This window comes from Mustela lutreola, chromosome 8, assembly GCF_030435805.1.
Source record: "Mustela lutreola isolate mMusLut2 chromosome 8, mMusLut2.pri, whole genome shotgun sequence".
NCBI classification, from domain to species: Eukaryota; Metazoa; Chordata; class Mammalia; order Carnivora; family Mustelidae; genus Mustela; species Mustela lutreola.
The window spans coordinates 13,578,396-13,984,784 of record NC_081297.1 but is presented as its reverse complement, the minus strand read 5'-3'; the positions used below and the strand labels follow the sequence as shown (position 1 = coordinate 13,984,784).

Sequence of the window (406,389 nt, the reverse complement as noted above, 5' to 3'; positions counted from 1 at the left end):
CACAGTAAGCTCCATGAAAGGGACCTTCCTGTCCTGCCTCAAGTCTCCATCTCTAAGATCTAGAAGAGTGACACATGGAAAGAGTAAAATTGGTGAATCCCCTAGACAAAGATCCCTTGCTACCTGGAATTCTTTGTTGAGCCAGGCACGGAAGGGTGAAGCTCGCATTTCCTCAGACATAGTTGATAGAACCCACGGGATGATTCTGAGTGGCTGTGTTCAGGAAAGAGCCTTCAACACCGAGAACCCAGCTAGGGGTTTGCTGTAGCCGAGGACCTCCTGGCACTGCCTTCCTAAAGTTTGGACATGGGACCCAGTTCTGCCCGCTGGAGCTTTACTCCTTTGGTCAGAAAGTCTGTCAAGGATTCTGGGAAAGACTGGAGAGTAGTTGGCCCTTCCTGGAAGCTTTTCGTCAGCTACATATGCTCCCTGAGAAACCACCCACCCTGGCTCAGACCAGCTCAGCTCCTCTGTAGAGTTCAGGCACAGATTCCGTGTTATAATCTGCAATGGCTGTCATAACAAGGCACCACACACTGGGTGGCTGAAGCCACAGAAATTTGTTGTCTCACAGTTTTGGAGGCTGGAAGTCCAAAATCAAGGTGTGAGCAGGGTTAGCTCCTTCTGAGGGCTGTAAGTGAGGGACCTATTCCAGGCTTCTCTCCTTGGCTTGTAGATGGCCATCTTCATGTCCACATGACTTCTCCCTGTACACCTGTCTCGGTATGCAAACTTTTTGTAAATTTGCAAATTTTGTAAATCTATATTGGATTAGAGTACACTCTCATTATCTCATTCTAACATAATTCACTCTGTAAAAAGCCTAGTTTCTGGAAGGAGATACTGGGAATTCAACCTATGCATTGTAGGACTTCAGCCTAATTCAACACATAATATTACATAAACAAAAAAGTCAGCAGCTCTCCGGGGCCCATTCTTCTGTGTTGAAGTAGGGCCAACCGGTGTGAAGCAGCCAAGAGAAGCATGTACAGGCCTGCTTGAGTGTCCAGTACCTTAGTCACAAAGAGCCAACACAGGAGCAACTTCATAAGGCTTGTTGGAAAGTACCATCACTTACACTGTACAGTATTAGGGATAAGTCTCATTGAGGGGAAGGATTTTCTCTCCATGGAATTTTTCAAATTTCGACAGAAATTCTGATGACAGAAAATAGTTTGAAGTCTGAGGAAGTCCTAAGGACCAAATTTGCCAGATCCCGCCTTCCATTGTAAAGACCAGCCATCAGACAGCTTCAGTTGTCTTCCTGTGCACAAAGATAGCTCTCAGTGGATCACTTCTGACCAAGGTCCATGGTCTGGAAATGAAATGGCTCTTTCTCCTTAGATTCTCACTTTCTAGACCATCAATTTATTCCATGAATACTTGCTTTTGGCTACCAACATGTGCCAGGCAATCTTTTAGCAGATCTAGGGTGTCTAAATTTGGGTGTTGACCAAAAAATAAACAAACAAATAAATAAATAAAAATACTCCATTAAAGTCTATCGAGAATCTGGAATTGAAGGAAGGTCAGTGGCATGGAGCACAGTAAACAGTGGAAGCAGAGTGTAGGGCAGAAGAGGATGAACAGGTGGGCAAGATTACATAAAGTAGGTTTGAAGCCATGACAAAAGAGTTGGCTTTTATTCCAGGAGCAAATGAAAGTTGTTAGGAAGATTTTTTAAAAATTTTTTATTAACATAGAATGTATTATTTGCCCCAGGGGTACAGGTCTGTGAATCATCAGTCTTACACATTTCACAGCTCTCACCATAGCACATACCCTCCCCAATGTCCAGAACCCAGCCACCCTATCCATCCCCCAACCCCAAGAAACCCTCAGTTTGTTTCATAAGTTTAAGAGTCTCTTATGATTTGTCTCTGTCCCGATCCCTTCTTGTTTCATTTTCTCCTTCCCTGCCCCTCCACAACCCCCAGCCCTGCCTCTCAAATTCCTCATATCAGAGAGATCATATGATAGTGGTCTTTTTCTGATTGACTCTTTTGTTCAGCATAATACCCTCTAGTTCCATCCATGTGGTTGCAAATGGCAAGGTTTCATTTCCCTTGATGGCTGCATAGTATTCCATTGTATATAATACCACATCTTTATCCAGTCATCTGTTGATGGACATCTAGGTTCTTTCCATTGTTTGGCTATTGTGGACATCGCTTCTATAAACAATGGGGTGCATATGCCCCTTCAGAACCCTACATTTGTATCTTTAGGGTAATACCCAGTAGTGGGATTGCTGGGTCATAGGGTAGCTTTATTTTCAACTTCGTGAGGAACCACCATACTGTTTTCCAGAGTGGCTGTACCAGCTTGCATTCCCACCAGCTGTGTAGGAGGGTTCCCCTTTCTCTGCATCCTCTCCAACACCTGTTGTTTCCTGACTTGTTAATTTTAGCCATTCTGACTGGTGTGAGGTGGTAGTTTTGATTCGTATTTCCCTGATGCCAGGTGATGTGGAACACTTTGTCATGGGTCTCTTGCAAGAAATTTGGTTGTCTTCTTTGCAGGAATGTCTGTTCATGTCCTCTACCCATTTCTTGATTGGATTATTTGTTCTTGGGTTGTTGAGTTTGATAAATTCTTTATAGATTTTGGATACTAGCCCTTTATCTGATAAGTCATTTGCACATATCTTCTCCCATTCTGTCAGTTGTCTTTTCTGGTTTTTTTTTTTTTTTTTTTTTATGTTTTGGTTTTTTTTACTGTTTCCTTTGCTGTGCAAAAGATTTTGATCTTGATGAAGTCCCGATAGTTTATTTTTGCACTTGCTTCCCTTGCCTTTGGCAATGTTTCTAGAAAGAAGTTGTTGCTGCTGAGGTCAAAGAGGTTGCTGCCTGTGTTCTCCTCAAGGATTTTGGTGGATTCCTTTCCCACACTGAGGTCATTCATCCATTTTGAGTCTTATTATTGTGTGTGGTGTAAGGAAATGGTCCATTTTCATTCTTCTGCATGTGGCTGTCCAATTTCACCAACCCCCATTTATTGAAGAGACTGTTTTTTTTCCACTGGACATTCTTTCCTGCGTTGTTGAAGATTAGTTGATCATATAGTTAAGGGTCCATTTCTGGGATATCTATTCTGTTACATTGATCTATGTGTCTATTTTTGTGCCAGTACCATACTGTCCTGATGATTACAGCTTTGTCATAGAGCTTGAAGTCTGAAATTTTGATGTCACCAACTTTGGTTTTCTTTATCAGCATTCCTCTGGCTATTTGGGGTCTTTTTTGGTTCCATGTAAATTTTAGGATTATTTGTTCCATTTCTTTGAAAAAAATGGATGGTATTTTGATAGGGATTGCATTAAATGTGTAGATTGCTTTAGGTAGCATCGACATTTTCACAATATTTATGGAATGTTTTTCCATTGCTTTGGGTCTTCCTCAATTTCTTTCATGAGTACTTTATAGTTTTTTGAGGACAGATTCTTTGCCTCTTTGGTTAGGTTTATTGCTAGGTATCTTATGCTTTGAGGTACAATTCAAATGAGATTGACTCCTTAATTTCTCTTTCTTCTGTCTTGCTGTTGGTATACGGAAATGCACCTGATTTCTGTGCACTGATTTTATATCCTGACACTTTACTGAATTCCTTTATGAGTTCTAGCAATTTTGGAGTGGAGTCTTTTGGGTTTTCCACATAAAGTGTCATATCATCTGCAAAGAGTAAGAATTTGACTACTTCTTTCCTAATTCAGATGCCTTTTATTTCTTTTTGTTATCTGATCGCCAAGGCTAGGACTTGTAGTACTATGTTGAATTGCAGTGGTGATAGTGGACATCCCTGCTGTATTCCTGACCTTAGGGGAAAACCTCTCAGTTTTTCCCCATTATGAATGATATTCGCTGTGAGTTTTTCGTAGATGGCTTTGATGACATTTGGGTGTGTGCCCTCTATCCCTACTCTCTGAAGAGTTTTGATCAAGAATGGATGCTGTATTTTGTCAAATACTTTTTCAGCATCTATTGAGAGTAGCATATGGTTCTTGTTCTATCCTTTATTAATGTATTGTATCACATTGATTGATTTGTGGATGTTGAACCAACTTTGAGGCCCAGGAATAACTCCCACTTGGTCTTGGTGAATAATCCTTTTTAATGTACTGTTGCATCCAATTGGCTAGTATTTTGGTGAGAATTTTTTGCATCAGTGTTCATCAAGGATATTGGTCTCCTTTTTGATGGGGTCTTTCGTTTTGGGATCAAAGTAATGCTGGCCTCATAAAATGAGTTTAGCAGTTTTCCTTCCATTTCTATTTTTTGGAACAGTTGCAGGAGAATAGGTATTAATTCTTTAAATGTTTGTTAGAATTCCCCTGGGAAGCTGTCTGGCCCTGGGCTTTTGTTTTTTGGGAGATTTTTGATGACTACTTCAATCTCCTTACTGGTTATGGGTCTGTTCAGGTTTTCTGTTTCTTCTTGGTTCAGTTTTGGTAGTTTATATATCTCTGGGGATGCATATATTTCTTCCAAATTGTTAAATTTGCTGGTGTATAGTTGCTCATAATATGTTCTTATAATTGTTTGTATTTCTTTAGTGTTGGTTATGATCTCTCCTCTTTCATTCATGTTTTTTTTTTTTTTTTTTTTTAATTTGAGTCCTTTCTCTTTTCTTTTTAATAACTCTGCCAGGGCTTTATCAATCTTATTAAGCATTTCAAAGAAGAAGCTCCTGGTGTCTTTGATCTGTTCTACTGTTCTTTTGGTTTCTATTTCATTGATTTCTGCTCTGATCTTTATTATTTCTCTTCTCCTCTGGGTTTAGGCTTTCTTAGCTGTCCTTTCTCCAGTTCCTTTAGGTATAGGGTTATGTTGTGTACTTGAGACCTTGTTTCATGAGAAAGGCTTGTGTTGGTATATATTTTCCTCTCAGGACTGCCTTTGCTGTGTCCCAAAGATTTTGAACAGTTGTGCTTTTGTTTTCATTTCTTTCCATGAATTGTTTAAATTCTTTAATTTCCTGATTGATCCATTCATTCTTTAGTGGGATGCTCTTTAACCTCCATGTGTTTGAGTTATTTCCAACTTTCCTCTTGTGATTGAGTTCTAGTTTCCAAGCTTTGTGGTCTGAAAATATGCAGGGAATGATCCCAGTCTTTTGGTACTGGTTGAGATCGATATTTGACTCAGATTGTGATTTGTTCTGGAGAATGTTCCATATGCACTAGAGAAGAATGTTTATTCTGTTGCTTTGGGATGGAATGTTCTGAATATATCTGTGATGTCCATCTGTTCCAGTGTGCCATTTAAAGCCTTATTTCCTTGTTGGTCTTTTGCTTAGATGAACTGTCCAATTCAGTGAGGGGAGTGTTAAAGTCTCCTACTATTATTATGTTATTAATTACTATAATTAATTATTGATGTGTTTCTTTGATTTTGTCATTACTTGGTTTATATAGTTGGCAGCTCCCATGTTAGGGGCATAGATATTTACAATTGTTAGGTCTTCTTGTTGGACAAACCCTTTAAGTATGATACAGTGTCCTTCCTCATCTCTTATTATAGTCTTTGGCTTAAAATCTAATTTACCTGATATAAAGATTGCTGCCTCAGCTTTCTGTTAATGTCCATTAGAATGGTAAATGGTTTTTGACTCCCTCACTTTAAATCTGGAGGTGTCTTTGGGTCTAAAGCGAGTTCCTTGTAGACAGCATACCAATGGGTCTTCTTTATTTAGCCATTCTGATACCCTGTGTCTTTTGATTGAGGCATGTAGCCCATTAATATTCAAGGTAACTATTGAACAATATGAATTTAGCGCCCTTGTATTGCCTGTAAAGTGACTGTTACTGTAGATTGTCTCTGTTCTTTTCTGGTGTATTACTTTTAGGCTCTCTCTTTGCTTAGAGGACCCCTTTCAGTATTTCCTGTAGGGCTGGTTTGGTGTTTGCAAATTCTTTTAGTTTATGTTTGTCCTGAAAACTTTTTATCTCTCCTATTTTCAGTGACAACCTAACTGGATATAGTATTCTTGGCTGTATATTTTTCCCCATTTAGTGCTCTGAATATATCATGCCAGTCCTTTCTGGCCTGACAGATCTCTGTGGATATGTCTGCTGCCAATCTAATATTTCTACCACTGTGATTTACAGACCTCTTGTCCCAAGCTGCTTTCAGGATTTTCACTAAGACTTGTAAGTTTTACTATTAGATGACAGGATGTGGACCTCTCTTTATTGATTTTGATAGGGGTTCTCTGTGCTTCCTGGACTTTGATGCTTGTTCCCTTTGCTGAATCAGGGAAATTCTCTGCTATAATTTGTTCCAATATGCCTTCTGCCCCCCCTCTCTCTTTCATCTTTTTTGAGATCCCAATTGTAATATTGTTTCTTCTTATGGTATCACTTATCTCTCAAATTATCCCTATGTGGTCCAGCACTTGTTTGTCTCTTTTTTGCTGTGCTTCTTTATTCTCTATCATTGCGTCTTCTATATCACTAATTCTCTCTTCTGCCTCATTTATCCTAGCAGTGAGAGCCTCTATTTTTTTATTGCACCTTATTAATAGCTTTTTTAAAATCTTAACTTGATTAGATTTTAGTTCTTTTGTTTCTCCAGAAAGGAATTTTATTTCTCCAGAAAGGGATTCTCTGATACCTTCCATGCTTTTTTTGAGCCCAGCTAGCACCTTGATAATCATCATTCTGAACTCTAGTTCTGACATAGTAGTAATGTCCATATTGATTAGGTCCCTAGCCATTGGTCCTGCCTCTTGTTCTTTTTTTTTTTTGTGTGGTGAATTTTTCCACATTGTCATTTTATCCAAATAAGAATAGATGAATGAGAGAACAGAATACTAAAAGAATGGCAAAGACCCAGAAAATTATATGCTAACCAAATCAGAAGAGACCTGAAACCAGGGGTAGAAGTGGAGGGGGGGGATAAAAAATAAATATAAATATATATTAAACTGTTGAATACAACAGAGATACCCACTTGCTTTTGGGTGTATTCTGGCTTCTTAGAAGAAACTACCTCCCAAAATTTTAAAGAAAGAAAAACTTATATATATACAAAAATAAGGGTAAACACGATGAAGGGATGGAATATGACTGTAAAGATGAAAATTAAAGGGGCACCTGGGTGGCTCAGAGGGTTAAGCCTCTGCCTTTGGATCAGGTCATGATCTCAAGGTCCTGGGTTCGAGCTCTGCATCAGGCTCTCTGCTCAGCAGGGAGCCTGCTTCCCCCTTTCTCTCTGCCTGCCTCTCTCTCTGCCTACCTGTGATCTCTCTCTCTCTCTCTGTCTTTCAAATAAATAAATAAATAAAATCTTAAAGATGAAAATTAAAAATGATTTCAAAAAAAGGAATTGATAAGTTGGTTGGAAAAGGGGAAAAAAAAAAAGAGGAGAGAATGTGATCAGGCTGGAGACCAGAACAAAGCCATGCACTAGTTTTAGGGTACATTTTGATCTATGAGAATAAATTGTATTCCAAAATTTTAAAGAAAAAAACCTATATGTATACAAAAAATAAGGTTAAATACAATGAATGGATAAAACATGACTATAACAATGAAAATTTAAAGAGATTTTAAAAAAAATTTATTGATAAGATAAAATAGCTCAAAATGTTAAAAGAGGAAAGAGGAAAAATAAAAAAAATAGAATAAGAAAGAATTTGCAAACACCAAACCAGCTCTACAGGAAATCTTGAAAGGGGTCCTCTAAGCAAAGAGAGAGCCTACAAGTGGTAGATCAGAAAGGAACAGAGACCATATACAGTAACAGTCACCTTACAGGCAAAACAATGGCACTAAATTCATATCTCTCAATAGTTACCCTGAATGTTAATGGGCTAAATGCCCCTGTCAAAAGACACAGGGTATCAGAATGGATAAAAAAACAAAACCCATCTATATGTTGCCTCCAAGAAACTCATTTTAAGCCCGAAGACACCTCCAGATTTAAAGTGAGGGGGTGGAAAAGAATTTACCATGCTAATGGACATCAGAAGAAAGCAGGAGTGGCAATCCTTATATCAGATCAATTAGATTTTAAGCCAAAGACTATAATAAGAGATGAGGAAGGACACTATATCATACTCAAAGGGTCTGTCCAACGAGAAGATTTAACAATTTTAAATATTTATGCCCCCAACGTGGGAGCAGCCAACTATATAAACCAATTAATAACAAAATCAAAGAAACACATCAACAATAATACAATAATAGTAGGGGACTTTAACACTCCCCTCACTGAAATGGACAGATCATCCAAGCAAAAGATCAGCAAGGAAATAAAGGCCTTAAACGACACACTGGACCAGATGGACATCACAGATATATTCAGAACATTTCATCCCAAAGCAACAGAATACACATTCTTCTCTAGTGCACATGGAACATTCTCCAGAATAGATCACATCCTCGGTCCTAAATCAGGACTCAACCGGTATCAAAAAATAGAATAAGAAAAAAATAAAATTAAAAAATTTTAACTTTGAAAAACTAAAGCATCATGGGAAAAAAGTCATGAAATCTATGCATTGCTTTCCCCTTAATCTGGAGTTCCCAGTTCTCATTGATTGGTGAACTTGATCTTGGCTGGATGTTCTTGCTGATCTTCTGGGTTCTGTTGCTGTGATTCTCAAATGTCTTTGCCTGAGGTGGAATTGCACTGCCCTTGCCAGGGGTCAGGCTAAGTAATCTGCTCAGGTTTGCTCTCATAGCTTTTTTTACCTGAATGCTTTCTATACCACTTTGGAGGACAGGAATGAAGATGGCGGCCTCCCAGTCTCTGGCCTAGAGGAGCGCAGACCTTGGCCCCCATTCCTCAGTGCACCCTCGGAGAAAAGCAGTCAATTTCTCCTGTCTCCTTGGTCTCTGGCTGCACTCTGTGCTCACCCAGCCTGTGACCAAGCGTTTCTATCTCTGGCGCACGACCCTGTTTGGAGTCTCCAAACCCAGCACATCCCTGCTGTGCCACTCCTTCCATGGGAGTAAGGTGAGTCTTCCTGGCTTTGCCACTTGTGGAGTCCCTGCTCAAAGAGTAATGGCTAGACTGTGCCCTCGGTCATGGTTTAAGGCAACCCTGAGCTGAGAGCCCCTCCTCAGTTCCATCTCTGCTGCCGGCTTCCCCCTTCCAATACCTGGGGGCCCTGCCACACTCAGGCACCCCTGGTCTTTCTGTGACCCCACGGGTCCTGAGACCACCTGTCCCCCCAAGGGCTCCACCCCCACTTAGCCTCTGGAGTGATGTCCCTCCCTGGGGCAGACTTCTCAAAGTTCTGATTTTGTGCTCTGCTTTCCATTGCTTGCTGGGACCGACCCCTACCCCTGCAGTCTCTCTTTCCACCTATTGCCTTAGATTCACATCTCCACACACCCTACCTTCCAGAAAGTGGTTGATTTTCTATTCCTAGAATTGCTGCTCTTCTTCACTTCTATCTCCTGTTGCGTTTGTAGGTGTTCAGAATGGTTTGATAACTATCTAGCTGAACTTCTGGAACCTAATGATATTTTAGTCTCCTACTCCTCTGCCATCTTGCTTCCTCTCCCTGTAGTTCCTATTTTTAATGTTAAGTTAGAACAGATGCAATCCCCTGCCTAGACTAGGAGGATCTAGAGTGACTTCAAAATTTTCTTTTGTCTCCTCCGTTTGCCCACATTTCCAGTTCCTAGAGGATTTAAAAAATATTTTTTACTAACATAGAATGTATTATTTGTTTCAGGGGAACAGGTCTGTGATTCATCAGCTTTACACAATTCACAGCACTCAGCATTGCATATACCCTCCCCAATGTCCATCACCCAGCCTCCCCATCCCTCACACCCGCCTCCCCTCCAGTAACCCTCAGTTTGTTTCCTGAGATTAAGAGTCTCCTATGGTTTGTCTCCCTCTCTGGTTTCATCTTGTTTCATTTTTCCCTCTGTTCCCTATGATCCTCTAGCTTGTTTCTCAAATTCCTCATATCATTGGGATCATGTGATAATTGTTATTGGGGGATTTTAAGCAGGGTGTGACATGATCTGATTTGTGTTGTTAGCCATTCTGGCTATGTTGTGGAAGTAGGCTCTTAAAGTACCAGAGTTGAAGCCAAGAGACTATCAATCAGCCGTGTTGGGTCAAGTTCCCCAGGAGACAGACTCCAAGATGGAGAAATGCATGTGAACCATTTAGTGAGGAAAATGTGCAGGGAAATGAAGGCCGTGGGATTGGATGAGAGCAGCTGAATTGCAGCAGGGAGCTCTGGAGCTGGGGTGGTCCTGCAGAGTTTTTTCCATTCCAGGGGGCTGGACCTCTGTATTCCCACAGCAGCCCTTTGTTACTGGCCAGTCACTGGATTCAGGTTTTCAGCCCTTAAGTTAAGAGCTGTCTGCTGCAAACAATCCCCATCAGGTGAGGACAAGCATGCCCCGGCCCTGGAGGAGTGGGATGGGGGTTAGGATCTGGAGAGTCCACAGCACGCACTACGGTCCACGTCTTGCACAGGTGAGATTCACTGGCGTTATGCAGTACATCTGGGAGCAGCTTCTCCGGGATTATGGTGGGCCGCTTTCCCTGGGGAAACTTAACAAAAGGGAGAAATGAGAAAATTGCAGCCCCTGTCTGTGCAGCTGGTCTCGCAGCTACAACAGATACTCATCACCTCCCCTTCTCTTCTGCCTGTGCCAGACACCCCTCACCCTTCAGCAGGGCCTTGCTGATCTGGATGGCTTACCTGGTGGGGTGATCGCTGGCTCTCCCTGCTAAGAGATCTGAGCCATTGGCATCAGCCCTTGTCCCGTGGTGGCTATTTTATTTGTGCCATTAGCATCAAAATTGGGCAAGGAAGTACCAAGCCATCCACAGGTGGACCACCCCAGTTCCAAACACATCCTTCCCTTACCCCACAGCAGCCCTGCATCTTCCTATCCATCATGGTCAGTTGCTCTGACTGGGGTCATGCCTCCTTTACTTGCCTATTGGTCTCTTGCACAAAGAGCTCAAAGTCACAAAGTTACCATGAGTTAAAGTTTAAGATTTACTTATTTATTTTAGAGAGAGCCCAAGCAGGGGGAGGGGCAGAGAGAGAGAGAGAGAATCTCAAAAGACTCCCTAGTGAACAGGGAGCCCAAGATGGGGCTTTATCCCATGATCCTGAGATCATCACCTGTGCTGAAATCTAGACTCAGATGCTTAACCAACTGAGCCACCCAGGTGCCCCCCAAAAGCTAAAGTTTAATGTCCATTGCTAGAACATCCCCCCCCCCCCCGCCAGGAACCAGGACTTCTGAATGTACTGAGTCCAGCTCTGGAGTGACAGGAAGCACAAATTCCCCCAAGTGCTGGGTAAACATGGCCACTCCTCCTTCCCTCTCTGAATTCTAGAATCCATGCATTTCACCTCTGTGGGTCACAGTCCCATATCACGGCTGTTGATTTAGGGTATGCACTTCAGTATGGAGGACAGCACCCCATCCTTTTGAAGTATTCTCCAAAAGGCCACGTAGTTGTTCTGTTGGAATAGTTGTCCAAAGCCACTTTGGAGATTTTATGTGCTCTTCTACTGAACATATGGAGGCTGGAAGACCATCTCTAAGAAGAGATTTAGCAGAAGGCAGCAGGGATGGAGGCTCTGTGGGCCGGACAAAGATTTCCCTCTTGCTGTTGCTGTGTCTCCACTCTGTTAACAGCACGCACTGACTCTAAACCTTTAACACCACACCTTCCTGGGAAGACTACCCAGGCCCTGGTGAGAGGTCAGGTACATTGGATTCCTTCCATTTTGAAGGGGGCAGAAAGAGTCCTCCTTACAAGGATCAGTACATACTCCAAATAGGGATTTGCCTTCCCTGCCTTGGCCAGAACCACAGTGCCTCAACCAGAACCACAATCAAAATGCCTCCATCATCAACATGGTGGTCCACACAACATTGCCTTGGAACAGGGGACTCGTTTGAGAGCAACAGAGAGGCAACAATAGGTTTATCACTGTGAAAGCCATTGCTCTCACCATGAACTGCATGATCTGGAGGCAGCCATCCTGATAGGATAGCGATGTGACCTGCTGACATTCCAACGAAGGTGCCAGTATGGCACAGCACCTCGAGGGGTCAGGTTTCCATCCTCCAGAATGTGGTTTATGCACTAAGTTAACAATCGACATGTAGCGCTGTTTTCTCTAGTAGCTGGAATTCTAGTTGTGCAAACCAAGGAGTGGACTTTCTCACCATAACCATCAAGGACCTACTTGTGGAGCTTGGGCTTCCCATTCCCACAGCCTTGGCATCTGCCAGTTAGAAGCCCTAGTTCTCATGGTGGGGAATTGCTTGCCTCAGGGAATACAGGGTGCCATTGAACTTGAAGCTGTGACTACCACCTGGCCACTTTGGGTCCTCATGCCAGTGAACCAATTAGAACAAAAATAAAAAGCAGGGACTTAATTATACTAGTTGGGTCATTGCTTGACCATAATTACTTCGGGGGCTAGGATGCTACCTCCACGAAGGAGAATGTTTATACCCCAGAGGACAAGGGTCTTGGCTCTTGGTACTTGGGCAGCTTTTAGTACCCCCATGGGTTGCAGTAGCTATGAATTGGAAATCATGCAACCACGGTCACATAAGACAACTAAGGGCTCAGAAGTAGAGGTCTGGGTCATCCCACCAGGCAAGCATCTCAGATCAGCCAAGGTGATAGCCGTGGGACACTTGGAGTGCATGGTCAGCTTCTTGTTTCTACCCTATATTTTCTATTTCTTACCTGTAGTCCCACTCTAGCCCTTGAGGTGAGAAAGAAGAGGGAAGAGGCCAAGGAACCTTCAAAATTATCTCCCTGTCAGAAGCTAGCTTTGCATCCTCTGCATGAAGTCTAAACTGGCTCTTTCACTAGTGAGAGTTTTTCTCGGCTCTTCAAGAACCATAGACTGTTGGTGTCTTTCCCCTAGGGTGTTGCTCCCTCTCAGAACAAGTGTCTCCATTCTGGTTGTAGCTTCGGGAATCTAGCATTTCATACGTCTGTCTGCTGAGGTCTCATAGCTGTGGTTCCGCCTCTAGCCGAGTATTTCCGTCACCACACTCACATTATTTGCCAAAAAACTCGGGAAGTGCAGCTCAGTCCATCACAAGAGAAGTTTCCTCCACTCTGCTGCACTACCCAGCCTGTCTCTCACCTGCAGTCTTGTCCACTGTGTCCCCACATCCAGCTGCATGGGGCAAAGGATACAAGTTAGATCTCTAAGTGGTTTCCTTAAAGTCCTTTTCTCCCTCTCTGACTTGGGGTTGGGGGCAGGTGAATAGAGAAGAGATGGCCAGGACGACTCTCTCCGAAAAGCCCCTTCCTGGAAATCCACTCATTTCCCTTCTATAACTTCAGTGTGGGTGAGTCAGGTAATTGACTTTCCAGTTAGAGCCTTTACCATTTTACTTCTTGGCCTAGTTCCTCACTCTGGATCAATTGTCTATTATATCTTGAATCCCAATGTCTTGAATTAGTGAAACAGTTTTAACATATTATTCCTTAGGTATATGTACAGATTGTGGATGGTTACACAGCAGATTAATAATATACTTTACCTTAAAAGGCGAGGAGGAATTAATCATTCTTTATTTATATACCTCTTTATCTTTTGATATAGTATGATGAACCTGTGTTCCTGTAGTAAAAAATCAGAATCATAAGAAACAACATAGGGCATAGAAGTAAATTCAAAATACATATACATACAAATCAATATTAGCCATTATTTTTCATATGTCAAATAACAACGTGTAATAATTATTTCATATATATCAAACAAAAGGACTTAGATTCTAAAGTAAAATTGTAGGATTGCCTTAAACATTCTGAAGCAACTTCATGGAGGAAAGGTGTTTTCGTTAATTTTTATCTTGTATTTACATGTGATGTAGTTGATTGACCTTTTGACTAGAAAATTTGAGGGCGAACATAAAATGACAGGGGAATCTCAAATCAAATTTGGGGGGATAAGGGAGAAGCAGATTATAGCTTCAGTACTGTCAAAAAGAAAAAGAATAAACCTAGAGAGGCACATTCTCTTCTCAGTTTGGTCGACACCTCTAGAAATGATGAAAGCGGTCTATAGAATTAATTACCCCTATGTGCCATGTCACTAGCTTCCCAGGCAAACGTGTGCTTTATGTACCTCCCGAAAGCACACTAAGATCCATTGGGGACAGAGGAAGGGAGAGTAGGTAAAAAAAAAAAAAAAAAAAAAAGTGAAACATGGAAACAAAATGTGGATAATGGAAAGCAGAGGAGTTGGAATGGCTTAGGAAAGAGGAGAAAGTGAAACCTAGTAGTCTGAAGGGGTCAAAGCCAATAAAAAATAAAACATTTGCAAATAACAGACCCCGAAAAGACTCCGAACTAGGTAGCATCTAGTCCATCTAGTTGCAGAGTGGACTGAAAAGAGGAAGGCGGCTTGAAAGGCTTGGTGGAGTAGCCGGACCCCCGTATCCTTTTCCCCAATAGAAAGAGTCATAAGTCAGGGCTCCAGGAGCAGCCAAGAACTAAGAACAGATGGGCACGCTGAGTGCTGAGGCCATCTCTTCTCTTAGCCCCTTCTCCTGGCCGCCTTCCTCACAAGGGCGACCAGATCAGGCACAAGAACCGAGACTGACCAGCCTGATGACAAAAATCTACAGGCGTTGGCATTTAGGTGTCCTCACAGGCAAATGCGCAGGTGCTGAAGTAGGGAAAGTATGTAGGTGGCGGGGGGCAGGAGAGATGGGGAGAGAGTTCTACCCTCCTTCAGAGTAAAGAGTCACTAAAAATTTCTATAAGAAGAAAAACCAAGAAATAGCAGTTTAAACATGTTCTTTAGAAATCTGGGAACACTGGGCAGTACCAAAGACAAGTAAACGTTGTTGCCTATCACTGTGATTTTAAAGCAAATCACAATCAGGAGCTAATCAGCTTGTCAAGAAGAACCAGGGCCATCCGCTTGGTAGAAAGCTGATTCTCCATCTTCCAGGCTAGGCCACTGATCACCCAGACTTAGAGACCTCCAGTGCTGATGAACACAGATCGTCAGAGGAGGTAAAGCTTCTGTGACAGTTGACAGTTGCCACCATAATGCCACATAACAGGTCACCCCAGAACTCAGTGGTCTACAGGTATTCTACTCACGCTCACAGCTGCAGGTTCAGTGGTATTTGGCTGGTCCAGGCTGAGCCTAACTGGCTCTGCCTCAGGCCACCTGCTTCTGGTCTCGATGTCAGGCTGTGAACCTGTAGGTCTAATTCTGTAATCCAGGCCGAGGAACAGTTTCGGCTGCCTATTGCATGTTCTTGTCCCGGTGAATCACTTCCATGGACATTCCAAGTCTCTGACTACTTCATATCAAACGGATAGCCTGTTGACCCAATCAAGTCACAAGGCCAAGCACAAAGTCAACGGGCCGGCAGCTGTTACCTTCCCAGTATGAAACTGTAGCAAGGGTTGTATAAATGACGTACTCCAGCAGAGTGAAGACATCACTGGAACTATCCAATCTGCCAGAACACCAACTTTACTTCTCACTCATTGTCCATCAAATGTATTCTAACTTCCGTCTTCATTCCCTTTATGTTATCAAGGTGGTGCAGTCACCTGTGATATCTCGGCTGCAAAACCAGAATTAATGGTTAATTGTTCTGATGTGCTTCTTTATTTTGGGGCAGTTATTCTAAACCTTTTTAATGTTTATGTAATTTTATTTCAAATCTTTCCTTTTTAACCTAAGCTCTCTCTCTTATCTGAGTAAGAATACAGAATCCTGTAGAAGTTGTTTAATCACATTTTATGTCATGGAGCCCTTGGTCCCTTTTCTGGATTTAAAAAAAAAAAAAAAAAAAAAAAACAAAAACACCAGAAACTGAGAGCAAAGTAGACTGGAATGTAGGGAAGGTTATTTGATATAGAAAATATGTAGTCTAGCCAAGAAGTGATTACTCCAGAAATCCTCATGGAGAATAAAGGATTTAATGTGTGACTTGATATTTTGGAAAAACAAACTGAGGATTAATAATATCCGGGTGATGTCTCCCAAAAACACCAAAGGAAACAGCGAAGACGTCTTAAAAGAATGGCTTCCAGATGCCTAGTAAATCATGTGTCCCTAACAAATGAGAACATGGCTGAGGAAGGATATTACTTATTTTGAAAAGATATGCATTCTTTGGGTAACTAGTAGCATTTTGCACTTCGAATTTGTAATATTATGAAAGAGATAGAAGCCAAGAGCATCATCCTTTTCAAATAATGAAATGGTGGATAAATTATTTACAGCAAAAATCAGTTTTGCCATTCAGTGTGATTTGTTTGTTAGGAAAATAAATAAATCAGGGTTTTATGGTGAGGCGATCTATTTCATTGACTGGTCTATATCTCAAAGTCTTGTGAAATGGGAGAGGATGATTGAAAAGACAAAGTTAGAATAAGAAAACCAGGCTGGTGCCTTGCACATAGGTACATTTTCAGATCCATAAGTTAGACTCTGGAATCTGGAAATTGATTTTTACAAACTGTCTACACCCCCATACTCTCTGGAAAAAGCTCATGTGTTCCCAGTTCGGAAACCACTTAGTTCATAGATAGAGCTCCCCAAATTTCTAATGCCCTTTGAGGTCTTAAATCGTTTCCTCTGATACACTCCAGTATGGATTCGCAGCAATCAAAATGTGCCAGAACCTATTAGCTTTCAGAGTTGGTATGATGAAGAGCATTTAGTAAGGTCACAGGCTTTGGTTTTTCATACTGAAATCTTCTTTCAATTTTCTCTGTGTTTATCTTATCCCGGTAATATTACCAGGCAAGTGTTTGTGTTTGACCTGTTTTTCTCTGCATCTTGTCACTGAATTGAAGACAACAGAAACAGCAACAGCAGCAGGAAAAAGAAACCAATGTCTAGGGACCACAAACATTGTAATCAGATATTACAAAAAGGAAGTAAGAATGTGTGCATTCTCTCTGAGGGATATTGCAGTTAATCAATTACATTTCCTATAGAGGATATTAAGCACAAATGGACCATCTCCCAATTTCTATGGACATTAAGTGCTTGAAGTACAAAAAAAAAAAATTCTAAATGAACCAAATTAATCTTCTATTTCCTTCCTAACTGGCAAATTTGTTGAAAGTAGGAGGCAGAAGCATAGATTAATAAACCACATGCAATATATTGTCAGTTGTCATTTGAAGGAGCTGCTTTTTCCTCTGTCATACTAATTACCCAAGTGTTGCAATAACATCACAGGAACACTTGGGGATTAGGAAAGCCACGATGCTTTCCCTTTGCAGAAGTGTCTGTTGCCTTCGCTTCTGTAAACTTACTCTGACTTAGTTAAGTTTAGGTTCCAGTGTGAGAAACAAAGACTCTCAAAAACACTGGCTTACAGAAGGCAAATTTATGACAGCACGTCTGGAGTGAGCGGTGAGGGCCCGAGCAGTAGCTCTCCTCTGCGGAGTCCTGAGCGGCAGGCTCCCCCCTCATCATGCAGGGCCCACAAGTCCAAGATCGGCTCCATCGGCAGCCATCTTGACGGCATTCCAGCCGCAGGAAGGAGGAAAGGGGGAGGAAAAGGGGCAAGGGGCACATGCTGGCTTGCTCTTAAGGAAACTGCCACACTGCAGTTCTACTTAAGCTCATCCGCCCAAGTTAATCATATGGAAAATTTTGCCTTTGACCTTTTGAAGCTTTCTCAATAGGTACATAGAAATTTAAATTTGTTACATATTTTTTTCTTTCTTTCTTTTTTTAAAGATTTTATTTATTTATTTGACAGGCAGAGATCACAGGTAGGCAGAGAGAGAGGGGGAAGCAGGCTCCCTGCTGAGCAGAGAGCCCGAAGTGGGGCTCGATCCCAGGACCCTGGGACCATGACCCGAGCTGAAGGCAGAGGCTTTAACCCACTGAGCTACCCCTGTTACATATTTTTTCTTAAGGTTTTACTCTTATCATTATGAAATGACCCTGTTTTTCTCTAGTAATGATTTTTATGTGAAAGTGTATTTTGTTGGATTTCAACAGCGGTATACCAGTTTTCTATTTGATGTTTGTTTTTCTGGTGTATCTTTTCCAACCTTTTACTTTTGACTTTTCTGGAAGCGTATATTTTAGATATGTTTATTGTAACAGAATATAGCTATTTTAAAAAAGAAACACAGTCTGTAATTTTTGCTTGATGAAGACACTTATTTACACTGTATGTTATCTTATTTTGTGCATTTATTTGTCCCATCTTTTCTGATTCTTTTTCTCTCCTCCATTGCCTTCTATTTGGATTATTTTTTTTTAACTCAATTTTACTCCCTGCTGTGTGAAGTCACACACTCTGATGCTACTCTTTTAGTGTCTACTCCCCCAAAACGAACCTTTATAATTATCACAGTCTCGAATTAATACCTTTACCTACCTCTTAAGCATTACCCCTATTCCTGTCAGAGTTGTATTCCCCTCTGGAATAATAAGCTATCATGGTCATGTGTTTAAAATTCGTTATTTAATTCTTTGAAGCATTAATTTTGCTATTTTTTAAAGTCATCATTTTCTATTTTTGTATTTATCCATACGTTTATCATTTTTTAATTCTCTACTTCTTTTTAAAATAGAATTATGGACGTATGATCGAGATACAATAAACTCACATATTGAGAGTGTACAGTTTGATAAGTTTCAGCATATGGGGAACAATCACTACAATCAAGAGAATGAACATATCATCTCCAAAAGTTGTCTTGTGCCCCTTTTAATCCTTCTCTCCTGCCACTTCAGGCAGGAGCAGAAATCCAAATCCAATCACTAATCCTATTAGTGAACCTCTCTCTGCAATTCTGGTTGCATCCAGACTTTGAATATGAAATCCCTTTCCTTTCATCTCCAGTACACGCTTTTTAGATCTTCCCTTAGGGAAGGTCTGCTAACGCGTAGCTCCCCTCAGTTTTTGATGGCCTGAGAATATCCCCATTTGGCTTCATGCAGCAAAGATTTTTTTCTAAAAATAGAGCTCTAGGTTCAAAATAGTTTTCCCTTTGCACATTGAATATACTGTTCCTCTGTCTCCTGGCTTCTTTTGTTGTCATCAGGGAATCAAAGTCAATTTGTTACCTCTTGGCAGTTAATATGTCTCGTTTAAATATCTTCTTTTTGGGCACCTGGATGGTTCAGTTGATTAAGCATCTGACTCTTGATTTCAGCTCAAGTCATGATCTCAGGGTTCTGATCTCAGCCCTCTGCGTCAGGCTCCATGCTGGGCGTGGAACTTGCTTGGGATGCAAGTCTCTCTCTCTCCCTCTGCCCTTCCTGGCCCTGCCTCTTTCCCTCTTAAAAAATAAAATAAAATAAAGATCTTAAATATATTGCAAAATATTCACCGTGGTAAGCGCAGTTAGCATTTGTCACCACACAAAGTTATAACAATATTAGTGACTGTGTTCCTTATACCATACTTTTTGTCCTTGTGACTTATTTCTTTTATAACTGGCGATTTGTACTTCTTATTCCCACCTATTTTGCATATTACTCTACCTCCCTTACCTTCTGGCAACCACCAGTTTTCTGTATTTATGAGTCTCTTTTTCCTTTTGTTTTGATCTTCTCTGTTTCTTTTGTTGATTCAACATATAAGTGAAATTGTATAGGATTATGTTTGACTTATTTCACTTAACGTAATACCCTCTTGGTCCAACCATGTCACAAGTGGCAAGATTTCATTCCTTTTTAAAGGCTTAGTAATATTCCATTGTTTGTATATAACATATCTTTGTTATACATTTATCAACAGATAAGTTGCTTCCATATTTTGACTATTGTAAATAATGCTGCGAAGAACATAGGGGATGCTTATAGCTTTTCAGTAATTAGTGTTTCCATTTTCTTTGGGTAAATACCCAGAAGTGGAATTACTGGATTATATGGTAGTTCTGTTTTTAATTTTTTAAGGAATCTCCATACAGTTTTTCATAGAGGTTGCATCAATTTACATTCCCCCCCAACAGTGGACAAGGGTTCCCTTTTCTACATCCTTGCCAATAATTGTTATTTCTTGTCTTTTTTATTCTAGTCATTCTAACAGGTGCAGTGTGGTATCTTGTTTGTGGTTTTGATTTACATTTCCCTAATGATTAATGATGCTGAGCATCTTTTCATGTGTCTGTTGGCCATGTGTACATCTTTGTTGGAAAATGTCTTTTCTGGTTCTCCACCCACTGTTTTAATCAGATTGATTTTTAATCAGATTGTTTTAATCAGGGGTTCTTTAAACATTTTGGACATTAAACCCTTATTGCATATATCATTTGCAAATATCTTTTTAAAATATTTATTTATTTATTTATTTATTTGAGAGAGAGAGAGAAAGAGAGTGATAGAGCACAAACAGGGGAGTGGCAGGCAAAGGGAAAGAGAGAAGCAGGCTCCTCACTGAGCAAGGAGCCCAACGCAGAGCTTGATTCCAGGACCCTGGGATCGTAACCTGAGCTGAAGGCACATGCTTAACCTACTGAGCCACCCATGCACCCCTCATTTGCAAATATCTTCTCCTATTCAGTATATTGCCTTTTTGTTTCGTAGATGGTTTCCTTCACTGTGCAAAACCTTTTTATTTTGATGCAGTCCCAATAGTTTTTTTTTTTTTTAAGATTTTATTTATTTGTCAGAGAGAATGAGCACAGGCAGAGGCAGAGGGAGAAGCAGGCCCCCTGCTGAGCAAAGAGTCCGATGTGGGACTCGATCCCAGGATACTGGGATCATGACCTGAGTGGAAGGCAGCTGCTTAACCAACTGAGCCACCCAAGCATCTCGCAGTCCCAATAGTTTATTTTTACTTTTGTTTCTCTTGCTTAGCTATAAAAACAGTGCTAAGACCAATACCTGAGAGTTTACTGTCTGTGTTTCCTTTTAGAAATTTTATGGCTTTAGGTCTTTCATTTAGGTCTTTAGTCCATTTTAAGTTTCTTTTTATGCATGGTATAAGAAAGTGGGTTAGTTTCATTTTTCTGAATGTAACTCTCAGTTTTCCCAGCATCAGTTATTGAAGAGACTGTCTTTCTCCATTATATATTTCCCCCTCCTTCATTGTAAATTAATTGACCATGTAATTGTGGATTTATTTCTGGGCTTTTTTATTCCATGAACTATGTATCTGATTTTGTGCCAGGACCATAATGTCTTGAATACGATAGCTTTGTAATATAGTTTCAATTCTGGGATTTTGATATGACCTTCTTTGTTCCTCTTAATATTGCTTTGGTTATTTGAAGTTTGTGGTTGCATACAAATTTTAGGAATATTTGTTCTAGTTCTGTGAAAAATGCTACTGTTATTATGATAGGGATTGTATTGGTCTGTAGATTGTTTTGGATAATATGGACATTTTTTTAAAAACTAGATTCCACACCCAGTGTGTAGCCCAGTGTGGGGCTTGAACTCATGACCCTGAGATCCACACCTGAGCTGAGATCAAGAGCCAGACTCTTAAACCGACTGAGCCACCCAAGCACCCAGGTAGTATGGACATTTTAACAATATTGATTCATTCTGTCCATGAGCATGATGTATCTTTTAATTTATTTTTGTCATCTTTAATTTCTTTCATCAATGTCTTACAGTTTTCAGAATGTATGTCTTTCATCTACTGTTTAAATTTATTCCTAGGTATTTTATTCTTTTCGGATACAATTGTAAAGGGGATTATTTTCCTAATTTCTCTTTCTGATAGTTTATTATTAGTATAAGAAAAGCAGAAGATTCCTGAATATTAATTTATCCTAAACTTTACTGAATTCATGTATTCTTTTTTTTAATAGTTTTAAAAATATTTTATTTATTTATTTGCCTCTGTAGGCACAGAGGCAGGCAGAGAGAGAGGAGGAAGCAGGCTCCCTGATTAGCAGAGAGCCCCATGCAGGGCTCAATCCCAGGACCCTGGGATCATGACCTGAGCTGAAGGCAGAGGCTTAACCCACTGAGCCACCCAGGCACCCCATGAATTCATCTATTCTAATAGTTTTTTAAAGAGTCCTTGGGGTTTTCTATGTATAGTATCAGGTCATCTGCAAATATTGACAGTTTTAATTCTTCCTTACCTGTTTGGATGCCTTTTCTTTCTTTTTCTTGTCTGACTGTTGTGGCTAGGACTTCCAGAACTACATTGAATAAAAGTGATGAAAGTGGTCATCCTTGTCTTGTTCCCTATCTTAGGGGAAAAGTCTCTTTTTCACCATTAAGTATAATGTTATCTGTGGTGTCATGTATGGCCTTTACTATGTTGATGTATGTTTCTTCTTTATGTACTTTGTTGAGAGTTTTTATGATGGGTGGATGTTGAATTTTGCCAGATGCTTTTTCTGTATCTATTGAGATAATAATATGATTTTTTTATTCTTCATTTTGTTAATGTGGTGTATCACAATGATTGATTTGTGGATATTGCACCATCTCGGCATCCCTGGAATAAATCTTACTTGGATGTGGTAAATGATCCTTTTAATGTATTTTTGAATTCAGTTTATTAATATTTGGTTGAGGATTTTTCTATCTGTGTTCATCAAGGGTATTGGTATTCAGTTTTTCATGTGCAGTAATGTCTTCATCTGGTTTTGGTAATGCTGCCCTTGTAGAATGGATTTGGAAGAATTCTGTCCTCTTCAATTTTTTTGCGATAGTTTGAGACAGAGAGGTATTAACTCTTACTTCACTCATGTATGATAGAATTTACCTGTGAAGCCATTTGGTCCTGGAGTTGTTTGCTGAGAGTTTTTTGATTTCCAGTTCAGTTTTGTTACTAGTAATCGGTCTGTCAGATTTTCCATTATTTCCTAATTCAGACTTGGAAGATTGCATATTTTTGGGAATTTATGATTTTATTCTAGATTGCCCAATATTTGGCATATAATTTTTTGTAGTTGTCTCTGTATTTCTGTGGTGTCAGTTTAACTTCTCCCCTTTCAGTTCTGATTTTATTTATTTCAGTTCTATTTCTTATTGAGTCTGGCTTAAGATTTATAAATTTTGTTTCTCTTTTCTAAGAACTAGCTCTTAGCTTCATTGACCTTTTCTTTTGTATTTTTTAAGTCTCTTTTTCATTTATTCCTACTCTGATCTTTATTATTTCCTACCTTTTACTAACTTTGGGCTTTTCTGTTTTCCTTCTTCTAGTTCCTTTAAGTGTAAAGTTTGTTTGTTTATTTGAGACTTTTCCTTATGTAGGCCTGTATTATAATAAACTTCTCTCTTAGAACTGCTTTTGCTGTATCCCAAAGATATAGAACCATTGTTTTCATATTAATTCCTCTCCATGTATTTTTTTTTTACTTTTTCTTTGATTTTTTTCATTGATCTATTTGTTGTTTAATGGCTAATGTTTATTGTTCCATGTGTTTGTGTTTTTTCTAGTTTTTTTTCTTGTAATTGTTTTCTAGTTTCATACCATTGTGGTTGGAAAATATACTTGATATGATTTCAGCCTTCTTTTCTTAATTACATTTTATTATTATTAATTTTTTATTTGAGAGATAAAATGAGAAAGAGAGCATAAGAAGGGGGAGGGTCAGAGGGAGAAACTGACTCCCTGCTGAGCATGGAGCCTGATCTGGACTCAATCCTGGGACTCCCAGATCACCATCTGAGCCAGAGACAGTTGCTTAACCAACTGAGCTACCCAGACACCCTGACTTCAGTATTCTGAAATTTCAGACTTGTTTTGTGGTTTAACATGTGATCTATTCTGGAGAATGTTCCATGTGCACTTGAGAAGAATGTATAATCTACTTGCTGTTCTTGTCTGGAATGTTCTGTATATATCTGTTAAGTTCATCTGCCCTAATGTGTCATTCAAAACCACTTTTTCTTTATGGATTTTCTGTCTGTATGATCTATCCATTGATGTAAGAGAAGTGTTAAAGCCCCCTATCCTTACTGTCAATTCTGCTATGTCTGTTAATATTGGCTTTATTTATTTAGGTAATCCAATTTTGGGTGCATCTGTTATATCCCCTTGTAGGATTGATTGCTCATTCATCGTTATGTAATGCCCTTCTTTGTCTCCCGTAATAGTTTTTGCTTTAAAGTCCATTTCATCTGATCTAAGCACTGCTATGTCAGCTTTCCTTTTTCACCTCCATTTTCATGGAATATCTTTTTCTGTCCCTTCACTTTCAGTCTATATTTGTCTTTAGGTCTGAAATGAATCTCTTGTAGGCAGAATTAGAAGGGTCAGTCTCTCTCTCTCTCTCTCTCTCTCTCTCTCTCTTTAAATCCATTTAGTCACCCTGTGTCCTTTAATTGGAGCCTTTAATCCATGAATATACTGATAAATATGTACTTGCTACATATTATTTGTTCATTATTTTTTTTGTAATTCTTTTGTAATTTCTTTCTCTCTTGCTCTCTTCTGTTGTGATATAATAACTTTATTGTTGTGTATGTATTTCTTTTTCTTTATTTTTTTGTGTATTATATGTTTTTGGATTGAAGTTCCTATTAACGTCTTATATTTATAGCAGTCTATGTTAAGTTGAAGGTTCCTTAAGTTTGAACACAGTCTAAAAGCACCAAATTTTACTCCATATCCCATGATTTGTGTATATATCATAACTTACACGTTTTTATTTCGTATAACCTTTGATGAGTTTCTTTATAATTGATTGTACTACTTGTATCTTTTGACCTTCATACTAGCTTTAAACATGACCTTACTGTATGTTTGCTTTACCAGTGTAATTTTTTCCTTTCATAGTTTTCTTCTAGTTCTGGCCTTTTTTTCCCCCCCACTTAGAGAAGTCCCTATAACCTTTCTGGTAAAACTAGTTTGGTAGTCATGTTTAACTTGTTTGCCTGGGAAATTTTATCTTTCCTTTGATTCCAAATAATAATCCTAATAGGTAGAGTATACTTGACAATAGGTTTTTTCCCTTTAACTCTTTCTGACCTGCAGACTTTCTGCAGAATTAGCTAATGGCCTTATAGGATTTCCCTTGTACATAACTGTTAGCTTTTCTCTTACTGCTTTTATGATTCCTTCTTTAATTATTGCCATTTTAATTATTATGTGTCTTGGTGTAGACCTCCTTGGGTTCATCTTGTTTAGGATTCTCTGTGCACCCTGGACCTGGATGTCTGTATCCTTCTCCAGATTAGACAAATTTTCAGCTATTATTTCTTCAAATAAATTTTTTGCCTTCTTTGTCTACTCCTCTGGGACCCTTAGAGTGCAAATATAATTGTGCTTGATATTGTCCTAGAGATCCCATTTTAAAAAATTCTTTTTAACTGTTCAGCTTGGATAATTTCCACTACCTATCTTCCAGATTGCTGATCCACTGTTCTGCATCCTTTAATCTGCTATTGATTCCCTGTAGTGTATTTTTATTTCAGTTATTATAGCCTTTAGCTGTGCTGGGTTTTTTGTTTTGAGGAGGGGGTTGTATGTTATATCTCTTTGTTGAGGTTTTACTGAGTTCATCCACTCTGTCAATCTGGTATCTTTATGAACATTACTTTGAACTCTTTATCAGGGAGATTATTTATCTCCATTTTATTTCACTCTTCTTCTGAGGTTTTTTTTTGTGTGTGTGTGTGTGTGTGTGTGTGTGTGTGTGTGTGCTTTTATTTGGAACATATTCCTTTGTCTCCTTATTTGTCTGAGTCTCTGTATTTATTTCTGTGTATTAGGTAGGGCAGCTATGTCTCCTCCAATAATGGCCTTATGTAGAAGGCATCCTATGGTGTCCAGTAGAGCAATCACTCTGGTCACCAGAACCAGGTGCTCTACAGATGTTCTCCCTGTGGGCTGTGTGTGCCTTCCTGCTATGGCTGTGCAACCACTGCTGTAGGTATGCTAGTGGGCAGGGCTGGCCCTCAGCCTCATTGTCAGCTATGCCCAGCCGTGACTACTGTAGGCACACTGGTCGGGAGGGCTTATGGGTTCTACACGGGAATGCCAGAGCAGGGCAAGCAGTGCTAGCAAGGGAGATAGAGAGTATCAGAGCTGGCTCTCACAAGCTTCCCACCAGCTAGGCTGAAGGAGCTCAAGAAAAATGGCATCTGCTCCCAGAGAAAACTGCAGGTCCCCACCCCTCTGGCACATGTCCTAAAATTATTCAATAAATCTCTTTTATGTATAACCCAGCTGCTTTTCAAACTGGTGTCTCCATGCTGGGCCTGGGAGTAAGTGGTAGAACACACTGGCCCTTTAAGAGTGTAAGACTGAATTTCCTATAGCCCTGCCATCTCTCACAGTGAATCCCTGCTGATTTTCTGTCAAATATTGTGGAGCTACCCAAGGGGACTTGATCTCCTTGCTCCTCCATACTGTGATTTCCCTCCTGGTTGTGGGAGCCCTCACTGGGGTTCGGCTCCAACCACGTCTCAGTCACTCTTACTCTTCTTGATGTGGCCTTCTCTTTATATCACTAGCTGTGGAAGATCTGTTCTGTTAGTGCTCAGATTGTTTTCAAAGTGAGTTGTATTACATGTAGTTGTTGCTTTGTTTTGTCTGCTTGTGGGAGGAGGTGAATATCTATATTGCTTGTGGGAGGGAATACGTATATATGTATATGTATATATATACATACACACACACACACACACACCAGAAACTGGGACTGCTATGGCAAAGACAATGTACACTTAAAAATATTTTTAGACATACTACATATGACTTTCTGAGGATTCTATCAATTTATAGCCTACCAATATATATAACCATGTCCTTGACAACACTGGATATCATCAATCTTTATTTTGTTGATCTGTTGAGAATCTTATTTAATCTGCTGATATCTTATGATTTAATGAGGCTGAACATTTTTGCTTACTTCTGGTTTTCTCTTCTTTGTGATTGCTGTTTGTCTAATTAACCCATTTTCATAATCTTTTCTGGATCATTTTCCTATCAATTTGTAGAATTTTTTTAATGTTATGAATTTTAATAATTGTCCTTTAAACATTTTATCCAGGAATAATTTTTAAAAATATAAATATGAACTAGTATAAATTAGAATCAAAATGTTTTCATAATAAATATTGTTCTTGTAGCAAATATATGCATTGTGTAATTGTTCTAAACAGTGAACATTGTGATCTTTCCCTCTATCAATTCTTTGCTATTCTCAAGTTTTATACTTTGAGTATGATAGTGCTCTTTATGACTACTTTTAGAATTGATACTTTTTCATTTCCTGTGTCTAGTAATTACTCGAATTGAGTGCTTTACTTGCAATTTGTGGCTATTCAAATTGAAGCAAAAGAGCCTACCAGTGAGTAGTAATTGCATATTTTATTGTTGAGAAATTTAAATATAATTGCTTCCTCAATCTTTTTTTTAAAAAGTGTTGGAGATTCATTTACTCATAGTTATAATTAAGGAACTATTTCTAGTCAGATTTCTAATGCCTTACTAGAGCATTACTTATTTCCAGAGACTCTAATTTTTTTTTAATTTCAAGTGTTTAACATGTAATCAGTTTTCAACAGATAATTTCATCTTCATCATTTATTTAGAGCAGTTATATTTACATTTAACAATTATTGTTGGAGGGAGATTTTAGCATTGTTGGCATCTGAAAGTTTTACTAGTCTATATTTTACTATTTCGGGAAATGTGTTATTTCAATGACTACTGTAATCTGTTTCTTATAAAATTCATGTTTGACTTCCTCAATCAATTCTTTTGGGCTGTGAGTTTTTTGTAACTTATAGAGAAAGCCATTTTGTGATAACTATAAAACATTGTAGCTATTGGTGATTTTTTTAAATAGATCTTTATAATGTGAGAGGAATTGGTTGACTGTATAAATTGAAATAAGCTGAAAAATTATAAACATTTCCATTATCCCATAGGAATGCTTTCCTTAGTGGTAGAATACATATCATACAAAATTATTTAACATCGAATAGTTTTTTAAACTGCTTTGATTGCACAGCATTGATAATTGCCTTTTACTGCATGTTGCTTTAAATGAGGAACATTCAGGACTTCACATACTCAAGTTATATAAGCATTTAGAGGAGGAATGTGCAAATTGTCTTAAAAATCAAGCCTATACTTTGAGAAGTAAAATTGGTTAAGCCTCAGAGTTAAGAATCAGCATGACTTAGAAATTATATTTCTCAGGATTCTCCCAAAGACCTTGCTAATAAACATGCCAAACAAACTTAAGTTCATATGATTCAGGATTGATCCAAAAGTTAAAGTTAAAAGTCCACAATTTTGTATTTTGCTGAATATTAAATCAGTTAAAACATTCTTTAGTGTTTAATATTGAGTATTCTTTCTAATTGTTTCTACAACATATAATGTGACAAAAGTTTCTATTTTTTATATATCATATTCATTCAGCCATTCAAAATGAATGAAATAAGACAGGGTGGGAGGAAGTGATACTGAATTTTCATTCACAAATCTTTATGTAACTGGCCTGCAAGAACAAATGATTATACATAATTGGCTTTCTCAAAGTACTGATTAATAAGAACTATAAACCTGGAACTTCCTCAGTAAATTAAAGCTATTTGGCTGGTATGTTAAAAGTGATGTACTAGAGTCTATTAAACTGCTATAATCAGGTTATTTGGAACCTGAGCCCAGTCAAAGTTATCTACCTAAATTATCAGTCAAACCCTGGAATTCTCTAAATTTGGGATGCAAAGTATCATCAGCCATGGCCAGAAGAGAGCAAGTTCCAAATGGAAGACAACACAGCAAATGGAAAAAGAATTCAGGAGTATCTGTGTAGGAATCAGGTTAAGTCAAGAGTAGGAATTATACCAGCATACCAAGGGTAGAGGGAACTCCATGGGTATACATTTCTCCCAGCATCCTAGAAGACCAGAGATGTACTAGCATTGAAAAAAGAGAGAAAGAAGGCCTTACCTTGTAGTCTACCACTAGGTGAAATCTCTAGTTTCCCAGCAGAGTCTTGTTTTAAAATGTGTCCTATTCTTAGTAAAACTGGAAAGTTAACTTCTGTAACTGACCCTGAATTTTATAACAGATGTGTAAGTCACATTAAGTTTTGTGTGTGGAACACATAGCTATTTATGTATCATGAAGGTGATCATAGGTTTTTTTTTTTTTAAATCTTTTCATAATCTATGCTAAATATTTATTAGAGACAACTTCTAGTACTACTTATGATTCAGATATTTAACATGATTCATTTATTATTTGGCAGTCTAGTCATTTCTATATTTTCCTTTGCAATCTAGTCAAATTCTGTATTTTCCTTTGCAAAAGTAATTAACTTAGCTCTTAAGTCAGTACATAGAAAGTTCAATAAGGCACAAAATTCAATAAATAAAGCTACATTTTGGGAAAAAAACACCTTGGGGAGAAAGTATTATAGTCTTTCTTTTTCAGTATGACACTGGTTTAAACAAATATAGTATATCCATGTTAAGGACTATGATACATCTTTTAAAAAGATGTGAGAAAGAGCATACAGACTGATATATGAAAGCTCTAAAAGTATATTGTCTTTTAAAAAATCAGGATATGAAACAATCTTTCAGTAGTTTTCAGAGGGTGAAGGGCAAGCTGTCTACTAAACCAAAGACCCTAAAAAGAAAAGATGTTAGTGGAGAAGTAGTGTTGGTCCAAAGGCACAACTCAGCAACAAAGTCTCTGGGTGTTTATCAGCTTACAGAACACAGGGGAGGAAACAGTGCTTTTAAGAGATCTTCCTAACCTTCCCAGCCCAAGTGAGGTGGCCAAGTGATCTCCTTTTAGGAGATGCTGTCAGTCAAGTGGCTGACGTGATTGCCACAGCAGGTTGTCATAAAAGTAAGCAGATCTACCTCCACAGCCCGCCCTCCTCTTCCCCTGTTGTGACCCACATGGGGCAGTACCATGGCCAGGATGGGGGCAGACTGGGACCTGCCACAGAGGGAGGGTCTGGTGTATTCTGCCACGCTGTGCACTTTTCATTGCTTTGGCTTCATACATTCCTGTGTCTTGTGGAGAAGCCAGATGGACCCGATTTCTCTGGTGAGTTACCGTCAAACATGTGACCTGTGTTCTTTAGTTTCTTTCATTATATCCCTTTGAGATGCTGAAACATCAGCCCTGTACTTTAACAAATAGCACCTGGACTTTCTCATCTTGTTTCTTTCTGAAGCAATCGCAAAACACTTTAGTAAAAAAGATTTATGACAGCTCTTCTATTTTTTTCCGTTTTATATGTCTGCTAAATTCCATTTTTAAAACAGTTATGGAGAAAGCCACTGGTGGAATTGCAATGTCTAGAAATGTTAACTTCTCTGTAAAAATAAGGCCACTCAAATCTTGTTAAACTGATGTTGTATTCATTGTGCCTCTTAATGCTCACGTTCATTCCAAAGGACTTATAAAATGAAATCATCAAAAAGTTCCCAGCTGCACAAGTCTTTTGAAACTTTTCTATCGTAACAGAGTCTGCGTTACACATTACAAAAACACGCAAGGGGGCTTAAAGATAGTTTAACAAAAAGACTAGAAAGGGAGAATATCCAGGTGGCTTTTTAAGTGTGGAACATAATAAAATGGTGTTTGGAAAGTATTATGCCAAGATGTAATAACTAGAAAACAAGAAAGTCCATTTATAAGTTGAAGTGTAACTTTAAGTCATAAATAGAAGAAATGTTGAGAATGGGAAGGGGAGAAATAACATGAGCACTTATTAAATGTGAAACAAATAGACCAAAATCCTTTAGCTACGGAAGAGCAACAGGACAGTATATTTTGGACCCATCCTGAAGCTTTGTCCTGGGGCTTTGAGTTCTATATTATTTCAGTCTTCTCAGGGAAGGTAATCACTTGCATATTTAAAACAGAGAGCCCGATGCAGGAGATTGGTCACCCAGGGGGAAGGCAGAGCTGAAATGCCCAACTGCAGACTGGGACACAACCTGTAGATTAACACTGCCAGGAGGCCACGATTACCCCTGGACCAACCTGAGGAGTCAAAGGATGATGGTGATCACGGGGAAGCACGGGGGAGCTGGAAATGTCTCAGCTATGGCCTCAGATGTTGCCAGGGACAGATAGGGAGCAGCAGAAATACTTGGCTTCTCCCTCTTCCCTCCCCCTATTTCCTGCGAGGGTCCTCACTGGCCATACCCAGCCTGGGGACCAGCCTGCAGGGCTCACCCTTCTTGCAGTGCAGAGCAAAGGAGGACTGAGGAATGGATCCCAGAGAAAATGGGCTTGGGCCCAGCACAAACGTTGTGTGCATTAGCAGAAGGACACTCTTCCTTCCTTATGTGCAGGTGAGAACGTCCCACTGGGAGGGACCTGCTTCACGCCCTTGTGATCACAGAACTCTCCTGCTGCACAGTTCCTTTGCTCAAAGCAAGTATGTTCAGCCCTGACTGTTCCTTGTGTCTTGACAGTATTGCTCTGCTGCATTACTTAAAGCAGTATTTCAGTTTGGCCATGCACATTTTTTAAAGGACCCATTTGACTTGTAGTCTGGGTGTCCTGCTGTAATGCATCCACTGGCCTTTGGGTAGAGCACGCTTTATAACAACATCAGAGGCAGGTTAAGTGGAAGTCCAGCTGGGCAGTTGTCCATGGCACCAACCTTTGAGGAGCACTAAGAGATCAATGGAGCATGAAAACATCTCTGGAAATGTCAGTATGTGGGGCAAAAAATACAACTAAGAAACAAAACAAAATAAAACAAAAAAACCAACTTGCATTCTTCAAAAATCCTCTAAAGAAGAAATGTATTTTATCTGGTTGAACTTTTTAATCCACTTGTAGACACTGACTCTCCCCATTTCCCCAGTCAAAAGGCTGTTCTTTGTATTTGTTTGGAAACAGAAAACTAAATCCAAACGGTAAAGGACCTCAGTTGGCTTATATAATTTAAAAAGAAGGCTCAGGATAAACTTCAGGCAAGTCTTGATCTACAGCCCAGTGATGTCCCCCAGTACCCTGCCTTCCCCTTGTTGGTATCATGGCTGTATTATGACCACCAGTGGCATGCCCACAAAGAGAGAGTGTTCTCTTCCCCGAACACCAGACCTTAAGGTCATCATTTATTGGCCAGGCCAGGGCTTCTTTGGAAATACAATTTTCTTAAAAATGTTGGGTTTTATCCCATTCATCTGATATATAATGTAAGGTGTTTGAAATGTATATAGGAGGTGAGGGTGTTCAGGCCCAAGCTTATTTGCTTTTTTTTTTTTTTTTGACAGAGAGAGATCACAAGTAGGCACAGAGGCAGGCAGAGAGAGAGAGAGGCAGGCAGAAAGAGAGAAAGGGGAGGAAGCAGGCTCCCTGCTGAGCAGAGAGCCCGATGCGGGACTCGATCCCAGGACCCTGAGATCATGACCTGAGCCGAAGACAGCGGCTTAACCCACTGAGCCACCCAGGTGCCCCAGCTTATTTGCTTTTATAGGAAATTCCCACCTTCCTATTTTCTCTGGCACCAATTTCAGCTTGTGAAGGACAATTAAGCTTTTCTAACCTTGAAAGGCTTCAGATTATCAGGCCGCCAGACCCTATGGATAGTCAGGTCCATAGAACAGTATCTCCTGGCCAAGTCAGCAGAAGAAATCTCTTAACCATCATGGTAGAACTGCTTCTTGGTCAATTTAAATTCAAAAGGAAATATAAAAGGATAATAAATATTATAAACACTTTATTTTCACTCATCCATTCACTAATTCTTTGGTGTGAGGCCAAGGTCTTTTCTTCAAGTGTGGGTTTTTCTCATATAAACTTAATCCATAATGCATTGAGGCATCTAAGATTTACACTTTCTTTTTTAAGTAGAATGAGAATTCCACAAGAACCTTGTAAAGTATATGAGAGAAAAATCCTTTTAAATTTTACAATTTCCCCCAATTCTTACAGCTTGAGTGTAATTTTTAAGCAATTGACTTTTATCAAGTCATTCCAAAGTATTTAATTTAGTTTTCATAGGGAGAAAAAAAAGCCCATCTATTGTCATATTTATAGTTCATTGGTTTCTGTAATTCTATAATACTTAATTAAAGTATGTAATTGCAATAAGTGTAACTGGCATAAATAAGTTTAGGAAAAGAGACAAACTAGGTAGCCGTAAAACCCAATTTGTGGGAACAGCTCTGGTTGGTGGGTTAAGGTCAACACCCATAGCCACGAACATTCTGAGGACTACAGGCTTCTGTCAAGACATTTTATAGAAGAATGAATGTATTAATTGACCAAACAATCAGTTCATCAGAGATTGGGTAACACAGCAACTATTATTTTATATTTCTTCTCTATTTTCAGAAAGGCTTACTTGCAGCCTAAGCTTGTATCATTCACATAAGACCTAACTCAAAGTTGGAATATATTGTCAAAAACTCCAAAATCCCGATTCATCCATCCATCCATTCATTCATTCATTCATTCATTCATTTAATATTTTTAATTTTTACTTTTTATTTATTTATTTTTTTTACCAGATATGTTACTGCTATAAGCCTTGTAGAAATGTGCCTAGAGTCCCAAAGTACAATAGGAAATATTTTAGCCTGGAATATATCTTCAAAATCTCCAAAATCTCAATTCATTCATTCATTCATTCATTCATTATTTTTAATTTTTAATTATTTATTTATTTTTAGATTGATTTCTTTTCAGCGTAACAGAATTCACTGGTTTTTTACAAGATATGTTACTGCTGTAGCCTTGTAGAAATGTCTCAGAGTCCCAAAGTACAATAGGAAATATTTTAGCCAGTTGCAGCATAAAAATGTTGCCAACTTCCCTGTTTGGGATAGATTGAATCATCCTCATTAACTTCCAGCCTACCTTCTCAGCTTCATTTTAGAAGCTGAGTGTAACATCCCATTTTATGATAAATTCTGTGTGAGTTATACTTTTAATTGCAAGTAATAGAAGAGACTTACTCAAATGGGTTAATCAGCAAAGAAGATATATTGGTTCATGTAAAAAAAAAAAAAAAAAAAAAAAAAAAACTCCAGAGGATGAAACTAATGTAACATTCTATGTTAACTGTGTTTTAGAAAAAAAAAAAAGAAAGAAAGAAAACTCAGAGAATGAGCACATTTCAGGCAAATCTCAGAGATCCAGTATATAGTTGTGTAGATTGCCCACTGCTCAAAGCAGCATGGACAAGGAGGTAAGTGGGATCCGAGTTCAGCTTACCCACTCAGGCATGGAGCTGGATCTATTTGGAGAAGGGGGTGCCATTTTGTTTACATGAAGGAGCCTCTAATAGCAAAGCCATGCTCTTGCAGACCAAATTTTTTTTGTTTATCTACCCAGAGGTAATTTCTGTTCTAATACTGGGAGCCTTGGAGGCTCAACAATGTCAGCCAAAAATTGGTTTATTTTTCCCTGTTATCCATTTTCTTACATCAGCAAGCGACATCCTTAGATTGGCTCTACTTGAGCTCACCAGATGAAGGCCAGCATCAGCCAAGTCATCCATTGTCTATATCAGTGAGAGAGTGAACTCCTCAGTCATTGAATATGTTAACCTCCATATTTGTTCAACCGGGGTCTTGTATCCATCACTAAGCCAATCACTGGGGCAGACATATTTAACATGTTGGCTAAAGGAGGATCTTTATCTGCCATTTTGATATTTTTCTTTTAAATGTCTTATGTCTCTTCTATTTCTCTATTTCTCCAGTAGTCCCTCTTTAATTTTAAATAAATTTTTTCTAGTATACCATTTTAATTTCCATGTAATTCTTTTAATAGACTTTTCCACTTAATTTCTTTTTGGTTTTCCTAGGGCTTACAATTCATATCTCAAGTTAAAGCAATCTAGCTCTGATTAATACCAGCTAATATACTTCTGTCTCTTCCCTCCGTCATGATATCGTTGTCATAGAAGTTAAGGTTTTATGTATTATAAACCCATCAACGGTTTTATTGCTTTATGTAGTCTTTAAATTTTTGACATAACTATAGATTTACAAGTGCTTATAAGAAATAGGGAAATTTTAGGTACCCTTTACACAATTTTCCTTTAAAACTATAGTCTGCATTTTTTAGGGATAAATGTCCAAGAATGCAATTGCTTGTTTGTATGGTAATTGCACATTTATTCTGTAAACTGCCGAACTGTCTTCCAAAACAATTGTACCATTTTACATTCCTATCAGCAATATATGGATAATCCTTTTTCTCTGTATCCTCACCAGTGTTTGATATTGTCACTCTCTTTTATTTTAGTCATTCTGATGGGTATGTAATGATATCTCATGTGGTTTTCATTTGTATTTGCATTGGCTAATGAGGTAAATTTTTTTCATTTATTTGTCCTTTATATGTCCTCTTGGGTGAAATATCACTTCATATCAATTGCCCACTTCATATTTGAATTGTTTGGGATTAAATTTCTTAATTTAAAAATTTAAATTTTTTAATAGACTTTATTTTTTAGAGGAGTTTTAGGTTCAAAATGAAATCAAGCTGAAAATACAGAGAGTTCTTCTATATTCCTTGCCACTACACATGCCCAGGATCCCCCAGTATCAACATCTTCCAAAAGCAGGGTACATTTGTTACAATGAGTGAACCTACATTGATGCATCATAATTACCCAAAAGCCATAGACTACAAAGTCCAAGGTTCAGACCTGGTATTGTATATTCTATGGCTTTCAACAAATGTATGCGTAATGACATGTATGCACACTACGGTATCATACAAAGTAGTTTCAGTGTCCTAAAAGTCCTCGGTGCTCCCCCTACTCAACCCTTCCTCCCTGCTTACCATGGATTTTTTTTCTATTTTAACTCTCTCCATAGTTTTGCTTTTTCCAGAAAGTCATATAGTTGGGATCATACAGTATGTAGCCTTTTCATGTTTGTATCTTTCATTTAGTAATAAGCTGTTCAGTTTCCTCATGTCTTTTTATGGACTGATAACTTATTTCTTTATAGCACTGAATAGCATTCCATTGTCTGGGTGTACCACAGTTTGTTCATTTGCCTGCAGTTATGAATTGAACTGCTATAAATACCTGTGTGAGGGTTTCTGTGTGACATTAGTTTTCAATTCATTTGGGTAAATACTGAAGAGTATGTTTGTTGGAGCATATGGTAGGAGTTTAGTTTTGTAAGAAACGCCCAACTGTCTTTCAAAGTGCCTCTGTCATTTTGCATTCCCATCAGCAGTGAATGAATGTTCTTGTTGCTCCATACCTTGCCAACATCTGGTTTTCCTAGGGATTGGTGGTGTCAATGTTTTGAATGCCAATTATTCTAAGAGGTAGTTAGTAGTATCTCATTGTTGTTCTAATTTGCAATTCCCTTATGACTTATTATAAGGAGTATTTTTTCATAGCTTATTTATCATCTCTGTATCTTCTTTGGTGAGGTGTCTGTTCAGGAATTTGCCCATTTTTTAAATCAGGTTTTTCAGTTTCAAGTTTCTTACACATTTTGAATAATAACCCATTACCAGATAAATCTTTTAAAATATTTTCTTCCAGCCAGTGGTTTATCTTCTCATTTTTTTTGTCAGTGTCTTTTGCAGAGCAGAAGTTTTTGATAAAGTTCAGCTTATGAATTATTTTCTAGATGATGCCTTTGGTTGTTTTTAATTTTTTTACTGTTGAATTTTGAGAATTTTTTACACATTCAAGACACTAGTCATTTGTTAGTTATGTGGCTTGCAAAAATCATCTCCCACTCTTGTAACTTTTTTTTATACTCTTAGTGGGGTCTTATATAGAGCAAACTTTTAAAATTTAAAATTAGAAATCTAATTTAAAATTAGAAATTTAAAATTAGTGAAATCCACTTTGCCCAATTTCATTTTAGGGGTCATGGTTTTGGTGTCAAGTCTAAGAACTCACCAGATAACTGATTATTATCCTATTTTTTTCCTCTAAATGTGTATGTAGTTTCATATTTTACATTAAAGACTGATCCATTTTGATCAGTGTGAAGTATAAGATTTAGGTCAAGGTTTTTTCTTTTTTTTTCTCTTTTTCTTTTCTTTGCCCATAATGTCCAGCTGTTCCAGCACCTTGTGTTAAAAAGCTTATCTTTCCTTAATTGAATTGCTTTTTTAATTTTCTCTAAAACTAGTTGTGCATATTTTTATAAGTCTATTTCTGAGTTCTTTATTTTATACCATAAGTTTATGTGTCTGTCCTTCCGAAACTACCATATAGTCTTGATTACCATAACTCTAAAATAAGTTTTAAACCAGGTAGAGTAATTATTAATGCTTTATTCTTCTTTTTCCAAAAAGAAATCAGTTGTTTAATTCCTTGACTTTCCTTATAAATTTTGTAATAATTTTGTCTACAGTTACAAAAAGTCTTGCCGGAATTTTGGAATGACTTGCATTAAACCTGTATCTCAATTTAAGAAAAAACTGACCTCTTTATTATGTTAAGTCTTGCAATCTTGAACCTGGTATGTTTCTCTACTTTTAGATTATTTTTTATTTCTTTCATCAGTGTTATATAGTTTTTGGCATACCAATACTGAACCAGTTTTGAAAGATTTATACCTAAGTATCTAATATATTGACTCTAAATGACATTAGAACCTTAATTATTGTGTTTACATGTTCATTGTTGGTATATAGAAATGTTCATAATATTTCCTCTTTCTCTTATAACCTGTGTCATTTATGAATTCCTTTGGTTGTTCTGGTTCTTTCATAGAATCCTTGGGATATTCTATGCAGATAGTCATGTCATCTGTAAATAGATACTGCTTTATTTTTTCCTTTTACATGTGTACATCTTTTGTTTCCTTTTTTTGTCTTACTGCACTGAATAAAACTGCCAGCACTATGTTGAATGAATCACCAGAGCAGATATCCTTGCATGGTTCCAGATCTTAGAAGAAAAGATTCACTCTTTTATCATTAACTGTGATGTTAAATGAAGTTTTTATAACATTCTTTATTGTTAGGATGTTCCCCCTCTCTTATTTTTCTGAGAGATTTTATTATAAATGGCTGTGGAATTTAATCAAATACTTTTTCTACATTAGTTGATATGATCATGTGAGTTTTCTATTTTAGTCTATTACTGTGGTGGTACATTGATTTGTGAAGATTGAACCAACCTTGCATCCTTGAAATAAATGCCACTTGGTCATGTGTACATGTATTTTTATATGTTGCTAAAATAATTAAAGATTTTTGTCTATAATCATGAGAGATACTCTTGTATTTAATTGACTAGAGATACTCTAGTATTTAATTGACTTTCTCTGGTTTTGATATCAAGGTATAATAAGAGATTAATACAGTAAATTGACAAGTGTTCCTTTTTTTTTTTTTTTGGAAGAGATTTGTACCATTGGTATTAGTGTTTTACAACATTTTTTAATGAAATGATCTGGTCCAGAGATTTCTTTCTTGACAGTTTTAAATTTTGAATTCCATTCTCTTAATAGTTACAAGGGATACTCAATTGTCTGCTTTTTTTTTTTAGAGAGGCAGTGGTAGGGGCAAAGGGTGAGATAGAGAGATTCTTAAGCAGACTCCATGCCCAGCATGGAGCCTGAAGCTCAGTCTTAGAACCCTGAGATCATGACCTGAGCTGAAATCAAGAGTTGGATACTTGATTGACTGAGACACCAAGCTGTACCTCAATTGTCTATTTAATAATTGATGAATTGCATTTTTGGTTTTTGAAGAATTGATTTACCTAACTTGTCAAATTTACATTTGTAAAATTATTCATAGTGTTCCTTTATTATCCTTTTGATGTCTGGAGGGCCTATGGTGATAGCTCCCTATTTCATTCCTCACATTATTAACTCATGTCTTTACTCTTTTTTACCTTTCGTCAGTTTTATTGACCTTTTCAAAGATTACTATTGATCTTACTAAACTTTATTTGCTTTTCTTTATATATTTTTTGTTTCCAATTTTAGTGATTCCTCTTTAAACTTTATTATTTTAAAAAAAAAAACTATTATTTACCTCCTTGTATTTGCTTTGTGTTTTCTTTCCTCTTCTTTGTTTAGTTCTTAAAGCAAAATCTTAGATCATTAATTTGAGATTTTCCCTTTTTTCTAACATATGCATTAAGTGATACATATTTCCCTCTTGCACTGCTTCCATTGCATCCCACATGTTTTGTTATAGTGTATTTTATTTTCATTCAGTTCAATGTATTTTCTTTAGTTTGTTTAGAAATGTGTTCTTTAGTCTTAAGTTTTTGGAGATTTTCTAGTTATCTTTTTGTTACTGATTTCTGTTTTGATTCTATTGTGATAAGAATATATTTTTATGATTTTAATTTTTTGAAATTTGTTTAAGTTTGGTAGCTCAGGATGTGATCTGTCTTGGTATATGTTTCATGGGTGCTTAAAAAGAGTGTGTATTCTGATATTGTTGGGTGTGAATACTCTAAAAATATGGGTTATATCCTGGTCTTTGGTAGTATTTTCAGTTCTATTACTTCTGTGTCTAGTTATTCTTTCAGTTGTTGGGAGAGGGACTTTGAAGTCTCCAACTGTAGTTGTGGAGTTGTCTACTTCTTCTTTCAGCTGTTTTAGTTTGACATCACCAGAGTCCTGTTTTTTAGGTCAGACATATTTTGGATTGTTAGGTCTTCTTGGTGGATTGATCTTTTTATCATTATGTAATATCCTTCTCTGTCTCTGCTAAAATTTTCTTTGCCCTCAAGTCTACTTTATCTGATATTAGTTAAGCCACTCTTTCGTCATTTAATTAATATTTGTATGATACACGTTTTTCCATTCTTTCATTTTCATTCTCCCTATATCATTACATGTACTGAAGTGAATTTTTGTTGACAGAATATAGTTAGGTCATGTTTTTTTTTCAGTCCTCTCTGCTTTTTCTGGCCTTTCTGCAAGTTATTTGAACATGTTTTATAATTTCATTTTAATTTATCTATAGGATTTTTGAGTGTATCTGTATGGGTTTTTAGTTGTCCTAGGTAATATGTTATATATACATAAGTTATCACAGTCTGCTGATGCCAACAATATACCAGTTCAAGTGAAATATAAAAACTCTTCACCTCTCTTACATCTATTTACTTTTAAAATAATTTCATTTTCTTATGTATTTTCTATATACATTTTCTTTTTATTTTTTTTCTATATACATTTAGAAACACATGAGAGAATGGTATAATTTTTGTTTTAAACACTAAATATGATTTAGAGAACTCAATAAGAAAAGCCTATTTATATATCTACACCTTTGCTTACTGTGTTTTTTCTTTCTTCCCAATGATTCAAAGTTCTTTCTTTAAGTGTTTCATTCTAATTAGAGAAATTTCTTTAGCTACATTTTTTTAGATTAACTCTCCTGTGACAAATTCTCTTAGTTTTCTTTAATTTGAAAACACCTTGGTTTCCCCCTTAATTCCTGAACTATATTTTTGCTGCGTATAAGATCTGAGTTGACAGTACTTTTCTTTCAACACTTGGACAATATTTATCATTTCCTTCTGGCCTCATAGTTTCTGATGAGAAATGTACTGTTGCTGTAATCAGATGCCCCCCGGTAAGTAATGTTTTGTTTTCCTCTGATTGCCTTCAAGATAGATAGATAGATAGATACATAGATGTATATATATTTGTCTTTAGTTATATATATATATATATATAGAGAGAGAGAGAGAGAGGAGGAATCAGACTCCCTGCTGAGCAGAGAGCCCAATGTGGGGCTAGATCCTAGGAACCTGGGATCATGACCTGAGCCAAAGGCAGAGACTTTAACCCACTGAGCCACCAAGCACCCCAAGTCTGAGTACTTTTAAAATTCCACCTTCTTTTTCTTCTCTGGAATTCCAATAACTTATATTTAGATCTGTTGTTCCAAAATCTCTGAAGAGTTTTTCATTTTTTCCATACTACTTTCTCTGTTGTTCAGATTGGTTAATTTTTATTGTTTTATCATCCCATTTGCTGATTCTTTTCTCTGTCCCTCCATTTGATTGTTGAATTTATCAACACTGACCTTTATATTTTTGGTTATATTTTATTTCTCATATTTCAGTTCAATTTTTCTCTGTATATCCTGTCACATTTCTGTGACTTTTTATTTCCTTTTTTGGATTTTGTATTTTTTGTTTCCAGAATGTTTGTATTTGCTGTCAAAGCATTTTTATCATGACAACATTTCTAGCATCTCTTTCAGTGTTGTCACCTGTTGATTGTGTTTTTCCATTATGTTTGAGACCTTATTGGTTCTTGGTATTGTGATTTTTAAAATTAAAACTTGGATATTTAATATAAAAGACATTCTGGATCTTCTTTAAACCTTCTATTTTAATTGGTTTTCTCTGACACCACCTGGCAGAGAATGGGGTAGCACTACCTCATTATGGTTAAGTGTAGGTGGAAATCCCAGATTCCCCATGCAGTCTCCATTGTCCCTAATGAGTTATTCCTGGATAATGCTGTGTGATGGGAATTCTAGTTCCCACATGGTGTCCACAGACACAACTGGGGGGTGGCCTTGTTTACACTAAAAAATGGTGAAAATCCTAGCTCTCCACTAGCCTCCTCTGACCATATCCCAGCAGGGAGGGAAAAGAATGTTATGTTACTTCCCACTAGGGGGTGGAAGTTCAGGCTTCACACATTATCCACACTGATAACACCTGGGCTTCATTACTGGCTGATGGAAAAGAAAGTCCTGGACCACTACTCAGCCTTTTCTTTTCCTTTCTTCTTCTTAATTTAATTTTATTTTTCAGTGTTCCAAGATTCATTGTTTATGCACCACATCCCATGCTCCATGCAATACATGCCCTCCTTAATACCCACCACCAGGCTCACCCATTCCTCCACCCCACTCCCAATTCCCCCAATTCACTTTTCCTTTCTTTCTCCTAATGTCCTCCATGTTATTCCTTATGCTCCACAAGTAAGTGAAACTATATGATAATTGATTCTCTTTGCTTGACTTATTATCACTCAGCATAATCTCCTCCACTCCCATCCATGTTGATAAAAAAGTTGAGTGGTTGGGTATTCATTGTTTCTGATGGAGGCATAATACTCCATTGTATATATGGACTATATCTTTATCCATTCATCTGTTGAAGGGCATCTTGGCTCTTTCCACAGGTTGGTGATTGTGGCCATTGCTGCTATGAATATTGGGGCACAGAAGGCCCTTCTTTTCACTACATCTGTATCTTTGTGTTAAATACCCAGTAGTGTAATTGCAGGGTCATAGGGTAACACTATTTTTAGTTTCTTAAGGAATTTCCACATTGTTTTCCAAAGTGGCTGTACCAACTTGCATTCCCACTAACAGTGTAAGAGGATTCCCCTTTCTCCACATCCTCTCCAACACTTGTTGTTTACTATCTTGTTAATTTTGGCCATTCTAACTGATGTAAGGTGGTATCTCAATGTGGTTTTGATTTGAATCTCCCTGATGGCTAATGATGATGAACATTTTTTCATGTGTCTGTTAGCCATTTGGATGTCTTCTTTGGAGAAGTGTCTGTTCATGTCTTCTGCCCATTTTTGACATAATTATCTATTTTTTGAGTGTTGAGTTTGAAGAGTTCTTTATAGATCTTGGATATCAGCCCTTTGTCTGTAGTGTCATTTGCAAATATCTTCTCCCATTCTGTGGGTTGCGTCTTTGTTTTGTTGACTGTTTCCTTTGCTATGCAGAAGCTTTTGATCTTGATGAAGTCCCAAAAGTTCATTTTCACGTTTGTTTCCTTTGTCTTTAGCAACATGTCTTGAAAGAAGTTGCTGTGGCCATGTTGAAGAGGTTACTGCCTGTGTTCTCCTCTAGGATTTTGATAGATTCCTGCCTCATGTTGAGATCTTTTATCTATTTCGAGTTTATCTTTGTGTATGGTATAAGAGAATGGTCGAGTTTCATTCTTCTACACATAACTGTCCAATTTTCCCAGCACTATTTATTGAAGACTATTTTTTTCCACTGGATATTTTTTTCCTGCTTTGTTGAAGATTATTTGACCATAGAGTTGTAGGTCCATATCTGGGCTCACTACTCTGTTCCACTGGTCTGTGCGTCTGTTTTTGTGCCAGTACCACGTTGTCTCGATGATTAGAGCTTTGTAATAAAGCTTGAAATCAGGCAACGTGATGCCCCTAGTTTTTATCTTCTTCAACAATTCTTCCTTAGCAATTCGGGGTCTCTTCTGGTTCCATACAAATTTTAGGATTGTTTGTTCTATCTCTTTGAAAAATGCCAGTGGAATTTTGATTGGGATGGCATTGAAAGTACAGATTGTTCTAGACCGTATAGACATTTTAACAATGTTTATTTTTCCAATCCATGCACCATGTTTTGGAATGTTTTTCCATCTTTTTGTGTTTTCTTCAATTTCTTTCATGACTGTTCTATAGTTCCTTGAGTATAGATCCTTTACCTCTTTGGTTAGGTTTATTCCAATTTGTCTTATGGTTCTTGGTGCTATAGTAAATAGAATCAATTCTCTAATTTCCCTTTCTATATTTTCACTGTTAGTGTATAAGAAAGCAACTGATTTCTGTGCATTCATTTTGTATCCTGCCACATAACTGAATTGCTATATGAATTCTAGTAGTTTGGGGGTGGCGTCTTTTGGGTTTTCCACATAAAGTATCATGTCATCTGTGAAGAGAGAGGTTTGACTTCTTCTTTGACAATTTGAACACATTTTATTTCTTTTTGTTGTCTGATTGCTGTTGCTAGGACTTCTAGTACTCTTGAACAACAGTGGCATGAGTGGGCACCCTTATTGTGTTCCTGATCTCAAAGGAAAGGCTGTCAGCTTTTCCCCACTGAGAATGATATTCGCTATAGGTTTTTCATAGATAGATTTTGTGAAGTTGAGGAATGTTCCCTCTATCCCTACTTTGAAGAGTTTTAATCAGGAATGGATGCTGTATTTTGTCAAATGCTTTTTCTGCATCAACTGAGAGGACCATGTGGTTCTTCTCTCTTTTCTTATTGATTTGTTCTATCACATTGATTGATATGTGAATGTTGAACCACCCTTGCATCCCAGGGATAAACCCCACCTGGTCATATGGATAATCTTTTTAATGTACTGTTGGATCCTATTAGCTAGGATCTTGTTGAAAGTCTTGGAATCCATATTCATCAGGAATATTGGTCTGAAATTCTCCTTTTTGATGAGGTCTTTGCCTTGTTTGGGGATCAGGGTAATGCTGGCTTCATAGAGAGAGTCTGGAAGTTTTCCTTCTGTTTCTATTTTTTGAAACAACTTCAGGAGAATAGGTATTATTTCTTCTTTGAAGATTTGGTAGAATTCCCCAGGGAATCCATCAAATCCTGCCTGGACTCTTTTGGGACGTTTTTGATCACTGCTTCAGTCTCATTACTAGATATTGGTCTATTCAGGTTGTCAGTTTCTTCCTGTTTCAGTCTTGGAAGTTTTTAGGTTTCCAGGAATGCATCCATTTCTTCTAGGTTGATTAATTTGTTGGCATATAACTGTTGATAATAATTTCTGATGATTGTTTCTATTTCCTTGGTGTTAGTAGTGATCTCTCCTCTTTTATTCATAATTTTATTAATTTGAGTCCTCTTTTCTTTTGGGTTAGTTTTGGCCAGTGGTTTATCAATCTTATTGATTCTTTTAAAGAACCAGCTTCAGTTTTGTCGATGTGTTCTACTATATCTCTGGTTGCTAACTCTTTGATCTCTGCTCTAATCTTGATTATTTCCCTTCTTGTGTATGGGGTTGGCTTAATTTGTTGTTGATTTTCCAGTTCATTAAGGTGTTAAGAGAGTTGGTGTATTTGGGATTTTTTCAGTTTTTTTGAAGGAGGCTTGAATAGTATGTATTCCCCCCTTAGGACTGCCTTTGTCATATCCCATAGGTTTTGGACCGCTGTGTCTTCTTTCTCATTGGTTTCCATGAATTATTTAAGTTATTCTTTGATTTCCTGGGTAGGCCAAACATTCTTGAGCAGAATGGTCTTTAGCTTCCAAGTGTTTGAATTCCTCCCCAAACTTTTCTTGTGGTTGAGTTCCAGTTTTGAAGCATTGTGGTCTGAGAATATGCAGGGAATAATCTCAGTCTTTTGGTATCAGTTGAGCCCTGATTTGTTACCCAGTTTGTGTTCTACTCTGGAGAAAGTTTCATGTGCACTCGAGAAGAATGGTTATTCTGTTGTTTTAGGGTGGAATGTTCTGTATACATCTATGAGGTCTCTCTGATCCAATGTGTCATTCAAAGCTCTTGTTTCTTTATTGATTTTCTGCTTGGATGATCTGTCTATTACTGAGAGTGGCATGTTCAGATCCCCTACAATTAATGTGGTCATATCAATATGGCTTTATTTTGATTAACAACAGTTGGCTTATGTAGTTGGTTTCTCCCATATTGGGGGCATAAATATTTAAATTGTTAGATCTTCTTGGTGGATAGACCGACCTTTTTAAGAATGATGTAGTGTGCTTCTGTATCTCTGACTACAGTCTTAAGCTTAAAATCCAATTTGTCTGATATGAGAATCACTACCCCAGCTTTCTTTGGAGTCCTGTTGGCATGAAAGATGGTTCTCCATCCCTTCACTTTCAGTCTGGATGTATCTTTAGGTTCCAAATTTGTCTCTTGTAGACAGCATGTGGACGGGTCCTGTCATTTTATCCAGTCTGCAACCCTGTGCCATTTTATGGGAGCATTTAGACCATTCATGTTGAGAGTGATTATTGAAAGATACGTTTTTATTGACATCATGTTGCCTGTGAAGTCCTTGTTTCTATAGATTACCTCTGTAAATTTCTGGTCTCTGTTACTCTTGGGTTCTTTCTTCTTTTGTAGACCATCCCCGCCCCCCTTAATATTTCTTGTAGTGCCAGCTTGGTGGTCACATACCCTTTTAAACTTTGCCAGTCTTGGAAGCTCTTTATCTCTCCATTCATTTTGAATATCAGTCTTGCTGGATAAAGTATTCTTGGCTGCATATTCTTCTCATTTAGTGCCCTGAATATGTCTTTCCAGCCCTTTCTGGCTTGTTAGGTTTCTGTGGACAGGTCTGATGTTATTCTGATGGTCCTTCCCCTTTACTTAAAGAATCTCTTTCCCCTAGCCCTTAAGACATCCTGTCTGAAATTATGATTTGTGAATTTCACAATTAAGTGTTTGGTTGTCTTTCTAGACATTGATCTTGGGGGTGCCCTTTCTGCCTCTAAGACATGAAAACTTGTTCCATTCCCCAGATTAGGGAAATTTTCATCCAGAATTTTCTAGTCTTCTCTCTTTCTCCACCCTCCCAGAGATCCCAATAATTCTGATGTTGGAATATTTCATGGCGTCATTTATTTTCCTAATTCTGTTTTCATGGTTTCTAAGCTGTTTGTTCCAGTCCTTCTCCTGATCCTTCTTTTCTATCAGTTTGTCTTCTAGATCACTAATTCTATTTCTGCCTCAGTTACCCTAGCTGTTCGAGTATAGTTAGATTAGATTGGATCTCATTGATAGCACTTTTAACTTTTTCTCAGACAGCTTTTATTTCTGCCCTAATCGATTCCATGTTGTCATTAATGGTTTTCTCCAACTCAGCCATTGCCTCGATAATTGTAACCCTGAATTCCCTTTCCAACATGCTGTTTATGTCCATATCCAATAGTTATGTGGCAGAGGGCACAGTTTCTGAATTTTTCCTCTGTTGGGTATTCCTCCTTCTAGTCATTTTGGTGAGAGGTGTTTGAGGGGATGTATAGCTGAATATATCAACAATGATCCAGGCAAGGTGCACCCTGAAAGTTTCAGAGCAATCAGAAATCACCACCAAAAAGAAAAAAAGAGAAAAAAGAGAGAAAAAGAAAAAAAAAGAAAAAAAAAAAGAGAAAACCCAGCCAAAATGAGCCCCAAAAGTAAGATTTCTAAGGTACATAAACAAAAATGAACAAACAAAAAGACTGACAAAAATAAGAGACAAGAAAAAAAAAAGAAAAACCCAGCCAAAATGAACCCCAAGAATAAGATTTATATAATACCAAAATAAAAACAAACACACAGAAATACTAACAGAAGAATAAGATGGTAGTATGTGGTTATAAATCCTCAGTGTGGGTGAGGAAGGTTATTTCAGTTCTTCCTGGGTGTATCTTGTTATCTTTGTTAAAGGACTCAACTTTCCAGAGATACAGGGAAATTAAAACTGGTTTATATATAGGGGTAGTATTGACTAGGGAAAAAGGATTACCTTGAAGCTTATCTCTCTCTCTCTCTCTCTCTCTCTCTCTCTATATATATATATATATATATATATAAAAGGAAAAGAAAAAGAAACCAGGTGTATGTATTTAAAAAGTTCAAGTTAAAAAGTTATTATGGAATATGTTGTATTAAAGCTCTAGTTGTAATGGTAAGTAGGTTAAAAAATTAAAAGAACAAGAATCGTGAGAATGAATTAAAAAAAGAAAAAGAAAGAAAAGTTGTATCTATGAAATATACTGGTTTGGGGGCAATACCAGGATCTTAATATATTGTTTTTCCCTGATGTTGGGGTTTTACAGTTTTATGGGACCTCATGGTGGCTGTCCTCTTGTTCTTTTGACTTGTCTTCTGGGGGAGGGGCCTGCCGCATTGTTTTTTAGTCAGTCCTGCTTGGGCTGAGTTGTCCTGCCCGCTATCAAGGGGCTTGGCTCTGTGGAAACCAGTTTTTCAGGGTTTTGTTCTCTAGACTTTTTTGATCTTTGGCAGCATTTTATGGTTTTTTAGCGGTTTAATGGAAAGTAAACTGTCCATATGCAGACCTAAGCCTCAGAGAGAAGCCTTGGTCTGCTCCCCACCCCTGGGTGGTCCAGAACGTAGAGACTCCCCCTCTGCAAAACTCCGCTAACACCATAGCCTCCCACAGGCAGTGCACACCCCCAGCCACTGTCCCAGTGGTTGCCAGAGGCCCCCCTTGTCTCTGTACCCCCATGCCACTAAAACTGCAAGTGATATTGGTCCAGGAGAACCTGAACCCAGGTGGCTGCCATTGCTGAGACTGCTGTCTGGGGTCCATGCCCACACTGGGTGCGCTCATCCCAGGTAGAGGTGCAGGTCGCAGAAGGCTGTGGGCCAAAGGACCCCAACCGGAGTTCACGCCAGACTCTCTCAGACACAGGCGGGAGTGCCCCAGCCCAAGTGGTGGTGCAAGGAGGGGAAAGCCAGAGCTCAGGGACCATGGACTGGAGGCCCTGCTGGACTCTCTCTGGCATGGGTGGTTGTCAGTGGCGACCATCCTGGGACCGTGGGCTTAGGTCCATGCCCATGACTACCCAATTCCACCAGTTGCCCCTTGAGATCTTTTGCTCTTTTTGAGTGCTTTTAACCAGACTCCCAAGTTTATGCTGGTCCCTAACCACAGGGCATTTTCATATTGGGGTATTACTTTCCACTGTGTTGCTTCTGGTGGCTCCTCCCCTTTCTGTTTATCCTCCGATATCAGTCTGAGTGTTCCAACATCACTTTACCTCTCCACTGGTGTCGTCTTAGAGATCCAGAAGTGTATAATCTTATATCTCAGGCCAATTTCATGGGTGTTCAGAGTGTTCTGGTAGATATTTATCTCACTTTAGGGGACCAGTTGAAATAGGGTCTCCTACTTCTCCGCCATCTTGCTCTTCCTCACTATTTAACCTTTTTTGACAACACCTTGGCAGGAGTGTTGGGGCACTCAGCCTTCTGAGTATAGAAGTCAGGACTCCTCACTTGAACTATGTTGGTATGGGTGGGAGTGGAGCCATAGTTTTTTCGAGGGTGTTTAGCTGGAGTAGAGTGGTTTTCATCTAAAAAGTTTCTATCTTGCTAGGCTTCTCCAATCCTGTTATGTTGGCAGTTGAGAGCAGGCTTAGGTTGAGGCTTTCTCTTTTTTTTTTTTTTTTGCCTTTGCTTATTGATGTTTCTGGATTGCTAGGTTCTTCAGCTTCAAGTGTTGGATATATGAGGCAAAAAAGGAAAACCAAGGCTCTTACCACTTTGTCATATCAATTTGGATCATTTTTTATTTCTTCTTCTCATCTGATTGCTGTGGCTAGGATTTCTAGTACGATGTGGAATGAAAGTGGTGAGAGTGGGCACCCTTGTCTTGTTCCTCATCTTAGAGGAACAGCTTTCCCCTTTTCATAATTGAGTTTGATGTTAGCTGTTTGTTTATCATTTATGGCTGTGATTTTATTGAGGTTTGTTTCCCTTTATATCCATTTTGTTGAGTTTGTATAATGAGCGGATGTTCAATTTTATCAAATGCTCTTTCTGATCTATTGAGACTATCATGATTTTTATCCTCTGTTTGTTTACATTTATCACATTGTTTGTTTTATAGATACTGAACCATGAACTGCATCACTGAGAGGCAGCCATCCTGATAGGACAGTGGAATGACCTGTTGACATTCCAGGTAAGGTGCCAGTATGGAGCAGCACCTCGTGGGGTCAGATCTCCATCTTCCAAGACATGAAGTGCTGTTTTCTCTAACTAGCTGGAGCCAAAAGCAGAGTGAGCAACACTCTTCTGAGCTGGGCTGCACATCATTTAGAACCATGCTATTAAAGTGAACTCTGTTATTCTCACTATCTTTTAAAAAGATAACATTATCTGCAACATTGAATAAGAGCCAAGTTAGAAAGCAAGTTCTGACATTAATTGACTGTGAATATTCAAGGCTTTTTTCCTGATAGTCTATTACTTGTTTGCTTTCTCATTAAAGGGATCATTAAAGTCTTCCTTCCAGAATATTAGAATGGTTATAAAGTTAAATATAGAATAAAGTTAGCTTTACCCCCATCATTATGACTAAAGCTCCGAAGTACCAAGACTCTACAGCAATGACTTGGAGATTTTTGCCTTTTGTACTGTATTCAGTCTTAATATCCAGTAACAAGACATCTAAACCAGTGGTTCTCAATGAGGCAGTACTCATAATACAGAAGTATTATAAAAGTATTTCATTTTCAAAATGATACAAAGGGACATCATTGACATTAATGATGAGGACCAAGAATGTCAGATGTCCTTGTTTCTTGATGTAGGCCTGTGTTGCTGTGAACATTCCTCTCAAAACTGCTTTTGCTGAATCTGTTAGATGTTGGAACATTGTCTTTGCATTTTCAATGTCTCAAGGTATTTTTTAATTTCCTCTTTGATTTCTTTGTTGACCCAGTGGTTGTTTAGTAACATATTTTTAGCCTTTATGTGTTTGTATTTTTTTCCTCTTCATTGATATTTAGGTTCATATCATTGTGCTCAGAAAAGATGATGAACTTTCTTGAATTTATTGAGACACTGAGACATTTTGTTTTGTAAGTGGAGTGTTAAAGTTCCTACTATGATTGTATTACTGTCAATTTCCCCTTTTATATCTCTTCATAGTTATTTTATATATTCAGGTGCCCCCATGATGGTGCATAGATATTTACAGTCCTTATGTTTCTTGTTCGATATCTTTATCATTAGGTAACATTCTTCTTTGTCTTGTCACAGTCTTTGTTTTAAAGTCTGTTTTGTCTGAATTGGTATCACTACCCCAGCTTTCTTTTTGTTTCCATTGCATATAGTACCTTTTTCCATCCCTTGACTTTCAGTGTGTGTTTATCTTTAGGTCTGAAGTTAGTCTCTTATAGGCAGCCTATAGATGGGTTTTGTTTGTTTGTCTGTTGTTTTTTCTTCTTTACCTGTTCAGTTACCCTAGATCTTTGATCAGAACATTTAGTTCATGTATATGTAAAGGAATTACTGATAGGTATGTACTTATTGCCATTTTGTTCATTGTTTTCTGGTTGTTTTTTTTATTACCTCTTCTCTTGCTATTCTCCATTGTTAATTTGATGACTTTCTTATTGTTATGTTTCAATTCTTTTCTGTTTATTTTTCATATATCTAGTATAGGGTTTTTTTTGTAGTTAACATGAGGTTCATATATAACAACTTATGTGTGTAACAGTTTATGTTGACAGTCACTTAAGTTTGAACACATTCTAAAAGCAGTATGTTTTTATTCCCCATCCCATTTTGTTTTGACGTCATATTCTACATATTTTTGATTTTGTATATTCCTTAACTCATTATTATATATGTAGTTCATTTTACTACTGTTGTCTCTTAATGTCCATAGTAACTTTATAAGTAGTTGATTCATTTACCTTTACTGTTAGTTTTTTTAAGTGGGATTTTTTAAAAAAAATTTTTTTATTTCCAATTATGGCCTCCCTCCCCCCCACCTCTTAAAGAAGTCCCTTAACAGTTCTAGAAAGTTCAGTGTAGTGGTACCTTTTATTTTGTTGGGAAAACTATCTCTCCTTGAGTTGTGAATGATAATCTTGCCAAGAAGAATATTCGTGATTGTAGGTTTTTTCCTTTCAGCACTTTGAATATATAATTCCAGTCCCTTCAAGCCTACAACCTTTCTGCTGAAAATATAGATTTTGCCTTATAATGCTGCTTTTGAGTTTCTGTTTTTAATTTTTGACATTTTAGTTATTTGTGCCTTGGTGTGGACCTCTTTATTTTCATCTTGTTTGGGACTCTCTTCTTCCTGGACTTGGATGTCTGTTTCCTTTCTTAGGTAATGGAGGTTTTCTGCCTCTTTCTGTCTTTTTCTTCTGGGACTCCTGTAATGGAGTCCCAGATATCCTGCTTGATATTGTTCTAGAGGTCCCTTAAACTATTCTCATTTTTTAAAAAGATTTATTTATTTTTGAGAGAGAGAGAGTGTGTGTGTGTGTGTGTGTGAGCAGGGGAAGGGGCAGAAGAAGAAGGAGACAAGCTGACTCCCTGCTGAGTGCAGAGCCTGATGTGGGGCTCAACCACATAAACATGAGATCATGACCTGAGCTGAAATGAAGAGCCGGGTGCTCAACCAGATGAGCTACCCAGGAGCCCCAACAATCCTCATTTTTAAAATTCTTTTTTCTTTCATCTTTCAGCGTGGCTGATTTCCATTACCCTGTCTTCCAGATTGCAGATCCATTCTTCCACATTTTCTAACCTGTTTTTGATTCCCTATAGTGTCTTTTTCATTTCAGTTACTGTATTCTTTAGCTCTGATTGGGCCTTTTTATGTTTTTTTAATCTGTTGTTGAAGTTCTCACTGGGTTTATCTATTCTCCTGAGTTTGGTGAGCATCTTATTATTTTGTACTCATTGTCAGACTTATTGCTTATCTATTTCATTTAAGTCTTTTTCTGAGGTTTTTGTGTGTTCTTTCATTTGCAACACATTCCTGACTCCTCATTTGGCTGATTCTATGTGTTAATAAGTAAGCCAGCTATATCTCTTGGTCTTGAGTGAGTGGCCATATGTGGGGCCCAGAAGCACAATATCCTCTAGCCACTAGAACAAGACCCTCCAAGTATACCCTCTGCCTCTGTGTGTAGGCTCTGTGTGCTCTCCTGTTGTGGATGGGCCTCTACTGCTGCAAGCATGCTGGTGTGTGGGGCTGGCCCCCAGCCTGCCTGGTTTGTGTTGCTCACCCATCACTGTCACAAGCACAGTGGTGTGCAGGACTGGTTCCCCTACCCTACTCCAGGGCAAGAGCCATTTTGGAGTGGCACATGTCCAGTTGAGGCTATCTGTTGTGTGTGGCAGGATGAAAGCTGTTTTCAGAGCTGTTGGTCCCAGCTGAGGCCGCCTACTTGAATGTGGCAGGTTAGGAGTCACTATGGGAGGGTACCTACAGGAGCGGGCAGGTTGGGCTTGGCAGATCTGCAGGGGAATTCCAGGGCAGGGTGAGTGGTACTAGTAAGGCAGATGGAGAGTATCAGAACTAGTACCTGCCAGGAGCACCTGGGTGGCTTAGTAGGTTGAGCATCTGCCTTTGGCTCATGTCATGATCCCAGGGTCCTGGAATTGAGCCCTGAGTTGGGATCCCTGCTGGGTAGGGAGCCTCCTTCTCCCTCGGTCCTTTCCCTTCCTTGTGTGCATGTTCTCTCTTTTTTTTTCTCTCTCTCAGAAAATAAAATAAAATAAAATAAAATAAGCTAGTACCTGCCAGCAATGGGTCAACTAGGCAGAATGAAGTCAAGAAAAATGGCAGCTGCCAGTGTTCCTAAACCTGGAGAGCGTCTCTACAGATTTCTGTCCCTTTGGCACATGGTGTAAAATCAGTCAATAGGTCTCCGTCTTGTATAGCTCAAGTATTTTTCAAACGGCTGTCTTCATGCTGAGTCTCAGAGCAAGTGAGTTTGTGCATGGGCCCTTTAGGAGTGGAGTCTCGATTTTCTTTAGTTTTCTAGCTCTCCCAGAATTAAGCCCCACTGATTTTCAAAGACAGACATTTTGGCAGCTTGTCTTCCTGGTGAAAGTCCCCAGGACAGGTGGTGTTCATTGTGGGGCCTGAAACATCACAATAGTGGATTGTGGTGTTGGGGGTGTTGGTCCTAATCAAACCATGTCTCTGCCTTTCCGACCCTTCTCAGTGTGTCTTTTTCTTTGTATATTTAACTGTGGAAAAAGCATTCTGCTGTCTTCACGTTGTTCTTAGAGATAGTTGCTCTGTATGTGGTTGCAGCCTTGGGGTGGATGTGGGAGGAGGTGAGCTCAGGATCTTTCCAGGATCTTTTTCCACTTCTCTATCTGATCAGGATCTTCTCTTGGTCATTTTACAGTCTGGCTATGATAATGTCCAGATATGGATCCCTGAGTTAATCTTACTTAGAGCTTGTTGAGCTTCTTGGATTTTTTTTTTTTTTCATCAGATTTGGAACTTTAGAATATTCTTTCTGTCTCTTTCTCCAGTTCTTCTCAGTCCCCCTTTGTACTCATGCATCCTTGGTTATATTTTATAGGACTCTGAAGCTCTGTTTATTTTTTCTTTTTTCTATCTGTTCTTTAGACTGGATAATCTCAACTGACCTTCTAGTTTGCTGATTCCTTCTTCTGTCAGCTCAAGTCTGCTGTTGACATCTTCTTGTGAATTTTTAACTTCAGCTATTGTTCTTTTTGGTACTTCACGAATTTCTATTATGTTCTTTTTTTAATAATTTCATAATTTCTGTCTCTTTAGTGGTCTTCTCTATTTGGTGAGATCTTCTTTAGTTCTTTAGATGTAGTCTTCTATAGTTCTCTGAACATATTTATGACAGTTTATTTAAAATTGTTGTCAGTTGGGTCCAATTTCTGGGCTTTGTCAGAGACGGTTTCTACTAATTGCCTTTTGCATGTGTGTGGGAGGGAGAGGCATACTTTTATATTGTAATTTTTTGTTGTTGAAAATTGGACATTTAAAATAACAAAACATAGAGTCTCTGGAGATCAGATTCCCCATCCCCTCTCCAGGGTTTATTGTTGCTGCTTATTATTATTGTTGCTAGTTTTTATTTAGTGACTTTCCTTGACTAATTCTATAAAAATCTGTATTTTTTTTGTTGCATGTAACAAATGAAGTCTCTGTTCAGTTATCTTAATGTGCAGCAAATGACTGAACAGAGATTTCCTTCAATACCTTGAACTGCTAGGTCTGTCCTTTCCTGAGGGGGGTCTGTGTGTGGGGTAAGTTATCCATGCTATAGCATGCACGGTTTAACTATGCCTTACTCTTCCCTTCCTGCTTGTGCAGTGCCTCCAGGTCAGCCAGAGGTGAAAGGTTAGGTCACCTCAGGCTTTTCCTGAGTATGTGCACAGCCCTGCACACGAATATGTCCTTCTAGAATTCCAGCAATCTCAGAGCTTTTCAAAGTCCCCTGTGAACATCTCATTTCCCAGTTTTTCCTTTTGAATTTTTGGTAACCTCTAATTAGCCCCAAATGGTATTGCTGCCTTAGGCAGGTGTTATGTTAAATAACCACCACTGATTGTATTCTACAGATGCCCTGGTGATAGGGCTGTTCACATTGAGTAAGCCCTCAATCAAGTTAAATAAAGACAAGATCCAGGAGCTATCAGGCACGTCAAAGAGTGACAATCATCGGTGAATTGGGCTTTAGGAGAGCTCCACTCCCATCCTGTGCCCTCTCCTGGGGCTGCTAGGCTGCTGGTTTTCACTGTGATGGTGCAGCTGTTGACTTTGAGTTAAGGAGGAGCTGGGGCAAGGGTGATGGGGATGGGGTTGTTGGGTCCCCCAATAATGGGTCCATGGTCAAAAGAGCGAAACTGATACCAAGCAAAGGCTTTATTTCGTGCTAAGCATCAAGAATCAAACCGACTGTCAAATAGACGGGTTGGGGCCACCACTTACAAAGAGGGGCGACCTCTCTCTTCTTTACATACTAGCTTTTAAGGGCAAAGGCCATGTGGTTGGGCCTGGCCACGCACAGGTGACCAATGAGATTGTAACACAATCCTGCACCATCCTGCTGGGTCACACATAAGTGACCAATTGAATTACAGTTTACCCTATAGTAGATATTTGAACTAGCCTATCATGTTGGCCAGAATTGACACCCAAAGGGCACCCAAAGGGCAGGGCCCATACTCCTTGGCAGCTAGGAGACCGTGTGCGTTCCCACTGATTGAATACCTCCACCTGGCCTGACCCACCCTTGTATTTGGGCTTTGTTACCTGGGACTGGTTTTTGGGACTTGTTTTTAAGTAAGTTCCCTGAAGGGAGGGGGGCAGGGTCAGGATGGAGCTGCTCTGGCTAAAGAGGCTCTTACAGGGTAAGCCCCAAAGCTTTTTATTTTTATCTACATTCAGCTATTTTCCTTTAATAAACCCTCAAACTATTACAATTCTTTGGTTAATATGAAATGTGTTAATGAAGTTAATGCTGAGCATTTCTGCCATTATCTCACTGTGAATTTTCAGAGGTCCTTACCTCTACCACTCGAGAAATGCTTCACTTCAGTGTTATTTCAACGTGATTTACTCTGTTCCATCTCTCACACTTCACAAGTCTCTTTCAGTAGTTGGCCTCCCTTCCCAGCTCAGAAGAAACTGCGTGGGAATTAACTGCAACCTCCTTGCTCTAACTCAGGAACTCACCATCCTCTTCCCGTCGTTATAGAAGAGATGTCCTTACTCCCAAATCAAACCCAGCACTGCTCTGCTAAACTTTCCAGTGGCTTTCCATCTCACTCAGAGCAAATCCAAAGCCCTTTCCGTGGTCTAAGAGGAGTTCTAAAATACACTTACGATACTTATAAATACACTTATAAAATATACTTACTGGCTCTGTGATCTCATCTCCAGCCAACCTCCCCTTGCTCACACTCCTCCAGCTCATAGGTCTCCTTGCTATGCCTTTAGCAGTGAAATGTGCTCCCACCTCAGGGACTTTGTACTTGCCGTTTTCTTTGTTTTGCTCACTTTGACCTTAGTGTCCACATGGTTCATGTCCTCAATTTCTTCAAGATTTGCTCAAATTATCAGAGAAATCTTCTCCAAGAACAAATGATTCTATCATCTTGTATCTTATCGAGGTCTCTCTTTATTGGATATCTTCCCTTTCCTTCCTGTACCTTCAACTACAGATTTTAAGTGCTACATTCTATTCTTAAGATGAATCTTTTCTTTGTCCCCATTTTCCCTGCTAATTACCCTTCTTTGTCCTCTACTTCAAAGCTTAAATTTTGGAGATTTTTATAGTTTTTAAGATATTTTATACTTCCATCTTCCACTCTCTCACCTTATACTCACTTCTTAACCCTCTACAACCTTACCTTTATGCCCGGCACCTCATTCAAATTGCTCAAGGTCACCAACAAGCCTCTTGCTGCCAGAAGCAATGGATGGTTTCACAGCCTAACATGACTTGACCTTTTACCCTTATTTGGTATTAGTGGCCCCTCCCTCCTTTAAGTATTCACTTCAGGGACTCCAGTGACATTGTACTCTCCTGATTCTCCTTTCATTGCTGCTATCACCCTGGGTCTCTTTTGCAGTTCCTTCTCTTCTGTCTGTCCCTTAAATGTAACTCTCAAAATTCCATCCCAGGCTTACCTTTATTGTCATTCTACATGCTCTCTGGGTGACTCTCCATCCTGGGATTCCCACTTGCATGCTGGTGGCTCCCAGATCTAAAACTCCAACCTGGTTCTTTGTCCAGAGTTCCAGGTCCATATATATAGCTGTCACCTGGTCCCTGCACAGATGCCTTGGACTTAATATTTTAAAACTTGAATTCATGTCCCGCAGGCCCCTTCGCTAGTAGCTGCTCTCTCCTTTACCACCTATCCCAATAACACCATCATCTCTTGGTTTTAACTCCAAAATTGTCACCACCCTAATTTAGGCCACCATTGTCTCTCATTAGCATTATTTTTCCCCATTTCCTCTGCTAAATCATTATCAGAGTTTATGAAGCCCAGCATGATACGACTCTTGCTTATTATCTCTTCACTTTTTTTCCCCGCCTTTTAAAAAATAATTTTATTATTAATTATTTTTATTAACATATAATGTATTATTTGCCCCAGGGATACAGGTCTGTGAATCATCAGGCTTACACACGTAACAGCACTCACCATATCATATACCCTCCCCATTGTCCGTAACCCAACATCCCTCCATACCCCATCCCCCCAGTAACACTCAGTTTGTTTTGTGAGATTAAGAGTCTCTTATGGATTGTCTCCCTGCCAATCCCATCTTATTCATTTTTTCCTTCCCTATCCCCTAAGCCCCCCACTCTGCCTCTCAAATTCCTCCTATCAGGGAAATCATATGATAATTATATTTCTCTGATTGATTTATTTTGCTCAGCATAATACTCTCTATCTATCTATCCATCCATGTCATTGCAGATGGCAAGATTTCATTTCTTTTGATGACTACATAGTATTCCATTGTATATATATACCACTTCTTCTTCATCCATTCATCTGTTGATGGACATCTAGGTTCTTCCTATAGTTTGGCTATTGTGGACGTTGTTGCTATAAACACTTGGGTGCACATGCCCCTTTGGATCCTTACATTTGTATCTTTAGGGTAGATACCCAATAGTGTGATTGCTGTGTCAGAGGGTAGCTCTATTTTCAACTTTTTGAGGAACCTCCATGCTGTTTTCCTGAGTGGCTGCACCAGCTTGCATTCCCACCAACAGCGTAAGAGGGCTCCCCTTTCTCCGCATCCTCACCAACATCTGTCATTTTCTGACTTGTTAATTTTAGCAATTCTGACTGGTGTGAGGTGGTATCTCACTGTGGTTTTGATTTGTATTTCCCTGATGCCAAGTGAGAGCACTTTTTCATGTGTCTGTTGGCCAACTAGATGTCTTCTTTGCCAAAATATCTGTTTATATCCTCTGCCCATTTCTTGACTGGATTATTTGGTCTTTGGGTGTTGAGTTTGATAAGCTTTTTATAGATTTTGGATACTAGCCCTCTTTATCTGATATGTCATTTGCAAATATTTTCTCCCATTCTGTTGGTTGTCTTTTGGTTTTGTTGACTGTTTCCTTTGCTATGCAAAAGCTTTTGATCTTGATGAAGTCCCAATAGTTCATTTTTGCCCTTGCTTCCCTTGCCTCTGGCAATGTTCCTAGGAAGAAGTTGCTGCGGCTGAGGTCGAAGAGGTTGCTGCCTGTGTTTTCCTCAAGGATTTCGATGGATTCCTTTCTCACATTGAGGTCTTTCATCCATTTTGAGTCGTATTTTTGTGTGGTGTAAGGAAATGGTCCAGTTTCATTTTTCTGCATGTGGCTGTCCAGTTACATCAATACCCATTTGTTGAAGAGACTGTTGTTTTCCTGCTTTGTCGAAGATTAGTTGACCATAGAGTTGAGGGTCCATTTCTGGGCTCTCTGTTCTGTTCCATTGATCTGTGTGTCTGTTTTTGTGCCAGGACCATACTGTTTTTTTTTTTTTTTTTTTTTTTTTTTTTAAAGATTTTATTTATTTATTTGACAGAGAGAAATCACAAGTAGATGGAGAGGCAGGCAGAGAGAGAGAGAGGGAAGCAGGCTCTCCGCTGAGCAGAGAGCCCGATGCGGGACTCGATCCCAGGACTCTGAGATCATGACCTGAGCCGAAGGCAGCGGCCCAACCCACTGAGCCACTCAGGCGCCCCAGGACCATACTGTTTTGATGATTACAGCTTTGTCATAGAGCTTAAAGTCTGAAATTTTGATGTCAACAACTTTGGTTTTCTTTTTCAGCATTCCTCTGGTTATTTGAGATCTTTTTTGGTTCTATATACATTTTAGGATTATTTGTTCCATTTATTTGGAAAAAATGGATGGGATTTTGATAGGGATTGCATTAAATGTGTAGATTGCTTTAGATGGCATAGACATTTTTACAATATTTGTTCTTCCAATCCATGAGCATGGAACATTTTTCCATTGTTTGGGTCTTCCTCAATTTCTTTTGTGAGTACTTTCTAGTTTTCTGAGTACAGATTCTTTGCCTCTTTGGTTAGGTTTATTCCTAGGTATCTTATGGTTTGGGGTGTAATTTAAATGAGATTGACTCCTTAATTTCTCTTTCTTCTGTCTTGCTGTTGGTATATGGAAGTGCAACTGATTTCTGTGCATTGATTTTATATCCTGACACTTTATTGAATTCCTTTATGAGTTCTAGCAATTTTGGAGTGGAGTCTTTTGGGTTTTCCACATAAAGTATCATATCATCTGCAAAGAGTGAGAATTTGACTTCTTTCCCAATTCAGATGCATTTTATTTCTTTTGGATGTCTGATTGCCAAGGCTAGGACTTCTAGTACTATGTTGAATAGCAGTGGTGATAGTGGACATTCCTGCTGTATTCCTGACCTTAGGGGAAAATCTCTCAGTTTTTCCCAATTGAGAATGATATTCACTGTGGGTTTTTCATAGATGGCTTTGATGACATTGAGGTATGTAACCTCTATCCCTACACTCTGATGAGTTTTGATCAAGAAAGGATGCTATCTTTTGTCAAATTCTTCTTCAGCATCTATTGAAAGTATCATTTGGTTCTTGTTCTTTCTTTTATTAATGTATTGTGTCACATTGATTGATTTGTGAATGTTGAACCAACTTTGAGGCCCAGGAATAAATCCCACTTAGTCATGGTGAATAATCCTTTTAGTGTACTATTGGATCCTATTGGCTGGTATTTTTGTGAGAATTTTTGCATCAGTGTTCATCAAGGATATTGGTCTGTAATTCTCCTTTTTGATGGGTTCTTTGGTTTTGGGATCAAGGTAATGCTGGCCTCATAAAATGCATTTGGAAGTATTCCTTCCATTTCTGTTTTTTGAAAAAGTTTTAGGAGAATAGGTATTAATTCTTCTTTAAATGTTTGTAGAATTTCCCTGGGAAGCCATGTGGCCCTGGGCTCTGGTTTATTAGGAGATTTTCGATGACTGCTTCAATCTACTTACTGGTTATGGGTTGAGACCTGATTTGTAACCTAGGATGTGATCTGTTCTAGAGAATGTTTTATGTGCATTACAGAATAATGTGTATTCTGTTGTTTTGGGATGGAATGTTCTGAATATACCTGTGATATCCATTTGGTCCACTGTGTCATTTAAGGCCTTTATTTCCTTGTTAATCTTTTGCTTGGTGATTCTCCCCTGGATCAGCTGCTTATGGGGTCCCTATTCAAAGAGCAGTGGCCCGACTGTGCCTTGGATCATGGTTTAAGGTAACCCCAATCTGAAAGCTTACTCTTCAGCTCTGTGTCTGCCGCTGGCTTCCCTGCTCCAATACCTGGCAGCTCTGCCAAACTCAGACACCCCTGATTTTTTTGTGACCCCACAGGACCTGAGACCACACTGTCCCTGTGAGGACTACACCCCCGCTTAGCTTCTGGAGTGATATCCCTCAGTGGAGCAGACTTCGAAGAAGTTCTGATTTTGTGCTCTGCTGCTCCACCACTTGCCAGGAGCTGGCCCCTCCCCCCATGCTCTATCTTCCCATAGCTTCAGATTTGCTTCTCCACAAGTCCTACCTTTCAGAAAGTGGTCAATTTTCTGTTCCTAGAATTGCTGCTGTTCTTCTCCTCCATCTCCTGTTGAGTTTGTACGTGTTCAGAATGGTTTGATACCTATTAGGCTGAACTCCTGGGATCTGATGTCATTTCAGTCTGCTACTCCTCTGCCATCTTGCCTCCATTACCTATTTCTTCACTTTCATCTTGAGCCACAAGACAAGTCATGCTGTGTTTCTTCACTCTTCTCATTCCTGAACTTTAGAGCAGTTCTCCCTCTCCTCTGGCTGAATCTTATGATTGTTTTCAGGTCTTGGTTTAGCTTTCCTTCCTCCAAGAAACCTTTTCCAACTCCCCACATCTAGATTACATGCCTGTATTTGTGCCATATTATTATACAGGACTCTCTATTAAGCAGACTCTAATTGGGCAAGGGACAAAAGAGAGAAGTGATGAATCTATGGAACTGAAAACCCACTGGAGGTACATTATAAAAAGCCCAGTTAGAAGAATCCAGACCCTGTTCTTTAAAATAAAATGTTCAGATGTACTGGGGTGGCAATGACTAAGATCCACCAGCAGAACATGGAAAAGAGACCTCAGATATTTGGCCAGAGTGAGAATAACAGATTAGCAAGACTAGTGAAGGGGCCAGGATCCCAGGTCATGGGCAGAAGGAGCCAATCAGAGAACTACAAGTTCCAGGCACTTGATTTTGATTTAAAAATCTGGGGCAAGGGGTGCCTGGGTGGCTCAGTGGATTAAAAATCTGGGGCAAGGGACGCCTGGGTGGCTCAGTGTGTTAAAACCTCTGCCTTTGGCTCAGGTCATGATACCAGGGTCCAGAGATCGTGTCCCACATTGGGCTCTCTGTGGGGAGCCTGCTTCCCCCTCTCTGCCTGCTTCTCTGCCTACTTGTAATCTCTATTCTGTCAAATAAATAAATAAAATCTTAAAAAAAAATCTGGGGCAAGAATGTCTTCCAGGTATCCACAAGGTGCTAAATCTCCATAATCACAATAATAAAAATCAAACCACAGATCCTATGCTCAGATTTGTCCTTATTTCTAGATCTAATAGATTAAGTCCAATAGGTCTTATGCATGGAATGGTTATCACTGAGTGACCAGCTCTCTTCCTCTTGCTGCTTGTGATGCATGCCTGACTAGAGAACCACACCTTAGTCAGAAAATGACTTTGTCCCTATCTGCCCACCATAGTACTAGATGGCTGCCTTATAGTTCATTCATCAACCACTAAAGATGACCCCACTTAAAGATGACCTTATCTTCCCTTAATGTGGAGATTAGAGATTAGGCATTATTATTAGGATGGCAGAAAATCTATTCAAATATGAAATTAAGAAATTTGGAATTAAATTTGTACTAATTTACCTATGGGGTGTGTGTGTGTGTGTGTGTGTGTGTGTGTGTGTGTGTGTGTGTGTTTGAGAAGGCTTGCAAGTACACATTGATAAGAAATCAGCTTTTGGAAGTCATCCTCCCAACCAGTGTATTTTATTTTAAACTGTTAAATTAACTCAATGAAAACAGAAGACTGGATGAAATATCAGATGACAAGAATAGAAGATATCATTTGTAGGAATGCCAAAATTCACTGTCTACACTTCTTCAGTTGACTTAAAGAGCAGAAACCCACACATCAGGAGTATAACCAAAAAAAAAAAAAAAAAAAAAAACACCTTTCATTGTGCCGCAGGCAAGCAGCCTGGAAGAATTCTTCAAAAACTCCAACTGTGAAGCAAGGTACTGTCATGTCATTTGAGTCCTTGCCACTCTGCTTTGTGCTTTGGCATTTCTCACCATCTTATTTCTAACTGCCTAAGTAGGTCTTTCATTCTATGTGGAAGAAGCGATGTTTCCCCAGCTTCACTTTACAGGACAAGCCAAATATATAATTAGAGACAGGCTCTGGAGAGCAGAGAATGGGTGTAGCAAGAATTTCCTCTTCTTGGGTAGCTGTACCCCAGTTGCCTGTGATCAAAGTGCAGTCCCAGGATTGGCAGCATCAGCCTCACTTGGGCTCATGTTAGAAATGAAAATGCCCAGACCCTCCCCCAGACTTACTGAATCGTACATTCTGACACAGAATCCAGAAATCTATTCTGACAGGCTCTCCAGGTAATTCTGATGCCACTACCATGGGGAACCACTCCCTTTGCTAATCTCACACATCCCAGGTCGGGGACAGAAAACAAGACCTCTGCTTGTCCAATTAGAGTAAATGTCAGGAATTTACCAGAAGCTCCCAGAAGACTCCTGTTCTTCCAGCTGTCTTGAAGACAGTTTCCTGTACAGCTGGCTTATAATCCCAAATGGAGAACCTGTCTGAGAATGAAGCCAACACATGGAAGAAAGCCCAGTGATCTGGGCCAAGCCCTTTGCCTCAAGGCAGAAAGAACCAGGTCCTGATAATGTTACTGGAGTCCAGACATCAAATAAGACTTCAAGCCAGCTCTACCATGGGCTATCCAGATACAAAATGGATTACCTTTTTACTGAAGCCAGTTTGGTCCAGGTATCTTGACACTTAAGACTGAAGGAATTCTAAGGGATACAATATGCAAATGATATTCTGTGCCAGTCAGCAAAGATAAGCATTTTTTAAAAGCCACTAAACCGATGAGAACTCACTCTAAGCAGAGAACCTTGCCTCCTGAATTATGAAGAAAATTAAGGTCATTTGGACATTCTTATCAACATGGCCTTTCTCTTCACTCCGAGATGAGGAGGTAACTTCTCTGGAAGGTGACCTCATGCACCTTATCCTTGGTCCTTTATCGTCCCACATCTCCTAGGACTTTGCTCCTTAGGTCACTCCTTTTTCCTTCTATAGCCTCTCTTATATCCTTACTGTCATCAGTCTATGAATATGCCCAACTCTCTCAGCCTAAAAAATTCCTCTTTTGACACTAAGCTTTCTTGTGGTGTGGTCCAGCCACTTGACTGTCTTTCTCATTCAGACCTTGCAAGTGAATAAGATAGATTTACTGTTTTCATTGTGTCACCTCCCAGTGCATTTCAGTTTGACTTCTCCCTTTACCACTTGCCTGAAAATGCTTTAAGATTACCAATGGCCATACCATGCTGAATCCAATGGACATTGTACTAACCTGTCTTGAGTTCTCTTCTGTATTTTATATCATTGGTCATTCTTTCCTTCTTGATCTTTTCTACTTTTTGGCTTCTATGATACCACTCTCTTCTAATTCTCTTCACACATCTGGCTTCTCCATGTTCCTAGTAAACGGTGTAACCTGGCATTCTGTCCTTAGTACATTGTTCCTCTCCTTTTATATTCTCTTCATGGATGATGTCATCCATTCTCATGTTTCAACTAGCATCTATGTTCCATGGATTCAAGGATCTGGATACCTATCCCAGATCTCTCTCTAGACTTCAGACTCATACATCCAATTACCTACTGAATATTACATTGATGTTCTATAGTCTTCTGACATTCACCGTGTCCACTTAATGTCATTTGCTGTAAGGGATGTGCAAATCAAAACCACAGGGTGATACCACGTCACACATTAGGATGGCTAGTATCGAAAAAACAAAAACAAACCCCAAGAGAGACAACAAGTGTGGTAGATGTGGAGAAAGTGGAAAAATTGGAATCCTTCACATTGTTGATGAGGATAAAAAATGGTGCAGTTGTTATGGAAAGGAATGTGGAGGTTCCTTATAAAATTAAAAATAGAACTGCCATAGGACTTAATAATTCTACTTCTGGATATTTATCCAAAGGAATTGAAATCAGAATCTTAAAGAGATAGCTGCACACCCATGCTCATTGAGGCATTATTCACAGTAGCCAAAATGTGGGAACAACCTTAATGTCCATCAATGGAATAATGGATTTTTGGAAATGTGGTGCAGACATACAAGGGAGTATTTTTCAGCCTCAAAAAGGATAGAAATACTAGAACAAGTGGCAACATGTAGACATGCTAAGTGAAATAAGCCAATCACAAGACAAATACTGCACAATTCCACTTCCATGAGGCATCTAAAATAGTCAAATTCATTGAGGCAAAGAATAGAATGGTGGTTATCGGGGGCTGAGAGAAGTAAAAATGGAGAGTTGCTAATTAGTTGATATGAAATTTAAGTTTTTATTCCAAAAAGTAAAGAAGGAAGGAAGACTTCCAAATTCACTCCATAAGGCTAGTATCACCCTGATACCAAAACTAGATAACAACACTACAACAAAAGAGAACTACAGACCAATATCTCTGATGAACACAGATGCAAGAGTCCTCAACAAAATACTAGCAAACGGAATCCAACAATATAGTAAAAAAAAAAAATCATTCACCACAATCAAGTAGGTTTTATTCCTGGGATGCAAGCATGGCTCAATATTTGCAAATCAATCAATGCGATACATCATATCAACAAGAGAAAGGATAAAAACCATTTGATCATTTCAAGAGATGCAGAAAAAGCCCTTGACAAAGTACAATATCCATTTATGATAAAAAACCCTCAACAAAGTAGACTTCGAGGCAACATATCTCAACATAATAAAGGCCATCCATGAAAATTTGTGAAAATTTCACAGCTAATGTCATACTCAGTGGTGAAAAGTTGAGGGCTTTCCCCTTATTATCAGGAACAAGACAAGAATGCCCACTCTCACCACATTAGCCACAGCAATCAAATAAGAAATATAAGTCCTAACCAGAAAAATCAGACAAGGAAAAAGAAAAGGCATCCAAATGGGTAAGGAAGAAGGGAAACTCTCAGTATTTGCAGATAACATCATGCTCTGTATAGAAAACCCTGAACAGTCTACCAGTAAACTGATAAATGAACTCGGTAAGGTCATCAGATACAAAATCAATACATAGAAATCCATTGCATTTCTTTACACTAATAATGAAGTAGCAGAAAGAGAAATTAAAACACTCCCAATTATAGTTGCACCAAAAGCAGTACAAATACCTAGGAATGGATTTAAAGAAGGAGGTGAAAACTGGACTGCACTCTGAAATCTCTGAGAGATTGACAAAAGAAATTGAAGGTGACACAAACAAATGGAAAGGTACTCCATGTTCTTGGTTAGAAAAGATATTGCTAAAACGTCCATACTGCCCAAAGCAATTACAGATTTAATGCAATCCCTATCAAAGTCCCAAGAACATTTTCCACAGAACTAGAACAAATAATTCTAAAAAATTGGGGGGACCACAAAAGCCCCCGAAAGCAGTGTTGGAAAGCCAAAGCAGTCTTGGAAAAAGAATGAAAGTGAAGGTATCACAATCCCAGATTTCAAAATATATGACACAGCTGTGGTAATCAAAACAGGTTGGTACTAGCACAGAGATCGCTAGGAAGCTGGTGGAGTAGGAGGGCCCTGGACTCACCTGTCTCCTGGGTATCCCTCTGTAATACTCACATAGGCGTAAATAACCCAAAGGGGACCTGAAGACTGGTAGAACAGACCCGCTAGCTAAATATAGGGAAGAGGCAAATCAGAGCAGGCAGGAAGGGTAGGGACACAGCACAGTTTAGTGCTGGATGGACTCACAGGACCTTCCTCACGAAAGGGGGCCAGCCAGGGGCTGGAAGGGGGAGAGAGAGACCCTCACACCAGGGGACCCCAGGCAGGGAAGACAAATCCTCATAACATTTGGCTTTGAAACCAAAGGGGCTGAATTTTGAATTTCATGAGTTCTTAGAACCAGCAGGGGTTAAAACCTGGAGTTTTAAAAATCAGCAGCTAGGCTCTCAGAGAGCCGGGAGGGTGACAGGAAGCAGAGTCCTTGCCCTTAAAGAGACAGCAGAACAAACAGCCAGTGGAGGTACTGGGTAGAACCAGAACCAGCCATTTGAACAATGCCTGGGGCATAGGGGAGAGAGAGTTGTTGACTCATCTCAGAGTGTGTCTAGGAGGGACAGACTCTAGCAACAAAGCAGGCAGGTGTCACTTCCCTCTCTTGCTGCTTGTGGCAACCAGTGCCAAGACTTGCCCCCTAACTTGCTTGCGTGGCTGTCCCCAGGCCCTGGAGCTCCACTTCCATGGATCCACCCCTCTAGACTGGCCTGCTTCTGTTCTGGTGCTGCAGGGGACTTCCGGCAGGGGACCGAGGGCCACAGACCTTGCTAACCCTACCCCTTCAGCCCCGGTGCACATTGTGGGCCTTCCCCTGTCAGATCCCATCAGAGCAGCACCACCCACCAGGCGGAGTGCAAGCAGCCAGGCAGGGGTCAGACGACCCTAAAGTGAGTCCTGCCCCAGGGAGAGGGGGAAAAACCACACGCATCAGTCTGACTGTGGCCCTCGCAGCGAGCTGGGAGCAGGCATCTGGTCTGACTGGTAGGCCCTGCCCACCAGTAAAAGCTTCTCAGGGCGCGGCACAGTGAGAGTGCCCTGCAGCTTGGTGCTGCTTCATCTCTGGAAAATGCCTGGTCTGACTCAACTCAAGCCCAAGGCTTGCACAGTCCCTGGGAACGCAGACTGGGGCAGCCACTGTGCAAAACAGCGTGCAGGTGCCTCAAAACAATGCAAGTGGAAATAAATAAAATTGCCAGTAATTCTACTACTAGGTATTTATGCAAAGAAGAGGAAAACTAATTTGAAAAGATACATGTACCCCTATGTTTATTGCAGCATTATTTACCATAGCAAATTATGGAAGCAGCCCAAGCATCCATTGATAGACGAATGGATAAGGAAGAGGTGTGTACAATGGAGTAGTACTCAGTTATGAAAAGGAATGAAATCTTGCCATTTGCAAAAACATAGATGGTGCTAGAAAGTATAATGCTAAGTGGAATAAATCAACCAGAGAAAGACAAAAACCGCTGATTTCACTCACATGTGGACTTTAAGAAACAAAACAAAGAACAAAAGGATACAGACAGACTTTTAACCACCTAGAACGAACTGATGGTTGCCAGAGAGGAGGTGGGGTGGGGGGGAGGGGAGAACTAAATGATGGGGGTTAAAGAGGACACTTGCTGTGACGAGCACTGAGTCATGTGTGGAAGTGTTCAATCGCTACATTGTACACTTGACTCTAATGTAACAATTATACTGGAATTACAATTTTTAAAATTCCAGTTTTATAGGATAAATAAGTTTAGAGAAATCTTGTACCACCTTGTGCCTAGAGAGAATGATACTCTCTTGTACACTTAAAGATATATTAAGAAGGTAGACCTTATATTAAGTCTTGTCACCACATAAAACAAAAAGGGAGAGAGATGTTTGGATGCAGCTAAGAGATTTGGTAGAATTCAGCGGCAGAATGCATGTAGGAGGTGAACATCCTATCTCCTACTCCTGTATAACCCCCTAGCTCAGGGATGGGGCACAGCTGACGTCAGGGTTTAACACAGTGGTGCTTTGTGGCTCCCAATTCTGTAGGTCAGAAGCCCAGGCATGGTGTGCTGAGTTCTCTGCTCAGGGTCTCAGAAGGCCAAAGTCAGGGTGTCAGCAGGGCTTACTGGCTCATCTCTTCTGGAGCTAGGGTCCATTTCCAAGTTCATGTGGTTGTGAGCAGGTTTCAGTCCTTGCAAGTGTAGGACGGCAGTCGCAATTCTAGTTTTCTTGCTGTCAGCCAGGGGCTACTTTCAGCCCCTAGAAGCCACTTGCATTCGTTGACATGCGGTCCCCTCCATCCTCAGACCACTGACAGAGACCGTCCTTAGTGTCAGATCCTTCTCACACTTCAAATCTTTTTTTTTTTTTTTTTCCATTCTTTTTTTCTTTTTTCTCTTTCGGGAAGAGATTAGTCCCTTTTAAGGGCATGCCTGATTAGACCAGGCTCATCTCCTTTTCTTCAAGTCAGCTGATTGACTTAGTTACATGTGCCAAATCCTCTTAGAGCAGCACCAAAATTGGTGTTCAGACAACTGGGAGAACGTGTATGTTCCCGTGTATGGGGATTCCAAGGGTCATCTCAGAATTCTGCCCACTTCGGTGAAGAATCCGGAGGGTCTAGCTGGGCACATCTGAGGAACTGTGGAGCCATTAACTATGGCTGAGAATACAGAAGGTGGAAGAGTTTTGGTGGGATGGTGAGTTCAAGTTTGGATATATGAGGTGAAGAGTTTAAGAGAAAAAAAAAAAACTAAGTAATAGTTTGTATATAAGTATGTTTCCTGCCAGGTTTATAGGGGCTGAGCCCCCATAGTATTTTCTCATTTAGGAATTTTCGTCTATTGATGAAAAAGAAAAATGTTATAAAAAGGAAGTGTTCTTTAGGGACTATAGGGAGGAAAGAAGTGCACTTTAAAAAAATATTTTGTTCATCTCAGCTATCTGAAAGTTCTAAAGAGGATTCTCTAACTCATGATGGGTTATAAAATGTGCCCGAAAATGAAGGGCCAGGTTTTTATTCTCTAATAATTCTCGAGAGAACCTGGCCCTAAGTTTTCATTCCTGTTGGCATTTCTACCTCATAGCAGGAAATGGCAGTCTGCTGGGTAAGGGCTTTGCGTATTTCTGCCACCTGAAGATCTCCGTGTGGGGAGTTACAAGGCTAAATTTCCTTTTTCCTCAAGAAGCTCTCCATAAGTCGAAAATACCAGCTACACGGGGTCGCACGTCCAGAGCCTACCAAATGGTCTCCCATTGTCCAGCCAAATAAATCGCCATTGTGCCATTGTTTCTTCCACCTTCCTTCAAATTGCTGAGATGCCAAGCAGTGCGGGCGGGAGAGAGAGGCCCAGCGTAACCAAGCCTTCTCTGCCTTCATCCTACTGAGACCGGGATGCAGAGAAGACAGAGTTAAGGGCAGGTAAATACGATGAATCTAACCAATATTTCAGAGATATGTGTGACGGGCCAGAGAGATCCATGGATGGAAATGAAGGTCAAAATCTGGCCAATGGAGAGATCATAAAAGACATTTTATTCCAGGACTGGATTGCTTCATGTTGTGTTCTAGATGCCTGGCAGCGAGGTCTCTATGAATGGGATGGTTTTAGTTTTTCAAAATTTGGCTCATTTTTTATACAACTTTATCGAGGTAAATGTTAATATTTAAAGTATAATTTGATCGGCTTGACAAATGTATATACCTATGAAATTATTACCACAATTAAAAATAATGAACATATCCATTCACCCCAAGAGTTTCCTCACACCTTTTATAACACCTCTCTTCCTTTCCATCTCCATACTCTGGAATCACTGAATGCTATCCGTATAAATTACTTGGAAATTTTCTATAAATGGAACTATATGTGACATTCTCTTTTCCTGTCTAGCTTCGTTCATTCAGCATAATGATTTTAAGATTCTTCCATATCCTTCCATGTATCATCCATTTACTCTTTTCTGTTCTGGAGTTCTCTTCCCTTTTATGGATATGTTAGAATTTAGTTCTCCTCTTGCCTCTTGATGGACATTGAGGTTTCCAGTTTGGGGCCATAATAAATAATACTGAGGTGGACATTAGTGAATCAATCTGTATGTGAACGTGTGCTTTTGTCTCCCTTCAGCGAACACCTAGAAGTAGAATGACTACATTATATGATAAATTATGTTGAACTTCAGAAGCTGCAAAGTCATTTTCCAAAGCACCTTAGCATTTTTCCTTCCCTTCAGCAATGTATGAGCATTCCAGTAGTATAAATTAAATTAATGGCCGTACAGAAATTGTGGATTCGGTTTGCATTTCTCTGTTGGTGAGTGACGTCGAGCATCTTTTATGTGCTTACTGGCCATTTACATATTTTGTGAAGTGTTCACATTTTTTTGCTTTTTAAAAAAATTATTGAGTTCCAAGATGTCACAAGGGTTTAACCCAGAGAGTATCCTAACCAAATTTATGTTTTAGAAAAAGTACTCAAGCGGGGGGTATTGAGGATGACTCCCAGCAGAGCCGGATTGAAGAAGGGCCATTGGGGGAGACACTTGGCAGCCAAAGGATGCTGCCGTCCTTTGCAGTGCGTTAAGGGGAGATATCTCTGAGATAGAGCTGGCAGGTGCTGGGTACTGCTTTTACCTATGAGGGTTCATCAAGGAAATCCGACTCACTAGGAGTGAGGGTTTAGAATTCCAGGGGAAAACACCCACCACCAAATTCACGACCACATTTCTGTGTCGCCCTCACCGTGTGCCGAGCACAGTTCTGAGCGTTGTCAGAAATATTAACCAGGATTGACCCACATAACATTCCCAACGAGGTGGGCAATATTATTACCCACACTTTACAGAGGAGGAAACCGAGGCAGAGAGTGAAAAGGTGTCATGCCTGTAACACACACACACACACACACACACACACACACACCTCAGTCAGTGTGATTAAATGTATGGAAGACCAGGTGGTTTAAAGGGTAGAGAAACGTGGTTTTGGAACGAGACACTATTGGGCCTAGACGCTGTATGTACCACACACTGGCTGCATGACCGGCGACAAGTTTCTCAGACTCTGCATCTCTCTCTTCTGATTTGTAAAACAAGGATACTGCTTTTCCAGGAGACCGGTGCGAGCAGTCAATGAGGAAGCTTGTGCAAAGTTTCTAGAACAGACTGTGTGTCCAGTGAATGTTTGTGTTCGTCCTGTTTTCCAGTAGATGTAGCTATAGGAGCGAGGGAGATGGTTCGAGAAAGCCTGGAGAAAAGGATAGAGCGAAGAGGTAATAAGCCTAAGCAGTGCTCCCTTGGTGACAGTATCCGAGGCATAAAGGAAAGGAACTGGGAGAACACGTGCAGTGATGTTCACTGGAGATTGGGATTCCAAAACTGGGTGTGGCTGAAGGTCACGTCTTCCCAGCAAGGGCACGCAGGGAAAGTCTATTTTACCTCCTATGCTACTTTTTACACTCCAAAGCACTCTTAGGATCTACTGTGACCAAAGTCGAGATGTGATATTTGTGAGGCGTTTATTTACTTTGTAACACTTGAACTATAAATGTAGAATGTGCTCAACAAGAAAACAATTTGAATAATACAGACCGGGATGTACTAGGAATCGAGAATCTTTGGTACCTGCATGCCCACAGGTGCACCACCAGTACTGGTCAGTCTGGACCTTCCCAGATCTTTGTGTATGCCTTTGTACACAAGAATGTGGCACCCTTCATGTCAATATATACACACTCTTTAATATGTACATTATAATAATACAAAAAACCACATATTTTTAAATAGTGGTATAATAAAACTCTGTTATACCATTGTTTATCATTCTCTTACTGATGACAGGTTGATTATAATTTTTTCTATAATAAATTTGACTGTAGTTAACATTCCAGTGTAGGTAGGAGAATGCAAATGAAACTGTCTGATCTAAGGGCATGTGTATTTTAAATTGTGGTGTAGCTGCAAAATTGCCCTCCAAAAATAGATGAGCAGTTTGAAGCCCATAATAACTAATATGTATCGAATATTTACCAGATGCGAACCTGATACTAAGGGCTTTACGGACAGCATCTCAACCAACTCTATTGGGTCCATCCTATCATTACTTTGACTGGGTAGATAAAGAAATGAAGGCCTGGGAAGGGTGAGTAAATTGAATGAGGTAACGTAGGTAGGAAGTCGTGTAGGGGTGATTCGAACCCAGGTCTTTGGTAGTGTCTATAAATCGTTTTGATTCTTTTACTTGTCACTACGGGGTTGATTCATACCTTCCTCTTTCATCAACTCCTTTTCATCGCTAGAGTGCACTTTTGAATCCTTCTTCCTGGCAGAATATAGCATATAGGGGTGGTAAATAAGTCTAAGTTCTTGTATGTCGAAATGAGTTCATTTTATTGTCACTCTTGAATGATAGCCTGGAGGGAGCAGTGGCTGTTATAGAATTCTAGGCTCAGACCCATTTTTCCCACAGTACTTAATGGGTCCTTTTTCATCTGGTTCCGTGATGTACGTGAGATGCGTGATGCCCAGCAGATCGCCTTTCCTCCCACCTTCTCACCCTCTGCCCCCTCTTTCTTCTCTTCGTCTCTGTCTTTCTCTAGTCATGGGATTCTTTCTCTATTGCTGAGTGTACAGATTTTCAACAGAAATATCTAGATCTGTGAATCTGAAGAGACCTTCTTTAATTTAGGTAGATAGATACTGGCTCTCTTGGATCTGTTTCCCACATCTCAATATTTTTTTCTGAATTTGCATCCCTATCTTTTTAAAGTTATGTTCTAGGGGTATCTATTAGCTCGATATCTGTCATTTTATTTATAACTTGATTAGATATTTTTTGAAAGTATTTCTGACCTTCAAGATGTCTTCTTCTTCGGTAGTCTGTTTCTAGCCGTAGTCTCTGTGGGGATGCTAGTTTATGCTGTTATGCACTGATCATATCACAATATAATATTAAATCAGGATGAGCACTGAAATTAAAAAGAGTCTAAAATAGGTGGGATTTGAATGGCCAGTGCATCCAGTAATCAGCCCCATCATACTCGGTGGTCCCTTTCTGTAAGAGACATTTTGTATCGTCTCTTCTGCTGTCCTGACGTGTAATCCACAGATCGTGTAAACCTGCCGAATTAAGAGGAAACCCCACTGTAACATAAAGGAGAAATCCAGGGTAAGCAGTTGAGCACAGAGTATACATTTTGACATGTACACGCTCAGCGGCTCTTCTCTCAAGCGAGCGGTAGTCGGGGGCGCCTAGGTGGCGTGGCGGGTTGAGCGCCCAAGTCTTGGTTTTAGCTCAGGTCCTGATCTTAGGTCACGATCTCTGGATCAGGAGATGGAGCCCTGCGTCCGTTGGGCTCCACGCAGAGCTGGCTTAAAGACTTTCTCTCCCTCTCCCCCTACCCCTGCCACCCCATCCCCCAGGACTCTATCTGCCGTTCAAATAAGTAATTGTTTTTTAAAGGTAGCTGTCATTGAACACATGTACACACTCGCTGCACATGCCACAGCAAGGCGTTGGCACTGACGTGAGCCACAGGGGCCATGGGCGCTATTGGCGTTAATGACCCAAGGCTCCAGGACGGTGAAAAACTAATACTACAATCCGGGAAGAAAAAAAAAAAAAACAAAACGAAAAATACAACCTTCTTTTGATTTACATGGTAGTGCATTCCTGGAAAATGCCGTGTATATGCTAGCCTAGCCAAAACAGCACTCATGTCCTCATTTCCAAGTTGCTTGAACCAATGTTTATTTTTATTTTTTTCCTCAGCAAAGCTTTTAAGGCAACAAATGTTCCCGAGCTCAGTTTTCGTCCCGTTTCATAGATCGAGAGCTTCCCCGTTTTCCGAACAAGCTGCAGTTTCATTTTCATTTCCTCGGTGATCAGAATACTTACAAATTTTTCACAAAATTTTTCCAGGTGGCTCCCCTCCGCTTTGATTTCTATTTGTCGATCATTTTCAGTTCTGTGGGTCTGTGGCGATAAAATGTAATTTGAAGAATTTCAATATGTTGGGATTTAATGAGGTTTTCCTTGTGGCCTATCAAGGATTGTGTTTCATAAACGCTGGTGGGGTCCTTCAGTAGAAGTGCAACGTCAGTTTGCAGGATAAAGCATTCTTTTCATGGCTGTGAGATCCGCCAGAGAAATTAAGACATGTGGACTTTCTACAACCATTTTTCTCCACAGTCTAAGAGAAGTGTTTCAAAAATAACCAAATAGGGCGCCTGGGTGGCTCAGTGGGTTAAGCCTCTGCCTTCAGCTCAGGTCATGATCTCAGGGTCCTGGGATCGAGTCCCGCATCGGGCTCTCTGCTCGGCAGGGAGCCTGCTTCCCCCTCTCTCTGCCTTCCTCTCTGACTACTTCTGATCTGTCTCTGTCAAAGAAAAAAATAAAATCTTTAAAAAAAATAACCAAATAATGTGGTTTTGTTGATTACGTTTCTCAAGGTTTTGCTTTATGTCTTCTGTCTGTGCTCTTCCTTTAGTGGCTTGTACCACTGTTTATTACAGGAGGACATTTGACCCAACTAATAAATTGAACTCAATTTTGATATTAATATTAATAATATTGCTATTATTATTAATATTATTATGTCCCTTGCTTTCTGTTTGCATCTGCCTGGCTTGTTGCCAGTCCTTTTACTTATACTATATAGATAGTTCATCTTTAACATTTACAGTAATTATATTCTATAGCCGCAGGGTTTTTTTGAAAAATGTTATTTATTCATTTGAGAGAGACAGAGACAGCACAAGCAGGGGGAGGGGGAGAGAGAGAGGGAGAAGCAGATTCCCCACTGAGCAGGGAGCCCAAAGCGGAACTTGATCTCAGGACCTTGGGATCATGACCTGAGCCAAAGGCAGATGCTTAATTGACTGAGCCACCCAGGTGTCCCCATAGCCATGGTTATTTAAATATATTCCTGTTTAGATCTTTTATATGTTCACACACTACTGATTGGAGTGCCTGGAGCAGGGGTGCTTGGGTGGCTCAGTTGGCTAAGTTCTGACACTTGGTTTTGGCTCAGCTCATGATCTTAGAATCCCAGGATTGAGCCCTGCATCAGGCTCTGTGCTCAGCATGGATTCTGCTGGAGAGTCTCTCTCTCTCCCTCTCCTTCTCCCATTCATGGCACACATTCACTCTCTCTTGCTGAAATAGATAAAACCTTAAAAAAAAAAAAAAAAGGAAAGAATGTGCCTGGGGCAGAGTAAAGACCCGACAGATGAAATCTTTGGTATTTCTTTTGCCCAAGTCAAGTAAAATAGGTATTACTTTGTTCAAAATGGTAGACCCACAAGCATGATAAATTTGTAAATCCAAAAAACATAAAAACAACTTGGTCCAAACTTTAAGGTTAAAATCTCATCCATGTTGTGGAGGAAAAAAGTGAAATCCAGGAAGAATAGAATTTAAATGTAGTCTCTTGGCTTTGGCCCACTCTATAGGTTCCAGAATTTTTTTTTTTTTTCAGATTAAAAAAAGTCCAGTGTAGTGACACACACGGTTACAGGTTATGGTTAGTTTCAGGTATTCAACAGTGATTTGACCCACTTGGTTCGTAAGGCTGTGCTCACCGCAAGTATAGCTACCATCTGTTACCACAGAACACTGTTATAATTCCACTGATTACATTTCCCATGCTGTGCCTTTCATCCCCGTGGCCTGTTCATTCCGTAACTAGAAGCCTGTATCTCGCTTCCTTCATTTTGCTCACACCTTCCACCCTGCTCTCTGGCAACTGTTGGTTCTATGTATTTATGGATCTATTACCTCATTATTATTTGTGATTTATTTTTAGATTCCATAAAACTGAAATCATATGGTATTTGTCTTTGCCTGACACACATCTCACTTAGCATAATACCCTGTAGGTCCATCTGTGTTGTCACAGGTAACAAGATCTCATTCTTTTTTATGGTTGAGTAATATTCCAGTGTGTGTGTGTGTGTGTGTGTGTGTACACATATATTGTTATCCACTCATGTATTGATGGACACTTGAGTTGCCTCCCTATTTTGGCTGTTGTAAATAATGCTGCAATAAACATAGGTGCATATATTTTTCTAAACTAGTGTTTTCATTTTCATTGAGTAAATACCCAGTAGTGGAATTACTGGGACCATAATATTTGGACTATATGGCATTTCTATTTTTACATTTTGAGGTATCGCCTTTCTGTTTTCCCACCACAGCTGCACTGATTTTTTAACATTCCCACCAACATTGCATAGGATTCCTTTTCCCCACATCCCCACCAACACTTGTTCTTTCTTGTCTTTTTGATTCTGGCCGTTCTTAGAGATGTAAGGTGGTATCACAATGGTATTGTGGTATTGATTGGTATTTCTCTTAATGATTAGTGATGTTGAGCATCTTTTCAAGTGTCTGTTGGCCATCTGGATGTCTTTGGAAAAATGTATATGTAAGTCTTCTTTCCATTTTTAATTGGATTACCTGTATTTTTGGTGTATAGTTGTATAAGTTATTCATATGTTTTGGATTTTTAAAGAAGATTTTCTTTATTTATTTGTCAGAGAGAGAGCACACACAGGAAGAACAGCAGGCAAAGGGAGAAGCAGACCCCTACCTAAGCAGGGAGCCCGATGTGGGACTCGATCCCAGGACGCTGGGATCATGGCCTGAGCCAAAGGCAGACACCCAACCATCTGAGCCACCTAGGCATCCCTGTATTTTGAATATTAACCCCTTATCAGATATATCATTTGCAAACATTTTTTTTTCCCATTTAGTAGGTTGCCTTTTTGTTTTGTTGATGGTTTCTTTTGATATGCAGAACTTTGTGTGTGTGGTACCAATAATTTATTTTTGCTTTTGTTTCCTTTGCCTGAGGAGACCAATCTAGAAAAATGCTGTTAAAACTGAGGTCAAAGAAATTGCTGCGTTTTCTTTTAGTTGTATGGTTTCCTATCTCACATTTAGGTCTTTAATTCATTTTGAATTTATTTTTGTGCATGTTGTTAAGCGGTTCTTTTGCATGGAGCTGTCCAGTTTTCCCAGCACCATTGGCTGAAGAGACTGGTTTTTTTTTTTTTTTTTTTTTAAAGATTTTATTTATTCCTTTCACAGAGATGACAAGTAGGTAGAGAGGCGGGCAGAGAGAGGCAAGGTGGAGGGAAGTAGTCTCCCCACTGAGCAGAGAGCCCAATGTGGGACTTGATCCCAAGACCCTGGGATCACGACCTAAGCTGAAGGCAGAGGCTTTAAAACCACTAAGCCACCCACGTGCCCCTGAAGAGACTGTTTTATCACCTTTGTATATTCATGCCTCTTTTGTTGTAGGTTAATGTGCCGTGTAAGTGTGAGTATATTTCTGGGCTCTCTAGTTCTATAAAATCATTTTTTTCTACTTCTGTAAAAAAAAATGCTGTTGTTTTTTGATAGGGATTGCATTGAATCTGTAGTTTGCTTTGGACAGTGTGAACATTTTAACAATGTTAGTTCTTTCCAATTGTGCTATCTTCCATTTCTTTTGTCACTGTTTTATAGTTTTCCAACTACAGGTCTTTCACTCCTTGGTTAGGTTTATGCCTAGATATTTTAATTCTTTTTTGGTGCAACTGTCAGTGGAAATGTCTTAATCTCTCTGTTAGTTTGTTACTAGTGTTTAGAAACACAAACGATTTCTGAGTATTTTGTGTCCTGCATCTTTATTGAATTCATTTATTATTTCTCATAGGTTTTTTTTGTAGAGTGTTTAGGTTTTTCTATGTATAGTATCACATCATCTGCAAATAGTTTTACTTTCTTCCTTACCAATTTGGATGCCTTTTTTTTTTTTTGCTGTGGCTAAGACTTCCTGTACTAAGTTGAATAAAAGTGGTGAGAATAGACATCCTTGTCTTGCTCCTGACCTTAGGGAAAAGTGCTTAGTTTTTCACCGTTGACTCTGATGTTAGCTGCGGGTTCTCATATAGACTTTATCCTTTTCAGGTATGTTCCCTCTAAACCCACTAGGAAGCGGGCGCCTGGGTGGCTCAGTGGGTTAAGCCGCTGCCTTCGGCTCAGGTCATGATCTCAGGGTCCTGAGATCGAGGCCCGCATCAGGCTCTCTGCTCAGCGGGGAGCCTGCTTCCTCCTCTCTCTCTGCCTGCCTCTCTGCCTGCTTGTGATCTCTCTGTCAAATAAATAAATAAAATCTTTAAACCCACTAGGAAGAAATTCAAGAGAGAGTTTTTAATAGGAATGGACTTTGAGTAGTAGTATCAAATGCTTTTCTGCATCTGTTGAGATGATCATGTTTTTTGTCATTCTAGGGTGTTTTCAAGTTCAATCACTGCGTCACTCAAGGGCACGTGCCGCTGAGAAGACCACCTTTGGTAAGTGAAAGCAGAGTGGGCGTGGCCTGAGTTCCTCATGGATGCTGCTTTCCCAGTGAACAGCCTACCAGTGACGGAAACCAGCAGAACCTCTGTATTTTTTTCAGGGTGTGAGTTTAGGGTGTACAATGTGATTTAATACATGTATATATTGTGAGAGGGTTACCACAATAAGGTTAATATTTCCAACACCTCATAGAATTACCTTCTTTTTGGTGTATGTGGTGATAAAGTCTACTCTTAACTATACTCTATAATGTACCTGAGAGTTGTTAACGTATAACTGTTGCAGTATAACTTACATGGATTTAAGAGAAATGGCCCTTAATTGCATTAATGCCCTTTTTTTCTGCTACCACACTTCCTTCACAAATGCTTGCTCCCCTTACCCTCACTTACTACCAGGCCTGAGAGGCAAGGGATGGTGACTAGGGGATGGACACATCTTGGAGGAGGAGCTGCAGAGAAGGATGCCCCCCCAGGAGCTCGGGGGAGCAGGGAATGTTTTTGAAACCGCTGTGTACACACGTGCTCTGACCAGGGCCAACCCCCGCCTCTTGATCCCCAGAATTTATCTCATTTATAACTGGAAGTTTGGACCCTTGACCAGCATCTCCCCATTTCCCTTACCCTCCAGGCCCAGGTAACTACAATTTTTCGTTCTGAGTTTGCCTTTTTCAGACGAGATCGGGCGCGTTCAGGGTGGTATGGCCATAGACCTGAGTGTGCCTTTTTCAGAATCCATATGTAAATGAGACCAAACAGTTATTGCCTTTCTCTTATTCCATTTAGGAGAAGACCCTCAGAGCCCATCAGTGTTGTTGCAACACGGAGAATCTCCTTCTTTTTCCTAGTTGAACAACACTGGTGTGTGTGCATTTCCATTCTTTATCCATTCATCTGCTGATGGACACTTGTTTCCTCGTCTGGCCTATCATGAGTAATGCTGCAATGAACCAGGAAGTCCAGACTTCATTTTCCTTCAGGTATATACTTAGAAGAAGTGGGCTTGCTGGATCATAATACAGTTGTTTTTAATTTCTTGTGGCCTCCATACAGTTTTCTGTAGTGTGTACACCAATTTATATTCCCGCCAACAGGCCATGAGAACCTTGAGTGTGTATTCAGCAGGTAGTGGACGGAGGTCCCAGGATTGATTCAACAATTTGATGCTATTATGGATTTAGGATCTTTTCTTTTGTCTACTCAGTCATTCTACAGACTGGCCTTTGTTATTCTGGTTTAAGGTTGGCATTATGGCAGTCACGTTGGCAAACATCACCAAATAATTGGGGTCGTGCCAACACAAAGGATAGGGACGGGCATAAAAGATCTTTTACCACATGAAGTTTAATCTTTGACAAAGTAGATCAGGGGAACAACCCTTAGTCACAGCTTCTCCAACAGACATCACGTGCCACTGGGCAGCATGACCAACTCAGGTTAATCCCCGCAAAGCGCAGACTGTCCTGATTCACCACTAAGGTCCAGGACTCGGGCGGCCTAAACCGAATTGCATATCACACTGCGCAGATTTGCTGCTGATAAACAGCCACTTTCTGTGGATTAACCAGTTCTTACAGGCTTAGGTACAGCAAGGTCTATCCGACTTCAAGCAGTAGAGTTTTGAGAAAATTATAAACTGTGCATGCATAAGAAGGGTAAACCTTCTCCAAGAGACCAAATCTCAGGTTTCCAGCTCTGGCTCAAGTGACAGCACCATTAGGAAGCGCGCCGCAGTGAAAATGGTGCGGGCGCGGGGAGGCGGACCCCGGTTCGCCTCCGGATTCCAGTGCTCGTGAGCCTTGGTCTCCTCGGCCGCGTGCTGAAGCCCCGCCCCTCCCTTCGAAGGTGTCTTTCAGGTAAGGGAGCTGTGGGGATTCAATGAGATAGCGAATGGAAACCAGACCGACGTCTGATGGTCAGGAAGTACAGTGGGGCGGCGGGGGTTGGCCCTGGTCGGAGCACGAGCACACACAGCAGTTTCAAAACCATTCCCTGCCCTCCCGGAGCTTGACGGTAAGGGGAGCATTTGTGAAGGAGGTGTGGTAACAGAAGAAAGGGCATTAATGCAATTAAGGGACATTTCTCTTAAATCCATTTAAGTTACACTGCATACCAGTGGCTAAAATCTGTTCACTTCCCTATTGAGGATTACTTAATTAGGTCCTGATGTATCACTTGGAAGTAACGGATGCTTTTTACGTAATAGAACCTTCCTAGGAATTATTAGGAGACTTCCAGTGAGTTTGCTAATGGAGAACTGTTTATACGGGTGATCATTTATAGAGCGATTTTGAAATTGTGTGCTATGAGAATGATCACTGTAACACAGGAGTTACCAAATATTTCTGTCCCAGGGTTTTGTTCCAAGTACTTTCCATGGATCAGCTCTTCTGGGCCCACAACCATCCCATGAGGTAAGCAGAATTATTATGTCCATTTTCCTGCTCAGAGAGATTAAAGGACTGTCTCAAGGCTGCAAAGCTGGTAATAGGCAAAACCAGAATTTGAACTCAGGAAGTGTGGCTCCAGATCCCAGGCTCCTGAGAGCTACCCTGTACAGTGTTTCAGCGGAAGCAGAGCTGGGGCTCATTGGCTCAACTGTTGAAGAAGGAAGGGCCAGCGCTACTGAGCGCATGTACCTAAGCAGGAAGCCGTCTGTCCTCAGGTACAGCTAGATAAAAAAGCTGAGTTGTGCCTGACTGGAGTTCAGGAACAGGATGTGGAGAATGCTCTAGTTCCTGAGGGGGAACGATGGGCCCTGACTGTCCACCCCAGTCTTATTGCTCCTGGGGTCCCATGGGGAAAGCCCAGCTAGGGACCACCCTCAGGGTCTGGGCCAGGCTGGAGGTGGCTGTCACTTACTAACAGGCCTGAGGGGCAAGGGATGGTGACTAGGGGATGGACACGTCCTGGAGGAGGAGCTGCAGAGAAGGATGTCCCCCCAGGAGCTTGGGGACCAGCAGGTACCCCGAGGCCTGGCTGTGTCCACTGGACCAGAGGGATCCAGGGAGTGGGACCCTCGGGCAGAGAGAGGCCATCTCTTTAAATGGCTGCACTGTGTGGGTAGGAGCAGGACTGATGAAGTCCGTCTGTCCAACAACCTTGTTAAGACCAGTAACTTATTGATGGAAACAAATATGAAGTTTAATTTTAAACATGGCAAATTCAAATAAACCATTTGGTATCAGAGTAGAAAACAGAGTTTGTTCGACCATAAGAAACAATATCCTAAAGACCCAAGTGCAAGAACATTGTGCAAGTGCACATGTCTTCTGAAGGTACTTTATTAAGATCAAAGGTTTTCCATTACATTTATTTAGAAATCCTTAGCAGTCAAAAAGAAAATAAATAATAGAAATCTAGATCTTCAAGAAGTTTTTACTAACAGTTTTTGTAAATCTGTAAAGATTACAGGTTTGTCCATTTTAAATTATTACGATTCAGATACATTCAATCATTATATAATACCAGGAATGTCAGCCTTACAGCTATTGAGAACGTCTGTATGAGTAAGTAAAACAACAGGAAAAAATTTCAATTTCACCTTATTCTTTTTAATGGACTCCAGTGTAGTGATCATGGGAATACAGAATTTTCTAATCTTGGATTTTAAATATATGGACTTAAAAACAAACATTCCTCTTCTCTCAAATAGTGGCTGACACAGTCTTGGGAGCCGGCCGAGCTAGTACAGTGAGGGGCACCGTGTGCGTCTCCTTGCTGAAGGAGGAGGGGGTCTGTCTGCAGACGCAAGTCTCGGGCCTTCTGCAGTAATTATCAGCGAGCCCCTGGCGCTGCCTTACTTGGTTTCTAGACATCAAAATGGCCGTGTAAGCATCACTTGCAAAGCCATGTATGTACCTAGTATTTCCCAAATTGCTAAGGGGCATCTTTTCATTAAAAACAAACCAAAAAACCCTTGTTCAGTTCTAGTGTGAAAAGGGAGAGCGGTCTGGACACTTACATTTCATAGTAACACCCCATCGCTACCAACAGCCACAAGGACTCTGTTTCTACCCCATTCTGCTACCCTCTACCCTACCAGTAAAGAATTTGGACGCCAAAATTATTCAGACAATTGCCTAGATAACTAATTACACGTTTCCCATTACTCTTTTTAGAGATTTTGATTTACAGGAGATTTTTAGCCAGCGTTCAAAGAGGAGTCTACTCTACCCAAACTCCGTGTAAGACTTGTATTTTCTTAGAGCAGCCCTATAACTAAGTACGGCAGCCCTCTTCCCCACTCTTTTTAAAAACTAAATGGCTTGCTATTGGGTTTATAAACTTAGAACTCACTGTTTGGATCATGTTAGGTAACACTTAATCTGACTGTTTAGTGTGCGTGTGTATCAAGGCCATTGCAGTAGTTTTTGTCTCTGTTTCTAACGTGAACTTTGACATGTCTGAAGGAAACCAAGCAGACAGCGCTACCAAATGCGTGGTGCGCATATAACACTTGTGGGTCGATCTGTGTATGAACAAAGGTCAAATATTTACATGGAATGTTGACCCTGACTTATAAAACTATTTTAAATTATGATATCTTTACATACAATTTATGAATAGCTCCATTTGAGAATTAAAAAAATATGCCTTTGAGAGATTTCATAAATATATAAAATTTCACTACATTCTATTTTTTCTTTAAACATGACCTCTAAACTCTCTTTACAAATCAACAAAAAATATTTTCGGTTTGAAAGTCACAGATGCAGTGATTTTTGAGGCAGGGTCTTAGTGCATACAAGAATGGCAGACATGTTCTCTTATACAACTTACGGCCCTCTCTAGTATTGCTGAAGTTCAGGAGCAACAGGCAAAAATGAGAACCCATCTTAATATTTATAATACAGAGTCTTTCTTATAATTCTTTAAAAATGGTAAGATTAAGATGACCAGTGTTAAGAATTATTTTGATGATGAAGAGGTAAGTTAACATTACACAAAAAGTTTTCTAAAATACATCTTCGTGCAATTTAAAATATATCATCAGTTGCACATGTGAAAATTGATCACATTTTAACTGTATTGGTAACATGTAAAAACACCTGCTTTTGGAATAGGAATCACATTCTTATGATTTGTTGGATGGTGACTGCAGAAATCCTGTCGGATGATTTACAAATAAAAATGTCCTTTGTAATCATGACTTGCCCCAAGAGAATACCAACCTTACTTACAAAAACTAATTCCATTAAGGAAGGGTTTTAGTGACAAATATAATCATTTTAAAAAGTCTTACCTTCCCTCATTAAATATTTGAGACACTGATCTGTAGTCCTAAGAGGCCTTCTCAAGCTAGGACATGCAGGCCACTAAGGCAAATGTGTCATAATTCCTTAAATACACTGACTATATTGTAGATATGTAAGAAAAAGGTTGCGCTTTTAGAATAGTAAGAGGATGCCTTACTGTCAGCCCAGGTGAGCCCAGTGACCCATCCGAAGAACGGCAAAGCTGTCCTGTTTGCCTGGAGCTGCTCACGGCTGTGAAGGTCATACCTTCAGCTGTGAGCGTCCAGACTTGATGGAGGGACCACATCTGAGACCCAATGAAGCACAACTCCAGTATCAATTCCCTGGCTGTTTCTCCCAGAAAAGTCCAACCTCCTCTTGGAGATACAGCTGTATGTTAAAGACAACCAAACGGTTCAAAAGCTCTAAGATGGTACTATGCAAATTTTGATTCTGGATCTTCTACTCAAATACTGTGCTTGAAGTAAGGCTGGAGAAAGATACAAACAAAACCAACATTCAGTTTTAAAGCAAGACTGCACGTCTACAGCAGTGACATAGACTAACAAACCCTGCCACCGGGACAGTAACTGATTTCATCATGCACTCTACGAAACGCTGACCGTGGGAGTTTCCCTTAGTTACGAATGTAACCAGCTCACTGGAACCCAGTGGGCCTCTGTCTCTAATTTGTCAAAAGTTGTTTTCAGCTCATTGAATGCCACGGTGAGGTCATCATTTACTATGATTTTGTCAAAAAGATGACCATACTGATTTTCCATTATCTGTGCAGATTTAATCATTTCCTGAAAGTCTTCTTCCTGCAAAAGGAAATATTAAAAAAAAATTTTGGTTAACCAGGCAATTCTATCACTTTACATGGATGCAGACCTTTCCATAACTGGTTTATCAAATGCTATCCTGTGTTTTTTCTTTCAGCCGCAAATGAAAATGACCCTCTTGACCTGCAGGTTCTTCGGACATCATAACTTCATAACTCAACTGCTCACGCAAAGTTCCCACCTATCGTGAATTTCAGGATTATCACTCACTCATCATTACAGGAATATTTCAGTCAACAGAATAGGAAGATCTAGTCATAGAAGCACAGAAAGCCATTACCATGCAATCACTCAAAAGGTACGTACCTACATACAGTTCTGCTTTTATCGAGTTGTGGATCACACCATCTACTACACCATGTCTTCTGAAGGTAGTGGGGCTCCCGCATGCGTAATTTCAAGCACCACTTACATTTTCTTAATGAGCCTCACTGTACTTACTGTGAAAGGCTTTGCCTCCCCTTGGTCATCTCTGCTTGAAATAATCTTTGCATTTTTTCTTGTCTCCCTCAAGCGCTCTATTGATGGAGGCTTTATAAATATCACGTAGGGCTTAAATTCTAGGGTCCTTAAATGCTTCACTGTCTGCAAGGAAGAAAATAAGTTTTATTTCTTCATAAGGTCATGAGTGAATTTTATAGTAAAACCAAAGTTTCTTTCAAAGGAGAAAACTCCTTAAAATTAATTCCAGTAGCTCTTTCAATAGGTTATTCAATCAGTAGTTGCCAATTAAATGTCATAATTATATACCCCTGAAAACATGTTAACTTGCCTTTTAAGATGTTTTGAAATATTTTGAAATCTATCATAATTCATACTGAACAGAAGCAGCTAAAAATACCGTAAAACTGATTTTTAAATCAAATACTCAAAAGATGCTATGAGTTAAGTGTGTGTCTGCACAGGAAAATCTTCCAACCATCCCATCTAAGCCTCTTCCATATCTAACACAGGAGTCTGTCATTCTGTCTTGTATGCCATGCTATCCTTTGCAGTGTCCTAAAAGGACAAGCCTTCTGCTTTCCAGGAAGCTTGTCAGCATTCCCCCATCAAAATATCTTACATTATTTACACTATGCTGCTGAGGACTCACCTCCAGTTGAGGGGGAATGGTAAAAGGGTGGGAGTTGAGGGACCCTCTTGACCTATGTGTTAGGGCTCCCCCCAGAATGTGCGTACAAATCATAAACTCCCCTGAAAGGTTAGTGTGGGGGATGGGGCCAGAGGATCTGTATGTCCGGAGGGCTAGTGAGGCTCTGGGGACAGACAGCTGGACACACACCAAGGGAGCTGGACCCGACTAGACCCAGGGTTCTAGCAGAGAGACTGGGCACAAGTAGGAGTATCCTACACATGGCTGGTGCCTAAGGGAGGGGTCAGCTGCCCTTCTGATCCTTGGGACGCTTTCACTCCAGACTCATCTTCCTGAAGAGGAGTGAAGGGGCATCTCCAGGCCATCCTGGGTCTTGGAAGTTGTACACCCATCAGTGAGCCAGACACTGTGGCCCCTGGGTGACAAGGACAAAGCTGTGGGTTGGGTCTCTGCTGGAGCAGATGTAGTTCAGCAAGAATTGAATGGCTTCGCCCATTCAATTCCTCGGTCCCAAGCGTTCATAAGCATTCCTGGCCTCCCAGTGAGGATTCAGCCGACAGCTGCAGGAACGATCTCACTCAGCTCAGTTCCTGCGAAACGCCCCCCAATGCTATGCAGGGGGTGTGCACTTGTAGAATATGTAGAGAATCAAAATACAAGAGGGCCAAGAACCCAAATGCCCACTGTAAAAATTACAAGCACTTATAATCGTACTTAACACTTAAGAATACATGATACACGTAACAATGTATTTTTTTTAATAAAAACTACACAGAAGAAATACCTAAGAGTCCTTGTACTTGGCAAATGCAGAACATAAACAAGAGTTACCAACAGGTCTTGAGGCTTCCCCTACTTCTCTTCTCTAATATTATGGGTCTTTTCCCCCCCTCTCACCAGAGACCTCTCATATTACATTTAAAGGCTTTCATCACTAGGAAAGCCACTGTTAGGCCAAGAGTGAGCAGCCTTCAGATTTACCCCCCGACTGAAAGGTTCCCGTGAAGTGTGGCAGCTCACACGGGCCAGAGGGCACTGAATAGCTCATTGTTCACTTACGTGAGGCTGAACATCCAACAAACAAACTTTGTTTTTAGCGAGGACAGACCGCACGGAGTCTATACTTGTGCCATAGTAGTTGTTTTTATATTCACCGTATTCAATAAACCTGTAGGAAATCAGATCTGCATCAGAGCCGTTCGTAAATTAATTACAGATATAACTGGAAAGACATAATTCAAATATATAAAAAGATTTTTGCTGAACATGTAATTTTTTTTTTTTACTGTGTTCAATAAAATAAGTAGGGCCAAGTCCTCCAGAATGTCAATTTTAAAAAATCTTGTATTTTACATTTTCAAATCAGTAACACTTGCTTGTATTACACTTAAGCAGAAAGAAAGTACTTCAGTCCAGCAGTACTCTGTTTTCCATCACCTCTTTTTCAGAACTAATGCAATGCAATAAAACAGTGAATAAGCCAAACAATAGAAACTACTGAAATTTCACTGCACGCTACAGAATAACCACATTCGGCTTTCCAGCGACAGGAGGAACTGCTTGGTGGCTAATGGAAGCAGGGCAGCCGATTACGTGCTATAAAAACACAATCGCTGTGCCAAACACGGAAAAAAGCATTTTGATGTTTCAATAAAATCCCCAAATCCAGCATTAAAACACACACTGCTCCCTGATACCCGAAAATATTCAGGCTGGAGCAAATGGGGGACCTGCCGAGGTGGGGCGGTTAGAGCCGGCCGGAGGACATGGTAGAAGCAAGGCGACTAACAGCGTTTTAATTTGCTGAAGAGCCAGTGAGGGGGAGAGATGCGTGTAGAAGAGATGGTGGCACTAGGGATCTAGTACATCGTTGTTAGTTTTTTTTAAAGAAAATTCTATTCAAATTCTGTGTTAAGATTCAAGGAGTGTGGTGGAAAGACACCACAATAACGTATAAGCAACATTCCCTCATCCTTCAAAGTAACCCCTGCCCATTTAACTCATCAGAAACATAGCAGCTCTAGGTTATTAAAACATTACAGGTGAAGACTGGTAACACCTACTAACCAAATCCTCACCTTTTCATCTGTCTCAAATATTATAAAACTTAAAATTTATTTCAAACAGAAGGGAACCCTCAGTTGCCTACAACCAGGTAAGAGAGGCCCAGGCTTAAAAACAACAGTCATACAAAAACCTTCCACGTACTTGTTATTTTGTACATCTGTCTCAAACAAATGCTTGGAAATGAAAATATATTCCACACCATCGCTCTCCTGGCTTCTTCTTGCTCTGGTTGTGTCTGCGATTTAATTAAAAAGAGTTAACGAAAGTTGACATCTGCCATCCTAAGGAAGATATTAAAAAAGAAATCATCGTGTATTGAAGTATTTTTCAGAGCATCTGGGTGACTCAGTAGGTTAAGCATCTGCCTTCAGCTCAGGTCACGATCCCAGAGTCCCGGGATCTAGTCCCACACATCGGGCTCCCTGCTCAGTGGAGAGCCTGCTTCTCCCTCTGTCCCTCACCCTGCTTGTGCTTGCTTATGCTCTCTCAAATATATAAAATATTAGAAAAAAAAAAGTATTTCTCATAAACCAGATTTAAAAACTTAGAAAAGAGCAAATTAGCTAATAAAGCGTCATTCCGATTTTCTACCAATAGGAAAGTACAGCACTGATGTGAATATGGATTCAAAATTAAATAGCTGTGTGTCTGTGCTATTCATTATTTTGAAGGCAGGCACTCTACTATGTTAAATAAAAATGGTATTTTAACCCTTGAGCGAAAACTCCGGTCTTTTGCAAATAATATGCTTATTATCATATTTACTGATTGTTATTCACTAAGCAAGTCCAACGCCTACGAGGTTGTAAGGTAAATGCTGAAATTATTTTACTGTCTTCACACACAGCACATAGTATGTCATCAATGTTTTGTTTTACTGACTGAATTCGAAAACCTCTATGTGCTATTCATTCCTCCATTGCAAAATTATAAACACCTCAGAATATTCCTCAACTTCCAGACATGCAGTAATGTTGCTGTCTGCTACTAAGTTATAATGGAGCAGAAAATACAGGGTTAACTATAAAAACATAACCAAACCTCCGGAATTGCATGCTGATTGAGGAAGTGCAAGTAGCCCATCTTTCCTGCGGATTATAGCTAAAAACTCTGGGCCCAGCCAACTTTGCAAAGAAATTAAGCATGGAGACTGTGGAGAGGAATCAATCTGCAGGGCGCGGAGTTTTAACTTCTATTGCTTCTTAGCTTTGCCCGAGTGTGGGAACATTTACAGAGCATCATGGCGTTCTGTGCGACTACATTTCCAGGAGGAGCCCTTTTTTGGTGAAAAGAACCAAGAAAAAACAAAAAAGCCCTTACAAATTGAAGAGTATGGAGGTAATCCAGGAAGACTGGTGAAGGAGATATTCTAAAGCGGAAGGGATCAACACCAGCTGAAGAAGAATCCCTGAGTCATGCACTTGGCCAGTCAGACTCCAACTGACCCAGCAATGTTTTCAAACGCAAACTAAGATTAGAACAAGTCTCAGCCTAACCCGTGAATAAGAGCAGCACAGAACACCCCCAAACCAATGCAGAAAAGGCTTAGAGAACTGAGCTGAGATTTGAACCATGCACACGAGTATCAGACTTACCCCTGAGACACATGTGACAGGGAAGACCCAAACTAGTATAGCAAAGACTTAACAGAATTGAACTCCAATTGAAACACAACTCACAGGAAATGGGACAGAACTTCTGTTGTAAATATAAAAAGGTGATTACTTGCTAAAACAAAAACATTCTCCAAAATGTTGACTCCCCTCCAACACCTCCTGCTTTACTCATTTTCAGAGTGCTCAGAGAGCTGTCTCTGGCCCAGAGTTGTAAGTCTAATCAGCAGTAGGATGGGCTATATCCAGGTTTTCACTTGCCAGGTTCGCACTGAAACCTCTCAGGGTTTTTGTTTGTTTTTAAAGTTAATCCTTTATTTTCTGCTCCACTGTAAGCAGGACCTAGAGTTGATAAAACGTTGCATTCATAACACCCCCAGTGCAACTTAAAAGAGTCAACAAATTTTGACTAATTCTCAAGGGGAAAATGGCAGATGGCAACTCTGAATGATCCAGAAGTTAGAACTACTGGACAAAGACTTTAAGGCAACTATTTGTAACCGTGTTTTATAGGGTAAAGGAAAACACATCTGAAATAAATGAAAATATCAATTCTCAGAGAAATAGAAACTATAAACAAGAACCAAATGGAAAGTTTAGAAAAGAAATATACAGTATCTAACAGAAACAAGTTACTAGATGGGTAAGTTGCTAGAATGGGGAGGACAAAGAAAAAAGCTAAGGAACTTGAAGGTAGATCAATGGAAATTATAAAATCCGAGCAACAAAGGAAAAAAAAGATTGAAAAGATATAAATGGAACCCGAGGGATCTGTGTAGTGAGTAATCTGGATGCCAGAGAAGACAAAAAAGATATTGAGGCAAAAAAAAAAAAAGTCTTTCAAGAAATAATGGCCCCAAACTGCTAAAATTTGGTGAAAGACGTACATTTCACATATTTCAGAAGCTCAACAAATCTCAAATAGATAAATTCAGAGAAAAACCATGCTAGACAGCAACAAAACCAGAGTACTAACAGCCAAAGATAAAGAAAAAAATCTTGAAAGCATCTAGTAAAAATCAGTACAGTGCATATAAGGAATAATGATTTCTGTGACTACAGATTTATTATAAATCATAAAAACAAGGACTCAGTGAAAAAATATCTACACTTAAAGTACTGAAAGATAAGAACTTCACCTAAAATATTCTTCAGGAGAAAAAGGCAAAATATCTTTTCAGAAGGAGAGAGACTAAGAGAATTCATCAGCATATCTGTTCTAAGAGAATATTCAAGGAAGGTTTTAGGCTAAAAGGAAATGTTAAGAAGGAAGTTTATATCTTCAAGGAATGAAGAAAGAACAACAAAAAGAATAGTTGAGTAGAAACAGAACTCTATTTTTTCCCTCTTACATTCCATATATATGTATGTGTATATATATATATATATATATATAATATAAACATACTGTATATATAGATGCATATATGTATATGTATATGTGTATGTATATATCTAATAGACATATTGTGTATACAAAATTATACAGACATATTATATATTAGACATTGATATGTCTATATATGATATGTTATATATAACATATAATAAACATATATATATATAAACTGATTTAGAAATTGTAATATCTAGTAGAGTTTTCAGTGTATGCAAACATAACCTTGTCAACTAGCACAAAAAGGATTAGGGAAAAAGACTCATATGATTGAAAGGTTTCTATATATTATGTGAAATGGCATGAAGTTAACTCTAGACTGTGACTGGTTAGACATTAAGCATATTGTAGTCCCTAGAGCACCCAGTAACAAATAATGCAAAGACGTATAAGCAGAGCACCAATAGGTAAATTGAAATGGAACATTAATAAACATTCAAATAATGAAAAAAAAGGAGAAAAAAATAAAAAGCAAACCTGCCCCCAAAACCCAGGATAAATGAAAACATAATAGTAGCTTAAATTTAATCATTTCCACAATTCAATAAATGTTAACTGGTTTATATACTCAAATTAAAAGGCAGAGAGAACAGGTGAAAAAGCAAGACCCTACTACATGCTGTCTATAAGCTTGTAAGAAAGACACACTAAATATAAAAACACAAATAAGCTGAAAGTGAACAGATGGAAGACAGTGTATCTACCACGTAAACAATAAGGATAAGGCAGGGGCACCTGGGTGGCTCAGTGGGTTAAGCCTCTGCCTTCGGCCCAGGTCATGATCCCGGGGTCCTGGAATCCAGCCCCGCATCGGGCTCTCTCCTTGGCGGGGAGCCTGCTTCTCCCTCTCTCTCTCTCTCTGCCTGCCTCTCTGCCTACTTGTGACCTCTCTGTCTCTCTCTGTCAAATAAACAAATAAAATCTTTAAAAAAAAAAAAGAATGTGCCTTCAGCTCAGGTCATGGTCTCAGGGTCCTGGGATCGAGCTCCTCATTGGGCTCTCTGCTCGGCAGGAAGCCTGCTTCCCCCTCTCTCTCTACGTGCCTCTCTGCCTACTTGTGATCGCTCTGTCAAATAAATAAAATCTTAAAAAAAAAAAAAACAGTAAGGATAAGGCAGCTAAAGTGGCTACTTCAGTATCAGACAAAAGAGACTTCAAGAAAAAGTATGATCAGAGATAAAGAAGAATGTTTCATAATAATAGACACTTAAAACAATGATAAATTTGTACACACAGTAACAAAACTTTAAAGTACATGAGGCAAAAATGGGCTTAAGTTAAATGGAGAAATGGACATGTTCACCATCAGAATACATTTTACTACCTCTTGATAACTGACGGAACTAGACAAAATATCGGTAAGACACAGGATCTAAACACCACCAACCTTCAGGGGTCTATTTAATACCTGTCTAACATTGCATCCAGTAGCTGCAGAAAACACGTGATTTTCAAGCATAGATGATGCATTTGTCAAAAGGTCGACCATATGCTGGCCTGTAAAAAGTCCCAGTCAATGTAAAAGAATCCAAATCATAAGGAGTAAATTCTCTAACCAAAAAATAACGAAAAATCCATAATAAGATATCTAGGAAAACCTCAAATATTAAATAACACACTTCCAAATAATTATGAATCAAAAATGGAACAATAAAAGTAAGCAAATACTGGGAAGTACACGACAAGGAAAATACAATCTATTAAAGTTACGGGATAGAGAAAGATAGTGCATAGCAGGAAACTTTGCCTTTACGTACTTCTATTAGAAAAGAAGACCTAAAATAAGTGACTGAAAGTTAATCTTAAAAATTGTGGGGCGCCTGGGTGGCTCAGTGGGTTAAAGCCTCTGCCTTCAGCTCAGGTCATGATCCCAGGGTCCTGGGATTGAGCCCCGCATCAGGCTCTCTGCTCAGCAAGGAGCCTTCTTCCCCCACCCCCATCTCTACCTGCCTCTGCCTCTTTGTGATCTCTCTCTCTGTCAAATAAATAAATAAAAATAAAATAAAATAAAATTGCAAGAGGGGTGCCTGAGTGGCTCAGTGGGTTAAACCTCTGCCTCCGGCTCAGGTCATGATCCCAGGGTCCTGGGATGGAGCCCGCATCAGGATCCCTGCTCAGCGGGAAGCCTGCTTCCCCCTCTCTCTCTGCCTGCCTCTCTGCCTACTCATGATCTCTGTCAAATAAATGAATAATATCTTTTTTAAAAATTTCTAGAAAGAAAAGATCAAAGTAAACTCAAGCCAAGGAGAAGTGAATAAGAACAGAAATTAACAAAATAGAAAAAAATTAAGAAAAATGACAAAAATTTAAAATCTAATTACAGTGATTAAGAAAAAGAGAACAAAAATCACCAATATAAATAATGAAATAGAAGTTATTACCAGAGATCCTAGCAAAAACAAAAAGGATTAGAGGATATTATGCATACTTTATGCAACATATTTGCCAATTTAGATGACATGGATAAATTTCTTGAAAAGTATGAAGAATCAAAATTGAAACAAGAGGAGACAATATCTGAACAGCCCTGTATCTACTAAATAAATCCATTATATAAAGATTTTATTTATTTGAGAGAGCACACACAAGCAGGGGGAGGGCCAGAGAAAGAAGTGAACTTCCTGCTCATTGGATAGCCTGATGTGGGGTTTGATCCCCAGATCATGACCTGAGCCAAAGGCAGATGCCTGGCTGAGCCATCCAGGCGCCCCTGAATAAATCTGTTTTTCCAAACCTTCCCCAAAAGACTCCTGGCCTGGATGGCTGATGAAGTCTGTCCACCATAAAGAATGAAATAACACAAATCCTACAGCAACGTATTTTTGCATAAAGAGGAACTGCTGCCTAATTCATTTTATATTAGTATAACCCTAACAGCAAAATCTAACAAAGACATTAGAAAACATTACAGACCAATCTCCATCATAAATTTAGGTGCAAAAGGCCTTAACAAAAATATCAGCAAGTCAATTTTGACAGTGTATTTTTTAGGGGCACCTGGGTGGCTCAGTGGGTTAAAGCCTCTGCCTTCGGCTCAGGTCATGATTCCAGGGTCCTGGGATGGAGCCCCGCATCGGGCTCTCTGCTCAGCAGGGAGCCTGCTTCCCCTCTCTCTCTCTGCCTGCCTCTCTGCATACTTGTGACCTCTCTCTCTCTGTCAAATAAATAAAAAATATCTTTTAAAAAATTTATTTTATAAAAAGATACAAGATCACAACCAAGTAGAGTTTCCTGAATAAGAGGTAGGCCAAACATTTGAAAATCAACGGAATTCACCATATTAACAGAAGGAAGGGCAATACATCATCATTTCAGTGTATCCAGAAAAAGCATTAGAAAAAGTTTCAACACCAATGCATGACAAAAAGTTTCCGCAAACAAGGAATTGCAGAGAATGCTTTCAAACAAATAACAGGGCATCACTGATTCAACACCATAGCTAATGGTAAAAGATGGGAGTTGTTTTCCCTTGAGATCAGGAACAAGGCAAGTCTGCTAAACAACACAAAAAAATAACCTGAAATGGATCAAGACCTAAATGTAAAATGTAAACTATAAAACTTCTAGAAAAAGCAGAATGTCTTTGTGACCCTGAGATAAAGGATTGTTAGAGCACCAAAAGCACAAAACATGAAATTACAGACTTTGTCGAAATTAAAAGCTTTTGGTTTTGAAAAACACTATTAAAAAAACGACAGGGTGGGATGCCTGGGTAGCTCAGTTGGTAAAACAGATGACTCTTGACTTTGGCTCAGGTCATATCTCAGGATCCATGCCAGGCGCAGAGCCTGCTTAAGATCTTCTCTCTCCCTCTGCTCCTGCCCCACCTGGTATGCACACTCTTTGAAAAAGGAAAAAAGAAAAAGGCAGTCCACAGACTGAGAAGACTATATGAATAACACATTCATCATAAAAGGGACACATATCCAGAATAAAGAATTCTCAAAACTCAGACAATACAATTTTGAAAAATGGGCAAAATATTTGAATAAGCACTTCACCAAAGGAGGTGCATAAATGAGTAGGTCCAGGAAACGATGCTCGACATCATTAGTCATTAGTTAAATGCAAACTGAGACGCCTCTACAACATACAGGCACACCTTGTTTTGTTGTGCTTTGCCTTATGGTGCCTCACAGGTACTGTCTTCCGTTGTTTTGTTTTTAAAACAAATCGAAGATTTGTGGCAAGTCTAGCAGTGCCATTTTTCCAACAGCATTTGCTCATTTGTGTCTCTGTGTCACATTTTGGTAATTCTCACCATATTTCCAACTTTTGCATTATTATATCTGTTACGGCGACCTGCGATCAGTGGTCTTTGATGTTACTCTCATAGTTGTTTTGGGGTGCCATGACCTGCACCCACATGAGATCGTGAACTTAATCAACAAATGTGTGTGTTCGGACTGCTCCACTGACCAGCCATTTCCTCCATCTCTCCCCCTTCCCTCAGGCCTCCCCATGCCCTGAGACACAACAGTATTGAAATTAGGCCAATTCAGAATCCCACCATGGCTTCTAAGTGTTCAAGTGAAAGGAAGAGTGTCACATTCTCACCTTGAATCAGAAGCTGGACATGGTTAAGCTTAGCAAGGAAGGCGCGTGGCAAGCTGAAATTGGCTGCAAGCTCTCGCACAGTCAAGTTGTGAGTGCAAAGAAAAATTCTTGGAATACATTAAAAGTGCTACTCCAGTGAATGTACAAACAGCAAGAAAGTGAAACGGCCTTGTTGCTGATACGGAGAAAGCTCGAGTGGTCTGGAGAGACGATGAAAGCAGCCATGACATTCTCCGAAGTGAAGGCCTGATCCAGAGCAAGACCCTCACTTCAGGCCCAGTTCTGTGAAGGCCGAGAGAGGTGAGGAAGCCCAGACGAAAAGCTGGAAGCGAGCAGAGGTTGGTTCAGGAGGTTTAAGGAAAGAAGCTGTCTCCGTAACAGAAGAGTGCACGGTGACTCAGCAAATGCTGACGTAGAAGCGGGAGCAAGTTATCCAGAAAGATCTAGCGAAGATCATTAATGAAGGTGGCTACACTAAGCAGATATTCACTTAAATTAAATAGACATATTGGAAGACTTTCATAGCCAGAGAGAAGCCAATGCCTCGCTTCAAGCTTCAAGGGACAGTCTGGCTTGTCAGGGGTGAATGTAGCTGATGACTTAAAGTTTGAAGCCAGTGCTCATGGACTCTTCTGAAAATCCCAGTGCCTTTAAGAATCATTCTGCCTGTGCTCTATAATTGGAATAACAAAGCCAGGATGACAGCACATCTGCTTACAACATGGCCTGCTGGGTATTTTAAGCCCGCTGTTCAAACCTAGTGCTCAGAAAGATTCCTTTTAAAAATGAGTACTCATTGACAGTGCACCTTGTCACCCAAGAATGCTGATGGAGACGTACAAGATTAATGTTACTTTCATGCCTGCTAACACAACATCCATTCTGCAGCCCACGGATCAAAGAATAACTGTGACTTTTAATCCTTATTATTAAGAAATACATTTTTTTGCAAGGCTGTGGTTGCCATAGACCATGATTCCTCTGATGGCTTCGGGTGAAGTAAATTGAAAACTGACTTATGGAAAGAAAACTTTCCTTTGGAAAGGATTCACCATTCTAGATGCCACTGAGAACATTTGGGATTCATGGGACAAGGTCAAAATATCAACATTAACAGTTTGGAAGAAGTTGACTTCGGTCCTCATGGATGACTTGGAGGCGTTCAAGACTTAAGTGGAGGAAGTCACTGCAGATGTGGTGGAAACAAGCACAAAAATTAGAATTTTAGAAGTGGAGCCTGAAGATGTGACTGAATCACTGCCATGTCGTGATAAAATTTTAATGGATGAGGAGATGCTTCTTATGGATGAGCAAAGAAAGTGGTTTCTTGAGATGGTAACTGCGAAGGTTGCTGACAAAAAAAGATTTAAAATATCCCATAAATGGAGCTGATAAAGAAGCACAATGTTTGAGAGGCTTGAGTCCAATTTTGGAAGAAGTTCTGTGGGTAAAATACTATCAAACAGCACTGCTACAGAAAAACAGTTCATGAATGGAAGAGTTTACTGATGTGCCAAACCTCACTGTTGTCCTATTTTAGGAAGTTCCCATAGCCAATCGCCCCCCACCCCCGCCTTCAGCAGCCACTACCCTGATCAGTCAATAGCCAACCCCCTCAAGACCCTCCCCCAGCAAAAATATGACAACTCTCTGAAAGCTCAGAGGATGGTTAGCATTGTTTAACAATCAAGTATTTTAAAATTAAGGTATGTACATTGTTCTCTCAGACATAATGCTATCGCACACTTGAGAGACTACAACATAAGCACAAATTTCATTTTTTCTAAAAATAATTTTTATATGTACTGGGAAGCCACAAAATTCATTTGAGCTGCTTCACTGTGCAGGATTCATTTTATTGTGGTGGTTGGGAACTGAACCCATAATATGCCTGAGATAGGTCTGTATCACACGGAGAAGATTTTGAAAGGCTGACTATACCAATTATCGACAAAGCTGTAAAAAATGAGATCTTGCACACAGAGCTAGTGGGTTGGAAAATGGTATAACCATTTCAAAAATGGCTTGGTAGGTTCTTAAAAAATTAAATATGATCCAGCCATTCTATTACTCCTTATTTACCCAAAAGAAACAAAAACATATGTTCATCAGAATATCTAGCTTATGGGTTTATCTGTATTAACCAGAAATGGGGAGAAACCCCCAAGTATCCATCAGCAGGTAAATGAATGCATAAAGGAATTAGAGTATTTCCATACAGTGGAATACTACCAAGCAATGAAAAAGGATGAATTATTGATCTGTGAAACCATGTTAGTGAATATCAAACTCAACCTGGGTGAAATAAGCCAGGCAAAAAGAATGTGGGAACATACTGTATAATTTTATTTGTATAAAATGCTAGAGGAGTCAAATCTATAGTTTCAGAGTGTAGATTCATGGTTGCCTGAAGCCAGGGGTAGAAGGATGGATTACAAAAGGCATGGGGAAATTTTTTTTAAGAAATGGAAATGTTCATTATGTTGATTGTGGTGATGATTTCATATGTATCTATGTATATATATATTTTTAAAGATTTTATTTATTTATTTGTCAGAGAGAGAGTGAATGAGAGCGAGCACAGGCAGACAGAGTGGAAGGAAGAGTCAGAGGGAGAAGCAGGCTCCCTGCGGAGCAAGGAGCCCGATGTGGGACTCGATCCCAGGACGCTGGGATCATGACCTGAGCCGAAGGCAGCTGCTTAACCAACTGAGCCACCCAGGCGTCCCTGTATCTATGTATATTAAAATCAACCTAATTATACCTTTTAAATATGTGTAGCTTATTTATTTCAATTAAATGTTAATAACATAGAAAAGGAAAACTGAGGTAAGTGGGAAAAAACTCAATACAAGAAGTATTTATTTTATAAAACCTGATTAAATTATATCCAAAATTTAACTGACTTCTATTTAGTTACCAAGCATATTTTAATACAACATTCAGATCTCCTGAAACAGTTTTTCATATTTCTGCTGGTAAAACACCAAGAAATTATATTATTTTTTTATGAAGTGTCATACCTTTTGCAGGAATAGCATGAAATACTAATAAATTTAATTCTATCATAAAAGCCAAGTATGAATTCCACAACAGAAATAGACTCTATTAAGTGTATAAAACATAATACACACCCAAGAGTTTGAATGATATTAAAATTATTATGATGCCCTGCTTTGGAATTTAGGGTTAATATTCACTTATTACTTCTCTAATAGCTTCATTTTTGTGTATTGGTGTTCCTTTAGCAAATAGTAAGCTTCATAAAAATGTACTGTTGAAAATCAAAACTGAGAATTTTATGTGCATTAATTGGTCTCTGATGAACTGAGAAAAGGTTCAACTGAGGAAAAAACCTTTATTCGAATGTAATGGCACAACACTCTGAAAATGCAGTCCACAGTTTTAAGGATCACTGCCCTGACATACAGAGTCCCCTAGGGAGGGTTAAAAGTAGAACTACATCAAGTGGACAAGACATTTATGGCACTGCTAAACACATTTAAAAGAAAACATATCTACAGAGTGTTTGCTTTATCACGAACACCCCAAATTATCCAGGCCTGGTGTACTCTACCATTGAAAAATTTTAGTGTTAACTGCAGTGAGGGTCCACAGGAATCTCACAAACTCATTCTCAGTGAGGAATCCTGAATAAGGGACCTGAGAATTCTCAAGAGAAGGGAACTCAAAAGGAAAGATGGACATATTAATCACAATGCAGGCCACGATCTCCCTGTGGTTCACCGAGTACCCACTATGTCTACAGTGTAAGACAAACATCCAGCAAATATGAGACACACTCCAAACTCCGCCCTCTTCCCCTGCTTCTAACAAAATTCCCAAATAACTTCCATGGTGAGATAAGAAAAAAAATGTTTTTAAATTGGTACCTTCGTTTATATATATATATTTTAGAAATCTCAACTGAGGTTTTTCTATGGACAAAGAAGTGTTACAGAACATGAGTTCCTTGAACCTATGAAAACATATAACTGTGATATATGCCTTCATGAGAAACCACAAAGTGATTAACAGGTGTGGTCGGCTATGAGTGCCCAAATTCCAGACCAGAAAGACTTTGGAATCTATCAAGTCTTTGACATCTACTGCAGTACTTTCTGCTAAGTACTTTATTTTAATTTACTGAGACAGCCTTTTGAAGGCCGGTTATATTAATAGTCACTTAAATTTTTTGATGATAAACTAAAGCTTTAAAACAGTGTTGATGCTGCTCATCGAGGATGAAAGTTGCCAGAGAAGCGAAGCAGCAGCAAAGAGACCTCGGCCAGCACCTTTTTTTAAAGTGACTTGGAATGTGTAACGTGGCAACATAGATATTTCGTAAAGATCATAAAATTGTTCTGCCATTTTAGCCCCAAAGAGGCAGTATTTACCTCACTTAGCTTCCCTTTAAATAATTTTTTAAAATTGCAGTGATTATAGAGTCACAGTAAGTTGCAAAAACAGCCAGAGAAGATCCCATGTAACCATCAGTCAGCTTTCTCAGAAAAAGAAAGGTGTTCATCTTCCCTAACGGCGGTGTAGTCGAGACCAGCCCATTGACATGAGCAAACCACAGCGAACTAAAGTACCAAGTAGTTCTTTTTAACACTCAAAATCCTGAAGTGAGATACACGGAAAAGTTCACACCTAAGTGTGGTGAGTTTTCACAGATGGAACACACCTGTGTAAGCCGCCCCTCGGCACATGGTCCCGCTCCTGAACCAGTCTCTGTTTTCTGGGAGCACACGTTAGCCCTGCTCGTGTGGAGCTGGCAACCACAGGGCCATGGGCATATCTCTGTGTCTTCTCCACTCCCTGAAAAATTTGCCATCACGCCCCTACCCATCCACTGCTGCTAGGCACTGGGTCCTTTCCAGCGTGGGGCTGTTGCGAACAGGGTTTCTATGACTGTCGGCTGCGGACAGGAGTAGAATCACGGGGTCGTGGGGTAGATGTTGGCTCAGCCTTAGTGAATACGTGGTAGATGCTTAGTTTTCCAGAGTGTGTGACATTAATTCACACCCCCTCCCGCAGTGTGTGAGAGTTCCACTGCGCTCCACTGTTTCCAACTTCCCCATTCTGGTGGAGATTTAGTGCATTTGGGGGAAAGACTGATAGCTAAACATGGAACAGAATACTGGTGGAGGAATCAAAGCAGTAATTTTTCTCTAGATAATCAAGAATCACCTGGAGTATTTTAAAAAGCAAAACAATCTAAAATTCCAACACCGTTCTTAAAATATATTCTTCTATAATTAATGGAATCATCCTGAGTTGATGCTATGGCTGTTATTTTCCAAAAATGTCTCGGGTTATGAGTCACTGGGGATACATAAAATAGATTTTCAGGCATTCTGTCAGGTTTTTTGAAGGAGGATGTCTTTGGAAAGGCCTTGGAATCTTTTCCTAAGAAGCCCCAGAGATTTTTATCATCAGGCGAGTCTGGAAAACACAGCTCTGTGGGGATCCTCTGACATTAACACCTGTTTAAAAGTGAATCTGAGTGGAAAATGACTCCTTCGGGGATTTCGTTGGAGAGTCCCAGGCCCAGAACTTTTCTGGATATTATCAATTTCTTTAACAACCTCAGAGGCAAGTGTTGGATAGGTCGAGGCCCAAGTACGCTGCCCTAGGTCCTTGAATAACACCAAAACTATCATAAAGGCTTATGTCTGAGAGACAGTCTTACTGGTATTTATCAACTTCCAAATAAATCGATGTTCATGACGGACTGTGCGACAATAAAGAACATGCGTAGTTGGAAAAGACTGTGTAGTGTTGTCTTGGAGGAGGGACGTGAGAAGTGCAGTCATGGTGGGTGCGAGTATGACAAGGACAGCTCTGAGTAAGTCCCATACCCTTTCTCCCTGCTTCCCTCCTCTATGGCAGGTGGACGTCGCCCCCGTGGTTGGGACAATGAAATAAATCAAGGCATATAAAGGAGATGAATACACGGCAGGAAATTCATACATGCATTTTTTCCCCTTTGTAGTGTTTCTTCACCTGCCAGGTGCTTTGTAACTGCTTCCCAGTAAGACAGACAATTGTTTTGTAAAATTCGCGAATTACCTGTATATTGCAAGTCAGCTTTTGCAAGAGAGGAGAATAATTAAAGTTAAAGAAAAAAAAAATGGGGAAAAAAACCACTGTTTAATTCCACATCTCCACATTTTTCCTTTCCTTTCATCTCTGTTGGTGGAAACCAACGGCCCTGTAACGTATGGCTGAAAATGACTATAAACAATAATTTGGAAAAATGCAGTAACAAGGAGTAACTTGAGGTAATAGAAAACTATAATTTTAAAATAAAGTTGAACTCTTTCAAAACTAGAGAACACTGCTCAGGGCCATACACAAACAGTTGTGTTTTTTTGTTTTGTTTTTAACAGTACCAAAACCACTTGAAAAAGCCAACATTTCAATTTTAGCCTTTTAGACGGCTTTCTAACATCAACATATTAAGTAGTCAAATGGCATTTATTCTGGAGATCAAAATGCTTCCAGCATCACATTTCACTTGTAAGAAAGCCTATGAAAACTTCTTTTATAAAAATAGATCTAATTCTGTATACTGAAAAGAAACCCACCATATTTGGATTATATGGCCATGAAAGGCCCATTTAACACCATCTGCCAATTACTACATATAAAAAGTAATTAAGAAAGGCTTCTATTAGAAGAGGCCTCCTTTGGCTCTCTGTGGTTTGGGCCTTCTGATCTTAAACCTGGTGAAAACCTCTGGAAAACATTAGCACTTATTTTAGGAAGTCAAAGAGTCAGGCTTTTATTTAGGAGAAAATTTGTAAATACTAATTTAGTGTCATATGCGTATTAAAATTCACCATAAAAACTGAGAGTTAGAGAAGCTGTGATTAACAAATGTCCTGCCAATGGTCTCTGCATTCTGGGGCAACCCCTTCACTCCGTGCCTCAGTTTCCTCCACTCTCAAAGGCGGAGAGTGTCACCGCCCACTTGCTGTGGCTGCCGGTCGTCCGGAGGCTCAAGGCCGGGAGCCGCCGGAGGGGGGGGGGGGGCGGGGGGTGATACCCACGCTCCATCGGGGCGAGCGATCGCTACCGCGGGCGCAGGGGACTTACGGGGCACGGTCACTCCGTAGTGCTGGGTGTCGCTGATGAGCAGCTTTCGTTTCAGTTCATTCAGACCTACTCCCACGGGACCTGAAAAGCAGGAGAACACGACGCGTTACGAAACAAAACACCGTGAGAACACGTCCATAATCCACCCGGGTCCGGGAGACAGAGAACACGGATCCCACTGGGCATCCCACGTGGAGAGCATCTCGGGTTCAGTCGGGCCTACAGAAAAGCTAGGTCTTCTGTTGCTTTTTTACTATGAACATTTAAATCCCTGCCTTTCCATTACAAAGGTGAGAAATACTGATGTTTTTGGTGAAACATAAGCACATCAGAATCTATCAACCAGAAGATCCTAAAAAGGTGTGTGCGCCCGAAGACGTCCAGGTGCGGGGTCCGGGCACCAGCTCTTTCCATCCCGGATGTTTTTAGAGCTTAATAAAAGAACATCTTGGAATGTTAACTTCATTTGATGATGTGCTTTAAATTTGCAAAACCGTCCGCCACCTGTACGTCGGTCAAGGTAACTCCCGGACCCTGGGGCCTGCAGGGGGTCCCTCCGCGCGGGCCGCAGGTGTCCGTCAGCGTCCGCACCCGACGAGGTACTGCGGCTGCTGCGGCGGACCACGGTGAACCCTGCCTCCAAAGACGGTCACTGGGTGGAAAGCATCACACAAAACGACGATGAGAGGCAGGGCGAAACAAAAGCGGTTTCTGGGAGGGTCCCAAACAAGCCAGAAAGTCACAAGCCCCGAACGGTAAGTGACTCACAACTCTGCCATCAGGGCCCATTTACGGTGCGGGCGCTGGGCAGAAGGCAGGCTGCGGCCCCGACGGCCTGGGTCAGAGCCCCCCCCCCCCCCCCAGCTGCCCGGGTCTGAATGTGTGTCCCCCACCCCCAATTCACAAGCCCAGTGCCCCAGCCCCAGCCGTGGAAGACGGGTCGCGAGGGTGGAGCCCCCGGGAAGGGCTCGGTGCACTTGTGGAAGAGCTTCCGGCACGTGGGGACCCCCAGCTGTGTGTGACCTGGCCAAGGGCCCCCGTGCGGCCGTGCTGGCTCCTTGACTGTCAAGTGCCCATCCTCCAGGACAGTGACAAGTCAATTCCCGGCGCGGACAGGCCACCCCAGCTGGGGTATGTCGTTCCGGCAGCCCTGGGAGCTACACCACCGACGAAGTTAACATCTTTGAACCTTGATTCGACTTCATGCTAATCTTGGAAGTAATCACTCCCCCTCTCTCGGGGAATCCATGAACCCAGGCCTTCCTGTTCATTCCCTCGCCTACTTCCTCTTCTGGGCTTTGAGAAGAACAAGGCTTTTGTTCTGGACAATGAGGAGCAGACGGGTGGCCGGAGAAGAGACTGGGGGCGTCCTGGGTGGAGGAAACGTGTGAGTGAAGATGAACGGAGAGTGGGGCTGTGCTTTCCTTGCTTTACTGACACTTTTAGGACCATCCCTGTCCCCCTTTCTGGTCTCTCACTAACACCTTCCATCTTTCCAGGAACTGCTGCTGAGTACCAACCCTGGCACTCCGCTGTCCCTTTTTACAGCGAATACTCTGGAATATCCCATTGATGCCCTGAGATGGAATTCAGAGCTAATGTCACACACGAGCCCTCCACATTAATAAAATACCCTCACTGTAATACGTGAAAGATAAAAAAAAGTACTTATAACAAAGCAGTATGTACTTCAACATGTAAATCCTTGGACATGACTAGAAAACCTAATGACATCAGATGTTCGCACCCCTCCATACTAAGGCTGGATTTGAGAGTATTAAGCTCAGGAACCATCCTGATGAGGAAGTACCTGAAAACGGAAGCCCAAAGGTGCAGGAAAGTAGGAGAATAAACATCAGCAAATGGACAGAAAGGACAAGGGAAACCTTCTGGAATACGGTAAAGGCAGGGGGAAACAGCCTCCACTGAAAGAGGTAACAGGTCAAGACTATCGAAGTGAAGAAAATGATACTTTTGCAAATGGCCCTCACTTTAGATGGAAGTATAGTATAAAAATATAGGGGATGAGACAATGCTTCGCTGTCCCAGCTGGCAGACCTCTTGTCTTCAGCCTACGCTGAACTGTTTGGTCTCAGAATGTCTATTACAAACATTTAAGAGAGAGTATGTGGGATGCAGAAATGGCGTGTCTACATTCCTGGCCCCCTCAGCCATTTGGACTTTAAAACAGAGTCAATGCCCATATGCTTCCCAGTAGGCAGCGCTGCCCCTGTCAAAAGTCACTGTTCTGAGACATGAGCCCCGGCTCTTGTCATTCTCTGTACTTCAATTCCTGCCATGGCCTTGGGTGACTCAGCATCCACGTGACGACCCTTGCAGGCTGCCGCCATGTTCACCGGCCTCCTCAGCTTCCCCACACCTGCTCACCAGCCACTTCCACCCCCCATCACCAGCAGCCAGAGGGCCTTCTAAGGAGCTCTCCTGATCTTGTTGCTCCCTTGCTTAACATTCTTGGAAACGTAGTTTCCAGAGGCTCTTCTGAAAAAAATTAAAATTGTCCCGTGGTTACCCAGGCTCCACATGACCTGGTCCTTGCGTTGTCCTCCTGCCTTAAAGCATTTGCCCAAGTTCCCTCCTTCATCTGGAGCCTCAGTGAGTTCTGCTATGTCAGAGCTTGGCTCAAACACATCTTCCTCAATCAAGTCTAAAAAACTGCCCTGACCCTGTCAACCGTGTTTCTCATTTTTAGGTTTTCAGAGCCACCCATACATCTTCCTATCTTAAAAGTCGCAATTCAACAACTGGGTAATACACTGCTTCATGGCCTGTCTTTCCCACTAGACAGAGGCGCCATGAGGGCAGGAATCCTATGATGTCACTTACATCCCCAGAAGGCAAGCCTCAATAAAAATCCGTGGAATGAGTGCAACTTGTAGTGTCACACCATCACCACCTCATCCACTCCAGAGAACACAGAGGCCAGCAAGTAGAAAGGTCTTTGAAGTCCTTTGTAGAAACTTCTATATCTAAACCCATCTAGACCATCATCTAGAGGCTTCTCTGCAGTCATAGTCTCTTACACCTTCTCTCGGAGATCAGTCTTCCTGAATCTTTACCTTTTATAGCTGGCTCATTTCTATCAGCTTTTAAAACGAATAAATTCTCTCCTACCTTAAAACAACAACAAACTTCCCTTCCCCTTAAGATGTCCCTCAGCCACTGCCCCCTCCTGTCCCTGCCACCCTGGGTCTGGCTTCTGCCACTTGTCACGGGCATCTCACATTCTGCCTCTAGTGCCTACAGAGTCAAATAGCAGTTATCTGACACACCACGGTTTCCATGCAGCAGACACGCATTACAAGGTTAACACAAACCACTGCTAATTCTCTGGGATTGATCTCATCACCCTGAGATCACGATCTGAGGTGAAACCAAGAACCGGATGCTTAACCGACTGAGCCCCCCCCCACCCGCCCCCGGTGCCTCTACATGTGCTAATTCATGTTTGTTGTTTCAGCTTAGGTACATTTTAGGGAATCTGCTCTAATGCTTTAAAGATGGGTTTAGTACCAAGTTCATGCGTTCCCTTTGCTCCCAATTCAAAGTACCAATCACACTATGCTCTGTTTACCTGTCTCTGTCCTCCGACAGACTGGAGCTCTGTGGAAGCAGGGCCGTCACCTGCTTGTTCACCAGCTGGTAAAGGGCAGGCACTCGTTAGTTTTATTCATTTCAATTACACTCAGTAATTGTACTGTTCTGGAGGTAAAACTATCTGCTGAATGACCGAAGGCATGGGAGCTGCACGTACTTAACGGCATCTGCATCTAGAAAGTCTGGGCATGATGCTGAGGGACTGTGCTCTTGGTCCCTAAGAGGATTTGGTGGAGCTTTCATTTGAACTTGGCTCTCTGGATCTTAAAGGACAGAGAAGCAGCGGGGAAGGTGATGATTCGGCTGTGGACCAGCACGTTTCAGGGAAGGGAATCTACCGCCCACGTCTGAGAAGGCCTGCAGCGTAACAGAGGGGCCAAGGCGAGCATGCCTTGTGAGTGCAGACACGGCAAGGCACGACTCAGGACCGCGAGGAGAAACGAGATCTCGGGGAGAGGGGAGGGAAGCGATGTAGCCTTGACCGACGGCGAAATGCCAGGCACCCTATGGGGTGCATGTATCTGATCTACTCTGAAGGTACCACAAATATTTAAAGTGCTCCAACTTACTCTTCAATAGAAAACGAAAAAGAAAAACAAGAATTACAAATGGAGCTGTGTGCTCTGTACAGATGCAGACTCCGTTATACACACGCGAAGAAAAAGACAGAAGCGAATAAAACACTCAAACTTAAAGAGCATGTCCGGGTCTGCCGTGCCCACTTCCAGTCCCAGCACCCAGGTCTAAAAGCGTGACATGAATTTCCTTATTTTTTTTTTTTTTTAGCAGGTCTCGGCTCTGGAGTGCTTCCCAGAGTGCAAGATACTTGCTGAGTGAGAGTCTAGCTTTTTTTTGTTTGTTTTTTTTTTTTTCATTCTTCTACTACCCAATGCCAAAAAACACAATGATTTATTTTAACTCTGGAGGAAAAAACTAGGTGTGTTTGAATTGGGGGAGGGGGCCGTATGCTGTCTCTAACAGGATACCCTGACATTCTGACTGTATTCAGTTTTACCCCTTTATATGATCTCTCTGTGGAGTGAGTTTGCTTCACTGCACACTCATGGGGTACGCCAAGAATGTTCAGTGGCAAAAGATTTTGTCTGAAAAATTTTTACTAGCTTTGAGGTCATCATCTTCAAAGGTGGGAGTTTTCTTACAAAAAAGGTTAAAATAGGGATACGGTTTCCATTATTATTATTATTTTTTTTTTAGATTTTATTTATTTGTCAGAGACAGAGTGTGAGACAAAGCACAAGCAGGGGAAGCAGCAGGCAGAGGAGGCAGCAGACTCCCCTCATTGGGCTGAGCAGGGAGCCCGATGCGGGACTCAGTCCCAGAAAACTGGGATCCTGACCTGGGCTGAAGGCAGCCGCCTCACCTCCTGAGCCACCCAGGCCGCAATGCAGTTTCCATTTCTTACTACAAAGTTATCCTGAGCGCCTCCAAACAGCATTTTCCCTGACAAGCTCTTGGACCAATTCTGTCATCCACACTGGTGAAGTTCTAGAATTGTTCTTTTTGGATCTTAATCTTAAGATCACCACCTCGCTCATACCCTTGCTCTCCTGTGAATAGGTGCAAGTTCACGGCCCTTTCGGGTGGCTGCTCTGGGTTTAGGATACAGGGTCCGTTCACACCGCGGGCCACTTTCGGGATGCAGACTGAGTGAGGCTCCTTCTGCAAGGGGAGAGACTCGCTTCCATACAGCAGCTGTTGCCACAACTGGTGAAGTACACACACGTATGTATTTAAGTTGTTTTCAGTTGTGCTTGTTAATACTTAAAGAGAAAGATGATAATCTAAATAGCACATATTTAAATCACAGACAATAGGCTTTGGAAAAAGAGAAATGACGACACACCAAGGTTTCCATGCGGCAGACGTGCACTACAAGGTTAACATAAACTATCACTAATTCTCTAAAGATCCCTGCGAGGAAGACAGCTCCGTCCTCATCTTACAGATGAGAAAACGGACCATGAGAGGTGAAGGAATTTCCCTAAGGTTACACACATCTGAAGTGTGCCTCAGGGCGTGTTCAAAAGCCTTGTTGGACTCAAAAAGGTCTGAGTTCTTCCCATCCTGCCTTTTATCCAAAGAATGTCCAGGAACTGTCTGATGTTGCCTATGACCTGTGGCTTCAGTCCTTCACCCCGTTTCCAAGCCACCCCACACCTTGGACAGTAGGGACAACCTGTGCTCGTGGATTACAGAGAGATCGCAGCTACAAAAGTGGAAGTCAGATCTGGGGATCTCCAAGCTCGTTCTGTGCAGAACCTCAGAAAAGCCGATATGGAACTGACTGAAGACAACATATGCTAGGCCTGGCAGACATACACACAGCGTGCGTGCCAGCATTCTAGATTCGGGGCAAAGGAAATCAAATACAATGATGATAGGTAAGTCAAAGCCCAAAAAAAAAAAAAAAAAAAAAAAAAAAAAAAAGGCACCTTAAAAAAACATTTTTGAGTTCATTAATTTGAAATTCAGGCAGTGAACTAAAATTAATGTTTTGCTAGCTTGAAAGTAACACAGAAGCATGTTTCTATTCAAACCAAAACACGTAAATAAGTAGATTTCTTTTTTTTTAATTCCATAAGAATTTATAAAATCAACTTTGTGTGCAAATTCCAGAAAGAAAAAAGCCATTAATTCCCATTAGTTGATGTTCTTGTAAAAATTGTACCAATTAGATAATTAAGATAACTAGGAAAGCATATTTTTTAAAAGCTTTTGTACATTTCATTAGTAACTCCTTCCTGAAAGTAAGCAAATGTGTTGTGTGTGATTTTATATAAAGGTTCGTTCATTTCAGCCAAAGAAATACAGCCCATTTAGGGAGTCAATAGTGATGCTGTTAAAGTTTCTGTTTAAAACTTTACACGTAAGGATTCACAGACCTGTACCCCTGGGGATAAAAATATATGTTTATAAAAAATAAAAAATTAAAAAAAAAAAACTTTACACGTAAGGAAATATTCACATTAAACTAAATGCAAAAATGCCTTCATTTTTATCTTAAAAAAAGATTTTTTATCTTAAAAAGATTTTGATCTTAAAAAGAAGATTTTTTAAAAATCTATATGCAAATTTGTTTATGTACAGAGGAGAATTAACACATAAACGCCTTTGCCCCAAACGACCTCTACCTCCGTTGACATTACTGACACATTATCCATGTAATTCTAAGACACTGAATGTTTTCACGGTTGTATTTTCAGATTTTCTTCTTTTTATTCCATTTCATAACAATCTTGAGGGATGGAAAACAAGAAATAGGTTTTTACTGCTATGCTAGCACAATATATTTTAAAACTTAATTCATACAGTTGACGCACAGAAGTTTCTCGTTCTATAGACACGCTCCCTCCAAAAAAATCTGCTTTCTGAATCTGAAACAGACATATACAATTAAAAATAAAAATAACTGAAATGAGTGGAAAAAGCACTGAAGAAAGAAAACCAGTGCCCACAGCAGCAGTCTGAAACTGTACGTACAGGGAAAGAATGCTCGAAAATATGGGCATAGTATTCTCATACAAAAAAAAAAAAAAGAAAAGAAAAAAGAAGAAAAAAGAAATTTATGGACATACTCTGTGGTATTGTACTTGAAGTTTCAACCGTCTACTTATTTATGTTAGTACAGACCCTGAGTGAATACCTACCAGAGCAACAATGTCCTGCTACTGTGAAAATTATCTGATTGAAGTCAATGAAATGTGATATATTTTATTTATTTTTATTTCTGAAAGAGAGAAAAACAGAGAAAACCCCTGAGTGGGGCAGAGAGAGAAGGGAGAACTGGAGGCAGGCTGCACGCCCAGCACGGAGCCTGACGTGGGGCTCAACCTCGGAACCCTGATACCATGACCTGAGCTGAAATCAAGAGTTAGACGTTTAACTGACTGAGCCACCCAGGCGCCCCGGAAATGTGATTTGTTTTTTTTTTTGAAGACACTCATGTAGTCTTCAAAAAAAAAAAAAAACCCAAAAAAACTATAGTAAAGTGAGTTTTATTTGTAAATGTCCTGCACAGTGTTTAGTTGTATTTTTTGGTTAAGCCTGATAAGGATCAAAATGATTTTAATAATGTAAATATAGATGAGTGGTACCTTCCACAGGAAAGGACAATCGTGCCAAAGATTACTGTGCTACTCATCAGTTACCAAAGAAGCTTCTCCGAAAGAGGTAGATACAGGTAGAGGAGATTGGCCAAATTAGTCTTAACACACGACGCATTCATGTAACAGAACACATTTAATAAAACCCATTCTTGTTTGGCTTTCTGGGCAGCATTCAGTTACATACGGGAGAGAAATCTATGGCTCTGACCGAGTACTATTCGCTTTTGCTCATGATCTTTGTACATCCTGACACAGACATAAAAATGGTGTACTTTGTGAAAGTTCCTCGCATGGATGCGGTTTTTACTATGTGTTTACCTCCAGTGGGCCTGTCCTGCTTAACATGAAAATTCTTCCACATTTTCCCCCAGACACTTTTATAGTATTGGCCAGACTTGTTCCTCTTACTATCCAGAGAAAAATATCAAAATTGCTGGAGTCTGCACTCAATATCCAAACAGCTTCTGTTACCTGAAAAAACACACTTACTCACTTGATTTATTACAAGACAAATCAAATGAAATCTCTAGGTATCCTTCAGCTCTGACACGTTATAAAAAGTCTACTTATCCTATTGTAGCACTACTATTTTAGTTGCTCTAGGCATAAAATAAAAACCACCATGCTATTATATTTGACTCACAATCTTACTATGATCACAATAGTGGGTGGCTGGATTTTGTGCTGGAGAGTGACAAATTTGTTTATAAAACTAAATTTAAAGTTCCCTTGAAATCAAACTGTATAGAAAAGATAGCAACTTAGCAGTTTGCAACAAGACCTACCAGAGTTCAGGGCTGTTGCTTTCCTAATGGAAGAAAAATCCTATTAATGAAGCATCAGCTTGTATGCAAATGTCAAAAAAAAAAAAAAAGAAAAAGAAAAAGGAAAAAAGGGTGGGAAGCTTGCTCACAGAGCATCATTTTTTCCAAAGTAGCTACGGACACCAGACTTCCACAGACTGACTCAAATTCTCATCTCCCCTCTATTTCAGGGGCATGACAAGTCAAAAAAATGAAAAGGTCAAAATAAACCCATTCCTAAGTTTTCTGAAGCTAAGGAGGAGAGAATACGGGTAACTTTCTTCAGAGTCTGTTCAAAAATGTGACCTTTTCACCAACGCTACCACAATCTGATTCGAAATCCTGATTCCTTTGAATCTGCCCTGCTGTTCCTGTCTTTCACAGCATTTACCACCCTCGAGAACTGTACGACTGACTTTATATTACTAATTTATATTAAATCTGTTTTTCTATGTCCTCCCATTAGAAGGTAAACACCACAAGGGCAGAAACACTCGTGTTGTGTGCGAAGGGACCCATGTGCCTAGGACAGTGCCTGGCCACGGTTTGCGTGCCATAAAAATCAGCTGAATGAACTTAATTGTGGTTTATGCCCAGAAATTAAGCCCAAGTATAAACATTTAAGATACGCCAGCGGCATAAAAAAGCCAACTGTGATTCTAATAAAGATCATTTTTAACCTCCTGTATACAAGGATTATAATTTTAAATCCAGCACATGTTCATAAATCCAATTATGACTTTTGGGTTTACAGTTGTCTATATAAAATCCTCTAGCACAGACTCTAATTCCTACAAGCCTTCAATCAAAGTTCACCCAAAGTTATGAGAATTTTAATAAACATATTAACATTTATATTCCATTCTGAGGGCTTGTCTCTCTGCTTTATGTGCAAGACTTTTTGTTCTGCCATCGTTTTATGGAAAAATGATGACAGTCTCACAAAGGTCTGTTTACCCAGACTGACTCTACAAAGCAGTCTTCAGACAGCATATGAGATTCGGCACCACCGAGGGCAGAATCGTACTTAATGCTCGAGCTGGAAATGTGAAATATATAGAAAGATTTATTATTAGTTTCCTCTTATGCCTCATAACCAGACAGAACAAGTCACAAATTGTCTGAATATGCACATGATGAATTTTGCTCTTCTATTGGCTTAAGCTGTGAAGTGTTTTAGTAGGTCTTTAAACACCAAAGCTTTCTCTCCACTCCCTCCCTTACAAACACACAGACACATTATTTGGCTTCATTACTTTCCTTTTTAAAAAGTCGGGTCTCACTAAAGATAAAATTTATGCAGAAAAACGTACTAAGTGCCTGACATTTGGTTTTAACATACTTTTGGGAAAATACTTTTAAATGCAGAAAGGAGTAGAACAGAAAATGTCACTACACTATTTTTTGGTGGCAGAAATGTGGCTTTGGAAGAGTACCTTTAAAAATTGAAGAGAAAAAATTAAATACTTGTGAGTAAGGCTCGAAGTTCACAATCGTCAAAGTTTTGCTAAGTTAACAACTTGGCCTGTTTTAATTTCTTGAACGTTAAGTCCAGGGATAAAAAGTGTGCAATGTTACGGTAAGAATGCAGAGCAATACTGTGCAGCGCTTTAGCAATATTTACCTTACAGTTTCAAGGCAAATACCATTATTCCCAATGGCTTTGAAAACAGTGAGAAAAACAAACGAGGCTTGAGAAGGACCAGGCTGCTTACACTCTACCCCTTCCATCTTCGCACACATGTGGGAGCCAAGGCACTGCTTCCTTAGCATAGGATTTCTAACATCATGACCAGTTAACAGTTAAGTCAGGAACAATCCAAAATTTCTAAAATTTGAATCCACTGCTTGGTTACCTCTTGTAGATGATAAACTGCTGAACCATCTAGTTTAGCTTCTACGTGTTTCAGAGATTGAAAAAATAAGCAGAAGCCCACCCATATGTGAATATTTCATGTTTCTCTTGTTAGTATTTTTAGTTAACAATGTTGAAAAGAGACAAAGACCCCAAATGGAGTCACTTTTGCTAAGCCCACATCGTCAGATCCAGACTTAATACCTGACCTAATCAGCTGCAACCTCTCCCAGGAGTGGACTCTTAAACCAGTCAATGTAGGATGACCTGCTCAGCACCAGAAGGTAATCTGTCTGAGAGACCCCTGCCATCTCCCAAAGGAAGGTGACCATGCTTGAAACAATCCACACTTTTCTAGCAACTTGTTTTGCTCCTGCTGCCTATAGAAGTCTTCCATTTTGTGCAGCTCTTTGGAGTTCTGTCACCTAGATGGGATGCTGTCCAATGCACGGAATCACTGAATGAAGTCAGTAAGATCTTAAAGATTTACTCATTGTATTTTGTTATTTAACAGATTTTGTGGCAATGGTAGGCTCCGAAGGAAACTTCTGACACCTCTGGAGATGATGAGAAACACAGGTATCTGGGGAGATCTGTGAACCCTTCAAGTTCTCTGTTTCTCTCGTGGTTTTTGAGGGCCATGGGTAAGCTCCCCCCGGTTCTGGGCTCCGTTCTCTTTGCATCAAACTCCTGATCTAATTGGCTTTCCAATCCAAGACTTAGTGGGTTAGCTAGGTCTGGCAGATGGTTCTCCCCCAAACTCTAGTCCTAGCCTGTATTTAATCTAGTCTCCCGCTGCTGGGGTCTGCTGGTTCTTCCACAGTTCCACCTTGGGAATGGCTGGTGGGTACAACTAAGCCTCTTCTTTTTCTGGCCCATCTGTCATCACATCTCTTTGCCTACTGCTGGTGCAGTAACATGCGCATCCTTGTCTGGCTGGTTTCTCAGAAGCCAAAAAACCACAAACTTGGTGGTGGACACGGATCAATACTTAATAGCTGTTAGCGTGTTCAACACCTAACTCTGAGACTCTCAGGTTAGGATAGGATGGTCATGGAATGGGTTAGACTGACCCCAGGTCACCTGTAAACCTCAAGAAAATTTCTTGCACAGGGAGGGATGCTGTAAAAACACCATGCGATCCTCAAGCCAGTGGCACATCCCTCTGAGGTATGAGTTTGGCTCAAGGAGACCCAATGGCTTAGCTAAAGAAGTGAGATTCCGAGATTCCAAAGAGCTGAGTGTGCCACATCCCAGCACACCTGCTTATTCTATGTCTAAAGAACTATGGTCGCAGAAGCAACAACAGCCACAAAATGGCAGCTCTTACTAAAGACAACCCAGAATTACAATGGCCATTATGGTGGCGCATTCCAGTTGGATGAGACTGTTCACTTAGGAAGTGCGCTTGAAAGCAAAGGTCCCCATCAAACAAACAGAATGGGAATACCTATCTTAACTGGTACGGAGAAGCTTCCAAAAGGCTTCAAGATGCCAAAATAGATTCATTGAAAAATTCATAGCAAAAGGCTAATGAAGAATTAAAGACACAGAGGTCCCTATCACAAAAGACAGACTGACATAAGGCCTACTGCTCCCCTCTACCCTCCTTTACCGCAGCACTCATGTCCTACTAACTCTCTATCCGAACTGCCCTTCCACTCTGAAGAGACTTACACAATTATATTTTAAAATAAAATCCCCCAAGGCTGCAGGAGATCCTCTTCAGGCATCTTTCACCCCTTGGTCAAAAACCAAACCAAAGTAAGGTCCGTAGCTAAAGAATTTTCTACACTTAAGGAGAAACCCCAGACGTTTTCTGAAGAATTGTGTCGTCATCACGGACTATGACTCCAGGCTGCCGGATCTTTGGGCACGTTCTAGTGGGACCAGATGAAGCCCGAAAATGTACACGAGAAGCAGAATGGCACAACCCCAAGGATGATATTTGAGATCTTCATCACGCTCCCATAATGGACCAGAAAAAAATTGCAAAATAGCAACGAATGTTTTAAAAGCCATTCCTAGAGTCTTTGCTGCCCACATTGATGGGTCTATGATCCAAACATGCCAATAAGATGAATCTGACAGGTTCTAAAGCCCGTGTGCAAGCTCTCTTCCTACGGCTTCTAGGTTATACCCTATTTGTAAATCTTCTATGATTAGTGGATTGATAAATAAGACATAAACAGGATGGGAGGCCATTGATTTGACTAAACTTGTGACTCTAGCTCATGATGACTTTGAAACAAGACCAAAATCAAAAGTCCACCAAGTTATTAGCCTCACAACTACAAAAGCTATGAGCTAGGCACCCGAATACCTGACAGCCCCCCACCCCACCCCCACCTGCCATTACACCCTCTTAGGAGTCTCATCAAAACACTAGATCAGGGCCCCTGGGTGGCTCAGTTGTTTAAGTGTCTGCCTTCAGTTCAGGTCATGATCCTGGGGTCCTGGGATCAAGTCCCACAAATGTTGGGTTCCCTGCTCAGTGGGGAGCACTGATACCTCTTCTCTCCACTTGTGCACTCGTGCTTTCTCTTTCTCTCAAATAACAAATATTCTAAAAGAAAAACTAAAAACACTGGGCCAGCAGTCGATATCTCATTTTTATTCAACTAGGGCAATTCTCTACTTTAAACCCAACTCTCATAGGACAAGAAATCCCTTAGAGTGAAAAAGAAGTTTCTGTAGTGGGGTATCTAAAAAAAATTGAGAGTTTCTAGCTCAACCTGCAGTACAGAGGACTCTGGGACCTTTTACTGAAAAAGTTTGTGTGGGATTTTTTGTTTGTTTTGCTACATAATATAGTACCAGTTACCTTGTTAGGTAAAGATCTCCTTTCTAAAACTGAAAGGGCTAATGTTTTTCCCTCCAGTGGAAACCTCACCTTAGAACCTCCTGACCAACCTGAACCTTATCTTTTATGTCCCTTATAACTTGTCCCTGATACAGAAAAGAAACCATTCCAGCAAAAGATCCCTGATTTATCTGAGGTGCCTGAGAACCTGTGGGCTACTTCTAATACTGACATTGAGAGAATAGAGTACAGGGCCTATAAAAATTCAGACAGACACAAGTAAACCTCTTCCAAAACTGCCTCCATATCCACGAAGCCTGAGGCCATGCAAGACCTCACACCAACAAGACCTTAATCCCTACTCAGGGCTAATCATTCCCCCAGGCACCCCCTGTGACTGCTAGACTGGAAACCTGACAGGCAGGTTGGCGAATTATTAATAAGATAGTTATTCCCCATTTCCCAGTTGCTCTAAACCCAACAACTTTTTGTCACAAGCTTCACCGGAGTCAAGATGGTTCGCTGCTGTGTTCAGCCTTCTTCAGTATCCCTGGAGACCCCCAAGAGCTAACATCTATTTGCCTTGCTTTGGAACAATCAACACTATACCTGGACAGTCATCTCTCACAGGCTCAGTGGGGCCCCATCTTACTTTCCCCAAGTGCTCCAGCAAGGTTTAGATCGCCTAGAGTTCCCTGGGAAACTGAGCCTTCTAGAGTATGTAGATGACCTCTCGCTCTGCCCAATGACCAAACAGGTGTCCATCAAAGATTCCATTTATTTGCCTCAACAGCTGAAAAAGGACAACTCTAAGGAACTACAATCATCTCTAGATCTTGTTCATTACCGAGGCCATAATCTAGGAGTTAACGGAGTCTGCTATCTCCAAAAAAGAAGTAAACTGATCCAACAATGTCCTAAGCCCACAGCTAAGCAACAATTTCACTGATTCCTAGGCCTAGCTGGCTACTGCAGACTCTGGGCTCCTAATTTTCCTCGACTGATTTCCCCAGTCTATGAACTTACTGAACTTTCAGTCCCTGAGCCCTTCCTTGGGCAGATAAACACAAGTAGGCCTTTATAAGACTAAAACAAGCCCAGAAAGAATTGCCAGTCCCAGGACTACCTAACGATTCAAAACTTTTCGCCTTATTTGTGCATGAAAGAGGTAGGCAAGCCCTGGGATCAACCACTCAAGGACACAGTGAACACAGACCTACCACCTCTAAGAGGACCCGACTCGATTCCGTTATCTGCGGCCATGCTAACTGTCTTAAGGCTACAGCTGCACAGTTAATAGAAGCTTCCACAGATTCAACCCTAGGAAATGACATTCATTTACAAACTCCCTAAGTTGTCTAAAGTTTTCATTCTGAATGGACTGTTTTTCTCTGCAAGCAGACTCACTTCCTGTAAGATCCTTCTGCTTTTGCCACCCCATCTGCATCTTCAATGTTGCAATGTTCTTAATCCTGACACGTTACTACCCCTGCCTGACAAGGGTGAGCCCCATGACTAGGAGGCACCCCGTTTTGTGACACATCCTGATTTAGGAGCTACCTCCTTTGACTAACCCTGATCGAATTTGTCCATTGATGGGTCATCCTGTAAAAATGAGAAAGGGAATTCCAGGCTGACAAAAACACTGTTTCTACCCAAAATGAAGTCCTTGGGAGAGGAAACCTCCCACAAGCTAAACTGGCCCAACAAACAGAGCTCCATGCCCTCACCCAAGTACACCCATTATCAAAAGGACTGTTCATAGTCATACAGATAGCCGGTATGCCTTTGGGATCATCCATGATTTGAGGATGTTATGGGAAAAGAATAGTTTTCTTATGTCCACGGGGACCCCAATCAAAAATGGACAAGTACAAGGCCTTCTTACTGCTATGCTCTTACCTTGCAAAATTGCTGTCATCAAAATTGAGGCCCACACTAAAAATGGAACCTGGTATCAGAGAAATGCCCTAGCTGACTTTCATGGAATGGCAGCACAACTGAACCTGTGAAGTTTGAGGCATGTGTGGACAAAGTCCACTTTGCTTCTGCAAAAAAATCACCTCTTGTTGCGAGACGTTTGCCTTCACGATGTCTATAACACAGAACAGTGTGCTCCTGAATCAGAGAAATGAAGACGAGCAAACAATGGTTATAAACTCGACGAATGGTTGGGGCGATGGGAAAACTAAGATGGCTACCAGGTCCTTCCCTGTTCCCTGGCACAGCCCATTTTTCAGTTTTGGCATTCCTTTACCAACTATGGTGCAATGAAGATGACTCAGATTATGAACTGACCTTGGTGGGGAGCCTGGTGACTGGGTGTTCTGGAAATGTCATCAGAGGAAGACAACTCCCTAACCCCATTGGAAGGGACCTTACCCAAGGTTTCTGACTACTGTCACTGCTGTGAAACTAGAAAGCACTGAATGCTGGTTCCGTATCTCACAGCTAGAGAACCTTCCACCTGACATCTGGTCTCGTACTGATGCTGGAGACGTCTAATCAAAATGATGAAGAAAGGGAGCAGACATCATTGTCTGCTTCTACCCGAGATGCCAGATCAAGACTTCATACTTCGACTAAACATGAAACCCTCTCTTCTTCTCTTTCTTTCTTTTACTCCGTCACTGGCCTGGAAAAGTAGCACCATCAGCTGTATCTCCCGGGTCACTGCTAAGGGGGGCAGCCCTTTGTTTTGATGGATTTTGTCATCAAAAACTCTGATCTGCCCATGATGCTAGAGATCCCCCGGTCCTCTCTGTGACCAGTTTCTCAGGACAGTGTGCCAATGAGGCCACGATCAGGAATCCCACCTTAACTCCTAAAAGCACTGCAGAATCTGCGGAAGTGACAGGTATGCAGTGGGAATCCTCAGACTCCACAGCCAAGCCTGCTTCTGATGAGAGCACGGCTCCGAGCATCTTTCAGCTGAATAAGGAGGTGTCTGTGCTGGGGCCAACACCACCTGCTACACTCGAATGACACTTCTGGGGAAGCTGAACTCAGCTATGCAGGATTAGCGAAGAAGCCACTTGGCTCAAGGAAATGATGCCTTCAACAGGGTCATTTTGGCTTCTTTGACTTTGATGGATTTGTGTCTTAGGGAGCACGGCTCCAAAGTGCGCTCCAGACACCAGGAGTTATCCTGCTTATATGGTCACAGGACTCTCCCTGGTGCGCCGTGTTCTCTCCAAGGCATTAAATGCATGTTCGCAGTCACTAAGCAACAAGCAAATGATCTCCCTCAGATCAGAGTGCCAGAAAAGAAACAAAGACAATGGCCAACTTTAAGAAAAAATGTGACCCTTTAGTCATGACCTGTCAATACCACAGAGACTCAAGCAAAAAATGTCACAACCTGTCATTACCACACAGAGGATCGAACAAAATCTGAGAATGTGAGAGCATCAGCTCGGAGTGGGGCTAGTGCCTTAAAGTTTGATCACATCCCCCAGTTAAGCTGAGAGTCTGATCAGAAGAAGTAAATTTTAAAAAAGAGACCACAGGCCCCAGATGGAGTCACTTGTGCTAACGCCACGTCACCAAGCCAATCATAATACCTCACTTAGTTTCTACTACTTCCAGGAGTGGACTCTTTTTTTCTTTTTAAACATTTCCTTCCTTCCCTTCTCCTTCCCCTTTCTCCTTTCCTTCTCTTCCCCATTCCTTCCCTTCCCATATTTGTGAAAGAGGAAGAGGGCACATGTGTCTGAATGGGGGGAGGGCAGAGGGGAAGAGAGAAGGAGAGAGAAAAGAATCTCAAGCAGACTCCATGCTGAGCATGGGGCCCAACACAGAGCCTGATCCCATGACCTCTGAGATCATGATGTGAGCTGAAACCAAGAGTCAGATGCTAAACCAACTGAGCCTCCCACGTATCCCCCTCTAGAATTGGACTCTTAACCTAGTCCATCTGGAATTACCTGGTCAGCACCACCTGGATGACAGATCCCTGAGGTCCCCTAAACGGAAGTGACCTTGCCACAAGGACAATCCAGTCTTTCGAGCAACTTCCTTTTCCCATCGCCACTGCCTGTAAAAGTCTTTCATTTTGTACCACTTTTTGGAGTTCCTTTCTATCTGCTAGATGGGATGCTGCCCAACCCATGAATCAGTGAATAAAGCCAGTAAAATATTTAAAACTTAGTTCACTTTTGTTTTTTAACAAGACGGCAGAGCGACTTTTTATTAAAACCTTGCTAGGTGCCAGGAATTGGTCTACGTATTCGCAAATATCATTCATTTAGCCCTCAAACAAACCCGGAAAGCAGGGGGTCTTCTTATCCTCGTTTTTCAGAAGAAGAAACTGAAGGCCAGAGAAAATATAAAACGTGTAGCTATCACATGCTTACGAAGAACAGAGCAGGAGTAGATTGTACCTTTTCCTTCCCCAAAGGCCATTTATGACCATTTGCACAATCCCACTTTACAGGATATAATAAGATGGAGATTTTTCTAGGCAATGAACACTAAACTCCTGATACTTCAGCCATGCCATATATAAGCAGAAAGATTTTCTGAGCAAAGGCCACATGGAAAAAGAAAAGAGCTTTGAAGAAGGACAGTTATATACAATGACCTTGGCTGTCACTGGACAGTGCTATGGAATGCCACACTCCACAAAAGGCCACAGCAAGGGTAAGAGTAGGAGTAAATAATTAAAATTACATTATACCAGCAACTGCTCCCGGGCAAGAAAATGTAAGGGGCTCAAGAATTTCAAATAGGATTATTTTTTCCTATAAAAATAACAAATTAGTTGATCACAACAGATAAACCAAGCCTAAAATATCACTGTGCAAATTCTGAACAGCAGATTAAGACAAAAAACAAAAATTTCAAAACTATCATTACAGCACATGCATGACACAGCACAAAACTGGTATAAGTGGAAAAATCAAAATAAACTGCACCCAGTTCACAACCACTAACAAAGTGAGGTGATGGCAGCAGAACCCATTCAGACTCAGCAACAACACCCCCCACCCCCCCCCCAGGGCACAAACAGGCGCGCCCCACCACACCTGCACAGAACCAGCAGCAACAGGTGAAAAGCAAAACGCACTCTCTGATCAACCTGGGCTACAGCAGCATCTGGCCCTGCCTCAAGCTACACTGATCAGAAACCATGCATGGACAAAATCCCCAGGTGACTGGAATGGTGTTAAGGTTTGAAAAGTCCCTAGAGAAAGGGCTGGAGGCTGAGTGGAGAGGAAGGGCTCTTCTGTCTGAATATTCTAAGACTGCCTCCGTCTAGACCATCAAGAAGCTCCTGAGAGGCTGGGGCGCCTGGCTGGTTAAGTGTCTGACTCTTTTGATTTTGACTCAGGTCATGATCTCGGGGTCATGAGGTTGAGCCCCGAGTCGAGCTTCGTGCTCAAGGGGGAATCTGCTTGAGATTCTCTCTCTCCCTCTCCACCCCTCCTCATGCTACCCTGATACTTTCTCTCTTGAAAATAAATAAATACATTTTGTAAGAACCACCCCAAAGCCTAAAACAAAAAACAAAACAAAAAAATAAACCAAAAAAAAAAACAAACCAAAAAAACCCCCCAAACAAACAAAACAAAAACAACCTGAGAGGCAATCTCTGCAGCCTGAAGAGAGCGCAGACAGTAAGACAGTAAGATCAAGCCCAGAGCCCTTCCCCGGTAGCGGGGAGTTGCCCCAGGTGGGTTACTGAACATGTGAATGGATTTGAGGGGGAAAAGGCCAGGAAAAGCAACCAGGACACTCTGGGAAGAGTTGGCACATTTTAAGGAGAGGGAAGGTGAAACAGGAGCGCCGTGAGCCCGGAGGGTCTCTGCCCGCACAGCCCGCTGACCTGACCCAGGGAGGCCCACAGACGAAGCATCCAGCTCAAGGCCCTGAAGGTGGGCGGGATATACATGAACAGCGGATGCTTCGGGTGGGCTCAGATCTCAATTTTCACCAAATATGGAGGTATTGGGGTAGGACACTGAATGGACGGGTCCTAAATCCAAGAGAAAAAATGAAAAGTAGGATATTTAAATCCAGCCAATGGTGCTGGCACAGCCCTGATTTTCCCGACTGAAGCAACATTCCCCAGTGAGATGAGAAAGACTTAGAGGGTTTGAACCACCTCCGCTTTGACCTCAATCTACGTTCTTCTTTCCAGCTTCTCTCTTAACTCAAGCAAAGGACCCCGTGGGCCAAGCATCCCATGACGGGAACCCAAACTCCCCCCGGAAGCAGTAAGGACGCCCTGAGCCAGCAAGACCCCACAGGAGTGGCCCCACGACAATGACAACCCGACCTTCACTGGCCGCCGCACGGACCCACCGAGCTGTCCTACTCTTCCTTACGTAAACCTAGAAGTATTTCCAATGCTTTGGAGACCGTTTCTGAGACACAAGTCCGCTGACTTCAGGTGCTGGCCTCACTCAAATCTAATTCCTTCTTGTTTCACCAGCGCTGGTCTCTGTGTGGATTCTGTCAACAGCGAGCGGCTGCACCCGGTGTGTCTGAGACCCCCGGAGCCGGGTGGCCACACTGTACTTCTGACTGGTCCAGCTCCCACGGGCCTCCCCAGGACAGAGCACTTGGCCGCAGGCTCACGGTCTAGTTCCCGAGCCAGGGGCTGTGGCAGGTCAGAGTCAGCTACTCCTGGCTAGTCCATCCCGGGCGGGGAGTACAGGAAGGAAGTCCTCTGCGGCTGCCAAAACCTGTTTCGTTTCGAGGACTGTCTTTCTTTCCCTGAACTGGCATCAACAGCCTTGACCGCATTTGGTGAAGCCGAGAAACGACTAAGCAGCAGGAGCAGACCCCAGAGATTTGGCTCCTGGTAAGTCTTGCTGATAAATGCACACCAGCTCCCGCCCTTGTCCTCGTGTTCCCTGCTGTTGGGTACTTCTGAACTTCGTAACCCATCTGCTCAGGCTTGTGCAGCCTGAGTTGTGACTATGGGTCCCTGTCAATTGTGAAGGGACCGCTGGAAAAAAGAGCAGATGAGAGGTAAAAGGGAAGCCAGCGTCCACATCTGGGGAGACCGCCGCCGAGTTTGTGTGTACAAGATAGAATGCTCTTATCCCCTCCCCGAGCGCCCTAGAGAAAATATTGGCTGACTGGTCTCCTTTTAGTTGTAAGCCTATGACTAAGAAGAAAATGAATTTTCATTGTAACACCGCCTGACATGAGTATGTTACGCTCAGAGGAAAGATGGCCACTGAATGGCTCTCGGATTCCTTCCTCCCATTTTGCTGCCTCTAAACAGGGGGTTTGGCTTTGCTCTCTTAGCTTGTCTAGGAAGCCGTGTGGTGTAGTCGGTGGATACCCCCCACTTTGGGGGAAGAACAAATGCTAACAGGTACTCTGGGCTTCATGGAGTCACAGCTGTGCTGCTTCTGGGTCCTTCCTGAACCTCTGCCTAGGAAGACTCCTTCTGTTCCCAAAGGAAGCCCATGAAGACCTATTGTGAATTTATGGTGCACAGTGCTGAAAAGCAACCAGAGAAAACAGCTCTTTTGCAGGAGGGAGAGACAGGACATGGAGATAAAGGAACTTTAAATTCACCATCAGCCTTGCTGGTGGTACCCTGACACTTCCACCTCTGCCTTCCCCTCCTCCTGTCTCTGCAGCATCAGCTGCGTGGTTCCCGTGGATGGCCCCTACCCCAGCCTTGATGCCTCCAAAGCCACCAGCTCCTATGCCTCTTATCCTCACTATCGAGGATCAAAGACCACCCTTAGCTGTTGAGCTACTTCCTTAGGAGGTTCAGAGAGAAGCACGAAGGGTTCTTGAGGCTCCTCCGGACTTAAACTGCCCACTTCAGATCCTTCCACAGAAGCCCCAAGGGGGGGGAACAAACTGATTAACTTTTTAGTGGACTTGGATGCCACATATTGGGGATTAAAGCTAATTCAGGATGGGCAGCTTAATTCAAACAGACACGTCTTTAGAGTTATCAGCATTAAATATAAAACTTGTGTTCTACCAAGGTTTACTAAAGGTCACATTGTATACCCAGGTTTACTGAAGGGTATCTCTACTGCAATCTGTCAGCAAAAAGAGGACTTAAAACGATGGTTAATTTGATCTATCTCATGCAGTTTTCATGGGTAAGTGTTAAGAGCAAGTAGGCTGAATGTTAAAAAAAGGTGTATAACTTTCAGAATCTTTGTTACGCTAAAATTCGAAGTTTTGCTCGGTTAAATGATATGTTGGTTTGAACCCCCTGGATTTATCTACGTCTTTTCCAAATAAGAAAAACTACTGAAATCTTTATTAATGAATATAGGTTTATCTGCTTTGGGCTTCCGATGATAGAGAAACTGAAGATAAATTTGGGTCTGCCAGCAAACACATTTTATGCTTAGTCAAAAGACTGTATTATGAAAAAACACGTTTCCAGAAATTATGAAATATACTCATTAATTTCCAACCTGAAGAATTCTGATGTAGCAGTTCACAATTGCTTACCACCTGGTTTTTAGTAGAAATTAAAGTTTCTAAGCATGAAGAATTCTGATAAATATAACTGAAACTATTAGAAAAAAGGGAAGCTACTCCATATACAAGGGAAATAAGATGTATTTTTGATAAGAAAGGTAAAGGTACGAGGAATGGGAATACATTTTTGTTGAGGAAAAGAGAAAGTAATTTTGTCCTAAAATGGTAGTGGTTAGAAGGCTTTGGACATCTGATTGAAAAAGGAAGGTATAGAAGGTTTGTGAAGGGGAATCTTTGGAAAATAAGTTTATAAACAGTCAGGACTAACACTGGAATGAATGAGTTTTAAAAGTATACCTGTATAAGACTGAAATTTAGCTTTTCTGTCTGTTAAGATAAAATTTTCTTGGATTGTTGGTCTGCTCTGTAAGAAATTGTAAACAGAGTTCTTGGTTTTGTTTTTGTTTCTTTTTAATCTCTTCAGAAAACCAAAGTTTCTATGTCTTGTCTTTTTTAGGTCTTTGATTACTTAAGAAAGTTAAAGCTTCTCAATTTTAAAGGAGCTAAGATTTGCTCACAACTATGTCACCTTCTCATTACAACCTTGATCAGACAGATAAAGACTGTTTTATAACCAACTATAACCCTATTTACATATGTGCTTTAAAACCTTCCGAGATTTTTACAAACTTCCCAAGCTTCATATTCTAAACAAAGTCTTCTTGACTAATTAAGCTTATTTATTAAGTTACATGGTAGTTAAGTTAGATGGGAAGCACTGTCATACAAATGATGCTAAGCTTTTTTAGGTTATATTGTATGGGTAAATGCTATAACTGTTGTAGAAATTATATGATAGATATTACATATACCATATATATCATACATTGTATCATATATAATATATATATAATTATATGTCCCTACAATTTTACTATGTCTCGGTATGTGGCTGGAATGGCAAAATCGCTCTTCAAAAGCCAGAGCTCACCCTATTCCATGGGGCTAGCTATGGAAATAAGGCCCTCCCTTCCTTACGATGGAACTGGACAAGGCACTTATGGATGCCGGTATCTCCTGGGAAGTCTGCCACTTACCAGTGATGCCTCATAATCGGGATATTATTGAAGCTAGACATTGGGCAGTGAGGGTTTCTTGATGATTCTATCCCTTGCCATATATATGTCCCAGAAGCCAGCTCTGTTGATGCAGAATTAACAGAGACTTAAACCAACCATTCAGTGGCCATCTTTAATCAAATCAGTACACAGTCACTCTGCTAAATGAGGAAACCACATGAATTCAAAAAGTCATCCTTCAAAACCAGATGGCCATTGGTATTTTGACTGCAGCCCAAGGAGGAACCTGTGCTCTCATTAAAACAGACTGTTGTAATATATATTCCAAATTACTCAAAGAACGTGTCTGAAGCCATGAAAGACTCAAGTAGACACATCATTGCTATAGATGCCCTGGTTCTAGATCCTTTTAGCAGTTGACTTAATTGAGTTCTTTCCAAATGGAAATATACTCTGCTCGGCACTGTTATGCTTCTTGTCCTTTTCTCTTTGATTGTGGTTTGACTTTTTCTATTTGTGAAACAGGAGCCTATGCCACTCATACCAGCATGGAGATGCCTTACTACCTTACTCTGCATCTCAGGAGAGACTCAAGCAGTGAAATTCCCCCACCCTGTCAAAATCCTCCATTCCAAAATCCCTATGTCATCCCTGGTCAGTAGGAAGTAACTGCAGAAGAAATGACCACTGTCCCTTTTCCCTCCATAGAAATGGAATGGTGTTTTGACAGTGGGGATCTGAAAGAGGACTTTACTTCCTTTAAAAAAAAAAATGCGTGGCATGGAGCCCAATGTGGGGCTTGAACTCATGATCCTTAGATCAAGACCTGAGTTGAGATCAAAAGTTGGTCATTTAACTGACCGAACAACCAATTTCACCTCCATTTGTCCTACATTAAAAAAAAAAATAAATTTATGAGAGAAAGAGATAGAGAGAGTGTGAGAGTGTGAGTGTGTGTGTGTGTGTGTGCGCGCGCACATGTGCACGCACGAATAGGGTAAGGGGCAGAAGGAGAGAGAAAATCTCAAGCAGATTCCCTGTTGAGCCTAGAGCCAGATGTGGGGTTCGATCCCATAACCCTGAAATTAAAACCTGAGACAAAATCAAGATGCTCCACTGATTGAGCCACCCAGGCGCCTCTAAACTCATCTTTTGACTAAGGCAAAGCACCCTATGATGGGAACCCACACTACCCCTCAAGCAATAAGGATGCCTTGATACCAGCCAGGCCCCGCATGACTGACCTGAAGACATTGACTGACCTCGTCTTCACTGTGCACTGACCTGTGTCCCACTACATTTTTCTTACATAAACCTAGAAGTTTTTCCAGCACTCTGGAGACAGTCTTTGAGATGTCAGTTCACTGTCCTCCCAGTGCTGGCCTCACTGAAATAAATTATTTTCCTGCTTCACCACCACTCTCTCTCTGCCTCTGGATTTTGTCAGTGTAAGTGGCCAAATCTGGTCTGTTTGGGACTCATGGAGCCAGGTGCTCTTCCACCGTGGGCTCCAGTTATAGAAGGTTCTGGTCTTGGGAGTATTCAGGTCTGAATCAGCTCTACAACTTCGCAGCTGCACAAGCTTGGGCAAAGTAACACACTTCTCCTTTTTGTGCTTCAGTTTCTTCTTCTGGAGGATGATACAAGCTTTTACCTCACTCTCATGCCAAGGACTAGATGAAATACTACATGCGTAGCTCTTAACTCAATGTGTGGTACTCAATACACACTGGTTACTGTTATGACACAGGAGAGAGGAAGCACGGGACCCACTTGAGAAAAGACAGAGTTAAAAACTCAGCTGAGACTGTCTGAAAGCAGTTAGGAACAGCAGAGGGTAATGAAAATTATTGTTAGATATTACTGGTAGAGAAATCTAAGTAGTAAAAAGGGATATTTGGTTGTCATTGAAATAATGCAATTATTTACTTAAGACTGGAAAACTCCAAAGAGTAAGGAAACATGAGTGGGGGAGATGCTCATCGCAGAGGAACTGGGAATCTTCACTGGCCTTAACGAAAGGGTCAACATTCAGCATCTCCAGTTTAGGAATATCTTGAGGGCAACCCTCCTTCTGGGAGATAAAGGGTAAAATCTCTGCTGAGAACCAGGCCTCAGAAACTTAAGGAATTCCAAGCAGGAGACAGAGAAAGAATAGTCACTGCAGTATGAGTGACATCACAGGGCTTAAAAAAAAAGCTACAGGATCCTGCTGGGAATGTAACAATACAGTGAGAAGTGCAAGCAGCAGAATGTCTGTCAGAAAGTAAGGCATGAGGCCCACAGGACAGAGTCCATATTCAATCCACTATCAGGTGCCAGGAACCCAAAGATCAATAGGCAAAGGGGATTTAGGGCAACTTAAACGCAATTAACCTCTTCACTGAAGATTTCAGCCAGGTGAATTTTAATTCAGTGACTGTGGACCCAAATAACAAGCACTTATGGAAAGCTACAGCCAAAATACCTGTGATCACCTGTGACTTGGGGCTGACAATGGAATGCTGTGTTACATATTTTCAGGAGCCTGATTTTACTAAAAGGTAGTCTAGAAGGTGCTGTGGTATTCTGTCCTGATAACCCTTTAAAACTCTGAGCAGGAGACACGAGAGTCAGGGTAACAGCACTCAATTTTGAGAAGGCTGATTAAGATATACCAGTGACGAAGGGCAAATTGTATCTGGGACAGGAGTTTAAAGCTTTGAGGAGGTCTAGCTCCACTCTGGTGGGATAAGCACACTACAGCCTGTCTCCCACACTGATCACCATTAAAACCTCTGGCCAGCACACAAAAAGCAACATAAAAATGTGCAGACTCTGAAAAAGCAAATGAAAGCAGGCAGAGTATAAAAGGATGTCAGATGTGGAGAGACGACCCCCAAAGTGATGAAGTTTCCCTGTTTCTCTTTCTTTGTTCTTAGGCTTTGCAGGAGGATGACTATCCATTCAGAGATGGCAGTGGACTGTGCTAAGACCCCACAAAAGTGGTGGGCTCACTCCTAAGATGTTCATACATGAGACGAATCCAAAACAGCATAACTAAGATTAAAACCACTGTGTAAGTGTCTGACACAAATGCCACATGCGAGAAATACACTCAAAACAGCACAGCAAAGACTTGAAAACTGAACTAAGGCAAACAGAATAAGCCTAATCAGGCTGACAGTCTGCTAAAAAATGGAACATTTTTCCAGAGGAATATAGTAAGATCCAAAGTCTATACAAAGTAATGTTCAGAATGTCTAGGATACAGAACAAAGTTACTCAACACACACAGATGATGGATTCTAAAAAAAGTAAAAATAAAATAAATTGACAGATGCCAACCACAAGATAAGCCTAACACTGGAATATCATTGGATAAACAATTGTAAGGGCCTATTTAGCCAGAGCAGCTCCACCCTGACCCTGCCCCCCAACCCCAACCCCAGGGAACTTACTTAAAAACAAATCCCAGAAACCAGTCCCAGGTAACAAAGCCCAAATACAAGGGTGGGTCAGGCCAGGTGGAGGTAGCCAATCAGTGGGGGCGCATACTGTCTCCCTAGCTACCAAGGAGTATGGGCTCCGCCCTTTGGGTGCCCTTTGGGCACCAATTCTGACCAATGCGATAGGCTAGTTCAAATATCTACTATAGGGTAACCTATAATTCAATTGGTCACTTATGTGTGACCTAACAGGACTGTGCAGCTTTCTCAGTATTACAATCTCATTGGTCACCTGTGTGTGGCCAGGCCCAACCACATGGCTTTTGCCCTTAAAAGCTAGTCTGTAAGGCAGAGAGTCGTCGCCTCTTTGCAAGAGATGGCCCTGGTCAATCAGTTTGATTCTCGATGCTTGGCACGAAATAAAGCTTTGCTTGACCTTCACTTTGTGTCAGTCTTGCTCCTTTGACCATGGACCCATTATTGGGGGACCCAACACAGTAGTTATCTTAACTAAGCTTCATGAGGCAAAACTAAACACACTTGAAATGAATGTAAAAATTAAGCTCTTACCTGAACTTGATAAAAAAAAAAAAAATAATGAAAAAAGTTAGCAATTTCACAATAGAAAAAAAATACAATATCTGAAAGATAATTATTTGGCCAGCAGGAAACAGAGCAACACAGTGATGATGAAGGAGAGTCAGAGATCTTGAAGACAGACCAAATGAAATTGTCAAATTTGAAAAACAAAACCACTGAAAAAACAAAAATCAGAGCCTTAGGATCCTGTGAGACAATACTAAAGGGTCTAACACATGTGCTACCACAGTCCCAGAAGTGGAGGGGAAAGAGATTAGGGGGAAAAAAATCTTTGAAAAAATTATGGCCAAAAGTTTCCAAAATTTGGTGAAAGTCATAAATATTTAGATTTCAGATGTTCAGTAAACCCAGGCACATTAAACTCAAAGCACAAATAGATACATCATAATCCAACTTCTGAAAATCAAAGATTAAAAAACCCTCAAAATCAATTAGAGAGAAATTACATTCAGAAGTAAAGCAAAGAAGTCATCAGATATATAAAAAATCAAATAAGAAAACAGATACCAAAAGAAGGCAGGAAAGAACAGAGAAACAAACAAAATACAAAGGGACAAACAGAAAATAAATAGTAGGCCTAAAATAAAAATAATAGACCTAAATTCAACCATATCAATAGTTTATATTGATATAAATAGTCCATACATACCAATTAAAGATGTAGATTATTAGACTGGACAACTACAAGACCCAAGACTATGCTATCTATAAAAAACAAACAACCCCACTTTAATAATAAACACATAGATGGGTTAAAGTAAAAGGACAGGAAAAGATGTAGCATGCAAACAATAAGCAAAGGAAAACTTAGTGGCTATGTTGTATATCACACAAAGCAGATTTCAGAACAATGAATATTACCAGGGATAAAAGAGGACATCACATAATAAGAAGGTCAACTCCTTGAGAAAACATAATACTCCCAAATGTACATATACTCAACAACAGAGTTTCTAAATGTCTTAAAAGCTAACTGATGTGAAAAGAGAAATAGACAAATCTATAACGACCGAGAATTTAACACTCCTCTCCCAACAATTAACAGAATAAGTGGACAAAAAATTAGTAAGAATATGGAAGACCTAAATAACATCAACAAACTTGACTTAAATAGCATACACCAAACACTCCATTCAGTAACAGCAGACTACACATTCTTTTTAAGTGCACACAGAACACCCAATGACATGGACCATGTACTGGTCAAAAAACAAAGTAACAAACAAAAATCTGATAAATTTAAAAGAATTGAAATCATACAAAGCATATTGTCTGACCATAATGAAATTAAGCAAGAAATCAATAACAGAAAGATATTTGGATAATCCTCAAGTACTTGGAAATTAAATAACACAATCTAAAGAACTTGAGGATCAAAGAAATCACAAAGGGAATTAGAAAGTATTCTTATTTGAGTGAAATGGTATAAAAATACAACAGATCAAAATTTGCTGGTTGCAGTGCTTAGAGGGAAACTGAAATTTATGCCTAATAACACTTAGATTTTTTTTAAGTGTTTCTAGTCAATAGTCTAAGATTTAACTTTATAAAACTAGAAAAAAAGAAAAATAAGTCCAAAGTAAGCAGAACAAGGAAATAATAAAGAACACAAATCAGCAAAATTGAGAAAAGAATAAAACAATTTCAATATACAAGTGGTCTTATAAAAGATCAATAAATTTAGAAAAAGGCAGGTAGACTCTATGAAGGCCAGCAATGATCCCCATCCTCCTGTTTTTTATACCTTTGTGCAATTCACTCTCCTTGATTGTGAGTAAAATCTGTGATTTGCTTCTAATCAACAGAATATGGAATGGTTTGTTCCTTTGCCTTCTCAGTTTATACACTCCAATGAAGCAAGCTACCACGCTGCAGAGGCCCACATCACAAGGAACTGAGGGTGGATTACTTGAAGTAGATCCTTCAACGGTCTAACATTCAAACTGAGAAACCTACCTGTGGTCAAGACTTGAGAAGCCTTATAAGAGATCCTGAAGCAGAGGACCCAGCCAAGTCAAGCCAGAATGCTCTAAATTCTAACCTGCAGAAACTTTCAAATAATAAGTATGTGCTATTTTAAAGTCACTAAGTTTGTAGTAAACTGGAGCAGATTATGAAGACTTAAACTTTGAATCCTACAGAATTCCACACGAGAACTCTGAGAACTTATTATGGAGCAATATACACCTGATTTAAGAGTGCTGTGAAGTGTGTAAACCTGGTGATTCACAGACCTGGGGATAAAAATATATGTATATAAAAAATATATGTTTATAAAAAATAAAAAAAAAATAAAAAAAAAATAAAGTTTTAAAAAAAAAAAAAAAAAAAAAAAAAAAAAAAAAAAAAAAAAGAGTGAAGACACAAATTATCAATAACAGGAAGGAAAGTGGAGACATTACTCCAGAACTTACACAGAGTTAAAGGATAATAAGTGAATATTGTGAACAACTTTATGCTTATACAATTGGCAACTTAGGTGAAATGGACAAATTCTTTCCAAGACACAAACTGCCAAAGCTCATTCAAGAAGACCGGCTAACGACATGGATGAAATGCATTGTGCTGAGCAAAATAAGTCAATCAGAGAAAGACAAGTATCATATGATCTCCCTGATATGAGGAAGTTGAGAGGCAAAGTGGGGAGCTTGGGGGTTAGGGAAGGAAAAAATGAAACAAGATGGGATTGGGAGGGGACAAACCATAAGAGACTCTTAATCTCACCAAACAAACTGAGGGTTGCTGGGGGGAGGGAGGTTGGGAGAAGGGGGGTGGGATTATGGACATTGGGGAGCATATGTGCTATGGTGAGTGCTGTGAAGTGTGTAAACCTGGCGATTCGCAGACCTGTACCCCTGGGGCTAATAATACATAATATGTTCATTTAAAAATTTTAAAATTTAAAAAAGATTTTCTTTGGTTTGAAATCTTCAAGCACCATGCTCTTTGAAGTTAAATTCTTCCTATCTCGCTTTCATCAGAATTAACCCAAAAGGCACACTTACCAACCAGGACTACAAGCCGGTATTTTTCGTTCGTTTGCCGCCGATACGGCGTCACTTCCTCATATGTGGGCACATCAGCGGTGTCGTACTGGTCACTCTTCTTGCATTCATACATGGACTTATTTGTTTTCTTATCTTTCCTACTAAGACGAAAACTTCTCCTAAAACCAGCTGCAAAAAACCATATATATATATATATGCATTTTTAGTAATAAGAATTACAGAAAGAAACCTCCCAAAACACAAAAATGAAAAAACCCTCAAAAGTTGGATTGGATTTTTTGAACCAGAATATTGTCACAAGTACATTTAGTATGAAAAAACACACAGATACTACACAATTTCACTAAAGCAACCATTTATAAGAAAATTCTTGAACATTTATTTTTATAGTTGTAATAATATTGTATTTGGTTCCAAACCATAGAGTTCTCAGAAATCAATGAGTAAAATAATTGTGTAATAAAGCCAAATAAGTTGGAAATAGTTTATCATGGACTGACTGAACACAGTTGATAAGAGAAAGTTAAAAGCACTAAAGAATCATTTAAAATATAAATGCTGAATTCCCTCATTCAAAAATACTGGAATATATTGGATTGTAAGCACAACCTAACAACATACCTGTGGCACAGACAAGCACCTATTATTAAATAAAAAGGAAACTAATTTAGGGAGAGCTCAGTGTCACACACACCAAACAGGGATCGGGCCAACAGAAGAGCAAGTTCTTTGACTTTTATGAGATTCCAGCATTGGGGGACAGGGGCAGTAAATGACCATGTCCAGGTTCTTCTTCTCCTATGGAAAAGTCCATGGTTTTACAATTCGAAGCCTACTGAATTTTAGGAATAAGATTCATAGTCTCAAGCGTGTACTCTTATCAACAGATCATATGATCTTTTCCTAAAATAAATGTACAAGTACTTCAATAAATTTAAGTGCTTAAAGCTCAAGGCTGCCATTAAACACATGGACTTAAAAAGCTAAGGCAAACGTTCTTGTTCCCAGTCAACCCCCATTTCATTCTACTTGCTCTTCGTGTTGTTGCGTTGTTTGGGACTTATTTCCTTTCTAGAACAGTGATGTTCATCACACACAGCATGATTTCATCCATACAACACAGTATAACTTCGGTAAGATGTGAGTCAGTTCTTGACCTAACCCTCAAAATCCAGACTTTAAGGAAAACTGTTCTACCTACTGAAATATTATATATATTCATATCAGCTCCATGGTACAAAACAAAATGCAAGTACATTTTTAAGTATATAAAAATATATTCCCTTGGAAAAGAGAATATATTTGTTTGGGTATTGATATCATCAATCAGAGATTTCTCTAAACTCAGACCAAGAATCGCCTCTTTGGGTCCCTTTCTTTCTTTCTTTCTAGAAAGAAATGCAAGTATATATTTAAGAAATTAAGCATTTAAGAAACTACCAGGATTTAAAATAAAGGCCAATATTAAAAGCAATGATCAGTAACCCTGGAGTCATAACACTCAATTTATGGATTCATAAATTCATATGGATTCAATTTAATAGAAATCAGCCAAGATATTAAGAAGGGGGTGATAAGGGTGCCTGGGTGGCTCAGTGGGTTAAGCTGCTGTCTTCGGCTCAGGTCATGATCTCAGGGTCCTGGGATCGAGTCCCGCATCGGGCTCTCTGCTCAGCAGGGAGCCTACTTCCTCCTCTCTCTCTCTGCCTGCCTGTCTACTTGTAATCTCTCTCTGTCAAATAAATAAATAAAATCTTTAAAAAAAATTAAAAATTAAAAAAAAAAAAGAAAAGAAAGGGGTGATAAAATGTTCACCTGATAATAGAGCTCTACGGCCCACCATGAATCATTCTGACGTTGAGCAGGTACTCTGAAGGAAAAGATTTACAAAGGATTTGGGACAAGAGTCCATCACTCTAAAGCTTTCGTATCAAAGACAGAAGGCAAAGAGGAAAAGGCAAACAGGGCAGGGAATAAAACACTGGTATCTCTCCAAGGACGAGACGCAGATATAGCAAATGAGGAATGTGCGGACCTGGCCCTAGGATGAGGAAGTGTCAATTCCAAAGCCACTCATGCAGGCAGAGTTCAAACTTCTCTATAAAGGGTCAAAGGGAAGCTGATTATTACTAATCTCTTGTTGTATTTTTTTAGGACATTGGGGAATTAGTATTAATCTCTTATATTTTTTCGGATATTGGGAAAGACTCATGAGAACGTAGGAAAAGGGTTCCTTTACATGGGAGTCCTCGCAATGCTACGCCGGAAGTGGGGGGATCCCTACAACTGCTCCCAGTGCTTGAGCGACATGCTTCTCAGACAACTCTCGTACCAATTTGCAGAAATCAGTGATGCCATCCTGACCCCGCCCCAGCTCTGTCACCTGTGACGGCTGGCCCACCCAGGAATGCAGCAGTAGATGGCGTCCGGTGTAGCGCACAGACTACACGCCAGCTCTCCTAACTCCTTGATGCTGCTATTCCAGCGTTTCTCACTTCAGGTTCCCACAGTTCTTGTCTCGTGGAAGGCAGTTATAGGGTAAGTGGGTGGAACTGGAAATTTCCTCATGATTATTCTTTGCACAGGGAGAGGAGGGTTTCCCTCAAGTCCCTACAAACTTACGACCCAGGAATGAATCTAACCAGGACAGAAATGTTTCATTCACAGCAAATGAAGTCCAGAAGGAAAAACCTGAAAATTTCTGAGCCACGAATCCCAGCTAAGTCCTGAATTTCAGTAAAGTGTTTACCTGATTGCATTTTTACAATTAACTGACGTTTTTGCTTTCATTATAAACAATAAAGAAATAGTAGGAGAAAGTACAGGTAATCGGATTTCTGATGTGAGATTCTCTGGACATCAAAGATGGGGACTATGGTCTCACAGGACGGTTTGGTGATGATACTTGCTGTCCAGGGCTTGGTACAGAACAGGTGATTGATAAAAGTCTTATAAATTCAAGTAATATAAAAAAGCAATTAACAAAACTCCACTTCACCCCTGTCACATCTTCATACTGTAAATTTCAACAAAGAAAGAAGGGCACATTTGCTATTTTCACAAGAGAAAATTCTAAGGGGCAGGCGTAATTACAAAACACGGCGTACGCAAAGGCAGAGAGCTAAAGGGAGCTCTGGAGACCATCCTGGCCTGCAGTGTCCTTGCTCCCTGGCCGCACAGATGGTACAGATGCCACCTGCCCATGCACGGTGACATGGTCCTGATCTCATTCCCGCCAGTTTTCTAGGTGACGATGACTGAGCAACTGGAATTCCCACAGGTTGTGAAGGTTCAGCGTCCTGACCCAGAATCCTCACAAAAACAAGGAGAAACGGCAGGTCACCACACCACGCCTATTAGAGCAGCAGTACTGAGTGTTAAAAATCGAAAGCCAGGGGCACCTGGGTGGCTCAGTGGGTTAAGCCTCTGCCTTCGGCTCAGGTCATGATCCCAGGGTCCTGGGATCGAGCCCCGCATTGGGCTCTCTGCTCTCTCTGCCTGCCTCTCTACCTACTTTTGATCTCTATCTGTCAAATAAATAAATAAAAATCTTTAAAAAAAAAAAAAAATCGAAGGCCAGGCACGTCTGGGTGGCTCAGTCGGCTAAGCAACTGGATTTTGGCTCAGATCTTATCTGAGAGTCACGCGATCCAGCCCCGCATCGGGCTCTGCACTCAGCACGGAATCTGCTTGAGATTCTCTCCCCCTTCCTCTGCTCCTGCTCATTCTCTAAAAGAAATAAATAAAATCTTAAAAAAAAGAAACAAACAAAAAAAACCCCAACTTTGATTTTGAGGACCAGAAGTGGCGAAGTCTGGGTCAGCGTCTAGATTCTGACACCTACTAGCTGTATGAGATTTGCCGACATTTAAAAAACTCCTCTAAGGCTCACTTCTCAACTTTAAAATGAGGATAAGAGTATCGACCTTAGGAGGTTGTTAAAAGATTAAACAAAGAATTCACATAAAGCATTTGGCCCAGTACCGGGCAGGTGGTAAATACCTACATATATTAGCTGTAGATTAGTACTTGATTATGTCTCCAACTAACTGAAAGCACCGGGAAGGCAGGAACTTCTACCTCCCTATACTCCCACCGCACACAGTCTAGCAAAAAAGGGAAAAACAAGGGGCTTGTTCATAAGGGTTTAAATGGCTGTTATAGAAGAATATTTAAATATAAAGACTAGTATTAAAATTACAGCCAGGTTTAAATGTTAAATATTAAAAGTACCTATTAAAGTAGTAAAGCATTTTAACAAAACACGACAGAAAAATTTAGTATGCCCTATCCTTTCGCTATCCCCTGCTACAAGATACTCTAAGGTTATGTGTTCTATCTTGTACAATATTTACATGTAAATAGCCTCCTTCCCTCATGTCTTCTTGCTTATTATGACCTTGTACTCTCCTGATCCACAGACACCTGTCGACTTTCCATATTTATAGCGCTCCATACACATAAATATACAGGATAAAACAAATTTTCCAACCCAGAGGAACCAATAAAACAGCCAGAACAGAGGATACAACAAAAGGCACAAAATTCAGAGTACATGCTTGTGACGGTTTCTCAAACCCAAACAGGCTATTTTCCTAGAATCTATCCTCCCCAGGACGTCAGGGGTGAGGGCTTGTTTGGCACACTGTTCAAGGCTCTGATTTTCAAACGCTGGGTCCCATAATGAGCTACGTGCCAGCACACACCTTAGTAAGTAAGGTTAAAGGAAACTTAATTCTGTGTCTGGAAGGGGCAATTTCTTCCCTTCAGCTTTTATGTGGTTCTCTTATTAAAAGGAAGGTTTAAAAATATACACTTACAAGGAGAGTATGTATGCAAAGGGATCGTTCAGGTACCTGCGAATAAACAACCTAGGACCTACTGAACCCGCGTTCATTTTCAACACGCAAGTCTTAGCAAGAGCTGGCTTTAAAAAAGTAAGGGGAAAGGAACGGTAACGAGGAATCTGGAATAAGAGAACGGTTTTACACAAAATATATTTTTCCTTATATTTCACATTTTTGTAATTTATAATTGGCTCAACATTTTTATGGACAGGCTTTTTCCAGCGAGCTTACCCACAGCTGTTAGAGATTTGCGTGTTTTAAAGGAACAACACGTTTACTTTACTACAATAGTAAAGGGACTCTAGAGTAGGACTGCAGCCGCAGGTCAGGCCCCTGATCACAAGGAGACACTTCTTATCTCGTATTTTCCAGTAGAAATCATTTATGATCCCTTATTAACTTAGCACATAATTGCAACACTTTATTTAAATAATTTTTTATTATAAAGAGAAACACTTAAGTTGCCCGGTGTTTGCTCCTTATTTCAAGAAGATCGCAATAAACATCCCCGAACATTCCCTTTATTCCATCTCGTGGACTATTAGGATAAATTGCCAGAAGCTAGACAGATCTGGTCCAAATGCTTCTCAGATCAGTGAATACCAATGTACATTTCCACCAGCAGAAAGTACGATTTCCCATATATTACACCAGTCTCTCATAAAGACATTTATAATTGCTTTGAAATCTTCAGAGATTTAAAAGTGAAAAACCTGTATGCCATTTCAGCCTCACTGTTACAGAGGCTGGCCTTTTTTTTCAAGCTTATTATCCATTTGCATTTCTTATTTCCTTTGTAAATTGCTGCTTATTACATTTTGATCACTTTCTGAGTATGGTCTTCATAAATATATACACATACACATATCTTGTAAGGTCACAGCCCTTGGCCCTAAGTTATTGCAAACACTTTTTAAGATTTTCAATTTTCCATTTAGAAGAAATTTAAAATGTTTATGTAGTTGAGTCTGTTTCTTTCTTTTGTGATTTCTTTCACTGTTTTTAGGACTTTCCTATCCTTGGGTCTGATAAATATTCACCTATATTTTCTTAAGTTAGAAAAAAAAAATGGGTTGCATGGCTTTACACTTACTTTTTTTTTTTTTTAATCCCATCTGGAATTACTCAGCTGTAATCATGAGATCAAGCTTGTGAGGTGAGGCTGTAACTTTATATTTTTCTAAGTAATTAACCAATGGTCCCAAAAATACTTACTGAATAATCCTTTCACTCCTTTATGTTGATACATACTTTGTACTAAAGTACCAGATGGCTTATTATTATGACAAGAAAGAAAGAAAGAAAGAAAGAAAGAAAGAAAGAAAAAGAAAGGGAGCCAAAAATGTGATTCTTGGTCTGAGTTTAGAGAATTCTCTTACTGATGATATCAATACCAAAACAACAGAAGTTATGATGGTGGTGGTTGATAAGTATTGAGAACTTATGAGATAACAGACACCCGCTGAAGCCTTTATGTGGTTTAATTCATTTACCTCCCATAGCAACCCAATGGGGGAGGCAGAATACTCCATAGGCTTAAGTGGTCCTTCTCTTAGTGATATAGGTCACTCAGAAAGACAAATATCGTATGATTTCACTCATATGTGGAATTTAAGAAACGAAACACATGAAATGGGGGGGGGGAGAGGCAAACCATAAAACAGACTCTTAAGGATAGAGAACAAACTTAGGGTTGATGGAGGGGTGGTGCATGGGGGACAAGCAAGATGGGGGATAGGTATTAATGTTGTGATGGATCACTAAAGTCTACTCCTCAAACTAATACTGCGCTATATGCTAACTGGAATCTAAATAAAAACTTGAAACAAAACAAGACAAAAGTGATTACCAAGGCTGTGGTTGAAATACTACATGATGAAAGAAACAAGGTTGAAATACTGTTCCAAATATATAGATGTAGAACAGAAGAAGTGATGAGCCTTCTGTTACTTTATGTAGTAAGGAAATGAGAAAAGATGAACCAGCAGTGTATTTTGGGGTTTAAAAATTATAAGCTCCTTTCTGTTGGAGACTTTTTTTCAGATATAATTAAATGCATTTTTGATCCTCTTCTGTATTCAAGATGATGTGTACAATCTGAAAATATATACAATGGTGTCTCTGCTCCCCAAAAGCTACCGATCTATTAGAGGACATGGAAATATGCCCAAATACTTATAATAGAAGGGGTTTCACAACACAGGCTCATGACTAGAACTAAGATTTTTAGCAAGTTCTCTAATTTGAAAATGACATTTCTATTAAGTGAAAAAAAATTAAACTCAGCAAGTTGTGACTCGGTCATTTACAAAGCTACTTGACTTTATCCAGAGATTATAAATCTTAATGCTTACATATGTAAATTAAGAGTCATTTGTTATTAAAATAAGTTTCATACTGTAGATTAAGTAATATACCTATCCTATAGTTTCAAATATTAGTGATGTTTTAACAGCAAAAGAAGAAAAAACTTGAAGTATCTAACATGTACATAAATATGGGAATGATTAAATTATGCAACTTTTTCAAAGAAATGAGGTTAAGCCATTAAAATTATAATTCTAAAACTACAGAGCACCATAAAATACATTTGATATAATAATAAATGGAAAAAACTGGACAGAATACAATAGTCATACCTATGAGTTTTACTTTTTTACTAATATAAAAGTTGGTATGGATACAAAATTGTGGAAGAAATAGCATGAAGACAGACAATGGTTGTGTTAGGGAGAGAGGGAGGTGAACAATTATTATTGTTCTATTTTTCAAACTTTCTGTAATGTTAATTTTAAAATTTGAAAAAAAGTCCACAAAACACAGTTCATAATATATGAACAATCAAATGAACTCCACTATGGACAGATGTATTTGTGTGTCATACCAATAGGTAAGACAAAATACGTTTGACTATGTCTTAGAGGCAGGTAATTTTGAAATAATTACGGTAACAGAGTACATTTTTATATTCTCAAGAGTTAGAAATAGCCAATAAGTTAAAATATTAAATTTTTTTAAATCATAAATTGTTATTATATTCATTGGCTCCCATAAATTAGTAACTTAAGTGTGAATTTACAATATAAATATTTATCATTTTAATAGCCTTACTTTTTCATAAAACTTTAAGACACTTAAGATGGCATTTTATTAAAAAACACATGATCATTTATTTTATGTCCAAACATGTTCATTACCACAAAAGGCCCTCCAACAGAATCAAGGCTACTCATCACCAACACTAACACAGCCCCAGAAATCACACACATGAACAAGTAAAGTGACATCTGCCTTTCTGTTAATTCAAAGAAAATAAATACAACTATGTTACCACTCACAATTTTCAAGTGGGACAGTTTCAGTCTTTGGTTACATAAAGTAACCAATTTGGTCTAAAAACATCAGATATTATATATCCTCAATGTTCTCAATAATAATGATCTTGTAATGTTTAAATATAGATGTTTGTAGAATGGGAAAATATTTCAGTGAAATTGTTTGAATCATAAAATAGCAATATTGATCACAGGCACTTTAAAACTTAGAGATTTATGGAAGGATCTACTCTAAAGTTCCTAATTTTTAACAAAATACATTTATTTGATACCAACTCAATCAAGAAAACTGCTTACTTTCTTAAAAGGAGATAAAAATAAACACTTCAATTCTTTTTTCTCTCCTTAAATACATGAAAATGTGGATTCTTTTTCTTTTTTTAACTTGGAAGAACTACCAAACATTGTGTAAAAATCATATTTTGCATCTTAAAACACTGGATTAATTTGATGAAGCTAATATTTAATAGTTCAATAGGCACCTCAGTTACAAGGAAGAAAATATTTTAATGTAAACGAAATTTTTAAGAAGATTAAAAAACTCATGTAGCCATTAATAAAAACTAAGCAGCTGGAAATTATTATACAGTGTTAGGCTCATGCCAACATAACATTGAAAATTTCCATTAAAATAAACATTTTTAATATAATGCCCATGTTGCTGTAATAAGTCATAATGGACATGTAAAAACTATGGGAACATGGTCCTAAGATAAAATTATTATTGAAATGATGGTTCCACAGTACTCCAATCATAAAATTGTCCCCAAAGACAACTAAGGATAATTAAGACCAAACAAATGATCAGATAAAAATCTTGGGAGGAGGTTTAAATTGAAAAGCAATACCAATACAAAACTATAAAAGTAACGGAAATCTAAAGAAGCTGGGTTAGTCAGCTTCTTGTATTCATCTTATAAAACACTGTCAGGGGGGAAAAAATCATCACAGACACAGGAACATTACCGTGAATTACATTAACCAACTTTACATATGCTAATTTTGTGTATAAAGTGGAACAAGGCTCTTGAATAAACAAATAATTTATCTCTGAAATGTTACAGGTTTCAAGATGCCCTCAAAAAAACTTAAAGAAATGTTCAAACGCCATAAAGATCCTTTAATCATTCAGCTCATCTCAAGCTAAAAATAAAAATAGAAACTCAAAAGTGCCTAGTGAAATCATGGAAGCTAATATAAGATATCAATTTGCAATTTCCAAGAAAAAAACTACTTAGGTCTTAAAAAGTTTTCCTGATACCACTGACAATTTCTTTTTAAAGCATAGCACAGGATTACCATAAAAAAGGAGAAACCACATGAGAATTTCATTTTCTGCCAGTCAGCTAATAAAGAATTGAGTTTTTACTTACACTTTCAAAATTATGAGAAAATACGGTACGCACACATAGAATTACATATAAAAAATACAGTTCTAAAAAGAGGGGAAGATTGGATTTTAAAATTGTAATATATATTTTTTTTAAGTTGTGTCTATGCAACCAAAAATTCTCCAAGCAGGAATGGTTTCTTTCTGTCAGAGAAAATATTTCCAAGTAGTATTCCAGACATGTTGAGATTATGCAGAGTTCTTGTTCAAGAAAGAACCTGTACCATTTTTAAAAGAATGCTTCTAAATGTTCTCTTTGTATAAATTTTACTTTTTGGAAGAATATTAAGGCAGTATATTTTGACATAGCTACTTACCTACTAAACATTCCTTAATAAAATGACTCAATAATAGAGCAAATGGGAATTTCTACTAGATTTATAAAATAGTGTAACTTGTTGAGAATCAATGGTGCTTAACACACAGAAAAGGATTAGGAAAAAAAAAAACACACAGATATAGAGAAAGGTAAATAATAACATTTGAAAGAACAGCGAATGGGCACTTTTGTTTATATTGAACTTTATGGTAAACACTTCAGTTAAATAGAAAGAACAGTCTTCACTTACATAAGTCCCAAAACTGATCTTGTTTTAAAAGAATGCATGAAGGACTCCAGCAAGGGCAGAAGTGGAGAAACTGTTGAGTTTTCAGGAAACCATTTGCAAGACGTTATGTTCGAAGACAGATGCCTGATAAGCAGTGCTTTGTTAATTGATTAAAGCAAGATATTGATAATGAATTAACCAGAGGAAAAACATGCTGTAACTCTTGCCAATGTAAAAAGAAAACTAATTCTTCACATGAACTATTTCGTACTGCGTGAGGAAAAAGGAGAGAATCTTCACAACTGGCTACTGTACTGAACAACTGTATGAAAGCCAGCACGCACGCACGCACACACACACACACACACACGCACCCATATGCACATATACACGCACACCAGGAACTCCCACATGAGCCACCAAAGCTAAATGAAATTTTCAAGAGCTCATAGAAGGAAATGAATCACTCCTGCTAATTTACATACTCATATAAATATATATGGTTGGACAATCTTTACATATCTAGGCAGCCCTTGACTTACACAGATTCGACTTTAAAAAGGTCCTGTTTTTGCACTTCACAGTTACAGGATACTACCTACTTATCTTTGTATTACTGTCGTAAAATCGTATGTAATTAACACAACTTACACTGCCCACTCGGTGTGCCTTTTCCTTCCTTCAAGTAACAGCCCAATCTCTCTCCTTTTTTTAAAAAAGATCTTATTTATTTGACAGAGAGCGATCAGAAGTAGGCAAAGCAGCAGGCAGAGAGAGAGGGGGAAGAAGGCTCCCCGCCCAGCAGAGAACCCAATGCAGAGCTCGATCCCAGGACCCTGAGATCATGACCCAAGCCGAAGGCAGAGGCCCAACCCACTGAGCCCAGTCTCTTTACTGATGAACAGACCCTTGAGAAATGCACCATGCTACACATCAACGAGAATCCTACCACAGAGTGAACATTCGTATCAGTGATTAAATACAGTTTTACGCTATAATTCTTACATAAACAGACATTCAATTCTTGGAGTATTAGGGGCGCCTGCGTGGCTCAGTGGGTTAAGCACCAGCCTCGGCTCAGGTCCTGGTCCCAGGGTCCTGGTACTGAACCCCACGTCAGGCTCCCTGCTCATCAGGGAGCCTGTTTCTCCCTCTCTTCCCTGTTCCTGTTCTGTCTCTCACTATCTTTCTCTCTCTCTCTCTAATAAATAAGTAAAATCTTTCAAAAAAAAAAAAAAAAAAAAAAAAAAAGGAAGCCTCTCTTTTTTTATTTCCTAAGAAAAGATTCTTGGACTATTATAATGTTACTTCTTTTGAAAGTCAAATTAGATCATTTTGACGTGGGTTGTCAGAAACGGTCATGAGGTTAAGGGCTACTTACATATGCTGTTTCATGTTTGATTTTATGCACATCAAAGAAAGTGAAAATCATCAAATATACTCACTGAGCTACTGGTCTGATTTAGATCAGCAGCGGTCCTGAAACTACTAGTAGACCCTGGGCGGCCCCATTTTTTTGGGTTCAAGGGTACCGTGTGTGTGCAGGGTACATCACTTCCCCTCTTCCTCTCCCTCTGTGGGCCCCCAAGATACAGAATCAGAAGGTGGATGAGGGCTGCAAGAGTAAGTTTCTAAAATAAGCCAGAATCTCAGAAATTCTTAACAGTTCTTGGAAAAGCCCTCAGGAGAAGGTTACATTTCTGGAAACTCTCTTGACTATTTTCCAGAGCTTTCCTAGAACTGGATAAAGGGGCCATGTGCCGAGGATGGCTATAGATCCATTCTGTGCATGTGGATATTCTTTAAAATCTGCAGCACCACAATGTATGTGTGAAAATAGTGGTATCTGTCAGGATTTGATGTGTACCAGGACACCACGGTCATTTGTATGATATGCAGTTAAGTGACTAAAATGTTACAAAACCATTTTTATTGACTTGAATTGTTTAAATGACTTCTTTTAGTAGAGAAGCAATTGATATGAAAGACATTATCAAATCTCCCAAGAGTAAATATGTCTTCAATGCTATAATTACCACAGGCATACTCAGAGTAGGAGAATATGACTGAGCCATAGTGCTCAGATATCTGATCAAACATTATTCTAGATGTTTCTGTGAAGGTATTTTTCTGGATCAGATTAACCTTTACATCAGTGAATTTTGAATAAAGAAGGTTACCCTCTAGAATGTGGGTGGGCCTCATCTAATCCCATGAAGAAAAAAACAATTAATCTCCCCTAAAAAAAGTGATTCCCCGCCAGATGGCCTTTGAACTCAAACTACAATTCGTCCCTGGGTCTCCAGCCTGCTGGGCTTTCCTGCAGATTTTGACTTACCAACATTCCACCATCATGTGAACCAACTCCTTAGACTCGTGTGTGTGTGTGTGTGTGTGTGTGTGTGTACACAGTTGTGTGAGTAATACAGAGGATTGGAGGGAAATGTTAAAATTTGAGAATAAACTAGCATTTCATAGTTAGCATAGAAATTTTAGTATCTCTTAGGATAGAGAAAATTAATAAAAAGCATTTTTTTAATTCTTTGAAAGGATCAACAAAACTGACAAACCTTTAACATACACAGACCAATAAAAAAAGAGAAGACCCAAATTATTAATTTAGGAATGAGAGAGGGGACACCATTACCAAGAAGAAACAAAAAGATTGTAACAGAGACTACTATGAACAGCTGGATGCCAGCAAATTGGATAATCAAAATCCAACAGACAAATTACTAGAGATGTACTACTAAAACTGAAAATCTGAATAAACCTTTAATAAGTAAAAGGATTGAGTCAGCAGTCAAAAAACTTCCCACAAAGAAAAGCCCTATATGAGATGGTTTCACTGGTGAATTCTAGCAGAAGTTTAGAGAACAATTAACACAATCAAAGTTTACAAATGCTTCCCAAAAAAGAGCAGGAACACCTCCCACCTCATCATATGAGGCCAGTATTACTCTGATACCAAAATCAGGCAAAGATATCACTAGAAAAAGAAAATCTAAAGACCAACATCCTTATTCCTCAAAATACTAGCAACCCAAATTCAGCAACATATATAAAGGATTAGACACCACAAGCAAGTGGCATTTATCTTAGAAATACAAGGTTGGGTCAATACAGAAAAATCAATCAATGTTATACGCCACATTATTGGTAGAATGAGGAAAAAAGCCACATGCAGAAAAAGGATTTCTCTATACAAGATAAAGTACTCTTTAAACAGAGATGGTTTCACCACTTCCTTTCCTATCTGGAAACTTCTATTTCTTTCCCTTGCCCAATTGCTCTGGCTTGCACTTCCAGGACTATGGTACCTTAAGTGACAAGAATGTCACTTGGTTTCTGGTCGTGAGGAGAAAGTTCTCAGGCTCTCACTATTAAGTACGCTGTTAACTTTTGGGTTTTAGTTCATGCCCTTTATCAGGTTGAGGAAATTCCCCTCTATTCTTAGGTTAAGTTTTTATCACCAAAGGGTATTGCAAATGCTTTTCAACCCAGTCAAGGTACCAACCGTTTGGCAAGGTTGCTGGTAACATCCACACTGCTAAATCAAAGGTCAGCTTTCATTCCTCATCTTATTTGATCACTCTTTCCCTTCCTAAAACTTTACTTTTATTGGCTCCTAGAAGAATCACACCTGTACATTTTTTTCTACTTCACTTTGGGTTCTTTTCTTGCCCAAATCTACACCCACTCCCTGGTGATCTCATCCAGATTCCTAACTTTAAGTGTGATCTAACTCTGACAACTTCTAAATCAATAGCCTGAACTCAAAGCTGCCTACCCAGCTGCCTATTTAACACCTCTACATACGTATCATAAACTCAGTATATCCCAAACAGGTTCCCTGATCTCCCCCCTCAAACTTCTACTTCCATCTCAGGAAATGGCCACTTCACCCTTGCAGTTTTCGAAGTCCAAAAATGGTGTTTGACTCTCCAACTTGCCTCAAAATCTTGAGTCTTACCAGTAAAATGTATTCAGAATCTCACCTATTATCACTACTTCCACCAAGAATATTTTATTTCAAGCCACAATCATTTCTTGTCTGGATTCCCATATAGCTCCATGTTTCAGTCTTTGCTCCCTTATGGTTCCCTTCTCAAAAGACCAGCTGAGTAACCCTTAAAAATACGTCAGGTCACGTTGTTGCTCTGCTCAGAACCCTTCAATGATTTCAAATCTCACACATTATTATGAGACCAAGAATCCCCTCTCTCCCCGTCCTCTCCACAACCATTCTATTACCTTGCCAACCTCGAATCCTATCAATTTCTCTCCTGTTCACACAGGTCTCCTTCCTGATTCTTGGAGGCATCAGGGTCCTGTCTCAGGGCCTTTGCACATGCATGTCCCATTCCTTGGAATTCTCATTCCTCAAGAGGCTCCTTCTCAGGTTTTTACTTAAATACAACCTCTTCAAAGAGGTCTTCATTAACCCCCTTAGAGATATTTGATATCCTGTTTCCCCAACTCCTCCATCACCCCATTCCTGTTTTACTTTACTTCTTAGCATTTATTATCACCTAAGATCTTATATAATTTACTTAGTTGTTGGTCCAAACCTACACCGAATATGGAAGCTGTATGAAAGGGTATTTGTTTTCATCTTTGTTGAAACCCCAGTGTCTAGAGCAGTCGAGAACATGACAGGCATTCAAAAAATAGTAGGGAAAACTCCAGAAATATTAATATAAGACAGTTATATTCTGTACATACTAGAAGAAACAGCTAACCAGAGCTAATGTGGTTGTCTCTTGAGGGAAAAGGTGGGACTGGAAAGGGAAGGGAAAGGGAAAGGTATACTTGTTTGGAGCTGCAAGACTCGCAAATACTGTTTGACTTTCCAAACAATTTATTAAATAAAGCCATATGAAACTGCTGGCATTCTGTTGCTTTCTGACCTACAGAACAGAAGTATGAAGCAATTTCATATGCTTAACCTAATGCATATGTTATTTTAATAAAAAAAAATATATATATTTGAGCCTAGGTGGCTCAGTGAGTTAAGCCTCTGCCTTGGGCTCAGGTCATGATCTCAGAGTCCTGGGATCGAGCCCCGCATCGGGCTCTCTGCTCAGCAGGGAGCCTGCTTCCTCCTCTCTCTGCCTGCCTCTCTGCCTACTTGTGACCTCTGTCAAATAAATAAATAAAATCTTAAAAATATATATTAGGGCACCTGGTTGGCTCAGTCAGTTAAGCATCTACCTTTGGCTCAGCTCATGCTCCCACATTGGGCTCTCCACTCAGCAGTGAGTCTGCTTCTCCTTCTTCCTACTTTCACTCTCTCTCAAATAAATAAAAATCTTCTAAAAAATTAAAAATTAGAATTATTTCAAAAATTTTTGTACAGGGAACACAAAAGAAAACTCAGAAGACAAAGGAAACAATTCACAGATGTGGTAATGTAAATACTGAAATATTTATACGCTGTGAATCTTGGAATAAAGGTAAAAACCCAACCAAAAGAACAGGAAAGATATGCCCAACAGGGAGAACTAATATTCATGGCATAGAAAGAGCTCATCAAACTAACAAGAGACAGATAAAGAACTTGATAGGAAAAAAGGCAAAGATATAAGTTGAAGGGCAAAAAAGGAGAAAAACCAAGAAAAAGTCACAGCATCATACTCACAGTATATTTTAAGGTTGTATACCAAATAATACTTCTACCATAAAACAGTTTGTCATTTATGTCAGCATATTACTTATGAGACCTCTTTTAAAAATCCACTTTTTTTTTCTTTCTTTTTTTTTTTTTTTTTTAAAGATTCCATCTATTTATTTGACAGACAGAGATCACAAGTAGGCAGAGAGGCAGGCAGAGAGAGAGAGAGAGAGAGAGAGAGGAGGAAGCAGGCTCCCTGCTGAGCAGAGAGCCCGATGCGGGACTCGATCCCAGGACCCCGAGACCACGACCTGAGGCAAAGGCAGCGGCTCAACCCACTGAGCCACCCAGGCGCCCTTAAAAATCCACTCTTAACTACAGAGAATACACTGATGGTTACCAGAGGGGAGGCAGTCGGGCCATGGGTGAAACAGGTGACGGGGGTTAAGGAGGGGACTTGCTGTGACGAGCACAGGATGATATATGTGTTGAATCACTATACTGTACACCTGAAACTATTATTACATTGTATGTTAACTAGCTGGAAGGTAAATATAAACTTTAAAAAGAAAGAAAAATAAATAAAAAATAAAAATCCACTTGGTGTTATACGCAAGTAATGAATCATCAAACAATACATCACAAACAAATGATGTACTATATGTTGGCTAACTGAACATAAAAAAACAAAACAAAACAAAACAAAAAAACACAAAATCCAGGAGCATTTTGAGGATTTGGCTTTTGAGGAAAACAGAATTCCACATGACATTCCATTTGTTCAATATATTTATAACAAAGTAATAATGTAACAAAGTACTAATATAATAGTATAATCATGTAATTTAAATTATATATAAAATAACCAGAGAGTATGATCAAACCGGGTTATCCCGTAAAAGACAGTTTCAAATCTGTGGTCATTGAATTTGAAGTGTTTCTTGAAAAGAAGAAACTTACCAGAAACAAGCTTAGTTTATGAAGCCTATTTTTTCATGCCCTTTTTAAAAACAAAGTCTTTTTTGTTACATGCTTCTTTTCTCAGACACCTTGCTAGACTCCCTTAACTCTCAACTCCTAGCTCAATGAACTTCACGGTACATGGACCTGTGGCAGTCTCCCGCTACACGTGTCAAAATAAACATTTAGAATGTTTAGAATGAAATGCTGTCATGACGTCATCTATTAAAACACACTGACCAGGTTTTTCCTCTCTGCCACAGGAAAGGACAATTTTCTCTCAGAGTGGAAGTTGAATGGAATGGATGGCTACAATCTGTACTCAGGGCTTGCAAATTCAAAAGCCTACAGAAGTCAGACAGGTGGAAAAAATCTTATCAACTGCCTTACACAAATATATTTTGCACAAAAGTCAGTCCTCAGGGAAATAGTCATAACATTTGTCTGAAATACTCTTTGGTCATTTTTATTTCCCCTCACTGGAGAACATGGAGGCCAAGAAATACCTCCCTGTTATAAAACAAACACCAACACAGCCATTAGGAGAACGTCTACCAACATCCCCCTCAGCGCCAGCAAGACGATGAGGGGTGGAGACTGCGAGGAACCAGAGACCTTGGGCTCCACTGACAGAGTCGGTTCTAACTTAACTCCAGCGAATTATTAACACTGGGAAACGAAGCCCTCAGTTAGTCTTCTGTTTTGTCAAAGGAGTCAGAAATTTTTATGTAAAATTTACCAAATTTGTGGGACTAACAAAAATACGTATCTTTTGTCCAAACATAGTCTGAAGCTTGTCGGTGTGTGACCAGGTTGGATATGACTCATTGAGTGGTTCATAATATTCCCATTTTACCTAGGAGGTGCCCTAGTTTCCTCTGTGACTGGGTGTTCAGTATGGTCCTCTGGGAGCACAAAGCCCACTCTGCCTTTTCCAAAAAATTATCATGGGTCATAGGGTATCTGCATGTTTAATCTCCCCTGCTAATGCCAAGTTCTTTACTCTAAAGCACTCCTGTTGTCTCAATCCCATCCAATGTAGTCTGCTGTGGCTTTATTCAACCAATTACTTTTGATTTCATGACTTTCAAACCTCGGGACACCTGGATGGCATATTCGGTTCAGCGTCTGGCTCCTGACTACAGCTCAGGTCATGATCTCAGGGTCGTAAGATCAAGCCCCATGTCAGGCTCTGAGGTTAGGCATGGAGCTTGCTTAAGATACTCTCTCTCTCTTTCTCCCTCTGCCGCTCCCCCCAACCTCTGCTCTAAAAAAAAAAAAAAAATCATGAAGATATTCAGTCCTTTACCATCAGTTTCACCATCTCTGTCTACAGAATGGATCCCATTTTCCTGTCCCACTAAAATATTTCTACTCTCAACTATAAAAACAGCTTTGAACTTGATCGCTATCTTCCTTTCCCTGTCTGCTCTCGCTCTTCAACACCTTGCCATCTGGCTTCCAGTAAAGCTGTTTGAGAAACAGCTATCAGTTATCAGTGACTCCAGATAACAATAGAGTTCTTACCAGATCCAATGGCATTTCACCCTATAATTTTCCTATAATTTCCTATAATTTTTCACCTTCCAGGAAGCCAGGCCATATTGTAGTCTCAGGGTTCCAGAGTGCAACAGAGAATGTAACAAAGAGCACATGCATCACCTCACCCAATCTCAAATATGCCTTATGCTCTCCAACAGTCACCTCTCTCCGTGTTACTGCTTCTACCTTCATGCCCCGCTGCTAAACTATAATCTCACCTAACCCTTGGTGCCCGGATCTCATGTCATTCCTTGTGGGACTGGATCATTAACTGTGTCAGGCTGGGGAGCTGTCCCCTCAACTCCTGAATTACAGCATTTATATGACTCTCATCAGATACTGCTTTAAGCCACAGTTACTTGGATATACACTCGCCATTTAACTGACCCAGTATACACCCTGGAAGTTGGGGAGAGTAGGTACCTCTCTATTTTAGAGAGCGGTAGAAGCTTATAGTAAAGTCAGTCCATCTCTTCACATCTCCCTAAATCCAAACTCCTGAACAGTCGCCTCACACACATATGCTGGCTTGGCCACGAGGCTGGTTTTGGCCAATGAGACATCAGCTTCACCAGCACTAACATACTCGAAATTGTTTTTTTCTGTTGCTCCCTGGAACTTTGAGATGAGTTATGAGCGAGCGTACTGGAGGATGAAAAACTATAGGACACAGAAACAGTTTTACTTCAGGTAAGCATCCCACCCACCAAACCAACCACAGGCTAGCCCAACTACCACTCTGGTTCACCAAGCTGACAGAGCACAGCAGAGCCGCTCAGCTGACCACAGACTCAGGAAAAGAAACATTTGCTCCCTGAAGTCATTAAAGTTTCTGGGGGTATACCAAAGCTGCTAGGACTCATAGAGGAATTTAGTGAAGTGTCAGGATATAGAATCGGTGCACAGAAATCAGTTGCATTTCTATACACAACAGCAAGACAGAAGAAAGAGAAACTAAGGAGTCAATCCCACTTACAACTGCAAAACCATAAGATACCTAGGAATCAATCTAACCAAAGAGGCAAAGAATCTATACTCAGAAAACTACAGATTACTCATGAAAGAAATTGAGGAAGACACAAAAAAATGGAAGAGCGTTCCATGCTCATGGATTGGAAGAAAAAATATTGTGAAAATGTCTATGTTAACTAGAGCAATTACAGATTTAACGCAATCCCTATCAAAATGTCTTTTTTTTTTTTTTAAATAAGAAATGGAACAAATAATCCTAAAATTTATATGGAACCAGGAAAGAGCCCAAATAGCCAGAAGAATGTTGGAAAAGAAAATCAAGGCTGGTGGCATCACAATTCCGGACTTCGAGCTCTATTACAAAGCTGTAATCATCAAGACAGTATGGTACTGGCAAAAAACAGAAACAAAGATCAATGGAACCAAATAGAGAAAACAGAAATGGACCCTCAACTCTGTGGTCAACTAATCTTCGACAAAGCAGGAAAGAATGTACAATGGAAAAAAGTCTCTTCAACAAAGGATGTTGGGAAAATTGGATAGCCACATGCAGAAAAATGAAACCGGATCATTTCCTTATACCACACAGAAAAATAGACTCCAAATGGATGAAAGACCTCAGTGTGAGATAGGAATCCCTCCAAATCCTTGAGATGAACACAGGCAGCAACTTCTTCAACCTCAGCCACAGCAACTTTTTCCTAGAAACATAGCCAAAGGCAAGGGAAGGACAAAAATGAACTATTGGGACTTCATCAAGATCAAAAGCTTTTGCACAGCAAAGGAAACAGTCAACAAAACCAAAAGACAACCGACATAATGGGAGAAGATATTTGCAAATGACGTAACAGATAAAAGGCTAGTGTCCAAAATCCATAAAGAAATTATCAAACTCAACACCCAAAGAACAAATAATCCAATCAGGAAATGGGCAGAAGACATGAGCAGACATTTCTGCAAAGAAGACATCCAAGTGGCCAACAGAAACATGACAAAGTGCTCAATATCACTCGGCATCAGGGAAATACAAATCAAAACCACAGTGAGATACCACCTCACACCAATCAGAGTGGCTAAAATTAACAGGAAATGACAGATGCTGGTGAGGGTGAAGAGAAAGGGGAACCCTTCTACAAGCTGGTGCAGCCACTCTGGAAAACAGTATAGAGGTTCCCTACAAAGTTGAAAATAGAGCAACCCTATGACCTAGCAACTGCACTACTAGGTATTTACCCCAATGATACAATGTAGTGATTCAAAAGGGCACGTGCACCTGAATGTTTACAGCAGCAATGTCCACAACAGCCAAACTATGGAAAGAACCCAGATGTCCATCAAGAGATGAATGGATAAAGATAAATGAGTTCTGGATGATTCCACACACACTGGAATATTATGCATCCATCAAAAAAAAAACACACACACACAAAATCTTGCCATTTGCAATGACTTGGATGTAACTAGAGGGCATTATGCTGAGTGAAACAAGTCAATTAGAGAAAGACATTAACATAAGATCTCACTGCTATGAGGAACTTGAGAAACAAGGCAGAGGATCATAGGGGAAGGGAGGGAAAAGTGAAATAAGACAAAACCAGAGAGGGAGACAAACCATAAGAGACTCTTCATCTCAGGAAACAAACTGAGGGTTGCTGGAGGGGAGGGCATGGGAAGGATGGGGTGGCTGGGGGCTGGACACTGGGGAGGGTATGTGCTATGATGAGCGCTGTGAATTGTGTAAGACGGATGAATCACCGACCTGTACCCCTGAAACAAATAATACATCCTGTGTGAATTAAAAATAAATAAATAAAATGCAAACAGTTTCAAAAAATAAAAACACAAAGTTTCTGAGGGTCTAAGGAGAGGTGTGTTAAGCGATACAGAGTATCAGGCACACTGTACTGTTCTGAAATGAGTAAAGAATTAATGGAAGTTTAACCTCTCCTTGACCATCCGATTATAATTTTTCTAGCCTAAAAACTAGAATGTTCTACATTTCTGCATGGGGTTTGTTTTGTAGAATACAACACAAAAGGTATACTTTATCTTTGACAGCATGCTGTCAAAGATAAAGTATAGGCTTCATACATGCACAGATGTGAATGTGAAACTTGGGAGGCCCCATTCTCTACCTGTAGATTTGGAGATAATTCCTGCTAATTTTCTGACACTCAGTTTCCTTTCTGTAAAGTGGGAAAAAAAAATCCCCACCAATCTTACAGGAGTAGAGATAATATATATTAACTACCAAATACTATATCTGGCCAATTTCTTCAATAACCAAGAGATATCATATACATAAATACTAATCTAAAAATAAGGAGGTTGAAGCGGTTCTCTCTCAACCTGTGTTTCTATGCTATGACCCAGCACTCGTACAGGCGGGGACATGGTCACGGCAAGGGTGGGGAAGGTCTGAAGTGGGAGGCAGCTGACGAGAATTCTGATGCATTTAACAGCTTCTAGATACCTTGGTTTGGGTTTGTAACATCCCTTGGCCACTCTGGGAATGTCTCCTGGTGAAACAGAACAGCATGGCAATCACAGGCTTCATTATATTTGGGGATGTTCAGTCAATGGTTACCCAAAGAGGCGCCATGTGATTAACCCATCATCAGGGAACAAAACCAAAAATGTTGGAAGAAGTTGTTTAGCTTTGGCTAATTAACAGCTAATCAGATAACTGAGAAAAGTGCAGACACGGTTAACTGAGTCAAATGACTTCGCCACAAACACTTTTCCTCTTCTACCCAAAAACAGATGAATGATTTACAAAAACAGAGCATCTGGGAAGCTTCTGGAACAACAACATGAAAGCACACTATGAATTCCTTTATGTTCAAGCCATGGAGCCTGTTTAACATAAAGGTTCATGCTACACACACACCCCCATCCCCACCAAACACGAGAGCATGCTAGTGCAAACACGCTCACTTAAGGTAAAACAACATCCTGGTTTTGGAGAAAGCAACAGAAAGAAAGAAATCCTCTTCCACGACCAGTTGCTCACCTATATACGTTCCACTGTGGTTACCAGCATATTCAGCATCTTCTGGATGGAGTATAAAAGCATACAGAACAAAAGCCAAGAAATAAAGCAGAACAGTTAGAAGCCCAGCCACAGATGCAAAAAATAAATTACTTAAAACAATTATGTAAAGCACAGCATAGAACAGCCCTCACAACGCCACTCTTAAACATAAAACGTTTTGTTTTACATTTAAGCTTCAAGTGATGTTTTAAGACATCATGCAATTTTGTGTTTCAGCCTCCTTCAGGGGTTCCTTGATGCAGTTCCAAGAAAATTGTAAAAGATCTGCCTGCACTGTTTATACTTTCCGTAGTTAAGAAAATTACAACACTTGATCCCCCAAAGTCAATTTATTTTTGTAAATCAGGCTCTTTGATAATATGTAAAATATAGCACTGACTTTAGATTAGACAAAGACGTTGAGATTAAGATACATCCTTGCTTTGGAGGGGAAGAAATTCTGTGTTGGGAAGGAATCAAGGCATACTAGTTCTCTTTTTGTTTGGTTTTTGAAAAAAATGAACGGACGAAAACATTTTAAAATAAACAATGTGTTATTAATTATTCCTTGGAGTTAAGTGAAAACTGGGTTATGCATATCTTAAAAATTTAATTGAAGTAGTGGGTACTTATTACTATAGATCCCTTATCTTCACATAAATATGTTTCTGGAACTATTAGCACAGCATGTGCTGAAATCAAATAGTTGAGAAGATTCCCCTGACATCTTTATGTTAAACAAAGAATGCCGATAGATCTGAATAACATTGAGACTACCGACAGAGACAAAACCAATGTATTATCAGATTACTTTCCTTATTTCTGCTATATGAAGCAAAAACAGTACAGTTCTCAAACAGAGTCCAACCATGCGTTTTGGTACTGTAACATCAAGATGGAAGCTTGGATATATAATAATCTTCTATAAACTACTTGCTATATTCAATTTAACCCACACATAGTTGTACTAAAATAAAATTAGTAGACTGGGGCAGGGAAACTTTTATACATGTACCTTTAATTTCCTCTGAGAAGCACAAAGAAAATGAGAAAGGAAATGATTAAATGTGCAGAAAATACAATTAAAAGGAGGAAGAAGATGCATCTGAGGGAGGAAAAAAAAAAATCTACCTACCACACTCAACTGTTTCCTCATCTTAGAAAAGCCAAAGGGGAAAAAGAAATGTATTTTAAATATTTCAAAATTATTAGTCAACAAACAGAATTCATGATAAACTACGTTTTAGACTGCACTGTAGTCCTGGTCTGAAAAGAATACGTACACTAAAGCAGTAAAAGCGCAAAGCCTTCATTCAGCTTATTAAATGCCCAAATGGGAAAAATAATAAGGAAAAAAAAATTTCCAAAGTAATACCTTCAATGGGGGATTATTTTCATAGGACATTTCTGTTTATAAACTAATCTGTTTAACACTTAGAATATATATTTAGAAACAACCCTTAAAATGCCCTTAAAATGTCTCAATATCCTGTAAATTTAACAGTATTATCAATTTATTACACATATGAAATGAGTCAGGAAGAGCCCCTTTACTTCATTCTGGCTACAGTATTAATAAGAGGTATTTTAAAGAATAATTCTAAAAATCACTAATTGCTACTAATAGGAAAGAAATTTAAGAGTTCCATGTGACTGAGGACACTCGCCTTCAGTTAAAGGTGGAAAAAGAATTGGCAATTCAATAGAAGCAAAGTCGAACCACAAGTCAAGGTAGAACACATTTTGCTATGAGACTTTGGAGAACAAATAGAGCTGATCGGGACAGTTTTCCGCTCACTCCTCTCTCCAAACTATAGAGTGGCAGTCAAAGAAAACACTTAGGAGAGTGTGTGCACCACCACTGTAGTTTTCTTTTTCAAATACCTATGGGTCCTCCAACTGGATTGGATCTATTTGAACATATTCTATTGATATTGAATAGAATACTGAAATAGAATATTGAACATATTCTATTCAAATAGGATCTATTTGAAATATTCGCAAAAATGACAAGCAAAATCGTTATTATTTGGGCTCGTATTGAGCATCACCCAAGCTGTGAATTTATTTACACTCATTACCTTCATAGCTTTGAAATGCTACGTCCATCTAAAACAAATTAGCAGAAAATGCACAATGAACTATGTGATACGGATTAGCCGAGCGAAGCAATCAGGCTTAGGAAAAATAATACGAGCAGAGTCTGCAATCGCAGACACCCCACCACAAAGCGGGTTATTAAACAGAAGGTGTATTTTCTGAAGGAACAACAGGATTGAATGAGTGTTGCACCCTGATTAAAGAACCAGTGTCAAGTCCAACAGATTTTATCATCTGATTAAAAAGCCATGTCTCTCACACACACGTGCATAAGAACAAAAATTAAAACACCAAGGTCAACCCACAATAAAAACAAACATCTCCATGTCACAAATAGTATGGCATGTTCCCTATTCTAATAATCTAATAAAAAGTGGTGAATATGCTGTGTACATTCTCAGAAGAGTGTTTCTTCCATGCTCTAAGTAGGAAGAGAAGCTCTTTTTTGTGCGATAACCCACATGCATATCTACCTCCAAGCCAGCAGCAAGCTTCATGGACAGCCGCAAGGAAAAGCAAAGAGCACTTTTCCTTACACTTAGCAAGTCTGAACAAAGAGGAAAACATAGAAAAGGTTGATTTCAGAGACATTTGGGACAACTGCACGATTCTGAACTATATTCTTAACGAAGGCACTGTTCTGTGTACACTAAATGCATAAACGCACTGAATTCTCGCACCGCTCCACGAAGCCAGTACTGTTCCCTCCGTGTCACAGATGGCAACCAGAGGGACAGAGAAACGAAGCACTCTGAAACAGGGGCCCACACGATCTGGCTTCAGAGTTTGCGTTTTTAAGTACCATGCTATACAATCAAGCCAAAATCACTCTTTAGTTACTCTAACTGTATGCTAGGAAATACAAGTTGGTGGGGGGGGGGGGGGGGGAGGAGTCAAAAAAGTTAATTTCAAGCTTCCTGTCTGCTCTCCATACCCTCCCAGCACACCAGCTTCTTGTCTCTTCCCCCACAGCCTGACCCTCCCCGGCCTAAAAGGAGTTCACTCTCCAATCTTCAAGCACTGACGAGCAAGACAGGAAAACTACAGAACCACAGAAGAGAAGCCAAGAAGGTCACAGAGAGTAATTGTGGCTGTCTTCAGAGAACGGAGTGGTGATGCTTCGGCAAGATGAGCCCCATGCAAGAGGGCAGGGGGAGATTCTCCATGCTGCTGGCTGCCAGCTCCTCTGAGCAGGGCAACGTCAGATACTCTGGACAGTTGGAGACATTGTGTCTTTATAGGTGTGTGATCGCATTTACAGGGTCAAAGCTGTGCTTTCTTCTGCCTCCCTCTACCCACATCAATCTTCCTAAAAGTCTGCCATAACCTGTGACCACAGAGTACACCCTTAATAGTTAATCAGCCCTTTCTTACCTGCATAGCATTGGGTTCCCAAGACAAAGGCAAGAGACAGTATGGCTTGGAACCCTTCAAATGGAAAAGCGAAAAGCTGTACCTTCTGAGAGTGTTCTAGAAAGAGTATCTTCAATTTATATAAGAAGAACACAGTCGACTGAGATGAAAAGTGAGCAATAATAATTAGGCCATCACCTCAACCATCTCCTGACATAAACAGTCAGACATACAGTTTACAGCCTAATTCATCTGCACCTCTGTCCACACAAACTCTGAACTTTGGCATTTTCCAAAGAATATCAGTAAATATTGGGGTCGGGGGGCTACTTTCAGTATTTTTTAAAACCCCCTATGTTTCTGTTAACACAAAACCCCACCAATATTAAGAAATATTTGACAGAGTTTTAGGCATACAAATTTAATATAAGAACATAAGCAACCTACTTGTTAATTTCTTAATTAACTTTATATATGAGCACACTAAATAATTACTGTTTAAGGGGCACCTGGGTGGCTCAGTGGGTGAAAGTCTCTGCTTTCAGCTCAGGTCATGATCCCAGGGTACTGGGATCGGGCTCTCTGCTCAGCAGGGAGCCTGCTTCCTCCTCTCTTTCCACCTGCCGGTCTGCCTACTTGTGATCTTTGTCTGTCAAATAAAAAAAAAATAAATCTTTAAAAAAAAAAATTACTGGTTAAGATGCCAGGAGAAAGGAGCTTACTCAGTTTGAATAGTTGTAACAGCCTAGAACATTGTATATATATTATTCTCAAATGCTTGGCCTTCCAAAACATTGACACCATGAAGAGTGAATTTGCTCATTCCGTGTTTAAACTGTACTGTTGGTAGATTGTGATCTTCAACCCACGAAATGCTTGTCTTTGAGTGGACTTGGTTATATGCTGCTTGAATGGACACCTCTGGCTCCAGTTAAATATTTTCTCTTGTACCCATACGACAGCAGTGACATTTGGTTAAAACAGATTCTAAGATACAGTATTTTGTATTTTTACCTTCAAATCTTTAAAAAAAAAATCATACCTTCAGGATTTTTTTTTAATTACAAAAATTCTGTAAGAACTGTTTTGTAAAAGAAAAATTTTTAATGGATATTATTCAATCAGCAGTATGAGATCTTTTAAGGTATTTATACTTCAATAACTAAAAAAAGAAACTAAGCACCATAAACAAAAATCATACCGGAATCTTCTCCTGTAACATACACTACTTGAATAAGAGGAGGTTTTTCTGCAAACCCTGTAAACTAGATTTAAAATGTTATATACTGTTGAAGTCTAAGTTACTAATGTTTGTATTATTAGGAAGACAAAAACTTATAAAGTTTAATTTCAACAGAAACGGAACAAAAGCATTTTAATTAATCAAAGAAAATCATATTTCTTTTTGAAGGCTAGGTAAGATCATATTGCTTTATATATGCAACTGAACTATAAAAAAATAAGCTTTTGGCAGAAAAATCACAGAGTACTTTCAGTAATATCGACACAAAAATTGCAAGCTGCCAAATGGCTGTCCTTAAAACTTCTATACGTTACTTAAGACAGGCTTTAAACTAATTTCCAAAACACTTAACCTGTGTCTTTCATGTAAAAATCTAAAAGTCGGTCATGTCAAAGAGAACTGATCAGACTTCTAGGCTGTTCTGTCTCTATTACTAAGGTAAATCCATTATGTGAGAGCCTCTCATCGGATGATGGAGAAAGGGAGGGAACACAGAATTCTATTACCAATTTCTTTGTTGGAGGAGGAAGTGGGGAAGAGTCCCCTCTACCAAGCTTCTAAGATTCATTTACGCTTTAGTTTTAAGAGTGCATATTTTTAAGGAATGTTTAATTACAAGAGGCAGATTATTTTGTTCGAGAAGCCTATTTTCTCAATCTGTATCAGATATGCCAAGATTCTTGAGGAGAGGAAATAACCAAGCATTAAGATGAATACCACAGTTTGGCGTAAAGATGCCAGTTTTAAAGCCTGAAGATGTCAGTTTTATGGCTCCTGTCTTTATCTACCATGGAGTCAGGATCTATAGCTCGATTCCACATAAATGCCTTCTCCAGTCCTTTCTGACTTTGATCTTGACATTGACTGAACCCTTAAATTTCCAGAGCTTTTCCTCCATGCGAACTTGAGTTATGATGATATACCGTGAGTCAAATAAAGAGTAAGACCACAGTAATGCAGGCAATTATTCTCTGAAAGAAGTTAACTGGCTAATATGATACATATTATTATCTGATTGAAGTCATTATTCTAAATTCACCGTTTAACACAATCTCATAGGTTTTAAGCGCACTTGTACAATTTAGTGCCAAAAATTATCAATATGACTATTTTATAATAAATTTATAAAACACCAGCATGACAGAATTATTTCTCTTTTAAAATATTTACATTAAATTAGAAACGTTTCTTAAAACCTAGTTTATGAATTATTATTCAAAGTCATATAAATAAAAGATTTTATGTTAACTTTCTGTTTTTCTTCATAATGTTATTCTGTAGTTTAGCAAAGGACAAGATGGATGTCCTATCCTAAAAATCTTCTAGGTACCAAATGTTGAAGTCCAGAAAGTGTTGGGTTAGATGGCCTTTATAGTTTACAAGGGTAGTTATGTAAAGAATCACTATCAGATACACAGATTACAGAACAAAGTGAACAAAGTGCTTTTAAATGACCTTAAAAATATTCAGAACCAGTATAATAATTTTTGCAAAACTTTGGAGTTCAGGGATTTAGGAGAAAACATTAAAAAAAAAAAACTTCAAATGGAACTCTGATTATTTGACAATAAAAGTACTAACTTTCTATTTAAGCTTCATAGACACAGACTGTCTCTCTGAATAAGGCCACATTTACTACACACTAGTGATCTGGATAATGTTGACCCGATTTGTTTTTATTTAAAAATAGAGAACATCCCTATATGAGAACCACCAATACACGAATGTCCATGAATTAAGTCTAATTAAAAAAAAAAAATAGAAAAGAAGGAAAGGAAGGAAGTGTGGATGGGAATCAGTAAACATTCCTAAATCGTCTTCAAGAGGCAGCAGAAACAAAACAAAACAAAAAAACAAACAGAAAACAAAAAACCCTAAAACATCCAGATAAGGACATGTTAGTAATTTTGGAATATTTTTCAGAGTCAAATATTAAAGACTATCACATAAAAACTCCTCATATTACCAGACAAACATTGCCCATTATAATTAAAAGCCCACAAACACTCCTTCTGACATTCACACACATTTATACTGCAACTAGTTTTAGGAGAGCTGTTAGAAAGACAATATACACATTTTATGTAGGTTTTTTTTTTTTTAAGAAACACATTTATAAAAACAAGTAAATGAAAATTCACAATTCTACCAACTGGACATCTCTAAGTGGCCTAAGACTCAAACAAATTGGGAGTAGGATTCAGATTCGAATAGAATCACACTGATTTCCTTCTCGTGTGACACACATTGTAACCCCCAGGCACCAAATGTGTAAAGAAGCCTGCAGGACCCCAATTTAGAAATCCCTCCAAGGGCCAGGGAGGTGGCCGCCGTGGAGGCTCTGCCAGCAAAAACTCATCGCACTTAGGAACGATGCAACCTCTGGTTAAACTGTGCACTTTCCGATGTCACAATCCATGCGGCATTCTATGACAAGGGGGTTTTCCTTCGGCCCAGACTCAACGGAGCAAGAACAAGCAGGCTTTTGAATCAGTGCTCCACCTGAAGTATCCGCTTGCTAGTGAGATTTATACTATACTCGACCGTAGTTTGGCTCTCTTAAACTGTAATTGCTGCGCGATACGCGTCGACAAACTGACAGAAATAACAGGAGATGTGAAAAATGCGACAATACTAAAACCAGATGTTGGGGTAAGATTCCAGCACCATTTTACTTGTGCGTTCGTCTTTTAATGGACAATCTCTGTACTGAAAACAAAAGGCTTTTTTTTTTTTTTTAACTCTTAAAAATACCTAGAACCATGAAATGTTTAGGGAGATGGAGGAGGAAATTTATGGGATGGGGACTTGACAGGGCTGAGGGGGCGGGGCGTAGAGGGGAAGCTGAGACAACAGGAGTGTGAAGGAGGAAAAGAAGGCAGCCCGACCCGCACTATCTTTCTCTCAGTAACCCTTCCTCTTCCTTTTCCTGCACTTGTTTTGTTTTAATCCTTTCTTGTAACAACTCCAAACAGGCGCGTTGAAGGTCAGAGTTACTCTGATTTCTGGACAAGCAAGGAGCTAAGAACAAGAACAACTCTTCTCAGGCCCAACTGCCTTTGTGCCCAGGAAAGTAGCAGATTTCCTTCCCCTGATTTTACCAAGAAGTGTCTTACCCGAACCTTCTAGGTTTGGAGGAATAAAAGCGTTGCATTTGAGGTTACATTTATAAGAACACCCACGTTCAGAAGTCAAGAAGGGTAGCCTTGCTAGTTAGCTGCTTAAAGTGTGAGTCATGGGTTTATTACAAACAACCACAAACACCCCCTTTCTTCAAAAGATTCACTTAAATATTCTACTGCGCGTTTCTTATTTGGTTGCCGTGAAATGATGATCCGAAAGCCATCACAAGGCACCACGAGCTCTCGTCCTCCCACAAACACCTGCTTTAATAGTCAAAAATAAACAGCGAGATTTAGTTACTCTGCATTTTTATGAACAAACTTACATGATTTCCTGTTGGAAACTTTCAAGGGCTGAACTAGTATTTCTGGTCGTCTCAGAGCCAATCTCCTGGGGGAAAAAGAAGGTCAATGCCTATCAATTTTCAGTACAGATCCAAGATTAATATAACACCAAAATATTAAAAGTCCCAAGGGAGGGGGAAACAGGAAGCCAGGGGGTAAAAATGAACACAATGCAATCTCTTCAAATTAAAAAATAAATCCCCTCCTTTTCAAATTTTTATAAGTCATCCCCACTCCAAAATCACTCTTCTTTCCCCACCATCTTTCACATCAATAGAGTTTCAGACATTAATGTGCTATTTTTCCAGTTGCTTCATCACAAAAACCGAATATGACCGGGTCCTGTCGTATTATTTTTGGTCACTATTCATCCTTAGTTAGACAAAACAGAAATCCAAACCTGAGGGATAAAGGATTCTAAAGCAAGGTTTTAGTGCTCCTTTTATCACAACTCTCTTCCACTGCTATTTTGCAGAGAACAAAAGGTCATTTGAAGAGATACCACTATTCGTGCGCCAGCAGCTCACCTTTCCTGGAAATGCTTTGAGGGAATCAAGCCTGCCCTGGGATTGGCATCATCCGCGTGCTTTGCCTGCCACCACGTTGCATCATCCTGGCTCATAATCTGAAGAATATCTCCCTTTTTGAAAGAAAGCCCAGCTTCCTTACATGGAATTGCTTTATCCTCATTAGGGTCATAGTCAAAGAGGGCTTTGATAAACATCTGGAAGAGAGTTTCATTTAAAAGGAATAAATATTAAAAAAATAAATAAATAAATGGGAAAGGGCCAAGATTCTTCTTTGATTTAAGGATACTTTTTTTTTTTTAAAGAAAAAAGAATAATTTTTATTTTATTTTTTAAAAAAGATTTTATTTATTTATTTATGAGAGAGAGAGAGAGCATGAGAGCATCAAGGTGGAGGAGGGAAGGCAGAGGGAGAAGCAGGCTCCCCGCTGAGCAGAGAGCCCGTTGTGGGATACGATCCCAGGACTCTGGGATCAAGACCCGAGCGGAAGACAGATGCTTAACCGACTGAGCCAAACAGGTGTCCCCCCCCCAAAAAAAATGACTTTTTTCTCAAAAAGAGAATATGAAAATGAATTCACTGTGACAAAGAGGATGGGAAAACATTAGCACCCGCCACCGCCAAAGAAACAAAAACAAAAAAGGATTTTTTAAGGAATGATTACCTTGCCTTCTTTAGATGGAGTCTCCTCTTTGATGCTGGGTATAATCTTAAAGGTAATTGCTCCCTGAGACTGAGCCTGGTAACAGAGGAAAGACTTATCAGAGAACTTCTAGAGCCCAGGAGAAGGAAAGCAAAATAGATAGAAAAGGGAATGATGCTGAAAATTTATAAGCTTGAGGTTTCTACTCTTAGATAAACCAAACTGAGAAAACTATTTTTGTAGAAATTCCTGCAATATGAGAAAGCACTTGAGCTCAAGTAAGTTAAAAAACACGAAATGCTAAATGCACTTGACCTTCAGTGCACTTTCAAAATGTATCCGCATCCATGCTAAGCTACTTCAAAACAGAAGCACAGAATCTGCAGACTGCCTGATACAGACAATATTAAGGATGATGTGCAAAGTTCAGATGATACATTTTAGTAGTGGCATCCATGTTTTTAGGAACAAAATACCTGTACTGTCAGCAATGCAGTTGTATGATTCACTATATAATACACACACACACACACACACACACACTCACACACACACACAATTAGCTGCAATGCTCAGCAGAAAAAAATAACGAGCATTCACTGCTATTATACTCTGGTTAGTGAGTAAAATGCCAAATGTAATAGGTTAATTAAAAGACAAAAAGATTAACTATTAATTTAATTAAAGCAAGCAACAACAATACAGGCCATTCTTTTGCGACCGTCTCAGACCACAGCAGATGTCCCTTTCATACCCTCTCATGTCTTTCTCGGTTTCTTTTTAGCATTTCTCCTAACCGTACGAAGTAATCATTTATATGGTTATTTCTTAGTATCTGTTATCCCTGCTAAATTCTAAGCTCCACGAAAGCACTAAGTATCTGGCACATACTGGAGAGGAAGGAAGGAAAAAAGAAAAGAGGAAGATGCCATCAGGCAGAGGAGAGGAAGGAAACAGGAAGGAGAGGGTAGGGGAAGAGAGAGAGAGAGACAAGGGAGACTGGGTACTATCTCTGAGGTGCACTATCGTAAACCAGGGCTCTGTTCTGGGGGCAGCTGAGAGGAGGCCCTGATTTGTATTGTTTGTCAACGTCCATGGGCCACAGCCAACTTCCATTTACCAGTGGAAGCCCCTGAAAGCCCAGCTGGGAAAAGCTGCAGAGAAATCAGCTCTTGCAAATGTAAGGCAGCAGCACCAGGACAGAGACTCCAGTAAAAAGGGGGTTTAACAGTGTAAGTATCAAAATTTTCGAGCAGGAGTGATTTCAAACAGGTAATATCACTGTTATTACTTATCATAAAATAACAGACAAATCTTAAGAATTCAAAGAATACTGAACTGCAATGGGGAAAGAAAGCAAGTCTTCTCTATAATCTTTTCCCATTCTACAATGTGTGTGTGTGTGTGTGTGTGTGCGCGCGCGTGCGCATGCGTGCATGTGTTAATGTGTTCAAAGCCCTTCGAACAGTATCATTAAGCGCTCGACCACTGTAAGAATTACTAGGATTACAAGTCATATAGATCTACCAGCCATTGTGATTGCCATCATGTGGATGAGTGATTAGTCAATCAGTGCAACCCTCTTGCTATTTCTAAGTATTTTGTACAATCTTGCTCATATAGTACGCTTGCCAAATTATTTCCCATGGGTTAATTCCCAACAACTGAACTTCTTGATTAAAGGGTATGCAAATTTAAAATTCGAATGGTAGACAGCCATCTCATAAGATCTACTAAATTCATCCCACCACTGGAAACATATGAGTAGGGCTACATGCCCAGACTCTAGCCATTATCAGGCTTTCAAATCCCTCTAATCCAGTATTTTTCAGACCTCATGTTTTCTTTTGTAAACCTTTCTATAAATATTTTTTCTCTGATGTTTGTGAACTTTTTACACATTAAAATACCTCCTATCATATATATGGACAATATTTTTCCTAAGTGTCATGTGGTCTTTCAGGTAACATATGGCATCTTTTTCCATACAGAAAGTTTTCAATTCCTGCCATCACCTCAGTTATCTTTCTATTTGAATTTCACATCAAGTTTAAAAAGTCTTCCTTTACTTTTAAATATTTTAAAAAGTCAAATTCATTGGGATTTGTTTTGGGTATAGTGTAAAATAGGCACTTTCTTTTTTATAACTGAATCATCAATGTATCCAGTACCATTTATGAAATGACTTCCTGGTTTTCCCATGGATTTAAAATGCCATCTTAATCACATACTAAATATTCATATATACGGCGGTCTGCTGGAAGATACGAAACTCTTTTTCTGTATGTTTACATTTTCATACATTAAAAGCAACAAGTCTCCCTCATTTTATCCTTACAAATGAACTGGAAAATTAATACTGCCAAGGCCTCAAATAATTTTGTTCTGTTTTAGATTTCACGAGGCATCTAAATCAGTCTCACTGTTTTAGATACCTAGAAAGCATAGCCAAGAGTCTGCCCATGTCCATGGAAGAAGGAAAAAGAAAAATTCATCATGAGTAACAGAGTAGATGCCGTCTCTTAAGTGCCTATTTGAGACAGGCCCTGAAATAAACTCTTTATATACATGAGTCATTTAATCCTCAAAACACTGAGGCCATGAGGTATTTAACCTCTTCTTGCTCTCATTCCGTAAATGAAAACGCCAGCACAATGCAGAGAGTACGGTAATTTCCAAGGACTTACAGGGATTAAGTAATAAAGCTGGGATTACAGCTCTGGACAGCTAAATCCAAATTCTGCATTTGTACCCAAGTCTGAAACATACTAATTCAATTTCATTTTTATTGCAAGTTTAAAATACATTTTCAGCTTACCAAAATCTGAATTATTTCCTCGGGCCTTTTATCCTCGACTGGAATCCCATTCACTTCCCTAAGTTCATCACCAACATGTATAAGACCTGAGAAGTAGCAAATTGGATAAATTAGCTGAGTTACCTATGAAAGAACTGCAATTCTCAACTGTGTCCATACTCCGAGCATTGTTTGGTGCCCCGAATATATGAGGACACTTTTAGGCTTCTCTGGTTTCAGATTCCGTGCCTCTAAACAGCAATGAATCAAAGACTACCACGTTATAATGCTGCCAAAGAAATAACATCAGCAGCGCAGCCTTTGTCTAGAAACGTGTATTATTTTCACCTAACAAAAGAATTTTTATCTTATTTTAAAGGCTGCACACATGCAGTCATCCTTTTCGAATCAGGAACACTTGAAACAGACTCTAATATCACTCTGGAAGCCCATGTAAACGGAGATTGTAAAGTTGAGTGAGATGTATCATGTATTTCAACAGGTTTTCACAGTTCAGCACAGAGCAAAGTATCTTACTGTTTTGATGTATTACATCAAAAAATCGTTATCCTCTTAATTACATGTTGGAAATGTTGCCCATGAAATGCAACATGACTTGTTCACCTGGCTGGTGCTGAAACCCTTACCACTTCTCTCCCTCTTTTTTTAAAAAAATGCTTACCACTTCTATCCGCAGCGCCTCCTCTCATGATTCTAGCCACAACGATGGCTCCAGTCTGCTCGTCTTTCTTAATGGTAGCTCCCTTTGAAGGAAAACAAAAAAAAAGTACCTGTGGGTAAAGGTGTGCACTGGGTGGCAGGAAAGGGAGCAGAAATAAGGACATTTATCCGGAAAAAGTGAAAACAATTACACAAAAATTAAAGGTACGAGGCAGGAGGAACAGACACCATGCCCCTCATCGTACAAACATTCCTGACTTGGAAAGATTTTCTATCAGACACAACCTCTCCAGTTTTCAGCACCATTTAAGGATTTTTCAAGTCTTTAACCTCTTCAACACAATGAAAAATACAAATATCCTTTTTTCCATTATAATGCCTTGTATTTGAATATGATTTGTTTTTGCCCCCTGACAGCATCTGCTCATCTCACTTTGTCTTTCTAATACCCCATGAAGAAGGTGGGCTCCACTGAGATTAAGTGAATACAAAAATCTCCTATAAACTAGAAAACTGAAACCCAGATCAACTGGCTTTTAGTTTCAGGATCCTTTATTACACTACTATGCTAAAAGAACTCAGCCATAATGACAAAAAAAGAGAAAAATTAAACTCCGAAATTAGTCATGTTTCTTGCCTAGTGGTAAGATAAACTAATGGAGAGAAGATCTGTTACTCCAAGGTCTTCACATACTAGGACTGCACTTGGTACAAAGAGAACCAACATTCTGGCAGAAGATTAGGAAACAATTTCAAAAAGGATCCAGAAAGTCTTCACTTATGGATGTTCAGAAGAAAATTAACTGAATGTTGCTTTATAAGAACATCAGGCACAAATGGTTACTTTGAACACCTTTTTATGACTTTCCTTCGAAGAAACTGGCATCGGTGTAGGAAAGCATTCTACAATGGCAACACACATCGAAAAAGATGCACGTTAGATCATGGCAGAATTCACTGGAAAAAGAAAGTCGCATTTTTCTCACATGTCAATACACACGTGTGTATCATTAAAAAAGGTATGTAAACAAAATTAGGAATACATTTATAATAAATATATTTTCTATGACAGCTATCAGATACCTAATAATGGTTAAAAAAAATCAAATACTTAAGTGATCAGATTTTGTGACATTTTTCCTATTTTTTTTAAAATTTTTTATTTTTTATAAACATATATTTTTATCCCCAGGGGTACAGGTCTGTGAATCACCAGGTTTACATTTTTCTTCACCAAGCATGTGGTCATGTCCAAAGATTTAAATGAGCATCTCTCCACAATCGTAAACACCAGACCCATAAAGACCCGTCATTAACTTACTGTTAATGGTAAGTTCTGCTTTTCTTTAAAGTTTACTTATAGCCAAGATCACCAGAAATGTATTATTTCTAATAAAACTAGTGTGATTACACAAACTTTCATTTGCCTTAACAATATCTCAAATCCTCCCATCAGAGTATGACTAATGGCAGAAGGGTCTGGTAACCTAATTTAAGATTAATTACCCATTTTTTCAGAGCATTCTTTTCCCCCCTTACTTTTCTGTTTTTAATTGAGGTAAAATTGGTATGCAACATTATTATGACTTTCAGGTATACGCCATTACAATTTGACATATGTATGGACTACAGAGATCACTAGTAGAAGTCCAGTTACCACCCATCACTATATGACCCCATTCACCCATTTTGTCCCCCAACCAACCTTCTGGTAGCTACCAATCAGTTGTCTGTATCTACGAGTTTGTTTTATTTGTTCATTTGCTTTTTTCTAGATTTCACAGATGAATAGAATTATATGGTATTTGTCATCCTCTAACTTCTTTCACTTAGCATAGCACCTTCAAGATCTCTCCATGTCCTTTTTAATGGTGGGGTAATACTCTGCGGTATATACGTACACACCATATCTCCTTCACCTGTTTGTCTACTACTGGACATTTAGGTTCTTTTCAGGTCTTGGTTATTATATGTAATGGCACAATGAATATAGGGGAGCATGTATCTTTTTTTTCTTTTTAGATTTTATTTTTTTAGTAGGGGGAGAGAGAGAAAGAGAGAGAGAGAGAGATATTATGAGCAGGGGCGAGGGGAAGAGGGAAAAGCTGATCCCCTGCTGAGCAGGGAGCTCAATGAGGGACTCAATCCCAGGACCATGGATGATATCCCGAGCTGAAGGCAGACACCTAACCAAATGAGCCACCCAGGCACCCAAGGCATATACCTTTTCAAGTCAGTATTTTTATATTCTTCAGATAAACAGCCAGAAGTGGAAGAGATGGATCCTATGTTAGTTCAGTCTTAATTTTTTAACAGTATGGAGAAGTCTCCCTATTGTTCTCCATAGTGGCTGCCCTAATTTACATTCCCATGAACGGTATACAAGGGTTCCCTTTTCTCCACATCCTCACCAACACTTGTTGTATCTTGTCTTTTTGATAATGCCCATTCTAACTGATGTGAGGTGACACATCAAATGCAGTTTTGATTTGCACTTCCCTAGTAATGACTGATATTGAGCATCTTTTCATGTGCCTATTGGCCATCTGGATGTCTTTTTGGAAAAGTGTTCATGCAGATGCTCTGCCCATTTTTAAATTGAGTTGTTTGGGTTTTGTTTTGTTATTTTATTTTTTGAGTTGTATAAGTTATTCATACATTTTGGACATTATCCCTTATTGGATATATAATTTGCAAAAATCTTCTATTCAGTAGATTATCTTTTCATTTCAATGGTTTGCTGCAGACGTTTGATATAGTCCAATTTGTTTATTTTTGTTTCCCTTGCTTTTGGAGCCAGATATACAAAAATATTGCCAAGACACATGTTGAGGAGCTTACCACCTATGTTTTCTTCTAGGAATTATACAGTTTCAGGTCTTTCATTCAGGTCTTTAATATAACACTATGAGTTAATTTTTGAGTATAGTGCAATACAGTGGTCAAGTTTCATTCTTCCACATGTGGCTGTCCAGTTTTTCCCAATATCATTTATTGAAAAGACTTTTCTTTCTCCATTGTATGTTATTGGCTCTTTTGTTGCAAATTAACTGTCCATACTATGTGTGGGTTTAATTTTGGGCTCTCAGTTCAGTTCCATTGGTCAGTGTATCTGTTTTTATGCCCATACCAAATTGTTTTGATTACTATAGTTGTATGATTTCAAATCAAGGAGCATGAGGCCTCATACTTTGTTCTTCTTTCTCAAGATTACTGTGGACATTTGGGATCTTCTGTGGTTCCATACAAATTTTAGAATTGTTCTAGTTCCCTGAAAAATGCCCATGGAATTTTGAGAGGGGACTGCACTGAATCTGTAGATTGTTTTAGGTAGTCTGGACATTTTAACAACATTAATTCTTCCAATCCATGACCATGAACTATCTTTCCATTTATTTGTGTCTTCTTTTTCATCAATTTCATGGTTTTCCATACACAGATTTTTCACTTCCTTGGTTAAATTTATTCCTGAGTATTTTATTTGTTTTGGAGATTGTTTTCTTAATTGTTTTTCTGATAATTCATTATTCATGTATAGAAATGCCATATTTCTGTTGTGATAATTTTGTATCCCTGTACTTCACTAAATCCATTTATTAGTTCTAACAGTTTTGTTGCAGTCTTTGGACTTTCTACAAATAATATTATGTTAATATAATATTGTGCAAATAGTTATAGTTTTAGTTCTTCCTCCCCTGGATGGTTCCTACTTCTTTTTCTTGCTTTATTGCTATGCTTAGGACTTCCAGTACTGTGTTAAGCAAAAGTGGCAATAGGGTGTAATCCTCTTCTTGTTTCTGATTTTAGAGGAAAAATTGCCAGCTTTTTACCGTTGAGTATGATGTTAGCTGTGGGTCTGTCATATATGGCCTTCATTATCTCCCCTCACTTCATTGAGTTTGGATCATATAAATGGATGTTGAATTTTCTCAAATGATTTTTCTGCATCTACTAAGATCATATGATTTTTATCATATGATTTTTATCCTTTATTTTGTCAATGTGGTATGTCATGTTGATTGATCTATGGACATTGAACCATTCTTGATTCCCTAGATTAAATCCCACTTGATCGTGGTTTATGATCGATTTAATGTATTACTGAACTCAGTTTGCTAATATTTTGATGAGAATTTTTTCATCAGTGTCATTAATGATATTGGCCCATAACTTTGAGTATATGTGGTATTCTTATCTAGTTTTGGTATTAGGGTAAAGCTTTAAAACTCATCAAGTGCTCCCTCCCCTTCAATTTTTTGTAAGAGTTTTAAAAGTATGTATATTCAATCTTTGAATGTTTGATAATCTGTGAAACCATCTGGTCCTAGACTTTTACTGGGAAATTCTGATTATTAATTCAATATCCTTGCTAGTAATTGGTCTATACAGATTTTCTAGTTCTTTATCACTTGGTCTTAGAAAATTTTTTATGTTTCTAGGAATTTATCCATTTCTTCTAGGCTGTCCAGTTTGTTGGCATATAATTGTTCATAGTTTCATGATTCTTTGTATTTCTGTGGTGTTAGTTGGATCTCCTCTTTCATTTCTGATTTTATTTGAATCCTCTCTCTTGATGAGTCTGGCCAAAGGTTTGTCAACTTGCTTTATCTTTTCAAAGAACCAGCTCTTAGTTTCATTGACCTTTTCTATCGTTTTGTCTCTTTCCTTTATTCCTGCTCTGATCTTTAGTATTTCTTTCCTTCTACCAACTATGGGCTTCCTTTTTGTGTAAAATTAGATTATTTAAGATTTACTTGAGGTAGGCCTGTACTGCTATGAATTTCCCTTTTAGAATCACTTTCACAGATTTAAAATATTTGGATTTGTGGTGTTCCTATTTTCATTTCTATCCCTAGGTACTTCTTCACTTCTTATTTGGTTTCTTCAGTGATCCACTGATTGCTGAACAGCATGCTGTCTGATCTCTATATTGGGAGTTTTCCCAATTTTCTTCTTAAAATTGATTTCTAGTTTTATACCATTGTGGGTGAAGATGTTTGATATTTCATCTTCTTGAATTTGAGACTAGTTTTGTGGCCTAACATGATCTACCCTGGAGAATGTTCCATGTGCAGTTCAGAAGAATGTGTATTCTGTTCTTTTTTGATGGAATGTTCTGTACATATCTATTAAGTCCATCTGGTCTAATGTATTGTTCAAAGCCACGGTTTCCTCATGGAGTTTCTGTTTGGAAGATGTATCCACACTTACTGATGTAAGTGTGATTTTAAAAGTTTCCTACTATTATTGTATTACTGTCAATTTCTCCCTTTAGGTCTGTAATATTTGCTTTATTATATGCCTCTATATTTTGTGCATATATATTTATAAATGTTATGTCTTCTTGTTGGATTGAACTTTTTCACTACATAACACCCTTTTTCATTAACTATAGTTTTTGTTTTAAAGTCTATTTTGTCTGTTCTAAGTATAGCTATGCCAGCTTTTTGTTTCCATTTGCATAGAGTATCTTTCTCCATTCTTTCAGTTTATGTATGTCCTTACTTCTGAAGTGAGCCTCTTAAAGAGAGCATATGGATTTTTTTTTTTAATCCACTCAACCACTGTCTTTGACTGGAATATTAAGTTCATTTAAAGTAATTACTGATAGGTACATACATACTCAATGCCATTTTGTTAATTGTCTTCGGGCTGTTTTCATGGTTCCCATCTGTTTTTCTTTTCTCTCTCTTCCCTTGCGATTCAATGGTTTCCTTTTAAATTGTTTAGATTCCTTTCTCATTTTCTTTTGTGTATTCAGTATAAATTTTGCTTTGTGGTTATTGTGAAGTCCACCTATAACTTCCCGTGTATATAGTGGTCTGTTTTGAGTAGACAGCAACTTAACTTGAACATATTTTAAAACTTTACATTTTTTTTCTTCCTGCCTCCCTTGTTTTATATTTCTTATGTCACACTTTATACCTCTTTATTTTGCACCTCCCCTTAACTAATTAGTTTTAGTCAATTTTATTATTTTTGTAAGTAAACTTGCCTTATTAGCAGTTGATCCAATATCTTTACCATATATTTACCTTTTCCAGTGACATTTTTACTTTCATACACTTTCTTATTATTAGTGCCATTTCTTTTTCAATTTAGGGAAGTCCCTTTAACATTTCTGATAGAGCCAGTTTAATGATGATGAACTGTTTCTACTTTTGCTTATATGTAAAAATTTTAATCTCTCCTTCAAATCTGAGTACTAAACCTACCAGTAGAGACATCTAGGTTAGAAGTTTTCTCCTTTAGCGCTTTGAATATGTCATGCCACTCTCTTCTGGCCTGCTAAGTTTCTGCTGAAAAATCTGCTGATAGTCTTACTTGACACAGTAAGTTGTTTGCAGCTTTTTGAGATTCTCTCTTTTACTTTTTTAATTATAATGTGTCCTGGTATGGATCGCTTTGGGTTCACCTTATTTGGAACTCTCTGGAATTCATGGAGCTCTAGATCTATTTTCTTATCCAGATTAGAAAAGTTTTCAGCCATTATTTTTTTCAAATAAGCTTTCTGGCCCCGTCTACTTTGTATTTGGAACCCTATAATGTGAATGTTATTCCATCTGACATTGATTCAAAGGTTCCTTAAATTATCTTCACTTTTTTTCATTCATTATTTTCTTTTTTGCTGCTCTGAGTGGCTTCTATTGTTTTTTCTTCCAGCATGCTGATCTGATCTTTGGCTTCATCCAGTCTGTTGAATTGCTCTAGTGTATTTTTCAGTTCAATTACTGTATTGTTCAGCTATGTACTTTCTGTTGGGAATTTTGTTATATTTTCTCTTTGTTGAGGATCTGTGTTTATCCAATTTTCTTCTGACTTCAGTGAGCATCTTTATGACCATTCCACTTTGAATTACCATATATGTTGCTTCTTTCCATTTCATCAATGTCATTTTCTAATGTTTTGCCATGTTGTATTTGGAACATTTTATGTCTCATTTTTGCCTGATTCTCTGTGTTTATTTCTATGTACTAGGTAAATCAATCACTTCTCCTAGTATTGCAAGAGTGACCTTTCAAAGGAGATGTCATATGGCCTAGAAACTCAATCCCCTCTGACCAGAGCTAGGGGCTCAAGAAGCATCCCCTGTATGGGATGCATGAATCTTATGTCACACAGTAGATGTAACCCTGCCACATGTGATGCAGCAGTGTGGTGGGCTAGTGCCCAGCCTGGCTGTAATGCATGGCTGCCCTGAGCGGCACGAGGCTACACTGTGGCAAAGGGGTGGGCAGGGCTGTTGGCTGGCCCAGCTGGGACCCACAGTTGCAGTGTTGGGTTGGCAGGATTCTCAGCTGGCCACATCCTGCATCTCTAGCAGGTTAGAGGTCTAGTTCCCAAATGACTCCCACCCTCACCAACTTTAACAAGGTAGATAAGGTCACAAATACGGCACCTGCCAGTGTCTCCATTCCTGGGAAAAGTTCCAAAAGTTTTCTGCCTCTCTGACAAGCACTTTAAGATTAGTAAGTGGGTCTCCTTCATATATAGTCTAGGTGCTTTTCAAATTAGAATTTTCCCACTGAGTCCCTGGGTGAATGAGTCTACACATGAACCCTTAAGAGCCAGTTCTCCATTCCCTGTAGTTCCATGGTTTTCTTGAACATAATCTCTGTTTGTTTTCAAAGTCTGGCATTTAGGGTTCTCATCTCTCTCATGTATGATCTAAGGGTTTGGGGTGCCTGATGTGGAACACAAACCCCTCACTCAGAGAAAACTTCTGTATTTTTTAGATTCTCCTTCACTGTGGATCACTGAACATACAGTGGATTGTTTCTGGCAAGATGGCCCTCTCCTATCCATCTCAATGCTGTCCTTTTTGCCCTTTATTTTAGAGTTTCTGTTCATCCAGTTTGCTGGTCTTTTTCAAATTATTCTATATGCAGTTGTGCATTTGTTGTATATATGGGAGAGAGGGTTGGAGTTCAGGATCTTCCTACACGCCCTCTTGAACCCAAATCCCTATTTATTCATATTTTATAGATGAGAAAGTAATCACAAATGGCTCTAATTTGTCTAAGATCAGAAAATTAGTGTGCAGTGAAGTCAGGATTTATCTAAGGCAAACTCATCAGAATTGCTTATTTTTAATCTTAACTATTATTTAATACTGCTTACCCTGTAGCTTTCCATAACCTTTACTCATAAATTTATAAGTTCATTGCCCTTGCAGTAGTTTATCTATGATGGAGATCAACAATTCCTTCCCTTTTTGTATGTGCATGCCATATTCCCATATCAAGTGGCAAAAATGGTTTTAAGTCATTTAAGGCTATGAGAAGAATTGCAGCTGCCTCCTAGGCCTCTTGAAATACTGGCTCTTTGGGAAGTCAGATACCATAAGAAATCATGACTCCTGCCATGCTGTGAGTCAGCTCACACTAGCCAAATGGAGGTACCACCTAGGAGATGACTGATCAGCCCCCAACTTCTCAGCCATCCCAACCCAGGCATTAATCCTAGGAATGAAATTCATAGACAATCCAGTCTCAACCACCACCTAACTGTACATGTGAGGGACTCTAAATAAGAACCACCTAAAAAAAAAAAAATAAAATAAAATAAATAAAAAAATAAAATAAAAAAAATAAAATAAATAAATAAATAAAAAATAAGAACCACCCACTGAGCCTATCAAACTCTAAAACTACAAAATATAATAATATATTATTGTCTTAGCCACAAAATTTGGGGTGATTTATAACACAGAATTAGGTAACTGGCATAAATCTCTTTCTTCACTAGAAATTATACTATTTTTCAATGTTGGACCATTCAGTTTGTTGTGCTTACTGCTAGTCCCCCCACCCCCGCTTTTTTAAAAAAAAATATTTTATTTATTTACTTGAGAGAGAAAGAGAGCACACAAGCAGAGGGAGGGTCAGAGAAAGAGGGAGAAGCAGATTCCCTGCCGAGCAGGGAACCCGATGTGGGGCTCAATCCCAGGACCCCAGGATCATGACCTGAGCCCAAGGCAGACTTAACTGACTGAGCCACCCAGGCACCCCTTACTGCTAGTCCTTTTGACTTATTCTGTGACTCAGTGAGAGAACCTACTCTGTGCCAGGTTCTTTTTGAAGAGCTTGTAATACAGTCATGAAACAAACTAAGAATTTCTGGCCCCTTGTGGAGCTTACATCTAACAAGAGAGAACAATAAAAGATGAAATAATGAGATATAAGGGGCGTTAAAAAGTGGCCAACACCATGGGTATGAGAAAGGGCAAGGTGAGAAAGATCGGGAGTGCCAGGGCAGGAAGAAGAAAAACAGTGGAAAGACACGCCTCAATGAGAAAATGTCACTGAGTAAAGAAAAAAAAAAAAAGGAGAAGAAGGGGGGCAGTGTCTAGGTCCACCATTCAGCATTGTGAGACAGAGCCCTAAAAGAGGCTTTGTGCTGACCACGGAGCCTGCTTAATAGTCTCTCTCTTTGGGGCACCTGGGTGGCTCAGTGGGTTAAAGACTCTGCCTTTTGCTCAAGTCATGATCCCAGGGTCCTGAGATTGAGCCCTGCATCAGGCTCTCTGCTCAGCGGGGAGCCTGCTTCCTCCTCTCTCTGCCTGCCTCTCTGCCTACTTGTGGTCTCTGTCTGTCAAATAAATTTAAAAAAAAAAATCCTCTCTCTTCCTCTCTCTGTCCCTCCCCGTCTCTTTCTTTAAAAAAAAAGAGAGAGAGAGAGATGGGAGTTAACCAAAGAGAAAGAACAGATGAAAATAGCATAAAAGTGCTGAGATGGGGCTATGAATAGAATGATCCAGAAAAGCAAAAAAAACGCAGTGTGGCTGGACTAAAGAAAGAAGGGAAAAGCAGTAGGAACTGAGGCCAGATGGTTAACAGAGAGCCAGATCATGTAGATCCTTGTGAGGACTCTGGATTTTAATCTGAAAGAAACAGGGAGAACCTGAACAGCAGAACTGCTATAATCCAACAGCCTCACTCTGAGACCTATTGTCTAAGGGTGAAGGACTGTAAAAGCTAAAGTAAAGAAACAAACTGGAGGTTGTTAAAATACTCCAGGGCCAAAATGAAGGAGGCTTGGATCTGACTGGCAGGAGGAGAAGTGATGAATAGTCTGGATGTTATTGGCAGAGCCAAAAGTATTCCCAACGGACCCAAAAATGGGACATCAAAGAAGAAAGGTATCAAAGACTGACTCTGGGTTTTGGCTGAGCAGTGAGGAAGATGGGATTGTAATCAACTAAGAGGAGGAATCCTAGAAGGGGAATGGATTTGGGGGTAAGATCAGTTTACTTCTGGACATGTCAAGACAGAGATGTCCATCAGACATTCCAATGGAGATATCAAGTACACAGATGGACATACAAATTTAGAACTCAGAAAAAAGATCTGAGAGAAAAACAGACCTGGGAGTCACTGACACACAGATTACTTTTAAAGCCATGGGCTGGATGAAATCATTTCTAGACTACGTAGATAAAGAAGAGCACGCCAACACTGAAGGGTTACTCTGCTGGAGATAGGAATCTTGAAACAGAACTGCTTGCTATCTGCTGATTTTACCTTATCCCTCGAGGGTGAACTACAGACTCGGAGAAATCACCTCTCACTTTCTACATGACACCTGCACTTGACTCAATCTTCATTTTGATCCCTTCATTCTTAAAGAGTTCTACTTCTATATTGCTTCCCAAACCTCTTTTGTCACAGTTGTTGGACGCATTCCCAGTGGAACGTAGTTGCATGAAAATCAAAACTCAATAAAAGAGAGCACATGACATGTCCTAATTATACAAAAGTCTACAAAGGCAAAAATGAATTAAAATTGTATCAAATGTTTTAGTTCTTCCATATTCTCTTATGTAGGTATTCTAAGCTTATTCCATATGATTTTGGAGAGAGAGATAAAGGGCACACACACAAGCTGGGGAGGGGCAGAGAGGGCAGGGGAGAATCTCAAGCAGGCTTCACGCTCAGCACAGGGCCCTACACAGGGCTTGATCTCATCAACCCTGAGATCATGACCTGAACCAAAATCAAAGTTGGACACAGAACCGACTGAGCCCCCCAGGCATCCCATTATTCTCTAATTCTGCTTAAATGTGTCTTGTTACTGCTGTAAATCAGTTTACAAAAGAGGACTCCTGAGACTGGGCTATCATGATGTTCTACATAAAGACTGCATCTCCTACAAGACTGCCAATATTCTAAGACCTCCTCCTTCAGCTGGTAGCACAGGTGATTTCAGGTTGAACCTTTGAAATCAACATGATTTTAAGTATCATCTACCAAACACTTACATCAAGAATACCGGAGACATTTTTTAAAAATCTAGATTCCAGGCCCCCTATGAAACCTACTGATGCAGACTTTCTAGGGGATAGAAGCTGGGAAGTCTGCATTTTAGGTAATCACCTCAGGCAGTTCTTCGGATACTGAAGTTTGAGCACCGCAGTTCTGAAGGAAGAAAGGACAACCCACGCCAGAAACTGAATTCAGGATCATAATCCACTCACTAACAGAATGTCATTTTCTTAAGCTTGTTTAAAAATTAGTATTTATTATTATTTCTCTATAAAACGGATACAAATTATTCTACCATCATGGGGAGGGAGGACAGGTCTGCTCCCGGCATCCTGACCAGTGTCTTTCCTCTCCTCTTCTCCATTCATTTAACCATCGCTTCCCTCAAACTATCTCCCTCTCACCTTTCCATGGCAAATACCTGCATGATCTGTGTTCACTGCCTCTTTTCCCTACAAATGGCCCTCTCCTTCAATAACTATCATCTAGAGCTCCTACCATGTCATCATTCTGTGAAACAGTCACATAATGTGTGGTAATGCATTAAAAACTTACAAAGCATTTCAAATACATTATGCTAGGGGATATTCAAAACACTCTTGTAGAGGCATATCTCCTGATGATCTAATAAGAAAGCTGGGGATGAGAGGCTAAATGACTTTTTCCTATAAGGATACAGAGCAAATATGTGATACCATAAAGCTTCCCATTTAGGTCATCTAATGCAAGCTTGGTATTTTTTTCACTGCATTATAACTCAGTCTAACAAACAAAATTATATTTTTTAAAAAGGTTTATTTATTTGAGAGAGAGTGTGTGTGGCAGGAGTGAGTGAGTGGGTGGGAGAGGGGCAGAGGGAGAAGGAGAGAATCCTCAAGTAGACTCCCTCCCCGAGCACAGAGCCTGATGCAGGACACAATCCCTGGACCCTGAGACCATGATCTAAGCTGAAATCAAGAGTCAGATCCTTAACCAAGTGAGACATCAGGCGCCCCCAAAATTACATTTTTTAAAGATTTTATTTATTTGATAGACAGAGATCACAAGTAGGCAGAGACGTAGGCAGAGAGAGAGAGAAAGAGGAGGAAGCAGGCTCCCCACTGAACAGAGAACCCGATGTGGGGCTCCATCCCAGGACCCTGGGATCACAACCTGAGCTGAAGGCAGAGGCTTCAACCCACTGAGCCACCCAGGTGCCCCCAAAATTACACTCTTAAATAACACTGATAAACTAACTCCCTGATTGCTAAATCTTATGGCCTTTCCTCCTGAATCATTTGCCAAACATTTATTATCCATCCAATCACTAGAATTTTATTTCAGCTTGGCATCCCTCATTTCAACTATTTGATTCTTAACTGCTTGGATTCATTCTCCTAAGGATGCCTCAGACTCATTCTTCTCCCAGTGTCGTCTTCTCCCCCAACCCTCTACCCCTTTGGTGGTTGTGGCTTTTCCAATAACCTCTCCGAATGACAAATGACATTTGACAAATACAAAATGACAAGCTTGTTGAAAATGACTATTTTCTCCTTTTCTGACTAGTTCATTTTTTAAACTTTAAGTTTATTCATACAATACTCGTACTTTACAATAGCTGCCAAACTAAAAATAATACAATAATTATACATTTGGATGAAAAAAATTTCAAGACAAGTAATTTGCCTTCCTTGACCTCATATTCCAAGGTTGAAATGACATCCGAAATCTTAATACTTTTTTCAGGAATCCTAACAAATAATTTGGGGGAGTTCTCCATCCCATGTAGATGTTGTTTTCTATTTGCGGTTTTTTGTTTTGTTTTGTTTTTTAAATACAGCTCCTTGAACAAAAAAGATGCGAATTGTGGCTTACTAGGAAGACAAAGGACCAGTGACTAAAATAATTTTTTTTAAAGTAAAATAACTTAAAAGCACTTGAAATTGCCTTATATATGGAATATCAGTATAAAAAATAAACCTAGCATGCGAAGAAGTTAGCTGCATAAGTTTGGGGAAAAACTTTGATTATTAATTTACTTTTAAATAATGGAGAAATAGAGGAAAAAAATTTTAATTTATGTAAAAATAGGCAAAAACCAGAATAAGAATAATGGATAAAAATGCAATGGAATTAAAATTTTTAAACACCCCACATAAGAGGGAGTAGAGAGAAAATGAAAAAATAGAAAGAAAATGCCTTTAAGCATACAAAATTGCCAAATTATATCATGATACAGGAATAAGAAACTGAACAATTCCAAGAAATATTTAAGGTATCTCCAGAATATACAAATGTTACAAATCCAGAAAAAATTCTCGTGCTTAAGAGAAATAATTTTTAAATTTTACTTATCTATCTACCTACCTATTTATTTCTTTAGCATGGGGAGGCAGAGGAAGAAAGTGAGAGAGAGAAAGAATCCTAAGCAGGCTCCATGACTCTGAGATTATGACCTGAGCCAAAGTCAAGAGTCAGATACTCAACTGACTGAGCCAGGCTCCCCAAGAAATAATTAGTTTTTAAACAACTTAATGTAATTGTTAAGTTGTAATTAACAATTTCTAGCCTCTTCTTAGCACCTGCATAGTCCCACAGGCTCTGTCTAACCATAGGGAAACTCGAAATTTTTATTCCCATGCCTTTCCTTCTATTCTTGCTAACCAAACGTACAGTACTTCTCCCCCCTAAATAACATCCTGGGGTAGTTTTTACTTCTATAAACTTTAAGAAGCTAACCGACAAAGGGTGATGATGTCCACGTTAGGGCTAATTACTTCCGTGGTTACATACACACTAGCTAACGCACGTGGTATGTTCAGGAACAAAGTATGATAACACCACTTCAGGGTATTCTGTATAATTCATTCAATTGCTTGTTAGATGGAAACTGATTTTCAGCAGGCACAGTTAAAACTTTTGAAACATCTCAGTGCAGTGTACCCTAATTTCTCTGGCAAACATCTGGAAGATTTAATTCGATCAGGAGAGGCTTGGGACTTACACGTCGCTGATGAGGGTTTAAATGTTAGCTCACCAAACCAACACACCCAAAACCTTGCTGAGGAAACTACGACTGATCCAAGAAATGATTACTAAGGAATTACTGAACTCCTTTCGATTATCTAAGAGCCTGAATTTGTCAAAACAAAAAATGCACTTTTTAATTGAGGGATACACAGAAGCCACCAAGAATTAGTCACTTCAGGGTGATAGGCCCTGAGGTAGATCTTTCTATATCCAAACTACATACTGTTTGGCCTTACTAAGTAAGTCACCTTCATAATAAATACCAAGAGATATTTAGGCTACCAGTACAGAGCTTATAACCACAGATGAAAAGCATAAATTATTATCGACATTAAATACAAAAATGTCTTAAGTAGACAAAATGAGCCACAACACACTTAAAATCAACTGCTAGACAATAACATTTACTTTTCTTCTGAACGTAGTTTCATCAAAATATGGATGCACTCTGTACTCATAGTCTACTGCTGTGACAAATGTGCCATACAAAGGTAGTGACTTAAAACAACCCAAATAAATTATCTTATAGTTCGGGAGGTCAGAGGGTCAAAATGAGTCTGGGGCTAAAATCAAGGTGTCAGCAGGGCTGTGTTCCTTCTGGAGGATCTAGGAGAGAATCTGATCCTTGAGCTTTTTCCAGTTTCTAGAAACTTCTGGCATTCCTTGGCTCATGGCAACATCAACCTTTGCTTTAAATCATTACCTCTTGTGACTCTGCCTCCCTGCCTCCCCTTTCCACTTTGGTAAAAATCCTTGTGATGACAGAAGGCCCACCATCTAAACCAGGATACTTTTCCCATCTCAAGATTCTTATCAAATCATGACAAGTCCCTTTGATATTTAAAGTAATATTTCACAGGTTCTGAAGGCTAGGACATGACATCACTGGGCATCATTCTGCCCAACATAACCCCCTTGATGTAATCTGACATTGTATAAATTCTAGTGCTAAAATAAATGGGGATATTTACATTTTGAAATAATAGACATTTGATAAATTTTGTCTCTTTACTTTAAAATAAATCATCTCTCTAGAAGAGCCATAAGCAATTATTTTTGGTTGCACCTTTTAATCTTTAATCAGCTGTGACTGGCACATTATGCTTTCTTTTATAAATGTCAAAATTCCATCTTACAAATTATTGCTATTTATAACCAAGAAAATGCATGCCATTTTATTTGGTTTTTTCCCCATTTTTCTAAATAATGTTTTTTAGACATGTATACTCTGTTTTCAAGTTTAACAACACAGGAAAGTTGTGCTACAAAGAGAGGAATAAATGGTATGTCCCCATCAGGTTTGGTTTTATCATGATATCTACTCATATCTAAGCACAAAATGTAGACCACAACTTACCAGGGGTTCTCTATTTTTGACCAGACGAATGATTTTTACTGAGTCTTCTTCATCATCGATATCATCCGGCATTGGTGGTAATACAGGATCGTAATTCTTCTGAGCCACAGTATCATGTACAGAGAGCAAAGCCTAGCAAAGTCAACATTGGGGAAAAAATTAATCAAATATAAAATCCCAAGCACATTCAACTATAAAGAAAATCAAACGTATTATAATTTTGACTTAACAATCATAACAGAAAACTATTTGAAAAGGAGGCTCTTACGGGGTGCCTGGGTGGCTCAGTGGGTTAAAGTCTCTGCCTTTGGCTCAGGTCATGATCCCAGGGTCATGGGATCAAGCCCCCAGTCTGACTCTCTGCTCAGCATCAGAAACTAATGATGTACTATATGTTGACTAACTGAACATAAGAAAAAATTTAAATTTAACAACAACAACAAAAAGAAATAAAAAGAAACCCAAGATTAGATACATATTATAGTGAAACTACAGAATGCCAAAGACAGAAGATCTTAAAAATACAAGGGAAAAAAAAAAAAAAAAAACAACTGAGAGCTGACTGATTAGCAGCAATGGAAACCAGAAGCCAGTGAAATATCTTGAAAGTGCTTAGAAAAAAAATAACAGCCCAGAAGTATGTATTAGCAAAAATACCATTCAGGAATGAGGATGAGAGCCAAGATGAAGTTAATAGAGACCCCACTGGAAAAAAGACAGAAAACCTAAAAATGAAAAAATAAAAGATGCAGCAGTGGTTTTGGAAGATACTGGACATCAGAACAATGAAGGATAGTGTTCCTGAGAGACAGGAAACAAATGTGAGAGTCATGAGCCCAGAGCTTCCTGGTCATGTAGGGGAAGAAGGTACCCAGGCAGAACCCAGTGGCCTCCCTAAGGTGAGACAACACAGTGAGGGATGCTGGGAGGTCAAGGCACTGAAGTTCTCAGGGGAGAGTATGGAAGAGAAGATGGGGGGACAGGCACAGGGCTTTGGAGATACGTAGGAGGTCCCCTTTGAGTCTTCAGCCAAGGCATATGCATATAAAAAAAATTACCAGAAACAATTAATGCAGTGGTTATCAGCTGAGAACAATTTTACTCCCCTGTAGCCACTTGGCAATGTCTGGAAACAGTTCATATTGTCACAGAGTGCAAGATGCTGCTGCCATTTGGTGCAGAGGCCAGGGATGGTTCTAAACCTCTGACAGCATACAAGGCAGTTCTCTGCCTTCCTGGCCCTGTCCCCCCAATAATTTTCAGCTCCATATTGCCAATAGTTACAAGGTTAAGAAACACTGCCTTACAGGTAACAATTCCCAAAGCTCACACAGAGCAGGAATAACTCCTGCTTCCTTCAGTCAGAGGAGAAAAGCTTGGCCTTCACAGGGCATTGAGAACAGTTAACAAAGGGATATTGCCTTAATAGTAGGAAATACTTAATCCAAGATTAAACAACGCTAAGATCTCATCTAACAAAGCTTAAAAGCAAGTCTCTGAAGGATCAAAGTATTTCCACATAATTATATAACAGAAAAACAACCCTCAAGAATATCATCTATAAAAATATGAAAATATCACTCAAAGTAAAACTCATAACTGAGAGTAAATCAATTACTGATAGAAGTTATGAGGCATGTGAAGACAGAAGAAAACTACTCATAATGAAGAACAATGTAACACCATAGAACTAAACCCTGAAAATTACACAGATGGAAGAATTATTTAAAACCAAATCCTGAAATTACAGATAGACTGCAGACAAGGAAATTAAAATAATTTCTGTAACTGTATCCCCAATGCTTAAAAACACTAGAAATTAGATTTGCCATATATATGGAAGATACAAACTTCTAGTGATAAAAGATATAATGTATGAAATTTTTTAAAAAGCACACTGAATGAAATTAACACCTAGAGTTAAAACAATTTATAAACTCTCCAAAATGAAAACACAAAGAGAAAATAGAGTAAGAAATTGTAAACAGAACATTATTGGGCTACGGGACAACTTATATACACCTACCTGGCATCTCCAAAGAAAGGAGAGGTGCTAAAAAATATATGAAGAAATATGGCAGAAAGTATTCCAAATTTGATAACGGGGGGGGGGGGGAAAAGCCCCTAGGTCCAAGAAGTTCAACATATCCAAGTACAAAAAAACAAACAAACAAAAAAACAAGAAGAAGTAACATCAAATTGCTTAAAACCTCTGGGAAAGAAAAAAATCTTAAAATCAGCCAAAGAAAAAATGATTAAAATCACAACACACATCAGAAACAATGTGAACTACAAGATAAAAGAGCAACATCTTTTAAATATGTAAAGAAAACTGACAACCTAAAATTCTATACCCAGCAAAAATATCTTTTAATAATGAAAGGATAGAGAAGACTTTATAAAGACCTACAAAAGTTGAAGGAATTTATCACCAGAGAGACTTGCACTACAAAAAATGGTATATGAAGTCTTTCAGACAGGAAGACAGGAATGATAGTGGATGGATATAGATCTATAAAGAGTTGAATGAAGGACATCAGAAATGCTCACTACCTGGATATCTATGATAAGCTACCTTGGACATAGTTAAGACTCTTAGAGATCGCCAACAAACATCTTTTAAAATAGAGTGATTATTATAGTTGATAGGCAATATTAACAACAGCAGCTATGTATTTTTCCTCCTTAGCTTTATATTGATCTCCATGTCTGGATTCTAAAATACATTTTTAAGATTTATAGATATTGAGTTTCTAATTCTTAATAGTTTTGCTTTACGAATATTGTTGGTTAGCAACACTTCTATTTTGGACAACTAAAAGTAACTTTGTATTCTATTTGCCTGTTTTAACTGTGATGAATTTGTTCTTCAATATACAGATTGTCTTTTTGAAAGACAACACACCTAAATAAGAAAACTGAATTTCCATATGCCATAACCACCCCAATCACAACTGATGGGTTTACCTGTTGCCTAGAAGACTATAAAGGAAATTGAACACTAGGCCTTGTAACTCATCAGGCACACAGCCTTTCATTGCTCTGGACCCCCTGGAGTCAATTCTATGTTCTAAGAATCTGTCAAGTCCACAGAATTAAGTGTCTAACTCATAAGAATGAGTAACACTGATTTATTCCTCCAGAAGGAAGCTTCACTTTTCCCTTTTGCATGCTTAAACAAAGTCTCATCCATTCTACATGCTCAGGCAATGAGTAATTTCTGGTAAATGCATGTTTTGCAAAGCTGAAAAACTACAACAAATCTTTTTATTTTATTGCCTTTTAAAACCCCACCAAATTTTCCCTTTCTAAATTGTAATACCATGTTCTAGAGATGATGCCACTTCACTGTTTTATCAAAAAGCGAGCCTGTGAATGGTGATTCACAGAGGCTGATTTGCCTTTAATGGGGCCATGTGACGCTTAGGAGTGGTTCTTATTATTAACGACTCTCTTTGCTTCCCTTTGCTTCTCAGTAGAGATCCACATCCTTTCATCAGCTCCCCTAAAGGCCACCATCTCCATTGCTGCAGGAAGCTCCTACACCCTATCTCATCTACTGAGGCCTTCTGCTATTCACTACCCTACTTCCTTTTTCTCACCATCTGTTGTTTCTTTGATTCTTCATTACTTTTCCTGGACTTTAAGATTTAGACAATAAGACTAGATTTAATAAACATTATTGAGTAATAAGAGTAATTATTGTTTGCATATGGCAACTGACAAATACACAGATTTTTTTAAAATGTTTGTTTGCTTATTTATTTATTTGGGGTGGGGAGAGAGAGCACACCCACAAGTGAGTTCAGAGGGAAAGCGAGACAGAATCTCAAGCAAACTCTGCACTGAGTCCAGAGCCCAAAGCAGGGCTCCATCTAAAAACCCTGAGATCGTGAGCTAAGCCAAAACCAAGAGTCAGATGCCTAACTGAATGAGCAACCCAGACATCCCTCCATTCAGAGATTTAATGACTGGATGTAAGCTTTAACTCTTATAGTGGTTACAAAATGACAAGCATTTCCTAGCTGTTGGAGACTTGAAGGTGGCAAGCTCTATAGGGAAAGTGTTGACATATATTCCTGGGGTGATCAATTAACAAAACTGAAAAAGAATATTAATTAAATAGGGCTTGTGAGGACACAGGGGAAAGGACCTTCTCACGCACACCTGTGGGCACTGTACACTGAGAGGACCTGTCCAGATTATGGCAAAGGGCAAGCTGGCAATCACTATCAAAATTTTAAATTACAGATATTTTAATTCAGCAACTTAATGACTCAATAAAATTCTGAAATATGTGAGATGTGAATTATAGTGCTATTTAAAAAACAAAACAAAAAAAAGCAGTTATCTAACTTATCTCTTAGAGGTGGACAATTATGTTGCTTCAAAGACAAGTCCACAAAATATCACAGTGTTAAAAATCCACAAAATAAAACAAAACAAAAAGTAGTACATTCTATTTATAATGGAAAAAATGCAGGAGCACCTGGGTGACTAAGCTGGCTAAACATCCGAATCTTGATCAGCTCAGGTCATGATCTCAGGATTGCGGGATTGAAGCCCGTGTCGGGCTACATGCTCAGTAGAGGGTCTGCTTGAGATTCTATCTCTCCCTCTCCCTCTGCCCTTACCCCCCCCAGATCTCTCTTAATCTTTTGTTTGTTCTTGGAGAGAGAGAGTGAGAGAGAGCATAAGCAGGGTGCAGGGAGAGGGAGAGACAGGAGCCCAATAAGAAACTGGAACCCAGGATCCAAACTGAAGATTAACATCATGCCATATATGTAAGGACCTTCTATTTTGACTGTGAAACATGTGTCATCTTCCCAAACAGAGCAATGAAAATAGGAACTTCTACTTTCTCCATAGTTTGACCTAAAAATACAATTATGCATTACCAAGAAAATTTATTTTATTTGGTTTATCAAATCACTTTGTAAAAAGTAAAATTAAAATCAAAGTAATAAATGATTACAACCTTATTAAAGACAAATGTAGATTGTTTATATAAATAAATAATTCCTTCTAACCACATCCATGGATTTTTTTTTTTTTTTACTTCCTCTGTGTGTGTGTGTGTGTGTGTGTGTGTGTGTGTCTGTCTGTCTGTCTTCCTGAGGTTGTGTGAATATTTCTTCTCTACCCCATGATTAGGGTTCAATTCCTTTACACTCAAATCATTAATTTATTTGGAATTCATTGTATATTACATATAATATGCATTCTACATAGGGTATATTATTTTTTCTCAATAATTAACCACGTGTGCCAATACCATGTATTGAAGCCACATCCAGTTCCACCCATTCCCCACTTCCATCCATCCCTCACATCCTTCACTAAGGCCATAACCATGTTTCACCTGAATTACTTCCACCGGCTTCCAGATGGCCTCCCACCCTACCACCACCCCTCCACTCCAAGAATCTGTGTACTAGAGCAACTGTGTCATTTGCCTACTTAAATCCTTTCAATGACTTTCCACTGCTCTTAGCTTCCCTATGGCCCTGCAATTGCACTCCTAGATATTTACCCCAAAGATACAGATGTAGTGAAAAGAAGGGCCACCTGTACCCCAATGTTCATAGCAGCAATGGCCACAGTTGCCAAACTGTGGAAAGAACCAAGATGCCCTTCAGTGGTCGAACGGATAAGAAAGATGTGGTCCATATATACAATGGAGTATTATGCCTCCATCAGAAAGGATGAACACCCAACTTTTGTATCAACATGGACGGGACCGGAGAAGATTATGAAATAAGTCAAGCAGAAAGAGTCAGTAAACATATGGTTTCGCTTATTTGTGGAGCATAAGGAATAACACGGAGGACATGGGGAGATGGAGAGGAGAAGGGAGTTGGGGGAAATCGGAGGAGAGAAACCATGAGAAACTGTGGACTCTGAGAAGCAAACTGAGGGTTTTGGAGGGGAGGGGAGAAGGGTGGGGGGTTGGGTGAGCCTGGTGGTGGGTATTAAGGAGGGCACATATTGCATGGAGCACTGGGTGTGGTGCATAAACAATGACTCTTGGAACACCGAAAAAAATTAAATAAAATTTAAAAAAAAATTTCAAATTAAAGTTTTTCAAAAAGGAATTTGCAGATCTGTGGGATACACATATTGCCCTTCTCATAGTGGCTATATATTTGGTTGTATGTATCTCTGTGTGTTTACAAAAAAAATCATTATTATTTTGGATGTACACCTCAGGTTCCTTTTCACTATCGTGAACTGAATATTTTAAAAGGAACAGCCATCTTTAACAAGTCAATAATTACTTCCCTTGTCCACTAAAAATTCAAAACCAGTATTCAAGCTAACACCCTGGAGTTACATTTTCCATATTTAAACTGTCAGTTCAACTTGTAATTCATGTGTACCTGTCATATTCTACTACACCTTGCTTCTGCTTTCAGAGAAAAAAAAAGAAAAGCAAACATTTTAGTTTACTAAATGACTTCTTAAAGTAAGTGCCTAAAAAAAAAAAAAAAAAAAAAAAAAGTGAAATTCAAGTTGATGGTAGTTAATATAATTGATTTCAAGGAAAGCAGTGCTAAATGTTAGGTTATTTAGGTCCCTAAAGGGAAGAAAGATTGCTGTTCCCAAGACTGGTAACTAGAAATTGTCATTGCCAACTGCGACGTCAGGCATCTACAATCTTACCCACTTCCCACACATCACTCCCTGAAAATACATCTTTCATAATGGCTTCTCACCCATTCTCTTATCCCATGGCTACATAAACATAAAAAGTTTTTTTTGTTTTGTTTTGTTTTAAAGATTTTATTTATTTATTTGACAGACAGAGATCACAAGTAGGCAGAGAGGCAGGCAGAGAGAGAGAGCAAGGGAAGCAGGCTCCCTGCTGAGCAGAGAGCCAGACACAGGGCTGGATCCCAAGACCCAGGACCCAGGACCCTGGGATCACGACCTGAGCCGAAGACAGAGGCTTTAACTCGCTGAGCCACCCAGGTGCCCCAAACAGAAAAAGTTTAAAAAGTATTTATCTAAAATATTTTCAGCATAACAAAGTTTCAGGCTTTAATTATAAGGTTATATCCAAGAGTGCTAAATAAAATAAAAAATCATACCTCCCTCTCGAGCCAAATACCAGCTTCCACCCAGTATAACCTCTATTAGCTACTCCACTCCAAACATTCTTTAAAAAGAATACCAAAATCATGTTGTTTTGTTAGAAACCTTCTTCAATTCCTAATACGCAAACCAAGGTGGTGCTCTCAAGGAGTTTAACAAGTTGCTCAGAGCTAAGCTCACCATTCTTTGGTTCGCATCAACTTCTCATGCGTACTCTGAGATGAAATGAAGACATTTCAGAACTTTCTCTAGCTATGACTCTCTTACTCTAAGCTCTTTAATTTCAAGCAACTATTTTGCTCTAAGTTGACCCTTATTCTTTTAGAACTAAAATCCAACCAATCTCCTCTGTACCAGTGTAAGTCAGTTACTCTAAATTACTAATTATAGCTCATTTATTAATTGACAGCACTCACTTTACTTCTAAGGATTAGGAATTAAAGCTGGTTCATGTTTTCAGTTCATCTTTTATTTAATACTATCTTTTTTGACCATCAATTGAAGCCATTATAGCACAGTTCCAAAGGAGATTTTTCAAGGAAGGCAGAAATCAATTTTTGCATCTAGACAGAAATATTCATCTGAGAGCCTAGATATGTTTAATAGAAACTGTCATAAGATAATTGATCATTCTGGGGTGCCTGGGTGGCTCAGTCAGTTGAGCCTCCATCTCTTGGTTTCAGTTCGGGTCATAATCTCAGGGTTGTGAGATTGAGCACCAAGTTGGGCTCTGTACTCAACAGGGAGTCTGCTGGAGAGTCTCCCTCTTCCTCCACCCCTCCCCCCAACTTGCACACTTTCAAATAAATAAATCTTTAAAAAAAAAGAAAAAGATAAAAAAAAAAGATAACTGATCATTTGAATTACATAATCCACATATAATTCATTCATGGAATAATACCTCACATGTAACTGTGAAACAGTATCAAGTCCAAAATGTACAGGTTATAGGATTTAGTGCATTAATGAATTTAGAATTAATAGGAAATGTTTGAAATGACTTCTGCTGACCAAGCACCTTTAGAGGAAAGATAAATGATATGCCTGGAAGAAAAAATGGCAAGGAAGGGATGAAACAGGTGAAGGAGATGAAGATATTTTTCAGTTATAAAATATGTAAGACACAGGAATGTAATATACCACAGAGGGGAAAAAAAAAGTCAGTAATACTGTAACAACTTTGTATGACAGCAGACAGTAACTAGACTAATGGCAGTGACCATTTTGTAATGCATATAAATATCAGACCACTATGCTGTACACCTGAAACTAATACAATGTTGTTATGTCAACTATTCTTCAATAAAAAAATGGCAAGGAGAGGGGTCCCTGGGGGGCTCAGTGGGTTAAGCCTCTGCCTTCACTCAGGTCAGGATCTCAGGGTCCTGGGATCGAGCCCCACGTCAGGCTGTCTGCTCAGCAGGGAGCCTGCTTCCCCCTTCTCTCTATGCCTGTCTCTCTGCCTATCTATGATCTCTGTCTGTCAAATAAATAAATATTTTTTTAAAAATGGCAAGGAGAATTGAAATCTGCCCACCAGGATTTTACTAGCCTTTTACACTGGAAAACTGCTCTGCTCTGCAAAATGGTAGTCTATATTAAAACATGAATCAGTAGAGGGAGAGGAGATGGGGAGAGCAAAGATGAAAGATGAAATGATCATATAGCAAAATAGATCCAGGTGTCAAATATATTGGAATACCACTCAACAATGAAATAAAATGAACCTAAACAAAATCACTAATAGGGGTGGGATTATGGACATTGGGGAGGGTATGTGATTTGGTGTGTGCTGTGAAGTGTGTAAACCTGGTGATTCACAGACCTGTACCCCTGGGGATAAAAATATATGTTTATAAAAAATAAAAATTAAAAAAAAAAAAAAAAATCACTAATAGCTTGTATTCTGTACTCTTATCCTCATTTAAAAAGAAATTGACCTTGACATGACATTACATTCAACAACTTAAACCCTGAGCTGCCCAACTAAAGTCATCTGTAGTTGGTCCCGTTATCATCAAAAACTCAACTTTTTTTCCTTAATGGAATTTAGGTTATTAAAATACTACACACTGTTTGAAAATACATTCACTTGAAAATTGATGCTCAAAATAAAATTCATCTGAAGTCTCAGAAAGTGGCCCTTCTGGAAGGTATTTCTTACACGTCCTCACCTTCACATTGGGTTTTGACAGTAGTTTCAACAGCTCTCTGATCTCACTGTTTAATGGCTTGTTCTGAAGCTCTTCGGCCAGCTGCAAGGGAGATCACATGGACAGAGAGAACATTTAGCAAGAGTCTTGTGTAGTTCCACGTGTAACAACTGAGAATCTATCTTGCCACTTTCCAGTGATTAAGGAGAAGTCGGCATGAAAGAAAACAGACGATCAATCACTGCTCCTCTTTTCAGGCCCCTGGTAGCCCAGATCCCAGACCGGGATCTTGGCTGAGTATAATTCAAAAAATCCTATCAGCCAGCTCACCTTCTCTGATTTATGGCAATGAGGGTAAATCCCAGCACTTCATCTGAAGGAAAGGTCTTTTGCATGCAAACAAAGGACTACTTGTGAAAAGGATTGGATCAGGCTTTGACACGATTTTTTAAAAAGAGAGAAAGAAAGAAAAAGGAAAAAAAATGAAAGAAAAAAAAAGTTTCTGAATGAGGTGGTGAAATCCAAAGGGTTTCCAAAAACCCACAGTAGCTTGCTGTTTAGAGCTGGAGGAAAAAGAAGCAGAATGCCTCTGATAGAGCAAATGCTCTGAAACTTTTATTATGTTTACCTACACAGACTAAAAAATCCGTTACTTATAAACCAGGTTCATCACAAAATGACTTACAATAGGTTGACAAGTACTCTGGGGACAGAAAGGCTGACTATATTCTACTGTAACGATCAAGCATTTTTGCTGGTTTTAGTAAAGAAAGGATTGGAACTTTGAACACGCCTCATGTTCCTAAGAAGAGGTCTTCCTATCAACACTCTATTCCATTTTAGGCTATAGTAAAGATCATATAATTTCCTTAGAAGAAAAACAAGACCAAATAGAAAAAGGAATTACAATTGTGAAGTATGCAGTACAGAATTCAAAATATATGCATATATTTTCATTTAAAAACCCTTCGTAAAACACTGCATGAAATTTCTATTTGCTCCTATGGTTTCTACCAAGCTAAAAATAATCGTTCTTGTCTCTGGAGAAGGACTTTTCTCTAAAAGAAGGACATCATAGAATTATATTCCAAAACAAAACCTGATAAAACCGATATATTCATTGGTTATAATTCAAAAAGTGATTTTACTTTTCCAAGGTAAAATTTTTGTTTTTCAAGGTAAAATAATCGTTATATAATTGTTAACTTACAAAAAGTCACAAAAGGCTCTTTGCATTCTTTAGTCGCTTGGTAACAATATTTTTTTAATTTAAATATATTGCTCTGATGAAATTAGAACATGCTACATTTTACCCTCTTTATAGAACAGTCTCTAATTTTTTTAAAAAGCAATATTGTCATCATATAATTGGGCCTCAATCACACTGGAAAGTAACAAATATTTCCCCAAACCCTCAACAGTAAATGTTTTTAAAGTGATAAATTTTAAGACTTTCTCAAGGGCCAATCGCAGCTTACTAGAACTCTCTCTATACCTTCACTCCCCTTCACTTCAAAAATTCTGGTTCTTTACTTCATAAATTCCTCATAAAACACAAATTGAAACATCCCTATAACTTGTAATCTCTGAATAAAACTGGAAGGGAGACAGGGGACTGAACAAATAAACCACTTAGAGATAGATTCCATGTGCTGTATTATCTAAATTAAAATAAAAAACATATATTAAGAAAATCAACTCCCGAAGATGGTCAGTTTTTTTTTTTCTTTTTTTTTCAATTCTAGGGCCCCGATATTTTACTAAACTGCACAATGGCCTGTTTTATCATAATCACAGATAAGCTACAGGGGATCGTTAAAACCCACCTTCACACGAGACCCATTTCTCGTCTGGCTCAGTGTCCTTTATAGTTTATCCAGGTGTGTTTCCAATTCATCCGAGTTTGAACGTTCACAGTAAGAATCAGCAAGGTAGTTCCTCCCCCAGATTGAAAATAAAATTATAGCTACAGGAAATTAACTACTCCATCAATGCCAACTGCTGCTAAAATTTATTTTTTGGTTATGAAGGTAATTTGGAAAGGTCTAATATCCATAAATCATTACTGTGCTTTATAATCCATTTTAAAAACAATCCTTTCTTTTTATGTACTTCAGAAGGCCTCGTTCCTATACTGGTATCTGTAATTTTTTAGCACTGTCAGCAATAGACCTATCTCATTTGTCTTTATTTCTCCAAAGCATTCCTCTTGCCTCTGACTTTCTCAGAACACTCCTAGCTGACAGCTTCTCTCTCTCTCTCTCTCCCTGGAGAGTTGCAGGCTAAAATTTCTAGTACGGAGTTACCCAGGGAGAATGAGAGGGTTAGTTATCTCCAGGCAAAATTTTTAGAGCAGGAGAGTGAATGAAAATCAGCCTAGTATCCGCAGAAGCTCTGTGATGACAGGCCTTCTGGAAACATTTGCAGTTTCTCCTGGTTTTCGCTCCTAGGATCGCACGCATCGGTCTGCGCCAGGATGAGCTCTGCCCGGGCCAGGCCTGGGGGAGCTGGTCCTGGGGAGCTCAGGAAAGCACACTTACGTCATCGGCCAAGACCGCTGCGCCGTGGAGGATGGGCACGGGGTTCTGCTTCTCGTAGTAGTGGAGTTTTTCGTGAATCTGGAAGAAACGCAAATGAATATAAGTTCACCTGCTAGCCAACAGCGAGATATTTGAAGATTTTTATCGCCGCAAATAAAAACTGATTCCAAAGAAAAATTCTATGTTACTATAAACCTATAGAGGACAAATGTGCGTGTGTAATTCACGTACGAGCCAGTGTTTCAAAGGCGATGTCAAATGGGGGGGGGGGGGGGGGCAAGGGGAAATCGTTATCAAAGTGAACCCACAGAAGACATAAACCTTTGTTTTTCCCCTGAATAATTGTTAGTTTTATAAAACCTGTCATTTCTAAAACATAGCGTTTCAATACTTTAAGTTAAAGGTTGTAGTTTATATTCCTGCTAAACACATAAATTATGATTAAAGCCAAGTGATAAGCCGGCACCCCATCCTGACAGGTTGGTACCTGACCACCATCAAGAACATGGGAGCTGGTGCGCTCTGGGAACGCCTTTCCTAGCACGCTGTTCTTTTTAGACTTTTTTTTTCCCTTTATTGTCAACCTTCCCCCACAAATTCAAACTTCTAAGAAACAAAGGGATTGCTTATAGAGACGTTTCTCATAACTGTGTCGCTGAAATAATTTTCTGTACTGTAAAACAAGAATAAAATTATATTATCAAATAAAATGTGATCCTTCCTTTCCCATCATCCCCCTCAAAAACACAAAGGCAAGAATATATCATAATACATTATAAGACAAACAGAGTTCCTTAAAAAAAAAACTAGTATTATCATTAAGAAATGCAAGATGCTTAAAAAAAAAAAAAAAAAGAAAGAAATGCAAGATGCTTTGACAAATGTGAAACTGTTGGCTCTTAAGTTTTATCCATTTCAACTCTTACATAGCTGCCCTTAAAATGTTATACTAGAAAACTTTCTTGACCCTCTTATTTATAATTGAAAAAATTACCCCAACTATATATTGAAACAACTCAGAATTTCCAGTTTTTAACAGGTATTACATAATACACTCACAGGTATCAAGTAATGAACTCTTTAATTAAACTCAAAGCCTAACCAAACTCTCTTGTAAAAAGTCTGGAAGATAGATTTTATTTTGATTAGCCAGATGCTATTGCTAAGAGAGGATTCTATTACCTCTTTGGCAACCTGGCCCTCAATGCAAAGTATCAGGGAAAGAATTTTGACACTTATGATATTACCAGAATTATCAGGGCCACATTTTTACTTAAAATCTTGGAACCTTCCAACATTAATCACCACAGGGTAATAAACCAATCTTTAAAGAATACAAGCTTTAAAAGGAGCAAGATTTGATGTGAGAAACTATTAAAAGTATAATTTAAAACAAAACTATCCAACTTGAGAGCTAAATTAATTTTGCTTGAGACATTATCAAAAATTAGATCACCCCAACAAATACTATCATAGAATACTGAGCTTAGCCTCTCCTACCACTCTTTTAGCTTTCTGATTTCAACATCCGCTTCCCTGCAACAGGAAGCATGGAGGCTCATACTTATTAGGTATCTACCAAGGGTCTGTGTTCCCTACATACTAGTGACCGGAAAGAGAAAAAAAAATAGTGATCGGTACTATCAGTAATATAGTCTTCAGTGAGTTTTGTATTTTAATCCCTTGCCTGCCTCTCAGACTTCCATCTCAGCTGCCTTCTTCACTGACCTCATTCACTGCTGGTGAGCAGGACAGAGAGGAGGCTTGGCGGGTACATGGTAAGTAATGCTGGCTGTTCCCAATGGCTACACGATTAGGGGTGGTTCCTCTCCACGCACCCCCTGCCCCTGTATTTTTTCTTTTTAGCATTTCTTAATTTGTCCAAATTAATTTATATTGAGGCCATACTGTAATTACAATTTAAAACTATATGCCCCAAATTAAGCGTCTTCTGAGCATCTTTTAAAACAATGAGCCCCTCTTTCCACCTCATCTTCTTTAGATCTTCATCCAAGAGATCTGAGAGCATACCCCTACCCTGCCCACCTGGGGACTTTGTATTATATCAAGAGTTTTTAGGGAACATATGGGTGGCTCAGTTAAGCATCTGCCTTGGGCTCAGGTCCTTGGGTCGAGTCCAATATTGGACTCCCTACTCAGGGGGGTAGTCAGCTTCTCTCTCTCACTCTCCCTTTGTACTTTCCTTCTCTCTCTCAAATAAATAAGATCTTTAAAAAAAAAAAAAAAGTTTGGGGGCACCTGGGTGGCTCAGTGGGTTAAAGCCTCTGCTTTGGTTCAGGTCACGAACTCAAGATCCTGGGATCGAGCCCTGCATCGGGCTCTCTGCTCAGCACGGAGCCTGCTTCCTCCTCTCTCTCTCTGCCTATCTCTCTACCTACTTGTGATCTCTGTCAAATAAATAAATAAAATCTAAAATAAAATAAAATAAAAGTTTTAATGTTCTAGAATTTCTAAATGCTAGTAACCCTGCGTTGATTCATGTTTTGCTTCAGGACATAAGTTTAAATATTAAGTTGGGAGGAAAGTAAAAATTACTCTAAGTAATTTTGAGATGTTGACAGTTTCCATAATCAGTGACTTTTACTGGCATTTATAATATCCAGGAAGAAAATTAAAAACAAAAATGATTTTTAAATTCTAACAGAACAGGTAACACATATAAACTTCACTCCAAGGTCGTCCAACAGAACTCTTTGTGATGTTGAAAACGTTCTGTACCTGTTTGTCCAAGATGGTCAGACACTAGCCACGTGTGTCTACCAAGCACGTGAACTGTGGCTAGCTTACTGAAGGAACTGTATTTTTAATTTTATTTTTTTATTACTTCAAATTTAAACACCCTCATGAAGCTTGTGGCTTTCATATTCAATAACATGGCAAAACTCTATGTTAAATGTTCTGTAACTCGCCTTTACTCACCAGAAAACTTTATTCTGATATAGCCTGGCCAATTTCCCTGAAGGTCACCTTTTCGAACCCATCGGACAAATACGCAACCAAAGACACAGCATCTAATTACTAAATATCATGTATTGCCAAACCTGCAAAATCTCATTTGACTAAACACTTCCCTTTGCAAATTCAACTGTGTAATAAAAGAATACTTCATTTTTCTCCCCGGAACAAAAAGAGAAGAGCAAAATGCAAGGAGTTGCCAAAAGAAAGGAGACAGAAATAAAGAAGACTGGAGAGACAGGAGACTGAAGAGACAATTTCATACGATAGCAAAATAGGCAATTATTCAGAAATAAGCTCCTAAAAAAATGGCATGCTAAAATATTTAGAATACACTAGTAAGAAAAGAGAACATTTCAAAAGAGCCATTTACGCTCCACTAAACTATGTGTTCGTAAGGGTTTGTTTTCTAGAATTACACTCATATCAGGAAATAAAAATTTTATACGCTACTGGCACTAAGGACTAGGTATCTAGTCAACCATAAAGTCAGAAAAGAAATAATAGGCTTCTCTCTTCCTCTTTTCATCTTTGTTTTCCATCCATGTGCTACTTCTAATAATAAGAAATGCCAAAAGTTGTTTTCATGTGTTTTTTTAAGTTTTGTTTTAAAGTCCAGTTAACTGAAAATATAGTATTAGTTTGAGGTGTACAGTACAGTGATCCGGCACTTCCATACGTCACCCAGTGCTCGTCAAAGCAAACCCCCTCCTTAATGCCTATTACCTATGTCACCCATTCCCCCTCTCCCTCGGGTCACCATCAGATTGTTCTCTATAGTTAAGAGTCTGTTTCTTGGTTTGCCTCTTTCTCTTTTTTTCTTTCGTTCATTTGTTTTGTTTCTTAAATTCCACGTATGAGTAAGATCCTATGGTATTTGTCTTTCTCTGACTGACTTCTTTCACTTAGCATAGTGCTCTCTAGCTCTGTCCACGTCACTGCAAATGGCAAGATTTCATTCTATTTTTACGGCTGAGTAGTATGCCATGGTATATAAACACACCACCCCTTCCCATTCATTCTTTCCCATTCTAAAAATTTTGAAATGTTCTAATTATTAATGGTCCATTTTAAACACTTAAAAAATTTACAAAAAATAAAATATGATAAACTGCAACCCACACCAAAATTAAATAGGTATTAGCCTTGTATATTTGCTTCAAATATTTTATAAAATAATTTATTAGTGGTAAGGCTAAAGACCCACACTCTTTCCTCTCTGCCAAGAAAAAAAAAATAAGTTGGAACTGCCAAATAAGATTTCCATATGTGTTTTCATCTTTTTAAACATATATGTATTGATAAACAATATAAGCTATTTTTGAAAGTACATAAATGCACTGTTCCCCCAACACCTGGGCTTTTCATTCAATACCACATTGAGAAATCTAGCTCCATACATGTAGATACGGTTCATTCATTTTAACAGGTGAATAATATTCTGTCATACTAATTAACAGTATCTGACATATCATTTTTTTTTTAAACTGAGAAATAGGTGTTTGTTTCTGCTCTTTGCTGCCGAATATCCTTCCACACCACTCCTCCCTATGTTGTGATAGATACCTAATGGTGTTCGAAGGTTTCCTGAGCTCCCAGACCTTGCCAACACTTGGTGTTATCAGACATCTTGCTAATCAGATGGAAAGAAAATGGAAGCGCCGTACAGTTTTCCTTCATATCTTCTCCAATCTCTGACCGATGTTTTCACAATGGTTCTAGAGACAGAGACAGTTGCTCCCAACCTCAGTTCTCCTTGTCCACAGTATCTGAACCATAGCTACAAAGCATCTGCCTAGTGAAGAGCTACATTTCCTCCCACTTCTACCTTCCTCCCCTCTCCCTGAGGCTCCGTTAACACAGGACAGGAGCTGTCAAACACGATGTGTAAGTTGTAAGTGCCACTTCCTGGTGGAGGCTTTTATGAAACTGGCATGCTTCCTCCCTACTCTCCCCTCCACCAGCTGCGTGCAGACCATGGCAAGGCCTTAAGAGACAGCAAAGCCGCCAGATGGAAGGACCTGGGTCCCCAAAACACCTTATGGAGGAGAGCAGTGCATCAACCTGACATTCCCTCTAAACGATCACTGAGCAGGAAATCAACTTCTATTGTACTTATGCTGTGACAATTTTGGGGGACTAATTGTCAATTGTCCATCCTACCTTATAAAACACAGTAGCCCTGGGCAAAACGAAGTTATTTTAACATGGCCAAATATATCCCGATTTTTCTATAAGACCGTGCATTTTGTTTCTTAAGAAAACATTCTGTATCCTAATAAAGAGATTCTGGTGTGACTTCTCTAAAATTTTATAGTTTCACTTGGTATACTTAAGTATTGACTCACACCTACAAGAGCTCTAACTTAATCTTTTTCCAGAAGGACAGCACCATTTGATCTTCTCCCACTGATATGTAATATTACTTATTTATCAAACTTCCACACACAAGTATCTATACCTGGGCTCTCTATTTTGTTCCTTGATTTATCTGAATCCAATATTGTTACTATATTTTTATCTACACTCTTGACATTTAGAGTAAGGAAGAACTTCTTAGCCCTTCATTTTTCCACAAGGCTTTTGGGATAAGCTCTTCAGCTATCTGTATTCCATGAATAACCAAGTTGGAACATCTTAACCACATTCTCTCTCTGCATTCTGGAAGTTTCCTGAAATCTATCTTCCAAATCACTTTGCTCTAGTAAACGGCACCTTTCTAAAGAGCTATCCACAGAAGCTTTCTGAGTGTGTGTTTTTTTCAAATGACTATACATCTTACTTTTATAATTCAGTATGGCTCTTTTTACGAATCTGTTTTTTTCCTAGCACCCAGTGTTTTTTCAACTTAAAATTAACACCTTCTTTTAAGACTAGTATCATTTAAGCAACCTTATTTTACAGGCTCTAAGACTGTATTACACAGAGTGTTTGGCTTTTAATCTTGTCATCTGCAGAGCCTGAGGCTAGACTGTATTCTCACATGTTCTGTATCCTAGAGCTGTGCATAAATCTTCAGTTGGGTGTTATATGAAGGAGTCCTAGGCTGACGGACTATCTTTTCAGAAATACTTTCCATTTGCTCCTGATGGATAAGTCTGCCATATCACCAGCCACTACACTAATTTCACAGTTTGGGATTCCTGGACCATGTGGATTCAAACTCCAACTGTAGGAGAGATCTTGGGAAAATGGTAAAGAGGCTCCCACACTCACCTCTCACAGACACATCAATGCTACAACTACATAAGATGCAACTCACCCTGAAAACCACCTAAAGACTGGCAAAACAGATCTTCCACAGCTCAACAGCTAAAGGGGAAGCCAGTCAGGAAGGGGAACAGACATGGTTGGGAAGCAAACCCTCAACCCCATGACCCACCAGCAGGAGGGATATTACAAGTATAAAGATCCTCTCTTTGAGAAAAGAGGGAATCAGACCCATATCAAGCACCCCTGCAGTGGGGGACCTGCACTGACAACACTGGGAATATGAGCCTCCAAACCCCCCCGTGACACTCGGTTTGAAAACTGGCACTGGTTAATTGTGGGAGCACTGAAAATCCGGACCTAACTCCAGGCGAGCCAGAGGGCTATGGGGAACCAAGACCCCACTCTTAAAGGCCCAGTGCACTATACTGCTTAGTCTGAGACCCAGCCCAGAGGCAGCAGTTTGAAAAGCACCTGGGTTATACATGAAGGAAATTTATTGACTAATTTTATGGCGTGTGCTGGAGGAGCAGGGACTTCTACGCGTTTTCTCCACAACAGCGGTGCTGGCGGGAGCCATTTCACTTGCCTTCTTCCAGCCAGCAGGCCAGACGCTTGAGTGAGCCAGTTCTGACAGTCTCCATCTACCTCGCCAGCACAGCGTGCTCTGCCATGGTGTTCCCTGAGAACCCACCCCACCCCACCCCAACCTGCCCACTCTAGTAAGTGCCCCTCTAAAGCTGGTCTGGATTTGACATACAAGGTGGGCAGCCTCAGTGAGTACCAGCAACCCTCTGAAGCAACTCCTGTCCCAGAGAAATGGGGTCAGCCTTGCGTACCCATATGCCTAAAGCAACTGAGCCAGGACTCTCAGCCAGCTGTGCTGGAAGCTATCCCTGCCCACCAGCAGGACTACAGCAGCCACAGCCCAGTCCTTACAGGGGGCAGATGGGGCAGATGCTGCCCACATGAGGACACTCCACAAGTGCCTGGTACTGGTGACCAAAGGGAGCTGTGCTTCAGGACCTACATGATGCCTTCTGCATAAGGCCATTACCTTCAAGACCAGGACACATAGCTACCTACCTACGAGGTAGGTCTCAGACAAAATGAGGAGACAAAGGAACATGCTCCAAACAAGAAAAAGATAAAAGTTGAGAAAGAGAACTAAAAGAAACAGAGAAAATGCATCTACCTAATAAATGGTTCAAAGTAATGGTCATTAAGATACTCACCAGACTCGAGAGGGAGGTAGATGAGCTCAGTGAGAAGTTCAACAAAAGATAGAGAATGTTAAAAGAGCTGAGAAATACAATAACTGAAATGAGAAATACATTACAGGGAAGCAAGAGCAGATGGGAAAATGCAGAAACACAGATCAGTGATCTGGAAGACAGGGAAATAGAAAGCTCCCAAGCTGAAGGGTAAAAGTGAAAAAAGAGTTTTGAAAAATGAAGACGGGTTAAGGGTCCTCTGTGACAAACTCAAGCATAATATTTACATTCTAGGGGTCATAGGAGGAGAAGACAGAAGGGACAGAGAACTTTTTTGAAGAAATAATAGCTGAAAACATCCTTAAGCTAGGGAAAGAAACAAACATCCAGGTCCACGAAGCACAGAAGCCTCAAACAAGATAAACCAAGGGATGTTCAAAAACATCTAGTGATTAAAAGGCCAAAAATTAAAGATGAAAAGGTTCTTAAAAGCAGCAGGAGTAAAGCAAATAATTACATACAAGGAAAGTGCCATTAGGCCATCAGCTGATATTCAGTAGAAATTCTCCAAGCCAGAAGAGAGTTACAGAATATATTTAAAGTGCTAAAAAGAAAAAAACCTACAACCAAGAATACCCTACCCAGTAAGGTTATTAAAAATTGAAGAGATAGTTTCCCAAACAAAAGTTGAAGGAGCTCATCACCACTAAACAAGTCTTACAGGAAATATTAAAAGGACTTCTGAAAATGGAAATGAAATGATCATAACTAGGAAATTATGAAAGGAGAAAATTTCATTGGGGAAGGCAAATATACTAAAAGCAGAAAATCACTTATAAAGCTATTATGAAGGTTAAAAGACAACAGTAGTGAGATCAATTGTATCTACAAATATTAGCTAACAGATAAATTAAAAATAAAAGACATAAAATAAATATATAAAAAATTAAAAGTGATCTATGACATCAAATATACAAAAGACGAAGTGGGGAGCTAGAATGTGTTCAAACTTAAATGATCATCAACTTAACATAGACTGCTCCATACATAGCATGTTCTAGTTGAAACTCAAGGTATCCACAAAGCAAAAACCTATTACAGATACACACAAAAAAATAAAAAGAATGGGATCCAAGTATAACAGTAGAGAAAGCCATCGGATCACACAGGTAGAGAGGGCAAGATAAGAAGGAGCAAAGAACTAAAAAAAAAAAAAGAAAAAGAAAAAGAAAAAGAAAACCCAGAAAATAACAAAATGGCAATAAGTACATACCTATCAACAATTACTTGAGATATAAATGGTCTAAATGCCCCAATCAAAACACATATGGTGACTGGATTAAACACACACACACACACACACACACACACACACACAGATACACACACACACACACCCATCTATGTCCTGCCTACAAAAGACTCATTTCAGACCTAAAGACACATATAGACTGAAAGTGAAAGGACAGAAAAAGATATTCTAAGCAAATGGAAGAAAAAAAGGCTGGGGTAGCAATACTTAGACAAAACAGACATTAAGACAAAGATGTAACAGGAGACAAAAGCACATGTAACAATAAAAGGATCAATCCAACAAGAGGATATAACAATTTAAATATTTATGTACCTAAGACAGAAGCACATAAATATGTAAAGCAAATACTGAGACATAAAAGGAGAAACCGACAGTAATACCATTATACTAGAGGACTTTAATACCCCAATTATATCAATGGATAAATCACTCAGACAGAAAACCCATAAAGAAACAGTGGCTCTGAATGACACATTATACCACATGGATTTAACAGATATATACAGAACATTCCATCCAAAAGCAGTAAAATACACATTCTTTTCAGGAGCACATGGAACATTCTCCCAAACTGATCACATGTTAAGCCACGAAACAAGTCTCAAGAAGTTCAAGAAGACTGAAATCAAACCAAGTGTTTTTTCTGACCATAATGCTATGAAACTAGAAATCCACTACAAGAAAAAACTGGGGGGAAAAACCCCACAAACATGTGTAGGCTAAACAACCAATAGGTCAACAAAGAAACTAAGGAGGAAATAAAAAAAAAATACCTGGAGACAAATGAAAATGAAATGCAGTGGATCAAAATCTTCGGCAAAAGTAGTTCGAAGAAGGACTTTATAGACTACCTCAAGAAATAAGAAAAAGCTCAAATAAACAACCTAATCTTACACCTAAAAGGGCTAGAAAAAGAAGAACAAACAAAGCCCAATGCCAGCAGAAGGAAGGAAATAATAAAGATCAGGGTGGAAATAAATGAAATAGAGTTAAAAGAACAAAGAAAAGATTGATGAAACTAAACATGTTCTTTGGAAAAATTGATAAAACTTTGGTCAGACTCATCAAGGAAAAAAAGAGAAAGAAGTTGAATAAAATAAGAAATGAAAGAGAACCTACAACTGACACTACAGAAATAAAAAATTTTAAGAAACTATTATGAAAAATTATGCTCCAAGAAATTGGACAATCTTGAAAAAAAAAAGGATAAATTACTAGAAACATAGAACCTTCCAAGACTGAATTAGGAAGAAACAGAAGATCTGAAGAGACAAATTACTAGTAATGAAATTGAACCAGTAATAATAATAATAATAACAACAACAACAAACAAGTACCAAAATCCAAAACCAAACAACTTCAAAGGTGAATTCGACCAATTAGTTTCAAGTTTTTATTTAAATTCTAGTTAGTTAACATATAGTGTAATAATGGTTTCAGGAGTAGGATTTAGTGATTCATCATTTACACACAACACCTGTTGCTCATCACAATTAGTACTCCTTAATACCCATTTCCGCCACCCACCTCCCTTCCAGAAACCCTGTTTATTCTCTACAGTTGAGTCTCCTATGGTTTGCATCCCTTTTTTTTTTCCTTCCCCTATGTTCATCTGTTTTGTTTCTTCAATTCCCTATATAAGTGAAATCATACAGTATTGTCTTTTTCTGACTTATTTCACTTAGCGTGATACACTCTAGTTCCATCCACATTGTTGCAAATGGCAAGATTTCATTCTTTCTGACAGCTGATATTCCACTCTATATATACATACATACCGCATCTTTACCATTCATCAGTCATTGGACATTTGGGCTCTTTCCATAATCTGACTACTGTTGATAATGCTGTATAAACATTGGGGTGCATGTGCCCCTTCAAATAAGTATGTTTGTATCCTTTGAGTAAATACCTAGTAGTGCAATTGCTAGGTCATAGGGTAAACTCTATTTTCAACTTTTTGAGGAACCTCCATACTAATTTCCAGAGTGGCTGCACCAGTTTGCAATTCCTACCTATAGTGCAATAGGGTTCCCCTTTCTCCGCATCCTCACCAACACCTGTTGTTTCCTTTGTTACTTTTAGCCATTCTGACAGGTGTGAGGTGGTGTCTCATCATAATTTTGATTTGCATTTCCCTGATGGGTGATATTGAGCATCTTTTCATGTGTCTGTTAGACATGGAAAAATGTCTATTCCTGTCTTCTGCCCATTTCTTAACAGGGTTGTTTTTTGGGTGTTGAGTTTGGTAAGTTCTTTATAGATTTTGGATACTAATCCTCTATCAGATATGTCATTTGAAAATATCTTCTCCCATTCCATAGGTTGCCTTTTAGTTTTCTTGTTTCTTTCACAAACTTTTTATCTTAACAAAGTCTCAATAGTTCATTTTCGCTTTTGTTTCCCTTGCCTACAAGGGTGTCTAGGAAGAAGTTGCTAGAGCCAGTGTCAAAGAGGTTGCTCCCTGTGTTCCCCTCTAGGATTACTGACAGTTTCCGGTCTCATATTTAGGTCTTTCACCTATTTTGAATTTATTTTTGTGTATGGTGAAAGAAGGTGGTCTAGTTTCATTTTTTTTCTTTGCATATGGCTAGCTGTCCAGTTTTCCCAACACTGTTTGTTCAAGAGATTGTCTTTTTTCCATTGGGTATTCTTTCTTTCTTTGTCAAAGATTAGTGGACCATATAGTTGTGGGTTTTACTGATCACTTAATTAAGAGTTAATACATATCCTTCCCAAAATGTTCCCAAAAAGTGAAGAGGAAGGAATGCTTCCAAACTCATTCTACAAGGACATTATCTTAATAACAAAACCAGACAAAGACACTATAAGAAAGGAAAATTACATGCCAATATTCCTGCATATAGATGCAAAAATGTTCAACAAAATATCAGCAAACCAAATGCAACAATATATTAATGGGATCATTCATCATGATCAAGTGGGACTAATTCTAGGGATCAAAGGATGGCTCAATATCCTCAATTCAACATGACATATCACATTAAAAATGAAGGGCAAAAATCATATGATCTTCCCAAGAGATGTGAAAAAAGCATTTGACAAAACTCAACATGCATTAGTCATAAAAACTCTCAACAAAGTGGATACAGACAGAACTCAACTGAAAATAATACAGGCCATGTGTGACAAACCCACAGCTAACAATATACTCAACAGTAAAAAAATAAAAGCTGTTCCTCTAAGATCAAGAACAAGACATGGAGGCCCACACTCTTGTCACTTTTATGCAACATAGTGCTAGAAGTCCTAGCCACAGCAATCGGACAAGAAACAAAAATTAAAGGCACCCGAACTGGTAAGGAAGAAGTAAAACTGTCACTATTTGTGGATGACATGATGCTATATATAGAAACCCCAATGGCTCCACCAAAAAACCTACAAAAAGACAAAACAACAACAACAAAACTATTAAAATGGGGCACCTGGCTGGCTCAGTAGGAGGAGGGAGTGATTCTGGATCTCAGGATCATGAGTTCAAACCCCACACTGTGAATACAGATTACTTAAATAAATAAATTTTAAAAAAAAAACTATTAGAATAAATGAATTCAGTAAAGTTACAGGGCATAAAACTATATATTCAGAAATCTGTTGTGTTTTTATACATTAATAACAAACTGTCAAAGAAATTAAGAAAACAATCCCATTTACAACAACAAAAACCTAGAAATAAATTAAACCAAAGAGGTAAAAGACCTATATTCTGAAAACTATAGGACACTGGTGAAAGAAAGATACAAGTAAACGAATGAAGATACAAGTAAATGGAAATATATTTTGTGCTCATGGATTAAAAGAATTAATATTGTTAAAATGTTCATACTGCCCAAAGCAATCTACAGATTCAATGCAATCCCTATCAAAATACCAATACTATTTTTCATAGAACTAGAATAATCCTAAAGTTTTCATGGAACAATGAAAGATCCAGAATAGCCAAAGCTATCTTCAGAAAGAACTAAGCTGGAGGTATCACAATCCCAGATTTCATACTATACTACAAAGCTATAGGAACCAAAACAATATGGTACTAGCATAAAAAATGGACCCAAAGATCAATATAACAGCCCAGAAATAAACCCATGCATATAGGGTCAACTAATCAATAGCAAAGAAGGCAAAATATACAATGGGGAAAAGAGAATAATAAATTAATTACATTTTTAAATAAATAAACAAACAAATAATATTGGGAAAACTGGACAGCCACATGCAGAAGAATGAAATTGGACCACTTCCCTGCACCATACACAAATGTTAACTCAAAGCAGATTAAAGACCTGAATTAACAAATGAAACCATAAAATTCCTAAAAGAAAATATAGGCAGAAAATTCTGGCACCATTTTTCTGGGTATGCTCCTTAAGCATAGGAAACAAAAGCAAAAATAAACAAGTCGAACTACATCAAACTAAAAATTTTCTACACAGCAAAAGAAACCATGAACTAAATGAAAAGGCAACTTCCTGCATGGGAGAAATGATTGGCAAAGGATATGTGCAGTAAGGGGTTAATATCCAAAATATTTAAAGAACTCATACAACTCAACACCACAAACCAATCTCATCTAAAAATGGGCAAAGAACCTATCTAGGCTTTTTTTTTTCTTTTAAGGAGACATCCAGATGGCTAATGGACACATGAAAAGATGCTCCACGTCACTCATCACCAGGGAGATGCAAATCGAAGCCACAATAAGATATCCCCTCACACCTGTAAGGATGGCTATCCCCAAAAAGACAAGAAATAAGTGTTGCCAAGGACATGGAGTACAGGGGACCCCTGTGCTCTGTTTAGTGGGAATGCACACTGGTGCAGCCACTATGGAAAACAGTGTAGAAGTTTCTTAAAAATGCTTAAATAGAACTACTGTATGATCTAGCAATTCCACTTCTGGACTTTATCTGAGGAAAATGAAAACACTAATCTGGAAAAGGCATAGGTACCCCTAATTTTATTATAGCATTATTTCCAACAGCCAAAATATGAAAGCAACCTATGGTTCCATCAACTGATGCATGGATAAAGAAAATACAGTGTGTACGCAAACACACACACAGAGTAATATTATTCAGCCATTAAAATAAGTTAAAATCTTGCCATTTGTGACAACATCGACAGACCTAGAGGGTACTATGCTAAGTGAAGTCAGTCAGTCTGGGAAAAACAAATGCCAGAGGATTTCACTTTTATCTGGAATATACAAAACAAAACAAGCAAACAGAAACAGACTAAAAAACACAAAGAAATTGTTTTGTGGGGGGTGGGGATTTTTGGAAAAAAAGGTGAAGGGCATTTGAGATAAAAACTTCCAGGTATGAAATAAATAAGTTTGGGGGTGGAAAGTACACGATACAGAATACAGTCAGTAACACTGTAATAACACTGTACGGACAGACGGTAACTATGCCCACTGTGGTGAGTGCTGCGTAATGTACGTAATAGTCAAATCACTAGAATGTACACCTGAAACAATCACACGCATCTCAACTACATTTCACTTAAAAATAAAAAATCGTTTCAAAAAGGCCCGCATACACCATGCCATGGACCAACCAGTTTGTGGTTACAAATTCTGAAACTAGACTTTTCAAGAAAGCTTCTACCTAATCCTAAGAAAAGATAACCCAAATTCCTGGCCATCTCTCTAGAGAGGTAGTGGGTATTTTTCTCAACTTCCCATTCACGAACAGAGTAACCCTAGAAAAGGAGCCACTTTCTGTATGTGTCTCGGTAGTAACCACCCCCTTTACCTCGCCTAAATGTCAGGAGAGCATCATCCCCTCTCCAACTCCCCTCCAATCTCTGGGCAACCGCTCCAACACACAGCAGCATAAAGTTAAGCAGTTCCCAGAATTTACTTTTCTACCATTCTCCATCAAGTGGCTTTCCCTTACTCTCTTAGAGATTAGTTATGCATTTAAAAGAATGTTTGCATCTCAGTATTTACTGTAGGAAGTAGAAGGCTGGGTTGATTTTTATTTTTTAAGATTTTATTTATTTATTTAACAGACAGAGATCAGAAGTAGGCAGAGAGGCAGGCACAGAGAGGGGGAAGCAGGCTCCCCGCTGAGCAGAGCACCCGATGGGGACTGGATCCCAGGACTCTGAGATCATGACCCAAGCCAAAGGCAGAGGCTTTAACCCACTGAGCCACCCAGGAGCCCCCTGGGTTAATTATTTAAATGTAAACTAATTCTGGCTCCTTGCACACTATTATGATAAAAGGGGGGGTGGGAATCGCTTTTTACTTGCAGGAGGAGATTCTAGGTACCTTTACATTTGAGACTCCATGAATTAGATGCATTTGGCTTGGGAGATCCATTTTGGCCTGTGTTTCTACCTGATCAGGATATGTCTTTTTAAAGTTGAAAATAATGGTTCCTCTAGTTTAGAATAACTCTTCCAGGGGTAGAGCAGAGATCCTTGTAACGCTTTGGTCTCTAGACCCTCTTCTGAATGATGTAGAATATAGAAGCGTACTTGCACTCACAAGCACAGTTAAAAAACAGAACTTTGAGGTTCTAACTTTGCTCAAAGGACACAGCCAAGGGGGGGGGGGGTGTAATAGGAAACTGGTACTCTGTCTGCAATTTAGGCCACAGTGTTTGCAGCATCTCCACAGAGATCAATTAAGGGACATGGCTATATAGTATTTATAAGCGCCAGTAAAAGTAGAAGTAAAGCACTTTTTAGGCTCAAGTTAAATGATCAAAACCAACAAACCATCAACCTTTTGATTTTTGGTTGCATATGCAGGGATTCCACTTGAAATCCTGTCCCAGAACCTTTCCCACAGATCCTACTACTTTAATTCCTCGAATGATATTCTGAAAGTAGCCAGGACACTAACTGTGTCTTTGTAACATATTTTTATAATTTCAGAAAAACTGAACCGGAATATTCCAACCCAGAAGCACCTAAACTGTCCTATTTTGAAATAACCTAGTATATGTACATACATCTTTCACTCTCCTCATTGTACGAGGATCAGATTTGTCTTGAAAAAAATAAATAAGTAAATAAATAAATAAGACAACACAGCCTGAATTCAATAACTACTGAAGAACTGGTGAAGTTTTGTCGGGGCGATGGTGGACATAAACCACAAATGGCAAGGAGGCTGCTTCGATGTCACCTAACTTGGACAGGTTTCAACATACAAGTAGCAATCAACTGTCTGTTAAAATTACATTTACAAAATTTACCTTTTAAGAAAAGCACTGTACATCTATGCTCAAGTAGAGAATACACATTTCTGAGGGACACTGAACAAAATGAAATCCTCCCCTCCTTGATACTAGAGTTTAAAGGAAAGTCTTTTTGTAACAAAAGAGGAAGGAACAGTCTTTAAAAAAAAGTAGCAAGTTGCGTATCTTGGGTCGATGCCTAGGAGTCATGGATGGCTCTCGGCAGATCACGCCTTCCTGCCAACTGTACAGAAATTGTTTGCGTAGATTTTTTTCTAAGAAAGTAATCCAAAACATTCACCAAGAACAGTCAAAAGGGTCTGTGATGCGCAGAAAGATTAAAACTATTATTTTAGGTTTCCATATACAGATGGGTGATTCATGCCAAGAACAAGGAAAAGTCGGGGGATGAAACCCAAGGCTGAGTTTGGGCTTCCCTCGGTTTTCCCTGCAGAGATGGGAGGAGTGGTGTGGGGTCGGAGTCTAGAAAGAGGAAGCCAGTTAAGCGGATGTTGCTCTAATGGTAAGAAATTCCAAAGGACTTTTCACTGCTCAGTGCAGGTTACTTGCGACATTCCTCAGGCTTTCCCTTCATTTTTGTAGCAGGTCCAATGGACTCCGACTCCGCTAGCGGCCACTACTACTTCCATCCCCAAGTTACTGTGAAATAGGATCCGTTCCTTCCCACTGCTCCTCTCCTGGCTGTCCCACTGTCACCCCAAAGCAAACAGGTCTATCATGTTTAAGGGATTTGACTACTACCCACATGGGAAAGGACAAAGAAAAATAAGCATGAATCATTTATGACCTTCTCACAGCGTCTCAAAATGAAGCATCAGTATAATTTATGAAGAGACTTTAACTCAAATATATCTGAGTTTGAATCCCAGTTCTGCCATTAGACAGATTTGCCTTTAAAAAAGAAAACCTATATTCTTCACTTAACTTCTGCAATGGACTAAATGTTTATATTCCCCCCCAAAATTCTTATGGTGAAACATTCCTCCAATGTGATGGTATAAGAATGTGGGTGATTAGGTCATGAAAGGTGATTAGGTCATGAGAGCAGAGCGCTCGTGAATGGGATTAGTGATTAGGTGATTAGGTCATGAGAGCAGAGCGCTCGTGAATGGGATTAGTGCCCTTATAAAAGAGACCCCAAGGGGCTCCCTCCTCTCTTCCACCATGTAAAGACAAGCAAAAAGCAGTGAACCAGGAAGCAGGCTGTCACCAGACACCAAATCTGGGGGCACCTTGATCTTGGACTTCCCAGCCTCCAGCACTGTGGGAAATGCACTTCTATTGCTTAACAGCTTTTTGTTACACCAAACCAAAAGGACTAAGAAAATTTCATAAACTTCAGTTTCCTCATATTTAGAATGGGATAATAATAGCACCTACCAATGACATTATTGTGAGAACTCCATAAAGTCACACTATAAGAGATCCACGCTCTCTAGAGAATACTCAGTGAGGGGCAGTATGTGTCTTGGCTCTCCCTAAGCCCCTCTATCGATATTCCTAGGAAAAGGAGATATTAGTCCCCCCTTAACTATATCACATTGCACATACAGGACCACATTGATGCTTAGAGAGAAAATTTAAAAAAAGAATTGGTACATCTATGCTCAAGTAGAGAATACACATTTCTGAGAGACACTGAGCAAAATGAAATCCTCCCCTCCTTGATGCTTTTTCAAAAACAGCCAAAGTAAAAGAAACACCTGAAAAGGACCTGAATGAAGGCAGGAAGTGGCTGAAGGGTCGAGAAAGACTGGATGGACAGAGAAAAGGCAGAAGCTGATTCTGACAACAGCAACGGGCAAATGCGGAGGAGAGTGCGAGATCAAGCTAAGAACATCACAATGAAATTTCAAGGCAGAGTGTGGTTTGTGATGAAAATTCTAGATCTATGCATTTATTAATATGTGCAAAAAGGACCTGTCTTAAAGCAGCCAAACACTCTGGCTGCCCTCTTCCCAAAGGAGAGAGTTCTCTCTTTAGAAGGAAGAATGAAATCCTCACACAAGAAAAAGTGTGTTACAGCTAGACGGAAGGATTCTTAGGAAAAAAGAAAAACCACCAGAATTACTTCAAATGTTGTCAGGTCTCCTCTCCGTACAGGAATCTAAGGACCATTTGTCCACAACCTTAAACTCTGTTAAAGTTCATGAGGAGACACATAATTTTGAGATGATAGGATCCGGTGAGGGAATGAAGAGTGCATTTCAATGTGACCACATGGAAAACAGGTGTTGGCCAGGAACCAGATTTCACTCATGGAGGAAACACTAAGCAATCACAAATGGTTGTCAATTTTTTATTCAAGTCCTCCAATGGCTTGCCCTTGCACCCAAGACTAAGGACAGGCTTGCGAATGCACACTGAAATTCAAGACAGCTCTAGGATTCTGCACGACCTAGCCCCTACAGGGTTCCAAGTTCCAACTACAGAGCCTAATGTTAATTCCTCAAGCCTACAGGGCCTCTCCAACATGAAGGCATTCTCTCTGTTTGCAATGTGTCTGCAATATGCCTCAGTTTGGGGGGGGGGGGGCACATACATTCATCTTTGGGTCTCAACTCAAATGGCATTTATACAAAGAAGTATTCCCTAACAGCCCTATCCAATCAAAATTAGCAGTCCCCCACTGTTCATTTGGATGTCTTCCTATTCTTTTGTCACTCTTATCAGATGCCGTATTTGTAGATTTATTATCTTTATCTGCTTTTAACCATCCCCACTAGAGAATGAATTTCACACGCTAGGGACAATGTCCCTGGAGTTAATAATACACCCCTTACTCATAGCCCAACACCTCACATAAAATAGAAGCCCTAATTACTGATTAGTGGATATATGAATCTTGTAATTCTAGCCAGCCAGTTGCATTCTGGAATCACAGCTTAAGAGGACAGCGAGTGTAACTGTTTCTTTCTTCCTGTCCTCAAACTGATGATGGCTATGCCCAAACTGAAAATAGTGTTAAGTCCCACATTCTAAAGAAAACTTCCAACAATTGGAAATATACCTGTTTTGAGCTTAAGAGATGAGGAAGATGTAACCATCAACCACCCTATCATCTCATCTACCACATCCCTGTGTGTATGTATATAGTATATGTATGCGTGTGCGTATGAAAAGGAGAAAAGGTTGTCTTATCAAGATAGAAAAAGAGAAACTGAAAGTAGTGTCTATAGCTTAGTGAAGAATAGAATAATGAGGGCAAGTCTCTAGAAGAATCCTTCCTAGAGAAGGGGAGTGCAGATTAGACAACTGAAAAGACATTCTCCAGCTCCGGCAGCAGACTAGCAATATACCCCCATGTCTATCTCATCAGAGGGAGAGAAGGAAATGAGCAGAATAACAGAATAAAGAAAGGGAGAAGCAGAGGACAGACTCTTGCTTGGTTGGCCAACAGAGAATGGTTGAGTGTCCTAGGGGTGCAGGGGACCCCGCTAAAGGTAGTTGGGCTTAGGCTGCCTTTATAATCCAGCCAAGAGCCAGCCCCCAACAGCACTGTCAAAGGCGTCAGGCGGCACCCACTGTGCACCCAGGAGAGATGCAACATTTGTGCATTTAACACAAAGAGGTAAGGGTGCCAGTAAGTGCTGACCTGAGAAGTAACAATGTGGAGAATTAGGTCTCTTTCCCTTTTTGGTTCTTCCAGCCCCATCACCCTGCAAGAGCTCCAACTCCAAGAACACCAGCCCATCTTCCAGCCCCATTACCCTGCAAGAGCTCCAACTCCAAGAACACCGGCCCATCTTCCAAGGTGTGTGGAGTGCTGGGGCTGGAGGAGGACGAGGGAATGAAAGAACGCACTACGAATGAAAGAACGCACTACGTCCTATGACCGCCAACTCCACTACCCCTCGCTAGTGCTCAGGAAGGTAAAAGATGAGATTTAAATTAGACGTGACAAAGGAGTCTTGAATTAGAAGTTCTCAGGATCCCTTCATCCCCTTAAAATTCACGGAGAATCTCAAGGAGTTCTTCATGTGGGTTACATTTACTGATATGCGTAGCACTGAAATTAAAACTAAGAATTCTTTTTTTCAAAATTTGTCAATTCATTTAAAATATGAAGGGGCATCTGGGTGGCTCAGTAGGTTAAGCATCTGACTCTTGATTTCAGCTCAGGTCAAGATCTCAGGGTCCTGTGATCGAGCCCCATGTGGGGCTCCCCGCTCAGTGGGAAGTGGGCTTCAGGGTTCTCTCTTTCCCTCTGCCCCTCCCCCTGCTTGCTCTCACTTTCTCCCTAATCAATCAATCAATCAATCAAATGTTGTGTTAAAATAACATGACCTACACAAAATCCATTGTGCAGAATAAGAATTTTAGAAAGAAGAGTTATATTGTTTTACAAATCTGTAAATATCTTTAGAAAACAGCTGAATTTTCTTTGGCTCTTTCCTTGGCAGTTGATCTGTTGGGGTATGTTGCTTTGGGTAATTGAAGAGAGTAAATGAAGAGAATCAGGCCTCACACAGACTTATAGTTGGAAGAGGGAGTCGGATTTTAATAGTCTTTTTAGCTTACTGTATTTGCTACCACTACATCAAAACTCTACAGGCAGTAGTGCTTTTTGAGAGCCAAGTTGCAATGCGCCTTATCTGTGAGCCCTCCCTCCTCTGTTAAGAGTACCATCACGGTCTCTTTTGCACTGTACATGGCGCTCTCACCATTTTGCAAAATCATGCATTGGTCATTGGAAAATAGTTCTTAAATCAGTTTACACAGTGTGATACAGTAACAAAAAAGTCCCACTTGTTAATATCACCAGCGATCTCATCCAAACAAGACTTTCAGTACCGGGAAACTGGCAATCTCAAAATGGCAGATACAGGTTTCCCAAAATTCTCACAACTGCTTCAAACCTTGAATTTCATCATTGGCAACAATATGGTTGGCGGCTGTCCTTGAAGGGACCCACTCATTTTGCTCACATTTGAGGAAATGTCTTCCCACCCAGATAAACATAGGTTCTAGGTCAGTCATTCTAAGTCAAAAAGGTCACCTATGAAGAAAGGTATCTGGTTTCCTTCCTCGATCATGCAATCCAGTAACTGCTTTGTCCTCGGGGCAGAACTGTGATGCGCAGCAAAGCAATTTCCAAATACGTCGCATTTCTTCTATGATCCAAAAAAAGGGTTTGAGAGTAAAAAGACAGGGTGCTCAGCACTTAGAGGTTTAATGCTTTATTGTTTTTACTGCTTCATTAAGCATATTCTTAATTAACACTGGTATCTGTTTGTTCATTACTGGAGCGCCTGCTGGCGAACAGGATGACCCAGTAACCCAGTACCACTCTGGGGCCAGCACCTGGTGTGTGAGTGCGCGAGCACTTCTCTCTACCCACCGTGGCTTTTCTCTAACAGTGCACAGGTCAAACCACTGGGGGAAAAAAAACAAATATCATAATATTGCTAGGAAAGTAGCTGTGGTCTTGCAGACACATGAAATTGTCTCCGGGACCTCAGGGGTCCACAGACATACTTTGAGAACCACCACTCTATCCAGACTCTGAGTGCATGTAGTAAATGAAAGGAAATCCAACATTTCATTGTGGCTGCAGCCCTCACAGTGAAATCGTGACTCTCGCATGAGAACAGTCACACTTCTTACCTTCTGGATACTTCCCTTAGTCTAGCATTTTACCTGAAACCACAAGTCTAGCTTTGTGTTACTGTTCCTCTCCGAACCAGGTGATGCCTTGCTATAAAAGGTGATGACGAGGGGCGCCTGGGTGAGTCTGCCTTTGGCTCTGGTCGTGATCCCCAGGTCCTGGGATCGAGCCCCGCTTCGGGCTCCCTGCTTGGCTTCCCTTCTCCTCCCTGTACTCTGTCCCGCTATCTCTGTCTCTGTCTCTCTCTCTCTCAAATAAATAAATAAAATCTTAAAAAAAGAAAAAGGTAAGAAAAAGACTAGTATACTTCTAAAGAATTAACTTCAATAGAGACACACAATAGGTTTTTAGCATTTCAGGAAACAAAACTTTGCCCAGTTCCTTCATGTTTCACTGGTCCTATTTTTTTTCAAAGTTCTGCCTTCCGTGCCTTTCACGTGGCTTGACGGCGACAACTGTTAGTACATTTAAAACTTAAAGCAATTTATAACAGTGTCTCAGACCAAGTGCCTTTGGCATCAGCCCAGGACTGCCGGAACCATCTCGTATCTATTGCACCATTTCAAAACTGTTCTTGCCTTCACACATTTATACAAGTTTTTCAATTTTAGAGTTTTTACTTTTACATATTTTTATGCTTTAAAAATGCTATTCCACTTTTTTGCTTTGTATAACAACATGAAGAGTTATTTGCTTCTACTCCTACTATTACAGCTGGGACATTTTAATGCACTTTAATTGTATCTGCAATTGTTGCAAATCTAACTGCCATTGAAGCATATCTCAAAAATGGCATTCTTGACTTCCCTAAGTTTTATATAAAACACAGCTAACCTTTCCCCTCCTATTTCTGGCAGAGTTACTGAAAATGTTTGTCTTTCTATGAAAAACGTTTTTCACGGTGAATTCCTTTTTTTAATAGAAAAACAGTGCTTCTGTTATATAGGAGGTTCTGCAGACATGAGTAATCAGACAATAATAAATAATCTCCTCGTCAGTAAGAAACAAAAAGTTATAATGACTTTGCTTATAAGAAGAGGGTCCCTAAGTGGGCAGAGGAAACTCAGATCAAAATCAACTATTTTTATCTTGTTTCAAAACAAAATTTCCTACCACCTCAAAGTTAAACATCCTAGGCTTCTTAAGTATAAGCTAAAATATTTGCAATTTATCTCTAATTTAAAAAAAAAAAGAAAGAAATCTCAATTTTCTAAGATTATTGCCCCAACTTTTCACTCTAGTAAGTCTTTAGAATCATAGGAGTATATGTTAAAACTGTACAAAGATTTGAAGAGTCAAGGAATAGAAATGACAGCTACAGTGAACTGAAGTGAATGAAATCACCCCAGGAGAATGTACTGTGCACAGTTGGAGAAGAGAAGTGGCCGAGGATAAGGCCAGGGGACCTCCAACATTAAAGGATGGCTCAGTCAGAAGAGCATGAGACTCCTAATCTTGGGGTTGTGAGTTCAAGCCTCATGCTGGGTGTAGAGATTGCTAAAAAGAAAAAAAAATTAAAAAAAATAGGGGCACCTGAGTGGCTCAGTGAGTTAAGTCTCTGCCTTTGGCTTAGGTCATGACCTCAGGATCCTGGGATCGAGCCCCGCATTGGGCTCTCTGCTCAGCGGGGAGCCTGCCCCACCCCCCGCCTGCCTACTGTGATCTCTCTCTGTCAAATAAATAAATAAAATCTTAAAAAAAATTAAATAAAACAATGCAAAATAAGTAACTTTTTAAAAAAGGGCAGGTAGAGAGGTGCCTACAAGAGAGAAGGTCGAGAGGGGTTGGGGAAACCTGGAAAACTCTGGTGTCTTGGACTCCACGGAAGAGTATTTTAAGGCTATCTATCAAGAGACAAACTGAAGGAATTCCAGAATCGAACTAGGACCTCTTCACATGGTTTGATAACTATCTACCCTCAGACTTTACTATGTGGGACTGCTTGGTAATTAAAGGGGGTGTGGCAAGTAGAGGCTCCTAATAGGGGAGGACAGAGAAGGCACGCGGTCACTGGGCAATGACAGGCTTCCATTACAAAACCGGCAGGGCCAGGGAGGGCAGAGTAGGGAAGAGCACAACCCAAGACCCTGGGCATACCTTCAACTTCCCACTAGGATCTCCGGCTCCAAATGAACTTGGGTCATAGTCCCCAGCTGCAGAGACGACAGGAGATGTGCCGAGGAGGGGTGGGTGTGAGAGCTGAGGGACTCCCCCCCACCCCGCCCCGCCACCCAAAGACACCCGCATCCAAATCCCAGAACCCGGGCCCTGTTGCCCCTTGCATGGTACAGGGACTCTGCAGTGTGATTAAGCTAAGGATACTGAGATATGGGAACACTGTCGTGGATTATTCAGGTGGTCCCAATGTTATCACAGGGGTCCACGTAACAGAGATGCAGGGAAATTAGAGGACTGCTATGGGGGAACACAAGCACACAGAGAAAAGCAAAACAAAAGAAAAAAAAACAATGTGGTGTGAGCCACCAACCAAAGACAGCCTCTGGAAGGACAGAAGAAACAATGGATTCTCCTCTAGAGAGTCTAGAACGAACAGCCCTGTGGACACCTAAATGTTAGCTCAGGGAGACTTCTCCGCACCAGACTGTGAAATAACGAATTTGTGGGGTTTTTTTTCTTTAAAAAAAAAAAAAAAAAAAAAAGATTTATTTATTTTAGAGAGAGAGAATGAGCGACGGGGTAAGAGAGCACGCATGTCCAAGTGGGGGTTAGAGAGATAGAATGTCAAACAGATTCCCCACTGAGCATGGAGCCCAACGTGGGGCTCGAACTCACAACCCTGAGAGATCATGACCTGAGTCAAAACCAAGAGCTGGAGACTTAACTGACTGAGCCACCCAAGTGCCCCTAAATTTGTGTTCTTTTAAGCCAACAGGATTGTTGTAACTTGTTTTAACAGCAGTAGGAAGGTAACACAGAACACAGACTTAAGAAATTCATGAACTGTTTTAGTGTGGCAGACCGCAGCATTTACCCCTAATATTTACTCACCAAAGGAAACAAAGCATCCCAGGTTTTAGAAAAATCTCCCTGCCCACCAAGCACCTCAACCACTCATCCTAGGAAGCCACCACCTGCCATCCCATGGACACTTGTCAAACTAGACCCCATATTTATAAATGAAGGTTCTACCCAATAAATGAGGAAAAATCAAAAGAAGGGTAAGGAAATAAAAGAATCTGGGGAAGGAAAAAAAAGAAAGAAAAAGATTTGGAAGAAATGATCCCCAACGGATTACATTAAAAATGAGTCCTACTCTACATTAAATGGACCGATGACTTTGGCCTCAAAACTTTTAAAGGCGGCCATTATCAGTTCATCACACCAAATACAAAGGAACACGGGCAAGACGTTCTCCAAAAATAATTCTGACGAGTACAGACTCCGGTCAGACTGATCAAAATGAAAGCATACCTCAGAATTTAGTTTCCCGCAAGGTCCCAAAGGTGTTTATCTTCCAGGCAAACCAACAAAATCGTTTCATTAAAAATCTGACTTTAGACCATTTAGGTGAATATCTCAGTAACACCAGGTTCTCCTTCAGTTTCGCTGATTTTGGGGCTTCACGACTGAACTTTAAATAGTTTCCTGGGACTTGCTTTTTATCTACCTCCCCAACATTATGTTTTAAAGATTACCCATTTTGTTCCATGTCCCACATGGTTTTTTTCTCTGCAGCATAAATACTTCATTGTGCAAAAGAAAAGCACAAATCATAGGACAATTTTCCCATAATGGGTATCTGCATTAGTTCCAGTTTTTCTATTAAGAACTCTGCTGCTATAAACATTCTTGTAAACATTCCCTAGTACACATATGCAAGGGGCTCCCTAAGGTATATTCCTATGAGAAAAAAATTGGATCATGGAGTCTGGTTATTTTTAACTTGGTTAGTTCATATCAAATTGTTTTCCAGGATGGTGGTATCTATTCACACCCCCACAAGCAAAATGTAGAACGATCCACACGTGCATCCATACGTGATACTAACAGATTTCTTAATTTTTGCCCATCTCTCCAAATCTACTTTTGTGTAACATTTTAAAAGCCCATTTCACTTTACTTTGGTTTTTACCCCTAGTGGATCAGAAAGAATACCTAGCTCAGAGTGGTATTAATTCACATCTCATGCTTATTGGATTATATTGGATTTTATTGTACCAGCTCTACAAGTTTGCTGTTTTTACCCATTTTCTGTTGATTTTTTTTAACTTTTGTAGATACTCTTTATATTTTCAGAAAATTAAATCTTTGTGAGTTATAAGGATTATGATTATCTTCTTTTAGTTTATTGCTCATCTTTTCACTTATTCATGGGATACTTGGATGAATTCAAGTCCTTCGTTCTGATATAATCAAATTTTTAATTTGAACAGAATAGTCTCCCATCGCCTCTTCAAAAAATCTTGAAGGTTTGCTTTGCATACTGAGATTTATCACCCACTGAAAACGGATTTTCACTAGGAAGTGACGTTCCTAAGTAGAAATCACAGTTTCTGTAAGTTTCTGTAGAAATCCAGATCCCCTCTTTATTTGGATACACTATTTGTCATCGTCGCTTTGCTCTGTCCTCTCCAAGGCAGTCTCTTTCATTCTATTTTCTGGAAGAATCTGTAGAAGACTGGAAGGATCTGTTCCTTGAGGGTTTGGAGGAAGGCAACAAAAAAGCCTTCTGAGCCCGTTTTCTTTATCTAATTTGGACTGCATCACCTTCCTGACAATTTTGTCAGACAAGAAATCTGGGCAATCAATTCCAGAAGCTCTTACATTTCACCTAAGTGTTCAGATCAAGTGCCCTCGAGTGATTCATAGCATTCTCTTTTTCATCTCTGCCAACTCTGTAGCTATGTCCCCTTTGCACTGCTAATATACTTTACTTGCACTTTCTTTCCCTTTTTCCCCCTCAGTCGATTTAGCCATAGGACTATTTCATAAATCCTTCAAAAAAACAACTTCCGGCCTCATTAGTCCCCTATTTTCCACAGATACTTGCTCTTCTCTTCACAACGTCCTTCCTTCAACTTTGACTATTCTGTTGTTCTTTTAAAACATATGCTGACTGCTAAGCTCATTATTTTTATTCTTTCTTATTCTTCCTTAAAATAAGCCTTTAAGGCATTTTATGTGTCTCCTTAAAAACAGTTCATGTTTTACTTCATTCTGCAACTTTTGATTGAAATATCAGCATTCTCTTTTAAGGAGATTTTAACTCTCGTTATTTGTTTGGCCCATGAGCTGTAGAACGGTGCAGGTATTTTTAAATTTAAAATATATGGTCTGTCCTATTTCTAACTTCTACCTTAAATGCGCTGGGGTCTGGGTGGATTATTTTGCCTATTTTCTCTCTGCTCTTTGGTGGGGGTCCTGGAGCCAGGCTCCCTTGCCGGTGATCTCTGTTAGAGTTGCCAGTGGAAGCCAATTTCCATAATAACCAATCTAAGTTCCTTTCTTTGGTTTCTTGCAGCCCTCCAACATGTATGGAAGCAAATCTATCTGTCAAATTGCCTCTGAATTACTCACCATGGCTTCCATTCTCCTAAAATGACTCTGATAACAGGCTGGAGAATGTAGTGTGTGGGATACCTAGTCTATGGGATACCTCGTATCTGACCTTTGCTGAGACCCACTTTATGGATTTTTAGATGATTTTTATGTACGTTCCATGTGTTGAAATCCTCCTGTGATCACGCATTTGTTGACCGATCTCTGTTTAATAAACTAATGACCTTCTCTATCTCCAATAATGCTGCTGCTCTCCAAGTCTACTTTTGTGTGGTATTTTAAAAGCCCTCTTCACTTTTCTTTGGTTTGGTCTTTGCTCTAGTGATCATTTTCTATCTTCTTACTTTAATCCTTTTCATGACCTTATATGTTAGGTATGTTTTTTACAAATAGTATATATCACAATTTGGGTTTTTTTGAACAGTATCTGTGGTTTTTTTTTTAACTCATAAGTTTAGGGGCACCTGGGTAGCTCAGTCGTTAAAGTGTCTACCTCTGGCTCAGGTACTGACCAAGGAATCATGACCTGAATCGAAAGCAGATGCTCAGCCACTCAGCCACCCAGGCGCCCCAGGATTTTAATTTTACATCTAACTTTCTTTCTATTTATATTACTTTTTTTTTTTTTTTTGCCTTCACCTTTATATTGACTACCTCATTTTTCATGGGGTTTTTTTTTTCCTCCCATCAACCAATGGTTTGAAATTTACCAACTCTATGACATAAAGGGCCGCCTTGAATTTTTCCATGCATATTTAACTTAAGAAAGCTAAACACTATCTTAGACTCCCTCACAAACACTACAGGGACTTTAGAACTTTAAATCCCATCACTTACCTCCAACTCAATGAGTTTTGAGTTCCACTGTGGCACTCACGATATTCTGGCTCTGCCTTTATCTTAATCAAATCTGACTTTTTCAAAATTAGTTTACGCACACAATATTATTTTTATTTGATCATCGGGCCTTTTTGGATCCCAGGTCATCCATTTGGGATTTTTTTCCCCCTTCAGTTCACCATTCCCTTCAATTCATTCCTTTACTGCAACCTCCCATTGGCCAACTCTTCTGGTTCCAGTTATGTTTATTTTTTATTTCACCTTGGTTCTTAAAAATAGTTCTGCCTAAATATGCCGAGACTGACAGTACTTTGTTTACAGCACTTCTTTGAAGATTTGCTTTACTACCTTTGGCCTTACATTTTTGCTTTTGAGAAGTTTGCTCACATTCAAATTGCTGTTCTTTGTTCTTTCTCTCTGGATAGTTTTAAGATCTGCACTTTCCCACTAGGGCTCTATGAGCTCATAATGGTGCATGTATGCATAGAGATATATACTTTTTTTTGTTTAATGTATATAAACATATTTTTTCATATTTAAAACTTAGCTGATATTAATTTTGGGGTATGTTGTACTTCCTGAATCTGTGAGGTCACAGTTTTCCTGCAATTTTAGAAAACTTGTAGCTACTGTCTCTCTTAAGTCACTGCTCCTTCTTCTCCCACTGTTGACTTTTGCTTCTCCAGCTGAGCATACATTGGCCTTTCTCAATCTAGCCTGCACACCTCTTAGTAATTCTTTTGCATTCTCCATCACTCTTTACTATGATAGAAATACATAGCGAAATGTATAATTATAGATATGTATCTTTCCGCTTTCTTGCTACTTTTAGATACATTTTAAACAAGTGTTTATTTTTAAAAAATTTATTCATCAAGAGATAGAACACAAGTGGGGATGGGGCAGAGGGAAAGACAATCCTCAAGCAGATTCTCAGTTGAGCGTGGAGCCCAACATGGGGCTGGATCCAGGACCCTGAGATCATGACCTGAGCCAAAACCAAGAGTCGGATGCTTTAACGACTGAGCAACCCAGGCGCCCCTAGATATATTTTAAAATTCACTAATTCTCCTGAGCTGTATCTAATTTGCAATTTAAGCCATTCAATCTACCGAGGTTTCATTTCAACAATGACAGTTTCAGAAGTTCCATTTTCCACCTAAATCTGCTTCTTCATGTCTAGTAATCACTAAATGCAGCTCCTCTTGGCCACAGTATCCTTTAGATCTTTATTCATTTCCTCCCTTTCAGTTTCTGACTCAGATAATAGCTTTAGAAAGGTATTCTCTAATATCAATTATATAGAATAGTTATATAATAAGAACCTGATCATTCGACGTGGATTTAAACAACTTCAGCATTCCACCATGATTCCAAAAGATAAAATAAGTTATAAAACATGGAGGCTTAAGTGGGTAGAAGAAGAATAAATGAAACAAGATGGGATTGGGAGGGAGACAAACCATAAGTGACTCTTAATCTCACAAAACAAACTGAGGGTTGCCGGGGGGAGGGGGTTTGGGAGAAGGGGGTGGGATTATGGACATTGGGGAGGGTATGTGATTTGGTGAGTGCTGTGAAGTGTGTAAACCTGGTGATTCACAGACCTGTACCCCTGGGGATAAAAATATATGTTTATAAAAAAAAAAATAAAAAATAAAACAAATTCAGTAAAATTAAAAAAAAAAATCTGAGACTGTCATATTATATATAAAAATCTAAGTTAATCAGAGTTTACTTGGCATCGAGTAATGTGCCCCATCAGCGAAGGTATCTTTGCTGGTATCTGGGAGGGAGAGAAGACAAATATAATACTTCCTTGAAGTTTATAGTATACTAGATGGAGAGACTGACAGATACTAAGCACCTGATAATAATTAATTAATTATAGTTGTTTTAACTTGCTTTTAACTGGTTTTCTCCAAAAAAGAAACAGATGTGAACAAAAGCAAAGGGAAATTAATGTTCATGAAACCCAAAAGCAGTAAAGTAAGGAAAAGCTTTGCAGACCTACCTCAACCTTTCCTTCCTTTTTAATTTTAAGCTCAGAATCCTATGCTGTGGGAAAATCAATTTTCCTTATGGTTTTATATTTTTAATAACTGAAGAAAAAAAAAATGGTTGGGAGACTTAGTGGCAAAAAGTGCAGGAGGCCAAATTGTAAGTAAGGTCAATGGCATTTCAAGGAAGGCCCGAGATTTTTTTTTTTTTAAGTTTTTTAAAAAGAGTTTATTTATTTGAGAGCGAGAGCACGCATGCACAAAGAGAGAGCACATGAGTGGTGGGAGTAGGCAGAGGGTGAGGGAGAAGCAGACTCCGCACTGATGAGGGAGCCCAATAGGGAACATGATCCAAGGACCCCAGAATCATGACCTGGGCCAAAGGCAGACTCATAACAGACTGAGCCACCCAGGTGCCCCGGGAGGCCAGAGATTTTAAAAAGTACGTCATCTCACTGGCCAGATACTAGCATGTAGCTGGGGCTTCTCTACAAGTATACTGAAGCTTTTCACAAGTATGCTGCTGCAAGAGTCTGCTTGGGACCGAGCTTTTGAAGCATCCCACATTTTAAATCTGGCAGGTGAAGTATTTTACAGAATCCTCAGATAAGTGAATTATGGCACTGGGCGCACAGTGTCTCTGTAAGTCTGGATTATGATCTCAAACACTTGCATTGCATGTCTGTAGTTCATTCTCTCTACACTCGTTCTATACAGCCAACTTTCTGTAGTTCGGTATTGTCTTTCCTTTCTGGTTTGTCTCATTTCTTGCGCCTGTCATGTTCCAGAAGGAGGTCTGCGGGAACGAGCATAAAGGCAGGATGGCCAGCCCCTCTGTGTCACTCAGCGGTTCCAGAACTAAACAGCTTTCCTTTTAGGTGGCTTCACCACCCCCGCAATCCTTAGAGCCCTTGCCTGGCTGCAATCTGTAATTTTGCCAAAGCGGCAATCATCGCCATGCCAGCGGCACAAGCCAGCGTGTGCGAACGTCTCTGCAAATCACACAGCCTGCCGGGACGACGATGACGCAATGTACTTGCACTGGCTTGCGGAGAGGGTGACGTCACTGACTTTGGCAGCGCGGCTTCGTGCAGTTGCAAGCCACCCAATCAACCTGGCCTGTGAGTTTCTAGAACATATTTCCCCAAAATATAAGTCAGGCCCTCAACATACCGGGGATATTTTTCCAGTATAGTGGAAATAAATCACTTGCTACAATTTGTGATTTAGAAACAGATATGATTGGAACTGTAGGAAAAACCTAAAAAAAAAAAAAGAAAAAAAAAAGCTAGACATTATTCAATCCTCTCCCACTCTGATGTATACAGAAACGTTTAAAAAGCTCTATGCAACATATGTACAGCTCTTACCTCATCCTAGACCCTTGCTCGCCCTAAATGTAACACATGCTGGATTTCTACTTCTGCCAAAGTAGCTACTGTCGAGGTATCAAGATTCTATTATGCCAATTCGGATTATGTGGGTCTAACAAATATTTACCAATGAGACGCGGCAGAAAGTTGCTTTCCTGGCTAAGATGAAATAATGCTTTTCAGCAAGTTCCAATGGAGAAAAATAAATCTAATAAAACATTAACAAAGCTTCAAAAAAGGCCTTTCTGAGTTATAGAAATTATACCAATTACACTCCAGATTGCTCCTCACATATATTATCCTCACATATATTAATTATACACGTTTGGCCAAAAATGGAATTAAACTAGTAATAAATTAGACTCATTCTCTGTATTTTTCTTTTAATCGCTACCAAATTTAATACTTTATTCAAAGAGTTATTTCATTTAATGCATGAATATGGCATTTTGTTTTTTTAAAAAGATTTGAGAGAGCGTGTGCACAAGTGCGCGTGCATGCGAGTAGGGGGAGGGGCAGAAGGAGAGGGAGAAGCAGGTTCCCCACTGAGCAGGGAGCCCAACATGGGGCTGGATCCATCAGGACCTGAGCCAAAGGCAGGCGCTTAACTGACTGACTAAACCACCCAGGTGCCCCTCCCCCCGCTTTTTTTTTTTTTTTTAATATTTGGCATTTTCTAATTATTACTACTAATTACAACACCAACAAACACTGAGTGCTTACTACAGCCAAACAGTGTCGCAAGGTACTTCATGTGGATTCGCCACTTTAATGTTTTCAGTAGTCCTATAAGCATAATGATTTCACACAGTATGAACTGTCTGAATATCATTAGGCTCAGTTGAGAGGAAATAAAATTTTTGTATTATTTTTAAATAAATATAAGCCAAGGGGAGCCAACACAGTGGTGGAAGTACCCTTCCAAAATGAGAGTGATGCCAGACAGGGAGAACCACTGTAAGCATAAGCAGGGCAGGAACCCTGGAAGTATGAAAGTCAAGGTTCAGATTCAATACAGGAGGGAAGCAGAAAAGGCATATCTTATAAAATAATAAAATTATAACTATACAGAGAGGGCCATTTAAAAAAAAAATTCACGGTAACAGATAAGGAAGCAACAGGAGGCAAAAATCTAAAAGATACACTCACACATTACCAGCCCTTAGACAGCAGCGACCTCCTCTTATTCTGGAACACTCATTCCATTCAAACACGGAGAGCGATTAGAGAAACAAAAAGGATGAGTAGCATACAGAAACATGACATGACCAAAAAGCAGATGAAAACTGTAACCTAACATTTTTAAAGGAGTTAATGGAAGTAAAGAAAATACTGGAAGCTATTTAAAAATAGCATGATCAGAATTGGAAAAGGCTCAGTAATGAGATGATTAGAAAACAGGATGATAAATAGAGAGTTGGAACATACTAGAAATTTTTTTTAGTAATGGAGATTAAACTGGAAGCAACACTGAGGAGCAAAGACATGAGAAGTTACAGTAGGGGAAACAGATGATAGAATAAGGAAATAAAACTCAAATTAAGTAGCAATGAAAGCAAATTCATGGGGAAAGAGCCCCATTATTAATTACAATGCCCACTCAACAATGCATTCGAGGTCCTGCATTGAACAACAGGGACAAATAATATATAGATTAGATAGTACAAGGATTGCAATGGAAAAAATAAAACTGCTATTATTTACAAACAAGAAAATGTACAGAAAAACGAAATCATTTTTCTTTTTTTAAATATTTTATTTATTCATTTGACAGAGAGAGAGAGATCACAAGTAGGCAAAGAGGCAGAGAGAGAGGGGGATACAGGCTCCCCGCTGAGCAGAGAGCCCGATGCGGGGCTCAATGCCAGGACGCTGGGATCATGACCCGAGCCGAAGGCAGAGGCTCAACCCACTGAGCACCGAGGTGCCCCTGAAATCCTATTTCTAAGAGAATTTAGCAAATTGCAGGGTACGAGGACACTAGACTTCATCAATACAGTGCAGTTCTAGGAAGCAAGAACAAACAATCAAAAAATAGAATTTTGATTCCTAAGGAAAAACTCTTAATGAGAGAGATGGAGGCTATATCAAAGAAAGTTATAAAACATTGAAGAGAGAAACTGAAAACCTAAATAAAGGAAAAGCTATACCATACTTGTGAATTTTAAGACTCTGTATAGTCAAGATAACCAACAGCCATTCCACCTAAATTGAACTATGACTCTAATGGAGTAACAGTCAAACCCAAACATTTTCCTGTAATCAAGACAGTAGTACTGACTTAAGGACACAACAACAGAAGGGAGGAGAAAGTCCATGCATATACGGACACAAGATGAATGAGGAAGTTAGTACTGCAGAGCTGTGGGGAACTTTCCTTAAATGGATTCCTACATCACACCAAATACTCCGATCAATTCAAGGTAGATTAGACACCTATATAGAAAGTGTGAAATTATAAGGCTTGCAGAAGTTAATACAGAAAAATATTGTCAGGATTTTGAAGTACACAGAGTTTTTCTAAATGAGGACACAGAAAGCACTGATCAGAAAGGAACAGATTAAAAAACTTTAATTATTAATGATTAATAGTTTGATTAAATTAAATTAATAATTAATAAACACGTCCACATGTTACAAACAGGAACTTCTGATCATCAAGACTTTATTTAGAAGAAAAGCCACAGAGGGGTAGAAGGTATCTATAATTTATATAACCAACCAAGTGCATGAGCCACAATCCAGCACTAGGAAACCCCTAGACGGAATTCCTATAAATCCATGAGAAGGAGACAACCTCAAGGAAAACTGAGCAGAACCTTGGACAAGCACTTCCTTACAAGGTTACCCCAATGGCCAACAAACATACAAAAGTGTGCTCAATCATATTACTCATCCTGGATTCCAAATTTAAAACACAAGAAAATAGCAGAGCAACCCACCAAAGTGTGTGGAAAAAGCAAAAAAACAAAAATTCCTACTGTGCTATGGGCTAGTAAGCATGTGGAAGAGTGACTGTCGATGCTGCTGGTGGGGATGTACACTGAGCAAATACTTGGAACAATACCCTATCATGTAGCACCAGTATATACTACGTAGAAATACGTAGAGATGGGTGCCCGGGTAGCTCAGTCGGTTAAGCATCTGCCTTCGGCTCAGGTCATGATGCCAGGGTCTGAGGATCAAGCCCCACTTCAGGCTCCCTGCTCAGCGGGAAGTCTGCTTCTCCCTCTGCCTCTGCCTGAGGCTCCCCACTGCTGTGCACTGGCTCTCTCTGTCAAATAAATAAAAAATCTTTTATATATATATATAGATAGATGTAGATACAGATATAAATATAGAGATATATATAGATATAAATAAAGATATAGAGATATATCTATAGAGATAGAGAGATATCTATCTCTATATCTATTAAAGATATAGATATCTCTATATCTATATCTATCTAGCTCTAGATCTAGATCTATCTGTATATATATATCTATATATCTTTATCTATATCTATATCTATCTATCTATCTATCTATATATATATATAAAACACAAATAGCCAGTGAAAACCCTATGTCCCAACAGTTCCATTCCCTAATTGACACGAAATGTGGACACGTCCACATATAAACCAAAGACCCACGAAGCAATCTATACAGCAGTGGCATTATCCACAACAGTCCAAAATCAGAAACAGTCAAAATGTGCACAGGACAGTTGAACAGATGAATTGCGATACACGTACAGAATGACGGACCCCAGGGCAACAAAACCGAATGAGCTAATCACAACATGAGTGAATCCTGTAAACACTGTTTGAGTAAAAGAAGACAGACACGGACAAACACGCACGGCATGTTCTATTTAAACTTCCAAGAACAGGCAAAAACTATTCATAAAGTTTAAAGGCAGAATAATGGCTCACCCCTGGGAAGGAGAATTGGGAAGGGAGAACACCCGAGAAGGGCACGGAAGAGTATTTGGGAGGAGGAAGATGGAATTTAAATGCTACCGTGAAGTAGCAGAATGTGGGTGTATATGATTAAAAGTGCACAGTGAGGGGCTCCTGGGTGGCTCAGTCGTTAAACGTCTGCCTTCGGCTCAGGTCATGATCCCAGGGTCCTGGGATCAAGCCCCAAGTCAGTCTCCCTGCTCTGCAGGAGGCCTGCTTCTCCATCTCCCACTCCCCCTGCTTGTGTTCCCTCTCTTGCTGTGTCTCTCTTTGTCAAATAAATAAATAATCTTAAAAAAAAATAAAATAAAATAAAAGCCCCAATTGAGTATCTGTACTATCTGGAAGAGCCAGCAGGAGAATTGATACGGAGAAATGTTCTTTACAGATCTGAACATCAGAAGAAAATACCCTCCCCTACGAACATCAAGACAAAAACATCTATAAAGGGAAAAAGTTTTATTGCCAATGGACTTAGGAACACCTTAGCCAGGAATTGAATGAGTAACATACCTGTGACATTCAAAAAGCAACTGGAAACCCAGGATTTTCATTTCTGACAAACTGACCCTCAGATATTAGTAAAAAGACCACACACACACACACACACACACACACCCCGCTAGAACTCTGAGAAAACTGTTCTCGTGAGCCTTACCCACAAAAAGCAACTAGACAATGAATTTCTGAAACAGAGCAGCTCTTGGATAAGGGGCTGTTACTAGACAAGGACTGATGGTTGCCAAGCAACACACTCAACCAAGACCACAGGGGGCGCGTGGGGGTAAGATACAGATCCAGAAATGGAGCTTGAACACAAGTACCAAAAATTAGGAAGAGGAGGGGGAGAGAATATATGGAAAATAAAATGAGCTCATTGGTTACCTTCCTGGTACTAACTAGAAGTAAAAGATACTACATGAGGCTGGAAGTTGGAAAGAACAGGAGAAAGGAGTTTCTATGCCTCACCTGTTAGGAGTCAGTAGAAAGGATTGTCAGCCCGAATATCAAGGAAGGGATCAAAACCTCCCAGAGCCGGAGCAAACTCAGGAACCAACTTGATGGGTCTCCACGGGCCCAGGTAATTTGAGCATCAGGAAGAATGACTCTAATGGACACAGCAAGCCTATCAAAATCCCTGAGTTCATGACAATACCAAAAAAAAAAAAAAAAAAGCTAAAAAATACATATATATATTACTAACTTTATATAATATATATATATCACTGATTACTAACATATATATATAAGTTACTAATTGGGAAAATGCTGGAGTACCAAAAGAGTATTCTGATAATTAGTAAGTTAAAAGAAAGATTCAAGCATTTATCTTACTGCATTCTGTCAACTGTATCTCAAAGTAACCTCAGAGAGTCGAGAAGGAAGCCTTCTAACTATAAGAAACAATTAAATGATAGTATAAGCAGCTGATAATTTACAATAATGCCACTAAAACACAGGCTCCGAAACTTTAGTGTTTAATAACAGAGGAATCTCTTCTTCATCCTAAAATGCATTTAGATAATTTTTTAAAAAATAATTAAAATTGTGGAAATGAGCTCAGAAGAGTAATCTCTAGAGTTTCTAGAAAAAAGAATTAGAACGAACTGGGAGACCATGTAGGAAAGAGCCAATTTGGCCAGGAGGACACTGTGACCCTCGGGGCTCCGAGCTGCCGGGCGGGAGGGCTCCGAACCCCTGAACACTGACAGGGGCTCTTCTCCTTTCACACACCCAACCCCCACCCCTGGCCGCTGCCGGGCGGGAGGGCTCCGAACCCCTGAACACTGACAGGGGCTCTTCTCCTTTCACACACCCAACCCCCACCCCTGGCAACAGATCCCGAAGCCGCAGGAAAGACGGCCGGTGCTCTACCATTTACAACCTCTCCTCCCACAACCAACAGTAACTGTGTTTCCACCCCTTCCCTCAAAAGCTAGGTTTCTCAATCTTGGCACTGCTGACATTTGAGACTGAATAACTTGTCATTATGGGGGGGCTGTCCTATACATTACAGGATGTGTAACAGTGTCCCTGAGGTCTCCGAGCATTCCAAAATCACCCCTTTCCCCCTCCACCCTGTCCAATACCCCCACCCCCCTATTTGAAAACCACCGTTCTAAGGCCCCCAGTCACCACGCCCTGCCTCACCACAAGGAACTTCCAATCAGCCTTTTATCACCTCCCTGCTAGATACAGCAGATGACCAAGAGTTAAGGGACATCTGACGAAAGCCTTCAAAGGATAAACACCAAGCGAACAGAAAAGAAGTCCCAGAGTAAATAAGCACTGTGAATGAAAAAGAATGCAAAATTTAAAAGCAAAACCACAGAACTGAGAATCCATCGAGGAGTAGAACAGCTTCATGGTAAATGCACAGAAACAACCCGAGTTGGGCCCGGGGCGGGGGGGGGGGGGGGGGGGGGCAAGGTTCGCTCCACCACATAAGTAGTCGCATAACCTTAGTCAAAGCCTTGTTCTTCTCATCTACACAGTGGGGAGGAAGATTAGTACTTATCTCTTAGGGTTCCCAGAAGTACTCAACAAGGTATTTAAGAACTTTGAAAAGGACATAGCACCATATAAAGGAATCAATAAATAAGGGGTTTCTTTGTTTAGTTTAATTATTCTTAAAAACATTTGAGATTGTATCCATGAAATAAGACTGGGATGCTATGAAAAAGGAACAGACACACTCCAGCCCCACCGCCCCCCCCCACAAAAAATTCTGAATTAAAATTATGATAGCACATTCTTTAAAAATTAAATAGACACATGAAAGCTGAGGCAATCTCTCAGCAAAATGGGAAGGGGAAAAAAAAAAAAGAATAGCCTACTATACCAGAAAGCTCAATATGCACCTGAAAGAATTTCTAGAAAGAGCGGAGGTAAGAAAGTTATTAAGGAAATGACAACTGAAGAACGCAAGTGTCCAAACCAAAAAGGCCCACAGGATCCCACCACTGCAATGACTACTATAGTGACCGGGTGTGTAGGGACAACCCCCAACACTGACACTTACTGAGAAATTTGTGCCTCAACCTTTGCGTACCTGATCTTCTTACACAACCTTCACATCTTGAGCCAGCTGAGGAGTCACTTCTTAACTGAGCCAACCCCAGACTGCGGGCAAACACTCCCCACCCATCCCCATTCTAAGTCCTAAGCGCCGCATACCTGATTTTATCTCAGCCGTAATTTTACACTCATTTCAGTGTTATATGAGTACTGATTCCAAGAGTCATGTGGCTGAGGGTCCCCATGCCTGTTTTTTGCCACCATATCCCCCTCATGTAACACAAGTACAGTATGCACATAAGTAGTTTCTATACAAAAGGGCTATATAATAAAATCACTGATTCCTCGGAAATATAATACATTATCATTCATACATACATCTGCTACACAAAGTGCTCTGTTCTTTCCATGACATAAGAAAATCTCACAGATTTTTTCATATTGTTTTGGCCTCAGTTTCATCAGTGGCATAACTGACAAGTTCCTTCAAGGAAGTCTCAGATTTCCTAAAGGAATGAGCACCATCTAGTGGAAGGACCCAAAATTTAAAAAGAAGCTTGCAGCAATTTTCTCAATTGACTAATAAGCACAGGACAGTGACCTAGCACGTATTTATTCAAATTAGAAATCCAAGATGTGTATCACTTTGGTCAACTAATGACAGTCAAGTTTTTAATCTTCTGTGTAACTTATAACATACCAATTTAAATGAAATTTATAAATATAATTTACTGTTAAAAGTTGTCAGTGAAGACCATTTAATGTAGCTTTGAACTAAACACAGAAATGACAATGAGGGGGGAAAAAGCAATTATAGTTGCAATACTCCCAACGTGCAAAAGAAAGTGAAGTTACAATTGAGACGCTCACTGTACATGAAATACGCTATTTGGTACATTACAGGCTCTTTTGATGAGGAAAAGTTTTTATCAGAAGATATGGGGGGGGCTGTATGTTATACTTTGATACTGAAAGCCTTTGCTTGTGAAGTCAAAATAAGCTCATGAAATTCAGTAAGGAAACAAGGGAATCTTAAAGTAATATAGATATACTGCCTTCCGTTTCATTAGTGCTGAGAGAGAACACGAAAGGGACAAGGTCCGACCCAAGATGGCACACTCCAACGCTATTCCATCACCCCAGAAAAATCACGTCAAACAGTGAGATCCGGGCCAGCCTTTCTCAGGCCTCACCAGGGCAGTTAGGAGGGAAGTACATGGCTACGGAAAAAGTGCACATAAAAAACACAGTTTTGACAAGAAAATAAATACGAACTTTTTACAGTGCAAACTCTCAGACCAAGAGCCACCACTTAAAAATAACAACATGGAATGTTAATGACTGCATCTGTTCTAACTTCTACATCACTGAGCTACCCTGTCAGGAAAACAAGTAAAATAGAACATAGTGAAGGCACTCGCTAGGATTAAATAGGGAAACTATGGTCACAACCAACCCGCAAAGGTCAGTGGTGTGTGACGATGAAGATTTATTTTCTCACTCGTACTGTGTGGCCACCGCAGGTCGTCTGGGAACTCTGCTCCTCGTTTCTGCGCTCCTAGACCCTGGAGGGAGAGCTTCTGTCACCTGGAACATCACCAGTGACCAGTGGGGAGGGCGTGTGGAGAAGGGAGGCAAACAGCTCACTGGCTCTCAGGAAATACCTGGGTGGCTCAGTCTGTTAAATGTCTGCCGCTCCACTCAGGTCATGATCCCAGGGTCCTGGGATCAAGTCCCGCATCAGACTCCTTGCTCTGCAGGGAGCCTGCTTCTCCCTCTGCCTGCTTGGGCGCTCACTCTCGCTCTGACAAATAAATGAATAAATGAAATCTTAAAAGAAAAAAAAAGCACACTGGCTCTTCAAGGCTTCTTTCTGCCTTGCAGTGACACACTTCACATCTGCTCCCATTTTACTGACTGACAAGTCACGTGCTATAAGTGACATAACCTTCTATGTGTCTGTGAACAGCAATTATCAGAGAGCATATGGCAGGATGGATGGACACAACCACATATAAAATACTTCCTGATTCACAGTAAATCATTTCAAAGTAATTTTATGTTATATACACAAAAGCCTATGATCTCACTTTTAGATTTTTTTACAATAAATTTGCACTAATGTCTTGATTCCTAGAATTATACTAAAGTATTTTCAAATATCTTGAAACTCTTAAAAGTAGTTCATTTGAAATGTTAAAAGACTTCCCAAATATTTTATGTGACGAATTATAAAATCAATCCAATTCAATTTTTTTTTCCTTTATAGGACACTATTTACAAATCATGACCACCAGAGAACACTCATAAGTCCTACTACCTTTACTGACATGTAGAAATACTAACAATAACTTTCATTTTTAAACAGGTAGATAAAAAAGATCTTCCTTTATTGTCCTCTATCTGTAATAAACACAATGCAATTTAGGCAACCATTGGAGTTAACTGAAAGTGATTTTTTAAAAACTATCAACTATTGGGGTGCCTGGGTGGCTCAATGGGTTAAAGCCTGAGCCTTCAGCTCAGCTCATAATCCTAGGGTCTTGGGATCGAGCCCCACATGGGGCTCTCTGCTCAGTGGGGAGCCTGCTCCCTGACCCCCGCCTGCCTCTCTGCCTACTTGTGATCTCTGTCAAATAAATAAATAAAATCTTTTAAAAAATCAGCTATTTATGAAAAACCGTAAGAGCACAATACACAAATCCAATGAGATGTGAACACCTATTCCTATGGCCACAGAGAGCACTCAGGTATTTGTGAAATGAAGGGAAAAAAACTGGGCAAGACAGAGCCTGGAAGGGAAGGGTCCCAGCCACTAACAGCAATCTTCCTTGAACACTTGCTACACTTCTAGGCAATGACGACTATATAGGGATGAACCACATACATCCTGCCTAAAGAACTATACTCAGTGAACAACTAGAGCCATCATTGTAGCAGGTGCCAAAAATATGACATAGATGCTTACAACCAAATGGGAATATTAGATCCATGTAGACACTCCCAGAGGACCTCTCTAGAGCCAGCATATGAAAAAGTAAAGCAGACCTCAGAGTGGGCTGGGGATTATATACACCTGAGACCCTAATACATGCTCTCCCTAAAAATGCACTGAGCTAAGGATTCTCTACTGGACAGTGGCCTATCAGGATGCTTCTGTTTTATGCATTTAAGACAAAGAGAATCTGTGTCTATATATGCTTTAACATAATAAATTATAAGAGTAGACAGAACACAGACCGGACGATAATTGGAATACATATAAACAAAGATCCAGTAGCAGAACACCAGGAATTCCAACAAATCAACCAGAAAAAGACAAATAACCAAGGAACAGAAAACAGGCAAAGGATGTAAAAAGGCATTAAAAAAAAGAAATAGAGCAGCCCATAAACATACATTCAACCTCTAATAGTCAAATAAATATAAACTAAAAGGAGAGAGCATTTCAAATTGATCCTGTTGGCAAAAATTAAAATCTAACAATTCCAAGTGTTGACACGGGCATGAAGCAACTGGGACTCTAATCCTACTGGTGGGAGTGTAATAGGGTACAGTCTTAGAGGAGAAATGGGGCAACATCTAAAAAAGTGTGAGATGTGCATCTCTGTGGCCCAGCAACCCCATTCTCTGGTGGCCTATCTACAGAAGCAGACCCATACATGTACGAGGACAATCTACACATGGGCTGCTTACTGCTTTGTTTGTAACAGTGACATAGAGAAAAGGTGACTTCCAGAAGAAGGAATCTTATACCACAGGACACCTTTCAATGCAAATATCTATGGCCAGGAGAAGTAATCTGTGACCTAGTCCTAGAACACCATGTAACAATGAAAATGAATGGATCAAAACCATTTGCATAACCATAAATATATCTCAAAATATGTAACAAAATATTAAGTAAAAGGTTGCAGAAAGATAAATGTGTTAAGTATGAATCGAGGATGCCTGGGTGCCTCGGTGGGTTAAGCCTCTGCCTTTGGCTCAGGTCATGATTTCAGGGTCCTGGGATGAAGGTCCACATGGGGCTCTCTGCTCAGTGGGAAGCCTGCCTTCCCCCTACACCTGCCTCTCTGCCTACTTGTGATTTCTCTGTCAAATAAAGAAAAGCTTTTTTTTAAAACGTATAAACCAAATTATAAACAATTTTAAAACATACAAAATAATATCTCCTATTTTGGGGGGAATACAAACTCCAGACAACTACGGCCAGTGAGGGAAAGGAGTGTGACTAAGAAGGGATACTCAGGCTTCAAACGAATTGAATATTCGTTCCTAAGCTGTATGGTGAATATGAGGGAGTTCAGTATCTGTTACCTGCCTTTTTTTTTTTTTAATTTTATTTATTTATTTGACAGAGAGAAATCACAAGTAGATGGAGAGGCAGACAGAGAGAGAGAGAGAGAGAGAGAGAGAGAGGGAAGCAGGCTCCCTGCTGAGCAGAGAGCCCGATGCGGGACTCGATCCCAGGACCCTGAGATCATGACCTGAGCCGAAGGCAGCGGCTTAACCCACTGAGCCACCCACGCGCCCCTGTTACCTGCCTTTTTAAGGCCCCAATATTCTGTAACCTTTCTTTAAATGAAGGAAAAGTTAACCCTAACACCTATTGCCAACTTAAGAATGTTTTCAAGAATTTCAAATCACAGGCCGTTGATTTTCATTACAATGTTGCAGAGTGAGAGCAAGGAAACAAGGACCGGAGCAAAAGTTTATTAAGGCAAGAAAGTATCTTCCTGAAAAAATAACACACATGTAGCCAAAGGGTTACTGAAAAGCACCAATCCAGGGACAGAGCAGTGCCCGCAGCTAACCAAAAGAAGGAAAAATGGAGGATGGTGCTTAGGACAGTAATACCAATGATGTACCAGACGGTTTAAACCATGTCTCTTATACCAATTCATTTACTCCTAATAACAAGCATGCAAGGTAGGGCTACTATTATCACCATTTCATATACAGGAACAGGAGGTGCTGTGAGGTGAAATAATGCGGTATTATTATCTTACTGTCAGCATGATATTCTCGGCACAGCCAGAATCTGAGTCCAAGCAATGTGGCTCCCTAGCCCCAGCCCTGAACTCCTACCACAGATGTGTGTCCCCAAGAAGGGAGAGCCCGGGTGTCCGGACACACGAATGCTCCTCAGTACAGCGGAGGAGTACGAATACTCCTCCTTAATGACAGCTGCTCATCATTAAGGCACTCCAAGAGAGGTGACCACACACAATGAGAACGAAATGCCACAGAATGAAAGAAAAGGGGACAGAAGAAAAAAAGAGAAGAGGCAGCAAAAGGTCCCAACTTGATCTGGATGAAGAAACAAAGGTGTCCTGAGGTTACAGGGCTCCTCCCTCTAGAAAGTACCTTTAGCTCCTTTAGCCACATACTGGACTTGCTCTTTATTCATTCAATGATCACTCGCTGAGTATCTAAAGCACCAAACTGAACTTCAGGGAATATGACTCCATCCCTCGCCTGCAAACCAAATGGAGTGGATGCCAAAAGCTTATGTATAATTCTATTCCAGATTTTGGGACATATATTCCATATATTCCTGAAATACTGTTTAAAATGTGGGCAGATCTCCAAACCAGCCTATAAAAGCATGTTTAGATCTACCCTGTGAGGGGTGCCTGGGTGGCTCCGTCAGTTAAGCAGCTGCCTTTGGCTCGGGTCATGATGTCAGGGTCCTGGGATCAAGCCCTGCGTTGGGCTCCCTGCTCAGCAGGGAGTCTGCTTCTCCCTCTCCCTGTGCCCCTCCCCCAGCTTGTGCTCCCTCTCGCTCACCTTAAAATATATATTTCTTAAGTCTCTCCTGTGAAATTCTACCTGAACCTTGAGTTTCCTTCCACCAGAACTTGCGCTCTTACACTCGTTTTCATACAACTCAGAGACACGTGGACCTAGCCTCCTCACAACCTGCCACATCCCATTCCATCATGTCCCTGAAGAACGGGCCACTCCCTTTTTTTATCCAGGTCCACAACGAATTGTGGTAAATGTACTTTGAGAACCAGTTCAGAATGTCCTAATAGGACCACGCTCATGGCCCAAACACCTTCCGGGCAACAGGACACGAGCCACCAGTGCCTGCCGCGGCATTAGAGCAAGGGTTCCAAGCACTGCCCAGCCCTCAGGCTGAGGTGAGAAAGGGAGACAGGCCAGGCCACCGCTACTGCCAGCCAGAGCTCAGCCAGCCAGTCACTTCCACACATGTGCAGACACCTGCACCATGATTTGGCAAAACCTAGTCAAGTGGGAGATGCCCATCATCATGGCCAAGCAAACCCACTGGTAGATAGAAGAGCTGAAGAAGCGGGCTAGTTCCCTACTAGAATTCCTAGTCTCTGGAAGTGGACAACAACAGGAATCACCTCCACAAGGGACATGGAAAAATGACTGCCTGCCTGACTCTACCCATTCTAGTGAACGAACGGTTCGTAGCTGTTCCAAGGCAGGAAACTCCCCGTTTCTGTAGAGGAGGCAGACTCCCTGCTATTCAATGTGGAAGAAGCACAAATTTAAGGGAATCATTCTGAAACTAAGCCTATTTGAATAATCATTTATATCTCACAGTACCTTCCAGAAGGCACTGATCTATTGTGCTGAACACAGAGGACAGTGGTAGGACACAGCCTCACCGAGCCCTCACTTCAGGACATCTTGAAGAGAAACGGAGTATTTCCCATTACAACCTAGCTCTGAGTCACTCACCCCCGGCCCACGCAAATCTCTAAGAAGAGCTACATATGGCCTCTGTTTTGAGAGTATGAATTACAAAGGCAACAATTTACTCAGGGCCTCAGGAATGCCTATCTTCGGCAGACTTTGCATGTTTCTGGGCCGGAAAAAAATGTAAACTATAACGTAAGAAATAACTTTGTCTGGCTCCTTCAGCTGGCTGAACAATTACCTTTGATTGGCCAAGGAGCGTTACCAGCTGCTGATACCCAGGTCTCTACTGTCAGACCAGGTGGCCATGGATCATTGGCAGCGTCTGGCTGTCTTTTCCTTTTCCTCCCATCCAAGGCAAACAGTACTGCAAGGCGAGTAACATAAGCTCCCCAACGGGTTTACTCTCTGAACCTAACACCACCTCTCCCCTCTCAAACAGCACAATTTGTCTCTAATGAGCCCTGTATCCACAAGTATCTTATAAAATAGTCTTTCAGCTTTGAATCTGATTTACTACTATGTAAATATCACCTTCCCCTCCCCCCACCCGCCCACTATGATGCTTTTCATTGCTTCTGAATTCAAAGAGGAACCCAAAGGGCTACAAAAAATAAGTTTATAAAACCACTGCTCAAAACATGATCGCTCATTTTTTATAGCTTGACTGTATCAATTTATCCTGGAAATAGCTCCTTTCCGAGAAGTCTCATGGTACTAATTATTGAGAAAACTGGAATTATTAAGAGATTAAGGTCACACATTACCTTCAAGTTGGTTTTGCATTTTCTAGAGTTTCCAGGTTGGAATTTTTTTAAGTATGTTCTTGCTCACAGGTTGCCTTCCGAACATCTGTTCAAGACTTATTTTTAGACCCGGACTAAGACAACCTTCACTTTTAAAATTCCACCTAAATCACAAACATTAAAAACTTAACAAATTCACGTTAACACGGAGATTTAAAATGAAGTCCCGCTAATTTATCCACCGTATCTTCCTCCCACCGATCAACTACTCTGTCCATGCCTTCATGTGTTTCGTTAAAAACAAAACTTCGGGACATCTTTAAAAAAGAGAAACTGAATATCTCCAGTATAATTTGGTAGGGAGCGGTTATTAAAAATACCTGAAGAACTCTTTACAAATCAGTAATAAAATAACCACCAAACAAAAAGTGGACAAAGTGAGATTTTCAGTTTCAGCTCAGATAATTAAGGAGAACAAAAGTCACAGAGCGAACAGTCCCTTGGAAATCAGAAAGAACAGGGGAAGAGAGGGATTCATGGCCAAGAGCAGCTTAGCAGAAAGAGAAGCTGCTGGAGCCCGGAAACTCATACGAAACCTTCACCAGGAACTCTGATGACTTGATGGTGGCTGAATGTGGACTAGTTCGATAGTTTAAAAACTCCTAAGCCCCAGTCCTAGGGGAGGCTGAGGCGGTTTTCCTCCCACCAACTTCTCATGGTGAAGAGGAAAAATCTCCTACTGTTTCAAATAGGAGATTAGAGAAACAACCATTTGGAAATACACAGGCCAAGAGCTTTTTCCACAACAGAGGCCTGCCCCCTAAGAGAGGCTGCTTTAAATAGAGCCCTATTTGACCTGGGGAAAGACTAGTGAGGTGAACTCCAGCCTCTGGCAGCCTGCCTGTCCCAAGTAAGGAAAGAAAGGAAAAGCCAAGAGGCTAAGAAATGCTTCTGAAGGTCATCAGAGCCCAGGGACTCAGGCCCACTAAATAACAGACACTTAATCATCAAGATCACAGAACAACTCACCACCTCCAGGGCTCCAGTGAAATAACAGTGGTTATGACTGAGAGCTGCATGCCACAGACTCTGAGAGAGGTCCTAAGGAAAGCCAGAGAAGGAGGCGGAGGAGGGAAGAGCCATGAAGGTTTGCAAACCCTCTGACCCTCACCGCTACAGCAAACAGCCCAGCCTGTAGCCAGATTAACATAAAAACTTACTAAAAGCCTAATTCCTATTACCCAATACCTATGTCCCACTTTCAACAACAAAAAATTACAAGACATGATAAGAGAGAAAGAGTCTGAAGAGATAAAACAACCATCAGAACCAGACTCAGAAAGGACACAGATTTATGGAATCGGAAAACAGGGAGAGTAAAATAAGTATGATTAATATGCTAATGGCACTAATGGAAAAAGTGGACATGTGAGAGCCAGTGGATAATGTAAGCAGAGCGATGGAAACTCAGAGAATGAAAGTGAAGTGCTAGAAATCAAGAACACTGCACCAGGAATGAAGAATGCCTTTGATGTGCTCATCAGTGGACTGGACATGGCCAAGGAAAAAAATCAGTAAGATTAAAAATATGTTCATGGAAATTCCCAAAACTGAAATGCAAAAGGGAACAAAATATCCAAGAACTGTGGAATAATAATACAAAGGTATAACAAACACATAATGGAAACACCAGAAGAACAAAGAGAAAAAGAAAAAGAAGTACTCAAAGTAATAACAGCTGAGAATTCTCCAATATTAATGATAAAACCCCAGACCACAGATCCAGGAAGCTCAGAGAACACCAAAGAGAATAAATGCAAAAAGGATCTACACCTTGCATTAATAGTCAAACAGCAAAAACCAAAAATAAAGATACTGAAAAGAGCCAGGGTGGGGGGTGGGATGCACAGAACACCTTGCCTACAGAGGACAAGGGTAAGAAATACATCAGATGCCTCATCAGAAATCATGCAAGCAAGAAAAAAGTGGCTGGGGGAAAAAAAAGACGTGTTAAAAAAAAAAACCCACCACCCTAGAATTCGGCAGCTGGTGAAACTGAACTTCAAAAGTGAAAAAGAAATAAAAACAGAACAGTTAAACATAGAGCACCTGGGTGGCTCAGTTGGTTAAGCAAATTCCTTTGGCTCAGGTCATGATCCCAGAGTCTTGGGATTGAATCCCACACTGGGCCCCCTGCTCAGCAAGGGGTCTGCTTCTCCCTCTGACCTTCCCCCTCTCATGCTTTCTCTCTCAAATACATAAATAAATAAAATCTTTAAAAAAAAAAATAAAAGAACAGTTAAAAACAAATTCAAGGAATTTGTTGCCCAGTAGACCTGTCTTACAAGTATTTAAAGCAGATCTTCAGAGAGAAGGAAAATAATATAGATCAGGCACTCACAGAAGGAATAAGTAAACATAAAATAAAACTGGGGCACCCGGGTGACTCAGTAGATTAAGGAACCAACTCTTGATTTCAGCTCAGGTCATGGTCTCAGGGTCCTAGAATCCAGCCCTCAGCACTCAGCTGTGAGTCTACTTGAAGATTCTCTCTCCCTCTCCCTTGGCCCCTTGCCACCATGCTCTCACTCTCTCTCTAAAATAAATAAATAAATCTTAAAAAAAAAAAACACAAATATAAAATTAAGTCTCTTATTTTTCTTATTCTTAAATGACCAGATAACTGTTCAAAATAGTAAGAATAGCAATGTGTTGAGTTATTAAAGAATATGGGTAAGTGAAATGAATTAAAACAATGTTATAAAGGACAGGAAAATAAGAATTGAATATATTCTCTTATAAGACACTGTACAATTTGTGAAAAGATATGATGTTATTTGAAAGTGGACCTACATCAGTTATAAATGAAGGTAGCAAATGCTACTTCTGGAAATACCTTTGTAAAACCTTTGTAGAAAGCATATGGAATAGGGGTGCCTGGGTGGCCCAGTTGGTTAAACATCTGCCTTTGGCTCAGGTCATGATGCCAGAGTCCTAGGACTGAGCTCCATGCTGGGCTTCTTGCCCTTCCGCCTGCTCCTGTTCTCTCTCTCTCTTTCAAATGATTAAATAAATAAATAAATAAACAAAATCTTTTTTAAGAGTATATGCATATGCTAAGATAGAATAAATGGAATAATATAAAATGTTCATCTAAAAGCAGAGAAGGAAGAGAAAGAAAGGGTGATAAAATTTTAAAAAGAACAAGTGTAATGAGTGAAAATCAGTTGCAAACATGGTGAATATTAACCCAACTACAACAACAATTATTTTAAATGCAAATGGTCTAAATACGCCAATTAAAATAAGAAACTGTGATAGATAAAAAGAAGATCCAACTATATGTTGTCTACAAGAAATCCACTTTAAAAATAAACACACACAGGGGCGCCTGGATGGCTCAGTGGGTTAAGCCGCTGCCTTCGGCTCAGGTCATGATCTCAGGGTCCTGGGATCGAGTCCCGCATCGGGCTCTCTGCTCAGCGGGGAGCCTGCTTCCTCCTCTCTCTCTGCCTGCCTCTCTGCCTACTTGTGATCTGTCAAATAAATAAATAAAATCTTTAAAAATAAAATAAAGTGGAAAAAAATAAATAAAAATAAACACACACAGGTAGATGAAAAGTAAAGGAATGGAGAAAAGTCATGCTCACACTTACCAAAAGGAAGCTGAAGAACCCGCATCAATTTCACACAAAGCAGATGGCAGAACAAGGAAAATTATCAGAGATAAAAGAGGGTATTATATAATGAAAAAGGGGTCAATTCTTTGAGAGATTGCATAACAATCCTTAATGTGTTCATATGTACCTCACAAGAGAGTGTAAAATACATGAGACAAGGGGGCACCTGGGTGGCTCAGTGGTTTAAAGCCTCTGCCTTTGGCTCAGGTCATGATCCCAGAATCCTGGGATAGAGCCCCACATCAGGCTCTCTGCTTAGCAGAGAGCCTGCTTCCTCCTCTCTCTCTCTCTCTGCCTGCCTCTCTGCCTACTTGCAGTCTCTGTCTGTCGAATAAATAAATAAAATCTTTAAAAAAAAAAATACATGAGACAAAACTCATAAAATAACAAGGGGAAATGGATAAACACATCATCTTTCTCAGAAACCTTAATACCCTTCTACATTGTAACCGACAGATCCACCAGGCAGAAAATCACTGGAGAAAAAAGTTGAACAAAACAGCACCAACCAACTGGACCTAACACTTAGAACAATAACAGTATACACAGTCTTTCCAAACTCACACAGAACTAGACAGACCACATCCTGGGCCATAAAATACACCTTAACAATCTAAAAAATTGAAGTCAATTGAGAGAAATGAAGTGTTGAGAGAAACTGAAGTATTGAGAAAAATTGAAGTATTGAGAGAAATTTTTAAATTTTTTAAAGAAATTTTTAAATATTTTGAATTAAATAAAAACACAACTTATCAAAATTTGTGGGATGCTGCAAAAGAGTGGTTAGAGAAAATTCAAGCACTGAAGGTATATGTAAAATAAAAAATGAGAGAGAGAGAGAGAGAGAACTAGAATCAGTAACTTAAGCTTCTACCTTAGGAAACTAGAGCAAGAAAAGCCAAGAGAAGAAAATAAAGAATAAAATAGGTATCAATGGAATTAAAACAGGAAGAGTTGTTTAGGCGTCCAACTCTTGGTTTCAGCTCAGGTCATGATTTTGGGGTCATGGGATGGAGCCCAATGTCAGGCTCCATGCTCAGTGCAGGGTCTGCTTGAGATCCTCTCTCTCTCTTCCTCTCCTTCTCCCCCTTCCCCTGCTTGTACTGTTGGGGGGATGGAGGGAGGGAGGGAGGGAAGGAGGAAGGAAAGAAGGAAGGAAGGAAGGGGAGAGGTGGGGAAGGGCAACAACTGAGAAAGAACAACAAAATCAAAAGCTGGTTCTTTGAAAAGATTAATAAAACTGATAAACCTACAGCCGGGCTAGCCAAAAAAAAAAAAAAAAAGACACAAATTATTAATATCAAAAATGAAAAAGGAGTCATCACTATGGAGCCTATGGAGATTTTAAAAAGATAATGAACAATTCTATGCCCTCAAATTTGATAACTTATATGATATGCACCAATTCCTTGAAAGACACAAGGGACAAAGACTCTCATAAAAAGAGAAATAGGTGATCTAAATAGACCTACATCTAACAGAGAAATTAAATCAACAATTAGTAACCTTCCAAAACAGCAAGGACTGAGTGAGCTCCGATGGTTTCACTGGCAAACTTAAGGGAAAAAATTATACCAATTCTCAAACTCTTCCAGAAAAAATAAAACCCAGGGCGCGCTTCCTAACTCATTCTATGAGGCCTGCCTTACCCTACTATCAAAACCAGATGAAGACATTACAAGAAAGGAAAATTACAGACTAGTATCTCCTATGAATAGAGATGCAAAAATCTTCAATAAAATATCAGCAAATCAAATCCAACAACATACAATATGAATTATATACAAAATCCAATGGGTTTTTTTTTTCCAAGAATGCAAATCCTGGTTTAATATTCAGAAGTATTACTGTAATCCATCTCTCCAACAGGATAAAAAATACGTATGTGTGATCATATGAACAGATGGAAAAAAAAAAAAATCCAATACTCACTCATGATAAAAATTCTCAGGAAACACAGGTGACTGCTTCAATTTGATAAAGAATATATATAAAATACCTAGAGCTAACATCATACTTAATGGTGAAAAACTAGATTCTTTCCCCCACAAGATACGTAACCAGACAAGGATGTCCCTTCTCACCACTTTAACTAGAAGTGCTAGCTAATGCTCTAAGACAGGAAAAGGAAATAAAAGCTATACATACTGGGAAGGAAGAAGTAAAGCTGCCTTTGTTCACAGACAACATGATTATCTAAATTAAAATCCCATAGAATCAACTAGGAAAACTCCAGGAACTACTACTAAGTGATTATAGCAAGGATTTAGGATGCAAACTTAACATACCAAAATCAAGTACTTTTCTATATTCCTGTGGTCGATGAAAGAGAGGCATAAGCAAAACAAACTCCAAAGGCCAAAGATGTTGTAAGACTGAAGAAAAGGGCTGACAAGTCCAGGTTGACAAGAAATGGTTTATTAAGGGGACTTATGGACAGAAGCGTGTCTTGGGAGGCTGAAAGCTGAGCAGATCTCCATGACCCCACTTCCAACCAGTAAGACCTGCTTTTTTGGCCCAAGAAGTTGGGGATTAAGTAAGTGCTGGGAGACCACCCGGGAGGGAATGTTTGAAAATCATAATCATATCTCCAGAGCAGATGAAGGACATTAAGGGTGTACTTAAGGGCTAGGCCAAAAGAAAGAATATGGGAGGGAGCTGTGCTCCCGAAGATGCTGGGTCACAGGGAGCGGTCATCATGGTGGGTCTGTCCAAGATGGCAGTGTTGACACTGCCACTGGTGAACAATTGGAATTTGAACTTAAAAACAGTTTTTACTAGTGCCAAAAACAAAATTTAGGTATAAATCTAATAAGATGTGTATAAAATCTAAATAAGTACAAAACTCTGATGAAAGAAATCAAAGATGATCTCAATAAAGAGAAACTCCCATGTTTACAGACAAGAATACATAATATGGTTAATATGACAGTTCTTCTCAAATTTATACATTTGAGGGGCACCTGCATGGCTCAGTGGGTTAAAGCCTACGCCTTCAGTTCAGGTTATGATCCCAGGGTCCTGGGATCAAGCCCCACATTGGGCTCTCTGCTCAGCAGGGAGCCTGCTTCCTCCTCTCTCTGCCTGCCTCTCTGCCTACTTGTAATCTCTGTCAAATAAATAAATAAAATCTTAAAAAAAAAATTATATATTCGACACAATTCCAATCAAAATCCTAGCAAGTTACCATGTACATATGACAAGCAGATTCTCAAGTTCACATGAAGAAGCAAAAAACTCAGAACAGCTGACACAATACTGCAAAAAACGAAGTCAAAGGACTGATCCCTGCAAACTTCAAGACTTCCTGTAAAGCTACAGTAATGAAGACACAGTAGCGTCGGTGAAAGCACAGACATATAGATCAACAGAACACAACAGAGCCCAGAGTAAAACCCACACAATTACCATCAAATGGCCTTTGACAAAGGAGCAAAGACAGCTCAGCGAAGAAAGGCTAGTCTTTTCAAACACGGATGCTGGAACAACTGGATATTCACATGTAAAACTCTGAATCTAGACACAGAAACCCCTTTTCACAAAAACTAACTCAAAGTAGGACACCTACATGGCTCAGTCAGTTGAGTGCCTTCAGCTCAGGTCATGATCCTGGAGTCCTGAGATTGAGTCCTGCTTTGGGCTCCCTGCTCAGCAGGAGGTCTGCTTCTCCCTCTGACCTTCCCACTCTCATGCTCTCTCATTCTCTCTCTCTCCCCCCAAATAAATAAATAAAACCTTAAAAAAAGTTTTAACTCAAAGTAGACCACAGAACTAAATATAAATATAAAACTGTACAACTCCTAGGAGATAACAGAGGAAAAAATGTAGGTGACCTTGAGCATGGCAGTGACTTTTTCTATGCAACTCCAAAAACTCAATGAGAAATTGTTAAGCTGGATGTTATTAAAATGAGAAACTTCTGCTCTGTGAGAGAAAATGTTAAGAGAATGAAGAGACAAGCCAAGACTGGAATAAAATATCTTCAGAACACATATCTGATAAAGGACTCATATCCAAAAACACAAAAAACCGTTAAAACTCAACAACTAATGCCACTCAGTTAAAAAAAAGAAAATGGGCAAAAAATTCTCAAAGACACTTCTGTAAATCTAAGACTTTTCTTAAAAATAGGCTATTATTGGGGCACCTGGGTGGCTCAGTAGGTTAAAGCCTCTGCCTTCAGCTCAGGTCATGATCTCAGGGTCTTGGGATCGAGCCCCACATCAGGCTCTCTGCTCAGCAGGGAATCTGCTTCCTCCTCTCTCTCTGCCTGCCTCTCTGCCTACTTGTCATCTCTGTCAAATAAATAAATAAAATCTTTAAAAAAAAAATAGGCTATTATTTCAAAGGAATCCAATGAGCAAAAAAATGGGCAAAGAATCCAAACAGACATTTTGCATCAAATGTCAACTGATGATCAGTTGACACTTCATCAATCATCAGGGAAATGCAAACCACAGCAACAAGGAGGTACCGTGTCACATCTTCTATAAAGGGGAGAATAACAAACCCAGGTAAAACCAAGTGTTAGCAGCACGGCTCGGTGGCTCAGTCCGTTAAGCAGCCATCTCTGGATTTTGACACCGGTCATGACCATGGTCACGGTCGTCAGATTGAACCCCAGTCAGGTTCTGTGCCCATGAGGAGTCTGCTTGAGTTCCCCTCCCCTGCTCCCCACCGTCACCTGTCCCCTGCTTCTGTGCACAGCCTCTCTAAAATAAATAAATAAATTCTTAAAAAAAAAAGTGTTACCAAGGATACAGAAATCAGAAGCCTCATACATTGCTGGCGGGAATGTACAATTGTAGAGCCACATTAGGATACTGTTTCCAGGTGCCCAGCAATTCCACCCACCCCAAGGCATGTACCCCCCAGAACTGAAATCATGTCCACATAAAACCCTGTATGTGAATGTTCTCTGCAGCATCATTCAGAACAGGCAATAGGTGGAAACAACCCAAAGGTCCAATACTGAATAAAAAGATACACAAAATTGGTATATCCAGAAATACTACTGGGCCATAAAAAGGTATGAAGTACCGACACGTGTTATCACGTGGATTTGCGAAGTGACAGAAGCCAGTCCCAAACAAATCCACATATTGTGTGACACCATGTCCATGAACTGTGCACAATGGATAACACAGAGAGACAGAGAGCAGATGAGTGGTTGCTTAGGGCCGGAGTGAGGAAGGGTGCAAGGAAGCAGAGATTAGGGAATGACAGCTACATGGTAGAGGGGGGTTTTTCTGGAACACGAAAAATGAAGTTATTCCAAAATTACAGTGACGGTCGCACCACGCTGTTGAGATACCTAAAACCACTGCACGTGTACTTCAGATGGGTAAACCACTTGATACGGATCTCAATAAAGCTCTCACAAAACCCATTACTGTCTAAATACTGATGGCACCCCACTTAGACTCCCCAGATTTCACAAAGAGAAATATAAATACAGCATAGTTCATACTTGCACCCCCCCCCCAAAAAAAAAGGATTATTTACCTTAAATTCAAATTAAACTGGGCCTGGAGCCTACTTTAAAAAAAAAAGGGGGGGGGGAGTTAAAATTACATAACTAAATAGGATAAGGGTCTGATTTGAGCATTACCATGACTCCTTTAAGACTGAAATCACAGAAATACAGTAATTAAACCACATCAAGAGAACGTTCTTGAAAATAATCAGCTTGAGTCTTGTTGAAATACTTCAGAATCTCCAAAACAGGGATAAAATACGAGCTGCTACTTTTTTTTCTCCTGCCCATACACATAAATACGATTATTCAAAAGGGTAAAGAAAACATAGGCAACTACTGAAGAAGTACTAAAAACTTGATACTCTTATCCTGATAATCCAACACAATTGTGAAATACGAACAAAAATGTGAGGAAACAGAAGTACCAACCTTATTTAAAATAAATAACTACATCTTTATGCCGTATCTTCTTCTAAAATAAACCGGATTACAAAAATACAAACAACACAAAGGAATAAAATCAAGAAATCTCTACAGGAAAAAACACCAGGGTAGAAGACGAATTTAGAAATGAGGCTGAAACACAAACTGGACGCTTCGTGGTTGTGCATATGTGCAAATGATGGGTCCAAAACGTGGCTTTCTACTTATTGATCACATTCACTGCGTTACATGAATACTGATAAGCCTTGTCTTGCCATTCCTTACAGATGACATTTCTCAGGTCTTCTATTTATACCATCTTTCTTTGGGTCCCTCTGAAATCTCATGCTCATGGTTTTTTGCTTTTATTTTTTTGTTTGTTTGTTTTTAGATTTTTTTTATCTGTTCATTTGAAAGAGCATAAGCACAGGGAAGGGAGAAGCAGACTCCTTGCTGAGCAGGGAGCTCAACGTGGGGCCCAAGCCCAGGACCCTGGGATCATGTGAAGGCAGATGCTTAACCGACTGAGCCACCCAGGAGCCCCTCTTGCTCTCGGTTTTGATTACTCAACTCTTCAATTCAGAAATGTCTTTTAAAAAAAATATATCCACAGCTAACACTCTCTAGAACCATAGTATTTCCTTTCCAGTGACAAGCTCATAACTGCAGTCTGCCTGCCAGAATGTGGCACACATCCTACGGCGGCATGTCATAGCTGTCACACACTCTAATCCCAACTGCCCCTCCTTAAGTATATGTAACATCAGACCAGAAAGTTACGAGCATTTAAAACCATGATGGGGCGTCCAGGTAGTTCATTCGGTTGAGCATCCAACTCTTGGTTTCAGCTCAGGTCATGATTTCAAGGTGGTAAGATCAAGCCCTGCATCAGGCTCCGCACTCAGTGGGCGTCTCTTTGAGGTGGTCTCTCCCCTGCCCCTCCACCTGGCTCAGACTTACTCTTTCTTAAATAAATCTTAAGAAACAAAACAAACAAATTAAAAAAAAAAAAAAAACCCTGATGATTTAACAACCACTTTTATTTTTAAATCATAAACTAAGGTAATTAATTGTGAAAATTCTGTGCTAGAATAAAATCAAGTTTTGCCTTCACCCATCTTTCAATCACACACCAGCAGCTTCAACTGCCGGCAAGAGAGTCTAACATCAAAGCACCCTCTGATTCACTCTGAAACATCTTTTCCAATTCCTTTTGCTCTACCAAGATTTATGTACAAAAGCTGGAGGCTTCTCTCCTCCAACCTTCAATAGAAGCACTTGGAATAAAGTTAAGAGGATTGTTCCAGCTGCTTAAAGTGCGATCCCATGCGCTTGCCTCCTGGAGGCATTTTGGACTTTACATTTTGAAAATGAATAGAATGGGTCAGTCAAAGGACACAGTTGACGTCTGCTTGTGATCGAAGCTTGGAGTGGGGAGAACGAGTAAGAAACAGAACGGACTAGAGGGACACAGTAAACCTTATTTTAAAAGTACATTTGACAGCAATTACTGAAAGATAACTTGCAACAGTTCACATGCTACCATGCTATTTAAATTGTAGCAACATCAATTTATTTATTCACTGCTTTTCTAAAACCACATACCAGTAACTGTATGCTTCCTGACCACTGACTATTTGCATTTACTTTGAAAAACCACCTATGCTTTTAAAACTCAAGAACTAGCGTAACTAAAAATTTTTTTTAAAAAACATTAGTGTTCTTTGACTGGAAAGAACACCCATCTCTGTCACTACTTTTTGGCCCTTCACATGCTATGATAATTAATTTTTTTCAATACTTAATGCCTGCTTATATTTGCCTAACCTACATTAACTATCAAAGAACTGAGATCTTCACTATTTTATCTGGAACTCACAAACAACCGTGTCAAAAGACATTGTAATTTCTCTCTTTTAGGAAGGAAACAGACAGTAGCCACATTACAAAAACAGAAACACACATGTGTGCATTGTTTGGGGCATTTTTATTTAATGACTAAGGGGTGACAATGTCATTTGAAACACATTTTATTCCTTCTAGATCAAACCCATTGGAACAAATCCAGAGCTAGACAACTTCCATACATTCAACATAAGAATGTGTTCGTGATTGCTTCAGTAAATTCTGAACTTCATCAATTATCATCTCAAGCCACTTCTTTTTTATTTTTATTTTTCTTAAGATTTTATTTATTTATTTGACAGAGAGCAAGAGAGCACAAGCGGGGGGAACAGTGGAGGGAGAAGGAAAAGCAGGCTCCCCTGCAGAGCAGGGAGCCCAATGTGGGGCTCAATCCCAGAACCCTGAGATCATGACGTGAGCTGAAGGCAGACACTTAACCACCTGAGCCTCCCAGACGCCCCTAAACCAATTCTAACACATCCCAACAGAGCAACTAAACAACCAAAAAATTTTCAGAACACAAAGAGGCCTTGGCAAGGATATAAAAACTAACTAAAGGCTCTAGTCTTTACATGTATTGCTAGGAAAATGTCACATCTCAACATTTTCATTTCTTGAGAGTTGCTCAAGGCATATGAATTTCAGTAAATCTGACAAGGTGGGGGGGATATCGTAAGAATCCTTCTATCCTGTGAAGCAACAGCACCCCAGAAGTGGCTCATTTTCAAACACACCCATCCATAACAGACGGACAACCGTGTAACGCACTTAGCTGACCTAAGTGTCGGTCCACACAGCGCCAAGGCACCAGAGGTGTCCACCTCCTACAGACTCAAGCTAAGGCTCACCATTATTTTTTTCAGCTTGAGTTAAATGAAAGAAAATGCATTTCATATTTCCAGAAGCAAAAGTGGCATAGTTTCCAGGAAGCTTCTTGTTCTCATTTTACTATTTTAAGAGTTCTGATCTCTCCCAGCATGACTGTGTGACAAGATCTCATTTCTGGTGGCTGATCATTTCCACGGCATGATGCTTTACCAAAACCGTCTGCAGAAGCTTGTTTTGATTCGTATTTTACTTCAGCGTATTTATACACAAAATGCCATCTCCATGGCGTTGTGCCAAGAAAGACATAGCTAGCTTGGATTTCAGTTGACTTTGTTAAAGGAAATTATTTTAAATTAATGTGGCCATTGAACTGCTGCCATCCTTAACCTCAGAAAATACAGTCCTTCTCATTTTTGCCGTGAACATTTATTTAAGTTAAATTCCAGCTCGTGAACGTTGACCATAGGGCGTCTAAACCTTCCTGCTACTATTTCATAGTCTTCTTCTAAACAAGGGCAGGCCCATGCTGGCCGCATTAGTACACCCAGCCAGATCACCACCATTAAGTGAAATCATCTATGTATTTTTGGTGGAATCTTTAACAACTTCCATGCCCGTCAGGGAAATGGAACAAGGCTGTTTTGTTTTCAGACAGCAACAATTTGATCTCTGGTTTACTAGATGGCGCTCAAAATATTTTTCCATATGTTTTTCCGCAAAGAGAATCTGACATCAGCGTGGTTTACCTTTACCAGTGAATGCAGGCTTTTTTCACCAAACATATCCCAGAGGAAGGTCAGGTCTTCCTGGCTATCCACATGTGGCTGCAGCTGGGCTGGCAGAGCAGCCAACAGCTCATACAGACCTATAAAATGAAAATAAAACACAAAGCGTAATCTCAGAGTGAGCTCATTAATTTCGCTGAAGGTGTGTGTAAATGGCGGCTGCAACATGTCGTTTTTACTGGATCTGTATTCTGGGCCATCAAGTAAAACACATCTCTCAAGCAGAAAATGAACCTTTTTGATTTTTTTAAATCCCAAACAAATTAAGTATTAAGAAGCTAGTTTTTACCTTTCGGTTGTCAACATTCTACCAGGCGTCTGAGTTTACATCACCCGAGACACAAAATGTGTACAAGCTTTCAGAAAAAGAAGAAGAAAGCATACATTCCTTTCCTTAATCGTTATTACATTTCCCTCGATGTTTGCCAAAGAGTGAAATGAGTCATGAATAGGAAAAACTTCCTTAGAAGAGCAGAAAATTGATAGAGTGGCCCATTAAAAAAGGTTTTGTGGTTTCCAAATAGTTCCTAATAATATACAGCTTCGAAAACATTTGCGTTATCTAACATCCAAAATCAAGGTCTTAAACCATCCTTGGTGTTGTTTTAAAAACAGGTGTCGCCTGTTTTTAAAACAACAATGGGGCACCTGGGTGACTCAGACGGTTAAGCGTCTGCCTTCGACTCAGGTCATGATCCCACAGGGTCCTGGGATCCAGCCCCGCATCAGGCAGGGAGCCTGCCTCTCCCTCTAACCGCTCCCCCTGCTTGTGCTCACTCAGTCAAATAAATAAATAAAATCTTTAAATTAATCAAGCAAGCAACACAGAATGGAGTTTAAACTGGACTCTAATCTGGGCGTACGTGATACCCTCTGAAAGAGTTGGGGGAAAGACGTGGGTTACTTGAGGGCCTCCTCACTAGAAACTTCCTTGGGGTAGACAGTAGCGCCGTGTTCCACAGTAGCCTACTGCATAAACCATCCATCTCCTTCAGGAGCCGTCAGACTCCAGTCCAAGAAAAGTTGCGACAGTGCCTGCCAGGGACTCTTCAGGGAGGTGACCTGGCAGGAGTCAGTATCAACTCTTAGCACATGTTTCACTTTCCAGGGGGATTACATGAGGTAAAAAGGACAAAATTCCTTTTATTTCTGTCTGCTGTCTACAAAAACACCAAGACCTCCTGGGATCTACAACACACGGGGCTGTTGTTATTCCTGAGCTGAGTAAGTGCTGTTGTTCATCGGAGGGACAGTTTTACGGGATATTTAACCAGCAAAGAACCGTAGACTATGGTCTGTGGATTAGTGTGTCTATTATCTTCCGAAAGCATTATCAAATTCTGATAATCACTGATAATTCACAACCAAATGTATCAGCTCTTACTTGGAAAGTTGGATCTGTAACTTGAGAGGTTAGATTAAACGCAAACATTCCTGGGCCTGCATTTGGCCAAAAAGAACCATAATACTCTAGGAAAAAAAAAAAAAATTCTCCCTATTACATTCTTAAGTATTCTTGATGGCTTTTATTTATTCCCTTAAAACCCTGGCATTTTGCCTAAACTAGCTTTTATTTATAATTTCGTTAAAACATTTTTTAAGGTGTCCCAGCCTCATTCAATGTATAATAATACAGGTCTCACTTTACTCACATACATACACACACACACTTAAAGTAATGACAACTGCCAACATCAGTGGTTACGGTCAGAGGTTCAAGTTGAAAATGATGTAGAAAGAAGGTAGAGTTTCACTATTTTATTACTGATTTCAGGAGCAGTAAAAATAACTCCTTATTCCTTGGTAATATGATTAGTCTAATTAATGATACTAATTCAACTATAATATCATTTATGAGGTATAGTCTTTGGGGGGGGCGTTAAATGAGGTAATATAGTAGAACAGCCCTGGCTCATGGTAGTCAGTTTCAGATGTAACATGGTGAGCTTCAGCCGTTGTTGTTACTAATGTTATTATCACTGTTATTATTTTATTAAATATTTATCTATTTATTTTAGAGAAGGGGAGGTAGGCCCAGAGGGAGAGAGAGTCTTAAGCAGACTAAGCGCTGAGCATGGAACCCAATGCAGGACTCAATCTCACAACCCCTGGGAACATGACCTGAGATGAAACCAAGAGTTGGATGGTCATCCGACGGCACCACTCAGGTGCTCCTGTCATTACTATGATTGAAAAAGCAGAAGTCTGAGTCGAACAGACCTAGATTCAAACCAGGTTAACACTTCAGTTATTTGACATAACTTGACCTGTTGAAAAGGAAACGATCATCTGCACAGGTAATAAAACTGAAGAGAAAAGAAAACACACAAACATGTACGTATTCACAAATAATTGCCTGTGACACATGGGAAACCTGAGAAAGAGTAATGGAACGCATCAGTGACAACAACGAGCCCCTTGTCATTACTATAGTTACACCAAGATGTTAGTTACCATTGGAGGAAGCAGGGTCAAGGGTACACGGGATCTGTATGATTTCTCACAACACATAAATCCACAATTATCTCAAAATACAATTAAAACCAAAGGAGACATTGTGGTAAATAGGACTTGTTACGAATTCAAGGGAACGATGCCCATAGTGGCACTGAGCCCTATGGCTAGCACAGAACAGGCATTTGATTAAAATATGCGTGTATGTTCTTCTTTTCTTAATATGTCTCCTCTGGAATGAAAACCTCACTGCAATGGTACAAAGTCAAAACAACAGCTTAGCAAATACATTCCACTGGACCCAATACCATACGCAGAAAGAAAACCACCCTCATCTTTTACATATGGAAGGTGTTAACTTTATCCAAGTACCGCTGAACTTTATGGGAATAAACCATATGATGCTTACATTACAATAATAATTTCTCTGTTAGCAGTGGCTCATAAACTGAGTTTTCTGGGCTTTCCTAGCTTTATGCAATCCTAATTTGTACGTTACCCTCGTTTGGCACCCATGTGATGACAGCAGTCACTTCTCCTGAGCTCCCACATCTGGTAGCTACACCAAAGCTAGAAGAGACAGGACAATGCCAATCAGAAATGAAGAGAGGCTGAGGAGAGTTAGGAGGGCAGGCAAATGGCCTCAATGCAGGTAACATGGACCATCACTTCCTCTCCAGGGCATCAGAAAGGCCCCAGAAACCAGCTCAGTCCATGGCTAAAGCCAGGTCCCTGTTCTCATAGGTGCTTTTTATGTCCAGTTCCTAGGGCTCCAACAGTGAACACCACTAGGAAATCCAAATGTTTCTGGTTCTTGATGTTCAGAGAGCAAGTCATGAGAGTTTAGCTAACAAGGGATATCTTGAACAATCTTACCTACACCTACTTAATCTTACCTAAATCTGAGCAAGAGCTGGGACTACACTCCTCTGCAGTCATTCAAGTTCACGAGTGCTCCATTCCAGTGCACCATTATGGTACCTATCTAAAGGTCTAAGACAGATCAGCCATGATCCCTGTCCTCAGGATGTCACAGTGTAGAGGACAAGCACAGACAGGTTGGTTGGAAGTATAGAGCAGAGCCAGACAGCATGGCGAGGCAAGGTAAGTGGTCAGTTCCTCTACAGGAGGAAGAAGACATCAGGGAAGGCTTCAGCAGAGAATCACACCTGAGTTGTGTCTTGAAAGCTTCTGCTCCTAAGAATCAGCATTTATGAGTTCTTCCGTTCCGAGCACTTCCTCAGCTCCTCTATACAAGCAAGTGTAGAATATGCCACCTCCTCTAGCCCAGAGGTCTTATACCTTGGATAACACAGAATACATAGCCTATCTGCCCAAAGAGAAAGCAAGCCTGTTTATAATGGTGTCCTATTTGGGGCAACTGGGTGGCACAGTCAGTTAAGGGATTGAATCTTGGTTCCAGCTCAGGTTGTGATCTCAGGATCAGGAGATCCAGCCCCGCATCAGGGTGTGTGCTCAGCGCGGAGTCTGCTTGAAATTCTCTCTCCCTTTCGCCCCTCCTCTGCCTGCTGTCATGTGCATGCACTCACTCTCTCTCTCTAAAATAAATAAGTCTTTAAAAAAAATAATGATCTCCTATTTGTCCAAGTAAAGATTCAAAATGTATATTCCTCCAAGTAAAATAAACAGATGTTTAGGGTGTGGACAAAATATTCAAACAGCAAATTAATTTTCAGGGATGCTGAAGAAATGTCCATGCCTGTTTATAGTAGTTAAACTTTAATTTGGTTAGGAACACACACTCTGAATTACCTATTAAGTACAAATATCAAAATTTAGATTTGGGGGTTGTCCCACTTGCACATTACATGCAACCACTTTATTTAAATTCTTCACAATGACTTATCCTGACTACCACCTGTAGAGGTGGAAGACATCATTTTTAATTCTAGTTATTTGAGATACAACACTTTTTCAAATGCATGGGAGATGCTTTCAGTAAGAATCTGGGTAAAGCTGGTTGCTTTTCCACTGGTTCTACACCTCCGTGTTTTTATCTCCACAACAAAACCACTTACCTACTAACTCTCTAAGCATCTCTAACATCCGCAGGTTTTTAACCCCTCTCCAAGAAATATTAACCTGGTGTAAACTTCCTTTTCTCTTTAAAAACAACAACAACAATCCTGTCAGATGATCTCTCAGTGACTCCAAAAACAGGAATCTGGGTTATAGGAAAATAACGGGACTTCTCCAATCAACACATTTTTGTGTAAGTAACAGAGAAAACCGTCTATAAGAAATTTCGTAAGGGCTTGACTATAAGGCAGCTCCCTCTTCTCTGAGAGGTCATTTGAATAGTAGAAAAGAAATCTCACCTTCTATTTGGGGAGACACGATACAAGACACTGTCAAAGACACACACAAAAAAATTATCTCGTAAAAATGTTCCAGTAGGGAAAAAGACAGTACTTTTGTATTAGGGATTTTATACACAGAGAGAAAAGGCAACAACAGCAAAACTAAAATACAACAAGGTTTGTTTAACAAGAATTATGACAAGTTAAAGAAGAGAACAATCAGTAAAGGTCAAAGCAGGCTACGCGAAAGTTGGCAGGACGTGAGCTAGGGTCTGGAGGAAGGAACCCAGGGCCTGGAAGGGTACGCAGCATTGTGGAGGACACTTAAGATGAAAAGTCACCAATAATCCTGCAAATGTATAGATTTTTAAAGGCACTAAAACTCTGCAAAGCTGAAGAAAAGACTAGGAAGTACTCAACCCCAAATTTCTGCTTTGTATGTTTGCCTCAGTCATGGTCCAATCCAGAGACAAGAGCTGTGCAGTAATCTGAACCAGGCAAGCTTAATATAAATCTGTAATGGAGATTATCTATACAGCGGTAAGGCAAATTCTCAAGAATACCTAGGGCTAAAGGAGAAGATCCAAAGGGAGACAACAGCAGAGGAGGAGCGCTCTCCCCAACACTAGGATTCTCAGCTCATTTGAGGTGGTGTGATTACGACCCACCAGAAAGCTGGATCTCCAGGCCCAGAGCCTGCCCACTGTCACCGGACCAGCAGGAAACACCCTTCCAGGGTACCGGTGTGCAGAAAACCATGGCTGGGACCAATGCTTCACTGGGGTATCGGTGGGGAGAGCCTGGGCAGCTGGAAACCGCCGCCAGGACTAGAAAGCCAAAATAATCCCTGCCGGTGGGCAGAAAAGTGTTAAAGGGACTAGCAAACAGAAATCACCCCGCTTTGGGGTGTTGGCTGGTCAAGACTGGGAAGGTGACTTCTGGGGTGCCTGAGAGACCCACCAGGAACTTCCGTAGAGGGGTGTCGCTGAAATTCAGGAGAAAACTGTCCACTAGGCTGCCACCAGAACTCAAAGGGGGCGTCAGCACCACCAGATGCCTCCCACATGTGCTGCTGCCAATCCAACGGGAAGAACAGAAACAAGTGGAAAACACCAGAACAAGGAAGGGCTACCTCTTCCTCCTGCAGCGGGCCACTAGTGACCTCCCATGACAAAGCCTGGGGTCATGCCTGCTGCAAAGAAGAATAATGAAAGGGCCAAGCTTAACTTTCACAGAGCAGGCAGAAAGATATGGATTTGAAGCAGAGAGACGAAGAAAGGACACTTGGCCGCATCTTCTATACGTAGATAGAAGTGTGTGCGAGCACCGGGTGGCTGCGGGGGTGGGAGAGAGGTGCATGTTCTCCTCTTTCGGGGAGGAAAGATGTCGCCTTTCTGCTTTCCGCTTTTATCCTAGTGTGGCTTTCTGTTGTTTGGCAGTGGGGACACAATGAGAAATATTTAATCATTGGTTAGTGAAGGTAAAGGGGTTACTAATACGGATTTTCAAAGAAATCATATCAAAGGCCTTGCATTTCCAATGTTTGCCGATTTTAACAGTACACTAAGCCTGGACCCAACAGCTCGGTTCGAGGTCATTCATGAGTCAAAGTTCTAAGTTCAAAGGAGACAAAGGAAGAACGCTCATCCTAGCCACAGAGCACTAACTTCACCCTCCTCAAAAATGCCTCGTGTTTATAAGAGGGCAGAGAGAGAATGCTGTTTTCGAACAATTTAAAAAAAAAAAAATGCCTAAAACTAGGAAGACAATACAAAGTACAGAGAGCAACACTTTAGGAACTAAGGGGAGTGTTTAGAGCCAAGAGGAGCAAATGCAGAGAGATGCACAGGTGCTGTAAGATTCTTAAATTGGTCACTGAAGCCTGCCATTTAGGAACCAAGTATTGTGCTCCACTCTCCCCTTCCCAAGAATGTCAGATGGCAAACGCTGGCTGTCTGAAATCATGAAAAATAATGTACTGATGAGAATATCCGAATACAGACTAACGCTCACTCCACAAGCCAGTCCACTAAACCATAGCATATGCAGACCATGATCTTAACTCCATGGACTCACTCAAAGTTAAATGTGCCACAGTTGGCTTCTCTGCAGCCCTACTACACCGAAAACAAACATATGTCATTCTCCTTAAACCTAAATGCTCCCTCCCCACTTCCAACAACTTATGGTTGGAGTATGTTCTGGAGGCTTTTTGAAACCTGGACCATGCAAGTGACAGAGGGTCAGTGGTTGTGTTTCACACGCAGACTGAAATACTTTTGACACTTTAGCAATTTGTTTTTTTGCTGGGTGTGTGTGTGTGTGTGCACACGTGTGTGTGTTTTAGTAAGTATAGTACTGTAAAACTAAAGCCATAATTCTATAATAATCTTATTATCTTGATATAAGATATATGTTCTGTAACAAGCCAATGATCTGACCGCGGTTTGGGGAAGGTAGACAACAATGACCTAATCCATAAGGAAATGGAACCATGTTGAATAAACAATTCACCCAATGTTATAATCAGAAGATTATTAGGAGTTGTTCTCTTCTGGGATTAAGATTTCATTACTTCGGGGCACCAAGGTAGCTCAGTGGGTTAAAGCCTCTGCCTTCAGCTCAGATCATGATCCCAGGGTCCTGGGATGGAGCCCCGCATCAGGCTCTTTGCTCAGCAGCGAGCCTGCTTCCTCCTCTCTCCCTCTCTGCCTGCTCTCTGCCTGGTTGTGATCTCTCTCTGTCAAATAAATAGATTTTTAAAAATCTTTAAAAAAAAAAAAAAAGATTTATTACTTCATAAGATTACTCAAATTACTGGACTTTGGATAATAATTTTATTCTTTTAATATTTTTTTAATTTTAGAGTGAGAGAGAACGTATAAGCATGGGCAGGGCCAGAGGGAGGGAATCTCCAGCAGACTCCTCACGGACCCCAATGCAGGGGTCCATCTCACAACCTTGAGATCCTGACCTGAGCCAAAATCAAGAGTCGGCCACTTAACAAACCGAGCCACCCAGGTGCCTACAGTCATTTCAACTGTAGGTAAAGAGAGATTCCCACCATCACAGAGAAACCCTCTATAGTTTTCACCTTGCCTAAAAAAGCTAGTTATTAAAAATTACGTCTATTTCTATTCTCTCTCCCATTCTTAATCTTTCCTTCCTACCACCAACTAATAAAGCTTCCTAAAATCATAATAATTATTACCAGATGCCAGTGCTAGTAGTAAGCCTACCTAATGCTTACGGAGCTAAGGGAAGTGCTCTGCAGGTTACCTCACCTCCTGCTCTACTTAAGTAGGTTCCATTACTACCTCCATTTTACAGGAGGAAACACATGGAGCCAAGTAAGTGGCACATTCAGGACTTAACCTCAGCTCTGCCTATGCTTCTGTATTAATCCCAACATTTCAATCTCCTACTCAAAAACCTTCAAGAGCTTCCTTAAAGAGAAAAGTTGAGGGCCTAACCTGATTAGCATTACAGATGGATCAAATATATCAAATGTAAACTAGCAGAACATTTCATAGAATATTTTTTCCATGTTGCAGTTAAAGGTTTTTCTTCACATACAAAGAACTTAAAAACTGTAACTGGCCATCATTGATAGACTTTATAACAATTAAAATTTTCACACATCAAAAAAAAAAAAAAAAAGAAGTTTGCAAAGAAACTACTAAAAATTATTTGCACCCAGCAAGTGATTGATATTTACAATGAGAGATGGATAAATTGACAGAAAAATGGGGAAAAAAGTCAAACAAAACATTTCCTCCTACCAATTTAGGAAATAAATTTGCAAACACCCAGGGGTGCCTGGCTAGCTCAGTATGGGGAGCGCCTCTTGATCTCGAGGTCGTGAGTTTGAGTCCCACACTGGATGTAGAGATCAAATTAATTAATTAAAAAATAAATAAAATTACAAATACCCAGTCTTGGCAAAGGTATGGGAAAACAAGCCCGGCAGTCATTCGCTGAGATACATATTCATTCACTCAATGAGAATTTATCGACCACCTGAGTTGAAATGTGCCAGACGCTGATCAATGAGTTTGGATGGATCAGTGAACCAAAAAGACAGAGATCGCTACCTTTATGGAGCTGGTGCTGTAGGGGGAAGACAAGCAGTAAGCACTGGAAGTAGACCATACGGTATGGTGGACGGCGGCGAGTACTAACAGAAAAAGACAAAGCAGAGGCACCTGGGTAGCTCAGTCACTTGAGCACCCAACTCCTGGTTTTGGCTCAGGTTATGATGTCAGGGTCATGCGATCGAGCCCCACGTTGGGCTCTGCCCTCAGCACAGAGCCTGCTTGAGATTCTCTCTCCCCTCCACGTTCTTTGCCCCTCCCCCCAGCTTATGCTCTCTAAATAAACAAGTATTTTTTAAGAAGAAAGAAAAAGGAGAGTGGTTTAACGCCAATCCATTTCTGGGCCACTGGCATACGGCAATAACAAATTAGAAGGAGTCTGGGTGCGCTCCAGTGAGGAAGTGACAAATGAGCAAAGACTTGAAGTGATGGAGTTAGCCATGTGAATATCGTGAGGGACAAGCATTCCAGGCAGAGCGATCGACGATATAAAAACCCAGACCCCTATGAGACAGGGCATGCCTGCAGTATCTGAGGAAGGGCCAGAAGTCCAGCATGACTCAAGCAAAGCGGGGGAAGAAGGAGAGATGTAAGAACTGATATAATCAAGGGGGCACCGGGGTGGCTCAGTGGGTTAAAGCCTCTGCCTTCGGCTCCGGTCATGATCCCAAGGTCGTGGGATCGAGCCCCACATCGGCTGTCTGCTCAGCAGGGAGCCTGCTTCCTCCTCTCTCTCTGCCTGCCTCTCAGCCTACTTGTGATCTCTATCTGTCAAATAAATAAATAAAATCTTTAAAAAAAAAAAAAAAAGAATTGATATAATCAGGGACCAGATCATGTAGAGTTTCATAGCACAAACATTGCAAAGAATTTAACTTTTACTTTAGGGGGAAAGAACCATTGCAGGGCTCTGAGTGAAGGAGTAACATGATCTTAACATTTTAAAAACATCACTCCAGCTGCTGAATTGAGAAGAGACAGCAGGGGAGCAAGGGCAGAAAACCATGTCCAAGGGTCAATGCATGATCCAGACACACGATGATGAGGGCCTGCACCCAAGCAGCAGCCAGTGGAAGTTATGGAAGTACTCCAATCCTGGAAATATTTCGAAGCGAGAGCTACTTATGAATTTCTGTCTGAATAAGGGGTATGGAAAAAAGAAAAAAGAATCACGTATCTCTCTAAGACTATTTGAAGTTGCCATCAGTGTGACAGGGAAGTTCAGTGTTGAACACGTTAAGTTCAAGGTCTCTATTCAGTATCCGGGTGGAGATGCAGCGGGAAGCTGGTACAGGAGTCAGGAGCTCAGCAGATCTAGACTGAGCAGGCGTTGGCATATGGAGTGTATTTAAAGCTATGAGCCTAAAGAAGAGCCTCAAGGTCACGAGTATAGACATAAAAGAGGAGCCAAGGACTGAGGCCTTGGGTCTCCACTGTTAGATGTGGAGGATTCAAGCAGCCGATAAGCACTCAGAACAGCATCAGGAGGGTATCATCTAGGAAACCAAATGTGGCAAGGAAGAATGAAGGATCCAGATGTCAAATGTCACTGATGGCCATGCAGAGTAGAGTCCAGTCGGGATGGGGAACCCCCCATCGGATTTAGCAACATGGAGCTTATGAATTCTGGCATCGTGATGAGTGAGGAAGCCTGGATGAGGAGCCCTAAAAACAGAGACATGTTGGAAAAAGCAAATACAGACAACTCCTACAAGCACGGACAATCCTGACGGTCTCTCACCAGAGAGAACCGATGTTTGTACGGAATGGGGAGTAAAGAGGTTTTCAAGATGGGGAAAGAAAACAGCCCAGTGTATTTGTGCAGTAATGGCACTGATCCACGACAGACAAACTTTGACAACATAAGAGACGGAGGAATCTGCCGCTGGAGCTCCGTCCCACGGCAGACGGGGACCGACAGCATTAGATCGAAGTGCGCCTGGTTCTCCCATGGTTCCAAGCAGGCAGGCAGAACACAGTGGAAATGGTACAAGGAACATGTGGCAAGTCACCTTGTGACCTCGGCTGTATTTTCAGTAAACTCTGAAGCAGTGGTCACCTGCTGAGAGTCAGGGAAGGGAAGAAAGTGTTCGCATCTGAAAGAAAAGGCTGAAAGAGGCATGGGGAGAAGGGAAAAATGAGTAAAGCAGGGAAGTCATAAATTGGTGTACGTTATTGGCAATATGGAAATGGAAGGCCTGCGTTCCCTTTGATCCAGGGATCCCTCATTTATTCACTCACGCCTTCTACTTCCAGGGAGCCCCGAGGGCCAAATGCAGGACTGACCCCCCACTGGTATCCGTGTGTCATTTAGGAAGAGAAACCAGAACAGGAAGCACTTACTTTCATTTTTGCTGCATACATTTCTGCACTGCTTTGGTTTTTACAAAATCGATTATTACTTTCATAATTTTAAAAATTTCACTTGTGGGTAATAATCTGACATAAGCCTTGCCCCAGCCCTAGAGCTCACGACTTCTCCTGGAATTCCCTTCCAGCCACAGAGGACGGCTACTGGCTCTCCCCTGAAAGTCTGACTCCATCCATGCAATCGTAGCCCCATTCACTCAATAAGGTGACAGCTACTGCTGTCTTATTTCCCTCTTTGAGGACTCCGGAGATTATCTGAAAGACAAAACAATCGTGGTAACATACTTCCCTCCAAGGTTCATGAACAGACTTCACATAACACACTTCACAGTATTTCAGGTGGCGTGTGTAGGAAGCGGGCAAACTCCCGAGACCCTCTGCGTTTCTAGATGCCACCTGTTCGCCTCCGACCTCACTCTACAAATACTAGGTGCTGGCCACGTGCCAGGCACTGATAAGGAGGGGGCTACACAGCTGAGGGGAAGGGAAAAGGCAAATAGATTCATCCCCAAGGTGTGGTGAAGGCAACTCCAGGGAAAACAAAAAGCAACCTTGTAACTGTGACACGCGCTTTAATGAAGGCAGGGGACGAAGGCGCCTTGGAAGTTGAAACCATGGGAGATGAACGACGTTCCCCTGATGGAGTGACCAGTTTGCTGAACTGCAGGAAGCACAGACATTAACTAAGAGGGCAGAAAAGTCTTGTAGGAGAAGAACCACACCTATGAAGGCCGGGGGGGGCGGGGGAGAGTTGGATGCTTGGACTCCAGAGCCAAATGACAGAACTACAAACTCCGCCTCTGCCACTGATAATTAACATTTCTTTTTTTTTTTTTAAGACTTTATTTATTTATTTGACAGAGAGAAATCACAAGTAGATGGAGAGGCAGGCAGAGAGAGAGAGGAGGAAGCAGGCTCCCTGCTGAGCAGAGAGCCCGATGCGGGACTCGATCCCAGGACTCTGAGATCATGACCTGAGCCGAAGGCAGCGGCTTAACCCACTGAGCCACCCAGGCGCCCAATAATTAACATTTCTGTGCAGCCATTTTTACTCTGTAGACAGAGGAGCACTAACCTTGCAGGACTGCAGTGAGGTTAAATGAGTTCTCTGAAAAGCTTAGAATGACTCCTCACTTGGCTGTTAAATGTATGTACGCGCTTTTTAAATAAAAATAAATTCTTCTTTATTTTTAAATAAAAATAAATTCTCTCTCCTGTGAGAGAATCTCAAGCAAACTCCCCACTGCGTGCAGAGCCTAATCTCAGGACCCTGAGAGCATGCCCTGAGCTTAACTGAGCCACCTCAGCACCCTATGGTTGTTTTCTTAAAACAGATCTCGCAAAATTTTAAGCCTTTTAACATCAGATCTCCCTGTAGTTTTTAAAGAATTATTGATATGATTAACATATTCATAAGAAAAGTGTCAAGAACTCTTGCTTGATTTGTATTTATAGTTTAAGTGATTAAAACTTGACAAAACTTTAATCTTCCATTTCAAGGTTATACAGTTATATAGAAAAACAAAAGATTCTGAGAGTTGAAACTTAACAAGGAGAGCCTTCACACAAAAATAACATTCTCAGAAAACAAACTGCATCAGTCAGAAACGTACACCAACAAGTCACATTACCATTTGGTATAGACCCACTTCAAAAAATTCACCTTTGTAATAAAAATTACTTTCTGGGGGCACCTGGGTGGCTCAGTGGATTAAGCCTCTGCCTTTGGCTCAGGTCATGATCTCAGGGTCCTGGGATCGAGCCCCGCATCAGGCTCTCTGCTCAGCAGGGAGCCTGCTCCACCCCCCACCCCACCCCACCCCACCTGCCTCTCTGCCTAATTGTGACCTCTGTCTGTCAAATAAATAAAATCTTTTTTTAAAAATTACTTTCTGAGCCTTTAAGATAGATGAAAGAGGGGAATAGGAAGTAAAGATGAAAAAGAAACCCGGAAACATATTTCTTTCCTACACAGACAAGAATAAAAAGTCATGGTGCTTTGGAAAAGAGGAAAATCAGCAGAGCTGTCACATTTGTCAAACAACAGAGACCTATCTTCTCATCAGGAAAACTGTCAAGGACAGACACACCGTCTGGACTACATCAAAACCAATCCAGGGGCAAAGAAAAAATAAAAGCCTCCAACTTATCCAACAGTTTGTGGCTCAGAAAACCTGAAGAGAATGAGGCCGACAGAGGATGTGAGTGAACTCTGATTTTGCTAACTTGTACTGGATGGAAGAGGGTTGCTATCTGCTAATGTAGACCTCGAGCTAAATGAAAATGATAATGCTTAATGCAATCCCGAGCGACTGGAGGGCCTTATCGAAGGGAGGAGCCGGTGTTGCTACTCCGACTGTTCGCTTCCCAACAGTCCGGAGAACATCCCAACAGTCCGCCTGGAGACATGGCTGCCATTCATCTGAGAGGTGGAGAAGATGGGAAGGTGCTGGGGGGAGGAATGTGACTAGGGGGAGGGGAGAATATTCAGCAGTAGAGGAAGGAACCTGCAGATTAAAGGATCAATAGGATACGAAGACTGTCCACACCTTTGGAAAAGACTGTCCACACCTTTGGAAAACCATGTCCCCGCGCACCTGAGTAACAAAGCCAAGTGTGGAAGGAAGAAACGAACTTCCTGGTGCCATGTTTAGGGGGAGCTGACGACCCAACATTTGGTGAGGCAGATATGTACAAGGCTGACTAAACACCACTGATCTGAGGGGGCAAAGGAGATCCCATTTTAAGCAAACTACTGAATCAGAAACCTATGTTAGGTATCCACAGAACATGAGGGCACTAACCAGAAAGAACTAATACAAAATGTTCTCCAAGAATCTGGCCCATACCTTGGGCAGTGATACCTCCTCGCATGCAAACCAACCCAGCATTAGAATCAGCAACACTATACCCAAACACACGGTACAGTGTGTGTGTGTACACACATCAGGAGATTCTAATTCAGAATAAAAATGTGCTAAATAGAGGTAAAGTTTGTGCTAAGAAAAATTAAAAGGCTAGAATTAAAACAAAAAACCAAGCACAGAAAATTTATAACAAGTCATACTCATTTTGAATACCCATGGAATTGGCTGAGTTAAATTTGTAAATTCAAATAAATAAATTGTAGATATTAAGTACTCTCCATACGAAAAAAAAAAAAAAATGACTCCCAACCTGAGAAATGTTTTAACCAAAATAGAGAACTTCACACATTCCTTTCCTCGACTTTTAGAGAAATACATTTATGCCACAATCAAGGTAAGGCACCAAGATACATATTGGAGCTACTCTGAAAATTCAAGGAAAAAGATGACCAAGTATAGATCATAGATCCATCTCTATAAACTATTTCATAACTATTTAATAGCTTATAGAGGGCATTGTTCTTGAGGGCAATTCATTTTTCTCTTGCCTTTCCACTGTATTTGAATAAACATAAGTTTATGCTATTAAACCAAAGACAATAAATTTAAAGCTAAAACGTGACATTAATCATCAAGAACATGTCTTAAATGTGAAATTGTACAAAAATACAGAAGTGTAAAGTGAAAAAATTTCCCAGTTCCAGAAAACTGCTTCTGTAAAAATGTAATATTCTGTACAGGACAGTAGTAGTTCCTAGGAGAGTAAGTGGCTCAGAATTTGATGAAAGTGTTCCCGCAGTGAACAATTCACTCTTCCTGCAGATTCCAGATGCTCCGCATTCCTGACATCAGAACGGAAAAATTTACTGTTAGTCTAGAGAAATTTAATATCACCATTCTTGTCATATCCTTCATAGCTTCATTATTAGAACAAGTCTGGGGAAGCCATAAACCTATGTTAAATGATAAAAAAGATGTTCTCTGTGTTCAGTCATATTAGATCGTATAAGTAACCAAAATATTTAGAAATCCTATAGAAAAGGACTTGAGAACAAGAAAAACATATTTATTTGGTATTTTTCTTAGTTCTGATATTTGCATTCTGTACAGTATAGCCAGGCACGGGACCAAAACATTTAACTATAACCAAGGGCTAATAAACACTAAAGGACATATATCGACGCCCAGAGCAACACTATAAAATTTTATTATATTAATAAAATGGGATACACCAAGCTTTAAATTTTCCACTTTGTCAAAGGTAAAGTAATCAGCACTATTCGGTGCCATTCATAACAGGATTCAACTTTTCTCATTTAAAGTATGTTTCATTTCCAAGAGGACCTATACTGAAATACTTTCATACACCCCAGACAGAAGCATTCTCTTTCTTTCACGCTCCCCCAACTGCAAATAACTTGCTAAGGCCTTTGGGAAGCTCTGTTTTATATATGCAAAACAATTTAAATAGTTGTAATAGTACAGTTTGTTAGCGACATTTTATACAATTACTCGAAAGTCCGTTATATCAGGGATGAGGTGCATCCACCTGTACGTAACCCCCATTTTTAAAAGCTACCTCTAAGCTTTGAACATATTCCAACATGTAATTAGCTCTGTGTTCGCAGTCTGGGACCCACAGAGGGTCTTCCCCCCTATCAAAGCGAGAGTGATAATACAGCTGACTCTGCGACAAGATTGGTTTGACCTGCACGGGCCCACTTATTCCCAGATTTTTTAATTTTTAATTAATTAATTAATTATTTGATTTAGCAGCACACTACTGTAAATGCATTTTCTCTTATAGCTTTCTCAACAACATTTTCTTTTCCCTACCTAAGAATACAGTACAGAACACATACAACACACAAAGTATGTTAACTGGCTGTTTGTGTTATCGGTAAGGCTTCTGCTCAACCGTAGGCTATTAGTGAAGTTTTTGGAGAGTCAAAAGTTACACAGATTCTTTTAAACTGTGTTGGGGAGAGGCTCTGGGGAGGAGCTGGTGCCCCAACCCCCATTAAGGGTCACCTGTACTTTGATCCTTGAAAGTACTCAACCACAAGATAAAGCCATAGCAAAATCAAAATTCCCTCGAAAACGCTTATGAATTATGGCTTATAATGGTCTTTCAGAAAAATGAATTCCATTTACACTACATTTACCCAGTTAAAGAGCCTCCTAGCCTGGAACAGTAGGTATTAAAGGTAAAGTACTACTAATATTTGCTTTATTGTAGTTAAGAGCACGATAGGATTTATTTTCATTGATTTCAATATCTATAATATTGTACCACTAATTAAATTTAAATTTAATAAAATCTTTTAAATTTAATAAATTTAAATAAATTTAATAAAAATGAAATTTAATAAAACTTATTAAATTTAAAATTTAAATCAATTTTATTAAAATTAAACCTAACATGTAGGGGCGCCTGGGTGGCTCAGTGGATTAAGCCGCTGCCTTCGGCTCAGGTCATGATCTCAGTGTCCTGGGATCGAGTCCCGCATCGGGCTCTCTGCTCAGCAGGGAGCCTGCTTCCCCCTCTGTCTCTGCCTGCCTCTCTGCCTACTTGTGATCTCTCTCTCTGTCAAATAAAATAAAATCTTAAAAAAATTAAAAAACAACAAAAAAAAAAACCCTAACATGTAGTTAGGCCAAGCCAAACAGAGTTTATCTGGATTTCCACTTTCCCTGCAGAGCAGCAACTTAAATCTTACCTCTCATCATCCTACATTCAGGGTATTAATGGTACGTAACGGACAGACTGACAGGCACTACTAGCCTTAATGAGAAGAAAAGCAACAGCAAGAGAAACCAAGTAAACACAAGAGGACCCGCTGGTTGTACATGTGGTGCTATGGACAGAGAAACAGGTGTTTCTCATAGGATGACAACAGTCAAAAGAGATGAAGAATGAGTTCTTAGCACCCATCTTGTGCCACCACGATCTGTAATGACATAAAGTACAAGCACCCAGAACAGGGATGCCCCGGAAGCTGGAGGAGTAACTTCCGTCCTCTCCATCATTTCCTCGCAGGAGCTCGTTAGTTGAATCAACAAGCAATCAAGTGAAGGAAAAGCTCCTGGAGGTGTTCAGAATGATTTATAATGGCTTTCTTCTCAGTATGCTCCAGAAATACCCCTCAGGATATTGCCCCCAAAACAATCTGCTACACAAAAATAACAAAAGTTGTGCTACGAAACTTCTTCACATGATCAAAATTGTATAAAAACTTCTTGTTTCATGAGGACAAGATGTGGCAGGTTCCAGAGTTCCCAATTTATGCTAACTATGGCATGAATTTTAATAATAAATGGAATGACCTAACTTTTTTATTTTTTGTGTTTTCTTTTTAAGCGAAAAGTAGTAAATTGGTGGTTCGCAACTGTTGACCACATACCTAAATGCTTCCTAGCCTTTCAATTCACATGATTTTAAACAGCTTGAAATTTTGTTCCTTACAGAAATCATAACCATCAGAGGTAAAATCCCTCAAAAACACTGGCCAGTTAGGTCTGCTAAAACATAACAGAATATCTGGAAAGAGATCTACTATAGATCTAGATCTATACTATAGTAGGTCTAGTACAGACCTAGAATTGATAAAGGTACCATTGCAAAGTCATTTAAACAGTGAAAATTTATTCTACTAGAAGTGCTGAATCTCTACATTACCATTCAAGAAAAAAATGAAATAAATCAACTAGTATTCCTACATAATGAAGCCAATCCCAAATTATCTTTCTACATGCAAACTGCATTATAAAAATTCAGTCTAAGAGACAGCTGCTATTACAAAAAAATCCTTGCATAATATTTACAGGGGTGATTTTTCCACAATCCTCACTTCTCAAGAAGCAGCAAAGCAAGATACAGAGGCCTTAGGTCCCATATCTTAACACATGTCCACTTCAGTTTCCTGAACAGCATTTAAAAATTCAGGAGGTTCAAATGCACTACACTGGAAAGAGAAGTTTAATATTTAATGTGAGTTCTGGCAAATAAAATATATTTTTTTAATTTTATCAATTTCAATGGCCCTGTAGGAGAGCTATTTAATTACATCTTAATGGCACGAAACCACCTTCTTAATTTCTACTGTAACTTGAACATCTTTACTGTAACTGCTTACCATGAACCCCTCAACTTCTCAGAGTCATGTCTTCTGAAGGACACATTCAGCAAGCAATATGAAGTTTATATTACCAGAGAGAAAAGAATTTATAGGTAAGCTAGGAATGCCTATCAAAAACTGAAGTGAGGTCCCATGACTAAGTGTTTAGCAGAGTTTCAAAAGTCACCAGAATGGATGAAAGTTCATTTCTGTGGAACTCATTAGCTGTCTCCAGCTCATTTTCCTAAGGAAAATTATGTCTTTAGGAGAAATTTCTAAGTTTCTGCCATGTAAAATAATTTTATGTCTAAATCCTCTTCGTCCCTTAATTCCCAGATCAAGTGCCCCTCCATCTTCTACCCCAAAAGCTGGCACGAAACTCCTCTGACTCTGAACTTCATCTCACTTCATCCACCTCCCTGTAATAAGGAGCACAGTCTGGCGTGTTCTTGAAACACTGTGCTCCGTTCTGTAGGCATCTCCATAGAGAGGATGTCTGTCCCGCAACCTGCCGGCATGTGGGTGCTTAGTAAACACTTGCGGAGCGGATAATGAACTAATTCATAAATAAATATGCCTTCCCGTAAGAACCAAGTACTGGCCTGGCATGAAGAATTTCTTAATTCAAAAAATATGATGGCTCTGGAAGTCACGGGAGCACACTGGGAAGCTCAGGCGGACACATATATATGCATAATGTATGAATACGCTAGTCTCCAAAAATGTTCCTGATGCTAAAATGCATCCTGTCATAGATTTTAATTTAAAGTGCTGCATAAGTGACTCTTAATCTCACAAAACAAACTGAGGGTTGCTGGGGGGAGGGGGTTTGGGAGAAGGGGGTGGGATTATGGACATTGGGGAGGGTATGTGCTTTGGTGAGTGCTGTGAAGTGTGTAAACCTGGTGATTCACAGACCTGTACCCCTGGGGATAAAAATATATGTTTATAAAAAATAAAAAATTAATTAAAAATTAAAAAAAAAAGTGCATGCTTCTACCTACGTGTTTTGATAATATTAGCATTTTTAGGGCTTTTTTAAAAGGCATATTTTCTTTCAAAATGCAATTTGCATGCAGAAGTCTTAAAGAGACAGCCTCTCGTGTGCATTGAGGGACTGACTCTCAGAAGGCATGTGACTGATGTGATTCATATGAATTCTCAAAGTGATGTCTGGCTTGCATTTTGATCTGAATATATAGCTAGTTATAATCCCAGTTATATATATAATAATTATATATAATCCCAGTTTAGAATTAGGAATGTATAAGAATTACAATTTTCCTCGATCAAATGCTGGTTTTGGCTTTTGAAAATGCTTAAAGATAACCCCTTACTAGATTTTTTTTGGGGGGGGGGTCAAAGTCCTCTGAGCCCTCTTTTTTACTAGACCTGGACCTTGGTCCCTTGTCCTGTCTTTGGTGGGCCTCATCTAGGTTTTGTTCTTGTTTATTTTTGAGAAAAGAATATTTTACATTGAACAATTCTGCAACAACAGGGATCTGAAATCTTGAAATCAAGACAATCCTTGGGGTGCTTGGGTGGCTCAGTCATTAAACATCTGCCTTCGGCTCTGGTCATGATCCCGGGGTCCGCTTCAGGCTCCCTGCTCAGCAGGAAGTCTGCTTCTCCCTCTCCTACTCCCCCTGCTTGTGTTCCCTTGCTCACTGTGTCTCTGTCAAATAAATAAAATCTTAAAAAAAAAAAAAAAAAAAGACAATCCTTAATAAATCCATAGGTCACTCGAACTGTCAATAAACCTTTTTAGGACTAAACCCTAAGAATATGCTCAGATTAAAAAAAAAAAAAAAAAAAAGCAAGTTGCCTTTTGGGACAATGAAGAGTATTTATTAACACAAACCTAGCAATTTGGCTAATTTTAATCAGCATCATATGCACACAAACATATAAAGAAAACTGGGCTATAAAAATAGCCTCCTGATGTACCTACTCTTATTTCCTAGGAAGACCAGCAAGAAATATTCCCTTTAATTTAAATGTCATTTAATGTGACATGTTCTCCCAATCAAGAAGCTGCTGTGAGACCAAGGAGAGACACTTTTCAAATTGCTAACTGAGCTCCAAGCCTCAGAGAAAAGAGTGCAAAAGAACAGATTAATTCTTTTCTTTTCTTTTAAACTGATTGATTTTGATTGAACAGATTAATTCTTGTTTCCTAAGGTGCAGACCACTGAGCATTACAGGGTCCAGTGGTCTCTCATGAGGCCTACTGGTAGTTTCCACTGGCAACTCAGCACTATTGAAGGAAAAAAAAAAAAAAAATCAAGTAAGATTTTGTTCAGCTGGGTTTGAATTTGCAAGAGGATTATGATGTCTGCATGAGTATTTCATAAGGCTGTGCCAGGGCTGCCAAGGCTATGCTTGTTGGAGTTCTTTATTAACTTCCACAGCATTTGCTGATCACCCTTGTATTTGGAAAATTTACACTACACAACTATATCAAGTCGTACACTCAATTAACTAAAATAGAAGAAAGACTTAAGGTGAGTTCATAGAAGTCTTATCATTGACAAGAGTAATACAGGGGTACCTGGGGGGCTCTGTCACTTAAGCATCTAACTTGGTTTTGGCTGAGGTCATGATCTCAGGGTCATGAGATGGAGCCCTGCATCAGGCTCTGTGCTCAGTGGGGAGTCTGCTCAAGATTCTCTCTCCTGCTCCTTCTACCTTCCCCCAACTCCCTCTTGGTCTAAAACAAAATAAATTAAAAAAAAAAAAAAAAAAAAAAGAAAGAAAGAAAGAAAAGAAAATACTAAACAAACATAGGGATTCCCATCTTCTGAATAATTATGATCTAAGCCCAAACATTAAAAAGTTATGGGAAAAGAGACATTTGATATTCACCAATAAACTGATAGTGTAAATACCAGCTCTCATTTAAACATTCCTTCCCACCTAACCCGTGCTAGGTATACGGTCATTGGTTTTTATCTTGGATGCCATAAACGTCACTGCAAAAATACAGGACTTCGCTAGGCTGGCGGAAGTAATGCTGAGGAGCTGCTCAACCCTGAGCAATGACTGTGGTGACTGAAAGAGGTCTGCTAATCAACAATTGAGAAAAATATAACACACAGACAATACATTTCACTTCCAAAGGGAACAATGAGAATACCAAATTTTAAAAATGAACAAAACGCAAATACTACTGAAGAAACTAAAGACTTCAAATATTTTTCTTAAAATGCTCTTTTTTATTATCCCACTGCAAAAGTCAAAAAGCTATTATAAAATGTAGTCGGCAATATTAGGACAACAAAGGAATACGCCAGCAGGATGGATTACATTTATGCTAAGAATTAGCACAGTTATAACTAGAACCTACAATGTTCTTAATTACATTTAAAATATGATCACAATTTATATTTCCTTTTTCTAGATAAAGTTCTGATGGCTTTCCCACCCCACCATTTTCTTGCTCTTGTCATACTCTATTTAATGTGATTTTTAATTGGCCCTTACCTGCTATCTATTATTACTAAATAAGATGGACCTCAGAATAATAACGTCAATATAGAAAGTTAACGGGATTTCAACCTTAATTGATAGTGAATGCTACCTATGCTAGAAGTGGAACTAAAAATGCACTTATTTCACAAAGACAACCAAAAAATAAGCCACCAAAACAAAGTCAGAATACAAAGCCTAATAATAAGCATTAGGTTTTATTTAACCTGAGAGGTAACTTCCCCTATCCCCAGTGCTTTGCGAGTTAAGTCATGAAGCCACCAAAGTTTTCTAATAATTTTTAAACTAAGGACCCTGACTTCTTTTGCCAACTGTTTTCAGATAAACCACAAACTAACGCTAGAGGATAAAAACTGATAGTCACTAGGAAGTGGTGATGCAACATGGGGGCTTAAGTGGGTAGAAGAAGAATCAATGAAACAAGATGGAATTGGGAGGGAGACAAACCATAAGTGACTCTTAATCTCACAAAACAAACTGAGGGTTGCTGGGCGGAGGGGGGGTTGGGAGAAGGGGGTGGGATTATGGACATTGGGGAGGGTATGTGCTTTGGTGAGTGCTGTGAAGTGTGTAAACCTGGTGATTCACAGACCTGTACCCCCTGGGGATAAAAATATATGTTTATAAAAAATAAAAAATTAAATAAAAAAAATTTTAAAAAATTAAAAAAAAAAACGGATAGTCACTAAAAACAGAAATGGAAACAATACTAGGACAACCAAATTTCTACATGTGAAAGAATTAACTCAAATCCCTATCTCACACCATACACAAAAATTAACTCAAATTTTACATATTTTTAAAGATTTTATTTAATTATTTGTCAGAGAGAGAGAGAGCTTGCATAAGCAGGGGAAGCAGCAGGCAGAGGGAGAAGCAGGCTCCCCACTGAGCAGGGAGCTTGATCCAAGGACCCCGGGATCATGGCCTGAGCCAAAGGCAGATGCTTAACTGACTGAGCCACCCAGGTGTCCCTTAACTCAAATTTTAAGTCAAGGGATAACCCCTCATAACCCTGGATTCGGCAACAGATTTTTAGATATGCCACCAAGAGCATAAGCAACAAAAGAAAAAATGGACACTGATCTTCATCAAAATTATAATTTTTGTACAAAGGATATTATAAGGAAAGTAAAAAGATAATCTACACAATGGGGAAAAAATTGGAGGCTGAAAATCTGATAAGGGTTTAATATCCAAAATATATAAAGAACTCTAAAATTCAACAACAAAATGGCAATTTAATAATAAAAAGAAAATGGGCAAAGGACTTTAACAGACATTTCTCCGAGTAAGATACACAGATGGTCAAAGAGCACATGAAAAGATGCTCAACATCACTGGTCATTAGGGAAATGCAAATCAAAACCACAATGAAGTTTTATTTCACACCTACTAGAATGGATATAATCAAAAATTACAGAATGTAGTAAGGAGTGATAAGGATATGGCGAAATCAGAACCCTCCTACAATGCTGGTAGGAATGTAAAATGGGGCAGACTCCATGGAAACATTTTGATGGTTTCTCACGAAGCTAATACAGAATTATTATATAAGCAGGAACTTCAGCTCCTCGGTATATACCCAGAAGACCTGAAATTGGGGGCTGAAAACAGATACTCGTGCAGAAATGTACACTGCAGCATTACTCACAAAAGGTGGAAACACACAAGGGTCCATCAACAGATAAATGAATAAACACACACTGTGGAATATTATTCAACCATAAAGGAGAATGAAATTCTGACATGCTATAACATAGATGAAACTTGAAAACATTACATGAAGTGGTATAGTTACAAAATGACAAATATTGTGTAATTCCACTTCCAGGAAATATTTAAAACAGTTTAAATCTAGGGACAAAGTAGAATGGAAGTTGTCTGCAGCTGGGGGTTGGGGAACAAGTGAACTTACTGCTTAGGAGACACAAAGTTTCTGTTGGACTGATGAAAAGCTTTTCGAAATAGACAGGGGTGATGTTTACATGACATTTTGAATATATCTAATGCCACTAAACTGTACAACTAAAATAGTAAAAATGGCAAATGTTATATTCTATGTATTCTACCTTAAAGAAAAACTTAAAAAGTATATGTACATTCTGAGACATTGCTCTCCTTATAGCTAAAACAGAAATCACACTACTGCCATTAAGATTATAAAGCAAGTCTCAAAATGAAAAACAAATACTACATAATGAACGAAAATTACTGGCTAAATTCCTATACAAAACTGCTGCATATACAAAGTTCTGTACAATGCCATGAGATACAAAGTACTCAGCAACTTCTTTACATAGCATTTGTGTAAAGACCAAGATATAATCACAATGACATGATGTATGAAATCTAATGACCACAGTATAGCCAACAGAATTTAATGTATGTATCCCCCTCTATAAATGGTGTAGTCTGATTTACCTACTTCTTTGGTGTATAAACTGTTAACTGTCTCCAATTAACAGTGTTTACTGAAGGTGACTTTTGTACTGAAGTATACTTCAGTACAAAGTATCCTACTGTTATTACCTGTTGTAATAAATAAAGGCATGCATTTGAAAAACAAAAAAAAAGAAATGCCTGCTGGACCTTTTTTTTTTTTGAAAGATTTTATTTATTTATTTGACAGAGAGAGATAGAGAGGGAACACAGCAGGGGGAATGGGAGAGGTAGAAGCAGGCCTCCCCCTAAGCAGGGAGCCAGATGCGGGGCTGGATCCCAGGACTCTGGTCTGGGATCATGACTTAATGCCCAGGTGCCCCTGGACTTTTTTTTAACAGCAAGAGCATGCAAGATAGAAGAGTAACCGCTAACATATAGTATGAGAGCAGATATTCACCTTACAAATAAACTAATAGCACAGAAGTAGAAACACACCGTGAAATGTGTTTCACTGTGAAAAAATGCCACTGAGTGATTTTTCTATTTAACACTGAAAAATCCATACTACATGCAGAAGACTTTTTCACCTCATACAGAAATACCTAATCAGCAGTACCAAGGACAAGAATAAGAGTCCTGATTCAATTTAAGGAACACAAGCTCTGTGTACTACCAAAAAAATAAAAAAGAAAAGAAAGAAAAAGAAAAAATTGTAACCAAATGCTAATTTACACACCACTTTTCGTTCACACAGAACAGCTAGCTGTCAGCCACATGCCTAATGATCCTGATTTGCTGTAGAAAAGAACTGCAGAAATAAAAATATGGTCAATTCAAACTTGCAGAGTATACTTAATTTTGGAAACAATTTGAAGACTTTGCACGTTGAAGACTTTGCTTTTCCACAATGAAATAAGGAAATAAGGAAAAATAATTCACCTTTTAAATGAAAGATGAGAACAAAACATTTGTAGGACACTGGCAAGGCCAATAAAGTCCATTTTGGTTATTTCAAAAGGATTCAGTTGGGTGGTTGGGTTATGGACATTGGGGAAGGTATGTGTTATGGTGAGTGGTGTGAAGTATAAACCTGGCGATTCACAGACCTGTACCCCTGGGACAAGCAGAGAGCCGGATGCAGGGCTTGATCCCAGGATGCTGGGATCGTGACCTGAGCCGAAGGCAGAGGCTTTAGCCCACTGAGCCACCCAGGCACCCCTCAAAACCTTTCTTAATTTGAATCTCTTGCTCTAAGGATCAAAGTTCATGATTTTGATGGTGGAAATAAGGTTAACCAGATTTCCTAAGACAGGCCAACTGTACAGACAGTTTGAATGCTGGCCAAACATTTTTAAAAGAACTAAACAGAACTTATTTTTAAAAATATATGTATGGATGTATTGAAGTCTTAAAAACAGCCAGAGAAAGAACATGGTTTGAAAGATTACTTCGGAAATGAGATCCTGACAGCTGACTTCTAAATACCAACTTTAAAGATATAATTTCATCATCATCTTTCATTATGCTGAAAACAAATGAATCAGTAACAATAGCCAACCAAGCATTCTTTGCTTAGTAAAAATACCTTCCAAGATAGAGGCAAACAGGGAGGTAATTCAAGATAGTGACATAAAAAACCATGAACTCCCCTCCCCCCAGCAGACTCAATAAAGCTACAGCTGCATCTAAAACAACTACCTCTGAGAAGAACCTGGAAACTAGCTGGACAGCTGCTCCACAACAAAGGATAAGAAACCACACTGAGACAGTTAAGAGAGAAAAAGACACACTCTCACTAAAAACCCCAACCCCCATGTGAAAGCCCACAGAGGAAGGGGGCTCACAAATACAGAACTCCTCCCTGGGGAGGGATCTGTGCTACACCTCAGGCACCCTAACCCTTAGGACCTGTACCAGAAAGACAGCCCCCCAAACATCTGGCTTTGAAAACCAATGGCTCTTACATCCAGGAGAATCATAGGGCTGAGGTGAATAGAGTCCGCTCTTGCAGGGCTCCCACTCAGGCTCATTTAACTCAGGACCCAGTGTAAAAGTATCAGTCTGAAAAGAGCCTAGACCATATGTGAAGGAGTTTCATTTGCAAATCTTAAAGCATACACCAGAAGGGCAAAAGCCTACTCAGATTCCCTCCAACAACAGATACTCTGGAGGGTGCCATTTTTATGTTCTTTCTCTACCTTGCTATTGCCAATGTTGGCAGGAGCTATTTTTGCATTCTCAAAAAATTGTGCATTCTAAGAGCTCCTCCCCCTCCACACAGTGCCACAGCTCTGCCAGAAGCAGCAGGCCAGTGCCCTGACCCCTACTGATACTCCCACTCCCAGAGGCCCCCATTCAGCAGGTGCATGCAACCCACACAGGGGATGCCTACTGAGTAGAAGACTCTGGTGGCCAGGGTGGATTGTGTTTCTGAGCCCCACAGGTCTAAAATAATTGGAGAGACAGAAAGAGACAATGAAAAATGAAGGCAAAGTTAAATAATCAGAATGATCACCCAGACAAGAACACCCCTTCAAGACTGGAAGAGATAGCTCTTTCACCTAACACAAAGACTAATACAAAGACAGGCAAAATGAGGAAACACAAACATGTTCCCAATGAAAGACCAGGATTAAACCCTGGGGCAGGGAGGGAAAAAAAGAACTTTAATGAAATGGAGTTAAATGATTTCCCTAATAGAAAGTTCAAAGAAATAGTCATAAACATGCTCACTGAACTCAGGAAAAGAATGGATGAACACAGAGAGGACTTAAAAAGATAGAAAATACATGACAGTAGCAAAGAGAAGTCCTAGAGCTAAAGAATAATTTAAAAAATACACTAGAGGGATTCAAAAACAGAACAGGTAAAGCAGAAGAAAGAATCAGTAATCTGGAAGAAATGGCAGCAAAAAGGATAAGAAGAAAAAATAATTTTAAAAAGTGAAAATAACTTAGGGCCTTTAGGACACCATCAAGCAGAACAGCAATTGCTTATAGGAATGTAGCAGAAGACCGAGGAAAAAAGGCAGAAAACTTATTTGAAGAAACAATGGCTAAAAACTTCCCTAACCTAAACAAGGAAACAAATTTTCAGATCCAGGAAGCCCAGAGAAATCCAAACAAGATAAAACAAAACAAACAAAATCCATACCAAAACACATTCTGATTAAAATGGAAAAAGTTGAGAGAGTATCTTTTTTTTTTTTTTAATTTATTTGACAGACAAGAGATCACAAGTAGGCAGAGAGGCAGGCAGAGAGAGAGGAAGGGAAGTAGGCTCCCCGCCAAGCAGAGAGCAAGTTGCAGGGCTTGATCCCAGGACCCTGGGATCATGACCTGAGCTGAAGGCAGAGGCTTTAACCCACTGAGCCACCCAGGCACCTCTTGAGAGAGTATCTTGAAAGCAACAAGAGAAAAACTTGTTATATACAAGGAAACTTCTATAAGACTATTTCTTAGCAGAAACTTTAGATGTATTATACCATCCACTCTGGCAAGCAAAAAGCTGAAATCAAAAACTTCCAACTGAGATTAATCTATCCAGTAAGGTTATCATTCAGAATTGAAAGATAGAGGAGGTTCCCAGATAAGCAAAAGCTAAAAGGGTTCATAACCACTAAACTGTCCCTACAAAAAATACTAAAGGAACTTCTTTAGGCTGAAAAGAAAGGAAACTAACTAGCAATAAGAAAACATGAAAGTAGAAATCTCACTGCAAAGGTAAATATATAGTAAAGGAAGTAGATTAATCACATATAAAGCTAGCATGAAGGTTAAAAGAAAAAAGAACTAAATATAACTAACCACCATAACTAGAGATAGGCAAAATTTTTAAAATGTAAAAATTACATCAAAAACATAAAATATGGGGAAGGATGGAAAGTAAAAATGCAGTTTTAGAATTTAGCATTCAAATTTAATTTGCTACCAACTTAAAAGAGACCATAATATATGTGCTTTTACATGTGAGCTTCACAGTAACAAAGAGCAAAACTTATGGTAAATATGCAAAAGATAATGAAAAAGGAATCTAAACATTACAGTCATCACACCACAAGAGAAAAAAAAGAGAAAAAGAAAGGAACAAAGAGAAACTACAAAGTAGCCAAAAACAAACAACAAACTGAATATAAGGATATACCTACCAATAATTACTCTAAGTGTAAATGGACTAAATTCTCCAATTAAAAGATACAGAGTGGCTGAATGGATAAAAAACAAAACCCACCTATAGGCTGTCTACAAGATACTCATTTCAGAGGTAAGGACTAATGTGTGCAGACTAAAAGTGAAGGGACAGAAAAAGAGATTTCATGCAAATGGATCCAGAAGAAAGCTCAGCAGCTATATTTATATCAGAAAAAAACAGACTTTGAAACAAAGTCTGTAATAAAATACAAAGATGGGAATTACCTAATAATAAAGGAGATCAATCCAACAAGAAGATACAACATTTGCAAATGTTTACTTATAACACAGAAGCACCTAAATATATGAATTAAATGTCTGTATACATTCTGGAGAAATTGACAGCAATACACAACAGTAGGGAACTTTAATACTTATGTCAATGAATAAATCATCCAGACAGAAAAATCATTTTTTAAAAAAAATTATCTTTAAATGGCATATTAGAGCAGATGGACTTAACAGACCTATACAGAACATTCTACCCAAAAGGAGAATATACATTCTTCTCAGGTGCATATGAAACAATCTCCAGGATAGACCATATAGGAGGCCACAAAACAAATCTCAATAAATTTAAGATGGAAATTTATTAAGCATCTCTTCTGGCCACAATGGAATGAAGTTAAAAATGAAGTACAAGAAGGAAATGTGATTTTTCCCAAGTACATGAAGATTAAACATCTGAACAACCAATAGATCAACAAAGAAATCAAAAAGAATTTTTCAAAAGAATACCTTAATACAAATTTAAATGGAAATAAAACATACCAAAAATCTATGGATACACACAAAAGCAGTTGTATACGAACATCTATAGCAATACAGGCCTACATCAAGAAACAAGAAATGATATAACTTCACACCCAAAGCAACTAGAAAAAAAAGAGCCAGTAGTAGAAGGAAGGAAATAATAAATATCAGAGCAAAAATAAATGAGAAACTAAAAAGATAATAGAAAAGATCAATGAAACTAAGAGCTGGATCTCTGAGAAGATAAACTGGTAAAGACCAGAATGACTAAGGAAAAGGAGGACTAATACAAATAAAATCAGTAAAAAGAAAGGAGAAATTACAAGTGATACCAAAGAAATACATAGGATTTTAAGAGAATACTATAAACAATTATACACTAACCAACTAGACAACCTAGAAGGAACGGTAACTCCTAGAAACATACAATCTTCCAAGACTGGTCATGAACAAACAGAAAATCTTATTAGACCAATTACTAGTATGGACATTGAATCCATAATCAAAAAAATCTAAAATAAAAGAACAGATGACTTTCACTGGAAAGTTCTACCAAACATCCAAAGATTTGATATCTTATTATTCTCAAATTCTTCCCAAAAAATTGAAGAAAAGAGAATGCTCCCAAACTCATTTTATGAGGCCAGTGTTACCCTGATACCAAAACCAGAAAAGAGGGGGAAAAAGTTAGCAGACCAAATTCAACAATACATCAAAGTATCATAAGTCATGATAAAGTGAGATTTACCCCAGGGATACAAAGATGGTTCAACATCTACAAAATCAATCAACCACCATTAACAAAATGAAGGATAAAAACCATATAATTATCTCAATAAATAAGGAAGTGCATTTAACAAAATTAACATCATTTATGGTTTAAAAAAAACAAACTCAACAAAGTGGGTATAGACAAAATGTACCTCAACATATAAGACCATACACGACAAGCCCACAGCTTGGATCATACTCAACAGGAAAAAGCTTCCCACTTTTAAGATTAGGAACAAGGCTAGGATGCCCAGCCTCACCACTTTTATTCAACACAGTATTGGAAATCTTAGCCACAGCAATCAATTAGGAAAAAGAAATTGGAATCCAAATTGTAAAGGAAGAAGTAAACCACCACTATTTGTGGATAACACAATTTTATACATAGAAAACCCTAAAGACTCCAGGAAAAAGATTGTTAGAATAAATGAATTCCGTAAAGTTGCATGTACAATAGTGATATATAAAATTCTGTTGCATTTGTGTCCACCAACAAAAAAAATATCAGGAAGAGAAATTAAGAAAACAAATGCCATTTAGAATTGCATTAAAAAAAATACCCAAGAATAAATTTCACCAAGGAGGTGAAGGATCTATACCCTGAAACCTAAAGGATGCTGAGAAGAGGTGACACAAATAAATGGAAATAAATTCTATGCTCATGGAATGAAAAACATTGCAAATTAACCAAAGCAATCTATAGACTCACTGCAATTCCTATCAAAATTCCAATGGCATTTTTCACAGAAACAAAACCGCCCCAATATTTGTATGGAACCACAAAAGATCCTGAATACCGAAAGCAAATCTTGAGAAAGAGGAACAAGTTGGGAGACATCACACCCCCCAATTTCAAGCGATAGTATCTAAAAACTAAAGGAATTAAAATGTATGGTATTAGCATAAAAAAAACCACACAGATCAGGGGGACAGAACAGAGAGTCCAGAAAAAAAGCCCAAGCATACATGGCCCATTACTTTATAACAAAAGAGGCAAAAATATTCAATGGGGAAAGGACAGTCTCTTCAATAAATGGTGCTGGGAAAACTAGACAGCTACATACAAAAGAATGAAACTGGACCACTACCTTACACCGTACATGGAAATTAACTCAAAATGGACCAAAGACTTGAATCAAAGACCTGAAATCATAGAACTCCTAAAGAAAACATGGGTGGTAAACTGTTTGACATCACTCTTGGAGATTTTTTTTTTTTTTAATATAATTCCAAAGGCAGTGGCAACAAAATGCAAAACTAAATAAATGGGACTACATAAAACTCAAAAGTTCCTGCACAGCAAAAAAAAAAAAAACCATCAACAAAATAAAAGAGGCAATCTACTGAATGGGAGAAGAACTTGCAATTCATATCCAATAGGGGTTAACACCCAAAATATATTTTAAAAATTCATAAAGCTCAGTATCAACAAGAAACAAACAATTCAATTTTTTTAAAAAATGGGCAGAGGATCGGAATAGACATTTTTTTCCAAAGAAGACATACAGATCGCCAACAAGCACGTGAAAAGATGCTCAACATCACTAATCATCAGGGAAATGCAAATCAAAATCACAATAAGGTATCCTTTCACACCTGTGAAAATGGCTATTATCAAAAAGATAAGAAATAACAGGTGTTGACTATGGGCAAAGGAGAGCCTTGCACACTACTGGTGAGGTTATAAATTGGTGTAGCCACTACAGAAAACAAGTCTGGAAAAGAGTAAAAAAATTAAAAATAGAACTCGCATATGATCCAGCAATTCAACTTTTGGGTATTTATCCAAAGAAAAACTAATTCGGAAAGATACATGTGTCCCTATGTTCACTGCAGCATTATTTACAATAGTCAAGATGCGGAAATAACCAAAGTGAATGGAAAAAGAGTTACACACACACACACACACACACACACTCTAGAATAGTTCTCAGTCATAAAAAATAAATAAATCAATAAAATCTAGCTATTTGCAACTTGTATGAACCTTGAGGGCATTGTGCTAAGTGGAAAAAAGTCACACAGAGAAAGACAAGTACCATATGATTTCCCTTGTATCTGAAATCTAAAAAACAAACAAAAGTCAGAGATTCAGAGAATACACTGGTAGTTGCCAGAAGGGAAAGGGATAGGGAGGATGGGTGAAATGGGTGAAGGGAATCAAGAAGTACAAACTTCCAGTTATAAAATGAACTCATGTACAGCAAGGTGACTAGAGTCAATAATACTGTATTGCAAATTTGGAAGTTTGCCTGAAGAAAATAAATCTTAAATGTTCTCAGCACAAGAAAAAAAAATGGTGTGACTTTGCATGAAGAGAGATGTTAACTAAATAAAACTTAATGTAGTGATCGTTCTGCCATGTACACGAATGTCAAATCATTATGCTGTATACCTTATCTCGATTATACTTTAATAAAATAAAAAGAAATGAAGAGAAATAAGAACATGTTCTGATATGCTGAAAGACATAGTTTGAGAGCCATAAACCTTCAATTTAGTAGATTCTAAAGCTTTTTTTTTCTTTTACTTTAAACAGGTGAAACATAATCCTGTCTGAGAATGCTTGAGTTGTAAGATGGAGAGCAGAACAAACAAAATGGTCATATGTGAGGAACTCTAAATGAATACTGACAATATAAAGCAAAATAAGAATGTCTTCAATGTTGTGGAATGTTGTTGTTGTTTTTGGTTTTTTGTTTTTTGTTTTTTCTGAGAGAGAGAATTAAAATACAAGACACAATAGCACTTAAGTTGGGAGGGAAGTATACAGAGTAGAAGTGTTCTAAGATTCCCTGGGATATTTTTCAGAAGACAATAAAGGTACAGATTAAGACAGGATTTTATAATAAAGGATTCATGTCGTAATTTCTAAGGTAGCCACTAGAAGAACATAATGTATTAACTTCAAAACTGTACATGGGGAAAACCAAAATGAAAAATGAAAACCCTAGTCAATCCCAAAGAAGACATAACAGAAAAAGCAGCTTACAAATTTCAGGACAAGAAAACACAAAATACGTTAGATTCAGAATTTTAAAAATCAGACATTATAATTAAGTGTACTGAGCAAACTCTAGTTAAAAGCAAAGACTGTCCAACTTGTACCTCAGAAAGCTCCAACTTAAAGCAATTCATGAAAGCTCTAATACAGCAGGAATACAGAAAAGTTGACAATAAAAGGATAGGAAAAGATATACCATGCAAATGTTAACAGAAAAGATATTTACTTTTAAATAAAATGTATTAAAAAGTATAAATGTATTAACTCACAAGCAAAATAACAAATTTGTATATATTTAAAATTGTTGTTGAATACAACAAAAACTGAACCAAAGTGCAAGAAAAAAACAGTCATAAAGGAAAACTTTTCACAATATTTCTCTTGGTAACTGAGAATAAACAAACAAAAACCAGTAAAAACAGTATTTGAATAACTTTACAAACCTGACCTACAGACAAAGACAGACAACTATACTCAATGACTGCAGAGTATGCCTTCTTTTTAGACACAGGATACTTAAAAATACTGATTATATAGCTGGCCATAAAGCCTAAACAAATTTCAGAGGGCTAGAATAATACAAATTAAGTCTTCTCACCTCAAAGCTATTAAGGTAGAAATCAGGAAAAAAGATAAATTAAAAATTCTTATTTGTAAATTCAAGAAAATTTTAAATAACCAATCACAAAATAATTCCAAGGTAATAAAACCAGGACCTAAGGAGAAATAGCCTTAAATGTTTACATGAAGAAAAGAAGGTTGAACATTTATGAATATTCCTAACTAGAAAAAGAGGGGCGCCTGGGTGGTTCAGTCAGTTAAGCAACTGCCTTCGGCTCAGGTCATGGTCCCAGGGTCCTGGAATTAAGTCCCACATCGGGCTCCCTGCTCTCCCCTCTCCTTCTGTCTGCCATGTGCTCTCTCTTTTCTCCCTAGAGAGAGAAAAAAATATCAAATAAATAAGAAAATCTTAAAAAAACTAGAAAAAGAATTTTTTTAAAAATGAAAAATAAATGAAAAAAATGAAATAAAAATTAATACACCATGAAGAAAATTAATAAGGCCAAAGTTTTATATCTAAAAAGAATAATGAAATTGCCCAAACTCCAGCAATATTAAGGAAAGAAAGGACAATAAACACCAATATCAGAACCAAAAAGAAAAAAAATTAACATAGAAACTGCACATACGTAATACTATAAGCAACTTTTTCAGTAATTTGAAATTTAGGTGAAATGGACCAAGTCTTAGAACAATATAAATCATTAAAACTAACTCAAGAAGAAATAAAAAGCCTGAACATTCCTGGAATCTTTAGAATAGTTACCCATATTCTTACCAAAAAGAAAGTGTCTGGGCCCAAGTAACCTAACAGGTTAAGTTCCCCTAAAGGACAAAGTAACTTCAGTTTTTCAAAAAATTATCCACAGAGGAGTAAAGATTTCTCCCAACTCACTACCTGAGGCTAACATGATGTTGTGGAAATCTGATGAGAGAATGAGAAAGTAAAATTACAGGCTGAAGTCACTCACAGAAAGACATGTAACAGTTATAAAATATGTACCAATGAAATCCAGCAGAGTATATGAAAAGGGTAATAAATCTGAACAAATTGGGTTTCTCTCTAAAATATAAGTTGGTATAATGGTCAAAAATCCATTTCAAAAAAGTCAACAGCCAATGAAATTTGCTATGCTGAGATTCACAGGAAACAAATCACATGATTGTTATAATAAATAAATAAAATCACCTGACAATGTTCAATGGCTAGTCATTTAAAAAGTCATTTTGCAAACTAAAAATAAATGGTAACTTCCATAATCTAGTAAAGGGCATAGATGAAAAAATTCTAGAGCAAATAAGACAAAGAAGAAATGCTGAAATAATGTCTTTTGAGATCCAGAACTTTAAAAACAAAGATGTTCACAGTCACCACTGAAATTCGATGGAGTAATGAAGGTTCCAGGTGGTTACAAAGAAGAGGGAGGAAGAGTCTTTATTACATCATGGTGGGACAACTGGATACCCACATGGGAAAAATTACTATGAGCCCAACTTCACACCTTACAAAAACTAGAGTATCAAAATCAAACAAAAAACTAGAGTATCAAAATTAAAATGGAAAAGGGAATAACTTTTTGATCACAAGTTAAGAAACTATTTCATGAATACAGTTCAGAAATCACTAACCTAAAGGAAAATGGTGCTCAACTAGCAACTTCTGCATACATAATAGGGGAGGCCAGCACAAAGAATGAGAAGACAAGCCACAGAGCAAGAGAAGGGGGTTGTAACACACAGAACTACTCCAATTCGTACGCTATAATCCCATTTCTAAAGTTCAACAAGCATTTTAAACAAACATTTTGTTTTAATGTTTAAAACAAACATTTTGTTTTAATATTTTTAAGTTTTTTTTTTTTAAATGTCCACCCATAAGGAGGTTGAGGAGATTGTGAATGGGAAGAAATATACAGGTTGGGGCACCTGGGTGGCTCAGCAGGTTAAAGCCTCTGTCTTCGGCTCAGGTCACGATCCCAGGGTCCTGGGATCGAGCCCCATATCGGGCTCTCTGCTCAGCAGGGAACATGCTTCCCTTCCTCTCTCTCTGCCTGCCTCTCTGCCTTCTTGCAATCTCTGTCAAATAAATAAATAAAATCTTTAAAAAGAAAAAAGAAAAAAATATATATACAGGTTACTTTCAGGATGCTTGATTTTTTTTTAAGATTTTAATTTTATTTTTGCAGTGTTCCAAGATTGTTTATGCACCATGATTTCTTGAACCAGATGGTGATCTCCTAGCTATTGGCATTATAACCAGTTTTAAAACTGTCTTATAAAAGTTATGTGTATTTCTGTGTACAAAATACATATTAAATGATGTTTGAAAAAAATCACAATGAATTTATAAAACTAGAAATAACACAGGTACTATGCTCGAAAGGAATGATTCTGTAAGATTAACAACAGAATGGTACTATCAGAGGAATAAAAAACAAAGTCAACTCTCTAGTTGATCAAAGTGGTTTCCCATGAGGCATAGGTTAACAATTCTGATTCTGCTTCACATGTACACTGGAACTGATTATGTAAATGGATGGTAGATGGTCACAGCCAGGTTTCTCACTGTTAAGAATGGGAGTTTACAAAGAAGCAGGGGAAAGGACCTAAAATGACCCACTCGTTAATGAATCAGAGTTGACGACATCAATAAGAATTTATGTTTAGCCTAGTTACAGCTGATTGCACACAAAAATGTTTATAACGTGTGTATCTACATGGATTAGTGTACACGCGTGTATTTCTTTGCTCTGCCGGCTGAGAGCACCTAAAGTAACAACACTCTGGTAGCAATGGGCAAACCATCACCCAGATCCTGGGTCCTAATCCCATTCCCCAGGAAAAGGCACTAGGGCTCCCTGAGAAATGCAAGTCCAGGACTGGAGCACTATAAAAAGAGCCTGGGACACCTTGCAGTGTCAAAAGCAAGGAACTGTTAAAACTAAACAAGCAAGCCCACACTGATGGGAGCCGACTGAAAGGGCTCCCAACACCCAAAAATGGAACATTCTGAACAACAAAATAAATTTAGTATTGCATTATAACTCAAAATATCAATCAATATCCATGAGCCGACACTGATATCAATAAATGAGTGATTAAATAAATGGTAGAAGAGAGACAAAATATGCCAAAGCTATTATACAGATAGTTTAGCTTCTAAAGGAGGGGAGCATAACACACTACTCTAGTGGGGGCTGCACAGAGAGACCTCCTGACATGCAGTACAGGACGGAAAGAATGGGAAAAGATGAACAGGAAAGGAGAATGGGAAAAGAGAGAAACTTGACAATGGAGAAACTGGACAAATACTGCTTTACCCTGTTGGCCAACATCAACAGTCATAGGTCAAGATGACAGTATGTATTCCTACCCCTAATAACAATGGTACTTTACATCAGACAAACTCCAAGAGAGGAGAGTTCCACAACACACCTGACTAGTACTTGTAGAAGAGTCAAGGTCACCAAAGATAAGGAAAGTCTGAGAAACCTTCAGAGCCAAGGGGAGCCTAATGAAATTACACATACACACAATGTATTATATAGAGAGATTAATATACAACATATATACAAAGGGAAAACAGAGAATATCTGAATAAAGTATAGACAGACTAGAGTTAATAATAGTGTATCAGTATTGACTCACTAACTGAAATGAATGTACCAAACTAAGGTAAGATGTTAATAATCAGCGAAAACAAGGTATAAGGTGTACTTGGGACTTTTTACTATCTTCATAATCTTTCTGTAAATCTGAAATTGCTCTGAAACATAAGGTCCATTAAAATTATTTTTTTTAAAGCCAAGAAAGTCCAGAATGTATATGCAATATTGGTGTACAACAGAGGGGATATTACAATTTTATGTGGAAAGGACAAACTACTGAGTTAAGTGATTTGGAGACCACTGGCTATTCACGTGGGAAATAAAATTAGAATATGACTTCACTCCACATATAAATCACAGTTGGACTAAAATTCCAAAGGCATAAAAATTAACTATCTTCATTATCAGAAGAAAATCTTAGAGAACATCTTCATGACCTTGCAGTAGGTAGGAAAGCATGAGGGGCAAGAAAAACCATTAACCAGAGAGAAAAGATTGATTTGTCCACATAAAAGTTATCAACTTCAATAAAAGAAATGATACTATTTAAGAACCAAAGGACAAACTGTTGACCAGTAAAAATGATGTTCAACCTAAAATGCTCCATAAGATACATTATACAAATAAAGACATTCTGTAAAAACGTTAAGAAAATGATAATCAGTAGAAAAAAGGAAAGGATATGAACTGACACATCAGAGGAACAAATGGCCATTCAACAAATGGAATTATGCTCAGTATCAATAGTAATGCACATTTAACACTTAAGATACCATGTTTTACCCATTTCTCCCATGGGGAAGAAGTATAAAGGCTTGTGGTATTGAAGCTCAGCAAGAACATGGGTGAAGGAATCTTTAAGGCACTGTCCACGGGACACTGAGTGCTTCAGTCACTCTGGGGGACAATTTGGCAACATCCATTCAAGGTTTACATCTTTTCTTCCAAAATATAACAAAAGGAGCAAATCCAAGTCTTTCGTCAACAGAAGTATGGTTCACTGAATTGTGATATTATGGAAGAGTATGCCTTGGTTTACTAGAATGAGGTAGAAAATAAATAAAATCCTAAAAACCGGGGGGGGGGGGGGGGGGGTGCCTGGGTGGCTCAGTGGGTTAAAGCCTCTGCCTCCAGCTCAGGTCATGATCCCAGAGTCCTGGGATCGAGTCCCTCATTGAGCCTCTGCTCAGCAGGGAGCCGGCTTCCCTCCCCACCCCCCCACCTACTTATGATCTCTGTCAAATAAATAAATAAAATCTTTAAAAAAGAAAAAAGAATGAGGTAGATAGATATACAGAGGTATGTACAGATAGAAAGTTATAAAGATACACACGTGTGCACACTCGCACACACATAGAAAGTTATAAAGATACACACGTGTGCACATTCGCACACACACACCCCCCATGGAAATACAGTTCTGAGACATTACTTGATATAGGAAAGGACATTATAGAAAAACCCCGAGTATGACAGAATCTGATTAAAAAGTAAAGAACAAAACAACCTAAAAGAGTATTATTTCTGGACATCAATATAGAACTGCTGAACGTACAGAACGTTCTTGAAGGATATTCATCCAACGGAGAACGAAAATGAGATTGGGGGCAGGGTAAGGTTGGGTAAAAACTCTCCTTCCTTTTTTATCTACACATCTTTGACAAGGAGGATGTTTTTATGGATTCCTTGTGTAATTAAACACTTTTTTCCTTCGTGAAATAAGTAGAAAGGGGAGAGGGAGAAATGGCCTACTAAGTTTTACACCCAAAGTATTTGGAAGTAGTTTCCCATGTTGAGTACTATGGGCACTGGAGTAGCTGTGAGCCACTCACTCCTGCTGCATGAGCATCTGCTCTTCGGTTATGCTCTCCAGCTCAGTGCCCTGGAGAGAACATTGCTAAGCAACATTGTCTAGGGTGAGAAAGACCCCTGACTGGTAAACTGTATCTGGTCTGCAAGGAACTACAAGGGAACAGTAAGCATCTCCTGCGTGCACCACGCACTACAGCTTCCCTGAATGCTGGAGCTTCTCTTGCAACAGGCACATCTTCTTTGCTTGACTCTAACCCTGCTGGGACATATGGGTCAAAAAAGATCACAAAGCCAGGTGTGAGTCACACGGGCACTTGAGATTTGCACAATGTGAGCCAGTTACGTGGGGAAAGTCCTTTTCCAATTCTGAGTAGCCTCTGCTATTTTTATGAGTGACCCTTCGACTGCCCCCATGAACTACAAATACTCCATTTTATGAACTACAAATACTCCATTTTAATCATTCCTTGAGATAGCTGTAAGCAACAATATTTTGCATTCAATTAAATCGAGGCATTTTTGGCAAACAGCAAGGCATACAACTTACTCACTACACAACAGCAGTAAATTTATGGTTCAAATAAATTTCATCTATAATTTCCCAAACCACTATGGAAAGTTAAATCATTCATTTTATATAGTAGAACACAATGTGGGACTATATAAAAACTAAAACGAAGCAAAAAATTTTTTTCCAAAGGACCTGGCTTCCAAGCCAATGTCTTGAGAAAAAAAGAATTTTTTATGTATTTGAAAATCAAAATCACTTCCTAAGAAAAACTAATCCTCAGTGTAAATTACAGTGGAAAAAATCATTACAGACGGATAAAGATGAGACAAAACTTGCCAAAAGGTAGGTACGGATATGCTTGAGAGAACAAGGAAGGGTAACTCCAAATTTGTGGCTCAGCTTTGTTAAAATTATGGTGCCAGTAACTGCCACATCGAAGACCGCCATCGCGCTGCTTACAGAACGGCACTGGCTTAAACCAAATTCAGGACAGTCAATGCAACACACAGAACATTTAGTCACACACTATGCCACTTCTTTTGAGAGGGTCTTAAAAATGCAAGGCACAGGGGCACCTGCGTGGCTCACTGGGTTAAAGCCTCTGTCTTCAGCTCCAGTCATGATCTCAGGGTCCTGGGATTGAGCCCCACATCAGGCTCTCTGCTCCCCAGGGAGCCTGCTTCCCTTCCTCTCTCTCTGCCTGCCTCTCTGCCTACTTGTGATCTCTGTCTGTCAAATAAATAAATAAAATATTAAAAAAAGAAAATGCAAGGCATAGCTCCTCATTCCTGCTCACATTCTGTTCTAATAATTCGGCAAAAGGTCCATGAATTTTTTTTTAAGTGCTCATTTTCACACTTATAAATACAGAAAACAAACTGATGGTTGCCAGAGGGGAGACGGCTGGGAAGATGGGCTAAATGGGGCAAGAGGCATGGGAGACGCAGGCGTCTAGTGATGGGATGAATGAGTCCCGGGAGCTTAAAGGCACAGCATAAGGAATACAGTCAATGACACTGTAACAGTGTTGGGTCGCAACGGATGGCAGCTACACTTGTGGGCCGCACAGCATAACCTACAGAGAAGCCGAATCACTACTCTGTACACCTGAAACTAACGTAACATTGTGTGTTGACCAAACTTAAAAAAAAAAAAAAAAAATTAACTAATGAATTAAAATTTCTTTTAGATGAAAAATAAAAAGGCTGATCCTAGAATAAAACTTCCAAGGGGGCACCAACCTCCCTCACATACCTCCCTAAAACAGGTCAGGAGGACAGGATTCTGCACACACATACATATATACAGGAGTTTCTTCTCTTTCTTAGAACCCTTTATTCCAAGTACCACTAAATCTCGCCACTGATGATGAGGTGAACTATGTTTGTTTGTTTTAACTGAAACCCTTAACGACATATGTCAACTTTGGACTAGTTTTTTGACCTGTGGGGAGAGGAAGAAAGAAATTGCCAGAATGGTACAGAGACTGTGTTTCATTTCTTTTTGTTGTTGTTGTTTTGTTTTAAAGATTTTATTCAATTATTTGACAGAGACACAGCGAGAGAAGGAACACAAGCAGGGGGAGTGGGAGAGGGAGAAGCAGGCTTCCCACTGAGCAGAGAGCCTGATTTGGGGCTCGATCCCAGAACCCAGGGATCATGACCTGAGCTGAAGGCAGACGCTTAATAGCTGAGCCACCCAGGTGCCCTTGTTTGATTTCTTTAAAAAGTGAGGGGTCTGAAGTATGGCAGAAAAGTTCATACCTGTTATCAAATCTGAGTGAAGGATAATAAGACTATCACTGTATTTGACACACTTTTTTGTATGCTTTAAAACATTCAATTGTTTTAAAAAAGCACTTTAAATGCATGGTAGTATTCCAAAAGGCAAGGCTGTAGAAGGGCATCATCACGAGCCACCAGGTCCTTTGACAACTCTTATCTCGGAAGGATGCGTCAGAGTTGATTTTGTGCCCCTCACTCAGGTTACAGAAAAACAAGCCTGACCCATCTGTGATCCCTTAAAGCGATGCGGTTCTTCCCGGTGAACAAGAAAACTTCAGTAATGATGCACGGAAACCCGCCCCTCACGGGTTCACATACCTGCATCGCTCCCGGATCCTGTCGACAAGGCTGGCATGATGCACACCGCAGGCTGGGACAGCACACCCCAGACACCCGCCACTTAGAAAGCCACGGAGAATTCCAGTCCAGTGGCCTGCAGCCACGCTGTCGACCAAGATTTATATCTCAAGCAGGCCGTTTCTAAAAAAAGAAGAAAAACACTTTAAAAATAGTAATAGGGAGGCGACTAAATTGCAACGTTCTACAACTAATTCAGAGTTCTTATTCCAACACGCTTCACCAGTCTTCCAAATCTGTCTGCACGCTAGATGCACCTAGGGAAAAGGGTGAGAGTTTTTGATTTGGATGTGAAATTTCTAGTTAAAACCACAAAAGCTCCTCCTGCATGTATCAAGGCTTCCAGAAAGATTTTTGCAGTTGGTCTGAGGGCTGCTGAGTGCAGATTAAGAACGTAAAGAAGGTTTTGGGTTTTTTTTTTTTTAAGATTTTATTTGACAGACAGAGATCACAAGCAGGCAGAGAGGCAGGCAGAGAGAGAGAGAGGAGGAAGCAGGCTCCCCGCTGAGCAGAGAGCCTGATGCGGGACTCGATCCCAGGACCCTGGGATCATGACCTGAGCTGAAGGCAGAGGCTTTAACCCACTGAGCCACCCAGGTGCCCCGTCAAGAAGGTTCTTCACGCCAGTGCTATTCTAAGATGCTCACAATCTATTACTGTGATTCCACGCTATATTTCTAATGCAGAACGGAGGCTCTGTCGATGGTCCATGACTTACAAACACACTTGTGATTTGTTAACTAGCTCATCCTAACATGCCACTGCCAAGTCCTCTAACTGAAACTGCCAATCACCTGGAGAAACTACTAGAATTGAAAATGTTAGGGAGTCGCAGAAGTGTTAGCAATCTAAACGAGGCCTCCCGGCCCATGCTTATACACAGAAGTCTGTTCTTTCAGTAAAAAGCTAAGCTTGATGCACTTCAAAAAAATAGCATTTTTTTTCAAAAGCTGTTTTAACTAACTACGGGTTATCCCACCATAAGCAGGAAGGCGCTGTTGTCTCCTATCGGAAGAGCAAGGACTCCAGAGTTTGGCCTAATCTTTCAACCTGCTAAACCGTGATCTTGGAGGATGTATTTGATCTTACTGCACCTTCACTTCCGTCTATACGAATGGAGATAACAACAATTTAGAATTGTTTGATAATTAAATACGCTAAGACTCACAACACACCGTCTGGCAGGTGACCAGCGAACAAGAAATGCTGGCTCTTGTGACTGGAGCTGTTTAATTCAGGCAATGAGATTATAAAATGAAAACATAAAAGAAAGTAGCGAGATTAAAATTTACGCTGGCCTGACACCTAGGAGAAGGCCATGTGGTTTAAATTTGGACCACTGCTGCCTAATAACGGAAAATACACTCCATTTACATTTTTTTAGAAATCAGAAGACCCGCACAATGTGTTTAAGTCCATTTTTAATGCATTTTCCCCTAGTTCTCTATAAAGCAAATTCAGTAATTTAAAAGCATATTTTAACATATATTAACAAGAAAAACAGATATTATAAACACTCGAAAAACTGGCTCACTTCAACCCATAAAGTCCTTAAATTGCTGATTCATATTACAGAATAAGGAATAAAGGGCTTGCCAAATTTCACTTGAAAAAGTCTGAGCTGCAAAATTCTATTAAAACCTTCTAAATTAGCTTTTTAAGTATCAAAGCAAACGTTAGTATGAAAAAATTCACCAAAGTGACTATCTTGAACCAAACTAATGCAGTGGCCTGCATTTTGTTTCATATTACAAGGGTTGATAAAGTATGCAGAGAAGACTGTTAACTGAAAATATGAGGGCAGTTATTTTAAAAACCAAATAAACTCTAAATCACGAAGCTAAAAATAAGTGAGAAAGACAAAGTTTCATTAATGCCCATCTCTGAGGCTGTTTTCCCCAATAATTTTAAGAGGCAACTCTGCTTTGCTTTCATAAATTATTCTAACAATCAGGATTAAAATTCAACTCCATAAAAGTGTTCCTTAATTACAGTCTGTATGAAACAGACCATACATGATTTAAAGAAGGCACTCAGTAAGACTATTGTTTTGATGAGAAAAAAAAAAGAGGAAACAGTTGAAATTTGTAAAGCGTACGCACACTCCTTCCTACCATTAGGGCAATATGTATAAGCATGTAGGTAGATAGTTATCGTGTGTGTGTGTGTATGTGTGTGTGTGTGTGTGTTACGTAGGTAATTTAAGCTCTTTAGGCCAAAAATCCTAATTTAAATAGTATAGATTGCTTAACTATAGAAATATTTGCACACCATGTCTACGCCATAGATACTAACCCCTTCTTCACACCTTAAAGATCTTACAGTGCTTCACTTTTATAAACCACAAACACCATAAGTGTTTGTTTATATAAGTGATCTTATATCATTCTATTACTATTAAGACAACCTTACATCCCCACAGCAAAACATCCTTCTGAGTTGATATTGGTGCTGTACACATAAACCCATTTATGAAAGGCCTCAGCATTTCTCACTTTGTATTTTATGATGAACACTCAAGGTTAATTCTTTCCAAAGTCATATTACTTAAGAAATATATGCTACAGTGTAATTATCTCCTCAGAACATATCTATGTATACTAATAAAAAGCAAATGGTTTGATAAAATCCCAACCAGTAAAAAATACTCACTATTTTGTGCAATGAAGCAGAGTTGCTGGGTTTAACTCTCAAACTGAGCTAAATTTTTGCAGTGATCATGTTATTTTCTTTGGCTAAATTTATTGAAAATACTTTGGAATTTGTCAGAACCCAGCTGTAATTATTACTGACTGTTGTATGGAATCGATTTACTACAACACCAAAATACCAGCTGTTACAGTACGTCCTGAGAGGGATTACCGAATATTCTTAAATTGAAGTTCAATCCATCTTTCCATAAAAAAGAGAGAGACCCAAACGCCAGGAACCCAACAGCGATATCAAGTGCACCTGAAACATTTACAATACCCAATAGAACTATTACAACCCTCCTTTAAAAAGGCTTATTTTTGAAATTTCATTATTCCAGTTGCACCTTGCTTCTATATATCACACAGTATCGGGTTCTTCTGGCATCGATCATGTGGAAACAGTGAAATATGTGAAGGTCTACAAGCTTACAATGTTCAGTTTCTACTGGCCTTGGGTAACCCTTAGGGCTCCCGTGGTACTCATGACATCTAATGGTCAACCATGGAAGTGCAAGTGTTTGTCGCAGAAAGTTTTGAGTTTTCAGTAAAGCAAAATGGTGTCATTGCACCCAGAGAAACAGCATATGCTGTTTCATATGCTGTTAAGAACTATTAAGTTCTTACACACAACTATTAAGAAATATACACTCCTCCTGTGTATATTAAGAAATATACACTCTTCTTCCTCTCAATACTTCACTGTAACACCACTTCTGACACCAACGGCGGTGTTCCACACATCAGACAATTCTGCGGCACGAGCTGTGTCCTACAATTGAATACAGTTCTGGCCCTCGCCACCTGCAGACGGCATCAGATCCCACAGGTTAAGGGCACAGCCCCACAAGACTGCCCCCACCCCCATGTCCATTGCAAGTTCAAGCGGTCACCTGTGCTTCTGATCAATTCACTATAAATCAGAGGTTCCCATGAATCCCTGTTTGATTTTTATTAATTTGCAAGAGCCACTCAGAGAACTCAGGAAAACATTTACTGACTAGATCACCGGTTTGTTACAAAAAGATGCAACTCCGGAACAGCCAGATAGAAGAGATACCAGGGCAAGTATGTGGGAAGGAGCACAGGGCCCCTGGGCCCACTCTCTTTCCTGGTGCATGACTCTTCACACACCCCCCCCACCACATCCCTTCTCCCACCTCCCCCCACCCACACCCTTCCCCCACCCCCCTGGCACCTCTACCCATTCACTAACCCACAAGCACTCTGAACTCTGTCCTTTTGGGGTTTTATGGACACTTCCTTATATAGGCATGACTGAGTCGATCCCTGGCCATCAGTGACTGACGCTGCCTCTAGACCCTCACACATCTCCAGAGGTAGGACTGCAAGTTCAACTCTCTACCCAACGCTGGTCCACCGGCGACCAGTCTCCATTCTCAGCAGCTTTACAAAAGGCACTGGTGTTACCGCAATTGCAGGTATGACTGCAAGGGGCACATCACCAGTAACAAGATGACCTTTATTACTCTTATCACCTAGCGTTTTAGGAGCTCTGTGCCAAAAATGGGAGGCAAAACCAAATATAGCTTTCTTATCATACACTACAACATGACACAGACCCACAAAGTTTAAGCAGCTAAACAAGAAATCAATGCCGGACCTAGTTTCCAAACACATTTCCTCTCAATTTGACAGAATATGCAAGAACATGAAAAGATTTTTAAGATTTTATTTATGTATTTACAGAGAAAGAGAGAATATGAGAAGGGGGAGGGGTAGAGGGAGGAGGAGAGAACCTCAAGCAGATTCCACGCTGAGCACAGAGCCCTACATGGGGCTCAGTCTCAGGACCCTAAGATCACGACCTGAGCTGAAATCAAGAGTCAGACGCTCAGCGGACTGAGCCATCCAGGTGTCCCAAACATGAAAACTTTAAATTATCATATTTAAAAATCCTATTAATATGCTACTGTTTCAGGAGCCAGTAACTGCAGCCAGTAATCCAACCACAGGTTACTTCACCTGTTACAAGTATTCTAAGCTACACTTTCAAAATCGAATACAGCAATAAAATAACACAAAGAGTATACTTTTTCTAAAAAATTTATGATCCCAGGGTCCTAGGATCGAGTCCCACATCAGGCTTCTTGCTCAGCGGGGAGTCGGCTTCTCTGTCTGCTGCTTCCCCTCCTTATGCTGACAAAAATCTTTAGGAAAACCTCAAGATTTTTTTTAAAAGCTCGATATGAAAGATTTACAAGTTATATGTTAGCTAATGCAAGCAGCAAACCGGTATCTGTTAACATTATTGAAAACTTCATAAATCATACCTGTTAAGACAACAGAGGAGGCGACCCAGAGCTAAATGGCATAAATCCACTTGCCTAAAATGGTATTTATACCATTTACACCAGCAGCTCTCTGAGTGTGGTCTGCAGACCCCCAGTGGTCTCCCAGACCCTCTCAGAGGGGTTCATGAGGTCAGATTATTTTCATAAAAATAACGAGATGCCATTTGCCTTTTGCACTGTGTCAACATCTGCACTGACGGTAAAAAGTAATGGTGGGAGAAACTGCTAGAACCAGACTGGAATTGTTCGTCCTTGCGCTCTTCCATGCCAAGCCCCCACATTAAAACAGACGACGACAATGACAAGGGAGGAGGAGAAAGAGAAAAAATGTTCCCTCTAGAATGTTCTTAATCGAGTAAAAGATTCTTAAATCAAATTCCTATATAACTGCCTCTTCAGCATCCATCTTTTTAGTGTTCAGTGTGATGAAATGAGAAGTACACAGAGAGTGCTGTTGCTGTAAATGAAGTCATGTCTGTCTCAAAGAAAAACACCTGTGTGATCGTTACTGTAAACCAAACCAGTCGTTTTTCTCGTGGAAAACTATTTTTACTTAAAAGAACAACGGAAAGACAAGTTATTCAGCTATTCCCCTCACTTGAGTATTTGGGAAACATTTTCTTGAAAATGAATGAAATAAATCTGAGACTTTGGGGAAAAAAACCTGACAGTATTCGTTGCTAACGATAGAATAGAAGCTTCGAGCAAAAAATGTAGTTGTATAAAACTCAGGTCCATGAGAGGCTGCCTCCTCGGCCTCACCTTGCGGGGGGCTGAGAAATGCAAACACACTAGAATCCAGTCCCCAGTTTGCATAGTTCCAGCAGCTTCCAACACACAAAGGCTCTTCTGAGATCAGTGGTGATATTAAGCCATGTGATTTTTTTTTTTTTAAATAGTCTACATGCGGATTGTGAAACAATATTTTTTTAAATATCGATATGTGATATGAGAAAATCATGCACGAATAAAAGATTCATTCAAAGTGCAAGACGGAGCAATGGATTTCACAGTTGCAACATGATAAGTTAATTGGTACACTTTCAGATTCCACATTGCAACTCTCTTTAATAAACAACCATGCAACCAGGTTTGGTGTTGTATCAAAGAATCTCCACCATTCATTGAACAGGCCACCAACACACTCGTCCCTCTTCCATGTGCAGACCTGTGTCATTTTCTTCATAGCCACCACCCGAAACATACAGCAACAAATGGAAAGTATGCGCAGAATTGGAAATGGCGATCTACTAATCTAGGCACCGGAGAAATTTCCAATTTACCAAAGCTTTTGTTTTGGGAAACAAGTTATTTTTCATAGTAATGTTATTCTGGGGCACCCAGGTGGCTCAGGGAGTTAGATGTCCAACCCTTGATCTTGACTCAGGTCAGGATCACAAGGCCCCACCTCAGGCTCTGCGCTGGGCGTGGAGCCTGCTTAAGATTCTCTCCCTCATCTCTCTCAATCCACCTCTCTTAAAAAAAAAAAAAAAATATATATATATATATATATATATATATATATATATATATATATAAAATTTCTGTTAATAAGTAACAAGTTTAATATTGTTATTTTTTTTAAAGATTTTATTTATTTATTTGACAGAGATCACAGGCAGGCAGAGAAGCAGGCAGAGAGAGAGGGGAGGAAGCCGGCTCCCTGCTGAGCAGAGAGCCGATGTGGGGCTCGATCCCAAGACCCTGGGATCATGACCCCAGCCAAAGGCAGAGGCTTAACCCACTGAGCCACCCAGGCGCCCCTGTTATTTTATTTTTAAGTCATCCCTGCACCCAATGTGGGGCTGGGACTCACAACCCTGAGATCAAGAGTCACGTGCTCTGTTAACTAAGCCAGCCAGACATTCCTAATACCGTTATTTTTAAACGAATTGAAATAATCCTTTTCATGACTCAGTTTTAATTTCTAATATGGTAAACTTCAACAAAATACATATAAATAAAATTCTTTGGAGTCCTTAATAATTTTTAAGAATGTAAAGATGTCCAGAGACCCTAAAAGTGGAAAGTACTATTCAATGCCAGGGAGAAGTACACATTTCCTGCAAAAGGAAGACAGTAACTATTTTAGCTTTTGTGGTCCCGATGGTCTCTGTCTCAAGGCAAGACATATATGAGTTTGGTTATGACCTTGTTCCTATAATATTTACAGAGACAGAGAGGGCAGAGTTCGCTGAGCACCATTCCAGGCCATGATACTCTATCTGCTGGTCCCTTAAAGATCTAAAAGTAGCATACTTTCCAGTAGCATTTTTATTGATTATTTTTTAAATATTGAAAGGAAAGGAGTTTTTAAAAACAACTTCACCGTTTAATGTAGACATGTATGCAAAACAACTTATACAGGTTTTTAAACTATGCAGTTCCTAACCATACACAAAAATCACATTTGAATTTTGTCTATTCCAAGAATCCTAAAATCTGTGAGTACACCAAGAAAATTAAAACTTAAAACCGGCAACACGGTAGCTGCTAGATGTAAGTAAATATGTTTTATACAACCAAACACAAAAAATTCTGGCTCTCAAGGAAAAGGGGAAAATTATGAAAGATTAAAAACACCCCACATTTCACCAACCCAAGAGGGTTCAATTATTGCATAACGCAAAACTCCTATTATCTCCTTTCTACAAATGGAAAGGAAAATACCAAAGCAAGAGAAAAAATAAAATTCCATTGATGGAATCCTATAAAACTCTGAAGACTTAAAAGAGGGGAAATGCTGCTTTATAACCCCCAGGTGAAGACACCCAAGCTTTAAAGCCATTAGGAAAGTCTGCAAGGAGACCTGGCACACTTGCCCGAAAGGGGCACTAACCTCACAGGTCAGGGTTGCTCTCGGTGAGGGTTCTCGGGGAGAAGGCACACACTGTCATGCCCGATCACTCAGGTTCCCCCACCTGGAAGCACGGGTATAATGAATGACATTCGCAAGCTAAGACCTCACTCTAGACTAGGCAAACCATCTACAGCAAATCAGTGCATCAAGACCCCAGGGTTTTCGCTCAGACCACCCTCAAGTAAAACCAGTGGCCTTTCTAGTGCTGTGCACTCCCCCGCCTCTCACAGTGGGACACTTCTTTTCTGATGATGACTTTTTTCCTTGTCTATGTTCTACCACCCACTACTAAAAAGTCTTGACTAGTCTTCAAGATTATACCATTAACCATCAATGGTTATTTGTGCCGTGTATTTTGGCACTCTCCTCTAACCGTTGGGAGCAGGGGAGAATGGGAACTTGGTCTTCTCCTTGACCAAGTCTCAACTAGATCCATCCCAGCATTCCATCAGCATTCCCTTAAGTCTCCCTATTGGAAAAACCAATCTTGTATCTACAACAACATAATTTTCTATTCTTCTTGAGCTTGTATCCCCCATGAGATTTTCCTAGGGATGGAACCCATATCATCATGTGCCCTTAAAAAGTACGTAACGAACCTCATTCAGAAGTCCTTCTTTGTGTGACCAGTCCCAACCCTCCAAGGGCTCCCTTTCCCTTCGATGTCAGAATAACCTCATTAGTTTACCTATGGGGAGAGAGCACTACCTAATGAGGAGAGCACAGATTGTGAAATGAGACAGACCAGCTCTGCCATACCGACCCCCTGGTCTTAGCCAGGCTATTTAATGAAATGAGATTAACTGTAATGACATAAGTAAAACACCCAACCTATAGCAGCCAATCAACAGATGACAGCTTTATTAGCACTCTTCGACCTCATTTTCATCACTCTACTTCTCATTTCCTCCAATCTAGCAAACTTTTCGAGGTTCTATAATGAAAGGAATACAGGCTTTGGTAAGAGACCAGCCTCCTGACTACGACGTACTACATGCTCCACTTACAAGGTATGAGACCTTGGGAAACCAATAAAACACCAATGTAAGTTATACATATGTGTGTGTACCTATATGTGATATATAAACATAGAAATACAAATATACATACATATATATTTATACATACACACTTATATAATATATGTGTAAATATACATTTATATAAGTATAAATATATACATATATATATAAATGTTAGTGAAAAATAACATTGAGGACATAGAGTTTCCCAGACATTAAGTTAAAAACTCAACGTGTATATATAGATAGATTTATAGATAAATATAATATTTGCTAGTGACAAATAACATTAATTGAGTGCATACAATTTCCCAGACATTGGATTAAAAACTCATCATGCATGTTTTCATTTAATTCCTACAACAATCCTATAACGTAAGCACTATCGTAATTTTAAAGACAAGGACACTGAATTTTAAGCAACTTAAGCCCACAGCTTAAACGGATTCTCGTGCCAATATGTACGGATCTGATGCCCATTCTGCCAGTCACACTACCCAATGCTGCCCCTTAACTCTCTTATTTAACCTTTCCCATTCAGTCTTCTTAGCTGAATGGAAATACTAGAGGACTCACTCACTTTTTGTGATGGCTAAATGAACTCCATCTAAAGCACTAGAAACACACCAGATGCTCAGTGATTACCTCCCCGCTTTCCACAACCTCTCCTTTAATATCCTTGTTTTATTTTATGCTGTTTCTTTATAAGGAAACTACCCACTCCGTGTCCACAACCTCTAGGGTGCTCTTCAGTCCCCTGGTATCTTGCCTTCTCTGACTGACCACCCAAAACTTTAGGTAATTTCAGAAAACAATATTCCCAGGCTTCAATCCCTCGGTTTTGAACACTCAGGACTACACCACATCTTCGAAGACCATACCCTATTTATAGCCATAGATATTTCTGGAAAACTGTCACATCTGGCAAGGCAGCTAAGGATATTATTCCTCTATGTTCTGTAAACAAGGGACTCTGTTAGAAGTTCAAGAACGTGATTCAGACACTACTGAATCTTTCTTATTAACAAAATGTCACCATAGCACTGACTAGAATTTATAGTTAGTAATTTCAAAATTTCACAAAAAGCCTAAAAATAAACCAGCCAACAAAACAACCCTTATTAAAATTATCTATCACTTCCTATTCAAATTAACACACACAGGGGCGCCTGCATGGCTGAGTCCATTATGCTTCTGCCTGCCGCTCAGGTCATGATCCCAGGATCCAGGAATCCAGCCCCGCATTAGGCTCCCTGCTCAGCGGGCAGCCAGCTTCTCCCTTTCCTTCTGCCCCTTCCCTGCTCGCGCTCTCTCTCCCAAATAAATAAAACCTTTAAAAGAAAAAAATTAACATACCCCAAAACAGAATAAACTTGTGTTTATTAAAGAACTACATTTAACATCAAATTATAAGTTACCAAAAATAGCCCTTTACCAATAAGGCCTCTAATAGTAACACAGCTGTGATTATCCGTATAATACGGCATAGTAGGTAACACAGGTAAAATATCCTAACAGTGACTGGAGTTAAAAACCAAATGTGTACAGGGGCTGACATCAGCAAGACAGTGGAACAGAAAAACCCAGGCCCTTGTTTCCTTAGAAGAAGCTTAACAACAATACAAAGACCGAATGGTCTCAGACAACTCCAGAAACCAGTTAAGCAGCTGTATCAATCACCTAGGTGAGTAAAAGCCAAAAAGAGCCACAGTGAAGAGACCAGAGTTCACTGCATTTCCCTACCTTAATCCCCTTCTCTCATGCAATGAAGCACACTTAAGGGGGAAAAAACAACCAATACCTAGTTTCTCCCTATGGGAGGGGAAGAGAAAAGAGGAACATGCATTCAATGATTTGGCAAGCTAAAGGGGATGCCCAAAGAACTAGGTTTCTCTCTTGCCCGGCTATAATGCTCACAGGAAGGCAGCATCATCTGGAGGCTGCTTAGAAGAAGGTCAAGCACTGGGGCATGTGATAGCATCAGGGAGGCCTCATCGTCACAGGCAGATGCCAAAGAGAGGAAAGAGACTATGGCAGCTTAAGGAGAAAACAGAACTAAGCCTCAGAAACTACACACACAAGCCCAGAAAATATCTGTCCCCAGAAAGAGTTTGAGAGGTTCACAGGATCTTCAGCCAGCCTGACTAGTAAAGGTCTTAGACTCTGTGAAGCCAGTCAGTTAAGACTAGAAGAACTCACAGTCTTCTCATAGACCGAACCCTCAACAAAAGATCGATCAAAAAACCCACAAAGAAACAGGTAAAGATGGTTCAATCAAAGGAGCAAAATAAAGCACCACAACCAACCCTAAAGAAATGGAAAGCTATGAATTACCTGACAAATAATTTAAAATAATCCTTCTAAAGATGCTCAGTAAGCTAAAAGACAACACAAATAGATACCTAAATGAAATCAGAGAAACAATGCATGAACAAAATAATACCAACACAAAAATAGAAACTTCAATAAAAGGTAAAGAAACTTTGGAGTTGAAGAATACAACATTAAACTGAAAAATTCACTAGACAGATCCACCTTCAGACTTGATCAAGCAGAACAACAACAAAAAAAAATTAGCAAATTAGAAAACATCATGTGAAATTACTGAGTCAGAGGAATGAAAAAAAAAATGCAGGAAAGTAACGAGAGCCTATGAGCCATATAAGACACCACAGAAAGACTACATATGCATTAAGGAGACCCAGAAGGAAAGGTAGGAAAGAAACAGAGCACCTATTTAAAGAAACAATGGCTGAAAATTTTCCAAATTTGAGGAAAAAATGGACATATACATTCAAGCAGCTAATGAATTCCAATGAGGGTAAATGCAAAGAGACCCACACGTTATAATTAAACTGTCAAAAATTACAGGAAAAAAAACAGTCTTGAAAGCAGCAAGAGAAAAGGGACTCATCATGTAAAAAGCAACATCTATGGACTAAAAGCCGATGTCTCTGTGGAAACTTTGCAGGTCAAAAGGCAGTGATATGGTATATTCAACATGCTTGAAAGAAAAGAACTGCCAACCAAGAATACTATATCTATAAACTTATCCTTTAAAGATGAAGGAGAAACTAAGACTTTCCCAGCCAGATAAGCAAGAGTCAACCACCATCAGATCTGCCCTTCAAAAAATACTTAAAGGGAGGCTTTTAAGCTAAAACAACAACACAAAACCATATGAAAATATAAAGCTCTCTGGTAAAGGCAAATATTTGGGCAAATATAGAATTCTATGACATTGTAATGTTGGTATATAAGTCCTTTTTAAATTCTTTAATAGAATTTAAAAGGCAAAAGCATTAAAGTATAAATCTATGGTAAGAGACACACGATATAAGAAGGTGCGATTTGTGAAACCAGTAACAAAGTGGGGACATGGGGAGCAGAGATGAAAAGGAGTAGAGTTTTTGTATGCAATTAAAGTTATCAGTTTAAAATAGATTGTTAAAGCCTGAGCATGTTTTATGTAATCCCTATGGAAACCACACACACACACAAAATCTATAGAAAATACACAAAAACCAATGTAAAGGGAATCAAAGCATGTGACTAGAAAGAAAAAAAAAAACCACCTCATTAAAACACAAAGAAAAGGCAGTAATAAAGGAAACGAGGAGCAAAAAAATTACAAGACAGAAAACAATTAAGAAAATGGGAATTAAAAAACCTTCCTTTATCAGTAATTACTTTAAGTGTAGATGGAGTAAACTCCCTAATCAAAAGACATAGAGTAGCTGAATGGATTAAAGGGGAAACACACACCCAACCATATGCTGTCTACTAGAGACTCACTTTGGTAAAGATTCACACAGGCTGAAAATGAAAGGATGGAAAAAAGATATTGCATGCAAACGCTAACCAAAAGAGCGCAGAGTGGCCATATTAATAGACAAAATAGAATAATTCAAAAACTAACAAAACACAAAACAGGGCATTATATAACGACAAAAGGGTCCACTCACAAGAGGTTTGACAGTTGTAAATATGCACACACCTGACATCAGAACTCCTAAATATATGAAGCAAACACTGGCAGAATTGAAGGGCGAAACAGACATCAACACAGTAATATTAGAAGACTTCAATGTCATTACAACAGAAATAGAGAGAATGACCAGACAGAAAACCAAAAAGGAAACGGAGGACTTGAACAATACTATAAACCAAGTGCACCGAACCGTCAGAGACTGAACATTCTATTCAACAACAAAATACACATTTTTCTCAAGCACACATGGAACATTTTCCAGGACAGACCACATGTTAGACCACAAAACAAGTCTAAATAAATTTTAGAAGTCTGAATTCATACCAACTATCTTTTCTGACCTCAATGGAATGAAACCAGAAATCAAAAACAGAAGGAAAAATAAAAATCCACAAATATGTGGAAATTAAGCAACACACACTTAAACAACAGGGGGCCAAAGGATAAATCACAAAATAAATTAGAAAATATCTTCAGACAAATAAAAATGAATAGACAACATATTAAATCTTATGGGATATAATGAAGACAGTGCTAAGAGCGAAGTCTATAGCTGAAAACACATTTAAAAAAAACGAAAAATCTAAATTCAATAAGCCAACTTTATAACTCAAAAACTAGAAAAAGAACAATGTTAGCAAAGAAAGGAAATTATTAGAGCAGAGCTATGAGAGAGAGAGAACAGATAATTAATGAAACAAAAGTTTTTTTCAAAAGATCAATGAAACTGACAAATGCTTAGCTAAGAATAAAAGATGACTTAAATAACTAAAATCAGAAGTGAAAAAAAGAGACATTATAACTAATGTCACAGAAATGAAAAGAATCATAACAGACTATTAACAACTATATACCGACAAGTTTGGTAACCTAGAATGGATAAATTCCTAGAAACATACAACCTACAAAGTGAACAACATAAATTTAAAATGCAAATAGACCAATATCTAATAAAGAGGCTGAAACAGTGATCAAAAACCTCCCAGCAAATTAAAGCCCAGGCCCAGATGACTTCACTAGAGAATTCTACTAAACATTTAAAGGATTAACAGCAAAGCTCCTCAAGCTCTTCTCCAAAATTGCAGAGCAAGGAACATTTCCAAGCTCATTCTGAAGCCAACATTACTCTGATAGCAAAGCCAAACAAAACACTACAAGAAAACTGTAGACCAAAATCCCTGATGAACAGCAATTTTAAAGTCCTTAAAAAAAAATACTAGCAAACCAAACTGAACAGCAAAAGAATTACACACTATTACCAAGTTGGATTTATCCTAGGGATGCAAGGATGGTTCAACATACGAAAATGTGATCTACGATGTCAAATGAAGGAAGGACAAAACCACAAGAGATCATCTCAATTCAAGCAGAAAAAACGTTTGACTAAAACACCTTCCACAATTAAAACAAGAAACAAGAAACAGAAGGAAACTACCTCAATATCATAAAGGACATATATAAAAAGTTCACAGCTAACATCATACTCAATGCTCCAAAACTGAAAGCTTTTCTTCTAGAACAAAGCATGGACACCCACTCTCACTACTTCCATTCAACGTATCACTAGAAGGCATAATTGCTTTGCAATCTGGCAAGAAAAAAATAAATAAATAGAAGCCAGCCACATCAGAAAGCAAGAAGGAAAATTATCTCTATTCACAGATGACATTACATGATCTTATATGCAGAAAACCCCAAAGATTCCACATACAAATTATTAGACTTGACTAAACAAATTCAGCAAAGTGGCAGGATACAAAATCGACACAAAAAAAATCAACTGAGTTTTCAAACACAAACCATTAACAACCCTAAAAGGACTTTAAGAAAACACTCATATTGACAATAGCATCAAAAAGAATGAGATACTTAGGAAAAAACTCAACCAGGAAGGTCAAAGATTGAAAACCTGCAAATAAGTGCACAGATATCTGGGTTCACAAAATGGAAAACTTAAAATTGTTAAAAATGTCCAATAGCACCCAAAGCAATCTACAGATTTATTATAACCCTTATTAAAAATCCTAATTTTTTTTTTTTGCAGAAATGGAAGAATTGCCCTATAATTCATATGGGATCTCAATGAGATCTGAAAATCCAAAACAATATTAAAAAAGAAGAAAAAAGTTCAAGGCCTCACAATTCCTAATTTCAAAACATATTACAAAGTTACGGTATCAAAACAATGTGGTACTGGTATAAAGACAGACATACAGACCAATGAAACAGAAATCAGAACCCAGGAAAAGAAATTCTCACACAGTTGAATGATCTTCAACCAAGGTGCCAGGACTACTCAGTAGGGAAAAGACAATCTCTTCCACAAGTGGTGTTGGCAAGACTGAATATTTACATGCAAAAGAACTATGTTGGATACTTAACAGACACCATATACAAAAATTAACATGAAAGAAGACCTAAACAGAAGATCTAAAACTACAGAACTCTTAAAAAGGAAACAGGGGAAAAGCTTCATGACATTGAATTTGGTAACGATTTCTTAGATAGGACACAAAAGCACAGGCAACAAAAGTAAACAAAAATAAATGGCATTACATAAAACCTTTAAAAAAAAAACTTGTAAGAAACAAAGTAAGCAATCAGGGGCACCTGGGTGGTTCAGTGGGTTAAGGATCTGCCTTCGGCTCAGGTCAGGATCTCAGGGTCCTGGGATCCAGCTCTGCATCAGGCTCTCTGCTCAGCAGGGAGCCTGCTCCCTGCGCCACCGCCCCCCCCCACTCTGCCACCTGCTGCTCTGCCTATTTGTAATCTCTCTCTCTCTCTCATTCTCCATCAAATAAATAAATAAATCCTTTTTTTTATATAAAGGAAATAATCAACAGAATGAAAAGACAACCTACAGAATGGACAAAAATATCTGCATATCATATATCTGATAAAAGGTAACCTTGACACTTGTGCTTACCTGCTTTCTCTCTCTCTCCCTCAAATAAATAAAATCTTTTAAAAATAATCATTCTTGTAATTAAACTCACAATTAAACACGGTCAGAGAGCAGACACTAATACCATGGAATCAGATGATAAATTTGGGGTATAATAAAGGTTTCAACCATTGCTACCATTTTTAAATGACAACCCAATTGCTATACCGAAGTGGACAATGCAGTAAACATCATGACACCCATTTATTCTGGACAGTTTTCTAACTGTGGGTAGACAGAGATGCTACCCCACAATACTCCTATGATCTCTCCCCTTCAGGCATATGGGACCTGCCTGGACCAATAAAAAGAATCGTGTTTGTCACTCTCAGGAAGTCACATTTAAGAGCCACTGAGAGCATCTTACATGTCCTCTTTCCTGAGCAGTCCAATGTCCAAGAGAACAGCGCCTCCATCAGCTGAAGTCTTGACAGAGGACAACACGTGCCCCCCAGTGTGTACTGGACAGAGAGCATGACCCAGAAACGAACATCTGTGGTTTGTTTGCTGCTAATCTATCCTGACATAGTGGCCAGTTGCAAAAATCAATGGTACAATTTTTAAATAACATAAATCATTTAGTCTAAGAATTTACATTGTTATTTACCAAATACTGTGGTTCAACACAGTAGTTTCTAAAATTAGAGTCTCCTGAAAACATCTGCAATGAATCTGGGTATTTATAAACATGATATCACATTTACTCACTTGACAACAGAAATCATGCCAACTGTCTAGTTTTGTCAGTTTCTCAGGCCTAAAATAGGGCTATAAAAAACAAGCTTTCCAAAAATCAGTTTTTTTGAAGACTATTTTTTTTTGAGAGAGAATAGAGATGGCGAGAAACAGAGAGGAGGGAACGGAGGGACCAGGAGAAGCAGACTCTCCACCGAGCAGGGAACCTGGTGCGGGGCTCGATCTCCGGATCCTGGGAGCATGACCTGAGCCGAAGGCAGACACTTAACCAACTGAGCCACCCAGGCACCCACAAAAATCAATTCTTATTTGTAAAATATTATTTAGAATGTCAACGTTAACTGTTATTTCCTTTTTTTATTTTTTTTATTTTTTATTTTTTATAAACATATATTTTTATCCCCAGGGGTACAGGTTTGTGAATCACCAGGTTTACACACTTCATAGCACTCACCAAAGCACATACCCTCCCCTATGTCCATAATCCCACCCCCTTCTCTCAAACCCCCTCCCCCCAGCACCCCTCAGTTTGTTTTGTGAGATTAAGAGTCACTTATGGTTTGTTTCCCTCCCAATCCCATCTTCTTTCATTTATTCTTCTCCTACCCACTTAAGCCCCCATGTTGCATCACCACTTCCTCATATCAGGGAGATCATATGATAGTTGTCTTTCTCTGCTTGACTTATTTCGCTAAGCATGATACGCTCTAGTTCCATCCATGTTGTCGCAAATGGCAAGATTTCATTTCTTTTGATGGCTGCATAGTATTCCATTGTGTATACATACCACATCTTCTTGATCCATTCATCTGTTGATGGACATCTAGGTTCTTTCCATCTACCACAACTGAACCAGGAAGAAATAGAAAGCCTGAACAGACCCATAACCAGTAAGGAGATTGAAACAGTCATTAAAAATCTCCAAACAAACAAAAGCCCTGGGCCAGACGGCTTCCCGGGGGAATTCTACCAAACATTTAAAGAAGAACTAATTCCTATTCTCCTGAAACTGTTCCAAAAAATAGAAATGGAAGGAAAACTTCCAAACTCATTTTATGAGGCCAGCATCACCTTGATCCCAAAACCAGACAAGGATCCCACCAAAAAAGAGAGCTATAGACCAATATCCTTGATGAACACAGATGCGAAAATACTCAACAAAATACTAGCCAATAGGATTCAACAGTACATCAAAAGGATTATTCACCACGACCAAGTGGGATTTATTCCAGGGCTGCAAGGTTGGTTCAACATCCGCAAATCAGTCAATGTGATACAACACATCAATAAAAGAAAGAACAAGAACCATATGATACTCTCAATAGATGCTGAAAAAGCATTTGACAAAGTACAGCATCCCTTCCTGATCAAAACTCTTCAAAGTGTAGGGATAGAGGGCACATACCTCAATATCAAAGCCATCTATGAAAAACCCACCGCAAATATCATTCTCAATGGAGAAAAACTGAAAGCTTTTCCGCTAAGGTCAGGAACACGGCAGGGATGTCCATTATCACCACTGCTATTCGACATAGTACTAGAGGTCCTAGCCTCAGCAATCAGACAACAAAAGGAAATTAAAGGCATCCAAATCAGCAAAGAAGAAGTCAAATTATCACTCTTCGCAGATGATATGATACTATATGTGGAAAACCCAAAAGACTCCACTCCAAGAACTTATACAGGAATTCAGTAAAGTGTCAGGATATAAAATCAATGCACAGAAATCAGTTGCATTTCTCTACACCAACAGCAAGACAGAAGAAAGAGAAATTAAGGAGTCAATCCCATTTACAATTGCACCCAAAACCATAAGATACCTAGGAATAAACCTAACCAAAGAGACACAGAACCTATACTCAGAAAACTATAAAGTACTCATGAAAGAAATTGAGGAAGACACAAAGAAATGGAAAAATGTTCCATGCTCCTGGATTGGAAGAATAAATATTGTGAAAATGTCTATGCTACCTAAAGCAATCTACACATTTAATGCAATTCCTATCAAAGTACCATCCATCTTTTTCAAAGAAATGGAACAAATAATTCTAAAATTTATATGGAACCAGAAAAGACCTCGAATAGCCAAAGGGATATTGAAAAAGAAAGCCAACGTTGGTGGCATCACAATTCCGGACTTCAAGCTCTATTACAAAGCTGTCATCATCAAGACAGCATGGTACTGGCACAAAAACAGACACATAGATCAATGGAACAGAATAGAGAGCCCAGAAATAGACCCTCAACTCTATGGTCAACTCATCTTCGACAAAGCAGGAAAGAATGTCCAATGGAAAAAAGACAGCCTCTTCAATAAATGGTGCTGGGAAAATTGGACAGCCACATGCAGAAAAATGAAATTGGACCATTTCCTTACACCACACACAAAAATAGACTCAAAATGGATGAAGGACCTCAATGTGCGAAAGGAATCCATCAAAATCCTTGAGGAGAACACAGGCAGCAACCTCTTCGACCTCAGCCGCAGCAACATCTTCCTAGGAACATCGCCAAAGGCAAGGGAAGCAAGGGCAAAAATGAACTATTGGGATTTCATCAAGATCAAAAGCTTTTGCACAGCAAAGGAAACAGTTAACAAAAACTGTTATTTCCTAATGAGGGACAGCACTAAAGAGGTAACCTAAATGTCATACCCAGTGGTGGTTAATGCATTATTTACATATGCATTTTTTTAAAGCTATCACAGACAGTGATAAAAGAAGATATGCAACTCAAAAGCATCGGCCATGTGTAATACAAACAACTTTAGATTAAATTTGGTTTTCCTCCACAGGAATCTCTCCTTACACTCTTAAAGGAAATCCTCACTTTCTTGCACAGGAGTTTATGTTGCTAACATACTCAGCTACTGTAATGGTTTCCAAAACTGAAAATAAAAGGGAGTAAGTCCCTTAAAGAACAATTCAAAACCCTATTCTTATATGGAAAAATAGTAAATACTATATTAACTAAAAGGGAATCTGCTCTGTATTGGCCCTTCATAAATTACATGGTAGAGAATCTTGGCCTTGGAGTCTATTACACCCAAGGACAGCTTTGTGTTTCATTGTTCATATACCTTTGAATGCTCACTTCTTCAACTACGTCAATCTTTCAATTCCATTCATACTAGTTCTTGGAATCTACTGACCAGATTTTGCAAATCCTTAATTTGCATATCACAGCTCTGAAACGGATTACATTCATTTCCAGAGTGAAACAAATAAATGGAAAGGGGGAAAAGTAACCATTTCCAAAGTTTCCTGTGAAGATGGAACAAAAATTAAGTTGCCAAGGAAAGTAACACGCCAGTCATTGTTCAAAACCACAGGAAACGTTCACACAGGAGAACCTTCCACAGAACTGTGCAGTGCCTTTGAGTGCATTCACAGACACAATGTCTTACACGCACACACTCTGGAAAGATACGTACAATGCGACAGGGAGAAAACTTACTCTACGGTTCACTTAGGTCAAGAATTTTGAGGATTAGAGGAATCTGACTGAAAAGTCTGACTTAAAAAAAAAAAAAAAAAAAAAAAAACAGTGTGTGCAGGAACAGAAAAAAAAAAATTAAATTCCACATGGACGCCAGCTGTCGGTCACTTCCCAGTCACACACTCTTGAGACAGGCCACACAAGAAAAGGCAAGAGACACACTCTGTGCACATCAACACCGCTCAAATGGTCCAAGTTTCACAGGTCTTTCCCCAAATGGCATCTTAGTGGAGTCCTTGGGCCTCCGTTTTGGAAGTCTCCACCCAGACCCCCACACACACTTAATGTTGCCCAGGGCTTATCACAACCTGTGACGTGTACTTCATGTGTCTTGTATGTTGTTCTGTCCTTCCTAGTCGAACACAAGCCACAAGAGGGTAGGCTTTCACTGTGCTGCTCAATGCTGTGTGCCTACTGGTTGAATGAACGAGAGAATGAATGAGTGAACACTGGAATCTCCACCAATGTCAGCTATGATCTTAGCATAGCAGATGCTCTACGCCTTATCCCGGGTTCTGGTTGTCCTGCCCAGAGGAGGAAGACTTGCTGATCCCACTGATCGTACCGTACAACACTCAGTAGACCAAAGGTGGAGGAGGCAACTTCCCTAACTAATTAAAGACATTAAAGGCTGCCAGCTGTGTCCCGGGCCCTTTGGCATTTCCAGCTTCCTGCTCTCCCCACCACCAGTCTGCCTGCCTCCTTGGCACTCTCAGCCTCACACGTGGGTTGGATCACACCTGTGCTCGTCACACACCTGCTTTCTCCCACGCGCATCCACTGATCTGGGCCTTCGCACGGTTCAAGGGCCTTGGCAGGCCAGCTCCTCTATAATCACTGCTTTTTCCCTTCCTTTGGAAAGCCTGGCATAGACCACTGCCTCAGCCAAGAACACTGCCCACTGTCTACTCTTGTATTTGAAAAGGCTTTCTGATTTAAAAAGTTTTCAAAGTTTTTTTTAAGTTCTATTTAAAATTTAATAGCACTTACTGTATAACCATCGCCCTCCAAAAAATATATATATGTATGTATATATACATATATATATATGTGTGTGTGTATATCGATATATATATGTATACATATCGATATATATATACATATATACATATATATACATATATTCATATATATGTACATATATGTATACATGTGTACATATACATATATGTATATATACATATATATATCGATATACACACACACACATATACATATATAACCACAAATTGGTCATTGTTAAACCAAGCCTTTGTCCTATGCAGCATCTTTTACTGATAAAACAGAATCCATTATCTTTACCTCCAAATGCTCCCTGAACAGCTCTCCCCTGATGTCCTTATTTTGGAGGGAGGTTTGCTTAAGCAATTAGGGATGTGGAGTACAGAGCTCTGCGACTTACCTAAAACCCTTCAATAGACAGATGGGGGCGGGGGCAGAAGGAGAAAGGGACAGAAGCACAAGAGGCGCAGTGTTACCAATTGTTGGTTCTGAGGTGGGCACAGGGGTATTTCCGGTACTGTTCTACTTTTCTATATGTTTGGAATTTATGTGATTAAAAGCTTTCTCAAAAAGAAAAAAAAAGAAAGAAAGAAAAGAAAAGAACATGCAAGTCTCCAGGCCTCTCCTATCTCAGAGCTGGGTGTCTCCTTCACACCGCACTCAGGGCACTTAGCAAATGCACTGATCCCGGAATTGGTCTGTCCCCGCTTCAACCCCCCTGCAGACTGCCGCCACCAGCATCTTTCTACGGAAACTGAATGAGGGCATCACTGTTCCAAGCGGAATTATCCGAGGACTCGACAGCCTTTCATGATAATTTAAACTCCCTATAACGACACCATGCCCTCTGTCCCCAACAGTTTTCTTTCACTGCCAAAATCACCCCAACACCCCCTCTCTCTCAAAGTTCCTATAAAACTAAGTGCAGATCCCTGAATACCCCATGTTATTTCACGCCGCTGCAGAACTCACTCGATCCGGTTCCTCTACTTGCTTCAACGTAGGGGCTGAATCGTACGTAGCTGCTGGTTTATTATCCCACCGCCTACCGCGGAGCAGGGTGAGAACAAAGGACCCCCGTGAGGGAAGAGAATGTCTAAATTGCCCATTTATTCGTTCTCTTATTCAAATTTGCATTCACTACCCAGCAATTCCTTTTGACATCAGCAGAGGGTGCCATAATTTCACTTTTGACAAGTAAATCACCATGCTAACAAAAGCAACTTTTAACACCAGATGCAGTGTTAAAGCCCTAAAAAATCTACCAAAATTTATCAAAGTCCTATGACTGGCATGGTACTACCAGGCTACAAAAGTTTATCAACCTATAAACATAGTTTAGAAACATACTTAGATTGGATTATCTTAAAATTAATTCCACTTCTAAAATTCTGAATCTGTACATCTAGATTTTCATTCTGTGGTTTTACCCGTGACCTTCAGGGCGTCAGGTAAGCTGCGGCATGTCTTACTTAGCGTATTCTGAAGCCAGGTGTCCTATATGAACTGTGATCACCGTTAGACCCATTCTCATCCAGAAGGATGGAAGTTGGGATTGAAAAAAGAATGGAACCCCCCAAGGGTACCTAGGAATTTTATTAGGCTTTCTAAAAACATTAAAAATCAATTATTACTTAAGGCTGGGTCTAATTCCAGGAAGCCAGCATCAGTTCTCATACATGCAGTCTCCCCATTAAGGTCCTCCATTGTCCAGACAATCTGCTACCAGTCATTGTTTTCTTTAACAGGCAATAAGTAAAAATGCAAGAAATCGGGTCTCTATGCCAAAGCATTAAGAGGCAACCAGACATGATTGTTTTCCAAGTCAGCAAAAATCATGTCTTACCAGTGATAACTCAACAGACACTTGGGGCTACCTGAAATCAGAAAAGGCAGAGGACATTAAAAAGTGAATAATCTGATAAGAAAAGTTTCCAAGTCCCACAAACCTGCCCGGCAGAAAGCCCCACTCACCCGATGGCTGCAAGTGTATTTGGTTTCCTAAAGAGAATCTCTTCTCATTTGCAGCTCTTTAAATATTTTTTATTTTTAGTAAATAATAATTATAATAATAACCCGACAAGAGGAAATGTACTAAAATGCCCAAGGGTGCTGCCAGTTTAAGAGCGACCGGGGAGAGTAGGATTTTATAGTATATAAAGGTTGCTGGAAAAACTCATGTGATTACCCAGATCAATGCAAAAAAGAAAAGAGACCTATAAAAAACCAGGACTCTACCTTCTCTACAGCCTAAGAAATTGGGCCAAACTGAAGGACTGGATTAATCAGAAAGAGGAAAAATAAGAAACCTGTACTATCGCTATCTCAACATCAAGGAAACCTGTAAATATTGTAGAAAACAGGTCTGCTAATTACTTCCCCTTACCACTAGATAGGCTTCTATTAAGATTTACAATGGGGGCGCCTGGGTGGCTCAGTGGTTGGGCCGCTGCCCTTTGGCTCAGGTCATGATCTCAGGGTCCTGGGATCGAATCCCACATCAGGCTCTCTGCTCAGCAGGGAGCCTGCTTCCTCCTCTCTCTCTGCCTGCTTGTGATCTCTCTCTGTCAAATAAATAAATAAAAACTTAAAAAAAAAAAAAAAAGATTTACAACGAAAAACTCTTCCTCCCTGATTTCTGCAACACTTACACCAAGTGAACCAACCAAGCAATTGTGTTCACTTGATGGCTCCAGACAGAATTTCCTATTAAAAACATTCTTTTACTAGGTCTTCTCCTTTATGAGTTATCTTCGGCTGCATTCTGATCTCTTTGGATTAAGAAAATATGACAAATGCCTCAAAAAGAGGTTTTTTTTTACTCTCCTCTAAACCGCCTTAGAACATTTCTAAAACTGTCAATTTCACCAACTAGCCAAGATTTCAAAGAGAAAAATCACAGCTGTCCAAATTCTGAAAATCTCGCTAAGCATGCCTTGTGGTTCAAGCGCTGTTTCTCTGCCCTAATCCTTGAAAGAGTAAATTGCCAGGTCAAGGAAAGACTAAAGAAAAGGATCTGATAAAAGGCCAGCATTCGGAAAGCAGTGACATTACTTTAACAAATGTCTCCGGGGGAGGGATTGCCTAAAACCATTGCACTTCTGGTCCTAAGTGCTCATTTTGCAAGGCTCTGGCAAATACAACTGACTCAATCAGTCCTGCATGACCCTGAGTTAGTAATTTCACCTTACCCTTCTTAGTATCAAGGATTCCTAGACTCACTCTACCTTAAAGAGTAAACAGAGAGACTAGAGATGATGACTTAAAACCTACCAGACAGAATGATCCCGCGTGGCAGTAGTAAGTATTATTATACAGACAGTCATAAAAGAGATCTACCTGGAAATGAAAACTTGGGCAGATTATACTGAATTGAGTAATCTTCTACCTGTCCTCTGAGTAAGTCTCCCAGCCACAAGCACAGGAATGGAGGAAGGGAAAAACAAGGTAAGACTTGCTATCTTACTCATCTCTGCAAAGTGCTGGCTATAAGTCAAGGCAGCCTGTCCAAACACACAAAACAATTTAATGACGATCTAAGAGAGAGCTGTTGGATTCATGCAATCAGGAAACCTGCCCCAAATTAAGGAATAAACTATTGGGGCCTCACATGTAATTGCTACTTTCTATGGATCTGAAGATGATTAAAGAATAGGGGTGGGGAGCGGGGGGAGGGGAGGGTTCCAGCAGGAAATCTGCAATCAAATACTACACACTTGCTTGCTGCAAAATGGCAACTAGAAATTACTGAATTTTCAGCATTTCTCCCTTTAATTCCCTAAATTTTCATTCACCTAATACAGTATAAAGGTACATTGGGAGAAAAAAAGATAGGAATGCATTTTTTTCTTAAGTCTGAAAATTTATTATTGAAATACTTTTTCCTAGTCAATTCTACAAATTTACAAAATTCTAATCACAGAGCTCACTGGATCAGAGCATCCTAATCCAGAAAAATAAAGGCACCGTCTCCTATTTGTGGGTTAAATAACTAGGAATATTTCTAGTAGTTGTTAGCTGAAGTACTGGGAGGAGGCAAGGGGAGGGGTGAGATAGTAAATATCACATCAAATTCAGGTACTTTACTTCTAAGACAAGTATCACTCTATAAAACTATTCTTTGGAGGGCGCCTGGGTGGCTCAGTGGGTTAAGCTGCTGCTGCCTTCGGCTCAGGTCATGATCTCAAGGTCCTGGGATCCAGCCCCGAGTTGGGCTCTCTGCTTGGCGGGGAGACTGCTTCCTTCTCCTCCCCTCTCTCTCTCTGTCTGCCTCTCTGCCTACTTGTGATCTCTGTCAAATAAATACATAAAACCTTTAAAAAAAAAAAAAAAAAAAAACTATTCTTTGGACTTCATGGAAGACCCTGGAAATGCTAGCCTCCGCAGAGACATGCACGGCTGATTTTCTCGCTCTGACAATCAGAAGCGTGACTACCTCCGGTCAGCTCAGGACACAAGGACTGTCAAAAGGGAGGGAGGTTCTGAAATTCAGGACACCTGGGGAAAGCATGTCTAGACAGGGAAGACTGGAGTGCAGTGGTGGCTCACGTGACAGGAAGCAGAGGTGACGGAGCAAAGAATCAGGGGCACATACAGCCACCCAGTAACTCCCCCAAGTGACAGACTCTGCAGGTGCTGCGGCTAAGGCATTAGGATTCCGGTCTTCCAGACCATTTCTGCCACTCCCAACACCTGAAAGCCCCCACCACATGGTTAGTTATCTTTAGAAGAAAAAACTATTGGGGTGCCTGGGTGATGCAGTCAGTTAAACATCCAAATCTTTATTGCAGCTCAGGTCGTGATCTCAGGGTCATGAGATCGAGCCCCAAGTCGGGCTCCACACAGAGCAGGGAGCCTGCTCCCCCTCCATCAGCACCCCCTGCTTGTGCTCTCTCTCAAATAAATAAATCTTTACAAGAAAAATAAATAAAAGCAAAGCCTATTAATTCTAAGGATTCTGATAATAAGCAAATACACCAGAGAAATATTTTTCAGTCCAGATTTTACTCCTAGGAATTTTCACTATAGACATCACTTGCATGTGTTTGAAAATACAGAAGTACAAGAAAACTTACAAATCATCGCTGATGACCAAAAAAAGAAAAAAGAAAAAAGGTAATGACCTAAAATGTTCACCAATCAGGAAATGATTAAAAAAAAAAAAGAATGAGAAGCAGAGAGAGGGAAGAGGTTGGGACATAAAACGGAGATACATTTTTAGACTATACTGTTTGTACTTTTAAAAATTCATCCGTACTGATTTCATTCTTACTTGCCTCATTAAAAACAAAGAATTACACGTTACAGCAATTTTTTGAAACTCAAATACCAAACCGTGGCCCACAATTCCATCCTGGGTCTCAAAGCCTATTTAAAGGATCATTGCACTTAACACATTTATATGAGCATCTAGGGGTCTTTCCCCTCCCTAGAAAACTACAAATTCTTAAGAACAAAGATAAATATATATTATCTTCCATAATGCCGGGCACAGAGATGTTCATTAAATGTACACTGAGCGCATAACTAAACAAAAACTCATCTGACCTAAGGCTACACGGGCCCTTGGCTAAAGTCATGACCAAGTCCTCTGAGCTAGGTCAGCCTGACCAATGAAAAGGGTAAAGATAGTTCTCAGAAACCGTATACATTTCAAAAACTTCCATAATCCCTTAGAAGATTCTAGGTTTCCGAGATCAAATTTATCCCTCACCAACACTTCCCATAGTAGATTAGAAACCAAATGACTCCTCTGGAGAGTCCATTTACACCGTGTTTAAAGGCAGCTAATACAGATCAGGGATTCAAGTCAGGGCACAGATTGTAAATAATATTATGTATCTGGTGTCTGGCAGGGAAATCAAGGCTTGGGTGATACAAATCAATCATATTTCCCTTATATTCTATAATTATGATCAGGAGACCAGAATATGAAGTATTAGGGAAGATGTTAATACAGAATTTGTATAAAACTCCCAAAAGAAACCTTCTCAGATTTTTTTCATGAGAAATGTAAGCTTGTTTCTATGAATGTAACTTTTTTTACATGTGGCTCTGCATGTATAGGGAATACATACTGATCGAGACGGAGGATTTCTTCAAATTTCTCATGGACCCCCATCAATAATAAACTTGTTCAGACATTGTCGTAAAACAGTTTAAATCATTTTCCCCATCATTCAGAAATTGTGAGAGGACTTCATATTTCTGATTTTTTCACTGATATATCCATTTCATGACGACGCATATAGATTTCAAATTCAATCCGACTTTTCATATCAGGTTGCTTAAAGTGACATTTTCCAAAGGCAAACTATGGAGACCATAAAACTCCCTGATTTTCAAAGGTGAAGGGGGGCGGAAGGGATAAATCACCAGAAAACAGGACTTGTCAGAGCTGTGAAACGATTGCCTGTAATCGACCTATAAACTGGGAACCCTGGCTGAAGACCATATGTCAGTGTGGGCTCATCAACTGTGACTAATACAACTTTCTGGCGGAATATGCTGGAAACAGAGGAGGCTATGCATGTGTGGGGCAGAGTATGTAAAGGCAATCTTTGCACCTTCCCCTCCATTTTGCTAGAAACCTAAATTTGCTCTGAAATAGTCGATCTTCAATTTTTTTAAGTATTTTTTCTTTAGACAGGCATAAATGCTTCATTTGCAAATCATTCTTTGTAGTCAATATCTCCTGAACACCATTATAGTGAGCACTTGTAATCTAATTTTTCCTAAGTTTAATTTCTACTTTGAATTATCAATAAACATAATACATAATCTCCAGTTCCTGCAATTTTCTATTAAGTTCCTTAAGATGGTCCATCATGTATTTTTACTGAAGCCATCTTTCAACTTAACACAACCATCTTCCTACAAACCTACAATGTGAGAAGCATTGGCCAAAAAAAACCCAAAAAACATTAACAAAAGTTCTTATATGCAAATTCTTGACGAAACCTTTCTTGTGGTCTGCTGACACGGAAGGTGTGAAACAGCAGAGACTAATACACTGATCTCATACTCACTAAGAATTTTTCGAAACTCAGTATTATGTTGGTGGTAGTTTGCAAATAACATCCTTCCAAGTGTCTTCAAGGATTCTGTAGAATGCCCTAAGTAAATCTTCGTCAGCGTCTGCTGATTCATCTTGAGATGAAACTTCTGATTTAATAACCTTCTGGAGAAACAGTCTCTATGTAATCTTATCAACAGGGCTACTAACAATATTACTCAGAAACAAAACATTTTAAATTTTCTTTTCTTCACTAGGTTCTAACAAAGTGTTCAAAATTTCCTGGCAGGCTGGCAAACGAAGCAATTCTGAATTCTATAATGTATCTGGACTTTAGTAAGGAATTGTGTGACCCTGTAACTAGCTGGTTGCATGAGTCATTCCAGGAGTTGTAACTGAATTCACGAAGGAATTTTGCTAATTTTGCCCTACCAGACCTTTAAAAAATTACAAATCTATGCAGCATAAGGTGGACATTGTGTTTAAAGGCACCAGAATAGTCTACTAGGTACCTCTAGTTCATCTAATAACATTCCATGCAAATGAGGTTTTTGGGTTAAGAAAGAATTATCAAGGTGCTCAAGTTCAAATGTGAGATCATCTTTTATTATATTACCTAATTAATGCCAAACTCTTAATTTTAAGCCTCTAAGTTTATTATGTTAATTTATCGCTTTCGGGCTTTAACTCAAAAGCTTTTCATTATGATGAGAGGATAAGTATCTCAAAGTTGAATCACTTAAAATATGCAGAATTTAAAGGGACTTTGGTATTTACAGTTTCAGAATATCATTTTTTCAACATATTTTTCAATGACCTTCATTTTAAGAATGTTTAAAATAATATGTAAAATAGGAAAAGATAAACCATTCATTTTCATTTAACTTAATTACAATTCTGGAAACCTACATTATAAAATTACATTCTGTGTAATCAATACTTTGGGAAAATTACTTTTCTATGGCTTTGAGATTAATGGTCCCTTAAAATTTTTTAGGTCCCTTAATGAAATGAAATTCAATTTTTTTTTTTTTTTTTTTTAAGAAATGAACAGTTTTGGGCGCCTGGGTGGCTCAGTGGGTTAAGCCGCTGCCTTCGGCTCAGGTCATGATCTCAGGGTCCTGGGATCGAGTCCTGCATCAGGCTCTCTGCTCGGCAGGGAGCCTGCTTCCTTCTCTTACTCTCTGCCTGCTGCCTCTCTGCCTACTTGTGATCTCTGTCTGTCAAATAAATAAAATCTTTAAAAAAAAAAAAAAGAAAAGAAAGAAATGAACAGTTTTATTTCTTTAAAAAAAGTTCCTAAAACCTCATCAAAATCAGACTTTGGCTAACTGAACTTGTGAACTTCACAAGTCAAGCACAGTAACTGTAGCAGTTATGGAATTAACAGAATTCATGTGTCACTTAACATCACCTAATACCAAAGGAAAATGAGGAGGAAAAGAACTAGAAAAGCTGGATAAGTTTTTTGGTTTTTTGTTTTTTTAATGTCTGAAAGCTAAAGAAAAAAAAAAAATCTTCCAAAGTGGGACCAGAATGACCAGATCTGGAAGAAAAGGGAAAAACCTGGAGATGTACCCACTATCCACACTGCCTTTGCCTGAACACACTCCCAACTCATAAGCAGCGGAGGTGAGAGGCTGAGAAGGTAGAACAAGGGTCAGAAATAGCCTCCGTCGGTCTAACGGGGCTGGGAAGACATGGACTGGAGTTCAGGGCGAGTAAAGCAGCTCGGACTTGGGTCAAGATTCCAGAGAGAAGAATCTGAGTCTGGCAATCCGAGCTACTTTTTGGCTCAAGTATTCGTGGATGCAAAAGCAAACAAAAGCCAGAGGAAGAGCAGTTGAACAGAACGCAGCTGCCAGGGGACTGAGAAGCTGAGCAGACATACAGTCGGTCTCCCCAGGCCCGGAAAATTAAAAAAAAATGGAGTTTGGGCCTAACAAGGCAGACACGCAGAGCTAAATCCCAGCAGCTTTCTGTTAGGAGCCCTAAAGGTATGTACCCAATTGAGATTTTGAAAGAACTCCAACCCATGGGGCAAGGGAAAGCTGGAAAGACACAAGGCCTTCCAAAGGAGTCCTGGGCTCAAATGGATTTGACCTCTGGCTGCGTTAAGGTGACTGTCTCTATCTGGACAGCCTGGCACAAACTAAACTATCATCAGAGGCGCTTCAATTTCCCAAAATGACCAGTATTCACTCAAGAATTACTAGACTTGGGGGCGCCTGGGTGGCTCACCATTAAACGTCTGCCTTCGGTTCAGGCCATGATCCCAGGGTCCTGGGATGGAGCCCCTGCTCAGCAAGAAGCCTGCTTCTCCCTCTCCCATGCCCCCTGCCTGGGTTCCTTCTCTTGCTCGCTCCCGCTCTCTCTCTCTCACTGTCAAATAAATAAATAAATAATCTTTAAAAAAAAAAAAAAAAATTACTAGACTTGGAACACCTGGGTCAGTTAAGCAACTCCCGATTTCGGCTCAGCCCATGGTCTCAGGGCTGTGAGACAGGGCTCCGTGCTCAGTGAGTCTGCTTCTCTCCCTCTCCCTCCACCCCTCTCCCTACGCACACATGTGCGCACTCATGCACACACTCACTCTCAAAACTAAATAAATCTTTTTTAAAAATTACTAGACTTTTCAAGAGCCGAGGTGTTCCTTCCACGCTCTCAGTCTCATGCTGCCTTTCCCGGCAAAGCCAATACCACCGAGATGACCGAAAGGTAAAACCAACCCCAAAACGGTCTTCTAGCTATTAGTCTGCAAGCGGGCCTGTACCTGCAATGATCTGGTAAGCTCCACAGAAGACAGGACAGTGAGCAAGAGGCTGTGTGTTATCACACACTAAGCAGCTAGCGGGAAATCAGAGCAGGCCCAGGAAACGTCGCCTCGGGACTTCTGATCGGCGGGGGCCCCTCACCTGTGCCCTCTCACCCTCCTCCCTGGTTCCCTTTTACTCTCTGCAGTCTCTCAGCTCAAAGTTAGAGAGCGAGCGACATGTCCCTAACGTACATCAGCAGTTCCCAAACCCCGGTCGTTCGTATCTCCGTCCTCCTAAGTTCTACGTGACACAAAAAACTCCTCTTAACATTTCTCTTAAATTGAGTTTGGTTTTTTTAAAAAAACTTTGGACCCTTCTGAAACCAAGAGTTTCAAGAGCTAGTTATGTTTTCCAGTGTATGTGAAAATAAAGGATCAGCATTTAACAAAAACTGTTTGGGGGCGCCTGGGTGGCTCAGTGGGTTAAGCCTCTGTCTTCAGCTCGGGTAATGATCTCAGGGTCCTGGGATCGAGCCCTGCATTGGGCTCTCTGCTCAGCAGGGAGCCTGCTTCCTCCTCTCTCTCTCTGCCTGCCTCTCTGCCTACTTGTGATCTCTCTCTGTCAAATAAATAAAGTCTTAAAAAAAAAAAAACTGTAAACACAGTAAATGTTTATAGCATTGTTATGTGACACATAGGTGTTGATTCCTTTTTCCAGCTGTGAATTAATACATGCTTTCTCACCTAAAAAGCAGTTACTTCTGGTGGCAATCCATTCTATTCCAATCTCCCTAGCTCTCCATAAAGGGCATGCTTTCTACATCCAGTTATTAACAACCTGAAACAATTATATGAATCTTACTCATGCCTATAGACAATTACAGATGGCTTCTCCCTTCAATCACCTGTCAAGATAGGGAAATCAAAAGCATGAAAATACCAGATACCATATTTAATTATGGTCTCACCAAACATTATCTTTTTTTCTGATGCACTTAAGATGAAAAGAACCCATTGTTCTCATACATGATACATACAGGCTATGTAACTGGTACATTTGACTTCCATGCTGAGATTCATTTTATATGCCCAATTCCTTTTGGAGAAAGAATTTAAGTGATTTTTGCAAGTACCACTGCCAAAAAATTACCCCGGAAGGTTATTTTTTTAATTAGCCTAGTTTCTTACCAAAGCAAATTAATTTTATGCCAATTCAGCAAACCACAAAGCCAAATGCATACCCAATTCAATCATCTTTAATCTTTCAACTAAGAAAAATTGTCCTTATCTATTTTATCTCACTACTTCCCTGTCCAGAACAGAGCATTTTAGCAGCCAGAATAACATGCTCAAGAGCACAGCTGATCTTACACAGAGCTGAGAAACAGCTGTGAACACTTCCCTTATGAACAGAGCAGTGACACTGGACCCTGATTTGCAGAAGGCTCTACAAGTCACTCACTGGGTGCCCTCCCCATCAGCCCTGTGGCTTGCACTCTATTGGGCAGCGCTCTTTACAATGGAACAAGTTAAAGATCAGATTCAAAAGAGCCACCTGCTCTTTTGAGAGCAGAATGTAGTCAAGAGGGGCGCCTGGGTGGCTCAGAGAGTTAAGCCTCTGCCTTCACCTCAGGTCATGATCTCAGGTCCTGGGACTGAGCCCCACATTGGGCTCTCTGCTCAGCGAGGAGCCTGTTTCCCCACTCTCTCTGCCTGGCTCTCTGCCTACTTGTGATCTCTGTCTGTCAAATAAATAAATAAAATCTTAAAAAATAAAATAAAATAAAAGAATGTAGTCAGGAAATCACTGTCCCTCCTGTGATGTCCCGGAAATGGTCACTCCTATACAATAAGTAACGAGACCAGGTCCAAGATGGTGTCGTTCATGCTAAGCCCCAACATGGGCAAACCAAAACTTAAGTTTCTATGCCTGGCTCTCCCCGAAGGCAGGCCTAGGTCAACCAGGCGGCACACATGACCTGACCCAGTTTCCTCGAAAGCAGGAAAGCAACCCTGCCTTAGCCAATCAGCAAAGGCCTCCGTGTGCCTTCCTTGTTCCTGCCCATCTTGGTCTGTGAAACCTCTTCAGAGCTCCTTTCTCTCTGCCCAATTCATGAGTCACTGAACAAAGCCAGTAAGAGCCTTAAAATGTATTCAGTTGAATTTTGTTAAGTCCAGGACCACCTGCAAAAAAGCCACAGCACCTGTTCACGGTCAACGGCACCTCCATCCCCCCCTCTCACCTCCGTGTCTGCTTCTCCTGCAGCGGTTCCTCCCTCAGGTGATGCCTGAATGTCAGAAACACTCCAGTGACAGTGACGGGGAACAGCTTCCAACTTGCTGAAGGACAGCGTCTGGTCAGGAGATACACAAATCAGTGTGTTCCTCCGCCCTGAGGGACAGGCTGTCCGTCTTCCTGTCGCTCCTTCCATTTGGCATTTCTGACTGAACGAGGAAACCAGGGTAAAACTAACAGTCCAGCTCAAAAGTCAGCAGCAGGCATCGAACCAACGTGTCCTGGTCACAGGGCCTAACTCGGTGCCCTAAAAACAGTCATCTGCCTTTTGGGTTACTCTTCCGGCTTCACACATAATACTCTCCTTTCAGGAGCCACAGGCATGTTTGGATCACATGAGCACTGTGGGCCCTTCTGTCCTCAGGAACATCCACACAATATACAAAAAAGCCGCATCTAGTCTACGCAGGCCACGGAGCAAGAAGTCTGTTCGCGTACAGTTATAAAATCTTTATAAATTATAAAATATTTTCAAGAAAAATCAAATGTGCCACATGGAAAGGCTCCTACCAGCAGGCGGCAGCAGCTCTAGGATCTTAGACATTAGGGATGAGATGTGATGGGGCAGGGGAGGAGAGTCACGTGGTACAGACAAGGTGTCGCCATCGTTCTCCAAGTAAATAGCAAGAAAATGGCAAAACACGTGGGGGAGGGGTAGAATGGTCAGGAAAGAGGTAAAGGCCCAAAAGTGCCCATCTTGGTTCACCACTGTCCACTGGATCTTAAGAATATGGAGCCACATTTTTCCATCAATGCTTACTGGGATGAAAACTTAGATTGGCGCATGAGACTTATGCAGCAGATAGAGAAGGTCATGAAATCAACCCTGAAGTGTTCCCCTCCTTAGGACTTGGCTGTGAAGCAAGACCAAGGCAGCCAGAAAGGGACGGGGGGACCCTGGAGCTGGCCCTTAAGCTGCAGACTAAAGAGGATGGGAGGTGAAGGGTCCAGATGACAAGTGTGGCCCAGCTCAGAGGCAGGGCTGCAGCAGAAGGAATGACAAAAACTCAGGCTCCCCTGAACGCTTTCTCAACTAGACCTGATTTCTGGACTTCCGTGTTGCTCTCTGCATTGTCCAATTTTAGCAAGAATCCTTATCTAGAACATCCCTCCATCCCCCAATACCTAACTGGGTTCATCCTCTACCACGCCCCAGGTGAGGTCTGATCGTGGCGGCCCGCCTTCAGAAGCAAGAATGCTGTTGGGTCAGTCGAGCCAGACTCTCGCCCGACCCCACCTCGATGTCTCCCCCTTTAGTAAGTCCCCATCCAGGGACCTCCACCCCATTCCTTGGCTATATAAACTGCCCCTGGCCGAGACTCCATTTCCTCTCCCACCGCAAGACCCGACTGCTGCGGCCACACAACCATCATGACGGCCTTCCCTTCAATAAAGCCTGCCTCACTGTCAACAAAGCTTAAGAATAATTGTTCCTTTAAAGCTTGAGTATTTTTTTAAGAGGAGCAAGGAAAACATATGACCAATGTGGAAAGCTCAGGCATGTTTCAGGCAATGGTAGTAGGTTTTCAAGAGATGATTTATGTGACAAGGATGGAGAGAAGCAGAAAGTTCACGCTTAGCCCAGAAGCCTGACCATTAGCCTGCATCCTTCTGATAAGGATCAAATGTGCGCTGGTTGCTACATTCTCAAAGGCTCTGGTGACTGCCTATGTATCTCACTGTTATTATTGAGCTGAATGATAAGCACCAGAGAAATCTTGCCAAAGTACTTTTACAAGCAGAAATTCAAAGAAAACATTTATGATCTAACACTCTCCGCAGGTCTCCTCCCCCTTGGGCACCAAGCATATAACTGCCAGCGTCAAATAGCAAAAGCACAGTTCTTTCTGCCGCCAGGTCCGGTCCCGGTGATACTGAAATACACTTCCTAAGTCGCACCACACAACTTTGTGAGAACTGTGTCTTGCCCTTTGAGCTCCAGGACCCCACAGCAATATTGTGACTGATAATAAACATATATTTGGTCTTCTTCCTGATTCCTAGCACAGACCTCCAAAAACCCTTGGGATTTCCAAAGTGATAATAAGCAATAAAAGGGGGTGCCTGGGTGGCTCAGTGGGTTAAAGCCTCTGCCTTCAGCTCAGGTCATGATCCCAGGGTCCTGGGATCGAGCCCCACATCAGACTCTCTGCTCAGCAGGGAGCCTGCTTCCTCCTCTGTCTGCTTCTCTACATACTTGTGACCTCTGTCTGTCAAGTAAATAAATAAAATCTTTAAAAAAAAAAAAAAAAGGCAATAAAAGCTTCTGTTATTCATAACAGTCCACACCCCTTTCAAACACACCTAAGATTATGTCAACGGGATGACTTCGAGAGAAGCCCTAAGTGTGGAGGGGAACCAACTAAGTGACTTGGGTTGGCACTCGTAGTCCCAACACTGACCTCCGAGGAGAAGGAGGGGCAGGAGACGGAGTCCTTCACCAAGGGCCAATGAAAGCCGCATGGACAGGGTTTAGAGAGTTTCCAGGTGGGTGGACCTATGGAGGGGGCGGGGGGATGCACCGGGAGAGAGCACAGAAGCTCCACGTCTCTTTCCCTGCACCTTGACCTATGCGTCGCTTCCACCTGGCTGCTCAGAGCTATAGCTTTTATAATAAACTGGTAATCTAGTAAGTAAAATTTTTCCTGAGTTTGGTGAACTACTCCAGCAAATTAATGGAACCTGAGGGAAGGGTGGCAGGAACCTCTGATTTATGGCTGCTGGGTCAGAAGAAAGGTCGACAACCTGAACCCCATCTGAAGGCGGGGGAGCGGGGTGGGGGCTGAGGGGAGACTCCTGTGGGACTGACCTGGTGCTGCGTCCAGGTAGTATCAGAGCAGAGTTAGGGTGCAGTACCCCCAGCTGGTGGCACAGAATGGCTTCGTGTGTGAGCCCTGGACTCGAACCCAGATGCAGGGCTTCCGCCCCCAGAAAAGGCAGCTCCAGAGAAGGCGGGGCTGCGGGGACCAAAGAAGAAGCCCCATCCTAGGGAGGACTGGGACTGGAGCAGCACCAGACGCTGGCCTGCTTAGCCAAGGAATAAGCATGGTGAGGAAGTCCAGTGCTCCGCTCGAGACCACCAGAGCCCGGGGAACAGGCCTGATGGCACAGGCGGGGCTGCCCTTTGAAACTCCACCTGCCTGCTGCCGGCTGGGACAGCGGGATGAGAGCGGAGAGAAGACGGACACCGTCTGGGAGGGGTTTCTAAGCAGAACGGAATTTCAGATACAAAGCCAAGTACAGAGAGTCTAGCTGCAGAGCCCCACCCAGCATGGAGCTCTGCCGTCCCCAACAGCTTGAGCTGGCATATGGAAGTGGGAAGCAGAAGACACGTTAGGGAAACTGTTGATTACAGTTGGGATAAAATAAAAGGTAAATGTTGGAAGGAAAGTGGGAGATAAGATTAGAAAAGAATTGTCTCCATCGCCAGCCAGAGGAGTTGATGCGGGCGAAGGGGGAGCAGGAAGGAAAGGGCAGGTTCTAAACCGTGTCTGAGAGATTGATGCACTGGAACAAATGGTAGAAATGCCGTTATGTTCAGAAATATAAGAAAGAAAGAAAGGAAAAAAAAAAACAAAACACCACTTGGAAGACACCTTCTCTAGCAGGTTTATTAGTGTGGGGGTCGTGGGTGAGAAGGAGGAACCCAGTAGAGACATCTCTGCAGATTCTAAGTGGGAGGAGGGGTGGGAAACCACAGGGTCACGTGCTGTGAGGGGGTACTGAGTACACACAGCCCATCAGGAAGTGATGCATAAAAAGAGGACGACAGATCCTTCCCGGATGTTCCCAACAGAGGTACTGGGTTTTCATTATCGGCATTCTTAAAGACAGGTACACCTGAGCTAACAGACTGGAGATGCAAAGAAGAAACCTGGGTAAATGACACACAAGGAGTACTTAAAGGGACAGAATCAGCAGCCCAGCTCACATCAAATTAAAATAAAATAAAATACATTCCACTCTGAATCTTTTTCTTCCAGAAAGTTTCTCAGCGTAAAATCCAACTTTCACAGTGTGTTAATGTATCTGCTCCACTGTCCAATAATCAAGAAATACAGGAGACCTTTTTTAACTTTATCAAGTCAAATCATAAATTTTAACACAAATTGTGTGTTGTAATGAAAATGTGATGAGCAGAACAAGTGTAGGAAGGAAAAGAATCAGTTTTCCAACTTTTCAGACCCACGTTTCATTGTATTTTTAACACATCAACACAACCACATCACCACTTGAGACATTCCAAGCTTAAGTACTTCCGTGCTAAGTGATTTACAAGACCCAGCTGGCCTCCATTATGGCCCTCGGAATCTAAAGGTTCAACCAATTGCCCAAGTGAATAAAGAGGCAAGGCAGTCGGGGCGTGTGGGTGGCTCCGTCGGTTAAGTGTCTGACTCTTGGTTTTGGCTCAGGTCATGCTCTCAGGGTCAGTGGAGCCCAGATGGGCTCCCTGCTCAGAAAGAAGTCTGCTCTAGGATTCTCTCCCTCCGCCCCTCCCCCCACTCACACGCACGCTCTCTAAAATAGGTAACTCTTAAAAAAATTTATTTTTTTCATTTAAAAACTTATAAAAGAGGCAAGGCAGGATCTGAACTGAGATCTGACAATCCCTTCAGCGTCGTCAAACCGCCAGCCTCTGTGTCCTCCCATGACTCCCTGCACTTCCGGTCCTCCTTACCCCTTCCTCGTAGTTCTTCTGTGAAGTACAAAAGGTAGTACAGGGATAGCCCTCAGCACACAGAAGGTCCTCACTAGAAGCTGGTTTCCTCGGTTTCCTTTTGTAATCACTTTCTTAAAAACTTTGGTCTTCCTACTATGCAACAGTGCCTCTTCTCCGTCCCGGAGACCCCCTAAGTCTACCTCCAGCTGCACTGAAGATGTGGCATTACACATGTTGGCTTGTCTGCTAACAGGCCAGGCCTTTGCCCATTATCAATTTTGGGTCCCTAGTTTCCAGAGTGACCGCCACGTAGTAAGTGTTCAACAAATGGTTCTCATTTCAATTAATTCAGGTCAACATGCAATTCAAATGTGCTATCTGCATAGGTTACCTTAGATTTTAGGCTGAAGGCAACCCAGATATTCAATCCATAACAGGTGATCTGTTCTGCCACATCCATGAATTCAGAAGCCAGTGAACCACAGCCGAGTGGGCTGCCCCCAGTTCTCTAAATAGAGTTTTACTGGAACACACATAGCCACACGTACTCATCTGCATTCTGTCTACGTTCTTCTGTGTTAAAAGGGCAGAACTGAGTAGCTACAAAAGAGACCTAACAGCTCACCAAGTTTAATGTATTTACCATCTCACCCTTGACACAGAAACTTTGCAGACCTCTCTATTAGCTGGATCCACTGAGGAGTCAAATTTGAGAATATTTACCATGAGCTAATCACTACCTTCGGGTGCTGGGTATACTGTGGTGAACAAAAGAGATATGGCCCTTGCCTTCACAGAGCTGCTGAAGTACAAAAAAAAAACATACAAGGACTCAAATAAATGAATAACCAATAAACTCCTAACCATGATAAACACAGTAAAGGAAAAGTGGGTTGGTTAATACCATGTGAAAGAAGAATGACTATGGTTGCAGGGGGACATCTCTTACGTTGGGTAAACGGGTGTTAAAAAAAAAAACCACAAGCCCAAAATGGCATCAGTTAGGCCAAGACCCTAAAATGGGGCTTAATTCCTAACCTAATGGCAGTTTCAACCTCTCTGAGAAATGCAGTCTTAGCTGGTCAGTCAGGAATTTCCAGGGGCGCCTGCATGGCTCAGTCAGTTAAGCGCCTGCCTTAGGCTCAGGCCATGATCCCAGGGTCCCAAGGGTCCCCTTCCTCGGGCTCCCCACTCAGTGGGGAATCTGCTTCTCCCTCTCCCTCTGCTCCTCCCCAGCCCTCTCTCCCTCTCTCAAATAAACAAATAAAATCTTTAAAAAGAAAAGAGAAAAAAGAAATTTTCCAATTAGGCCAATGGCCATACAGGCCCTCTCGATGCCACAAAGGAAGATGTGCTTAGCTGCCTCGTAAGACCCCATCTTCCTCCCCCCAAGGGAAAACTACCTTGTCTGGAACCTTCCTTCGCCTTTGCTAATAACTATCTTCTCCACTTATAAAAACTCTCCATTTTGTACAAATCCTCAGAGCTCCCCTCTATTTGCTAGAAGGGATACTACCTGATTCTCCAATCATTTAATAAAGCCTACTAGATCCTGAAATTTACTCAAATTTTGTTTTTTAACAGGGGGGAAGTTTCTCTAAGGTGAAGTTAAACAGACCTCAATTAAGGGGTTGAGGAGGGGACAGTCAGGTCAGAGAGCACATTCTAGCCAAAGGTCCATCATGAGCTTAGGTTCGGAGGAAGACCACGGTACTGAAAGGACAGTGAGCCTGGAACATAATGAGCCAGAGAGAAATTCTGATAAAATCTGAAAGGAAACGTAGGCAGGTGTTGGATTATATTGCACCATGTAAGACATTTTATCACCTGTATTTCTACTGTCTGTATTTTAAAGTGTCTTAAAACCACTTATATTATAAAAACAGTTGGAAAAAGGTTGGGGGCTAATATTTCAGAGTCACACAACTATTCTCCCTTATTACTAATAATAGGGAACAAATCCATCTCTGATTACATCTGGTCTTTGCTCAAGAGTGAGGACTTTTTTTTCCTATTGGGACTTCCTCACACATTTTGATCACCTTTAATTACTGGCTCAGTTATGATTCATAAAAAGCATTAAAGCTCTCAAAAAAAAAAAGCAACTATTGCAATGGCAATCATTTTTTTGAATTCCAGACTGATAGGTCTTGAATAGTAACGTCAAAGGTGTTCCCTAAAAACAAACCACGTTTAACTAATCTACATGATAAAAACACAAAAGTAATGCTTCCATTCAGGTAATACGTAAATATGGAAGGCCAGTATGACATCGAGACCGGTGTATTAAGATGAGACTTAGAGGCGCCTGGGTGGCTCAGCCGGTTGGGCGTCTGCCTTAGGCTCAGGTCATGATCTCAGGGTCCTGGGATGGAGTCCCTGAGCCCCACATCGGGCTCCCTTCTCTGCAGGGAGGCTGCTACTCCCTCTCCCTCTGCTGTTCCCCCCTGCTTATGCTCTATCAAATAAATAAAGTCTTAAAAAAAAAAAAAAAGAGATTGAATTTTGTTACGAATTAACTCTGGAAACTTAAGATTTACTCCTATCAAAATCAAGATTTTCTCAGTAACAAAAAATATTACTAACAAAAAATTGTTCTAAGCATCTCACCCATATAAACTCATTCAATCTCCATAAAAACACTATCCAATAGGCAAGGTTTTTCCCTAATTTTCAAATTAAGACTATTTAGGCTTAAGATGGGTTAAGATGGGTTAAGTAGCTTGGCCAAGGTGGCTCAGCCCAGGGTCTTAACCACTGGGCACAATACCTCCCAGCAATGATGTCACTCACACTCCGGCGCTTTCCTGAGAGGTGGGGTTCCAGCTGCTTTCCTGGATCCGTTCTTGGAAGCAGGGTATTATCCCCATGAGCTTTATTTGTGCCACAATAAAACAAAGACCGAGAAGGATGCTACTACAGGAAGAAAACACAAGCATGCCCTGATCTGTATTTCCACAGCCATGCTGGCTTCCCCATGAAAGCCACGTGCAGTTACTGGGCAGCTCTTACTTGCCAGGCCAGTCGCAAGGAACTTGAACTTAGGAACTTCATTTGATATTCCTGACAAGCTATTACTAGACCTGATTCACAAAACAGAAAATGAGGTTAAGAGGTTCAGCATCTTATCCTAAAGCTCCTCTCCGGCTCCCAGCATGCTGTCTACAAGCCAAGGCAGTCTCCCCTGAGCTGCTGAGTCCATGGAGTCGGAGATTACATAAATACGACTTCATGTGTCTAAAACCTGGTTCATCTGACTGATTTAAGAGCTTTGTTAGAGGGACGAGAACCTACCATGTTGTTCTAATTCCATAGTTCAAGGGGAACCAATCCCTTCCCAAGAAAGTTCCGTGACAACAGGACTATGCCGGGTCCTCAGTGCCCAAAAAGCAGCTAGACTTCAGTTAACTGCTCAATAAATCGTGGTCAACTTTAACTGAATTTCATGAGCCTGGCTTACATGAGACCAACTCGGGCCCAAGTCCCCCCCTTCCTTAGATACTAAAGAACTAGAATCACGAAGCAAAGAAGTGAATCTGATGTCAGTCATAATAAAATCACCATCAACATAAAATCATGAATTATCCATAGAAGTTGGTCTATACAATTTGAATATTTTAAAGATAAAACTAGTAAGTGGTGCTTCGAATTGAAAAAAAAAAAAATCAAATCCTTTTATTTCAAACTCTGATTCAGACTGCATAAAACTGTAATATTCAGAAAGGATGGAACCCCAGAAAGGAAGGAGACAGGAGTTGGACTTTGGGAATCTGGACTCTAGGGTTGGTTCTGGGGGTCTCCTAGTAACATGGTCACAGACAGCCCTATGATCCCCAGGCCTGGTTTTCCCATAAGAAGGCTAAAGGGAGGAATCTGATGATCCAAGATCCAAGATCCTAAACAGCTTCTCCATTCAGTGACTCAAGGGAGTCACTGGGAGATGCCACTAGACTCTGTGATGGCCAGCGAAGCACATGATAAGCTCCAAGGATAAAGCGGTGTCTGCACTAGTCCTTGAGGGATGTGAAGACCTCAACCTGCATTAAGGATGAAGTTAAGGGACATCTCAGCCAAAAGTATCACTGACCATACCTTCATTTAGCAACAAGTCTAGGATTTTTCTCTAATGCTACATTCCCTATACATACATACATACATATATACACACATAGCTATCATCACAATACACAGGTAACCCAGCAGTCCAGACTTTAAATCATGTTTTAAAAATGTTCTTTTAATTTTAACAAAGAAAAAGAAACACCAAGGGTAGCAACCTGCACTTTCCTTCCTGGGCTGAGCGGAGTTGGGGAGGTTGGCGGCGGGAAGGATCTGTTTATAGGGCCCTGCTTCACGTGACTACCCTCCAGCCTGTTTTTCTTAAATGTTCAGGAGGAAATGAAAGTATTTGCTGTAGAAGATGTATAAAGATATGAAATGACCACAAGTTAGAAATGTCTCTGAGGAACCCACTGAATTGGAATTTATCAGAGAACACCAGCTGTTCTGTTTGGGCTCCTGGCTTAAAGAGTTTAAAGAGCTATCTGGGAGACCACAGTCCTTCGAAATAAGTGCATGTTACTTTTCCTCTTAGTGACGTTAAAAGTCACTGAGGATCTCCTCGTATGACTGCCCCCAACTCTGTTTTTTTGGATGTTTTATTACAACAGTAAGCTGAACTAAAGGCAGAATCATTTCACCTTGTCATGTACAAATTCTCCTTCACTGCTGGTAGGAATGCAAACCAGAAGAGCCCCTCTGGAAGACAGTCCAGCAGCTTCTTACAAAACTCAACACACTACTATTACACAAGCCAGCAATCACGCTCGTTGGTCACTTCCCCAAGGGAGCTGAAAACTTACATCCCAGGGTTCTCTGCATCAGCTTTACGACCGCCCAAACCTTAAAGTGATCAAGACGTCATTCAGTGGGTAAATGGATTAATCAACCCTGGTACGTCTGTAAGATGGAATCTTATTCAGCACTAAAAGAAATGAGCTATCAAGCTATGCAAATACATGGAGGAAAATTTTTAAGATTTATTTATTTGAGAGAGAGACAGCACACACGTGGGAAGGGCAGAGGGAGAAAGAGACTGTCTAGCAGACTCCGCAATGAGCGCGCAGACCCCAGCGCAGACCCCAACGTGGCGGTCAATCCCACGACTCTGAGATCATGACCTGGGCCAAAACCAAGAGTCAGATGCTGAGCCAACGGCAGCATCCAGGAATCCCCACCAGGAGCAAACTTAAATGTGCATTACTAAGGGGAGGAAACCAATCGGAGCAGGCTACATACTGTGTAATTCCAACTACAGGCCGCTGTAAAAGAGTCAAAACTATGAAGACAGTAAAAAGATTACTGACTGCAGGGTTTCGGAGTGAACGGATAAGGAGGCAGAGCCCAGAGGGTCTGGAGAGCAGTGAGAATACCCTAATGAGGCCGTGATGATGTATACACGTCATCACACATTTGTCCGAACCCACAGGATGCGCAACACCAAGACCGAACCATAATGTGAACTACGGACCTTGGGTGATTATGACGTGTCACTGTTGGTTCATCAACAGTAGCAACGTACTAGTCTAGCAGGGGATGCTGGTGACAGGGAAGGCTCTGGTTCTGTGGGGGTTACAGAGTATATGGGATACTCGACACCTTTCCCCTCAATTTTGCTGTAAATCTGAAACTGCTCTAAAAAAAAAAAAAAAAAAAAATGAGGTCTCACAAGTGTTTTCAATTGCATGTGCCTAATTCAAAAAGACACCAAAAAAGCTCACATAGGATTTCTAAGCAAAAAAGATTTAATCAAGATTTGAACTACGCCTCTTTGCAGATGTTCAGACTATCTTTCCGGAAGGAGCAGGGAAACTTTAGGAATATTTCATTTAAAGACAGATGACAGCCACAGACCATGGAGCCCTTCTGCTTTCACAGAGAAGGAAAAATATTAGGTGATGGGGCCAGGGATCTCTATCTAACACCTCTAGGGGATGTCCTGAGTTGATCATGGTCACACCTACTATTATCACACCAACAATTCAATGAAAGTCTGTTGGCACGTCAGTAAAACAGGATGTAAAGATGCTGTACTGCTAATCTGACTTGATCCAAGAATATATTTAAAACTAATACAATGTATGCCCCGCATATCCTTTAAGCACTCCTCGCTAAACAGTGCTTCTTTCAAACAAGACTTTGATAAATATTGAATGGCAGGAAGCTTGTTTGTCCTCCCTTAGGGCCAAGTCTGGAGAGTAGCGAGACAAACACAAACCCACTTGCCTTAACAGGAAATCTAGGAGCAGAGCTGAGATTCCTCCGTAAAGCTGAGGGGCATTACAAGAATGCAGGCTTGAAGAAAAAGCCGACTCGCTGCACCTTTGGGGAAATGGAAATCTGTGAGGTCGAGACTCTCCTCTGAAAATGAGGCAGACTAAGGGATGATCAAAGTGTCCATGTTCTAGGACACAGAGCTCGCTCTTCAGTATCTAAGGCAGGAAAACACCCGAAGTGGAAATAACCAGACATCTTCAGCCAATCTAAAATGCACCTCCAGATTCACAACGTAGATCAGTGCTGCTGCTGCTGCTGCTGCTACACAAACCAAGGATAATTATTTGTAAAACATCCTCCAAAATGTGTTTACACAGATGTAGCTAATGTGCAAACATGCAAGGTATACACATATATGGGCACCTTTCTGCAAGTATTTTACTTTAAAAAGTTTTATTATAGCTCTGTGTATATTAAATGTGTGTGTCTATTTATATACACATGTGTATGTAAACATAATAAACAGATATAATGTTAGGTATCAATAGTACTCAAATAATAAAAAGAAGTGATATATTTTGGAAATGTCATTTATCACCACTGAAAGGCTGAAAATATCTTCTCAAAAATAAGTTTGTTCCAGGTGCTCCTGGAACTGTTTTTAATGTTTTAATGTTTAATATTTTAAAATGTTTTTAAAGTCCACCAAATGGAACAATTAAAATGTCATTTTATGTCATTACAAAATTATACCCTATCATTCAGAACTGAAGGAGTAGTTTCCAAGACAAGGGAAATTAAAGGAGCTCCTTGCCACTAAACCAACCTTACAGAAAAGGTTAAAGGGCCTTCTTTAAGTGGAAAAGAGGCTGTAACTAGAAATAAGAAAATTAAGGCGGGAAAAAATCTCCTGGATAGAGGCAGATATATAGGAAAGACAGTGGATGAGTCACTTAAAACACTACTATAAAGGTTAAATGAGAAAAATAGTCAAATCACCTATAATGCCACTACGCGGTTAAGGGATACAAAAAAGGATGTAAAATATGATGTCAGGAACAGAAAATGTTTATGGGGGAATAAAAATGCAGGACTTTTAGAATGCATTCCAACTTTAGCAACTATAGGCTTAAAACAGACTGCTGTATGTATAGGTAGATACATATGGGAAACTTAAAAACACAAACCAAAATCCCTAAAAGATATACAAAAACAAAAGAGAAAGGAACTCAAAATAACACTAAGGAAAACTGACAAAGCACAAGGGAAGAAACCAAAAGACAGAAGAACTACAAAAACAACCAGAAAACGATTAGCAGAACGGCAGCAGGTGCATACTTCCAGTAACCACCGGAAATGGGAAAGCTCCAATCACACGGCACAGAGAGACCGAACAGGTAAAAGAATGTCAGACCCCGGTACACTGCCTATGAGAGACTTGGTTCAGACCTAAAGACTCACAGACTGAAAGGGAAAGGATGGAAAAAGATGTGCCACGCAAATGAACCCAAAAAGCAGGAGCAGCAACACTCTTACCAAACAAAAGAGACGACGTTAAAACAAAGATTATAAACAAAGGGCAAAGAAGGGCATTACAAGAGGAGACAACATCTGTGAACATGTGTGCACCCAGCCTAAGAACACCTACTCTATCTAGATAAAGGGAGTATCTATTTGCTCATATTTGAACGGACATACAGGGAGAAGTCAAGAGCAATACAGTAACTTGGGGGACGCCAGGGCTCCACTTGCATCAAGGACAGACCAGACGGAACACGAACAAGGAAACGCTGGCCTTAAAAGACATGTTAGAGCAGATGGACTTAACAGATATTTACAGAACATCCCGTCCAAAAGCAGAATACACATTCCTCCCAAGTGCTCATGGAACATTCTCCAAGATAGAACACTTCTTTTTTTTTTTTTTTTTTTAAAGATTTTATTTATTTATTTGACAGACGGAGATCACAAGTAGGCAGAGAGGCAGGCAGAGAGAGAAAGGAAGGGAAACAGGCTTCCTGCTGAGCAGAGAGCCCGACACGGGGCTCAATCCCAGGACCCTGAGATCATGACCTGAGCCGAAGGCAGAGGCTTAACCCACTGAGCCACCCAGGCGCCCCAAGATAGAACACTTCTTAAGCAACAAAATAAGTTTCAACAGATTCAAGAGGCTGAAATTATATCAAACATATTTTCTGACCACAACGGTATGAAACCAGAAACCAAGTATGAATAGAAAACTGCACAAAATAAATAAACGCAGGGAAACCAAACGACATGGTGCTAAACAACCAGAGGGCCAACTAAGAAATCGAAGGAGAGATAAAAAAATAATTGGAAACGAATGAAAATGGAAATACAACAGACCAAAATCTATGGACACAGCAAAATGTGAGAAGGAAGTTTATCGTGATACAGGCCTTCCTAAGAAACAAGATCTCTATCTCAAATAAACAGTCTAAGTTCAGACCTAAAGAACCAGGAAAAAAGAAAAAAGAAAAAAAAAAGAACAAATAAAGCCCAAAGTTAGTAGATGGAAATAATAAAGATCGCAGTGGAAATAAATGAAATAGTTTTAAAAAATTAGAAAAGATAATGGAGAATAAAAGCTGGTTCTCTGAAAAGATAAAAATTGATAAACCTGTAGCCAGAATCATCAAGAATAAAAGAAACATGGTCCCAATACAATCAAAAATGAAAAAGAAATTAAAACTGACAACAAATACATACGATCATAACAGATTACTACAATTGTAGGCCAACAAATTGGAAAAACCAGAAGTGGGTAAACTCCTAAAAACACATAGCCTTCTAAGACTGAATCATGAAAAAAAATAGAAAAAATGAATATACTGATTATGAGTAATAAAATTGAACCAGTGATTAAAAAAAAAAAGTCCAGGACCAGGTGAATTCTACCAAACAATTAAGAGTTAGTACCTATCTTACTCAAATTATTCCCAAAAAAAGTAAACAGGAAGGAATGCTTCCAAATTCCTTTTATGAGGCCAGCAGTAATGTGATACCAAAATCAGAAAAAGACAACATAAAAGAAGAAAATTACAGGCCAATAACCTTAATGAACACAGATGCAAAAATCCTGGGAAGGGTCCTGGGATCAAGCCCTGCATCTGGCTCTCTGCTCAGCAGGGAGCCTGCTCCTCCCCACACCCCCCCCACCCCGCTCCCCTCCACTCTCGCTATCTGCCTTTCTGTCTACTTGTGATCTCTCTCTGTCAAATAAATAAAACCTTTTAAAAAAAATAAATTAAAAAAATATATTAGCAAACTAAACCCAACCATACATACATTAAAGGGTCATAAGCCATGATAAAATGGAATTTATTCCCGAGATGCAAAGATGGTTCAGCATCTATAAACCAATCAGTGTGATACAGCACATTAACAAAATGGAAGGATGAAAACCATATGATCATCTCAACAGATACAGAAAAAGCATTTGACAAAATTCAACATCTATTTCTGATAAAAACTCTCAGAGAAGCACGTGTAGAGGGAACATACCTCAACATAAAGGCCATATATGATAAACCCACAGCTATCATCATGCTCAATGGTGAAAGCTGAACGCCTTTTCTCTAAGATTAAAAATAAGACAAAGATGCCCACTCTCACCACTTTTATTCAAACATACTAGGAATTCCTAGCCACATCAATTAAGCAAGGAAAAGAAATAAGAGGCATCCAAATTGGTAAAGAGGAAAACCATCACTATTCACAGGTGACACACTATATATATAGAAAACCCTTACAGATTCCACCAAAGAAATGATTAAAACTAGTAAATGAATTCAGTTAAGTCAAAGAATACAAAAATCAACATACAAAAATTGGCTGCGTTTCTATATACTAATAACAACCGATCAGAAAGGGAAATTAAGAAAACAATCCCATTTACAATTACATCAAGAAAATACTTAGGAATAAGACAGAGGTGAAACACCTATACTCTGAGAACTATGAGAGCGATGACAGAAACTGAAGACACAAATAAAAAGATGTATCACGCTCACGCATTGAAGAATACCGTTAAAATGTGCATACAACAGACTTGAAAACAGCCAAACCTGGGGATATCTCATCCCCCGATTTCAAACTATAAAACACAGCTATAGTGATCAAAATAGTATGGTACTGAAACAAAAAATACACTTGTAGATCAGCAGAACAGAACAGAGACCCCCAAAATAAACACATGCATCTATGGTCGGTTAATCCATAATAAAGGAGACAAGAATATACAAAGGGGAAAAGACACTTTTCAATAAACAGAGCTGCAAAAACTAGACAGGCACATGCAAAAGAGTGAAACACAATCACTCCCTTACACCTTGCACAGAAATTAACTTAAAATGGATTAAAATACTTAAATGTAAGACCTGAAACCATAAATCTCCTAGAAGGAAACAGGCAGTAAGCTCTTTGATATTGGTCTTACCGACATTTTTGGGGGGGGGGGGGGGGGAATCAGTTGCCCCAGGCAAGAACAAAAAAAAAGCTAAATTAAATGAGATCACACCAAACTAAAACTCTTTTGCATAGCAAAGGAAACCATCAACAAAATAGACAATCTACCAAATGGGAGAAGAGAGCTGCAAATCATACAGGCAAAATATATAAAGAACTTAACAAAACTCAACAGAAACAAACAAACAAAAACTGATTAAAAATGGGCAGAAGACTTTTCCCAAAGAAGACCTACAAGCTGTCAACAGGCACATGAAAAGATGCTCAACATCACCAATCATAAACAAAATGCAAATCAAAACTACAATGAGATATGACCTCACACTAGTCAGACTGGTTATTATCAAAACTAAAATAAAATAAGTTTTGGTGAGATGCAGAGAAAAGGGAACACTCTTATAACTGTTAGTGGAAATGTTCACCGGTGCAGTCACTACAGAAAGCAGTATGGAGATTCCTCGAAAAACTAGAAGTAGAAGTACCCTCTGATCCAGCAATTCTACTTCTGGATATTTATCTAAAGAAAACAAAAACACCAATTCAAAGAGATACATGCACTCCTATGTTCAATGCAACACTATTTACAATGGCCAAGATATGGAAGCAACCTAAGTATATCAACAGATGACAGAAGAAGATGTAGACAAATAGATAGACAAATAAACACACACACACAATGGAATATTACTCAGCAATAAAAAAAAAAAGAATGAGATCTCATCATTTGTGACAACATGGATGGATCTAGAGGCTATTATGCTAAGTCAGTCAGAGAAACACAAATCTGTATGATTTCTTACATGTGTCATCTAAAAAACCAAACAAATGAAGAAACAAAACAAACAGACTCAAAAATCCAGGAACAAAGCACACAGGAGATAGGGAGTAAAGGGGCAGGTGAAACGGGTGAAGGGAGTAAGAGATACAAACTTCCGGTTATCAAATAAATTAGTCAGGGGGAGGTAATGTTCAACATCAGGAATACTGTCGGTAATATTATAATCACTTTCTATGGTAACCGATGGTAACTAGACATCACAGAGACAACTTCACAATGTATCAGAAGAGCAAACCACGATGATGTACATCTGAAATGATGAGCATACTATATATCAACTATAGTTCAATTTTTTAAAAGTTAACCTATTTTTACTATATAATTATGTATAAAAATCTTTTTCTTTATATGATAACTTAATATACTCACAAAGATTTCTCTTTCACTAGTGCAAAAAAAAAAAAAAGAAAAATTATCTGGTATTAATGGTTCAAAAAAAGTCTTGCTAGTCTAAATCTAAGAGAGACTGGTAAGCTCATGTGTTCTAAGTTAACCGGAAGGGGCGCCTGGGTAGCTCAGTCAGTTCAGTGTCTGCCTTCCACTCAGGTCATGATCCCAGGGTTCTGGGATCGAGTCCCACAATGGGCTCTCTGCTCAGCAGAAAGCCTGCTTCTCCCTCTCCCTCTGTCTGCTGCTCCACCTGCTTGAGCTCTCTCTCTCTCTTTGTGAATCAATCAATAAAATCCTAAAAAAAAAAAAACCAACAACAAAAAACCTAAGTTAACCACGGAGTTTTTTCTGTCTTCTGGTACAATTACTAATGAATTCTAGCTCAAAAAACCAACAAAATTCACAGCTGAAGAACGATTAAAAGTATTCACATTAGTGTATTCTGTCACATTTCTTAGGCAACCTCTTTACTGATAAAGATTCAAGGTAACTGGAAACCTACATAAGCCATTACTCAGTAGGGCCTCTCCAATGGAAGAGAAAGCTCGATGAGATACGGTATTCTTACCCACTCTTACACTTCGCTCATCTACCACTACCGCAGTACTTAAGGGATAAGCATTCAGAGACTATGAAAGCAAAGAATTTTAAAAGTCTGTCTACTTTAAGATAAATGGCATCAAGAGCACAATCAAAAAATGCAAAGACATAAAAGAAATTTCTCTCCACCAGAACACAATTATTCTTGGCATTAACAACTGGAAGTTCTGCATTTGTTAGATCTCACAGATTTTTATTCTCATCCCTGTATGAATTATCAAAGCTATATATATCTCAGGATCTTGATTAGACAGTACATTTATAGTCTAAGTTTCCCAAAGGAGTTTATTTTTAACATAAAATATTCTTCAACAATCAGAAGTATTTCACACATTTGACACCGTGGAAACAAAGGATATACAAAATCTCATAAAACACACCAATTTTCTAATGATCTAATAAACTAGAAGACTCTGGCTCTTGGAACCATGAAAACCAGTAAAACAGATTTATAGAACAATCACAGACATCCAGTGTTTACACAATGTCTACACCCAGAGACTGAAGCGTGACACTCTTGTATCACATGCCACGTAGGAGGCTGCCTGGAAAACCTGCTTCCTACTTCCTGCCCCCGAAACGTGAAGGAACCTAAACATCTTGAAAAATCAGCTAGCTTTGTCACCACCCTGTCCTAGTTTCCCATATGCCTTCAAATTCAACATCATAAATAAACCCCAACCACAGCTACCCTCAATGTTTATCTGTTAACCACATTTCATTCTGCTTTCATTCAATTTCTAGGTCCTTTGATGTGAGGTTCCCAGGACAGAAGCTGGATAATATGGCTCTTAGCATCAGCTCAGGGCCCAACATAATGCCCTTCAATAATGGGTATTCCATAAATCTTGACACAACAGCTAAAAATCTTTATTTAAAAAAATTCAGGTCCAGACTTAAGAGGCATCGTTGAACCTGAAAATGTTGTCACACAAATTCATCTGCAAGTGCCATCTGTAAACTGACATCTCCAGTTCCCTAACTTTACCCCACTCGCACCACAGTCAGGAGTCCTGTCCCAGACCATGCAGGCATCTCAAACTCAACGTATTTTTTTTTTAAACGAGGGTTTTCTAGTTAGTTTCTTTTTCTTTCTTTTTTTTAAGATTTTATTTGTTTATTTGACAGACAGAGATCACAAGTAGACAGAGGCAGGCAGAGAGAGAGAGAGAGGGAAACAGGCTCCCTGCTGAGCAGAGAGCCCAATATGGGGCTTGATCCCAGGACCCTGAGACCATGACCTGAGCCGAAGGCAGCGGCTTATCACACTGAGCCACCCAGGCGCCCCTCAAACTCAATGTATTTAAAAAGGAACCTCTCTTTCTGCTACTCCTTCCAAACGGATCTTCCGTCCCACATCCTCTCTCAGGGAAAATCAGGACCAACCATCCAGATCGGATTACACAACAAGTTTATATTGTTAAAAGGTTAAACCAGAATACTTAGAGTAGCGCCATATAAAGAACAATGAAATCTGGGTAAAAAGGATTAAGGCTTGATAGGATTAAGAATAACCGCCCTAAGACACCTCGGTGGCTCAGTTAAGTGACGACTCTTGGTTTCCACTCTTGGTTTCCACTTGGGTAGTGATTTCAGAGTCCTTGGATCCAGCCCCATGTTGGGCTCCCTGCCCAGCAAGGATCGTCAGTTTCTCTCTCTCTGCCAACCCCCCCCACACCCCCTCCCCGACTTCAGCACGCAGGGACATGCTCTAAAATAAATATATCTTTTAAAAAAAAAAAAAAATACCAGCCCTAATATCCAACTGCACCAACTACCATGCTTTGTTCTCCAATTTAAAGCCTGCCACAGCCCTACAACCTAAATACTATCATGACTGCCTTGGTTTACCTATGAGGAAATGAAGTCTCAGATACATTCACAATTTTATATAAGGTCCTAGAGTTGGTAACTGGCCAAAGTGGCTTTGAACAAAAATAGTCACTTCAGAGCCCCTAAAAATCCATGGGGAAGAAGTCCTCTTCAAAAATGAAGTCATGCAAGTAAGGTTCTAAAACTGGACACCAGGGTACGGGGCAAACTGAAGCCTGCATATTCAGCCAAGCAGCGGCCAGAGTAACGTAGGTCAAGGGTGAGCATCCCAGGACGAGACCAAGGGCAGGGAGGCTGGAGTACTAGAGATTAGTGCGGTACAGAATGGGAAGGGTAAAAACTTGGGCTCTCAGCATGAAACACAGGAGACATGCTGGGAATCAAAAGACTCCACAGGCCCTAATCTTAGATATACAAATGACAGTGGTGCCATAAGCAGGAACTGGGTATATGAAAAAGTGGAACCTGTTTTTCCACTTCTGATCTTTGAATAAGGTCAAGAGCAGCCACCCAAGTGAAAACACCCAAAAGACAGTGCCACGGAGGAGATCAGAGCTTGGTTAGTACAGGGCTGGACTTACACTGCTAATTAAATATTCATTTCATATTTACGTTTATTTCTTAAATCAAACGTGACACTATTTTAATATCGAAAACTAACAACTGCTACCCCCCCCCAAAAAAAAATGGAGGCAGGGGGTACTTGCTAACACTTTCCCACTCAATGACAAGTTTCCCAAGGGGCCTAGCAACAGCTTTTCTGCATGTATTCATTCGTTCCAGCCAAACACTCTCTGCCACCTACTCACGTCCCTTGCAAACCATTTCACACCCACTGCAACATCTTTGCAGCATCTTTTCGGAACACAAAATATTGAGACTGTCTGCTAAAATGCATATGGAAATTTTAGCCAAAAACTGGGCTTTCAACTTATTAATGGTGTAAACTCTTAAAATGCTAAACAATTTAAGGCCCACAAACAAGAAAGAAATTGTATTCAATGTCAGGGAACCAATGAGAGACCTACCTAAGCAACCAAATCCATAAAGAAGACCTCCGCAGACAATGCAAAAAAAATTAAAATTGAAAAGGTCATCGGGGGGCGCCTGGTTGGCTCAGTGGGTTGAGCCGCTGCCTTCGGCTCAGGTCATGATCTCAGGGTCCTGGGATCGAGTCCCGCATCGGGCTCTCTGCTCAGCAGGGAGCCTGCTTCCTTCTCTCTCTCTCTGCCTGCCTCTCAGTGTACTTGTAATTTCTCTCTGTCAAATAAATAAATGAAATCTTTAAAAAAAAAAAAAAAAAAAAGAAAAGGTCATCGGGTAAATGAAAACTGAAAATACAATAAAGAAAAAAGGAAAATGTCCTCTGGTGTCTGTATCTATGGAACTAGATACCGTCAAAACAAGACTTTTTTAAAAGCAAATAAAAGAAGGAGATGGGCGGTATATGATTTCTGATTTCTGTTAATGGTCACTTTCCATCCCATATGCCCTTCAAATTATAGGAAAATCCACACATAAAGACAGATTTAGAAAAAGATGGAAGGAATCGGTTACAATTTTAAAAAATGGGGGAGGTGGAAGGATACGTACAAATTCATATTAGCAACTGCTTGTGGGGAGGAAGGGGAAACAGAAGTAGGAAGGGCAACAATACGTACTTCATCTGTGTTTTATTTCTTTCAATTAAAAAGAAAATCTGAAACAAGTATGCCAAAATGCTAACCTCTGTTAATTGGGATGAAGGTCATTTGGTATTTCTTAGGTTTTCTTTGCTAGTCAGTATTTCTTCAATTTTACCCAAACTGTTTAAAGGAAGGGGGGGTGGAATTCAATTTTCTCACCCAATTAAAATACCACACGGAACACAGCTGACGTGCCACTCCAGGGTGAGCAGGGTGAGGGAAACTCACTTTCTTCACCAAGGAGCCAACTTCTATTTTGGACTCCTAACATAGTTCTGGAAATAGAAATGGCCTAACTAGAAACTCTAAACTCTGGCTCGATCTCCCCAAACTAACCTATGGAGTGGGGCTTAACCATGGCAGAAACTAGAGAGGGGCCAGCTTTAGTGGAAGAAGAGAGGGACATACAAGATCCGAGAGAGGCTCCTGAATAAACCCCATGTCTCCCCTCGCACCCCAGACATGATCCTCATTCCCTCCTCCGACCCCATCCTCAAGAGATCTCGGCTCAGGTCACGACCCCTGGGTTGTGAGATCGAGCCTTGTGTTGGGCTACACAGTCAGCATGGAGTCTGCTTGAGGCTCTCTCTCTCCCCCTCTGCCCCACGTGTGCCCACGCGCGTGTGCCCTCTCCCTCTCTCTAAAATAAATAAATCTGAGACACACACACACACACACACACACACACACACAAAATCCACACATTCACTCAACAACCATCCTACCACCAGGCCTCGGCATTTAAGAGCGAGGGCAGAACCCCTACCCTCAAAGGCACCGCTATTGATTCTTTGTCCTCTCAATTTCTTAGTCTTAAAAATGTGCCCGCCATCAAGTCCAAGAAAACTCAAGTCTCCCCTGTGGCTCAATAATCCCTTAGAATTATCATTACTGTTGCGAGCCCAGGAGAGCAGAATATGCCAAGTGGGACGGACGAGGCGACGTGCACAGGCCAAACCCGTTGGCAGAGCTGGGCTCCCACGCTGTACCCAAAGCAAGAGGCAGGCCTGCCCCCAGCGGCTCGGGGCCCATGGAGATCTAAAGACAACCAGGGCAACACAGGCTCATACAGCCCGTAGCCCAATTTTTTTCTTTTTTTTTTAAACCAACAAAAGATCCAGTTCAGCAACCGCCAGACCCTTTAAAGTAAGAGGGCAAAAAATAAAATAAAAAGGTCCCATTCCTGGGCACCCACCCTACACATGCTGGTTTTAAGAGTAATGTTGCCAGTTACACATCAGGGAGGAAAATTCTATCTAACCGCGAATGTGCCTAAAGGAGGCCATTTCTAGTACTCCTGGCTCTAGATTATTAACAGCAATAGAACAATGGAATTTCTTAGAATCTAGACATCCAAAGGCAGGCTAAGGGCCACCAAGAGGAGGGTGTGACAACAGAGGCCGTGTGGAGGTAACAGGCAACCTCGGATGACAGGGTCAAACCAGGACCATCAGAGACAAATGGACATGTGCCTGTGAAGCAATCTGGATGTCAATCCCAGAGCAAACCTGTAGGTCTCTGAACACATCCTTATGTCCCGCCAGAGTAGAAGGTAGGTTAAAATGAGTAAAGAAAAATAACCACACACGGGGCCTGAATATAATAGGCTGTGAAGGTCCCACGGACCGATTTCGACTTAGGGTGGCACAGCCCAAGAGTCAAAAGCAAGACACTTGGGGCGCCTGGGTGGCTCAGTAGCTTAAGCATCTGCCTTTGGCTCAGGTCATGATCCCAGAGTCCGGGGATGGAGCCCCGCATCAGGCTCCCTGCTCAGTGGAGAGCCTGCTTCACACTCTGCCTCTCCCCGCACTCAAGTGTGCACACTCTCTCTCCAATAAATAAAATCTTAAAAGAAAAAAAAAAAGGACGCTGTCTGTTGAAAAACAAGAACCTACTAATGCTAATAAACCTAATGTTTATTAGCATTCCCTTAAAAGGAGGTACACAACCCAAATGTTTATAGCAGCAATGTCGACAATAGCCAAACGATGGAAAGAACCTAGATGTCCATCAACAGAATGAATGGGTAACGAAGATGTGGTATAGGGCACCTGGGTGGCTCAGTGGGTTAAGTAAGCCTCTGCCTTCAATTCAGGTCATGATCTCAGGCTCCTGGGATCGAGGCCAGCATCAGGTTCTCTGCTCAGCAGGAAGCCTGCTTCCCCTCTCTGTCTCCCTACTTGTGACCTCTCTCTGTCAAATAAATAAATAAAATCTTTAAAAAAAAAAAAAAAGTTGTGAGATATATATATATATACACACACACACATACATACATACAGTGGAATACTATGCAGCCATCAAAAGAAATGAAATCTTGCCATTTGCGATGACGTGGATGGAACTAGAAGGTATTATGCTTAGCAAAATAAGTCAATTGGAGAAAGACAATTATCATATGAACTTCCTGATATGAATTTGAGAGACAAAGTTGGGAGTTTGGGGTACGGTAGGGAAGGAAAAAAATGAAACAAGACAGGATTGGGAGGAGACAAACCATAAGAGACCCTTAATCTCACAAAACAAACTAAGGGTTGCCAGGGTGAGAGGGGTAGGGCTGGGGTGGCAGGGTTATGGACATTGGGGAGGTATGTGCTTTGGTGACTGCTGTGAAGTGTGTAAACCTGGCGATTCACAGACCTGTACCCCTGGGGATAAAAATACATTATGTTTATAAAAAAGAAAAAAGAAAAAGAAAAGCTGGTGGCAGAAACCAACACAAAACCAGACTGAGGAGAAGAACAGAGCTTGCCAATATCCAATCATCAAATCCGTTCCATCACACCACCCAAAGCCTCTAGAATACGGACCCCTGTGCCTCGGCCCACCCCTCCTTCCAGCCCCTCCTCACTGCCCATCGGACCTTCCCACCTGACCCCCCACCACCATACCAACATGGCGCATCATTGCCAATAGCCTTGTTTCTCAGCCTGAGGTACTTATTATGGAGGTTCGGGGGGCGCATAAAAAGGACACGTCTTTCTGGAGCATCCTCTTTGAACAATGGAAAGTGGTACTTCATCGAGCGGATCAAACATAAAACCTCAGAACAACTTCATGCTCACCATGGGGGACTCTCCCTAGCGCCTCAGACTTCTGAGCGAGCCGGTCACCCAGGGTGTGCCTCGGCAGACGCATTTCTAGAACACCGGCCAAAGCAGGTGAGACTCGTGCTTGTTCAGGTGAAAAGAAGGAGCCAGAGAGACTGAAGATGCGGGAGACAAATTCCAGAAAGAATTCGAATCCGAGGATCTGCTCACACGCACGGTCCAGTGCACAGAACAGCAAGCTGGAGTTTAAACCCCGGCTTCACCACCCCCTGATCGTGGGACTCCGGCAAAGTACTGAACGGCAGGACTCAGTTTTCCCCATTTGTAGGAGGAAAAAAGACAATTCTCCAAGGGCTGCGGTTAAGACAGGCCGTCAGGGAGCCCCGCTCAGCACTGCGCCGCGAAAGAGCCAAGGATCACCCGTTGGCAAAGGCAGCTACCGTCGATGGCAGCTAGGATCAGGTGAAAAACGACTGAGAGAGAGAGGTGGCCTGTCCCCATCCCAGTCACAGTCTCCCCAGGGGGATGTTTTAGGTTCCCTGTGTAAAAACCAGAGGAAATCCAATCACCCAGTTCCGGACCCCGCTGGAGATTAGAAACACCTAGAACAGAAGTCGAGTCAAGGGGCGCCTGGGTGGCTCAGTGGGTTAAAGCCTCTGCCTTAGGCTTGGGTCATGATCCCAGGGTCCTGGGATCGAGCCCCGCATCGGGCTCTCTGCTCAGAAGGGAGCCAGCTTCCCCTTCTCTCTCTCTCTCTCTCTCTCTCTCTGCCTACTTGTGATCTCTGTCAAATAGATAAATAATATCTTTAAAAAAAAAAAAAAAAAAGAAGTCGGGTCAAGGTCACTTTACTAAACTGGGCTAACTGAGCAGAAGCCAGCGGTTAAGGGAGGAGTCGGGAGGTCGTGGCTAAGGAACCACGTCACCCAGGATACCACCCCAAAGTACGCCCCGGAGCCCCCGAAAAGCTGGAATTTGCGAACAACCCTACTGCTGCTCAGCAGGCCGTGAAGAGGGTCCCAGGAGGGGCCACAAACGGACACCGGGTGTATATAATCTGTGCGTGTGCAGTACTGCGTATTCGGCAATCACTCAAATTACGAGAAGGAATTCAGGAAGGGAGGAGCGGCTTAGAACAGGTCTGGCCTGAAGCAGAAGGACCTGTTTGACGTCCCCACCGCGGCGGGAGTCTGCAGTTCACGACGAAAGGCCACTGCCTCCCGGGTTCTCGCCAGAACGCCAGCAGATGCTGCAGCTCCCTCTGACTCACCCTTCCCATAACCAGTTTCGCCTAGCACTGTCCTTGATCTCAAGAAAACTTCATTTTCCGTCATCCATTTCTCGACATTATACATTTTAAAGAGGAAGTATTGTAATAAACACAACTTCTGTTTATCATTCAACCCACAAAATGCCAGGAAAAAATTTAGCTAGGGAAGGTCAACTTCTCACCTCCTCTATTCTACGGTGAACCCGGGGAGGCCGAGGACGCTTCATACACTTTCAGATGCGCGCTCAGAATACAACAGAGGATTGGTTAAAGGGTAACTGTATGCAATGAATACATTCTCAGAAGCAAGAAAAATCTTTTTTTTTTTTAAAGAAATGTAGACTTCTTTTTTTTTTAATGATTTTATTTATTTATTTGACAGACAGAGATCACAAGCAGGCAGAGAGGCAGGCAGAGAGAGAGAGAGAAGGAAGCAGGCTCCCTCCTGAGCAGAGAGCCCGATGTGGGGCTCGATCCCAGGACCCTGAGATCATGACCCGAGCCAAAGGCAGCGGCCTAACCCACTGAGCCACCCAGGCGCCCCAGAAGCAAGAAAAATCTTAATTTTTTAAAAAGATTTAAGAGAGAGAGGGGAAGTTCAGCAGGGAGAGGGGCAAAGAGAGTGAGAGAATCTCAAGCCGACGCCCCGTTGAGCGCAGCCCCACGTGGGGCTCAATTTCATGACCCTGAGATCATGACGTGGGCCAAAATCAGGAGTTCCAGACGCTTAACCAAATGAGCCACCCAGGCGCCCCAAGACGAACAGCATTTTAATTTTTAAAAATTTCTCTTAATAGCATCAGTAAGTGTCTACCACATTTTTTTATTTCAAATGAATTAAGTTACTTTCAGGATATAATAAAAGGGCTTCTTAATGGTTTCCTTTGGATTTACTTATTTCTAAAAATGAATGCAATTTCAGTTGGTGTTTCAAAGAGAAATGACTGAGACCAATTTAATCTACTCATCCTCAACAGACTTACTTTATAATCTCATGGACAAACTCACAATGTTGAAACTGATTTAAAACAAAAACAAAACAAAACAAAAAACAGGACACCTGGGTGGCTCAGTGGGTTACGAGTCTGCCTTCAGCTCAGGCCATGATCCCAGGGTCCCAGAATCCAGTCCCGCACTGGGCTCTCTGCTCAGCCGGGAGTCTGCTTCTCCCTCTCCCTCTGCTGCTCCCCTCACTTGTGTGCTCACTCACTGTCAAATAAATTCATAAAATCTTTAAAAACAGAACAAAACAAAAAAAAATTTAACCTGCCTTTTCTATACAATTATATCTCTAATAACTGATGAGGGAAATTTCCTCTTTATAAAAATACCCTATTAAATAAAGAAGGAAAACAGATCTAAAATATCACCATTTCACTAACAACTAATAAAACAAGAGATCTAGGTAATGTGATTCTCAATGACCAGGATCACCACAGAAGGAAAGACAATCAACACTGCCTGACTCCAGCTGGAAGTACACCTTACCACCCAGGAAGCAATTTTGCCAAAAAAAAAAAAAAAAAAAAAAAGAAAGAAAGAAAACTGAATCAAACCAAAATCTGATTACTATTTATAGGAAATAAAAGAAGAGCAAGTTAAACCATTAACAAGTTAAAATTAAATTAAAAGCATTACAACAGGTTACCACTTGTTATCATCCTTCCTAACGATGACATTACCAAACAAATATTTCTTGATAAATGTCCAGGACAGGTCTTCAACTTCTCTTTGTGATTATCTTCATCTTAAAAGATGTGGAAAGTAAACCACATGTTTATAGACATATTTATCATGATAAGGCAGCAAAACTAACAGCTTCATGCAGGTCTGAAGAGGCTGATCTCAGAAATATTTTCTTTCCTAGGGTTACCAAACTTTTCCTCACTTGGAAAAATACAGCACGGCTGAGCCAAGAAGTAGCAGGTCCCTGCTTCTAAGAAGATGGCTTTCGGAATAAGTAAGCGACAGAAAAGTTGGATCTGGCTGAGCAGCCTCAGAGGAGAGAGATCAATGTTAAGAACCTGGTCCTCGGGAAACCTGGGTGGTTCAGTGGGTTAAAGCCTCTGTCTTTGGCTCAGGTCATGGTCCCCGGGTCCTGGGATCGAGCCCTGCATCAGGCTGTCTGCTCGGCGGCGAGCCTGCTTCCCTTCCTCTCTCTGCCTGCCCCTCTGCCTACTTGTAAACTCTGTCAAATAAATAAAGTCTTTAAAAAAAAAAAAAAAAAGAACTTGGGTCTTCAATTGCACTGGCGAGAGATACAAAGAGCCAGCGGTTCTCAAGTGATCCTTAAACCCTGGGGGTCCTCAACAAGCTTTCGGTCCACCCATGAGGTCAAAATTATTTTTGTAATAATGGTGAAGAGGCGCCTGGGTGGCTCAGTCATTAAGCAGCTGCCCTTGGCTCAGGTCATGATCGCAGGGTCCTGGAATCGAACCCCACATGGGGCTCTCTGCTCAGCAGGAGACTGGCTTCCTCCCTCCCACTCCCTCTGCTTGTGTTCCTCTCTCACTGTACCTGTCAAATAAATAAAATCTTAAAAAAAAAAATAATTAAAATCATGCTGAGAGGTTACTTGTGATGTTCGCTGCACTGACATTTGTGCTGAGGATATAAAAGCAAGGCTGTCTAAAACTGCTGGCATCTTGGCAAGGGAAAAAAAAGTCAATGGTCCCAACCAGGCTGCCCTCCCCAGTATAAACTCAAGTGGGAAAAAAAGGCCAGCTTCACAGAAGAGTGTCCTTGAGGGAACGGTGAAAATTAATGATGATACTGAGATCTCAATTCTTGGATACAGTTCTTAATGTCTGTGACAAAATAGGAAGTCTAGGGAAGAAGGTATGCCATACACTGAAGGAGAATGGTTGTCTGATAGGAAAGGAGGAGCGCCATCTGTACAATTCGCAAGCTGAGCGAGAAGCCCTTTTTCCCCTGGAGTATCATTCTTATAGGAAATAACACCCGAAAGGCAAATGGAGTACTGAAGGCTGAGCATTTATTTGGCAGAACTTTTTTCTTTTTTTTTTTTTTTTTTTTAACTGAATAAAGTGAACCTCTTGCTTCCAGGAAAACACCCAACCTATGTGTTGACCATAAGAAAATTCAAGCTTTCAAGCAAAAATTGGGTTTTTCAAAAAATTACATCTGTCACCAGGAACATGACAGCATTTTCAATAATCATCTTTCTGAAGGGATCATGGGTGATTTTAACAAATGTGACCTTTTCTAACGATATCACAAAAGGTGCCAACATTTGGGAGATTTAAATTCCATGAACCAATATTGTCCAAAACGTATATAAAGATTCAAAGTACAAAATAAGCCACTACAATTAAATGCCTAGAATGAGAAAAGTTTAACACGAGTTAAGATTCCAGTGTGCAACTGTATTTTTAAGGAATTGTTACTTACAAAGTTTTGGTGTGGTATCAAAGAGAATATCCATGTTTACCTAAAAAGATCATTAAAACACTCCTCTCTTCCAACTACAGGTCTGTACAAGATTAAACTTCCTTCCTATATCCCAACCAAACAGCAAATCACAACAGACTGAACACAGAAACAGAAAAATCCAGCTGTCTTAGCAGACAAGAAGAGCTACAATCAAAAAGAACAAAATATGTAGGAATAAATGTAACCAAGGAGGTAAAAGATCTGTACTCAGAAAATGACAAGACATTGATGAAAGAAACTGAACAGGACACAAATGGAAAGATACCCCATGCTCATGAACTGGAAGACTACTGTTAAAATGCCCATACTACCCAAAGCAATCTACAAATTCAGTACAATCTCTATTACAATTCCAAAAGTATTCTTCACAGAAGACAAATATTCCTAAAATTTGTATGGAACCATGAAAGACCCCAAATAACCAAAACAATCTTGAGAAAGGAGAACAAAGCTGGAGGTATCACGATCACAGAGTTAAACTATCCTACAAAGCTACAGTAATCACAACAGTATAGTACTGACACAGAAACAGACACTTAGATCAAAAGAATAGAATGAAGGGCGCCTGGGTGGCTCAGTGGGTTAAAGTCATGATCTCAGGGTCCTGGGATCGAGCCCCGCATTGGGCTCTCTACTCAGCGGGCAGCCTGCCTCCTCCTCTCTCTCTCTGCCTGCCTCTCTGCCTACTTGTGATCTCTCTCTGTCAAATAAATAAATAAAATCTTTAAAGGTAAGACCTGAAACTATAAAACTCCTAGAAGAAAACATGGGCAGTAATCTCTTAGACATCAGCTTTAGCAACATTTTTCTAGATATGTGTCCTCGGGCAAGGGAAACAAAAGCAATACCAAACTATTGGGACTCCATCAAAATAAAAAGCTGCTGCGCAGCGAAGGAAACCGTCGATGAAATGCAAAGACAACTTACTGAATGGGAGAAGATATATGCAAAGAATATATCTGATGAGTTCCTATCTAAAATATATAAAGAACTCACACGACACCAAAAAAAACCTACTTAACTGACTTAAAAATGGGCGGAGGACCCAATCAGACATTTTTCCGAAGAAGACATACAGATGGCCAATGGACACATGAAAAGATGCTCGACACCTTTAATCATCAGGGAAATGCTCATCAAAACCATGAGGAGATACTATCTCACCAGTCAGAAGGGCTAGTATCAAAAAGAAAAGAGGTAACACGTGTTGATAAAGATGTGGAGAAAAGAAAACCCTTGCGCACTGTTGGGGGGAATGCAAACTCATACAGCCACTGTGGGAAAGAGTATGGAGGTTCCTCAAAAAATTAAAAATAAAATAATACCATACGATCCAGTAATCCATTTGTGGGTATCCACCCAAAGCAAATGAAAACACTAATTCAAAAGGACATATGCACCTCTATTTTGACTGCAGCATTTTTTACAATTGCCAAGAAGCAGCCTAATGTCCATCAATAGATGAGAGAATGGCATACATGTAGAATGGAATCTTTTTTACTCAGCAGTAAAAAAAAAAATTGTCATTCACAACACGGATGAACCTAGAGGGTATTGTGCTAAGTGAAATTGGAGAGAAAGACAAATACTTACATGGGAAAATACAAAAAGCAAAACAAATGAACAAAATGGACAAAGAACAAACCTAGCTGTGGGGGACGGGGGAGGGAGGTGATGGGTGAAACAGGTGAAGGGGATGAAGAGGTACAAAATTCCAGTCACAAAATAAATAAGCGATGAAAAGTACAGCACAGGGAAATCAGTCAATAACAATGTAATAACAGTACAGTGACAGATGGTTACTACACTTACCCCGGTATTACATAATGGAGAGAACTGTCAAATGACTATCTTGTACACCTGAAACTAACACAGTAAGTCAACTATATTTCACTTTAGAAAAACAGTTACAAAAACATAAAATAATGCCACTCTTTTCACTTACTTTGATATTTTTCATAAAGTGTTTTTATGTTTACATGTAATGGGATTATTTTCAGTGAGTTAATACTCTCAAATTTCGTGTCTGAATTTAATTTTTTTTAAAGATTTTATTTATTTATTTATTTGACAGAGATAACAGAGAGACAGGCGGCTCCCTGCTGAGCAGAGAGCCCGACATGGGGCTCAATCCCAGGACTCTGGGATCATGACCTGAGCCGAAGGCAGAGGCCTTAACCCACTGAGCCACCCAGGCGCCCCTCGTGTTTGAATTTCTAATACAGCAAATATTGTTAAATATCACCCACATAAAAAAAAGATCCTTAATTTTTCAGAGTGTGAAGGACTGCAATCACATGTTTGAACACTGTAGCTCCAAAGATTACAGCCTCGGTCAAGGCTCCGATGTTCAAATGAACTTTCAGACACGATCTGAGCCTCTGATTTCCCTGATGAACAAAACACCTCAAGTCAGGAGTCCAGCAGGAGCCAACTGACAGACCATGACCACTAATCACCACACTCTTACAAGTCAAGGTCATAGAGAAGAGCAGCAGGGAGACGTCTGGGGTCCTACTAATGTTTCGTCTCTTCAGTCTGAATGCTGCTTAACAAGTGTTTTTGGTTTGGGATAATTCTGTGAGCTGCACACCTAAGATGTCTGCATATCCCAGTACACGCATTTTTCTAGTTATCTATGAGACTTCAATTTTCAAAAATTTCACAGTCTGGGTGGCTCCATTGGTGAAGTGTCTGACTTCGGCTCAGGTCATGATCTTGGGATCCTGGGATCAAGCCCTGTGTCTGAGCTTTGCATTCAGAAGGGGAGTCTGCTTCTCCCTCTCCCTCTGCCCCTTCTCCCACTTGTGTGGACATGTGCAAACGTGCACTCTGCGCCCATGCTCTCTCCCCACCAAATAAATAAAAATCTTTTTAAAAAGTTCACACAGTATACAAACACGTGATGGCTTTCAACTAAGTTGAGTCACTACCCATCACTTACTTTGGAAAAGCCTGATTTAAAAAATTCAAATATGTAATTTAAAAACCTCAATATAAAAAAAAGTATATTTAGAATAAACGTAACAACTTCCCTAAACACAACTATAACTATTCAGAGTTTAGAGCTCTACATACCATCCATGACGGTTATCTTACCAAAATCTGAGAATTTAATAAGATTGCCCCCAAAGTATATTAAGTATAGACAGATTAACTGATAGATTTATATCAACAGACATACCTATCAACAGAGGGAAAAAAGGGGGGAAAAGGGGAAAAAATGTCACTCACAACAGAAACAAAAACTGAAGTACCTAGGAATTAATCTAACGAAGAAGACATAAGACAATGGAGAAAATATGTTTAAACTCTACTGAAAAAACAACTATCTTTAACACAGGTGTTAAAAACAAGAAAATGGGTACCTAAGTGGCTCATTCTGATAAGCATCTGCCTTCAGCTCAGGTCATGAACCCAGGGTCCTCGGATCTAGCCTAGGGCTACTTCCTGCTCACCGGGGAGCCGGCTTCTCCCTCTCCCACTACCCCTGCTTGTGCGCATGTGTGCACTCCGTTGAATAAAAAAAAAAAAGACAACAAGCCCAACATAGAGTTACTTATGCTAAACCCCACATCACGAGAGACCATTTCAGCTCTCTCAGAAATGGAATCATAAACCAGTTCCTTAGGAACTTACCTGACCTACAGGAATGAGGTAACCTGCCTGACTCCTGTCCTCTGAAGGAAAGTGACCTTGCCACAGCCAGTCCACTTCTTTGCTACTAAAACTTCCCAATCCCACTTCCTTTTGTATGCAAAAGTCTTTCATGCCGTATCACTCCTTCCCAGATCTCCTTTCTGTCTGCTGGTGACTGCCCAATTCATGAATCAACAAATAAAGCCAGTAAGATCTTTAAAATTGATTCAGTTGAACTTGTTTCTTAATGTATGGTTTAACCATGGTTCTAGATCACCAGAAGTGGTTCTAAAAAATACAACTGCTGCATCTCCACTCCCTCCAGAATATGATTCAGTTGATAGGGGGTAAACTGAGGCATGGGTTTCTAAAAGCTACTTTGTAAATTCTAATGTAAAGCAAGGAATGAAAACCACCAGGTTAAACATCTGAAAAAAATAAAGATGGGCCTCATACTTCTACATACCAATCACTATAAATAGGTTGTAGCAATAAAAGTGAAAATAAAAACCAGTGTGGAAGTAGAACAGGAAGAGACAGACTGTAAAAACATACCTTTGTTAACCAAGAATGCAAAATATGTCCTAAACAAAACCTAGATAGTGAAAAATGGATCTAATTATAACAAAATTATTCTGTTCAATAAAAGATTTCAAAGGAGAAACCCAATAAGTGGTAGGGGGAAAAAAAAGAAACCTAAAGACATTTGTGCCACATAAAATCCAACAAATTATCACCCAGAAGATACAAAAAAAAAAAAAAATCCTGTAAATTAGGGGAGGAAAGGGATACAAAAATTTAATAGAAAAAGAGGCAAAGAATAAATAAATGGCAATTCACAAAAGGGGATTCCACACAGCTAATAAGCATCTGACAGGCTACGCGCCCGCATCAGTAATTAGAGAACTGCAAATCAGAACAGTAATATATCACGTTGTGCCCAGTTCGCTCCATCTGTTGCATCAGATTGGAAAAAATTATAAGGTCAGAAAATATCAAGTGCTGGCAAGAATGTGGCAAACGACAGCTGGCAACAGTGTATATCAGCACAGCCATTCCACAGAATAACCTGGCAAAATTAATGATGTACAAGCCCCAGAAAGGGTCGGATGGGGGGCGGGGGGAGGGGAAGAACAAGAATGGAACGGGGAGATGAAGGAGGAAGAGCCGGTGAAATTAACCAAGAGGCTTACATGGACCACAGCATCAGGACCACGGGCCACAAAGGGAGCATGAGCTCAAGCCTACACACCTGACCTGGGGAGGGAGTCCCCACCACACCTGGTCCTTCCTGGAACCAGCCTGTGCGAAATCCCTGCCCACCAGGTGCTGTACTCGGGCCCTGCCCTCACAGAATTTGCAATCTAGTAAAGGAAACAATAAAAAGTAAACAAGTAACTTTGGAAGGTGGTGACAATGGAAGTAACGGGAATGGGTGCCAGCCAAAAGGCGGGCTCTTAGAGAACCGCAGAAGGAAAATTAACCAGGCACACGACCAAAGGTGGGGTAAGAATCTCCAGAAACTGCATTCAGGGTCTTCAGTCACCACAGGAAAAGTGAGATTATTTTCTAAAGATGACTTCCAGGTACTTCCTGTAACTGAACTCCCAGGAACAGCCCTGAAAATTCCCTGTTCTAGGGGAGCCTGGGTGGCTCAGTGGGTTAAAGCCTCTGCCTTCAGCTCAGGTATAATCTCAGGGTCCTGGGACAGAGCCCCACATGGGGCTCTCTGCCCAGCAAGAAGCCTGCTTCCCCCTCTCTGTGCCTGCCTCTCTGCCTACTTATGATCTCTGTCTGTCAAATAAATAAATAAAATCTTTAAAAAAAAATTTTTTTTTTTTTTGAAAAATTAGGGGCCGCTGGGTGGCTCAGTTGTTAAGCCTCTGCCTTCAGCTCAGGTCATGATCCCAGAGTCTCGGGATCGAGTCCTGCATCGGGCCCCCTGCTCGGCGGGAAGCCTGCTCTCCCACTCCCAACTCCCCCTGCTTGTGTTCCCTCTCTTGCTGTGTCTCTGTCAAATAAAATCTTTTAAAAAATTTTTTTAATTAAAAGTTTCTAGCCTTTAGGAGCATAGCTCAACCTTATAAGATTCCAGACTTGATTTTTTTAGGATTAAAAGACAACGTTTATTGCATGTTCATCACCTAGCAGGCACTGTTCTATGAGCTTTTACACACATCTGAGTTCACTTAAGTACTCTACACAGCATGATACTGTATTTCTACTTTAGAGAAGAACCAAGGTAAGAACGTGCCTGAAGTCGGGGACGGAGCAGGGCTTCAAATCCAGATCTTTCAAACTTCAAAGCCTGTTTTCTTAACCATTCCCAATACTTACATCCCCCCTGGCATCTTTTCCGTGATTTTCTGAGTGTGGTCCCTGGGCCAGCAGCATCACCATTGTAACTTAACAGAAAGGCATGCTCAAAGGGGCCACCCCCAGACCCACTAAATCAGAAACTCTAAGAGTGGAAACAGCTGCCTATATTTTAACAAGCCCTCCTGGTGAGCTGGAGGCACACGAAGGTTCAAGAGCCACGGGTTTTCACACTGGATATATGTATGTTAAAGGGAAATGATCACCATTTTGGAAATTTCACAACATAAATGTTTGATCCTATTTTAAATGGCTAAAAAATCAAAATTACATTCATTCACTTTCTCAAGACCCAGCAACTCCTCCCCCAACCTGACAAAATGTCCAATGATTCAGCCATCTAAAATATGAAATGTAAATAAAGGCCCCCACTCCTAGGGACTTTACTAGGAACTGGATTTTAAATTCCAAACATGAAAGAGCACAGAGGTCCAAACAGAATCTTCAGAAGTTGAATCAGAAGCCATATTAGGAAAAGGACAAAAATGTTTTGAGGAGCAGCAGCTGAAGCTTGACAAATCTGAGTCCATAGCTCCGTAAGCCTTTTTATCTCTGGCTCAACTCTAGATTTTTACAACACCCCTCCAACAAACTTCAACTGCCAAAAAAAAAAGTTATAACTTCCAAAATATTTGTTTCTCAAGACTCAAACTGCTTTAAGTAAACATATATAGGCACCATCTTCCAAATACCCTTTTATCATGAGTCAAGCTAATCAGATATGCTAGTGCATACAGACACTAATGCAAAAACGGCTCACACCTTCCCAACCCCTTACCTAGACTCCTCTACAGCATCCTACCTGACTTTTCTCTATTCAAAGCAATATCGAGACCAGGCACCTTCTTTCCTACCCCAACTCAAGTCTTCAGTTTGAGTAATACAGCTCTATGTGTACTTAAATTTGAGATATATATATATATGCATATATATATATATATATATGGTTCATATATATATATGAAGAAGCCATATATATATATATATATATATATGTATGTTTTTTTTTTTTAAAGATTTTATTTATTTGGAGAAGAGAGAGAGAGAAAGCATGAGACAGCATGAGTGCGGTGAGGGGCAGAAGGTGAAGCAGACTCCCTACTGAGCAGGAAACCAGTAGAGGCTCTATCCTGGGATTCTGGGATCATGACCTTAGCTAAAGGCACTTAGCCAGCTGAGTCACCCAGGCGCCCCTGTCCATTTCTATTCAACTTTTTTTTCAGGTACTGGAAGACAAGAGTATCAGAAGTATGTACAGATTCAAGCACCTACCACAATTTGAGAACCTACTATATGTCAAATAACTCTTTTAAGCTATTCACTTGTATATTCAAATTATTAATTTCATAAAGTTCAGGATACTACTTATTTTAAAGATTAAAAATATAAATTTGAAGACTGAAGAGTTAACTTGCCCACATCTGTACGATGGGATAGCTAGAAATCGGACCTAAATTGCATACTAACTTGATTCAAGTGGTCAAAGGTGCAAACAGCTCTGAGAAGCCCACACTCACGCAGTTTTTAATCGGCCTGGCTTTTTTTTTTTTTTTTTTTAAAGATACAGCATATGGCATGCATCTTCATGTTTTTGTTTTTGTTTTTTTATTTTTTTTATTTGACAGACAGAGATCACAAGTAGGCAGAGAGGCAGGCAGAGAGAGAGAGAGAGGAGGAAGCAGGCTTCCCGCTGAGCAGAGAGCCCGATGTGGGGCTCGATCCCAGGACCCTGGAATCATGACCTGAGCCAAAGGCAGAGGCTTTAACCCTCTGAGCCACCCAGGCGCTCTCAGCCTGGCTTCTTAAAACCACCCACCTTGGGGCGCCTGGGTGGCTCAGTGGGTTGGGCCGCTGCCTTCGGCTCAGGTCATGATCTCAGTGTCCTGGGATCGAGTCCCACGTCGGGCTCTCTGCTCAGCAGGGAGCCTGCTTCCCTCTCTCTCTCTCTGCCTGCCTCTCCATCTACTTGTGATTTCTCTCGGTCAAAGAAATAAATAAAATCTTAAAAAAAAAAAAAAAAAAAAAAAGGGACGCCTGGGTGGCTCAGTTGGTTAAGCAGCTGCCTTCGGCTCAGGTCGTGATCCCAGCGTCCTGGGATCGAGTCCCACATCGGGCTCCTTGCTCCGCAGGGAGCCTGCTTCTCCCTCTGACTCTGCCTTCCACTCTGTCTGCCTGTGCTCGCTCTCGCTCGCTCTCTCTCTGACAAATAAATAAATAAAATCTTTAAAAAAAAAAAAAAAAAAAAAACCATCCACCTTTCCGCGCCCAAGCTCACCTAAGAACTGGCAACACCGACAGGAGCCACCCTTCCAAAAGGAATAGCACCTATTTATTTTCCCTCTTCCAAATACCATCAAACCCACCCCCCCACACACACTCTTGGAACCACCCATGGTTCTGGAACAGCTAGGACTTCTCATCCCCCTTCTGTAACAGTAACAGCAATTAATGTAACAAACAAGCCTGTTAGCCCTACAATCAGAGGGAGAATGTGCCCCGCTCCTTTAAGGTAAGCTGTTAATAATGTTCTCCTAAAGAGATTATGGGAGCTTTCAAGAAAGAAAAAATGAACTGCTACATGACTGAAAAAAAAATTTTTTTGTAACTTAAGTATTCACTCATATTCAAGATTTGAGTCATCTTGTTATATGTACCCACGTTATTCTACCACTTCTTTTGAGGAATCTGTAACCATCAAAAAGCAAAACATGAAACTATGCTCAAGGGTGCCTGGGTGGCTCAGTGGGTTAAAGCCTTTGCCTTTGGCTCATGATCCCAGCATCCTGGAATCAAGTCCCCCATGAGCAGGGAGCCTGCTTCCACCTCTCTCTCTGCCTGTCTCTCTGCCTGCTTGTGACCTCTGTCTGTCAAATAAATAAAATCTTAAAAAAAAAAAAAAAACTATGCTCAAATAGTTCATAGCTCATGAGAGATTTAAATAAAACACAGCCATTAAAAGAAAAAAAAAAGTTCAATTGTGCATAAATAAGGACCAAAGATCCACATTCTGCTGTGGGTTCCTGATCACAGGGAGAATCAGCTTTTTAGAAGTTATTTCTTTAAAATTACTGTGTCCTTTAAGTTAAGCTGTCCTTTCCTTCCAAATAACCTCACTTAATGAAACTGACCATTGCAATTCTGTCTGAATTGTAATTACAAGAGAAGCAGTTACAGTACACTTGTATCTTTGTCAATGAAATACTTATAATTAAGGAAAAAAATCTGATTGAACTCTCCTTTAAGTAGCACCCAGTGCACCACCTAGTGGAAGTTGGGTAACATTGTAATTAATTTTTTTAAAGGACAGAAACCCTAGGTAAGAATTACAAATACAGTAAAAACAGCCTAAATCTCTTTCCAGTTTCCCACGCTGCAAGAGAGCTGTGTTCATAAGAGAGGACTCATTTCCTGTACAAACTAATAGGCTGATAAGGCTTTCTTAATGGAAATCCTTGGGCGTTAATCAAATGAAGACATTAATGCAAAAATAAATCCAAACAAATCAAAACAGAGATAGACAGGGGTTGTATAAGTGATGCCTTATATCCTACAAGAATAAGTTATGTCAAAATGGACATGTTATAGGCAACAGACGCATTTGTCATGAAAACGACTTCATGATTAGAACAGTTCCATTCAGTAATTCATAAGACATTTCCATATTCCTGATGACTAATAAGTTTAACATAACCTAGCAGTTCTCCAGAATTCCCCAAGCCCTGACACCATTCGAAGAGGTTCCTCCCAACTGGCCATCTAAGCCTGCTCTGCATTAACCCCCAAACTCCCTTGCTTGCACTGTTCTGAGGAATAAATGATTTTTACATTTTCAGCTTTTCTACTAAATTTATACTTTACCTTTCCCAAAAGGTCCTAAGCCATGACCAGAATACATCATGCTTCATTTTTATTTGCCTTATGTGTAGTAATTTCAGTTCAACTCAGAAAACAGCACTGAAATCCACTGCAAAGCTACAGATGCAAACAAAGAGAAGCTTGGGTTCTCTAATTTGGAAAACCTCCCAAAATTTAAAACAGAGATTTTCACATAGCACCACTAGGAATTTGTTTGTTTTGTTTTCCCTGTGTGAAAAATTACCTTTCTGGTGTGATTCAAAACTATGTCAGCAACCTCGAGGAGGAAAAAAAAAACCAAAAACAAAAACCTAAGAGACACTATTTCTTTATTTAGAAAACACCATCTCCATCTGTGATTCTTGTACCACGTGATCGAACTGGTATACAGACGCTTACTTGATGGTGGGAACCTTAGTAGATCCTGGATTAAATCCATTTCGGGTACAGAATAAAGTAGGAGTCAGGTGACCTGGAGCAGAACTCTCTTCACCTCTAGGGCTTTCACTTTATGGACTTGTAGAGTAGGCATGATTATGTACTACCTGCCTCCCAATAGGATTAAAAAACTGACAGCCTACGAGAGTCTCAATTAAAAGACCTAAATGGAAATAGAGGCATCCCCCGTTTTTCACCAGTTCACATTACACTACTTTGCTTTTACGACAGACCTTAGTATCTGGTTTCACTAACTGGGAGAAACGCACAGAGGTGTTTGTTCTGCATCAGCTGGAGAGGCAGCACACACCTGAACAGCAGGAGTGGCAGAGCCAAGCTCCTTCCCTGAGAACTCAACTCAGCGTCTCAGCAGCGAGCCCTGGCAGCTCTGACCTCTGTCTGAGCATCTGTGCTGTATCCTGACTTATTTTATGCATTCATTAGGAAAATGTTTATCCTAAGGTATCGGGAAAGCCTAGGGGGGTGGTGGCTGGAACACTAAAAAAAATTCCCATACACATTAATAGTGGGGTTTTTTTGTTTTGTTGTTTTTTTGCTTTGCAGTACTCCAGTTTAGAAAAAATTTCATAGGAATGCTCTATTTTCAGAGAGCAGGGAAAACCTGTACTGGTTAGAACTGGAGTGCACCTAGAAGGGGAGAACACTGCTCCAAGAGTTCTCACTGTGCCATTACCGCCCCAAACCCAGTGACCTTCACCATTTCACTTGTTAACAAATCGTGAATGAAAACAAAGGTTATTAAGCTAGTCAAAGAGAAAGTAGTAATAATTCAAGGTGCAAATCAGGAATTAATTGCCTGGCTTGTCTACAAAGGATTACCTCCTGAGTACCAAGCAGGTGCATTCCTGAAACCTAAAACCCAGAAATTGTTTTTAGAGAAGCTTTTTTCTTTTTTTTATTTGAATGCTAATGTTTAAAAAAAAAAAATTAGAAGAAAAAAAAATCACAATTCTACTCCCACCCTTGTCAGAGTGACAGAAACAAGGTTCCACCCCCACAATCCTTTCAAACCTGCGCAGGCATTCCTCATCAACATTCCTCCCCCCCACTGCTATCTCACCTTCCCCACTTCAGCCCAGACAAAGGTGAGTCACACTGCTGGGTCTACTTGTCACTTAAGGAAAGTCCCCAAACAAGTTCACGTAAAAGACTACTCTTAACTTAAAAAATAATAAATAACAGGTCAACAGTGTTAATGTGTAAATGGTACTGCAATGCGCCTGCCTCCAGAAAATATGTAATTAACAATACCCAAGACACCTTTCTGGCTTAAAAAAAAAAAAAAAAAAAAAAAGCCACTCAGCTTATCCTCACTAATCAGTAGGTCCCTTTCCCTCGCGAGCCTGACTCTGACTCAACTCCGCAGTTTTCCTCCACCTGCACGTCCTAGCGCCCTCCATTGGGCCCCGCCGCCTCACTCCGAGTCCCCAGGGGGTCCCGCCGGCAGCTGCCCCCGCCCTTCCCCCTCGGGGTCCCCGGCCCCGCCCCGCCCCCACCTCCCCGCAAGGTGTCGCCGACGCCGCCGCCGCCGCGGGCTCCCGGGCGGAGGCGCCTTGAGGCGGGCGGGAGGCTCCGGGTGACGCGGCCCGGCTCGGCCCGGCAGCCGCCTGCGGGTGCAGTCGGGGGGGCAGACCCCACCGCCCGCGCCGCACCGGTGCTCCCACAGGGGCTGCAGCTACGGCACCCCATTACCTGCTCTGGGCAGCCGTGGCCCGCGGGAGGCGCGACCGCTCTGGTCCCTGCAGCCCCGGGTCGGGAGGCAAAGAGACAGAGACCGCAGCCGCCGCAAAGGACAATCAGGAGCCAGCGGGCTCGGCACCGCCTCGGCGGGCGCAGAACACAAGAGCCCAGCGGGAGCCCGGCCCCCACCTCCTGCCTAGTAAGTAACCGACTTGGCCCCCTCCCTCGGCGGGGCGGGGTCACGGCTGAAGGGGCGGGGAGGGGCAGGGCCGCACCGCCCACGAGGCGGGAGCTCCGCGGACGCTTCGTAAAAGGCGTGTGCTGATAGGCTGCGACAGGGGTAGGCGTCCCGGACTTGAAGGGAGCCTCGCCGGCAGAGCTTCCTCATTGGCCGGTAAGAGAAAACAAAGCGGAACTCTGATTGGTGAGAACTCTGTAGCTCCTCTCCCTCGGCCTTCAATCAACGGAAGCTCCGCCCCACACGCTCGTTCCCAGGTGGCTGCAGAATGGGCAGTTTTATGGACCTGAAACCTCTCTGAAGCGCAAAACCTGGGATAGTCAGGTTTCCTTGCCAGATGCGAGTGATTCTTTCATTCCCGGATGAACTTGATGAATAACAGCTAATCTTTAATATCGCCTGGCTTTAGGGAGGTCTCCTGGGTATTTTTTAAATGCTGCATAGAATAAAGAGGGAAAATGTCCTGTGCAAAGAAAAGGCAAAAAATGTTTTCAGTCTTGGCAAAATTATGCGTAACTTTCTTTTCGTTTTACCTGTGTTCCATATGGGGCATGCATTACTTAGAGTGCACCACGCGGTAATAGATTTATAGGAAAACTCTCGGACAGGAAGAATTTAGAATCCGAAGAACAAAATAAAGCATTAACAAAAGCCAAAACCAAAAAAGGTAGTATATGGAAAGAAATTCAGAGGGTACAAATTGGAAAACTCAACGAATGCAGGGAATTATAAGAAGAGGATGTGACAAAATTCCAAGATGTAACTTAGACTTTGGAAATTGAAAGTTGAGGGAGCAGGAGATAATGATCAATGACCCATGGTTAAGTACGCTGAGCTCTCAGACCGCAAAGCAAGCCCCGTGTTCTCCTAGCCAGTTTAGAAGGGAGTGAAGTGTAACTCACCTGGGGACCACACTCCTTTAACTCCCTGGCTGCCTTACTATTCTGTTTGCTCTTCCTGCCATTCCCCTAAGGTTTTGAAATAGACTTTGGAAATAAAGCCCTTCCTCCAACAACTCCATAAATTATATAGGAGTGGGGAAAAAAAATGGGAATTGACAAAAAATCATACCTAAAGAAGGAAAGAATATTAAGGTAAACATGAACTTGAAAAGGACAAGAAACTCAATACAAAGAATAGCGCAAATCCTCTTTTGTCCCTTTTTTCCTGAGAATAAGGTAAAACTCTTTGAAGGACAGTGACCTCATTATCTAACACTTTTTTTTAAAGATTTTATTTATTTATTTATTTGTCAGAGAGAGAGTGCGGGAGAGCACAAGCAGGCAGAGTGGCAGGCAGAGGCAGAGAGAGAAGCAGGTTCCCCACTGAGCAAGAAGCCTGATGTGTGGCTCTGTCCCAGGACTCTGGGACCATGACCTGAGCTGAAGGCAGTGGCTTTATAGACTGAGCCACCCAGGCGTCCCTATCTAACACATTTTTAATAGAACCTTTATAATAAATGGAATCCTAAATGATAGTCTGAAAATATGTGTCACAGCATACTCTGAGCAAGTAACTTAGTTTTAAGATCTAATTATGCTTAAATATGTAAGAAAAAAAATAAGAACTTAACACTGTCCACTATGAACAAATTGGAAAGAAAACACTCCACATTTTTTCCCAATCGTGCCTAAAATTCCACCACTAACATTCTTTCTTTAGGATTGAGTGATTTATATCAAAAGTTATTCTTGTATTCATTTATGCAACAAATGTATAATAACATTAATCATCATATTCTAGGTCCTTCAATGAACTAGGCACTCTACTAAGCATTGTCCTGAATAAGGCAGACTGGAAGCTATTTATCCATAAAAGATGAACCAGCAAACGAACACATTTACAGAAAAGAATAAAGGCAGAGAATTAAAAAAGAGTGACCAAAGGGATGGAAGCACTACTTGAATTTGGAAAGGGAAAGAGAACTACTCTGGGGTGCCACTTAAATAAAAAAATGGTAGCTATGCACACTCGAGGGCAGCGGCATTCCTAGCAACAGGAAGAGCGAAGGCCCTAAAGGAGGAAGAAAAGTGATGTCGTAGGAACAGAGAAGACCTTTTTCAGAGTCACCAAAGAAGTGGGCCTTCATCCACCAAGCCAGTCTATCAGGCATAGATCTAGGAAACCAGCTAGTTTCAAGGGTTCCACTAGATGTGGAGGTCTAATAATGAGAATGACACGGACCCAGTTGGATCTACAAACTGTTACCTCACAGAGGATGGGGAAATCGAGGTGCTAAAGGGAACACAATCCAGAAGGGGCCAAGGAAATCATCCTGAAGGAAGTGAGTAGTCACCAAATCGGTAGGAGTCACCCCACTGAAAGGCTACAGGTTCTAGATCCAGGGAGCAACAAACGGAGGAACCTGGGACCATAGTCGGGTAGAAGGAAATCTAAGGCAAAGCCTTGGAAAAAAAAAAATCAACTTTCCCCACATCAGAAGCTTGCCTAGCATGGATGAGCCCAGAATGTGGAAACAAAAATCCAGTGAGAAACAACATTCTGAAAGCATCAGAGTCGAGCAACGTAGAAGCAACACACTGATCATTTCACATCATCCTCACCTTTGTCTCTTAAACAACAGTCATTAAGCAGAGTGCACAGCCCCCTTTGAACTATGACATTCCTTATAGGACTGTAATGAGTTAACAGTATTAATCCTATTCGTCCAGAATTAGGACAGAGCTGAAGCCCTTGGAGTTAGAGCTCTGTTCTACTAGTTCCGGCCTCTCCCCCTGCTTCTGGGCACGCTTTCTCCTTACAGGTTGAACTCACACCATCTGTAGATGCCTATAGGAAGAGCGAGCCAGCCCCACTGTGGAGGGCCGGGAGACACTCGGGGGAACTGCAAAGTGTCTTGGTGGCAGCTGGCAGCGGCGGGTGAATCACAAGATGTGGCAGCTAACTAAATTACAAAGTAAATAAAAAAGTAACTGTTGAAATATATGGCACCATGCTTCAAAGCCACTGAAAAGTAATCTCTGTGTCCTAATAATAGAATTCAAAAATCAGGGTTGTTGTTTTTTCTTTAAGATTTTATTTATTTATTTGACAGAGGGAGAGAGAGAGAGAAAGAGAGAAAACACAAGCAAGGGGAATGGGAGAGGGAGAAGCAGGCTCTCCCCTGGGTAGGGAGCCTGACGTGGGGTTGGATCCCAGGACCCCAAGATCATGACCTGAGCCAAAGGCAGATGCTTAACTGACTGAGCCACCCAGGCGACCCTCAAAAATCAGTTCTAAAGACAGAGGGGTAACTTCGAGAATCCAAGGGCAGAAAGAAGTCAGTCCCCAAGAGGGCCAGGAGCTGGGACCTGAGAGACAAGAACTCGGCTACAGTTTCCTCCATCTCCAAACCTGCCTCTCTCTACTCTCCTGTTCTTCCCTGGAAAACAGCTTTCCTGGCTCCTAAGTCCAAGAGTGAAAATATAGCCACCCCAGTGCCCCCCCATTCCTGACTAAATTAACCACCTTAGCCCGGTCCCAAATTCTAAGGAGAGAGTAAGAGTGGCCTGGCCTGGCCTCTCCCCCCACCCCCACCCCAGGTCTATCCCCCCCCACCCCCCCACCCCCCCACCCCCATGATGAGGGAGGTGATGGGAGTGGGGAGGGTGGAGGCCGACAACCTGGCTGCTAGGGCTCATCTCTGTTCACAGGCAGAGATTTCCCAGAGAACAGGCTCTGCACAGATTGCCAGAGAGGCTCACATCCTGCCCCACCACGTTTTCTGTAGTCAGGCAGCGGGGCTCCATTTTCTGTTCAGTGACAGTCTTTGCCTGGCCTTTCACACCAACATGGAGACCTAATGGCCAAGGCCGATGTCTTCAACGGTGACTGCCAGCTCTCTTGGCATCTCTTTATTTCGGTTGGCTTCCAGACACCAAGTCCCCTCGTCTCTTCCAGTTTCAAGCTGCTGTTCCCATATAAGTCTTCTAATTCCCAATTTCCCTGTGTGACGTATACCTGTTGACACAGATTTCTTCAAAGAGCAGAAGTACTGGCCAAGTTGGTGACTCTCCGTGAGAGCCGCACACAGAGCAAGCGGGTTGGCAGAAACAGAAAGCAAACTTCCACCTACCACTGTCCCTCCCATACCTATTCAGATGAAAATGTCCCATAACTTTTCTGATGGCTTTTAGGTAATAAAAAAATCCTTTGATCAGTCAAGCCATAAAATACGGTTTGAAGTTCTTTTTTTTTTTTAAGATTTTATTTATTTAAGATTTTATTTATTTATTTATTTTAAGATTTTATTTTTTAAGATCTTTATGAAGATCTCTCTTAGAAAGAGAGATCACAAGTAGGCAGAGAGGCGGGCAGGGGGTGGGGGAGCAGGCTCCCTGCTGAGCAGAGAGCTCAATGTGGGGCTCCATCCCAGGACCCTGGGATCACGACCTGAGCCGAAGGCAGAGGCTTTAACCCACTGAGCCACCCAGGTGCCCCCATAAAATACAGTTTGAACTCAGAAACTGTAATGTGAATACCAATCCACTTTGCTCAACCACAAGCTTCATTCAGAGATAGGGCTTCCCTGCAGTCCCCCAGCTGGGGTCCCACGCAGGCAGACTGGGTCCTCCAGGAAAGGGGAAAGGAACCTCCTCCAAATTTATGACATAGGGAGAAAGGAGGCCGAATTCACGCTCAAGTGTCCCTGCTGCAAGGAGACTTAGCTCTGGACCCGGCCAATGACCTAACCAAGCACTTGCTCTCTTGGGTGCTTTCTTTTCTCCTTTTTTAAACAATTTTTTTAAGGGTCTTATTTATTTGAGACAGAGAGATAACATGGAGAGAGAGCATGAGCAGGGCAGAGGCAGAGGGAGAAGCAGACTCCCCCTAAGCCAAGAGCCTGATGCGGGGCTGGATCCCAGCACATTGCGATCATGACCTGAGCCAAAGGCAGACGCTTAACCGCTGAGCCACCCAGCGGCCCTCTTGGGTGCTTCCTAACCATCTTGACCAGAGCATCTCACTCTGCCTCTCCTGTCCTGGTCTATGCAGTTTGCTCCGGTTGCTACCTCCTCCCTTGGGGAACTTCCTACAAATTCACCTATAGATCGCCTCTCCAGGAATAAATCCTCTGGGACAGGATCTATATGTCTGCAGCACAGCTCGCTCTCACCCAGTGGTTCTCTTCGGGTCCTCAAGAAACCTTCGCACATCCTGCGCTCCCCTTGATACTCAAACACACCCGACTCTCAGAGAACGTGGATCTTGAGAATTCTCTCTCCTCCTTCCCTGCTCACTCACTCAATCTCCTCTCTCTCTCTCTGGTACCTTCAGCCTCTCACTCTTAGATACCGTAGCCCAAAGTCAGGCACTCTCAGAACCAGAGAACACCAATCAAGTGGCCCTGGAGGCCCCCTGCTGCCCCTCCCCGACCAAATTAAGGAGGAAGACCTTGAACCAGAGGTTTGGTGGAACTCGGCCTTGCTTTCTTTGAAGAAAACTTCCTCCTAGAGCCTTCCCAAACTCCACTTCCGTTGCCCTTTAATGATCCTATTTTGAGTGAGGGACTTTTAGGAGTCAGCAAGGAGCTAAGATATTTCCTCTGAGATTTGCTTCCTGCTCGGGCGACTTGAGAAGTTGACATCTGCTGTCTCTTGGGGCCTCAGTAAAAACTTGACTTTTACGTCTTGTCCGACTCATGTGAACCGGGAAAAACTGCTTTTGTTCATTAACACCAAGGACACACGGCTAAGAAAACGTGTTCTCTAAAGTCACAGACTGCTGGAAACTTAGTTGAGTATCAGTGAGAATGAACTCCTCCACCCCAACTCCCCCCACCCCTACTGCCACGTGCCTGGATGATGGGAGCCTGTGGGTCACTTTGACACAAAGAAGCAGCCTTGATTTTCAGCTGAGGTGCAGACTTTCAGGTAAAGGATTGGGAGACACAGCACACCACCTTAATCCCCGATCTAGGACTCCAAGTTTGCCTTTCAGCCCAGACCTGATGTTAGTAAAAACATTACTAAATGTTTATAAAATATTACTCACAGCCTTGCTCTGCTTTGAGGTCATCATATCACTCTTTCATTTAGATCTTATGTAACGCCCAGCCTCCCTGCACACCCTACGATAACCTTGTCTCCTTTGTTTGGCGAGGCCCTCCGTGGGCCCCTTGGAGCACTCGCCCTTGCTACAAGTTCACCAGCCTAACTTAGACTTCGGCTTTGTCTTGGATGGTGTGTGACTGTTGGACTCTTGATCGACTCTTTCCAGATCACGTTACCAGCCCTCATCTCACTCTCCCAAGTTCTGTCTTCATATCTGCATCTCCTTTTACCCTGGACCGGGTCATACAACCTTATCGCCACCACCAGCAAACTATCACCTGAGTCATCCAGAATCCTATAGCTACAATTGTGTCACACTCAAAAAAACCATATACAGGGGCGCCTGGATGGCTCAGTCTGTTGAAGCATCCGATTCTGGATTTTGGCTCAAATCATGATCTCGGGGTCCTGGGATCAAGCTCCACATCGGGCTCTGAGCTCAGCAAGGAGTCGGCTTGAGGGCTTCTCTCTCTCTTCCCCTACCCCCAGTCGTGCACATGTTCTCTCTCTCTCAAAGAAATAAATAAATCTTTTTTAAAAACCCATAAACATGTTCCTATATGGGAGCAATAACATCTATGGACTCTAGCAAAAGGAGAAATTATTAAAGGATATTAAAAGTACCTGAAAAACTTTTTCAACTCACAGAAACCCCGAGAAACAAATGCAGTCCTTCCTGCTGTTCTCCCCCGACACGTCCGTAATTGACTAATTCGTTACGCCGTGATCCTGAAAAGGAGGTAGAATACCTTTGGCTGTGTTTATGGGTGGAGGTTAAGAAACTCTGCTTTAGGGCACCTGGGTGGCTCAGTGGGTTAAGCCGCTGCCTTCGGCTCAGGTCATGATCTCAGGGTCCTGGGATCGAGTCCCGCATCGGGCTCTCTGCTTAGCAGGGAGCCTGCTTCCCTCTCTTTCTCTCTGCCTGCCTCTCCGACTACTTGTGATTTCTCTCTGTCAAATAAATAAATAAAATCTTTAAAAAAAAAAAAAAAAGAAACTCTGCTTTAGCCCTCGCTCATCTAAAGGGCCCTTGATCAAAATTCTAAGGCCATAAGTTTGGGGAAATATTTTTTTCTTTTAGCTAAAAATACCAGCTTGACGTTGCTTATAAATGAAAGGGAAAAACTGGTCCCCGTGGTGACAGGGTGCTGTCTGACTCATTCTCTACGTTACTCCCGGTCGCATCCCCAGATCTGGCCCACAGTAAGTGTCCAGCAGACCTTGGCTACACTAATAAATTCAGAACTCATTTTAAAATGGGAGAGTTTTGATCCACCAATCGTGGGAAGCAAGAAACATCCATCTAGATTATTAGCGGTGACTGTGCTCTGGTCTGTCCATATTTACTTGGCAATGCTTCAAGACTGGTTTCTGATGCAATCAGCAGTTGCCTGCTCCCTCAAGGACTTCTGTGCAGAAGCTGAGAGCCATGTAATAACTCCGAGGAGCCGGAGGGTGAGGAGTGACAGCAAGATATGTTGGGTGTGTGCACACTGAGCCCCAGTGATTCCGTGAAAGCCTTGGTACAAACCTGGAGGTGGGCCTCAGCACAGTGTCATTCCATATGCGTTTGAGAAAAACCATCCAGGAGCCCTGGAATGATCGAGCTCTGATAATAGCTTATCATTAGGCTGATAAGGAGACCTGCTGGTGTGCTAACCTGCGGAGTCTCAGCCCGTCTGATCCGCTCGCTCAAGCCCAATTGGCCCTGTAATGTGTCTGATGCTCTCGCTGGGGATATAGGGAAAGAGACAGAGAGAGAGAGAGATGGACATGAATCGCTTCAAGTCTCTCCTACTGAACCAAGTAAGCCTCCGTCCTCCCACACGCCCATGTCAGGAGTGCTGTCGGTCGGAAGGAGTCACTTTCCTGGTGCAAGAACCGACCCAAAGAACGAAGCCCGTGTGCACTCTGTGACCCGATCGGGGTAAATATTTTGCATTCGGAAAGCAGGGCATCCATCCAAAAGTTGGCAGAAAAAAACCTCTTATGCTTAAATGAGTTATGCACCACTTATATTTAATTAATCTCAGTCATCTCTGTACTTACCTCGCTGGGCTCACAAGGGAGCATTGGGAGCAAAATTGCTCTCGTGCTACTTGGGTTCCCCAGAAACGACACCATCATTCATTAATCAGCGCTGACCTAGAAAGCAGAAGCTCCCTCCTCTCACCACTTAAAACCTGACTCACTCTTCGTTGTGCAGCGAAGATTAAGACACATGGAAAAGAGAAGCAGTCGCGACACAGAAAGCCATAAAAACTGCGGCAGAAGAAACCGTTTAAGAATGTGCGACTCTGGGGTGCTCCCTGCACTCAGGGCCGCCGTCAGCAAAGACAGGACTTGGGAGATCGGACTTTCCTGCTTGATTGCCTCTCTTAACTCTCCATGATTATACCTTTATCAAAAAATTCCTCACTCCCAGGTTTATGGGCAGGAAATAAAGGAACTTAATAAATAAGTCTCTGGTTCATGGAATAAATAAGTCTCTGGTTCTTAAATTCTAAGATTTAAGGAAGCCAGGTAACCAAGAGTATGTGTAGAGAAATGTACCAAATAATAATAAAGGATGCAAGATGTGTATAAGCTAGCTGAAGAATTGACAAAAGAGGTTAATGTCCTTACAGACAAGACTGCTATATGATATTCCTAATTTAAAGTTCTAGGGGTTTCTGGGTGGTTCAGTCAGTTGAGTGTTTGCCTTTGGCTCTGGTCATGGTCCCAGGATCCTGGGATCCCGCCCCATGTAGGGCTGCCTGCTCAGCGCCGAGCCTGCTTCTCTCTGTCCTCTGTCCCTCCCACAGCTCATGCTCTCTCTCTCTCTCAAATAGATAAACAAAATCTTTAAATAAAAATAAAGTTCTAGGGCGCCTGGGTGGCTCAGTGGGTTAAGCCGCTGCCTTCGGCTCAGGTCATGATCTCAGGGTCCTGGGATCGAGGCCCGCGTCGGGCTCTCTGCTCAGCGGGGAGCCTACTTCCCTCTCTCTCTCTCTGCCTGCCTCTCCATCTACTTGTGATTTCTCTCTGTCAAATAAATAAATAAAATCTTAAAAAATAAAAAAATAAAGTTCTAATAACACTCTGTAAAGAACTGAATAATAACTTCTTTAAACTTCTGAAAACAGCTTCTATGCTGTTAAGAATGGCGTAATGGTTGCCATTAACAAATGCCACATATTTTCATTTCCACACTATTGGGTTTGTTCTAGGAGCAATCAATATTATTATGTGTTGAGAGGCACCTGGGTGTTTTAGTCAGTTAAGCATCGATTCTTGAATTCAGCTCAGGGTCATGAGATCAAGCCTGACATCGGAATCCACACTCCATGTGGCAAAGCTGACTCACACTCTCCCACTCCCATATAGCAGCAACCTCCAAGGGCAGAGACTGTGCCCCCCTTAAGACTCTTAAGACTCTTAAGAGTCTCTCTCTGCCCCTCTCCCCCACTCACACGCTCAATTACCCCTCTCTCTCTCAAATAAATAAATAATTTTTTTAAAAGGCTTATTACTATGTGTTGGTATTTCATCTTACTAAAGACATTAATGACTGCCATTCAGTCAAGAAGCAATTATTGAGCACCCACTATATGCCAGTTATTGTGGTGAGTCCTGGGTTAGGGGAAAGGATAAGAAAATGTTTAAGGTGCAATTCATAGTCTCCAGAGGATTACAGGATTCTGATTTGTGCATTTGCAAATCATTGTTGCCACTGTGGGCATTTGCCTGAGCCCCTGTTCAACTCAAGTGTAACATGAATTAGACAAATGAATATGGACTCTAGCAAGGAACAAAAGAAAATAAGACAAACAGTGCATGAATGGAATTAATGGCATCAATTAATTGGAGTAGAATTGATGAAAGACATGGTGTCCTAGGAGTTCCAGTTCACATATTTCCTTAAAGGCAGTGAATTTAGAACAAAGTCCAGATGATTCTGAGAACGTGAACAAATTGTTGAAGATTCCCCAAAGGAGAGGATTATATAATAAGATTACAACCCTGAATGGTAGTCCCGGTTTAGCTCCCAAATCCTTGGACATCTTATCTACCTTTCTAAGGCTATTTCCTTACTGATAATATGTGTAGTTATTAATCTGCCCAAGAAGTCACAAACTACAGTCATGTTGGGTCAGCACAGATTTTGTAAAAATTTGGATTAGTTGCCAACCTTTCAAAATCAGGAGATTTCATGTAAACGTCCAATGTACTAGTGTGTGTGTGTGTATATATATATATATATATATATATATATATATGTATATGTATATATTTAAAGAAGCTACGGCAAAGCTGACCCACACTCCCATGTTGCAGCAACTGCCACAAGCAGACACCGCACCCCCGTTAGAGCTGCCATGTGCTTTGCAATCTGCCATGGACCACGGCCAACCTGCTTCACTCATCCTCTCGGCTACCTACCTGGCCTCTATAGGCATTTGAGTTTCTCTCTCCTGAAGTGGGTCATTTGTAAGGGGTTGTTTTTGCTCATTGAAGTGCTTTCAGATACATAGTTGCTCGTTTCTGTGTGCAGGAAGAGAGAATGGTTTTTACCTGCCTTGCTTCTGTGAAGTCAGATCCAAATTACACCATCTATAGACACGGTGTGGGTTTCCTCTTCACAAATGATATTGCAAGAAGCAGTTTATGACTTCTATGTGTTAGAGAACCAATTTCTAAATGGCATGTGATGAAGCTTCAGAAATTCATTTCAGAGAGGGGGGTGGGGTTATGGACATTGGGGAGGGTGTGTGCTATGGTGAGTGCTGTGAAGTGTGTAAACCTGGTGATTCACAGACCTGTACCTCTGGGGCTAATAATACATTATATGTTTATAAAAAAAAATTAAAAATTAAAAAATAAAAGAAATTCATTTCGAAGAACTTTTTATCCTTAAAAAATATTTGCTTGCTTGATTTACCTACTCTGATTGAGATTACGTATCTTGAGTTAATGGTCTTATGAGTTACCTTGAAATAAAATTAAAACATAAATTCAGAACAATATTTAAATATGGAGAATTGAAAATGCCATTCATAAAAATATACATTTTCTCCATCTAAATTATTCTACCTGTGCCTTTCATTGTCTCAGGTAGGGAAACTGTATGTTTAAGGTACTGTGGGAGGCTTCTTACTTATATCCTCCAACCATACCTGGGTCATCTCTACATAAACGGATGAGGCCGCTGGAGGACAAAATATGAGAGATCAGCGTGAATTGGAGGAAGAGAAATGAGTTGAGCAAGAGAAATATACAGACTGACAAATACCTTGGAAGAGGGCCTTCCTCTTGGGGTTCAGGATGAATAAAATCTTTGAGGCAGCAACAAATTACCTATGTTTGGAGAAAAAGGAGGATTTGAGCTGGAACAAAAGATTTCTGTAGGGAAGGGCTGGAAAACAGTGAAATCACCTACATCACCAGGCTGAGATATTTGGACTAGATCTTAAGACCATTAGGGGTTGCCAGATATTTTTAGCTAGTGAGGAAAAAGGTATTTTAGGAAAACTTTATCTGATAGGAAAGAAAAAAGACTATTTCAAAATAAAATAATTGCAATTAATCTTATTTTATTTGTTATAATACTAGTGCAGAAGAGGACCCTTATAACAAGCCTACTTAAAAAAAAAATTATTGAAGTCACCAATTACTTACTGATACTGGGAAGGGGTCAAATTAAAATCATTGCAATGATTTAACACCCATTTCTCCCTCCATGCTCTTAATTATTCAGGGTGGGTCCCAAATCTTTGTTTCATGACTGATGACTTATAGTTTTAACTTTTCACAATTTAAAATATTTAATTTCCATCTCAAACCATCTGTTTTGGGGTGCCTGAGTGGCTCAGTGGGTTAAGCCTCTGGCTTCAGCTCAGGTCATGATCCCAGGGTCCTAGGATCGAGCCTGGCGTCGGGCTCTCTGCTCAGCGGGGAACCTGCTTCCTCCTCTCTCTGCCTGCTTCTCTGCCTACTTGTGATCTCTGTCTGTCAAATTAATTAATTAATTTTTAAAAACCACCTGTTTCTCTGTTTTTGATTTTTTTTTTTTTTTAGCATGTTTTTTGTTTGATCGTTTTACTGTGGTTCATGGTAAAGGAGGGTCCCAGGAATGGCCTGTGCTGGGACTCTTCCCCTTCATGATAACTGAGAGGGCAATCCTAGGGAAGGCAGGGCGATGTACTCCAGGAGGAAGAGACCTGCCCTGAGATCTCAGGGCTCTGCCCCTTCTGAGATACTGTGCTCCGAGAAGCTTCCTCCCCACTCCTAGAGGACATGGGAAGCTCATCATTCCCGGAGCTTAACCTAGCTCAAAACTTGGATCTGGAAGGTCTGAAACCTTCGTGGTACAAGTAGAAACCAGAAAAAAGACCCGTCATTCAAACATGGAAGCAATTTTAAATACCACAAAAGCTAGAGACCAGGATATATCTTTGAGGCAGAATATTTTGGAAAACCAAGAAAAGGTTATAGATATGAAAATGAATGCCAACTGAGAAAAGATCTTTCTGTGCAATTGCTCCAAACATCTAACTTGCTCCAAGTTAAATATAAAGGTAATAGTAAAGACCTGTTAAGTATGTTACCTGGATTATGTCACTCAGTCCTCACAATAAATCCCATGGCGCTATATGTCACTATCACTACTTCACAGATAAGAAAACTGAGACTAGATATCAATGATAATAATCACTCAAATTTAGGCGATTAATAATTCACAGAACTGGGGATCAAACCTGTCTGCCTCACACCAAAGTCATACCCTTGTCTGTCACTCTCAACCCTTCAGATTAAATTTTCTTCACAGTGAAGGCTCAGTCCATTAAGCATCTACTCTTGGTTTTGGCTCACGTCTCAGGGTCCTGAGATCAAGCCTGGCGTGGGGCTCTACTCCCAGCCAGAAATCCGCTTGGGATTCTCTCTGCTCCTCCTCACTGTGCTCGCCTGTGTACACATGCACTCTCTCCCTGTCTCTCCAAAATAAATCCTTTAAAAAACTATTTTTTTCTTCATAGACGTTTCTTAAAGAATTTATTTAGGGTCCCCTGGGTGGCTCAGTCAGGTAAGCATCTGCCTTCGGCTCAGGTCATGATCACAGCTTCCTGGGATTGAGACCCACATTGGGCTCCCTTCTCAGTGGAAAGCCTGCTTCTCCCTTTCTATCTTCTGCTTGTGTGGTCTCTCTCACTCTCTCTCTGTCAAATAAATAAATAAAATCTTTTAAAAAAAATTTATTTAGACTTCACTGTCCCTGCAACCCATTACTTGTTTTTGGAAGCATGTTTCTGTTTAGCTGTGAAGATACAGAAGACCAAAAAAAAAAAAAAAAAAAGAAAGAAAAGAAGAAGAAAAAACCAAACCCACCTGCTTTTCTAAGAAACTTGGAGAGACCCTGGTTGCATTTTGTGCCAGCCGAGGGCCATGTGACAAAATGAATCACAGAGCCAGGGAGAACTCTAATCCTCCAAGTTTTGTAATAAGCCCTTCATGAAGGGACTTGAGAGCAGTCTAGCAGGCAGTTGAGCCTGGAAAGGAGAATAAAAGTAGGAGAGAAGTGATGCGTGGAGACCTTGTGTTGACCAAAGTGGATGGGATAATTATAACCCATGTAAAAGCTGAAATGTCTTGTAGTCCCTGTCCTAAAGAAGTAGTATTAAACTAACCATAAGTTCAGAAGCTGAGCAATTAACATTCTTCTTTAAAAGAAATGCCCATGACTCAGTGGTAGGTAGGACAAAGGAGGCAAGAAGTTTTGCACAACAAAACTTTGAAAAATCCTCTCTTCCATCTCTAATAGCCATTTTATATTAAAACAAAAAAAAATGGTAGTCGGTCCCCAAAACTTTCTCTGTCATTGTCAGGTGTCCTTTGTGGATCTTATCTCTCCCTGTCACTGTCTCTTTCCTTCAGTTTCTACTCTGTGTCCTTTCCCATGGGTAAAAATTCTTCCTAGAACATATCCCTGTAACTTCTTCATTTTCTGTTAACTCAAATCCTATACTGTAAAATCCCAGGAACGAAGCTGGAATGGTTCGAATTCCCTTTAGCAGGTATGAGTGGAAAGCTATGACTCATATGCCAACATGACCTGATGAAATCTGGGTTACTCAGTTCTGTGTATCATCTGAAGATCTCCTTCTGCCTCCATTTCTCTGTCAAGAAGTCCCAACCAATGTATGGTGACTATGGTTAATAATACTGTGTTGCATATTTGAAAGTTGCTAAGAGAGTAAATCTTTTTTTTAAAGATTTTATTTATGTATGTATTTATTTGACAGAGACACAGTGAGAGAGGGAACACAAGCAGGGGGAGTGGGAGAGGGAGAAGCAGGCTTCCCACAAAGTAGGGAGCCCGACGTGGGGTTTGATCTCAGGACATGATCAAATGTCCAGAGATCAGGTTTGTTCTCAGGACATTACATGAGCCAAAGGCAGACATGTAATGACTGAGCCACCCAGGCATGCCCAAGAGAGTAAATTTTAAAAGTTCTCATCACTAGAAAAAAAATTTTTGTTAAGTATATGGTGACAGATGTTAACTAGACTTACTGTGATGATCATTTCACGATACAGTTGACCCTTGAACTATGCGGCTGTTAGGCACACTGACACCACACCCCCCACTCAAAAATCCACATTTAGACTTCCTGGGAAGATGAAAGAGTAGGAAAATCTTGAGCTCACCTTATCCCATGCATACAACTAGATAACACCCAGAACAATGTGAGTAACCTAGAACTCTGCCTGAAGACTGGCAGACCAAATTCTCCACAGCTAGTTGTGCAGAAGAGGCCACAACAAAGAGGATAGGAAAGGCAGACACATGGTCAGGAGTTAAACAGACCAGTGTGGGACTGTCTCCAGGAGGGAGGGACACTTCAGGTGCGGAAAGAAGAGTGAAACAGACCCAAGCACCAAGAATCCCACACTTGGAGAACACAAATCTCCATAACATTAGCCTTTGAAAACCAGAGGGGCCTAATTTCACAAGTTCTTTCAATCTGGGGGCTTAACATCTGGAACTTAAAAATCGCAGGCTCAGCTCTGAGACAGCCAGGAGGGTGACAGGTAACCAAATCCCTGCATAACCAACAGCCCCACAGAGACACACATCAAAGCAGGAGTTTAAAAAACACCTGGGGTATATGTGAAGGAGATTTACTTATAGATCTCAGAACATGTGCTGGAGGGACAAGGATCTTTAGGAGACTTCTCCAGGAAGAAAAGAGCTGGCTGGCTCCATTTCCCTACCCTGCCTCCCAGCCTAGATACATGGACACCTGTGGGAACCAGGGTAGCGCCAACTTGCTCTATTTAGCTTGCTGACAGTGTGCTCTGCCCCCACATTCCCCTGCAGACATGCCCCCTCCAGCCAGGCCAGAACCTCTCCAAAGTGTCTCCTGCCCCAGGGAAAGGAGATAACCACACACACCAGTCCGATGGTGGCCCTAGCTGTGGGCTGGAGGCAGACATCTGATCTGACTGCAGGCCCCACCCACCAACAGAAGCTTCTCAGGGGGACAAAACAGGGAAAGTGCCCTGCAGGACCATGCCACTGCAGCCCTGGCAAACATTTGGTCTGACTCAACTCAAACCAGACTGGAACAAATCCTTCCCACAACAGGCAAGGAGACCAATTGCAAACAACTAGAGTGAAGGCAAACGTGACTCAGCCACAACAACAGGTTGCATACAACACACATAGGAGACACCCCTGAAACTCCAGGTTCTGAAGATCAGGGGTCATTGCCCTCCAGAGCACTACAGGATCTCTTCTTCATAAGGCCACCACTTTCAAGAGCAGGAGACATGGTTGACTTTCCTAACACTTAGAAACAGACACAGAGAGACAAAATGAGAAGACAGAGGAATATGTCCCAAATGAAAGACCAGGACAAAAACACAGCAAGAGAGTTAAATGAAATGGGGATAAGCAATAGGCCTGATAGAGAATTTAAAGTAATGATCATAAAGATACTCCCTGAACTTGAGAAAAGAGTAGAGACCTCAGTAAGATCCTCAGCAAAGTTACACAACACATAAAAAAAAAGAACCAATCAGAGAGGAAGAACTCAATAACTGAAACTAAAATTACACTAGAGGGAGTAAATAATAAGACTAGAGGAAGCAAAATGGGTCTGTGACCTGGAGGACAAAGTAATGGGAAAGCGATCAAGCCAAACAGAAGACAGGGAGGAAAATATAATAATCAAAAATGAAAATAGACTTAGGGAATTCATCAAGCATAATAAGTTTCACATTATAGAGATCCCAGAAGAAGAAGAAAGATAAAAGGGGGGCAGAATATTTATTTGAGGAAATAACAGCTGAAAACTCCCTGAACCTGGGAAAAGAAACAGAAATCCAGATCTAGGAGGCACAGAGAGCTCCCAACAAAATTAACCAAAAGAAGCCCAAACCAAGATACATAGTAATCAAAATGGCAAAAAGTACTGATAAAGAGAGAATTAAAAGCAGAAAGAGTAAGCAATAACACACAAGGGAAACCCCACAAGGCTCCCAGATGATTTTGCAGCAAAAACTTTATAGGCCAGAAGGAAGTGACTTGATATATTCAAAGTGCTGAAAAACAAAAACAAAAACACCTGCAAACCTGGATATTCTATCCTGCAAAGTTCTCATTCAGAATAGAAGGAGACATAAAGAATTTCCCAGACAAACAAAAGTTAAAGGGATCCATGACCACTAAGCCAACCCTACAAGAAATGTTAAGTTGGATTCTTTGAGTGGAAAGGAAAAACCCTTTCCTCTCTAAGAAAAGTAAGTATCACTTACTAAGAAAAGTAAGAAGCACAAAAGCAGTAAAATTAAGTGTACCTACAAAAATCAGTCAAGGGATTCACAAAATAAAAAAGATGTAAAATATAATACCATATACCTAAAACATGGGGAGAGGAATAAAGAATGGGTTCAAACTGAAGCAACTATTAATTTAATATAAACTGCTGTATGTATAAGATGTTATATGCAAACCTGATGGTAACAGAGGAGAGCAAGAGAAGAAAGGAACAAAGAAGAACTACAAAAACAACCATAAAATAATATGGCAATAAGTACATATTTATCTTTAATTATTCTGAATGTAAATGGACTAAATGCTCCAATCAAAATACACAGGGTCAGGGCACCCAGGTGGCTCAGTAGGTTAAGCATCCAAGTCTTAATTTCAGCTCAGGTCATGATCTCAGGGTTATGAGATCAAGCCCTGCGTCAGACTTCGTGCTGGGCATGGAACCTGCTTAAGATTCATTCTCTCTCTCTCTCTCTCTGTCTCCTGGGGGGGGGGGGGACACAGAGTGATGGGCTGGATAAAAAATATAAGACCTATCTGTATGCTGCCTACAAGAGATTCATTTTAAACCTAAAGACACATACAGACTGAAAGTGAAGGGATGGAGGGGTTCCTGGGTGGCTTAGTCAGTTAAATGTCTGCCTTTGGCTCAGGTCATGATCCCAGGGACCAGGGATTGAACCCTGCATTGGGCTCCCTGCTCAGCAGGGAGTCTGCTTCTCCCTCTCCCTGTGTCCCTCCTCCCACTGGTGCATGCACGTGCATTCTCTCTCTCTCTCTCTAATAAATAAATAAAAATCTAAAAAAAAAAAATGAAGGAATGGAGAAGCACTTGTCATGTAAATAGGAGTGAAAAGAAAGCTGGAGTAGCAATATTATATCAGACAAAACATATTTTTTAAACAAAGACTAATGGAAGACCAAGGATAGTACCTAATGATAAAGGGAACAATCCAACAAGGAAGATAAAACAATTGTAAATATTTGTGTGCCCAACATGGGGCACCCAAATACATAAAACAGTTAATAACAAACATAAAGGTAGGAATCAATAGCAATACAATAAGAGTAGGGGACTTGAACACCCCACTTACATCAATGGATAGATTATCCAAACAGAAATCAATAAGGAAAAGTTGGCTTTGAATGACTTATTGGATCAGATGGCTCTAACAGATATATTCAGAACATTCCATCCCCAAAAAGCAGAATACACATTCTTTTCATGTGCCCATGGAACATTCCCCAGAACGGACTCAATCGTAAAAAAGAATGAAATCTTCCCATTGGCAACAACACGGATGGATCTAGAGAGTATAAAGGGAAATAAGTCCATCAGAGAAAGACAAGTACAGTATCATTTCACTCATATGTGGTGTTTAAGAAATAAAACAAATGAACAAAAAAAAAAAAAAAAAGGAGACAAACCAAAAAACAGACTCTTAACTATAGAGAACATACTGATGGCTACGAGAAGGGAGGGGAGTTGCGGGGAGATGGGTGAGATAGGGGATGGGGATTAAGAGTGCACTTACTGGGGCACCTGGGTGGCTCAGTGGGTTAAGCCTCTGCCTTCAGCTCAGGTCATGATCCCAGGGTCCTGGGATCGAGCCCCACGTCAGGTGCTGAGCAGAGAACCTGTTTCCTCTTCTCTCTCTCTCTCTCTCTGCCTGCTTCTCTGCCTACTTGAGACTTCTGTCTGTCAAATAAATAAATAAAATCTTTAAAAAAAAAAAAAAAGAGTGCACTTACTGTGATGAGCACTGAGTGCTGTGTAGAATTGTTGAATCACTATCTTTTACCCCCAGGAATAGTAAAATCCTGTAGAGTAACTATACTGGAATTCTTATTTTTTTTAATCTTCATATAGCTATTGACTTCCCTGAAACTTTATTAATAGTCTACTATTGACCAGAAGACTGATGGCTAACACAAATAGTTATTAACACATATTCTGTATGTTATACATATTATATCCTGTTTTACCAAGAAAGTAAACTAGAGAAAAGAAAGTGTTATTAATAAAATCATAAGGAAGAGAAAATACATTTATAGTACTATACTGTATTTATAAAAGAACAATCCACGTATAAGTGGACCCACACATTTCAAACCTATGTTACTCAAAGGTCAACTGTATGTAGACATAAAATCACTACATTGAACACCAGAAGCTAATATAATGTTATATGTTAATTTTGCCTCAAATAAATCTTAACTCCCAGACAAAACTAGTTTTTGTCTTCCCCAAATACAAGTTCCAACCTTGAGAAGAACTGATGTTTTAAGAATTGTGAAATGGGGGCACCGGGGTGGCTCAGTCATTAAGCGTCTGCTTTGGGCTCAGCTCATGATCCCAGGGTCCTGGGATCGAGTCCTGTGTTGGGCTCCCTGCTCAGCGGGGAGCCTGTTTCTCCATCTGCCTGCTGCTGCCCCTGCTTGTGTGCTCTCTCTCTCTTTCTCACTATCAAATAAATAAAATCTTAAAAAAAGAGAGAGAGAGAATTGTGAAATGAGGGGCACCAGGTGGCTCAGTTGGTTAAGCATCAAACTCTTGCATTCTGCTCAGGTCATGATCTCAGGATTGTGGAATTGAGCCCCACATTGGGCTCCCCACTCAGCAGGGAGTCTGCTTATCTCTTTCTTCCTCTGCCCCTCCCCATGCTCACACATGCTCTCTATCTCTTTCTAAAATAAATAAGTAAATCTTCAAAAGAAAGAAAGAGAGAGAGAGAGAGAGAGAAAGGAATTATGAAATGACCAGGAGACAAGGGATGAAGAAATTTCATCTCCAGCCCAGGAGCTACATCAACCAGGGCTTGAGGATTTGGCTGCTGGATGGCTGGGGGCACTTTACCCCATCTCTCTAAGCCCTGCTGTCCCCATTTGCAAACTGGGATCTAGAGGTTCACGAAACAGATATTCACTGAATATCTCCTATATGCCACGTACATGTTGGGTTCAGGAGACAGACCATGAACCAAACAGAAAAAGAAATCTTGCCCTTGTAAGCATACATTCTGGTGGGATGATACCAGCCATATCTCCCTCTTAGGTTGTTTGAGAATTAAACAATAATAATGAACATATTTATGATGACTCTGTGCCAGGAAGAATTGTTAAGTACTTGGCACATTGTTTTAATTAAGGTTTCTTTGCTTTTTCTGTGCTGGAGTTCACTTGGGCAATCCAGTAGCACCAACCAACTCCTTCTCAAAACAGCGTTTTTAAATGAATAAAAAAGTACACATGGGATAACCAGGGAAACAAAGTATGTGGAGACACAAAAGTTATATGGTAATAAAGTGCTTCTTTTTTAACATATTAAATGATGAGCTCTAGTGACAGGTTTAACAATACTGTAACTTTGAAAAACCAATGAGCTTAGATGTAATTAATACCCCTATTCAAGTTCACAGGCATCTGTAATGTCAATCCACTGGTTTGTAGACCCCAGGGTTAATTTAATCCTTGTTATAACTCTACAAAGTAGGTATTGTTATTATTATTCCATTTTTTTTTAACGGATGAAGAAAATGATGTAACAGGAGGTTAAATGTCTTGCCAGTGGATATTAAGTTATGGGGCTGAGATCTGAGCCCATAATCTGGCTCCAAAGCCTGTGTTCTTAACACTACCTAGTGCATGGCTTAGCTCAGGACTTGCCTCATGGTCAAGGTCAATAATATTAGCTGGTAGTTGGAAGCAGTAATTGCAATAAGGAGAAGCATTAGTAGGAGAGTATATCTAGGGGACAAAGAATAGATTGTACCAGCATTAAGAAAATCTTTAAAGGGAAAAATCTGGTAGGAAGCCATGAAATCTACTGTGTAGGATTCCGCGTATCCTGTTCTTCCAAGACCCATACAAATTTCATTTCTTTCTCTGTGTGATTACCCAATCCGGGACCCAATAGCTAAGACTTGGGAGGATGTGATAACATAGGGAAATGTTCTTGAGTCTACAACCATTTCTTCCTTTTAGTTGTATATCCCCCCTATCAGTTATTGGGTCTTTGCTACACTTCCAGTAGGCACTCTCCCCAAAAGACCCCGCGGACGTAAATCGGTGCTGCGGAATAAAAAGAACACTGTCGGTCTTTCAGAGGAGGGCTGCCCAGAATGAATGCAGCCGCAATTCTTCTCTGCTGACGTTTGCAAACGTGCAAAGTCAGAGGTCTGGATCCAATGTGGGTCCTTTGGGCACTATATAAATATTAATTAGCTGAAAGGTGTTGATAAGGTAAAGAAACTTAACACTTCTCCAAATGGCGTCAGCCAACACTTCAGTTTCAGTGTTTTCAAGAAAAAGACCAACAATAGAGCCCAGATCCTTAGAAAGGCTTTCCTCCCGGGCTCGGTGACAGCCATCCCAGCTCTCTGTGACAGCGAGTCACCCCCCCCCCCCCCCGCCCAGCCCCCAAAGGGGAATGGAGCAGAGTAAGATGATTCATCCCTTCTCCCAACTCTGCCTTGTAAAAGCATTTTTCTAATTGCCGGTCCACGGCCCATTTTTACTGTAACCGGCGCTCAGTTCCTTAACATTCCTCGGGCATGCTGTTCCCAAGAGCAAAGCAGAAAAGTGGCAGGAGGCGTCCTCGTCGCACCCCTGTAAATGCCACCTGATTCACCAGAGGGTTGGAGAACTCCAGCTCCCATGCTCTGTCTGTGCTGACATTCTGTTCGAGCCCAGAGGAAAGAAAAAGCATCAACACTCCGTTGCAAGAGATGGGTGCAGGGCTAGTGGTTACGAAGCCCAGAGCTCAGCCAGGGGGACCAAGGGTCTGGGGAGGACGTGGTGAGGTCACAGATGCCGGAGAGTCTCTGCACACATTCCTCCCCAGGCCACCGGCCTTGACTTGGGAAAACAGCCCATGTGACCGGCTGCACTGAAAAATACCACCGTGAACCTTCACAGATGGCTCCAGGCCGGGGGTAAAAATAGCTCCTCATACAGCACAGCCCAAACTGGGAGTCGGGGAGGCTTTGATTTCAGCTGGCCAAAAAGGTAAAAAATGTTTTCACTGAGCCATGAGAGGCTGCCATGGAAAGAGAGATTTAAAACACAAATATTTTACATTCTGCCTTATTTCAAATTCATTCAACTGTCCTCAGCAAAAGAATGAAAAATATTTGCAGATAGGGGGGGGAAAGTATTTGTCTTTTTTTTTTTTCTTAAGATTTTTAAAATGTATTTGATAGAAAGAGACACAGCAAGAGAGAGAGGGAACACAAGCGGGGGGAATGGGAAAGGGAGAAGCAGGCTTCCAACTGAGCAGAGAACCAGATGCGGGGCTCGATCTCAGGACCTTGAGATCATGACCTAAGCCAAAGGCAGATGCTTAACCCACTGAGACTACCAGGTACTCCGGTATCTGTCTGTCTTATTTGACCATAGTGAGAAAACAGACAGACCAGCCTAGAAAGTCTTCAGTGCATGGACTCTTGGGAAGAGCCGAATAAAGAGAAAAATGAAAACCTGTGTTTTGTGTTCATTTTCAAAGACTTGGCTTTACAGAGTTAGTGGAGTCCTAATTGGTTTAATTACTTATTTTCAGCAAGTTGTTTCATCCATGTCCCCATTGTTCCACTGAGGTTTCTATTTTTACCCTTTGGGGGTGAATCACACTCTGACCACTTACAGACATGATTAGAACATGATTTTTCAAGTCAGAACCCAAGTGAAAGTTTGATTCCCAAACCAGAGCCTTGAGGCTCAGCACACTGGCAACCATTGTGCCCTGACATTATGTCGGCCTGTGTGCCCCAATTGTACCACAGAGTAGAGGTGATTGGAAGGGTTCCATGGACAAAAAATAGCTCAGATAATAACTCCTTACAAGATAAGAGGAAATAAATGGCATTTGACTTGGTGTTCCCTCAGTCCCCTGACCTGGTGAACAAGAAAATGCTTTTGTATCTTTCAGTTGTTGAAATTGATGCAATCAGTTTGCATCCAATCAGCAAAAGAAGTGTTTGTCTTCACGGACAGTGTTGTTCTGTCCTGAGAACCATGAATGCTTTTTCTTATTCAACTCAAAATTTCTAGTGCCTCATTAATATAATAGAGTCTTGATGCCTGGTTGATAAAAATTTCAGCTCTGTTGGATTTTCTTCTGAATTTTTTAATAAAAGGTAAAATTAAATCTGATTAGAACTTTCACCCACATGCAATATAAATAGGGTCAGTGTTCAAATTCACATCTTAAAATGTGTAGAGTAATTGTTCTTTTGGGTCCGACTTGCAGTTTTTAAAATTTGACTCCCTTGACATTGAACATAAATCCAAGTGTTGCCTTTTTCTCAGTGGGGCAGAATTTTAAATGACCTGGATTGAGGTGTATAAGTTTATAACAGCCCTGGTAGAATTCTTAGTTTTTTTCTGAGTGTCAGGAGCTTGTTCATAGTCAGTTCAGAGAAAAGAAATCTTGAGACTTTTCCTTAACCAGAGAGTGCTGTTTTGATTAAGAGTTGATTTCCATTCCAAATAGAGAAACTCATATTTTTTATCTTACTTGTCTATCTAACAGAAAAAAGGTTTATATACTTTTCTCCTCCACTGGATGGATTTCCATGATTATAAATATAACTACGCATGTTTTCTTAGGATACCTTGCTCTTATCTTTTTAGCATTTACATTTTCTATATAGCTGGAATGGATTTTGGTAGGAAGTAGAAGTCTAGCTTTCTTTGATGGCTTTCCATTTGTCCAAATACAATATGGCACTGGTTTGAAATAGTTGTATTATATACTAAATTTACATATATATATATGTATATATATATATATATATATATACAGGCATCTCTTCTTCTCCATTATGGCTATTCTAGTTTTCACAGCTTTAGCCAATATATATTTTATATTTCCACATTGTTTTAGCCACTATAGTACATCATAATACATTTTATATTCATTATGCTACTATTAAAATGTATTATAAAGATACTGTTCATCTTTGCCATTCTTTTCCAAAATGGCTTTGGCTACTCCCTGAAACTCTTAATAATTTGTAGTTTCAAGTTTTCTTGCCTGCTCCCTCTCCTCTAATTAATTGGGATATCTTTTGATTTATTGATTAATTTAGATACTAGGAATACTCCAAAATGCTGCTTGTTCTAAAGCATACAAATCTTCAATATTCCTTGAATACTTCCTCATGATATCTTCAGTTTGTTGTGTGACCCTCCTAGGATATTTTTTTGTTTTTTTTTTAATTAGTTTAGTAAAGTACTGGTTTTTCCATATTACTTTAAAGACCAACTGCTTTAACGTATTTTTTACTATTTCTAAAAGTTTTTCAGCTGGATTTTCCTTAATAATGCAAAACTAAGTTATATTTGTAAAAAAAAAAAAAGAAACATCAAAATATAGTTTATCAAGCTGTAGAGTCTGAAATGATGAGGTTTTGCTGTAACAGAATATGGACATTTCTATACATCTTATTAAATTTAATAGCTTTACAGATTTTAACCTTGTCCAACAGGAACAAAATAAGTATCAGGTTTAGAGTGTATTCCCAGCTGACTAGCCAAAATTCTCTGATTATATCCACTTCCCTTCTCCCTTCTCTTTATTTTGGGTTGTCACTTTATGCAGTGAAAAGAGCAGTACTTCCTCTTTTCTGCCTAATTTTGGTGATATATGATAAATGAAACAATGAAACAAGGTACTAATAGCTTCCCAATAGACACTACACAGCATCCACCTAGCATACCTGACAGGACTCACCAATCAGAACAATGCCCACAGAATTTTAGTGTTGGTTAAGAATGGAATAGTTTGGGGTGCCTGGGTGGCTCAGTGGGTTAAGCCTCTGCCTTTAGCTTAGGTCATGATCCCGGGGTCCTGGGATCGAGCCCCGCATCTGGCTCTCTGCTCAGCAGGGAATCTGCTTCCCCCCCCCCTGCCTGCCTCTCTGCCTACTTGTGATCTCTGTCAAATAAATAAGTAAAATCTTAAAAAAAAGAAAAAAGAGAGAGAGTGGAGTAGTTTGTTTCATACTATCTTCACTTTTGATAACAATTAGTTGAAATCATTTTTAAAAATGATCTGAAGGCACTGGCAAATGACTGAAAGCAAGCAGGAAAGTGGGGGAAAGCGTCACACAATGTGAGGCAGCTGGAACTCAAGAAGAAAGCCACAGTCTTCTTGGATGGAGGTGTGCAAGATGGATTATGGGGCTGCTCATATGGTTGAATGTTGAGGGTTGGAATCCTGGAACAGAGGGAACCACAGAGGAGGAAGCCCTAAATCAGAATATAAACTCCTCTCCACCTCTCTGCTAATGGAAACTGTGCCTACATTGGGCAGGCTTCAAGAAGCCTACAGAAAGCAAAAGGTAGAAGGTCAAAAGAGCTAAGCAGAGACTCCAGCTGTGGCCCACTGTAGAGCAAACAATGTTTAGAAATTTTTTTTTAAAGATTTTGTTTATTTATTTAACAGAGAGAGATCACAGTAGACAGAGAGGCAGGTGGAGAGAGAGAGAGAGAGGGAAGCAGGCTCCCTACTGAGCAGAGAGCCTGATGAGGGACTTGATCCCAGGACCCTGAGATCATGACCTGAGTTGAAGGCAGCGGCTTAACCCACTGAGCCACCCAGGCACCCCAATGTTTAGAATTTTAAAACCTACCAAGTTAGAGGAGCTTGGTAAACATCTCAGAGTTATTCCAAAACCAGTGGGGGGGGGGGCTTGACTTACATATAAACATGATGTCCCAGGACTGAGGGGTTGACCCTCAGAGTAAGGACAAAGCCCAAGTAGACCTGGCCTAAATACACATTAAGCCAAGCCTCCACTAGTTAAAGGAGATCAGTCAGGAATTTAGCTGCCTACCAGAACAAACAAATCAATACTCTTCAAGGAATATAATGGATTCCAAAGTGTAGACAATGTATCATGTACAATGTCTTTATAAGATTTAAAAATTACTATATATTTGAAGAAGCCGAGAGGTATAACCCAGAGTTAAGAGAAAAATCACAAAGATCATATTCTGAATGACCAAGATGTTGGAATGAACAAAGTTTAAGGCAGCTGTTATAAATATGTTCCAAGAAATAAGAGGGAAAGATGGTCATAATGGGTAAACAGGGAATCCCAGCAGAGAAATGGAAACTACATGTATTTTTAAACAACTGATTAGAAACTATATTTTATAAATATAAAAAAGAAGGAAGAGGAGGAGGAAATCCTAAAGCTGGCAAGTATGTGAAAGAAAATAAGTAATGAAAGAACTTTTCAGCTGGGCTTCACAGCAGATGAGGAGGCAGAAGAAAGGGTCTATGAATTTGGACACAAATTAATGGAAATTATCCAATCTGACCAAAAAAATCAAAGAAGAAATATCTGAAGAAAGACAAAAAAGACCTAAGAAAGTTAAGGGAAAAATTATAGCTGGATAGTTTTTGAGGACTTCATCCAAATGGAGGGTTTCATCAATTCAGTTGGCAAACTGTCTCTCATGTCTCTCAAACATTCTCAAACAGCTCTCTTCACACTACTTCCAGAAGACCTCACTTCCTGGATGAATAATTCAGGCCATGTCTCCACTTCCTTCCAACCCTGTGAATGAGAGCATTATCCTTGTTGACCCAATGGAAACTATCCTCAGTGAAGAGAAAAGGACCCGAGAAGCATATACATTTCCAGAGATGGCTTCCTGGTTTTGTGAATGAAACTATCCCTCTACTTCCCCAATAAGGTAGGGCACTCTATAAAAAGTTGTTGAATGAAAGGTGTCTGGGTGGCTCAGTCAGTTAGGCATCTGGCTCCCAATCTCAGCTCTGGTCTTGATCTCAGGGTTTTGAGTTCAAGCCCTGCATTGGGCTCCTTGCTGGGCGTGGAGCCTATTTAAAAAAAAAAAAAAAAAAAAAAAAAAGGTTGTTGAATGAATGATGGCATTGTCTGAAGGGGGGAATAAAAAACATGACAAATTGAGAGCACTACTGAGAAAGTGGCTCATTTTATTGACGACTGATTCATAGAAAATGGAGGTTTCAAAGAGTTCAAAGAATCATTGAAATAGGGCAGTAAAGGAACTGGGGGTGGAGGGAGGCTCTGCTCAAAGAGAGAGCAGAAGATTTGAGAAACAATACACTAACAGAGGATTTACAAGGCAGGCGTGGGGCTTGTCTAACCAGTTCCGGTTCTTTTCAATGAACATAGCACATCCATGCAGACCTAGTACAGGAGCTTGTAAAATCAGCTAGCAAGCAACGCTTCTTCATCTCCAAAGCTACACTCTTGATTTCCTCTCCAAACCTGCTCCACCCCCATCTTAGCAAATGGCATCTCCAACTGCCTAGTCATGTCCTATCAGAAACCTGCACGTATGTAACCTTTAGTCTTCTCTCTCCTCACCCCTGCATTCAGCCTTTCAGGAGCTGCTGGTTCTTCCGTCTCCTCTGCTATCAGCCTGCTTCAGGCCGCCATCATCTTTGTCCTGAACTATTGAAATAGCTACTTATTAGATTTCCCAACACAAAACTTTTCTGTACTTACGCCAATTTGGAATTGTGTATTTTTTTAGTTGTTCATTTACCATCTTCCCACTAGAATAATAATTCTCCGAAGCCAGAACCAGAGCCATTTTGTTCAGTGCTGGTTACCTAGTTCGGGACCTTGCATATAGCAGGTGCTCAACAAATATTTGATAAATGAGTGAATGGATGGAACCATCTTGAGAGTTGCTTTAGACCTTCTCCCACTTACCAGCTCTGGATCCACTGGGCCTTGCCTTCAACCAATTTCCTTCTTCTCTTCCTCCCTACCCTAATCTCACTAAGGACAGAGGTCTCAAGGAAGTACAGCTATAAGGGTAAATTCCCAACATAAAATGTTGGGGAAGGTCTTTAGAAATGATTTGAAATAGGGGCGCCAGGGTGGATCAGTGGGTTAAAGCCTCTGCCTTCGGAGAGCCCACATCGGGCTCTCTGCTTAGCAGGGAGCCTGCTTCCTCTTCTCTCTCTCTGCCTGCCTCTCTGCCTACTTGTGATCTCTGTCTGTCAAATAGATAAATAAAATCTTTAAAACAAATTTTAAAAAATGATTTGAAATAACATCAACTTAAAATCTTGATACGAATTACAAAGGAAGAAACTACATATTCAAGAGGAGAGGGCAATATTCAACCCCAGTAACTGGCCCTGTGCACCTGTCTTTTAGCAGATCAGCGTGCAATGAAAATTATAATACAAGCTAAAGATGATATCCAACAAACTAATCTTCAGTTTGGAGTCTAAAAAAACAAAATAGTATCTTGACATAGAAAATTAGAACAATTATTATGTTCGTATTTCATCTCTTAGTATTACTGAGGTCACAGACACTAATTTCAGGTTTTAGACATTTGGAAATTATATGTTCAACCCTATTTAAGGGAATATGATGCTACTGACTCAGTGTTCATCGAGCAGGCACTTGCTGTGTTTACGCATCTGTGGTCCTAGTTGGGGTTACTCCACCAGTCCTTTCCTTGAGTTCCCTTTCCAGCCACCAGAAGACACTAGAAGTTTTTATTCTTAGAGAAATTAGATGAACTATAAATCTTAATTTCATTAGCACCATGTTTTAAACAGCTTGGATAATTTGGGGAGCACATATGTCAATTTGTGGTGTGTGTGTTTGTGTGTGTGTGTGTGTGTGTGAGATTAGCAAATTGCAAGTGGCTTACCTTGCTACTTCCTATTGCTAATTCCTATCCATTAGTATTGCTAATTCCTATCCATTCCCTAAGTGCTATCCTAACCACATTCCACCCGCCTTTCATTTAAATGGTTTATGATGTAAAATTAAAATTGGAAGGATATCATTTAATATTTTTTGAAGCATGGGAGTTTTGAAGTAATTATTTTACAGCTGACAGTTCATGCATATTTTGTAACCTAAATAGTAATTTAGGATATGACTAGTGTAAGCCTGTCAGAAAGAATTATAGCTAGAAAACCTTACAGTGTTTCTCGCGTGTGTGTATATGATCAACATTTCTTATGCTCTTAAATTGTAGTGCATATTTTATAATATCACATTTAACTCGCAAATGAGCCTGCAAATGTATTAGCATTTGCTTTTACAGAGGAAGAAGGAGGGGCATATGGAGGGTAAGTACCAGGCCAAATGTCCAAAGCTGATACATCCACCCAAGATGTGAGCCTGTTTGCATCCGGATGCAAAGGCTATGCCCGTGGCATGGTTAGAGTTCTACTTTCAGTGCTCTGAAATGTACTTTTCTAATTCCTGAGTTCTGCGATTGTATGGCACCACTCAGCACACATTGTAAATTTGCAGCTGGAGTAAGTCCGCAGGTCAGAAGTAACAGGAAAGAGTTACCAGCAGCTCCAAGATGTTCCATTATGTAACATTATACATTTGCGAAACTAAAATAACACAGGAAATAATGTAACTAAGGTCTGGTAAAGATTTGGCCTTGTAAACAATTTTAATCTCCTTTCTTAGAATGTCATTTTTTCAAGCACTTTCAAAGAAGTCGTTTCCATTTGAAAAGAGACCCATGGGGACACAGTTTTGAAAGAAATACATGTAGTGTCTTGAATTCTTTTCTTTTTTTTTAAGTCTATCTAGAAACAAAGGAAAAGCAGAGGGTTCCTCCCAAGCCTCTGAACTCAGCTATGCAAATAAAACTGGGGCTCAGAGAAACCTGCCTACGTTGGGGGGTGAGAGGGTTGGAGGGGGTGGTGGGGTCACCAGGGGGGAACGATGAAAGGAAGTGAAAGCAGAATTCCTGAAACCAAGTTTTAGAACAACTGAAGAGAGGTCTGAGTAAAAGTTCCAATTCAAAGCACTAACCACAAGGAGAGAAGACAGAAGAAGACAAACATAGTTGGGTTTTTTTTTTTTTCCTCTCCCCTAAACCCTCAACCAACTGTTCACCACGACAACAGAACCCAGGATGAGACAACAGTGCTGGTATCTGATTGAAGCTGATGTTTTGTCTCTTTTTCTCTAGTTGCCAAGCAACATGTTCACCTCAAGGTTCTTTCCCGTTACCCTCAAGGTTTACATTCAGGTCTGCACGCTGGGTACTTACGTGTTTTAAGACATACGATTCTATACCTTGGTAGAAATACAAATGTACAGGGGTTAAAGTGTTTTGTGAAATTCTAACATTCATGTTTTCTCTTTATGAACATCAATTTCTCCCCACCTTTTTCTCTTTACAAATATAAATATTTTGTCCAAATAGCTAGAACCTTGATAATAGGAATAATTTCAAGTTCAAGATAAAGTGAGATTATGGTTCAAGATGGCAGACTGAACACACACATTTCTTTCTCACCTTTCCAAAATCTTATTGAAATGAAGTAATAAGCTTATATTAGTCACTTATGGTTGTATAGCAAATTATCCCCAAACCTGGAAGCTTAAAACAACGAACAGTTTTTGAATCCACAGTTTGTGTGGGCGTTAAGGAGCAGGTTAGCTAGGAGTGTACAGCTCGGGGTCTCTCAGGAGGTTGTAACCAAGATGTCAGGGGTGGCTGGGGGCTGATGTCCTCTGAATGTAATGACTTAGAGGCTCCACTGTCAAGCTCACTCATGGCTTGGGGCAGGAAGCCTCAGTCCCTCACCATGTGGGCCCCTCTACAGGGCTGCTCCATGGTCCTCCCTTCAGGGTACCTGGCTTGCCTCCATGAGAGTGACCCAAAGGATAAAGGGCAAAGTGGAAGCCACCATGTCTTTTTTGACCTAGCCTTACAAGACACATGTCATCATTTCTGCCATCTTGGGTTGGTCACACAGATCAACACAGATCATCGTCACAGAGGACGATGTAGGGATGGGAACACCAGGGTGAGGGGTTCACTGGAGACTAACTGGAGGCTGGCGACCACAAAAAGATTAACCGCAAACATCAAAATAAAAAGGAAATTTTAGCCATCAGCAGATTATAGATACAAATGTATAGAGACTTTTGGGGGCATCTGGGGGGCTCAGTGGATTAAGCATCTGCTTTCAGCTCAGATCATGATCCCAGAGTCCCATGTCCAGCTTCCTGCTCAGCAGGGAGTCTGCTTCTCCCTCTCCTTCAGCCCCTCCCCCGACTTGTGCTCGCTCTCTTTCTCTCCCTCAAATAAATAAATAAAATCTTTAAAAAAGGAAAACCCAAATGTATAGATACTTTTTGAATGATAGAAAGGTAGTAAAACTATAGACTAATAGAGGAAAATTAAAAAATAATCCTGGGGGGTGCGCCTGGGTGGCTCAGCGGGTTAAGCCTCTGCCTTCAGCTCAGGTCATGATCCCGGGGTCCTGGGATCGAGCCCCACATCGGACTCTCTGCTCGGCAGGGAGCCTGCTTCCTCCCTCTCTCTGCCTGCCTCTCTGCCTGCTTGTGATCTCTCTCTGTCAAATAAATAAAGCCTTTAAAAAAAAAAATAATCCTTGGGGCGCCTGGGTGGCTCAGTGGGTTGGGCAACTGCCTTCGTCTCAGGTCATGGTCCCGGACTTCTGGGATTGAGTCCCGCATTGGGCTCTCAGTTCCTTGGGGAGTCGGCTTCTCCCTCTGAACTTCTCCTCTCTCATGCCCTCTCTCACTCATTCTCTCTCAAATAAATAAATAAATCTTAAAAAAATAATAATAATAATCCTGGATATAAAAACCTAGAGAAGTACACAGATTAAACTCAGAGGAAAACATATTGCCTTAGGTTATTATTAGAAAACACAGAATATGGGGAAATGTACTGACTAAATACTCAACTCAGATAATCATGAAAATTCATATTAATTTCAGGTTTTACCTGGCATAAGAGTTTTCAAAAGTACTATTGAACAGGGACGCCTGGGTGGCTTAGTCAGTTAAGCATCTGACTTCAGCTCAGGTCTTGATCCCAAGGTCCTGGGATTGAGTCCCACACTGGGCTCCATACTCAGTAGGGAGCCTGCATCTCCCTCTGCCTGCTGCTCCCCATGCTGTGTTCCCTCTCTCTGAAAAATAAACAAAAAAAATTTTTTTTAAAAGTACTTTTTAACAATAAAACCAAAAACTGTTTCTATAAAAAGACCACCAAAAAAATAAGCCAACCCCTAAGTTATCAGAAAAAATAAATCATCATTTTAAGCTATAATGTTTTGTGGTAGCTTGATACACAGCAATAGACAACTGAAATACACAGCATATAAACCTTGCCAATCTACGAGTTGTGACTGAGTCAACAACATCCTGGCAATTAGAATGATTGGCACATTTTTTTTTTATAATGGACACCAAATAGTAACTATTTTAGGCTTTATGGGCCAAACAATCTCTGTGCAAATACTCATTTCTGCTGCTTAGCACAAAACCAGCTATAGACAAGATATAAATGAATTGAATGGCATTTTCCAATAAAACTTTATTTATAAAAACAGAAAGCACACTGGATTGCCTCATGGACTGCGGTTGTCAGACCCCCAATTAAAGCATTGCATTTCTCAGCCACAGGGTTTCATTCACAGAAGGGCACATTATACAATCAGACTTAATGAGACTCAATTCTAGGACTTTGTGAATCTGCTGAGAAGAGAAAATCACTGTTTTTTGCTGTGGTTGTCACCTAAACAAGGCAAGCTTGGGTGCGCTGCCAGCCATCTTGCTACGGTGAAGGGATCACGGCCTAGCCTTAAGGAACACGTGACCAAGCACTGAAAAGGGCAACCTGTTAATATTTGAAATCCTAGATCCAAGTGAGCCTGAAGATACATCTACCACTAGACTTTTCAAGTACTTGAGCCTATGTATATATTTTTATATACATAGTATATAGTATAAGTATAATTTACTTAAGTCTATTTGAGTTACTTGTCACCTGTAATCAAATAAGTCATTTACTTCTTTACTCCTTCTCTTACTCGACAAACATTGATCGAGTCCTCCTACACACCCGGCACTATGGAGCTGGAAACACTGTAGGGAAAGCATGATGAGGAAGGCTGAGGGAGATGTGAGGTAAGATTGGAGGGGTAGATGGGAAACTCATCAATGAGTTTGGATTTTTTTTTTTTTTTTGCAAAAGAAATTACATGAAATATATATATAGTAAGTTGCTAGGAGAGTAGATCTTAAAAATTATCATCACAAGAAAAAAATTATAACTATGTATGGTGGTGGATATTAACTACACTGAGTGTGGTGATCATTTCACAATATATGTGGATATTGAATCGTTATATTGTACACCTGAAATTAATGTAACGTTCTATGTCTACATATATTCTGTGGCGGCTAGGGAAGGAGGAGGAATGGGAGCAGAGACTGCTGTATTCCGCGACCGTCCTAGCAGTCCAGGTAAGAGGGATTGGGGCCAGCAGGTGAAGCAAAGCGACCAGTGAGCAGTGATTGGATTTGGCATGCATTTTAAAAATAGAAAAAAACCCCACTACTTACAGATGAGTTGTGTTGCAGAGGGGAAACCAAGAGAGGCATGCATTGTGATTTTTAAGTTGTGGTAGAAACAGTGATTGGTGCCACTAGCTGAGAAAGGAATGACCATAAAAGCCATGGATCTGGGGAAGAGGCTGAGAACTGAATGTGTGATTTCGGTTTGAGGTTGAAATGCCTATGGGATATCCAAGCAGATATAAGCATAATCATCTGAATACTGTAGATAGGAGTATGACCAGGATGTAAACGGGGGAATCATCAGCAAATATGTTGTAGTCAGAGCCATGAATGGAATAGAAAGGAGGGTTGAAAAGTGAGCTCTGGGCATGCCTGTACAGTCCACATGTAGAGGCCAAAATGAGGAAGAGGAGCAAGCAAGTAAAGAAAACTAAAAGCCATCGCTGAGGATGTGGGAGCAAGACCAGAAGCGCATCGCATCCCAGATGCCAAGAAGAAGAAGGGATTCAAGGAGAGATAGTCAAGTCAAGTGTATTATAATACCAAGATGAAGACAAAGGATCGCCCGTTGGATTTAGCAAAATGGAGTCTCCAGTGACTTTGGCACGAGAGGTTTCAGTGGTGCTGGAGGTGGGGTCGGGGGACGAAAGAGGACAGGCCAGGAGGTAGAAACAATGAATCCAGGCAAGTTTTTCAAGGAGCTATAAAGAGGTGTTTTCTTTAACTGTGAGATTGTGCCAGATGCTGCAAGGACTCTGGAATCCATATGGTCATAAAATTTTGGAAAGAAAACAGAGATTTGTAGAAAATGGAAGAATATTTTAAAACAGAAAATTTTACTAAGAACAGGCTGCTGAAGTTTCCTATTAGTGTGTAGGAAAGTATTCAAATGAAATGCCAGAGTTCTGACTAGTAGCTACAAGAAACCCAGAGCAAACATCATTCTTTTTTTTTTTTTAAGATTTATTTATTTATTCTAGAGATTAAGAGCATGAGCAGAAGAGGCAGAGGGAGAGGGAGAGAATCTTAAGCAGACTCCAAGCTGATCACAGAGCCTGACAATGGGGCTCGATCCCACGACCTGAGCCAAAATCCAGAGTCAGATGTTTAACTGACGGCACTACCCAGGTACCCCTAGAAAACATCATTCTTAATGATAAAATAGAAATATTGAAGTAAGAATCAAATCAAGAGGGCGCCTGGGTGGCTCAGTGGGTTAGCTCAGGTCATGATCTCAGGGTCCTGGGATTAAGCCCCGCATTGGACTCTCTGCTCAGCAGGGAGCCTGCTTCCCCTCTCTCTCTGCCTGTCTCTCTGCCTATTTAATTTCTCTCTTTCTCTCTGTGTCAAATAATTTTTTTTTAATCTTTAAAATATAAAAAAAAAAGAATCAAATCAAGAATGCCAAGTAACACTACTTTATTCCACAATGTCCAAGAGTCTTAGCTCATGCAATAGATCCAAAAAATGAAAAGAGATGTAATTTTTGAAAAGAAGGGAGACTGTCCCCATTTATTTCCTTTAAGATCAGTGGTGTGATAATGAGTGTGAAACAACTAGGGTTCAGCACAAATGCTGGTTGATGCTCTCGTTTACAGGAGTGAGTAAAACAAAAGTGAAACAACTTGTCCTAACCATATTTGTTAGTCCATGATATGAACTACTGCTTGATGAAATCGAAAACAGTTTTTAAACATTGTCATTTTTTGGTGTTATTCACAATGTAATGACTAAGATATGATGCATTTTTCAGTTTAACCTCTACTATTGATATTTTTCTCCATTCCCTTAAGTCTAGACAATTAACAAACCACTAAATCAAGACCTGACTTGTAGCATTTGCTGATGTAAATGTTCCATGATTGCTTACAAGCTACCAATGTGAACTCATTCATCTTCATGTGAAGATGGTAGAGATAAACAGTAGCATGCTATTATAAAGAATTTCCATTGCATAGAAACATTAGAAATAAATAACTCGGGGCACCTGAGTGGCTCACTGGGTTGGGCCTCTGCCTTCGGCTGGGGTCGTGATCTCGGTGTCCTGGGATCGAGTCCTGCATCGGGCTCTCTGCTCGGCAGGGAGCCTGCTTCCTTCTCTCCCTCTGCCTGCCTCTCCGCCTTCTTGTGACCTCTCTCTCTCTCTCCATCAAATACATAAATAAAAAATCTTAAAAAGAAAGAACTCTGGGGTGCCTGAGTGGCTCAGTCATTAAGTGTCTGCCTTTGGCTCAGGTCATGATCCCAGCACCCTAGGATGGAGCTCTGCATCGGGCTCCCTGCTTAGCAGGAAGCCTGCTTCCCCCTCTCCAACTCTCCCTGCGTCTGTTCTCTCTCTCACTTTGTCTCCCTCTGTCAAGTAAATAAATAAAATCTTAAAAAAAAAAAAAAAAAGAACTTTAAGAGTAGAGATAAGTAAAATAATTAGGATACAATGAGTATTGGACATTATCTTTAATATAATCTATTTAACTATAAAGTCACACAACTTAATATTTAATAACAATTATGTTTAACAATCAATTTATAAATTTCCTGGATATCTAAAAAATGCACTCTCATGGGCTGGCATAAACCAGCGCTAGCTCATCATATAACTGTGTATCTAGAAAAGCAAAAAAAGTCAAGTGAAAAGCTAAGGGAACCAAAGAAGATTCAGTTAAGTAGGTTGGATACAAGATCAATGAACGTAGAGTAAAAACCATTGATTCACAATGTCAACAGGAACAATAAAATAATTAAGAAAAAGCCTAATACATAATGAGCAAGGCATACATTAAAAGATATGTAAAACTTTACAGGTTCACACTTTAAAAGACACCGATAAATTAAGAGGTATATCTTATTCCTACCTAGACATATTTAATATCATGAAGATTTAAGTTGTCTCCCAAAGTAATCTATACACTAATACAGTCTCAATCAAAATTTGAACAGGATCTTACACAGGCATTGGCAAGTTGATCCTGAAATTTGTTGGAAGAGAAGGTGCCCATGAATGAATTTTTGAAAAAATTTGGCCTCCTAGATATAGAAACATTCTGTAAGACATTAGTAACTAAAATAATGAGATTCTGACCTAAGAATTATCAGATATATGGATGAAACAGAAGAAAGATTTCAAAATGTTTCATTTGTAATAGAAGTGTTGTAGTGTATGAGAAAGGAGGCAACTCAAATAAATAACCAATTATTTATCTTATGATTTACTAAAAAGTTTTAAAACTTCTTATCTCATATCAGAGAAAAAAAATTAATTCTAAATGCCTAAAAGAGGTTAATATTAAAGAAGAAAATAACTTTAAAGAAATACAAGAAGTTATTTTTGTTTTCCTAGTGTGAAAATATTTTCTTAGCAAGGCCAGAAGTGATAAATGAAAAGATGAACAGATTCTTAAAACTTTATAATTTTTGGATAAGAAGAAACCTGTAATTCAAATCAAAAATTAAGTTACAAACTGAGAAAAAATATTTGATATAATATAACACAGGATATGTACTAATTATATATCAAGAGGTCCTGGTGATAAATACTAGTAGTCTTTAACACACCACTTACATCAATGGATGGATCATCCAGGCAGAAAATCAATAAAGGAAATACTACAAAACAGTTACATGCCAATGAGCTGGACAATCAAGAGGAAACTGACAAATTTCTAAAAGCATACAGCTTTCCAAAACTGGTCCAGGAAGAAATAGAAAATCTGAACAGATAATTACTAGTAAACAACAACAACAACAACAAAAACCAAATCAGTAATTTAAAAACTACCAAAAAATAAAAATCCAGAACCGGATGGATTCACAGATGAATTCCACCATACATTAAAAAAAAAGAGTTAATACGGGGTGTCTGGGTGGCTCAGTGGATTAAGCCTCTGCCTCTGCCTTCAGCTCAGGTCATGATATCAGAGTCCTGGGATGGAGCCCCACATCAGACTATCTGGTCAGCAGGAAGCCTGCTTCCCCCCTCTCTCTCTCTGCCTGCTTCTCTGCCTACTTGTGGTCTTTGTCTGTCAAATAAATAAATAAATAAAAATCTTAAAAGAATTACTACCAATTCTCTTCAAACTATTCCAAAAAATAGAAGAGGAAGGAGATTTTCTAAATATGTTCTACAAGGCCAGCATTATCCTGATACCAAAACCAGACAAAGATACCACACAAAAAGAAAACTATAGTCCAATATACCTGATGAACATAGATACAAAAATCTTCAACAAAATATAGAAACCACATTCAACGATACACCACAATCAAGTGGCATTCATTTCAGAGATGAAAGGATGATTCAGTATTTGCGAATCAATCAATATGATATATCACTTCAAAAAAAGATAAAAATCATATAATCATCTCGATGGATGCAGAAGTTTGACAAAATTCAACATCTATTAATGATAAAAACTCTCAATTAGGTGTGTGTTTGGAGGGAAATACCTCAACATAATAAAGGCCATATATAAAAAACCCACAGTTGACATCAGACATAGTGGTGAAAACCTGAGAACTTGTCATTTATGATCAGGAACAAGACAAGGATGCCCACTCTTTCCACTTTTATTAAACATAATACTGGAAGTCCTAGTCACAGTGATCAGATAAGAAAAAGGAATAAGAGGATCTACATTGGTAAAGGAGT

The 406,389-nt window shown here is 40.0% G+C and overlaps 1 protein-coding gene and 1 long non-coding RNA gene across 4 annotated transcripts; both read right to left on the bottom strand.

The window, feature by feature from the left end:
* Positions 1–83,870: 83,870 nt before the first annotated feature.
* On the bottom strand, positions 83,871–368,449 carry MPP7 (MAGUK p55 scaffold protein 7). Of its 3 annotated transcripts, XM_059183827.1 has the most exons (18): positions 368,310–368,444; positions 327,693–327,803; positions 294,623–294,784; positions 253,174–253,292; positions 194,434–194,511; positions 191,915–191,995; positions 182,646–182,777; positions 167,017–167,098; positions 166,356–166,441; positions 163,559–163,633; positions 162,894–163,090; positions 162,348–162,412; positions 131,959–132,129; positions 102,232–102,312; positions 87,703–87,796; positions 86,554–86,662; positions 84,843–84,986; positions 83,871–84,380 (listed from the first exon to the last, which is right to left on the bottom strand). In XM_059183827.1, exons 3-18 carry the CDS (start codon positions 294,657–294,659, stop codon positions 84,201–84,203), a joined length of 1,731 nt encoding a protein of 576 aa, XP_059039810.1. In that variant the 5' UTR covers positions 294,660–294,784; positions 327,693–327,803; positions 368,310–368,444; the 3' UTR covers positions 83,871–84,200. The 3 variants fall into 3 exon arrangements, with proteins under 3 accessions (XP_059039810.1, XP_059039809.1, XP_059039811.1); XM_059183826.1 differs by lacking the exon at positions 327,693–327,803 and having other exon boundaries at positions 368,310–368,449; XM_059183828.1 differs by lacking the exon at positions 327,693–327,803 and having other exon boundaries at positions 253,180–253,292; positions 368,310–368,449.
* A 10,614-nt stretch (positions 368,450–379,063) lies between these two features.
* Positions 379,064–390,203, bottom strand: LOC131839886 (uncharacterized). Its single transcript, XR_009357056.1, has 3 exons — positions 389,659–390,203; positions 379,861–379,925; positions 379,064–379,112 (listed from the first exon to the last, which is right to left on the bottom strand). It is a non-coding gene; the product is annotated as an uncharacterized LOC131839886 (long non-coding RNA).
* Between the last annotated feature and the right edge of the window lie 16,186 nt (positions 390,204–406,389).

What these genes read in the sequence shown, in the direction of transcription:
- MPP7 (XM_059183826.1), bottom strand. Translation starts at nt 294,659, where the DNA reads ATGCCAGCCTTGTCGACAGGATCCGGGAGCGATGCAG. An exon ending in GCCTGCATTCACTGGTAAAG is followed by an intron (nt 194,512 to 253,173) that starts GTAAACCACGCT and finishes CGTTTCTTCCAG; the next exon opens with ATTCACGAAAAACTCCACTA. An exon ending in TCAAAAATAGAGAACCCCTG is followed by an intron (nt 167,099 to 182,645) that starts GTAAGTTGTGGT and finishes TTTCCTTCAAAG; the next exon opens with GGAGCTACCATTAAGAAAGA.